This window comes from Chrysemys picta, chromosome 18 (assembly GCF_011386835.1).
Source record: "Chrysemys picta bellii isolate R12L10 chromosome 18, ASM1138683v2, whole genome shotgun sequence".
Lineage (NCBI taxonomy): Eukaryota > Metazoa > Chordata > Testudines > Emydidae > Chrysemys > Chrysemys picta.
In genome coordinates, this window is record NC_088808.1 from 12,441,214 (window position 1) to 12,976,440 (window position 535,227).

At 47.3% G+C, this 535,227-nt stretch overlaps 11 protein-coding genes and 2 long non-coding RNA genes across 50 annotated transcripts; 10 read left to right on the top strand and 3 right to left on the bottom strand.

Annotated features, from left to right (window-relative positions):
* The first annotated feature begins 21,398 nt into the window (after nt 1-21,398).
* Nucleotides 21,399-280,233, top strand: LOC101953340 (collagen alpha-1(XXVII) chain). Of its 7 annotated transcripts, none has more exons than XM_065572707.1 (62): nt 21,399-21,586; nt 41,997-42,094; nt 67,834-67,904; nt 74,509-75,938; nt 88,480-88,533; nt 102,377-102,430; nt 108,881-108,934; nt 111,001-111,054; nt 119,186-119,230; nt 120,087-120,140; nt 124,574-124,618; nt 127,610-127,663; nt 128,913-128,957; nt 149,055-149,108; nt 154,943-154,987; nt 163,296-163,349; nt 163,802-163,846; nt 170,526-170,579; nt 172,392-172,445; nt 172,599-172,652; nt 174,665-174,718; nt 175,027-175,080; nt 176,928-176,972; nt 178,858-178,911; nt 180,164-180,208; nt 191,542-191,595; nt 194,698-194,751; nt 195,495-195,548; nt 199,056-199,109; nt 211,036-211,089; nt 213,003-213,047; nt 213,231-213,275; nt 213,507-213,560; nt 214,977-215,030; nt 218,449-218,502; nt 221,145-221,198; nt 222,565-222,618; nt 226,448-226,555; nt 242,312-242,365; nt 242,471-242,578; nt 246,643-246,696; nt 247,029-247,082; nt 255,897-255,953; nt 256,129-256,182; nt 257,780-257,833; nt 260,947-261,000; nt 262,579-262,632; nt 262,712-262,819; nt 263,255-263,362; nt 264,514-264,621; nt 267,617-267,670; nt 268,390-268,452; nt 269,434-269,487; nt 270,590-270,625; nt 271,081-271,098; nt 271,545-271,580; nt 271,934-271,960; nt 272,270-272,338; nt 273,327-273,498; nt 273,682-273,791; nt 277,091-277,309; nt 278,090-280,233. In XM_065572707.1, exons 4-62 carry the CDS (start codon nt 74,868-74,870, stop codon nt 278,234-278,236), a joined length of 4,752 nt encoding a protein of 1,583 aa, XP_065428779.1. In that variant the 5' UTR covers nt 21,399-21,586; nt 41,997-42,094; nt 67,834-67,904; nt 74,509-74,867; the 3' UTR covers nt 278,237-280,233. The 7 variants fall into 7 exon arrangements, with proteins under 7 accessions (XP_065428779.1, XP_065428776.1, XP_065428775.1 ...); XM_065572703.1 differs by lacking the exons at nt 21,399-21,586; nt 41,997-42,094 and adding exons at nt 53,689-53,708; nt 54,324-54,623; XM_065572702.1 differs by lacking the exons at nt 21,399-21,586; nt 41,997-42,094 and adding exons at nt 53,717-53,734; nt 54,324-54,623.
* LOC112059919 (uncharacterized) lies at nt 23,556-53,968 on the bottom strand. Of its 2 annotated transcripts, none has more exons than XR_010593739.1 (3): nt 53,688-53,968; nt 51,184-51,340; nt 23,556-23,649 (listed from the first exon to the last, which is right to left on the bottom strand). It is a non-coding gene; the product is annotated as an uncharacterized LOC112059919 (long non-coding RNA). The 2 variants fall into 2 exon arrangements; XR_006175378.2 differs by lacking the exon at nt 23,556-23,649 and adding an exon at nt 31,741-32,748.
* LOC135976535 (uncharacterized) lies at nt 279,921-283,551 on the bottom strand. Its single transcript, XR_010593740.1, has 2 exons — nt 282,888-283,551; nt 279,921-281,545 (listed from the first exon to the last, which is right to left on the bottom strand). It is a non-coding gene; the product is annotated as an uncharacterized LOC135976535 (long non-coding RNA).
* A 65-nt stretch (nt 283,552-283,616) lies between these two features.
* On the top strand, nt 283,617-290,893 carry LOC101943565 (alpha-1-acid glycoprotein-like). Of its 2 annotated transcripts, none has more exons than XM_065572711.1 (6): nt 283,617-283,754; nt 285,950-286,092; nt 287,240-287,313; nt 287,896-287,997; nt 289,080-289,180; nt 290,495-290,893. In XM_065572711.1, exons 2-6 carry the CDS (start codon nt 285,950-285,952, stop codon nt 290,567-290,569), a joined length of 495 nt encoding a protein of 164 aa, XP_065428783.1. In that variant the 5' UTR covers nt 283,617-283,754; the 3' UTR covers nt 290,570-290,893. The 2 variants fall into 2 exon arrangements, with proteins under 2 accessions (XP_065428783.1, XP_005293528.2); XM_005293471.5 differs by having other exon boundaries at nt 283,658-283,913.
* A 3,132-nt stretch (nt 290,894-294,025) lies between these two features.
* LOC122174093 (alpha-1-acid glycoprotein 1-like) lies at nt 294,026-337,790 on the top strand. Of its 4 annotated transcripts, XR_010593738.1 has the most exons (7): nt 294,040-294,366; nt 295,289-295,431; nt 296,851-296,924; nt 297,633-297,743; nt 301,947-302,050; nt 323,690-331,296; nt 333,268-337,790. XR_010593738.1 is itself a non-coding variant. In XM_065572710.1 (6 exons), exons 1-6 carry the CDS (start codon nt 294,253-294,255, stop codon nt 305,578-305,580), a joined length of 567 nt encoding a protein of 188 aa, XP_065428782.1. In that variant the 5' UTR covers nt 294,026-294,252; the 3' UTR covers nt 305,581-305,710. The 4 variants fall into 4 exon arrangements, 3 of the variants coding, with proteins under 3 accessions (XP_065428782.1, XP_065428780.1, XP_042710409.2); XM_065572710.1 differs by lacking the exons at nt 323,690-331,296; nt 333,268-337,790 and adding an exon at nt 305,560-305,710 and having other exon boundaries at nt 294,026-294,366; XM_065572708.1 differs by lacking the exon at nt 323,690-331,296 and having other exon boundaries at nt 294,041-294,366.
* On the bottom strand, nt 307,842-343,820 carry SLC25A25 (solute carrier family 25 member 25). 3 transcript variants are annotated; one of them, XM_005293467.5, is made up of 10 exons: nt 343,566-343,820; nt 317,099-317,225; nt 316,906-316,993; nt 315,642-315,753; nt 313,473-313,631; nt 312,494-312,646; nt 311,906-312,013; nt 311,431-311,598; nt 310,843-310,993; nt 307,842-310,360 (listed from the first exon to the last, which is right to left on the bottom strand). In XM_005293467.5, the coding sequence occupies exons 1-10, from the start codon at nt 343,818-343,820 to the stop codon at nt 310,176-310,178; spliced, it is 1,506 nt and encodes a 501-aa protein (XP_005293524.1). In that variant the 3' UTR covers nt 307,842-310,175. The 3 variants fall into 3 exon arrangements, with proteins under 3 accessions (XP_005293524.1, XP_005293525.1, XP_005293527.1); XM_005293468.5 differs by lacking the exon at nt 343,566-343,820 and adding an exon at nt 328,356-328,769; XM_005293470.4 differs by lacking the exon at nt 343,566-343,820 and adding an exon at nt 320,840-321,271.
* Nucleotides 343,821-344,121: 301 nt separating this feature from the next.
* Nucleotides 344,122-350,252, top strand: NAIF1 (nuclear apoptosis inducing factor 1). Of its 3 annotated transcripts, none has more exons than XR_006175380.2 (3): nt 344,122-345,493; nt 347,816-348,710; nt 349,580-350,252. XR_006175380.2 is itself a non-coding variant. In XM_008169267.4 (2 exons), the coding sequence occupies exons 1-2, from the start codon at nt 344,983-344,985 to the stop codon at nt 348,286-348,288; spliced, it is 984 nt and encodes a 327-aa protein (XP_008167489.1). In that variant the 5' UTR covers nt 344,122-344,982; the 3' UTR covers nt 348,289-350,252. The 3 variants fall into 3 exon arrangements, 1 of the variants encoding a protein (XP_008167489.1); XR_010593737.1 differs by having other exon boundaries at nt 347,816-348,526; XM_008169267.4 differs by having other exon boundaries at nt 347,816-350,252.
* Nucleotides 350,253-358,095: 7,843 nt separating this feature from the next.
* Nucleotides 358,096-403,657, top strand: EEIG1 (estrogen-induced osteoclastogenesis regulator 1). Of its 2 annotated transcripts, none has more exons than XM_042854176.2 (12): nt 358,096-358,270; nt 359,275-359,955; nt 384,794-384,914; nt 385,262-385,291; nt 390,690-390,806; nt 391,386-391,432; nt 393,671-393,825; nt 395,350-395,454; nt 395,778-395,967; nt 396,170-396,291; nt 397,555-397,624; nt 398,548-403,657. In XM_042854176.2, the coding sequence occupies exons 2-12, from the start codon at nt 359,810-359,812 to the stop codon at nt 398,591-398,593; spliced, it is 1,149 nt and encodes a 382-aa protein (XP_042710110.1). In that variant the 5' UTR covers nt 358,096-358,270; nt 359,275-359,809; the 3' UTR covers nt 398,594-403,657. The 2 variants fall into 2 exon arrangements, with proteins under 2 accessions (XP_042710110.1, XP_008167488.1); XM_008169266.4 differs by having other exon boundaries at nt 358,132-358,270; nt 359,206-359,955.
* Nucleotides 403,658-417,537: 13,880 nt separating this feature from the next.
* On the top strand, nt 417,538-423,951 carry DPM2 (dolichyl-phosphate mannosyltransferase subunit 2, regulatory). Of its 4 annotated transcripts, XM_065572696.1 has the most exons (5): nt 417,642-418,330; nt 419,718-419,847; nt 420,773-420,862; nt 422,278-422,380; nt 422,659-423,951. In XM_065572696.1, exons 2-5 carry the CDS (start codon nt 419,794-419,796, stop codon nt 422,715-422,717), a joined length of 306 nt encoding a protein of 101 aa, XP_065428768.1. In that variant the 5' UTR covers nt 417,642-418,330; nt 419,718-419,793; the 3' UTR covers nt 422,718-423,951. The 4 variants fall into 4 exon arrangements, with proteins under 4 accessions (XP_005293518.3, XP_065428768.1, XP_065428769.1 ...); XM_005293461.4 differs by lacking the exon at nt 419,718-419,847 and having other exon boundaries at nt 417,538-417,695; XM_065572697.1 differs by lacking the exon at nt 419,718-419,847 and having other exon boundaries at nt 417,647-417,712.
* A 7,060-nt stretch (nt 423,952-431,011) lies between these two features.
* PIP5KL1 (phosphatidylinositol-4-phosphate 5-kinase like 1) lies at nt 431,012-448,184 on the top strand. 5 transcript variants are annotated; one of them, XR_010593736.1, is made up of 12 exons: nt 431,026-431,239; nt 432,616-432,752; nt 434,655-434,849; nt 436,107-436,157; nt 436,678-436,832; nt 438,725-438,849; nt 439,409-439,443; nt 439,552-439,607; nt 440,149-440,261; nt 443,409-443,571; nt 444,324-445,415; nt 447,085-448,184. XR_010593736.1 is itself a non-coding variant. In XM_065572695.1 (11 exons), the coding sequence occupies exons 8-11, from the start codon at nt 439,567-439,569 to the stop codon at nt 444,742-444,744; spliced, it is 738 nt and encodes a 245-aa protein (XP_065428767.1). In that variant the 5' UTR covers nt 431,012-431,239; nt 432,616-432,752; nt 434,655-434,849; nt 436,107-436,157; nt 436,678-436,891; nt 438,725-438,849; nt 439,409-439,443; nt 439,552-439,566; the 3' UTR covers nt 444,745-446,052. The 5 variants fall into 5 exon arrangements, 4 of the variants coding, with proteins under 4 accessions (XP_065428767.1, XP_005293517.1, XP_042710112.2 ...); XM_065572695.1 differs by lacking the exon at nt 447,085-448,184 and having other exon boundaries at nt 431,012-431,239; nt 436,678-436,891; nt 444,324-446,052; XM_005293460.4 differs by lacking the exon at nt 447,085-448,184 and having other exon boundaries at nt 444,324-446,052.
* Nucleotides 448,185-451,950: 3,766 nt separating this feature from the next.
* ST6GALNAC4 (ST6 N-acetylgalactosaminide alpha-2,6-sialyltransferase 4) lies at nt 451,951-466,014 on the top strand. 2 transcript variants are annotated; one of them, XM_005293459.5, is made up of 7 exons: nt 451,951-452,122; nt 452,851-452,925; nt 453,732-453,794; nt 458,677-458,850; nt 459,682-460,094; nt 462,198-462,305; nt 463,205-466,014. In XM_005293459.5, the coding sequence occupies exons 2-7, from the start codon at nt 452,896-452,898 to the stop codon at nt 463,392-463,394; spliced, it is 978 nt and encodes a 325-aa protein (XP_005293516.3). In that variant the 5' UTR covers nt 451,951-452,122; nt 452,851-452,895; the 3' UTR covers nt 463,395-466,014. The 2 variants fall into 2 exon arrangements, with proteins under 2 accessions (XP_005293516.3, XP_042710114.2); XM_042854180.2 differs by having other exon boundaries at nt 465,623-466,014.
* Nucleotides 466,015-469,784: 3,770 nt separating this feature from the next.
* ST6GALNAC6 (ST6 N-acetylgalactosaminide alpha-2,6-sialyltransferase 6) lies at nt 469,785-491,315 on the top strand. 8 transcript variants are annotated; one of them, XM_008169261.4, is made up of 8 exons: nt 469,785-469,923; nt 470,458-470,707; nt 471,321-471,478; nt 475,242-475,306; nt 482,247-482,426; nt 483,456-483,853; nt 485,339-485,446; nt 485,549-486,311. In XM_008169261.4, exons 4-8 carry the CDS (start codon nt 475,292-475,294, stop codon nt 485,736-485,738), a joined length of 891 nt encoding a protein of 296 aa, XP_008167483.1. In that variant the 5' UTR covers nt 469,785-469,923; nt 470,458-470,707; nt 471,321-471,478; nt 475,242-475,291; the 3' UTR covers nt 485,739-486,311. The 8 variants fall into 8 exon arrangements, 6 of the variants coding, with proteins under 6 accessions (XP_008167483.1, XP_008167482.1, XP_008167484.1 ...); XM_008169260.4 differs by having other exon boundaries at nt 471,384-471,478; XM_008169262.4 differs by lacking the exon at nt 471,321-471,478.
* Nucleotides 491,316-493,606: 2,291 nt separating this feature from the next.
* On the top strand, nt 493,607-528,352 carry AK1 (adenylate kinase 1). 7 transcript variants are annotated; one of them, XM_005293450.4, is made up of 14 exons: nt 493,607-493,758; nt 500,155-500,341; nt 501,275-501,436; nt 502,403-502,575; nt 502,810-502,923; nt 503,880-504,071; nt 504,476-504,566; nt 505,959-506,038; nt 517,848-517,890; nt 522,332-522,367; nt 523,224-523,387; nt 524,002-524,118; nt 526,018-526,209; nt 526,801-528,352. In XM_005293450.4, exons 1-14 carry the CDS (start codon nt 493,699-493,701, stop codon nt 526,867-526,869), a joined length of 1,680 nt encoding a protein of 559 aa, XP_005293507.2. In that variant the 5' UTR covers nt 493,607-493,698; the 3' UTR covers nt 526,870-528,352. The 7 variants fall into 7 exon arrangements, with proteins under 7 accessions (XP_005293507.2, XP_065428786.1, XP_005293510.2 ...); XM_065572714.1 differs by lacking the exons at nt 493,607-493,758; nt 500,155-500,341; nt 501,275-501,436; ... (3 more) ...; nt 504,476-504,566; nt 505,959-506,038 and adding an exon at nt 506,459-506,523; XM_005293453.5 differs by lacking the exons at nt 493,607-493,758; nt 500,155-500,341; nt 501,275-501,436; ... (3 more) ...; nt 504,476-504,566; nt 505,959-506,038 and adding an exon at nt 508,769-508,936.
* The last annotated feature ends 6,875 nt before the right edge of the window (nt 528,353-535,227 follow it).

The window sequence follows — 535,227 nt, forward strand, 5'->3', positions numbered from 1 at the left end:
TGCTGGATAAAATCCAAGGAATCCTGAATATGGAGACAGACCAGCCCAAGACTTGCAAGAGTAACTAATGATTTTTTGGTCCCCCACTTGCAACCCTGCAAAGACCTGAATTTCCAAAAGTACTAGCATCAAAAAATCAGACCCTTTTACTGCCTCTCAAAATGAGGAGACAGGCCCTAAAATCTGAGGCAACCAAAATCACTACGCCTTTGAAAATCTTGGCCTAGGTTCTTTTAAATTAATCCGAACAAAGACTCTAGAGTTTCTGCAGTCTACTATCAATGCTAACTTAAATACATTGAAAATTTCATCTTTGTCTAGTCTATATAGACTAGACATTACCAGCTCCATTTGGTTGGACTTTCTGTTTGCAAATAGAATAATCTTGTGACCTAATTTCCTAAGGAGGCCTGTTCTTTATTAACTAATATGTAAATTCTACCACTGGGCTTTTGAATTGCTGCCATTTTTAAAGATCCAAATCTCCAGGGTAATCGATCATCTTGCAGACATGTTAAGGTCCGAGTCATGCATTTAAAATTAAATAACAAAACTTCACATGAACAATTTATGATGCAATGCTAACTTGTCAGTTAGAAGCACAATTCATCACGCTGCCTACAAGTGGCAAATGCCAGCAGTTTGGACAGTTTATCCATAGTTCCATGAACATCAGCAAACTTTGTTGGCAACCTCTTTGTAGGCAGCACATAATAGAGACTTTCACTTGTACATATGAAATGCAACAAAAACATACAGCCCTAGCCAGGAGTATCAATTTAGTTTCCACAAGTTGAGTTTGAGGTTTTTGAAAGTTAGGGACATTATTTGAGGCTTTTCCCTCTCCTTGTCTGTTTTTTCTCCCCCGCCAACTCCCATAAGTAAGATGGGGAAATGTCATCTTTTTGAACCAATTATATGTTAAAGAATTGTGCGAAAAGTAGGAAAACAATGGTGATCATACTCAATTCAATAGCCTCAAACACGCAGTGCTAGGAGGATGATAAGTCTGTCAGTGTTTGCCTGCAACATCCCACATTGCTAGCAGAGGTGAAGCGTTAAATATGTTCTGCTTATTCAGTGAGGTATAGGTGGCTTGTTACTTGTTGGATATAAGAGAGGTGAAAGGGACTTACTGGGTAGAGAAGATCTAGAGTATGGGCTGAGCAGTTCTAAGGGAGGAACCCTAGGAGCAGCCAAATCTGCCGAGAAGGCTTGAGCTGAACTTTATTATCTTGCTGTTGATATTTTTTGTTACTAAAGCCAAACTTCATGAAGGTGGGGGGAGTAAGGGGGTTGGTGACCAGATGTCCCGATTTTATAGGGACCGTCCCGATTTTTGGGTCTTTCTTATATAGGCTCCTATTTCCCCACCCCCATCCCAATTTTTCACATTTGCTGTCTGGTCGCCTTATAGGGGGGAGACTTTGGGTTCTACACAAGCGTGTGGGACTGAGTCTAGTTCAGATTGGGAAAGGCATCTCCTCACATGGAAGGAGGCTATATTTGAAGGACAATGGAGAAACTTATGCTACAGAGTATTGTTGAATTTGTGCACGAGCTTCTACAAATGTTGACCAGAAAATAAAGTGTAATCGGCAGATATTCACGGAAATTAACTGAAAGATCAGCTCAGTCAATGTCCTAATATGTCCATTGTGGCATGTCTCCACAAACTGTCTACCTCCAACACTACAGGCTTCCCTGTTGATATTTTCATTGGCTCACTCACAGCATAATGGCATACTTTGTGCTCTAACCCTGTTAGTATTTGGGGACCCTAGTGCAGAGGATAGTTGTAACTTGCAATGATGTCTCCTGCAATGGCGGATTTAGAGTTAGTGGGGCCCTGTGCGAAAGCTTCATTTTTGCGGCCCCCCGCCCTTGGGACCCTGCCAAGAAAAAGAGAATTCTCTCTTATCTCCCCCCGTTTTTCATTCTGTTTTTCTTCATCCTCCTCCTATATTATAAGTCAGTGTTTCCCAAACTTAGGACATCGCTTGTGTAGGGAAAGCCCCTGTCGGGCCGGGCTGGTTTGTTTACTTGCCGCGTCCGCAGGTCCGGCCGATCGCGGCTCCCAGTGGCCGCGGTTTGCTGCTCCAGGCCAATGGGAGCTGCTGGAAGTGGCGGCCAGCACATCCCTCGGCCCGCGCCGCTTCCAGCAGCTCCCATTGGCCTGGAGCAGCAAACCACGGCGATTGGGAGCCGCGATCGGCCGGACCTGCGGACGCAGCGGATAAACAAACCGGCCCAGCCCGCCAGGGGCTTTCCCCGCACAAGTGGCGTCCCAAGTTTGGGAAACAGTGTTATAAGTAATGTGGAAGTAAATGAAAATAAAGTGAGGTACCTTGATTGGGGCAGGGGTGTGTGTGGAAGAGGGGATGTGGGGGGGCGGGCTCTGGGAGGAAGTTTGGGTGTGGGTTCTGGGCTAGGGCAGGGGGTTGGAGTGCGGGAGGTGGGCAGGAGGGGCGGTGCTTGCCTTGGGCGGCGCGACTTCCAAAGCAACTGGCACGCACACCCCTCTGGCAGCGGCTCCTAGGTGGGGGAGCAAGGGGTCTCTGCGCACTGCTGCCCGAAGGCACCTCCCCCACAGCTCCCATTGGCCGCAGTTCCTGGGACAATGGGAGCTGCAGAGTCAGCGTTCAGGGCGGGGGCAGCGCACGGAGACACCTCCCCCCCACCCCCGGTATTGCAGGAACATGCTGTCCGCTTCTGGGAGCGAAGCAGTGCAGAGGGAGGGAGGCAGAGCGGGGAGGGAGGCAGAGCGGGTAGGGAGCTGTCTTAGCTCTGCTGCTGGCACGTCTCTCCGCACTCCTTGGGAGGAGGGGGCCAGCGGGTCTCTGTGCTCTGCCTGGGGTAGGGGCAGTACGTGGAGCCACCCCAACCCCTCCGCCAGGAGTGTGCAGAGATGTGCCAGCAGCTGGCTGCTTCCGGGAGCAGCGTAGGCCCACAGCACACAGGCAGCCTGCCTGCCTGAGCCCTGCTGCGCCGCCGGCCAGGACTCAGGGGCAGGTTGTCAGATATTTGTTCTGCATTTGGGGGGCCCCCCATCATTGGGGGCCCCATGCCACTGCACGGTTTGTTTCATGGTAAACCTGCTCCAGGTCTCTTGCAGGAATGGCTGCAGTTTGCAGGAGGAGTGTGAATAGAACATGTGCTCTGTTCCAGCTCCTCTCACTGGACCACTGACCACACCCCTTTTCCTACTGAGTTCAGGGACAGTGATCATATTCTTCTGATCAGAAGTAGACAGACTCAAGCTACTTGGCATCTTTCTTTCAGCTAAGAGGCTTCTGTAGTACTTTCCATAGCAAGTTGCTACTTCCATTTCCCCACCTCTGTGACATGGGAACTTGTAGCCCTGAGTATCCCAGAAAACAAAATAATTGTAAACAGTCCAGAACAGATTAATTCTTGTTCTCCGCATTTGCCCTGGATAAGTTGTTTTGATTTCAAATGTGCCGAAGAACTATATTGTAAAGATATAATAAGCTGCACCTGCAACCTATACAGTCCATCCGCCCAAATGTTCACTTAAGTTGCCATTTCTGTTCCTATCACTGAAGCCTGCATAACAAAAAGAGAATAACTGTTTGGGGGGATTTTAGGAGAATTCTAAATTCTACATTCTATTTCACAGGCTTTGATTTTTCAGGCATGTGGAAAGATAGTTGGTCAGGGAACAGACAGATAAATGTGTTCCAGATCGGTATCCAGACTGTGTTCTTACACCAGTGTTTGTAATAACTGTTGGTACTGTGTTCAGAGAGAATACATGAGAAACACTTCCCTTGCTTGGCATATAATGAAAAAAAATTACCATGGTCTCGCTCTCATTATGTTTGACCATGACATATGAACATCTGATGGATAATTAAGCGTAAAATTAGATGGCTGCTTTTCTCTGATCATTTTTCTTTCCATTACTGGAAAGAGCCATCCACTCAAAGAGGAGTCAATTAATGTAATTTCTTTTATTGGTTGTCTTGGAGCGGTAATGACTGTAGAAAAATATTCCAGAGCCATGTGTACTTAGACAAGCCAAACAACCGGTCCCATTAAAATATTAGGTTGCTTCAAACCTAGAGATGGCCCCGTAACAAAATCCCTGATTCCAACTTCAGGAAAGTTTAGATGCTGAGCTAAATTTAGCAGTTTAGACTTGTCCCTGCTCAAATCTGGTAAAGTCAAAATCCCATGTGTCGTAGGTATCTTTCATTCTGAACTAGGGAAGATGACAATGATGGTTTCCTGGCAAAGCTCAATAGCAACAATAGTGTGTGTGTGTGTGTGTGTGTGTGTATACTCTGATTTCATTAAACTCTTCAATACAGGTAGGGGCACACTTGGAAAACTGTTTTGTTCGCTGGCTATCCAACGTTTATCTGGACTGGGGTGTCATTTCAGAAAAATTCTAGTGGTGGGAGAGGGGCGAAGTTGTCAGCATATAGAACATCACATGTGATTATATGATATCCTGCAAAGTCAGAATGTGGGGCGGGAAGTGGAGCATATAGATCTATGCCTTGCCCTATAGCAAATGATGCCCCGATCTCCATGATACCATGCCACTAGTTTGGCTATGATGTGTGAAGGATTTGCCATACAGCTAAGCCTCCCTCTCTGAGTCATTCTTGCATTGGTATGTAATTTACTGTCCCATCAAAACTTCAGTGTTTGTTAATGTTGTTCTCCATTATTTTATTGGGGACCTCAGCAGACGGTGTGGTAAAAAAAGAATATTTGAGGTTCATTTGATTATCCACAGTTTAGAAAGTTTGTTTCCCTCCCCCCCCCCCAATTCATTAGATCTGTTCTGAGCCTCTTAAAGCAGGAGGAGAAAAAATTGATTTTCAAGCCCATGGAGCTGCTTTTCTGTTCTGATGGCAAGAAGCAATCCTCCCCTACTTAAAAAAAGAAAAGAAATCAAATTATAATCTACCAATGTGTTTAGTCCACTGGGAATGTCTCTGTATGAAGACAAATTGAAGTCTTGCCACTGTCAGGATACAACATCAAAGACTTACGGTAGTGGGGAAAATATCTTCATACAGGAGGAAGGAGGTGGTGTTATTAACTTACATGTTTGTGAAACAGCATATAATTGCATGTTGCATTACAGAAATGATGATACAGTCCCTTCTTTATAGAAATTGCAATTGAAGGCCCTGATCTTGCATTGAGCTTCTGGCAGTGTTGCCAACTCTCACCATTTTAGTGCAAGTCTTGTGATAGTTGGTGGGTTTTTTTCTTTAAGTCCCAGCTCCTGGAGTCATGTGAATAGGTAAGAATTTCAGGATTTTTTAAAAATTAATGAGCCTATTTAGTTGTGTATCGAAGATTCAAAAGGTGAAACTGAAAAGTTCATACCCCAGAAGTAAACTTGAGAAGAAAACTGGTTTTAAAAAGAATAAATTCTATCTCATGATTTTGGGCGTGGGGCAGACTCGTGATTTTTTTTTTTTTTTAAAGTGTGGGATTGGCATTACTGTTTCCCTATGGGAAGCCTCCTAGATTTCAGTGGGACTCGGCATGGAGTTCATTGCAGGATTGGGGCCTAAGTCGGATAAACATAGGACATTTATAACAATGGATGGGGGAAGGGGCTTAAAGAAGGATGAAGATTTAAATGAAGATAAAGTTACATAGTTGCATGTAACTGGATGTACTGCCCCTTTCAGAGCTCCGTTGTGAGAGTAATTGTAGGAGGGAGATGAGGTTCTGAAGGGGCTGAGAGAGGCAAAGGGAAAAGGCTATGGGAACTGTAGCAGAGGAACTGCTTTTGTTTTAATGATTTGCTGAAGTTGTACGTTGAAGAATACAACTGGACCCTGAAAGAGAAGTGGGTATGGCAGTGAGTCCAACCTGAACAAGGGGAAATGAAGGCAGCGGTTAGCACCATAGGGTAAGTGGCGTTGCTACAATGCCTCTAGATAAAATGTACTCTGTGCCTTTACCACTGCACTGCTGGCCTCACGTTTGAGTGTGTACGCTGAAGCAGGCTGCAACAGGATTACGCTGAAATTGTGGTGGATCATCATGATGTACAGAGTATATCCCCTAGCACTGGAAGTGTGTTCTGGCCAGTATGTCTGATCCATTAAGCAGCAGACAGGTGGTAAGCCTCTGAAACTAATATCAGCACACTTTCCCTTCAGAACACACTAATAAAATAACATCCTGGGCGTATGAAAGGGCTGCCATCCAACCAAACACAACATGTGCACTCTGTTCCTTAATATAGTAATATACAATGCACAAAACTTAATGCTGAGATCCAAAGATCTCAAAGCATTTGGTAAAGGTTAAGCAACCTCTCAAAGCCTGTGTGGTGCATCTGCTTTAAAGACCAGGGTGACCTAGGTGAATGTTGAAATTTACTTTTTAATATGGCTGAAATATTTGAACCTTAGGTGGCGTTCCAGACAGACACCAGTCATGTGGCAATACAAATGGTTACTCACCCTTCTGAATTCTGTATCTCTGAAAACTCCAGAGGGACTTAAGAGATGCTCTTGGCCGTTTCAAGCCTAGTTATCTACTTGGTTATTATACTTGGGTTTTCTCCCACACGTACTAACCCCCGTCACTTCATAATTTTGGAGCATTTTTTCACCATGAAATTTTCTCAGAAGTAAGGGAGTTTGCGCCAGAAGCTTAGACGCCTTGTTGGTCCTGGTTGGTGTCCAGAAAAACCTTCATAAGGTGCTGTACTGTGTGCCAGCCAGCTGACAGAAAACCTCCTTTCAGAACCACTCACTTTTTACAGGGATAGTTTATTTGGTGATTTCCATAAAGCTGCCCATAAAAAGTAATTATATCAGATGGCCTGAATTCTATGGCTCTTTTAATTATTTGTTTTATTATGTGATAATGAATATTTATTGGAGGGTAGTTCTGTGTGGTTTTAAAAAATAATCCTAAAAATGTTGTTTGCATTTTCTGAAAGTTCTCCCCAGTCTTTGTATAACTTGACTCCATAGGGAACTGTCAAATGTGTTGCAGAGATTGACTTGGATTTGGTCTGCTCTGACCCCTTCTGTGGGAAGAGTGACAGAGCAGGAAAGGAGAATGTGCTGATTTTTGCAGGTTGGGAGGATGTACTTTTCCAAGGTTCTGCGTGAGCTTGACTTGCTACCTGTGATAAGGTACCATGCTCTTCTGTGGAGAAATGCCGAACCCTTTATTAAGGCATGTTATCTTCTCCTTTGAGGAATACAAGGTGCCAGACGCACTGGAGCAAGTGGCAACTACACCTTATTCAAAATTGCCTTTCTGGATGTTTACAGCTTCCTCAGTTGCTGTCCTTTCTTGAACCTTTTTATTTTGAGGGGGTGGGAGATTAAGAGGGGTTGGAACAATTCCCAAGCTACACATGAGTTCCGCAGTTTCTCTTGATCTATCTCAGCCTGGTTTGTGACCTAGAAACTTTTTGGTACCAGTGGCTGATCTAGCAATGGATGAGGGAAAACGTGTCATAATATTGGATGGGATTTTCAAAAGCCTATGGAATGGGCCTAACTCTGCTCCATGGAAGTTCAGGGGAGGTTTTGCCCCTGGCTTCACTGGGAGCAGAGTTAGGCCAACTTGGGGTGATCTTGAAAATTCCACCCATAATGTCTATTTACCAAAATTAGCCATGAAGTATAGTTGACTTGCTTGTGGGACCTACTTGGGTGGATGGAATGGCCCTTTAGTAGATAGACTCCTTCCTCTCTTGTAGGAACTGCAGGCTAGTTCTGGGAAGCTACTCATTTTCTTTCTCTCTTTCTTTCCCCCTCAGTTGGTCCTGCAGGGCTCAGTCCCTTCTCCTGTGTATGTGAAGATGCTAGGGAGATGCAGTGTCCCCAGTATGTTGATAACAGTCATGTCTGCATCTTCTTTTTGTCTGGTCCAGATATTGCAGTATCCTACTGTCTGACCGGGCAGTGTGTGACCAAGTGTGACTCCTCTGTCAACAACCATCACTGCTCTCTCACTGGGAGAGAAAGTGCTTGGGTGAAAGAGGGTGTCTGCATCATCTATAATGGGAGTCGGCAAACCTTTTGCTAAAATGTTTTGGAGCCTCAGGTGTCCATTCCTGCTTCTGGATTTTCAGGTGCAAGAAGTCACACTCAGTGACCTTTATGATCTATGGCTAACTAGGCTGCTGCAAAACCTTTCTGTCATGGGCCTCACAAGGATAATCCATGGTTTTGTCTCCAGACTATACTACTGTTACATACTGTGCTTCTAGCTGTCATTGAAGAGTATTGGAAGCTCCAGCTAATGCAGGATGAAGCTGTCTTCCTGATTAAGTAGGCTGAGTCAGATATGCACAAGTATGTACACGGGCCTCTTGAGTGCAATGCAAAGTGTTGGTGGTGATCTTTAACGCCTTGAAGGAGCTCAGACTCCGGTATCGGATGCTCCTAGCCCAGTATCCCATTGCAGATGGTAAGATCAGATGGATGGTTCTTCTTAGTTCCTGGAGTTGAACTCTTCAGAATCAGCCATAAAGGTTGTCTTGGTTCTGAAGCTTGTTCCCTTTGGCTGCTAGCCAGAATCCATGGCTGGGGTGACCAAGTAAGTGTCTTGCATCATGCCTTGATCTCCTTTCTTTGTTTAACATTATTATTATTTCTGGCAGAGGGATAACCTTGTAACTGCTGATGCACACCCAATGTAAACCTCAGCCTCACTTTCTCCTCTAACTAGGCTGTTTCTAGGGTTTCCATGTAAGGCTCTTACCCCATTTCCTTTTATATACTGGTTGGCGCTAACTGGACTCACCTGCCCGCATGACTCAGCAATAATTGCTCTGTCTTAGTGCAGTGATTTAGCACCTGAGACTAGTGTGACTCAGCAGACGAGCCCTGCTTTTCTAAACAAGGTCTTATATTCTGCTACCCCATGACCTTCAATCCATAGCAGAGTGCTCATTGGGGAAGGGCCAGATATTGTCCTCGATCCATGGAAGAATTCCAGTGGGTGCCAATTGTACTTATGAGCTTGGATCAGGGGGAGTCTGACTTTCATCCACTTTAGCAAGCTTGAAATCAGAGGCAGTGCTGATGCTCAGCAATACAGCCCACTTGGGCTTTTTTCAAGCCCAGTTTCCTTGTTCAAAACCATTATCTCTGGTCTCTCTTTGGAGAGAGTGAAAACTTTCTGGAGGTTTCACTTCCCCCATGTACACGATGTGCATGGAGCACAGCTGCTGGCAGATCTGCATTGACACCGCATGACTCAGGTTTCCAGGTAAGGAGTGAAAGGGCCATCGGAGACACGGTTCTTTCGAGAGAGGACTTTTATTGGCACAGACAGAAAGATGATGGATTTTCCTCCCCCCTTTCCTCTGCACAAATCTTCTTTTCTTGCCTAGTTCAAAGAGCCGCCTGACGAATGCTGTGGGAATTGCCTACTAGCAGGCGTGTGCTTGGTGATATTTTGAGCAGAGGCACGAGGACTGGGTGGGGTGGTGGCAAGGCACTCGCTGTTTGCCTGTTAGATGTGTCAGGCTGGTGTAACTTTTTGCAAAGAACTCTGCCATGTTACACAGCAGCTTTGTGGACGAGCTTAAATAAATGAGTGACTTATCCCACTGCCAAGCAGCATCAGTGGGAGGTCAGTATTTGATATTTCCACACCCAAAAAACAGCTCCAAGCTAGATTTACAGCACAAAATACCTATTCAGGCCTCTCCAGCCCTCTGTTTTCATTGACTTCCATCCTCCGTTTGCATATACAGAGCCCCTTCCTTGCTGAAAGAAAACAGTATTGCTGATAAGAGACAGCCTTATCTCAACACGTCAATGCACCACAACTAGGGTTTTGTGTACCCGTCTGATCCCTGTCACAATGTTAACAAACATCTAATATGGGAGTTTTATTTCCACTGTAAAGACGGCCCTGAGGATGCTATGTGAAATGCGTTCTACTTTTCATTTATACTTCCCTCAGCAGTTCCTTCCTTCTTTAAATAAATTCTTAAGATTCAGCCTTCTATTTATCCTGTCAACTACTTTTTAAACAAAGATCCTTGGCTATACTGTATATAGATATTTACATTTTCAATATTCTCTGCTGAGATAAATTACTAGCCTTTGCCACTTTCAAAGGATTATCTAGCACTGCATTTCTGTCTAAATAATCACAGTGGGATGTCCTTAAAAACTAAATATGTACCCCCTCCCAGCAGGAATAATTAAATGTACTGTGGTGTTTCCATTCCAGGTATAGGGACCATGGCAAATACCACAGTCAAGGTAAATACTGTGTTGATGTAAATATTGGGATTTTTAATGGTGCTGCATGTGTGGCATGTGTAAAGGTTAAGGGGCAAAAAGTGTATGAGGTCCGTACCTCAAAGGGCCTGGGAGGTAACTCAGAATAATATGCATAGCACTGCCTGAGGTGCTCAGCATCTTGCAGGATTAGGCCCTAGCATACGAAGGCTTTGTGAAAGAGGCAGATCTTGCAGAAAGAACTGCCAGAATGTTTCTGTCCTATGTACTTCTAGAGCGCCTTCCACGCTAGAGACCATCAGAGCACTTTGTAGACACTAATGAACGAAGCTTCAACAGACCTGTGAGATAGAGGAATCAAGGTGCAGAAGTTAAAGGAACTGCTCCAGGCCACGTGGCAAGTTGGTGTTAGCACTGAGATTAGTACTCTGGAGATCTTAGTTTCCAGCATGGCATTGAATCACTAGTCCATTCTGTCGCCCTACTCAAAATCTGATGCAGCTTCTATTTATTTTGATTTTAACACAGAGACCTATATTTAAAAACAAACCCACCTGTCACAGGCTCTAGTCAACCTTCAAAGGTAATTAATACTAAAGTTGGTTGGAAAATGGGGGGGGGTTCCTCCACAGAATTTCAATTTTGGGGGATGAAAATTTGAAAACTGAACAATGTGGCTGAAAAAAATTGATTCAGAAATGGCACAGTGCTGCCTTATGTTACCATTTTTCCACATAGACTGGACTCCCTAGGTCGACTACATCTCTCATAAGACACCATGATCTCCCCATTGGGCAAGAGGCAGTGGATCATGGAAAATCATGGGAGATGTAGTCTGTGCAGGAAGCCTAGCCTATAGAGGAGAAAAGGGATATAAGGCAGTTGAACTACAACTCCCATGAGGCACCGCGACAGCATAGCCAAATTAAACAAAAAAAATTGTTTGGATTTCTTTGGGGGGGGTTGTTTTTTAGGAAAAATCAAAATTTTCCATGGAAAGCAAACACTTGTCTAAACAAATGTTTAATGGTTAACCCAATTTTCCTTCAAAACACTTTAGAGAGAGAATTTTCGATCAGCCCTAGTTAAAATTACAATGCAGTCCACATCTTTTAAATGTCCCTATCTTTGCTTCTGCAAAACTCAAATCCCCTGCAAATATATAGAGAGAGACCTCCACCTACCCCAGACCCTTGCCCAAATTACTGGACTTTGCAATACACCATAAAGATCAACAAATTTGGGCTTTACCGGACCAAGGGCTATTTTAAACACACTTAGACATCAGCTAGTGCTCCCAGTAAACAGAAATCTGAAATATTTCATTGTTTCATCAAACTGCCTCATTAATACTGATGCAGACCAATAAAAGCCAAGTAACATAGGTGTAATATGTTTTGTTCATAGGCATGTAAAAAGCAACAGAGGGTCCTGTGGCACCTTTCAGACTAACAAGTATTGGGAGCATAAGCTTTCATGGGTAAGAACCTCACTTCTTACCCACGAAAGCTTATGCTCCCAATACTTCTGTTAGTCTTAAAGGTGCCACAGGACCCTCTGTTGCTTTTTACAGATTCAGACTAACACGGCTACCCCTCTGATACTTGAGATCCTAGGCATGTGTTTCATACTGGGGGGAAAATGCAACCTCTGGGCCCAGTGTGCAAATGGAGGCCATAAAGTGGTGTCCAGATCACACAACTGGATACTCAAATTGTTCATTGCTAGTACACACAGTCCATTTTCCCTGATCACGGGTAGATGTAAGTGTCCAAATGCCTTACTTGGATTTCCTATTTTAATAATTCTGTAGGGCCCTGTAATGTACATAAGCATATGAATAATTTTAAGCACCTCAGCCGTCTCTTGACTTCAATGGAATTACTCCATGTAATGGCACTTGCAGTCTGTAGATCTCAAACGCTTTACAAAGAGGGTTAAGTATCTTTGTTCCCATTTTGCAGATGTGGAAACAAAGGCACGGAGAGCCCAGCCTCTAGAGGAGAACTGGGACATAAGGCAACCAAACTACAATTCCCACAAGTTGCAATGACTTGCCTGAAGTCAAACACCAATGGCTTTTGTAAATCACAGAGCTGGGAGTAGAACTTGGGTCTCTTTATCAGTCTGGTGTTGTACACATTATATCCTGCTGTCCATATTTATTGCCAATGCTACTCAAGCTTCGATAGTGTCTTCAAAGGCTGCTAACTCGACTTTCCTACAAACGAAAGTAGTGTATATACCCTTCCAGTTTACAGTTCTGCTTGTAGCTCTGCATAGAGAGCCAGATCCAACTTCCAGTCAAGTCAATGGAAAAGCTCCCCGTGGCTTAAATGGGAGTTGGATCTGGCCCATAGGCCCTGATTCACCAAGGTATTTAAGCACATTTCTAACTGGACTTCAATGGAATTACCCATGTGCTACAAGTCAGGCACATGCTTGTGTACCTTGCTGATTGGGAGACATATTTAGAAAGCACCACACATTTTTAGTGCTTTGTGAACAACTATCTTAATATTTCTGACCTTTATTCTTGGGAACAGCTTTATATCCCACTTCCACACTTTAATGCATTAGGCATAATGACTCTTTAATATAATATAATTGCAAGTGGACTGAAATCTTTAAGTGGCCAAGGGCCAGAATAGAGAACTCTCTAGATCTGATATTTTCAGCTTTATATTCTGCCTCTCTTGCGTCTGCTATTTTTTTTAATCTCCAATGAATAGAAGGCTTCATCTTTGTAAACGACATCAGGACAACACACACATGAATTGACTCCACCACAAGCTCCTCAGTAACACTCTCACTGTTTGGGGGAAGTAAATATGTGAATTTCAAAAGGTCGTTCTGTGTGGAGAATCTGTTTGGACTTGAACAGGAAGTGGGGAGCAGGCATATAGGTAGAAATATTAATGAAGTTTTTTATAAAGGCTTCATTCAAGGCTTTCAAAGAAAATATAACTCTTATGGGACCCACAGTTTATCTGCCAAGTCCAAGAATCTGGCTGGAATTTTAAAAAAATATTTAAAGGTCTGCACAAGAAGTGAAGAGTAAATGGCAGACCTACCTCCAAAGTCACACATGAAATGTAAAGAGATTGCAGCTATCAGAAGAGAGCAAGGTCTGCAGACTAAGGTTTGGGGTGTTCAAGTCCATGTGTGTTGGGGTATACTGGTGTGATTAAATTATAGGTCCTTCATGTTGTCTTACATTAGTGTGTGTGTGTAGAGGGCAGGCCTAATTGAGCTAGTGGGGATTACTCTAAATGGATTACATACCCTTCCAAGTGGCAGGCCTATATAAGAGGATGAGAACCTACTACTATATTGCTAATGGAGTTACTCCTTTAGCTCAAGTAGTAAAGGCTCATGGTTTTGATGACCGAAGCATGAAATTGTTGCATTCACGCAGTGCTTGTTGCTTAAAAGAAACAGTGAAAACTGTAAGTGTTGTTAGGAACAAGGTTAAATAGAGGTACTAGAGCTGCCAGTTGTGGGAGCCAAGACAAAAGTTTTATCAAGTGAACTGGACCAGAGTATTGGAGAATACACTGAAGGAACAGATATGTGCTGGTATAGGGTGACCTAATAGGGAAGGTCATCAATCTCTAATGGGCCTGTTCCATTTCTAACTTAATTGATTTCCCAAATAATTACTTTGGCTCAGAAATGTCTAGGCCACTTGTTTAGTGAAATGGTTTCCTTCACAGCAGAATGGAAGGGTCGTCTCTGCTCCTTGAATTAAGGTTAGATGATGCTTTAACACAGGGGTCAGCAACTTTTCAGAAGTGGGGTGCCGAGTCTTCATTTATTCACTCTAATTTAAGGTTTTGCATGCCAGTCATACATTTTAACGTTTGTAGAAGGTCTCTTTCTGGAAGTCTATAATATATAACTAAACTATTGTATGTAAAGTAAATAAGGTTTTTAAAATGTTTAAGAAGCTTCATTTAAAATTAAATTAAAATGCAGAGCCCCCCGGACCGGTGGCCAGGACCCGGGCAGTGTGAGTGCCACTGAAAATCAGCTCACGTGCTGCAGGCGGCCTACCCCTGCTTTAACATCTCACCCTGAGGAGGTGTATAGTTGGGTTGCCCAGGAAGAGCCTGCATAAGGAACTGACTCAGAGGTTCAATTATTTCCATAATCCCATGCTTTTGGGATTAATAATCTGTTACTGGCCCTTTCCTTATATGTGCTTTCCCTTTTGCCTCTGTAGGGCCATACTATCTAGACCATACCACTGATGCCAATGGAAATTGTACGCTACTAAGCAGAAGAGAGTAGTTATGGATTGTGATTAAGGGGGAAAACTTCCTACAACTGGACTCTGCTACAAGATTCTTGACCATGGAATTCATGGTCCTTTCCTCTAATGTGCCTTAACCAGCATCTTGTAGGGAAGGAAAAAGCAAAATCTCAACTATAAAACACACACACTTTTTCTTTGCTACATTTCCTGAAGCATCCATTCGCAGTCTCTGATATGCTAGCACATTTTTTTACTTGTACCCTATAGATTAGCTCTGCCAGACTATTAATATTACTGATCATTTCCCAGAGTGCACTGCTTGAAAATACACACGATAACTTTCTTCTCTCCCTTTCTAGAGCAAGGCTGTGTGTTGCACTGTGCATGGCTTCGGACCTCACAGCCTGGTTACCAAAGCATAGGTTGCCAGCATAAAAACTTGACTCTTTTGCTTCCAGACATCTCTTCCTCTCCCCAGCTTGGCGTACCAGTGACTTTCAAAGTACTCCTTTTAGAAGCCCTCTCCGTAAATGGAATGCATGGGTGGCAGTGTGTTTATTCTCTATTTTGGGGCAATGTTGTTTGCTTTCTGTCCAAATCTTCTAAGGTGTGCCCATGTACTAACGTGAATGTGATGGGTACCCTTTATAAGTGCATGTACAGGAAAGATAACCTTAAATTATTTCTACTGCAGTAGCACTTGGAGGCCACAATTTGGATCATGGCCCCGTCATGTGAAGTGTGTAGAAAAAAATGGTCCCTGCCCAAAATCACTTACAAGAGACTGCAAATGGATACAGTAACACATGGGGCGAACATAAGTAACCGTGAGATGATTACAATTCGTTTAAGTATTTTCACCTCCACTTTAAAATTGGGTAACTGAGGTATAGAGAGATTAACTGACTTGCCCAAGGATTCTCACAAAGAGTCTGTTGCAGAGACCCAGATCTTAAACCCAAATCTCCTGGATCCCAGTCCAAAATATTGACCACAAGATCATTCTTCCTTTGTCTAAAACCCTAATACTGCAAAAACTTAAGTATGTGATTAACTCCACAATGAGCCTGTTCACATGCATAAATGTTTTGCAAGACTGTGGCCTAAGTAACATACATCTGAAAAATTTCAGGATGAAATCCTGAACCTACTGAAGTAAACTGATTTCAGCGGGGGCAGAATTTCCTCCTAGGCCTTGTTTTTAGGACAAGCAACAGAATATTAGAGAGAGAACAAACACCATATAGTTTTTTTTTTCTGTTTAGAGAAATGAACAGATGCATTTTTGTAAATCAAAGGGAAACGAGACATTTTATGCTGTAAACTTTAAAAATCTTGCATCGTTCTATGAACACCTCTGCTATGATATTTGCATAGAATTATTTTTAGACAGGTAGAGAATGTTGTTTCTACAGTTTTCAATCCAACATGTTTTATTATGAATTCATGAGCTTCTTTGGTGCTCTGTTCCACTCTAAGAAAAATAAAACAAAAAATCACACACACGCTAATCTTTTACCCTTTACTTTTTTTTTCTTCATATGAGGTCATGAAATAGTCTTTCTAGACATGGACAGTAATTGATAAGACCTAGCAGAAATTTGAAATAAGTTCATATTCACTTTTATATTCATACTTTTTTTTAATACCAAAAGGGAACATTGCATCATCTAATCTGACTTCTGTATAACATAAAAAAAAAAGTACTTAGATTGAAAACTCTTTGGGACAGGGCCCATGTTTTTGTTTTGTACAGCATCTATCACAATTGGGTCCATGTCCATGACTGAGGAACCTAAGACACTAGTGCAATACAAATAATAAATTAACAGTACTGGGGTTCTAGCTAGTTACCATGTAATACTACAGGCTACCAACAGATGATGACTCATTTTGGTGAAGGTTGGACTCTAGAATAAAAAGAAAAAGTGGGACAGGAAGTTGTTGCTGACAGCTGACATAGCTATTTCCTGACTTTGTCAAATGTGCAACAGTAAAGCCTGTTTGAGAACATACTTCTCTATCTAGTCAGACCTTATTTACTTAGACTGCTAGGATATGAAGCAAGGATCTGGGTCAGGTGTGTACATGAGTGGTGCTGGCAGTAGCCGGAAATACGACCTGCCTCCAAGATGTGGCACGGTTGTGTGATGGTACTTAAATTTCACTCTAGGCAAAAGACACTCAGGGACTGCTCTCCTATTTGTTTCTCTCCTTAGGCTGTGAGTTCTTTAGAGTAAGGACTGCTTTCCTTGAGTTTTTGGAAAGTGCCAAGCATAGAGTGGGTGCAGCTACAAATAAAATAAAGAAAACATGCAAATAGTCTCTCTGGCTTTGTCTTGACTACCCAGAAAGGTATGCGTTCACCATGGGATAACAAACGTTAACTAGCCTGCTGGAAATCCCTAGTAGAGACAAAAAGCTGTAGCTTTTACCGCTCAATAAACCAGGCAGGCTCAACCATGGGTGGAGGCATATTGCTGACCTTACATAGCTACCTCATGGTAAAAACTACAGTGCCTTTCTCCACTAAGATTTGACAGTGAGATAACTATGGTGTGTTAGTTATTTTGCAATTAAAAAAAACCTGACCATGCGTGCACACACCTTTTTTGCAGTGAAGACACAGTCTATGAGCAGGACGATATCTACCCTTGGGTCAAAGAGGCAGACCAGCTTTGCTGTTACTGTGGGACTGATTCTGATCTCACTTACCCTACTGTAACTCCATAGACATTGCTGGAGTTATTCCTGATTAACACCACAGTAAATGAGTTCACAAGTAGGCTCCTTATCTGTAACTTAATGTGTGGTGACAGCCTAGATAAATAATAGTTTAGGAGTGTGTCCTATGAACTCTGTGTAGCCCCACTGTGTTCTGTCACACCAGTCATGTTATTTTCTCGTGATACCTCTGACCTATGTGTTCTAACCCATTTTCTCAGGATGTGGATATGTGCTGGGGCGGTTACTAGAATACAGTGGCTTTGCTGGCATAGTGCCCTCAATCTCACCTTCTTCTGCCACCACAAATTCTCGCTACTAGCAGAGCACGGCTAGCTGCTCCTTTACTTCTGTTACATATAGTGAAATCCTGGCTCCATTGAAGTCAATGACAAAACTCCCATTAACTCCAACGGGGCAAGCTTTCTCTATTTCCGGTACTGAAGGATACAAGTTCCATTCCCATCACCCATTCCTTAATGCTAATGACTGCATCACCTCTGACCTATCAGTGGGTACGCAGATACAATAGTGATGAGTTTGGTATAAATAACTACTAAAGTGATAGGAATGTCAGGCATGCTCAAACAACTTATAAGCCCTAAAACTGATAGAACTTCTTTTTGCTGTATCTCTTCTTATCATCATTAGGGTTATGGTTAGCATTGACTCCATTACGTTTTATGGATACAAATCATTTCAGTGGCACATTGTGTATAGAACTACCTTGAGTCATAGCCTAGCCCAACTTAACAAGGGATGTTTGAGTCATAATCCTCTCCGGCCATGACTTTATCTTCATTAGATCTCTGTTCTTCAGCTTGGTAAAAGACCAAAATATCGCTATGTGCAGAATTTAAAAGTAAAAAGGTGGGGGGGATACTCCCTCAGCACTTGGGCTTCAAATAGACCAAGAGGATTCCCAAGAAACACAGGCTAGAAATAGATAATAAAATCAGTAAGGAGGCTGTGTTCCAGAGTAAGCCATAAAGAGAGAAGTCAGGAGTTATTCAGGGTATCTTATTTTGTAGACTAAGGAAATTGTATGAAAATGGCCTCTCTGTCTAAATGGTTTTTTGTGTGTGTGTGTGTGTGTGTGTGTGTGACTCCAGTCGCTGAAACACCCAAGACAGGGTGCATATTTTGGCCCATTGGATAAACAGAGCCTAACATGAGTAGCAACATCTGATTCCCTCCCTTGCTATATAAACTGATGGTGATTCATCCAGTTTTCAATAGAAAGGCCACCAAGCTGGCTGAAATATATTTGGGGCTAGTTTTGTGGAATAAAAAGATCAACTCAGGACAGCAAAGCAATGACTAGATGCCAACACTCCGTGGTGGGCACAGAGACTGGTAACTTGTCTTGTAAGCGGTCAGATTGCCTGGCAGAAAGGAAAGATGCTTGAAACTGCTGATGATTTGGCAAAAGAGAACTTGGGCCCATTGTGGTAGTGCAATGTTTTCCTATCTGTTCTATTAAAAGTTTCCATACGTTGTTTTTTAAAACACTCTATTTTATAAGTTAGATAAATAGCACAGAAGCTGTTTGGACAGGAAAGTGTCATTTAAAAAGTAAGCTAGCAAAAATGATGGCTCTTAGCCAAATTAATAACACAATGTGACTAAAAATGTCTCTCCTCATGTAACACTTGCAGTGCTATCAAAATAACAAATAGCAGCAGCGATTCATTCTGTGGAGTCCATTAGTGCCTATGCAGAGTGTATTATGCACTCTGTATCTTGCTGCCTTACTTCTTAGCTAGGATGAATCAGACAGTATTGTCTGTGACTTCAGGGGAGTTACCGTTTATGGGCTTTAATTCTATGCTGTGGAAAGACATATGGACACTTTAAGATTTATAGTGGAATTCAGGGGTCTCCAGAGCACTACTAGAGAGAGCATTTCCGTTCTTCCCCTGTAAAACTGATCATGATTGTGACAGCTTTCAGAAATAATCTAAAGTGCTCATTTATTATAACAGGAACATCTCTGGTTCCAGCTTTTTTTTTCTGATTGAGCAATGTCCAGAGACATTTGTAGGTGGAAGAGGTAGTTGCATCAAAGAGTATATGACAGGCATACAGATGAGTTCAAGCTGCTAAATTCAAATCCAGAGACACATTTAAACCAAGCGTTGAGGGTGTTTTGGATTCCTGGTTGCAGTTCTGTAGAGAGCAGGAGTGCATGTGAGCTGGGATCTGGACTGAATATGAATTTTATGTTTAAAAACTAGAGACTAACTCCAAATCTTTTCTGACAGCTCCGTTTGTTTTCCTACATTTCTATTTATCTAAATTCATTTTGAAAGCAGGAAATACGAGATTAAAAACTAAGCAAACCTTATTGCTGAAGGAAATGGGGTGGGGGAACACCCAAATCTCTGACCATTTGTCCAGCCTCCTGAAGAGTAAACAACTGTAAGAATGTGCAAACTTTGTTTTCTGAACTAATTGTTCAAAGCTGGGGGTTTACAGCTTGCTGAGAATTATTTGATAGAAAATTTAAAACTCCCTAACTCTGCCATCTCATGTTTCCCCTGTGCCCTCTCTCTATCCCAACTCCTTCTTTCCTTTGAGTACTATTGACACCCATAAAAGTCCCAGATGTGATCACTGGGGTGGAATTAGAACCTGACTTGACACCCTTCAACGGGTGCCTTATGTGGGGCCTGATCCAAAACACATTGAAGTATATAGGATTCTTTCCATTAACTTCAACAGGTTTTGGATCAGACCCAATGTTTGCACACTATATTTTGAAGTTTAATTCACTTTGTAGAGTGCTTTGAGATTCTCAGGTGGTATGTGCTCAGGAAGGGCTGATTCTTAAGCAGTGACTTTTCTTAATCATTTTGTACCTGTATTTTTTTCATCTCTCTAGGTTTCTATACCGTGCTCTCCATGTAGTATCTAAAAGGAGTGATTATTTTCCCCCTAGAAATGCAATAAAATATGCCTATTATCCACATTCCGGTAATTTATAACCAAAGAAGAATGTACTTAGCTTGGTTTGCTTTGGGAAATCTGCTTTTGTACCTCTTCTTTGCTTTTAAGTCCAGAAGGGACAATTGCAATTATCTACTCTGACCTCTTTCATAGTACAGGCTGTAGAATTTTATCCAGTGACTTCCTACGTCTAACCCAGTTGAGGAAAGTAATGTATTCAATACTTAATTCTCTGTTTAAATGTGTCCATTATAACTGAAGAGCATTATATTTCTGTGAATGTGTACTTCTGGGAACATCATCTGAAAGCTTAATCATTGCTCTAGGGCCAGTTGGAGTCTCCACATCCAAACATCCGCACATTTTTGGAGTGTTGGGAAGTGAATTGTTGTTATCCAGATCTGAATTTCACAACTGGCCTGTGTAAACAGAGATCCAATTACTAGCACAAGCAAACAGGAAGATATAATCTTGGTATGGGAAGTTTCTCATGGGCCAGATTTTTCAAAGGTTTTTAGGTGCCTAAAGATGCAGATGGGCACCTAGTGGGATTTTCAAATTTTAGGCACCTAAATCCCATTGATTTCAATGGGAGTTGGGCACTTAACCTGCTTAGGCACATCTGAAAATCCCAGTAGACATTTATCTGCATCTTTAGGTGCCTAAATACCTTTGAAAATCTGGCCTGATGCCTCTGAGCAAGCCCCGTGTGAACTAGACATTTCCAGAAGCTGGAGCGGACTGTACCTGAGCTGGGTTCTTGTGCAGACAAAGGTAGGATGGAGAGAAACCACAGTACTTATCTCCTTCGTTCGTTATTAAATGTTGCCTCTACCATGAGCCACACAAGATGCACAGAGCCCTCTTCTCCTGCAGTGTGACCAGAGTACAGGAACCACCCACATCCTATTGCATGAAAACTGGGCCACTGCATTCGAATTGAAAAGGCGTGTGTGTGTTTGAAGCCCGTTTCTAGTGAAATTATACTTCTAATATAGCAAAGCTCCCATTTATTTCAATGGCTAAGAGTCAGGCCCCTATAGACTTTTTTGTAATGACCAATCAATTCCCACTGCTCAGAATCCTTTTTAACTGATCCTCTGAGCTTTTTTTTTTTTTTTTTTTTTTGTGCTCTACTAATTTAATGCACTAATTTGGCACATACAAGGTGGAGCCCGTGATATCCTGTTCCTGAGGAAGGAACATCAGGGAACACTGCAGCCCACTGTTCCAACCTTAGGCATATTTACTTGAATTAGAAAGTGCACTTGTTGAGTCCTCAATTAATTAGGTAAAGCTACATCTACTGAAAACAGATGAAAGAGCTACTGTGTGGGAGGAAGAAGAAAAAACCTAAAGAATGAAAGGGGAAAGATAATATGAGTGCTGAAAAACAAATGGTGTTAATGAAGCCAGAGAGCGATCTCAGGTATGGATCTGTTTAAAGCTTAAATTGTAGCTGCTGTTTTTTAAATTGGCTGTAGGTGAAGTTGCTGCTGCTGTTCTGTAGGCTATTTGGTGTGATTTGGGGGGAGGTGTGTTTTAAAGCCGATCATGGAAAATACCTATATGTTAATCTTCAGACTTATTCCAGTAGTGCTTAAGGACCAACCATGAATAGGTCCCCATTGTGCTAGATGCTGTACAATCACAGATAACCATCCCTGCCCTGAGGAGCTTTCTATCTAAATAGCCAAGAGAGATACAGGGTGCGGGAATGGTAGAACACACAGGCAGAGCTAGGTGATTGCAGCAAATGACGTTAGTTCTATGGATTATTTTTTGTGTGTGGCTTTAGTTAGCAGGGGATAAGCTAACTAGAAACTGAAGGGATAGAGGACCTAGAATGGGCAGGTGTAGGTGTGGAGCGAAGCTGAGGTGAAGAGACTGTGTGGGGTGGGAAAGGAGAAGGTTGGACCAATCAGCACAGGGCAGGGAAAGTCCCCTCAAAACTGTAGAAAGTTCTCTGAAAGTTCAGAGGTCCCTGGTCCTGCTTGGCAGCTTCTGCAGCTGCTCCTACCAGCTGGAATCTCTGACTGGTTCCTCTCTACAGTTTTTCCCCCAAGGCTGCACAGGGATGGGCCCACTCGAAATCCAGCTCCTTCTCCTTCATTGTTTCTCCATATTTTGGGGTAGTTAGATGAAACCGGGATCCGTATATCATGTCTAATTCCCTACATTTATTCTGGGACAAACAAAAATCATGGATCCAAACATTCCCTTGGGGTTTTATTTTGGGGTTTTTTAGGGGGTGGGATGGTTTCAAAATCTGGATGTGGATCAAAATTTAGTAACACCGGTCTGTTTCTGAAAGGAAGTCATCAGTCCTTCTGGTTTGCAAGAGATTTTGAAAAGTCCCCCACCCCCACTTCATTTGACCACTTTTCCATTTTTATTCAGATCCAAAATCTCAAAGCGAAAGAGTCAAAATCCAGGTTCTAAGACAGAACTGTCAAGTTTCACTTGGTTACAATGCAAAAATATACACACAATATTGCTAACCTCACATGTTTAAAAAATTCCCAAATCATGAGATTATTAAAAAAAAAAACAATGATACATTTTGGGTTAATTTTATTTGCATTCTGGTTTCCAAGTCTTTGGGTACGTGTTTTCAAGCTCTTCTCCACACCCGTGAGAGAGACAGAAACTTTTTTTTTTCTTTTTAAATGTATTCACCTGATTCCAGGAGCTGCGGCTTTAAGAAATATGCCAAATATCATGAGAGTTGTGCTAAAATGATGATAGTTGACAACACCAACTGCATCTCCAAAACGAGAGGTTGACTGAAATCTTAGCCCAGGTCTGCTGGAAAGATTTTGTGAACCTTGGCAAAGTTTTGGCATTGACAGGCAAAGTGGCTGCAGGGTTTATTATAAAAGTTTATCTTTGTTCTAAACAACACTACTCAATCAAAAACCCATTTGGTGCATGGTTGTATTAAAGTAAAAAGGCTCCTTGTTGACTAAGCCATACTTCATCACTGTAGATAGATAAATAGACTTTCAACTGTCTGGAGTTTTTTAAACTCTTCTCTTCTGGAATGTAAATGCAAGAATCTTTCAGATGCTTCTGATGAAAGTTTATATTCAACTGATGACTACATACCAATTTCCAGGGAATCGTAATAACAAAACAAGCCATTCTGTTCAGAGGCTGAAAGAGCCCTTCTTTGACAGTTCTGCCATTCAGTGCAATTTTCAGATTTTTTCCATGCAGGAATACAAATTTAGTTTCATGAAGGATAAAGACTTTTTTCCCCATGGAACAGAATGAGTTGTGTTTATATATATTTTTATTTTCAAAGCTGTGGAATATTCCTAACAAATACATTTGTTTAATGATACGGGATTAAGTACTGGCAATCTTTGGAATCTGACTTTTTGCTTAACACTAACCTGGCTTGCACTCCACTGCACAGTAGTCAGACTCTGTAACTGGAGCCTCTGGGCTGAGGAGAAGTTTGATGATTATGCCAGCAAATGGATTACTCTGAAAATAGAAAAATACAAAACACTTGGAGGTGGGGGTGCCTGGGTTTGTATCAGGTAACAGATTATCATAAATGCTATATTTTCAAAGAGGCTTTCTGATCCCAAGCGTAAGAGAGGCTAGATCCTTGGCGGCTGCTACCGCTGCCCTTTCATTTATCTCTTGGCTTCACAAATGTTAAAACAAAATATAAACATTCAGATCTGATGAAGCTGCTGCCTCTGTCCACTTACACTTTCATTCCAGCTGCATTAGCTCTTCTTTGTGCTCTTATTCCTGCTTACCTACTGGTACTTCAGCCTCTAAATGCATTGCTTAATTTTATTAATTGACTCATTTGCATAATGTTTTCCCAAATGAGCAATTTAACTTTATACTAAAAACAAATCCCATTCAACTCTGTAAAATATCTTGGGAAGCTTTGCATGACAGATACAACTTCTGAACTGCATTGGTCGAACTTTTCAAAGCCTTCTCAGGGATTTAGATGCAAATTTTCCATTAATTTTAATGACTAATGGAAGATGTGGGTCTAAATTCCCTATACTGTTTTGAAACCCTCAACCATTGAGTATGAACACTCTGGCCCTTCTTCTCACACCACTGGCGCTCTCTTGACACCAGTGCTGTTGCCCTTTTCCCAAATGGTAGCAGGTGATATTAAAGTCAGATTTAGGTTTAGGGTTCAAGTCTGAATCGGAGCCTGGTTTGGGTATAAAATGCATGGACCAAAATATCACAAAGGTTATTTTGTTTAGGTTTTCTTTACCACCTCTCCCCCCCACCCCCCAAAAAGCTGAGCTCTCACGAGATTTCAATGAAAGCTAGAAAATTAGTCCCATTCAAGTGGTGCATCTGACCCAGAATCAAAGCAAGAATGGGTTGCTTTAGATCCAAAATTTGACTCTGAATACCCTTTCTCCCCCATCCCCCATGAAATTCAAAGGTGTCCAGATCAAAGATTCTGAGATTGGCCCCTTTCTATACAAATATCATCAGATGCTCAACTATCCCCTAGCTAAAGCCTGCCAAGTGGTGAAAGACAAAATATATGTTTTAGTGTTGCCAAAAATTGAGACCTTGAATGTCTGTATGTTGTGAAAAAGATGAGCATTCCGCATGATTTTTGCGCAGTCCCATGGAGACTAACAATAGATATGGCTCATTTTAATCCTGACATGCAGCATATATCATATATAAAAGCGGCATGCTTTACATGTATAACTCTCCATCCTAAAAGAGAATTGGAATGGGGAAAATTAAGTGATATAAGAAGAAAGGTGTGTATGTCAAGTTTTAGAAGAAAACGTACCATAAGGGGTCAATCAATGTGCTTTTGCGCTAGACTGAGAATTGACAGCTTTAGTTGCCCATCTCATTGCCTTGTAGGAATAAGAGTTTGTTTCTAGGAATATAGGAGCTGCATTTCTTCTAGCAGATGTAATTGTCTCTGGGAAGATTAATTAAAAAAGGATCAACTAACTACTTAACAATCATGGGAACTGTGGTGGATTCCCAACAATGTGTGTTGCTTTCTTGACCAAAGTTAAGGAAGTGAGTGTGCTATGGAGAAATGGCATCGTGAAATCCTAGGAACGGACAAATTCCAGGATGCAAAATCTTACCGGGGGAGTGGGTGGCTGCTGCAATATTCACTTAGCTCTCCACTAGTAGCAGGGCAGAAAAAGGCCCGTTCTTTGCAGTGCCATGTGACATGAGCAAACAGTCCATGATGTGGGGCGCGGCGGAGGGAGGCGGCGGGGCCCGCAGTTGCAGAGGACGCCCGCAGAGGTAGGTGCTAACGCAGCTGCGAGCGGCCTGTCCCCCGCTGGGAGCAATAGTGTAAAAAAAAAAAAATTGGGGGGCACTGCTTTTTGGCACCCCCAAATCTTGGCACCTTAGGCGGCCACCTAGTTCGCCTAGTGGTCACACCAGCCCTGCTGCCTTTAAAAATAGAACAAAAACTATTTAAGATCCCTGATCACAAAAGTCCTGTTTAGCTTTTAATGGGATTTAATGATAAGATTCACCTTGACTTCAGTGGGAATTGGATCAGGCCTGAAGTGTGAAATACACCTAGCTATGGAAGCCCTTCTGCACCACTTAACTCTGTGATGTTGCACTCCATATGTTTTATGGAAATATGTTTATAAGTGTGAATATGATATAACTGGAATATGCTTTATGCAAAAGGTCTCTTGTAAAGTATCATTACAAAGGTTATAATCTACTGAATATATTCCTCCTATTTGTATGCACATATCATTCTTGTATCTGAGGTCCTATTGTACTTCTGCAAAGTGTGGGCCATTAATGGTGGTTTAGAATCTTGATGGCTCTCATTGACTAGGACAATTGGTTGTAAATGGCTGTGTTTACTTGCAAACCTTCCTGTGTATGTGTGCGCCAGCCCATGGGTAATGAAGAATGAGGTCTCCCAGGACATGTGACCAGGTCACATGATACTGGAATCCATCTTAAATCTGGTACTTTTCCATTTAGAAGGAGGGGTGGGGACCCAGAGACACAAAAGATTCCCACCTTGTGCCACAGCGATAAAAGGAGGTGGAGCAGGACAAAGAGGTTCCAGTCATGAGAAAACCTCTAGTTTCCATTTCACCTAAGATGTCTGCTGGAACTAATAAGGACTGTATCGGGGAAAGGATTGAACTCAGACTAGGAAGGAGTCGTGTCTGTAAAAGAAGCTTATTGGAACATCTCTGAGGCTGAGATATTACCTGTAATCAATTTCTTAATGTATTAAGCTTAGACCTGCATGTTTTTGCTTTATTTTGCTTGGTAACTTACTTTGTTCTGTCATTACTTGAAACCACTTAAATCCTACCTTTTATACTTTTATTTATTAGTAAACCCAGAGTAAGTGATTAATACAGCTGTGCATCTCTCTCTATCAGTGTTATAGAGGGTGGAAAATTTATGAGTTTACCCTGTATAAGCTTTATACAGAGTAAAACGGATTTATTTGGGGTTTGGATCCCATTGGGAACTGGGTGTCTGGGTGCTTGAGATAAGTACCTGCTGAGCTGTTTTCAGTTAAGTTTGCACCTTTGGGGGCGTGGACCAGACTCTGGGTTGCAGCAGGCTAGCATGTCTGGCTCAACAAGACAGGGTTTTGGAGTCCCAAGCTGGCAGGGAAAATGGGCTCAGAGGTAATCTCAACACATCAGGTGACAGTCCCAAGGGGGTCTCTGTGACCGAACCCGTCACACTCTCTCTCATTGCAACCCAGCTGGGGATGTGAGGAGGGGAGCTGCCTAACCTAGCCCATGTCAGATCCCCACCAGAGGAATGTGTACTGAACCCTGCCAATGTCATGAAGATAGGTACCTAAGTCCAGGCTGCATGGAGGCACCTAGCTCTGCTTAGCAATCCACAAATGGGAACCTGCTGCCTAGAGTCAGCATCTAAGGCATCTAAGTAATATCTTGCGAGAATGAGTGAGGTGCCTGTCTTACTCCACACACAATGGCTGGAAGAGGTGGTGATGGTAGTGCCACCAACTTTATAACTTTTAGCCCAGAGGTGAAAGCATTCACCTGGGATGTGGGAGACCCGAGTTCAATTTCCCCCGCCCCTTGAGTAGTTGAAAGATGGGAGACCCCTATTCAAATCCTCTCATGAGAGTGCTCTAATCACTTGGGGCCTTTTCTTTCTAAAAGTTCTCTCCAGCTAAAGAGAAAGAGGACAAAAAGTTTGTTAAAATGAAAGCCATAATTAATACTTTACATTTCAAATTTATTAACTGATTTTCTGTCTTTTCCTTATCTTTAATAAAAAGGTTAAACGAATTTTTAATAGTGTTTGTGTCATGGGGCTAAGCAGGCTGAGGTCTCTGTATACCTAACCCTTGTTTAACACTGTTTAATGCTGAACAGTAAACTGGGTTATGTTGACACCTTTGGCCCATTCATTTCATCTAAATTAATACAACAGAACCCAGCCATCCTGGCTCTCTGATCTAACCACTGGACTGTGCTGCCTCTCATTAAATTGATCGGGGTGGCATCTGTTGCATAAGTTTGGCAGGATGTTTCCAATTCTATTGTGCATATAGCATCCCTCTCTATGTGCACTTGCACGAACAGCTTTAAAAACACCCCACACACAGGATCAATGGCGTTGACAAATCATGTCAACATCACTAATAACTCTTTTCCCCACCTCAGAAAAAGAAGAGTCCTCTTCGCTTCAATAGACCCCCTCAGGAAAAGCCTGAGTAAACAGATAGGCTTTGCACCATGCCCTGCAGGTCATTGAGTATAGAGCACCAGAACAAGGGTGAGGGAAGCAAGTCCCAGAATGGAGTGCTCCCTGCTGACAAAGCTTTCCCCCCAGATGTACAAATATAGGGAATGTCTGCTCATGCATTTCTGGTGATTTGTAACCGTCAAGCAAAGTGAATTGATAAGTAAATGAATCTGGAGAAACTATGATGTTGGAGAGAACTCCTGTCCTGTGATCCAGTTGTTATAATAGGAATTTGTTTGCTATTAGTTAGATGAAATAACTTATGGAGAGTTCAATAACTTTTCAGTGGTACTTTGTTTTCGTACTGTATTATTAGCCTATGATTATTCCAGACTGGCACCTGGAAAGTCCAGTGAAAGCAGCACCAGACATTCTTGGTAGCTTCTAAGGACAGGCCAGGAGGCATTCAGATTCATTTGGAGCAAGCCAAGAGAGTTTTTGTTACTGGGATGGGAGAGGAGGGAAATTGTGTAATGGGCATAAAGAATGGATAAGCTCCTTCTCAACAGTAAATCAACCTAGATAAAAAAAATCTGTTTGTAGTTAAGGTGTCTTCAGAAAAATTATGCATGGAAACCCAAGTAATAATGGGAGGTCCATGTCCCACCTGCATCTTCTGGGCCACTGTAGCTCATCATGGTCTCTTCACTTCCTTGCTACTCATCTTAACTTTAATTCAGTGATGGTTGGATGAACATGAAAGGCATGTCCTGATTTTTATTTCATTTCTGTTTTGCTTTGATTCAGATGTACTGGCCACCCAAAAATCTTAAAGAGAATTTCTCCAAGAGACTGGGTCAGAACTAGATCCTTCTTTCATCATACAAGTTTAGGCTGTGTCTAAGTTGGAGAAATTCGCCAAAATGATTCAAACTTGGTTTTAACACAGATTCCGCTGCCCTGATGTTAAAACAGACTAGACCCACAGTATAGATAAGCTTTGAGTAGCCTGAATAATTTCTCCAGCTATTTCAGTTCAACCTGCTCAAAAACAAATCTAATGGAAATGGTTATCTTGTCTGTTCTGTAGCCCCAGCTAGTTTTGACCTTGAGGTATCAAGGTCCTTGGGCTAGGGTACTGTACTGGGACTTACATGGAAGTGGGTGTCTAAATAACTTACAGGATGAGGGATGAACAGAGAAGAGTATAATGGGAAAACAACTAACAGGAATGTGTAGTAGTAAGAACGTGTGGGTTAAAATAAACCCCATTATTTTATACCTCCTTAGATTCCCTTACATTCAAAGTTCTTTACACTCACCATACACCGGCTTTCACCACATTGTGATCTTTGAATTTGGCCCATGGACTCTAATAATTCCATAGGTGTCCAATGAAAAAAGACTTGGACCTGTTCTGAGCTAAACCAATCAGTGAGAAGCCAGAGAGACTCTGCTATATCTAAGTTTAGTGAGGAAACACCTGGATTCTGTCAGACTACAGTGCAAAATCTGAGAGAAATGTAGATCTTCCAGTATTCAAAGACAAAACAGCTGGATCCAAGTACTGTTACACATCAGAATTTTAGATCTTGTTGGATCCCATAGATGCTTAATTCAGAACCTTCCAGGATTGTGCCATAATTACACAGAATGCGGTGTTGTTAGCTTTTTACCTTCATGCTCTGCTTGGTAAGTGGTATGAACCAGCACAGCACAGGAGGAATACTAGTTACAGTATGTGAAGTCCTGTGGTAACACCATTGGTTAACATAGTCAGAGACACAGTATGTAGAGAGCTGTTTCGTGAAAGTATCTTTCATTCCAGAGTCCATGTGGTCTAGTGGTTAGAACCAAAGGCAGGAAGCCAGAGGAGAATTGGGGTTCTTCTAATCCAGTCTGAGTCACTTACACAAGACACTTGTCCTCCTTGTGCCACCTAAGTCAACCCAGAGGCAGCTGCATCTGGATTTTTCTTACAGGAGGAGGGGAAAAAGTGTTCATCCTGAGAGCTGTCTTTAACTTGTCATTTCTTCTGGCTCTGGAAAATTACAGGAACAGATGAGGTCTCCATGTGTTACTTAGATGGCAGGCTATGAGATAACAGTATAAAGGATCATCATGAAACTGTCACTCTTCACATGTGGAAAAACTTCATTTCCATTTTGGGAAAGGAAGGATATAAGATAATTGACAAATCCTCCAGCTATGCCAAAGCTTTCTGGGTGTTTCACAACAAATGAAAATAGAATTATGGACAGTAACAGCAAAAGATAGGGAAAGCACCAGTCTACAGAATGGATAAAAGGAGTGTGTGTATCTGTAACTATATAATACGGAATTTAGAAACTCTGTCTGAAGTGACTTGCTATGCAGTGGGTCTAGCCCAAGATTTTCAAACCGTGGTTTGGAGTGCCTTCATTTTTCGGATGTCCAACTTGAGATACTTTTAAAGGGACCTCGTTTTCAGAAGGCCAGGTGCTCAGCACTTCCTGAAAATTAGGCCCTTTTACAGTGTCTCAAGTGGGGCACCCAAACACGGAGGAACCCAAAATCATAGTTGCTTTTGAAAAATCTTGATTCGAAGGTGCAATTTCCATCTATGTTTAGGAACTGAACTAGAGGGCTCCAGTTTCCATTATTTAGACAGACTAATGTTGTTTTAAAGAGGCCTTTAGAGATGATCTCTCACGATTCCACCAAGCCCTTTGTCAGAATGTACAGTTGTATCCAAGTCTATGGCATTAATTAAAATGGCAGGTTTGCATCTTTCTCCATCCCAGGCTGCTCTTTCACCATCTTGCAAAGTGACATTTCGGGCATGAAATTCCACTGTCTTTTTTTCCTTTCTCAGTTTTGCAGCTGCTGTAAAAGTGTTGTAGGGCATAAATCACACTCTTGGTTTATCTAAAACAGTCGGCTAGTCTTGCCTCCGGCTTAAATCAAAGTACAGCAGAAAATCTCACACTTGGAATGAGACTGTGACACACTAACCCATGGTTTTAAGCTGAGTTGTTGTTTGAATGTTCCTTGGATTCCCTGACCTGACTCCTTCCTTGTCCCTACTTTTGTGTATGCACTTCCCCCCCCAGTCTCATATCTGCTTAGCGTGAAGGAGATGGGGGAGAAGGGACCTCATAAATCAGAATATTTGAAACCTGCCCCATCTTCAGTAAGCAATGGCCCCTCTCCTGAATAATCTCACTAGCTTCTCCACATCACCTAACACTGTTTGCTCAGTGTGGCTCAAATTTGAAAAGTGAGTTTGTAAAACTGTCCCTTCTCATTACTACAGCTGAGCAGGTGGGTTTTATATTGGTAAATTTCCGCCGTGTCTACACTGCAGCAGTTGTGATAATTGATCAACAAGCCAGTGTCCAGAACATCTCCCATTTCCTCCTTGTGTGTGCAATGGGGCAAATGAACATCACTCAGCCCATTGTATTCCCATAAATCAGTGATCATTGGGCCAATCGCTTAATTAATATGGGCTCTTCTTTCCCCCGTGATTGGCCAATGACTCTGAGAGGATTTTGTTGAGCTAGGTAAATACCAGCACTGTTAACCCTCTCACCTGTGATGTGTAGGTTAAACACTTACTATCGTATTGTAGGCTCACTCCTTCTGTGATGGCCAATAAGAAGTGAGCCAATAACCATTTTGAAGCCTTCCAAGTTACGCCTCACTCTGGGTTTCCCAGTGCATCACCTTCTCTCTGTTTGTCTTTTAGATTGCGAGCTCTTCATGACAGGGACTGTCTTCATTTTGCACCTTGTAGAGGGCTAAGTGGTCGGCTGCAGGGGAGGAAGTGTGGGCCAGGCTGGGAGTAATGGAAAGTTACTACCTTAAAATACTAAGAGTTGAGCTGAAACATAAAGAAGGTTCCACAGAAACATAAAGCAGGTTTTTAATCTTGTACCCAAGTTGTCCACACACCCACAAACATATATACTGCATATACACACAGGATTCTACAGTAATCACCCTCAGCATTTAAGTTGCTGTGTGTTAGACCACCAACATTGCAAGCCTCAAGCATGCAAAAATTTGAATCAGCAGGAAGAACAAAAGGCATCTGGGTTTTAATGGCAAAGAAAGTCACCATTTTAATAACCAAGGTGCGTGTTCTCAGCTTTGACTTCTATCCTGGAAACAACATCCAGTGATTAATCTATTCCTGGCTTTGTTCTTTTTGTGACCAGGGAGTTTGTCTATGGAGCACTTTATTTCCTGCTTTTGGAGAGGGTAAGCAAGGCTAATTATTCTGTAGCAAGCAAACTAGAAGTAGCCTGAATTCCTATAGTGGGGAGATGGAATCGATAACAAATTAGATGCAAATGTTTGTTGCCTAAAAGGCCATGTGCCAATATTGTAGCCTGTTTTAAAACAATTCAGCTGAGTAAAAGCTCTGTGTATGTTCTTCTGTCAGTCGGGATCTGCAGATCTGCTTTGTTTAGCTAAACAAAGCATTGGAGAGGCAGGACCTGATTTTTCTCTTCACCAGTGTAAATCAGGAATAGCTCCAGGATGGAGTTACAGGGGGGTAAACTTGGTGTAAGTGAGATGAGAAACAGAGCATTATGGGCTGCTGTTTCCAATAACCAGCCCATTAAGGTTTAGCTTGTGTTCTGTTTGCTTTGCCATTCCACAGCTGGGGATATTTCATCACATTTCCTTGGCCCCTGCTGTTCATAAGAGCACAGAATAGCGAGCCTCTGCCTATAAATGCTGCGTTGCAGTCACAGATCCACATCTGTTTAAGCACTCCGCCCCGGGTCCACATTGCACTGGTTGTATCACTGTGGAGTATGTTTGTCTGCTGACTTCCTTGGAGCTTTTACTGCTGCTGGCTTCTGGGCATGTCTCACGTGGTGGTTTTTGATGGACTATCTGTAAAGCAAATGGAGTATCAGCTAGGATGTGCCTTGGACACTGGGCCTTGTTGTTAAGAGATGTTTCCTGGGTGTACTTGCCATGAAGTTCAGTGTGAAAAGGGTTAATTCACTCTACTGTATTTTGTCTTTACAAAAGCCTTTGGTCCATCCAGTGTATCGGCTGGGGAACAGCTCACACCAAAGCATGTCCCGTAAACAATACAGGTAATGATTTCAAAAACTTGGCCTGCTAAACCCAGGGTTGTGAGTTCAATCCTTGAAGGGGCCACTTAGGGATCTGGGGCAAAATCAGTACTTGGTCCTGCTAGTGAAGGCAGGGGGCTGGACTCGATGACCTTTCGGGGTCCCTTCCAGTTCTATGAGATGGGTCTTTTTTTTTTTTTTTTAAATATGGAGATATACCTAAGATGTTCACCTACTGAGATCACTCCATTAAACTGGATGAACCCTCAGTGAGGAATAACTGCGGCATTGTAAAGACAACATCCCGCACAGGATCCACTGACGGCACGCAAAGCCAGGGAAACGCTTTCATTCAATTGAAAATGAAAGCGCGGGGACTTTAATCATGCAATCTCTGCTCCTGACCCTGTGTCTTATATCAGAGTGTCTTTGGGGCAAAAGTTATCTGAATCAGGTCTATTGTCATTAATCTCATAATCCCTCCACACGCACCCCTTCTGGGAATGATTAAATATCAATACAGGCTATTGGCTACAGTAGGAAACAGGAAGTCGGAACTCCTGGGTCCTATTCCCAGATCTGTCGCTGACTTGCTGAGTGACTTTAGGTGATTCACTTAAAGCCAGGTTCTGACATGTATGCACCTTACTCTGTGAGCAGCCCCATTGGAATCTGTGGGATTACTTGAGAAGCAATACACTACATGAGTAAACTGGGCAGAATCCAGCCTTTAATCTGTGTACCTCAGCTTCTTTACCTGGAAGAGGTACAATACCCACCCGAAAAGGGTGTTAGAACATAAGAATGGCTGTATTGGGTCACACCAAAGGTCCATCTAGCGCACTGAATTACATAGTGAAGAAAGTGGCTCTTTTCTCCATACAAATCATTTTAGCCAGCAGTCCTGGTGCTAGGTGCTTGGAAGGGGTAACTGTATACAAACCACCTTGTAAAAACAAGCTTTAAACTAGTTCTGTAAGGAGAGCCCCTCTCCCCAGCTTTGTCTCCCTAATGCACTGTGATCTGTGCAGGCAGGCAAGGCATGCCTTCCTGCTCTGGTGCTTTCAATAAGCAACTCCCAGTTGTGGGTGTTTGATGTCAGTTTGCTACCTTTACTTTGCGCGGTTAGTTCTGGCGAAGGGAAGATTAATCCTTCAGTGGGTGTTTGGTGTGTTAATAACTATGATTGAGTTTTTGTGGTTCCCTTTCAAATTCTGGAATCTATAATTTTCAGTAGACTATCATCCCAGTATTCCTAGAGGGAAAGGGTGGTCTTTGGTGGTTTGCAGAAAAAATAAAAATAAAATAATAAAAATAAAATCAAAGCCATCGGTGCCACTTACAAATATTTTAATTCAATGTTTTCCTTTTTTTTAAAGCTTGCATATCTTGCTCTTTTACCAACTAACTTTGGGAGGGAAAGTCCTGTACAGAAACTTGCTTATGTCCCTTGGTTTTTCCTGAACCTTCCATTATTAAACAAGTCAGGGTGAAGGGAAAAACAGCACAGACAAGCTGTTTATTATTTTCTTCACAAGCTGTCTCAGTGACACTGTATCTGGAACAGGCATTTTTTGTTGTTGTTGTTGTTGTTTTGCCTCCCATCATTTGAAATGCAAACTCTTGAAAACTTACAGAATGGAATGGGTGTTTAAAGAGAAGAAATGTGGGCTGAGGGATTGGGAAGCAGGATTCCTGGTTTCTTTTCCCTGCTCTGCCACTCATTTGCTGCATGACTTTGGACAAGTCATTTATGGCCTGATTTTTAGAGTCATGCTGAGCACGCACAGTTCCCATTGACCTCCTTTGGATCTATGAGTGCACAATGCCTTTGAAAATCAGGCCATTTAAACTTCTTGCATTTTCAGTATATCCATCTGTTAAACAGGGGAACATAACTTATCTGGCTCACACAGGTGTTAAATTTGAGATTGCATTCATAATTGTAAAATACTTTGAGATCCTATGAGGAAAGGTGCATTAGAAATACCTGCCAAGTGTTGTTTGTAATAACAATCTATTCATCATGTGGTTGGTGGTGACTGGCGAGTTGTTGCGGCAAAAGGAGGGAGTAGTGGGAGGGTGAGCTGAGAACTACTTTCCCCCACAACATTAGTTAGCTCCTTGACTTAGTCTGACCATGGGGAGCGCTGTGGATAATATAGCGGAGAGAACAGTGTGTCTCCTCATCTGCCTTACTGCACAGGACAGGTACACTTAGGGTTACCATATTTCAGCGAGCAAAAAAGAGGACGGGAGGAGCCCCGCCCTAGCCCCGCCCCTGCCCCTCCCACTTCCCGCCCCCCCCGACCTCCCAACCCTCCCCCCGTTCCTTGTCCCCTGACTACCCCCTCCTGGGACCCCTGCCCCTAACTGCCCCCCAGGACTATCTAAGCCTCCCTGCCTCTTGTCCCCTGACTGCCCCAACCTTTATCCACACCCCCACCCCCAGACAGACCCCTGGGACTCCCATGCCCCATCCAACCACTCCCCACCCACTGACAGCCCCCCCCCAGAACTCCCAACCCATCTAAACCCCTCTGCTCCCTGTCCCCTGACTGCTCCGATCCCTCTCCGCACTCCTGCCCCCTGACAGCCCCCCCCAGAACTCCCAACCCATCTAAACCCCTCTGCTCCCTGTCCCCTGACTGCTCCGATCCCTCTCTCCACTCCTGCCCCCTGACAGCTCCCCCCCAGAACTCCCAGCCCCCTACCCCCCCCCCCGCTCCTTGTCCCCTAACTGCCCCCTCCTAAGACCCCCCCCAACTGCCCCCCAGGACCCTACCCCCTACCTGTACCCTGACTGCCCAAAACTTTCTCCACTCCCCCCAAAAAGCCCCCCCCCGTTTCTTGACCTCCACCTCCAGAACCTTCCTGCCCCCTGACCTCCTTACCCTGCTGCTCAGAACAGAGTGTTGGGCTCTGTGCAGCCGAGCCGGACACGTGGCTGAGCTCCCCAGCACAACAAAACCCGGTCTGGCCCTGCACAACAAAACCCGGTCTGGCCCTGCACAGTGTTGCCGGACTGGGCTGCAAGGCAGCTGCTGGCTCAGAATGCAGGGCGGATCCGGCTCCTCTACAGCTGCTCCTGAGTCCAGCCCGGGACTTCCCTGCAGCCCTCCCAGCCACTCTCTGCTAATCCCGGACATTGTGAGTGCTTTACAAATTCCTCCCGGACGCTATTTTTAGCACACAAAAGGAGGACATGTCCGGGGAAATCCGGACGTATGGTAACCCTAGGTACACTGATATGAATATTAAGAAAATATTAATGTTTATGCAAGGTTTTGGAGATGGAAAGTGTTAAGTATTATCACTTATTTATTCAATCAAGTTAGTTAATGCAAGACTTTTACAAAGAATGCAGATCTGAGCTACACACTAATTTAAAAAGTGCAGTTGAAATAGTTCAAAGAAAGGTAACTATAGTGATGCAATGAGAAGAGACTAGTGGAACTATTCCTTTCATCTTAAAACAACCACCACCACCTTAAGGAGTTAACATAACGGATCCCTAGAAGTAACTCCACTGAAACAATATAAGAGAAAAAAATAACTGTTTAGGCTGGATTTAATATGGGAGCTGAAGCTGACAAAGGATAAATTAGCTTAGACACAAAGAAAATCTTGAGGATGATGAAGTCAGTTTGCCAATGGAAACGTTTGTCTGATGATGCGCTAGTGAGATGCTCTATATGATGAGAGATGATCTCAGAGTTAAATCAGTTTAGTGGAAGAAACATTTGGTATCACTGTCTCTAGTTATTTTGGGGTACAAATCTCAAGCCTCGTCCACAATATATTTAAATCAATTACAAGACTCCCATTGACTTCAATGGGCGTTGGAAGAACAGTAGTGGAGAAAACAGACTTAAAAGCTGTTGATTTGGTCCCTATACTTGCCACCCTGTAATGATGCCACTGAAAATGACATCTGCGCAGCTAAATATTAAAAATATCTAAGGGCCAAATTCTGAACCCAGTTACACCAATGTAAATCTGAAGCAAACTCCACTGAAGGTAACTTCATTTACACCCCTGTAACTGTGAGTGGAGTTGGGACCCTAGTACTTACTCTTCATATGGAGTATTGGAATTTTTTTCATCCTATTATGAAACTGTGCATGGGAACGTCTGCTCACAGTAACGAGAAGTGTGAGGACGCTTCCCCAGTGGAACTGGGATCATTTTAAAGCTGGACTTAACAAATAATAGGAAAACAAACACATTCAGTTTCCTAACATTTTATTTTTGTAATGTGCGCTGAAGTGGCCATGCTGTACAAGCACTTAAGCTCCTTTAAAAAAAAAAGAAGACATTATTATGGAACAATCACTCTTTGATATTTACAAATATTCAAAACTAAGCACCTATCTGAAAATGCTGGGCTGAATTTTCTGCCAGTGTAAATGGGTGAAACTCTTGAAATGGTGAAGTTATGTCAATTTATACCAAGAGGGAGGTGGACCCTCTAAGCCCCCCTGACATACGTTAACAAACAATATCAACTACACCCGGCAGCTAGTTCAGCAGCCCCTTTCCAACAGCCACAAGTAAAACACCCACAGCCCCCTTCTGGCTCAAGACTATAGATATCTTGAAGAAAGGGGATTGAAAGTCCCTTTGAGAAGGGATTTAATACAAGAGTAATAGTGACCCTATTATCTAAGGTTAAACACTGAGATACTTTGGAAAGAAAATTCATAAATAAAAGAATAGCTTCTTGTTCTATCCTTAACCAAATCGGAGAGCTCCTAATCATGACAGCAGACATCAAATTACTCCAGTTGGCTACTAGGTTTGACTTTTCAGTATTAGCTACTTCCAAGCATTAGCGAGTTGCATGGGATTTGGCTGAGCTAAACTACCTCTGTGGACATAGGAGAGGGGATCAGAGAAGCTAATGCTATGATTAGTTGCTTAAATTAGAGGGTTTATGATTCATACAGAACAGACATGCCCTGGAGACTAGATATGGGGAAATAAAGACCTACAAAGCAATTTGTCATAAGCAGGTAAAAAGCAAATCCCTTACTGAAAGATCTTTTCTTTAATGGAACTGCCTGCTAGGAGAAGTTGCATTTTGCAGTGGGTGTATACTGGTTTAAAAAAAAAAAAAAAGTATTCAATTCAGAGCTTGATCCAAAGCCCATTGAAGTTAATGATAGCCTTTCCATGACTCTGGTGGGCTTTGGATTAGATATCTACATTGGGAGAGCAACAGCAACACTGATAAATTGGTTTAGACTACTGCTAGAATGTGAGCCACTTCCAATTCCTAAGTGTTCTGTCCAAATCTGAGAGGTGCCGAGTACACCTTGAGCTTTTAGTGGGAGTGGAAGGTATTCAGCACCTTACATGACGGGGCCTTTCTAAACAAATACAGTAAAAGGTCGACCACTGTACAATGTCCAGTGAACTTTTGTTCACTCTTGGAATCTCCTGCTGTGTGGTCACTGTCTGACGAATAGCATGCTATCCAATTATGTTTAAATTAAAAAAAAAAATCTTCCATAACATCAGTTTCAATCACTTCATTTTATTTCACTCTCCTCTGGGGAAGAAGGGATTCAGTTCACTGTTGGGTATATAAATATTGACTTAATTTTTTGGAATTGGAGGAAGAGAGACACAACCAGGTCTCTCATTAGTCCTAATCCACACTCCACACATCAGTAAATATTCAACTTCTGCAATGGACCCAGTTTGTAGAGCTTTACAAAATACTGTTGCCATTGTGGAGGGGTGGAGAGAGAGTGAGAGCACAGAAGTGAAGAGTTTGCTTGCTTCAAGAAAGAAGGCCTATTAGTCATGATGTAGATGTATAAATTTCCATATAACATAGTGGGCATTTCAGCACAGAATCCCAATAAGCCATAATATACTGTATTAATGTAAAGTGCCATACCAAAAAATTTAATATTAACCCTCAAATTCAACCATATGCATATGTAACTGGCTACTGTATTCCAGGAAATATGGTTGAATTTGAGGATTAATATTAATTTTTTTGGTATGGCATTTTATAGCCATATATAACTGAAAAATTCCTAATGAACGTCACATATGAAGTTGGGACTGGTTGGGAAATAAAGTCACACTTCTTCCTGTAAATGGGATGTAGGATTAGGATCTATTAGCAACTGCATAGGAAAATAAGACTCCTACAGTGCTCTTTATTTCAAGAACACAAAGATCTTGACACACAGGAGAGTTGCTATCGTTATCCCCATTTCATAGATGGGGAAACTGAGTCACAAAGGGGTGCTATAACTTGCCCAAGGTCACATAGTAGGTCAGTGCGGAGCTAGGATCTCCTGGCACCAAGGGTAATGTCCTAGCCATTGGACCACACTACTTCAAGACTGAGAAACCCTGTAGTTTGTCTGACACAACCGTTTAGAGCCAGTTTGATACCTAACTATTGACTGATATCTAATAACCATATCACTTTCTTTGAGTTGCATCAGGATCAGTAAAACACTTTGATGAGCAATCTGCTGTAATATTCTTACATACAATTATGCAAGGAAACAATGCCATAGCCGCAAATCTTAGTTTAGATTAAGTTAAAAATTGCCTTTTATGGCTGTTTGGGATCATAATGCTACTCTCCATCTGGTCTCAGCCTTGCTTCATTTCTGCTCAGGCATATTTTTTTACCTTAATTCCTTCTTAACTGTGGTCTGCCGTGTCATCTCAGAAATCATGGAACGACCTCTGGTTATACTTGTTACTGTCTTCTTGAAATTCAGACATGGCTACCTTTTGATGCTTTTGAGCAGTTCAGTAAGGCTCCAATCCAACACCCATTGAAGGTGGCGGGAGTCCTTCCATTGACTTCAGTGGACATTAGATCAAGCCACAGAATCTCACTGTAACCAAGATCTTGCACTAATCTCTGTGCTGGTGCAAACCCCATTGACTCCACTGCATGTGCACTGGTTGGCTGGCAGTCAGCATAATTACCTAGTTCTCTGCCTTTGCAGGCTGATTCTTCAGAGAGAATCTTGCAGTTTCCAATTCCAGTATCTCCGAAAGGACATAGCTGGGTTGGTCTCAACACCATACTTTTTTACAGCTAGAGTGATGGCCACTCTTTTGGCCAACATGCCAGGGACTGAACTAGGGATTTCCAGAACTAAAAAGCATGAGCTGCTAAAGCTTGAACTAAAGCTCTCTAGTTTGTGCTGTAACAATTCATATCCTCTGTGGATCAGGAACAAAGGGGCACCTGTAGCGCACGCTCACCAGTGGCTTACACTAGCAGCAAACTGTCTTTTCATAATCTTCGGATTTCGTTTTGATTAGGTGGTAAATTCTTCAAGGCAGGGACTCTCGTGTATTATGTGATTTACAGTACCGAGCACAATGGGTCCCAACCTGGTTATGGCATTTAGGCACTAACTCAGTATAAATGTTTAATCACCATTATTATTGTTCTCATCCACTTAAAACAAAAAACCATCATCAAACAAAATGTAAGATGATCAAAACTTAAATTACAGAATAGAGCACAGGGCTAATGTTAATAAAGACAAAGCTAGCAACTACTCTATTTCATAGCTACTCAGTAAGTTTTTGTTCTTCCATTTCTGCTGTAGTATTCCAAAGAGAGGGTTCTCAAATACATCTCTACCCCGATATAATGTTACCCAGTATAACACAAATTCGGATATAATGTGGTAAAGCAGTGCTCTGGGGGGGCTGCCCACTGCGGTGGATCAAAGCAAGTTCGATATAACGTGGTTTCACCTATAACACGGTAAGATTTTTTGGCTCCCGAAGACAGTGTTATACTGAGGTAGAGGTGTACATTAATTCTTGTGTTGCTTTTGTAAAACAAAGAACAAACAATGCTGCAAACAGGGAGACAATACATATAATTATATTGTGCTTTAATGTGATTAGGAGGATTTACATCTTATCTATCTTCTACAGTGGTGCTTTTAAAGCATTCAGCACATAACATAGTAGGAAGTGTAACCCCACTAGTCTCCCTTTACAATACAGAAATATATTTTGATCAGTGAGCCTGGGCTGATATTGTCTCTTCCAAAGAGAAGATCCAGAGTAACTTTGGAGGTCTCCAAAGGTGAGGTTGCTCTTGGGGCAGTACTGCTAGGGGCAGGGCCGGCTCCAGGCACCAGCCCAGCAAGCAGGTGCTTGGGGCGGCCAAGGGGAAGGGGCGGCACGTTGGCTGTTTGGTGGCAATTCGGAGACGGGTCCCTCTTTGAGGGAAGCACCTGCCACCGAATTACCGCCAAAGAAGAAAGCGGCACGGTGGAGCTGCCGCCGGAGTACAGCCGATCGCAATTACGATTGCGGCTTTTTATTTATTTATTTTTCCCGCCGCTTGGGTCGGCAAAAACCCTAGAGCCAGTCCTGGCTAGGGGGAGAACAGATGCTTGGTTTCTGTAGCAAAAGAGCATTTTACTTGAACAATAAAATCAGGACAGCGCTTGGTTATGTCTCCACCAACGCAAAGTGTCATGAGCCAACTCCAGTCATTTGACATACAGAGTCAAATGTCCCCGTTGGTATTTGCTCATATATTAGTGCATTGATCAAGCACAACTGCAGGACTAGGGAAGAAGAATGATTGCTTTGCATGAGCAGCAGTGTGGCATATTAAAGTTTATTTTATTAAGGGAGGGGAAAGTTGGCCATGGCTATCTTCTGTTCATTTCTAAAAGTGATGCAGGATCATCATAGTCTGCCAACTGCCAAAGAAGGGCAGGAAAGCCTAATGTAACATTATATTTGGAGGATGTTGCTGCTAACAGTGCCGCTCCCCAGTATTTCCCAATAGTGTAAGCCATTGGAAGAAGCCCAAGACCCATCTTAGAAACAGGTATCCAACCAAATGAGTCTAACGGAAAGGAATACTGCTGCAAGCAGACATTGTATCTGAGAGGTGACACCCCAAATAAAGACACTTAGGAACATCTAGGAACTGAGATATCTAGGGCCTGCCTACATGACATATCTAAGTGTACTAGTGTGCTGTGGTCTGGCATGGTTTGGGGTGTCTGTCTAACAATGTGATTCTTGTTACAGCCAGTTCATGACCCACGAAATTGCAATTCACCTCTTCTGCATAACAATAGAAGAATACAATAGAGGCCTGAGCAGCCACCTGCACTTCCATAAAAAAGGTAGGCTTGGATTTGTTTCACTGCACTGTGATTTATTTCATTCCATGGACAAGGCCTAGGTTAATAACTAACCATTATTCCAGCCTCCTGTCACGCTGTCCAGCCCAACGTGATGCGGTAACAGGAATGCACACACAATCCATCCTTGCAGGGCATGGCATCTCAGCAGCAGTGGTCAAAGAACAATGGCTTTTATTGGTCCAGCAACAAATTTAAAACATTTCACATCAAATGGCTGCATGAGTTCAAACATGTCACCACTAGTCTACTGTATCGCCAAGCAAACCGGAAGGCACAAAATGGGGTGGAATTTATAAAAATGGCCGCTGAGGAAGAAAACCCTCCACCAGACAGTAGCTGTGATCCATACATGGCAGCTCCTGTACCATAAAGCTTGTTCCTGATGAACTATTAATGAGAGACATACTAGTAGCACATAACAGTTCCTTGAATCACTAGAGGAGCCCAACAGTGATGCCTGGCATAAAAATAGAATTTCACAAATACAACAAAAGAAATGTTTTGTTCTTAATTCTGCAGCAAATACAGGTCCCTGAATAATATGATGTCACGACTGAAATTGGAAAAGAAGGAAGGAACAAGAGAGATCTTCCTTAGAGCATTTAAGTATCCGCTAAAATTTGACCCAGGACCCAAATTCTGCCCTCACTCAAACCTTGATCCTCTAATGAGCTGAGCACAGGTAGAGCCCCCAGTAACTTCAGCAGTGCTCTGCACATGTGCAGGGGTCTGCTTGTGCATGGTTCATTGCAGGGTACTGGGCATGGGTGGATAAATTGGGGAAGGATTTGGTCCCGGTTCTGTACAAAGAACTGACTGGAACTGGTAACCTATGGAAGACACAATCAGTACAGGAAGTTGAGGCTGAATGGGAAAGCCACAAAGAAACTGAGTGGTACTGCAAAGAGAACTGGTAACACACTCAAGTGCAACATAGGAACAATGTGCCAGATTCACTGCTTACATAAGCTGCATTGACTTCAATGGAGATGCACCTATTTACTCCCGCAGCAAACAGGGCCCTACATCCTCACTCCTATGTCATCAGAAAGTAAAGGAGCAACTGAATCATTCCCTCATCCACCAGCTAAAAGTTTTGAGTTATAGATGTTGGGGCCTGACTGTCCCATCAGTTGTGGGAAAACAACTCATGATGAAGTTAATGTTCAACTGACAGGGTAATTGGGTCCTTAATATGTAATAGACCAATATTTGGAGAGCAAGGGTGGGTGTCTGAAAGTGAGGCATGTAATTGCAAAGATTAGACTTGCTGTTCCTTTAGAGCTGGAACAAACTGTTACAAAAAGCACCAGAAATTACTGCTGCAAAGAGAAACGCAGACCATTCTGGCTCCTGTTACGAATAAAGGATGAAACAAAGGATGGTGCTTACATATCACTCCCTGGGGTGATTATCTCACCTTTATAGACTATGCTAAGCCATAGATACAGGATGCCCTGGGCCAAGCTGTGCCCCGTGCAAATCCAGTTGACTTCAGTGGCCTGTGGCGTGTATCAGACCAACAAAAGGAGGTGAGATGGGATAAAGAGCCTTTCACCTCTAGGTCAGTGATTCACATCCAGCCCAGGATGGCAGAGATCTAAATTAGTTTCCCTGCTGATAAGTTTGGTGGTTTATGTGAAATTGAGCCCCATGGGTATCAAAGCCCACTGAGCAGATGCAGGATCAGGGCCTAAATGAGCCACCCTGGAGACTAAGGTTTTTATAATTTCCAAGCAGGTACTGCGTGGACATGGCAAGCTTCATCCCATACCAGTGTACTATACTAGTGATCTAGAGGGACGATCTATAGCACTGAGAGGAGAGTTCAGTTTCCATGGCTCATTTCAGTCTTCGTCTCCTTTGGTCTTGCAGAGACTGCTTAACCTCCATGGTGGTAGCTTTTTATGATGTAGACTAGAATAATTTCAATGTCATCTAAGCCACCAAAAAACTTAAAGTCAACAGAGAAACAAATTTAGATGTCTACCAACCTGGGCTGGATTTGAATCATCAACCAAGAGGAGGTAAAAGGCTCTGCATTCCAGCTCACCACCTTTTGTGGTCTGATACATGCCACAGGCCTTTCCTGTGCCTCAGATTTCAGGCTGCTTACGCCCTTTGCCTGGTCTTGTTGCAACTTTAAATCTGAATAAGGCACTTAGATAAATTAGATCTAAACATATCTGTGAATTTTGGGGTCAGTAAGTGATTCAAGATGCCTTTCAGAACTTGTACTAAGATGACTGGCTCAGGTAAAAATGCACTGTGACTCAATGAGAATGTCATTAGGACCAAGCCAAACTGGAGGAAGGCAAGTCCAGGTTAGCTTCTGGAATTCAACTTTTGCTTGAAGTCAGATACTGTCAGTTGTATAGCACAGCTGTAATGCACACTTTCCTGTCACTCCTGGGCTTTTTCTCACTTGGTCTACATGAAAAGCAAGGCTGTGAAACGATTTTAATAAAAGCCTTGATGCTTAACCAGATTCCAAGTTATGGATCCAAAGGACAGATGGGTTTGGATTCTCCTGGAAGCCAACTAAATATGGAGAAATATTTTAAATGCTATATGTATTCAACCAGTAATGATTATATACTGGTTTTTTTAAGGCATATTTTCTGCAAGGTTAAAATCTCTTGTATAAAACATAATCCTTATGGATAAATCCTTAGATTATTTAAATAGATTTTTAAAAATCCAGTGCACTTTTCACTATTTTGGTGTGTGTATGTGGTTTTTGGTGGTGGTTGTTTCTTCATTTCTCAGTTTGGCTAAGTAATGAACCTAGAACAGAGCCTGTGTGAGAACGGTAAACTTCAGTTTTGTTTTTGTTGAGTTTTGGTTTCTCATGCAATGCCACTATGCTGATGGATCTGAATTAGCAATACCTGCATTATTTTAACTTTTTTGTAATGACTTCCATTGAAATTTGGTTTAAAAAAAATCTGAAGTTATTTCTAGTCGTACTGTTTTGCAGCTTCTCCCTTTATGAAGAAAGTCTAAATTCTGAATCTCTGTTTCGTTGGCAGTAGGTATTGCTGATATGGTACTGGGGCTTATTTTATCTAAGGCCTTGGCTACACTGGCGCTGTACAGCGCTGCAACTTGCTGCGCTCAGGGGTGTGAAAAAACACCCTCTTGAGCGCAGCGAGTACAGCGCTGTAAAGCACCAGTGTAATCAGAGCCTGCAGCGCTGCACGCTCGCTTGCAGCGCTGCAAGCTATTCCCCTCAGAGAAGTGGAGTACATACAGCGCTGCTGATGGCGCGACTACACTCGTGCTTCACAGCGCTGCCGCTACCGATCTCCTGTTAATGTCCCACCATTAGCTTAAGTGGACCCATTGTTCAATACCTTAATGTTTCTTTTCCTGTCAACTTTATCTCAACATTCCTCATTCCTGCTTAAAGGAACATACAGCATTTCTTTAATCCATTCTACTTTTACAATATAATTCATTCTACTTTCACAATCCCTCCTTTTGGTCAATGACCAGCAATTACTGGGTTCCACATATTAACTGTTCTTTGTCTTTTTGTTCATCCGCAATATTTAAAAGCATCATATTAGCACTCTGGTTTGGGGTAGCTACCTGTGTGGCATGTCTTGCACAATTTTGGATACAACGGGAGATTAACTGAAAACATAAATCCCAAAAATTATTAGGATTTCAAACAGGATAGTCAGGGCTCCCTGAAACAACCAACTTCCTATGCCAGAGAAATTGAACAGGTTACTTAACCATTTCCATAAAGAACTCAGCTCTTTATGGGGAAGATATGCAATCTGTTTATACACACAACGTTCTTTTCCAATGAGAGCACAGGTCCTTCCTTTGGCCACCAGCACTATGTCCAATGCCTGATGGTTTTGGAGGGCCATTTGTCGGACCGCCCCTGTTTCTTTGGCCACGGCTCTTAAACTTTCTCCGGTTTTATTTGCCATTATTTTAACTACTGCTTGTAACCTCAGGAGCCTTTTTGCATGGTGTATTACTCCCCCAAGTGGGATAAAGGAACTGCCAATGGCCTCTTTCTTCTTTTTCGCCTGAAATTACGGAGGCGTTCTCGTGGGAAGGACTCTAGCACTCGGAATTGTGGGAAGAGTTGGGCAGGATAAAAGATACCTGACCAGTTAGCTGGTAACACAGTATAAGCTTTGGTCCCACAAACCCAATGATGGCCTATTAAGGCCGGGAAGGGTCGGTTGCACTTATTTGTTATATAGGTGCCTGCAAAGGAGGAGTAATATCCCCCAAAGGGCACATGGTAATTCTCCTTACGAGGAGTGATGTTATTTGCATGGCATTGAAAGACTGTATTGTCCTCACTAAGGTTACTGTAGGGGGAAAGTGAGATTGATTTTTCTGTTTTATCCCAGGTTGAGAAAAAGTTCATATTCCCATACCCGGCCCGCCACTTTTTAGTTTTGTTCAAATAATCCCATACACCATTGGCCACAATATGCTGAAGGCAACTGCTTTTTCCCAGATCCAGCCCTGTCCCATTACACACCCAACACCAATGACCTTTTCCCTCCACCACACTTAGGATATATCCAGACTACCCGCCGAATCAGTGGGTAGTAATCGATCTATCGGGGATTGATATATCGCGTCTCGTCTAGACACGATATATCGATCCCCGAATGCGCTCCCGTCGATTCTGGAACTCCACCAGGGCAAGCAGCGGTAGCGGAGTCGACGGGGGAGCCACAGCCATCGATCCCGCGCCGTGAGGACCCGAGGTAAGTCGAAATAAGATATGTCGACTTCAGCTACACTATTACCATAGCTGAAGTTGCGTATCTTACATTGACCCCTCTCCCCCAGTGTAGACCAGCCCTTATCCATTTAGATACATTTATTTCCATCGCTTCCCAAGTGTCATTGCTGTTCCATGTTTTGTTAAACGGACGAGGTCCTCCAGTGAGGTCTGGGGAATTGAGTGGGATTGCCAGGACAGGAACACCAGCTTGAGAGTGGGCTGGGATGTGGCTGCAGACCCAGCAATTAGAGATATTAAGGTTCTGAGCTATTCACACTTGTTGCTGAATAAAAGAATTGTCATCGTGGACTCCCCAGACCTTGAGACACCAGCAGCCAAGGAACAGGCGCCACCAGAGGCGCATGTTGGAGGCAAGGCCCTTCTGGTTCTGACAACCTCAACTGAGGGAACCGCAGTCACGGTTTTGCGTCCACCAGGCAGCGAGCGCTAGGCTCGCTACTGCTTCCTTTTTTTTTTTTTTTTTTGACCTTGCTTTAGGTCGTAGTCTGCTTCTGGCAACCCTTACGAGAGCGTAGATTGTAAGGTATTCCAGGCTGTTTCTCTACGTCTTCTTCTGGAGTCAAAATTGTCTCTGCGTGGTCCTGAGGTGATGATGGGTTCGCTGGGGGTGGTGCCTTTTTACACTGTGAAGCATATATCCAGGCTGCGATGCCAGATAGTTTAACAACCGTCTGGGTAGTGAGCGGTACCAGATGAGGACCCTTCCACCGGGGCTTCAAAGCGTGTTTTCGATGATGGTGCCGTACGTAGACCCAATCACCTGGCTTGAGGTCATGGCAAGCGTCAGAGGTGGGTTCCGTCGGCCAGGCCGCTCGAACCGTGAATGGAAGTGACTTACGGCTTGCATTAATCCCTTGCAATATTGAAGGCGCGTACTGTGAGTCAAGTTTAAGTCTGGGACTGGAGTAATGGTAGCCATAGCTTGCATAGGGCGTTCCATAACTATTTCAAAAGGACTCAATTTATGCCTTTGGGATGGAGTGGATTGCATTTCCATAAGGGCCCATGGTAAAGCTGCTGGCCAGCTTAACCCTGTAGAGTTACAAATTTTAGCAAGCTTATTTTTAAGTACACCATTTTGTCTATCAACTGCACCTGCGCTCTGTGGGTGGTAGGGACAGTGCAACAGGTGTGTGTGATATGTAATATACGATCCAGGTGTTCAACAAGTTGAACAAAATGTGTACCCCGGTCACTGGACAGAGTGGCAGGAATTCCCTTGGTAGGCATAATATGATTTAACAAACATTTGACAACAGACAGTGAGTCAGCCTTGTGACAAGGAAAGGCTTCAATCCAACTAGAAAATAAACATACCATAACCAAAATAAATTCATATTGTTGACACTTAGGCATTTGTACAAAATCAAGTTGCCAATGCAAGAATGGTGCTTGGGGTAGGCCCCGGAACCCCTGAGCCACTTTTACAGGTTTACCAATATTGTGGCTTTGACAAGTGGTACAGGCGGCACAGTGGTGGGCTGCAAAAGAGCTGAAATGGGTCTCCTGCCTTAGTTACAGCAGAGACCATCCCCTCCTTTCCAACAAGTGAAACACCGTGTAGTAGGGCGGCCAGAGACGTGTAGAGTGAAAAGGGGGCCACAAAGGCGCCGGTAGGTGAACGCCAAAGGGAATCAGGATGTAGAGAGCAAACTTGGGCAACCCAAAAGTCTTTTTCAGCTTCTGGGGCAGAGTCTTGGAGCAGGGTGAGGTTAGTGAGGGACTGCGGTGGTATAGAAACAGAAAGGGAACCTAGAAACGCATCTGGGGAAGGTTTTATGGCAGCAGCATGTTTAGCAGAGGCGTCAGCAAATGTGTTACCCTTAGCAACATCAGTATCCGCCGTCGAATGGGCACTTAACAATAGCTAGGGCAGACGGAAGTAAAACTGCATACAGGAGAGCAGCGATGTAGGGGCCATTTTTGATAGGGGTGCCAGCGGAAGTAAGGAAATCCCGAGCTTGCCAGAGGGTGCCAAAATTATGTACAACCCCAAAAGCATAGCGGGAGTCAGTGTAAATGGTGGCGGAGCATCCCTCCGCCAAAAAGCAGGCACGGGTGAGGGCAACTAATTCGGCAACTTGCGCTGAGGTCACAGAAGGTAAAGGCGCAACTTCTAGGGTTTTAGAGAGTGACGCCACAGCGTATCCTGCAAGGAGACGACCTTAGTTGCCTTGAAAACAGGAACCATTAGTAAACAAAACCAGGTCAGAGTTAGGGAGCAGGACATTAGAAAGGTCTGAGCGCAGGACAGTGACAGCAGAAACAGTTGCAAGGCAGTCGTGGGGTTTACCATTATCAGACAAAGGAAGGAGAGTGGCAGGGTTTAACTGAGAATAACGCTTCATGGTGATATACGAAGCCGATAGCAGTAAAAGTTTGTACCTGGTAAGGCGGGCGGAGGAGAGGTGGGCTGTGTTACGTTGTAGCAGAAGAGTTTCCACAGAGTGAGGGACCATGAGGGTAAGAGGAGAGTGGAGGACAAGGGATTTAGACATTTTGACTAGGCGTGCCGTGGCAGCCACAGCACGCAGGCAGGGGGGCAAGCCTTGGGCAACAGGGTTCAAAGAGGCAGAGAAATAAGCCACTGGGCGGTTTTTGTCTTTGTGCATCTGAGTGAGAACTCCAAGTGCACACCCAGATTGCTTGTGGCAGAAAAGGGTAAAAGGCTTAGAATAGTCAGGCAGCCCTAAAGCGGGGGCAGAAGCCAAACCCTGTTTGAGGGAAACAAAGGCAGAGTCGGCCTCAAGGGGCCACGGCATGGGGTCAGGCACAAAGAATTGAGTGAGTTCCTGGAGAGGTTTTGCAAGTGAGGCATATTGGGGATCTATTGCCTGCAAAATCCAGCTATGCCCAAAAACTTCTGGACCTGGCGTGGGGAGCGGGGTCGGGGAAAGCCAAGGATAGCTTGGACGTGGGCGGGAGAAAGTGTACAGGAACCCTGGGAGAGGAGAAAGCCAAGGTATGTGACAGGCTTGACAGAGCTGTAGCTTAGAGCGAGAAGCCTTGTGACCCTTGTTTGCTGAGGCAGTAAGGAGCACTAAAGAATCAGTTTCTGAGGCAGATAATGAAGGGGAACAGAGGAGTAGATTATCTACATATTGGACTTGTGTGGACCCGGACGGGAAAAAAAGGTCAGCGAGGTCTTGGGCTAATGCTTGGGAAAAGTAAGATGGGCTTTCAGTATACCCCTGAGGGAGTGTGGTCCATGTGTACTGTTGCCCCTTATAAGAAAAGGCAAAAAGATACTGGGAATCAGGGTGAACTGGGACAGAAAAGAAAGCAGAGCACAAATCAACAACAGTAAAATGAGTTGCACCTGGTGGGATAGAAGCCAGAATCGTTGCTGTGTTAGAGACAACAGGAAAGGCGGATATGACGATGCAGTTAATGGCTTGAAGATCCTGAACAAACTGCCACGATTTACCATTAGCTTTTTGAACTGGGAGGATAGGGGTGTTACAGGGGCTGGAGCAGGGGACAATAATGCCTTGTTCCCGCAGGGCGGTCACGACCGGAGCAATGCCAGCCTCTGCTTCAGGATTTAAAGGGTATTGAGACAGGCGAGGCAGGGGTTTGGAGGAGTCAACAGTAATGCAGACGGGGTCAGTATTTAAGCGGCCCACTTCAGATGGGTGGGTTGGCCACAGAGAAGATGGGACCTGCGAAATTAGGTGTTTAAGGGACCGGAGTGGAAAGGGAAGTTTTAGACAGCAGGGAGGCCACAGAATTACTCAGAGAGGACTGGGGGATTTGTAAGTAGTCACCATCTGGGGAACAGTAGATGGTACAGCCAAGTTTACGTAACAGATCCTAACAGTGGCCACTGAGTTTTGGGATTCTCCTGAGTTAACCTAGACCATTTTTCAAGAAATTTAAAGGAGTCCGGACCCTTCCTAAAATGCATAAAATGAGCCGGTGTTCCTTTAGGGAACTGTCCTGACTTAGACGTCTGGTTACCCATACAGGAGGACTTCACACACACGACTCGCACAAGAAGGAAATTCGGGTTCGTCAGAGCGATGCCCAGTGCAACACACAAAAGGAGCCCACAGGCTACTGCCTCAATCGCCCTTGCTTTCACACCAAGGGTTTTACCCAAGGCGCAGTGCGGCTGCGATTGTGCAGATTTCACTCATTCAGACCACGGAGACAGGAACCCCTTGGTCGGCCGATCCCTGGAAGGAAACGGCGCCCAGACTCAAACACTCCACAGGGAGGACGGATAGACACAGAGACAGGACAGTCCTCAGTCCGGACAAAACAGAGAAATAATTACCTGACCAGATTCCTGATGTCAGATCCCGGGATCTCTACCAGAACAGAGTGGGAACCAACAGGTTCGCTGGCGTAGACTTCACTGTGGTCGTGCACTTTTCCGTTCTGGCGGAGGACCGCTCGGGCCAAATGCCCCGGTGCCGGCTGCCACGGTCATCCTGCAAAAACGGTCAGGAATCACATGGCTCCAGCGAAGATGGTTGCCATCTCGATGGGACCTCCAAATTCTCAACGTCAGACTCAGGACTTACAATTTGTCAAACCACTCTGTTTATTAGCAAAAGCGCTTCTGCTAATACACCCAGATAATGTGAGTGCCATCCAAGGCCCAAACTACCTTTCTTTATACAGATAAAAAGGGTGTAAACTTAACAAGATGACAAAGGGAACAGAACTGATAAGTTTTACCTGGGGCTAGACACACACATCTTATTTCCTTATTAACTCTACCGATCTCCTGTTAATGTCCCACCATTAGCTTAAGTGGACCCATTGTTCAATACCTTAATGTTTCTTTTCCTGTCAACTTTATCTCAACATTCCTCATTCCTGCTTAAAGGAACATACAACATTTCTTTAATCCAGTCTACTTTTACAATATGATTCATTCTACTTTCACACCTCTAACGTGTGTGCCTTCAGTTTGGGTGCCCATGCCCAACTTGAGTTGCCTTGGGTCTGACATTCAGAGGGATCGAGCATCCACAGCTGCCACTGACTTCCATTGCAGTTTGGGATGCTCTTATAAATCAGGCTCAGCGGTCTCACATTGGAAACCCAAAACCGTTTAGTGTCTGATCTGGTGAGGTGCAGAGTGTCCTTGACTCCCATTCAGTGAAGAGCATCTTGCAGGACCTGGCTCTTGCATTGTAACCCTTATGGTGCAGGGGGTCATGTCTTCCTGTCTGCCTGGTGCAGTTCTAAACACTTGATAATAAATAGGTGTTTTATATTTAGTATTATTTTGTGTCCAGGTCTCTCTAGCTTCCCTGCTGCATCCCCTTATCCTTCCCTTCCCAGTCCTCCTCTGTCTCTCTCCCCTCTTAGTGTGTCCCCCGAACCTCATTCCCTTTTGGGAAGTCACTGTGTCCCTGAGTGATACTCTGTGTCCAGCCTTCCTCTGTGGGTTCCTTTGTATATTTCAGTGCAGTGTGGACCCTGCCCCCTGGAGGCTGGATCCTGGCTCATTAGCTGAATGTTTGCTGAAATCGGACACCTGGTGCACTTGAGCCAAAGCAGAGCCCCTGGCTGCAGCTATTTAAGAAGGACAAGGGCAGTCTTTTATAATTTCCACCTCTCTTCACATCCGAAGGCTTCCAAGCTCCATGTCCCTTCAAGGCCAGCGCCTGCTCCCAAACCATCCTCCTCACTGACCCAGAGCAGCATCCATGAGCCACCAAAAGAGAAGCAGCCCTGGGAAAATCGGTCTGCAAAAATCCTGGGACAGGATTATCTGTTGAACTTGGGGGAACAGGAACTTGCCAGGAAGGTTTGGACCTGTCAAGGCCAATGACCCAAGGAGGCGCTTGATGCTGTCTGGCCCTGAGCTTAGGAGTCATGGTGTGATTTAAAGGGGAAAAAATCAGAATTTTTTTTTTTAAGTTGCTGGGACAAATGAATACAAATGAATTTAGGGGCTGGAAGGAGAGATTGCACAGCCTCTCACCTTACCACAAAGTAAGTGTCAAAGACAGAAAAGCAAAGGAGGGGGGAGAAGATTTGAAGAGGGGAGTGGATCAGGGAAAGGGGACAATAATCCAATAAGCTGGTAAACTGAGGCTTGGGGAATCAGAGCAGAAAACAGCTTCTTAAAGTGTCTGACTCTTACAATTGTAGTTTTAACTAGTCAGGGTTCTAATTTCTATGCAAGCCACCTGTGTTGCAGTGAATCTAACAGCCAATCTCCCCCTCCCCTTTCTCCCTGGTACTCAAGTGATTCTTTGCCTGCCCTGTTGAACTGACTGGGGTTGTTGGGGGTTGTTGTTTTTTTGTTTTTTTTCTGTTACACATGCTTGACGAAATGCATGTCTGGAACACTAACCTAGGTCTATACATGGGAATTTGGGAGAGTGATTCATACTTCGCTAGCAGTAATTAGAAGGTTGATCTCATACAGCTGGAGAAGGTAGTGCCTTCGAGATCACTTTATATGCACAGAATCACCCAAAGTTTCTTTTCTTTTCTAATTATACAAAGCTTTGGAATGATGACTTGTGACTCTCTAATTTCTAAAGAGATCCTAGGTAAGAATGACATCAATTCCTATGCTCTGTATTTTGTGTGCTTTAGTATGGGTAAAGAAGTGTGTGCAAGACCGAGATTGTGGAGACGTGAGAGCTCCTTGCATTCCAATCACCTGTTGTATCAACTTGCCTGTTCCAAAAGCAGAAAACACAGAAAGACGAGAGGGGGTAGTGGTCCCTTTTTTGCTTAGGGCCCTCAGTCATCTGCACAATCTAAACTACCTCTTCAAAGCACTCAGCAAAAGAAAAATCTTTAAAGTACCTTTGACTTTGCCATCAGATGGTGAGAACAGTTGAGGCAACTTGTGGGTCAGTCCTGCCAGAGGTTTTCTTTTCAGGTTTTCCATTCCTGGTGAAAGATGAATTGCTCGGTTTGAATGTAACCTTTGTTAATTTCCCTCTGCAGGCCAGAGAGGGGTTTGAATGGAGTTTCTCTATTTATTTTCTCCTGGGATAGACTGGTGGGGGTCGGTTGGTTTTTTGTGTGTGTGTGTGTGTCTTGAGCTCTTCTGGCTAATATATATAATTTTTTAGTGCTTCACTTCAGTGTTACAGAGGAGGGCAGCAGAGAGAGGCAGCAGAAACATCCTTAAATAATTTTCATTTCTCAAAATCTGCCTTTTTCCCTCTTTTCTCTAAGTCCAGAGAAGAGTTCGTGGGGGCTGGGAAGCACATCTGCATGCAAATAAAAATAATTATGATAACCACCACGCAAACAAACAAGTAACAGCTCCGAGAAAAAAAAATACTTTCAACCAAGGACTTTGGAAATAAGAGATCATAGAAGTTATATTAATAGTGAGGAGGAGGAGGAAAAAAAGAGGCAAGAAATACAGCGACCCTGGGCCACATTCTTTTCCTAGCTTGTACTTTGTTCCTCTCTCTCCTTTTTCCCAAGGTAACTGCAGTCTGCCGAGAGGGAGTTAAATGGGATTAAAAGCTCTGTGTAAGCAAAAGGACCCAGAAGAGAAGGAGGGAAGGAGTTGGCCGTGCGGGCCAGGGGGTGTCTTTGGCACAGCTGAGCCCCTTAGAGAGACAGAGAGCTGAGCTCCTGGGAAGGATGCACCCACAAACCAGCCTTTTCCCCTTTTTCTGATGGATCGCTGCAAAACTTGCCCGAAAGAAACAATGCACTAAACGTGATGGAGCCGGAATCAGAGCCGGTCTCCAGACTCAGAGCAACACCAGCAGCCAGGGGGTGAGTAAAAACTCCTAACTCTCCCTGAGATGGGGGAAGGACAACTTGGGGAGGGGGGCCCTCATATAATGGGGGGCCTGGGGGAGCGGGCCGAGAAAGAGAGAGACTTTTGCAGGGGAAAGAGCAGCGCTCTGCCCCCGGGTGGCTTGGGATGGGGTGGGGGGAGACATTCCTGCTCTGGCCAGGGGACGATGCGAAAACTGCCAGGCTGCAGAGGAGAAGGGGCTGGGAGAGCGGAGGCCACGCTACCCCAGAGCGGGAGGAAAGCGGCGAGGAGAGACCGGAGCTGGGGAGCAAAGGACGAGAATGAGGGGTGGCTTCCTCAGACCCCGTTCTTTTGATTGGGGGGGGGGCGGCTTGGAAACGTGTGGGTGTGGGGGATGCAGAAATGTATTAATCTCCGCTCCCTCCTCCCCCTGCGACACGAGTGGGAACAGCTTCCAGCTCTTCCTGGGAATGGGACCCTCGGTCCCTTCCCCCATTTAAGTGTGCAGAGCCTTATACCTAGGGCTTCCTCTCTCTCCTTTGACTCCCGCCCCGCCCCCCAATAAAAACCTCAGTAAGGGGCTGCAGAAAATGGATCAGAGCTTTGCTTAGAAACTTAGGGGTGTGTGTGTGTGGCGGGGAGGGGGGTTACTTTCCCGCTGAGGCTCAGTAACAAACCCCCTGTGTCTCCTTTCTACACCTTCTGGCCCAGCGAAGGGTTAACCCGAGGCTTGCGCGCTGTCGGATGTGATGATGATTTACAGATACTCCCTTGAAGTGCTGGGGTTCTTTTCCCCTGGCAGTTTGGAAGCCTTGTGTACAGCTCCTTGTGTTTCCAGCCAGACTTATATGGGGTGTCTGAGATAGCGAGGGGTGTGTGTGTGTCTGAGATGGGAGAGGGGGCTGGGGAGGCATTTTGTGCACCCCCACTCTCTCTTGGTGCCATGCCCAGCTCGCTTGGCTACACGCAGCTTGCAACTTGGATGTGACTTCTAAAGAGTGGGCTGCCTCTTCATAGGCTAAGTGTGTGCAACTGTGTGGAGAGATGGGTGCTTTCTCCAAAGGGAAGGCTGGGGCTAACGCTCCCTTGTGTGCATGTGTGTTGAGATACACAAAGACTGAATTGGACTGTTCCCTTTTTGCCCAGGCTTTTCAGTCTTCCTCCCAGTCACACCTTGTGAATGCTGGGCGTACTCTTTTTAGAGAAACACCTGCCTGGGTCTAACAGCCTGTGGATGGGAGAGTCTGACTCTGATCCATCTGTCAAAGGTGGAAACGTAGGAGGGGAGAGAGGGGCAGGGAAGACTGACTGGAGAAACTAGAGCAAAGGGAGAAGGCCCAGAGATATGAGAGATGTTTGGCAGGGCATGGTCACCTTACTAGCACCAGTGTTTAGGCATGATAGGTTAGCACACCATTACTGTACCTGTAATGAGGAGAGACAGGCTACAAATCCCGCTGAGGAAGCAGTTAGTACAGCAAGAAGCTGCAACTGAGGGAGGAGAGTACAGCATGGTAGTTTGTTGAGTATACTTCTTACACCAGTTCTTCAGATGTCTGATTCTCCCAGAATAATGGTCTCCTTTAGTTAAACACCTTGCAAGGGTGTTGCTGATAAGCATGTTGCTCATTCTTTCCCTCCTTAGCAGAGGTTGCTTGCCACCCTTCATGTTATCCCCTGACCTTTTTGTTTTGTTCTGTTTATGTTGATATTTGCTCCCAGAAGGCTGTGACTGTAAAATATGCCATTTCAGCAGCTGGATGTACATCTTAAGGCCTCTACTCTTAGTAAGCACCCCATTCCCCTTGAGCGTGCCTATTTCCACCCCAGGACAGGATGTTTTGCATTCAATAGTTGTTCATCCCTGAAATGGTTTAGTGCAGGGATTCCCAAACCGTGGTACCTGAACCACGAGCGGTATGTGAGTTTGATGTTCCCTCCATCCACTTCACAACAATTTTTTTAAAGAAGATGGTAGATGAGCCATTGGTCTAGTGCATTCATACAGCAATGCTGTTTATAATAGAACCATTCAACATGGTGTGATTGTACCAGTGCATTATCATACTCCTGATGCACCCATCCCAGTGTGGCCAGAACCATTGCTGGCAGCACGGAGTAATTTCCAAAGGTGAAGCGTACAATGCAGGATGGATTTAGACTGGATTGAGTGAGCCAGCAGTTACTGCCTGTGGTAGGGTGAAATAAGTGTTGAACGCACGGGGAGAGCTAACAGCCTCATCCCAGCCTATACAACCATGTGGACACAAGGAAATTTGACAGGTTTTGAGAGCTTAGCGACCTCTCATCAATGGTTTGTTGTGGTGTCTTTTCAATGTACGCAGGCCCTTGCAGGCTGGAGAGCAGGTTTCTACACTCTGCTGCTGATTGATTGAACACATCAGGGCCACGGAAACCTCATGGTCTTCTTCAGCACAGCTACATCTGTTTGATTGGATCCATGCGGCACAGGTGCCAACTAATGACAATGTAGGAGGCTAGCCTAATGTTTCTGGAGGCCTCTTCAGTGCGCCTGTTCTGTGTCCCAGCACTTCTTCATTGGCATCCTGGAAACATGCTTTCTTGTACATGTTCACGTATGTTGGTCCTTCATGTGCCTACCTACCTCCAGACTGATGCACAGCATTCATCTGCAATGCTGGCTACCACCAAGGCAGACTGTAATGCATCCTTTTTTTTTTTAAGGAAACCTAGAAAGATCATTTTGGGTGCCAGCTTGTATGTAACAGGAAATTACTGCCCCCGTCGCTCTCTGTAGGCAATTTCATGATAGATCATGGCACCACTGGACAAACCAAACAACACGGAGACAACCAGCTGACCCTGTGTTGTACATATGCACTGGACAGTTGGGGACAATCAGGAAAGCATAAGATCTAGCTCTGTAGATTCTTATACCATATCAAGTACTGTGGTATCCTAGGGGTAGGAACCATTGCCTAACTGATAGGGTATAGGACTAGGGTTACAAAGATCTGGGTTCAGTTTCCAGCTCTGCCAATCATTTGCTGTCACCTGGGGCAAATCCCTTAATCTACCCTCTGCCTTTGTTCCCTACATGTAAAAAGTGGTTGGAAGGGAGACTTCCCTACTCATACTGAGGTTATCCATAATGGTTGAGAGATGCTCAAACACTATGATGACAAGGGCTGTCGAAGTACAGTATCTAAAGGGAGATGCCCAGTCCAAAGGCAAAAAAAGACACTATACACCCTCCCCCACCCCAACAGGCTAAATGTATTGGGGTCACACAAAGAAATGACAAAAAGAACAGGAGTACTTGTGGCACCTTAGAGACTAACAAATTTATTAGAGCATAAGCTTTCGTGGACTACAGCCCACTTCTTGGTATGCATCCGAAGAGTGCTGTCCACGAAAGCTTATGCTCTAATAAATTTGTTAGTCTCTAAGGTGCCACAAGTACTCCTGTTCTTTTTGCGGATACAGACTAACATGGCTGCTACTCTAAAAGAAATGACAGACTTTTTTATTTAGATGACCATGAAAACAAATGTGAATTCTATGAGGCTTTGCCAAACCCCATTCACAAAATCAAAGAATGCAAAGAGGTTTGTAGGAAGAACAAAATAGATGTTTGGTGACAGTACATGCTTAGCATTTTTTTTTTAAAGGGCTCCAGTTACATAACTGAGAACACAAAAGCAATGAGCTTATTGAGTGTTGTCACTTCACACAAAAGCAAAGTCAACAACCAGGCAGATAATGATACTGATCAAAGAGGAGCCCAAGGGTAAAATGCTGTTGATAGTCCTCTGAGCAGCATTTGAGTCATAACAAACTAATGTCCTGTCCTCCATTTAGTGAGTGAGGAGCCAGATCTTCAGCAATAGGAACTCAAAGAAAGAGAACTGGATTAAGTATTAGTGGATTAATATACTGTATACTGACATGTTTGTCTAACCTGTTCTTAAAAAGCAGCAATGACAGGGATTCCTCAACCTCCTTGGGTAACCTGTTCCAGTGTTTAACTATCCTTAAGTTAGAAAGTTTCCCCTGATATTTAACCTAAATCTCCATTGCTTCAATCTTAGCTGATTACTTCTTGTCCTGCCCTCAGCAGACATGAAGAACAATTGATCACCACCCTCTTTGTAACAGCCTTTTACATATTTGAAAACTCTTATGTCTCCCTCTTAATCTTTTCTGCGCTGTACAGACCCAGTTATTTCAACCTTTCTTTATACATCATGTTTTCTAAACCTTTTATGATTTTTGTGGCTCTCAACTGGACTCTCCAATTTGTCCACATCTTTCTTAAAGTGTGGTGCTCAAAACCAGATGCAGTGCTCCAGCAGAGGCCTCACCAATGTCAGGTAGAGTGGAACAATTACCTCTTGCGGCTTACAAACAACACTCTCGTTCATACACACCAGAATGACATTTGCCTTTTTCTCAATAGCATCTTCAGTTCATGATCCACTGTAACCCACAGATCTGTTTTGGAAGAAGTACTCTCTAGCCAGTTATTTCCCATTTTGTATTTGTGCATTTCAGTTTTTCCTTAAGCGTAGTACTTTGCACTTGTCTTTAATTTAATTTAATTTTATTGAGTTCAGACCAATTCTCTAATTTGTCAAGGTCATTGGGAATTCTAATCCAGTTCTCCAAAGTGCTTGCAAGCCCATCAGCTTGGTGTCATCTGCACATTTTATAAGATTACTCTCTCCACCATCATCCACAGGTTAACCTTTACGCCTGCTTCACAGAAAGAATTGAATTGTATCTATATCTGCCCTATTTCCTGCTTCAAAATAAATTGTAGCAGCAAAGAGAGACAATCCTCCTAACTCAGCAGGTCCCGATAATTTGCATCCAAGAGTTTTAAAAGAGTTGGCTGAGGAGCTCGCTAGACCATTAATGTTGGTTTTCAGTAATGGCACACAGGGAGTTCTAGAGGACTGAAAGAAAACTAATATTGTGCCAGTTTTTTTAAAAGGGTAAGTGGGATGACCTGGGTAGTTATAGGCCTGACATTGATGCTGGGCAAGATAATGGAGTGGCTGATATGGGGCTTGCTTAATAAAGAATTAAAAAAGGGCAGTGTAATTAATGCAAATCAACATGGAAATAGATCCTGTCAAACTAATTTGATACTTTTAATGAGATTAAAAGTATTAGTGCTGACATAATGTATTTAGACTTCTGTAAGGCGGTTGACTTGGTACTGCATGACACTTTGACTAAAAAATGAGACTTGTGTGCCATTTTAATCCATTTGATATAAAATTAACAACTGACTAACCGATGTCTCCAAATGTAATTGTAAATGGGGAATCGTTATCAAGTGGGTATGTTTCCAGTGGGGTCCCACTGGACCTATGCTATGTAAGATTCTTATCAATGACCTGCAAGAAAACATAAAATCGTCACCTGATAGAACTTGCAGATGACACACAAATTGGAGAAGTAAATAATGAAGAGCCCAGTGTGCTGATTTAGAGCAATCTGGATCACTTGGTAAATGAGATGCAGACAAATCATATGTGGTTTTAATACAGCTAAATGTAAACATATGCATCCAGGAACAAAGAACAGCGGCCATACTTATAGCATGGGGGACTCTATCCTGGGAAGCAGTGACTGTGAAAAAGATTTGGGGGTCGTGGTGGATAATCAGCTGAACATGAGCTCCTAGTGTGATGCTGTGGCCAAAATAGCTAATGTGAACCTGGGATGCATAAACAGGGGAATCTCAAGTAGAAGCAGAGAGGTTATTTATATCCATATTTGGCACTGCGGCAACTGCTGCTGGAATTCTGTGTCCAGTTCTGGTGCCCACAATTCAAGAAACATTGAAAAATTGGAGAGAATTCAGAGAAGAGTCTCATGAATGATTGAAGGATTAGAAAATGTGCCTTATAGTGAGAGACTCAAGGAGCTTAATGTATTTAGCTTAACAAAGGGAAGGTGAATGGGTGACTCAACCACAGTCTATAAGTACTGTGGTAGACCCAGGCCAGTTGGGTACAACAAAGTAGTAGGAGGCAGATATACTGGCCACTGGATTAGCAGTTTTCTGTTCCCTGACTGACCAGAGCAGGGGCTGCTCCAGACTAATGAGAACACCTGACTCCAATTAACCTGCAAAGAGTCAGGTTGAGTCCATTAAGGTAATGTGAACACCTGACTCTAGTTAAGGCCCTTTTGATGCTATAAAAGGGCTCACTCCAGTCGGTCTGGGAAGACCCGGGGAGAGGAAGTGTGGCTGAAGGGCTGGCTAATGAAGACTCCCTCCCCCCCCCCCCCCTCAAACCATTGGTAAGGGTGAAGAAGGGAGAAGCAGGAGAGCTGTGGGGAAGTGGCCCAGAGAAATGTAGTAACTCTGGCAGTGAAAGGTTGGCTGCCAACAGCTATCACCATTAGGGTCCCTGGGCCGGAACTCGGAGTAGAGGGCGGGCCCAGGTTCCCCCCAACCTGCCACTACAGAAACACCTCCTGGGAAGGGAAGACAGGTCCCTGTCAGGACAGGAGACTAAACTGTTCTGAAATAAGCCGTAGAGACAACAGAGACTGTGGGAGTTCTCTCACCAACCTTTTTGCTGGCTTATGATGAAAAGGGCTCAGACTGTAACCCTGGCCCTAGAGAGAGAAGGGCTACGTGGAGGGTCACAGTGAGCCACTGAGGCTAGCATAAACCACCTAGAAGCGCAGGACCCACAGGGACAAGGTCAGAGCTTTGCCACAGTACCTATAATTGACATGGGGAACAAATGTTTAATAATAGGATCTTCAGTATAGCAGCGAAAGGTTTAGCATGATCCAATGGCTGGAAGTTGAAGCTAGAAAAATTTAGACCAAAAATAAGGTGTACATTTTTGACCATGAGGGTTATTAACAATTAGAGCAATTTACCAAGGGTTGTGTTGTGGATTCTCCCTCACTGGCAATACATAAATCAAGATTGGATGTTTTTCTAAAACAGTAGCTCTCAACCTTTCCAGATTACTGTACCTGTTTCAGGAGTCTGATTTGTCTTGCGTATCCCCAAGTTTCACCTCCCTTAAAAACTACTTGCTTACAAAATCAGACATAAAAGTGTCACAGCATGCTAATACTGAAAAATTGCTTATTTTCTCATTTTTACCATATAATTATAAAATAAACAAATTGTAATAGAAATATTGTACTTACATTACAATGCATAGTATATAGAGCAATATAAACAAGTCATTATCTGTACAAAATTTTAGTTTGTAATAACTTTGCTAGTGCTTTTTATGTAGCCTGTTGTAAAACCAGGCAAATATCTAGATCAGTTGATGTACCCCCGGAAGATCTCTGCGTACCCCTGGTTGAGAACCACCGTTTTAAAAGATCTGCTCTAGGAATTATTTTGGGAAAGTTCTATGGCCTGTGTTATACAGAAGGTCAGACTAGATGTTCTTAATGGTCCCTTTCAGGTCTTGGAATCTATGAACTGCTGTTTAATAAAGAAAATCAACTGTTTATTCCACTTTGATTCATAGAATGCAGCCATGGCTCAAATGTCAGAGAAGCAGGTGTTTGTCCTATTTTTAAGGATGTGCAAATCCCAGCTACTTGTCAGGAAGGATGGCTCAGTGGTTTAAAGTATTAGGTTTGAAATATAGTATATTGGAAAAAGTGGTTCAAATCCCATCAGAGTCAATTTAGTTTTTCAGCTGTAGTCTTTTGGATATGACCTTAGGAAATGAGGTTCTGTGTGTGCTCTACAGGTAGAGCTCTGCTAATCTGCGGATATCATGAATTGGATGTGGATACTAATTTTGTATCCACACAGGACTTTTGTATCCACACATGGACACTAGAGATCCTATACTGTAAGAGAGGGGGAGTCTTGGTTGAAATTTCCTCTCCGTTGTCTGTCTACTGTGTATCTGCCACTTTCCACCCCAGTGAAAGCTACTGTATAAGTGTAAGGTATTTAAATTGGGTTTTAAATTAGAGTTGTCTAAGGAACCCATGCCATACCATCTTTCTGCATGGCTTATGCTAGGCTTTTATGAAAGCAAAGCATCTTTGTAATGCTGTGTGCTACTGAATTGCTGTTGCCAGTGTCTGAGGTCCCACCCCACGTGAATGACTCCTCTCTTTCATCCTGCTCTGTTGTGTCACTCTGATGTTGCTTGGAGCCACCTCCTCAAGGAAGCAGCAGTTTTTTGGTCCATCATAGTTCGACAGATGTTCCCAAAGCTGTGTGTGAGTGCTCCAGAGACACAGTGCTAATGGCATTTTCATCCTGAATTAAGATTAGAGTTGGCAGAAGTGGAGATAGAGATATCCTGGGAAACTTGATGACAATGGTGTGTGTGTGTGTGTGTACGTACATTCTAAACTGTCACACCCCTGACACACACTCATGGGAAAACAATGTCTCATAATCATCCTCAGGATGAAGTTGAGTCTGGCTATATTTCAATCTCACACTATTCTTACCCAGAAATGTTGTAAAGACAGTGTTCCAAATCATTTAGCTTGGTATTCTCTGCAATGTGCTGCCAAAATTCCCGTACATCTTAGCTGATGTCTTAGGGCATGTGTTCCCCCCCCCCCCCCCCTTTCAGGCTACACTTGCAATGAGTTTTCAGTTCTCATCTTAAAATCTGGTGTGATAAGTACTTAGCATTCCAGAAGCGCACATTCTTATCGGTTCTTTGCTTAAAAGCTACTAAGGGCTGTTACTGGAGACAGCTTTCCTTTTTCACACACTCGCAGCTGATTGACTGCTTCTAGGTCAACTCCCCGGTTTCCAGTCTTTTGGTGCCCAGATTGTTTTCATGATCACTTCAAATCTGCCTTCCTGCCCCTTATGATGACATTTGTTGCTGACCGGGGTCAAAAATTGATGTTATTTGACTCCCCTCTCAAAAAAGTTACTTGCCTTGGGCAAGCGGAATTTTGCTAGAGCACCTGGATGCTCTAATGATAGGCATTGTGTAAATAAATAAGAGGTCAGTGCTGCAGGACAGGATTCTGTCAAAGAACAATGTGAGACGTCATTCATAAAGCAACATGTGTATCCTTTAGGATCCCAAGAAGGGAAGGCAGTTTCTTCCTGAAAGATGTATGATACAGGTGAGAAGGAGTCTTTTGATTTGTCAAGGACCAGAGTCAGTGTTCTAGGCCTTATTGCATTACTCACACCTCTGGACATTGAACTATTGCTTCAGCTGGGGATGATCAAATCTGACCAGGCAGCTGGAGCTTGGGTCTGAGTAGGTAAGTATTAGCAGCAGAAGTGTTGATCTAGCACCTTTGAACCCCAGTCGTGGACAGGGGCCCTGCTGTTCTAGGTGCTGTACAGACACGAAATAAAAAGACCGTCACTGAGTATAGTGGGGAAACTGATTTTTGTTCGTTTTGTATTTTGTTTCGTGAGGCAGTTTAAAGTCTGTACTCGTAGGCTGAGATTTTTCAGTTTCTATTGGGAACTGAGTATCCAAATGAGTTAGGCGTCTCTGAAAATCTCAGCCATGGTGCTGTGTTTAGGATTTAGGCTCTTGGGCAGGACCTGTACGTGTTCACCTCTCAGAAACACTGTCAGACCTCATAGCAGGAAACATTCATTTAGTCTTTTCGAAGAGCAGTTCTCTGCAGCCGGATTCCATTTTTGTCCTACATGCAGAGGAAGGCACTCCTGAGTGATTAGTCCAAGATAAGGTGATACTTTTTAGCAGTGGCTTTGTCACTGAATCAGTGCATTGCTATATGTTACCTTGCATTCACTAGATTTTTTAAGAAGTGATAGCCATCAAACATTCTCAGGATGTTTTTATTTTTGCCCTTGAGGTAAGTGCATTGTACATGACACATATGGGTATTATCCGCAAGGGAGATTCTATACAGACCAGAGAGAGAGGACAGATGACTCTCTTGGCCCTGGGGGTCCATCAACTTGTTGCTTTCAGAAGTTTGATCTTTAAACGTCACTAGAAGAGTGATGATGCCTGACTGTGAAGGCTGAAGTCCCTGGGTTTGATCCCACAGTCCGTTCTGCAAATCAGTAGCTCCACTGAATTCATTGGGGCTAGCGTTGAATGGAAGTCACCCCTTTGGAGAGACTGGAAGGGCACCTTCTCGGTCTTGAATGCAGGGCTCATGTGGTGGATTGGACTTATGGTGGGTTTCACCTGGTGTCTCTGAGGGTTTGCAGGAACTAATTGAGCTTGCTGGGGATATTTGTTCTTGCTGTGATGCATGCATGGACACACCCATAGAGGGGTACTATTGTGGGTGACTCTGAAAATCACTAGCGATGGAATGGAGCAGAGATAAAGGAATAGATAGATCTGCTAGATCTATATAAGGAGAAAACTCTCCATTGCTTACTGCTACTCAAATCGCTTATGCAACCCTGTCACCGTATAGAGTTGTAACGGAAAAAGAGCTCACGTTATAAAAAACCTGCAATAATTAACAGCCCCATCACACACAGGTCTGCCATTTGGAACCCGCATTCACTTTTTCCATTAAGCTGGTATATTTTGCCAAAGTGTTTTTCTTTAGTGTTCTGGCACTTGTCCTCATTCCAATCTTGTACTGTATTGGCTGTCTGAGGAGAGCAGCAGTGTGTCCAGTGCCAGCTGGAGCCTGTGCTGTGAATCCATCTCTTTTACTGCCCAGTCAGTGTCTGTGCAACAGAATCGTGTGCTAGATTTTCCCTGAAGCTTGTTCCCCTTGCTTGTTGGTCAACAGGAAATCTAGAAGCAAATTATGGGGATTTTCCCTTCCTCGCTACCTTTTTTATTAAAAATAATGGCCTTTAACTTGGTACATTTGGGGGGGGGGGGGGGGTGACTCAACCGGTGACTGATTCATAGGGTTGTTTGGTACTATAAAAACATCCCTGCTGTATATAGACACAGAGGCCTTGTTCTCACTAGGAAAAAGGTGCTCTTCATTCATGTGAACTAGCACATGGAATCCAAGAAAAAGTAAAATCTGAGTGAAGACCAAGGCATTTTGCAGTCTTAACACTAGTTAGCAGGTTGTAGTAAACCCTGGGCTCTCTTTAACTCAACCTGCTAGTGTGTGAAAGCTACAAACTGCCTTGTCTTCGCTAGGATTTTACCTCATTTTAATTACCAAGAGTTGGCTAACACAAGTTAACAATGTGCTTTTTTTCCTATTGAGGAACACTCTCCCCCCTGCCCCCCCCCCCCCAACTAAGGCCCTTTTTAAGCTCTGCTATTGCATATAGCAATAGCTAGGATTCTGCAGCCCACGCTCAACACAGAAGATCTAACCCACATCTGAGTTCTAATAGACGGTTGTTTTTGTCAGTTTGATGGGTCACAGAAATGAGGGTCGGGAGTCCAAGCTGGGTTCTGGTCTTTTTACATCACATCTGTGGCATAAAGGGACCAGGAAGCAGCCAGGAATTCCACTGGGGCAGGGAGGGTTCCCTGGGTTGTATGTGGCCAGTGTAAGGGTGCAGCAAGAAGGGTGGCTGGGATGCATTATTTCGCTATTCTGAGTTGTTGGGTGGTCCCTGGGGACCTTTATAATGTGGGAATAAGTTAGAGCAGCCCTGGGGTCCCTCGTGCACCTGAAAGGTGAAGCCTGGAATCGGGAGCAAGGAGACTGCAAAATAACTATTTGGTCCATCAAATTAATTTCCCTGATAGTGTGGGATTGTTCCAGCGCTTTTTTTAGTCAGGTTTTAAAACCTAGCAAGCAGTGGGGTTCGTGCATGGATTTCTCTACTAAAGTTAATAGGGCAGCTCCTCGGCTGGTATAGTTCGGTATAGCTTCACTGAAGTCAATGGAGCTGCAGTGTTCTACAACAGCTGGTGGAAAGACCCAACCTAATAAAATACCTCTACAAAGCTTATCGTGTGCAAGAGCTGAAACCAGAACGGCTGGGAAACAGTACGCTAAAATATTGAAATAAATATACAATTATTTTCATTCACCAGCTATGAATAGGGTCTATTTCATGTCTTTATCCCACTCCCACCCCAGATATAATATTGGTCTGACTGAAATGAAGTAGTACTAGCAACTTATGAATGATCCATGTTTTTTCTTTCTCTGGTGGAGGATTTTATATAGTTTACATTTTTCTCTTCCTCCAGCTGCCTAATGGCCTTGATACTTCAACCTAGCTATTAAATCTCCTCTAGAGGATGAGAGAATTTAATCTCGTAACTTTCCACAGATAGTTCTGAGTGAATTTAACTAAGGAGTTTCTTATGCTTTTGCATTATTTTGATACAGATCAAACAATTTGTGGGCTGAGGGGTGGTTTCTGTTACCTTTCTGGTATAGCTTTTCCTCCTTGCTGCTGCTTTCACTGGCACCCAGAAGCTTATAGTGTAGTTAACAGAAAGCTTTGCCAAATGTAGCTTCACAGGTGTGAAACACAACCTTCCAGAGGGGTGCCTCACGCAACTTGGAATGCTGCAACTCCTATGGGCATTTTTCTTAACTCCTACCACTGGCAAGCAGGATTTCTCTACACATTGAACTAATGAGAAATGCATTAATGGTAGTGCTCTAACTGAGCTGGGTACCAAAGGGTTAACAGACTATCCCTTCTCTTTGTATCCTTTCTTTAGAAAAAAAATAAGTTAAACCACATAGGGCTTGTCCCAAAATTTGTTCTAGATGAATGTGAGAGCAGCAGGATTCAAACTTTGTTTACTCAGATGCAAAGGTCACTTACATGACACTTACTGTGTATCCTCGCATCCCGTTATACATACACTTTGGTCAAGTCCATCTTTCTCCTTATTTTGAATTGCTTCTGTGTCACTTTGCATCCTGGCATTCTACACTGGACAGCGCTGCAGCTAACACACAGCTTTGGTCTTTCTGTAGGACTGATGATCTGACACCCTTGACATCCCTGCATATAGCTCTGGTCCCGATTCAAGGCCTGATCCAAAGCCTGTTGCAGTCGATGGACAAGTTCCCATGGACTTCAGTGGGCTTTTGATTGGGCCCTCAAGTAGGATTCTGGTTATGGAGTCCCAATAAGAAGCAAGCAGTCAGTTCTGTGCTGTGAGGGTCTGATCCTCCAGCTATTGTCGTTAATGACAGCACCCCCCCATTGACTTCAATAAATGCATGATTGAGCCCTTGTTCAGTATGAAGCTTATTTTTTTGGCTTTTAACAGACAGACTTAAGTAATGTTTTATATTATAAATATTTTTAAATTGTAACAAAAACCTGATTCTTTTTCCTTCTCTGATTTTTAGGGGATCCCTCTTTCTCTGGATTGTTTTATATTTTACCTGTTTCCTTGGATTCGCACAGGGAAGTTCTGAAGGTAAATTACACTTGAGTGTTTGGTTTTTTTGCCTGACAAAGAAAAATGTATAAGCCAATTTTAGCCAAGGGGCTTAGCTTCAATTTAAATAACTTTATCTAATCAAGAGTCTAATGCACAGACTTAATGTACTAACTTCTGCTGTTTTGCTGCTGATGGTTCAAGTGTTGACCTGAGTAGACTATCCAGACTTGGAGACCAGCAGTTAGGGCCAGATTTTTAAAGGTATCGGGGTATCTAAAGATGCAGATAGATCTGACAATCCCATGAGGAGTCCATCTGCGTATCTTCATCTTTTGGCACCTAAATTCCTTTAAAAAAATCTGGATCTTAAAGCCTTTTATCTAATGAGGTTGGTTACTAATGAGTTAAGCATCCCTGGGAGGCTGGTAAGTATTCTAATTAGGGCCCTACCATATTCACGGTCATAGGATTTTTTTAAATCATAAATGTCATGATTTCAGCTATTTTAATCTGAAATTGTAGGGGTCCTGACCCAAAAAGCAGTTGTATGGGGGGGGGTCACAAGATTATTGGGGGTGGGGGGGTTGCAGTACTGCTACCATTACTTCTGCACTGCTGCTGGTGGCAGCGCTGCCTTCAAAGCTGGGCAGCTGGAGAGCGACAGCTGCTGGCCAGGAGCCCAGCTCTGAAGGCAGAGCCGCCGCTAGCACCCGCGCAGAAGGAATGGTCAGCGCATGGCATGGTCTGGTATTGCCACCCTTCCTTCTGCACTGCTGCTGCTCACAGATCTGGCCCCTCAGTCATCAGTCACTCTCCGGCTGCCCAGCTCTGAGGGCAGCAGCGCAGAAATAAGGGTGGCATGGTATAGTATTGTCATCCTTACTTCTGCGCTGCTGGTGAGGGGGTTGCTGCCTTCAGAGCTGGGCACCCAGCCAATAGACACCACTCTCCGACCTCCCAGCTCTGAAGGCAGTGCAGAAGTAAGGGTGGCAATACCATGACCCCTCTAAAATAATTTTGCAGCCCCCCTGTAACTCCCTTTTGGGTCAGGACCCCCAATTTGAGAAATGCTCATCTCCCCTGTAAGATGTGTATAGTAAAGGTTAAAACACACAAAAGACCAGATTTCATGCTCTGTGACGCAGTTTTCATGGCCATGAGTTTGGTAGGGTCCTAATTATAATCCCCATTTTACAGAAGCAGAATCTGAGGCACAAAGAGGATGTAGCCTGTTTCAAAAAAGGCTATGAAACCACCTGCTGCTCAGGTCTGGGAAAACGCATGCTGCTGTTTTCCTTGAGTTACATCACTTGGCACAATGCAATGCTGCTGATGCAATGTAACTCCAACATTATCCAGAGCAATGATAGGAGAATCCTAGTACATCCAGGCATGGGCTCTCCCTATCCAAGATGCATGCCAAATGAACCCTAATCTCGCACAGTATGAGTCAGCTCATGCCGAGCAAGGGAGCATCATGTGGTTTTCATCTACTCATTCATGCTGGGTTATGCCCCCTTTTTCCACCCCCTGTTCTAGCCAATTTCTCCTCCCTCATAGCTGCACTCGCTTTTCACTTGGGAAAACAGGCGGCTTCCTTCGAGGTGGTATTGTCCTTCAGTGAGCCAGTATGGGGCATGGGAACATGCTATATGCTGTGCTTTTCCTGCCTCCTGTGCAAGCCAGTGTGGGGATGCAATTGGCCCAGCTACCCTTAATGTGGGTTCATTGTGCTTTCCACCCACCAAAAGCCCAGCGATAAGATATTGAACCAGATTCCTCCCCCATGACTTTAATAGCTTTCAACTAGAGATAAGGCAAGTTGGACGCAGATACATGTGCCCAGTATGAAAATGCCCAACTATCTATTCCCCAGTCATTGCCACCTAAACCATAATGCAATCTAATTTCTGTTGCTCTTTTTACACTCCTGCCTCTCGTACTGACAACATTTCTTTGGGGGTGGTGAGGAGGAAGAATCAAATGGCTTATCACCTGATCGTCCCCACTGATTTTAATAGGAGCTTGTTCATTTGATTTCAATGGGAGCTGGATCATATCCTTAAAGAAACGTTCACATTTCCCAAGCTAAATTTTCACACTTGCTATTCTTGAGAGATTTCTAAGTTTCTTTACCGCTTTTCTAAAGAGTAAGACTCCTTTAGGATAACTAGTGACTCACATGGGGATCCAGGAAGTTTCCCGGTTGATGATGATAAAAAAGAATTATTTCTCTCCACCGCTGGATGGTGGAAACTGAACATTTGTTTGTCAGAGAGCCACCTCCTCTATCTTAAAATAGCAACACCTCCTCCACATGATTTACTCAGGGTGCAGGCTGGATCTGAACAACTTCCTATATAATCAGCAGGCAATAATAAGTGGACTAGCAGGCTCCAGGCCTCTTAGGCTCCAAAACATGAAGGAAAAATAGAAAGTTGGTTGAAGCTCAGCTGAAACGCAGCCCACGGAGCAGTCCCTGCCACCAGCAATTTTAAAAAATGTAATATTTTCCAAATTCTACTTTCCTGCAAAGGAAGTGAACATCTGGTTGAATCACTTAGTCAAGCAGTTTTCAGAGCAAGTTTTATGTTAACATAAAAGAGGACAAACAAATACTGTGTTTTGAGCTATTTATTTATTTATTTATTTATTTTTAATAGACTTTTAACGCTCGTTTTTTGTTTTTGTTTTGTTTTGGTTTTTTTGGAGTTATGTTTGTGGCTCTTTTTACTCCCAGGATAATTATGGGATGTTTAAATGTTTTTGGCTATTGCCGTCCATATAAAACAAATTTTCATTGTGTGTCCACGCAGACAAAAAGCCTTCCACTGATGGAATGAATTACCTTCCCTAAAACATCCTGCATTTTTGGAAGAGAAAAGGATGATTTCCTTACAAATAAAGGGATAGTTCTTTCCTTTAAAATGTTTGATGTGGGCATCCAAATAAATTTCAGGAAAATGGTGCAAGTGAACATGAGACGTTTGAGTCCGTATTATCCAAAGCTGGTGCTAGCCCACTGGGGACTATAAGCAGAGATATTTTTTCCCTCCCTGCCCCAATACGAAAATAGGCAAGTTTGTATAATAAGTGAATAGGGGCCCCCTGGAGCTGGTTGGGGCCCTAAGTAATTTCTTAGTCTGCTTATGCCTAGTGCTGATTTATCACTCAAGAATGTAAGGCTGGGATAATCTAACTCTGTTTGTTTTTTTTTAATTTAATTAATGGAGATATCCTATGCTGTGTGTTTTTTGAAAATCTAGAACTAGAAGGGGAGAACTGCGTACACTGAAAATGCAGCTACACATTCAAAAGCAAATGGTCCAGGTCCTCATCTGGTGTAATCTGTGTCCTTCCATTGATGTCAATGGATCTGCACGGATTCGCACTAGCCGAGGTTCCAGGCCAATAGCTTTGAAATTTTGACTTCATTCAACCAAACTTTCGATGTAGGTACTAGAGCTAAGCCAGCGGAGGCTAGTAAACGAAGAGTTATTTCTCTCCTACTTTCTGGTTTTGTGGGGGTGGGAGGGAAATAAGTTAGACATTTCAGCCTTTGGTGAACACCTCTTTCAAGGATATGATAGTTCAGGAATCCCTTCTGCATAGAGCTTCCCATTTTGGAGAGAAATTTGCCCTCAGCCCCAAAATACTGCTACATGGGTACTACAATTAGGCCATGTCTACACTAGAGACCTTACCGTGGCATAGCTGTACCAATGCAGCTGCATTGCTGTAAGTCTCTTGGATAGCCGTTCTGTGCCGATGGGAGAGAGCTCTCCTGTTGATATAATTAAACCACCCCCAATAAGTGGCGGTAGCTTTGTAGGCAGGAGAATGTCTCCCACCAACATAGTACTGTCCACACTGGCATTTCTGTCACTGTAACTGATGTCACTCAAGGGTGTGTGTGTGTGTGTATGTGTTTTTTTTTTTTTTTTCCCACATCCCTGAGTGACATAAGTTATACCAACAAAAGTGCCAGTGTAGACATAGCCTTAGTTATCCCGGGGTAAGGGACAGAAAGCTTTAGTCCATCCATTTTTAAAAAAACATGTCTTGATGGTAATTCTAGGAGGAGAAAGTTGACGGGGAAAAGGTAAAGCTTCAATAAATTCATAGCAGTTTAAAGAAGCCAAAAGTGGCACTTGTTCGCCTTTAGTTGTACATTAGTTGACGACATCCCTTAATGGAACTCATTTGGGGACATGCCCACCAGTTCAGTGGAATCCGTGTGGGATGTAGTAGCAGAGGTGGGTTGAGCATACGGGTGGCTGAGCACGGAGCAGGAGAGTCCACACATCCCCTGCACAAGGTCTGCTGTAATCAGGCTTCATACAGACATTGGGCTTTTGGCCCAATCTTCTATTTTTTTTTCAACACAATTTGATACAGTAGCTAATGAGGCAGTTGGATTTGTATTTCAAACAGCAGCAGCATCCTTCGAAGAGGGGAAACATAGTTATGTCTTCGCGGAGCAGTTCCCTAGAGTACAAAATATTTCTGCCTTGTCACTACAATAGATCTCTTGAAGAGAACCTAAAAATACATCTAGCAATTGGAAGCCAGCGTTTAGCTCCTAGATTTAAGCAGCAAATTTATTTCCTTAGGGCCAGATCCTGGTCCCTTTGAAGTCCATGGCAAGGCTCCAACTTGACTTCACTAGAGCCAGGATTTGGCCCTTAGCATTGGAAAGGAGTTGGGAAATGATCCAGAAGACAGAAGTGACTGAGGATAGCTCTGTACCTCCCCCATTCAGCAGCGGGTGGGGGGATTCTATCCATGCTGTGAGGACGGAAATCCCTATTGGGTAATATGGGGGGAGGGAATGCCTGGGAACCAGGGGCTCGTTTAGCCAGATAAACACTGATATTAATAAATCCATACGTGCTCATACAATAAACAATCCCATCAGCATAGAGGTAATTGAGAGAGAATTTCCATCCCCTTCACAATTGACCCCTAAACTTCTCTGTCTGCTATAAAGAGAATTTAAATGCCTTAAAAATAGAAAGCGGGGTGGGAAATAAAGCAGGTCCCAGACAAACTAAATATTGATTTACTTGTTCTAATGTACAAAAATGGTTATGGTTTCCCAAAGTCTAAGAATAGAAAGAGAACAGTTCTGGTGTTCTTTTCCTGGCCAGAGCCCATGCTAGGCCTCAGACGGGCTTAAGTTTGCAGCCTTTCTAATGAACACACACAAACTCTTTCTGTTCCAGCTCCACAAATACTGAGAACTGCATTGAATATGTCACAGTTAAAGGTGAAAGAGGCCAAATTCTGAGGGCCATTTTGGGGGAGTTTTTTTTTTTCTGCTCACTTTTTCATCTGTAAGGCCTGTGATGTTAATTGACGTGCAGCTGTGGCTGGCATTGTTATGCTCCTGATTGTTTAAACTCTTCCCTTTGGATGTAGGCATTCGGAGTGAGTAAACTGGGCGTGCAGCCCTCTCCAGGCTAGATTCTACCTTTGATCATTCCCATAGGAAGATTAGGTGGCAATCTAGGAATAGGGATTGCAATTTATCAGTTGTGTTTATGCCGAGAAAAATATAACCCTCTTTATCTCCTTTCTGAATAGCTACTTTTCCCAGTGAGCTAATGGAACAAAGATCGCAACCCTGTGTGTGGAATGAAGAGTAGAATAGGGATAAAGATCTGATCCAACTCTGATCTCTTAAGGAAAAGTCCTATAGCACTTAATAGAGAGGAAGCAATAGGGTTCTATATAGACATTAGACCCTATCGAATTTAATAGAGAACTTTGTCCTTGCTATAGTCAGGGCCGGTGCAAGGATGTTTTGCGCCATAGGCGAAACTTCCACCTTGCGCCCTCCACCCCTCGCCCTGAGGCGCCCCCTCCCCACCCCTCCCCGCGGCAGCTCCTCCCCCCCCTCATGGCAGCTCTCTGCCCTGAGGCACGCCCCCTGCCCCAGCTCACCCCTGCTCCGCCTCCACCCCGAGCACGCCATCACTGCTTCACTTCTCCTGTCTCCCAGGCTTGCGGCACCTAAGCTGATTGGCGCCGCAAGCCTGGGAGGTGGGAGAAGTGAAGCAGCTCACCCCTGCCCCACCTCCTCTGCGAGCACGCTGTGGCTGCTTCACTTCTCCCGCCTCCCAGGCTTGCGGCGCCAATCAGCTTAGGTGCTGCAAGCCTGTGAGGCAAGAGAAGTGAAGCAGTGATGGCGTGCTCGCGGCGGAGGCGGGGCAGGGGTGAGCTGGGGCGGGGAGTTCCCCTGCATGCCGCCCCCCCCCACCCTTACTTGCTGCAGGCGGCGCTCCCCTGTCCCAGCTCCCTCTGCCTAAATGCTGGGGGCGGCCGAAGATCCGGCCACCACGGTCGCTACCGAAGAAAATGGTGCCCCCCAAATTCTAGTGCCCTAGGTCGCCTAAATGGTTGCACCAGCCCTGGCTCCTAGCCTGGAAATCAAGACAAAATAGATGCATCTATGACCTGATTATCTGTCTTAAACCAGTCTGAGTGGAGCAGAAGGTAGGCACAATCTATAATCCACCGCATTTGGGGTCCAATCAGCTGCCCATGGTGCCCTTGGAAAGATTCCTATTGACTCAAATGGTGTTGGATCAGGCCCCGGTTTGCCTGGGTACTCATGCTCTTTGCCCCTCTCTTTCAGATGTGGACATTCTTCAAAGATTGGGCCTGGCAGGGAAAAAACCATTGAGTGCGTGGTCTTCATCACGCTCAGTTCCTCAGGGGGTTATCCCTTTCAAATCGGGGGTCATCTTCACTCAGCGAGCACGCATCGAGGCGCCCATTGGTACCGTCATCCCCACTGCCTTCGGCACAGACTTGGCCCTAGTGCTGAGCTTGTGCTCCCACCGCATCAACAATGCTTTTCTGTTCTCTGTCAAGAGCAAGAAGAAAAAACTGCAGCTGGGGGTCCAGTTCATCCCCGGGAAGGTCATCGTGTACGTAGGCCACAAACGCTCTGTATATTTTGATTACAATGTTCACGATGGCCACTGGCATAACATGGCCATTGACATCCGAGGCCAGATGGTAACTTTATTTACTTCTTGTGGGAAGCAAAGAGTAGATGCGGATTTGCATTTTAAAAAAGATGAGGCATTGGATCCACAAGGGTCTTTTCTCTTAGGGAAAATGAACCAGCATTCGATACAGTTTGAAGGCGCCATTTGCCAGTTTGATATTTATCCTTCCGCCAAGGCAGCTCATAATTACTGTAAATACCTGAAAAAACAATGCAGGCAAGCGGACACCTTCCGGCCGAATCTGCCCCCACTTGTCCCCCTCTTGCCCAGGGATCCCAGTGCCTCCCCAACGGCCCCTCTGCAGCCTAAACTCTTGCTACAGGGTTTGAAGAACCTGACTACTGTGATCCCAACATCAGAGCTCATCAAGGTCACAACACCCCTCAAGACTCCAGTTACAGCGTCCACCACCTTGGTCCCATATAAGCTGCTTTCTGCAGGGCCAACAACCAAAGCAGCCAAGGTTACAATTGTGCGGTCTACCGTTCCATCGAGTACTGATATGCAGCTGCCGGTCCATTCACACCCTCGGACTACTACAGCAGCCCTCAGGATATCCCAACCCTCTTCCAATGCAAGTTCACAAAAACACTCCCTTCCCACAGTCAGAAACATCCTGCCTGCTGGCCAAAACTCCACTGCAATCAGCAGGAAAGAGTTGGAGCAAGAGACCAAAAAGATGATCAACCAAAAAACATCCACCAAGCCCTCTGAAACCCCCAGCACTGTAAAGCCAATGAGGAAGAAGATTGAAAACACATCTAGACATGTCCACCCCATGAAACAAAACCCGGAGAACCTGACCAGTGGACCCATTTCAAATATGCTATTGCCACTACCAACCAGGAAATCCGTTCCTAGCCTAGTTCCTCTACTGTACACCAAATCAACCCCTAAATCTGTTCATCATACCTTCAGAACCAGTGTGCAAGCCTTCAACCTCACAACCCCTGCTGCTGTTGATGGGTTTCAGGTCTTTGACCCCATTGGACCCACCCTATTTCCATTTTTACTGGGACTTCCTGGATCTAAAGGAAACCAAGGTCACCCGGTAAGTTTAAGTTTTTAAATATATTCATTCAATATAGTCCAGTGAATAGGACTCCCAGACCAAGCGTCATATCTGCTATCAACTTGCTAGACCTGCCTTGGGCAAGTCACTTCACCTCTCTGGTCTTCCATTTCTCCACTTATGAAAAGGGGATAATGTTTACCTAGCTTTGTAAAGTACTATGAGGTCTACGTAAGTCCTAAATATTGTTGTTAAACTAGAGATGCCTGAGTTACCAGGTTTGTATCTGAACTTCTCCAGGCTGGTTTGAACTTATCTCTGCTCTAAACAGGGTTGATATGACGTGAACAGCAGAAGTTGATAAGGGTGTCAGCCTTGACTTAGAATCTCCAGTGTGTTTCCTTTGTGCCACTCTACAGAAATACATTTTCGAGATCTTCTGTTCTGGGCTTAACCAATGCATTGTGCATCCCTTTCAGTGTATGACAATTTAAGAAATCTATTTGTAATATTACAAAACCAGCCGGTTAAAATGTGAGGTGCAATATATTTCAAATGTAGTATAAAAATGCACCTTGGTTTGAATATCACAAAAAATGGCCCAAAATAACTGCCGGAAGTCCTTTTTTGAAAATCTTGGCCATTGTATACACAATGCATATTTTCAAACAAGGGACCGGTAGGACAAATGGAATAATGGAGAAAGCACTTTAGAGAAAATCAATATTTTTATGGAGTAACTGTAAAATTTCATTTTTTTAAATAATACACATTTAAAAGGTACACAGAATTTCTTTCTAAATAGGCTTTGCAGAATTCAATTTTTTTAAATAATTTTGATGGATAATATTGATGTTTGTTTTAAGCATTTTTTCTATTTTTACCTATTTAAATTTTCAGTTGTGGGAAATTTATGGTGAAGTCCGATGCTGATGATTATTTAATGACAGTAGATGTTGAGATTCAGAAAGTTAAAGCTTTATAACCATTAAAACACAAATTGTCAATATCATATGTCAAAATATATAAAGTAAGTATCCTTCAATCAAACTCTAAGGTCTCAAGCATTTTACTTTGCCTATCTGTACATTTTGATCTTTATCAGTGGAAATGTTTTTTGGCTGTGTGTATATACAGTGAAATTGACACTTACTGACAAAAATCTAATCCTTCCAAGCCTACTTATAAATGTAACTACTGCATTCACACACAATAACCATTCTTAAAAGAATATATATGTAGGCCATGAAAAAGTATACATACGTTTTGTAATGCCAAAAGCAATTAGGCCACTTTAAGGACTATCTGCTAACTCTTCGGATTTTTTTTTTTTAAATACAAGAATGCAAACAAAATCTTTCAACTGGCTAGCTTCTGAGAAAATCTTTATATTTGATCCTCAGACTTTTGTTATATTGCAAATGTGGTGTGTGTGTGTACTTTATACCAATACAAGATGCTCCCAGAGAGATTCCTTGATTGCCAAGTTCCAGCCCAGAGCTAATTTTTACAGCTGACTTCTTAAAACACTGAAAGAAGGGTTTACAATGGAAAAATGGAGACAAACTTAAGGGACACCATTAGCAATACTTCTGTCTGCAAATGTACTGCCTAACACCTCAAATAACAATGCCCTGATCCTGCAAACACCACATGCTTAACTTTAAGGTTTGGGGCCAATCTATAGTTATAATTTCAGGTTTGGATCCAAGGTTTTGATTGTTACCTGATATTTTGGATGTGGCATCACAGACAGATCTCAGTTTGTTCCAATGTTCCTTTGTGTGACCTAAGATCTCAAGGTTGCTACTTCATCACGGTTGTATGCTGCCAGTAGATTGTAGACTGCTCTTTGATTTATAGATAGATAGATATATGAAATAGCACACACCCTCCAATTGTTGACGGCGAGTCAGGAAGTCTCCACAACTTCCCTGTGTACACAAAACTATCTCCTACAATTTCTGTTTCTCCATGAGTGAAGAGCCTATGTACTTGTGGAGATTCCCCTTAAGCTGATTAGCTCTTCAGTGGCAGGAATCCAATCAATGATTGTGCATCCCTTCTCCAAAAATGACGTACCTGTAACTACTGGATCTATAGCTGGTCGCTCAGGGCTCCAGTGAACTCTTGGCCTCCCCTCTCCAACTCCTTGTTCCAAAAATAGTCTAAGGGTGAACATACTAGTCTTGTTCTTCCTACTCCCCCCTCCTCCCCCACCCAACATGAAGAGCTTGTTGTTCAAGTAGAGTGGAAAATCCCACTCAGCCTGTGAATCACAGCAAACAGACTGATGCAGGCCACGGAGGGCTTAGGAAATTGATGGCAGACGTTTCCATCTGCTCAGAGAACAGTTAGGGTCCTGGATCTGGGGAAAGGAGAACAACTAAGCCGCTGCCTGGCTTTATCCTCTTTGACTTCTGGAAACAAAGTGAGCGTATTGAGAGGGAAAGGTTATAGCTGCATTGGAGCTTGCTGCTGTGTACTATTTGATATCGTCTGTGACTCACTTGGGGATCTCTGTGTGACACTTTGTTGAAAGCTTCACCCTGACATTGGGCCGGGGGAAGAGAGCACTGAATCAAGATGATATGTTAAGAAATTAATTTAGCATTTATGTAACCAGGCAAGCGCATTTCAGAATACAAGTGCTGATAAATGCTTCATGGTTGAGTAATTACTCTGGCACCATCTCCATGTTGTTGGGCAGACATTTTTGATGAGGTCAGACTCTCAACGCAGTACTTCCTGGTCTGGTATGTGATAGCTCAGCCAGTCAATCTTGCCTTGATTAAGCAGATTACAGGCTGAGAACCAGCAATTACTGTGTATTGCATCTGGCACAAGGGTGGAAGGAAGGAGATAGCGTTAACTAGTGCAATTGTTATCTGATAGAAGGTTCCTTCATTACAACTCCCCTTCTCTAAGGGAAGCCCCTAGGAAGGTGCTCTGAAAACAGTCCATTGCCAATCTCTAGGGTGGGATTTGTGGGCAGGCATGGAAGAGTCATGGTGTACAGACCTCAAGAGATGAGAAATGGGGGCCCATCCTGGTCCACTCCTGGAAAGGGAGCCCCTCCGTGCTGCTCAGCTGCCATTGTATAAGCTCGCTTAAGAGCTGTGCTGGCATAGGCTCGCTCCCTCCCCTGCACTTACATGCTCCCCCTCCAAGCCACGGAGGCTGAATTAATGTTGCAGAGAGCCACACTGACTCCCATGCAAACTTCTGCTGGAAACTTACCATGTTGGAAGGGAGCATGCTGAGTACAGCAGCTTCCTCCCCCCCAGGTCTGGCTCCATTCCAGAAGACAGATAGTTCCCAGCTGCCCACCTCCTCCTTTAAAACCTAGGAACTGTAATGATGTGGTGCTCCCAAGGGTGGTCTGTTGCTGAAAAAGGGGTGAGGATGCTCTATTGTCTCTATTCTCTCCTTTCATGAGCACAGGGCCCTTCGTGCCCTCTCTCTAGCTCTTTTGCTGCTAGGCAGGAGGAATAATTATTTCATTCTGCTTTGGTACCATTTTACACCCGTTTTATCCAGGTGTAAAAGATGACACAGGTGCAAGGCAGTGGTGAATCAGGCCCTGCAATCTTTGCATATAACACAAAATAATATCAACATAACCCTAGATTTACATAGGTCCTCTCCTTCCAATTGGCCCCAAAGCTATTTACAAAGTTAACTGCTCTATACAAAGTGTGTGCTGAAAGAATCCCTTTGCTAATCAATAAGCTTCAGTTACCTCTGGGGTAGAGCATAACAGCTGTTTAGCAGACCACAGCAGGGCTAATACAACAGGATATGAAGACACATCCCATATGCAATTAGAACTGCAGCATTAACGCCTTAGGAATTTAGGGTAACGACTGTTTTTTACACAATGGAATTTGGCCAGAACGCCAAGATTAACAGGCTTGTTTTGTTTTTCAAAAGTGCCATGGGATCATTAATGACCACAAAGAGACAGAATTTGTGTCTTAAATGGTTTCTGGGCAGGAAAAAAAGGAGCAAAAAGGCCCCCAAATACCATGCTGTGTCACTAGCTCAAGAATGACTCAGTGGCTGGCAATCTTTCCTCTGACTCATCAACACTACTTCCCACAGCACCTATAAAGTCCAGTGCTGACCCAGGCTGACTTTGTTTGGCTTTCAAGAATTGATGAGAGTGCAGCCCGTGGTTACAGGTGATATGCAAAACCACAAAAGAAAATGACATTCTATTAATGCATCAGGTCTTTGAAGCAGGCTCAGTGTGAATAAATTGAGTTCTCCTGCTGATTACTTGCTGGGCTTTTGTGTATACAATGTATGGCAAGATATAAGGGGGCCTTTCCCCATATGCAATAAAGCAGGAATTCCATAGGTTCTTGCCAGCCTCAAGAGCAAAGCCCAAAAGACCTGAACGATGTCCTGAATTTATATGCATCATTGGGGATTTTAATACTTTACTCATGCTGAAATATATGGTGGAGCTGCCTGCAACTGTCTGAAGCCACTAAGAGGATGTGGTGCCACTGAATAACACTAGCGGTACAATTGAAGTGTGTTTAACATTCAAGTCACAAACTTTACCGAGGGGGGGGGGGGGACAGGGGGAGAGAGGGGAGGAGCTGGGGTGTTTTCACTGAGTTTTAAAATGTCCTCCTCAGAAAAATCCCAACATAAGAGTGCACAGTCACTGCTTGCAAGATACCGTTTGTGAAGATATCGTACATAGGTTGCTTTTCACCAGTTTGGTGAATCCTGGATGTAAAGTAAACTTGGTTCTGAAGCCTTTTGCTTTTGCTATGACTTTCTCAAGCAGCTTAGGGATCCTTGAGCTTCCTCAACAGGCTGGTGGGGAAATGGAGTCCCAGAATGAACTTTCCTCCAAAGCTCTTTGAAGTCACTGGGAGTCTTTCCATTAACTTCAGTAGGCTTTGGGTCAGGCCCTTAATACTGAGTATAGGGACTCTGATGAAATTCATCCTTGTGCAGAGGGCCACCGCGCACTCTGCTACCACTGAAGTCCCACTTAAGCTTTGCTTTTTGAGGGCTTAAATGGGACATAAGTGATGCATAGACTTCGTGCAGGCCCCCTGCACAGACATGAATTTCATCCTCTGTGCACACCACAAAAAATGATACTTAATAAACAAATAGTCATATTTATGGTGTAAAAATGTGGTCTCCTTTGCAACCTGGGTGTCAGAGATATGGGCCCAAACCGCAATTTTATGGGGTTACTGAGTGCTACCAGAAAGGCTCAGAGTCTTCTCCACTGGGACTTCAGCATCTTTCGGGGTGATCCCTCTGGCAGCTTTCTTGTCCGCCATTCATGAGAGAATACACAGGGCTAGGCTTGGCAGGATCCCATTGAAATCCAGAAACAAGGGCAAGAGAGAAATTATTTTTCACCCTTAACTGATGATGGAGAAGCTTCCAAAGGTGGAGAATGAGACTTCTAGAAAGGGTGGGTTTTATTTTGCATTATAGACCGCTATTCCCCTCAGTGGTTGTCATTTCAGTGATGGCTGGGCTACAGATAGAGGGGTTGAATCGGTTACAGCCTTGGCTAGCATAGCTGCATTTTTTTTTTTAAGCTCAAGCAGTAGAGGCTCATGGGGGTTTTAGATTTGATCCCTTTTGCCACTCACCAATCCAAAGGTATGATGTTATGCTAGCAGTCAATATTGTTGCAAAATCAAATATGTTTCTGAATCTGCGTGATGAATCCAGTTTTCTGCAACTACCATCTTCGGAATATCTCTGAATCGTTGCAAAAACTTGCCAACTGAATCAGAAAAAAAAATCGTGGTAATATGGATAATCCTCAAAATCAATAGAATATTAAATGTCTTTTTCCAGTCCGACTTGTGACATAGACGGCTGCTCATGTTGACAACATATGATATATTATAGAACATACAATATGTTTCAAGGCCCTTAATTTATGAGTCATGTACAGAAAAGCCACATAGTCAGTATAATATACAGAATAAAGACTAAGATGGTTTTAGAATCATTCACATAATTGGCCCATAAATCATTATGAATTTAACCAGAAATGCACCCAAAGGGAATCTGGTTGTAGGGCAGTAACTGAGTATGAAACAGCCCTGCTTGCTTAAAATGAAGTTGGTGTCAAAGAACAAGTTAAGAGCAATTAGGATCAAAGTGCTGGAAAGGCGGTAATGGGAAATATATAAAGAGAAGACAGGAGAAGAAAGGGACAATGATGGAACAGAAGACCCTTCCATTTCCTCACAGTCCTTCAGCATCCTGCCATGGTCACAAGCATGTAATAAGCAAGTTTGGAAAATGCTCCTCCAAACTGCTTTAGGCAGCAAAATTGGATTGGAAGTCTCTCAAGAAGAGGCTCTTCTCTGAAAGGTTTCTATGAGGTCCTTGCTTCAATTATCTGTGTTCTTTCTCTATGTTGCAGTAGTGCCTGGGACTCCTAGTCATGGATGCTGTACAAACACAGAATGAATATGTATTTTCAATATATAGATGTATTACTAGAAAATTTTTGTGGGTGGAATTTTTGGGCTTTTACTCCCTAACCTAGTTGAAACTAGGAGGTGCCAAACTGGGTAGGAGGGAAAGTTTTAACCAATCTTTTTCAAACCTTCAAAATTGTTTTAGGCAAAGATTCAAGTGGGTTCTAGTATATCTAGTTTGTCTATCCCTACATGAAAAATGCCTAGCGGGGGAGATGTTCTTCTAGGTGCTGAAGATGCATCTTTTGAACAAACAAAAATATCTAAACTTTCTCCTTTTCCATCCTATTGTATGATGGGTCATTAGTTCCAATGTTGCCCCTTCACCCATCCTACCCACTTCAAAGTTAGTGCTCTCCAGTGATACAGACTACTTTATTGAGTTTGTATCCGCACCACTGTAATTCAGAGCAGCATGTGCTTGAAAGAAGCCTCAAATACATGAACAATTGTGATGGAAAAGAGGAAAAAGACAAAACACAGACTTACCGTCTGAAAGGGTAAAGCTACTCCTCAGAAAGCAGCACAAATATAAGGGGTGGGAAAGCTTTGAAATGTATATATCTGTAGTTCATTTTTGAGGTGGTTTCTATTGCTCCTCTGAGAAACAGAGGAGAAGAGCAGTATTGGTAAATTACATTTTTATCTTCCTTTTCATCCCCAAAGTCCCTGTAGGGGCTGTACAAACTGTACAGAGACCATTTTGCTCCCCATTGAGATGCAGCCACCTCTTGTGGAGACTGTAGCACTCCAGCAACACTGTACAGCAGGTTAGGACAGGAAGTGAAGAAGAATACTATCTCCAGTTGCAAGAGCTGAAGAGATCTAGGGAGATAGAATATAGACCTTGTTGACAGAGTTTCACCAGGACACTGATGCCTCTAGATCAGGGGCAGCCAACCTGAGCCTGAGAAGGAGCCAGAATTTACCAATGTACATTGCCAAAGAGCCACAGTAATACCTCAGCAGCCCCCCATCAGCTCCTCCCCTCGCTCCCAGTGCCTCTCACCCACCAGCAGCCCCCCCAATCAGTACCTCCGCCTCCCTCCTCACACCTCCCGATCAGCTGTTTCATGGTGTGCAGGAGGCTCTGGGGGGGGAGGGGAAGGAGCGAGGGCATGGCAGGCTTGGGGGATGGGGTGGGAAGGGGTGGAGTGGGGGCAGGGCCTGTGGTAGAGCGAGGGGTTGAGTAGTGACGGGGGCGGCACCAGCGCAGCAAGCGTGTGCCAGGGGCGGCAAGCTGCGGGGGGGCGGCCTGCCAGTCACTGTGAGGGCGGCAGGCTGGTGGCTTTCGGCGGCATGCCTGCGGGAGGTCTGCCGGTCCCGTGGTTTCGGTGGCAATTCGGCGGGGGGGACGCCGATGGCGCGGCACCGGCGGACCTCCCACAGGCATGCCGCCGAATCCGCGTGACCCACAGGCGCGCTGCCAAAAGCCACCTGCCTGCCATGCTTGGGGCGGCAAAACACATAGAGCTGCCCCTGAGTAGTGAGCACCCCCTCAGCACATTGGAAAGTTGGCACCCGTAGCTCCAGCCTCAGAGTCAATGCCAATACAAGGAGTCGCATATGGCTCCGGAGCCACAGATTAGCCACCCCTGCTCTAGATCTATGGACACTTGATGACCCTAAAAGGTCAGGCTTATATATAGATCTCATTCAAGGGGCCGCTCCTGCAGCAGCACAGCACCCCCAGCCTGTACCACCATGCTGAGGAATTGGTTCAGTAGTGATTCAGAGGGAAGAGAGCCAGCTCCTGAATCGCCAACCCCAATTCCTGCAGCAGTTAGATATTCTTTGAAGGTTTCCCATCCCAGGACGAGCTCAGCCTTGCTCAGCTATGAGATTTGAAGGGCTCCTAGAAGATGGTTGTATGACGGCAGACAAAAGAGGCAGAGTGGGGTGGGTAATGAGATGGGAGAGGCAGATGGACAAATCAGTTGGGAAAAGCGGTGGGATGAAATGTTGAGGTTTCTGATGTCCTCAAGGTCTGGTATATCTGCAACTTCCATCAACCTGGTCAAATTCTCTGCAACTTGAAATTCAGGAGGCTAGAAATAAAACTCTCTTCTCAATCCTGGAATCTCAATTTTGCTCCCGAATGTTTCCCAGAAGCAGCACAGAATACATCCTATAATCACCTGGTGAAAACAGTCGTCATTGTTCATGCTATTGTAGGAAATTATGAGACGGGTTAAATTTTCTTGAAGCCACCTTCAGTTGTTTCTCAAAACTATCTAGACTTATTAGGTGAGCTCATCTGCCTGGCAGGAGAAGAGAGCATCTGCTTCTGATGCCTCTCCTTGATCTCCTATTTTTTGGGGGGCATGGTGGTGGTAGGGATTTGAGTTCTCTACCATCAGTTTTCAGAAGGAGGAGGCAAAAAGCTAGATGCCCAGGAATCAAAAAAATTCTAGGAACCCTTATTTGCTAAGGCAGGCTGTCAGCTTTTCAGTCCCACAATGTTGACATGAAATGGGAGGGATGAGGCAGAGCACTGCTACCTCCATCTAATGAACTGAGCGAAAGGGAAACCTCCTGCTTTTTGAAACCTCTTCCAATCGTCAAGATGGACTTGTCTCAGAGATGGCATGATGATTACCATGGAGGGATCTAGCCAGCCCTGCAGGAATAACTTAACCCTACCAGCTTAGGGATGAGAACAGGTATCCTGCTAGCAACAGTAAATGAAACCCAGCATAGTTTCTGCAGAGCGAATGGCATTGTTCTTAGGCTGCTGCTTACTGACTGCTGTGATATTCTCCATATGCCATCCCCTTATACTGTAAGAGGGACTGTGTCCTGCCTTGGATAACAGTGCAACCATCCAGCCTGGTTTTTATGTTTCTCTGTTTAAGGATGTGGCTCTGTCTTCGTCTGTGCTCTTTGTTTACTTTGGCTTAGTTTGTGTTTTACTTCCCCAGCTCTGTGATCAAAGGCAGGTTTCCCCCAGCATTCACATGATCAATGTCACCTACTCCAGGCTCCTTAGGGATTCAAATTGGATTGTATAGAAATAGATAGATACTGGTATAAGTTGGAACAGAGAGGACATGGATCAGTGGAATGACGGGACGTACATGTTAGGTGGAGGAGGGAAAGAAGTAACACAAGGCCCCGTATCCTATGTAGTATATTGGACCTAAATTATGCAGTAGAGATCCCAGAATATAGAGCACTGTTTACCCTACTCTAACCACCATTCCCTGACACTGAAATTAGTACCGTATCTTGTGGGCTTTTTATGTTCAATTTTAAATCCCCCCCCAAAATTTGGAGAGTGTGGTATTGAAAAGGTGTAACTGGGTTGCAGTAATTATTAGAGGGAATCAGGGCTTTTGGTATCAAAGACTGTCTGGGGCAGATGATTTTGGTTTTTGGTACTCAGGATGCAGTTAGAATTTTTGGAGAGGGGCTGCATCTCCTTTCTCCCTCCCTCTTTTGGGGCGGCGGTGGAGATGACTTTAAATGATGGGAGGGATGTTTGAATTCTTTGTTTCAACTGGATGTTGCTATGGAGGTTGGTGGGATAGGGGAAATTATTTCCCCCCATATGTGCCACTGTTATTCCAAGCAACAATGGATGAGATGTTTCTGCTGAAATGATCAGAAGTGGATACTGACATTTTAAATTGTCATCATTATACTTCAGAGTCAACATTCTGAGCTCGAGGGAGCAGTTCACAGAAATAATAGTTTCAGGATGTCTGCAGACTCAGGCTACATCTTCACTGTGGGGGAGGGATCGATTTAAGATACGCAAATTCAGCTACGCAAATAGCGTAGCTGAATTCGACGTATCCGAGCCGACTTACCCCGCTGTGAGGATGGTGGCAAATCGACCTCCGTGGCTCCCTCATCGACAGCGCTTACTCCTACCTGTGCTGATGGAGTACAAGCGTCGATTCGGGGATCGATTGTCGCATCCTGACGAGACGCGATAATTCGATCCCCGAGAGATCGATTTCTACCTGCCGATTCAGGCGGGTAGTGAAGACGTAGCCTCAGTTAGATATCACTGCATCAATTATATTTCATTCATCTTTTGATAATTATCTTCCCAGCTACAAGGGTTGGGGAATTTTTTAACGAAAGCTTGAATTCCGGAGCAGTTATTCAGTAGACTGATTCAAACAAAAAGCCTACAATTATGTGTTTGTGCAGCTGCATAGTCACATTATATGTGGTGTTCGGAGTTAACACAATGGCAGGTTAAACTGATGTGTGTGTATAGCTTAACATAAGGATCGGTTGTATGAGTGGGGGCTGCTTATATAAGGAACAGCAATACTATATTAGCTAGTGAGGGGCATCTCTCAGATCAAATAGTCATCCGATAATTCAGAGTAGGAATCAGGCTGAAAATCTCAAGAACAAGGGAATAGCAAGCAATTGACATTTGATAGGAGCAGTAGGTGAGGATGCACTAGAACTTCCACTGTGATGAGACATTATCACTATCAAGCTGTAGGATCTTACACCTTTAGACCATGCATTCTTTTGATATCTTCATCACTGTCTGGTTCCACCTGAGCCAGCTACACTACAGAAAGAGAGATGCTAATGCATTCAAGTGCCAGTTCAAATTAGTAGCCAGGAGGGACTGGGGAGAGGAAGGGGATTACCTATACATATTTTAACCTCTGCAAATTTTTGCATTTGTTTGGACCAAGGCTCAGTTTTATCCTTATCTCTTCTGAACTAATTCACTCACCACTTACCTGCTGTATGTGAGGATTGGTAATATTCACCAGGGTTCTTTTGAGGAGAGACTTTGTTAGCATGCATGCAGGCTTTCACTGTTTGAAACCATAGCCTAGGATGGAATTTGGAGCAGGGGTCTCCAAGGATTTTCTGGTACATTTGAATTTATATTCCTGAGATCTGTGTTAGGGATCTTGAATGTTTAACTCTTCCTTTGGTGCCGCCGTATGTACAGACTCTGAGTCACCTGTGTTGTTTCACAAGTGGCAGAGTCAGTTTTATGATGTTCTTAACTTGTGGGAACAGAGCACCATGTTAGTCTGCAAAAAATTGTTTGGGGAAGGAAGGATGTAGGGAGCAGGAACCGAATGTGGAGTACAGCATGCACCTGCTCGGCAGCAGATCTGATCACTTCCCACTCATAGTTCTACTTTTGGTAAAACCTCTTTGGACTCCGGAGCAGTGGAAAGTTCAGGCTGGGTTCCAAAGATTCTTTAGCCTTCTGCTCTTTCTCTCTCCCCCCTCCCCCGAGAAACAAAACCCATCATTCGTAACAAGCTACTTTAATATAAATCCCCAGTGAGACACTTTAGCTAACTATTATTAATGTCAGTGCTGTAAAAAGGGTTGTAAGAGTGATTAGGAGTTGCAGCTCTCTCTGGAAATTTGGATTCTCCAGTCCATTGAGAATAAGTTTAAAGAAGGATTTTACAGTTTTACTTCAGCATCTTAAACCTCATTATGTTCCCCTAAACTGTTACAGACCAGCATGCAGCAGGGAGCCTATAACTATTCTATTGTAACCCAGCATCCAAGAATCCCCACTGCTTTGACATGACTAAACTTACCTCTTTGATATTGCAGCACCATGTCCAGGAACTTCCACCATTGACACCAATATTATTACTTTTGCCATATAATATAATATCTAGGAGAGTACAGAGCTGTGGTGTGATTATCTCTTTAATATCACAGTTCCTCTAGGAACCTATACTACAGAGATGACTATGTTTCCTTAGCTTTTGTATAATATAACACACACAACGTGCCTGCTTCTTTCAACATTGAGATGCAATTTGTGTTACCTTATTATGTTACAGTGCAGAATCCAGGAAACTGAAACACAGCTGTGATTAGAGAAATAAAGACTACAGCAGCAAGATGAAAATGCTTTGTCTCTGCTCTGTTGAAATACATAGTTCTGTGACTGGTGTGCATAGATTTTATTCCTTTACAACAATAGCATAAGTTGCATGGAAACTCTGGGCTTTGTGCCATAACAGGTCTTTCTTCCTCACTCCTGCTCCAAACAGTTAGATTATGGCTCTTCCAGAACTGTTGACATGAGCACGGTCTTCTGTATAACCGTAAATAATATTTCTTTACCTCTTTTCTAGGGCCCCCCAGGTCTACCAGGCTTACCAGGCCCTCCTGGCAAGAGAGGCCCACGGGTAAGTGGCTTTTTGTGTCTACCCCTGTGCCTTGTTGCTGGCATCTTGTCTTTCTGTGCTGCTATTCTCCATGCCAACACATGGTTCTACCGTAGTGATTGAGCTAGTGACCACTTTGAGCACAGCTGTTGAGGTCTGGCACAGTTTAGAGCAAAGATTGGCTTCCCTTCTTTCCCCCTCCCCTATCCAAGATTTTCAGCAGGCCAAACTTCTTCTGCCACGGTTTGGGGAAGGAGCAGCCTGACCTGAGGTTTGGCATTAGGCTATCGGTCAGACTGTTGCTCTCTGTCCTTATCTTCCCACTTTCTCTTTAGTGTCCAACCTTTTATTGTTACAGAACACACAGAGACATTTGATTTGACCATGTTTCTTCTCTGGCCTTTATCTATCAGGTCTCCAGACCTACTTCCTCTAACCTCTGAATTTTCCCCTTGAACACAATGCTATCTAAATGGCTCCTATAATAAAATTAATTTTAATTGATTTCCACTCAACTTAGCTGTGGCGGACCCAGAGAAAGGACCCCTCTGACCATTTTCTTGTCTGTTTCAGAATCTAGGACAAAATCTCTAACCTAGACTTCTGTGTATTTTCCCTTCTACCCCATATCTTCTAAATTCAGATACAAACATGACTAAGGGTACATCTACACTACAGGGGGGAGTCGATTTAAGATACGCAAATTCAGCTACGTGAATAGCGTAGCTGAATTCGACGTATCACAGCCGACTTACCCCGTTGTGAGGACAGCGGCAAAATCGACTTCTGCGGCTTTTTGTCGGCGGCGCTTACTACCACCTCCGCTGGTGGAGTTAGAGCGCCGATTCGGGGATCGATTGTCGCGTCCCGATGGGACGCGATAAATCGATTCCCCGAGAGGTCGATTTCTACCCGCCGATTCAGGCGGGTAGTATAGACCAGACCTAAGAGTCCCAAGAGCCATCCTGGGGAAATGCCTCAGCCCCTGAAACACCTGGGTTTTTTGAGTCCTGTAGTCAGCTAAGTTACACAAAACTTTTAGCATTGATTCAGCTTCAGCAGCTATTGCAGTACTGGGCAATTCTATACCTGTGTTTTTAACAATAGACGGCAATTCTTGTGGTAACACAATGTTGTCCCAAAGCACAGATCTGAGTGTGGATCCTGAACTCACATTCTTGCATACCGAGTTGGGGGGATTGGGGCCCTTGGCCTCTAGGGTGGGAGCAGGAGGAAGGATCATTTAATATCATGATCAAGTCACCTCTTTCAGTTGACCCTTGAGCTGCCAGAGTTCCCACTGGTGCCAGAGGGAACTTTAGCTGGAAAGAATGGATCAGCCCCACACGAGGCCTTTGAAAGATGGCTCTGAGGGCAGAAAACAGGGGAGTGCCAGAGGGCGCTTGTGTTGCAGTCCAGTGAGATTCATGGTAAATAGGCGTGGATAAGTGTACCCCATTTCTGTACTAGTAAAAGGGAATGGCCTGTTTTCCTCCCCCCACCCCCCCAAAGAAGCTGAGTGCCCACAGCTCCCCCTGAACCACTTCTCCTCTGTGGCACAGATAGCGTTAAACACATATGCGTGGAGCCCCAGGGCCCAAGTAGTTTGTTAGCCAGCTATGGGCGCAGGTAGTGCCTTACGAGCATGTGAATGACATTCACAGTGATTCATACAAGAAAAAGAAGGATTCTGTGCTGGTACGTGCGAAGACATGCAGTTCAGAGGAAGGCAGCATATCTAGTGCTTAGAGCAGACTCCTGCATTTTAACTGGGATTCTGCCACTGACTCATATGACCTAAGGGAAGTCATTTAACCCCATTTGTAACAGAGGAGTCACGCAGGGATGTAATACTGCATTCGCTTAACGAACAGGAGGGGTGAGGATTAGCTAACTGTCTGCTCTTCCCGTGCAAATTTTTCATTCCAGGAGCTCTTAAGCACTTCTGTAATGGGCCATGATTCTCATTCACACTAAGGCCCCTTTACTCTGTCAGTGAAAAGAAACCTTAAAGTGTAATTTGTGCTCACTTTAAGGCCCCTTTATGCAGCCAGGATGATGTAAAGGGGCCTTAGGGTAAAGGAGGATCAGGCCTGATGTTTTCAATACAGGTTATTTACTTACCTCAGTGTTCTGCACTGGAACTTTTGCAGCATGGGTACTGAGAGATCCAAGCATTTAGCTGTTGTTTTGTACTGTTGCCTTCATGGTCCTGGGTAACGTTTTGCACAGATACAGCTGATGTTTTGTGCAGAGACCTGCGCGGTGCAACCCATGACATATGCAGGCATAGCTACTATTTTTTTTCCTTTGGCAAACAGAGTGACCCAGCTACATATTTGACATAATCCTTTATTGACAAACACATTAGCACAGACCATGCTTAAATACCAACATGGGGTTCTCCTATGAGTCTGCAGTTGCTGGAAAATTCCCAGTTAAGGCTGAAAGTCTCTGCTCTCCCTCGCTCATAATCCTTACCGCAGGTCTCCAGCTGAGCTTAGTGAGCACAATGGGATGTCTGCGCTCGGAGCTGGGCGTGCGATTTCCAGCTCAAGGAGACATAATCGTGCTAGCTCTCATGGAGCTAGCGTAATAAAAACAGAACACAGCTGCCGGGGCATGAGCGGCAGGAGCGGCTAGCCACCCAAGAGATGTACTTGGGTGGCTAGCCCCTCCCACTGCTCACACTGGCCATGGCCTGCCTTCTATTTTTAGTGCACTGGCTTGTTGAGAGCTAGTGAAAGTAAGTTTCCCGGAGCTGGGAATCACAACCCCAGCTTGAAGTGTAGACATACCCTTCTGGTATGTAAGCTTAACCCAGGGTCTGGAGGCCCCAGCTTTCCTGTGCACATCTATCCAAATTCCTCCAGCTTAACAAAACTGAGCTTTGACATTTCAGTGGCAGTAAAAGGGGAAAAAGTGTTGTTAAGGCTATGAGCGGGTCTCTCAGTGTCCTCCCATCCATGGCACAGCCTGCTTCAGCAGGGAAGAAGAACTGCCCTGCGCGTATTGTTGTTTTGTCTTCATTAATGGTTCTGGGATTTAAGGATTTGCACTAGAGGAAGGGAATGTGGCCAGACAGTAGGATGGGCTTAGAGGGGTTCTTGGTTTTGGTTGCAAAAGCACCCTGAAAAAATAAACCATCAACCTCAGAGAGATTTTTTTTTCTCCTTTTTGCTTAACCTGGACCTCCTTGAAATTCCTCTGCAGCTGCACAGACCTTGTCCCTGCTGCAACAAGACCCATACTGGATCAGCCCATTGGTCCATCAAGTGAGGTATCCTGCCTCTAGCAGAGAAAATTTCAGGGGAAGGAGGAACAATGCATGTAACTAGCTTTGTAATGCTGTACGTTTTGAGAGCAGGAAGGATTTCTTCCTCTCCTCTGCAGTTTATGGCCTGATGAGGCATGGTGCTCTCATCTTAGCTTGGATAACTTCAGTGTTGTTAATGCTTATACAATTAGCCACCTCCTCCGAAACCTGCCACAGCCTTTGACTCTGACCACCTGCATCAGTGAATTCCACAGGGTGACGATGTCCTATTGATACAGCACAGTATTTCCACTTCTTTATATAGGTCTGTGGGCTGACCCCCATGTTCTCTGATTATTGGACAGTGTAAAAATAACTGAGTGGCTTTCTCTTTTCTAGGGTTGGTGGCCCACTGTTGGTTTGTGGAGAGCTGGCTGGTCACATGATGCTGGCTCCTTATTTCCAGTCCCCCTGAGCAAAATAAGCTCTAACAGTCGAAGCATAGTATTGCCAGTGTATAACTGTATCCACACTAGGGGCTCTTGCCAGCATAGCTGTCGGTCTCAAATTGCACCCCGACCAATATAGCTATGCCAGTGAAAGTTTGTAGGGTAGACCTGGACAGTGACTTAATTGTGATAAGCATAGCACTCACAGCTGTAGTTTGTGCTGGCACTACATACAGGGTTTTGTACTGGTATTTCAGTTAGGAGCATGTAGGTTTTTTTTTTTTATATATATTGAAATACTTTATATTGGTACAATCCCTAGCCTGGATGCAGTTATGTTGTATAAGGATACCTTATATGGGAATAGCTGTACCAGCATAAAGCACCTTTGTACTGACATAACTGCAGCCATGCTAGGGAAGTTCTACCACTTTAACTATGCTGCTATAAAGTGGTACCACATTTGTGTGCAGACAGTTCGATTGCACTGAAGAATGTGCACGGCTTAGTGAGGTCTGCAGAAAGAGAGTTAAAAGGTGCTGTGAACCACAGCAATAATGCTTACACGGAAGTTTCCAAATGTTAACTAAACCTTACAACCACACTCTGGAGTAGCACAGGAAGCCTGCACGTGTGGAAAACAATGGGAAGTTTGCCACTGGATTCACTTCCATGGAAGCAGAAACAGACTTAGGGTAAAATTTTCAGAAGTGCTTAAGTGACTTAGGAGCTTAAGTCCCATTGAAAGTCAATGTTGCCATTTTACAGGTGGGCAAACTGATTTGCACAGGATCTCATAACCAGCCAGTGGCAGAGCTGGGACTAGGACCCAAAGGTTTTTAATGCCAACTCTCTGCACTAATTTTAAGCTCTCAATAGATAGGAGAAATTCCATTGTGCAAGGAGGTAAAATGTTGCTATTGCACTCACTGATTCTTACCTCCATCACGCCATGAGCCTCAGAGCTTTGGAAGAGTCCGAGCTCCTGCTGTAGCATTTCCTTGCTACATTTTGTCTTTGGTTGCAAAAAAAGAAATCCTCTTCTTTTTAAAAAAACGGGGGCTTTTTTCCCCAAGATGATAAAATTTCAGTCTGCTGTAAAGATTGTTCCAATCTCCTCATTCCACTAGGAAGGTTTTCCAGCTTCTAAGTAGAAGTGTTTAAAGAAACAGTTTGTTTGGCCTCATTTCAAATATTTAGCTCGTTTTTCAGCAAGCCAAAGGTCAGAGTGGAATCTGGAGGTCAGGAGCAGAAAAGCTGCTTTACATTGTGAAGCCCCCAAGTCTAATGAGTTTTCAATGAGTAGCCGTCCCTTTTGGATGAAGCTCTTTAGCATTTTGCCTGAGTTTTTTAATGTGGGGGGGGGGGGAAGGGGAATTGCACACAGTTACACTTTTGTTAATTTGTGCAGACTGTGAACCAATACAAATAAAAGAGTTTCTGTGAGAGGGTTCCCATCTCTGCCCATGATGAACTGGCTGGCACTGTGGAGTTGACAAGTAGATGGCTTTCACGTGAGTGGCATTCCATCCAGATTACAAGCCCAGCCACGTTTGGGAACCCCCTTACCCCACCCAACCCCATTTTCAGAACACATTGAGGGATTGTGTTCAACGCCTGGTTTCCATGCTGCTGATCCTCTGGTGACTGCTGATGATTAAAACAGTGTCCCATGATAAAACTTTCCATGGAATTTCTGGTGCCGAGGCTGGAAGACTTCAGATGTAAGTCGACTTGTTGCTGGGTTTTATTGTTTAAGCAGTGCCGAGAGTGAGCCAAGAGTGTGTGTGTGAATAATATGGGGCTGGTAGAATTTCAGCTCCTAACTTGCTGGACTCAATGTTGTCCCATCTGATGCAAAGAAAAGAGAGAAATGAGATGATGATGATTACATATAGTTATAATACTTATGAGTATATACCAACCCTTTTAGTTGAAGGGGAAAGAAGTAGAGTTTAATTTAGAAGAGCATGAATAGAGGGTAGCAGCTAGCTCCAGCACTGCTCATCTATGGAAAGGTGGGCTTCAGAGTAGCAGCCGTGTTAGTCTGTATCCGCAAAAAGAACAGGAGTACTTGTGGCACCTTAGCGACTAACAGATTTATTAGAGCATAAGCTTTCGTGGACCACAGCCCACTTCTTCGGATGCATGCTCTAATAAATCTGTTAGTCTCTAAGGTGCCACAAGTACTCCTGTTCTTTTTATGGAAAGGTGGCTACGTCTGGGAGATACTGATTAGGGATAGGTAATCCTGATGGTCTGGAAGGGGAGGGTAATGAAAACTGGATTAGGCTGAGTAAAAAAGGCAGATTGGACTGACACTGTCTTTGTGCGGTGTGTGTTGATAGAGGGATGGATGTCTCTGAGCCTTGGTTTGATGAGAAGAAGCTGCCTTTCAACATGTCATATAACAGGCGGTTAACTGGAATGGGAGCATCAAATGTTGCTGCTGTAGTTGCTTAGTGCCAATAGTTTGATGTGGTCCCTTTGCCGAGGAGCTGTCCTAAATATACCTTTGGTGAAGTTCCTTCTGTGTGTGGTTAGTTCAGGTGGGAGTAGTTAAAACTGATCTTACTGGAGTGGCTAAGGGTCGGTGAACATGAGATTGTGCAGCTGAGAAGGGGCTTTGATTTGCTTTGGCATTTTATATGTTCTTTGTGCTTCAGTGTGAGAAAAAGAGACAAGACTGCAAGCACAATAGACTGGGGAGGCTGCTGGTTTTCCTATGATCCATTATTATTTATTTGTATCGTGGTAGCACCTAGGAGCCCTGGTCATAGACCAGCACCCCACTGTGCTAGGTGCTGTACAAACACAGAACAAAAGGACAGCCCTTGCTCCAAAGAGATTACGACCGAAGTATCTATGTTCCTGAGTTCTGGTTGAGGGACAAGTTTTAGGGGTTAAAGAGTACTTCATTCCCCATATCCATTTAATCATAGGGCACGTTGTTGAGATTGCCTATCCACATGCGGCTTGTGGTGGTGGAGAGATGGGCACCTGCACAGCAAAGACTCAACTGAGCCCAGCAGATTGCATAGGCAGCCCCACAGCTATTAGATGACAATGACTTGTTTAGGACTATCCTTACATTCACAGCCATGACCTAAAGGTGAAAGCTGTCCTGGTTTATTACCAAACTCCCTCCGATTTGGAATGTTTGCTAGGCAGGAGTTGTTTATACTTGGGCTGGCTGATTCTACAGCGTTGGAGTGTCCCCACCGTTTGTGATCACTTATTATAGCTGAAAGAGAAGCGTAATGAGCTGAATTGTAGCTGCTGGGATCAGCGTAAATGAAGGGATAGTTGCATCTGCCATTGGCTACAGGAGATAATAGAATGGCTCCATGAACATCTGAGACACACAATATTCTATTTAGGATTGATTGGGTTGCAGAGAGGTTGTTAGCTCCATTAGTGGTTTGATGGGGGGTCCATGTCACTGGGACATGTGCTATGCATAAGGGCACTTGTTTCTGAGATGGTTGAATTGAAATGGGGAGTTGTGGTTTCTTTTTTCATTTTTGCTGCGTGCTGGGGTGGGTTGTTTATTAAATTTTGTTGCCTATGGGCAGATATGATGAAAGGCGAGAGGTGGTTGATGGTGAGACAGTATGAAAGAGGAGTGAGAAGTTGCCTGTGGGATTGGAGAGGAACAATAAGCAAGGTGAGGAATAAATGTACCCAGGGGCTGGCAGAACACCGAGACCATATCCATAGAGCATCTTAGCACTGATCTGGGTACATGTATGTGGGCTTGGAGGGTGGAGTTTAAAGTTCCACCAATTACTTCCATTGCGATTATAGACTGGTGCGTAGCTTAACTCGGAGGGCCTGCCTGTTCAGCATTTCACTGCTCAAAGCTCCGGAGGCAGGTGCTGTCCTGTACGTTCTGTTACTCTGCCCATGGAGAGCTGCTGTACCACGCTGAATCTTCCTCCTCTGCCAAGAATGTGGGTGTAAACTTAGATTAAAGGGCTAGCCATGTTGGAACATATCAAAATCAGTTATGTTTTACCATTTTAGGACTATTGCCAGACAACGCCCTTGTCTCTCCATAGCTGAGCTAGACATTTTAAATGGGACTTTCATAACCTTTGGGCTTGATCACTGCCGTGCCCTGGTTACTGGGTTGGACTTCCCACTACACCAGCAGCACATTGCCTTCCACTTAGTCAGACTGGGACGCTTTGGAGATTTCGAGTGAGATGGATGTCTCCTGTTTTGATCTTGCTAACCCCATGTTCTGTTCATCTCCCTATGTCTCTGATCCTGCTCCCACTGAAGTTAATACTAAAACTCTTATTGAATTCAATAGTATAGGAACACCCCCTTAAACTAGGGATCTGGGTGTTTATCTTATTGCACATCTTATCACTGAGTGTTGAGAATTCTGATCTTGCAGGCTTTTGCTTGGACTGAAGACTGGTCCCCTTTTTAGGCTGGCTTTTGGTTAATGTTTCCTACAGTTGTGCTGGAAAAGTCTGCCTGTGAACTGTGTTAGGTACATTATTTGTTAGCCCATGAGTTTCTGATTGGAAGTTTAGCCATAGATAGGGCTATAGATTCGTTATAGCATTTTTTAAATAAAAAAAATCACAGAGCAGTCATGGTGAATTCCGTAAAAGTCACGGATTTAGTGATTGCGCCATGATTTTTGTTAAAAAAATGCCCTGACAGATATGGGGGCATTGACCATCTGTAGTAGCACCTTCCACCCCAGCACCACAACCCTAATCTTGGTCTGAGTGGGGAGGGGAGCTGGGCCCAGACTAGGGTGACCAGATGTCCTGATTTTAGGGTCTTTTTCTTATATAGGCTTCTATTACCCTCCACCCCCATCCCGATTTTTCACACTTGCTGTCTGGTCACCCTAACCCAGACCCACGAGACAGCAGCCGCTGCTGCCGGGTGAGTCACCAACACCAAAAAAGGTCACAGCTGAGCAGGAAAATCACGCTATCTGTAACTCTTTTCCCACCATGACAAAGCTGCAGCTGAAGCTATAGATTCCGCATTTCCAGTTGGAAGCTGTGTCAGTGTCAATCGGCATTGGCTGGTCCCAGTTGGAGGTTGTGCTGCTGCCTATAGCTTTCTTGTTGAGAATTCTGACTTGTATTCTGCTGGATAACAAGTCGCATGAATATGCACCAAAAGGAGACCAAGCTGTAAAATGGGATTTGAGCTGGGATGTTTGACTCTGAACTTCCATAACAGCTGAACTACCCTCGCTTTATAAATCTGGCTTGGCGCTTTAGACCTTGCGCTGGACTGCTTGCATTCACTGCTGATGCATGACACATTGTAGGATCTCGACTTTATAGAGATGTTGCTGCTCTAAGCTCTGTCATTAAAACTAATCCCTCTATAATTAGGACAATTTTTTCTTTGCACAGTTATGTGGCTCTAAATATTTCCTTGATCCCAAAGACCCTAGGGAAATGCTTTAATTAGAGACAGTGAGGAAAAATGGTCCAATGATTACGGCACTAGCCTGGGACTTGGGAAAAAATGTGTTCAATCCTTGCTCTGCCAGACTTCTCATTCTGTGAAACATGATGATGTACATAAGAACACCCAGACTGGGTCAGACCAATGGTCCATCTAGCCCATATCCTGTCTTCCGACCGTTCCCAGTGCCAGATTCTTCAGAGGGAGCTAATAGAACAGGGCAGTTATTAAGTGATCCATCCCCTGTCATCCAGTCCCAGCTTCTGGCTGTCAGAGGCTTAGGGACACCCAGAGCATAAGGTTGCAACCCTGACCATCTTGGCTAATAGCCATTTATGGCCCCATCCTCCATGAACTTATCTAATTCTTTTTTTGAACCCAGTTATACTTTTGGCTTTCATAACATCCCCGGTAATGATTTCTGCAGATTGACTGTGCATTATGTGAAGAAGTACTTCCTTGTGCTTGTTTTAAACCTGCTGCCTAATAATTTCATCAGATCTCCTCTGGTTCTTGGGTTATATGAAGAGGTAACTAACACTTTTCTATTAACTCTCTCCACACCATTCATGATTTTACAGATTTCTGTCATATCCCCCCTTAGTCGTCTCTTTTCCAAGCTGAACAGTTCCAGTCTTTTTAATCTTTCTCCATATGGAAGCTGTTCCATACCCCTGAGCAACAAAAATGCTTTTCTCTGTATCTTTTCCAATTCTAATATATCTTTTTTGAGATGGGGGACCAGAACTGCACTCAATATTCCAGGAGTCAGAATACCATGAGTTTATATAGCTGCATTATGATATGTTATGTCTTATTATCTAATCCAGGGGTAGGCAACCTATGGCACGGGTGCCAAAGGCAGCACGCAAGCTGATTTTCAGTGGCACTCACACTGCCGGGGTCCTGGCCACCGGTCTGGGGGGCTCTGCATTTTAATTTAATTTTAAATGAAGCTTCTTAAACATTTTAAAAACCTTATTTACTTTACATACAACAATAGTTTAGTTATATATTATAGACTTATAGAAAGAGACCTTCTAAAAACGTTAAAAGGTATTACCGGCACGTGAAACCTTAAATTAGAGTGAATAAATGAAGACTCGGCACACCACTTCTGAAAGGTTGCTGACGCTTGATCTAACACTTTCCTAATGGTTCCTAACATTCTGTTAACTTTTTTAACTGCCACAGCATATTGAAGGGGATGTTTTCAGAGAACTATCCACAGTGACTCCAAGATCTCTGCCTTGAGTGGTACAGCTAATTTAAACCCCGTCACTTTTATGTATAGTTGGGATTATGTTTTTCAATGTGCATTACTTTGCATTTATCACTATTGAATTTCACCTGCCATTTTGTTGCCCAATCACCTAGTTTTGTGAGATCTCTTGGCAGTCTCCTTTGCACTTAACTATCTTGAGTAATTTTGTATCATCTGCAAACTTTGCCACCTCACTGTTTACCCCTTTTTCCAGATCATGTATGAAATTATTGATCAGCACTGGTCCCACTACAGATCCTTTGGGGACCCTGCTTCTTACCTCTCTCCATTCTGAAAACTGACCATTTATTCCTATCCATTGTTTCTTGTCTTTTAACCAGTTACTGATCCATGAGGGGACCTTCCCCTTTATCCCATCACTCCTTACTTTGCTGAAGAGCCTTTGGTGAGGGACCTTGTCAAAGACTTTCTGAAAGTCCAAGTACACTATATTCATTGGATTACTCCTGTCCAAGTCTTTGTTGACCCCCTCAAAAAGTTCTAATAGATTGGTGAGGCATGACTTCCCTTTACAAAAGCTGTTTTGACTCTTCCCCCAACAAATCTGTTGGCTCAACAAATGCTCATGCTACAAGATGTAATAAAAAAACACTATTTTTATTACACTAAATAAACATTAAGGCTGTGTCTTTCGAAGGCGATTAAAGGCACTGAATTCCTTTGTTAGTTGTACACTAATTCCATTTGTCTCCTTTGGAAATCACAGCCTGGGAGATTTGGACCCAAACATGCAGAAGTGATGACAGCAAATATTACAGTCTCTCTCAGAGCTGAGAAAGCAGCCAAATAACTTTCTCTTTATCCACCAATCTATGCTCCTCCTTTAAATCAAGAGTAAATGAAACTACTCCTACTGGTGGCATAAAGGTTGTGCATGTTGGCAGAATATGAATCTTCAGAATTGACTCTTCAAATTGCTACACCTCCCAGGAACTTGTTCTGGGATTTAGCAGCATTATTACGTCTGCCTGGAAAGTTAGCAGATTTCATCTGCTCTGTATAAAGCCTGGGATAATTTATACTTAGTTTCTTATTCCAGATAGTGCCTTAAATAGTCTTTGGAAAACATGTTTAGTTCTTTTAATAAATGATTTAAAAGGAGATATTGCTGTATATCATCTATTGTAGGTATTTTACAGTGCCTATTGCCCTTAGTATTTGGGCAGAGAAAATTGCTATAGCTTTTTGAGTGAGGGTCACAGACTATATTTTTAATCATTTATGTATCTATTTTTTAAATGAACAAATCATTAAAATGCCACTGGGGAAAACTGAAGCTCATTTTAAATAGGGACTTTACTCTATACCAATCATAGTATGGATTTGCATTCCAGTCTCATCAGAGCCTCTAAAAAGGCAAAATTTCAAGTGCTTTCCAGGGGATATGCCCTGAAGGTTAAACAAGTAGTTAAACCATTAAAATTTCATTCTAGCAAGTACTTCTGTTTCCCCTTATTTCAGCTCTCAGAAATGTGCCTGCTGCTTATTCTAAAATGCCAAGTAAATCGCTCTAAATGTATACAGTCTTCTTGATACCCCAAATCTCTGCTCCCTCTGGGGCTTTTGCTGCTATTTTGGTTCCTGATGAGGATGCAGCTATGTCCACAAAGCGTACTTTATACTGATGTAGTAAAGCCACCTCCCATGAATGAAACAAGCTAATCTGGTAGAAGCACAGCTTTGCTGGAACAGCTGTGTCTATGCTAGGGACTTCTGCCAGCACAGCTCTGTCGGTCAGAATCACACCCCTGACAGACATGGATTATGTCTCTATTACAGACTTCTGCCAGCATAGCTAAGTTTTATGCATTATGCACCCTGGTACCGTACTGAGCCTAAGCACAAAGCCTCCAAGGCTGCCCGGAGTTTAAAGGTCCTATTGTCTGCTAGCATAATTACGCTGAATAGTGTCCCTAGGGAGGAAGTCAGGTCACATAGGAAATATGGTTGCAGAGAAGCTCTTAGACTTGAGGCCTGGTATTAACTGAAGTCAGGAGCTGTGTGGAAGCCCAGCACACCTGAGAGATCACTGCTTTACTGACATTGCTAACGCAGTTGCAAGTGGTTAGTGGGTTGCTCTCTGAAGTGGTTGCTGGCACTTTGCATATCTGCACTCTGGTGGGAGATTCCTGCAGTTGTGCATTGATGGGAATGTAGGCTTTTAAACCATCTCGCATCCCCTGTGTCTCTGCATTGCAAACTGCTCATGTTCTTGGTCTTGTTACAGTACTATTTGCCATACAAGAACAATCTGCTAACACTAGGGTTACCCCGCCCCTTCCCCAAAGTCCCCGCCCCAACTCCGCCCCGGGCCCGCCCCAACCGCGCCCCTTCCCCAAAGTCCCCGTCCCAACTCCGCCCTCTCCCCTGAGCGCCCCGCATTCCCCCTCCTCCCTCCCAGCCACGCAAAACAGCTGCCCGAGCGCTACCGGCTTCATGGTTTGCCGGGCAGCCCCCAGACCCACTGCACCCCCGGCCAGGCACTTCCCCTCCTGGGCTCTGGCTGCGCTGGGGAAGCGCCCGGCCGGGGGCGCAGTGGATCTGGAGGTCTGGGGGCTGCCCGGCAAACCGTGAAGCTGGTAGCGCTCGGTCAGCTCGGCTCTTCAGCTACACAGAGCTGAGGTGTCTGGGGGGAGCAGTAGCAGCCGCCGCCACCGCAGGGAATCTGCCTGCAGCTCACAGCCTGCCGGAGCTGCTCAGGTAACAGGGGACTGGGGCAGGGATGCCGGCATTTTCCCAGACATGTCCGGCTTTTTGGTCCTCAAATCCCCGTCTGGGGGGAATTGCCAAAAAGCCGGACATGTCTGGGAAAATCTGGATGTATGGTAACCCTAGCTAACACAGAGTCAACCCTGTCCAGCCACAGTGCCATTATCTCCTTGTTACTGCTAAGAGGGCCACCTAATCAGTGTTCTGCTTAAGCCACCTCCCTCCTGGAAGGAGCAAACTGCAGCTATATATTTCATGGAGAGGAAGAGTGACTGAAATGCTCACACCAGCTCTATCCCTTCTGCTGCCAGGAATGGGTTTTCTTAATTACAGATGTTTCGGGGATAGTGGCCTGGTCTGCACTTAAGTATTGCCTGCATAGTTATGTTGGTTAGGAGTGTGCAAAACTCTGACCAACATTGCTTGCTGGCAAAAGTCCCCATGTAGATGTAGTGTTGTTGCACCCCCCCCCCCAAGGTCCTCTTTTCAATCTAGCTTATTGTGTTTGGGGACTTGGATCACATCTAGGCGGGTTTGCAGGTACAGCAAAACCTTTCTAGTATAAAGAAGGCCTGTGTCATTCCCGGGGATTGGACTGAGCCTGGATTTGAGCTTCCTCAAAGTTCAGGGGCACTTGGAGCTGGGGTTTTTGGCGCCATCCATATTGAATAATGTTGATCTGTATAGATTTATTATGCCTCTGTTTTGTTTTAGGGTCCTCCTGGTCCCCATGGAAACCCTGGCCGCCCTGGTCTACCTGGCCCTAAAGTAAGTATTTGCCAGTGTGAAAAGCTTTTGCCTTCTAGCTCCAGAGGAGACCCCAGTAAGGAGAGAGAGCATATAAGGCTACTCGACCCCCCCAGGGGAATAATTGTAAGGGCTCTTTCACCACCTCCCGTGCGCACCACACTGCAAAGTCCTTTCCCTACACCCTGTGAAACTCCCTGCAGCATTGCAAGGCCTGCCTTCCCCACCCTCAAAATTCACCAGAGGCTCCCAACAGCACCACGGACGTCTTCACCCTCCACAAGATCAGACGTCCATCCTGTAAGCACCCCGGCTGTTGTTCAGCTGCTTTGGGCTTCTCCTCTGGACTCTTCAGCACCCTTAGTCAGCTGTGTGACTGTGCTACCCCAGTCCAGACCGCCCAGACAGCAGAACTGGCGAAATCTTCCTTTGTCTGTCTCCTCCCTTCCCTGAAATCCCTTCCATCGCTCCTCTTCCCCTCCAAAATTCCACCCGGACTGTCCGTTCTTTGCCTGATGTCCCCTTTAATACCATGCAAAGATCCACTTCAGAGTCCTGGCCAAGATTTTGGGAACAGTCAGCAAAGAGGTTGTCCCCAAAGAATCCATCCCAGGTTTGACCCTGAGCACAATACCCGCAAGGACAAAACTCTGGGGGAGTGAGTCACTATCCTGTCACTGACTGTGCAGTTACCTCCAACACAGCGGAAAGTGTCAAAACTTAGTGCTTTGGTTAAAGGAGATCCTAGTAACCTGGGACATAATATCCTACCTGGCCCCTAAAGTCCCACAGTACATCACCTCTTCTGTGTATTCCAAGTTTCCCTAGTTGCTTCCTTTTGGATGTCCTCTGCTTCCCTCCCCATCCCAGCCCCGCCAAATTCTATGCTCCTTCCTCTACTGATTGCCCCCAAAAGCCTTTACTTCTGCCCCTCTCCTTTTTCTTTCCCCGCCTCCCATACAAAAGTTCCACTGCTGCCACTGCAGTTCAGTAATAGCACCGCTGACAGTACAGCACTTGGGGTATCAAAGATTTGGCCAGTCAGAAGCAAGGCCTCGTCTGGCTGGCTAGAATACATTGTTAAAGATGTAGATGAAAAGACGGACTAATTCCGGTGTGTTGGCCAACATTCCCTCTTTCAGAAACTTCCATTCTAATATCCAGCTCGATCCATTATATAAACACGTTCTCTAGACAATGTAAAGGTTCTAGAATGGATTCTATTTGAGGCCTGACCTAATCAGAACTAGCTTTAGAGCTACTGGTGGCCCAAGTGAGACCAGAAATTAGTGTCCTATATAGGACCGGAGAAAGGAATGCAGGAGGAGGGAATCAGTGAAAATCTCTAATAAGCACTAACAAAATGAAAATGCTTAGGATTTCACATCAAAGTGAAGAGAAGGTTCATATAAGAGTAGATTCTTTTCATTAGCACATCAGTAGGAAGAGATGTTACAATTGCTATTGATGTTCTGGGGGAAAGAGTCTAGCAACCTGGCATTTCTGCCTCTGCATAATTAAAAAGCAGGCACCAGAGATGTGCTGGTGCATAGCAGCTGTTCTGTATTTAAAAGTGTAGTTATATGGTCTGAAAAGTGAGGTTATAAAATGTCTACATCTTGGTATTCTGTATTTATTCCCTGTCAATGGCTTCCGGATCTCACTTCTTGATTTCACTTTGTAAAACTCAACATCTTTTTATCCTAGCTGACAGCCCTGCAAACTGAACATGGGATCTGCAAATTCAAGTTTTTTTGTGGGGGAAGCCAGTTCCCTTTGCCTTGTACATAGCAAAAAATCATCATGGGGTACTAACAATTCTATAGTCCCAGCTTTCTTCTCTCCCGCTGTCTTGACCCTGCCATTTGATTTTTTATATATATAAATATATATATATATTTTTTATATATATAAATATATAATATATATATATATTTCTTCTCTTTCCTCTACACCATTCTGAACAGGTGGACTTGAGGCATTAAATGTTTGATGGGAAGACAAATGGACCAATGCATATCATAGATGCATTCTAGTTATAGTGCTTTTCCCTACTAAGGTGCAGTCAAGTTATACAGAGTAGTGGGACACAGTTGACAACTTGGAGAAAACAATGCTCCCTTCCCCACCCAACCCATAAGAAAAACTCCTCATCCCCAAGGCAAGCTACACTTCACAGTATGCTTTGATGATCAGCACATCTTGGGGTTTATTGGATGACTGTGGGGAAGCAGTCCTGGAACCGAGCTCCACGTGCACTGAGAACACCCTACATTCAGCTCTGTCAAATTCAAATCTTTGGACCTGATAGCTGAAGAGTCCCTTGATGAGTTCTCTTGATCACCATTCGCTGATAGCTGAAGAGTCCCAGCTGCCCTCCTTGCTTGTAGGTGCACTAGGTAAAAGAGGTGGCTTCAAAGGAAGCCAGGACCCAAACTGTAGTTCAAAGTTAACATCATGAATTGCATCCAGAAGTAAGTTCGGAGTCCAATACTGTCTATGCAGCAGAGGTGATAAATGTTTCATGCGTATGACTCTGATAGGCACATGGGCCTCCAGCTAGTGCACAATGTAGAGTTTCTGAGCAGCCTGGTTAATCATATCTGTCTAACTTCTTGTCAGTGGCTTGAAAAGGTCCCAGTAAAGGAAAAGAGAGAGCCTCTAGGCTGACAACCATCAGCTGTGGTAGGTGGTTCATCACGATGGTTTCCAAGGCAGAGGGAGAGCTCAGTGTCCCTTAATAATGTGAAAACCATAGCTAAGTCTTGGGCTGAGAATGAATCTACATCTGGCCAGAGAATCAGCTGAGCAGCGACATAGTTCTCCTGGAACTGAGGGTGCTGTCGCTCCCCCTGGCTTGAAGTGGTTTCCATCATATAAAGGGTTTACAGTTTGGTTCAGTGGCTCTCAGCATGTACAAATTGTTCCAGCACCCCCGAGCAGTGACTTTTGCAAGTTTTTGCAAAACACTATACAGACTGGGTAGCTCTATCTCTTCAGGTGCCACCTCTTGGCAGGCATGTACGGAGTGCTGTGGTTTTCTCTTTCCTTCGTGCCCCACTTCATTTGGCTGGTATTTAAAGCCCAACTTCTCAGACTCGGGAAGAAGGAGAGCAGAATAGACTTTGCACCATCTCTCATTTTCCTAATGAATCCACATTGCATTAATCTTGACAGGTGGGCTTCCACATTTGGGACCTGACTTTTTATCTAGAAGTGCTGAGTGTCTACAGCTACAACTGAACTTAGTGGGCACTGCAGGTGCTCAGTATCTCTGAAAATCCATCCCCTGACAGGCAGGCTAAGTAGTGCTGGCCTCAGTTTTTCCTGTTGAGGCACTCAGGCAGCTAGCGGAGGTCTTCCCTAGATAGCACTTTATAATAATAATAGCTTGGAAAAAACAAGCAATCCAACAATGGAGACCAAACTTTCCCAGACAGATACAGCTTGGAAAATATGACTAGAACAAATCTCTGTCACTGAGGAAGAGAACCAGGAGCATACTTATTATCAGCTGAATTAACAGGGCACTGATAAGGCCAGGCGGTCAATTGCACATTAGGGATTTCGTGATAAATTTTATTTGACCAAGGGGTGGGTGTGTCTGTGTGTTTATACCATAGTATAAAATCACTTGTAGGTTTATACTGCATTTTAGAGCTGTCCTGTTACATTGTCAAACAAGTGAATTTTTTTAAATGTACCCCATGTTAAGAATTCCACCTTGTTCCTGTCCATTATGGCGAATCTTAATAGGCATATGTATTTAAAAAGTTCTTTTAAATAGTACTATATATATTTTTGAGCCAAATTCCCTGCTGTTGTAAATGGGCACCGCTTCTCTGGAGTTCACCCATTTGTACCCCCAGAGAATTTAAACTGTCATTTTTTCTCAAATATCTGTAATACTATAACTGTTTAAATGAACCTCTTGCCACTTTGCATTTCTTTTGTTGTCTTTGGCAACAGCAGGTGACTTCATGTCTAGTTAGGGAAGATGATGATAATCTCTCAATTTGACATGGACTTCTGTTATACTAAAGACCATGCTTGTTGACTTGCTAATGACTTGATGTAGATCTGCCGATAGCATTCGGTGTTGAGGGAAGGGTTTCTCCATCAGCCCAAGCATGTTTTGTAAAGCTGTGTAAAAGCTGTTGCTGGAATGGGGATTGTCTCTCTCATCTGGAGGCCTTTTGGACTGAAATGTTAGTGGCTCTTCTGAATAAATCTTCCATTCTATAATGATACAGAGAGGATAAATTTCCTTTGGGAGTGTGGTTTGGCTCTAGAAACTTTGATGTTTAAAACACTGCTAGTAGTTGGATTTCTGGGATGGAGTATTTTTAATTTCACAGCTCCTGACTTTTTACAGATTGGGAAAAACCTTTTTTTCATGTTAAAAGGGAAAACAATATGGCCTGTTAGTTAGAGCAGGGAACTGAGCATCAGGATTCCTGGGTTCTATTCCTGGCTCTACCACTGTCTTGCAGTGTGATTTGCGGGTAAGTCAAGCTCTCTGTGGCTCAATTTACCCACCTATATAATGGATCCAATAGTGCTGACCTCACAAGCATGGTCTGAGGCAGTGTCTTGGTACAGTGCTTTGAGATCCTCTAGTGAAAGGTGCTATAGAAGTTCAATTAGTACAGCAGACCCTCGCTTGAACGCGCGTCTGTATAGCGTGATTTCGCTTATAGCACAGGACCGCGCATAGATCCTGAATTTAATTAATTACATTGGGATCCATGGTAACGCGTTCCCCGCATTCACGCGGGACCGCACATGGATCCAAAACCCTGGGTTGAAGCGGGGGTCCAGTGTACTTAGTTTACACTACTCTAAGTGATCAAGCTAAGTAGATGTGACTGGGAAGGGAACATAAAGTACAGACATCTGCCTGCAGGAAAAAATGCTGCTTTTGCAGAATAAAAAATGCTCCACAGTCCATGAGGACACTTACAGCGACCTGCTCCCAACAATAGCAGGTCCCATAAGCAGCTCAGAGGCCTGCAAAGGAGGATGCCACAGAAGGGAACTACGGGGATGATAACAGCTGCATGCAAAGTGAGATTATCTGCATGACTTAATTTACTGTTTGGCAAACCCAGAAGTCTTCATTCAGAATTTGAACAGATACATCTGCATCAAATCAGCAGTGCTCTCTACAGTCTACATCCAAGAAATCTCTCTGACCAAACCTGTCGGCTTGTGGAAGACAGAGGGAAAGGGAGATTTACGCTGTGTGGAAGTTTGGAAGGAAGTGTCAACATAAGCACATCACAGTGAGGATGGAAGAATAGCTGCTTATCTAGCTGTAACCGGACCGTTATGCTGAGAAACACTGGTTAAAAATACTTCTTCGCAACTTTCATGAAAGGACCTCAAAGCACATGACAAATATTAATTGACCCTCACAACTGTCCCATGCAAGTCGGTAACTGATGCCCATTTTACAGATGTTCATACAGAGGTTGTGACTTACTTAAGATCACAAAAGGGAAGAAACTATAGAGGCATAGCACTGAGACTTCTGAGTGTTAGGTACCAGATTGTAGTAGAGATACTAGACAGATCTAAGGTTCTGCATGTGCTGAAGCCTACCTGTGACATGCCAGAAGAATCTAGTATGTTCCAACCTTCTGCCCTCACATGCTCCCAACTAATTCTCTGTGTCCTGTGTCCCATTTGGCCAGGCCCCACCTACTAAGAATTTGGGCTGGGTTTTCCAAAGGAACCTATTGGAATTAAGTGTCCAAATTCTACTGAAATTCTAGTTGGGACCAGGGCACCCAACTCCCTTTGGCTCCTCTGAAAACCCTGATCCTAAATCCTGATTTCTCTGCAGGAGCAAGAAACCTGCAACTTGAGTCTCAGCTGTGGGAAGGGAAAATTAAGAATACTACCACTTAAGATATAATGTGCCTCTTTCATCTGCCAGCTTAGAAACCCTACTACTGCTCTTGGGTCTTGCCGCTGCTAGCTCCTAATTAGTATACTTTTCCCTCTGGTTTCATCTGTCCCCTACAGTTAAATCCGGAAACAGCATCTACAGTAAGTTGCTGACCCATACTACTTAGCAGTAGCAATGGGGGTGGAGTGTTGTTTTGTGATGGTAATTTATAGGGGAAAACTTGGGGTGGGGAGGGTGGGAAATCACAACTGTGCAGCAAATATGGGAAGTCATGGCATTGCTTTCTTCCAAATATTTCTCTGGTTATTTTAATGCAACCAAAAATAGTTAAAAACCTTTAGTGCTGTAGCAGCAACGAACAAGTTAAAAAAACAACCCTAGCCCGTGCTCCAGTAAAGTGGAACCAGATAAGAAAACTTTCACAGGTGTGGGAGGAGGGGATGAGAGGAGGCACAATAAAATCGTTTTAGAAGTCTAAGGCTCCGTTCAAACAAGACCAAATGTATAAAATTTGGGTTCTCTTCAAATATGGTCATGAGATTAATTCTTTGTTTCAGGGCCAAAAAGGTGATCCTGGGCTGTCACCTGGAAAAGCTCGTAATGGAGAGAAGGTAAGCATCATTTTTATTATTTATTAGACAGAGATTGGGGCCCCGTTGTTCTAGCAGCTGTCTATATACCTAGGAAGAGACAGTCCCTGTTCCAAAGAGTTTACAATCTAAGCAGAAAAAGCCCCAGAGGTTCTCACTTTACAGATGGAGGGGACTAAAGAATTAAGAGATTGTCTGCACTTCAGCCAGAGGTGTGATTGCACTTGTGTAGGCATACCCATATTAGCTTTAATCTGGCTAGCATGGCTAAAAGTAGTAGGGAAGACACAGCCGTGCTGGTTTCAGCACAGGCTGTATAAGCATCCCTGGAACCCTGAGAATGTGCCCATATTCCCAGCCCATGCTGGGGTCTGTGATTTGCTCAAGATCACAGAGGGATTCTGCAGCAGAGCTGGGAATTAACTTGGATCTTTTGATCCAGTGGCTTAATTGCAAGATCCGCCTAGCTGTCTGGGGTGAGGGGGAGAGATTTATCTTGATCATCATACTCAAAGTAGGTTGCATATATGCTCATCCTGGTGTGTGAGACTAGATTTCCCCCCCACACACACACACACACTGATGTCTAATCAAATCAGTGCAAACCATGCAAGAATTTTGGGGTTTAGCCTTTGTTAAAGGTCAAGGGGTTCTATTGCTAATCCTTTTCAATAAATTAAGATCTGAGTTTTGCTGTTTCACAGTGAATTGGTTTTTACTGATGTCTGGTAATAATTTCAATATTTATGTGAACCCCTAACAGAGGAACAATCTGAGTTCCCTAATGTGTGTATTGATTTGTTCTTTTATTAGTGCCAGCACACTTCCTCCTTCATAACTCGTGTCCAATACAATTAAACTCCCTCTCCCTCCCCCCCACATCATGAAACTTTTTCTATTCATGTACAGTTAATGGAAAGCATCGGCCATGAAGGGACTATTTAATTTGAAGCCGGGTGCCTTTGGGCCATAAATTAAGACACCCAAAACCCATAAAGATGATGAAGTTAGAGATCATTGAAATTATTCTTTCAACTCACCAGCATGAGGTGCCCTTGAAATGTTTTGAGCTGCTTCAGAATGGGTAAGATGTGGAAAGCATCTGCCAGAAAGATGTGTTACAGTTTTCTCACCAAGTATGGCTAGTGTAAGCATGAGTAAAGCCCAGAGTACACTTAGCCCATGTTAACAAGGCCTTGTTCCTGATAGTATTTATAGAAATTCAGAGCTTTCAGCAAGAGTTTGGAGTAATGCCTAATTCTTCAGCTATTTACTCCAAACTCGTGTTAAATAAAGACTGAAATAATCAGTCACAGTCGATGCTGAAGTCCTAAGAGTTCGTTGAGTCTAGTCAGAGAAAGCCAAACTGTACTGTAAGTAAGGAACCGGATGTGGTATGTAAATAACTTGCACCAAAGGGCCCGGTCCATTCTTAAGATGTTTCTAATACACCAGTCGGGGTTGAATTCAGTCCTTTCCCAGGAGTACAGGCAACCAGCAAATCTCTCCTTCTAAGCAGCCAGGAAAAGATCATTCAACATTGTGTATACAAGGAAAATAATTTTATTCTCAGAGCTATCGGAGACTGAGTTGGAGCAATGGGCTGAGCCACTTTAGTAGTAGTAGTAAGGTAGTTTACGAACCTGGCTTCTGGATTTGACAAATGGAAGCAGCCGATGCCTGTTGTTCATGTTGCGTTTAAAAGACAGGATTCTGCTGTTTAAAATCCTGCCACAATGCAATTGCAGTGTGCAGCTGAAGGTGATAATTGAAAAGAGGGCTCACATTCTGTTGGTGAAAAACTGGAGTCCCCACAATAGCTGCAGCTAATTCACTAGTTTACTGTTTAGGTGAGGCAATTAATAGAGAGAGTGTGAATTTACAATTATCTTTTAATGGCACTTTTCTTACTTCTATATGTTCTTTTTTAGTGGATTTCTGAGGAGTTAAGAGTACGAGTCACAGATACCAGCAATTCAGCCCCCGTATTGTGAAATCTATTCTATGACAAATAATTTCAGTAAGACCATGTGGCAAGTGGGAATAAAAGCAGCTGAAAACTAATGAGGCATGCTTGTGTTTTGCAGGGAGATATGGGTTTACCTGGTTTGAGTGGGCTTCCTGGACCATCTGGTCGGAAGGTAAGCACGTTTTCGTTTCCAGTGAATTAAACCAATATTGTCAATAAATAACCGTAAGTACCCTTCTCAAGCATCTTTCACTATAAAATTTCAGAGTGCTTTCAAATATTTTAATTAAGCCTCAACACTCAGAGTGGGGGAAGCAAGTTGTTGTTTGTGTTTTACAAATGGGTAAATTGAGGCACCGAGATTAAGTGATACCAGTGAGATCAGTGTTCTAATCCCTGCTTCTGACATGGAGTTCTGACTCCCATGCTGCTTTTCTAGGCCCTGGGGCTAGACTGTCTTTCTACCCTCTGACTCTGTGTATTGACCAGGAAAAGCGGCCAGGCTTAGGTCAGGACATGCTAGCCAAGTCATTCTAAACTTGGTCTGTCTTAGGTCCTTATACAGCCCCCAACACTATAGAATCTGAGCACTTCACCAATTTTAATGTATTTATCCGCCCAGCATGCTGTGAGGCAGGACAGTGCTATTATCCCCATTTCCCCATTGGGAAACTGAGGCACGGAGAGGGTAAGTGGCTTGCCCCAGGTCACACCAGAAGTCTGTGTCAGAGCAGGGAACTGAACCTGGGTCTCCCAAGACGAGCACCCTACCCATTGGAACATGCTTCCTCTAAATGCATCCCCGGCCTATGCATTTGTAGGAGGAGGAGTTTTTCTCCCTGTATTTTGAATGGAGCTTGAAATTAACATGGATCTGCTTTGTTTGCTTCCATATTTGTGCCATCAGCAGCACAAATGTCACCAGGAATGTGCATGGGTCTGAGAATGCCATCAAGTGCTGGAGTGTGAGATTCCTCACTGCCATGTCTCACCATTGGTGTTTGCTTCCCCACATTAGTGCCCTAATCATGCTAGCACTGTTAATTGTGTCCATGCTTCTAGTGGTGGCAAATTCCACCGCTTTGTGTGAGTGTGTGTGGAAGCTCCCCGCCCCCCCAATACAATTCTGTTTTTTGTTTTACCCTGCTGCAAAGAAGCATCAATCTATTGTAGTGGGTGGGAAGATTGAAATAAATGGCTTTCAGGGAGCATGAATGAGGCCTCTCCCAGCCTGGAGATGCTTAAGAACTACCTCCCAACATGGGACTCCTGATTGCTTCTTCCTTACTATTTGATACACTAGTGACTTTGGTGAAAGTTTCAAAGTAGTAGGGATTTCACCTCCAGGTTGCTGATATGGAGCAAGCTCTGCTGATAGTGTCTGGAAGCTGTTCAGTGGCTTATGTGAAAAGGGTCTCAGGGTCTTCATAGCCATTCCCAGTTGGCAAATATTGACATTGCAAAACTGACCATCCTAATTGCCACTCTTTTGATCATCTCAGCAGAGAGGTCAAGATGTGAATGGGTCATTGAGAATGAACTGCCCCTCTAAGCAATTCCCTGGCCCTATTCCCCACATGGGCATGGACGTGCACATGCACACAAACACACACCCCTACCTCAGTATAGGGGATGTGGTCATTGGAGTAGTGCAAGGTGAAATTTTTTGATTGAAACTTTTTTCCACAAAAAATGCAAATTCAGCAACACAGAAATATTTAGCAAAGTAGTGTTAATTTCACCTGGTTGTGTCAGTTGGGCAGGGGGTTGGGGGAAGGTTGTTGGGTTTTTTTGTTTTTTTTTAAATTTAAAGGTTTCCATTTTAACTCTTTTAAATGAAACATTTTGATTTCAAATGACTTTTCATTTCTAAATTTCCTTTAACTTTTTCAGTCTAAAACAAATGCTTGAAATTGAAATAAATCATTTTGTTCAACACAAAATTCATTTTTATGGAGGGTTTTTTTTTTTTAATTGCTGGTGAACCAAAAAGTCAAAAAAAATTTTTTTTTTTGCCCTCTTCTAATTTGGAGAGCTTCCACTATGCTGCCCACCTGTTCCTGTTCTGTGGCTAGAGGGGTTCAGACTCCAGGACTGTCACTTGCTCCCCTTTCATCCGCACTAGATTCACAGTAGGGGGAGCTGTGCTTATTTATCCGATGCCTAAATACTGGGGAAAGTAGGAGAGGGAATGGAAGTAGAAATCATCAACAGGGGGCAGTGGTGTTTGTTCCACCTGAGTAGAGCCAAGCAGTGGGCTGACTGGGGCTTAGCTAACCCCCACACTCTGCTTTCACAAACTAGTTCTAATGAATTAGGTGCAAAGAACACAGTTTTCTTAGCATAGCAGCTCATAAAACAAAGCCTTGCGGTTTTGATCAGCAAAATGCAATGTCAGGATAGAATGGGCTTATGGTGGAAAGAATGGAGCAGGAGTAGGAGACTAAACAAATAGACCCAAAGCCAATGCACAGGCCCCACACCTGACTTTGGAAAACCTGAAGCACATTCAGGAGTTGTTGTGGAAGGGGCAGTGGGGGAGTGTTTCTCCTTCTTCAAGGACACGAGTAAGTTGGATTGTGAGATTTTTCCTTCAGTGCAGCAAAAAAGAGGAACTAGCTTGGCAGATGCTTTGGTGCTGCCTGGATTTTATTAGCCTTCTAAATTAAGAAAACTTTTTTAAAAGCTGTTGGAGAAATATTTGGAAAAACAATTTATAATCTGTATTCCTTGCTGGCATCTCCCCAGTGAAAATACCATGGTGTTTGGCTGCAGGCAGGCAGCCCATTTAGCCTACAAGAAAATGGCAGAGTCTTGAAAATTAGCATAAGCAAGCGCAAAAAGGTACTGTTCTTCCATGGGACAAGTGAGAAAAGAACATCATGCAGGGGGGTTGGATGGGACCCCATCCATATCTGTCTGCAAACTCTGTGTAAGAACTTCCAAAGAGACAGAAGTTTCCCTCATGGGTTTCTCTCTACCACAAACATTTTTCCTTCTGAAAGAAGCCGTTGGCTCTGCGCTCTTTGAGATGGAGCCGCTACCAAAGGCCTGTAGTTCCGTATGGCATGGTTTGTGCCATAAGCAAACATGTACCATGTAAATTTGGTTTGGATACTCTGGTCTCTGAGTGCCCACAAATATTTTTTGCCTTTGCCCAGCTACAGGGTATGTGAAACAGCTGTTCAAACAAGGGATACCAAAAACATTGTGGTGTGGTCTGAGAGAGAGACATTGCTCATCCACTTCACATGGAGTGAATTTTGCTTTTGCTGAACAGCAATTTTAGAGAATGGTGGCAGGACCTGAGGCACCAGAAGGGAAGTGCATTAAAGAAAACTAATAGCTCGTAAATGTCTCTTGGCGTTTGGCTGTCGGATGCAGAATATGACCATCTTGCAAATTGATTCTACTGACGTACTGTGCAACATGTCCTGAGACAGGATGTTGCTGAGGACAGAACAGCTGCTACTGTAGCTGAATGTAAGGCTGTGCATGATATTGAAAGAGTGAGTGACTCACCCAAGGTCATGCAGTGAATATGAGGCAGAGCTGGGAACTTGAACCCAGTTTTCATGGGTTGCCAGTTCAGGATCCCAGCGTCAAGACCATCTTTCCAAATAGGCTGCATTTAGCGGCCTCTTCCAGCCCGGCCATGGACTGAGGTCTGCTTGTTGAAGCGTGTCCATTTCCCACAGAAATGCCCACTGTCATCGTGGCTATGATAGTGCGGATTATAAACATTGTCACGGCTGAGCAAATCGTTCAGTGAAGTGTAATTTCCCCATGTAGTGATGGCCCCTTGTGTTTAATCGCCCTGTAATCATCAGGAAGTGTATGGATAGGAGAGCAAATGTAATTGTTTTCATATACTCTTCTCTGTTATTTCAGTGCTATTTAAAGAGTATTGCAGCAGGTAAACACTGTCACATACCAGCTAGCCTTAGAATGCATGAGCTTTTTCAGTCCTAGCTATGATTAACTTCGGACAGTGCTAAGCACAGGTTAATGTGAAGAAACACATTTGAAACACTCCCCAAGTTAGCCATAATAGTGAAGAGTATATTTAATAGGATGCAACAATAATATACGGTCTGTATATTTAACTTGACAGCTATTCATTTGGCTTTATATATAAAAACATTGTGATGCATGGTGCAGACTTTAGCTCAAGGCTTGTTACTTATAGTCTCCAGATCTTCCTCTACTCTTGCTGTAATTGTGGCTATTAGGAAATCTTATGAAGCAATCAAATTCCCGAATTTTCTAGATTTGCCTTATCTCAAAGAAGCTTTCATACTCGATATTTTTTTGAGGGGAAGAGGAGGAGCTAAAATGTTCCTTATTTTTCTAATGTAATCTCTATGGGAGGATTTTTGGAATGGGATCTTGCAAGGATCTTTATGAATGTAGCTCAAAAGATCTGTGACTTTTTGAGGGTATCTTTCTGTCTGTGGGGGAATCTCTCCTCATAGCATGAACAATGCTCTTTGATTTTTCTGACCCTAGTGATAGGCTCTGATTTGGATTTGAGATGCACAAGTCACTAACTCTCCTATGCCTGCGTAGATTCTGATTCTAAAATCTAAATACAGGTCCTTGATGTGATCTTTAGGTGGGAGACCATTTCCTCCTTTGGGATGGAGTTTTTGTGCCTTAGGCATAGATTTATTTTGAAAGGGACGTCTCCTTCATTTAGTACTAATTTTGTTACTGTTTATTATCTGTAGAACACCAAATCTGGGCTTGGCAACACGAGATATAAATAATGAGGTAGTCCCTCCCCTGTATAAGGTGACAGTCTAAACGAGACAGAAAAAGGGAAACTTCTGTATTGCCATGAAGTGATTTGCTCTCTCTTGGACAGATGGACTTCCAAGTCCTAGTTCAGCTACTTGCGTCCCAGAGTTTTGTGCATCAAGAAACTTTTAAAAGAGGAGCAAGAGCCTGCGCTCAGATTTGTTTGAACGTCAGGAACCCGGAAACTTTAAATCTTGACCTTTGCAGCTATGTCTCCTGACAGAGCCTATCCTATGGAGAGGACTGAAAAGGGGCCCTTTTATTTCTCTGGGATAGGAAAGAGGAGACAGCCTCCTAGTATAATTTTTGGCTAGCTGTTCAACTCTCAGAAATGGTTCCAGGCTGATGGCAAGTTGAAAGCATGTTTCAGGTACCCAACCTGGGATTCCAAGACACTAACTTCAGGGTATCTATATGAAGATGCTGGGCAAGGAGGTTGTTGTACAATACTTAAGCAGCCAGCTCCTTTCATTTGCCACTTATGGCACTGCCTTGCTCTTACCTCAGGATGAAGTTACTCATTCCCTTTAAGGTGTGGTGTCCCCATTCATGCCAGCCCTGTCAGAAGAAGTGGCTGGAGTGGCTGATTATGTATCGAAGCAAAGACATTACATTTTGATGTAGGGCTGCCTGGAGCCCTCTGGAATCCGTTTCGGCTCCTGCTGTTTTTCTGACACAGCCAGTCACAGTGACAGAGCACTGGTTCCTGCCGAGTGCCCTTTGCAAAGTGACTGATGTCAGATGTGAGCCCAGGAATCAACCACAGACCCTCTGTGCCTGACTGAGGTGAAAGTCCCACATCCTCCAGGTCCCCATGGAGCAGGAAATAAAGATGGAGGGCAGAGCCAAAAGAGTGGAATAGCCTGGTGTGCTCAGTGGAAACCAATAAGCCCTAGAATCTTTTCATCATATTTGCTTGATCAGTAACCCCCCCCCCCTTACCTCTCAACTTTCCAAAACCCTGGTATGGGCACATGACCTGGGACAAAGATCTAAAACTAGCACAGGTTATTAATGCTACCGTATGGGAAAGAAACCATCACTCATCGCTGATAGCTTTGCGAACTGCAATCCCGTGTCTAACCTCCCGTTCCGAAATCAAGAAGCTACCAAAACAAATATCTCAAAAATTTACTGCTGGTACCCTTGACTCCTCTGGGTTGAGCTTTAGGGCATGATACAGAGACAGCAGGGTTAACTTCTCCCCAGGCTTGGCAAGTGCCATCTCTAGGGCATGAGACTCTCCCTGCTAGTTTAGTCCCTGAACTCTTGGTGAGTTGAGGTTACCATTTGCAATGTTGCCTTTTGTGATCTAGACTCCGCTTCACTAGGAAATGAATGGAGACAATGCCAGGTTGCCAACAGCCTTTGGAATGCAACAACTTTTGGTCAGTACCTGCTAGGAGATCCATGGGTGAAAAACACTTTATCCCATTACCTGAGCCATCAGGCCTCTTCGTAACTCTCAATAATATGATCCTGATTCAAAGCCCACTGAAGTCAGTAGAAAGCCTCCCATTGTCATGATTAGATATTGGATCAGACCCAGACCCTATGTTATCTAATTATGGCTTACTTCACCCCAGCCATTTGAGCCTTCAATGAAGTCCCAGTGTGTGACTTTTAGTGGCTAGAGAGAGAGAGACATGAAACACGGGATTTTGATGTAACAGCAGGATCAAGCATGAAAAATTGAGTCACGAGAGAGAAAGTGTTTCTTGAAGCCCAAATCTCTGAAATAATGAGTGAAGAGGAACGTGAAGGAGAATGGGAAGTAGCCATGGAGCTTTGTGAGGGCTGCGTTCCATTGCCAGGGAGGAGTTAGGCTGCGGGTCCTAGAAGATCATATGGGAAAAATAAAAAGACAGTTGAGCAGAAGCAAAGTCCAGTCACTTGTCTGGTGAGTGAACTGAAGGGCTGAGCACTTAGCCGAAAAGGGTACCATTGTGGCTCCCAGAGAGGGAAAAATAGGTCACCTAACATGTTTGACTATACCACAGTGAGATCTTTGGATCTCCAGTCCAAGACTGGGTATAAAGTTATAGATCAGGAAATAATTAACAGTTATAGCTCAGCCTGAAGGTATTTTATTGTTCCTATTTTTTTATTTAAATATTGATATCCCCCCCCAGGTTGTTTTAAGTTACATTTTTCTATTTTTTGTGTCCTCTGTAATATGATAATTGGGATATTAGTTCCTAACTAAATGTAATCTTCTGATCTGCTTTGCCTCTACTTTATGGAGACTAGTTTGTTTTAAATAGCTACAGTAACATAATAAAGGGAGGCAAAGAGTATAAAATCCAAGTGTGTTACTTGATATACAAAGGGAGATCTAAGTAAATCTGGAGAATGTAAACCGCAACTTAAAATGAAGGGTCTGTTTGTTGGCAGTGAAAAACATAAACTCTTTTATCCTCTAATAAAAAGATGTATCACGTAATCTGGCCAGCTGATTACCGGAATACAGTGTCCACTTCTGGTGTCCACACTTCAAAAAGAGGCTGAAAAATTGGAATAGACTCAAACAAGAGCTACAAGAATAATCGGAGGTCTGGAAAACTTGCCTTGCAATGTGAGATTTAAGAAACTCATCCTGTTTAGCTTATCAAAGAAGTGTGAGATGACTTGATCATCTTTAAGTACCTACAGGGGAGAAGATTCCTGATAGCAGTGGGTTCTTTAATCTAGCAGACAAAGGCATAACAAGTTCCAAAGACTGAAAGTTGACGCTAGATACATTTGAATTGGAAATAAGGCAAAATAAATAAATGAGGGTAGTTGACCATTGGAACAACTTACCAAAGGATGTGATGGGTTCTCCATGTCTTGGATATCTTTCAGAAAGATCTATGTGATAACTGAACCCTATGTTACTGGACTTGATTCCGGAACTGCTGGGTGAAATTCTGTAGCCTGTTATGCAGGAGGCTAGACTAGATGACCGGAATGGTCTCTTCTGCTTTAAAATCTATGGATGCAATCCTGACTGTATTGAAGTCTGTTGCAAAATTCCCATTGATTTCAATACAGTCAAGATTTCATCCCATGAATCTGATTTAATAGGAATTGGGGGAGAGGTCATTGCAGGACACAGAGAATATGACCAGTCAGGTAGATCATTTTGTAGATGTTTTTCCAGTTCCATTCGAAGATCGAGCCCTTCCTAATGGATAACGTTCAGGTGAAAACAAAGCAGCTTCATCTGTGATCCTGAAAATCCAGCTGCGGGTGGTAGTTATTTGCATTGCAGTAGCATTTAGAGGCCCCAACCAAGAACAAGGGTCCACTGTGTTAGGCGCTGTACACACACATAGTAACTGACAGCCCTAAAGAGCTTAGTCTAAACACACAAAAGGTGGGAGGTGAAAAGTTAGCATGAATCATAAAACCGATTCTAGATTTGAAGGAAACTTCTCTATAGAGCTTTCTTCCCAACTGGGATGAGAAATTCAAACAAAGTTCTGATTATTTTGTTCTGTTACTGTTATATTTTTAAACAGGGATACAAAGGCTACCCTGGACCACCAGGTCATCCTGGAGACCAGGTGAGTGCCCCTTCCAGGTTCCACAATTTAAACTACAAAGAGGGAGGATTTAATCTCTCATCTGCTAATACCCTGAAATCAGACTGAGTCATTTACCAAGCTGTTCAGTGCAATCAAAGTGCTTTTTCGGAGCCAGCCTGATACAGAGACGATTTATGCAGCTAACTCCCGTGCTAATCGGGAGTTATGCACATACATTAACCAAACCTCAGTGGGGGTAGGGAGAAAGGAAGGACTTAGTTAAGCTTCTAATTTATTTGCAACCTTTATTGCCCAAAGTTGTGCAAGTTTATGCAGTGGAAATAGGGGCAGATTTATACTCCTTCTTTTTTCTTTACATTAAGTTTTCAGCTGGAGTTTACTAACTAACTGCATCATACTAAGTACTTGACTGTAATTCACCTTCCACCCCCTTTTTTTATTTGGAGAAGTCTGATGTTTGCAGTAAAATAGCAATGAATAGCAAGGCCTGTTAGAGATGATGTTAAAGGATATTATACATGAATCCAATCAAAGAAGTTTGGCAGAGCTTTCCCCCTAGTAAAACAGTTCCATATGCCAGAGATATGGATGCAGCCTTACACCTTCTCTTAGCCTCCTTGTTCCAAACGATCTGCAGGTTTCTGTGGAGGGGTGGGAAGACAGCAATGCTTGCTTTATGCCTAGATCCTGTTGAGTTGGCTTCTGTAGCTTTTTCTTCTTCTTCAATTTATTCCTCTGCCTTTTTTAATCTAATTTTTCTTTCTCTTTATAAATCTGAAACAAGTTCATTCGCAACCCCCCACCCCCAAGGTGAAGCAGCTAAAATCTAATAGGCTGTAGCACTAACCTCATCTTTGTGTGCTTTTCTTTTAAGGGTGAACGCGGACCAGATGGGAGCCCAGGTGCCAAAGGTTATCCTGGCAGGCAGGTGCAGTAAATCTTACCGTGCTGTGCACAGAGTAGGGATTTGGGTATGCAGGTAGATATAAGCATACCCCACTAAATACGGTGCTTATGCCTTGGAATGTGTTGGTTTATTTTTGTTTGTTTTTCCCCCCTTAGAATAAATAATGTGGTCCTTTCTGATTTGTTAGTGAACATTCAGGTTCTTAGAAATCGTTCTGTTCCTTGTGATCATTGTCCTTTAAAAACAAAAACACACTCATTTGACAAATTGATGTGATCCCTGCAGAACCTGTTCCATATAGCTTCACTTTCTCCTTCTAGACCTTATCTTTGGAACTATGCTCACTATGGCCCAGGTTGTTCTCTGCGGCTCCCTGAGTGTGCCAGTGGGGAGACAGCAAGGAGCCGCCATGCCCTTTCCTTCTGCCTCTGCACAAGAGCCAGGTGCAATGGCAGATGCAGGAACAAGTCTTCTCTGTGGTCCCTGGAGTGCAAGACATCTCCCTGTCCACTTTGCAATGCCTTTCACCCCAGGAATGGCCCAAGCGGAGGAGGCTTTTATCCCTTCATTCAAAGGGAAGGAGTGCGGCATCTTTAACAATATTCGTCCTTCCAAGTGTCAATCGGGCACTGGAATTACACAGGTGTTAGAAAAATGAACAGAGAACCTGGCTAGCTGAACATCCCTTCCCTCAGTTGCTCAACTTTCACTCTCTTAGCTCATGGGATGCCGTCATTTTAATCTGTTCTCCGGTCATCACAGTGTCTTCTGTGGTGGGCAGGATCTGAACTTGCAAGATAAAAACAAGGAAAATCTGACCATGTTTCTTCAGACCTACTTTATTAATCATAAAGAGATGAGAAGGGGGCATATGCCCATATCCTACCTACCTGCTGTTTGCAGATCACTTTTAATACCTAATATCAAATAGGAGAAAAACCTAAGACAGAAGTCTAATGAAAATAAAAGATAGTGATTAAAGCCAGCAGCAAACTCTACCTATGAAGCGTTGTCCGCTCAGCCTTTTCCTAGAGGGACTATGGAAACAGGGTCAATCTGTTTTTGAAGATCCCTTGAGGAAGTGACTACTAGCTAGTCCCTCATATCCTACTGTACAGCACTAGAGGACAATGATTAGCCATAGGAAACTCACCCCTGCTACCTGATCCATAGCCCTCCACCTCCAGCATATTTACAGCCTGCCAAAGCTGAGCCACAATATACACCTCTACCCCGATATAAGGCGGCCCGATGTAACACGAATTCAGATATAACGCGGTAAAGCAGTGCTCCGGGGGGGCGGGGCTGCGCACGCCGGTGGATCAAAGCCAGGTCGATATAACGCGGTTTCACCTATAACGCGGTAAGATTTTTTTTGGCTCCCGAGGACAGCGTTATTTCGAGGTAGAGGTGTAATCGCTAAACACAGTGGGTGCAGCTGGATATAGTTTTCTAGCAACGTGTCCCTGCAATTTATGGTGAAAAACAAGTTCCCGCCACTATGCTGTAGTGTGATCACCAATGTTGCCAATCATTTAAAAACTGTAAGATGGCATCCAAGACACACGTCTTGCCCAGGCTTAAAATAGAAAATCTGCTCTTTGTGTCATCAAGATCCCGTCTCTACAGTGTATGAAATCTGAGAGTTGGGTTAGTAGTATGTCCCCTGCAGAACCTACTGACTCTCTCCCAAAGATTCCCAGTAGCTGGCTTTATCCAAGTACTGGTAAATCTTCCAGCTCCCCTACAGACATGCTCGCTGGACATTGTATCATAGAGCGTGGCAGTGGATGTGAACAATGGAGGAAAATTCTTCCAGTCTCTCCTACATCTTGTATCCAAATGCATCTAATGGAGACTTCCATTTACCTAGCCTAATAAAAATTCCATAGAGAGACACTGTGAACCTGTTTGGCTTATCCTAGCAGTTCCTTTACAGGCATGAACGCTATAGATTCACAGGCTACGGTGGGGATAATCCAAGAGCAGGAGTGCCAAATGTCTCTCGGACCAGGTGGGCCAGCACTCCACATCAGTTTACTTTTGCACGCCAATCTTGTCCCGCTGTGAGCTGCAGTAAGCAAACAGTCCTGCAGCACAGTGGAATGTGTAGGCAGAGCTGACTGCAAAGAGGAATAGACTAAAGAGACAGAAGAAAACTGACTCTCTGAATTAGTCCCGTGAGTTAGGGTTTGCAGGATTGGGTCCAGAATGAGTCACACTCTGGTCATACAGGTCTGAACATAGCCATGTATCTCAAGGGGAAAAATCCCAAGTCAACACTAGAAAATGCAATTATTAGTGTTGTCTCGTGGTTAGTCACCATACTGAGCATAATGTTAGACATTGTACCTAGCCCTACTGAGGGTATGTCTACTCTGGAACTGCAACATGTAATTTCCAGCTCAGGCGGACTTACCCACACTAGCTCTGATTCAACTAGTGTACTAAAAATAGAAGTGTAGCCATGGTGCTGGGAGCAGTGGGACAGGTTAGCTGCCCCGAGCGCAGTCCCAATCCAAGGCCCTAGCTACAAGAGCTGCCCCTCCTGCCGCTCGTACTGCCATGGCTACGCTTCTGTTTTTAGTGGGTATGTCTACCTGAGATGGAAATTACACTTTCCAGCTCTAATGTAGATATACACTGGTAGGCTTGTACTGTGTGATCACTTTCATATGACTCCAAACAGATGCAGAGTTGTTAGTCTATTAATAATAAGCTAGTACAGATATCAGATGAAACTTTCTGCATTCACACATCTTAAGAGTGAATATGAACAACCGAGGGTCCATTTAGCATATTCCAGAATACAGTACTGATAGCATTCTAGAGATACCCAAGTCTGTGAATCTCAGGCATAATGTACAGACGAATGCACTGGAGAATACAACCAGTAGGAGAGACGGAGATATTTTTATGAACCTAAATGTGAATGTTACATTCCCACCCTTTGCAAGGCTCATGAGAGACTTGTACACCAGAACATCATGTGAGAGCATCTGTTCATCAGTCCAACCAACATAATAACCATTTGAGCTATGGTGAACTGACAAGGTTAGGGGATGCTGTTTAATGGGTTCACAGGGTCTTACTCCCAATCGCATATGCTCTATAAAGTATTTGTCCCCAGGTACATAGAAAACAAAAGTACTTTTAAAATGCAGTTATGGTCAAGAAAGTGGCTCTGAAAAATGGCACCACCTTATTCAAGGGATCTAAATCTTGTGTGTTTTCAGTCAGTTCTCCCTACTGACTAAAATTTTACTATTTGTTACTTCTGTCAGCTGTGCTGGCTCTGCAGTGCTATGGGAGAGGGAGCTTGGCTCTATTTTGCTTCGCGCATCACAGGCAGAATTGTTAACAATGTTCCGATGGCAGAAATCTTCTACTGGTGACTATGTGTGAGCCAGAAAGAGCATGGCTTGACTTTCAGATCCCAGGTTGAATATGCAGAGCTGCCAGTTGAAGAAAAAATAAACGTGTCCTTGTTACTGGTAAACTAGATAAATTTGGTCTGGAAGCTGGTGAAAGGCAATAAACATGGAAGCTCGTTATTATGCAATTTTTATAGGGCCTCTTTTCAGAGTAGAGCCCTGCTTAAGGGAAGGGCAATGGGTACAGAAATACAATGAGATGTATTTTGAATTCTTTCCCAGCTTCCAATGCTCTGGATAGAACCTGCCCAGTGTAACTAATTTTACAGATGTCATAAGGTTGATCCTCCTTCACTTGAAGCCCAATGGGAATTTTAGTAGTGACTTCAAAAGGAGCATGAATGGGCCCCTCGTCATTGCTAGAAAAGTGGGTGAATTGATGACAAGTCTTTCCACTATTGAAGGTAAAGAGGGTCATTCACGACTTGGAGTTCAAAAATTTTAAATACCTTTTTAACCATATACTGCAACTGTAGGCCTGATCCATAGGCTGCTGAAGCCAGTGGGAGTCTTTCCATTGTTTTCAATGGGTTTTGGATCGGGCCCCATGTAGATTCCCCTCCCAGGAATTAAAGTATGTTTGACAGTGCAATCGGCGGCCTTCTTGTCTGTATGGTTCATTGACGCACACTCAATCCCACCTTCTGATGAGTGCCACTGTCTACATGGTGTCGCTTTACATTGCAACTAGCATTTGATTGCAATTTACTAGCATCCCACTATGTTAACCTCTCCAGTCTTATGACCAGAAATCTCCATTCTAGTTCCAGTGTTCTGGGTCTCCGAGAGTGAGCGCCTGTGTTTTAGAAGATTCCCGTTTTGCAGAGTCATCAATTCACAACAATTAGGGATTTGTTCCTCCTCTCCCCCCACCTCCCATTCTCCCATATTGATACCCCTTGGGATAGTTGTGAAATCATCTGAACCATCCTGGGATAGTGCTGTAAATATGGCACTGCTCATTAGGATTTATATTAAAGCCTCTCCACATTTGTCTTTGTTTTTTCTCTTGTGTTTCAGGGTTTACCAGGACCAATAGGTGAAGCTGGTCCAAAAGGCAGTCGGGTAAGTGAGCCATTTTTTACCTTGTCTTTCTCTTTCCTCTCTCCCCCGTTCCATCCCCCAGTATCTGTCGCTCCTTGTGATCAACTTTGCAACCCTAATATAAGGGTCTTATTTTTATTACATAGAGCTCATTAATTAACTGATGCATCATTAAATCCCCAATTGGTTTAAAACGGTACCAAAGCCAATGGAGCAACTGTGCTGCAAAGTTAACCCTTTCAAAGCCCAAAGAATTGGAGAGGAAACAAAGAAATCCAAATCCCAAAGGATTGGTCTCCCTACATCTTCGGTCTCAGCGAGTCCTCTCTATCTTCGTCAAACACGCTGGTTCAGCCACTCCAAATACTTTGAAGAGGGGTTGTTCCAGACATAGGCTGGTCCTGAGTTTTATAAGCAGAGAAATTTGGAATTGATTTTACATCTTTGTGCATAACAACAAGCCAACATCTTGAAGCCATATGCAAATGAGAACGTTAATATCCCTGCATGGGTTTGCTCGTCAGCTGGAGCTCTGGGGATTCCCGCTGGCTGAAGGATGAGTTAAGAATTAAAACTGCATTTAATCACCTTCTGCTCTTCAAATACAATTAGAAATCCATAGTGATCCTCTGAGCCAATAAAAATGCTCCTCTCCTGACCACGTGGTCCTTTCTCCATAAACAGTAAATGCAACCAGCTGTCTTCCATCACTCGAAAAATTGCAAGCAATAAACAAAAGCTGACTCCATAGCTAACTTTATTCCTGTGGTAGGGAAAGGGGTGGGAGGAAGGATCAGCTGCTTAGTGTACTACGGTAGACACAGATCTGTGATAGCACAGCTTACTTCTCTCTATTTCTGATGCACCCATTTAACTAGAATAACCAGGATCTTTTGCTAGAGAATTGTGTGACTTATGCTACAGTAGGAATTCAGCATTCATACGGGTATTTACGGTGTTCAATCCAGGATAAGACCCTTGAAAATTATCATTCATTTGCTACTCCTAAATATCTAGGACTGAGATTAAAGCCACTTAGGAGAATTGGACCTCTAATTTCTATTACAATTAATGGGAACTTAGTCTTGATGTTTCTTAGCCCAGATATCGACTATTTTATGGCTGAAAGAGCCTGAATTGTTCACCACTTCAGGCCCTCCTTCCCCCACTGCTTTTTCATGGGAAATGTGGGGAGATGTGAAGGTGGCTGCTTTGTGACTCAGGATGAGAGGATGAACAGTGAGTTGGATGGCTGGGCTCTGTCTGTGTGGTTGTATCATCTCACAGCGAGTACTAACTAGTTGAAATACTGAAGTGGTGTGGGATAGTGATCTGATGGGCTCCCAGAGAGTCTCAGAGGCTTATTGAGATGGGCCAGCGGAGAGATTTGGGGAGTGGGAAGGAGGAGGGATGGGAGAAGTTCAGTGTCAGTGTTTGAATTTTGTTCTATGGCGACACAAGTTTTAGGAAATCATTGTGGTGGCTACCTGTTAAAATTTACTTCTGCTTGATGCTATGCAGTTGACAGAAAGAGTCCTGTGCAAAGGAGCAATGCACAAGGTAACGTTTTGTTTTAATCACTGCGTTCAGCAAATTAAGCACGAGTCTCCAGGTACTGCAAGTGAAAGGACATATAGCATTTATGCAGCGGCTTTTGCCCAGGCAGGAGCCCAGAGCACAGAAGAAATATTGCAGAACTGAATATCTGACTATCGCTACTGAGCTGAGATGGACCAGCTTTTACGATACACTGGGGTTTAATGAGGAAGAGGAGACTCTTCTGATCAAAGTTAGATAGCGGAGGAAACATAGGCATGTAGAAGGCCGAGCCATTGGGCATTAGCTATTAGGAAGCTTAATGCAGACACAGATCAGCATGCAAAGGCCTCTGCAATTTCAGAGTGGGACCATGGTGCTTGAGGGGAGGGCAAGGAGTCTGCTGAAAGGCTCATGTTGGTATTTGGCATGGTGGGCCTGGTATTTGTAAGTGATCTGGCTAGAATCTGCACCACAAGGTGCCCTACGGAGCGTGAGAGACAGGATCCAGCAGGAAGAGGAGGGAGCAGATGTTGATAAATCGAAGAGGGTTCAGAGAAGAGCCATGAGAACGATTAAAGGATTAGAAAACTTGCCTTACAGTGATAGAGGCAAGGAGCTCAATCCGTTTACCTTAACAAGGAGAAGATTAAGGGTTGACTTAATTACAGTCTATAAAGCACCTACATGGAGGACAAACATTTAATAATGGGCTCTACAATCTAGCTGAGAAAGGTATAACGCGATCTCATGGCTGGAAGTGGAAGCTAGACAAATTCCGACAGGAAAGAAGGTGTAAATTTGAAATCATGAGAGTAATTAACCGTTCGAACAATTTACCAAGGGTTGCAGTGGAATCTCCATCACTGACCATTTTTAAATCAAGATTGGATGTTTTTCTAAAAGATCTGCTCTAGGCATGATTTAGGGGCAGTTCTGTGGCCTGTGTTATACAGGCGGTCAGACTAGATGATCACAATGGGCTTCTGAGCTTGGAATCTATGAATCTAGGAAGGGAAGGATGAGCTTCAGGGACTCTGTGGGGAGAGGAGGAAAGGAGGACCAGGTATGAGGCTGACAGGAGGAGAAACAGAATGAGAAACCTTCAGGGGGACCAGGCCCTCCCATAGAGATCTCTGTTTGACGTAGCATACAAATGACCGTGGTTGTAACTCTTGCTAACCTGAAACCCAGCTCCATTTCTCTCAGGTACAATCAGAGCCAGCCCAGGTAATGGTCCATCCAGCTGGCTTCTTCCTGCATGGAGTCCTCATGATCCCTGGTGTGAGGGTATGTGCCCTTGGACTACATCGTGGAAGCCAGCACCATGCAGTCCATGGGCATATACACTTGCCTCAAGGTTTATCTCATCACGGCTGCCATAGACCAGCGCTGGAGGACGTTCTTCTGTTCAGGCAGGATGGAATAACTGCTGAAGGGAAATGTATTTGACTTCTTGTTTCTTCTTTCTCTTAGGGGTATATTGGTCTCCCAGGATTATTTGGGCTGCCAGGGCCTGATGGAGAACGAGTGAGTATTTTGTGAGGAAAACCCTGGCCTTCTGTCTCTAGAATATCCGTCAACCAATTTCTTCTATACCTATTGCAACCTCTTCTGGACATGACTCTGTGGTCTACTCCCTCACTTTGCGTGCTCTTAAAAGAACAGGCAAGAATGCCTAATACTGAGACAGAGAGATGGTTATCCTCTTCAGCATGCTCCTTGCCTTGTGTGGGAGATGGACCTTTGTGCAGTACGTTAATGAGCAGCACAGGAAACTGGGTTCCAGGAAGGTGACCCATAGCAATTCATAAAGTAGAGGGGAGTGTTCAGGTGGATTATATTTTCCATTGTTGACATGATTATTTTTTTTCTTTTGGTCCATCTCAATGGAAGAAAAGCAAATGCTTAAGGGAAAAATCCTTCCTTCAGCCTGGGACAAATGTTTTTCCAAATTAACTAGTGGATTTTGAGTGCCGAACTGGAAACGCCTTCAAGGAGCCCGATTCTCAGACGGCAGCTGCTTGTCCCTTTTTGCAGTTGGGCTCCTTTCAGATATCTCCAGATGGGCAAGCTAAAGTTGAGGCATCCAGTGTGACTGGTCACTTTTGAAAATCCCTGTCCCCTCACCCCATCTTTTCCCTTACAGCTTCCATACTTTCCAAACCTTTGATTCTGATCTGAGTCACACAGGACCTTCCTTTCCTCTCTTCTCTTCTAACCCAAGCCCTTTTAAAAACAGTGCCCTTTCACTTCCTTACCATCCACACAGTAAAGGGCCCACTCTTCTCCCCCCCCCCCAACCAGATCTCCTAAGGATGAAAATTGATTCTTGTTTTCACTCCACCTGATTGGCAGATACAGACTCCAGAAACAAGAGAAACTCCTTGAGCGTGTGTGTGCTTGCATGGGAGGGACTCTAATGCTCCGGAGGGGCTGATTTAATGCTCATAGAACTAAATAAGAAACATAAACAGAAGCTCTCTAGTGAGTGTCTTGGCTGAAGCCTTCATTTGATTCCAGGCCAGTAGCTTAATTACTGCTAAGCACAGCCTTAGCCTGCTGCCCCTGGGTGTGGACGGTGCTTCTCTCTGCACTGTGGGGAGGTTATAGTGAATGGGTTAAGGTTAATTCTCTTCCCACTCTCCCTTGCTCTCACAGCTGATTGCAAATAGCCAACATCTTGATTTCTCCACAATGCCGCAGTTATTAGCCTGGTTTTTGTTTGTTTGTTTTCCCATTCAGACCTATTTTTTTTTCTGTGTGTTTTTCCTTACAGGGTATCCCTGGAGTTCCTGGGAAGAGGGGCAAGATGGGTAGGCCGGTAAAGTTTTTCCTCGTCTATTATGCAGACTTTGTTGAATGAAACTGGAAACATAATACTTCCTGCTGCCTGGTTCTTTTCTGTAACTTCTGGTGGGAGCTAAATGGGGAGATCAAAGATCTCCTGATACATTTCCAGCTCTCTTGCTTGTACCCCCCCATTCAGACAATGCCATATACACAAGTGCATTTTGTATAGCAGCAAATTCTGTCCATGAAATTCTTTATGGAGTTAATCAGCTCCATTGTTTTATTGTTATGAAGGGATAATCGCTCTGGGTGGAGGGGAAGTTTGAGATCTAGATGAGAGAGAGAAGAAATATTTTCAGGAGAGTAGATGAAGCCTAGAGTTGCAAGAAGGGTGTTCCAGATGGCAGGCACGGCCTAGGACAAGGCTCTTGCACTACCACTGGCCAAATTGTATAGCAGGGACAGTGGAGAAAAGTGCGAGATGAACGGGGGAAGCAGAGATGGGAGGAAAGGTAAGACTCATGGGACGGTATCCCGAAATGAATGTGGAGCAGATGAAGTTGTTTGAAAGCACAGGGACTGGGTGAGTTGGTGTAATGACTCTTCCCCGTATGTGAGAGAAAGCCGGCAGCTGTGTTCTGCCCAGTCTGGAGAGCTGACGCTCGGGGAGTTCCATTAGCCCATTTGCTCCTGCTTACTTTTGGCTGTGATCTGTCGTGCATCCCTTTGTAGTGGATATGTTCCCACTTTCCCATATCTGCTCTCCAGCACTGTTATGCCATCACTTGGCTTATTCCCTTTTCTGCTCTCTCCCCTGCCTGTGTTTGCCTTGCCAGGTCTGTTACGCTGTTGGCAGATGTACACGTGGTGTCATTCTAGCCCTCTGACAATCCATGAGCAGGCTTGTTCTTACATTCTTATATTCAGTGCCTTGTGTTTCACCTAGTGTACGTTTCTGCTCTGTGCCCCTGTCACTGTCATGCTTCCTTGTAAATTGTCCCATTACCCACGTGCAGAAAAATCCACCACTCCCCCTCCCTCGTCCTTGCATGTGAACATGTGCTTTCTAGGAGTCCCACGCCTACCACTTGCTGCTGTTCTCACAATAAAAGCTATGCAAACATCCTGACAGTTCTACATTCATCCCTGTTGACTGTTCATCTCTTGGAGGGGGCAAGGGGTAGAAAAAAATTGCCAAGTTTTCCTATAGTTTCGTAGAACCTTAGTTACATCAAAAACCACTATGATGAATAACTGCAAAGAATCAGTTGAAACTCTGACTCATTGACCAGAATAAAATAAACAAGGCAACCGTCGTTAGGTACAGGGATCTGGTCAGGGTTTCTGGGCTCTGATGTGTTTCCACATACAGTGTGCTGTACGCTCAACACATTCCAGCTGTTTGGGTTGTTTTGTTTTGGTTTTGGGGGGGGGGGTGTTTTGGTGATCTTCCACATGGAAGTCTTTGCCTAATGGTCACTGTTACAAACACAATGTTCCCCTGAGGGCCGCGGGATTCTCTCTCGCAAATGCGTATGCGCTTAGGCTGTGATTTTCAAAGGCCATAGGGGAGTTAAGTACTGAAGCCCTACTGAGCTGAGTACCTCATTCTTAGACTTCTGGTGAAACCTCCAGCCCCATTCCCATGATGGGATATCGAGAATTTATCAGAAATCTTGAACGTTCTGTTCTGTTCCAGTTCTAATGCTGCACTCTTTGCTGCAGGATCCCCAGGCCCAGATCCTCAAAAGCAGTTCGTGGGAGTTAGGCACCTAAATATCCTCTCAGGCTCTGAGCCTGAGTACTTTCCAGGCTTGCATTAAGGATTGCTAATGATTATCTACTTCCATAGTGTTGTGAGACACAGAGAGGCTAAATGACTTTCCCAAGGTTACAGACAAATTGCTGGTGGAGCTGAGAATAGAACTCTGACTGCCGCTCCAGTGCCTTATCTACTAGGCCGTGCTGCCCTTCAGCATATCTGCACTGTCAGTGGGCCCACTTCAATTTTGTCCATTGCTTCCCTGGTCTGGTAGGTTCTCTGTAGCTGTGCTTGTACTGTCTGTTTGGGTTGCTTGTCATTGCAGTACTGGACCTCTATAGATTAAGTGCGGGAAGTTTTGTATGTTACACTGTGAGCCTCCCAGGATGATGTAAGTGTGTAAAGATTAAAATAGACAAACTGGACATGAGTCAGGTTTTGAAACCGGTCCAGGGGAGTTGAGCTGTGTGGAGCTGTAAGGAACATGGTGAATCTGTCCAGAAAACAGCCATTCAGCTGTCTCTTCCTCCTCCTACTGCACTCCTCCTACCGTGCATCAGAAACACACTAGATGAGTGTACTTAGAAAGTGTGTGGGCAGCAAGGAGTGCCGTAGCACAGGAGAGGAGGTCTGGGGCATTGTGCGGGGAGAGTTACTATTAAAATACCATGTACTAGGAAGACTGGAATAACATGACTCTGTAATGTCTCGAGGACGGCTGCCTTTTGTAGAGGCACGCTGGAGCCTGGGAACCCAAGTGGCTGTTACTAAACCTTCATCCTTGCCAATGCACTGACTAAGAGTGAGGGGGTTTTTATGGTGCTCAGATGGGCAACTGGCCATGAGGCCCTGGCAAGAGAAAGAAGGGGGTGAAATTGTAACTTTATTGGCCCGAGGGTGGAATGCGCACAGTTCCAGATGCACAAAGGAAGTAGGGGCAGAGTGAGAGCTAAAAGGCTTTGGCTTTATCTTTGTATGAGCGAGGGGCAAGCTGGCCAGAACTCATCTTCACAAGGGAGATGTCGTTGGTCAGGGTGGAGCAGGCAGTCTGTGTAATATCTTTGCCTAGAGGAGTCTATGGCTCTCCACCTTTCCCAGGGCGCTGGTAGGAATCTCTCACTGTGTGGGATAGAGATGTCTCATCTTTGGAAGGAAGTCTGTGGGTTTTCAAGGAGACTGAGAACAGTCTGAGGTTCTCTGATACCAAGAAAATAAAAGAAACGCAGGAGGCTCCACCTTCTATCAGGGAGATGTAGCGGCTCATGAGAGAGTTGGCTTTTAGATTACTATACAGTAATCAGAGTGATTGTGACATGTGGACACTGTAGGAGTTCACTAAATATATCTCGAAACCTGTGCATGGCAGAGAACACTGAATTGCACCTGAAAGCACCTGAGTTCCATTTTCAGAAGCAGCTTTGGCACTTCAACCCCTGAGCCTTTTTGGGTGTCATGCAGGAAGCTTATGCAGAAACCCATAGCTTGAAGTGAGGTTGATGAGAGGTTCTGAGAGATAGAAAATGAGTTATCTGATTCATGGAGATGAGAAGTGAATTACAAACTGTTTGAGGCAGATTATTAATCAGAAAGGGACAAGCAGTCTTGTACGTAAAGAAGGACCTAAAAGCGACAGAAAGAAATAGGCTATAGTGCTTATGAGTCAAAATTGTAGACAAAGGATGTGCACCATTAATGGCAGTTACGGTATCTGATAAGAATGAAGAGCAGGGTAAGATGAGAGGAAAATTAAAAGATCTTCCAAAGAATAATGGCATAAATTGAAGCCCATTTAAGGGTACCAGTTTTGTATGGGTTTGGTATGATTTAGATCAAGACAATTTTAAATAATTGTAGCCTTGGTTCATATGGCATTGATGTCACTTGATGCTTGACATTTTGCTGTTTAAATGCACGTGGCGTTTGAAGTAAAAAATCACTTGAGGTGCAATTCCCAACTCAAAACTCTGCAATAATTCACCCAATTCATGATCTTTAACTCTTATTAAGAATGCCTTCCTGATTTACTCATCGCCTCTCTCACAATGTTTGTCAGTGATTTGTGGCATTCACGTTCCTGTGGTGGGCTTGGACTTTGGTGTCCTTTATAAGCAAACAGTTTACATACGCAGTTAAGCAAAGCTCACATTTATGTTCAGGTAGTCCAGTCCAGTAGGAGATAAGGAATCTAGCAACCTTGAGATGGAAAAGACCTTTTACCTTCTTCTGTCTACCTTATTCCCTAGCTGTATCATGGCTGCATATTTCCTTTCAGCATATCTAGTGGCCTGTTAGTTACAAGGTGTCTATCTCAAATGATGGCGCCTTCAGCACCTCTCTTGAGAGACCATCTCGGGCCTTGGCTACACTTACCGGCAAGTTCGACAGCTGGAAATCGAACTTCTGGGTTCGACTTATCGCGTCTAGTCTGGACGCGATAAGTCGAACCCGGAAGTGCTCGCCGTCGACTGCGGTACTCCAGCTCGCCGAGAGGAGTACCGCGGAGTCAACGGGGGAGCCTGCCTGCCGAGTGTGGACCAAGGTAAGTTTGAACTAATTCGAAATAAGGTACTTCGAACTTCAGCTACGTTATTCACGTAGCTGAAGTTGCGTACCTTAGTTCGAATTAGGGGGGGTAGTGTAGACCAAGCCTCACAGTCTAACAGGATCTTGGATTCTGCAGGGGCTGGTCTTTCACTCATGAAGGGCACAAGCTGGATTTTTTTTTACTTATTTATGTATTTATTTTATTTTGACACAGATAACAGAGGGCAGGAAACAAATCCCCATGAAGTGATGGGTTAAACAAGTGTGCAAGTGAGTGTTATGGGGGAGATTTTTCTACTGACATCTCCGTTCCAAAAGGTTCCAAGTTCAGTTCAGAGAATCGCTGAACAGTTAATAGATTTGTCTGTAGTTTATTTTGATGTAGCCAAACATTTGAGATGCTCTTTCACTCTGAGACCCTGTTGCAGTCGCTGTTCCTTGTTGGCATAGCAGATGTGCTAGGTGCTGTACAAATGTAATGAAAGAACAATCCCTGCTCCAAGGAGCTCACGTATGAAAAGACTCAATCAGTGGATGAGATAAATTATTGTGATTGGGAGGCCAAGGTAAGAGTAAAGTGAGAACATTATCAGTACGGTAAACAGAGGTCTCAGCTCCCCACCTGCCTACCCATTACCTACTCATCTGGTAATGTTTTGTAGAAGCTTTCCCCGTCCCTATTATTTTCTTTGCTCTTGTGTGGCTTGTGTGTTTGGCAAGTGATAAGCAGCTGTGTTCTGCCAGCTGTTAACAGATTGCATGTTGGGAGAGTACTTGTAATGCAACGTGCCAGCTAACCTTCAAAGGGGGAGGCTTATCAACAGTGCAGCCCCATCATCCCACTTACAAAATCTTTGGCAAGTTCCAGCGTGATGACCAAAGTGCTGCTCCCAGTGGATAATTTGACAGGTGGCTTGGATTATACAACTACCATGTAAAGAAAAAGGAATCAAACCAAATCTTCACGGTCTGTTAGACTGGTGCCATGTACCCTAAGGATGAGCATTGGTGGGAGCCTGTCAGCACAAGCTATGGGGAAACAGCACAGTCCAGTGGCTGGGATACTGGACTGGCAGTCAGGAGATGTGGGTTCTAATCCACTCTCTGACGTGTTGTGTGACTTTGGGGAAAGTCACTTTCCCCCTGTGTGGCTGAGTTTCCCTGTGTGTGAAATGGGGATAATTATATCACCTTTCCTTTGTAAAGTGCTTTAAGATCAATGGGTGGAAAATGCTACGTAGGTGCAAAGTATTATTATATTAAGATACAGTGCATACTTACAAGCTGCCAGTTCTCCAGCAATCCCATGGAAGTGGCCTCAGGGTGCAACATTGTGGCAAGCTGCAGAATCCGGCATCCGTTTTGCATGAGCTGACCGCAGTTTAGGCCTGCGTGCTGGCCAACTCTCCGCTTGTAACATGATGGTGCCCTTCTTGCCAGGGTGTTTTTCATGTCTGCTGTGTTTATAATTCAGTACAAAGAAAGTTAATATTTTAATTGTCTGCAGTAAGCATCATGGCACAGTGGATTTTTTTTTCTCCCCACCCCTTAGGTCAGGAGGAAACAATGCGTCAACTGTGGGGCCCAAGCATTCACAACTCCCTGCTGACCACCTAATAACCGGTGCCATCTGCCTCCCTTCCTAAATGGAAAGATGTTGCTGTGTTTGACACACCAGATAATGAGAAGCAGGACATCTCAGGCTCTTTTTTGTTAGGAAGGGTTAGTTTTACAGCACAAGGTGAAGGAAAGTTGGCAAGTCTGAGTACTGACTGGTGAACATAAGTGGACACAGTCATGCCAAGTTACATAGTCTCTCCTGTTGCCCATACAAACAGTGGTGGGACACTTCTCACCATGTGTCTGGAAGGGCAGGGAATGACTATGAAAATAAATATAATTCATCCCAGTGAAGACTAGGGCCTGAACCAACCTCTCTTCCCCACTTGGGTCCGTACTCATCTGCAGCCGGGTCCAAACACCACAGCTCTTCCATGTCTTCAGAATGAGATCCATGCAAGCCCTAACTTTGGGAAGGTTTTGGATCTAGACTGTAGCTCAGACCATCTGTTTTTTAGCAGCCTAATAAATCGTGAGGCCATGAAGGGCCTGACACTGCACCGGGAGACTCCATTCAGTGGAGCTCCATTTGGGTGCAGAGAGTCTGCCCACGTGGAACTTCTTGCAGGATCCTAAGAACCTGCTACTGCCCACATTGAAATGAATGGGATTTTTGCCATTGGCCTTACTGGCTTCAGTATCAGGCCCAAAGCACTCTCATATAAAGTGTGTGAACATAATGGCTCCCATTGACCAACAAGGGTTTCAGCCCATGTATCTGTTCCATTATCCCATCGCTGCAATCTAGTTAGCAACAGAGACCCAGGGAGGGAGCGGGGAGAAAAGACCTCTTAAAAAAAAAAAAAAACAGACTCTACTTTAAAAAATATTTTAGTTAAAAAATAATAAAGAAATGTTTTAAATACTTACAGGCTTAAGCTCTGCAGATTTCCAGCCGGCTGTAGAGTGTTTTATTATGTTGATCCAGCAGCTATTGCTTTCAAAATAAAAAGTGAGGGGAATGGAAATGTACTTTTTTTTAAGAAATGCAAAAGCAGTTTGAGATCCCAAATGATAGAATAAGGTATATTCTAAACCCCCAAATCTTTGCTCATTAGCTCCTCCTCCCCCATTCACCTGCCAAGCCTCAAGTCTGGGACTGGGTATTCACCCTAAAGAGTTGCTTAAATAGCTCAACCTTTGAACCACCATTTTTAGCATCGCTCCATAATCTAGGAAGTCATTTAAACACAGTCTGTCATCCTCAGTCATGCATCCATGGATCCTTTCTCACAGACAGCGACCAATTGAAGTCAATGGACTCTTCACAGAGTGAGGGTCAATGGTCTGGTGTACACTTAAAACTTAGGTTGACCTAGCTGTATCACTTAGGCTGCGAAAAATTTCATGCTATGTGTGATGTAGTTAGATCGACCTACCCCACTCTGCAGACGCAGCTAGGTCAACGGACGAGTTCTTTCATTGACTTAGCTACCACCTGTCGAGGGGGCGGATTTATTGCTTCCATTGCTGTAGCAAGTGTCTACACTATATAGGGTAGCTGCAACTGTGCTGCTGTAGCCCTTGTAGTGTAGACCTACGCTATGCCTACAGGTAATTTTGCAGGATCACAGCTATGGTTTGTCCAGTTAATATGGGTAGTGGGAGGAGAAAAAGTGTTCTACAACTGACCCTAAAAATGCCTTCGCCCACTGAGACCTCGTCTACACTAGCCCTTTTTGGAGAAGTCTTGTACCATTCATTGGTACTGGGGTACTAGCAGTGATGGTAACTGTAGTGTAGACCGGCTGTTGGTGTTCATCAGCAATTTTAACACCATGACATCAGCAGTGGTAAAACCAGTGGTGTCCTGTACTACTCTGAACTTGGGTGCATTCAAGATCCAGTGTCATGGCTCCACCCTGTCTTCAGAGTGGGCCAAGCTAAAACTGCCCAATCTGTGCAAGCCCAGACTTTGGGAAGGTTTGGATCTAGTCTCTGCAGCTCAGGCTGTATCGGTTTTAAGCAGCCTAATAAATAGCAGTGTCACTAAGAGCCTGATGCTGCAAGGCCTTTGGCTTTGGCAGACCCCCTGCTGACTTCAGTGGGGCTCCTTTTGGGTGATGGGGGTCTGCCCATGTGGAACTTCTTGCAGGACTGGGGCTAGCTGCCACTGGTGCAATGATGGAAGGCTTCCCCCAGAGGCTTAGTATGTAGACAGTTCCAGAAATGTATTCGCTAGGACACGGTTTCTAACCCGTATGTAACGTGGTTTGATGCCAGTGCAAAGTTATGCTACAGCCTAGCTTGGCTTCCTTTTTGTGCTTTAGCTGCCTCTGTGGTTAAACAAGATTGTTTGCTCTACTTCAATGAGACCTAGAGCAGAGCATTTTCCTGACTGGGAGGACAGAGTCTCAGATCTGAGCCCCCGGTCCTAGCTAGCAAGCTATGAAGGACGACATGATTTTCAAAGATATTGTTTTGAATAAGTGTGGTACAGCACCTATCACAGTGAGGCACCAGTCCCTCACCCTGGGTCTCCCAAGTCCAGCAGGGTCAGGCTGCTTCAGGAACTGGATACAGTAAAGTAGGAGGCTCCCGGGGAACACAAAGGGGTTTCAGGAATTGGTGCTCATGATTTGTGCTGTTGGTCTTTCAGGAGCTGTCGTTGTCTGTTGGAGGTGTAACCTCTTTAATGTCATTTTGCTTGTTGGCCAAATAAGTCTCTCTTTTAAAAGTAATTTCTTCTGTTACTGGTGGTAGCGCTTTAGATGGTTCAGACTGGACATATTTCAAAAACTGAATTTACTTTTCACCGCTTCTCTGGTTTCTTTACTTTCTGCTTCTGCCTCCATTTGGACAGTAAAATTGGGCTGTTAATTGTCACTTCTCTCTGGGTCTGTTTCACCATCGTGAAACACTGGCCTCAGCCTGGAGTAACACTCTGGTCTCTTTCTAGTTAGTTTCACTTTCCAGTTTTAAAGATAATGTGTTTGTGTTTCCGATATCCGTCTAGCTAGGTACTTACATGGCTTCTATCACTCTGATATCTGATGCCTCACAAGCATTTATTATGTATTCCCTGAACACCCCTGTGAGGTAGGAAAGAATTATTATGCCTATAATCTCTTTTAATTCGTGGGGAACTGAGGCACTGAGAGATTAAGTGATTTACCCAAGGTCATCTGAGGAGTTCCTGGTAGAACTGGGAACTCTGAACCCAGATCTCTTGGGTACCAGTCTGGTGCCTTCCTTCCTGCAGGTAAATGTTTACTCATTGATCAAACAAAAACCAGAACTGATTTAAATTTAAATTAAAAAAAAAGTGAAAACATTCTTGCAAATTTAAAAGTTTTTTTCAAAAATGTAAAATTTGGGTCTACGTTACTCGACAATGTTCCTTAAGGAGAAAACAGCATAATTTGGATACCTTGGTTAGTAACTGATTAGGATGCTTGGAAGAGAAGTTGCAGAAGAATATAAGGTAATTAAGGTCTCTGTAGTGCCCATCACCCTAGGGTTTAAGCTGTCGATTAGGGCTCCAACAAAATGAAAAAAGTCCTATGCAACAAAGCATGGATCAGAAGGAGTGAAGAATCAGAGGCCAGAACTGCAAAGAAGCCCAAGTGAACTTCAATGGGATTTCAGTCCTCCGGTCTAGGGGCTTGATCCAAACCCTATTTAAGTCGATGGGAGTCTTCCAATGGCTCCCATGTGTCTTAGAGGTGGAGGTCTGTCTAGGTACATAAGAGGATGATGTGAATTCTTTGTGAGAGAGAGCATGAAACCTGGAAGAGTAAGGTTATGCATCCATCTCGCAATGGCTGTCTCTGAGGAGCAAAAGGGCAGAATTGTAGCCGTACTGCCTGTCAGTTCTAGGGGTCCAGAAAGGAGATAATGGTTTGGGTAAGAGGAAGTTGCTAAGGTTCTAGATCTGGAAGGCGTACAGGTGAAGGCTCTTGTCCTTCCTGAAGAGTCGAAATCATGGATGAATGTAGCCGGGAAGCCAGGAGACTGTACAGTGTTAAGGGTCCACGTGGGGTGACTTCTCTTAGCTCTTATGCCTCTAAAAACTGCATCTGGACATACCTGACTGCCCCATGCTCACCTGTAGAGAGGCCCATGTCTGTTCTGTTCACAAAGGATGCTGTCAGAGACCAACACTGCCAGCATAAGTTCCATTTGTTTATTTTATTATCCCACTTTTTCTATGCACGCCTTCCCCTTCTTTTTGTTTAAAATGTTTGACTTACAAACTCCATCCTTCAGGGATGCTTGCTGGGCAACGGCTCACCTGGCTGAAGCCAACTGGCAAACATAGCTTTTTGCAGACAAGGCTGGAAGGGTGGGTGCTTTGGGCAGCTTTACCTTCAGCCAACAGGAAAATAAAATCCTATTTTTGGAGAAGGATTCTATCGGCCTGAAGACCTGCCAGGATTCTTTGAAGCAGCAGCTGCCAGATTGCCTCCCTTACTCCAGCAGAGAAGGAGTTTTAAACAAAATCAGATGTGCTCGCTCTCTCTCTCTCTCTCTCTCTCTCTCTCTGAAAAAGTCTAGGGGAGGTGTAAGATTCAAAGCATCTTACCATTCTCCTCTACTTCTTGAGGATCATTGATCTCAGTGATGAGGCTGGGAGCTCTGTTTTTCTTTCTGTCTATCTGTCTTTCTAGAGCCCCTTTGATAACCATAGCAAGAAGGCCTGGTTGCTCCTTGTGTCCCTTTAAGCAGTGAAAGGAGAGGACCTGGTCTTGAGCACCATTTTAACAGGCACCGTGATATAAACAGGGAAAGGGGAAAATAGTGTTTGTGTCCGTCTGTCTGAGCCTGACCATCCTCACCAGAAGTCTCATTAAGCCTGGCACATGAGGCTATGCCTTTTGCAGAGAGGAAGGCTGATCTGATCCAGTGGTTATCCTAGGATATTGAAGACCTGGGCTCAATTCCCAATGGTGCCACAGCCTTCCTGCGTGGCCTGGTGCAAATCATTTACCCTGTTGGTGGCTCAGTTACTTCTCTGTAAAATGAAGAGAATAGCAGGGCCCTGCCTCACCAGGGTGTTATGTGAGCTGCTCACATATGAACACCATGTAATGGGGGCCATATACATTCCAAAGATGTCTAGATAGATAGCGACCATTTCCTTAGGGCAATACCCTCTCCTGCTTGTATACGCTGGTTTTGATCCCCACTTCGGCGTGGTTCTTTCAGGGAGTTTCTCTCTGACCATGTGAAATCCATTCAGCTTTTTTTAATATTTCCCAGCTGCTAACTAGAGCCAAAAGTTTGGTCATACCTGACTTCAGCAGTCCACAGAGGATCCCCATTGGCTCTTCTCCAGCAAAACTTGTTACTCAAATGTTTTCCTCTCGGCTCTATTGCCTTTGTTGCCTCCATCCAGTTCCCCATTTTGGATCCTATAGCTGGCAGGATGAATATCTCTATATATTTTTCAGTGTGGTGTTTCTCTGTTCAATCCCAGTCCTTGAGCATACTTTCCACAGGCTGTGCTGCTCAGGAAGCAAACTGCAGCCTGCTTGCAACACGCTCACAATCCTAAATGGTAGGGTTTTTATCAACAAAAGTTATACATTTCTTTACTATCCTGTGGGGCAGGGGAGGAGGATTTTATTTATATTAGACTGGTTAGTCCTTTTCACAAATCTCTTGTTGTTGGCCCCACCCTGTATTTGCTTATCATCAAGGCTATGAAAGAAGTGCTTTCTGCCTCTCCCACATCTCTAATGTGGTACTGTATATCATATTAGTGGAATAGAGCAGAAGTGAGTCAACGCAGTACTCCTTGAGGACACTAGAGGGAGTTAGTAGGAAGAATCTGGGGAAGAACAAGAAGCAGATAAGAGTAACAAAATCTTCCTCTAATCCCACTGGCTGCTTGCTTGCAGCATTCTGGCCAATTTGTGGCATTACCAAGGTTGTGGAACATGACTGCCTTGCAGGATCAAACAAGAGGCCAAGTTGGGAAATAGCCTTAGATGTACGCGGGAGCTAATGCACTTCCCTGAGTTAAAAAGCAGAGTACTGCAGTAATCCACAACAGGGGTCCAAAGCAGTGCTGCTCACCCCCTTAAAAAATACTGCAGTATTTGGTAAGCATCTGAAACACTGTGGCATTACTATTGAAAGCTCCCATGCATTGGACCGTTGCTGTTAGAATACTGTAGAACAGGGTCCTCCAAACTTTTTCATAGTGTGGATTGTACCTTTGTAGAGAGATGGGCCTTTGGACCATCTCCCCTGCCTTTCATGGTTGCATGCAATCCCTACATCTGTTGCATGTACGGAAATTAGTACCTGTGACACTGTGCTTAAGTTCCTTCTGAGGCTGGGTTGCCCCCGTTCCCCCAAAGTTCATTTTACATGTTTAAGTCCAAAGACGTGCACCTGGGAACCACATGCTGCCATTAACACCTGGGATCTGGGAGGGCTTAGGCCAGTTGTTCTCAACCAAGGGTACTTGTACCCCTGGGGTACACAGAGGTCTTCCGGCGGTACATCAACTCATCTAGATATTTGTCTAATTTTACACCAGGCTACAGAAAAAGCACTAGCGAAATCAGTACAAACTAAAATTTCCTACAGACAATGACTTGTTTATACTGCTTTATATACTATACGCTGACATGTAAGTACAATATTTATATTCCAATTGATTTATAATTATATAGTAAAAATGAGAAAGTCAGTAATTTTTCAGTAACAGTGTGGCTGTGACACATTTGTATTTTTATGTCTGATTTTGTAAGCAAATAGCTCTTAAGTGAGGTGAAACCTGGGTACACAAGACAAATCAGACTCCTGCAAGGGGTACAGTCGTCTGGAAAGGTTGAGAGCCACTGGCCTAGGCTGCATAATTTAGGCAAAGGGGAGAAGACCAGGCCAAGGTAGTGAGTGTTGTCTTGAACCTAGCTATTCTAGCTGTTAATATTGACAACCCTGTTCTGAGTTTTGGTTTTTAGTTTATTGGCATTTTGGCCCCATTTTCCCCCAGGCTGGGGAAAGGCAGAATAACAAAGGGGCTTTAATCTTTACCTAACTCTCTGGAGCACCAGTGTGATACTTACTACCCAACACACCAATTCTGTCTTTTTACCGTATCTGGTTCACATCACCACAGTATCTGAGCACCTCACACTCTTTAACACATTGATCCTCACAGCGAGGGAGGATCTGTTATCCCATTGTACAGATGGGGTACTGAGACCCAAAGAGACTAAGTGTTTGTCAAAGTTACACTGCTGTGAATTAAAATCATTATAATTATGGACCATATGGACACTCTCTTTTGCCTTTTTCTGGTTTATTTTATGTTGTTCTGGAAGGGGCATAAGCTGAACCAAAAAACAAAGCCACTGTTATTCCAGAATAAGATTGTCCACAAAATACTCAGACCACCACAGCTGTATATATCAAATCAGTTTAATGATACCGGTATAATTGTTGTTAATTTCCTGTGTAGACAAGCCTTTAGTGGGTTGCCCAAGGTCACACAGGATGTCTGTGGTTGAGCAAGGACTTGAACCTAGAGTTGTCCAAGTCCCAGACGAGCACCCTAACCATTGAACCATCCTTCCTCTCGTTGCCCAGGGGTCACTTTGAGAACTACGGCTGTAGTGCTTTTCTCTGAGGGCATGTCTACATTGCAACTGGGAGGTGTGATTGCAGCACATGCAGATCAAAGAGAGCTCGAGTAACAGTAGTGGCGAAGCCATGGGGCAGCATGGGCTAGCCCTGCCCATGCAGGATCCTGGGTACAGGCTTGAGCAACTGACGCCAATGCTGCCGTGGCTTCACTACTATTGTTACTCAAGCTATCTCTGATCTAGCTAAATCAGCGCCAACTCGGGTACGTCTACACATGTTGCAATCACACCTTCCAGTTGCAGTGTAGACATACCATCAGAAGTCAGAGTGCTGTTACTAGAGTGTGGAGAGTTATCTATCACTAAGGAATATGCAGCAGTGTAGCTACAGTTTCATTTCTATGAGCATTCATATTATCGTTCACTAGTTGTAAAATTGTAAACAAAAGAATATTCCAAGGCAATATTGTTTTATTGATCAAGAAACAAGTTTTCCCTGTTTTAGCCTTATTAGGTCAGCATGTAGCAGAGTTTTGGTTTTTCCTGTTTTTTGCTTTTTTTAAAGAATGCCCTTTATTTATTTATTTATTTTATTTATTTATTGTGTCTGCAGACATCAGAAAGCTGCTTCCAGCAGGCACTCACCACAGCTTCTTGGCCAGGCCTTAGGAGACACAGTGCCCAGTTGGAAAGGCACACAACTTTTCCTTTTGCAATGATTCCCGTAAAATCTGAAACCTGACCCCAACCAAGAGAGGGCTCAGTTTTCACACTCTCACTAGCATGTACTGAACGCTGCAGATGATTGGTACAGCAGAGGGGGAAAGCTTGGCTCCACTGAAGTCAATGGCAAAACTCCCATTGACTTAATTGGGGCGAGAATTTGACCCTGGGTGTTTAAGGTTATTCGCAATCCCGTTAGCTAACTGCACCGATCTCTAGTGCAAACCCTTGGAAGATAAGTGAATCTCTGGTGATGTCTTATTTTCAGGCTTCTCTGCATTTTTTGCTATTGGTGTGCTACTATCCGAGTCTCACTCGTGTTAGTTTCACTGATGGAGTTTCCAAATGGCATGCTGCTATTGGACATCCTATTTTGTTTTCTTCAGATTCAGCTTTCCAAAGAAGCCTCTGTCCATAGCATTCAATGGAGCTGGTCGGATGCAGCTGTGCCGGGTGCCAGCAATTAAACTACCAAAAATCTTCGGGGCCAGAGAGAGAGTGTATGAGAGAGAGAAAGCGAGACGCTGCTCGGAAAGGACTGCTATGCCCTCATGTTCTGGCTCCCAAGGATCTTACCAAAGCCCATTTTTTATTCTCTTAGTGTCTGCCAGTCTCGTGTCAGATAAAATGAGCTGAACCAGCATTTTGAGCCTGACTTTCGCTTTCTTCAAAGCTCTTCCCATTCCCGATCTGTTTCTCTCTGAGACAAGCCAGCAGTGGAATGTGTACACAAAGAGATTCCTCTCTGCTGAACTGGAGGGAATCTCTCTCTCTCTCTTTCTCTCTCCCTCTCCCACCCCATGCTGTCATCTAGCAGTCCACAGAACACAATCATATTGCCCACTGCATACCGGACTCCCAATCGGGCTTCATCCGTTGGAGCCAGATAGGTGGATTAAGGGAGCTGTATAGTGACTTCTTCTTTGAAAGCCTCCTTACAGAGTGTGTGTCTGTGTAGATTCTCCATATTGGCGTCCATTACCATAGTATCTGTGCATGTGGCAGGGGACGTTTTTTTTTAAATAACTTGATCCTTTTTGCTTAAGCCCTAGATATAATCACAAAATCAAGGGGCCAGTTGCTCCATTAGGCTCTTGCCTGAGTGGCACTAAGAGTCTCACTGTGGAGAACTCCCCTAAAGCTGGTGGACCTCACTCCTGCACCAGATGCCTCGGGCCTGCCCCATTCCCCCCATTGCAAAAGGTGTACCAGAGGAGGGAAGGAGTGGGGCAGGCAAGAGGCATGGCAGAACTCTGCTGTATTAATCCTCCAATTGTCTCAAGGTCCCTTAGGAGTCTTACACCATTGGTGTAATTTAGAGCAGCCCATTGGCTACTCTAACTTGATCCAGCACAGAATCAGTGAGCTGCAGCTGGCTCCCTGACATGCCTCACGTAAGCCTATGCTGAGTGGAGCTCAAAACTAGGGAAAAATCAAGCCCAAAATCATCTTAAACACAACTTCTTTCTCCTTGAAGACACGTGTGCTAGATGTAGTGGCTACTGCATACCCCTATACTTGAGCCCTCGTTTACAGAGCAATGCAGACCAAGAAAGGAGAAGAAAAGTTAGATCTTATTGCTCTGATGATGGACTTTGGCTCTTCGATTGTGAAACTGATCTTATACCAAAAGTATTTGGTGTTTATGGAAGTAAAGAGTCAGTCTGGCCCATTCTCACCTCTCCTGTGCATAGGTCTGGTTTGTGCTTAAAATTGAAGTTGACATAACTCCAGCGCTTACAGGTGTGAAAAATCCAGAGCGCTGTGTGCCGTAGCTATGCTGACCTAATCCCCTGTGTATATGCAGCTAGGTCGATGGAAGAATTCTTTCCAGCTACCATCACTCAGATAGGAGGTGTTCCTACAGCGACAGGAAAACCCCTTCTGTCACAGTAGGCTACTTCTACACTATGGGGTAGTGTAGTGTACATTCCCCATCACATAGACATAGCCATAGTCTGTGCTGTGTGACACACACAACTCTGTGCAGCTCATTGGTTTGTAACTCCAGTGTAACTTAGAGCCATTTACTGCTCTTGCTGGAGGAAAAGTTACGAATAAATTCTAGCTCTGAGGGAAAGACATACAAGCATCAGTTCAGTTCAGTGAAGGCAATGATTCTCAGACAGTGGCTTGCAAGCCACAAGTGGCTCTTTAATGTGTCTCCTGTGGCTCTTTGCAGCTCCTGATATTAAAACACTGTGTGATTTAATTATTGACCAATCTGGATGCTTTTACTATGTTGTTAACCAATTAAGTTATCAACTTGTACTAAGCTATTAACTTATTTGCTGTGAGAATTATATAATATAAACTAAATATTTCCCATCATGCTATTTAAATATGAATAGTACTGTAGTAAATAAAACTGAATTCACACTGCTTTGGCTCCACTGAGGTCTGAGTATCATTGAGTTAGGTATTTGCAGAATGGGCTGTGGTGGACAAAAGATGTTAATGCTGCCTTAAGAAGGCGAAAGCAAGTAATACTGAAAATATTATTGTGTAAACTGATGGGGGCAGGGGGGGGTCTTCACTGTGAAAGTTCGGTTCATCTCGGTCCCCACATTTCAGAAAGAACCAGGCAGGAAAGAGGCTGACAGACTGGCAGCTGACTGGAGTTGAGGTGTACCATGGGTGGTGACAGGAGGGATTCTGTGCATGGAGAGATTTAAAAGTTTGGAAAAGAGAGGCAAATGTTAGGAGATATGCAGAGTATCAGAGTGAAGATGTCCGTATTAAGGGTAAGGCACTGGACTAGGATTCGGAAGGGCTGGGTTCAATTCCTGGCTCTGTGTGACCATGGGCAAGTTACTTATCCCTCTGTGCCTGAGTTCCCCATCTGTAAAATTAAGCCCATAGTCCTTTCTTTCTCCTAGCCTCTGTGTTGTCCATTTAGATTATAAATTATAGGGATGTGGGGCCCTGATCTCATTCAGGCCTTTAGGCACCATTGTAATACAAATAATAATAAAATACTGGTAAAGAGAGCCAAGTGAGAGCTCCAAGTTACCCTCACCATGTGACAAGAATGAGGAAGAGCTCAGTGAATCTTAAGACAAATGTAAAAAACAATCAAAAACAAGTCCGTTTTTCTTTTAGGTATCTGTAACTAACTTTTGGAACTCACCACCTCATGTTATTCCCGTAGAAGCAATTTATTTCGTTAGATTCATAACCAGGATTTGTCCTTTGGATATGGATATAAATGACACATGCATTTGTGCTAGATAGGCTACGCATGGTAAGAGCCATCATTCTTCATGCTTCCGAGCAAAATCTGGGGTGAGGAAGAAATTTCCCTTCTGTAGGCTAGTGTTGCAATAGATTCATTAAGGATAGGCGTGTGACTTCCTCAGGAACATATGATATTGGAAACAGGATGCTGGGGATGTCACATCTCTCTCTATAAGATATTTCCTACTAAAGGAACATGAGAATTGCTGTACTCTTAAATTCAATGTTTGAGCCTCCAGGATACAGCAATTCTGATTTTATCTCTAGCAGGCAGAATTACCCCCATTGAAATAAATGTACCATATTGGCTTTTAAAGAAACTACAGGAAAAAGAATTTCAGGTCTGATCCTGTAGGAGCTGATCTCCTCAGCTGCATTAAGGTTAGTGAGAGTCAAGGGCCCTCAGCACCTGACAGGATCAACCCTAAGTAAATGATCTTCCGTGCAATTTCTTACCTTAGAGGGAGGGAATTACAAATACAAAGGCCTATGCACCACTCAAATCTTCAAAATAGGCCACAAGTGTTTAGGCCTTGTGCTTACGCTCTGCTCAGGGGTGAACAACGCCCTGAAAGCTGAGTCATGAAAGGGGAGACGCGCCTGTTCTTTCCACTCTGGCTATTGTTCCTCTCCCACCACCTCTCTTCAGTTTCTGGCCTAGGGAGAGAAGGGCCAGGTTCCAACCTTTACAGTCTCCAGCTTCCTTCTCCCCTGCCTTATTGCCACTGAGCTTCCGTGGTGAGATTTGCACGACTCCAGATGGGATCGCTGAGTCTGAGTGATCGCTGTGCACCGTGCGCTTCCTGGGCCAGACCTGCAGAGAAGCTCAGTTGCCATCTCAAACATGACAGGGCCCAAGTTCTTCTGAATAGTTCAAGCCAAGGAGGGTCAGTCAGGCTCCAGTTGGCACTGCCACAGGCTGTCACTTTCTTTTCCTGCAGTCAAACATCACTCGAAAGGTGCAGAATTCTTTCCTGCCTTCTGTAAATACCAATGAAATCTCTTTCCGGACTGACCCTTTCCATTGAAAGCCACACTGATTGGTATAAGTCCAGGGAGCCCCTACATCAGCCCTAAAGGGAAGCTGCTTTTGGGACTCTCGGCTGATCCAAAGAGCTTGTAGAAGCAATGATCAGAAAAATCCAAATCTCACTGTATTTTAAAGGAAAACCACCCCTGTCTTGGGGGTATAACGTTGGACTTTTTCTGCTCTGTCCAGCCTTCTGAAAGCTCAAGCCTTTCTGGCCATGCTGTATGCAGTCAGTATTGCTGGGGGGAAATGTCTTTGACCAAACTTTGTATTCCCTGAGCTACCAACTAGCCGGTGGGTGAGCTCTCTCAGGGTATGTCTACGCTACAGCTGATAACATGCTTCCCAGCGCAGAGACAGACGGACGAGCTAGCTCTGGTTGAGCAAGCAGTGTAGCTGCTCGAGCGAAACATAGCATTGTAGTGGGGGTAGCATGAGCGGCAGCTTGGGTAAACTGCCAAAATACACACCCAGAGGGTCTGGGTGGGGGTGTACTCATGTAGCTAACGAAGCTGGCACTTGTGCTACCTCGCCACGGTTAGAACACCAGCTTGAACAGAGGTAGCCTGTCTACCCGCGCAGGGAAGCATGCTCCCAGCTACAGTGTGAACGTTCCCTCAGTGTCACGGGCAGCATCGGATCCCCCAACTTCTGTTCGTTACCCTCATTATTACTTCACATCTACATGGAATTACAGGATCTTCAGGGTGTTTCTTCTTTGACATACACAGCCCACTTTGCAGAGCTCTAGAAATGTTAATGGGACTGGCAGCTTCTGGCTTTCTGGTTTAATACCCTCTTTTTCCTCTCTCTGCCTATATTCCAGTAAAGACTTCCGCTATAAGCAGCAAAGGTTCTCTGTTTAGATTGCTGTGACCTAATTTTAAAACCGAATGAAAGCTGGCATTCGGTGCCTGACTCTGACTTTCTGTAGCACTGCTGTTGCTTCTCCACAACCTGTCAGCAACCTCTACAAGAGGCAAAAGTGTTGATTTCCCCCCACACATACATATCTTCTGTCCTCACTGGAGCCTCCAATGCCTTGTCTTAGCTGTGATTTTCGTCTGTTCCTGATAAAGGGTGTTAGCAATGGATGCAGCTGATCCAGTATTAGATATGGTTTTAGCTGCAAGAATATACAAGGGCAAACCACGGTCAACCACTGTGCGGGTTTCAACCATGATTTATGAATTGGTTTGTCCTTGGCTATCCCATTGCTGACCCCTATTGCATTCCCATTGCTGACACCTGGGTGTTTTTCACAGTATAGTCAAGGCTAAAGACTTCTCTGTTTTCTCCTCTGATTTCTACCTCTTGGGACTCTTACTGCTGAATGTATGGCTCATGGTTGAGTGGTGCAAAGCATGCTGCAGATGTGGTCTATCTCTTTAGCACCTCCTGCTGGCCTCTGGACAGACTCAATCCTTGTTCTTAGCCACATGGCCGTGTAGTGTTCCTCCAGTACGTTGGTGGCGTTGGGAGGCTTTTTAATCATAATCTTTAATTCAAGCACCACAAGTGGCAGTCTGTTTGTGCTCAGACCTGCTTTGTAACCTGCTGGCTTTCAAAACACCGCGCTGAGCAAAACAGGAGTAGCATTAAGTTGTCTGTTTTCTTTTCTCAGTATGTGCCAATAACCAACATTTGTTTGTATTTGCCTCCCAATCTCAGGGTTTTCCTGGCGATTTTGGTGAACGAGGACCTCCAGGCATAGATGGGAACCCAGTAAGTTGCAAAGTCTTCAGCAGACCTTCTGCTTCTCTCTTGCTGCTCCATTTTACATCCTGTTGTACTATGCCGTGCTGGGTGCCTAGAATCTGAAGGAAGCTCTCTGCTGAAGCTGTCTTGAGAGTTCACAGGCAGCTGTCAGTCTGTTTGTTGTTTTAGATTTCTCTGAAAACCCCTCTTACATAAACTGCTAGTTCCAGTGTTTCAGTTAACAGGTCATTGTAGTGCCATCTGCATCCCATTTCCCTCTCTGCCCCCTCCATCGCTTCTCCTGCACCCCAGTCCTGTTGAGCACTTTCTTCCCATAGGGATATAATTGTAGGGAACTTAGCGTGGGTGTGAGGAATGATGTTACTCTTAACTGACTTGACGTGCAACTGTCAATATTATCCTCCATAACAGTTTGTGCTCTCTGGGCCTAGGGTGACCAGACAGCAAGTGTGAAAAATCGGGACGGGGGTGGGAGGTAATAGGAGCCTAGATAAGAAAAAGACCCAAAAATTGGGACTGTCCCTGTAAAAATTGGGACATCTGGTCACCCTATCTGGGCCTGATCCATAGCTCACTGAGTCAATAGAGAGACTCCCTTTGATCTTGGGATCAGGGCCTATGTAAGCATCATAGGGAAATTGGCCCCAAACTGGCAAGTGACATTTTGGCTTTTACAGCCACTCCTTGTTTCTCTCATTTTAAAATTCCAGGTTCCTCATTTGATCTGGTTTCACTTAGCCATTGCAGCTTGTAGGAACAGCTGGGGGGGTTCTGGAAGGCTGTATGTTTAACAGCAGAGATATGAAACAGGCAGTTGGTTTGCTAAACCGTTTCAGAGAACGGTACATGCCCATTGTTATCTGTTCTGTCCTTAGAGTATCAGGGCAGGCATTTAGCAACACTGACTCTCCTAAGCTTGTACTATAAGTGCAAGTGGGTTGTTCTCCTGGCATCCTCCTTTCTATTCCATCTCATTTGCCTGATACTGGTAAATGAGCTAACACGCTGCCACATGTCTCCGGCCATCAGATCATTAATAAATGTGTGTCCAGAGTACTTGGAGGAAGCTCTAAGATCCTCTCTCGTTTAAAGTGAATTTTAAATACCGGTTCAAAGGTGCCAAATTGCTAGCTCTGGAGCGTCTATCTATGGACCAGATACTGCACAGGAAATGGCTTCACACCTCCCTACTCTTCTGCCCCAGCCATGACCGGGTGTAAGTGTCTCCAGACCATTCAGTTCTTGGTCTCTCCTATATTTTCAAATGACCCTTACTGGGTTTTTAAGAAGTGGACTTGTTCCACAGGAATTGGGCTGAGATCACCAATTCATTTCACATAGGCCACTGAACAACTGGATGTTGGTACCATTTAATCACTGTTTGAGCAGAGCAAAATAATTCATAAGAAATAACGTGTTCACCGCTTTTTTTCCTGCTCGCAAAATATTTCCTAGCAGATTGCAGACTTTCTCAAAAATATTAGTTATTCATGGATGTCTTTGCCAATTTTCCTCCCAATTAGTTTATGAACAGTTCTTGGCTGATCTTTGAAATACACACTACATTGGTTATTTACACAAGTCACTGGTATTGTTTCTGTTCCCTGATTGGATGATTTGTATAAGTAACCCTTAAAGCACACGTTTTGAAATTTCCATTCAGCATAAAATTCAGTTTCTGCAAGCATTTTCTGCTAGTCAGGCTTGATTGCTCCAGCTTTAATGCAAAGTGAAAACATAAGAGTCCTGAACGCAGTTGATTCAATGTTTTTGATTCCTAAAAAATATTCTTGCCGTTTTTTTCCCCACTGTTCAGTGAGCTCTAGCAACTCCTACATGGGTTAGGTTTGAATCAATGACCTAGCAATGAAAGGCTTTATAGATATTGCCAATCCCTTAAGACAACCAGTCCTTTAGGATGGTCTGAGCTCCTGATTTATGATCAGAGAGATGTTCTCTTTTCCAAGAACAGACTTTTAAATTTCCAAGACATCGAAGGCCCATTCTGAAGATGTGTTTAAAGGCAGCTGAATGCCAGCTCCCAAAGTATTAGAGAGATCCTAGGGAAGTAAATGTCCTCTCCATTTAATTCACCCAGAAGGATCGCTCTGCTTTCATCTTATCAACGGCTTTTAAATATTAATGTGCTTCAGAGATTTCAGAATGAAAACAGAATGTTTTGGCTCATTTGAAGGGAGGTTCACGAGGTCACGAGCAGAGTCACAGACACAGAAAAATTCCAGAAAGTCTGCTTGTGGAACACACACATACGCCACGTTCGCTAGGTGAAATATGTGGCTAAATCGCAGGCAGGCAGGCAGCCATGGGTCCTGAGCTGCCCCTTCCTGTGTCTGATCCATTGAGCCGCATCAGCATCTGTACCGTACTGTACTGTTCCTTCCTCTGCTGCTGCATGGGGATGGCTGACGCTGTCTGCGTCTCATCCTCTTTCCATTCGTCTCATAGTGTGAAAGGAGTTAGGCTACCGCAAGTCTCCTCCTGCCAGCTTCCCGAGAACTGTTGAGCCATCACATTCCATATCCCCCACTCCCCTGATCTCTGGCCATTTAAATTAGTTGTAAAATCATAGGAACTGGACATGGGAAACAATGATTAGCTCACCTCATCTATCTCCTGACCCAGGGATAGAGTCAAGCACCACCGGAGAGCATGGAGTCTGATTTCCAGGCTATGCACTCCTCTCTCATAAGCAGGAGATAATGATAAATCTGGGGAACTGATACTGGTCAAGCTATTGTTGTGGATAACATAGCCAGAAAAGATAAAGGGTGATGAAGCCAGGGCATCGGTGAAACCTCTGCTTTCCTTTCCTAGGGCAGGGAAAGGCCGGCATGCGTGACTAACCCACCGCCCCTCACGGCGAAATACACTCCCTCTCCTTCCCAAGCAGGAAAACCTTGTGGTGTGTTTTGACAATTAGCATCAGGCTCACTCAGTCCATGGACACTAAAGAGCCCCTTCTCCTGAGGCATACTCGCTGTGGATAATATTGAGCATCTTTCCCCTTGTAGCTGAACAAGGCAAAAAGGGGCTATGACTACTGAACTTTGAAAGGAGACCTTATCCCAGAAGCTCCAATGATTCTGAAATCCCACCAAAGAGAACAAAGCTTTAGCAGATGTCCAAAGTATGCAGGAAAGGAATTTACCATGAAAACCAATTTTAGGGTGGTTGGGATTAGGAAACGTGTGTGTGTGTGTGTGTGTGTGTGTGTGTGTGTGTGTGTGTGTGTGTGTGTGTGTGTGTGTGTAAAAACAGTCCTTTTCTCCATTTTCCGTAAAATAAACATATTTCTTTCCTCAGAATAGATCAGTACACTTAAGCACGGTAGGTCCTTCTTTCAACAAAGTTCACTTTCTCCACCAAACAAGCTCACAGTAAGCAGAAAAGCAACTGGCACCTTGCAGTGTATTGGAAACCATTCAGGATTTTCTCTTAATTTTACAGTAAAAGGGAGTTTTACTGTATGGAACTAGATAAAAATGGCTTCCACTGTGTGCACATCATATCCTGGGTAATTCTGGCTACTTTCTTTGATAGCCTATCTAGAGTTGGTATATCTGATCCAACACAGATTATTTAAAAATTGCAATGGGGAAGGAATATATTACTATTTTGGTATGAGTAGCCCCTAGAGGCCTCAGCTGATATGGGGGATTATGCTAAAGTCTGTACATGTGCATAGTAAGACCTAAAGATTTACAGTCTAAATATTTGCTGTGGAATTGAAATGTTATCCCCATTTTCAGATGGAGAACTGAGGCACAGGGGGTTTAAGTATCTTGCCCAAAATTACAGAGGGCCAGATTTTCAAAGCTATTTATGCACCTAAAAGTCCAGGCAGGGAAGGGAATATCTTTTATTGGACTGACTTCTGTTGGTGAAAGAGACCAGCTTTCGAGTGCTACATGATCTCAATGGGAGTTAGGCACCTAGGTGCTGAGTGGGGTTTTTCAGAAGTGCCTGTCTGCTTCTTTAGGTGCCTAAATGCCTTTGAAAATCTGTCCCATGGCAACTGCATGGTGGAGCTGGGAATTGAGCCCATATTTCCTGAGCACCAGCCCAGTGCCTCAACCACAAACCTAGTCAGCATCTCTGGTTTGCTAAATGGTTGGCTCTGTTACTGAGAGTCCAGTAAGAGTAGGTGGCTCTTTCCGAGGTTACCTGCACACAGGGCATCCATAGTGGATGATAAACCATAGAGGGCACTGAGTGATTAGGGAATCCTGTTGTTTGGGCACAGTCACACCAAAATGCATAGTTTCCAATGAGCAGTTAACGATCAACCAGATCTTCTATAACAGTACCACCTCAAAAAGAACCAGGAGTGCTTGTGGGCACCCTAGAGACTAACATTTATTTGTTATGCTCAATTAAATTCCTTAGTCTCTAAGGTGCCACAAGTGTTCCTCATTCTTTTTGCTGATACGGACTAACACTGCTACCACTCTGAAATCTGTACCACCTCTGTGTGTGCCTGCATCTGCCTCTGAGGTGTGCTAGGGAGGGTGGCATCTCTTACAACAATGTTGGCATCTCAATTTATTGCTGATTACTTGCTCCCTCTGAATAGGCTGGATCTACTAGAGAATCCCATGTCCTAGGGCTCAGCCAGTGCTGCTTTTCACTGTGTTATTACAATTGCGTGTCCAGGAAGCGATAGCAGAATCCTGAAGGGATTCCTGCTAAAATGCTCGGGGTGCATGGCCAGCCTCCCCACGGAGAAGCTGCTGCAAGTAAAGCCCATTTCCTTTCTGGAAATGCAGGGGTCAGCAGCTGTACAAAGTGCAGGAAGAGGGGTTGAAAGGAGTCCCCTTCCTTCCCTGGCACCTCTAGGCAGAGGCTGCCACTACTGGACTGTCTCTAGAGGGACCCTAGCCCTGCCCTTTCAGTAGTCAGCAGTGTTGACCCCCCGCGTGCAATGGGAGGTGCTACATGCTGTGCTCAGTCCCACTCCTCTTCTCTTCTGTGGCCCCCCATACTTAGCCCTGCATGCCCAAGAGATCATGCTTCTTAGTAGCAACCCCCTCACTGGAGACAGCCCCAAAATGTCCCCAGATGTACTGACCACAGTTCTGTTCCACCTTTACTGGAAGTCCCCACATGCCATGCAACCCTATTTTCTTCCAGGTGGTCTCTTGTGACAGGTTTTGTTGCATGATTGTCCCCATTTTACAGAGGGGCAAACTGAGTCACAAGGGTGCCGTGACTTGCCTGATGTCACACAGGAAGCTGGTGACATAGTTGGGGAGGGAACCCAGATCTCCCGGCATGAGTCGTGCCTTCACACACTATTAGATGTCGCTGCCTGTAACCACTCACCTCCCTCCTTTCCACTGCTAAAGCAGCTGCTCCCATTTCTTTCCCACCAAGCTCTGCTCATCCCTTTTAACTCCCCTTCCCTCCTTCCTTTTCCCTGGCTGCCCTCCTCTCTGTCCAGTTCCCTTCCTCCCCGGTTTTCCTTTCCTTTCTCACCTGCAACCCCTTCCCTGTCCTCCCTTCACCTACCCCTCCCCCACCAAACACCCAGTGAAACGCTCCCTTTATCCTGCCTGTTCCTAGGAGGGGAAGCCAGTCTCAGCACATAACTGCGGGGACTGCAGGAGAACAACAAGTAGCCCTCTGTCTGAGGGGCTGCCCTCCTTCATTAACATGCTTTCTGAAGATGGAGGCTCTAGATTGCTCAGGCTGTTGGAATGGGGGGGAGGGTGCGAGGGGGAGGCTGGTCTTTTCCTTCAAGACCTTGAAACACTGAGCCATTTTTCAGCCTCTGTTTGTCTAAAAAGAGCCTGTAACCATGTTGGTCTCTTTCCTTTTAGGGAGAATTGGGAGCCCCCGGTCCTCCTGGAGTTCATGGACTCATTGTAAGTACGAAAACAAATGGAGCTTTGGCTACTGAGGGTTTTAACCCTTTCCAGGGCACTGCAATCGCACACCATTTTTCTTCCTCCTCCTCCTCTTGTGAGGGAGACTTGGGGGGGGGGGGGGTGACTCTTCTTTTTATGGGGGAGAGGAAGATAAAACTGGGGGGGGGGAGGCAAAGAGAGGAGGTGCCAAAGTGGGATGAGGAAGTGGAGGTGATGATTTCAGGTATGTAACTTTTTTAGGCACAAGAGAGCCCTTGAGAATTTAGTCCTGCGTGTCCTCTGTGATTTTCCCCTTTTGGTGACATTTACCAGTGTATTTCTTTAAAGATACGATCGTGCATTTATTCCCGGTCGGAGTCTGCTTTCTTTCTTAAAAACAGACCCTCTAACTAGCAATACCAGGAAACTAAATTGTTTGACCAAGGAAGGATGCATGGTTCCTGGACAGTGAAATTATTGCATGAAGGAGTACCCTGCCATCTTGATATGTGGGAATGTAACCACCTTCCCCTCACAAACACACACTCAAATCTGCCCTCTGTTACACCCTCATTGACTTTAGCAGGGCATGAGCTGGTTTAACAGAAGGTGGTATTTTACCCACAAGCCTTTGTGTGCTGAGATGAGCATATGCCCTACGTGCTCTCTCTGATCCGGGATTGACACTTTTCCTTTTACTTTTTTAGGGCTCTGTTTTTGTTTGGAGCCATTTCCCTCAATACACAAGAAGTGACCAGCTTTATTATTATTGTTAAGATAACATTCATTCGAAACAGTCTCCTCTTCACTGATGGCTAGCTGTGAAATCTGCTGTGCAGATTATGAACAGTTATGAAATATCTCCTCATGCCTTGGGGTAATCATTCATTGTATGACAGGAGCACACAGACGCCTCAACTGAGATGGGGCTGTATTATGCTGCACAATACACAGTAAGGGACAGTCCTTGTCCCAAAGAGCTTACAATCTAAATAGACCGTACAGACAGACAAAACATGGGAGAAAGACCGTGTAATTATCCCCATCTTACAGATAGGGAACTGCGGCACAAGGACGTACCCAGGGTCACAAAGGAACTGAACCCAGGTCTCCTGAGGCCCAGCCAGTACCATTAACCACAAGAAAGGAGGTTTTTTGGAAGTTATGAGAAACCAAAGGACATTACTGTCCGTGCCAACACAAATGATGGACTTCATCCTGGTCCTATGTGAGCCATCTTGATTGGCCTTGCTTCCAGTGCAGAAAGGCATTTCTTTCAAATACTGGCTTTGGGTTGCTAAGGTTGCAGCCTTCAGTTTGCTTCTCCCTTCCCTACTCCGTCCTCTCTCTTCCCAATTGTTCTTTGAGAAGATAAGATGTCTGGTGTATGAAGGACTTTTAGAATCGCACACCTCCCCTGCATTCCCACAAACTGGCTCTTCAGTTTTAAAACAACTGAGGGGCAGAGTCTGTCCAGTTGTGGATCAGAGAGAGAGGCATCACTTCTTAAGAGTTATTTGCTTCAAGACCAGTACCTTGAATGATGACATTTCTCCTTCCCAGAGAATCATTTTGTGCTCATGTTTTTAAAGGGCACCAGTTTCTTCATACAAATTTTCTCCTCCCATGACAAATACCTGCAATGTCTGGACAGCAAAGACGACCTCACATACTGTTTCTTCAAAATTTTCACCACTCCTGCCTCTTTGAGCGTCTTTAGCAAGAGCTTTGGTTGATGGAATCCATCTCCATGCTCTCAGGCAATCACAAAAGCTATATCCTTGACTTTCACTCATAGATGTTCCAAGCGCTCTCTTCAGATTGCATGGAGCTCCTCCAGATAAAAAAGGGGACCTGTACCACAGCGTAGGCCCATGTGAAATGGTCTGAATCAGCCAGTCCCGGAGTACCTTGTGACTGTGTGGAAGTCCACCGGGAGATTGTCTGAAGAAGTTCCCAGCATGGCAATGGAACAGCATGTGAGATAGTTCAGCAATGTGGCTGATAACTAGATCTCAAAAATTAGACAAACTAAAATCCCCCTAGGAGGCTTTCTTTCCAATCTGGAATTCGGACACAGCCTGTTCCTAGCACTCACTCATCTGCCAAAATAGCCCTGCATTGTGCCCTGGAGAGTGCAGGAAACTTACATGATGATAACTTGGCAGTGGAGCAGGTCAAAGCTGCGATCCCTATGTAAGCAGGAGCTGTGTTTAGGCTTGGCCATGTCACTGCCCCTTCACTAGCACCCGATTCCCTTAAAGCGTGCGCTCCCTCTGGCCAGGGTTGTTGAAATAATTGGGCCTGCTAATTTGCCCTAATTGTGAACTCAGTTGGGAGGAGTAAGTGAAAGTTCATGGAATGTCACAATAAACTCGGACAACAAATGTTGATGGGAAAAGGTGCAAAAGCGAGCTGGAAAGATTGAATTAGTCCAAACAAAATTACTGATCTAATTCAAGGACTGTGTTAAGATCATGGCTGGTAAATAAGAACCGTGTCAGACCAAGAATCAATGAAGCAAAATTGGTGTGTCAGAAATTAGGCTTGTTGATGGACAAAATAATGAGGGGATGGACTATTCCACCCATCACTCCCCTTTTTCTTGGAGTCCCCAGAAAGAGACTTTAGAAGGAAAAGCTGACTATTGTGCTGCTGTCTGATTGAAAGATGAGAGATTGGGAAGGAGAAGGCTTCACCTTTATGGCTGCCATCTCCTGGGATCCCGGGCTTTCTTCATCCTGACCCTGAAAGATGCCTTGACCAGGCCATAGAGAGGCAGCCAGATGACACGGCCACCTCCTCCAGCTCCTGCTAAGTCCCAGCCAACACCTTGGATGTGAGACTTTGTCCCTGTTCCCCTACCAACGCCCCATGAGTCCTTTTCCTTCCTCACCTTATTTCTTCTCTTTCCTGGCTAATAAGAGTCTGGCTCCGCTGGCCAAGACTGCGTATTTTGCAGCACTGCTGTGAGCCTATGACCTGAAAGGCAGCTAAATGAAATGCCCTAAAAAGCCTGAAAAGTTTGCCTGGTCTCGAAGAGGCTGATAAGACTGTGCGCTGGTCCTGTGCTTTTCCCAGCAGTGAGGTTGAGGTGAAAGTCAACACCATAGACAGAAGTGGAATTTTCTATCTTTGCTGTTCTCTTCTCTCCCCTTGTGTGTCTGTCTTTTGTTTTGTCTTCTGAGGAAGCAGGGATTGGACTTGAACAACAACCGCTCCAGCCCATTTCAACAAACTTTCCCCCGCAAAAGGACAGTTATTACCATCTTTGATACCATTTAAGAGATTGTCAAACAAGGGGGCTTTTCTGTCTTAAAAACTCTCCAGCTAAAAGGGAAAAGAACATGGGATGTTGTTACAAAGAAAACCTTATTTAATCATGTATATTTCAAATGCTTTAACTCTTTTTCCTTCTCTTTCTGTATCTTTAATAAAAGGTTATAAGGATTTTTAATGGTGAGTTTGCCATGGTACACGCAGGCTGAGGTCTCTTTATTCCGAACCCTGACCCTTGTTTAACACTGTTTAATGTTGGACAGTGACTGGGTTATGTTAACATCTTTGATTTGGGGGGGGCCTCTTTGTTCCATCTAAATTAATACAACAGGGTCTGTGACCTATCTGAGTTTGAACCGTGCATGTCACTTCTTTGCTTTGAAAGCAAATAGTTCCTACTTTAGGTTTCCAAAACCCCAGAAAGCGCGACCCACTCTACAAAGGCAAATCTAGGCAGTTTCCATTGGAAATATCAACACATTCACACTAGACAATGGTTAGGGATTGTTGTTCTAGCATCCAAGGAGGCTGCTACCATTCAGGCTTGGGAAGGTTCTGGGAAACGGGGGCTCCAAAGGGTGGGAGTTTGTCTGGGGGAGAAGTTCTCTCTTGCATGCATCTGTAGGCAGTGGAGAGCACTCTTGATGTCACAGTACTTGCAGAGGATGAGTTGCTTCAGCTCTGTATATAAAACATGAGGAGAGAAGTGAGTTTTTTCTTCACGCACTTTGTGCAAGGGAGCTTGTGCTAGACATGGTTCCAAGGGATTTGTAATAATCCTCCAGGAGGAGCTGGTTTGGAGAGTGGGTGGATTTAGGAGACCCTTAGTAAGGCTGACCTAGGAAGGGACCCCCATCCTCCTTCCACTCCACCTCATCCCCTGTCTCCTCCTTATCATCCCTCCATCCTCCCTGCCACACGGAGTAAGAAAGGGGGAGATGGTGGATCTTCTCTACCTCCAACTCCCCTCTCTTCTCAGCTGGTGGCAAGAGGCTCTTTTCATAGCGCAGGGTCAGCAGTCTGACTAGGCATGGCTAGAACAGCTTCCTTAAGGTGACATTAATTGTTGGGGTCATGCACTGCGTGTCTTGAAGCCCACATACCTGCACCCTGCCAAACTTCATGCAATAGTTTCCTCCTGTCCCAGTTCTGAATGCTCAGAGAACCATGGCCCCATTTTCCAGTGGCTTCCAAGCTCCCTGCAGGGGTTTTTTGCTTTGCTGTTGGAAGGCTGAAGAGCAGAATTAGTTGTAACTGGAGCCTCCTGCTTTCGTAATTAGCCGTGTGGGTGAGCGCTAAGTAAATGCGTTCCTACAAGAAGCCTTTATGCTGGAAGGTATGAAAAGGGGATCTGTTTCAATACAGCCTCAGCTCAGCACTCGCGGTGAGTCTGCAGCCACATGACCTCCTGTTATAGAAATATTCCTCCAGCAAAGGCTTCCCTGTTTATTTACACATTACAGGAGAGCTTGGTGCACTGTATCACTGGCTCCCTTCATGGGGGAGAGAGCGATCCGAAGCCTGTTTGAATACAGACCTGTGAAAGCTTTTTTTTAATAACATGAACTCTAGCGTCTTTCCTAGCCTGACGCATTAGTGCCACAAGGGTAAAGAGTCCTCACCACAGCAGAATTTCCAGGCTGTTGGGGTATGCCTATCCCTGACTATTTTTTATCCTTCCCCATCTCCCAATCCTTCTCTCGCCCATCCACAGATGATAGAAATCAGAGCCGATAGCGCTCCAGCATCCTTGCAAGTTGCTTTCCTTGCTGGGTCCGTGATTGTTTCAATATCCTTTTTTAAAAGCCCCAGAAAGCTCCATTTGAGCCAGAGAAACAACATCAAGCTCTTGAGGACTAAAATACTGTTTTTAAGTCTCTGTGGAGATGAGCCGCTCCAGCAAAAATAAACCAGCTTTGACGAGTGCTGAGAAAGATACCATAAGCCTGTTCCAAGGAACCAGCAGAGTTGTGGCTGTTTCCTCCTCAGAAAGGGAAGAGTGCAGTAGAACCTCAGAGTTACAAACTGACCAGTCAACCACACACCTCCTGTGGAACTGGAAGTACACAATCAGGCAGCAGCAGAGATGACGACAAAAAAAAAAAAAAGAAAGAAAAGAAAATACAGTACATGATTGTGTTAAAAATAAACTACTTAAAGGGAAAGCAGCATTTTTCTTCTGCATAGTAAAGTTCTAAAGCTGGATGAAGTCATTGTTCAGTTGTAAACTTTTAAAAAGAACAACCATAATGTTTTGTTCACAGTTACGAACACCTCGGGAATGTTTGTTTGTAACCCTGAGGTTCCACAGGAAAAAAGAGAAATGGAGTGTGAGTGAGCTTTCACCTCTTCATTTTGTATCCCAAATACTTATCTGCAGTGACCGAACTAGAGGTGGAAAATATCCCCTTGGAGTTAGTATTGCAGTGCTAGCCATATGGCTCTAGCTCTAAGTCAGTGCTCTGCAGAGAGCACCTGTGAAATCAGTTAATAGTACATGAGCTGGCGTGTTTACTAGACAACAGAGCAGACAAAGTATAATTAAAGTGTGTGTTCCATAGACCTCATTCATGTGGCTCCGGTAATGGTTTAGTGCAGTGGTTCTCAAACTTTAGTACCCTTTCACACAGCAAGCCTCTGAGTGCAACTGCCCCCCCCTTATAAATTAAAAACACTACTTTATATATTTAACATCATTATAAATGCTGGAGGCAAAGCGGGGCTTGGGGTGGAGGCTGACAGCTCGCGACCCCCCCATGTAATAACCTCATGACCTACAGTTTGAGAATCACTGGTTTAGTGCCACAGATAACGGAAGAGGAAAATCCATCACTGTTCAAGAACTAAAGAGAATGGGAGAAATTCTGACCCAGAAATCCGACTAAATATGAACCTGGTGCATCGTAGATGAGCTGTAAGATGTACCTCTATGCCCCAACCATTCCTAATGATTAAACTTTGGTTTCTTAGCAGACTTGTAAAGCTCTAGGGAGCAGCAGCCAGGGGTGCATGGTGCTACGTCTCAACTTAAGCCCTGTAACTTGCCCACTTAGGATACCAATGAGTGCCAAATAAATGCTTGTAATAATATGATAGAAAATAGCAGCTCTGGGAATGTGCCTTTATACTAGCACTAAAAAAATGCCTCCTCAGCAGAATGTTAGCATAAATTAAAGTTCTGAATTAACCCAGCCATTTCTCCTCTGGAGTTTAAATGGCTTGCAAAATGCTGAAAACTCCTTTTTAAAACAATGCCAAAGACAGACTTGTAAATAACCCTCAATCCAGGATTCAAATACAAAGATGTTATTGAATTAAAAAATGAACAGATTGTTTCAACTTCTGAGGGAGCATTAGGGATTCAGATAGATTGATATCCCCAAGGAGGGCTCAGGTTTGAAATGTTGGATGTGACAGGAATCAGAGGACCACTTTCTAACTTAACAGGAGCCAGCCATTGTCTTCTCCGCTCTGGGTAGCTCATGCTCTTGAATGTCAGCTCCATGTGTATTGCATAGCGGGATATGATGCTTCATGCACTGTGGGAGAGGGCCCTGGATGTGGAAATCTTCTTCAGTGAATTGCACCATTCTCTCCACCGCTGGATTTGAAGAACTTTTGGCGTAGGAGTTCATTTAGAACTTCTGGGATTTCTTCTGAAAAGGACTTTTCACTGCAGATGTGGATCCATCTATAACTGTTCTTTAATCCTGATGGACAGAGGGATGGAGGGAAATGTATCAATTCACCAGGGTTCATGATACAACCTCAGTGGTGTTTAAAGCACCAGCCACAGTGAATGGTTGAAAATGTAGCAAGCGAGCTGTACAAAGACAGCTAAATGAGCCAGACCACCCTTGCCAAGATCTCACTAGGTATCCAATAAACTGGAATCTAATGAAGTTAGGCACCCAACTCCCTTTCAGTTTCAAACTTCCTTAGGCTCTTTTTACAATCCCAGCATAGGAGTCTGCTAAGAGAGCCCAGGGGCTAACAATTTAAGAATAAAGAAACAACAGAAATAAAAATGCAGCAGAGTATTGGTCTGTTACCTTTGACTGTTTCAGTGCAGCAGTGCTGTTATGGAAGTACTTTTTAAACTGTTAAACAGATTATGTAGCAAGCTTTACCGGAGACGGTACAAAAGTAATTGGGTCAAATTTCAGACCTGCTTCGTTGGAGTGGCCCCTGCTTCAACCAGGTCTAGATTTGATTCTTAGACTTGAATGTAGATCCAAGAATCCGCTGAATTTAATCCATAGCTTTCCTAACTTCATATTGTTACCATTTCACTTTTAGTCTCCTACCCCCTCCCCACCCTCGGCAGCACATATTTTAGATTCTGTATGTGAAGAACTTTCTTGGTGTATATTCCTTAGCTGTTAATCCCATATTGAGTTTTGGAAGTTAGGTGGTATTCCACCTACTTAATTTCACTGTGTAGATTTCAACGGGATATATTTCTATACATAGTCTATATTTCTTATTTTAGGGCCTGTCCGTATTCCCATTGAAGCGCATGAACGTCCATGGGAGCAGGACTGGAACATTCCTTTTTTCTTTTGGTGTTGTGCATTGTTGAACTTTAACAATTCTCCACCAAGTTGGCTGCATTTCAGTAGTGGATGAAGTGATCCCTGCAGAGCGCTTCTGTCTCAGTTAGTTACATTTACAAAGTGCTTTGGTGTCCTTCATTCTGAATTAAAAATGTGATGTGGGTAGAAGTTGCTCTTCTTTCTTCAGTATTCTATAAGGCATATACTTGCTATTTCTATACTTAGCAGCTATCTATACACTGATTATAAATCTCTTGACTAACAGGATCCTGCTTCCGTTGAAGTCAATGGCAAAACTTCCATTAACTTTAAGGAGAACAGAATGTGGCTCTTAAGTTTTCAAACAGCAAGAAAATCCTCTGTGTATGTTACTCATCCCAGTGAACTGGTGAATAGGGTTAGGGGCCCTGGCAGGAGGGTTTTCATGCCATATATCAGGATCCATCAGCTACACACCTAATACATTTGATTTATTGTGTTTCTCTTACCAGGGAGATATGGGCGCGCTCGGACCAATAGGTTATCCAGGACCAAAGGGACTTAAGGTAAGAGAGTAACTGAGCCTTGTGCTCTCTTATCTATCCAAACCAGGAACGACTCTGCCTGAAGCTTGTTCAGTTCATTGTTTGGGTGAAAGTGGTCGTCTTTACGAGGAGAAGGTTGGGCAGTAATATTTGTCCACTGGCCAGTAAAGGATGGTAGACAGAACATCACTCTGGCAGTCTGCAGCAGGTGTGGATTGCTGGGGAATGCGAGGAGCATTTTCTCTGTGCAACTCCAGACCACGAGGGGTAATTGGCAGTAAATCCGATGATTCACCTCAGAGGCTGTATGGGGAGAGACCTGGTGCAGAACCTGTGGCCCAGGCCAGATGACCCTGGATGCCATGCTTTTTGGTCTATGGTCCCATTAGCCCTGTCAGTGACTAAGACCTGATTCAAGTCTTCAGGATACAGTAGCAGTGCTCAAACTCAATCTGGGCTTCCTCTCTTTTCAGGGGCTGATGGGAAACCCTGGAGAACATGGACTGAAAGGTGATAAGGTGATCTGAATACTCCCTTATTGCACTGTGTTTTATTCTGCATGTGAAATCCCACTTGTAGCTTGTTTCGTATTCTGCACCACGTTATGTGCCCCATTCTCCTTCCTCTTCTGGCTGTCTACCAGAAATCCCATCCTCTTCATCATTTAGCATCTGTTCTCCTTTCTTGAGACTCCCATTTTTATTTTCCTTTCTTTTAAATAAGATGTCCACCCAGTCCCTGGCCTACAGAACTCTTCCCAAGGCATCACATGGGGTGGGAACATTGCTACAGTGTATATGATCTTACCCTTTTAGTTTTTCTGGTAACAAATATAGGCACAACTGTTAGGGTGGGGATTTGAGATCAGCATGAATCTTACTCTGATGACAAGAATCTCTGCTATAGAAAGCCCGTGGTATGAAAATTTATTTCCCTAAGAACTTCCACCTCATCTCAACACCACTTCCTTTAAAAAAGGGGGGGGGGGGGGGCGGGCGGAAAACCCCATTGGGTAATATTTCCCTTTTGGATGAGCTTTCTAGGCTAATCATGATTAGCTCCTCTGTCTTTACAATGATGCTATTGTGTTTGGGTTATATATAATGCATTGTATGACAATGTGGTTTTGTTATGTGTTTAGATCTTATCACTGGATTGGGGTAGAGGTAGGGCTTTATCAGCATTGTCGCCACTTTCATTTATTAGGGCATGTTTCAGGGTGTCTCGCAATATGACACAAACATGCAGGCCATGTTCTTTCTTCTCATGAGGAAGGTGATTGAGAGACCAGCACAGAAGCTGGATGAGACGTACCTACTGGAACCTCGATTAAAAAACAACATTAAGAGATGCAAAACCTCATGTAACTGCTCTTATTTCAGGTTAAGATTGGTTTATATCAAGTTAGTTTGCTGATGAGGAAGAATCGATTTAAACTAAATTGATACAAGCCACTTTGAAGTGGAAATAAGGGGTGGGAGTTGCATGGTTTAACTAAATTGGCTTAAAATGCACCGTGAGTTAAACCAGGGCAAGTGTGTGTGTAGACCGGTCTAACGCCCATAAATGACAGCCTCCTGCAGATGCTTGGTTGTAGGGTTTGTTTCTTCCTTCAGAAGAGGGCAATGCAATAGGGTAATTAGCCTTATGACATTGACTGCTTGGGAGGATAGAGCAAAGGAGAAGTAATTGTATTGTCTTCCTCCTATTTTTGGAATGTGTTTTAATGGCAGTGTTGAATTCATTCACTTGCTGCTGTTTTTAAAGTGTGGTCTATCGGCACTAAACCATGTATAGGGAAGCCATGTCAAGGAGCCAGATGCCCTCGTGCTCTGCATTGTGCTAGCAGCTCACTGTAGCACTCCCATGTACCCAGGCTCAGTTTCTACTCTAAACCACCTCATGCCTCTGGGAGAGTGGGGGGGAGGGGGGACAACTTGGGACAAGGCATGTTTGGGCAGAAGGGAGACTTCCCTATAAGGGTGAGTCATGATCGCTATAAGCAGGAATCCTGACCCAGCACTAACTCCAAGGGCCCACAAACTCTCCCGTCAACGCAGCCTGCTCTCCCTGAAGAATTGGCTTGTCCTTAAGATGCTGAATCCCTTAAGAATTGGCCTCACAGGCAGTATCTTTATCCCCTTTTTACAAAGATGATCAGATCTGTCTATTTAACCCACTTTTATTCCCCCCCATTACCATAGTGTCTAAGCGCCTCACAGTCCTTAATGTATTTATCTTTACAACACCCCTGTGAAGTCAGAAAGTTCTAGGGGATTGGATCTGGCTCTCCTGTGCCCCAGTCTAGTGCCCCGGCCCCTACCCATTGTTCTTTCATTGCTACCTGCCATCCTGCTTTCAGCCTCTCTCTCTCTTTCTTTCTCAGCAAGGTTGGAAGGACCCAGAGTTTTCTCTCCCTTCTCTGACCACTTCTCCCACTACATCCTCCTCTGACTGGGCACGCTTCCTGCCTGGCTTTCATTAAGGCCCTTTCCCACTCCAAGAATGACAAATGATCTAGCTCAAGCCTTCTCTATCCTTAATGAGTTGACTTTTCATTTCAATATCCTGGGGCACTGTCAGAAAAACAGACCAACCCAGCGATGATATCACAAATGGGAGAAAGCTTCCAGACGACTTGGGTGCATCCTTTCCAACAGTCTCACAGCCAAAGCCCTGGGAAACACAAGGCCAAGTAAATAAAATCCATGTAGGCTTTGACAGCCTAGTTCTCTTTCACACAGGTGACCGCAGTCAGTTTTCATATTTTAGCTATAAAGCCTTTTACCCGAGAGGCCAAAATCTCAAAATATGCTGCACTCACTTGCACAGATACAAACGAGACATATCCGCTCAATAGTGAGATTGGGAAAGTTGGATTTTCTTTCGGCCTATGTTCTTCAGCTTTTTGGTTTTGTGATTTTTTTTGGCATCAGGGTGCAGTCAGTTGGCCTGTTTCTAATACTTAAACTTAGCTTTTCTAAGTGATCAGTAACCTGCTGTATTCATTTGGTCTCATGCTTCTTTATCTTAGTGCATCTTTTGGTCATATTGATCATTCTATTTTTATGTTGTGCACCATGAGCAAGAAACAGGTGTCTTCTTTCCTATCTTGCTGTATTATGTTTTTTTATTATTCGTATTCTAGTAGCACATAGAGACCCTGTCTGATACTGGACCTGGTTGTGCTAGCGTTGTATATACACACACAGTAAGAGACAGTCCCTGCCTGCAAAGAGCTTACAAAGAGTCTAAATAGACAAGACCGACAAAGGAAGGATTGTCATCTTCATTTTTCATGTGGGGAACTGAAGCACAGAGAGATGCCCAAGGTCACCCAGGAAGTCTCTGGCAAAGACAGGAATTGACCCCAACTCTCGAGTCCCAGTCTATTGCCTTAGCAGCAAGACATCCTTTTACTTTTGCTTCCTTCCTCTTTCAGTTCTGTGAAACTACGTTCCATCCCAACCACTACTAGGTCCCTCAGCATCTTTCTTTGATGCTCGTATTTCCTCCCTATATGCTATACAATTGAATCTGTTAATAGAAGTCTCAGATATAATTAAACTCCTTTTGTAGTGAGAGGACAATCCCCAGATTGCCCTCCATTTTGGTCATGGTGCCCCTCTGCGTAGAGTGGAGTGGGAGAGGTGACTTGAAACTAAGAAGGTTCCGTTCTGCATTCGCCTCCTGGATGTCTCATTACTAGTTTCCACCTCTGTTGTGCATTTTACATGGGTTTTATGTGGCCCATGGCCTTTTTCTGATCCCTTAATATCCCTCTTCTGCCTGTCAGATCTTAACTTCACCACTATCTTCCACTGTCTCCTTATCCAAACTTCTCCTTTGCCCTAAAGGCCAGAAACCTAAGACACTTCCTTGGCACCCATGTTTCCCTTTTGTATCTATCTTGTCTGAGAATTTGTCTACCACCATCTCTGGGATGTTGCCAGCATTTGTCCTTTCCTGGGTGCTGCCTCTGCAAACAGATAATCAGGAAGGGATAGAGGTATGAATATAACTAATATAAATCCCTTTCTGTTGGGTGTGGTGGCTAAGGTTATGGGGAACTCCTTGGCTGAACGCACTGGTGTCCCCATCCACATCACAGATAAACTTTCTGAACCATAGCTGGGCTCTGACACACTGTTTGACGTAGTTACAGCTAACACAGTTCAGCCTCCACACAGCAGCATTTCCACTACGCAACCACATGTCAAGTGTGTTGGCTTGTGCACACCCTTCACACTGCACATCCATGTTTGTGTCAGCTGCCCGGGCTCCCTCAGGAGAATGCACTGTCTCAAGCAGGCCCTGCCGGAGGTACAAGGTGGGGTATGTTTTTGCCATGCACTTTAGAATGCCCTTCCACAGACACACCCGGGAAGTAGGACTGCCTGACTCATGTACACAGCAGATAAGGATGTGTGCGGGGGGGGGGGTCCCATCTGCACGTCACAGCTATGTTAGAGACTGACAGTCTTGGTAACAATCCTGCTCACAAACTGGGGTCAAAACAATAAGGAACCACAGCCAAGATTTTCAAGTGTCTAGTGACTTTGGGTGCCCAATCTCGGACATCTTAATGGCGCCTCGCATTCAGGAAGTGCTGAGTACCCATCCTTTGAACGCCCAGGCCCTTTTTGGTGTGTCAGGTTGTCACCTTTGAAAGTCTTCATATGCTAACCAGGTTGAGTTTGCATGTCAACCATACCATCTCACAACCTGGTTACTAGCTAGTGTAGATGGCTCGAAGGCTCAGGAGAGCCTCAGAACTGCAGTTTACAGGATCTTCGTAAGGAAGAGCTAGAGTTACTTTAGTTATACAGCTGCAGTGTCCCATTAAACCCTGCTATTACAGTTTCCTAACCTAGACAGTTACAGGAGAAGCACGTGGTCTTCTGGCCTACTCCAGCTCCTGGGTTGTTTTTTCCACAATGAAGGAAAGCTCCCTTCACCCCTTTGCCAGGGAGGTCTGCTCCAAGCTCTTTGAGGTAGTTATCCCCCTTCCCAGCACCGATTGTATGAGGCAACACAGCAGAGGAATTAAAAGTTTCTGCATGCTTTGCAACAAAATATGCCTAATCCATGTCAAACACACACACATTCCAGCCACACTGCTGAAATGCTATAGACTGTGTGGCACCATGGATAGCAGCCGGACAGATATACACGGGGCATGCCACGCTTGGCTAGTGCTTCCTGAATCCATCCCATGAGTGGTTCTATACCCTCAATGCCTTGAAGGTCAATGACAATGGGTACAGCCTCTAGTCTCACATAAGCCAGGGCACCCTAATCTCTTCCTCTGGAGGATCCCTTGTCTTCATTATAAACCCTTATGGGGAAGCCTCTGTTCCAAAGAGAATGGTTAGTTCCAGAATGATAATGTGGGACTGTCCATAACTTATCTGCTTGTGGTAAGGTAGAAGCCCCTCTGCACATCCAGACTTGGAACTCTGTTCCTTAACATCATCTTTACACATTTCCCATGAACTACCACTTCTTTCCTCACCCCTACCTCATCAAGATGATTGAAGACTGATTTCTCTTTCAGATGATCTGTATCAATGGCTTTATGTAGGATAAAGTATCACTCCCATCCATGAGCACTTACTTTAGTCTTTAGCTGGAATCTTTTTAGCCTGCGCAGGTCTGGGACCTCCACGTATTTTCCTTTTAAGCAGTTTTTTTAATGCATATCGTATCAGCTTGGTTATGAAACAAATAAACCTTTTCTTATGGCTCTCAGTTACCAGGTTTGACAAAGGCAGGCTGGTTCTCAGAACAAACCCAGCTTCTTCACCCCAGGCTGCTCTCCCATCTCTCAGGGCAAGGGATGGCAGCCCAGTGAGTTGGGATTTTCAAGGCTAGGGTGGAGAAAAGACTAGAAAATGCAGGACATTAGACAATTGGAACCATCCAGCATTAGCAAGGAGATGGGCTGGACCGTACAACAGGTCTTTTCCATCTCTAATGACTCCCATACTCAGGGTTCATCTTAACAAAGTGGTGGCACTTCCACTTCTCCTGCACATTTAGAGAAGCAGTTATGCTCATTAATTTCTATAATCATTGAGTGCTCAGTTGTTAACCTGAGTGGAATCTCTCCTCCTGGGGCTTTTTTCTCAAGTGTTGGAAGTCTGTGACTCTACATCTAAAGTTTGTCTTCCATATAGATTCCATTTAGAAGTATAGCCGTATGCGTTACTCTGTGCTGCTCTCTTATAAGAAAGCCAGGTCTGGATGGACTGAAGGCACAATGTGTATGAGATGCAGCCTCCATAGCATTTGCTGCTATTTGGCTTTGTCATCATGCAAAACTTTTATAAAGATTACTTCTCACATTTGTGTGGGGGAGAGAAACTGCCTTCCCCCCTTTCCTCTCTATTCATTAGAGCAGGTTTCCCAAATCTGATTTCCTAATCAGTTCCTCTGATGGAACAGTTGTTTCTAGGTGCCCAGAAAGTAGGGATCCTCTACCAATTTGGAGAAAACAAAGGTCCCGTATTAGGTCATCTGTCTAACAGCTCAGTGCTAGCCTGTCGATTTCTTAGTCAGACTTCATGGCCGCGATTCTCAAAGGGACCTAAGTCTCATTGAAAGTAAGTCAGCGTTAAGTGCTTAAACCCCTTTGGAAATCCCAGCCTAGATTTCTGCAGTAGGTTGGTACTGAGGGATTTCAGTAGATGTCCAATACGTAGGGAAGGGGTTGATCAGTACTCCCAGTCCCAGGCTATGCCTTCAGAACACACACATCCCCACCCCCCACCCCTCCGCCCCGGGAGCCAGGCTGTGTAGAGGAGAACAACCTAAGAGGAGAATTCCATTTACCAATAAGCAAGCTGGCTGTTTTGCTCAGCTGTATTTTGACATTTCATCCCCTGTGTGGTTGCTACTAGCAAGAGAAAAGCAGCCTGTAGTCCTCTCGTCTAACATTTTTCACAGCAGGCCCAGGTATTTATTTTCTCTCTCCTGTGGTTTTGTTTCTCAGTTTAGATTTGTTGTTAGGAAAGGCATATTTTGCTCAAGATTGTTGTGATGGATTATATGACCTTTGGTTTGTCACCAGTTCTGTTTGAAAGGGGCCTGAAATGAAATTTCTGCCGTGCAGTACATCGTATAATTGTCTATAGACCTGGACCGTTTTGCCATTGATGGTGTATATTGTAACTGTCTTTGGTGATGTGTATTCAGGGTGATCAGGGACTGCCAGGTGTTCCAGGAGATATTGGATTCCAAGGAGACAAGGTAATTGCTTTCAATTTTTCTTCTTACATAGATAACATGCATAGCTGCCGGCTTTCTCAGCTCATATTCAAACCATGTTCTTTTGAAAGCTCTGGTTCCTCCGGTCATAAAGACACTAGTTACTTGCATTGCACCCTCAGATTCACCCCCCACTCTGCATAACTCTGAGAGCTTCTCAAACCAAAATCAATAGAATGCAAATTTTTTTAAACATGCAGTTCTGTATGGGAAAATAAGGTGCTTCCTATGGAAAGGGCCATAACCTCCTGCAGAAACTGAAAGTGATGGAACAAGTTCTTCTGATTAGGAGCAAGATGCATGGTCTGCTGGCTGCGGAGTCAGTGAATTTGTCTGCTACAGGGACTTAGGCCCCAAAGCAGCAAAGCACTTAAGCATATGCATAACTTTAAGCACGAGCAGTCGGAGTCCTATTGACTTCAGTGGAACTACTGGTATGATTAATGCTACCCATGTGCTTACGTGCTTTGCTGGACTGGGGCCTCTGTAGTGGTCAGCCACACCTCCCTACAATAGCTTATATGTTCTTAGGGCCATATTAGAGGGTACAGATCATTGGCATCAGTGTGGGTGACCCTGCTCATGCCAGGATTGAATTTGGCCCCTAGAATCTATAGGTCTTTAGCATGTGTCCCTGCGAATACAACCAGAGAGCAGGGAATTTCAGGCAAAGAAAGCATGCATGCCAGGTCCCTGCCCTATGATAGCATGAGTGTCTTTGTGCTACGTACCGGTGAACGCAGTACAGTATGAAACCGTCTGTGTAGCTCTTAGGATCAGAGTGCAGAGGGTGTGTTTTCCACGTGCTGGGGAGCAATGTGTGTATGTCCCACTGAAAAGATGCTGTGAGGAGGTGTGTGCTGGATGTCTGGGTGCAGAGAAGGAGGTTGCCTGCATTAGCCAGGAAGACCACGTAGCAGAGAGGGGAAGTGTCCGTGTGCCGGATCCCAGGGAACAGATGTGTGGGTTGCCTGTGTAACAGGTGTAAGGGGCCAAGCATGCATATATGCCTGGCAGCCAGGGGTTGATGTGTGTGAACAGCTGTGTAAGGACCTGTAGGGAGTAGAGTTGGAGTATTAGTAGGGTGACCAGATGTCCCGTTTTTATAGGGACAGTCCCGTTTTTGGGGACTTTTTCTTATATAGGCGCCTATTACCCCATCCCCTGTCCTGTTTTTTCACAGTTGCTATCTGGTCACCCTAAGTATTAGCATGTAAAACTCTACGGCTCAGAGATGGGAAACCAAGAGATCCCTATGCCATAGGATGCACTGTGCTGGGATTTTGGCTGGGGAAACCACCAATCAAAGGACTTTCAACAGCTGGCCTTACGAGAGCAAGAAAGAAGAGGATGTTGGAGAAATGTGACTGTACAGCAATGTTAACTATAGGTGTCCTTCTAGAACTCGGTCTTCTTTAAACGAGTAACTCCTAAAGTCCTCTCCTTCAGGACAGTCTTCCCCAGCCTTGTATTGGTGACAATACCAGGCAGCCCCATGAGCCATCACAGCTGACTCCTTTCTCCTCCCCTTACGCATGCTGAGGTCCCGCCCCATATCCTGGTGTATGAATGCACCAAGGGAAAAGAGAGAGGCTTATGCTTGGCAGGTTTAATCTGTTCTACTGTGTTCTTCCATGCTGTGGTCATCCACCCCCCAGAGCACTGGATATGACTGGAGTTGTCAGGATGAAAAGATTCTCTCGCTGTTGCAGAAGCATGGGGTGGGGGCTTTACAGTGGTTATTTTGCATCTGTTTAATTCTGTTTACTGAAAAATTGTTTCTCTGTTTCCCAGGGCAGTCAGGGCTTTCCTGGGATACCAGGAGCCCGAGGGAAGCCAGGTCCCCTTGTAAGTAATGCCTTTTAACCATCTTCTGTTTCCTAATCTTGCCTCTAAAGAGTTCAGTGCCCAGCTGGAAAGACGGCTCGGCAGGGTGGATGTTATTCTAAACAGGAACCTCAGCAGCTGTCTTACATTCACCCTTGTTTTCTGATTTGGCAGGGAAAGGTTGGTGACAAAGGTCCAGTCGGGTTTCCAGGACCACCCGGTCCTGAGGTATGTGCCTTCAGCTCTGATCATTCCTTTCTTTCTTGATTTCTGCCGCCTCTCTTTGTTGGCAAACCTTCATACTTCCCCCACCTCCCAAGCGATCCTCGCTGCAAAGAGAAAATGAGAAACGTCCGTTGGACAGCTGCAGGCTACTTCGCTGCTGAGATTCCACCTCCTTTGAACTCCAGCTTGGGTTTTAATTTAGGAATCATTTAGATACTCACCTCCCTGCCAGTCTTGGAAACCACTCTTCAGGTGGCTACATCTATAGATTCAGTGGAATTCTTTGCTTCTGACTCAACCAGTAATGCTCCATGTGGGTGCAGGGTTGAAGTCTTTGCTAGCAAAGCACAGGCAAATTCCTGTTGAACTCACTGCCGTAGTGCTGCACTGACAGGTTGTCAGTTTGCATAAGGATCCCTCCTCTGTGTTTTATCTTCAGACGGTTCCCTCCCTCCCTCCCCACTCCATGGAATCTCTGGGGGTTTCAAAACTCCAGGCTATACAGTAAGCGCCTCGCACATTCCAACCCGGCTGCAGTGATGTATAGTGAGACCAAGAGGATGGAGTCCTTGGGCCAACAGTCCCAATCCTCTCTCTACCTCAGTGTGATACCAAGGCCCCACTTGTTGTAGTCTGTTCTCTCCTCATTTCCTACAATCACTTAAATCACTAATAATGCTTAGCTTTCCTCTATAGGGTTCGAAGCACACTAAGAAAGGAGGTATCATCCCCATTTTACAAATAGGGGATCTGAAGCTTAGAAAGCTGAAGCAAGTTGCCCAAGGACACGAACCCAGCTTGTCCAGCCCTCTCTCCTTTCCCGTGGAGCAATAGATATAACCATCATGGCATCCCTCGCCTGTCCAAGCAAGGTCCCATAGCTGTTTTGGTCACTTGGCCCCCGCTCATCATGCAGCTCTCCAGCCTGTTTTCTGCTGCTGCTCCCCTCCCGGGGAAAGAGCTAATTTCCTGAGCCAAACCCTTTCAGAAAGTTTGCTTATTGGTCAGGAGAGAGGACTGGGGGCCCACTCTTCCACTCTGGAAGATGATCCATCAGTCATGGTGAGGAAAACAGCAATGGGTTTTCAGCTCAGCAGGTTCATCACCATCCTACAGTGGGTCTCAGTTCTTCCCTTTTTATTCTTTTAGCCTCTGTTGTGGGTAACCTGGGAATCTTTTTAACCAAATACTGTTCATGTTAGAAGACAACCCCATTGTCCTCGCCCAAAACCATGTTGTGATCTCTTCAGGTACAAGAGCAATTTCTCTGTAGCACGTTGTGGTTCACGCCCTTATTAATAATTAGAAAATGTACGTCGTGAGCCTGAGAGCCACTTGTAGTGCTGGCTGATAGACTGTTTTCCTTTCATCAGTGTTCTGGTATTTTGCTGGGCCTGGAATGGCTCTCTGTCAAGTGGTATCACTTAGTAATTCTTGTTCTTTGTTTCTACTGGAAATGACTATGGATTCCTTTGTTTCTTCAGTGAATGGGTTGTGGATGGAAAGGGGGTCACTGTTTGGTTAAAGACAGCAGCTAATGAGCATGTCAGCACCTTTCCTAATTCGTAGCCTACTTCCCTTTGTCATTCAGGCAGGTGATTTATTTCTCTGAGAAATGAGATTATATACTGTCTAATAAAGATGAATTAAAAACCAAAATGCCATTTTTAAATATGCAACGACAGGGAGGCCCTTACAACAGTGAATTTTGCAAGGAGATGGACCAAAAAGGGGCTGTTAACAGAAGGGATGCCTTGTTCTTACTTAAACCAATAACCTAGATCTCTTTTCTACTGATACCCTCTACCACATGTTGGATTTCATCTGGTTATTTCAAAGCTGCTTCAGTCCCTGCAGATGCCCCACAGTGGCCTGTATGTGCACAGTGCCAGCATATGATGCTCGTCACAACACGAAGCATCAAGTTAAATCTTTAGAAGAGCTCTTAGAAGAGCACAGGAAGCCTTTCCAGAAAGCTCTCTAATGTAACACCAACCATTTCTGATTCTCTCTAGGGCTTTCCAGGGGATATTGGCCCACCAGGACAAAATGGCCCCGAAGGCCCGAAGGTGAGTGGCTCTCAGATAGAAGCCTTGTGCTGAGTTGGAAACAGCCAGTGAAAACACAGCTGTGGGAAGCGGGGTGGGGGGAAAGCCCTGGAGATTCCTGGAGATTGTTCTGGCTGAGACTCCGGTTTGGTCTGTTTTGGATTGAGGTCCCTCCAAGAGTGGGATTTTTCTTTTTTTCCTGAAACAAAATTGACATTGGATCCTGCCCCATGGCAATGTGTGTTGGAAAGAGACCTGTCTCACTTTAATGGACCCTCAGAGCTTATGCTTCTGTTTTCTGAGAACCTTTTCTTTTGGATCCATTGCAGGGGAAACCCGGAGCACGAGGTTTACCTGGGCCGAGAGGACAGCCTGGCCAAGAGGTAAGTGTCCATGTGCTTCCAAAGCCAAATGCCGTTCTTGTCCAAGAAACGTTAATCTTTTGCATAAATGGGGCCCAAGGTTTGCTCCATCTCCACCGTTTGCTCCATCTGCACCTGGGAGCAGATACTCCGTCTCAGTCACCAATCAGAAACCTGCAAAATCACAGATCCACCTGGGTTAGCGCTAGGGGCTACATGCTCCCCTCAATCCGTGCATCCAACAGAGGCTGAGCCACCCCATTAGCTTCTTTTTTCTACACCTCATCTTGGTGCCTTCTTCCACTCAGGCCCCTATGCCTGAAAATCCTCCTTTCCTGGCCCAAGGTCCAATGTGCCTCTATTCTGTGTTCCTTCACACATTGCCTTAAAGCGCATTTTCTAATGTGAGGCCTACAACCCCTGGTCTTCCCCACAGAGTAACATCATCTTCTAAAATAAATAATGAACAGGATGTACTCCTTATTCTCCATCATGTGCTCATGACCTTATTGCTGCATAAACCCAGGTCTGCTGCCTTCGCCCATCGTGTTGTGCCTTCATTCAGGGCTTAATTATGCCCCTCACTGGGGGGTTGCCATTGACTTTAGTGACCCTTGAATTGGAAACACTTTAGGGCAGAGACAGTGAGCCTCATTCTCCTCTGCTCACAGCAGCTTTACACCAGTGTCATTCCAGCCACTTCACTGTAGCGTCTCTTGATTTACATCAGCCTGAGCGGAAAATCCAACTCGTTGTCTTTTGTCTTTCAAGAGCCATCTACATTTGTAGCCCTGTGAAAATAATCCAAATTCAGTGCATGAACTGAAAGCATGGTATAATAGCAATAATAATTCTTAGCCTTATTTAGCACTTGTCATTTTAAAAGAGCTTTTACAAGCATTAACTGATTCATCTGCATGACCCCCTGCCTCCCCATCCTCTGTGAGATAGGAGAGTATTTTATCCAATTTACAGATGGGGAAACCAGGACATAGATTAAGTGGCTCACCCCAGGTCACACAGTGAATCAGTGTCAAAATCAGGTCTCATTGACTTCCAATCCCATGGTCAGTCCACTTGACCACGTGGCTTCTATTAGTGGTCCTAATGGTCGAACTCAAAACCACTAGAGCAATGGGTGGGCTAAGAGCACTTCAATTTCTCTTTCTATTGTGGGTTTAGGCTAGACATTTGAGATCACCATCCTGTGGCTTAATTGAAGGTCTCCTGGAAACTTAAAATCTGATCCAGACTAAACAGAAACTGACGAGGAACCCAGATGCAGGGCCTAGTCCAATTGCCATGTAAGCCTTTGGGAAATCTCAGTAGTGGAGCCAATCTAGTGTCCTGTGTGAAAGTGAAGGAAAACCCTCAGTATATTTGATATGTGTGAAAGTCTGTGAGAAACCTTGCACCTGGGGCAAAAAGAGCAAGCTCTCTGGGGTTTGCGTCCTTGGCCAAACCAAACTAATCAGATGCCCGTGATCAAGTACAGTATCTTGTGGGCAAAATTCTTCCCTTTGGTAAACACATGCAATTGCCGTTAACTTCTCTGGGAATTTCCGGTGGGCATCCATAGGCAGGATTTGCCTTTAGGTTTATTCCTCTGGCACTGGGATGGCTCCACAGACATATCTGGCTGCACTGAAATGGTGATGAGATCTCCCGGAAAGAAGTGCTCTGATAATCTTCCTTTCCAGTCTGATGGGATGGAACTGTTAAAATGTTATGACAAGACAGCGGTTGCGTAAGCCCGGAGATTGTGTATTTAAATGCTGATGGTATTACAAGCTATTTACTTTCATAGCATTTCTGGAACCCAACAGACCTATAAGATTTTCTTACTAGTTTCTTTTTTTCCCCTTTAGGGAGATGAAGGACCCATAGGGCCACCAGGGTCCCCTGGTCCAGAGGTAGGTTTCACTGCTCTCGAGTGGCCTGGTCAGTTACTAAGTAGCTCCATACACCTCACCAGGCATTTGAGGTTGGAAATAAAAATGAAAGATTTGAACCCCCTGTTTCAGTCAAAGAATGGTCCTGCTGGCAAGCATTGTATTGTCTATGTGCAACAAGGGTTTGATCCAACGTCCATGGAAATCAATGGAAAGATTCCCACTGGGCGTTGGATGGGGGCTATATAATGTCTTAATATTCAACTAAAGGTGGGGCTAGATTAAAGCTCCATATATACACCCTCAAACTTTGGGATAATTCAGATCCAAGTGCAAACTGTGTGACTTGGACCTAGCTCCATAACTCACCCCCATGTTGGCTTCCCTGATTAAAAAATATGTCCCTGGTCTCATTTGAATGCTGCATTTGTTTTTAAAGGAGACGAGCAAGAAAAAGGATGGATTGAGAAATACAAGGATATAGTGGACTTAAAAAGTCCTTTTGTCTGCCCCATAATGTGAAAAGTAGAGGACCCTCAATCAAAACAACAGAGCAGTACATTTGGGATAAACAAAAGGAATATAGTCATATCTTTGGAACTCACCACTGCAGGATTTTATGACCTCTGAGAATATTTGCAGGATCCTGATATAATGGTAACCAAATCTCACCATCTGGGTGTACTCTAATGGGTCCCCCACATACAACTTATTGCTATTGAGCCCGTGCGTTGATACAGCAATTTTCACTGCCCTCTATAAAACCAGGTATTGGCTGCTACCAAAGATCTGATGCTATAAATCCATTCCAGCCCTAGCTGCTAGGGCAGAAACTGAAGTGGCTTTCCCGGGCAGGGAGTAAGTTTTCACCGGTCCATTGGTTTGGGAGTGTATTCCTGCTTTGATGCGTGATAAGCATGGGGTATATATACTCACGCACAGAGTCAACAGTTTGCACTCATCAGTGGTGGCCACGGCTGCCAGAAAGCTCATATTGGCTGAATTCTCGCTGGTACCAGTGGGGTATTGTTGCCAGGAAGCTCAGGCTCCCCAATCCCAGCTAGTTTCTGTGGGGCGCTGCTGTGATGAAGCTCATGCTGGCACTAGGAAGACGCTGTCTTTAGAGGCTCAGGATGCTGGAGCCTGAACTGGCACTAGGCACAGATGGCTGCTGGGAGTGTTTGGATGCCCAATGAATGCAGTGTATAATTACCCAGCATTAAAAGGTCAGCAATACAGCCCTTCCATTCATTTCTTACAACGCCCATGCTGCACTTCTGGTGTGATGCTGAAGAGATGAAATTTGCCTAATGGTGGAGCAGAGACTTCCTTACACATGCAGTTTCTATCTCGAGCTGGGATCCAGGTCATCCAGAGATCAGACCCAGGGCCAAGGCATTGTGCCCTGGTGCCTAGAAGGGCTGCTTTGGGATGTTGTAAGCTGGATTCTTTTGGAGACTCTACTTTTTAAGCAGAGCTGAGCAAATCATTGATTTTTCAGTTCGGCCTCTGAACTGAAAAATTCAGGTTTGTTTCTAACCAAAACTGATTTTTCGTATTTTTTTTTCTCTGTGAAATGAAAAAGCAAAAAACCCCAACCCCTTTGTCTGGGTCAAACATTTTGAATGACTATTTGAAATGCTGTTTTTGAAATTTTGGTTTTGGGGGCTTTTTTGTCAGTGGAAACTATTTACTGACTCTGACCCAAATTCATAAATAGTTTCCGTGCCCCCAAAAATGCATTTTTCAGTGAATTTATTATTTGCCAAAAAAATGTCACCCAGCTCTATTTGTAAGTTGCATCAGGTCATGCAGGCTGTGGCTGCAGTGATCAAGGGCAGCTGCAACAGCTGGGAGCAAAGACAATATTGAGCCTTTTATATTCATCATCCTTTGTGTGTTTCAGGGTCGACCTGGCAGGAAGGGATTTCCTGGAAACCCTGGCCCTGATGGCTCAAAGGTAAGGCGGGAGGGGTGTTCATACCAGAGAGCTGACGGGTTGGGGTGGGAGCCAGGGGGAAGAGGAATTCAAGACTGGAGTTAAACTTCAAGAACCCCTCACGTTTAACGTGTGCCGAGCTTCCAGTTTCCATCCTAGAAATGAAACTGGGCAGTGAGGATTTGCTCTTCTCTCTGCATTTCTCTTTGTCTTCGGCTTCTGGAAGCTCAACCTCAGCTTGGTTTCTGTGGAAGAATGACTGTGCATTTTTAAACCACATGCTTTATTATAAACAAGTGTGTTTCTCTTTTGATATTAAACTGTTTAATTGTTTTTCCATTGCCTCTCCATTTTTTATTCTGAAACAGTGCTAACCATTCCTATCTCTGCTGTTTCATTGGCAGCAGGAGGAGCTAGTCCAAGAGCAGCCTGCTCTTCACAATACCCACCCCCAGCCAAAAAAAAAAAAAAGGCAGCTCTTTAAACAAGTAAATAACAAAAATCTGTTCTGGCAGCACATCTGGAGTCACAATATCTGCTGACTGAGAAAATGCAGCTGCTGTGATCCAGAGACAACACCAGGTTAGCAGTGACTGTCTTTTAGACAGCCTGTCCTGAGTTACTCAGACACTTCCCTGGACCAACCCTCCCTTCTCCCTGGTCAGTCTGGGCTTATGTACATCCCTGTGCTTTTCTCTCCACCCTCGGGCCACACCCTCTGAATGATTGTAAGAAGTTGACTTTTTAATGGTGATCACAGTAGGTAATCAAAGTCACCACCAGAGGCTGGATTTTCAGGTGCACCGCACCCACAATTGATCCTGAAGTTTTCCAAAGAATTTTGCACCCAACGTACTGAGCTTTTAGAAATTCGGTTCCTTATTTTGGTGCTCAAATGGGAGCTGAGCTCTCTTGAAAATCTGGCCACAGAATTGCATCTGTCATGTTAGCACTGACTCTGACTGTTCTTTCCTAATTAACAGGCTCTTGGAAATTGTAGACAGCTTGGAAGTACCTATTTTGAAGGCTTGATCTCATTAAAAAGTGGGCTGATGCACAAGTTTGGTGCAGTGTCGTTGCACAAGGCTTGTTAGTGCTGGAACTCTCAGTGTCTGAGACCCAGCACTACTCACCCAAAACATTTAGTTACGCCTGTCATTAATCCTGCTATGCTGCAGTTGAGACACCAGGAGTTTAACCCTTTCGGAGAAAGACCTTTGACAAAGCAGCACTGAGTTAGCCTTCTGTGATACCTCTCTCCATCTCAATGCAGGGTGAGCCAGGACATCCAGGGCGGACAGGAAAAGTTGGTGAGCAGGTAAACTCCTTATTTTCTTTGTCCATTTGAATGTCTCGCATGTACCCATTTCCCTATGCATCCCTGGTATGGGGCAGAATCTTGACCTGTTTGCTGAAGATCAGGTGTTTTGTAAACACTGCGATTTTATAATATGTGAAATATCGTGTGTGTATGTGTGTAAAAATAACTTTTCCAGAGAGGCACAGAAAATTGTTGCCCTCCTTGCCCCTGTATTCTTTTCATCCTCAAGGGCCTCTCCTTATTCCTACTTTTCTTGCAAAATCATTGGTTCCCAACAAAATGGATTCTTTCATCACTAAGCCCAGTTCCAATTAGCTCAGCCTCAGAGCATCAGTGACCCAGTGGGTGGCTCTCAAATGTCCATATGTTGTCAGTGGTATTTATAGGTGCACATAGTACCCTGCGGACAGTTTACAAAATAATGGGTCCCTGCCCTGAGGCGCCTGAGACGCAATAGGAGATACGAATCAGATGCTAAGGCTGTTTCCCCATGCAAACTTGATAGAAATAATCATCAGTTTCTTGAGTTCTTTTCTTGAGTCTTTTCATGGTCAATACCCCCTCACTGGCTGCCTGGTCCAGCATTGTATTGACCCCACCCGTGAGGTGCTGCGCTTCCTTGAAGCAGGGGGCACTCAGCATCTTGCAGGTTTATGCTTTTGGCAACAAGAGAACAGTGATGAGCACTGCTTCATTGCACAATAGAAGAGAATGTGCTGACTAGGAAACACAGGAAGATGCATCATCTCCATAAGCTTCAGGGAAACCACAAGGTTCAGGGAAAAAGAAACAAATGTTCCCCATCTTTGTGTGATCAAAACCAACCTACCTACCCACTACCAGCCCTGAAATTGCAGCCACAGAGCCTCCAACACATTCTTCTCGTTCTCACATGACCACATCGAGCTGGACGCGGCTGATTTGGCCAGAGCAACTGAGCGGCTGACCAGCCATTGGCAGAGGGACGTGCAACGTCTCCTGGCAGCCATCTTTCCCTAGGCTTTTCGTTTCTTGTCAGGCAAGGTCTTTGGTTTGTTTGGTTTGGTTTTTCAGCCTCCCTGGATCTTTGTTCTCTTATATCCAACAGCTGGAGGTCATTTGTCTCATGGCTCTCTGACCAAGCATGTTCAAAAGCCAGTGTCACAAAGGGCAATTGTCAGTACTAGCAAGACTTTCTCAGGGGTTTGGCTAGATTGAAAAAGTTAGTTAGTTCTCCGTAAAGCACCATGCACACCGCCAATACTATCAAACTAACACCGTATAACCAGCAGGCCCTTGCAAAACTGGGGACATCAGTCAGCCTCCTGATGTTCTTGTTCCTACTTCAGGGACATAATGTCTCAAGCCTGTTTACCTTAAACTCTGAGCTGGCCTCTGTCCGCAAAGCTTGCAACTATACCCTTGGTTTTCGGGGCATCTGGGACACGTTTAGGGCACACAGATACCAGCCCTATATCCAGAGGCTAAAGTTCCCTGTTAGTGTCTTAATTTTTTAGGGCAGATCAAGGGATTTATATATCTCAGCAAACTTTGCATAGCACAAACTGAGAGACCAAATACGTTCCAATGGCTTCTTTTCAAAGACATTTTCAAGCAGATTATACAAACAAACAATGAAACAAACAATGCCAGGGGGCATGGAGGTGTATTGGACAGAGCACTGGACTGAGACTCACGAGACCTGGGTTCTATTTCCAGTTCTGCCACTGGCCTTGGGCAAGACACTTCCCCTCTCTGTGCCTCAGTTTCCCCATCTGTAAAAACAGGGATAGTGATACCGACTTCCTTTGTAAAGTGCTTTGAGCTCCACTGATGTATCGTTAATATTACCACCTCCTGCAGCTCACACCAAAAGTACTTTACAGAACTTTCTTCGGACTCGGGGCTCAATACAGAGAAATTTGATCACTCACAACCCCCATTGGCTTCAATTAAAGTAGAGAATGCTCACCACTTCCTGATCTATTTATTTATTAATGTTTGAAATAATAAATATTTGGTCCACAAAGAAGAAGCAGAGGTGCTTAGAATAGGGTCATTTTCCGTTTCTTTCAACAAGATCACTTGTTTGTTTTTAAACAATTAAATGGGGCTTATGGGGAGGTAGAGAAATAGAGAAAATAAACTATAAAACAAAATCCTCTCAGTGCACAAACTTCTCCATTCTCTGTAAGTTTCACTTGACTAAAGGAAGAACCTACAGGAACACAAAATGCTGAATTGTATTAGCAGACAATTTAAATGGGGAAGGTTGATCTTATCATATAAAACACTGGGCTGGAAGTCAAGTGACCTGGGTTCGTTCTTGGTCTGCTGCCAACCAGCTGAGTGAACTTGGGCAACTCCCTTAAACTCTCTGTGCCTCAGTTTCACCCCTGCAGAATGAGAAGGGTAACCCCCACTGCAGGTGGCAGTAAGAGGCGTAATCAATTTGGAGTGTAAGCTCTTTGGGGCAGGGACAATCTCTTGCTCTCAGTTCTTACTCTGTACAGCTTCTAGCACATAAGAGCAGCCATACGGGGTCAGGCCAATGGCCCATCCAGCTCAGTATCTTGTCTTCAGACAATGGCCAGTGCCAGATGCTACAGAAGAGATTAACCGAACGGGGCAATTATTGAGTGATCCATCCCGTCATCCTGTTCTGGCTCAGGGACACCCAGAGCATGGGATTGTGCCCTGATCACCTTGGCTAATAGCCATTGACTACCCTATCCTCCATGAACTTATCTCATTCTTTTTTTGAACCCAGTTACCTAGAGCCCTGCGCAGACACAAAATTGATATCCACATCTGATCCACAAAAATGATTCACAGATATCTGTGGATATAGAGAGGATGTCCATGGATTTGCAGAGCTCTAGTTCTATGTATGCTGGGCTCTGATGTCAATTGAGAACTCTAGGTGCTGTTGTATTGCAAATAATAATGAACGTTTAGAAAGTGCTTTGAGACCCTCAGCTGGAAGGTCGTGCAGAAGGACAGAGTATCATGATTATTAATCCTTAAGTCCCTCAAGGCTGACTGTGAATAAAAACTATAGGCCCCATTCAGTGAAAAGAAAACACAGCTGGCCTTTGCTGATACTGAAGCCAGAACAGGGATCTGAAAGCTGGCTGGACTATTTTTACTCAATTAGTCTCTGTCTAGAAAAAATTCCGTTTCCTTACCAGTTATGTCATTAGAACAAAAACGTCACACCAGGTTCGTGATAAATTACTTCCTTTCCTAGCACACCTTTGCTAGACAGTGCTTAGAGTATTTCCTCTCCTCCCCCTCCAAAGAGCATCATTTGGAGCTTTGGGTCAGGGGAAGCCAATACTGGGGATTCTTCATAGAACTGTGGTGGAAGTGGTTTGGGGGGGGGGAAACTATACCCCAGATTTCCAGCCCAGGAAAGATCTGAACTTCCCCTATTTCCTGCCTCTCCCAGACAAAGGTGCTGTCTGAGAGGCCCCCATAGCTTCTGTGTCAGCGATGAGGCTTTTCAGAGTTGCTGCTAGGCACTCGGTAGCAACTGCCTCTGGTTGGAAGCAGCCAGCGTGATGGTGTGAAATAAGATCACGTATACATCTCCTCGCTAGGCGCAAGCACTCTGCTTTCAGGTCCGTCTGTTTAAGCAAACATGGGAGTTGTGGAAAGATTTCCAATGTTACTTGAGCATTTGCTGAGAGTTTTTAAGACCAGTGGGGTGGCCCCTGATTCCTTACATCTCCATTGCAAAGAAACTGACTCAGGAAATTCACTAGAGGTTGCTCTCTAAATGCTGAAAGGTCTCCAGCTGCGCAGCTCCCCATCCCCTCCAGCCTGGATCTGCACGGTTTAACCCTTCCTTGCCAGCAGGTGGAGACAGAAACTGAGTGAGCAAAGACACCACAAGGGCCAAGACACCAGCCTTCCCTGTTACTGAACTGTGTGAAAACAGGCCCCAAGGATGGGAACTGCTGGAGTGTCCATGCCGGAGGCAGAAACCAAACCAAGACGACACCAGAGGTGAGGAGACACCTGCCTTCCCCCTGCAGGAGACAGAATAACAAACTGGGGAACAGTGCCCCGGGGGCAAAGACCCCCTGCCTGCCTTGTGCTGGGGACCATAAAGACTAATGATCAACCATGTCAGCAGGAGCAGCAGGGAGAGCATGAGCATGACCTATGCTCTGAACAAGGAGCAAATTCTCTTCCAGCAGCAACATCTCAGTGCCTCCCCTCATCTTTAACAAAAGAATAACTAATCGCCATCTGGCTACGGTGCATCCTGTTGGACATTATGTTCAGCTACTTACCAGTCACATGGGGGGAGTACAGTGATGCTGTACGCTTGACCTTTGAAGATCCAACAGTGAAGATTTTGTGCCCGTTGCAGACCCCTCTCTAATTATCAGCTTTCCCTGAGTAGTGTTAAGATTTCTGAGTACTTTGAGGTCAAGACAGCTAACCTAGCTCTTTACTATCTGGCTTAGTCCCATCTCCATTAGTCCCGTGCCTCTCACTTGTATCTAATTCTCTCTGAGAGTCAGTGGCTATCTTCTGCAGGCGTCCCACATCCAGGTATAAATTCCTGTGTAAGGTATTTACGTGGCTCCCACTACCAGAGTATCTGAGCACCTCCGGCTTTAATGTATTTACCCTCACAGCACCTCTTTGGAAGCAGGGCAGTGCTACTATCCCCATTTTACAGAGGGGGAACTGAGGCACAGAGAGATTAAGTGACTTGTCTGAGGTCAAACAGGAAGTCAGTAGCAGAACAGGGAATTGATCCCAAGTCTCCTGAGACCCAGGGTAGCACCCTAACCTCTGTACCATCATTCCTCTGGGGAACTAGTGCTTCTGAGCTGTGTGGCCCTTTGCTTCCAGGTCTACAGGCATTGCAGTGCAGGAATCTTCCTTGCGAGACCAGGTGTTTGGTCAACATGTCAAAACATATCTTTTGTTCAGTGCTCAAAGAGAAGCGTGAAAATTCTAAAGCCAGAGGGTGGGGTCTGAGCTTGGTGTGCAGAGGGTTAAAACCACATAGAAAATTCAATGCAAGTCATGCAGCACGGGTCAGAGTGGCCTCCGAAATCAGTGATATTTACTGTTTTACTTTCCCTTTCTTTCATCTAAATGAGATTATTGTACGTTACCCTCCATTCCTTTCTGCTTCCGTTTGTTTTGTTTTCAGTTCTAACGAACCAGTAAAACACCAGGGGCCAGTGATTGGTTCCTGCTGGCGGGCACCCTATGCCTGTGAGCATGTGCTCACACTGCGCTCAGCTGTTGGTTGGGTTTTTCAAATGGTGCATGATTCATTGCCGAGCTGCAGCAAAGGGGACAAGCTTAATTGTAACGGGGCTGCATGATAAGCCAGGACATACTGAACTCCTCATCCAATGTAAATGTTTTACATTCTTTACTGGTTACTGTGGGACTTTATCCATGCAGCCACTGCTGCTGGGATTTCATGTGCATTATTACACATGGTCCTTGAAGTTGTGTGTGTTGCTATGTTTGATTTCCTGGCAGTTGCTGGGAGGTTGGAAAAATATTTTACACAGAGTCCATTTTGTAGAAGTGACAGCAATCTATGTCTACATTTCTCCCATGGATATGCTGGTCAGTATCTGCCATCATTGGCTCTTTTGGTAATATTTTAAGGCATGTATTGTTGTTTCCTGTGTTCTATTAAGTGTGTCTATCACAATTTGGCCAGCAAAGAGCATTGTAAGCCAAGCCCCCATAGTGATTTCAGATTACCCGATGAACTCAGTGGGACTTTATTTTGCCTAGACACAACTATGTTGTTTGTGTATGCTTTCAAAAGTATCTCTCAGGCTAAAGTTAGCTCATCATAGAACAGATAATACACTGGCTGCAAGAGCCAGAGGGACACCTGTGCTGAAAGTGATCTTACACCACTGGGTCTTCTGCTTCTTCCATCTAGCTATGTTGCTACACGCAGTCCTCTTGTTACTAGGTTCACATGAAGCAATGATGTCTTCCCTTGCGTTATAAATAAGAACATATGCCCCCAGTGTAGTGATCTCTCTACATCTCTTACTGGAGCTAGATGCTATACTAAGAACCAACCCTCATTACTTCCCCCATTCTGCCACAAAAAGTGGAGTGTGAAGCGTTTGTCTCCTGCCTGCTTGTATTTGCAATGTATGTGATAATGCATCCGCCACTCCCCGGTGGTTGAGATGATGAACTTGTGACGGAAATAGGATCCCCTGGGGACATATTGTTCGTACTCTGTTTTGAACTCTTTATTCAAGGTTAATGCTCCGTTTCTGTTCCAATAACCTATCACTATAGCACTGAAATTGCTCACATCAGGAGGCCTGGACACAGAAAATGTATCACATTTCTCTCTCACTTTCCATCCAGCTCACCCAGCTAGTAGCTTCCTCAGTTTTCTCAGTCTTGCCATCCTATTAAGTTCTTTCCATAAAGACTTCCCATGATGTAAACTGGCGCTCCATGGGGGGCATCCATTTTGACATGGAAGGCTGTATACCCAGTCCTTAGGAAATATTCTAAAATGGCCTTGCTTTCAACAGTATCAATAGCTTTGTTCATTGCAGGTGCCTATAATGTTGGGTGGGACACACTTTAATTAGTCTCTGAATTTCATATGCCTTTTCACCTGGGGGAGAGGCCCTGAAATCACTGGGTTTTCAAGGAAACTGAGAAACATTTGACTTTTTACCTTTTACGGTGGCTTTCAGCCTACATGCTTCTTCATTTAAGTTGCTTGATCATTCTACCCTGTGCTAGACGATCAGCCTTTGTGTTTATGGCCTTATGTCCAGGCTCTGAAAATAACTAATAGTTAACAACTATGTATTTGTATCTGGGTCTGATTGAAAAGATAATTGATCCATTGACTGTGCCACCTAGTGGTCACATATTGTCATGTCTTTACCTTCTCCACCACTTTGTTCCTGTGTTGAACAGTTCAGGCTTTTTCTTGGCCATTTGGATAAACACGGCTTCACCTTTCTATGTCTCATAGTGTGGGTGTTGGGTATTTCTTTCTGATATGCATCCTGGTGCAGTAGGATTCCTTCAGTTATGGAACCAGGGTATGGCTGGGAGCATTTTAAAATTCTTGCAGAAGAGGATGCTGGTTCTTGTGAGAGATACTGGTTCAACAGCCTGGAAACAACATCAAACTTGAGTTCCAGGCTTTCTTCTGAGTCCCGCTGTGGGTGGTGGTTGTTGTATTGTTTGTTTGTTTGTATTGCAGTCATGCATTAGAACCGTGGTCTCCAACCAGGGCCCCACTGTGCGAAGCTCTGTACAAACCCAGAAAAAGAGATGATCCAAAGAGCTTACCATACAAGCATTCATTCCATAGCCTGCTTTATCATGATCATTGAGAATGCAAGTTCCCAAAGTTACACTGAGCTTGACCCCCGTCCCTAGTAAAACAATACTTTTACAATCAGTTTGTGTTTCCTCCCATCTTCCGTGGAGCTGCAGGAGCGGCTGGCAACATCCTGATTCCACGGGGGTAGCTGTGCATCCTGGATGGTAGGCATCTTTTGGGCTTGGCCAGGGTTTGCGTCATGACGTGATCGCATCTCAGTCTCCTGGCAAGTCATTGTTGCGTACTGCTGGACAAATTGCTAAAGGTGGCATCTCACTCCAAGCTTAATCGCTTCCGATATGCTCTTCACCTTCCCAGCTGCCTCCTTAACAACCCACTTTCAATGAGACATCACTCCCACTCCCAGACCGTGGTGAACAATTGCACCGACCAGCCAAGTGAGTGAGAACGTCGGGAAGAGCGTGTGTGTTTGACCTCTGGCCCTGCCTAGAGATTGGCCTGACTGAGTGTAATCCAAGGTCAGATGTTCCCATACAGGCTCATCTCTGCACCTCAGGAAGGCGCTCCTGTGGCAGCTACTCTCGTAGCATTTAAAAGAATATAGTCCATGGAGGCATTCGGGGTAATCAGCAGAAGTCAGTGGAGAGACCCCTGTAGTGTTCGACATCTCTGAATAGCTACAGTACTGAGTCTCATACACAGGCATAACAAGGGCTCTTCTTGCTTATTACATGGCACGGCTCCTCCTCCCCCCCCCCCCCCCCCTCCGGATGTGACTCTGTGGAGGATGATTACTTTTGGCTCCTGTGGAAGTTGCATAACCTGTAAGCCGACTGCACTGACTGATTTGTAACAGGGTGGTATCACTTGATGCTCTAGCAGTGCGCAAAGTGTGATAGACCCAGACCAGTTGGGAACAGCAGAGTAGCAGAAGGGACATATACTGGCCACTGGATAAGTAGTTTTCTGTTCCCTGAGTGACCAGAGCAGGGGCTGCTCCAGGCTAATAGACCCCCTGACTCCAATTAACCTGCTAAGAGTCGGGTGAGGCAGTTAAGCACCTGACTCTAATTAAGGCCCCGCTGATGCTATGAAAGGGCTTACTCCAGTCAAGCCAGGGGGAGCCAGAGGAGAGGAAGTGTGTGTGAGGAACTGGGAGCAAGAGGTGTGCAAGAAGCTGAGAGTGAGTAGGCGTACTGTTGGAGGACTGAGAAGTACAAGCGTTATCAGACATCAGGAGGAAGGTCCGGTGGTGAGGACAAAGAAGGTGTTGGGAGGAGGCCATGGAGAAGTAGCCCAGGGAGTTTTAGGAGTCATGCAACTGTACCAGGAGGCACTCTAAACAGCTGCAGTCCACAGGGCCCTGGGCTGGAACCGGAGTAGAGGGCGGGCCCAGGTTCCCCCCATACCTCCCAACTCCTGATCAAACACAGGAGGAATTGACCTGGACTATAGCTTCTACCAGAGGGGAAGGTCTCCGGACTGTTTCCTGACCCACAGGGTGAATCTGTGAAGCGAGCAAATCTGCCAGTAAGCGCAGGACCCACCAAGGTAGAGGAGGAACTTTGTCACAAAAGGTAAACTGAATTGTGACAAGTGAGAGATTGTAGATATCTGCCGTCGCTCGCTGGAGACAGAAACCAAGCTGGACTGAGAGAAGATCTATTGCAGGAGCAGAGCCCACCTGCCTTTCCTCTGCTGAGAATGAAGGGTTTGAAACATTGACAGGGGATTTGAAAATGCCCCATTCCATCAAAGTGGAATTTACAGGGGTGGAAAAACAGTGATTTTTTCCCCCCCTGACAGTAGAATATGTTTTTAAAAGTAAAATAAAAGTGTGTGTGTGGGAGCGGGGCGGGGGGGAGGGTGTTATAAATAACTCTTGTGAGTAAAATAGTGACTCTTCCCTCCCACACACACTCTGAGATTTACCCTGGGTGTTGCTGTGAGTTAACCCTGACATGGATCCTGCCAGGGCAGTGCTGCCCAAATAACCCTCTTCAAACTCCCCTGACGACACCAGCCTAAACATCTGGGGAGACTGCCTGTGATTTCATAATACTGCAAATGTACATAGCGTTTGGCATCTGCACATGGGACAGTGCTTCACAAAGGTGGGGAAGTAGGGGGCTAGCTGCGGAAACTGGAACAGAGTAGTTAAGTGACTACTGCCCAGGTTTGCATAACAAGGCAGCAGCAGCAGAGATAGGAACAGAACTCAGGTCTCCTGGCTCTCAGTTCACTGGCGCATGCTGCCTCCTTAACATGTTCCTGAATACAGTCAAGATGGTTCTGCAACTTTTGAAGTTCATATCTGGATCTGATGTGTGTCTGGCCTCTGTTCTCATAATGGATCAAACCAAAACCCCAGATCAAAAGAGCCTTGAACTTTAAATTTGGATGGGATGAGGACAAAGGACTAAAGAAAGCTCTGTCGAGCTGCATTGGGACTGTCCACTGCTCTCTTTGTGAACCCCATCTCGAAGTGCAGAATTCCTGGAATGGACCAGTTTGGGTTTTTTTTGTTCCTCCTCTCTTTACTGGCTTAAGAAATCCCCACCCCCTTTTTTTTTAATTCTCTCCCAGCACCCTACGGCTTCCTTTTCCAAACGTTTCAACTCTGTGGACCACCAGGCATGAGTATGGGGCGAGAGATCAGAGAGTCTCAAATTCACAAGTTTCAGAGTAGCAGCCGTGTTAGTCTGTATCCGCAAAAAGAACAGGAGTACTTGTGGCACCTTAGAGACTAACAAATTTATTAGAGCATAAGCTTTCGTGGACTACAGCCCACTTCTTCGGATGCAAATTCACAAAGCAGTTTTAAGCTCCACAGAGGCATCCCTAAACCTCCAAACTCCAAGAGTCCACCTAACAACACATTAGGAATCAGTCCAATGAGCTCCGTTAGAATGGTCTGACACTGATCTGCAAGACTTGCTCAGCCACCGCCTCTCAGTAGCAGCCAAGGCTCGCTCTATAGCCATACAAGCTGGAACTTAGCTTTCATTCACACCACAGATGCCAGCTATTGGCAGGTTGTGAAGTGGTTCAACATGAGATTAATCCCTTCGGTTATGGGTTCTGAAAAAGGACACAGTAACGAAGCTTGCCAGGATGAGGGACAAGGTGGTTAGCTGCTCCAACAGCCCTGCAATAAGAGAGAAAATGGAGTGTTCCGTTTAAAGCAAACCCACTAGAAATTTTTCCTTGTGTTTCTAAAGCTTTTATTGAGTTGGGAGGGTCTATTTTACTCAGACAATGTGAACAGCTTCTCAAGAATTTTCAGTTTATACCTTTATACTGTAGCCATTTTTTTTCTTCATAATTAAAAGCCATTCTGTTTGTTTCTTTATCATCCCAAATGATGATCATTCCCAAAGATCTTGTGTCTGGGTTTGTTTTTCAAGAAGGTTTCTGATTAGTGTGACAAATCTACTGTTCTGTTAATCCCTCCAGTTGCATCTGGTCTAGCTTTTATTCTCTATAAATATCCCAACCATGCTGCTCCTAGAATGGCAACTCTAGTCAGACAGGGCTCCAAGCAGCTGCTGACTTTTTAATCCTAACTACCCCAGAGACATGTCTACGCAAAATGATGGTTAAAATGCTGATGGTCACCCGAGTCTTGTCTATATTGGCTCTTCCCCCACTGATATCCCCAGCAGAACTGTGCTTACAGAAGCAAAGTCGGGAAACATTAGCAACATAAAACCCTCCATAAACTAGGCCTCTCTGTCGAACGCTGTTGGCTGAGTCAGTAATTTGTTCCTGGTATTGTGTTTTGTGGCTCCTGTAGATGCTAGCATTGAAGTTCCAACTGTCTCATAAAGCAGAAACATCTGGTTGAATTAGGGACTCCTATGTCTGGGAGCACCGCTATCCTCTCTAGTAGCCAATAAGAACTGCTGAACAGCGTACAAAGGACAGTGGGCTAATTCCACTAGCAAGGAAAATCAAATACATTGTTGACTCTCTATGGAAATAAAGCAGAAAATTAATTGCACTCTTCTGTTCTTCTCAGGGTCTGATGGGTTTCATCGGTCCAGTCGGGGAACCTGGAATAGTGGGAGAGAAGGTAGGAATGGTTTGCAAACAAATTGGCTATTATTTTTTGGGAGGAGAGCGAAGGAAGTATGTGAAATTATTTAATGTAACAGTTTAGATTTCCTAACTCAAAATGCCATGAAGAATGTTGCAATTCCAAGATGTGATGAGTTAGCCTTGTGCCAGTCAGAAACTTATGTTCTACTTCACTTTAGGGATTGCCACTTGTTCCTCCTTTAAAGGGACAGTCACAAATTTTTTGAACATCGGAATTATTACCAGGGCAGGAGGGGAGTTTCGCTCATTCATTCATAGTCTTGTGAGAAGCCCATAAATAACATTCCCAACTGTCTTTTCTCCTTTTCCCTCTGGCAAACATTGTCGCCCCTCCCAAGCCTGTGATTCAACGAGAGGTGGGGCTTTACCAGGCTTTGAGAGCTCACCTCATTAATGCACCAGCATCACTGATCATGTCACTGCATCTCTGGGAACGTGAGGCCCAGTCCTTCACTCTGTACCTCGGACAAAGCAGAAGCAAATGGGAGTGCAGCTTGCAAACTGATCCATGCATTGCATATCCCTGTGCCCATGCACAGTTCCCCATAAATGCCACAGGATCGGGGCCTGAGCAAGGCGTTCAGGATTTGTTCGTGAATCTCAGATGCAAAGGGAGCACAGTACTGTAGATATGGAACTAAGCAGATGCCAGTCTTAACACCATTTACATTAATTAGATATAGAACATGGACGGTGCGTAAACAGTAGACAGAGTTTAAGTTCTCTTCGTTGTCAGCAAGATAGTGTTATTGCACTGCACACTTTAGTAATGCTAACACCCTCTAGCATGCTAGCAGTCCAGCCATAAGGTTAATACAAATATAAAATGGTACATTATACTGTACCCCCACCCCTTTTCATGATTGCTCCTCAGACTTTTGTCCTCTGGGACAAAGTTGTGGTGTCAGGACGACATTCTGTTTATGTTGTGTTGTCTTGGAACAACTTTATTGCTTATATTACACTAAAACCTGGAGACTCCGCTGTGCTAGGTGCTGTGCATACATATAGTGTATGAGACAATCCTAGCCTAAAAAGAATTTATAGTTGAAATGGACATGGCAGGCAAAAGGTGGAAGAAATTACGTGTTGTTAACGTCATTTTATAGAAAGGGAACTGAGGCACAGATTAAATGACTTGCCCAAGGTTACACAGAAAGTCTGTGGAAGAGCCAGAAATTGAACCCAGGTCTGCTGAGTTCCAGGCAAGTGTGTTAATTACAAAACCAGCCTTCATGGTGGAATTCAGCATTTGTAATATGATGATGCTACATCACTGTCAGGACAAACTCAGGCTGTCTTAGGAAAATCTGCACTAGGAAATCCTCAGTGCAGCTGAAATTTGTACCAGATCTTTTCTTCTCCCCCAAGGCAAATTTACATATAACAAAAGTGACTATCATCACATCAAAGCCTCAGCCATAATTCCAGCTGGCATTGCATCTTAGAGCTTACTGTGTTACTGTGCACTAAATGAAGTGGGAAATATGCTTTCATTTGACATAGCTGTGTCAGCAATCTCCATCCAGAAAGCTGCAAAACGTAATGCTGAAGCAAATGGAATCAAACTATTGTCAAAGAGAACAATGTAGCTAACAGGTCTTTAATAAAATCCATACATTGAGAAAGGAAGCTTGCCATTATCAATTGATTCACAAGGTCCAGCTAGTGACAACAGCCTCTTTGGATCTGTTTTTAATAGATATTTAGAATCCAGGAGTCATTTTCCCAACACAGTCTAACTATTGGAAGGAAGGTCAGATTCTGGGTGTAATCTACTTGGCAGTATGTTTGTAACTCCTACTCCTCCCCCTGAACCCGCTAGTGTGCACACATACACTGTGAATTTAGGTGTGTGTTACCAATTGAGGATCATAGAGTCACTGCACATGTTGCCAATCCATCCAGGCAGGAATAATCGTAAACCTATTGTTAGAACTGTAGATCGAACATCACTTCACCATAGATTCAGGCAAAAGTACAACGATGCAGTATTGATAAAGAGTTATAACTCACCTATAAGACTCCTGGCTTTCTGTATCTCCAAAGATCATGATATGGAGGAGCCAAGGATATATTGAACGGAGGTGACGTGTCTCTGTGTGGTAACATAAACCTCTAAGGCCAAGGTTTGCCTCAATTTTTGCTGCTGTCTTAAGACACCTTTTAAAAAAAAAAAAGAGAGAGCCTGGTTTTAGAGGACAGATTTTCAGCCCTTCTGACCTTAAGACCCTTTTAAGGTGTCTCAAGATGGACTCTTCAAAAGCACCCAAAATTATTATTTATTATTTGTACTGTGGTGGTTCATGGACCAGAAACCCCTGCTGCTAGGTGCTGTACAAACAATGAACAAAAAGATGGACCTTGCCCCAAAATGCTTGCAATCTACTTTTGAAAATCTTGGACTTAATTTCCAAACATGTTCTCAACATTAATAGTGACACCTATTCAGAATCTCCACCAAAGTGCCACAGCTTTCAGGCCCACACTGCTCCAAACTCAGCAATATGCAGTGAGGGTGAGACTCCTGAAGGGATAGCAGATAAGATGGGGAGGTATGGAGATACCTTTCTGGGTTCTGTTCCCAGCTCTGCTATGGACTATTATGGGACCTTGAGTGAGTCATTTTCATTTCCTGTGCCTCAACTTCCCCATCTTTTCAATGGAGATCATGAAAACCCACTTCTTGGAGGTGCTGAGAATTGATGAAACTCCTGTATGGTGCTTTGAGATGCTACAGACATGTGGCCAATGGTGAATTTCTTACTGTAATTTTTTTGTGGGAAATCAGCAGCTGTAACCTGATGGCCTCTTGGCACTAAACAGTCATTTCAGATGACAAACCAGGGGCCACTGTTCAGTCCACTCGCTGCTACAGTGTCAGAAGGGAGAAGCTGTCAAGCTCAACACTATTAATGGGCTATTGCAACTTCACGTGAGTTCACAGCAGCAGGAGCAGTTGAGACAATTTGTGGATGCTTCATGATTTTCAACTGCAGTATTGTCCCATCCATTAGCTCATAATGCTCATTAACAAAATTACTTGCTGTGCTTTGTGCGCCATTGTCTTCCTTAGGGTGACCGAGGCACAATCGGAGCACCGGGCCCACCGGGAGTCAAGGGGTCGATGGTAAGGAGTAAGTCTGCATTCTCTCGCTCGCTCTCTGACTAATGGCCTCCCCATCTCTCACGGTTCCATGGGAAATTACAGCTCCGGCCAGTCTGTTGGCTAAACCCTGATAGTTCCAAATTTTTCCTGCCTGTGTGGAGATGGGATGCGCATTTGACTGACTGATATCAAGCTATAAACACTCCCACCCATCCACCTTAGCAGGATTATCCACATTGGCCATTCTGTTTACGCCTCAGTCCATTCCCTCTTTGAAAGCGTGAGAGAACAGTGGTGCTTTTCAGCATGTCCTGCAGGTCAGCAAACCTGGGGTCTGTTTCATGAGGCAAAGATAACTCTTAACTACTAGTACACTGCAATATCTGAAGTGCTGCTTGTTTGCAGCATCCTGCCTGATGGAAAGGCGTAGTCTAGTTGTCTGAGGGCCAGGAACTCCAGGATTCTTGTCTTGCCTCTGACACTAGCTCCCTTTGTGCCCTGAACCAAGACTTTAAGAGCCAGAAGTTCAGACCTGCTCAGTCCCCAAAAGTTTGAGCTCTTTTGAAAATCTGGGTCCAACTATGGGTGCTGAGCCCTTGAAAACCTGGCCCTCAGCTCTTACCCTAGCAGAACTTGCTTGAGCTGGCAAGTGACTGATGCTGCCCTAGCTTCTATCACCCCCTGCTCTTCCCACGGAAAAAGGAAGTAGGTGAAGATTTCCAGGGAATGCATGACATGTGTCGTCATCTTCCTTTGTCTTTTAGGGGCATCCCGGAACGCCCGGAGGAACTGGTTTCTCAGGAGCTCCTGGACCACCAGTAAGTAAAGCCTAATCATCTTGTAACTAGTGGGAAAGAGAGTCAGCGTCTTATATACCTGGTGCCGTGGGTCAGACCCAAGGCAGTCCTCTTCCAGTTGTCACTGGGTTTGAATGGCAATGTGTGAATGAGAGACCCTGATGAAGAGATGGTACATGGGAGATCAAGAGGGGGTGGCATGGAAAGCGATGCTAAAATGGGCCAATGCCTATGAAACGGTGAGGAGATGAGACAAAGGAGAGCTCTGAGCCGATACAAGAGCCCCACCCCCCCCACAGAGCAGCTTTCAGGACCAGGGCCCTTGTAAGAGTAAATACCGTCTGAGGGGCTGGTGCTGAGCACTTCCAGCCCCGGGCTGAGAGCACACAGTGCATTGCAGGAGCCACTCCCCCTTGCTCTGTTGGGCCCTGATTCAGCAAACGTGTGGAAGGAGGTTTTCTGAAGCTCCCAGAAGCATCCCACTGTCTCGCTGAGAGAGATTGTGCCAAATCTTTTATTTGGACTCTTGCTGGCAAGCATCGGCCTTCAGCTCTTAATGGGGAATGTGGTCAAGAGAAATGCAAGGCTTGGCGAAGTGTCCGATATTTGCTTGTTTTCTTACCATGGTGAACTCATCTGGCATTCGTTTAGCACTGGGCTAGGCAACCTATGGCACGCGTGCCGAAGGCGGCACGCAAGCTGATTTTCAATGGCACTCACACTGCCGGGTCCTGGCAACCAGTCCGGAGTGCTCTGCATTTTAATTGAATTTTAAATTAAGCTTCTTAAATATTTTAAAAACCTTACCTACTTTGCATACAACAATAGTTTAGTTCTATATTATAGACTTATAGAAAGAGACCTTCTAAAAATGTTAAAATGTATGACTGGCACGCGGAACCTTAAATCAGAGTGAATAAATGAAGACTCGGCACAGCACTTCCGAAAGGTTGCTGACGCCTGGTTTTAGCATGTCTCCAAGGCTCACGGGTATCCGAAAACCAGCTCGCCCCATAAGGCAGCAGAGCAGTGTGTGTGTAGCAGCTGTGACTGTTGCATTAAGCTGGCTGTCAGTGATAACGTTGCAAGTGTTCACATAGTGACCATCAAAGTTTGCTGCAGAGTCTCCACCACCGCAGTACCACTACGGAACGGCTCTGGCTCGTAAGTCCCCTGAGGTTTGGAGGAGGATTTAAGCATCCTTGGAAGGCAGAGGCTCTGGATCCCTGTGGGTCCTAACTTTTGCTGCTCGTTGCTGTCTAATGCAGTGGGCCGAAACCCTGCATCCAACCCCTGAGCATTTAGATGGGACCTGTGCTTATTAGTTAAAGGCATTATTCAAGGGATCCCTCTGTGCTCTCTTGGCTGTGGGCTCCAGGCAGGGCAGGGAGTTCTGCTGCTGCTGCTTTGGAACCCCGTGCTGGAACAGGCACTTGTGCAATACACACAGCAGCTGGCCCCTGTTGGGCCCTTTATCTGGAAGAGCGACTCCAGTAAGCCAACAGCTGAGAGAGGAGCAAAGGATTGGCACGAGGATGGATTTTATTCTGGGGTGAGTAAGTGTCGTGCGGTTGGACAGTGCCCGCGCTGGGCCAAAGGCCGAACTGCCACTGCAGGAAGGTAGGCTGTAGCTGGTTGGAAGGAGCAGGGAGACAGTTGTAGGGGGAGGAGGGGAGTACAGGAACAGATTTCCCACTATGTATGTGAATTTTCACTATCTGGTTAATTGTTTTGTGCTGGGAGTCAGATTTCTGTGGTGAAATGCCCAGTCGGTGCCAAGGATTTATCTTCTGGAGGCTTACGACAGCCCTGCCCCCTCAGAGAGAGTTCACAGATCCTGCTGGTCGCTCTCCCTGCCAGCTGCAGACAGCTGGTGCCTGGTCTCCAGCCATTTAAGACGCTCTGCGGTAGCATGACATGGGAGTAGTCTAACATGGCTACCACTCTGAAACCTGTCTATAGATGTGTGTCCCTAGGACTGAAATTAAAGAGCTGCCCCCAGGTTTTCAAAAGGGTCGACCTGCTGCATTGACGGTAGGGCCTGGGAAATGGCACAGGGTAAACCGGAGGGGCAGTGCAGGCCATGCAGCCAACTCAACAGCCCCCCTGCAGTTAGAGGATACGATGGCTCAAGGAAGCCCTCAGCAGCATGCTGCTCACTGGTCCTCTGAGCAGCAGCTGCACTTGCCATGACAGCAGTGTCTGCATTGTGGGTGGGACACTGGCTATCCCTTTAGCCAGCAGACCATGCACCTTTGAGCAACAATGCCCAGGCCAGTGCATTAGCCAGGTGTACTTCCTTGTGTTCTCCTGAGCACTGGCAGGCAGTCCTGCCTGGCTGCATCTGTGGGAGGGATTGAAGGAGAAAGAAGTCCCTACGTTCTGTCCCTTCTTCATCCGTCACAAGAGGGCAGGATCTACAATAGCCTCATAGCAAAGAGCTGCCAATCGTGGAGGGTCCGATTGTGCTGCCCTTAGTGACACAGGGTAGCACTTGACATCACAAGTAGCACCGTGGAAGCCAATGGGACAACTTGCAGAGTAAGGTGCTACTCCGCATAAGGGCAGCACAGTCTTGCCCGATGGAAGCAGCATGCGTCTCCGGAGTCCTTGGAGTGAGATTCGCTGCACTGGCGCATCCTGAGGCTGGTAGCTCTATAACCTCCTCCATTAACTTGTTTTCCTCCTGGAAAATAACCAGTAGATTCATCCAGATGAAATGTTTTCTCCAAACAGGCGATTTTGTTTCTTAAATTGAAGTCCTAGTTAGGTAAGCCAGTTTCCCAGCGAAGCCAGGAAATAAAATCAAATTCTCTCCTCATATTAAATCCATGTTTATTAACGCCACTGCTGCAGCCCATTTCACCTCCAAACAATCCTTTATTTACTTTTTAAGCAAAACCCACGACATTTGTTTGTTTGTTTGTTTGTTTGTTTATTTATTTCATTGTTTGTTCTCAGGAGCAAAAATTTCTAAAGGCCAAAGCAGCTCCCTGAGCTTCAGCAGAATTGGTGATGGGCTTAACCCTACAAGGGGTCCGTAACAGAGGCATAACTAACAGATACGAAACCATCCGTAATTGCAACCCATCCAGGCTTGTAAATTCCCCACCATCCCCCACTTCTGGTTCTTCTCATGCTTTAATACACAGGCTCAGTAATAAGTTACAAAGTTAGGTTCGTTCAATGTCCCCCATTTCCCTGAAAAGATTTAGCTCTTTGGAATTTTAAGCGGGGAACTCGTTATCCAATAGCATGTTACTCCCTGAAAAGGATTTTTAATGGTTTTGTTTTTTCTACGTTGTTTGGGATGGATAAGGACTTCTGGGGCGGGACTTTACAAATCCCAACAGAGTACATCATTTTCATTTGTGGCAATGATCAGAAAAGGAACCCCATAAACTGTGCAGCTGACACATCTGCTCTTTGTGTGTCACAGTCCTCTTCTCATCCAGCAGCTACTCTTTTTCTGTTTGATTTCTGTGTGTTCTTATTTTGTCTTCAATTTGTTTCCTTTTCTTGTTGTAGGGCCCTGCTGGAGTCCGGGGACCCCCAGGTATAAGGGGAGCAAAAGGCCGTCGGGTAAGCAGTTACTAACTTAGTAACGATTCTTACAACTCTCCTGTCTGACCTTTTGATGTAGAAATTTAGGTGGCTAGTTCCTTGGAATAAAGACAACTAAGGGCTGGAGATGGGATCAGGATGGTGGGATGTTGCTCTTGATGATGAGCTACTGAGTGTCAAGGAGGAGAGCTGCTGTTACGTCAGTGAGATAGGTTTCTTAAAGAAGAGGTGAATGCAGGTAAAATATATAAAGGGCTCTGTTAGCCTAGAGGTCAGTGTCTTGGCATGGCATTTCTGAGGAAGCCAAGAACCTAAAATGTGCTCATCATGTTTTCCTGCTAGCTACCGTGCCACATAGGGATGATGGGCACATCTGGTGAAGATGGTGGGTACAGTCCAGTGATGCAGGATTTCAGCAAGGGATAAAAGCTGTAGCTAAAAAGCCAGAGACACTGCCTTCATTTTCCTGGGGGGTTGGGGGAGGAAGAGCGGAGAGGGGCAGTGTGTAGTGATTTAACTGAAGAATGATAAAGATTGTCTCAGTGTGTTGTCATGACTGCAGGCCCTTAACTCCAGCTATGAAATTAGTTGCCACAAAATATTACCAAAGTACAGAGCACCAGCAAGGCTGAAAAATAGAGACTCAGGCAGAGTAACAATAAGGCAAGTGCATCTCATGCTTTCCAGATTCCTTCCATTTTAGTCTACTTGGTTTAGTCTCACTCGTTAGCTAGGTTTTGCAGTTGTGGTGAGGAAGATGCATTTGGAGTCATGCTCTAATTGGAGTATAAGTTCTTTGGGGCTGGATCTATGACTTACCATGTTCTTGGACACAACCTAGCACAGTGGGGTCCCAATTCTGATCGGGGCCTTTACATGCTACCACAATACAAAGGGAGACGTGAATTCCTATTCTCGCTTTGGGTAGCCGTCACCTGGGAGTTGAGACTGGCTAGTGATATTAAATAGCATCACTTTGTTGTAGCAGAAATATATATTATGTAGCATAAATATTTCTGCAAGCTCCATATGCCAGTTAGGAAATTAGAACTTGCTCTTCCTGCTCATGTTGAATGAAAGCCAATTCGGGCTTAGATTGATTTTCCTTGTCCAGTTGATGTGTCCAAAGCATTAGCGGTGAGTGATTGGATGTGGTTTTTGTTGAGGACCCCAAGAACATAATACATCACATCATTGTAAGGTCTTCCTTCCAAGGATCTTAAAAGGTTTGTTTTCATATATTTCAGTCTAGGTCTGGAGTAACCCGAAATTGTACTTCCTCCCCACACCCCCTTGCCACAGCCCACACTCCTATGCCATTCTCTATAGCAACGCCTGCTTGGAGAATGTAGGACAGCAAGTACTCGTGTGCATTTCCCTATGCCATAGCTAATCTGTTCCCCAGGCAGCTGGGATGGGGTAGAATGAAATGGGATCACCTGATTAGAAAGTTTTATAACCACAGAGCTATGTCACCTTGAATTGTTTAAAGTTTTAAAAGCACTGCTAGGAGGACATCAAATAATGCCCCACCCGGAAGATATGTCATGATTAATTTTTTGTCTTTGGCTGGGAAAACTAGCTTCCTTTTCCCCTACCCTTGCATTAAGGGAAGCCCGTGTGTTGTAATTCCTGCACTCCTTCTCTCTGAAGAGTTCTCTTGGGAGCTGAGGAGTCTGTGTTACATGGTGTGAATTAACGGAATTGGTCAGTGAATCCGTGAGCATGACTAATGAGGAACTGAAGACATGGATTCCAAGGAAGGTTGTGAATGAATCTGGGAATTACCTCAACGAAAGACTACAGAGTAGATCTGAATGAACAATGACATGTGAATGAGCCCCACCCTGCCGCCCGCACAGGCTCCACAGATATTCCTTGGAGAACATCAAAGAGTCTCGTTGGGGTGTAAAGCTTCAGTGCCCTGATCCATATAAGGGCAGAAAAGGGATCCAAGTGCCTGCCTCTCTTTCTCAGCTTCCTATTCTGGAACGCCAACCCCATTCCATGGAGCCAAGTCAGTTCTTTCAGCAGCCAGCTGTGTGCAACTGTGTTATTTGGCTCCTCGTTTGCATAAGGCTCAGACTCACACAGGAGCTCGTTATGGTTCTTACATTCTAGCTGGACCAGATGAATCAGGCCACTGGGAGAGAAAACCACCAGCTTTTACCATCTCTGCTGCCCTGACGCTGTCAGAGCTGATTAAGGGGATATTGATCGTTTTACAGGGTGAAACACCATTTTTTAAGCAAGTGGAGCTAGAGTGGCTAATGGTTTATTTACTGTTTAAAATGTCCAGTGGGAGGTTTTTCCTGCTGTGGAGGAAGAGATGGATTCTAGAATGGATTCAGCTTTTAAAAGGGCTGGACTTGCTCTGGGGATAAGCTATGGAGTGGATGAGACCTTGTCTTCAGGCCCAAGCGACTGCGTTAATATATTAAATGATTGTCTTGGAAGAAAGACCAAGGGCAGGAAACCATTGCTGTATTAGAGTGGGAACGACCCCTTTCTAGAGGTGAAACTAACCCCACTGGTGCTAGAGGTCACCTTGCTGGAGCTAGACAAGGAGGAAGCAAGAGAGTATCAGTCTCTCCGGTGCGATACAACAAGAAGCCAGTTAACTTCTGCAAATGCACTACCACTAGCGCTCTCCCTTCCCAAAATGACGTACCATATATTATAGAAATTTCCTTTGGCATCACTGGGCCGCATTTCCTCTCCAGATGTCAAACCCAGCACCCCCCAGACCAGTTGTTTTCTCCTTTATGTTCCTGCATTTGAGAATTCCACTCATGCCTGAGAAAACCCAGACTTCAGACCACATCAAAGTACCAAGGACTAACAATGACAACACAGCCCTGCCGAAAGTCACTCTAAACCAGGGAGTGCTGGTGGAGGGAGAGGGGAGCCAGTATCCAGTGAAGAAGCTGTGTTAATGTCTTGATCTCTAGTACAGCCCCTTGTAGTAGTACTTCTGTATCAGCGAGATGTCAGATTATTAGGGTGCTGCATTTGAAGTCAGTGTCTGCTGGTGCTCTGCAGCTAACTTAACTTTACTCTCACCCTTCACTGATCTTTCCTTTCAAACCAGTTTTTTAGTAGCATATAGGTTGTTATATTTCTTTTATGGAGAATACCTAAATAATCTGATAGAGATTAAATCAATGGGAGTTGTCATTCTATAGGACTTTACCACAAGGGCTGATTGTTCTCCCAGCCCTCTTGTCTTTGAAATGTTCTGCTTTGCACATGCCTGTCTCTGTCTCTCGATTGCTTAATATTCCTTATTTGCTTAGTTTCCTTGCCATTCATGCTCTTGGTTTCTTTTAGTTTTTGAGGACTAGGAAATGATGCCCCGGAATGCAATTTCAAACGCTGCCCTTCGCAGCATGCTCCATATTACAATTCACAGCAGAGATGTAATTCAATTCAGAATGGAAACATTAATGCAACTCTCTGCCAGATGTTTGTGGATTGCGCTGATCCGTGTTTGGATACCTCGTTAAAGTAATTGCACTTTTGAAGACAACATCAGTAGCAAATATGGTTTGGATTGTAAAGAACAATGGAGACTTTTGGGATCTGTATTTAAGTTGTTATAGCTATTGTGCTGTTGACATAAAAATACTGATTGCAAAAAGAGAACCTTTAAAAATCATAACTTTCCTCTTCTTACTATGAGAGAGGACTATTGTTCCCTCCAGTTTACTTTTAGCCATCAAATTGATGTTGTACAAGCATCCACAAATGCAGTTTTTCTCTCTTCTCTTCCTTATGGCCCCAATTCAGAAAACACACAAACACATGCTGACCTTTAAAGTGTGCTTAAGACCATCCCTATAAAGTATAGCACTTACACACATGCATAAAGTTAAATCAATGGGGATTAAGCACATGCTTACAGTTAAGTGTTTAGAGGAATTAGGATTTAAATTTTAGGAAGACTGAGATAGCTGGCTTCTCCTCCCTTCACCCCCCACTCCAGATCAGAAAGCAAGGCAAGACTGGTTTTCCACTGAAATATTCAGAAGGGTTCCATAGCTGGATTTCTTTGATTGGAAGGCAGGCAGGTACTAAGTGGTGAATGGCAAGATGGCTAGTGGATAACCTAGCCGAAGATCTGATGGTTGAGATTGGGATTGTTTCCAGTTGGCTAATGGGATTCGTTGCTTATCTAATCTAACTCTCTAGGCCAACATTTCCAAAATCAGGCACCTAAATAAAAGTACTTGATATGCCAAGGTGCTGAGCACCCACGACCCTGGCCAAAGTCAGTGGGGAGCTGCAGATGCTCAGAACCTCTGAACAACAGGCAACTTTCACTTCGGTGCCTCGCTTTGAAAACCTTAGCGCTGAGCTAAATCTGTCCCCTTTTAATAGCGTCTCTTTCTCCAGACCCACATTGCTCAAAACTTCATCTTCTGAACTGAGGCCTTAAGTCTGTGACCTGCAAGGACTAGCGCTTACAGAATGACACTGGTCAAGCTTAAAAAGTGAAGTCAGCCAGGCAGGAAATGTCAAAGCAAACATTAAATCAAGAGGGGCCTGCAATGGTTATTTACTTTTCATTGCTCTTCTTGCCATCCTTGCCGCATCCCAGGGAACTGGGATTGTTTAGTCTCCAGAAGAGAAGAATGAGGGGGGATTTGATAGCAGCCTTCAACTACCTGAAGGGGGGTTCCAAAGAGGATGGAGCTCGGCTGTTCTCTGTGGTAGCAGATGACAGAACAAGGAGCAATGGTCTCAAGTTGCAGTAGGGGATGTCCAGGTTGGATATTAGGAAACACTATTTCACTAGGAGGGTGGTGAAGCACTGGAATGGGTTACCTAGGGAGGTGGTGGAGTCTCCTTCCTTGGAGGTTTTTAAGGCCCGGCTTGACAAAGCCCTTGCTGGGATGATTTAGTTGGGAATTGGTCCTGCTTTGAGCAGGGGGCTGGACTAGATGACCTCCTGAGGTCCCTTCCAACCCTGATATTCTATGATTCTATGAACCCCACGGGCAATGCCCATGCTAACAAATCATCAGAGCAGACACCCTGCAATAAATTCAAGAGCAAGCTCCTGCCAATCAGCTCCTCACAGCAGGAGTGTGCCTGGCTTCATCGCCCTATCCATGAGCTCAGCTCAGACCTTGATTGAGAATCTGCACAGGAAGCTTAATATCAACTGAACCTGTGATTTTACAGCATGGTCGGTAAACCTCCAGCTGAAATCCACCTGACAAGCTCCTCATCCTGGCCTGTTCTCCCAGCCAAGGTGCCAGTCATCAATCCAGGAATGTTACTCCTTTAATTCAGAGCCCTTAGAAGTAACTCGTAAGAGCTGCAGTCTTTAAAGTCCAGAGGTAGAACTTACAGGGTGTATCTGTATCTCCCAGCTATGCCAGCCAGTCCCCTGCATTAAACAATACAGAGCTAAAACCAGCAAAGATCTAGATATGCTGCATGCATCAGAACTCCTTGCGGTGTCTTGCTGATACTTGGATAACTAGACCAATCTCTGTCTAACCATGTGAATCCTGCAGGTTGTAGCCTTAGTGACCGCAGGAATTTATCAAACCCTGGTAATTTGCAACATGGGGGTTTTTAAACTTGGGTCCTAAAATCATTCTGTTGCTCCTGGGCTTGCAGGGGTGAGTACCTGGCCAATAGAAGGCAGAGCAGCATCTTATTTTGCTCCCCAGTGACCTTTCAGCTGACTGAAAGACTAGCATTAAAAGATGCTAGAATATGGTATGTTCAACCTCCCCTGGGAAAAGGACAGTCACGCCATTTTAAGGCCTTTGAAGTGGCAGCAGCAAGGATTGAAAGAGGACGGGGAAATCTCCTAAATTTTTCCCCAAAAATGAGAAGTCCCACCTCTTAGCTGCACTGGGCTATTCCTTGTTAATGTCTGAAAGTTTGTGTAATTCTCTTTGGAAATGTTCTGCTTTCATGTTCCATTGGAGAGCCCCTGCTTACATTGGGAGTCTCTAACACCAGTATTACACACTAGATTAATAGCTGAAGACTCAGAGTTTATAAATCATTTGACCATAGGGTGGGTGCGTCCATGTCCAGTTTGACTGACGGAGGTCATTGTCTCATCCAGTGGCACAGACTGTTCTCAGAGTCTGTACTGTTCAGGTTCTTATGCCACATCCATCACCTTGCTCCAGCTCTTTCTCATTTGGCTGAATTAGAAATACTTGGAACAGGGGAAAAGAGGCTTTGCATTTTGAGAAGGTTACTGCTGTTTCTCAGCTCTCCTTGCATACACAGCGATCCTTCAGAAGCGTGATAGTGGAAGGTAGCTCTTCCCCCTTCTTCATCTCCCCAACCCTTTTTTATTGACTGGTTTGTTTGGAAAGAAGGCCAAGGCCATCCTCTACTACTTGGAAAGTACAAGGGCTGGAGAGCAGATAAACTAAAATTCAAGATTTCTTAGATCTACTCAAACCCAACAGACTGATGCACAATTCATCACCCCCGGAACTCTACCAGATAAAGCATCCCTCAGGCAGCAATGTAGAAGATGTATGCATTGTCAAATATCTCCCTGTTCAAGCCAAATTTAAGTACATGGAATAAGAGGCAGGAATCCCCCCAATGTTTGTGTGACTCTCTCTCCATTGGTATATCAAAGTTTGATGGCCTCTCCCTCTGTATGTCTGCACCTTGCCTACATTGAAAAAGAAAAATGTAGCTCTCTTGTTGAAACGCCTTGCTGGGCATTAAGTTCTATTCAGATGGAGTGTTGTCTGCTGGTGGCATTACTCTGTAGCTCTGTTGACTGATCTAAACTAGAGATACAAAGTTTAGATCCAAACTTCCTCAATATTCAGATGCTAGGGCTGTTTGCATCTGGGCAAGGCTGTTTGCATCTGGGCTTTGAGTCCTTATTAGCAGTATCATAATTTTGTTTGGTCTCGGTCTGAAGCTCTCAAAGGTAGTATTGCCTGAGGCTATGTGCTTGCCAACATTAGCAGTAGCAAGCCAACACAAAGGACAGTAAGCAATGAAGCCTATGTTTACAAATGGGCTAATGATTATATGTGCGGAATGGGATTAGAGATAAGATTTTTCTAAAGGGCCTACGTGATGTGATGTTTTTCAAAATGATTTCGGAACTATGGGCTGAGCAGTTGTATTTTGCAGGCTTTACCTAAACATTTAGTCAGTCCAGGTCTGGGATCCATGACCCCAAAGCAAACGTCAGTTAAAATGGCTAAGTTTCATCTGCTTCTGCATGTAAATATGTGACCCTAAAATGTATTGTATTATTCCAGTTCATAGCAACACACCTTCCACCGCTCCAAAAGGGCCGGAAGTATAATTTGTTGATTTAAATAGAGAGGAAGCTTGGCCTTGTGGCTAATGCACCGGAGTGGGACTCAGGGAGATCTGGTTTGAATTCCTGGCTCTACCACATACTTCCAGTCTGACCTTGGTCACATGCTTAAAGTTAAGTACGTTCCTAAGTGCTTTGTTGTATCAGGGTCTGTAATTCTCTCTGCCTCCTATTTCCCGTCTGCAAAACGGAGGTAATTCTGCTTTTACCTTCCTATTTTCCTCTGTCTATTTAAATTATAAGCTCTTCAGAGGTTGTACTGTTTGTACAGCATCTAGCGCAATGGGGTTTATCAGCTGAAGAGTCTAGGTGCTGATTGGTAATTTATACTAAATGAAAACTTAGCTGCTGTAGGAAACTTCACAACCCCCAGAAGACAACTGTGCAGCCTGCCTAGCGCATTGTAATGTAGGCCCTGATCATTGCTGCCTGCTGGCATTCCAGTTTCCTGTAGATCCTCAAGGGTTTCCCTCACTTGTCTGTAACTGGCATTGTCGGAAAAAGGGAGTTTCAAAGATTTAACTAATTGGCTAACTGTAGCCTTTCCTGTCAGGGTGAATTAGGGAAACCTCTTAGTCTGGGCAAGATGGAGCTTTCCTGGTCTGTTCCTTAATGCAGGGGCAGTTCAACCTTCTTAGGTCAGGTGCTGATGAAATGTTTAGTGATGGATTAAGCAGGTGCCTGCTGTGAGGAGATTGCCCTGCTGGACTCCTGGGGTGCTGGTGACAGAGCGCTGCTGGGAAGAAACTAAGATACTCCAAACAGTGCTGCAGCCACGTGAGTACTGGCAGGCTGCATTGCTGGGGTCCAGGCTTCACTGCCAGAGCAGCAGTGCTGTGAGAAGGCATGCTGGAGCTAGCAGGGGGCTCCATCCATTTCAGTGACCACTCCCACAAGTACAATGCCAGGTGACTGGACAAGGATGCAGGGGGCGGGATGGATTACAAGAGATTTGAGAGACCTGTTTGTCTCTGAGGAGAGACTGGCCTTATAACGGTATGGAACAGCTGGATGAGCAAATGTGTCAGCCATTGAAATTAACTCCTTGGGAGTGGCCTAAGTGCTCTGTCCAACTCCGTTCTGGTTCTAGTCTGTCTTTCTGCGCAGATTATAAGGGAAAAGGGACTTGTGGAGAGATAAGACCATGGTCCTAGGAAGACAAGGAGCTCGTTCTGACTTTGTGAGCATAGTGCTGAGCCTGTCACAGAAAGTCAATGGGGCCAAGAATTTAACGAGACTCAAAGAAGGATTGGACATTTATATGGATAACCGGAATGGCCAGACTTGTCCTAACTATTGGACATCAGGATGAGACCTAATGTGAGGGGAGGGTCAGATTATCCCACATCTGCTACTGCACTGTCTCTTCTTGCACCTTGCTCTGAAGCAGCTGGGACTGGCCATTGTGGGAGAGAGGGGACTGGATTAAATGGACCTCGGGTCTGATCCATTCTGGCAATTCCTATGTCCCTATCAGGGTGGGGGCAATTCTAGGGTGTTGATCATGGTGGTAAATTGCAAATAACTCCCCAAGGGAGACACATGTCTCCATCTGCCCGCCTGTCTCTTTCCGTGATCATCATGTCCCCTCAGAGCAGAGAAGATGCCTGCCCCTCTGTAGGTCTGAGTGTCTAGGATCTCCCTCCCCTCACACCCATCCAAGCTGAGTAATGTTCCTTTCGTTCACTGTGGCAACTTCTTCTCTTTCCAACATCCATCCCCCTCCATCCAGCAGAGCAATGTGGCTCTCGGTCTGGGATCCAACTACCTCCACAGTTCCAAGGGGTTAATTCCCCTCCGGATGTTATTTTTTTCTTTGTTTGTGCTTGTTTCTCTAGGAAATTCGGACAGGACAGTGATGGATGGATGTGTGAAGTCAGGAGTTTGGGAAGGGGAATTCTCAGCTTAACAGGGGGATTATTGTTTCCAGGCAGCCCAGAGAAGGCAAAAAAATCAGTTCACAGAGCTGGACAGTTTGACTTAAAGCACAAGCTGCCTGATTGCTTGTCTCTTTGTCATGCGTTTCCCCAAGTGAAGTACAAATACTGCACTGTTCCATGATCCAGAACAGTTCAAAGAGCAGAGGCAGGCTAAGCAAAAGAGAGGAAAATGGGAATCCAGTGACAGAAGGTTTGCCATTACACCAGGGAGGCTTTGGTGAACCTTTCTATGCATGGACTTGTATGCTGTCTGTCTAAGGGTGTGTCTACACTTTGAGCTGGAGGTGTCATTTCCAGGTTAGGGTGATGTCTGACCCCTAGCTTAGATCATGATAGTGCCCTGAAAGTAACAGCGTGGGCAGTGGTGGTGCTGTTCCCATTTGATGCACAGTGACTGTCTGTTCTAGAAAGCAGATGGAATATGCTTTAAGCTGTGTTTTATGGGCATGCACTGTGGTTATTTGGTTATTTGGTCTCTGATCTGTTCAGCATCACTGGGTTTGCCAAACACAGAAGTTTTTGCATTATTTTATATTGACAGTGTTTGTTGTAATAATTTGGCTGTGTTTCCTATACATCTTCTGCCATTACACTGCCTCTCTTTGTGAGTCTCTCTCTCCTGCTGTCACACTGTCCTTGCTTTGCTAACATATTGGCCCCTGTTGTTACATTTGGCTCTGTTTGCATCTCGATTAAGCAAATTGGCTCCTTTTTTCTCTATTTCCACTTTGGCCTGGTTTCTGAATTCCTTTCACCATAACATACACACCGCAAAGCAGGATTAGAATTATTTATACTGCAGTAATGCCTAGAGGCCCAGTCAAGATCAGGGCTCCATTGTGGACGTGACATACGTTCGTGTAGTCTCTCAATCTGTCATTTTATTCCTACCTGCCACCCCTCTGCCTATTGTGTGTCAGTGTCTTGGATTAGGATAGGGATGGGGGTGGGGGAAGAGTTCCACTGAGATCAGCTTCCTTGCTACTCCAGGAATTTTCCACTCTTCACGAATGATGCTCTTCTGCTATCCCCTGAAGAATAAGCACATCTCTTTAGTCTTGAGCTTGACTTCCAGGAGGATACCTGTCACGTGCATGCTTCTGTATAGGTTCTCAGCTAACCATGTTCAGCCTCCTCATATGTTTGAACGTCTATAGATGCATGTAGCTGGATTCCTCCCCCTGCACCTGGCCTTGTTTCTCATACATATGCACACCTCGAAAGGTTCTCGTGTACACTTGGACCTGACAGGTTTCATAAAAACACACTTAAGCACAAATGACTGCCCATCTGACCACACATGTACAACTGCTCATGCTACACGCCCCTCCCCATTTCATATATACATGACTACCTGGTCATGTTCATAGCCACATTCAGTTCCCTAAGCAACAGGTAACTATAATAAAATGCCTAAAAGACCTATCGCCAATGAGAAGCTAACCCACGGCACTTTATTAAATACGTCCAATTCCAAGTTGCCTTTATGCATCTGTTTGGGCTCACGTTGTGCATCTTATAGCTTTGATGACTTGACTTCAACAGCAACATGACCATGGATGTGAAGAACAGGGAGTAGTGTGCGAAGAGTTCAAAGTGTATCATGTAGGGGACGATGGGAGAGCTTGACTCTTCAGAAGGAAGAACCATGATGTCAATAAATTCACATTTCAGGGTCTGTGCCAGCAAGATCACCATCATCATTAAGGTCTGAAAATGAAGCAGTTCCTGAACTCTGGCCTTTCTCCTCTGGCTCTCATTTTGGGCTTAAGGTTGGCTAGACAGAAATAAAAATAACATAAATGCATTGCCCAGTACATGATGAGAAAAGGAATAAATTGGCAGGAGGGAGGAGAACAAAACTAAAAAGTGGCTCCCTTGAGCCTAGGAAGCAGCTGAAACCCGTCTAAGCAAGACCTGTGGCTAACGGAAGAACTCTGAATTCTGAAGCTAGGGTTGCTGTTGCTTTGCTTTCGGGTGAGCTTTCTACCTAGGGTGACCGGACAGCAAGTGTGGAAAAATCCAGACAGGGGATGGGGGGGGATAGGAGCCTATATAAGAAAAAGAGCCAAAAATCAGGACTGTCCCTATAAAATCGGGACATCTGGTCACCCTACTTCTACCCTGCATGCAGTAGGATGACTCCTGCAGCGAAGAGCCCTATAACAGGAGATGAACCTTGACTCCAAGACGAATGTTAGAAACAGCCTAACAAGCCCAAGCTTTAACCCCTTGGGAACCACAGCCATGCTGTACATACCCACCTTCCTAAGCATTCATCTGGTTGTCAAGTGCCAGCATCCCAAGGGTTAAGAGCAAGAGGAGAATTAAATATAGCTATGGACAGAGAAATCACCACCCCCACCCATCTCCTCTTCTATGTTACTGAAGCTACTCAGGGTGAAAGGCAGGGAGGATGGAGCCAATGGATCAGACTGGTGAAGGCTTGGAGAAGTGTAGCTGTTTGGTTTTTTGGAGCAAGCCCAAGAGCTCAGCCCCCTGAGCATGCCAAATGTGCACTGGGGAGATGGGAGAGGCCCGGCTGCACAGTGGAAGCTGGGATCACACCCAACTCCCAGTGGACAACTCAGTGTTAGCAGCACAAGGGGGACACCTGCTGTTCACATTTGCTATGTAACTCTCTTCTCTCTCTCTTTCTGTCTTGGTCCCGCAGGGTGCCAGAGGTCCTGATGGACCAGTGGGGGAGCCAGGGTCAAGAGGTGTTAAGGTAAGTTGTAACAGGAGTGCCAGTTCTGACAGGTCTGCTCTTGGGCGTGCTATGAGGCTCCCCTCTAGGCCCTGGAAAAATCAGGATATTTCCCACCACCATCGCCTCCTTGCTGCCTCTAGCCCTTCATGGTGGCTGGTGTATCCTCAACTCAGTGTTAAATAGCTCTAACTCCATCAGCACCAAGCACTGAGTCCAGCCGGTGCCAGTTAGCCCAGCCAGCATTCCTCTGTGCAGAGCAGAGCCCCACACCGGTGGCAGAGCCCAGCTGCCAAGAGCCAACACTCGTTCACATCAGGGCTCCTTAAAAGGAACCAGCATGATTTTGTATGGCACCAGCCGTCCCCCAGCACACAACCACCTCGCATTCCTGAGTCAGGTTCCTAGCACATGGCTCTGCTCAGTGGGAGACCAGTGGAAATGTCTATTCCCTGGTCTCCCAAAAGCCTTTCCATGTGGGGAGAAGGGCGGGGATCCGAGGGAAGAGTGCTGTCTAAACTCCGCCAGGAGTCATTAATTTGGTAAAAATAGAGTTTTGAAGATATTAAAGGTTCCAGCTGTTCGGCTAAAGTGAAGGGGGGCTGTAAGGTAGCTCAGGGATTGTTTACACACAAAGTTGTGTCCCTTTACACCAGTTGCACCCCCACCCCCAGCATGGACACAGCTGTTGCAGTATATAGGTGCTTATACCAGTATAGCTTATTCCCATATGGGAAAGGGAATAAGCTATACTAGCATAAGACACATTTAAACCAGCATAACTGAGCCTACGCTGTAGGGGTTATGCTAATTTAACTATATTGGTTAAAAAAAAAAATCACACCCTCTAACTGAAATAGTTACCAGTACAAAACTTGTGTGTAGATCTGGGCTTACCATCACCACTCCCTTAAGGACTCTGACTGCGCGCACACACACACACACACACACACACACACACTGTTCACCACCTTTACAAAGTGTGTCTCCCTGTAGTGTGGTATGATCAGAGCAGAGATGTTCATGGAACAGAAATCCCCTCTGCCTCCTGGTGCGAAGGGGGTCTGGCAAATGGCCTCCTGGAATAGACCTGCCCTTCATTAAGTCTGGTTAAGAGAGTATCCAAGCCAGATGCTGACAAAGGACCTTCCTTTTAGGCAAGGCTGCTGAGAAAGAGCGGGATGGATGGTAGAGCAACTCCCAGTCTGGGTGTTTCCTTTTGGAATATGGACGGCAGCCTAGCAAGGAGGCTAATCGAGTAGAACAGGAGGCTAGTCCGACTGATGAGCATTGAAATAGTAGCTGACGTTTCAGTTCTCTGTCATGCCTCCTTTTCTCCCAATCATTCTTTTACCTTCATAAGACTTCTCCTGCATCCATGTCCTCCTAGCTCAGAGGCTCCCTTCTCAGGCAGAGCAGCAATTAGAAAAGGAAATAATGTTGTGCTGCTGGCTCTTACCTGAGCAGATGTATTTTTTGTGCTATTGAGGCTCTTCCACCCCTGAATGCTTAGCGCACAGCATGAAGCACCTTTGGGAGTCTAAGTGCCACCCGGCCTACCTATCAATGTGTGGCTAATGCCCTCCCCCTTCTCCACCCACAATGATTTAGAGTTGGATGGAGAAACTCCCCCGTTTTGAACCCGATAGGTGGGGAGTCCAGAGTTATTGGGATTTCTAAGAGCAGGAAGAGAGAAATTGGATTATGCTCCAAGCCCCTCAGCGGATGGGACTATCCCCCCCATGGGAGGGGGACTTTAGGACACTAGCTAGCCCCTTTAAATGCTGATGGAGAACCGGAAGCAAACAATTGACCCTTCCCTGGAGGATTCCAAGAGCAAGAAGGCTGGGGCATCAGGAGGAGCTAGCCAGTCAAGAGTCTCTGCTGCACAGCTCATGCCGACGCCAACATGTCTTTGTCTTTTTCATTAACAGGGCCTTCAGGGGGAGCCAGGCAAACCGGGGCCCGATGGGCAGCAGGTACGTCCACGGTGAGAGTTGGTGCTGGATGCCAAGCTGGCACTGTGCCAAACACTACATGTATGTATACTCATGCGTGCATGGCTCCCAGTAAAATACAGCTTTGATCGACTTTCCTGGCCAAAGCAATAGGGTGTTTCAGCACGTTCCCAACCTCTAATTACTGTAACCTTCTGTTTACAGGGGAAGATGGGAGAGACTGGGGAGACAGGACCACGTGGCTTCCTAGTAAGTGCCAACCGCCTTCCATTCCATTTTATAGCCTACATTTTAATGAAGGTTTTAAGGTTTTTTTTATTCCTGCTCAGAAGGAGAAACCTGGACAATGTCTCACAGTTCAGCCTCAGGGCCACCTCTGTGTTGCTTTTATAAAGTGTTTATGAGGTGAATATGACATGCTGGGAGGTGTGAAAGGTGATGACGGGACAGAGCTGACCTTGGTGGTTTTTGTTATCCTAGGGTATCCAAGGACCTTCCGGACCCCAAGGAGGCAAAGGGGCTCCAGGCGACCCGGCAAGTGTCTTCTCATTCCCTCTTCATCCATCTGTCCCTTTCTCTTTCCCCTCATTTCCTCCTCAGTCTGGCTTCCCCCCCCCCCAACACACACACTCCTTCATTCCCATCCCCGCCTCTCCTGCTGAGTCAGAGCGGCACTTGTATAGGGTTAAAGGAGAGCCCAGGAAGGTTGGAGGAAGGGCAAGATCAGACCCTACAGAGGCAGAAAGGAGGCACTAGATGAGATTCAGCGGCAAGAAGGTAGACCAGAGACTGGAGTTGACTCTGGCAGGGAGAGTGGAAGAAGGGGCAAGTCTGGATTTTGGGAGAGAGAGTGTGTCTGGGTCAGATTAAAGAGGGGAAAGTTAGAAAAGAGACTGGACCTGACTCTGACAGAGAATTGAAGGAGAAACCAAGAGAGAGTCTGGCAGGGAAGGTGGAAGAAAGGTCAGAATGGAGGTTTGGAAGAGGCCTTGGAAAGGAAAGATGGTTTTTGTGGTCAAGGCATTGCACTGGAACTCAGGAGACCGGGGTTAAATTCTTCACTCCAGCACAGACTCCCTGGGTGAACCTGGGCAGCACCTCAGTTCCAACCTGTATTACCTGTGGTGGTAATACTTCCTTTTTGCCACCCTTTCTCTGTCTAGGCTATTTAGACTGTAAGCTCTTCAGGGCCAGAATGTCTCAGTCTAGTATGTAGCACAATAGCCCTGACCTGACCACAATAGCACGTAGCCCTGACCTTGGAGGCGGTAAATCTACTATAATGATGATAGTAATTAGGTTAGATGCTTGCAAGGCGGGGTGGAGGAGCTAACTGTCTTAAGACTGAAGGAGGTTCCATGTTGGGCTGCTCAGGAAGGCCACGGTTAGACACTCCTGAGCCTGTTAGAGGATGATCCCAGACTGGGAGGATGGACTGGATCAGGTTATGTTACTGGGAGGGGTGGAGGGAGTCAATTGGGAACCAGGAGAAAATGGCAGGAGCAGAGTCCAGTTCTGACTCCATCTAGGATGGAGGGGTTGAAGTAGGGTCAGGTCAGACGGATTGAATAGAAGGGAGCTGTGACTGACGAGGGTTAGACTGTGGTGACTGAAGGAGGGATATGCTGCAGGCTCTGAGAGTGTAGGAGTGGGGGTGGGCTCAGGCAGACTAGAGAAGGGAATTATTCAGACACGCTAAGGTTGCCAACTATTGTCAGTTCAGCTTAACACAGCAGCACCCCTACCCTCCCCGCAGCCACCCAGACACAGGGAGGTTCCTGACCCTTCGCTTGCTGCTGTTCAAGCACTTTGAGCTGCCCATTTCTGGTCTTTTGACCTCCTCTCCCATGCCTGTGTAGTTCCCATGTGATATGGGAGGGCACTAGGGAGTGGATTGTTCTTTAGAATTGACAATGTTCCATGAAAGAGCCCTGTGTGTCTGTCTTGCAGGGACCTCAGGGACCACAGGGGCCAGCTGGACCTTTAGGAGAAATGGGACATAAGGTAGAGTATGATCTTTGCTTTCATCTCTACAGCACACCCCTCTTCTGCCCTATTCCCCCCTCACTCACCTAGACCTGCACAGCTGAGCGAGGGGCAGTCTGGCTTGGTCTGGCTTCAGAAACTCTTGAGGGAAAAGGACAACGGAGGTTTCTGTGTCTTATGAGTTTTAATGTCAGCATTAAGAGTGCAAGAGAAAAGTTACAAATACAGGCCCCATCTACAGTCCAGACAGAACCATACTGGGCTGAACCAGGCTCTGACCTGGTTACAGGTGATGCAGTTCAACACATCCACACACCAACATTTATCCTTGCATCAGGGTTTGTCAACCTGCCCATATCTTCTACCCTACAGATCCCAGAGCATTCTGGGAAAATCTAGGCAGCTAACCCACAGAGCCTCACCTTGGCACGAATAGTTAGGCTTTTTTCCCCAGGATGAAATGCGTTTTAGCCTGGCCTCCCACCCAGAGACCTGGGAGGCAGGAGGTTGGCTAACCCTGTTACACAGATGGGCAGTCCCACCTACACAGTGAAAGGAGCATTTTAAAGCTGGACTCTGAGAATTGTCACAACCCCATTCACAAGCAGGGTCAAACGTGGTACCCACCCACGCTTTAAGAACCAGGGCCCAGATCCTCAAAGGCATTTATGCATCTAACTCCCATTGAAATAAGTGGAAGTTAGGCACCTAACTCCCTTTGAGCATCTGGGCCCATATTTTAACTCTGTGTTTAGAATCATCCATGTCAGTAAAAATCTGTAGTGAAGAAGGCTCCAAGTCTCTTTCCCTTCCTACCCCCAGTTGCTACTGTCTCTGGCCGGCAATCATATTATTCAGCCCAGTCTGGATATGTTCTGATTGTCAAACCCAGGGTACGTCTATACCCAGCCGCTAGTTCGGCGGCTGGCAATCGAATTTCTGGGTTCGACTTATCGCGTCTTGTCTGGACGCGATAAGTCGAACCCGGAAGTGCTCGCCGTCGACTGCGGTACTCCAGCTCGGCGAGAGGAGTACCGCGGAGTCGACGGGGGAGCCTGCCTGCCGCGTGTGGACCGAGGTAAGATCGAAATAAGGTACTTCGAACTTCAGCTACGTTATTCACGTAGCTGAAGTTGCGTACCTTAGTTCGATTTGGGGGGTTAGTGTAGACCAAGCCCCAGTCTCGCCACTGTCCAGGTGAGTGGGTGGAAGAAATGCCTTTGCTTTAGTACCGCATGCTTTTTGCATCATTGTTACCATTAGGCAAAAGTGACACTTTGCAACAAAATGAAAGGAATAGTTACTGATTTTTTGTGCCCAGGTTTAGGAGCACAGGAGGGCAGAAGCTTACTCAATAGAGTTTCCTCTAACCCTCCGAGCATCTGGAGACTCTCCTTCAATTCTTACCATCACAGCCGATCACTGCAGACTAGGTCACCCACTTTTAGCTCCTTTCAGTGTGTCTGAGATGGTAATATAGTCAAGATGTTCACTTGGTCTCAAAAGTAGTAGCTAAGGTACCTTTTAATACAGCCCACTGCACAATTTATGAGTCATGAGACTTTCCAGTCTCCTGCCTGCTAGACTGGATGGAGTGAGCTCTCCGTGGTAAACCACACTAGGGATCTGGAAAGTTGGTAGGCTGCTACTGAGCTTCCCTAGGCCTTGCTTGTTCTGAAAGCACAGAGCTCCATATGTTAGGCTGTATCTCCTCCAAGAGCCTTTCTCTTGCACTGGAACCACTGGAAAAACCCAGGCAGTAGTTCTGCTTTCACTGGAACTTGCTTTTTCTCATGCATGACTTGCCCAATTGTTCCGAAACCTAACATGCACCCACTCACCGCTCCCTCCAGTTCGGAAAGCTGGAAAACTCCGAGAGCGCCTGCAATTACGAGCTCTTGTTTCCTTTATTCCTAGCTGCAGAGAAGAGGGAGATTCTGGTCTGTGGTCTGGAAAGCTAATATAATAAATAAATAAAAATCCTTTCAAACCCAGCAAGACCAGCTTTGCTGTGTCACCTTTGGTCTTATTTAACGGAGTCCCACTGCCTGCGCTGGCAGGAAATCAATGCAAAAAATACGATTAAAGTTACCCTTTCCCCTAATCTCAGGTACCAGTGAGTGCTTCGTGCAATTGACCAGCCTAACACCTAGAGTAAGGGGCTAGACACATCCTGAAAGGGTCCTGGGGAGAGAGCACAAGGACGAGTGGTCTCTCACATACCCGACTCCACCCTTACTCTTCATCGCTTTCCAGTGAAACAGTTTAATCTTTAAAGGCTCACTGGGAGAAGCTGGTTCAATTGTGCCCTCACGCTCCAAAAAGGGGCCTATTATCCTGTCCCCCTGTTCCTTTGTTTCATCTAATACAGTTTTTTAAATGTACAGTTTAATGACCGCGGTGAAGTTCTGTTCCGGAACCAACCTTTATGCAAGGTCTGGGGTGTTCAGCCCATCACAGAGCCAGAGAAAAAGGGGTGGATGCAAAGGTCAGATCTGAATTTATGCAAAATTATTCAAGGGAGTTTAGACCTAGGATTCCAGCTCAGCCCACCTCTAGTACACAGCTGCTGTTTTTAATTCCCTTTCCTCCACGAGCTAGCTGCCCATGGGTGTCCTCATTATACAGATGTGCAGGGCACTTTATGGACAAATAGGAGACCCGATCCCTGCCCCACAGACTTTAGGCCTTGTCCACATATACAAGTTGTGCCACTTGTATAGTTAAAGTGGCACAACACCTCCCCTCACCAGTGTGGATGCAGTTGTCCCAGTATAAATGTGCTTATACTGGTATAGCTGTTCCTGTAGGGGAATAAGCTGCACCTGTATAAGGTTCCTTAATACTGATATAATTGCATCCAGATTAGGAGTTGACCATAACTGAAATAGTTACACTAGTACAAAAACTGGGCATATACCAGGCCTTGGAATCTGAGTTAAAGACCGAACCAAGTGATAGATAAGGGGGCAGAGAAGGGAAAGTATTAAGTGGTTAAAGTTATTTGTGACCCATTGTGTTAATGTCTTTATTTAACCCTTTTATGCTGATTTTAAGTATTTTGTGCTCTCTTTTCTTCCTTTTTTTCTTTTAACTGGTGTGGGGTAGAGATCCACACTGGGAACCCAAAGCCTGGAGGAGTTAGAGTGAGGGAGTTCAAGCGAGGCTGCCTGGCAAACAGGGTCAGAGAGTTTGTTTCAGGCTTGGGGAAGGGAAAGAAAGGCATGAGAGAAAACAAAGGCCCTTGTGGGAGCGGGACACAGGGGTTCTTGGCCTTTTCTTTGGCTCTGTGTACCCTGAGCCAGCTCCAGGGAGGTAATTACACTGCAACCAGGGCTCCTCTATCCCCAAAGTGATCTGCTAAAGGAATTTGCTCTTTGATCTTGCTCTGCACGGAGTAACAATGGCCTTTTCCTCTCCCCCCCCCCCCCCCCAGGGACCTCCTGGCTCAATGGGACAACCTGGCCTTCCAGGTGAATCTGGCATGAAGGTAAGAAAAACACTTAATGCAAGTTCTCCATCAGAGCGGAGAGATAACAGAAACTTTTGTTCCTACCAAGAGTCTGCTGTTACACCGGAGTCCCAGAGGACCCTGGCAGGGCTTGTGAGCAGTCTGCCTAGTTACAGTGGGCAAGATCAGACGGCTAAAGATAGATACTAACGATAGGTGTATTTAGGGAGGGGAGCGGCTGGGTAACCCCACATCAGCTGTTCTTTACATGTTTCTCAGCCACAGAGCTCTCTAGTGACACAGTTCGGGGGGGGAGAACACTTTAGCCCTTTGGTTATACAATTCCAGTTCCTCAAGTCCCCTGTGTGGGCCGCTAGAGATCTCAGGTAAAGAGGCTCAAATGCAGGAAGCTTCAGCCTCTGTTTTGGACATGCAGGGAAACAAAGGAAGGGAAACCATGAAAGGGTCTCAGTAAAAACCCAGTTAGATCTACATAATCCAGTCAGCCGATTCACAGGCAGGAGCTGGGCTGAGGCATTGATACAAAACCTGCAAGAGGATCCCCAGGTGACCCAGAGTCGGGCTGTAGCCTAGTCTGGAAACAAGAACTGTCTCTGTATGGGAGAGCCCAGGAATATAAATGCCTTAAAAGAAGCCCTCCCCCCCTGGGGTTCCCAATGCTGGGTTTAAGATGATGAGCGCCTGAAATGGGGGCTGGATTCTGCTAATGCTGATATGGAGTTCTCTCTTTAAAAAAAAAAAAAAAATTCCTGCTCTGCAAGAATTTAAATATAGCCCCTCCATGCCCACACATCAATTAACTAGCTGTCATTTTTAATCAATACAGCACAACGCACAGTGCCAGGTGCAGTGTCACAGAGCTGTGAATGCACCTTCTCTCCTGGATGAGGAGGAGTGTAATTTTTCTCTCTTTATTTGAATAAGATCTCTCTACAAGTTTTCCATTCTCCATTTAAGTTTCGAAGGGTTGCCACTGTGCCAGGGAGCTTTGAACAGCCTGTTTTTTTGGGATTAAATGCAATTTCCTCTTTGCCATTCTTCCCCCACCCCCATTCCTCGCCATGTTTTCTTTGGCAAACCTTCTGACGCATCACTCGAGTGACTGTGTCTTTGGAGTCCTGATACTCCTTTAACATTTCAGCTATGCCGCTTCTGCCTGTCACTCAGCTCCCTAATTACCTTGCCCGGGAATAGAATGCCATTGATCCGCTCAGGTTGCCGGCATCCCCCACTGCAGGATTTACAGGAGCAGCTCTTCTCCAGCTCCCATCACAAGCAGGAAGGCGGGCGGTGCATGTATTCTCTGGACAGGCTGCCTCAGCTGAGCCAGCCTGATGAGGAGCATTGGCTGAGCTTGAACGTATTGTTCGAAATGGTGGTTCCTGGGAGCGGGCTTTTGAACGCCCGGAGAATATCCTAGCACCTGACCCAGGCTGAGAGATGGGAGGGAGGGAAGGAAGGAGAGTAGCATGCTGATAATGCAGAGATGCTGACAGCTCCCACTTAGCCACTTTCAGTGCAATGAGTCCTTGCATTGGTTCAGAGCATGAGAGATTCTGGTTGCTCTCTCTCTAACCTTGGAGGTATTTAGATGTTCTAGGAATCTCCAAGCAGTAGTTGCTCCCTTGGTAAACATCCAAGGACTCTCTGAGCAGTAGTTGCATACAGTTGTATAATCTAAAGCTGTAGGGTGGCGAAGGAGGAGCACGCCACTAGGATACAGTTGAGTCCTTGGCCAAAATTTCTTACACCTTCCACATCCTTTGCTGTTGTGGTTGAATGCTGGCCTCCCCAGAAGCGGCTGTATCTCAGTGGGGTCATGTGCGTATATAGCTCAAAAATGACTCTGTAGTGACAGGCATTCTGTAAACATAATACTACGTCACTGGCACCAATATCAATTTTTAACTTTTAGAACAATGCTTTGAGTTTCGAAGTGAGGTGAATGGGACGGGGAAGGAAATGAACATTTCCTGCACATTGCTCATTGCAAAACAGACAAATTGATCTGGATCTAATGTCCCACAGCTGCACGCTGCATCCTCCTTATACTTAGCACTTCACCAAAATATATCAACATAACTGCCAGCTCCAATACTATGTCCAGTTCGCTCCTTTCTAGGCTGCCTATAATCTAGATATTGCTCAGCACCTCTCAGTCACGCCAAAGATCATACTGCTGTTTGCTGGGACATGTCCGCTCTCCTTCTCATCACTCCAGTTGCACATTTGTTATGAGCACTACTATGCCCTGGGTCCTGGTGTTGTTGCTTTCCCGATAAGAGAGCATGAAATCCTTTCCTGCCGTAAGGTGCACGGGTAATTCCCTTTGGTTCAGTCTTTGCAAGCATTCACCACTGATTTTTGACACCTGCAAGTCACTGCTGATTCTTTGGCCTATTGCATATCAGTCAGATTCACCCCGTAAGGTGCATGCCATCTTAGAGCTTGCTGTCGGGGTGATGCTGGGTACCTGATTAATGTCTGGGTGTGAGGATGGTTCTGAGACAGATGTCCATGTTTGAACAGGACCAGATAAAGAAAGAGTCAAAATGCAGGAAGAAATGAGGGGGGGCAGGGGGAGAGGGAGGGGAGAAATCCTCTTCATCCTATGCATTTAGCACTGTCACCAGCTTGACTCTGTGCCTCTGTGTTTTTAGGGTGATCTTGGACAGCTGGGGGTCCCAGGAGAACAAGGCCTCATTGGTCAAAGAGTAAGTAGAGTTAGCTTCATATTGGAGTCCTCTTCATTACGTGTATGTGGATGGCTAAGCAGATAAATTGTGGCTTCTCGACCAAACTGGGTGTATAAATGGACAATGCACTGCTCCCTCAGCGTGGGGAGGGTAGACTTCCAGCCTTTGGAAGGGCCATTGTGTATCTGCAGTGACTGAGCGGATAGCAGCCTGGGACAGCCGATCATGGATTCGGGTCTTACCCTGGGACTTGTGAGCCCGTGGACATGTGATCGTGGCATGGCAGGAGGGTGAATGTGGTACTGTAAAAGGAAGGATAGCCTTGGGGTTAAGGCACTATACCGGGACTCAGGAGCTCTGGGTTCAATTCCCAGCTTGGCTATGGACTTAGTTGGGTATTTAATCCTTCTGTGTCTCAGATCCTAGTCTGCAAAATGGGGGAAATACTAACCTCCCTTCCAGGGATGTTGTGAACCTAAGTTCATCAGTTACTCTGAAACTACAGTGATGGGGGCTGGATAACAACCGAGATCAATGGCCTGTTTAAGAGATGTCCAGATGAAACTGAAAGATCACAAGGGACTTTTTTTTGAACAGGGTAGAGGTTTAGCCCAATATCCTGGCCATTTAGTCTCACAATAAAACCAGATAGCTGCATGTGAGCTACCAATGAGCCCACTTGCCCACAGGGTGACGACACAACTGGACATGCTACTTTGCAAAGTGCTTTAAAGTTCCTTTCAGTATGAATATGAAAGGGGCTGTGTAAAAACAAGCCTATTCTGTTCACAAGTTCTTCACGACTTGGGTATGTGTAACCTAGAAGTGGCAGGAAAGGACTCTCGCTGAAGGCCAGCATTAACAAGGAAAACACTGGGTACAGTATGCGTAAGTGGGGCGGGAGCCAGAGCTGGGATGAATGCAGAGATTGAACTAGAAGCGTGTTTCTTGTCCCTTGATCTCCAGACTGAGGTCAGTTGTTAGAGCAATATGGAGACGCCCAAGGTTGCATGAACACAGAGACTGAATTCCCTGCTCCACCCAGGGGAGAGAGGACTTCCCGCGGGTCAGAGTTGGGCACTGTTTAAGGAAAGCCTGGAACAGTGGGGGCTTGTTCCTCTTGATCAATTTTGAGATACCGAGCAGGATGGGGTGACTTCATAGCATTGTCCTAAAATATGGTGATATCAACAAAACATATTGGCCCACGTGTGGCAGTATAGATATCCATCCTACACCAAGAATATCAGCACTGGAAACTCTTAACATTCAGCTCACATTGTTGCAAGGGGAAGTCACTCCTCCTCTGAAGGGTGTTGGCTGGAAAAAGCATGAGAAAAAGGGAAGAGACTGTCCTAAGTCTATTTGTCTCTCTCTCTTGCAGGGAGAGCCAGGCCTGGTAGGGGACAGCGGCCCATTTGGGCCAGACGGTGTTAAGGTAAAGGTTCAGTATGGTTTTTTGTTGGGTAGGTTTTCTTCTCTCAAATTTAGCCACTTTCAGACCATGATCCTTCCCCCTCTGCAGACAGGCAAGGGAAGCAAGTATTGTCACACAAGCTACCCTGGTCATCTGACCCCAGACTCCTTTCCCGTCCCTCATGTTCAACAATCCTCTGCCCTACCTCACACAGTGGCTACAGTAGGAGGAACAATCCCAACATTATCCTGGGGGTTCCCAGGCAGTATCTCACATCTTTGTATCAACTTCCAGGTTCATTTTGCTTCTTAGTGGCCCCATGTGACACATCCCCCACCTCCAGCTTAGGGTTTGTATCAATGAGCTGTAACCTCCTTAGTCCAAGGACTCTCGGAGCTTGTCATTGTATCTCCCCGATCAGATGCCTTTCTCCCAGACTGCGTATCTGTTCCATCATCAGCCGGTAGTGGGAACTAGTTCCCAATGCCATGTGCACTCCAGGCTCTGCTTATCCTGGAAACTGCAAGGATCACCTCTGTAGATACTTTTAGCCAAGTTTGAGACCAACCATGGCTTCTTGCAGCACATTAACTACATGGTAGCATAATGCTCTGCTGTCTAGTTAGGGTTTTCTGTATTGTCCCCTCTTTTCATCCACCCCACGTGGGGTGGTAAACAGTCTCCATAACATTTCTGGCTCCCACCAGCTCCTTCCATCCCTCCCTCTCCCTTTCTGCACAGACTTGCCTGCAATCCAGACTGTGGGAAGTGAACCACACCACCTTCCCTTGCCATCCAACCTGAGGTGGGAAGAAATGTAAAGAGGTTTTTTATTTCTTCTGTTAGAGATGCCATCTTGAGCCAGAGTCAACTGGGTCTTGAAAAAAACTTTTATGCTTCTTGTTTGGTCAAAGCTTCCAATAGGTCCACAGCCGTCTCAGGAATCGACCAGGGCATCTCCTTTGTCTCCTTTAAACCCTCCTGTGCTCTTGCATACGCAATCCTTAAACCTGCATCCTTCACTGCCCCTTTCAAGTGGAGGCTTCATAAAATCATAGACTTTAAGGTCAGAAGGGACCATTCTGATCGGCCATCAGACCATCATAGTGTTTCTCTGGCCTCTAGCTTTTCTTCCCCATTGATACGGTTTTCATTTAACCCTTCCTGAACTATGGTAGCATTTGTGTAGTACACACTAATACAATGGCTCTTTGTCCCCTTCCGGTGGCTAGGACACATAAAGAGGTTTATGAATCTGCTGAATTACCCATCCTTTAGCTTAAGCAGTAGAGGCTTGGCTCTGCTCTTAGCTCCAGAGCTCCCAGGTTCAATCCCCAGAAATGTACTAACCTGGAGCATCATTACATTTGTATTACAATAGGATTGGGGTCCCATTGCGGGCTGGGTGCTATCACAAACACTCATTAAAAGAACTACCCTGCAAAACTATTTACAAAGTTTATCCTAACTGCAGGCAAGAACCTGAGAATCCCCCACAGAGTAAGTTAGATCTGTGCTCTGTTCAGTGCTTTTAATCTTAAACACCTCCGTGCTAAAGCTGTTGTCTCTAGATCCTGAACAAAGAAGTTACAGCTGGACAGCAGGTTTGGGTGACATTTTTCCCTGTAATCTTTCTTGCTGTATTATGCATTGGATCTGACCACACATCTGTCTCACACCAAATCGTTCCCTTCTTGACTCCTTTACCGTAATTTTTCCTTTCAATTCAAGGTTCTTTGCTTTCTCTTGTTCACACAATGTCCCCTTTATTCTCAACAATAGCATCTCCATGGGAAACAAGTTCAACACTTGCTTTTTTCTGCTAGTGGGTTTCTTCACATCTCTTGTTGCTGGGGCAAAGCCCATAATTAGTCAGTTTGCCAATGCTCTCTTCTGTCCAAAAATATGTGTCTTCCACTTCCATGAGTCCTAAGTGACAATGAAAGCTCCTTCCTACTTTAAATATTCTTTCCTAGTTCCAGCTCTTTCCCCCTCTCTAGAAATGGAGTTACAGGCAGCCAGCAGCATTTTAAGCACCATTGCATGGCCAGATTTTATCAGATCTACCTAAACACCACCTGCCACGGGTGCCTTACATGAAGATGGTTTGAAGTACTGCAACCATTGGTAGAGTTGAACTTGCATTAGCAACACTTGGGAAACTTGGAATGGTGTCCCTGACCTCTGTTTGCCAGAAGCTGGGATTGGGTGACAGGGCATGGATCACTTGATGATAATTGTCTGTTCATTCCCTTTGGGGCACCTGCCATTGGCCACTGTTAGAGGACAGGATACTGGGCTTGATGGACCTTTGGTCTGATCCAGTATGGCCGTTCTTATGTTCTTATGATTGGAATAAAGTCTACTATAGGAAAAGCCTAATAGCATAAAGTTCTCTCTCTTTTTTGGCATTCCCTTTCGGTTCTTCAGTTACACAACAATCAGTTGTACAGTTTACCTAATGAAAACAGCAAGCCAGAAGGACTGATTTTTCATGTCCATGTGCTGTCAGACCAAACCTGTATAAAGTCTTGTTTACAAGAGATCCTTCAGGTTTAAATCTCTAGCTGCATTCTCGGTGCACCTCAGGAACTTCTTACAGATCTCTGTGAAGGTCCCATTCTTCTTCAAAAACTGATGGTCAACAACTTATTTTGTTTGTTTCCATTTCTACAGATTCAATTCTTCCTTCCTTACAGATTTTCACCAGTCTGAAATTCCACAGGCAGATCAACAATTGTCCCAAAGCCCTCAACAGCCTCATAGCCCATATCACTATTTGCGAGTCCAGTAACAAGTCCCTCCCCCCCGCATTTCCTGACGGGACCCCCAAATCCTTATTCATTGTTGCATTGCATTGTTTCTCTTGCTGTTCCAAATCTTACCTTTGGATTGCAATCCCGATTTCTATCCTTGTGTAGCCTGTCCGTCTGCACAGGCCAACAGTTTCATGCCACGGAAAGTAAAACTGGCCAATCCCACAACAGTCTCTTGCGGTTTATTGCTTCAGTCTAGTTAAACTATGTGCTGTGCTTCGTTATTTTTGTTTATCATTGGATGTCAGATCAAACAGTCCTTCCTTATATGATTTTCTCGTGCCATCAATTGCTGCTTCATCTCCAAGTGGTCTTGAACACTTCCAGTTCCTCCCAACCCAAATGTTTCTCTGGATAATGGAACTGTTGCTATTGGTTGCACAAATATTTGTTTAACCACAAAATGTAATGGGCACAATTCTGCTTTTACTAATGCAAGTGTAAATTAGGAGCAACTCTACCAAGGTCAGTTGGGTTACATGAGTGTAAAACTGCTGTGAGAGCAGAATTGGGCCCTTTTTATTGGGCCTATAAAATACTTGGCACCAATTGTGAGCATGGCAACTTGATGCAAGTTTTTGCATCTAGCGCTATAACTGCTGATCTTTCATGGGGGTAAGATGCTGTTGCTCTGCAGTGTGTTCATTCGGGGCCTGGGGTGCTTCCCACAGCCTCTTCTGGCAGCCTTCTGGAGCTTATGGTTGAGTCAAAAGACTCTCTTTCAGATCTCAGCTGCCAGCCTCATATCCTTATCCCAGACCCAGGAGTTTCCGTGTGGGAGATTCCTGCTCAGTTCATTGTAGGAGAAGCAAAAAATTCAAACTATCTTCTCTTGTGGCTGAGGTCCTATCTCTCTGGCTAAGGGAGTTTTTTAAAATAACCTGTTGCATTAAATGTCAAGTACTTTATGACTCAGCTTCCTTCTGTCTTCTTGCTTTCAGCCTCTGATCTCCCTTTTTTTTTCTTCAAGAGTCATACACAATGATCTATGCTTTGTTGGTATTGAAAAGCAAACATACTCCACTCTTCTGCAGGGAGACAAAGGAGAGCAAGGCCCAGAAGGAGAGAGAGGAGAAAAAGGCACCGAAGGATTGAAGGGAAATGAAGGGCCTCCTGGATATCCCGGAATCACAGGTGTCCGAGTGAGTTTGAGAAACCAGTTTGCCTGTCTTTGTCTGTCTGCCTGTCCTTGTGTTTCTTTCCGCCAAGGTGATTAATGTTCCTCCCCAACAAATTGCACTTGGTTCAATTGGTACATCTCAAGTAGTGAATTGTCCTTGGAATAAGTATTAGGCCAGCTGTAATTTCTGCACACTGGTGATATGTTTTCTCATGCGTTGAGTTTTGAATATGCAATAATGTCCCTTTCCAAACCGAGTGGTGAAAAGCATTTGTGCAGGCAATCACTCTAAACATTTGCACATGAAATGATTGCCATCTTGGTCATCGGTGGGGACTGAACCCAGGACCTGCCAGCGCTACAAATATGATCCTCAATAACTTGAGCTAAAGAACTGAAATCAGTGGGAGGCTATTCAATGGGATTTGGATCAGGCGCTAAAGAGCTGTATCTGACAACGTGTCCTTTGTGGGATCAGATTGTTTGTGGGGTGTATAGTGTGCACTGAACAGTAGGTTACAAATGTACAAGTTTAAGGGACAATCCCCTCTTCTTATTAACCAGGAGCAGATCACTGCTGATTTATTAGAATCAGCGACTGTGCTTGCATTGTAGGTAATCTGAAAAGACAGGCTTCAAGGCGGACTCATGTAATCAAGAGGGCAAGAGAAAACTCACATTGTGTGTTTTTGGGCCTCTGCTTCATTTAAGCCCAGCAGGAAATAAACACTCGCTTTCTTTTAGAAAGACAACTACGAGGAGCGTCCCATCTTCGTAGCCTGAAGGTGATAGTCAATTGCTATAGATGCAGTACAATTGCAACAGGACACAGCACACATATTGCACCAAAGTCTATCAACATCAAAGGGGCTATGACTGGAACTTCATCATAATATGCTAAATTAGTACCTAGAAAGGGTCAAGCACCATTTGAGAAGAAAGTTGCCATGGAGTGTAATGGAATTTTCTATGGAATATCCCATTGTCACTGTTTAGGGAAGGAAGTTTCCTTAAATAGAAGTATCAGAGGGGTAGCCGTGTTAGTCTGAATCTGTAAAAAGCAACAGAGGGTCCTGTGGCACCTTTAAGACTAACAGAAGTATTGGGAGCATAAGCTTTCGTGGCTTATGCTCCCAATACTTCTGTTAGTCTTAAAGGTGCCATGGGACCCTCTGTTGCTTCTTAAATATAAGGTGACCCAAACTCTTAAAGTGGGTTAATATTGCAGCTCCGGCGCACAGGGGAAGAGTTAGGTCAATGGCTAGGGTGCTAGCCTGGGACTTGCAACCCAGGGTCATTTCTCTGCTCTGTAATAGACTTTCTTTTTGACTGTGGGCAAGTTAATCGGCATATGTCTACACTCCAAAAAAAAATCCTGCAGCAGCGCGTCGGAGTCAGGTCAACTGACCCAGGCTTGTGGGGCTTGCACTCTGGGGCTAATAGCAGTAGCTTTGATGTTCCTGTTCTGGTTGGAGCCTGGGCTCTGAGATCCCTCCCTTGCCAGATTTCAGAAACCCAGCATAAAACAGCTCAGAGCCTGCATGTTGGTCTCAGCTGATTTGTAACTGAAATCAGACCCTCTTGTTTAAAATGCAAAGGGGGGTTTGTCAACCAGACTCATAGTTAGAGTGAACTTTTCAGAGATCAAAGTCCTTTTGGGAGCAGCAACTTCTGAATTATCTTTCCTTAAAAAGAGAGCCCAGCCCTTCTCAGTAATACTGTAGTTCCCAGTTGGTCTCTCTTGCTTAAACATAATGTAAATCTGGCTCTTTATGCGGCCAGAAAGTATATTTCATAGTGTTGGATCCATCACTCACCACGCCCCTCTACTGAGCTAGGACTCCTGTAAGGTATGTGATCATGTTCTTAGCTATGGAAAGAATTGAGGGCTGAGTATCTGAAGACTGTTCCTGTAAGCCCTCTATAAGAGGATAGGAGGAAACTGTGGAGTCAGGTATCTATGATCTTGGATGGCTGCTATCTTAACAGCTGTTGAAACTGTTCTCCTTTCTCCTTCTATGCTTGAGGCAGGCTAAGAAAGCAGCAGGAAGCCAACTGTTGCAGAGGGGCAGTGGGGGAGGAAAGCAGGAATAGCCTGGATTTATGTTAATATTTTGCATTGAGGGTGGGGGTTGCGCATTGTGTTGACTGGAAACTAGAAATATTGGCTTAATACCATGTTATTATACAGCACCATAAATATGCTGGATGCTTTACAGAAAAATAAGGCCACAGCCCTGCCCCAAAGAGCTTGCAGTCTAAACCCCTGATCTACAACAGATCCCTGCATCCACACTGAGCTCACTGCAGGAGTGGGTCCTGTGGGCTCCATCCTGTGACCCCTGACTCATCTGAGTAGTCTCAGAGCCAGGGTACTGTAAATTCACTGGCTACTAAGTTAAGATACAACCTGACAAAGGATGGTAAAAAATATTGCAGCACCTTTTGCAGCTGTGGGCAGGCACTGCTTATTGTTTAACTAAGCTTATTGCCTGCCGTGCTCTGTATTTTTGGCAGGTTTACTCTGTTTATATTGTGCATGCTTAAGAACCAACAAAAAATCACACAGGCTGTACAACTTAAGAACAACTTAAGTTCTGCAGTATAACATATAAAATATAGCAAATTCCAGAGCTTGTTTTCTGCCAAGTTGTGCCTGGGAACATGGTGCCTTTTTCTGTTTGTTTGGGGAGAGGGGTTTGGTTGGTTGGGGTTTTGGGGGTTTTGTTGTTGTTTTAAGTCTGATACTGTCAAAATGCCTTGCTCAGGATCACTCTCTTTTGATTTTTTTATTAAGAACACTATATCACCTTCTAATATATTTAATACAAATTTCTGATAGCCTGATCTTTTAAACCCACATGGCTTTGTAACCAGCCCAAACTAAGCCCCAGATATGAAATCTCTCTTTGCCAGACTCTTGGCCCTTTCTCATTGCATAGGCTGATATTCCCGCACCCAATGGGGTAAGGTTAAAAATGGAGGTTCTCTGATGGATGAGAGACCAGTTTTTCTTTTGCAACTTTATGTGCAAGTCTTTTTGTATTAACTTCCCACACAGAAAATGTATAGATACTATTAAGAGCCTCCTCAGCTCTCTGCCAAAATACCGTTTACAGAGCCAGAAATGTAAGTCACCAGAGATAACTGTGGTCCAACTTCAAATCCTCTGCTTGAAATGGGGATATATAATCAAACAGTCAGCCCTTCCACTAGGGGGGGAGATGTGACAAAAGCCATCTCAGACACAGCCAGCTAAAGAATACTGGAATCAAAAGGACATTTGAAGGTTCTTATATAAAACCAATGAAAATTCCATCAGGAAAAGCTAACATAGGGGCAAATCCCGAGTCCTGGCTCAAACAAACGATCCCTGACAATTCCTTGAGAATTTTGCCTGCACAAGGACTGGATAAAAATTGAGTGAGATCCTCAAGATTTGGCCCATCTGCAGCATCTGTGATTTCATCCATACTCATCAAATAAGCTTCCTGGGTGGGGTGTGCGGGAGAAAGTGTGTGTAATATACACACATCTATACATAATATGTGTGATGTATTATATAAACATATTGCAGGGGGCGGGTATGTTGCATTTATGAAGAGTGTGTATACATAACACACATGCACAAACACCCTTATGTGCATATAATATATGGTATGTATTGTATATGCGTAATGGGTATCCCAATTAATATTCTAGATGTATGTTGTTAAACAGATCTTCATCCATAGCTGCTGCATCTTCAGCAGGATTCTACTGGGTCGTCAGGCAGCCGTCCCAACAATGTTTCAGCTTCATTCCACAGTCTCCCATTTGGCCAGATTGAGAACAGTAACTTCAGCACCAACAGTTACAAAAAATCCCATTTGTCTAAATGAAACCCAGGATTGTTGGGGAGTGTTTCACTCCCCTTTCTCTTAACAAAAGAGATCCAGGAAACAATTAGGATTGGACCCTTACTCATGTTACCTGTGCCAGAAACTTGAGACAGCTGGGACAGGGCACTCTTTAAACTTTATCTGATATTAGTGGTGGTTGGTTCAGATTTAATGTCTACTATAACTAAGTGACAAAGCCCATCAGTAGCTCCTGTTTCCAGATAACTTTCTTTCAGACGAGCAGTACATATATTTTGATTTTTAACTCGATTTGTAAAAGAACTCAACGTTTCTATTTAACGAACATTCTCAAGCAAATTTAGAAAATAAGGTTACTTGCTGTTATCAGTGGTCTGTTATTGATTTGTTTATTTTTAACCCATATTAAAACGTTTGTGCATGAATTCAGCCCTGGGGAAAGGTGGTGGGCTGACAGCCCTAGAAAGTGAAGTTCTCTATTTAGCCACAGAACAGGTAGCCACAGGGAGCAGTGGCAGGGAAAGTTTCTCCCCACACATGCTGTTTTGCACGTGGCCTCAACCCCGATCCCGGAGGGACCGCATACAGGGTTGAAAAAGGGATGTTGGTCTCTATGGGCCACGCAGTCCTCAGCCTCCCAGCTAAGATTGCAAACAAAGGGGGTCCCTGAAGGTCAACCATGACGCTGAGTTTATAGATTTTAAGGCCAGAAGGAACCATTAGAGCAGCTAGTGTGATCTGCTGCATAACACAGGTCATAGGCTTTCATCCAGTAATTCCTGCATCAAGCTCATATCTTGTGATTGATCTAGGGGTTCTCAACCATTTTCTTTCGGAGCCTGCCCCAATATGCTATAAAAACTCCACAACCGAGTGGGGAGGGGGGCTCTGGGCTTCAGCTGCGGGGGGGCTTAGGAGTCCTGAGGGCTGAGGGGAATGGGGGGGGCTCAAGACTTCTGCCCCATGGAACTGAGGGGGCATTGAGGCTTCTGCCCCATGAGGTGGCTTCTGCCGGGACTTGGGGGCTCTGGGTTCGGGGCTTCAGCCCTGCAGGGGTGCCAGGGCTTGGGACTCCAAGCTTCAGCTGCTGGGCTCGGGGCTCCAAGTGGCTCTGCTTGGCAGACCCCCTGAAAAATGGCTCGCAGACCCCCCAGTGAGCCATGGACCCCCAGTTGAGAATCACTGATCTAGAGTGTATTTTTTTAGAAAGACATCCAATCTTGATTTAAAGTTATTGTGTGGTGGACACTTATCCACTGGGAGCTGGACTGAGACCTCCCCAAATTCATCTCAGGTAAGTCAAATAACACCTTCCAGATAGAAATAGCTTTTGGTCAGTTAATACTTTTTCAACATTATCTGTGTCCCCTCCCCGCCAAAAGGATTATAGATGAGATGTATTCCACCTTCTGTGGCACTAACTTATCAGGTACCCTGCTTTATTGTAACACCACCACCTACCCTTTCAGCCATTCCACCCAATTTTAGCCCTTCCCTGGGACTGTATAAATAACGAACAAGTCAAGAAAAAATGACAGATGGGTGATAACATGACCCTGGGGACTCCAGCCACCTTCCACATGCGTCCGTTTTCTTTCTTAAACTCTGCCTTGCATTGTTTTTGTGGATTTGTCAGGGGCTTGTTTTAGCAGTTTGCCTGTCTGAGCCTGCATTGCATTATGTCTGTTTTGGATAGGAGGAGGATGATTTTCGTATAAATGAGGTCTGGATAATTAAGGATGGTCAGCACTTGTGTTGATGTCCTTGGTGTAACATTGTAGACACCTTTATAATAATTCTCAGGCTGTAGACTGGGAAAGAAGGCCAATCAGCATCAGTATAAAGGTAACAGTATCACAGCTGTTGTGTTGCACAGTTGCTGTCTGGGCTCCAGGTGGCCCAACTGGGGCAGTGTAGTGGCCTTTCGTTGCTGAAATCGCAGGTGAAAGGAGTGGGTGGAGTCTCAGTCTGGTGACTTGGGGAAGTTTGTCCACATCTCCAAAGTGGATATCTGCAAACAATCCTGGCTGCTGAGACAAGCCAAGTGTTGTGTTGAGCCCCAGACAGCTGTGGCTGGTAGAAGGGCTTCAGGCAGTTGGAGGGGTGATGTTCATGCATCATCTGTCATTTGGCCATTTTGTCCAATGAACTTCGGCTGCTACCAAAATCCCCCTGTCAGCTCCAGTCCCTCCCTGGTACAGTCAGCCAGTTTGCTCCACTCCTCCCATTGATAGGGCTAGGCCAGCCAGCTCCACCCCCGCTTCCCTGGCAGTCTTCAAGTATGATCCTTTCCTCCCTGACAGCCCCAGCTGCTTCCCCACTCTAGGCTTCCTCCCAGCAACCTTCCAGCTTCCCTCTTCCAAAGGCCCCAGCTCCCACCCCAGCAATTCTGCAGCTTTGTGTAGCACCAGGACTGTGAAGGATTGTACTACTGCACCCAGCAAGAAATCCCACCTGGCATCCCCCTGCAGATAAGTCACTTGTTTCTTTTCAATATTAGCCTGATACGGTTAGTCCCTAGCAAATTAAAACACAACCAAAAGCAACATCCAATGTACTCCTCTTAACTTAGATTTAGAAATTCAGGCAAGCTTGCACACTTCCCTTGCCCTTGCTCTCTCACTCATGTCAGTTTCTCCATAGTGGGGCCCCAGGCTGGTTTCTTATTTCCTCTATTGGGGTCCTACTGGTTCTTGCTGACCTCACTGTAATGAGACTCTGACTCCTTTCTGGACTCCGTGATTTAACTCTTGGCTCATCACTCATTCTGCTTAGTGAGATCTCTGGCTTGTTTGAGCTGCAAGAAACTGACACTGTATCTCTGTTCTCACACAGGAGTTCATTAGACTTTGAACCTCTGCAGTTCAAAGGGTGGCTATAGATGAGGGTCCCTGGTGACTGGCCCAAGTACAGTGATCAGGCTCTCTGAGCAGAGCAGATGCTGCAGGAATAGGGTCCAGAGTCTTTGTGTTCGATGCGCAAGTGAGGTAGGGAGAGAGCATCTCGGCAGCTAACAGAGCGGTAGGAGGATGGCATCACACTGGCTAGTGTGAATTCAGGGTTGAGGCACTTTGGTTGTCACTGCAAAAGGAGGGATGTGGTTTGCTGGTGTTTAGGGCAAGTTCACCTGCCATCTGTACATCTCAATTCCTGGAGCAGGGAATGACACCACCCAGAGGGTAATGTGCACTTCATCAGAATCCTGCTGCTTGTTCCGTCCTCTTCCTCGTAACGGAGAATGGTCTGAACCAAAGGTTGAAGTCACCATTATATAACCAGGAACAGCAGCAACTTGCCAGGTGTTGGATATGAGCAGCCAGCAGCTGAGAGCAACCCATCTCCTCGAATATGTTCCTATTTAAACCTCCTCTCTTTTCATTCTACACAGAATCCAGCATTTCAGCCTCTTCCCTCTGAGAACAGCTCATCAGCTTGTGGCTGCGTGGAAGGGCCAAGCCAACTGGCAGGAGCATGGTAGTGGATTTCCAGCTGCTCTCCAGAGCTGAGCACTGTGGTTTTCGTAATGTGCTGGTCTTTGTACAAGTTGGATATCTGATAGCAGGGGGGGGTTACAGTTCCAGGAAAGTAATTGTAGAGCCCATAGGTAATGAAATACAACATGATCTGAAACAAGAAAATCCCTCATTTTATGGCAAGACTGGGAGCTAAATCCTCACTTTTTTTATATATATATCTTCACTTTGAACCGGAAATCACATCTGCGGTGTCATTTGCAGCCCACCTCTGGGGTCAGAATGTCCTTGAGCCAGACCCTCAACTGGTGTAAATCAGCATAGCTCCATTACACCAGCTGAAGATCTGGCTCTGTGGGTCTTTGCTGCTGCTTGTCAGCATGGCACAGCCGAGCAGACCAGAGCCGCTCTAAGGACTGGCAAATAGCTCTTTTTAGTTAATATAATAGCATGACAAGGCCCAGCAGTCATCCATGCATTCCAGAAACCAGGCACCTACCTCTCCCTGGCTAGACCTGGCACAAGTTTTGTAGGACAGAGTAACAAACCAGGGCTGGGGACTGAAGGTATGATCAGTTTCTTGGTGGGAATACAGCAAACTCAGCCCATTGCAGAGGGACAATGGAAAACCTATGCCCCGCTTAAGTCTTCTTTTGTAGCTTTAAGTGGGACTTAAATGGTGCATTGGTTTTGTTCCCAGCCTTCTGCATGGGGCTGAATTTCTCTCTCTAAGGATAGCCATTTGATCATTAGAAAGGGACAAATCTTTGAGCAGCAAGAGCTCATGCTAAGGGGGTTTGTCCCAAGATGAGGCTATTTTTCTGCTTATTTACTGGGTGTGTTAAACCATCTTGATATCTTGTATCCATCAACTTCACACCCTCCAGAATAAAACCCCAAGGAACAGACCTTGTTGGCTGAGACTGATTTTCTACTTCTAAGCCACAGATTCACTCCAATACCTTTATAGACTAGACATGTGGCAGGTTTCTCATCTCATTATGCTGGTGTGAATCTGGGGTAACTCCTCTCAAAACCAATGCTCCACTGAAGCCAGCGGAGTTCTTCTGAGTCACTGGGAGCTGAATTTACCCCATAGCGGTTTCTTACATTGTTCTTTTCCATTTCCTGCCACTGGAAACATGACTGAAGAATTTTTTGCAACCACGTGCCTCCTTTTCTTGTCATTGAATATGTCTGTTCATTCTGAGCACAAGAAGTCAGCAAGAGCTGGCAATGCCACATCGAGGAATGGCGTTTGACTCACTGCAAACATCGAAGCTGCTTAAGAGCAATCCTACAGTCATTTCCGCTTCGTGTCAATGCAAGGAGAACTTATGCATTTCTGGTAAGACGTTGAGGACTGTCTCTCTTAAACCAGGTAGCTGTTAAACTGTCATCTGTGGACCATCCACGGAGCCCTTACCACAGGAAACAGTTTGAGAACCATACAATGAGGGATCGAAGCATTGGGAGGAGACTCTCTATTACCAACCGATCCACAAAATAGAAAACATGGAGCGCCATAGTTTAAAGGAGTACTGCTGAAAACACCACCTCCTTTAGCCAGACTGTGGAGCAACTCACTAAAATCTAGCACTTTTCATCCATAGATTTCAAACCACTTTCCAAAGGACGTCAGTATCATATCCCCATTTTAAAGATGGGAAAAGTGAGGCAAAGAGGTGAAGTGACTGCCACTAGTCTGCTCTGTGACCTTGGTCTCCTGAGTCCCAGTCAAGTACTCTATCCATTAGGTCACACTGCCTCTTACGTGATATGCCTTGAAGCCTGTAAGTGTCATCACTGGATGGACGCAAAGCACCAAATACTGCCCCAATTCAACAAAGACTTTGGGAATTAAGTATATGTACTTAAACGCTTTGCTTTCAGTAGGGATGGTTTGCTGAACTGGGTCTATGCAGCTGCATCTTTAGGTGTGGTTGCAACTCACAGGCATCTCTCCCTCCCATTCTGCAAGCACTGCTGCAACCCCCTTGCAACTCCAAACTCTGCTGCAACGGGTCCTCTCTCAGTATTGCTCTAATAGCCAATGCATATCTTGAAGCAACAGTTTGATCTCTGATCTGGAACTGTAAACAGTCATTTTTAATGACTGTGTGGGTGTTTGTTTTGTTTGGGTGGGTTTTTTTGTGGGGGGGCTGTCTTGCTATTTTGGTATGTGTGACTCAGCCCATCAAATCTGCCTAGTGGAATCTAATGCCCTGCAAGCAGCAAGAGTCCTGTGATGATTCACAGTTTTCCCCCTCAGAAACCTGGAGCATTCCATCAGACACACATGGCTGCTGCTCACAAAGGGAGACTGCTCGGCGTTCTGCCGCAAAGAGGGGCTGATTGCCTCTTTCGATGAATTGGCCAGCTCTGCTTGGGCTTTTCCACTCTGAGAATCTTGCTCTGGGGGAGGAGGGCTGGTCCCAGCTGGTCTTCATTTACAGTTAATAGGAACTGAAATGAGCCAGAATTTGAAATCAATCCTGTTTCCTTGGCACAGTCTCTTTCCTGACTCAGACTAAGGAGACTCACTCTTTCTCTCTCTCCCTCTCATTACTCCAAGATTCCCACTCCTTATTGTGAGAGAGATTTCATTTCCCACCTCTACCACAACCTCAGGGCCTTCGTGTCCTTCAAAAGGAAGACTGTAACCCCTGCTGCTTGAAGGAATTTGACCTACACAGTTCTCACTGTAGAAAATGGGAGTCATGCTGCTAAAATGCTGTGTCTTGCCGTCCCCCACTTTTGAAATAAGAGCTAGTTTGTGTGGTGGTTCTGGAGATACCTTGTATGAAAGCTTCACAGTTGAGCACTTAGTGATGCTTTGCACTTCTCCAGCTGTTGACAAATATTAATCATGTCTCACTAGCTACCACCCTGTGAAGTAGTCAAGTATCACTATCCCCATTTTACAGCTGGGGAAATAGAAGTACAGAGAAGAGAAGTGACTTGCCCAAGCCACGCAGCCAGTCAGAGACAGAACTCAGAATAGAACCCAGGAGTTCTGCTACAAGTCTCTAGCACTGACCAACAGGCCACATTTTCTTTTTACCACGCATGCTGTTGACCATGTGGATGCTTTCACAATAAACTTCAGGAGTTACATGACAGCGCTCTCAGTATAGAAGACCATCTCCTGCATTATGTTCTCTGTGACCTGGACTCAGAATGTCAAGCTGTGGAAGTCAACTCAAGAGGATGCCAGGATGGCAGCTTTTAGCTACAGTCTCCGAGTCTGAGCTTTAGCTCTTTTTATAGGATTCCCCGATCGTATTTTTCATTTAATCTCATCTATCTGGCTCTACCAGTGCTCTTCACCATGGGCAAAGAGTCTCTTGCTGCTTCCCAATAGTCACAAATTCAGCCCTCTGAACCTTAAAGAACAGTTGCTTCTTGTTTTCTTTCCCTATATCCAGCCATGAGCTGCTCCTCCTCCAAACCACTGCTAGACAGAGAGGTTACAAAATGTGTTTCTTGTAAATCTGAAACATTTATGTCTTCAAGTGCCCAGCCCCAATAATCTCCTAATTTCCTGAATACTTGTGGACTGTCCTATATGGGGGGAAGGCTTCTCTCGATCAGTTTATTAAGTGGAGCTTCTCATATGGAGACTTTGCGGAGCAGTAGGAAACGATGGGGTGTTTTTTCATTTTCCTTTATGCAAACTGGCCGGCCAAGCCCTCTCACGATATTGGATGGGTCATACTATGGTTCCTCCTTTTCATACTTTTCTTTGCTACCTTTATTGCACCTTTGGTTTCTTTCCTACCTCTGTTACTTCCTCTGAATCTATCTCCAGTTCCACTGGCCCATACTCCCCCTTCTCCCCTCGCTCTTTCCATCTATCCCCCCCCCCCCATTGTATCTGAATGGACTTCAGTCATCCCCACACATTTCCAGATACAGCCTGAAAATTAAAAAGTTAAATTAAGTGAATCCCAGTTTTTCGTTCAGCCACTCAATGTGTTCATTCATACATTAAGCCGTGTTATGTACTTAAATGGGGGTAACAATGAAAGATGCCCATAGGCTCAAGAAGAGCTGAGTCAGGCTGAAAATTGTAGGAACAGCTGGTGCACGCAGTGTAGTGTTCTGTCTTTGTACAATGTAGGGATTCACGGAACTGGGTGGGCGTTAGTTATCAACAAAAGTTTCCCGTACATAAGATAAGCAACTGCTTCAAGTATCCATGTGGAGCATGGAAACTATGCAATAAAACAACCCATGTGCTCTTGAAACAAAGAGGTGGGAAACCTACTGAGAAAAGTGATGGAGTGAGACCAGATGAAGAACTGACTGGACTTGTATACATCTTGGGAAATTACATCAGTGTTTACAAAACTAACTTTAATGTGGCTAGTGAGAGCTCAGTCCCTGTGAAGAGTGATGTGGGGAGAGGACTTGCTTAAGAGCGTAAGAAGCTCTTGGGTTCTGAAGTACAAGGCAGTGGGATTGAATAGCTCAAGGCATTTTGGAAAAGAACTAAACGTTTCTGATGAGATAAAGGACTTTGATATAAAGCCAGGAAGGAGGGGCCCTAAAACAAGAGTACCTGTTTCCTCCTGTTAAGCAAGTTATTGTCACAGGGTGAAAGTCAGCCCTGTGCAGAGGGCTGGCTCAAAACCAGTGTGCCACTTAAGCCCTCAGACTAGAAGCTGCAGTGGGACTTACGTGGTTTGTGGGCCTGTGCTGAGTGAATTCCAACCCTCAACTATAGAATTGTGTAAGTGCCACCATCCTGGTTAGGTAGATATTTCACGTGACTTTTCTTGTTTTTGCACCCCTCTCAAATTTTTCTCTATTTGCATTCCATGCAAGAAGCGTGACTCTTCATTGCCAAAGCTGGAAAACTAGCCCTCCCCCCACCCTTTGAAAAATATCCCAGACCTGTAGGGGGGAAACTGCAAAAATGGCTCTTTCTCAAGTTTGTAATGAAATTTTCAAATGAGCAAACCAACAGATTGTAATTTCTGCTTTTCTTAAGCAAATATTTTTGCGCACCTAACACTGTATGGCTTTAATTTAAAAATGCTCCCTTCACAATGTCTCATCACAAATACCATCATCTCCTAGAGGCGCTGGCATGCTGCAATATTTTTTTACTGATCTGATAAACAGTGCAGTGTATTAAAGGGATATTTCTATTTAGAAATAATCCCACTTGAGGAAGAACAATTGGAAAGAGGATTTGTATTTTCAACATGATGACCAAAAGTACCCTTCAAAAAGCTTACAAACTTTCTCAAAAAATAAAAATCACCAAGTGTGTAGTGCCTTAGCCATCAGATTCAGCTGATTTGAATCCAGTAAAAAGACCTTGGAGTGAATTATTTTTATTTATGGGCTTCTCTATGGTGTCCATCACTGTAGTGTTTGCTCTAGAGATCAGTAGCTAAAAGCACAGGAACTGGCAAAAGACACTAGCATCTACCATGCTGGAGAGACTGGGTGGAATTCTGGCACCTTTGACTTCAGCAGAACCAGGATTTTACCCTCTGTTTTCTCATATGGACAGACAGACAAACCTGATTTTTTCCCCCCAAAGGAAGCATATTGGAAACCTTCAGATAACTGAGATCTATGGTTTTGCTGAGCTCCACAGGGTTGCATCAGGCAGGGCTGTGATTAACCTTGTATGTGGTAGTATGGCACACCATTTGCTCTTTCTTGCTGCCATCTTGCACTCCAGATTCTAAACTTACTTTTTGTTTTAAAATGAAAGTTCCTGGCTCTTATGGTTACAGAGAGAGCCTCTAAAAAGTGAACTAAGTGTAAAAACAACCAAGAGACATCTGCAGAACCTAAAACAATAACTGAGAGGTGTGAACTGCCCCTTTCATTTCAGCAGGGGCCAGCCCAGATACTCAATGATAATACTTTTACATGTCAACCTTGTGGACAGTTTCGCAGCTCATGGAAGAAAGAAAGAGGGAGTAATGTATGAAGATCAACGCAGTCTTCTGTGAGTGACAGCTGGCTCATTTTGGCACCACCAGTGAGGGGGCTTGGGAGATACTGCCACTTTTTTTCCCTCTCCCAATTAAGAAAGAGTCAAGCCCAAGGAGTTTAGCAGATCCTATGGACATCTGAGCTCCACCTGCCCATAGCTATCTCAGCATAGACTCTTGAACGACATTAGCTATGCCAACAGAAGTGTGGTTATATCAGCATAACTGCATCTATGCTGGGGATTTTGTCAGCATAGCTATGTTGTCAGGGGAGAGGAGAGGGAGTTCCCACTCCTGATCAACATAGTTATGCTGGTATAAATTTGAAGTGGAGACCAGGCCTGAGACACAGAGAGATTAAGAGATGTGGCCTGATGTCACACATCAAGTTGGTAGCAGAACTGGGAATGGGTACTCAAGAGGCCCAACTCCGCATCTGTTGCTCTCGCTACTAGAGTTCGCTGCCTCCAAACTCAGGGGCACAGTGAAAGGATTCCTTTAGATTCCCATCACAAATATGAATTGTGGGTGTACTGCAAGACTGGACCCATGGTATGTAGCACTGATAAAGTGCAGCAGTAGTCCAACCTGCTGTCATACTTCTGGGACAACTGTCGTTCTAAGCTCATTGATCAGTGCATAGGCTTGGAGAGGTTCTGGCAAAAAAACAACTGTGGAACAAAGAGGGGAGTTCCATGGGCTGGAGACAACAGGTAGAAGGAATCAAGTACTCTGGAGCAGAGACAATAACTTTATGGAGGATTAATAGCAACTCTTTTCAGGATGCTCTTTTGAAATGTATGGCTCGTGCAGAACAGAGTCGCTGTATTCAGGGAACTGAAGGGCTAGTTCAACTCCTTCACGGAGTGCAATAGGTCTGAATTGCTCTTGGAGCAGAGACCTCTAAGGCACATGTGTCAGATCCAAGCTGAGACCAGGCCTGTTATGTGTTGATACTTTTGTTTAGCCAAAAGACATCCGATTGAACCAATCTGCTTCCACAGCATCATTAGTGGTGAAATGCCGGAGAGAGATCTGGGCGGACACAACCGCTAGACTAATACAGGAAGATGAAGTTTTCATCAGTATATATGTACCAGTCCAAGTTCCAATTGCCCAAATGTGCAAACTCTTTTTTTTCAGTGATTGTCCAGCTGCTGTTAATTCCTGTCAAATCCAGTCTATCACCTGGCCCACAGCTACCGACACTCCTACTAAAACACTGAATCCCTGGGCTCCCGTTTTCCAGCTGAGAGATATCCCTGTGAAACTATTACTGTCTCATTCCTTGTCTTTCAGACATTTCATGCACTTCCAGACCTATCCTGGGCAGTGTAGGGACCTAGAAGTCTGCTATATTTAACTACCTTTCACGCTCCAGTGTCTGACTTCCCACAGCCCGGTTTACCTGTGCTTTGTGTGCATGGATGGGTTGCAGGTCTTGTGTGAGAGATTGAGAATAGGTGTAAACAGCAGTCCTATATCTGTGTGTCTTGCTGTCCATGGGTCCCTCTGTATTTGTGCGTTTAAGTCTATTCCCATATACTGTACATAGGTCTGTGTGTAATGGGGTCTGTTTTTATATATGTCTATGCATGTGAATTGTAATAGTAATACAAATAGATAAAATGTGTGTGTAATGAGCAGAAAGACACCTAACAGGTAAGTAGAAAATAAAACCAGTAATTGTCAATACACTTCCAGTCTAGTAGGAATGCTAGTTAGCTAAGCAGTGGCTCCAATACACAGCCATTTTCCAAAGCCATTATACTAAACAGCACTTACAGAATTATCCAAACCCATTTTAAACGTATTCACTGCTGGTGAAAGGTGCTTGACTGAGAGAGTGAAAGTTCTCTCTATGCATAGAACAAAGTACGGCAGGGCAACTTTCTCCACCAATGAACTGACGGGGACACTACCAACAGTGAGAGGACTGTACAGTCTCCATGTTTAGTCAATCCTTGCTGTCTCTTCAAAGAGGCCTGTTAGGATGCCATATTTGGTGCCATGGGCACCTTTGAGCACAGAACTCCTCTGTGCACCAAATACTTCACATATGCTGTCATCACATGATGGTTGTCAGTCTTCAGAGTCCTAGTCTGTATATGACCTGTGACCTGAAGGTTGAAAACTCTGCCTCTTCTTACTTCTCCCCCAGAGCTAGGCAGCCTTCTTGGCGCAGAAATCTCTCCATCTCGAAGTGGTAGGTAAGCCTCAGTTTCATGTCAAAGGAGCTCAGGAACAATCTTAACCTTGCTCCTGCTCTGCCATAATGCTGATGAAGGGAGTTTATTTTGTCACACCTCATGGTCCATTGGATTATTGCTTAAACATCCTTCCTGCTTCTCTGCTCCCATGGGAATAGGACTGGAGGGGTAAAAGGACTGTTACCATCACCAGAGATGGGCTCCGATTAGCATGCTAGGGGCACGCACGATGGTTGCTGGGTAGAACTTTTACTTGGGTTTCTCCACTCTCCTAGGGACCAGAAGGGAAACCAGGCAAACAAGGAGAAAAGGGCAAAACCGGCCAGAAGGTAAGAGCCCATTGCCAGTGTTTCCTCCTTTTCATTCTCATCTCTTTGCTTCTTTAATGTTTTATTTCATTTTGTGTCAATAATCTGCATACTCCTCTTCTACAGGGCAGCAAGGGCTATCAGGGGCAGCTGGGCGAGACGGGCCCTCCAGGGAAGATGGGGCCAAAAGGGACTCAAGGCCTTAAAGGATCCAGAGGTACCCTGGGACCTATGGTGAGAATAGACCTGCAATTGACTGAGTGCAACCCAAAGTGACATGCGGTAGGATGTGCATGGAGGGGGAGGGGGGGCAGCTGTGTGCCTTGGGAGACAGAACAGAAGGACAGGGAGGAGGTGAGGCAGAGAGAGGGATTCAAATTTACATTATTTTACTTCTTTTTGATGGTTTAAATTAGAGCTGATCGAAAAATTTCTAGTAAAACTTTTCTTTGAAAACAGAAAATAGATTTTTTTTTCCTAAATGAAATTTTTTACAAGGTAAGTTTTTGTTGGCTTGTTTATGCTAAAACAAAAATCAGATTTTTCTATGAAAAACCAGAAAAAAATATTTGGATAAGATTAGGGTTTTTTGGGGGGGGGTTGCCTCTTTCTCCCATTTTTTTCTCCTCTCCCCTTTTCAGTGGCAAATTATTTTAGGGGCAAAAAGGAGAGAGAAAAAGAGAAAGGTGAGGGTAAAAGAAAAAACTGCAAAATTTTCCATTTTAACATCATAAAATCTGGAAAAAATGGCTTTGGTTTTACATCAAAAAACTCAAAAATTTTCACAAGAATTTTTTTTCAACGTTTCCCATGGAAATATTTTTCCAACAAACTCTAGTTTTAGCTGATCAGTGATTTTAATAATTTGCTACTTTGCCACATGAGAAGGAATCTCTCAAGTTTTCATTGTGTTGATAGCAGATGCAGCCAGTTAAAGATGCATTGCAGTTTTATATTGACGCTCTCCTCTCAAGTCTAATTATTGGGAATATATTTCTGGAAAAGGGAATGAGCTGAGAAGCTATATTTGCTCAGAGCATTCCCTTTGAGACTGCATACTCATGGTGCGCAGCTTCCAAGTCAAACTGTTTTATTACATGGAACTCTGCCTTGGACTTCTGCCCCAGCCATACACCCACTCTTAATCCATTATCTGGAACACTTGCAATTAGCACAGATAGAACATGATAAAGGTTTTGGGTGTGGCGCTGGGGTGAGGCTGGGAGAGAGAACAGCAGCAGTATGGTAGAAGGAGAAGAAAGTTCAGTTGCCTCAAGATTGTCAGACTAAGGGATCCAAACAGTCGCAACAGACAACAAATATTTCTTCATATATATCCAACCAGCAGGGTAACTATCAGGACTGAGTCATGGGCGGTCAGACCTAGTGGTCAGAGCAGGAGTCAGGCTGAGTCAGGTACCAGAGGCTCAGAGTCCGAGAGAGGCCACAGGGCAAACCAGGAGTCAGGTGTCAGTAGGGAGCATTGTCTATTACCAGGAGATTAGAGTCTAAGGCCTGGTCCACACTAACCCCCCACTTCGAACTAAGGTACGCAAATTCAGCTACGTTAATAACGTAGTACCTTATAACGAAGTACCTTAGTTTGAACTTACCGCGGGTCCAGATGTGGCAGGCAGGCTCCCCTGTCGATGCCACGTACTCCTCTCGCCGAGCTGGAGTACCGGCGTCAACGGCGAGCACTTCCGGGATCAATTTATTGCGTCTAGACAAGACACGATAAATCGATCCCAGAAGATCGATTGCTTACCGCCGGACCCGGAGGTAAGTGTAGACCTACCCTAAGATAGGCTGGAGGGTAAACCAAGAGTCAAGCATCAGGAGGCAGGCACAGTCAGAAGCTGGAGTCTGGGATCTCTCACTCACAGGGTCTAAAGCAGGACAGGCGGACAATCTGTATGGTGGTTTGGACAACTCCCTGTCATGGCTTCCTGTCTTAAGTACCAGTGCCAGCTAATCTGTGGGCTCTGAGGAGCTGCCACTCAGGTCCTGCTGGGTGGTACATCCTCCTGGGCCCAGCCTCACAGGGTCCTCCTGCAGTAACACCCCTAAGCCTCCTGTGGAGGTGTCAGTGGCCCAGAACCCCTATGGTTCCAGGCTGTAGCCCTGCAGGTTCTTATAGTAATTGCTTAAGTATCACTTGCCTCCTCTGATTTAATCTGTAGACATACTGAAAAGACGGGAAGGAACCAGGAATTGCTGAGATGTTTCAGAACAGTAGCACTGAGTGACTGAGCAGCAGAGATTCTGCTGTGATTTTTAAGGCCTCCATTAAAAGTATGGTCTTTCCAATAAATCCTCCCTGCAGACTGTTTTGGCAGAGTCTCCATGGAATATTTCTCAGGGAAGCAGATTAATGTCTGAGCAACAGTCTATTGGACTGTGTATCTTTTCAATCTGTCCTTGAGGAAAGGGTTAAAAATATGATAAAAAAGTGGAAGATTTGGAAAGTCTAATGAGACTTTTCAGTTTCTGACCAGCAAGGTGAGGTCCAGGACAGGTTGTGTGAGTGGATCCTGTGGGCAGAACTCTCCTCATGGCACACTCAAGCAACTCCTCGGACTTGTAAAGGACTCACGTGGATGGATTCCAGGAGGAATTACTCACTTTTGTGGGGAAACGCAACACCAGGTCTCTGAAGCAGGATACTGGAAGATCCCAAATGACCTCAAACAAGAAAAAGTATTTTTTCCCTCTAAAACAAAGCACACTCCCATTCTGACAGATCACCAGAAAAATTCTCAAATTCAGGAAGCCATCCTTTGCACTCTCTAGATTGATTATCTGCTTTCCCAGCCCCTATCAGTGCATGCCAGGACTTGAACTTCCAGCAGTAAAGGGGAAATGTTTAATGACCATATGATTTGTGCAATGGTTTCTAGCATCTGGAGTGACTAATCCATGTAACTCCTCCTGTGACCGAGAATTCTGTATTCTACCCACTGAGTAAATGAAGCATAGAAATTATCAGGGTATAAAATATAAAGCACTAGAAGGAGAAATGTGCCTGAGCTTCAGCAACTAAAATCTACTCCGCTCACTACTGGCTAGAAAGGCAATATGAGTTTGCCAGTATCTGCAGCTTAGTAGCAAAAGGCTTGCATCCAGCTTTAATCTGAAGATCAGGATTTGGAAACTCTCTTTAACCTTTTGTTCAGATTCCTAAAACATCAGCTCTTGCAACTCCCTAGTCAATTGCAGCTCAGAAGATGACTCCTCAATGTCATCTTTGTTGCAAGGCCTGAGAACCACAAAGAGGTCTTTGTATGTTTAAGGGTTCAGGTCTTCATCAGAACTGTCTCACTAAAAACTTCACTGAAGAAATAGTCAGCAAAAAAAGACCCTGGATTTAGAAGTTAGCAAGAGAGTCCAGAGGGGGCAGGTGAAGAGCAGAACATCAGCACAATGTTCACACCTCACCCTTTGCTAGTTTTATTATGTATAGATCCAAGGGTGCTGGAACAATTTGTATAGTGGGGGTGCGGAGAGCCTTTGAACCAGACTGTAAACCCTGTGTATAATGGAGTCCACTTCAAGACAGCGGGTGTGGCAGCACCCCTAGTTCCAGTTCCTATGTATATATCTAGCAATTAGCAAGGCATTATCCACATTGCATTGTCGTGAGATTTTCCTCTATATGCCCAAATGATTTGGAGAGCACCTGATTCAGGCAAGAGTTAAATTTCCAGGATACGTTGGCATAAGAGGAAAGATCATGACTCTGCATTTTTAGGAGTTATAGGAGTCCAAAAATATGAGCCAGTTCCCAACTGGAAAAGAACTGACTACTGGGGTAGCTCAAGGGGGGAGGGATAGCTCAGTGGTTTGAGCATTGGCCTGCTAATCCCAGAGTTGTGAGTTCAATCTTTGAGGGGGCCATTTAGGGATCTGGGGCAAAATCAGTACTTGGTCCTGCAAGTGAAGGCAGGGGGCTGGACTCAATGACCTTCAAGGTCCCTTCCAGTTTTATGAGATAGGTGTATCTCCATATATTATATTTCTGTAAATGAGCTGGGGACCTCATTGATAAACTCTTGGCAGAGACTTGGACTGGAGGAGCTGCTCTCCTATCGATTTGATAGCTGAGTGCGGCGAATACTTCAGGATGATGCTGCCATAAGGCTACCTGGCTTGCCCAAAGAATAGATGGGAGCCTTTCAGTTTAATCTCCCAAGCCTAAGGTTTGCCTGTCTTGAAAGTCCACTTTGCAGCATGTGGTTTCTGAAGACAATGACAGCAGGCTGTTCTAATGGCATTTTTCTGTGTGATTGCTTCCATAGGGTGCTCCAGGAAGGATGGGTGCCCAAGGGGAACCTGGCTTAATGGGTTATGAGGTAAGGCTGCTTTTTTGATGCTCATTCCCCTGCTTTATAAATCTAACATCATAATTAGCCCAGGATGCAAAACTAACTATATTTATATTTCCATTTGGTTGGGATGATAGACAGCTTAGTTCTTTATTATTCTCAGTCTGAGCTGTGGAGAGTTCTTCAGATCTGGTTTTCCTCCATCTCCCAGGCATCGATGATGTCACTGCTGATGTGTCTATATTTCTCTGAAGCCTGCACGTGCAACTCAGGTGTCTCTGTAGTCAGCAATACAGGATCCTATCACAGAAGTGACTCCATTTTTACAATCCCGTCATATGTTTTCTATTCTCCCACAGGGGCACGCAGGACCGCCAGGTCCAATTGGACCACCAGGGCCAAAAGGTGAAAAGGTAAGGGCAAATTTCATGCAGTTTAGCTATCTCCTGTTCTGCATATGCCAGTACCGCCCCTACTCGGATAGCAGCACCCATTCCAACCAAGGCACCAGGGCACAGCTCCCATAGACCCATTCAAATAAACACTAGCACTTGTAATCCAACACAAAGATCATGTGAACAAGCACCATAGATATGCAGACAACCTAGCCACCTGCTAGCTGCAAACGTGTGGCCTGGGAAACAGAAACTGTGACATCCTGTGCCAAAAACACAGGCTTCTACTGCTTGAGCTGAAAAAGACTCGTGATTTAACCATCGTCAGTAATAGCAGTACTAGTTACATTGTATCCTCTCTCATTCTCCCGCTCATGTGCTAGAAGCAGCAGTTCTCAAACTGTGGGTCGGGACCCCAAAGTGGGTCTTGACCTCGTTTTAATGGGGTCGTCAGGGCTGGCTTAGACTTGCTGGGGCTCGAGACCAAAGCCCGAGGGCTTCAGACCTGGGTGGCAGGGCTGGCCGGGCTCAGACTTCGGTCCTCACTCCTGGGGTTGGGTAGTAATTTTTGTTGTCAGAAGAGGGTCGCGGTGCAATGAAGTTTGAGAAGCCCTGTGTTAGTGGATGAGCATTAGAAACTGATAAACACTTGGACAAGTCGGGCATCCCATCCAGCAGAGGGCAGTGGTGCCAGTTAGGATACGCCTATACAGCAAAAAAAAAAAAAAAAACATGGCAGAGAGTCTCAGAGCCCAGTCAACTGACTCAGGGTTGTGTTGACATTCAGGCTCAGGAACCTGGCAAGTGGGGAGTGTCTGAGTCACTACTATCTTTAGCGCCGCAGTGCGAGCCCAAGTCACTTGACCGGGCGTGGCTCTGAGGCACTCTGCCACAGAGTTGGGGGGGGGGTATATTCTTTTTTTTGCTGTGTAGACGTACCCAAACACACAAGCCAATGCGTTATCAGTGCAAGTCAGGATCAGGACACCATTTCCAGGCATCCATGCTCTCTTGTATCTCTGAAAGGGCCTATAGACATGAATATTGGGGGCGTTTCCTAGTTCCACAGAAATTCTACCGAATCCCCAAGGTGAAAGAAATTAGATCAGTAGGTTTTGTTGTCAAGTCAAACTAACACCCTGCACACATGCCCCTAAAACTGTCTGCTCTTGGAAAATCTTCCTGCTGCTTCTGGTTGTTCCAGCCTATTCCATTTCGTAAGTGAAGCACAAATGGTCTCCCTTCCTTTCCCCTGTCCCATTTTACTAGTAGCCTCTCACACCCGTGACTTGTTTGTCCACCTACACCCCTTGACAAGCGCCCTGACTGCAGCTGGAATGAGTCAAAGCCTTTGTTCCACTGCTGCATTCTTTCAAGGCTTTTTGCTGAGTCAGCTTGAACGGACCCAGTTCAGGCTGGAGAAGTGACTCATATTTTAGTGGCTTCCTCTCGGCACAGCTTGCTGCTCAGTGCTCTGAAGATGATCCCAGCTGGCTTTGGCTGTACTTGCATTGTTGCCGGAGCCAATCACATGTCTGTCAGTAGCTACAGCAGCAGCTTTCTTCCCCCGTGCAGGAAGGAAAAGAGTAGTAATTGGAAGTGGTTGCAAATGGGACCCTACCATGAGAAAAGTTGCTTCAATTTTTATTGATCCTGGTTGTCTTAGTGTCCCTATCGCAGGAAGCACTCAGTGCATGGTGTAAATTATTGGCATCCCTCAGCACTTGTGTTATTGCACATGATCATGATCGCAGACGTGCATCTGCAGGCAAGAGTTTCCTTCCTTAGAGGGACTCCTGAGATTCTAAGAAGAGGTCTCACGGGTACATCTTTGCCAGCCATCCTACCAAGTCAGGATCCCAAGTGGGAAGGCACCCACAGCTCAGCCATTCGATCTTGGTGTGTCTAGAGATTCTTTACATTGACGTGAGTCTCTGAGACATGAGTTGCTCTCCTTTTACACTGTGACTGACTCCACTGCAGAAGTAGTGAGAAAACATAAGAGATTAGGAGAGCATCCAGCTGTTGAATTTAGATACACTCACAACCCAGAGATGCCACCCCAGGCATGATTATTATTGGTGCCACTGAGAATTCCTGCACTTCTCTCTCTGCTCCCTTCCAACCTTGAGCTGCGTCTCTGGCACTGGGGCATCTGACCATTTCTCTGATACTCCCATATCTCCACCACCAGTTCGCTGAGTAGCTTCTGCATCTGTTTTTATTGCCACCCCCATCCTCTTTTTGTCCTACCTCTTAGCTTCCCAAACCTTCCTATAGTGTTCTCCAGTTGTACCAAGATGAATGGCCCCTAGCTTCTGTGTCCTCCATTAAGTGGCATCCATTCTCCAAGAGGTCTCCTGCCATCATCTAGCTCAAAGTAGCAGAGCTAGAACTTTCCACCAAGCACAAGCCAAGATGCAGGATTTGTTGTGACTAAACCACCCAAGACAGATGGCTATCCAGCCTCCTTTTGAAAACCTCCAATAAAGAAGCTTCCATGACCTCCCTAGGCAATCTGTTCCATTGTCCTGCTGTTCTTACAGTTTGTTACACGTTGTCCTTTGAGAGGCTGGCCCAGGGTTCCAGACACATTAGATACAGGAGGCTTCAGTGTCCGATGCAAAACAGTGAGTAACACACATCCAAAGTAAAAAGAGCCATTGTCTCTAAGCAGTGAAATACAGAGGAGAATGAGATGTGTGCAGATATTAGACTTAGTATTGTATAGTCATTATTGCTGGTTTATCCCCACATACTGCAAATTTTAAGCTTATCCAAGGTGCCCACCTCAGTATTTAATGCTCCCCCAAATCCTTAACCTGAATAGATATGCTTGGCAATCCCTCCTTCTCTATAGCTGCCAATTTGCCAGAATCACCCTTGGCAATTGGCCCACCTAGCCTCAAAAGACTTGCCAACCTGCAATCACTATGCTCGGCAAACTGTCTGACACCAGACAACTGCTGGCTGTGCTTTAAACCCTCACAATTATCAGGCAATGCTTCTGCTGCCAGGATTGGGAACTGCTTTGGAGGCTAAACACTGACAAAGACGCTCCTGCCATCCCAAGTGGACTGGGCTACCACACGTTAATTAGGTTGCAGTACCAGTAATCAGTTTCCAGGGGGTCAGGAATAGCAGGGGTACACAAAAGGAGCAACTGCAGAAAGACGACAAGAATAAACAGCAGAGGCATTAAGAAGGAGAGAAAATGTATGCCAACATGTTGCTGTTCTTAAACTGAACAGATGCTATTGGAAGGCACCGTACCAGAGGCAATGTATTTACATAGCATTTACTAGGTACTTTTCAAAATTAATTTATATACAGGGGTCATTTCATCCTCCAGTGAAATGCAGCCACCTCTGGGTTAAATGCGAGAATTGAAAGTGAATCCCATAGTCAGCTGGGAAATGCGGGAGAATGTAATTACCCAAATTGGAATTTGGCCAGGATGTCATATTAGGGAGGCGGCTGCCTGATTGGCCCCTGGCTCTTGTTCCCTAGTTGGTCAGCTGCTCTCTTTGATGCCAGTCGTGATGGGCTATGTCATGATGCAGTAGTTAGGTGGGTCCTGCTGCCTTGTGGGGGAGACAGACCACCCTGGGACAGAATGACACTTCTGACAGGCTCATGTGCCCCAGGGTTATATGTACCACAGTTTTGGGGAATCTCTGCTCTTGTTCAAACAGGAATTAATTCCAGGCAGTCCTATGGGCTGTGTTATACAGGAGGTCAGACTAGAATCGGATGATCACAACGGTCCCTTCCTGCTTTGGACTCTCTGAATCAGAGCATTACAATATCTCTGCTGTTAAGTACCCTGGGAACTTTTAATGACCCCAAGGGGTCAAGACCTCTGTTTTACATCTTACCTGAAAGATGGCACCTCCATCAGCACAGTGATGCCTTAATCCCATCCTGGGGCATTGGTTTCATAGTGATAAGGGGAAAGCAACATTACTTGCTGAATCACCAGCACCACTTCCTGAGGCACATAGGTGTCCCATGAGGGCCTTTCATCTAAGTCCTAGCTTCGCCCATCCCTCCTTATCTTATAAGAACTGTCTGGATCACAGCACATGAATACATACGTCAGGATCCTTCCCCAAGACCACTTGTAACCTTAACACCAAAAGAGGAAGAATTCAGACTTTGGAGATGAAAGAGTGAAGCGAAAGCTGCAGAGGAAAGAAATGGGGCCGTGATTGCTCTGCGACTTTTTAAACTCTGTAGGAAATTAGCAGAGCAGAAGAAGGGTATTTAATGGTGGAGAAAGTCTGCCCTTTTCCAAAGCAGTAATTAGCCTGAAGATATCCATTATTTTGGAATGGAGTTCCACAGCGCCATCCCAGCTAATTGATCTGCTGGATTTTAGTACACTCACAGCTCCTCAAAGAGGCCTTGCTCGGAGCAGACGCCTGCATTTGGCAGCTGCTTAGGACTGTCCAGATGAGATCCTTTTAAAAATTACAAACTAGTGTATCTCACTTTCGGAGGGGAGCCAACAACAACAAGCCTTCCCTTTTCCTCCATGCATTTTCCATTTGTATCCCAACTTGTTTACTTTGCTGCCCTTTGCTGTAACCTTTTTTTTAACTGCAACTTTCCAAAGAATTAGCAAAGACCTTTTAATCTCCCTCTCTCTGAGAATAATCCAGATGTCAAGAAGTCCTAGAGAAGATCAGCCCTGCAGTACTGGAATTTATCAATCAAGCTTAAGAACCCTGTAGCATCCAGGATCTGTTGAAGACCTGGAGGGAAGGTGTCGAGTATGTATGGGATCTAGAGCATCATCACTCTGTTCTAGGGACCAGCTACAGAGATTTTGACACTCTGTGAAGAAGTCAAAAATTTAGAACATTCTCTGAACTGAATCCTGATCATGTCGGATTAGGATCTGAAATGGAAAGGCATCCACAACCTCTTTGGAGAGAAGTATCCAACGTCAAGCCTTCTGCATCTTGATATGTACATTCAGATTCTTATCTGAGACTGAGGAGCTGTGGCTTTGTATCCATATTTCCTGAGGGTCCCTACTACTCTAACAGTGGCTAGAAAGTAGATCAATTGTAAGGTATTTAGCTGTTGACTTCACGTACGAAGCCCTTTCACAGTGGAGTCTCTGGGGGCAGTGTGGGAAGGACTATTAGACATATTTTGTTTCTTATTTTTAATCAGCCACCCAAATCTTTCCATCTATTGCCCAACTCTATATCCATGAGCAGTCCTTGCACAGCTTCTCTCTATATTCCATTCCACAAGACTCCTACTGAATCCCCAAACATGTTATCCCTTAAAAATGTAAATGTAAACCTAACCCCGCCAGTAAACTCCAAATCCTTGGCGTAAGATAGTGAATTTTGGAATGACAGTACCCAGAGAAAGGGAAGAATGCCATTATCTCTAAGAATATATTGGAGGGGATATGTATTGCTTAGTCACCATCTTCTCAGCATATGCACAACATCCCTCAAGTGGCACATGACCAGGATTCATCACCGAATTTGATCTGCTGGTTGGATCATTAGCTTCCCCAGCTTGGGCTGGGTCCTGACGGGGTGTGCAATGTGAACACTGATCTGAATACCACCAGATGCAGTGTCGCAAAACCTTTAGGAATCTAACTCTGCCAATCTGCAAAAGTTAAGCTTAGTGCAAGTCCCTCTTCATCCTTGAACTGAAAGCTGGTGATATAGCTTGGCACATCCTCATTCCCCTGTGCCACAGTCACACTTGATAAACATTTCTCTACATCCGCCCTCAGAAAATGAGCTGTTGCAACAGCTGCACTCTGCTGCTGAACGCAGTTGGGACTGTCTGAAGCTGAGTATTGTCAATTGCCTACTCACTGTTGCCAAAAGTCAAGAACAGACAAACAGTTCTGCATGTCTTCTCCCAGGTGGCAGCATCATTGAGCAATTGCCAAATGTTTGGGGCATCATGGGTACCCACAGCACCATGGAAGAAAGATAGAGGGGACCTTAATAACCCTACTGGGATGGTTTCTAGAAACCAATAACCAGAGAATTACGAAGACTCAACTACTTGGCTCCACATGATTTAACTTTGTGAGTTCCTGTACATGAGAGAACTTTTGGTGCAGCAGCCCCCATGTGCCAGGAGAAAGGATCACCTAAAAACCACAATACAACAATCCTGAGGACCTGGAACCCCAAAGGAGCTGTGAAGTGCATTAATCCTGAGGAGCCAGTATGTCAAAGACTCAGCAACAGCAAGTCGCCAAAAACCAGAGGAGCTGGAATGTAGCTATCATGCAGGGAGCTAAGAAACAGACATCTCTGAACTGGGCTCCAGAGGAAATAGGACACTGTAACCCCAAGTGATTTATGCAAGTGAATTTAAAACAGCAACAGCAAAACAGCATCTATTTTTTAGAAGATGGAATGCACACTAAGGGTAACTGAGTGCCTCATTGTGAGCCCCTCGCTCGCACCGGTGAGCAGTTACTCACACCAGTCATCCCACTGCATTCTGTGAAATTCCTCACATAAGCAGTTGTGTAAGGGGCTCACCGTCTGGTCTGAAGTATCTACAAGAACAGTTTGTGATAGCAGCATGTAGCCAGGGTATGTATTCGGAGAGTTCTGCTCCCTTTATAGATCAGGGAATGTGCAATGGGGTGAGGAAAAATGCTGCTCGATTCTAAGCTAGGTTGACTATCAGGGCAATAAAATTCAGAACGTCAAAGCAGCATCCTGCACCCTCCCATTGTTTAACTTTATAGGCAGCTGCAAATAACTCTGTAGTTGGGTTCCTCAGAAAGGTGTAACTAGACCAGGCAAAAGCAGTCAGCAAAGAAACCATTCAGACATCACTAGAAAACTAACCCTCTTGCCAAAGCCGGCGCTGTACTGCAGGTCTTGGCTAGAATAATCCTTCTTTTTGGTGCAATAAGGATTCCTGTCTACCCCACTCCTCCTGGCAAGAGAAAGTATGTGAGCAAACTCATGTTGCAGCATGGACAGTTTTGCACAAATTTGCTGGTGCCGGGCTGTTAGAATCAATAAGAATCAACCCAAAATTTGGACCCAATTTTTTGGAAGTTCAGAAGATTTGAAATAACTTTGTCCTGCTTTCTTCACCCCCCCTCCTCCCCCATTTTCCAACTTTACCCATTTCTGTGGTTCTGCTTCCCGACCCAGATGGAACTGGGAAGGGCAGAAAGGCTGCAAGAGGGGCTTGTTGATGCAGAATTCCCAGCAGGAAGTACAGGGAATAATATGAATGAGAGAGAGACAGACAGACACTCTCAGACCTTCCCTCAAAATTCCATCCCTGTTTGCCAAACCAAAAGAAGGATCTGAACTTCAAAGGCTAATCTCTCATCATAAATCCAATCTATCTATCATGTGCCCATCACTAAAGTATCTTTTCTCATTTTAAAACGAGCCCAGCAGAGTTTTACCCATCAGTGGTCACTTAACACTTAGCCTGAGACAAATTTAGCAGCATTTCATCCTTCATAATCCTTATCCAAACAGGCGCATGGGTGTGATTCGCCCTTCACTAAGTCTCACCCTCGGCGGTACCCATGTGTATTTCAAACAAATCATTTTAGCTAGACTTCCTTTAGATGGAAAAATATTGAATGGAAAGAGATCTAGAGTAACATTTTCAAAAGCAACTATGTGATTTAGGTGCCTACGTCCCATTTTCAAAAGGAATATAGGCAATTAGGAGCCCAAGTCCCACTGACTTTCAAAGAGACTAAGGGTACGTCTACACAATTAAAGAAACACCCACAGCAGTGAGTCTCAGAGCCCTGGTCTACAAACTCGGGCTTGGGCTGCAGGGCTAAAAATAGCAGTATAGATACTTGGGCTTGGGCTGCAGCCTAGGCTCCGAGAGCCCTGCCTTCCCCAGGTTTCAGAGCCCAGGCTCCCGCCCAAGCCTGAACATCTACACTGCTATTTTTAGCCCCGTGAGCCTGAGTCACTTGACCTGGGCTCTGAGACTGCCGTGGGTCTTTTCTTGCAGAGTAGACGTAGCCATAGGCTCCTACAAGCCAGACTGTGAACAGCTAAGAATTTACACAGGTACCTAGTGATATTTTCAAAAGTACCTGAACATGTTAGGTGCCTAATTCCTATGGAAAGTGATGGGAGTTGGGCATCTAGTCTGCCTAGTGCTTTTGCAAATCCCACTAGGTGCTTAGCTGCATCATCAGGCACCTAAATGCCTTTGTCAGTCTTGCTCTAAGTCACTTTGGAAATGGGACTTGATCTCTGAAGTCACTTAGGCACTTCTGAAAATGTTATCCTTAGGCTTAAAGGGGCCTCCTCTCAATTTGAAACATTGTCAATTGCTTTTTAAGGAGAGTTTAATAATTTCAGGATTAGTCCTGCCTGAGGCCCCCTGTTCAGATCTGGTGGGTTTGCAGTCACATTTGACTATTGTTAAAGAATGGTTTTTCTCCCCTATGTTGCTGTGCAAAAGAGATGCACACAAATGGGGGAAATGGTGTGAAACTGACTCAGCACAAAGTTAACCAGCTGAAAAGAGTCCAGAGGAATGTCTTGATATTTCTCTCATGTCATTCACCTTTGGGAATCACATTTGTAAGAATAACAAGTAAAAACAAAAACAAAAAAACCTTTGAACAGAAATGGGATTATTATTTTTATTTTAAGTAGTTGGTGCCCTTTTAAAGCCATCTTTTTACCCAGTCCCTAAGGCCTCATTCAAACCCCACTGAAATCATTGGGAAGGTTCCCATTGACTTTAAAGGGCTTTGGATCAGGCCCTTATAGGACCACCTGCCATGTATGCTGCTGGCTGTTTTAACATCAATATTTATGTCTACAGGGAGAACAAGGTGATGATGGGAAAATAGAAGGCCCCCCAGGACCACCTGGTGACAGAGTAAGATATTTTTCAGGTCCCTTCTCTAATCCTGTGGCCTGATTTTTGCATGTGATGCACCAACTGTCTGGATTCTTTCCCTGATCATAGAAGATGCTGTATTTAGAGATCATGACAGATGGAGTGGACCACTGGCATTTCACATCTACCTTGAACCTTTACTGTGTTGTTGTAGGGTCCAGTTGGCAACAGAGGAGATCGAGGGGAGCCTGGAGACCCTGGCTACCCTGTAAGTCCAATTCTAAATATTTGCCTAGGAACTAACTTTGGAGAAGTTCTTCATCTGTGTAACAGCCCACAAAGCTTAAAAGCTGTTGTTATGTGACATCTCACCATGGTTGCTCTTTGTGAGCAGTACATGGCTTGTTTCCTTTACTCAGGACCCAGAGGAATGATTCAGATCTCTTTCCTTAAAGTGAAAGAGCAGTTGCTGAAGGCAAAGAAAAGACCGGATAGCATCAGGACCAGCATCCCACAATGTCACACATCTGAGCTGAGCTTGCAAGGCTGAGAGAATGAGCAGGACCTTCTTATCAGTGACTTAAATCCAGAGGAAATATCATGGGGTCTGGGGAACATGCTCAGAAGGCTTTGTTGAAATAGCTCACAAGACAGCTAGGTCATGATGATGTTGTGTGAGAGCTGAGACTGTTGGTTTGTAGCTGCTGGCACAAGGCTAGATGCTTTCAAGGGGATCCCTATTAACTTAGTGGATTGGGAGTTTCCAAAATCTTTTCAGTTAGCTGTGGGCTCTCTCAGCCAAGACCAGATTTATGAATGAGTCCCCCTTACTCCTGTCTTGTTTTTGTAGCGTCTTCCAGTCCCTCTGTCAGTAGCTTCTCAACATGATTGACTGGAGCTGGTCTGAAAAGAATCTCATAGGATTAGATCTTGCCTCACTGCAGAAGCAGTCAGTGAGAATGATTAATTACAAAAATGTACCAAACTCTCTTATTTGTCATCTCCAAATGTCTGTCCACGAGTCCCCAGAGAAATGCTACTCACTGTAGTCTTTCTATGGGGCATCAGTAATCAATTGTTTAGTTAAACTAATGCATTGTGTGTTTATGGATGCATTAGGTAAGCTCTGTTTCCTGCTTAAATTGTGACATAATAGCTAGTTGTAACTCTTAGCTGCCTGTTTCCTATGAATATCCCTGAAAGAGTGTACATTATACTTGGAACAGTTATCTAGTTCAGTTAATCCAAGATGTCTGTTTCCCTAAGAATGTACAAGAGGCCATGTCTACTTACCACCTACCCACTTTTTAAAAGATGATATTACATCTTACATTACAGTAAGTACAGAATGTATCAACTAGCACTACAGGGTTCAGACAGTTTGTACAGTGTCTATCATACAGTATGAGTACCGAGCTATATAATACTATATAAAACTAAATACAGAATAGCAGAGCTATATAATAATGCTGAGAGAAAGAAAGTGATCTAGACAAGGGAGAGGAGATGTTTTCAGATGAGAAAATCATTGAGGCAGAGATACAGGGAGGCTGTTCCCGATCAGAGGGGGGAGAGAGGAGAGGGAGTGTTCAGAGTCAGAAATGATCTCACAGAGGGGAAATCTGAGTTGGGAAGGAATTGGAGGAGGTAGGAGTTTAGCTTGAGGAAGGTCCTTTTGCCCAAGAAAAGCTTCCCTGAGATACATTCATCTGCATAGCACCACCCATATACTTTGCCTTCCCGGCATTGGCAGAATACAACTGTGTGCGTATTCTCCCACCACCCATTATCCCCCAGTAGCACACTGTATGCTGTGAAAGAAAATCCATAAAATAAACTAACATGCGCACTCTCATTTATTTAAGGGTCAGGAAGGACTTGACGGGGACAGAGGAAAAGCTGGACAGCAAGGTCTACCTGTAAGACTCTATTTTATTTTATTTTATTTTATTTTATTAATTGATTGATTTTAATCTGATCTTACTCTGTGTATGTGACAAATGGAGATAGAACGGGGGAGCAGCATGGGAAAGGGGGTTAGAAGAAATGCACGGTGAGCTACAAACTACAATACAGGTGAGTCTCATCTTACGCGCATTTAACATGCGCGAATTCAGCTTTGCGCGGTCAGCAAAACCCAAAAAAATCCCAAAAAGAGAGAAATAATTTAAATACTGTACCTTTAGTGCGGGTGATTCCGCCCGCCATTACACTAAATGTAATTTTGACTATACGCGATTTTTGCTTTACGCACTGACAGCGGAACATAACCCCAGCGTAAGATGAGACTCGCCTGTATGTGCATTTCCATATGCCAGGGTTCAGTGGGGTTTTTAGGAATATCTATAGCTATAAAATTTATGGTTCCTGAAGGTGTAATCAAAGTATGTCACATGGTATATGTTATTTTTCCTATAAAACAAGTGGGGGAGGAGACAGCAGCAACTTCCCATATTCAAATCTTGTGACACTAGACCTGTTTTACCAGACATTTTTAATGATTAAAAGAGGATGGGAAAGCTTGGGAGATTTGTAATGTAATATGATTATATTAATATGGGGGCATTCACCTGGAAGTCACAAGTCTGAATCCAGAACTTGTCAGTAGTGACCCAGAGTGATTCAGATGGGACTGCTGTTTGGTGACCTGTGTGAAATGCTTTCCACGTATCTGGACTAGATAAGAATGAATTGGGTCTTTGTCCAGTTCCATTGGACAAATGTCCATATTGCATAACAGATTTATTTGGGCATAAGCTTTCGTGAGTTAAAACCTCTATGCATCCGAAGAAGTGAGGTTTTAACTCACGAAAGCTTATGCCCAAATAAATCTGTTAGTCTTTAAGGTGCCACCAGACTCCTTGTTGTTTTTGTAGATACAGACTAACACGGCTACCCCCTGATACTTGACATATTGCATAAATCACAGTAGGCCCCCACCCCTCGTTGGCAGTCTCAGCAGAGGCCATAGATTGATTGGGTCCCCGCTCACTCCTACAGAGGCCCATCCAGGTAAGCTGAGGGCCATTGGAGGGGCAACGTGAGATACGTTTGTCCTGCTGCTGCCCATGTTGTACCTGCTCTCAGTCCGGCATGTTTAATGAAGACTAAAATCCGTTAAAAAATTAAGGCCTGATTTTTAAAACCCGAACTTCTGGGGACTGTGTGTAAATGCACCGACTTTGTACATGCAGATACTGTGATTGTGCGCACACGCAAATGATCGGTCAAACCACTGACCAGGTATTTTCATGCTCAAGTACTAGAGTTTTTGCATACAATGATGGTAATTGTGGCCTGTAAATTAGACACGCAAGTGCCGAGGTGTTTTTGCACTCAGCCCTGATGTTCTCAAGTTTTGAAAAATAAGCTCTAAACATTGGCTTGGCTGTCTCGCCGTTAATCATTCCATAAACAACAGTGGGGACCGTAGTAACAAACCATGCATCAGATCCCTCTGGCCAGATCCTTAGCTGATTTAACGCAGCATCACTTCAATGAAGTCTATGGAGCTCTGTCAATTTACATCTGCCGAGGTTCTGCTCCGTTATGTTTACACCGCTCGTAGATGCATTCATTAGGGTGTTCTTCAAAGGGGGGTTATGAAATAAAACAATCACTTCACGTTCTACCCAGTGTAGAACACTCTGCCCTACACACAGCATTGGGTGCTCCCATGTCTCCTCATTTCTAAGTGCAATTTCAAACGTGAATATATTATTCAGTTGTAAACAAATAATGCAAAAGCGTTCCAGCTCGAGAGAAGTGGCCAGAATGTCAGTGGGGTGAACATAGATGGAGTATCGGCAAGTTTCTTTCATGTCAATGCTGTTTTGATATCCCCGCCATATTGCTCTTATTGTTACACAGACTCGCATAGTAGTATAAGGCTGTTTAATAGAAATTTGAGATGCTGTGCAGACCTTCAAAGTACATACATGTAACAGATCCCCAAAGACATTCATACTGTTTGTACTATCTAGGCTTAGTCTAGTTCCTGAGCTGAATCTGCTCAAAGCTTCAATGAATACCACTCCTGAAAATCAGCTTATCATCTGGTTTCTCTCCTCTCTCCAATCAGAGCTGTAAACCCTGGAGTGCAGAAACATACTAAAACATATTAGACAGTGTCAGTCAAATTTGAAATGACTTCCATTCTTTGTGAGGCTACAGAAAGAGTTTTTCTTAAGTCCAAATCTCAGTGATCTGTGACATGATTAGAAGGGGGTAGGTGATCCATTTGCCCTTCATAGCTCTTTGATTCTAGCCTCTGAATTGCCCCAAGATAATCAACAGAAGCAGGCAGCTCTGGAGAAGGAGATACAGAAACAGGAGGATCAGAAACAGCCGACAATTAGAAACTACAATGAGAGAGATCTGCAGACAGGCAATAACCTGCTACATCTTCTTTGGAATAAGTCCAGGGTGTCTCATGGTTAGAGAATACACATCCTGCTGCTTTGCCATCAGCAAAATCCACTAAAATCAGAATAGGAAGAGGGGAGGGTGCATATATGTGACGGGGAAGGGAATGTTACAGATTTCTGAAAGGGTGATCAATTTCCTTATCTCTCTTCCTCTCCCCTTCGTAGCTGGCTTTGAGACATCTGAAATCTAGATTCAAGAGAGGGATTGGGGCTCAGGAGAGGGAAGGAGGCAAATACCATAAGCATCATCATGGTATTTGCTGCAAAAACTACTGGATCTGCTTTAAAAACCAGAGCTGTAACTCTCTTCATTGAGGGGCCTGATCCTTTACCTGCTCTTTATTGTGGATCTCAAAGTCAAACAGTTATCCCAAGCAAAGGGGAGACAATGCTGCTTCTCCAAAATGACACCCTGTTAAACAGTCTCTGGAGATGGTCTCTTACTCCTCATTCCCCAGGAGGGCTGTGAGAGCAAAGGCTGCTCCCAGTAATTGATTCCGTATGGTCAGTGCTGTACGGGACACAGCAAATGCTGCTCTTTATACTTCATGCAAGATGCTGCCAGAAAAGTATTTCAAACAGATTTTCTTTGTCATTTTTTCTAGGGGGATCCTGGACCACCAGGCCAGCCAGGGCCAAAGGGATCCAAAGGTGAAGAGGTAGGTTTCGGGGGGTGGATTTATGGCATCCAAAGCTTAAAGCTGAAGTGAAATCAGAACAGTCACGGTTTTTCCAAGAGTATGTGGCTTGTTCATTGATCTGTGGCTGGAAATGACCATGGAGAACCCAGTAGGAGGGCTGTAAATATTGATTTGTGTGTCCAAACCCATTAGTTTGTTGGCTTCCTGGGGCTGGAGAAGATCAAGAGAATTACAGTACTAGCACAGTGGATGAATCCCCGGCAGGTCCTTAGTTACATGCCTTGGGACCCTGGTGTGGTCCCTCTTTCCCACACCACATCAGTTTCTGCCTCTCTGGACCACAATCGGCATGTCTGCCCCTGGGGGAAATCTGAACCAGGCAAGTGTGTCTCTCGCTAGCTGGGTTTCAACCATAAAACTTTTCTGGCTTAAAACCTTCCAAATCCAGAGTCCATTATCCACACAATTCTCCATTTTTCCTGCTTCTCAGAAGGGTCATTCCCTCTAACTGCTCCCCCCGCAACGAAGAGAATCCACTGCATGTGGTTCTATCTGAACTGAATTTATACCAATATCTACTTCTACTTTCCTGTCTGTCTATTTCTACAGCTTCCCAATCCGTTAACCACCAGAGACTTCTTTTGCCCAAATTTAAGTGCATGACCTCAATACTCAGCTAATTCACATTCCATCCTGCAAGATATGGGAATTGGCATAATGCCAAGTAGACTAATCTACAATAGGTGATTTTAACAAAGAGTTCACCAGCCACTGCATTCAAAGAAAGACACACCCTATCACCCATAGTAGATCTGGAACTGCCCATGGATCTAATGAGTAACAGTAGCTCTTGTTCCACACAGTTGGCCAGTTTTCAGAGACTTGTCTGCAGATGGAGAATTGATACGCGGAACACTTGGTTTATTTTTTAAAAATGTGTTCGCACATGACAGAGCTTCAAAGCTTCTGAATCCTAGCAAAGGTGATGAGGCCAAGTGTTCCGTTCATATTGCAGGAGTTAATCCTTGTTCCTAGCTAATAATCAGGATCGCATACTTGCTGCTTTGACACTTCCCCTCCCCTTATTGGCAAATCAGCATTACAGATTTTAGCCATAGGAAGCGTTTACCTCCAACTCTCCAGGACGGGGGGGGGAAACTCTTTAAGCTATCAGAGACCAGAATAAGACCTTCCCTATCTGAGTCCCCTGAAGAAGGCTTGGTGGTTGGTTTTCCATGATGCTGCCAAGGAATGATGAATGGGATGATTTTTGAGCATCTCGTTGTAATGCATGCCAGTGCTGTGGAGTTCTCTCTCAAATTCATCCTCCTGCTTTATTTGTCCTCATCTGTTCTGTATTAGGAAAATGTAGGGACTTTCCTTCTGGCTATTCATTCCTGTCCTCTAAAGCAGATAACCCAGAAACTCTTAGAGAACCACTTGTAATAAAACCAAATAATAATTCATCTCCTTCTGCTGTAGCAACTGACCTCATATGTCTCCTTTTTAAACTGCTCTCCATTGCATGGGCCAAAATGGGCTTCCCAGGTGGGACCATACTAGAATTATTTCTTTTTTTTTTTTTTTTGCTTTAAGGGTCAAAAAGGAAAGCAAGGGGCATGGGGTGAAGCTGGCAGCAGAGGCTCGCCGGTAGGTGAAAATTCAGCCTTTCCTTTTATGAGTCCCTGGCATCCCAACACTTCAGTCACTAATTTTTTTGTGTTTGTAGGGTCCTGTTGGGTTACCTGGTCCTAGGGGAGTAGTGGGAAGGCAGGGTCAGGAGGGTTCTCCTGGAGTGGACGGAGTTCCTGGGAAGGATGGCACAGCTGGGCTGCAGGTAAGTTTGAAACACTTCTATTGGGACACCTTAAGCAAACACCACCCCAGAGGAGCGAAGAGCAAAGGATAAAGCAGTAGAAATTGACACACCCACTGCTATAGCCATGCTATCTTGTATGCACAGAGTGGGCCACGTACACCACTGCAGACTTCACACATACAAACCCAGGCAGATGTCTCCATGTGGACGAGTGTGTAAGTAAAGTGACTCTCTCGGCCAGACAAACAGGCTCTTGTAGGCGTAGATCCATGTGCTGTGAAATCCTGTGCATATGCGCATGCTCACACAGCCATTCATAAATGCACGCCATGCCAGCCACGCCCACCCAGTGTAGCTGTAGTCACGCTGCTCTGGCTGCCTTTTCAAAGGGGCGAGCATGCCCAGAAGGATAAGGTGACTTTCTCTGTATTCTCTCCTGGACTTGTTTTATAGGGAGAACAGGGAAATGATGGGGAAGAAGGCACAACAGGGATTTCGGGAAAACGAGGGAACCCCGGCATACCTGGTCTCCCTGGAGCACAGGGGCCACCAGGATTTAAGGTCAGTTTCCACCTCACCGTGGTACGGGGTCGGTTTTTATTTGTTTGTTTGTTTGTTAAAACAAGTGTGAACTTGGGAAGGTGGCAAGGAAGCTCACACAGCCTGTCCTGGCCCACATTGCTTTTAGGAAGCTCAGACTGCTAGACTCCTAGCAAGCATGACCAGGCACCTCCTCTGGGAAGGTCTTGGATCCTTGGAAGTCTGTACTGGTAGTGTCTTAGCAGGCACTACTAGGGAAGAAACTCTCACTGCTAGGTTTTCAGCTAGCACCAACAGGGCTTGAACTGCTGGAACTGGTATGGTTTGGGGCACCGTTCTGAGCCAGAGGAAGCAGTGAAAGGCTTGTTTAGTGACTCCTAGATTTCTCACTGGTTCTTGCCCCATCCCACGTGGATCACAGGGTACAAAGCAGACCCAGTAATGATTTAGCCATTTGTAAAAAGGGACTGTAAATAGAGAGATTCCAGCTGGGTTTGGAGAGGCCAGAAGAATTTGAATCAAATTATACTCATTTAACGCATTACCATTAAGTTGTCACTTACTGCCCCCCAGCTGCCTTGGGTAGAAATAACAGGCTGTCACCACTGATTGATACTTGAGCCTTTATCACTGGAGCGTTGCAAGGTCGGGGGAGGGGGAAGGAGTTGAGATGCTGGGTCTTGGACGCCCCTTTGTTGTCTTTGACTTGGGAAGTCGGTTCCAGGGCAAATGTTAGCTTTGTAACTTTTGGATTAAAGTTACTGAACTGAAACCTTGGAATTCCTTTAATCCATCTAAAATGCTAATCATCTGTCGCCAGCCTTGTTCAGAGAAGAGACTGAGAAATTGAGTGGGGCAGGGCAAGCAGGCATGCAAGGGTGTAAATGAGGGGAAGCATGAATCTTACCCCTCAAATGCTACATTGCGACACACGTTGTACTGCAGATCTTGGTGAACTACCTCTAGGAACACGTTGGTGTCCATTACTGGCTTTATGCTATACACCTTGTAAGAACCCAGCCCTGTGTGATACATAGATGAAGTCACATCCCCTACCCCCGTAGCCCTTATTTTTTCACCTTGTCATGCAATAGAAATGGCCAATGTCAGGGTATGTTTTTATATTTAATCTCTGATCCACTGGAATGATTTTAATTCTGTGTTCTTTGTAGGGTGAAAGAGGATTGCCTGGGCAGACTGGCCCAGCAGGGAAACGGGGTACACAAGGAGGAATGGGGCTCCCAGGAAGCCCAGGAGATCCAGGACCCAAAGGACAGCCGGTTAGTTGTGTTAATTTAAATGATCATGTCTTACTGTAGTTCTCCTACCTGCAAGAGGTGGCTCAGAGTCCCAGCAGTGCATAGGAGGTGGAGTCCTGGGATGCTCTACTGCATGCATTTCTGTAACACAGATACACAATCTCAGTGCACGCTTCCCAAGGCTCGGCGGTTGTGGAACTCTGTGCACGTCACTGCATGTTCCTCTTTTAAATAGTGAACTTTGTGCGAGTTTGGAGTTCACAAACGTGAGAGTGGAATGGCATCGTGTACTGAGCAGCTGCCCTGAACAGGTGCAATTACATGTCAATACAGACCTGCTGCTTCAGTATTGGCGCTCTTTAATGTTGGACAGGGGCCCACTAGCACTACCAAGCTCATTCCACTCAATCACACTTTCATTTGCACCCACTCAAATGAATCCTTGTCAATCACAATTTGAATGTTACACACCCTGCAGCCATTACTTTGTATTACAGTCCTTAGTGTCTGTCCTACTACACACAGCATCCCTACCTCTAGGAATTAGCGATGAGTAAGCTGATCCAGGATAAGAAAGGTATAAAAGGAACCCTTGCAGCCTGCATTTGGTAGAGCAAGAGATTTAGGAGCAGTACTTAGCAATAAGGATATCTCCTGGTGTGGTAACAATGGTAGTGTAGTGGTAAGTCCAGAGCCAAGAGCATTGTCAGAGGGTATTGTCTACAAAGCAGCTGAGAGCTGTAATTCCCAATGCAGATAGACAAACATACACTAGCTCTGTTTGAGCTAGTGCCTAAAAGTAGCCGCGCCCGAGGTAGCAGTTCAGGCTGGCCACCCAAGTATGTACCTATGGGGCTGAGCGGGATTGTACTTGAGCAACTGAAGTCACTGCCCATCCCACTGCAGCTACACTGCTATTTTTAGGCACTAGTATGACCGCAGCTAGTGCATGTATAACACTGGTATTTATGGCTCCCAGCTGCTGTGCTGACATGCTCCATGAGAATCAAGTGATTGGTGTCCCTGAGAGCCATACAACTGACCAGCCTCAGCAAAGGAAATGAAATGTGCGCACCCCCCATTACTAAACCAGGCTGCTGCTGCTTGTGGTTTTTACGTATTGCACTTGTAAGATTGCCTGGCCTAGCTCTGTGCATCAGGCAGAAGGCTGATGCTATATTGGGGGTTTTAATAGTTTAGATGGTAAATGCCTTGGGGCAGAAATAATAACTCTTCTGTGCCTGGTACAGTAAAGAGCACAGTCAGCACTTACTACCTACTTTTGCATCCCTTACTCTCCCTAATATAGAGATCCCCTAAAAAGAGACCACATTAAATCTCTTATTGTACACTCTGTCTCTCAACGTCGGTTTGTCTTTGCAGCCAATGGGATCTTCAACTGTTTGAAATATGTATGCATGCGGGCCGGTTTGTTCCCCTTCCAAGATAGACCAAGCATCACAACCAATGAGATCATCAGTGCAGTTAAGCACCTAGCAATGTGTTCAGATTAGGTTTATATCTGTCTATGCCAGTGTTGGACCCCATTCTCCTCTGGAATGGGTGAGTTGTCTTCCTTCACTCCAAGGGCAGTGCCACTCTTTAAGAGAGTGTGAGAGACTAGTATGCTGCATGCGCCACCATCCTAGAAGAAGAGTCTAAGTGGCCAAGCAGGTCATAGGTTCCTGGCTCAAGAAGCAATGTCAATTTGAGTCCCATTATGTCCTTTTTGTGTATATGAGTGCCAGATTCATATACCCAATATTCATTCCTGGAGGTTGTTACATAAATATTTATCCAGGCCTCTTGGATAAGATGTTCCTGTAACTTAGTACACATTTCCTTTTCCTCTAGATCCCTTCTTGCTTTGCATTTATTTGTGCTGCCAGCCACTCCATGGAGAGAGATTCTCCTACTGTGGGAGCAGCAGCAGTAGGTTTCCTTTCCAGGATCCATAAACGGATAGTTAAGGTTTTTTGTATCCTTGGAAAGCTTCTTGTACTCTACAGATTTCAAACAGGCCTTGGCTTGCCAAGCAATTTCTCACTACCATGGCAGGAAAAGCTTCCTACCAGCAAGGTCTATTAGACTCTGGAATCACGTAGTGAGAGAAGTGGTGGAATCCTCATCACCTAAATCATTTACAACTGGGCTGAACAAGACATGTTTCCATCTCCTTTATTACTAGGATTCTAGAGTCATCGTGCTTATATTTTTGTCCTAATCTTTTCCTAACCATCCTCAGTCACTTTGCATGTTGATATTCAGTTAGTCTATAGCTACCAAAGAGCTTGCATCTCAAAATATAGAAATGAGGGTGTTTACATGCAGATTTGTGTTTCTTCCATTTTTATTACTGGTTACATGTATTATGACAGTGTCCACTGTGTTAATCCAAGTTTGGATCACACACCCTAACTGTTCAAAGGTGATTTTTTTTTCCCTTGAAAATGTGAGCGATAATCCTTGGAGGCATATTTGAAATGGGCAAGAGTTGAAAAAATATTTGTTTCCTGGTTTTTAAAGTTCTAAGCACATACTTTTCGACAGACAAAACGACTGCAGCTTGAAATGGGCCTTCATGAGGAGTCAGCTTGGCTTAGTTTGTATTAAAAAGCAAACCAGCGTTTTCATTGGACAGTTATCAGTGTCTGAAGCTGTGCAAAGGTATGGGCCATAGAGACCTTTAAGGAAGCTCATGGAGCAGACATTCCTCTCCCCTGACCATGGCCCAAACTGTACCCTATTACACCTTCTACCAACTTGGCAGTGGGGAGGAGAGACTATGCTAATATCTTAATTCAACCACATGGGAAGATCTCAAATTCTCTTTCCCAGAACAGCTGATTTCCTTTCCAAGTCTTCATAATTCCAGGCTTAGAGAGAGGGAAATAGAACCATCCATAAGTATTTTTCAACCTAAGTGTCAGGAACCTTTTGGTGATAAGCCATTTAAGATCAAATGTATTGCTCTTGGTTGCTCTTTCATTTGTCTTTGCTTGGCTGTTATTTCCAGGGGGACTTTGGCGAGTCAGGATTTCCAGGGATTGCAGGCATGTTTGGGCCAAAGGTAAGACACTTCTTTGTATCTCATGGGCTCTACAGTGTCTGTATAAAGCAGACATTCTGTTTCTCACTTTACTGTGGTAGATGGATTACTGGGAACAGCCATGTGCTTCTTGGAGATCCAATGCAGACGGCAGCAAATTTCTTTACAGGTGCCTCTCCAGAAACTACTGTACCCAAATAATGATTCCTAATTACTTTAGTTTACTTCTTTTTAGCTGTTTGAGCCACACTCAACTTTCTAAAATCATCCCTAAAACACTAAAGTTACAGTCATCTTGGTGGAGCTCATATTCCCACCAGGATGGATGGTGGGATGGAACATTAATCCCCTCTAATGTTTTTTTGACTCATGAATGTCTCTATTGCCTTTGCTCTGTCAGAAGAGACTCCCCTCTTCATCATCTATAGTTATCCTATCAAAAGACCCTGCTGGGTGACACGGGTGTTGTGTGCCCTTATGTAGGTTTTACACCCGTTTTATCTGAACATCTCCTGTGACCTTAGATCTAAGTTACCAAAGAAAAAGGACCATCCTGCTTTCTAGAGAATGTGGGGGGAGGAGGGGAATTTTCAGAACATGGGAGTAGGCCCACAGTTTAAAAAAAGAAAATCAGGACTTACATACTTTTTGTCTTTATTCCAGAGTAGTAAGCAAAGAAACAAACCTTGTGTGCATCTGTTGAGGGTCTTTCAAGATTTATATCTGACTTTTATCTACAGGGACCACCAGGAAACCTTGGGTTCAAAGGAATTCAGGGCCCACGGGGACCACCGGGTCTTATGGTGAGTTCTTTGAACTTTATTCTAATTTTAGAACTTTCTTGTCCCCCCTCCCCCCCACCCATCTGCTGTTTTTTCTCAGGACAGGCTGTGGGCCAAACCCTGAGCTGCTCAAAAAGGAGGACTAAAGCGGACTTTAACACAGCACATTTGACATACACACTAATCAGAAGCTGCAGTTCAGCTGGGTCATACAGTAACACATGTACAAGATACTACGCCACCCTTATTTGACAACCTTTGGTCTCAACACCACATTCTAACCTATCCCAAACACAATTCTACTCCCCCTTTACTAGAAAACTGCAGTTAAGCAACTAATTATTGTTGTCCCCTTAAGTCACTAGGATGAATTTCAATGTAAACAGAGGTTTTAAATTAGCTGTGTCTGGCATGCTATGTTACCCGGAAGGCAATTTTTTACAATGCTGCTAGTCTCCAGTAGAGATTCCCCACCATGAGGACTCTCAACTGTCTAATAAAACACTTCCCAAAGATATGGTCTCATTATCCAGTCAGGTCTTATTTTACATACTCCATGTAGTGAATTCATTAACAGTGCACTGAAGTAATGGCAGTAGCAACCTGCACTTCAAGAGCTTTATGGTGGAAGGAGGACAGGAGTTCTGGGCTGTGAATGCCTATTCCATGGATACAATAAGTTAGTTCCCACGGCTGGGATTGATTTCTGAGGAAAAGGAAACCAGGAAGACACTTTTTGAAAATGTATGAGATCCCAGAGATGCTCCTTAAACTCTGGGGCTCTCAACACAGCAGAAGTTGTGCTTTAAAATGTCTCTGATTCAGCTGTTAGGAATGAAAAGGCAACTCCAGCAGCCTTAAAGGGGGCAAGAACGGGGAATCACTATATCTTTGTACTGGGTATGGAGCCCTGTGATATTCAAGAGGTCTAGTTTGGTAAGAAATGACTTCCATTCCCTAAACCCCAGTTCATAAATGTCTTTTTCTTGCTTTCTGTTTTAGGGAAAGGAAGGTATTATTGGGCCGCTTGGAATTCTGGGTCCCACAGGAAGCTCAGTAAGTGTGTCTTTTCTCTGCCCATAACGATTGCGAGTATTTAGACCAGTACTTGCTGCTTCCTCAGAAGTCTCTGAATTTCACTTTATATAAGTGCAGAACTAAACCTCATCTGAATTAACGGAGCAAAAAAAGTTTATTTTTATAGAATAAGCCAACAAAAGTGCAGCTGCAGTCACAGGGGTAGTGGGAATTCTTAGTTTATAAATTAGCAACAGCCATATTTAAGTAGGGGTTTGAGGTGGGAAGGATTAGACTGTTAAGGATGATATATTTTATTTATAAGCTGTGGAGCTGGCTTTGGAAAAGAACTCCTCTCACATTTAGGTACCTCAGCAAGAAGTGAGATTTTCAAGAGTTTAGCACCAAATGTGCTGAGCTCCTCTGAAAATTGGGCCAAGTATCACAATGGGAAATATTAGTTTCTGAGCATTTCTGAAGACCTGGCCCAGGACTCCTATTCCTACCCCAATTCCTAAAATCCAAAAGGGGGCACACTCAGTCAAAACTTTCTAAAAATAAAGAATAAAATCTTTCAAAGTCAAATAAAATGGCATAATAAAATAAGAGGGGGTGGGGAGCAGAGAACCAACTGCACACAGGAACTGATGTTGATAAAGATGAAAAAAATCTATGAGAAAATACAAGGATTAGTCCATTAGTTTTAAAAGTGAGGAGGGATGAGCTGAATTAGATGTCCCAGGGAAGGAAATATGTAAAACCCTAATCAGCAGGTGGGGTTCAGAACAAGTACACACCTTGCAACTCTCTGACACCAAACAGCATATATGCACCAGAGGTGCTGTATCGGTTACAAAGAGGCTGCTCCCTTGCCATGCATACGTTTAGCCATACTTCAGCCTGGAAGTTTATAAACATTCCTTTCTGTTCACTTGTAATCTGTGAAACTTTCAATAACACTAGCTACTTTTTTCCCAAAGAAGGGAGACAAGTAAGACAACCAGCCATGTTTTGTTTAGAGATACAGTTGGGCCACATGCAGAGAGTTTTTCACCAAAACATGTCAAACCCTCAACATGATGATTACTCTTATTAGAAGCCTGCCTGATTCTAATCACGTTCTATGTGGTTCTTTAAATAGGGTCCCAAAGGAGACAAAGGCAGCCGTGGTGAAACGGTAAGTGCTCTTCCAGAATCCTTCAGGTACCGCAGCTGCATAGGAGGCTGTTCTCAGATTGGGTAGACAGAGGATACCAGACAGGTGGAATAAGAGGGAGCAAAACTAACTCAGCCTTTCATCCTTCCAAGATAGATACAGTGAGTTTCATGCAGTTTTACTGTGTGTGCATTTTTCAGAGGAGACTTTTATAGAAAGATGTCCCTTTCCGCTCTGCATAGACAAAGATCCCAAGGCCCTTTTCAAATAACTGGGGATTCTGCCTCAATATCCTTTACCATAATTTCCCTTCCCACTACTGCTGTGCACTATGCTGGGCCCAGGTTTCCTGCTGCCCTCGAATGGGGCTGCATTTTGATATAGCTTCTAAACCATACTGGGAACCCTTGGGATGAAAGGCACTACATTAGAGGCATGCAATCTTTTGACAAACTCCTCCTGATTTTCTTCTGCAGGGTTTGCAAGGTCCAAGGGTGAGTATTTCAGACAACTGTTTTCTGGCTGTCATTATCCTTGCTTGAATAAACTGATGTGCTGCAAAATCAGGTGCTGCAAAGTTAGGAGGGAGTGAGAGGAACTATGGACAGTAGGGAAAGTTTTTTAAAAAATTTAAAAAATGGGGGGATGGCATGGGACCAGAGAGGTGCAGCCACGTGCCACTAAGGATGGCTGAGACTAAGGATGAAAAAAGCATGAGAGCTACATTAGGAGACAATATAGCATAGTAAAAAGCTGCACTGTGGGTAGATATGGCCAGCGCCTGTCCCCACAAAGGGTTCAGATGGAGGACACTAATATGTTGAAGAGCTGGAAGCTTTTTAGGAGAGAATAGATATGGGAGGGGGCTCATCTTTTTCTGGGATACAGGGATGAATAATTTCACTGCTGGCGTTTTACTCACTGATGCTTTTCTCTTTAGGGTCCCCCAGGCCCACGAGGACTCCCCGGGCCTCCGGTATGTACATCAGGAAAGGGTTCAGAGGATGATGAACCGTATTATTGAAAGTGACTAGGCCCTATCCAAAGAGACTGTTCACTCATTTGGAAATTACACTTTGACTTCTCCTGTAAAAATAAATTACTTCACAGGGAGTTTACATGTCTGAATGAACTAATGGCTGTAAAGCACTTGGAGATCTGTAGCTCTAAAGTGCAATATAGGAAATAATGTTGATGCTACTCTCCCCTCTGTAGTGAGGACCCCACAGGAAAGAGGGATAATCTCAAAAGGGGAATCAGAAATTCTTTGACAATATTGTGCATTGATCATAAAAATCAGTCAGTTACGTTTTTTCTTTTGGTTTCTAGGGGCCAACAAGAATTCCAGCTTCATTTGTAAGTTGCGAGGTTTTATTCTATACAATAGATTTGTTATTGTTGATAGTGAGTGAAGTTGTGATATGCACATATGAACATATGCAGAGCTCAGAAACTCGCAAGTGCCCTGCTTTGCCAAGCTGATATCCCCTAGAACATCCCCCCCTACATGGACTGAGCAGAAGATACCATTCTAGCAGGATATTGCTTGTATCTGGCACCTAGATATAGAGAAACATGTACTGCTTGTGCCAAGGGCACTCATCTCCTGTTATAGATTGGTCTAATGATCTCCTAAAATGCCATTATCATATTTTCCTCCACCAGCAGCAGGATGGCTTTGGTGCAGCATTCCAGACAATGATGGACTCGAACACTGCACTCAAGTCTACAGAGGTACCAGCATGCTTCTCAGCCTACCAAGCTTTGATACAGATGCAGAGTGCTGCACTGTGTAATCCTAAGGAGGGGAAACAGCCTTTCATGCCATCTTGCCTGCTCTTTTTATGTAAAGCAATTCCATCTTCCCAATTGCCTTCCATGATTCTATCCCTCTAACACAAAGCCTGAATGCATGGTTCTTACTCAGTTGACTTCAGTAGGAATTTTGCCTGTATAAGGACAGCAGGATTAGGCTTTGCTTTGTTAATCTGGTGCGACCCTTAACCTTTCCTTTCTCACACCTCTTTTCAATGAGATGTCCAGTCTCTCTTGATCATTTAAAGGGCTCTCAATCTGAGCTGCATTCAAAATGTTTCTATTCAGGAAGAGGTGTGCTCTAGACTACAAATGCATTGCTTCTTTTCTAAAGAACCCCACTGTTCACACTGAGAACAGACGAATATGTTTAAGGCCCCCCATCAGTTCCAAGACCTAGAATGCTCCTGTTCTGCTGTTGGAAAAAGGTGGGGAGGCATCATCCCCATCGTAAAGTAGTATTGCAAAACTTTAGCCAATGCAGGTTATTGCCAGGACTGGATTGGGCTGCCATCAGAGAATGCTTGTGCTCTCTGAATAGAATCTGGAGGGGGGCTTCTGCCCTCTTAATGTTTTGCTTCTCTCTTTTGGGGAACAGTGATGAATAGCTGGGACCATCTAGTGTCAGTCATGCTTCCTTCTTTATAGTGTGCATGTGGGAAAGTTCCCAATTCAAAACAGGTAGCTAGGACTGTTTGGACAGAGTGGCATTGGTCACTTCCATTACTGACTATGCCTTTTGCCTGTGGTGTTTTTCTCAAGAATACAAAGGGATCAGTTACCATGGTTATGGGTTCTGATGCTGTATCTAGCCAAGGCAGCATTTGTTTGTGGGGGATTCTCAAACTGCAGCAGTTCTGTCAAGCTCAACAGTCAGTGCCTAACTGCCATCTTCTCTCTTCCACAGCAGAGCTATCAACATTCAGACCTTCTGATGCTAGACCAGGAAGGAGAGATCTTTAAGACTCTACACTACCTCAGCAACCTCATCCAGAGCATCAAAAGACCCCTGGGAACCAAGGAGAACCCTGCACGCATCTGTCGAGACCTCATGAACTGTGAACAGAAGATGGGTGATGGTAAGCAGCACAACCATGTCCTGGGAGTTCTCCCAGCCGCAAGAGGGATACATGTATAGGGCCAGTTAAAGCAGGGGACTAGCATATTTACAGTATGCAGAGAAATTAAAAATCACTTCTGCGGACACCTTTCTGGATCTCGTGCATGGGAAATGCTGACAGGTTCACTCACCCTTTCTTCAGGTACTTACTGGATTGACCCAAATCTTGGCTGTTCTTCAGACACCATTCAAGTCACCTGTAACTTCACCAAAGGTGGACAGACATGTCTCAGCCCCATCACTGCCTCTAAGGTACACACAGTTCTACCACTGTCTCTCAGCGGTCTTCCCCTCCCACTAAAAAGCAAATGCTATGTTATTAAAATGGGATTTAGGGCAGTGCATAACAATGTATGTTGATTTGTGCCTAAGGGGGTAGAATTTACAACTGCTGTATCAATTTCCTCACATTATTGGGTATGCATTAGTTCCTATATTGCTGTTTTACCAGTTTTGCAAAAAAAAAAAAAAAAAGTTTGCTTATTATTCTTCCCCAATTACATTCTAACACTGTTCTTTGTCTGTATTATGGCTGAAACCATGACAACCCTTATTAGACTGCCCCACCTCCTCTCCAGCTCGTCCATAGTGATCAGGGAATGAATGCTAAGGTTCTACCAATACATGGGTAATTTATCAGTATCATTAGTAGAAGTAGGTGAATATTCCAAACATGCTTCCAAAAATATTTTGTTGAACTTTTAAATTAAGTCCCTTCGTTCATGTCTCTTTGTATTTGCTTTCCATAAATGGTTGTGAAAAACACTTCAAATCATGTGCACAAGCACTTTAGAGTGAAATCCTGTCTTAACTGACTTCAATGGGAGCAGGATTTCACCACAGAATTTTAAATTCCCCCAAACAATGAGGTGCTTGCAAATGCACACTCATCCAGCTCAGGACCAGAAACAGTATTGTATGACTATAAGGTGGATAGAAAGCTGGCTAGATCGTCGGGCTCAACGGGTAGCGATCAATGGCTCCATGTCTAGTTGGCAGCTGGTACAAGCAGAGTGCCCCAAGGGTCGGTCCTGTTCAATATCTTCATTAATGATCTGGAGGATGGCATGGACTGCACCCTTAGCAAGTTTGCAGATGACACTAACCTGGGAGGAGTGGTAGATACACTGGAGGGTAGGTATAGGATACAGAGGGACCTAAGGGTTACAGTGGACAAGAAGCTGGATATGAATCAATAGTGTGCCCTTGTTGCCAAGAAGGCTAACGGCATTTTGGGCTGTATAAGCTGCCAGCAGATCGTGATCGTTCCCCTTTGACATTGGTGAGGCCTCCTCTGGAGTACTGTGTCCAGTTTTGGGCCCCACACTATAAGGAGGAGGTGGAAAAATTGGAGAGAGTCAAGCGGAGGGCAACAAAAATGATTAGGGGGCTGGAGCACATGACTTATGAGGAGAGGCTGAGGGAACTGGGATTGTTTAGTCTGCAGAAGAAAAGAATGAGGGGGGATTTGATAGCTGCTTTTTGACACTCCCTTTCAGGTAGTTAAGAGGATGGATCTAGACTGTTCTCAGTGGTAGCAGATGACAGAACAAAGAGTAATGGTCTCAAGTTACAGTGGGGGAGGCTTACCCTGTTTCCCCGAAAATAAGACAGTGTCTTATATTAATTTTTGCTCCCAAAGATGCGCTAGGTCTTATTTTCAGGGGATGTCTTATTTTTCAATGAAGAAGAATACAGTACACATTTTTTTGCCTTATTATCGGGGAGGTCTTATTATCGGGGGGATGCCTTATATTACAACGAGAGGCAAAACTGTAAGTAGGCCTTATTTTCGGAGGATGTCTTATTTTCGGGGAAACAGGGTAGGTTGGCTATTAGGAAAAACGTTTTCACTAGGAGGGTGGTGAAGCACTGGAATGGGTTACCTAGGGAGATGGTGGAATCTCCTTCCTTGGAGGTTTTAAAGGCCAGGCTTGACAAAGCTCTGGCTGGGATGAATTACTGGGAATTGGTCCTGCTTTGAGCAGGGGGTTGGACTAGATGACCTCCTGAGGTCCCTTCCAACCCTGATATTCTATGATACAAGAGACAATTCAGCCAAAAGAAGCCACCTACATACTGTGAAACCTCAAACCAGTCAGAAACAGAACAATGATGCTTGCTGCATCAGCACCAATGGTGGAGTCCATGCAAAGTCAGGAGTCTGCAAGGAGTTGTTAAGCTGTTCAGAACTCAGTTGGCTTCAAGGAAACCTGACATAAAATCAAGAGCCCACTTCCCACCTGAAAAGAAAAAAAAACAACACCCCCACACCTGACATTAATTGGCCCCTCAACAGAGAAGCCCTTGAGACTGAATTTCTCTCCAATCCTTCGATGGGGTGCTACTAGTTCACAGGTGTATTGGCTGGGTAGCGTGGTGAAAGTTTGTCCTGTCACTGCCCCTGCTGCATGGCTCACTGGAGGACTTATCTTCAGGATTGTTTACGGAGCCCTGAACTCCCACAGTGTTGCAACTGAGCAGAAGATTCAATAGCAGGAGGACTGGAATTCTGCTTGGTCCCTTTAAACAAAGCACATCCTGCTTCTTGCCTTCTAGGCTTCCTTACTGAGGGCCTAGGCTGGTTTGAAACTGCCCTGGCTACACTCTGGTTAGAAAACATTTTTCAAACCCTTTGTTGTTTAAAGCTGTGCCAGACTAGTCTAATAGAACTGTGCAGTTATGACAGATAGGCCTCATCTCACCCTGCTTCTTTGCAGAAGCAAGTTTTGAACCAGGGGCTCACACTACTTTTCTTACTAGATTAACAGGTTCCTCAGTATATTACAAAGTCAGCAATCTGTGTCCCCTGCAAAGGGAAGCAAAATCAAACACAAGAAAACTCTCCAGGCTAGTTCAGCATCTGGCCAGGATCACATTGGGCATATAGATTGAATACAAAAAGGGCTCCCAGTTAAAACTTTAATTCCAGAACCCTGTGACGTTTACATCTGGAGTCAAGTGCCAGCCTCCAGACCTACACTGTAACAAAAATCTTGTGTGTAGCATATTACAAGGACTTCCCTGTGATTTTGAACGGATTCTCCCCCCAACAGCTGTCTAACTTGCCCATTTAGCAAAGTGAAAAAGTTGGGGACAGCCATGGGCAACAGGTATCATAGACCAGGGGAGGCTAAGCCTCCCCAAACCCAGGCCGTGGCCCTGCCCATGCTCCTCCCTAAAGCCCTGCCCTCACTCCCCATGTCCCCTGAAGCCGGTGGGGGCTCAGCTCCACCTGGTGGCCTGGGGCTCGGGCCCGCCAGCAGCTTGGTGCTGGGGCCAGAGCTCAGGGGTCTGGCCACAGGAGACAGGGGGAGTGCTCGGGACTCCTGTCAGGCACAGGGGGTGCACCCAATGGCTAGCCTCCCCCAAGGGGGGTGGGGGGAAGTCATCTTATGCCCATGGGGACAGCTCTAATGTACATTAATACACTAAATATCTTTGCTGCTGCTTGCACTAACTGCACCACTCTAAGCCTACTGGGTGTACCTTACTCACTGGCTTTGGGATGGGATGTCTTAGTTTTCACATTATCTCTGTCACCTTAACAGCTGGAATTCAACATTGGTAGAGTCCAGATGAACTTCCTTCACCTACTGAGCTCGGAGGTGGTTCAGCACATCACCATCCACTGCTTGAACATGTCAGTGTGGAGGGAAGGGTCAACTGAGAAGCCTTCAGAAAAAGCTGTGCGTTTTAAGGCCTGGAATGGACAGATATTTGAGGCAGAAGGGCCATTCAAGCCCGAGGTGGCAACAGATGATTGCAAGGTACAGAGCCCCTACAACGTGGCCAACAAAGCAGCTAAAAAAAAAAAAAAAAAAACACACCAAACTGACGTCAGAGAAAGTGGGAGAGCTGGAGATGCAGCATGCCCAGTCAAGGGGGCTTCACGGGGACATAAGAAACCAGAAGACATTAAATTTAGCCAAAGTCTAAAGACCCTTAGACCATGCTGCAAGATCCACTTATTTGTCAGTACTTCCCCACCATGACCAAAGACAAGAGAATAGTGCTGGAAGAGCATTAGTCTCTATGAACTCCACTATGAGCAATTTGCATACAGATCTAGTTAACCTGGGCAGCACTTACATCCTGCAGTAATAAGTACTATAGAAACGCTTAAAATAGAGAACACATTTGACTACCCTTTTTATTTAGAGGAGTTTTCTGCTTGGAGGCAGTGTGATCTAGTGTATAGAGTCAAGAGATCTGTCTCCTATTCCCAACCCTTGCCCAGGGTCACACTAAGTCAGTGGCAGTCATTCAAATCCACACTTTGAAGGGTGACCTCTAATTGTAGGTGCCCAGCTTAGAGGTTTCATTTTCAGTGATGCTGAGCCCTCACAGCTTCTACAGACTAGATCACATTGCTTCCACTTCCCCAACCCCTGGTGCCTCATTTTATCACCAGTTCATAGTTATGGCAACTTACCTGTCTCAGTAGATAGGGCTTTTCAGCCATATCTTGATGGAAATTATTCTTCCCCCGAGGGATCTACCAACTCAGCTAATTCACCACTTCCCATTTTCTCTCCCTCTTGGTTTAGATTCAGGATGGACACTGGCACAAGACTGTCCTTACGTTTCGGACACAGGACCCTAACCAGCTGCCAATTATCAACATCTACAACCTTCCACCATCCGAGCCAGGGAAACAGTATCACCTCGAGGTTGGACCCGTGTGCTTCCTTTGAACTGTGACCTCTACAGTGCTCCAAGGTTTTGACCCCTTTTGGGTGGGCCTACATGTTTAAGTAGGATCCCCGTCCCTCTTCAGCACAGATGGCTGGGCCTCGTCATTTGGGTCAACTGTTGCTCTGGCCATAGAGCTCAAAGTCTTAAAGAACCTCGATCTCCTGAACTCAGCAGATTCTCCAGCATAGTCTTGAAAGAAATTTGGGGGGGATGCTGACATCAGCCAAGACATGAACAATGAAGGGGGATCAGGAACTTGAAGGCCAGATGTCACAAGCAATTCCACATACAAAGCTTTTTCCACAACCAAAGAGAGAGAGATCTCAAGAAGAAACCTACAGTGCATATCTTTGTCCTACCCAGTTCCTGAGTTACCAAATGTTCTTTCCATAAAATTAGAGCCTCCCTTTAAGAGCTCATCATCTTCTGGACAGCTCACCGCTGAATAAGAGAGAGAGATGAAGTTCTCATAAGTGGATTTGCAAGTTGAATCTGGCTGCTCTGTGTACAGGAAGCATTTGATGTGCAATATTAGAAGAGAAACAAATATATAGATATATATTTTATTTAAGCAAAAAAAAAATTAATTTCCTCCTCCTGTGAGCGAGTCTAATAAATGTCCCTTCTCATGTGTGATGATAGGGTGGGGAAAGAGTCCCAAAGCGGAAAACAGAAGTGGTAGGGGGGGAAGAGATTGGTGCTAAAATAGAGAGAGAGGATGGGCTCGTCTGGTTTGTTTCTACCTCTCACTGTGAAATCTCTGGTGCTCTTAAAAAAAAAGTGTGTTGTTTTATATATGATTTTAAACTATTTAAGGTTCTGAAGGTGCTACAATGTTTTGCCACAGACCCAAAAAAGCCAACAGCCATAGGGACGTCTCTCTAGAAAGAGAGAAAGTGGGGGGAGGGCAGTTTGTGATCTTCAGCTAAATCAGAAGAAAAAATTGAAATATTTTAAAACACACTAACTTAAAGGCAAATTATTTTCTTTTAAATCTAGCTTTGTAAAGATAATTGCCTTGGGTGTCAGTAAATAGACAACACAAACTATGTCTAAAAATAAGTGTGCCCTTGGGTTTTTTAATGGCATTTCACTGTTTTATTTTTTGGGGGGTACAACTCAGCAGCTGTAAGAATTCAATTGTAGGGGAGCCTTGAAGAGAGCTAGTTTGGGTTGTTTTTGTTATATAAATAGTTTTTCTGTGTTGACCATATGTATAGTTTCCTTGCCAGCTCTTTTGTATGCAGTGATTCCCTACAGTGGGATCCAACAGCTGATCTCTTATTTAAAACAAAAAACAAAAAAACCAGTCCTTTGTCAGGACCTGTCTGTCAAAGCTGAAATTACGGTACCTTGTTGCTTCAGAACCCAACCAAGCTTGGAGGGGTTTTTGTTTTGTAGAAATCTAGTCTGTATGTGTAAATTTGGAGGTTTTTTTTTTTTTTTTTTAAAGAGGATAATTATGGTAATCATTTTATTCTACATAAGGAATAATATTAATGTAATCTGAGCTGTACTGTATCAAATGCTTCAGTGCCTGTTTTGGAGTTTTTCATGTCTTGTATGGACTATGGATTATTTTGTTTGGAGAAAAAAAGTGTCATTTTGTGTATTCTTTTTTGCAATTGTCTTCAGTTTGTTTTTCCAATGAGCTAAAAGTTAACAAGATTTTTCAAATACCTCAACTCCCCTTTCGATTCTGGTGCTTTTCCTCAAAATACCTCAAGCTGCCAGCCCAGGGCTCAGCCATTGAGTGCCTCTCATCCCAGATCAGTCTTCAGCTCTTAAGGGCCTTTGTGTTGAAGTTACCATAATCTCATCTCTTGCTTGCTTCTTTCCTTGCCCCCCTCACACACACACATTCTCTGTCCCATTTCTCACCCTCTTGTTGATGGTTTTTTATGTTTCGTGAGGTTGGAATTTCCATTTGTTCACCTTAAACTTTTTTTTTTTTTTTTGGAACTTTAAATAAATATTTAAAACTGAAGCAATGAAATGGGACTTTCATGGTTTTTTGCTTCTTCACAGGAAATTAAGATGGGTGAGAGGAGCAGAAATATCTTCAGGTTCAAAGCTCTAACACAGGTGGAGCTTAAATCTAAACTTAGCCCCCCACAATCCTGCAACTAGCACCCTGGGGATAGAGCACATCACCTGCATAGAAAGTCCTATTGGCATGGGCAGGGTTCTGCCTATATGACACTCATTGCAGGATGAAGTCCATTGCTGCAAAGAGACCAATTGATAGACCCTTTCTCTGAAAAACAAACAAATCCTAAAAAATCCTCACAAAAGATTCACCAGCTCAGGCACTAAATCCTCCATTTAGCCATAATAGAAAACACAAAATATTGATCCATCAAAATCGCTTTCCCTTCAGGTTACTCTCTCTGCTGGAAAGAAAGCAGCTAGCACTAGTCTTTTCCACTAGACTCCATTTACCCCCACACAGCTGTTTAAAGTTTCAAAACTTAATTTTTGATTGGGTGTGAGCAGGACAAAATTTGTACATTAGAGCTAAGTTTTAGTCCAGGTACCTACTGCACCTGCTGGTTTTGCCAGGACTGCCTTCAGTTAAGTTGGGAAGATGCATGGCCTGGTACAATAGAATGAGCTTCCATTCAACTGCTAATAGCTACCCATATTACAACTAGAGCTCACTGTATGCATAGACCAGTTTGGATTTCCCACCGCAGCAGCTAGCATCCTGCTTCCTAGAAGAAAGTTAGACATTGCAGCTTTAAACTGTGATTCAGTGCTGCTTTGCATAAGTTCCCATCAACATAGGTGACTTTTTGCCAGATATTCCCTATCCCTCCCTCCAACCCTATGCTAGGTTTGAAGGGAAATCATAGTCAGAGGCAGGCAGTTGTGGAATTTTTGCTATTATTGCATAATGGAACTGATGGCAAACCGTTCCAGATAAACTTTGACAATGTGTCGAAAGAAGCACAGACACTGAAGGGCTGATTATGTCTGATCCAAGTCCACCATTATTCAATCACAAAATGTTAGTGTTCAGGAAAGAGACATTTAATGTCATCAATAAAGGACAAATACCAGCGCACACAATTAGCTACCCATACAGCTATGTGGCCACCAGCCCATCATCATATTATATACCCACCAAACAAAAGGATACAAAGCATAAGGATTAAAAGCAATTAACTCACTCTGAAGCTAGAGAAGTCATAACAGTAAAAAAAAGAGTTCATTCACATTGCACTGGCAGTTCCTTTGCCTTATGTGCATGCTTGGTGTTTGACAAGTGGGTCTCTGTCTTCCAAGGACTGTCTCTAATGTATCATCTAAAAAGATTAAGTATCGGGGGGTAGCCGTGTTAGTCTGTATCTACAAAAACAACAAGGAGTCTGGTGGCACCTTAAAGACTAACAGATTTATTTGGGCATAAGCTTTCGTGAGTAAAAACCTCACTTCTTCAGATGCATAGCTATGCACGAAAGCTTATGCCCAAATAAATCTGTTAGTCTTTAAGGGGCCACCAGACTCCTTGTTGTTTTAAAAAGATTAAGAAATAGCTAACTGAGGGAAGCTGGATTATCAGGATCTAGAGAAATGGCAGAGGAGGAAAGGCAGATTATAAAGGCCATTTTATCAATACAAAGCTAGATCTATTAGTCTGGTGAGAGTGCTAGTGCAATAGTTGAACAGTGAATCCAGTAAGGCAATCTACAGGGATTAATGGTGTAATGAACAAAAGTAATGCATACAAGTGGCATAAGACAAGCCCTCTCAAAGGGCTCAGATACTCTGGTGATGGGGGCAATGTAAGAACCTAGATAAAAAGCCAAGGTTGAATAAAGGGCCCAAATCTTCTCTCCTTTACACTAGTGCAACTCTCAAGTCAATGGAATTATACTGGCATGATAGAAGATTTATTTTGGCATTGCAGACAATGAAAGAGCTGAAAACAAAGGGGTTTTACTTTGTAGAGTGGCAGAATCCTCCATGTCTCGCTGTGGGCACGGCTTAGCACCTTCCTGGGAATGGTATCCCTAGTCACCCTACACAGGGCTTAACAGCGCTAGCAGCCAGTTTATAAGCCACACTGAGACTAAGCCAATGTAGCAAGATATGAAAGTTCCCTAAGGATTTTAGTCTGCTCTAGCTACAGCTTCAGCATGTCCCATTGACACAGACCCAAAAGCACAAGGCTGTTAAAGTGCCACTTTGAGGCTTCTTTAGTCAAACATACATAGTCGCAATTCCAGCACAAAGCAGGTGATCTAGTTACACTGGGTTTCTACATCCAACAGGTGTCCTCTGAGGGTTTCTGGAACCATTTAGAGAGGAAGGATGGTTCTGGGGTTAAGGCACTGGATTGGGACTTGGAAAAACTGGGTTCCGTTCCCACTCTGCCACAGATTCAATTTGTGGCCTTACAGAAATGAAGTAACTTGCCTCTGTTTAATTCTCCCTTTCTACCTCCCTGGTCTGTCTTATCTACTTAGACTATAAGCTCTTCAGAGTAGAAACCAGCCTACTCCATTTATGTAGTGTCTAGCACAACAGAACCCCAATTTCATTTGGGGCTCGTAGCTGTTGTGTAATAAAAATAAATGATGATTTCTTATCTGACTTAGCAGAAGTTAGTATGGGAGGAGGCCAACAAAGCCTAGAGGGGCTCACCTCAAACTCCTGAAGATCCCACTTAGGCAGTGATGGAGGCCACACCTGACAGACACATTCAAGGCAGCGTCTCAGAAAGGAAATGCAAAAGTACCCATCAATCTAGGTAGAAAAGCAGACAGTAAAGGTAAGCTGAAAGGAAACATAAGGAAAGAAGGATAAGTAGTTAAAAGCTTGGACATTATTACAAATTGATTTAATACTGAGGGGTTAATTAATTAAAGAAATATGGACAGTTATTGGTGTAAAATAGATAAGCCCTTAAGCAGTGACAATCATCTGCCATCAGCAAGGAATAAGGAAGGAACAGTGTAGAGGAAGTTGAAGCCATTATACCTCATTAGCAAGCAGGCACATCCCATCCACTGATGAGTACAATTGGGCTGGGGAAGGGGAGCAGCGGGGGAAAGTTTTTCATGAACAGTGTAGCAAGTTGCTGAACTCCATTTCAATTCACCCCATTTGCTCCCCCTTTTATAAAGCACTTCTGTGAATATTTGTGCAACCAACATTGTCTCTGTATGAATGTTCAAGGGAAATTAATTTCAGTTGATTCAAACAGAAACCAATTATTAGAAAAGGAGTTTGTCTATAGATCTGTTTAAAGGGCTTTTTACATTATGAACGAAGGAAAAGCCTGTCTGTCAACACACCCCATAAAACAAAAACAAATTTAGCCTTATCTTAGACGTTTAACAGAACAGCACCTCTCATTGCTTCATCACTATGCAAACAGAACATTGGCCAAGTCACGTACAGGTCGCCAGCAAATTCCTGGATTCTGAGGCACATTTGGGAGATTTGAGATTTGTAGCCATGAACGTCTATAAATACAGATACCTGCGTTGAGATGAGAAACTTCAGCTGGTGAGTTTGATTCCACTGCTTCTCACTTCCCTTCAAAAAGAAATCATGGCACTGGCCTGCATTGCTATTATTCTTGGTTCAGCACATCTCCTTACTGCTAAACCCCTGGATTGTGAGCCTCTAGCTCCAGAAACCATGGACAATGCTACAATAACCAAGGTAAGAAGTGCCCTTGGAAGGGCCTCAACTTCTGATGCTTATATTCTAGATGGGGCACTCAGAGGTTCATGAAGGACCTGCCCTAGACCAAGGCACAGGCTAGGCATTCAGGCAAGGGAACCATTTAGTAAAATTAACCATATAGTCAGGCTTTTAATCTTACAAGCTGAGTAGTATTTATACCTCATCAGTACCCCCGAAATATAAATTTCTGAATGGAGACTGGGCAACAACATAGTGTGCTCTGCAGGTTTTAACCCAAGACCTGGAAATGTTTGCATTCCAAGAGATAGACCCAGGAGGGAACCCTTAGAAATGAGAGGGAGAAGACCTGACAGAGCTCATCCATCCACATTGGCCAGGCCAGGATTGGTCCCTGAGGAACATTTTCTAGTGCCTTCCGCACCTACTTTTAAACATTCCAAGCGATGGGGATTCCAGAAGCATGGGCCTCTTCCCCAAAAAAGTATCCTTGAAACCTTAGGGCCCTCAGCATCCTACTGTTCATGCCACTTATTTTACTGGGGATTCTTAATAAATCTCTCTCTGAAGAGGTGCCAGTGACCGTGGAATCAATGTGAAGGGAGTGCCACAATGGCAGCTAAAAATCAACATTTACAGTCTGGAAACTCAGGTGGAGCGCTGCCCTCTGCAGATATAGGAAAAAATAAAGCCAGCATAAAACCAATTGACCTCCTTCCCCATTCTGTGAGCCACTCACAGCCGTAACCAGTTAGCTCCTGCAGATGAAGGATGCCTGCAGGGCAGCTGGCTTCTGTCTTTACAGGGCTCATGAAGGGGCTCAGGGACGCTTCCAGTTTTCTCAAATGATGCCAGCAGTTCCAGCCATATTTTGTTGGAGTCAGCCCCTTGGCAGGGAACATGACTGCCCCCCTCTCCTCTTGTACCATGTGCTGCCACAGCTGTCACTATGTCTCCTTTTTCCTGTCCACTTTCTTTACATGTCTCCACTGCTTAATTTGTCCCAGGGCTCAGCCCCGGCACCTCTGGGCGTCCCATGTCAGTTATGAAAGTAAAAAAATTGCTTGAGCCCCAGAAACCTCCTTCATTACAAATTAAGCACTGCATGTCCCCTTTCCCCTCTTTTCTGTGTCCCCTCTTCCTTTTGATTTCTTATTCTTTTTTGTTTGTTGGCCTGGTTTTGCCAATTCTTCTCCCTGTCCCCGCCCCATAACTCGGATTCCCCCTCCCTACTTCATCAGTCAGCAGAAGACACACCGTGCTACTGGGAGTGGGGGTGGGGCAGAGTTGCTATCCAATGCAGCGCTAAGTGCCATGGGAGCAAAGGAGAGGAGTTTAGCACAGCGAGCTGCCAGCTGAGCCTGAACCCCTGTACACATGAGCTGTTCCCACTCGCAGCTACATTACACAAGGCAGTAGGGAGGGCAGGTGGAGGACTTTCAAAGAGCCACCATCCTCTTTGCCAGTGGACGAGGCAGTATGTTTATTCCATGGGGAATGGTATTGGCATCTTGCAACTTTCCTCACCCACAGCTTTCCCTTCTCCTGGGCACATGGTCCAGCACAGCCCCTCCCCACAAGTTTGAAAACAGTGTATTACAGTGGTCCCCTCCTCGAATACTCACCATGACTTTGGGGGGGAATGGGCAGCATGGTGGTGGCCTGGGGTCACATACATGGCATAGAGCATTACACAGAGTGCTTTGATGGCATAAGGAGAAGGTGGTTGTGGCTTTTCAGCACCTTGATCCTCTTTCAAAGGAAGCTTTAGTTCCATCAGGTAAGAAGAGGCGGCTATCACCACCAGCTGTGAGAAGAGCATGGGGTAACAGGCAATCTGCCATAAAACTTACTGCCACAAAAAAATAGATCTATTTAAGTTGTAAGTTCAGGAGAGAGACCATTCTCCTCTGTGTCCGCACAGTGACTTGTACAACAGGGGTCCTGATCCTGACTGGGACCAAAGACAAATAATAATTACACATACACACACGTTGAGGCTTATAGGGTCTCCTAACAATTGGTTTCTTTTTCTTCCCTCCTCATCTTCACAGATGCTGGGCAAGTGGTTCTACATTGGTGCGGCCTCACAGTACCCACCCACCCTACAGGAGATGGAATTGATAAAGAATGCTTATTTCTTCTTGTACCCTGGCAGCCTTCAAGACGAGCTCCTCGTCACAGAAGTCATGAAACTGTAAGAGCATTAACACAGACCTTACTGACAGTGACATGCTCCCTTAGTCAGGGAAAATGTTTACACTAACATTTCCCTCAAAAGGGCCAGGTACCAGGAACCATCAGTAATGAAACAGAACATGCAAGTCTTTCTTGCAAAGTCTTTCTATGCTTGAAGGTCCCTGACTCACACTGAGGCTGCATATGGCTATTCCATGCTTATCCAAACCACTACCAAGAGCCAACATGCAGCCTTCCCTAACTCCATCTCTTCCTCTTAGGCAGGGGTGGGCAAACTTTTTAGCCCGAGGGCCATATCGGGGAATAGAAATTGTATGGAGGGCCAGGAATGCTCACAAAATTGGGGTTGGGGTGCAGGCTCTGGGGTGGGGATGAGGAGTTTGGGGTGCAGGAGGGTGCTCCAAGCTGGAATTGAGGCATTTGGAGAGTGGGAGGGGGATCAGGGCTGGGGCAGGGGGTTGGGACATGGGGAGAGGCTCAGGGGTGCAGGCTCCGAGCGGCGCTTACCTCAAGTGGCTCTCGGAAACAGTGGCCTGTTCCTTCTCCGGATCCTACGCGGAGGCGCGGCCAGGCAGCTCTGCATGCTGCCCCATCCATAGGCACCACCCCCGCAGCTCCCATTGGAGCACGTAGGAGCCGGACCACGGCACGGTTTCCGAGAGCCGCATGGTGCAGCCCCCGATCCTGCACCCCGGCTGGAGCGCCAGAGCGGGACCAAGCTGTGTGGTGAGGCTTGCGGGCCGTAGTTTGCCTACCCGTACTGTTAGGCCTTCTCATTCAGAGTAGTCCTTGATCTTCTGGACAGCAGGCTCCACTGTTGTCTCACCTTTGGCCTGCATTGTACGTGTTCTGTATCTGGGCAAGGACCATTAAAATCCAGGGCTGTCAATCCTGCATCAAATCCTATTCTCATACACACAAAGTGCTACTCTGGAACAGAAGGGTGGACTCAGCTACTCTGACAATCCCTTCAGATTTACCTCAGTTGACTGGGATGCTAATGTAATATACATACAGAAAGATTGCGTGCAGAGCTGCGTTTGATAGAGGCATGTAATTCCCATTGGCTAGCAACTGAATTTAACTCAGAGCCATAGAGCATCACCCTCTGTGGTTACTCCCCTGATTAGTCTCTTCCCCTTTAGGAAGGACAAGTGTGTGGTGAACAACTCCAGTTACATTTCAGTCATCCGGGACAATTTTACAATGATCCGGCACGGTAAGAATTCAGAGATGCTAGGGAGAAAAGCAGAAATGTCCAGTGCATCCCACTGGGAAGGGTGGACTGAGTTGTGGTTGGAGAGGTAGGAAGGTTTTTCTCCTACATTTCACTTCCTCATTTCTACCACACATTTATCTGGTCCCACAGCAGAGTTGGGTGACCGATCTGAATCCAAGGGTCAGCTTCCCCAACTTGGCAGGGGATAATTTCCTCCCCTCGTGGGCAATTCTTTGCAACATGCTCATTACAGAGATGTAAGGATTTGTCTGTAACAGGTCATTTCTGTACCCAGCGTAGTGGCCTCCATATGCAATAAACACACAGAACTGCCAAAGGTGGTCATTCTGCTATCAGCTAACACTAGTTTCCAAAAGGGTTTAGCCTGCTGGCGTGAAGGGGTCAGCACAGCCACGTTGGTCTGCCAAGCCATATTTAAACACCAGTTCCTAGGTCTGTATGAGTTGACACCTATGCACAGTTCCACAGAATACAGTCAAATGCCCTTGCAGGTTTATATTACACTTCTCCTGAGATTTGGACCGAATACTCTAACCACCCCTTGTGCCTGTTCTCCTGAAGGGCCAAATGAAAGTTCCGTAGCACAACTTATCAAGAGCAGCTCCGGAGACACTATGACACTATACCACATTGATGGGACCTACAAAGGGTTATCGATCTCGGGTGAGTAAACCACATCCCAGCACCAGAAAAGGACCTAGATAGCCAGAGATGCTCTATGTAGCCCTGTTACCATAGCATCTCTCAAACATTAATGAATTTATCCTCACAAACCCCCTACAAAGTAGAGCAGTTTAATTATCCCCATTTTACAGGGAAGGAACTGAGGCACAGAGTAGATTAAGTGCCTTGCCCAAAGGCACACAAAAAGAGCCTGGAACTGAATGCAGGTCTCTCAAGGACCAGTGCCCTAAACTTCAAGAGCATTCTTCCTTCTGATCTGCTCCTGGAAAAGTGGCTGCAAGACCTGAGAAAGAGAAAGGCAGGGACAGGGCATGAAAATTAAGTAGCTGCCTAGTTGGGGCTGGGCAGAAATTGTGGCTGATTCTAGATCTTTTAACACCGTGCATATGCTTAACAATTATCTAGGTCCTAGGACAAGAAGATTGTGTCCAGGATGGTAAATATTTAAAACCTCAGAACCAGTTTTGAGCCACTGGAGATGGGCTGACCAGACAAGTCTCTTCTATCCCCTCCCTTACCCAATAATAATAAATAATAATAATAGGGGAAATAGAGGGTCCCAGCAAAGAAGAATAAAGAGGGGATGCCGCTCCCTTAGCTCAAGGGGGAGAGGCACGTGCTTTTGGAGTAGGAGATGAGTGCTAGCCTTTGGCTTGGTCTACACTACCCCCCCTAATTCGAACTAAGGTACGCAACTTCAGCTACGTGAATAACGTAGCTGAAGTTCGAAGTACCTTAGTTCGAATTAGTTCAAACTTACCTTGGTCCACACTCGGCAGGCAGGCTCCCCGGTCGACTCCGCGGTACTCCTCTCGGCGAGCTGGAGTACCGCAGTCGACGGCGAGCACTTCCGGGTTCGACTTATCGCGTCCAGACTAGACGCGATAAGTCGAACCCAGAAGTTCGATTTCCAGCCGTCGAACTTGCGGGTAAGTGTAGCCAAGGCCTTTGTTACTGTGAAAGCCTCAGATTGACCGTAGGTACAATGCAGCCACTACACCTCCTAAAATTAACTCTGCCAAATGATTTGCTGCAATTTGTTGTTTCATCTTTAAAAACAGCCCGGACCCAAAACTTGACCACAGAGCAACTGGAAGAATTCGAAACTCAAGTGGCATGCCTTGGATTGAAGGAAGAGGAAATAGTCTATACTTCAATGAAGGTAAAAAATCAACATGGGGTTCCTATGAGAGTTATCAAGCCATCTTTAGAGCTTCAGAATCGCATTGAAATTACCAGGAGCTGGAATCAAATTAAATGCTCCAGACTCCTCCCTGAAAAATGGCTTTTTTTTTTTTTTAAAGTGTAGTAACCCAAAGCAAACCCCAACATGTAACATATTCAAGAACATGCACTGCACCATGATGATATGGTACAATGAATGGGCTAGTGAGCCATCCACTGCCCTTTAATTAACAGAATCAAAACTGCTCAACCATCTGCTATAGAACTTATACTGGTAACCCCAGTGGAGACTCTCCAGTTGCTCCAGGTGAGCGGGAGGTTCTAAGCTAGCTGTCCTCATGAAATGCCAAGTGTGCACCATAGGGACAACCATGAAGTTCCCTAGTGGCCACAAAGGTATTCACAGCAAGTATTATATAAACCAGAAAGAATACAGGAGCAAACCCTCTACCCCCATGCCTTGACAGGAATTAAACAGAGAACTTTAGCTGCACAGACCCCTTCCCCAAAAGAAACATAAGCTTCACAGTTATTGTAAAACTGATAGGCACTGACCAGGTACCAGGCTGGTGTTAGATCGGAGTCCTTCCCTTCCAAAGCGCCTAATCCTTGGCTTCCTTGGGGAAGTGCCACCAGACTCCACATTCACCAGTTCATTCCTTAATCCTCTCACGTCTTTTGGAATCCTGTCAGGTTTAACCACCACCATAGTGAAAACTGGGATTGCCAAATCCAGAGCCTCCAAAAACATTGAGACAGCGTGCAATGATTAAGGCCAGACATACTCAGGCCCATTTCATAAATGCTTCATCCTTCCCTCTGAACAGCCAGCTCTCCCCAATAGCTGGCTGGGGCAGCTGTTAGCCCTTAATGAGCTAATGATAGGCAATGCAAACCCACACAAGGAATACTACATTTTAACAGCTCCTCTCCCAGCGAAGGGGTTTCACCTTTAACATTCACCTCAATTTGCTTGCTTGACAAAAGCTTCGCTGCTGAGCAAGCATATTGTTCATATTCCCGAAGCAGCAATGAGACAAGTCCACATCCTAGCTGAAGCAATTTAAATCTTTAAATAGAGAGAACAAACTGTTCTTGCGACACAGCTTCTTGCCTTAGAGGCTGCTGAAGTTGACACTATTTTAGCCTTTTGAGGATTCTAGTGTGTTAGGCAGGAGGAATTTGAAAATGCACAAGAAATAGTGCTAGTTTTGCTGTAAGAAAATCCTGTAATACTGAGAGCAAATTTTACACACGCAATACTGATTCTCACCTTTGTTCATCTCTGTAGGATTTGTGTCCCATGGAAGAAGAAACAGATGACAAAAAGCACTCAGTTGAAGTGGTAGAACCATCACTGGGGTAACTCACATTGCCATAGCAACATAGCCCTCCACACTGGATATCAGCAGTTGTTCATTCTCTTCTACCTGTTTAGCAACTGAAGGATCTCCCCTTGTCACATCTGATCATGTGGGTTTCTTTGGTACAAACTACTGACATCTTCATTTTCTGTGTTCTGCACCTTTAAATTTCTAAGTAGTTTTCACGCATGCAGAGCTCAGCAATCATTTGTTCTCACTTCTTAGTGCAGACTTTCACAAAGGAGACCCACACACTATGCTCTCGCCTGAAGACTTTACTTTTGTTCTTTCTTGTCGATTTAAAAATAAAGATAAATCTGACTGACGGTAACTGTTTGCTCTCCAAGTATGGCAAAAAACACAAATACCAGCTTTTTTCCCCCCTACAGTAATGGTCTTGTACTGACATCTGCCCCTTCAAGCAGCACTTACTATGGCCAAAAACATTACACACACACACACACACACACCCCTTCAAATATTCTATAAAACGACTGTAACATAGCATCATAACACTTAGGGACAAATCCTGAGTTAATGGTCATTCACTACTAAGCCAGCAGTGCCATGGTAATGGGCCATGAGAAAGCTGTCATTTTTTTCTGTGCTAGAGAGAAAGGAGATGGAAGAGATTTGCGTATGAATCAAAATTGCAGCCAAGATTTAAAGAAAGAGAATTTTCTTTTGTCTTATTCTCTCCTGTCGCCTGTTTGGTTTCCCTGCTGGGCAGATTTGCTCCCCTACATGGGAACTAGGAACAGCAGCAGCGTTAGTGAAACCCAGTAAGGACCTGATCCAGCTCCCATTAGAAGTCAAGGGAAACATTCCATTTTACTTCAGTGAGAGTTGGAACAGGCCCTAACATCCCAGTCTCTCAGGTATCAGCTAAGAGGTGAGTTGGGGAAGGGAACAGCTGACTTAAAAGATTCCCTCCCTGCTTCAGTACTAGGTGTCACAATATCCCTACCCACTCACTCACCATATCCAGAAGCGGCATTGCATGGTCTTTGGCCATGTTGCCAGGAAAGCTAAACACAACCCAGCACACTGTGTTCTCAAATTTCCATCGATGCACAAAGGGGTGCACCCCCCGGACCTTATCTAGCACCACCGTAGGGCTGCCCCAGAGATTCATGGATTCACAGGATTGAGCCAGATCTGGGAACGTCACTATACGATGTCTGGTGCAACGCCATCAACTGTGGTCCCTTTGGCTGGTGCAACAGTCCACAGTAGACTGTATGTGTTTGTTTGATTGATGAACTCAGGGATGGATGCAGAGGAAACCTTTCAACTTGTTGTGAAATTTTACAAACTATAGCTTCAAAACTAAATGTTGATATTATTTTAGGGCCTGATCCCACAGCCTCCCATGCATAGAGGTTTTATTAACTTCACTGGGACCATCTCATGCAAAAGGCCAGGAGGACCAGAGTATATTAAAGATGAAAGGCACCCTACCCTGCAGAGTGAGGAACACAAAGTGGGGAGAAAATGAAAATACTGTGTAGGACACATCGTGCTCCAGGGCTCTGATGAGAATCCACCCCTCACCCTTTGAAGACAATGACACAGTACCGCAGTTCCATTTGGACTATGCCCATCACAGCCTTCACGAGTTCCACTTGCTGGGGGAGTCACACTGTCTAACCACAATGTTACCGACATCCCGCACAATTCCTTAGGAAATCTTTACCAGGGCACAGTCAAGATTGCTTGGGTGACTAACTGTGAATTTTCCCTTCTTTGACATTTTTGGAGCATTTTCACCTTTTAATTTCATCTCTTTTTAATGTTTGCGGATCTTTATAAGGTTTGCAATAAGACTGGAGTCAGTGATAGGAACTTCCAACAGAAAAGTGCAGTATGACACTGAGTTTTGTTTCATCTGCTAACATGAAAAACCTCAGAGCTGTCTACTTCACACCAAATTAAAGCGCAGAATTCAATGCAAAAGATACTTCTTTAAAATCATGGAAATTTCCCAGACAGACACCTCATTATTTAATCAAATACAATGTGGCTATTACATATACATTTCCCCAGTAGATTTATTCCCCCCAAAATGGCTGGCTGGTTTTTATAGATATGAGGGTGAATAAAATAGATTCCTGTGCCCAGATGAGCAACTTCAGCCAGAGCATTTTATTCCACCTCCCTTCAAGTGAAGCCCTGGCACTACACTGGTCTACATGGCTGCTGTTCTCAGCTTAGCACATCTCCTCACTGCTCAATCTTTGGATTTTAAACTACTTCCACAAATACCAGATAACACCACAGCATTCAAGGTAGGAAAAGCCCAAGGTAGGGTCATGCTTCTTCTGGCAGTTACACCCCAGATCCAAGCAAAGGCTGGACAAGAACTGTACGGAGAAGACAGTTCATTAATGTGTTCATATCAGATGTACAGCACCCAGAATTTACATCACAAAGATCTCTCAAATATAAAACCCTGGCTAACATACTAAGGCCCCAGGCAAGACATCAGGAGACCTGGTGCTTATGACTATTCCTGCCTCTTCTACAGACTTACTGTGTGACTTTGGGTAAGTGTCAGTCCCTGCGTGCCTCAGTTTCCCTACCCCCCAAAGAACTGAGAATTCAATACTTTGTCACCAGAAATTTCACAAACCCCACAACTTCTAACCAGGACTTCATTATGAACAGCAGTTTTCTTTTGCTTTGAAGGTTTCACTTTGCCCTACATCCAGGTAGCGATTTAGCGATGGGAAGAAAGGGGAGGAGCAGGATGGGAAATCGGTGTCTAATAGCCAATAGACTTCCAGTTGCAAAAATGTTTGCTGCACAGCGTTGATTTGATTGCACATCCCTTCCAATACGCACAGCCAGAGATGCATCCTGTGTTTATACTGCATCGCTGCCCCACTCATCACCAGAGCCACTACAGACTGACCCCCTGGAAGGACTAAAATGGGGGACGAGTCATTATAGAATCTCTCAGTTAATAAGGTTTTTAATTTTTATATATTGCAGCTTTGAACTGGTTGGGTTGATATAATCCAATGGCCTCATCTTGCAGCGTGTGTGTGTGTGTTTCACTCCCACTGAAATCCATGAGCAGTGTGAGGAAGGACTGCAGGATCAGGCAGGTTACAGATGAAAAGAACCCTGCAGGGATGGAATATGTAAGGGGTAGAAAATGCAAACCAGGTGCTGGGTCACCGTCCTCCAGAGCTTTGGAGAAAATCCCAATCAGCCACATGTGAGGGCAATGACACAGAACTCAGTTCCAGCCCTGCCCAAGTTCAGCCTATCGCAGCCTGTGTGCACGTAATGGGGCCCACTCACTATTGCAATACATGATACCAAAGTCCTTTTTGCAGTGGAACCAAAGACCCTCAGAGGTACCTTTCAAAGAACCACCTTAAAGTAGCACGTCACATGCATTAGCTCAAAGCCAGTGTTCATGCCAAATTAAAATTCTGACTGCAGTGCAAATGATGCAGCTTTTATCTGGGCAATTTCCTGGAAAGGTACATCATTGCTTCATCTCCACACAAATGCTACGCGGACTGTCTCTGATACATGCACCTAGCAGATTTGCCCTGACACAATTGGACAGTTCAACAGTTGCACAGAAATCTCTATACACAGATTCCCAAGCGGAGACGTTTCAGTCAGAGGGATTCATCCCACACTCTCTCATCTCCCTTGAAGAGAAGCCATGGCACTAGCCTGCTTTGTTACATTTCTTAGCTTAGCGCATCTCCTCAGCAGTATGCCCCTGCAATGTGAACTCCTGCTTCCACAAATCCCAGACAACACTACAGCATCCAAGGTAAGAAAAGCCCTGCAGTGGGTTTTACTTCTTCTGGTGATTACACTCCAATTCCATGCAATGACCAGGAAGGAACTAGGCAGTGGGGACCATCCACAAAGATATTTGGGTCTTATGTTACAGGGTGAAGCGCACACAGTTTACATCACAATATAATATTCTCTCATATATAAAACCCAAGATAAAAAGATTAAAGTACAGGATTAGGAATCAGGAAACCTGGATTCTCTTCTTGTCTCTACAACAAACTATCTATGCATCTTCTATGCCTCAGTTTCCCCATTTGTAAAACGTGGAGAATACTTCCCTACCTAGCAAACATTGAATTAAAATACATTTGCCACCAAAATATACCACTACTGTAAGCACTTAAGTAATATATTATGTCACTATATAAATAGCAAATATTAGGTGGTAGTAGACCTGATGGAAAATGGGAAAGAATCCATACATGTTGTGACACATTCATAAATATTTTCAATCCCGTTGCATTTTGTAATAGCCCCGTTCTCCCCCCCACCAAATTCCCCTGGGATTATATTTCAAAATCAGAATTTCAAACTTGAAAAGTTTCCAAAATAAATTAAAGTTTTAATGCAAAACAAATCCCACAATGTGACTTCACTGACCATTTAAAAGTGACGGAAGGGTGAAAGGGAAAAAAAAACAGAAACCAAAAGTCACCTTAGAAAAATCAACATATTCAAAATTTTTATCCACCGTAAAGAATGCTGTTTCTTTCTCTCTTTTGGCTATTCTTGCTAGTTTTAGTGAGAGAACTTGACAGGGGCAAAACGCAGTACTACAGCAGAATGTGAGAGCAAGACTTGTCACTGTAAAGACAAGGCATTCATTTTCCCTCTTGGAACTCCATAAGAGTCTCTTATTCTATTCTCCTCTCCTGCCCACTTTATCTTCACAGCTGCTGGGGAAATGGTTCTACATAGCTGGTGCTTCACAGTTCCCCTTTCACCTGCTGGAAATGGTGCTGATAGATAATGGTTATCTTGATGTGAACCCTACTGAACAGGAGCAGGAGTTATTCATCAACCAGCATGTCACAGTGTAAGACTCTTCAATGCCTCCTCTTCTTCCCTTTGTCCATCTGTGCACCTATCTTATTTTTATACCATAATTTCCCCCTTACCCCATAGACTTTTCAGCACAAGGTTTTAATTAGCATCACCTGAACAAGGGAACGTTTGTTAAAAGTTTCTCTATTAATTTTTTTCCCAGTGATTTGTATGTCTCTCTGTCTCCCCTCACTAGTTCATGTCTGACTAAGCCTCCTACTAACAATGCTACAAGAGTTTAATTTAGTTCCACCATCTTATTATTATTTGAGGGAAGTTATATGGCCTGTGTTACACAGCAAGTCAAACTAGATGATCACACTGGTCCCTTCTAGCTTTGGAATCGATTGGTTTGGGGGGTTTTCTTGCCCTTGTTTTTTTTTTTTAACCTCTCCCATGGTCTTGCAGCCAGGTTAGATTCTTTCTTGCTCTCCTAATCAGTCTCTCTCTAGGTACCCTGCATCCATATTAATGTACCAGACTGTCCCCTGCAACACAAAGGCTGCCTGCTTATGTTGTATATGCCAGACCATGAACGTTCATGCACCATGAAAACTTACCTATGAGCATTGGGCTGTACCACGAGCCATGCATTGCAACCCCATCTCTGCCTCGCTCTGTCGCGGCCTTTGCAGATTGAATCCCTCCTCTCCAAGCATCAGGTTCTATCGTGGTCCTGGCAGGACCTCTTCAGGTTTGCCCAGCCCTCCTCAGTTACTTGTGCTCACTCTGACCTGTAGATAGATAGAGGCCATCAGTCTGGCACTAAACTCTCTTCTGTTTCACATATGAGATGGAAGAAGCTGGGCATATCCTGAATTCCCTGCAGTATTTATACTTTATATAAGTGTACCAATGTACCGCACAATACACCAGTGTATGTAATACACACAGACACTAGGTGCTATGTGAAGGCATGTAGCTCCCATCAATTTATAGAAGTACCTTCCTGGGGAGAAAATACTAGGCACTAAAGGAATCTTTAATCTATCAGAGAAGGGCATAACAAGAACCAGTGGCTGGAAGTCAAAGCCAGGAAATTCAATTTAGTAATAAGCCCCTCCCCGCCCCCCCCCCTTTTTTTTTTATAAAGAAAGTGAACAAACTACCAAGGGAAGTGGTGGACGCCCCATATCTTGAGGTCTTCATGTCAAGACTGGACACCTATCTAAAAAATATACTTTTGTCAAACAAGTTACCAGGCTCAATGCAGGGGTAACTGGGTGAAATTCTATGACTTGTGTTATACAGGAGGTAAGGCTAGGCAATCTAATTATGGTGCCTTCTGACCTTAAAAACTACTCTCTCTCGACTCTAATGGTAGAATTTGCCTCCAAGTGTCTCAAGACAGCAGAATCCTTACCCTCACCTCTCTAATTATAGGCTGTTCACCCTCTCTCTCTCTTTTTAGTGGGGACAAATGTCTCTCAAACAACTCAACTTACCTTGAAGTCTCTATCAATAATGCCACCCTGATCAAGTATGGTAAGAATCTGATGCCAAGAGGGAAGCGGAGCACACAGAGGCATCATTATCTAAACATAGAGGAGGGCAAGTGGATGGGGGAGAGGGGTCAGGAGTTTGTATATTAGTTTCTCGGATGCATCTCATTTCCCATTGCACATTTGAAGCCTCAGGACAGGGAGGAATCAGGTGACCGAACCCACCGAGAACTTGGGGGACAGATTCCCCTTTGAAATGATCCCCTCCTCATTGGGGCAGTTCTTTGCACCATTCTCAGAGAGATAAGATAGTAGTCAGAGAGCCATGCACAACCATTTATGGCTGAACACACCAAGGAATCGTGAGCGAGCTGCATACATCCATGTTAGGATGAGAGCCAGGCATCTTTGGCTCCTTAAAATCCCAGGCCATTATCTAAAAGAAGACCAAAAAACACTAAAGGCCTACTGCAACTTGTATTGAAATCAATGGGAGATTTTCTCCCACTGACTGCTGGGACTTGGACTGGGCCCTACAGAAGAAGCTAGACCAGGATAGGACTTTTCTACACGTGATCAGATCCCTGAGCAGATGGTAGCAAAACATATATTCATCTATAATCAGACCAATAAACTCACTGTCCAATATTAGCAATTCTTGCAGGTTTATACCAGGTCTTGTTACACAGAATTGGGTCGAATTTAATATTCTTACTGCCCACTCCTAACTCCTAATTGTGTTCTCGCGAAGCCAAGAACCAGCGCACCATGGGGAAGCTTATGAAGAGCAGTTCCGAAGAAATTTTCCTCATTCAATACCAGATGCATAAGGAGAAGAACTACGCAGGATTGTATCTTTATGGTATGCAAACCCCATTATAAAATAACTTGAAGCTGTAATCAGAGGGTATGAAGAAGTTTCACCCCCATATAATAAAACTACATCAGAATTTTCAGTGTTGCCAGCTTTCATGATATTTGGTGGTTTTCTTGAAGCCCCAGCTCCTGGAGTTACAGGAATACATAAAAATCGGAGCTTTAATTTTAAAAAAAGTTTTTAGCCATCATAGTTGCAAAGAAAAGCTTGAAAATATGACCCAAGTGCACCCTGCAGGTTCAAAAACCAGAATGCCAATAAAAAACTCAAAATGTATTGGTTTTGTAAAAGCATGTGATTGTAAGCCAATTTCATGATCTTAAGTGGCCTAATTCATTATTTTTTCACACTTGGGGTTGACAATAATGGAACTTATAAAGCCCCCTCACCAACTAGATCACTCTACCACTCCACGAGGCAGAACTTCTCTTTACTCCTTCTGGCTCAGAAGCAACTACATAAGGGAAAAAGTCCCAGCACTTTCCAAAGAGTGCCTCGCTCCTCCAGAGCAGTCAGAGAACTGCCTACAGGGGCGGCTCTATGTATTTTGCCGCCCCAAGCATGGCAGGCAGGCGGCTTTCGGCGGCGCGTCTGCTGGAGGTCCGCTGGTAACGCGGATTCAGCGACATGCCTGTGGGAGGTCTGCCAGTTCCGCACCTTCAGCGTCCCCGCTGCTGAATTACCGCCGAAACCGCGGGACCGGAAGACCTCCCACAGGCATGCCACTGAAGGCAGCCTGACTGCTGCTCTCACGGCGACCGGCAGGCCGCCCCCCACAGCTTGCTGCCCCAGGTACGCGCTTGGAGCCGCCCCAGGTACGCGCTTGGAGCCGCCCCAGGTACGCGCTTGGAGCCGCCCCTGACTGCCTAAGAACCCCCAGCACTTTTTATAATATATATCCCTCAGCAGATCACAGGGAACTCGCAAGCACAGACAATAATGGCAGTCCCAACCACCACTTACAGTGGGTGCCTTTATAATTCACAGAAGTGACACTGGAGAACAAGTGAAGGATACGGGGCATTAGAGAGCAATGCCCAAGCGTAATTTGGTGCTTGGACCAGCACTGGGGCTGTCACTCAGGAGCGCCTTAGTTGACTGCGTTCAGGAAGGGAAGGGAAGGGTTGAGCCGAGCACCGTGGAACATTCTGGGCACCTCAGCAGTGCTGGCACAAGATGGCCCTCTGCTGGGTGCCAGTGACCTAGAACTTTTACGTTAGGAGACGTCCTGTCAGCCCACGGGATGAACAAATGGAATCCATAGCCTGGGGCTCTTTAGTGTACCGTGGGTTTCCTTGGGCTACAAATACTGATTCGGGGTACCGATCCTAAAGCAAAAATGTGCAGCTAGGATGCCATTTTCTCCCACCACATTGTGTACACCAAAAGCTGTTTAGAAGTGAACTCCACTTACCTCAAATCCTATCACTTGGGGTGAGAGGAGATGCCATGCTATCCAGGGCCAGCTCCAGGGTTTTTGCCACCCCAAGCGGCAGGAAAAAAAAAAAAAAGCCGCCGCAATCGACGGCACTTCGGCGGCAGCTCCACCACGCTGCTTTCTTCTTCGGCGGCGGGTCCTTCCCTCCAAGAGGGACCGAGGGACCCACCACCGAATTGCCGCCAAAGAGCCGGACGTGCCGCCCCTTCCCCTCGGCCGCCCCAAGCACCTGCTTGCTGAGCTGGTGCCTGGAGCCGGCCCTGATGCTATCCCTCTCCATCTCCTTCCATTTCCCTTCCTGTCCCACCCACATTCTCCCTCCATGCTGTCTCCATCTTCTATCCCATTCTCATTCTTATATTGACCTCCCCTCTCAGTTTCCCTCCTTCTGGCTCCCCCACCTGTGTCCCTCCCACACACTCTCTCTCTCTGCACCCTCTCCTCAGTTTCTTGCCACCTCTTGCCCCTCTTCAGCCCCTTCAGACTCCTGCCCACTTGCCCAATCCTAGATCCCTTAGAGTGGCCATCTTCCTAGTGTGCAGCCCTGCGTCAATCTCAGTGAAAATGATAAGTTATGGTAACAATCTCGACTAAGGGCAGCCTCAGTTCCACATACAGAAACTAAAGGGGAATGGCAGCCATCTTGACTGAGAGAATCCTATGGCCTCCATCCCATTGAGAGTAATAGAAGATGGCAGCCAAATCACCACAAGGGCAATATTCACAAGAAACAAATACCAAATATCATAAGAGTTGGACACACTGTGCTCCCTTAACAGAATGGGCCATCACTAGCCACTGAAGCCAGCCTCTCCAGTCCTGCCTGGCTCCTTTTCTGCTGGGGTGGTTTTGGGGGATGGGAGGGACGGGCTGAAGAACCACTGCCTAGAGTCAGCTGCTAAGATGGTGCCTGTGTTCTCAATCCTGCCTGAGGGAGTGGGGCTCAGGGCTGACTGAGCTGTGAGAGGGGAAACTGCAATCTAGTGCCCACAGAGCCAGCCAAGCACCCTGACAAGGGGAGCGGGGAGGATGGAACAGGAGGGACAGGCCCTTCACCCCAAGCCTTCTCTCTGTAGCTGGCAGGGGAGGGAGGCACCTCAGAAGGAGAAGCAGTGCTGAGGGGAAAAAACTCACCCAGAGCTTATGCAACCCTGGGACATGGCTGGGATTCAGTCCAGCAATTTACTAAGCCAAGTCGTCAGAAATCTGGGAGTGTGTGTGTTGGCCTTTCCCCTCAGGAAAGCTCTGTAGTAGGGTGGGCCAGGTGAGCCACCTGCCTGCCTCCATGGATGGGGAATGAAATCGCCAGGGACCAGCGAGGACAGGGCTACCCCAGCTGGTAGGTCTGAGTCGGGTCGCATGGCAAGCAGGGTGAAGTGCCCATTGTTATGGTCAGGGCCGCCCAGAGGATTCAGGGGGCCTGGGGCAAAGCGGGGAAGCGGACATAAAAAAAAAGCACCACCTGCTGCGGCGCTTGTACTCACCAGGCGGTGCTCCGAGTATGCGGCAGCAGCGGCGGGTCCTTCACTCGCTCCGCATCTTTGGCAGCGCTGAAGGACCCGCTGCCAAAATGCCGCCGAAGACCCGGAGCAACTGAGGGGCCCCATGCCGCTGAAATCCCGGACCACCGCCGGGCGAGTAGAAATTAAAAAGGCACCTCTAGCCAGGAAAGTGATTCTCAGCCAGGGCTCGCGGGGCCTGGGCAAATTGCACCAATTACCCCCCCCACCCCCCCTCGGCGGCCCTGGTTATGGTTCTGTGTCCCTCAGGACCATGAAGAATGGGCAGCAAATAAAGTATTTCACAACAGACAGAACCCCCACTGCGCCAGCCAAGGGGGAGGGGGGGCACCACATGCCCAAGCTGAGGAGAAAAGTGGGAGTTGTTCTTCCCACTCTCCCCCACTTGAGCATCCAAGAATGGGATTACACTCAGCAAGCCAGTAAGTGTCATGCCCCTCTGAGCTGCATTCCGGCTCTCCAGCCATATTAGCCCAAATGAGGCTCTGATGGTGGGTTTAAGTAGCTTTGGAAGTTCACTTCTGATTCACTGCTCATTCACCGGTGACAGAAGAGCTGTAGATAAAGAGTTCTAGGCTAAATGTGGGAAGCACACATTTTAACAAAGGGATTATTAGGTGCCTTGTAAAACTGATATTTCTATAAAACCATCTTAATTGAAATTACATTTTATAAGCACAAAACATCAGAGGATTCATTTGCCAGTAAATATATACCACACAGCTCTGGTGCATTGAAGCAATTATGTATTAAGCATTATGCCCTGTTAATCAGGAAACCCAAGGTGAGCATGTACTAACTAACGTATGACAGCCCTCCATACACACCAAAAGGTCATCATCGGCATGGTTTGGACTTCAGATGTTCTGCACCACAGCACTGACCTCTACTACACAAGCTAAAGGAGCACCACCATTAGCTAGCAGCAATAGTATACTATTATCCTCTATATGAATCAGCCACTAGAGAAGTGCCACTTTACAAGTATGTTATAAATACATACCCTGTGGGGGTTAACAGTCACAGCACAGATAAAGTGACATGAATAGAGAGGAGAGAGAATCTCTTACTAGGACAACCTGGTTAAGTGTGTCAAACAGAGAGAATGAAGAAACAGGGAGGATAGGTAAGGAACATGGAAATTATATGCCTAAACTAATTATATTAATCAAGCGCCTACTAAACTGCTCTCTAATATTTAATGCTGCAATTTCTTCCTTTTTAAAACAGCCCGGAACCAAAACATGAGTAACACTCAGTTGGAGGAATTCAGAGACCATGCTAAATGTCTGGGTCTTCGTGAAGAGGAAATAATTTATGCACCATGGCAGAAGGTAAAGTTCTCATTATGGATCAGTAAATATCCTTGGCCCCATCTTCAGTGCCACACAACAATATTCAGAGGGGTATCGTGTTAGTCTGTATCCACAAAGACAACGAGGAGTCCGGTGGCACCTTAAAAACTAACAGATTTATTTGGGCATAAGCTTTTGTGGGTAAAAAACCCCACTTCTTCAGATGCAACAATATTGTAACCCTCAGGAGCTGGGAGGGAACAAAAGGGGCCAGCCTCAGCTACAAGGAGTTTTATAAAAAATGAATAAATCGTCTTAGATCACCGCAATGTATAGTCCAGGGGAAAACTTCCAAAGCACCCAAGTCCCATTTTCAAAAGTGACCTAGGCACTTAAGAGCTTAAATGTCCTTGTAAAATCAATGGGATTTAGACTCTTAAGTGTCTAGGTCACTTTTGAAAATGGGACTTGGGTGCTTCTGAAAGTTTTACTCCCAGAAAACAAATCTTCATGTGATGGACATGCATATTCACAGAACAATGCTCTAAAAATGTGTGGTTTGTAAAGATCATGAACCTGATCACCACCTCCCCCCTCTCAGAACAGGAATTAAGTACAGGACTTAAATACAAAAAGAATATACCCACAGACCCACTCTTCCATTATCTATAATATCTTACATTTCTATAGTATCATTCATGTCAGAATAATTTATAAGCTACACATTCAAGGAACAATTCACTTATCACTAAAATGCAGCCATCTGTAGGGAGGAACATGGCAACTGCTAACAGCACACAGCTATACCACACAACAGTTTAGAACAGGGTTTCTCAACCCATGAGTCAGAACCCAAAATTGGGTCACCAGAATGTTTTAAAGGGTCACATGGCAGCTCCTGTCCTACAGGGTTGGCTGGGCTCGACTCCCTGCTCCAGGCACTGCAACCTCTGGGGTCCCAGCACCACTCAGGTTCGGACAAGGAGTCTGGGTAGGCCACATTTAAGTGAGTGGCACTGCAACCCCATGAGGCAGGTCACAAGTCCACTCACAAATTTGTTCCAGTCAGGAGGGCGGGAGGGATCAAACCTAAGCAGCACTGTAAGCTCAGAGGTTGCAATACCCAAAGTGGAGAGCCAAGTCCAGCCAGCCCCACAGCACAGGAGCTGCCACTGTGCGGTGAGTGCCAGGCAGGACCACACCCCACCCAGGGACAGGATCCGACCAAAACCACCCCAGGGCAGGGCCGTAACCAGGGTGGGACAAGCAGGGCAGCCATCCAAGGTACAAAACCACGAGGGCAGCTCGGTCAGGTCAGGCCAGCCCTGCATGGCAGGGCTCGGAGGGAGCGCCACTTCCACCTGACTCTCCTCAGCAGGCCACCCAGCCTGTCGGGGGAGGGAAATAACCTGAAAAAAAAATCCAGGTGCTTGCTCACCCCGGGTCCTAAAATGCCTAGTTATGGCTCGGTCCCAGGGCCTCCACCCCCAGACTATTTATTGGGTCACAATAGGCCATAAACATTTACAAATGCACCCTGAGCCCCCAAAATTTGAAAACCCCAGGTTTAGGACATAACAGGAAATGAAGAATGCCAAAGCTAGCTGACCCTACAGGAGCTAGTTTAGCCAGAAAAAGTTATTCAGTCCAGAATTTAGCTAAAAGCTACAGATCTCTCTCTGGATCGGGCAGAAAGCGTCAGCTGAAAGCAGGGCCGCCGAGAGCGGGTTCGGGCCCTGGTGAAAAAAAATATTTTCGGGCCCTCCAGCAAGGGCAGACTGGCTAAACAGGGCCGACGAGAGTGGGGGAAACCGTGGAAGCTGAGCCCCCTTCTGGACCGCCAGGCCCCGGTAATTTGTACCTGCTTTCCCCCCTCCTCTCATCAACCCTGGCTGAAAGACAAAACTCTTCAACAGCACATCATCCACCCTCCTGCCCCCATTTGTATTCCAAAGCATTCCTTCAGTACGGACTCCAAAGGAAGAGCATTCCCTGTCCCTACTGCATGACCAGCCCCACTTCCAATAGAAGTTTGGGTTTTTCTAGGTCTCCCACCCAAGAAATAGCTCAAGGGTGCTGGAATTTGAAAGATTTGATAAGAACATAGCTCAAGACAGTAGAGCCAGACCCTTTTCCTGTTTCATTTAATATACACACCTGGTTCAGAGGCTTATGTCCGAACAACTAAGGTCTCTAGGTAATTTTATAGTCCTGGCAGGCATACATTCTTTTCCGGACAAAATGGTGGTGCAGGGATAACTCTTACCATAGATGATCAGGTGCCATCTCCTCTGCTTCTTCAGAAATGTCTGTTCCTAATTAGTACCTGAATCCAGCTTCAGGTGGTCTCATTAGGCAGCTCACCACTTAGAGGTTAGTAGAGAAAACCTAGTCTCAGAGAGAATCTGAGTACTTCCACACCAGAGTAACAGAGGAATTTCTCATGGGGAATCTCCCACACTTTCATATGACAATTAAGGTCAAAGGAAAACAAACTACTGAAAGTAAAGCTTTGAAACAATTGCCACTACTAAATTGAACAGAATTCTAGCAAGAACAGTCAGACAACCTGAAGCCTGTCTAGATTTGCTCCTTCTTTCCCCTTTGAGCAGCCAGCTCTCCCTATAAGCCAATTTGCAATCACCTGTGGAGGTAGCTACTTGTTCCCAACAAGCTAATTATGGGTTGCTGCAAACTTAAAGTGACAACCCTACATTTGGACCAAATTTAAGTTCTGGTAAAAATCAGAAGTTTTAGAAAAAAACAATAGGAATAGTCCAGGTCAGTCTTGTTCTTTCACAGTTCTGATGAACACAGGTGCTTTCAAATAAAGAAAGATTCCCCAGTAGAGTCAGACCCAAGACCTTTGCAGCCCTAAGAATTTAAAAGGAGAAGTGACTATACCAAAACTAGGACTGACTTCTTTGATTTTTCTTGGCCAGGCTGAAAGAAATGCAAGTGAGCAGAGCAGAAGTAGTGACAAGCAAAAACACATTTTAAAATGTTACATTTTCAATCTAGGGCATCAATATTAACATAGTTAAAGAAATGTGTTGACAGAGGATTTAACTTCAGTACCTCTTAAGAGTACAACTTTTTACATAATTCCTTGAGCTTCTAAAAAGGATTTCACCCATTTTAATTCATCTAGTTGCTTTCCCATACTCACTTTAGGGCATGCTTAATGTACAGGTCACAGGGTAGCATTACTGTTGTTACATATAGTTCCTACTTTATATTACAGACTTAGAAGAACTGTTAGCTGCAGTTCTTATCCCACCCAGAAAAAAAAAATGTTGTATGATCATAGATCAGCAGAATCCAGGGAATGGCGTAGGAGAGGTTACAGCTATAGTAACAGTATTAACCCTGGGTAAAGCATACAATTAACACAGGCCCAGTTTCTCCCAACAAGGTGACTTAGTTCCTTTGGGGGGGCTAATTTATTGCTGAGCAAAAAACAAAGAAAAGGAAGTGATTGCTCTAGAGAATTCTCTCCTGTAGGTTCCATACTGACATCAATTGTATTTGCTGCCTGTTTTTCTCAGAAGGAGCTATGCCCAATGTAAGAAACCAAACAAACAATTCCCCAGGCAAGGGGACCCCAGCTCCAGTACTAGGATAACTCTGAAGCTAGCACAGCTGGACATCAGCAACTGACCACTTAACCTCTGCAGCAAATAAAAGTTTTCCTTATTAGTTCTGCTGTGTATTGTTGATGCAACATCAACCAGGGGAGTTGCTCTACTAGATAGGTAGATCGGGGTTTAGTGAGGAGAGATCACAGCTAGTTTTGATTTGCCTAGTTATTTGCAAACAGACAGTTAATAGGCCAACTTTCCACATGCTGGACAAATGGCAGTAACCATGGTTGCAAACCAGCATGAAACTTGGACATTTCTTCTCTGCTGGCTCAAAGCACCGAGTTTTACACAGGGGGTTCAACAGCACCAAATGGGAAACAGAGGGCAGTTTTAACATTCGGTTCTCCACTATGGAAACACATTGATACTACTCTGAAACTCAATGTTGTGAAAACCAGAAGAGGGCACTCCTGTACTACTAAAAGTTACTGTACCAATAAGTGCTGGAAGGCACAGCTGATGTAATACACAGGGAAAAGCCTCATTTCTGTTTTCCTTTAAAACAGCTGGATAGCGTACATCAGGCTGAAGTGTAAAATTGAAGCTTACCTAGTCACAAACTTGGCTACCAGAATTAGTCATCTGTTCCTATGAGGAAAATTCCTTTCTAAAACTTGTAGATGTGAATTAGAATCCCAGCTCCAAAGGATGTTTGCCTATTTCAAGGGCGAGGGAAACTGGCTGATCACTAAGCTAGCAAAAACAATGACCATGTCAGATCTCTAGGAGCCTACACCAGTGGGGGTTCCATCACTCAGAAATGGAATTGTTTCGATAGGCGGGATGTCATGAGCAGCCTGAATCCCAGGAACTCCAGCATACCAAAACCACAAATGATCAAATAGTGTCCTATCTGTAGAGCACTTTATTACAGGCTTTCCCAGAGAACCCCTGGGTGGCCTTACATGAGCACCTCACATCAGTTCATTAATGTAATGTCACAGCCCTATGAGGTGGGGAAGTTTTATTGTTCTTGAGCGAACTAAAATGTACAGATTAAGTGACTCACCCTGGGGTGACTCACTTGTGACAAAGCCAGGAATGGAATTCAGATTGCCTTAGTTCCAGTCCAGTGCTTAAACTAACCTTCCTCCTCTTTGAGATGAAACAGATCATAAGAAATGCAAGGAAGAGGTGGAGTAGAAAGCAAATCCCCTTTCCCCAGAGCTAATCCCTCCTAGTTCTAGGTTGGTAGGTATTTCATGAGCACTGCAATTTCAATCAGTTTTGTTCCTTCATTTCTCTTAATAGGGGAGAGGAAGAATAGGTGTCATGAGTGGTTCCTATAGTGAAAATGGAATTGTAGAGGTTTACCATCTCTCAGATGTGCCCCTCATGATCTCAGGGACCAGGGCCAGCCCCACAATTAAAAACACACCTCTACCAGACAGGGACAGGCTGGCTTAGCACCATGCCCCAAAAGGTCAGTCTGGCTCTTGAGTGCCCAACAGGAGACCATTAACTCAGTAACACCCTCCACTGATAATTGCCACCAGCCTTTAGACTACAGGATCCAATCTAGGGAATGCTAACTCAAGTGATTCCGCTGATTGCAACTGCAAAAGGTAGTTTCTCAAATACTTAGGATTCAACCTTGTTAAGGTTTTACAAATGAATAGAAATTCCTTGAACATCTGGAAGTACATAGGGAGCCAGTGTGGTCCTTGGAGGACTAGTGTAAAATGGTCCCCATGGTTAATTTCACTAAGCAAGGGGGTGGCTATGTTCTGCACTAGCTACTGTACTTGAATAGTCTGCCAGGGTATGCACATAGAGCACTTCATTGTTAATGGGCACTGTAAAAAGCACATCAAGACAATGCCCTTTAAAACCCAAGTGCCAATACCTCGAGGGTGCAGTCAGACTAAATAAAAGGAACTACAGATCCTCTATGCAGAAAAACGATCCAGCTATCGACCAGAATGAGAACAGAGATTCACCAGCACCCACCGCACAGACAATAGGTTGGTAATGGGATATGCTTGACTCATTCTCATTGCCACAGTAAACATTTAGTTCTGGTTATACTCAGGTGTTCCCTTGAATTGGGATTCAAAGGGGATTCTGCTCTGACAGTCTTGCTGTCAATTACCCTCAGTGAAGAAAAGGGGTTATAGGAAAAAACTGGCCCCACAGTCACTTGCACAGCACCAGTGATGCACACTCAGAGAAACGCAGGCACATGGTAGCTTTGATAGACCTTTATTAGCAGACTGTTCCCTCCATGAGGAATCTCATTGGTTAGATTTGTGTTCTGACAACTTCCAGTTACAGCTACAAAGACAGTCACATTTTGCATTGATTTTTGTATTCGGAATATTCCCATTAGGCCACACTGGTAGGAAGGAGCCACTGCAGAATTAACAGTTGGTCTCAAAAGGGGAGGTGAAAAAAAAATCATATCACTAATCCAGGTACAAAGTTAGATTTCCATCTGGCAAGAACAGACAGCAAGGAGAGTACCTAAAGACTGACTGTTCTCCATACTGCCAAAGCCTGTCACACCCGGAGCAGCTGCCAGGAGTGCCTAACGAAGCCCTTCCCGTTCCCACAAAACTTCTCCATAGTGCACGTGTGTGTGAGGAGCACTGGGACTCAGCAGCAGGTCTGCCCACTCCCCTTCAAACAGAACTGCAGCAGCTTGTGTCCAAGTGCAAGTTTCCTTCCACATTTCTGGAAACTGGCAACTTTTGTCTTATTTTTAAATCCCTGAGATTTTTTACCACAAAAATTCCAAATCGACCCTCTCTCAATTAGCCGTTGAGACATCAACATACACAGACCTTCCATTTCCCCAGCTTGAGCCATCCACAGGAAATCTTGTCTCACACACACATGCGAGGCGATTCCAGAGCAAGGCAAGCCTCAAAATACACCATTCTGTGTCCCTTGTCCCAGTGGACTGTTCCCTAGCTAATCAGTTCCCCTCCCTTCTATGGCTTATTGCTACAGAGAATTTCTCTTGACTGACTGAGGCCCTCCAATAACCAGCCCAGATATAAAAAGAGCAGCTCAAGCTTTAGGGGAAGAGAACACTAGTGACCTCAGTGTCTTCCCCTGCTGCTGAGCTGTGTGATGGTAAAGGTGCAAATGGGTAAGAAAATAATACAGAACTTTAAATAGGAGAAATACAAGGACAGTAACAATATTTAAACAAGTCTATAAAAATAGTTTACATAACTCTGTTCAAATAAATACAAAATAAATAGGATTTAAGCAGTATGACATGAGTGGAATGTGACACTGGTCCATTTTGCCCCAAATCAAAAGTTGGAGGAGGATCTCCTGGGCCCCAGAAGCCTGATCCTATAGACTGAAGTAGCCCAGAATACAGTCAGAGAAATTTTAAAGCCATTCCCTTCCCTTCCACCTATGAAAAGCACCCTCTGGGAGAAAACACAAGCAGTCATCTTCAAACCCCTGACGAACCCGACTTCCTCCCAATGTCAGCTAACATCCCTTCCCACAACATTACTCCTAGCCTGGGGATTCCTTATCCCTCAAATGCAAACCCTAACTCCAAGTCTACAAAGAGATCTAAAGAGGGATAAATAGTAGCTTAGCTGCAGGATTTGGAAAGGGTCAGTCGTCCCTGAACCTTGTTCAGAGAACCAAGCAGGCTGCAGAGCCTTCTCCCATGCTGTGCCAGGAGCCCAGCTACAGAGATGGACAAGAGTAGCAGAGTACGGTCAGTTATTCAGTGAAGCCGTGCATCGAGGCAACAGTCCATTCAGAGCTCTCTAGCCTTCCCCTTTCGAAACCTCTGCTGGGCATGAATGACAAACCCATCTAGCATGCAGCAATGCAGGTGTGCAGGCTTTAGTCTGCTGCTTCTGTTAGTAAGTGCATCTTGTTAGCAGGTTTATGAGAGAGACTTGCTCTGACCTATAAAAATAAATAATCCTAATTCTCCACCAGACTGGCCTAAGTAACCTTCAGCCTGAGTGGAAGAACCACTGCTCACCAGCCCCCAAAACTGGTCCAGTTTAAAGTTTCGTTTCGTGTCAGAGTCTCGGAAGCAGAACATGAATGTCTCCTACCGAAAGAAATACGTGTAAACATAATAAATAAGTCTGTGGTGGCAGCACCAACACAAAGTTTGTACAATTTTAAACAGGTAGGAGGTTAAACTGAATGGAAAAAAGCTCCTTCAGCATTTCAAAAGTTGCTACATATCTCCAGGCCAGCAGCTCTGTTTCTACATGTAAGATCCCCGCTCTACTAGGCTGCTGGAAACTGGCCTCAAACTTGCAGCTTGAGACACAACCAGGAGTTGATCCCCTGGTCTCCCAATTGGTCCCCTGTATGCTTGAAGGACCACTTGATGGTTTAAGCAGAGCTCTTGAGTAGCAAGATGGCAAAGGACACCAAATCCTCCACATCCTGACTCACACCCAACTGGATTCTCACAGCTTTGCTTAGTCAGCTTAGTGTTGACACATTCACAGAATGAGAGATGGCTATACACCCCAGGATTACAGCCCAAGATTTCAGAGTTCAGAATCCTTGGTGTCTCCTGGTCACCGTGACTGCACCCCCAGGGTCATCTTCAAGTTCTCATAAACCACGTAGCTGATGCTTACGGCTGGGATCACCTTCATGAAGTTCGGGGCCAGACCCCGATAGAGGCCAAATGCTCCCTCTGTCTTTAGAATGTGTTTGAAGAGTCCCCTCATTGTCACCTCTGGAGCTCCCTCCACTGAAGCTACAACAGAAACACAAGAAATAGTAGAGCATGGATTAAGGTATGTTGTAAGAAAATGCCCATCTCAAAGGCATGTGTTAGATTTGTTTATTGCACTCATACGAGCAGAGACTCTTGAGCTACACTGACCATATAGTTACAGGAGTGAGAGAAATTAGGCAGCAGAATGAGGCCATGCCACATATGCCTGCCATTTCCACACACACCAGCTCATGGGCTGACTAGAGCACACAAGTAAAGAGAATGAAAAAATGGCTTGGTTATAGAGGCTCTGGGTCCAACTGCCAAGAATGGCACAAAGTTCACATCGTTCTTGATCCTCGGCCTACAGATATCCCAGAGTTCAGCTGCACAGAAAAATTAAAATATGCCTTAATTTTGCAAGACCTTCCAGTCCTCCACTGATACACAGTGAGTTCCATACTCACTGCACACATAGCAGCAGTCCAGACTCTCCTCTGGAATTCCAGAACAGTTCTTACCTTGAGCCTGCATGCGTGTTCTCACAAGAGCCAGGGGATAACTGGCCAGCTGCCCACAGGTGCTGGAGATGGTGCCACAAGCCAGGAGAACAAACACTCCGGGGTCAGCACTGTTCACAGCATAGCGTTGTAACCAGGTATTTTTTAATGTCTAGAAGAAATAGGTCAGGTGTTAGCTGAGAAGGACAGGGCATGGAGCATCAAGAGACTGACCCAGACAAGGAGAGAAGCTGGGGTTGGAGGCTTGTGGAGATCTATGCAAAGTCAACTAGAAATAACTGCAGAAGACAAGATCCTAGCTGGTCAGATTTTCTTGAGCAGCCGCTGCTGCCGCCACTGTAGCATCTGTGAAAGACACTAGTTAGCAGCTTTGCTGCAGCGACTCCCTCATCCAAAGGGCAGGGCCATAGATTGCCACAAGGCTTGTGCTGGAATCACCCCTAGGCCATTTGTGTTAGTCTCAAGGGGCATGTGCAGAATTTAACCAGGAAGGTTTTATACGCCTACATTAACGACATGCACGACCTCTCCCTGCTTGTCCCGAAAGTGAGATATCCCAGCCCCACAGAAGCCAGGCAGGCGCCGTACCTCATAGACTGCCAGGTCAATACCAGCATATGGAATGATTCCTAGCATGTTGGGGATGTAGCCTTTGTAGAAGGCAGCCATTCCTTCCTTGGAGAGGATGTTCTTGGCACAGTCCAGCATGCCTGAATACTGTCCTGTCTTCCGCAAGGCCATTCGGGTCTTCAGAACCTAACACGGCACAAAAGCATGCACTCTGTGAATGCCAACAGCAGCACTGGGAGCAGGAACAGGTCACAGTAATCCCATGAAGGGAGCACATCACAGGGAGTGTCAGCAACTCCATTTCATGCATTACTAGAGCCCCGTTACTAGACAATGCCCTTGGACATCCAGTACAAAAGCTGCCTCTAGCACCCAACACAATTCGCCTCACAGCTAGCATTCAGCTCACATTACCACACCTCAATTTCTCCACCTAATGACTCCCCATCCCCTCCCCTATGTCATGGAGTAGGATGCCAGCCGCCAGCCTCACCTCCATTGGGTAGATGCTGCTCTGAGCAATGACCCCTGCCAGAGAACCAGCCACTAGCCGCTCATGAATTCCCAGCATTTCCTGGTCAGTGCCAATGAACCGTTTGATCTGTAGAAACAAAGAAATATTATAATAGAGGGGGGCTTCTCGCAGTGAAGACAGTTTGACTGGCTGGACCACATAACACCTTTCCTCCTCAGCATGGGCCACAAGCTACCAAGCTACCTCTCTTTTCACTTGCTGGGTCTGCCACAGGCTGGAGAGGGAAGTGTGAACACCACCTTTGTTTCAGCCATGCACTCCATCACTTCACTGTGACTTCATGCTGCCCATTTCTCCAGCTCTGCCAGGGTGTGAGGTGTGAGAGGCACCGTTCCCACCGTTGGAGAGAGGTGCTTGCCAGGCATGGACATAAAACTCATACCCTCTGCCTGCCCTCAGTCTTCCTAGAGGCACCATACATTTATACCCTGACTGGTGGGTTACCATCCATTACATGGCTCTAGTTTGGGCAGTCACTCGGATGAAAAGGCTCCTCCAGCTCTCACGTGGCCTTGGGTCTAAGCTTCAATACGACCTTTCCCTTACCTGCTCATAAGCCATGAATTTGATGGCAGACTCTGGCGCAATCTTCAGGACGTTGATGCCATTCCCCCGCCACAGCGACTTGGGCCCGCCCTCTCGGATCATATGGGTAAAGCCACCAACGATGCACATGTTGTTACTGCGGGAAGCATGGACCTGGCAGGGAGGAAGGGGGAGAATTCTGATTGGTGCTAGCCCTGATTGCCACAGCTGCCTGTAATCTTAGGACAAAGGGCATTTCTTATCTACCCAGAGATTTAGGGAGCTTTAGCTCTTCCCAGATTACATTCATAAAAAGGGGGAAAAAAGGCATTTTGGGGTTTTAAGTCTGAGATCAGTTAACTGATTAATCCACCTGAGCCCCAGCCCATCACAGCAGGAAGGGGAGGGAAGCATTCTTGCACAGACACCCCCCATGAGCTCTGGTACAGGGAGAAGAGGCTTCTCAGCTAAAAGACAGGGATAGTCACTGCTGGCTGACTGCCTAAGCAAAGTCCAAAATTCCTGCTGCGTAACTCTGCTTTCTAACATTGATTACACTTATCTCTGCCCTGTGAACCTGGAGCTAGGAGACCTGCCAACAAGTCAACTCAGTCATTTTCAGGGGCCAGTTCTCAAATCAGTGACTCCTCTTGAACCAGTTCCATGGAAGTAAGTTTTCCAAGGCTGTCAGGTACAAGGTGGTCTAGCTAGGACCAGTGATGGCTCTCTCATCTGTTCAGCTCCTAAAGTTTTCATATCATTGTGACAACTAACAGGTCAAGAATGGCTTTTACATGGCTAGAAATGATATTTGGTACAGACCAAAAGGCTGCCACTCACCAATGTGGAAGTACTAAGACTGAGTCCAACCAGAATCAGTCACTTGTCTGGACAGACAGTTTCAGGTCTGCTGCTAGGATCCATTTAATTGGACAAGTGCACTAAGGGAAGCAGCATGTGCACCTTGATAAAACAAAGTTATCTTTGGTTTTTGCCCTACCTGCATGAGCACTTTCAGCCGGTCCAGTGGAGCTGTGCAGGTTCTGGAAACTGCACCTGCACCTCCACCCGCGACCAGATGTCTCCACCACATGCCCGTCTGCCTCTCTTCCACTGTGAACTCATCAGGGACTGTCAGATTCTCTCCCACATCAAAGATCTGCAAAGGAAGGAACAAGGGGTTGAGAAGTGCTTGGAAGGATAGAGTTAGGTAGGTAGCTTCTTGTCACGTCCTCAGAGGTCCCACGGTCAGTCACCTACAACTTCCCATAGCTTGAGTACTTAAATAAATAGCTGTAAAGCACTGAACATGAGCTTAATATTCAAATTCCCAGTTTGTCTGCAAATCACAGCTGACATGTTTGACCACACACAATAAAGGAACTGGCAGTGCCAGAGAACATGCAAATCATCACCATATAACAATAGCTATACTGGGTCAGACCAGTCTGATAGTATTTGACAGGGGTTGGTGCCAAATGCTGCAGAAGGAATGAACAAATAGGGCAATTTCAAAAGATCCAACCTGTCATCCACTCCCAGCTTCTGGCATTTGGAGGTTTAAGGACACCCAGAGCACAGGGTTGAGTCCCTGACCATCCTGGCTAACAGCCATTGATAGACCTATCCTTCATGAACTTATCTAATTCTTTTTTTAACTCACTTATAACTTTTGGCCTTCACAACCTCCCATGGCAATGAGTTTCACAGGTTGACTGTGTGGTGCATGAAGTAGTATTTCCTTTTGGCACCTTAGAGACTAACAAATTTATTAGAGCATAAGCTTTCGTGGACTACAGCCCACTTCTTCCACTGTGACGGGTTGGATCACAGAAACCCCCTTGGAAGCTGCCACCCGATGTGCAAAGACTACCCCTGCTTCTGTTTTCCCTGCCAGCTCAGGACTCCAGCACCCTGTCTTGCTGAGCCAGACACTCCTGTTTGGCTCCAGACACAGATCCAGGGTCTGAATCTCCTGTCCCAAAGCTGCAAGTTTACCTGAAGACAGCTCGCAGTAGTGCGCTTGTCTTTAGCACTCAGATGCCCAACTCCCAATGGGGTCTAAACCCAGATAAATCCGTTTTACCCTGTATAAAGCTTATACAGGGCAAACTCATAAATTGTTCGCCCTCTATAACACTGATAGAGAGATATGCACAGTTGTTTGCTCCCCCAGGTATTAATACATACTCTGAGTGAATTACTAAATAGAAAGTGATTTTATTAAATACAGACAGTAGGATTTAAGTGGTTCAAAGTAGTAACAGACAGAACAAAGTGGAAGAAGTGGGCTGTAGTCCACGAAAGCTTATGCTCTAATAAATTTGTTAGTCTCTAAGGTGCCACAAGTCCTCCTGTTCTTCTTTTCGCGGATACAGACTAACACGGCTGCTACTCTGAAATATTTCCTTTTGTTTGTTTTAAATCTGCTGCCTATTAATTTAATCAGCTAACACAAGAACTAGGGGTTATGCAAGAGATAAATGATACTTCCTCCATACCATTCATTATTTGATAGGACATGGGGACCCTTGACATTTTAATGACTCCAGTTCAGGAGGCTGGGGACTTGCCAACCCTTTGGGCTGCCCCAATACAGAATGCCTAACTTTAACGATCAAAGTGACTAACCAAGGGCAGTGGGGTGTGGAAAAAGATATGTCGCTTTTGGAACCTTCTGGCGCTCAGCCAGTCTGCTCTCATTACACATTATAAAAAGTACTGAATAAATATATCGAGGAAGGGCTGGTACCTGTTGTATCAGTTCCTGGTATTAGCAGGTCCTGAAGTAGCAGGAACTGGTCTGAGCTCTCAGAGCTGTGATCCAAGTCAACCTGCTCGCTCGCTCTCCCCTCCCTCAGAAGGTCCAGTTTTCACTTGTGCCAGGGACTTCAGAAGCCATGCCAAGGAGATGAGATCTCTCTCTCTCTCTCGGCTTCTGAAGTCCCTGGCACAGGTGACAACTGGACCTTCTGAGGGAGGGGAGAGCGAGCGATTTTATTATATAAGAGAAGCAGGAAGTGACCAGGCTTCTAGAGCTAGAAGGCAGCTACCAAACCAAGAAGAGAACGAAGGGGACTTGGTACGTGCTACTGGGAAGTGGCACTCTTATCAAGAAATTGGGGAAGGATCAGGCCTGCTTTGGCAGAGGAATTTTTATTTCTTTTACCGTTGAGTGCTTCCAGTACAGGATGATCTCAGGAATGTTCTCCACTGGGTGCAGCAGGTGATAGTCTCGCCACTCGTTCCAGTCAATTGTCATAGTTCCATTTTTATCCATGCTGCAAAAAAGCGTATTACAAGCAAATGAACAGGAGATGGGTGCATGGCCCCACTGAGGGAGAAACTCCTCCTCATCTCCCTCTTGGTTATTCAGGGCCCCTCCCCTCACCCCAAAGTAGAAACCTTCACAGGGCAACTACTGGTAAGTGTTACAAGGGTTGAAAGGTACAAGACACTGCTAGGGAATCCTCTCCTCCCAAGCCATGCAGACAGTAGGGGAAATGTGCCTCATTTTCTCCCTCCCCACTAGCCACACCAAAGGATTTGTTGTGCCCCCTCCCACCATGGTTAGAGCAAAACAAAAAAAAATAACAACGAACTCTGGCACTGCAGAGAAGATAAGGAACTGGCAGAGACTAAAGTTACACAGGTACTTACTAGGTGACAGGACCCCAGAAATGGCCTGTCCTTATTCTGACAGACAGGCAAACAGACAGAGGGGAGGATGGCAAAGGAAAGAGGAAAAACAGGACAAATAAGTGATTGTTACAGTGTTAGTGCCACATGCATAGTGCTAAGCATTTCAGTAAAGTAAGTAAACAGTCCCTCTCCAGAGCAGCAAGCTGCGGGTGACACGGTAGAGGCACATGGGATGCCGGTATGATCAAGTGCATGCCCTTCTCCACAATAGGCTAGCGAAGGATCTTTAACTGCAAGGCTCTGAGACCTTGGAGCGAAGGGCTACAAGCATTCTTCTCCATTCATTCTATGGAATGGGGAAGGGGTAACTGAACTCCTCAGAACCTAGAAGAGGATTGTGCATAGATGGAATTCCCACCTCCCTGGAAGTATCAGATGGTAGCCATGCTCGAGACAGAATACCATCTTTATAGCCCAGTGGTCTGATCTAGCATCACAAGTCACTGTTCTTATTCATTCTATTTGACCGATGTTCTTGCTCTTTATTCTCCCCTGCCCCAATTTGATTCAAGCAGACTGAGCAAATGGGTGGCTGTTCTTCAGTCTCCATAGTGCATTATAGTTTTCAATACACAGAAGATTCAAAAACGCAGTGAGAAGCGATAGGTCTGAGGAGGGAGAGCTGCAGTCATTAGTGAGTGTAGACAGGAAGGGAAGAGGAGATAAGATCACTCTTTACATTTCCTTCTCGTATGTAGAAACTGAGGTGTAGAAGCCAGCTGAAAACTCACCTCTTGAGGATCTTCTCAGCCTGCTGTTCAGAGATCTTGACTCCCAGGTCCCGGAGGGATTGCATGATCTCCTGGGCATCGATACGGCCTGCAAACATAGAAGCTAGTGAGCCCAGAGACCATTCACCCAAAGAGGCTTCATGTTGACCTGCAGAGGCCACTGATCCTCTAGGACTATTAGAAAGAGCCTCACCATCATTCTTTTTATCCAAGCTCTTGAAGACCAGCCTCAGTTTTTTCTCATGATCTTGGAGATAGTGAACAAACTCCTCAAAGTCCAGCTGCCCATCCAGGTCCTTGTCTCCAGCTTTCACAATTTTCTGGTTTTAGGACAACAAAACAATCTCAGTTCCTTGTTCATTCAGATATGTTTACCCCATCTTTCTTCTTCAAGACACCCCCTTTATGTAACACTAATCAGTTAGCTAGACAGACAGTAGGACGCACATGCAGCATCAAGAAAAGTTCCCCACCAAACTGGGCTCAGCTTTACCCAGGAAGGGATCATGTGTGGCAAATGGAGGGCAGAAAGGAGAGGCCAAACTGATTCCAGGCACATGTCTTCACAAGTCAGTCACATAGACCAGATTACTCATACCTATGCAACTGATATCTAGCTAGTTAAGTGTCAGACCTGTAGTAATATACAACACCCTATGCCATAGATTGAATCTCAAACAGAGGCACTGAGCAATTCTAAAACAGAAGCACTAGGACTGCAGGAGGCTTAGATCATAGAACCTCAATCAGATTTTCCCCCTCCCAATCCAAGCTTTTAGTTAAAGCAGAGTTTTCTTCCTCCCCCTGGTGCATGAAAAGGAAAACCACCACTGGGAACAACCAATCCCAGCCAGCAAGAGCCTGTTGCCAAACTGAAGTCCATCTCCCAAGGACAGTGGTAGCGATAAAAGCTGCTATGCCGCCAGCATGAACTGGTTTAGCCACCCTGCAGCTATACACCTATGTAGACCTGAATTGTACAAGGTCCCTGGGAGATGCAGATTGAACAGCAGACAAGACAGAGTGCTTACATCGAGATGGGATCTAGCCCAAGCAACTGGGGAAGATAGGGAACTTTGGCATACAGTGCTCTCACACCTCAACTCACTCCAGCATGAGGAAATAGCACATGGCCTGCCCTGCACATGGGCGCATAGCTACTTGTTAACCAGGCAGGAGAAAGCCAGCCTGCACAGAGCAATAATTTAGGTCAGTCGGTTCCTGCTCCACACCACATTTGCTAGTTGCCTTGCACAGATTACAAGAGCCAACAGGGACCAGCACCAAGTGACTCAGTCCAGTCATGTTCTCTACTTCACCTCCCTTTTGGATTATAATGCTAGTTATTCTCTCTGCAAACAGCGGCTGGCTATTATTAGAATAGACCTCAGTTCTGGACTCCCAGATGTCAGACCCTTTAACAAGTCCTGTACTTACCAATACCTAACATTAATTCGTAAGGCAGGTTCTCAGTGAAAGTATTTCAAAGGGAACATGTTAAGCCAAATTTATTCCAATGTTTCTTAAACCTATGGAAGCTAGCCCTGCTCAGATGCTTTTAAATCAAGATACACCACTTAGTTTTAAATCCTATATGTAGCTACACACACTTGGCCACTACGTTTAAGATTAAAGTCAGACAAACACCCAACTGGTCAATTCGGGTCCCAGGGCAGCCCAGGATCATTCCTATCATTTCTGAGAGTCTTAAAAAAATAAAATGAAAACCTGAACCACGGTGACCTTAGAGATATGCCCACCGTGTTCCTAGTCTGCAGACAGTCATATGACAGTTGTAAAGGACACAGATGGTTCCCCATATTCAACTGGTAGGCTAAAGATAGACAAACACCTCTGGCATGTCAGCAGATCAGTGTCAAATAGCTGATCCAGGCTTCCCTCTAGCAGATAATCCCTGACCAGTTCATGGCCAGTGGGATTCACAGCCTCCATAAAACAGTTAGGAGAGCTGGAAGGCTCTCTTCTTCCTATGAGAATTCCTGACAGTTATCACAGAGGAGATGGGGATAACAGGAACTATCATAGTTAGGCAGTTTCTACCTGCTCAGGCTTGCTAAATTAATCACTCCACGCTTCACTAAGCAATGAAGGACACAAACTGTTTCTAAAGTCACAGCAATGGGCTTGCATCAAGGGAATTGCTGGGATTCTTTCCTACTTGTGCAGGAGGTAGGGTGACCAGACGTCCCAGTATTATTGGGACCATCCCGATATTGGGGGCTTTTGTGTCTCGATTTTTCACACTTGCTATCTGGTCACCATAGCAAGGGATGTACACGTTATACCTTCAGCATCCTCTTCAGGGATATGGGTGAGCACCCACACCCGCCTCCTTGCCTTCAGAGGCAAACAGGAATCACTGCAGCAATTTCTATTTTGTACTCTGTAAATACATGCAGATACAACACTAGCACAGTCATGCTTTTGCAACTTTAGGTTAATGTTAAGTTGCTAGTGTTTGCCACGATCACCTTCCTAAAGTGCCTCTCCAGGTGTTCCCCTGCCCCTCCTCAGTTCTTATGCACAAATCTGCCATGCATGCAATCTCCTGGAATGCATAAGCAGTCACCGGTGCCCTTAACAGCATAGTCATCTGACATTCAACTAGCGCCAGCAGCAGCGTGCTGGAACAGAAGGGACTGCAGTGGAGTGGAGAGAGGGTGAGTGTATACTTCTAGTACAGGGGTGGCCAACCTGAGCCTGAGAAGGAGCCAGAATTTACCAATGTACATTGCCGAAGAGCCACAGTAATATGTCAGCAGCCCCCTCTCAGCTCCCCCCTCCGCACCCAGTGCCTCCCACCCACCCACCGGCAGCCACACTGATCAGCGCCTCCCCCTCCCTCCTCCCCGCACTTCCCAGGAGATCAGCAGTTTCATGACATGCAGGAGGCTGGGGAGTAGGGGGGGCAGGAGAGAGGAGCAAGGGCATGACAGGCTCAGAGGCGGGAAAGGGTGGAGTGGGGGCAGGGCCTGCGGCAGAGTCAGGGCTTGAGCAGTGAGCACCCCCGGCACATTAGAAAGTTGGTGCCTGTAACTCCAGCCCTGGAGTCAGTGCCTATACAAGGAGCCGCATATTAACTTCTGAAGAGCCGCATGTGGCTTGGAGCCACAGGCTGACCACCCCTGTTCTAGTAAGTTGCCCTTCTGTAGCAGAGGGCTTTATGTGAAACATTTGTGGGTGATGCTATAGCCTTGCCTACGCTATGAACTCTTCCATGCAGGGTTTAGACATGGTTGCTGAAGCCGTGGTGAACACGGTTTGTGTTTGCACACCACATGTTTAGCTGCACCCATTGTGAGAAAGGGTTCAAACTTCAGAGTAGACACAAGACCTAGGTGCACATGCTGCTGGATGCTAGGACACAAAAAGGGGTGGAGGACAAACAGTAATGAGGACGGGGCTAACACTACAATCCTACAGGGATTGTCTAAGAGCAGATAAGGCAATGTTAAGAAAGGAAACGCCAATCTCTTCCCCACAGAACTCACTAGGATATTGTGCAGTTAATCAGCTGGTTTACTCAAGGCACCTAAATTCAGCAAGAATGAACTATAGGGGAAGATACCTAAAACAGCCTCTAAGGGGAAAGGATATTTGGCTCCCATGTCCCCCCACTTCCACCCCCCCCCCCCCCCACACACACACAGTTGACTCCCCTTTAAGGGGAGGGAGGGAGGGAGCCTAAGAGGAAAGACACTGCCCTATAGCTTGCTGCCAGAAGCCCCTGCAAAGGGGTAGTGGAAAAGATGACGGCAGCCCATGCCTCTGGCTATAGGTATGAGCAGCAGGGGCCACAAGCAAGCTGGTTTCCCATACACTCGCCAAGCCAACTGGTCCAGAAGATCTTGATACACCACTTTCCCCACCACATCCCCACCCTCCTTTCTGCCACCCTACACCCAAGCCATACCTGTTTCCACTGGCGGTAGGTAGAGAACTCCTCGGAAGGAATGAAGAGGCTCAGGCGGAAGATAGATTTGAGCTGGGCAGGGAGCCCCTTTGACTCAAAGTACTGGAACTCTGTCTGAGACTCCCCGAACACTGGCACATACAGACACAAGCAGAGCATGTTTCTGTACCAGCAACTCAGGTGCTGACCTACACGGCCAAGGGAGGATGGGAAGCAACCTGAGCGATCCTCTGCTGGAGCTAGTTTCAGTGCGTGGGGGAAAGGAAATGCCGGCAAGTCTCATGACACATGGCTATGAGCTGTCCGTGCTCAGCTGCCATTGGCTGCTCAAGTCCTGCCCTTCTGCTTAAACGGGAAGCCTTCTTTGTGCAATACCTCCCAGTTAGCCAACCAGCACTGGCTTTGTGACAAGGCATGTGAGCTGCCTCCAATTGCTCAACTCTAAGCTCTTTGTAAAGCCCAAGCAGCCCACGTCACACTCTCACCAGCAGAGTTAACTCTTCTCTGCTCCCCTCACTTAATCCCTTCTGCCTCCTCAACTGAACCGGGATGCAGACAGCACAGTCCCATGCAGCACCCACAGCACTGGGGCTGGGAGAAGCTGTAATAAATGTTTAAGTGTGTGGAGAGAGAGCTGCAAGAAAATCCAGGAGAAGCTTCTCTCTTCCTCATTTGTAATGCTCACTGGATGCTCTTTGCCTTAGATTAGACTAGGCTCTTTGGGACAGGAATCATCTCTTCCCAGCACACAGCACAATGCCATCCAATCCCGACTGGGGCCTTTGGTCAATACCATAGATACTAATGCTAGGATTGAAGGGACTGGATTTCCCCTCACCCCGCAACCAATACTCCAATGATTTTCTTACTTCCTCTAAAAGATGCATGGGACACAGGATACTCCATACATCCGCTGCCTTCACGCCACATTCAAGATCACCAGCTACAAGACCCCACAAGTCCCATGTTTAAAGAAGGCTGTGGCATAAAAGAGGATAATTAGCTCTCTGGTTATAAACAATCTTGGGAAATATAATTAGAGCTTGGGTGATGTCAGCCATGAGGGAGAATTCCCTGAATGCCCCAACAGATCAATGCTGCAGCCCTGTTCTCAGGGACATTGAGAAAAGGTGGCCGAGAGACATGTGCCACTGTGACAGACTTGCAGGAAGCCAGTCAAAAGCAGGCTCCAGGTTAAGATGGAATATACACTTCAGACTCAGTCTTGGAAAACGTGTGTGTCTAATTTTGAGACAAATTAAAATCTAACTAGCCATCTATGGAGCAGTAAATGAAAGCTTGCATGCTTACGTAGTAAGTGGTTAATTATAGACGGGAAAACGTGAAAAACACATTTTGTCCAGTTACAGCTTACACTGCCAAATGGTCTGTGTGGATACAGTGTTTTTCCCTGGTTCTCCCATCTATTATTAAGCCACTTAATGCTTTCATCACTGGTGCATGGAGCAGTATAGGGTTGGTCAGGCTGACAAATGGGGTGTGCTGTGAGAACTCCTTACTGAGCACAGATATGACTACAGGCTTCTAAATGCTTGGCACTTTGGTGCGTGGGCATTAAATATTCCCTGGCATTGCTGTATACAGATAGAGAAAAAGCAACAAAAAAGACCACACACCAGGCTGAGGGTTCTGTAATCAGTTACAGGGCTATTAATTGCTTCCCATAATCCTCTGCATTATTAGAACGTAGTTTAGTTTAACAGGAAGGTAAAGTTGAGTCCCTGTCCCTAAAACCTGCCATAGAAAGGCTACCAGATGAGAAATGGGTGCAAGAATCAACATTCGATTTCCAGCGTCCCAAAGCACTATGATCTGTCTGTTCTAGGGGAAAGGAAGTTCATTTGCTGGACTAGTTTAAACCAGTTTAGCAAATAGTTAACCTTGCTAGAGCAATAGTTTGCAAATGATTATGCCCTGGCCACACTGGCCAGACAAACGATATGCCAGAACCAGTTTAAAAACTAGTTCAAACATTCTCTCCCTCACACCCTAGTGTTTAAAAAACATGAAAAACTTTCCACAGAATTTTGTTCATTAGGGTGAAATTTTAAAATGTGCCTTTACAAGCTGATCATGGAGTAGCAAGCCAGTTACATGGACTGGGATTATTTAGTCTGGGGCTTTAATTTGAGGAATTTATAAAAGCAAGTCATGATCTATTAAGCAACGTTTAGTATTCTCCCCAACTTCAGCTCCCAAAAGTTTGGCCATACTACAGCTTTCATAACTCCTCCCCCAGGCCTCTCACCCCACTGTGCCCCTTAATTTCACTATTACCTAACAAGGCTTAACCTACTCCCCTGTGACGTCTGTCTGCACACAGAACAGGATCCTCTCACCAAATCCAGATCCTCTTAGAGATCAGCTGCAGAAGCTTGTGTGATTCACAAGCCAATACTGCACCCCTCTTTCCCCACACTTGCCCAAAGACCAATCTTTGCTACAATCATCAGCCCAACAGAGTCAAAGGCAAATGCCTCCTACAAGGCCGACTGAACTGGCTTTTCCCATCAGAGACCTACTCCACTACACAGTGATTGAGAAGCCCCCGCCATCACCATACACGCACGCTTTCCTGAGTTCCCAGGCGTCATTCTTTGTTACAGCCGCTTGACACCACAGTTGCTATGACAGCACAATGCAGCTTTTCCCAATGAAATCCACCTACACTTGGCAGCGGGAGACAATGGACAAAACCGTGCGTTTCAGGGAAGAAACGCCCACCATCCTACGTCAAAGTAGAGAAGAGAAGGGGAGGGCAAGAAAGTCATTTTTTCTCGGCTCTCTGTGAGCTGAGGGGTGAAAACATTATCTACTATCTGTTCTTAGTTACAGCACAATGAACTCAGAGGAGCAGATGGGGCGCAACACCAGCAACTGCATTTACAGAGATGAATGCAAAGCAGGAGAGAGTGTGCAGATATCAAGTGTCTAGATCCCATTTCAAGAAGCTGGAAGGTTAGATGTATCAAAGCAAATTGCTCTGTAAAGCATCAGAGACCTGGGTTACTCTGGTACTGAGAACTTATTTCTACAGGCTTTAAACAATGAAGCCAAGTATAGTGAGCGCCTTTTGGAACCTTCAGCAGTGCCACTGACCAGCCCACTCTCCATGCATCTGCAATACGTGAGGCTGAGCTGCAATGACTCAACTACTTGGACTCTAGAGATACAGTGAAAGCTACACAAGACACCTGCCTCTGCTGCTGCTTCACTGTGAATCTCTGGAGTATCCTTGCCTTACTCCTAAACTACCCCTTCCACTGATCTCCTTTCCAGAGAGCAGGATGGATGAGATGGGGAGGTAACAGTCATGTGACAGATCCATACCTACTCCTTTCTTGCAGTGAACTCCCAGCAGCGGTCTCCCACCGAGACCAGCCCTGCCCTGGAAAGAGCACTGCCTAGGTCCAGCTTTTTTCGGCTACAAAGGACTGACCTTAATTTGCCATCAAGAGGGCTGAAAGCTTATTTTCAAGTCATTCATAAACAGCACTTGGCACTTTAAAACAAATCCTCATGTCAGTTACCAGTTGCAACATCTTATTGGAATGTTAACTAATGCTCTGTGCATTCCCGTTTACAGGGGACATTTTTTGGAAGACCACCCCAAAGGACACAGTACCAAGATTGCATTCGGTAATGCTGTGACTTGCAGGAGTATCCTCATCCCAGCAATTCTCATGACTTCCCCCTCTTGTGGGCCTCTTAAGTTAGAGAGCTGCTTGTCAGTGCCTCATCCCAAGCATTCCCAGGTGAAACGCTAGAATTTGATGACATGAAAAAGTAATATAGGACAGTACTAAGGAGACAAGATGAACAGATACCTGCTTTTGATATCCATGCTATTTATTTCCTTTCCCTGGGCAGAAGCTTGGCATTAGCTCAAGGCTTGCTCCCTATCTGAAGTCCCCTCAGCGCAAATTTTCCCTGGTTGCTTAGAGTACGTCTACACAGCAATAAAAACCCTGCGGCAGGGAGTCTCAGAGCCCGGGTCAATTAACTCAGACTCCTGAGTTAAAAATAGCAGTGTAGATGTTGGGGCGTGGCCTGGAGCCTGGGCCCCGAGAGCCTCCCCACTTGCCAGGTTTCAGAGCCTAGGCTCCAGCCCAAACGTCTACACTGCCATTTTTAGTCCCACAGCCCAAGCCAGCTGACCCAGTGCTGCAGGTCTTATTGCGGTATAGAACCTGAGGGTATGGCCATCTCCGGTGCATTTGTGTCACCTCCAATTTTAGTGCTCTCCATTAGTCAGGCCATGGTTGAATTTACACCAAAACACATCTGCCCAGAGACATGAGGCAGCTGCACTAGGACAGAGGATTTTGTTTTTAAATTTAATAGGTTAAAAAAGCCTCTGGAAATACTAAGGGCAGGTCTACACTACCACTTATGTTGATATAACTTATGTTGCTCAGGAGTGTAAAAAAGCCACTCCCCTGAGCTACCCAAGTTACACCAACCTAAGCGGTGTCCACACATAGCTACCGCCTCTCGTGAAGGTGGAATAATTATGCTGACGGGAGAGCTCTTTCCCAGCAGCATAGAGCGTCTTCACTAGACGCGCTACAGCAGCATTGGCGCCATTGCACCAACGTAGTGCTTCTAGTGTAGACTAGCCCCAAGTGCTGGACTGGGCCACAACTCATTGGAAACGTCAGCTTGAAGGCTAATGTGCTTTTCCATTGTGGCACGAGCAGCTTGGTGGACCACTGCTGGTCCCTGGACCAGTCTGAGAACCACTGTGTCTGAGGGGTTGTCTACACTACCATGCGGGGTCGATCTAAGATATGCAACTTCAGCTATGTGAATAGCGTAACTGAAGTCAGCGTACTTCGATCTACTTACCACGGTGTCTTCACTGCAATAAATCGACAGCCGACACTCTCCTGTCGACGCTGCTTGCGCTTCTCGTTCTGGTGGAGTACCGGAGTCAACGGGAGAGCGCTCAGCAGTCGATAAATCGACCCCTGCTGGATTGCTCACTGTCCGCCAATCCGGTGGGTAGTGTAGACAAGCCTTGACTATTGCTCAGCAAAGGAATAAATAGGTCCTGACTGGTAATTTCTTTTGATTTTGTATTTCAACTCCTGGAAGTTGGAGTATAATTAATTGTACAGGACAGAAAGTCCTAACAGGACACAAACGTCAAGGAGTGGACAGGGATACAAAATGGGGGAAGAGGGCAGTTAATCATTTGTTAATTCAATACAGTCCATGGCAAATTAAAAAACAATAGCAGCTAGTCAAGGCTACAGGGAGGGGAGAAAGTAAAAAGGTAAATATTTCACATGAAGGTAACTAAACTCCAGGAGAGCTGACCTCTTCCACTCATGACAACCAGATCAAGAGTGACAGATGCTGGTGTGATTGGTAAGCATGCCAGCACATCACATACCCATCAATATTTTACATACATGTGGGTGAAAAACAGCTGATAACCACCTCCAAGTAGCCATCACATCAAAGCCTGTGCAACTGTAAGGCAAGGACCACAGGGATAAACAGAAACAGTTCACACTGGACTATGGAATCTGCTTCTTAACATCAGGTTTGTTCGTACAAACGAAGCCATCACAGCATCTAGCTCTCAGGCATAATAAATATTTATATAGCAGCTGAGGAGCTCAAGACACTTTTACAAAGGGACCAGAGAGGCAGAGGGATTAGACGACTCACCCAAGGTCACAGACATTCAGTGGCAGAGCTAGGAATAGAACCAACCTCTGCCTCCCATATCCCACACTAACCAGACAACAGTTCCCCCTACATGACAGCAAAGGTACATGAGAAGCCCCAGTGCTGAGCTAGGCTGTCCCCATCCCCACCCTCCCACAGATTTCAATTATACTCCAACTTCCAGGTTGGAATTCTCTCTCCACTGTCAGGAAGCAGCCTCCCAAGGTCATGGGAATGTGTCACACAGGGAAGGAATGAGACAGACTTCAGCTTCATCCCCACTCTCAAAGAGGGAACATTGATCTGGAGAGGCAGACTGATCCTCTCAAAGGCAGAGGACCCATCACTCCCCTAGAAGATACACTACAGATCTTTAACCCCACTCATTCCAGGCTTCCCCTCACAGCCGGTTTTAACTCGTCACTGGCTTCTGTCTTTCCCCTTCCTATCTTCTCTCCATTCACCCTTCATGCATTTCTTTTCTTTAAAAGGGGTACCCAGGTCTCATCACTGGACAACCAGCAAAGAGGAATAAGTCCCTGGAGCTCTCTCAGTCAGGCCCAAGCAGGGACTGCCCCGTCCAGTGGAATCAGAGCCACAAATTCAGCCCTGCTTGCTTCAATCCAATGCCTGAGGCAGAAAAGATTACAATCACCTCCACCACATAATCCCAGCCTGTTCATCCCAGTAACAAGAACACAGAAGGCTTTTAAAACCGCATCTATACCTAGTTCCCTGCCTGGTAAACTGGACCTTGCAAACCACCTATCATTATCCCTGCTGGCGGCCAACCATCTGTCTCAACAATCTTCCCTTCCCCTGCTCCCATCACTTGGAGAGGTTGTACCTGCCTGCCCCCCTTTTCCCCAGTCCCAGTCACTCCCTTTACATATGGTTTGTTACAATCACAGCCTGACTGATCTTTGCTCCCAACCTCCACATTAACTTCTACAACAGGGAGCATTTGCCGCCTCTTTAAATAGCTAAATAATCAAATTAAGAGAAGTAAAATTGTACCCAGCCTATACGGTCACATGATCCCAGGCTACTGTACATTAACATACTGCTTAACCTCCTTTGTCTAGCTGCCCCAGATACAAGGAATCTCCTTTTGTTCTCTAGCTATTGTACTTGCCCCCCACGCCCATTCTCCCCCTCCTCAGAAGTTTCAATCTTCATTCCAGTCCCAGTGTCCTTCCCTATCCTCTCCTCAGAAACTATTCTTCATTGCCAAGGTGTAAATCCTCCTGCCTCTGACAGACTCCAGCACTGTGCGCCATTTAGCTAATGCTGTCTGGCTCTTGTGTGCTCAAATACCCTGGTTTCTCTTGCATCTCCTGAGGCATCACCCCACCTATCCAAGTTACTAGACTATTTCTTAACCAGTCCCCAGTGCAGGCGTGGAAGTAAATGAACCTCACTATTAGCCCATATTATTGTTCCTTGCCTTCTCAGACTAAGCCTCCGCTTTCAGTTGCCAGGGAACCTTGGGGCTCCAATATTTCATCTTGCTCCCAAAGCAGTTTCCCTGGAGAGGTCAGTCCTCAAAATATTTTGTGATTAGGGCGGGGGGGGGGGGGGAGGGAAAGAGGGAACTACTGGCAGCTCACTTACTTACACTTCTAGCAAGCCCACACCCAGGATAACTCTACCTCCCTGCCAGCCTCCCCCCCCCTCCCCGCCAATCATCCCTCCCTTCAGGGAACTCCATTTTCACACTCCCTCATCTCCCCCAACACCCTTTGTTCCAGTAGGCCAGGCATGTGCAATCCAATGCAAGCCAGCCCCTATTCAGGAACCTCGGAAGCTCTGTTACCTTTGGAAAATGCTCTGCGGGTCCAACCACCAGTAAGATAGTTGGTCTCCTTTCAGTGGGATCAGCCCCTCTGTCCTGTGGCTTCCCCAACAGGTTTGGCCCCTGGTCCCCTGGGTCTGGAATTGGGGTCGTCTCTCTGGCCCCATTCTCTTTTCCTTCTGCAGGACCTTGGCATATGGCCCTGGTAAAGAGGCTGGACAGAAAACGCCAGAGGGTCTGCAGCATTGCTACTCCAGTGAAAGTCCCAGTCAAGGAAACCCTGCAATCAGTGGCTGCCTGCTGCCAAGGATGTGACTGCAGTACCAAGCCCTCCAAACTAGGAATCTGTTCCGCACAGCAGCCAGAAAGAGATTCAAGCCAGCAACTCCAGAGGTCCAGTTGCTTTACAGACTATTCCTGCAGCGGATTCCTGCCTTTTGAAATTGCTGCTACTGCTGTCGTGCCTGGCCTGAGAAGCAGCTCACTGTACAACAGCCTCAGAGCTGGTGGCAACAGACAAAGCTCCAGCGCTCTGGCATGGAGAACCCGAGACACTGAGCTTTAGAGGAAGTCTGGACAGAGAAGCCAAGATGCTGAGCTTAATATGAAAGCTAAAATGGACCCTTTCACTCTGGGAAGCTGCTCAAAGCTACCAATTAATCTAGGCTCTCCCTGGCTCATCTAGTGCACATCAAGTGAGCCGAAACCCTGAGTATCCAGCCTGCATTCTCACTGCAGCAGTGCCCAGCCAATCACCTCTCCCGACACTAACATGTTCATTATTCAAACCAGCAATCTTAGCCCAATAGAAGTGTGCGCAACCAGACGATTTCTTTGCATGCAGCCAGACAGTCCTGCAGAGAAGCACTGACTGCAGCCCACAGAATGAGGCTGGATTAGCCAAGTACCAGCAGGGTTGGAGAGGACTATATTAAAAAAAAAAAAATACGCCGGCTCTGGGCATCTAAACCACAACCCTGACATGGCTACTTTATCATACAGAAACCTGAAAGAGGATAGGAATCACACACACCTGCTTAGGACTCAGCAGTTGCAGCTGAATCTATATCCTTTGTTAGTAGAGCAGACGGCTCTTTATAAGCTAGAGGCCTGTGGTCCTTAGCCACAACTGAACTGACCTGTAAAGCAGCGGTTCTCAACCAGGGGTACGGGTACCCCTGGAGGTTGTCAGAGGTCTTTCGGGGGGGTACATCAACTCATTTAGATATTGGCCTAGTTTTACAACAGGCTACATAAAAAGCACTAGCGAAGTCAGTACAAAGTAAAATTTCATATAGACAATGATTTGTTTCTATTGCTCTGCATTCTATACACTGAAATGTAAAGTACAATATTTATATTCCAAATACGGTAAAAGTGAGAAAGTAAGCAATAGTTCAGTAAGAGTCTGCTGTGACACGTTTATTTTTATGACTAATTTTGTAAGTTTTTAAGTGAGGTAAAACTTGGGGTGCACAAGACAAATCAGACTCTTGAAAGGAGTACAGGAAAGGCTGAGAGCCACTGCTCTCAAGGAAGGGAGGGGCAGGCAGCTAGTCTAGAATAGTCTCATCCGTAGTACACTAGCTGCTTGGTGTTGCCTTACTCTTCTGACAGGTGGTTTTAACTAAAACACAATGACATTTACAAAGCCTTCATGGTTCCTTCTCTTTCCATAGGCTCTAACATGCAGTGGTTAAAGTGCAGCCCGCTAGTCAAATTCAGCCAGAGTTCTGTCATGCGGCCTCTACATGGTCCTATGAGAGGATGCATGATCTAGTGTGAGGATAGTCCTTTTTGTTTGTTTGGTCAAGGTCCAGACTCCAGAGAAAACAAAACACCAATAATTATTATAATAAGTAAAATAAAAAGGTTTCAGGGTCCGTTCAAAAGCATCTGGTGGTCTGGATTTGGCCCATGGTCCACCTATTTACTACCACTGGTCTAGTGGATACAGCAGGGGATTAGACACCAGAAATCTCTCTTCCCAGTCTGAACTGTAAAATGGTTGATATCTTCAGATGAAAGCCACTACAGAAGTATTAATATGGGAATGTGAATCAGAGATTAGAGGTCCCAGCATGCTATGCTCCACCTTGATTTAAGTGGCCTGGCTGTATTAAAGAGGAGTTGTTGGCTCTTTATTTAATGCAAATTAAAGTGTTATCCTCTGGATCCTGGAAAATTGCTAGCATAGCCAAAGATAATGCTGGACACAGGAAGAATGGACTTCGAGAATATTTTCCCTCCCAGAAACCTCCTAGGGAGGAGGGAAAGTTGCTTATTGTATGTAGTTGATTTTCCATCGTGGTGATCTATCTTCAGCGTTTTCACTTATTAGGACTACAGAGACAGTCATTTACAGCCCAGGAAGTTATACAATTCTGCAGATGTTTTGTGTGAAACTAGCAGCAAAAGTTTGCAAAGCAGTTATAAGCTGTAAGAAATGGCAAGCAATTTTGCAGATGAGCTTGTAAGGATGTGCACGTATCTATGTATTTATTAACATTACAAGTCCACTTAATCACTTATGTAATAATTCAAGTCATGAACGATCATGCAGCAAAGTGGGAGAAAAGCTCAAGTCTGAAGCTGGTCTTCAAGTGTGCAGAAGACTTCACATTACAAGCATATCTGCCGAGTTTCAAGTGCAATGTACAGGCCTTTTGACTCCACACCATCCCCTTGCTAAGTGACTATTTTTTACTGGTTCTGCGTTATAGGAGACACAGAGAGAGGTTAGGAAGTAAAAAGGAAGTGATACAAAGTATGAATTTGCAGGGAAAACTACACTTACCTACCACAGTCAAAGCATGGCACAAGAAAATTGTGGTTTGGATTTTACTCTACTCAGAACAGTCTACAAGAAAAAAGTGGAAGCAGGAAGAACACTTTTTTTGTAATGTCTTGACTAAGCAGTATTGTTGTAGCCATGACACTCTCAGGATATTAGAGAAACAAGGTGGGTAATGTAACATCTTTTAGTGGACCAACTTCTGTTGGGAGGGGGTGGGAAGGGGGTGTAGAGAAGAGAGATGGATGAGCCTTCAAGCTTACACAGCGCTCTTCCTCACAGCTGGGAAAGGTACCCAATAACTGTTCCTACTTTCTTTTAACTTGTCTGTTGGAAGATACAGCCATTTAAAACATTAGCATTGTACTGCCATAAAGTTAGACCATTCTTTAGGCCTCGGACATTGTAAGAATCTGAGCTGCAGGTTTCCTGGTTTCTCTGACAGAGTAATACCGCAATGACTATAAACAAATTGAAAGAATCATTCCATGCCAGACCCGTTTTAAATTCCTTAAATTTTCCTTTTAGGTCAAAGTTCCTCACTCTCTCTCAGCCCAAGCAATGAACTATTTGTTTTGGTTTTTTTTGGTGGACAAACCTGGCTGGAGTAACTGAGTAACAGCTCTTGCAAACCAACCTTCCTGTTAGTGTCTAAGCCTGCAAGAGAAGATGTGTGGACAGTGGGCTTCTAATTCAGATTTGCTGTTCAGTAAGGCCCATTCATACAGACAACTAAAGTTACACCACCAGTATTTCCATAGTTTCTCTGCTGAAGATTAACCTGAAGTTAAGCTGTAAAATTCTTGGCAGGGACTGTATCTTCCTTTGTTAGTGCAGAGCTGGGCACGCTGATGGTCTTGTGCAAGGGATGACATTATTGCTGCAGGGTAGAAATCTAGCCAAACCCCTTTGGGTTTCATCCTTCTAGTAAATCAGGCCTTGTCAGAATTCTTTCACTGCACTAATCTAGCAACTGCTGTATGCATAGGTAGATTTTCTAATCCGTATTTAACAGAAGCAAGTTTTGTTCATATCAAGTGAAGAACACCTCATATTAGGGTTACAAAAATAAAGCCAGTTAAGGGCAGGATGTTTAGAGGGGGGGTTCAGTTAGCACCAAGATATTTGCCTATAGCACTGGGGACTCCCACAAAAACACCATTCTACCCAAGGCACCAAAAAGTGACAGACACTCTAATCTACTCAGATATGCACAAATATTGACACCAACCTGATGTGTGCATCTCAGAGGAGAACTAAGAGCCATATACTGAACTTGACCATGACAGTTTATATTGAATACCAGGATAGCCAGAGGTCCATGTTTACTCATTAGCTATACCTATGCCCAAACTGAAGTTCAGGCTGGTGGTCCCCTGATAGTTGGCTGGTCACATGTTGGCACTCCTTGTTTCCAGCTGCTTCTACAGGTCTCCAGTCCTCATGGAGAAGAGCAGCTGGAGGGGCCTTTTTAAGCATCTGGAAATGAAAAGCAACCAACCTAGCTGCCTTAGCTGCCTCTATTAGGGGTCGCTGCTACAGGAGCAGCCTCGGGAACCAGAGCCACTAGTGGGACTGGAATGGCCAGGGCAGAAGGTAACAAGGCAGCCAGGCACTCTGCTCAGGGGACAAAAAGAAGTAGACAGGAGGGAAGATGAAAGGAAGAGCAGGGTTAGTTTATTTTGAAGTTATGACACTAAAGTTAAAAATACAATAGTTTCCTCAATATTACTTTGCCATGGGAGTGATCACTGTAGTTGCCACTGGGATGTTCTGCAACAAGGAAGTGGTGAGGGTGGAGAAAAAGAGGGGACTTGTAAGCCATTTATTAAGATCGGGCCCACACTATGAAAGTTTGAAACCCTTTGACCTATTGTTTCCCATGCGGATGGGTGCCAGATGAATCACCTTCCCTTTCCACCCACACACCCGTAGAGTTCAATTCAGTCCCAGAGAACTTGCCTTTTCACGTGGTTTTTTAAACATCTCCCTAACTGAGGAAGTTCTCACTGAAACACACTGTGAACTCATTGACACAGCTAGCTAACATCGCAAGAACGTGCGGGGGGGCAAAAAGGGAGCTGCAGAGGCGCCGATTGGATTGCTTGTAATGGCATCTTTCATCCTTCTCGTCACCAGGAGCTAGAAGCCACAGTAGCCTCCATCTCTCATTTCCCCAAGTGACCCTGCAGGAATGAACAGTGACTCATCTTGTTTCAAAGCTGCATTGGAAACACCCAGCTGAGGACAAGCACTGGCTGCAGATAAGCAATCCCGGGATACTGCATTAGCCCTGTGTGTCTCAGCGTAGGAGAAGTTATACTATTTGTCATCATCAACCTTTTAGAACTGAAATTGTTGGAAAACTTAACAGGATTGAGTATGTGAACTTTTCACACTCCAGAGACAGAGCTGAAATACAGCCTGCAGTGCTTCTTGCATCAGGCAGTCAAAACCAGACATTCTGGCCATTACTTCTTGGGCAATTAAACTGGATGGTGCAAAAAAACACTTTCTAACAGTCAGCTGTAGTAATGCATCAAGTAAATGCTACACTGGTCCCCTTGCTAGATACCTGTAAAGAAAGGTACTCTATGGTATAAATCCTTTTTACAATTTCAAATGAATCATTCCAGGTGATTAATAATTGCAAATCATCAACTGGGAGTCTGTGCCAAACCCAAGGGTATGAGGAATGCAGATGAGGGGGGTTGGTACATAGAGCCCATCAGGGTCACTGAACAGTGAGTACTCAGTAAGGTCATACAGATCACGTGAGGAGTAATGAGGGTGGATAGGAGACAGGGCAGACTAAACAACGCAAGATTAAAAAGCGGTTCTCTCTCCTGCTCCAGTAACAAATAACTTACAACCCCAGACAATTCCCAGTTACAAACTGTAGTGGGTTAAACCCCAGGAACATAGCTATCAAATTATTTTCTCCCTCTAGTCCTGAGCCTGAAGCTTATTCCCACACAGCTCCTGAGGTGCAATAATGCACAGGTCCTGATCCTCCTCAAATCTGCAGCATTTAGGGAAATTTATTTAGCCCAATGTAGATACCAAAGGATCCTGCCATCCCATGTGTCTCATAATCTAACAGATTAGAGCTCCTACTGCAGAATCCTTTTCTGAAACCCACTATAGCTGTCAGAAGCGGTCATGTGACTAGCTTTAGCCCATGGATAACTTCTCCATCATTTACACTCCACGCTGATGTGGGGGCAGATTACAGTTCCCTTAGCTACTTCTGAGCTTCAGTGTGGGGGGGAAAAGCTACACTTCCCAAACTTCCAGCTGTGTTCATGCCAGTGGACATCAACTGTAGTGAGACTGTACTATCAGTGAATGGTGACATCAGTAAAATATTACCCAGCAACATGTGAGGCTGACCCTGGATGATAGAATATACTAAATAGGCTGTATGGATCTCCAACTCTCACCATTTTGTGAAACTTACTCTGAATAAGAGCTCAAATCCTTACTGAAATGGTTTTAGAGCTATTTCAACCACTTAGGAGTCTGTCTTACTTTTAGGCAGGTTCTTAACTTTTTTTTATTTTCATTTATTTTTCCTAATTGGAAGAGTACCAATGGCTGGCCCTGTATATTGGGCTCTTGCCTACTTTTATTTCTGATGAGTGTTTTGTTTCCTACCACCACTCCTTGTATCAGTGCTCACTTGCAGCCAGGACTAGAAGAGGCAGTTTCCCAAAAGCAGACATTGGGGCTCGTTTGCCCAGTTCTCCTCACCAATTATTCATTACTCCATGGAGTAGGTCCTAAAAAACCAACAATGCCCATGTGGCATGGTCAATGCCCTTGGCTACAGAATAAGGCCATATGTGTTTTTGATTCTGTAACTGCTTGTGATCTATATAGTTTCCTTTTGTAGGCTGTACCTGCAACAAGTCTCTGCAAGTTGGTTGAGCTGTTCTGCAGTTTCCCCATTTGGCTGAGAAGCCAGAACATGCATTATCCAGCAGGAATAGAACATCTCAGTAACAAGCAGAATACATCTCTGGAAACGACATTCCCTCACTGCGTGCTATTTACATTTTTAAAAAAAAGCATGCAAGAGGCATTGCTACTTCTGCATCACACAAAGGTCAAGCCTGACCTAATACAGAGGCTACTTCCAGCTGAAGACACCTGATAAGCATCATCAACCTTCTCCAATTTGCTGGAAGTGCAGACTACAGAGCAATCTATTTAATTGAAAGAATGTTCCAGGATCACATGTCCAAATATGACAGGACATCTGACCCTCCTGATATCCCAGCATAAGACACCAGGTATTGCATGTGTTGCCAAGTGCTCTGGTTATTTAACTAGGCAAGAAGGGGTGGGGAATTGTTATATATGCATTTAAAAGTTCTCCCCTGGCTACTCTCAGCAACAATGCGTAGCTTGCCATATGTTGCAGCATTTTATACCTCTAGCAACGAAGATAAACCTCTGGGTGGCCAGCACTGAGCTCAAGAAGTACAGCTCAAGATTTTCACCAATATTAAGTGAGCCCAAAGTATTGAAGACCCCCATTAAATCCCAGCTGAATTTCTCATTGGCTCTGTGTGTCAGGGCAGAGTGACCAAGGCAGACAGCGAACATGCCAAGCAGTTCCCCAGATACAGGCACTCTCACAATCCAACCCTCTAGCACAGTTCCTGTCTTGCACGGCTACTGGCCAAATCTTTTAATAGAATGACCCCGTAACTGCAAGATTTGCCTGTCCCAAGGCCAATCAGCACATTCCTCATCTGCAAGGAGGTTTTGCTGTGGCGGTGAGGAACTCTTTGGATTGATTATGAAGTGTTCGTTTTGGTCCTAAACTGAGGAACACGGTATGAGTTTTGTATTCCATCTTCTACTCCTCACAAGGCTTCCGAATACCATTTACAGCTAGAACAACTCTGGCCCACCCGCCTACAGAACTGGTGCCATGATGTCCTGGTACATGAGAAAAAAGCTGAGATTTCATCAAGCGCCCACCAACAGGAGAAGAGATACTTCACTCCCTAGAGATCTTCTAATGTATTCCTATTTGCTTACCAGCTCAAGGAAGGTTATACTCAAAGGTGCTAAGCTAGGCCTGAGAACAATTTCACGAACATGTAAAACTGCTCTAAGAACTGATACAGAACATCCACAATACTCCCCCAGGACAGTTAGTGAACTGTTGGCAAATACCTCAAAGCAAGCAAAGGACTATAGTCCACCATTTAAAAAGGAAACAATTTGTAATTTGTTGGAATTCATTCATATTGCAAAACCCTTAGTCAAGTTAACATTGAATCAATAGGTCACACTGCCTCAAAACTCTAAGTTACTCCTATGGAAATTCTGCACCCCTGTGTAAGGCAGAATTTGCACATAATTAATCAAACTAGAAGCTGGGCTGGGCTCAGGGAGAGGGGGTGTGGGTGAGAGACTGGAGGGGCAAAGTTACCACCCCCCGATGTGCCCAGCTGGCACGTGTACCACACCAAGACTGAGGCACCCAACAAAAGCATAACAGCGAAACACAAACTGGGTTCTCGTAGGGGGTTCTTTAACTCTCTAACAATAGAGACAACAAAAAAGCTCCCTCCCACCCCCCCGAGTAAAGACATACTTGCTGACAGGTATTTTGAAATAAATTGCTAAAATAATTGAAACTGGTGTGATTGTATTGTGTTATTTTGATCAATAAAATATGCAGAATTTTAAAAATATTGTGTGCAGAATTTTTAATTTTTTGCCACAGCATTCTCCCAGGAATAGTAAGTGCCACAGAAGGATTCATAACATGTATAGTAAAATACAGTTTATCAAACATACACAGGATTTTAGAGACAGTGTAGCCTGGATTAAAGAACACCTATTGATATCATCCAGTGCTTAATGCTTTCAGCTTAAACAGTGGAAGGACTGAACGGAACTTTGTCATTCACTGGGCCCACCAAATTTATGATTAAAGGCATCTTCAGCCGAGAGCAGATTTTGTTTATTTGTGTAGGGTTTTTTGCTTTTTGTTTTATTACTTGGAACAAAATACAATTTTTCCTGCTTTCTTTACCTCTAAGTTACTTACAATATACTCATGTTTTCTATGGTATAAATACAAACTGTAGCCCAAAACATTTTGCAAAGTTAAACAATTACAGAGATAAAGCTCAAAAGGGGAGAGAAATTTAAAAGTTAGTAACAAGGGAGAATGTTTTCAGCCAAGATCTGAAAGGAGAGGGAAGATTGATTAGACAGAAAATTCAACACAACTACTCCAGATGGTAGCATCTACAGTCAAGAAGGCAAATGATAAAGACTAACACAGACGGGAGTAGAGACAGACAAGTTATTTGAGGACATTTGAGAAAAAGTCCATGGTGAATTATAAAACAAAGACAATTTTAAACTGGAGCATGAAGCAAGCTGCAACCAGTGGAGTTTGTGGCTGGAGCAATTCAGTCACACTTCTTTGTACACATGAGAAGGTGAGCAGCAGAACTCACATGCTTGAATTGGGAGAGCTGGTACTTGACGAGATCAGAGAAGAGAGTTGCCATAGTCAAGGAAAGAGGAGATGAAAACAGATGAAGATTTCAACACAGGTGGAACTGAAGCAGTGTCACAGAGGGCACATGCCGCTGAGGTGATGACAGGCAGATTTGCTGATATAGATGTGGGAGGAGAAAAAAAGTTCAGGCTCAAGGATGACATCATAGTTACAGAGATCAGAGGCAAACAGATGGTCATGGCTGAGAAGAGAAGGAGCCGTGCTTGACTCAGTTTCTTAAATATTCGTTAGTCCAAGTGAAGAGGTTTTCCACCATCGCAGAAGAGACTACTGCAGACCAAGCTGATTTACTACTTCAGACTCTGCATGTAAGTGGCTGGCCAACAAATTCCACCAGTTCACTGGTTCAACTGGCTTTAATTTCAGCACCTTTGGAAGGATACTCCAGCCCTGCAATTGATTATGATTGTTAGGAGAAATTAATGTTAGCAGTGTGAATGCATGAGCAATAAAAACATGCATTTTTAATAGAGTATTTATTAAATTATGTGAAGCTTAACCCTGGTGCAATGGCCAAAATACTACCCAGGCAAGTCAAACTAGTTTCCCATCTGAGCACTCTATAGTTGAATTGGAGAAGTTACTTTTCACTTACTCTCCTATAAAGCTTTTGTAGTGTTGCTCAGACAATTGACTGCCTCTTTACTCCAGAGGTAGCTGCAATCAAGTGATGGAGGAGTGGTCCCTACACAGTTAATAACTCTGAGATCCTTCATGAGTGCGAATGTGTATATATGTATATACACACACACTCTAGATCTAGTTGCTGAGTTCTTCATGTAAGTACAGTATATGCTTTGTCTTGTACCAACCAATGAGAATGAACTATTATTTAGAAAATTAGAACATAACTGAAGCCAGTATTTTTGATCATCCTACACTGTTAGTGATACTGTCATTCATAGTGGTTTGGTGATATATAGGCTGAATAGTTTTAAAGTAATCATAGGGATAATACCACATTATTTACATAGCAACTTTTATCTAGAAAGATGCCAAAGTAATGCAACTCCCCCCACACACACTGAAATGCAGCCACCTCTGAAAGGGAAAGCAGCAGTTATTCTGTACCAAAAATACTATGCAGCAACAATAATTTCTGCACCTGAAACTTTTCATCAAAAGAAAACTGAGGTAGTTGGAGTATTGCCCAAGAACCTACACTGATTTAATGCTTGCAGCTCACACTCAGCACAAGATCAGTGTTGTTACTACAAGAATCTAGCTCATTTATTAAAGCAAGTGGGTTTTTAAACTCACTAACATTACAGACACATCGGTCTGATCCACAATTAAGGTTGAAGCTAGCCTTCCTTCATAAGATTAATTCCCTCCTCCTGCCCCACAAAAACTGAAGTGGTACTCCAATCCTACAACTCATTACAGATGGTAGAAAAGAAGAATGCTAGGTGCCTAAGGGCTTGTCTACACTTACAGGGGATCTGTGGCGATCGATGCATCTGCAGTCGATTTAACAGGTCTAGTGAAGACCCACTAAATCGACCACAGATTGCTCTCCCGTCGACTCCTGCACTCCACCTGAACGAGAAGCACAAGGGGAATGGACGGGAGAACATCTCCCGTCAACATAGCGTAGTGTGGACTCCACGGTAGGTAGATCCAAGTATGTCGACTTCAGCTACGTTATTCAAGTAGCTGAAGTTGCATGGCTTAGATCACTCTCCCCGCGTAGTGTAGACAAGCCCTGAAACACAGAAAGTTTTGCTGAACCAGAGCTAACTCACCTGAAGTTTCACACATGTGAATTTGTGCTCAAGTAGAATTTTCTTGAGCAGTTTGAGACATCAGGCAATGGGTCTGGAGACATGGGGATTCCAATACTTTCCCTTAACATAACTCCAAATTAGTTCTCCCTGGCTAATACTGGTGCCTCTGGCTAGTTTAAAGAATGAGAAAAGGAGGGGGACTAGTTAATAAATTATCTGGGAAACAGGAAACATTTCTCTCAGAAGCTTGTCCAATTTTTCATGAAAATTATATTTTGATGGAAATATTCCAACCAGACCTACTGAAGCGTTATTTTCACATACTCGAAACTTTGCAACATTTTAAGCTCTGCATCCTAACTAATGCATTTATTAAGAACCACATATTGCCCAAATGGATGCATTATGAAATGTGCAACACCCTAGCATACGCTTTATAAACTCTGAATGTCCAAAAGCCCCAGCTTTGGTGAGGAAGAGACTTGGCCACTCTCTTTAGTGGGGAAAAAGTGAGTAGGGATAACCAGGGCAATGACAGAAGAAGAGGAAGAAGAGGGAAAGTGAGCCCAGTGAAGGGACAGTGTTAACAGAGGAAAGAAACTTCACTGAAGAATAGGCTGGATAAAGTGGGTTCATGTTTCCCAATTAGAAGCATATATTCCTGCCCCTATGAGTATTTCCTCACTGGGCTTCCTGCAATATGGTGGTTTTCATCTCACGTGAGATGCATACATACACACCTTAGAAAATGTGAAGCCAGATAGAACGACACTGCCAGGGAAGAAAAGGGCCTGCATGCTGAACTGCCCAGGCATGTAGATGTGAGCACAGAATGTTCTGTTGCTTGAACCAACACAATTCTCCCAGAGAGTAAGAAGCTCAGTGTCCATGAAGAACAGCTCGTCAGGCATTTTATGAGGGCGCATGCAGATGGTTTATAGTTTAATGTTAAGCTTAGATTTCAGAACCTAAACACTTCTCGGTGCAGAAAATCACTGATTAAAGACAGAATCCCATAGATTTAGTCACAAACAAAATACCTGCACAACTTGTAAGTCATCATAGGATCTGTGGAGCTGGCAAGATCTTCACGTAACTGAATAATTATTTTCCTTTACTTCAAAAAAGTGTAATTCTCAGGCAAAAAGTTATGGTTGAAGAAAATATCACTTCAGAAAAAAACCGTGTGAGAATACTGTTTTCATACACAAACATCAGAAAGTCTAACTAGAGAGGAACAAAAGGATGAAAAAGTCACCCAAACAATCTCCATAACATTACCCTGAGCACAGCAAGAGTTTGAGGATCATGAGGACTTTAAGAACACAATTGTTCATTTTATAAGAGAGACTCCAAAAGTTAAATACATTTTACTAGACTACTTCTTTCACTCTTTCAGAGATTATGCACTGCCCAATCATATTTATAGACTACTAATTCAAGAAGCCTGGGTTCTTTAGGGACATGGACACAGACACACACACAGTGCAGGTCACTTAAAACTAAAAAGCACGAATAAGAATAAGGGCTCTGCACTGATCCACAAAGGTAAATGCTTCCAGCTACAATCAGATACAGCTACAGTACCTACAGGTCCAGACCCTGTAAGCCTAGTATCCTCAGTTATGGGTTTTACATGAATAAGAGATGGTGGCATGACAGTGAAATATCACAGTATCAGAGACTCATGTAAAAGTCAACGTGCTGTAATACGTATCTGATACATGCCACATGTTAGCTATACAAATACACCAGCTTTGCCAAATGTAATATGCCCTCCGCCATAAGCTGCAAAATCCTCAAAGTTATTACAAAACCTGATTTAATGCTTTGGAAACTATTAGTTTGTAAAATGTTTACATTAAAGTACAGAGTTTACATCAGGAAGGCTAATGTCAATAAGGGAACAGAATTAAGGCTGTTTAGATGACCCGATAGCCATACTTTCCAATATCTTCATTATTGTTTCCTAAGTGGATCCTCCTTGACTGAATTTCTGAATACTTAAATTGAGAAAAAAAAAATCTTTTCCTGAAGTGATGTTTTCAACCTTAATTTCTGTTCAGTTTACAAATATTCAGATCCACAGACAGTAAGAAATAGATTCCTGTAGTTTCAGTGTCAAGAGTAAATGGGGCTGCCTTTAGGAAAGCAGAAAACCGCCTTAGCAAAGTAGTGCAGGTGCGTCTCCTCACATATGCACAATCCTGCATTCCCTAAAGGCCAACCCTAAGAGGCAGGAGCACAACTGGATAATATTGCTTAAGTGTTGCCATGCAACTGTGGGGCTTCTCTCCCAAGACTAACCTTGCAGCGAGGTTCCACTCCCCAAAACCAAAGCTGCTTGGAGAGGCACATTTATGGAACAGCAACCTCCACAATGGGATCTGCATATACTGCTCCCGAGTAACAATGTATCTAGAGCATCCACCAGATGCCACAGCTGTGCCCACATGGGGTAGGCAGACACTGAATGGCAGCTGCAGGGTAGATACACAGGTAAACCAGTTATTTTAACAAAATACTTTCAGTCAGGATTACAGCCAGACACTTCCCCATTTGTCTAAGAATGTAAAATCTCAAGAGTCAGACCGGGATGTACTCTCCATGGGGAAAGGGGCCCCTTAGAAACAAAAGGGACTGAGCAGAAAAAAAGCATTAACACCACCTTCTGTATGCACCTCTCACTATCTTATGTGCCAAAGAGCCTCCCACAGGACCCCAAATCCTACTCGTCTCTAGGGCCTGCATCCATCAGTCCCTATAGTCCCCCTCAAATACACACATGGACTGTTTTCAGTTAGACTCCCAAATGTCTCCCTCTGCAGTCCGCAAACCAGCCTAGGCTGTGCCTCAGAATGCAACTTCTCCACAAAGACTTCGCATTCTTTAGGTGCGGTGCTGCCCTCTCCGTCTTGGCCACCCACCCAGAGCTCCCCTTCAGTGTGGTGTCAACCCCCTTACAGTCTACTTCCTCCACTTACACACCCAGAAGAGCTCCCCCCCTCAGTGTGATGCACTCCATACCACACCCTTCCCCGGCCATGCACCTGGAGGCACATCCCCCTCAAACCTCCCCCTTTAGCATGATGCAATTCCCCCCCCCCCCCAATCACTCAACTGGAGGCATGCACCACCTCAAGGTGATGCAATCCCCCCCTTCCCCAATCACCCAGGGGCACGCTCCCCCCCACCCCCAGCATGATGCAATCATCCCTTTTCCTCGGTCACTCACCTGAGAGCATGCTCTCACCAGACCTCCCGCCTCAGCGTGATGCAATCATCAGTCCCCCGTTCCCCCGTCACTCACTAGACCTTCCCCCCTCAGCATGATGCAATCCCCCTGCCCTTCCCTAGTCACTCACCCAGGGGCAGGCCCTCCCTTTGTCCTAGGAAAGTGCAAATCCCCCCCCGCCCTTCCCCACTCCGTCACCATGGGGTACGTCCTCCCCCCCACAACAGTGCAACCCCCCCACCCTTCCCCACTCAATCACCCAGGGCACGCCCCCTCCCCCGCCCTTCCCCCCTCATTCACTATGGGGTATGCCCTCCCCGCGACCATAGTGCAACCCCCCCGCCCTTCCCCCCCTCAATCACCCAGGGCACGCCCCCTCCCCCGCCCTTCCCCCCTCATTCACTATGGGGTATGCCCTCCCCCCACCATAGTGCAACCCCCCCGCCCTTCCCCCCCCCCAATCACCCAGGGCACGCCCCCTCCCCCGCCCTTCCCCCCTCATTCACTATGGGGTATGCCCTCCCCCCCACCATAGTGCAACCCCCCCGCCCTTCCCCCCCCTCAATCACCCAGGGCACGCCCCCTCCCCCGTCCTTCCCCCCTCATTCACTATGGGGTATGCCCTCCCCCCCACCATAGTGCAACCCCCCCGCCCTTCCCCCCCCTCAATCACCCAGGGCACGCCCCCTTTCCCCGCCCTTCCCCACAGGGTACGTCCTCCCCCCTACCATAGTGCAACCCCCCCCCCCCAATCACCCGGGGCACGCCCCCTCCTCCGCCCTTCCCCACTCATTCACCCGGGGCCCGCCCTCCCCCAAACGCGGTGCCTTCCCACACCGGGTCCCCCAGCTCCTGAGTCCAGGCTCTCCTGGGTGCAATTCCAGCGCACACCCCGCCGGAGCCCTCCCCGCTCACTCACCCACAGATCCCGCTCGGTGCGGTGCAGCCCCAGCTGCCCCAGCCCCACCGCCAGGTCGTGCACACAGAGCGCGCCGTCCCGGTTCACGTCGAGCTTCTGGAAGAGGGTGTGCAGACGCCGGTGCTCGGGCCCCCCGCACAGGGATCGGCCGCCCGCCTCAGATGCCAGAGTCGCGGGTCCTGCCCGAGGGGAGCCGCACGGGCACAACACGCCGCTCACCACGGGCGAGGCCAGAGAGCGCCGCGGACCCGGCATCCTCCAGCGGCTCGCGAAATGCCGGCAAATGGCGGCACTCCCCCTCCCCCACAGAAAGGAAATGTCTCAACGGGCTTCCGGTTCGCGCCGCCAGGCGAAACGCCCACGTGACCCTTTTGTGGCCATTCGGAAAGGCATGTTCACAGGGAGCGCGAGGACAACACTACCGACGCACCACGCATCTCCACGTATGAGCCAATGAAATCATGGGAGGTTGCATTTACGTCACACGCATGCCTTAGCCTTACCCAATCAGAATGCATAGGCCCTCAGTTTGGACTAGAATTTGGGAAGCTATTCAAATTGATGGAGGATTCACATTGGTAAAGCCGCGGCGAAGGTGGGGTAAGGTGACGACAGGCCCAATGGACTGAGACGCTGACGGCCTGAGCCCGTACTAAATCTTGACAGACAGAGAATAAATCCAATAGCCTGGAAGAACAGAGGGGACTGAGCTATGACTGGCAGGAACGGCACCCAATGCACTATGGCAGCGGCCTCTGGAGGCGGGTACACTCTTTGACAGGCAGCATTCCGGCCCGCGGGCTGGAATGGCGCTGAGGGGAGGCGGTGTCTACTCCTGACAAGCAGCACCTTTGACCAATAGGATTAAGGCGCTGTCGGCGGGAGGTGAGACCTATGTTTGACAGGCAAGCAGGGAGCCCAATGGGCCGAGGCAGGAAAGGGGCTGATTCTGGAAGCCATTACGCCACTGCCGCAGGGTGGAGGCCGTTTAGCGGGGCCTGCTGGGTGGCCGCGGTACGCAATTTGCGTATCTTTCGCTATTGAAGGGGGTAGCACCCCAGGGCCCGTGAGGCCCCTTGGGGCCCCCACATTTTTCCTGGCCCTATAGATCACCAGACCCTGTTAGGTCTTCGGGGCCCCTGGGTCCCACCCCTCTTCTGCCTCCGTTAGGCCCCAAGTCCCTCTCAGGGCCCCTAGTAGCCCTCTCCACCCCTCTCTGGTCCCCCCCGGCCCTCTAAGGCCTCCTGCCCTTCTAGGCTCCTCTAGGGCCCTTTTAGGCTCCCAGCTCCCTGTCAGGCCCCCAGTCCAGTTCCTCTCAGGCCTCCTGCCCTTCCAAACCCCTCTAGGGCCCTTTGCCCCCACCCCACCCCCCCTCAGGCCTCCAGAGCTCCCATCTTCCCCTCAGCCCCATCACTCCATGGCCATGGCATCACCCCTGGCCCCCCCAGCGAAGAAGCGTAAGATGAACTTCTCGGAGCGGGAGGTGGAGATCATCGTCGAGGAGCTGGAACGAGGCAAGCACCTGCTCATCAACCACTTCAACGCGGGGGTCCCCCTGGCCACCAAGGCCGCCGCCTGGCACGACATCTTACGCCGTGTCAACGCCGTGGCCACCTGCCGCCGCGAGCTGCCGGAGGTCAAGAAGAAGTGGTCAGACCTCAAGACTGAGGTGCGGCGCAAGGTGGCGCAGGTCCGGGCCGCTATGGAAGGAGGTGGTATAGGGCAGGATGGAGCTGGCGAGGGCCAGGACGGCGAGGACCCGACTGGTGCCACAGCCACCCCTGTCATACTCACCCCCATGCAGCAGCGCATCTGCAACCTGCTGGGAGAAGCCACCATCATCAGTCTACCTACTGGGGACTGCACTGCCGGGGATGGTGCTGAGATACCCATCGCAGCCTCCACCACCACTGTCACCCTGACCCAGAGTGAGTGCTACCCCTGATGAAGGTGCTGGATCAGAAGGTCATACGGGGTCCCTGCAGTTCTCCCATGAACAATGAGAAGGGGCCCCGGTACCCATGTGGAGCAGCCTCCATTCCCCAAAAGGGCAGCAAAATGAAACTGTGGCACCTTTTACAATATAGTGAAAATGGCACCCCTATAAGCTCTGGTGCTATAGAGGGGCAGGATATGCAGGTACTGAACGCAAACCACTGTTTGACAGCAAGGTCAGTCTTAAGAACAAGGAAAGCAAGCAGCCTTTTGGGGACTTGGCATCTCAATGCACCTTTGCAACAAACAGGCTGCCCCAGCCTCCCTCTGGAGGATAACTGTAAGGCTGTATCCTAGGATGGTTAGTAGCTATGCACAGTTGTCTGGGGCTAAAGCTGATTCAAGCTTATGAGTGGGGTAACAAATCATAAAAGGGAGCAAAGATGGATTAAAGGGGCTTAGTACAGAAAGGAAGAACTTGAACACTGAGCTTTCTAGACCAGAATAAAAGCTCACAGTACATAGTTATCTGCTCACATATCTTTCTTCTGCTTTCCTTCCCATTGAATGGCGGCTCATGGTGTTCAGTCTATAAATCCAGCGTACAGATGGAGCAAAATAGGAAACTACAGATACCTCTGTCTATATATATTCCTTAAGCTAATTTATACAAAGCTTCCTTGAGATGTTTAGATGTTCAGAGATATGCTAGTTGAAACAGCAGCACCTAGCTGTTTTGACACTGCGATGAATAAGTGAAACCTATTTTGTCCTGCAAAGGCTGAGATTAATAGATCTGTCTTCTGTGGCTACTCCCAGCTCTTCCTCCATCCCCCAACCTATTGTGAGGTATGAAAGATGGAAGCACATTTCTCTTCCTTCTGTCTTTAGAAACCTTTTTCTGGGTCTGTGGAGATGTTCTAGTGGATGCTTGAGCAGCCAAAGGCATTCTGACCAATGCCATTTCATCTCTTACTTGTCCTTTGTGTCCATTTATTAATGTTGCTTGGAAAGCTCCTCTTGAATTGGGGATTGAGAAGTGGTGTATCTAGGTATATACTGTAGTATTCCCTACGCTCTTTGACCCTGCACTGTACAGGCCTGGGGACAGATCCAGATCAGGAAAGATCAGTCTTCTGTAGGACTAGCTTTCTTCTTTAGTGTTCTACATGCACACTCTTTTCAGTTTTCTCCTTACGCAGGCACTAAAGCAGAGGTGGGCAAACTTTTTGGCCTGAGGGCCACATCTGGGTATGGAAATTGTATGGCGGGCCATGAATGTTCACAAGTTATGAAGGTTGGGGCGTGGGAGGGGGTGAGGGCTGTGGCTGGGGATGCAGGCTCTGGGGTGAGGCCAAAAATGAGGAGTCCATGGTGCGGGAGCGGCTTCCAGGCTAGGGCAGGGGGTTAGGGGGCGGGGGGAAGTGAGGGCTCTGGCTGGGAGGGGCGGGCTCTGGGGTGGACTGGGGATGAGGGGTTTGGGGTGCAGGAGGGTGCTCCAGGCTGGGACCGAGGGGTTCAGAGGGCGGGAGGGGGATAATGGGTGGGGCAGAGGGTTAGGGTGCAGAAGGAGGTCAGGGGTGCAGACTCCAGGCAGTGCTTACCTCAAGCAGCTCCTGGAAGCAGCGGCATGTTCCCCCCCCCCCCCCCCCATGGTTCCCAGCCAATGGGAGCTGCGGGGGCAGCACTTGGGGCGGAAGCAGTGCACGGAGCCCCCTGGCTGCCCCTACATGTAGGAGCCAGAGGGGGGACATGCTGCTGCTTCCGGGAGCTGCACAGATCAGGGCAAGCCCCAGACCTCACTCCCCAGCAGGAGCTCGAAGGCCGGATTAAAACGTCTGATGGGCTGGACGCAGCCCGTGAGCCGTAGTTTGCCCACCCCTGCACTAAACCCCTGGCATGTTCATTTGTTAGTGGTGTCCTATAGACCAGTGGTTCTCAACCAGGGGTCGAAGGCGCCCTGGTGGGCTGCAAACAGGTTTCAGGGGGGCCACCAAGCAGGGCCAGCATTAGAGTCACTGGGGTCCAGGGCAGAAAGCCAAAGCCCTGCTGCATGGGGTTGAAGCCCGGGCCCTGAGCCCTGCCACCCAAGGCTGAAGCCGAAGCCTGAGCAATGTAGCTTTGTGGGGGCCCCTGTGGCATGAGGCCCCAGGCAGTTGCCCTGTTGCTACCCTGTTATTGTGACACAGGTGGGGCTATGGAGTTTTTATAGCATGTTGGGGGGGGGGCTCACAAAGAAAAAGGTTGAGAACCCCTGCTATAGACATTCACCCAAAGAGCTGCAGCCTCTGACTTCTCTTTTTATTTGTGCCTAGTTCCTGCAGAGACAACTTACCATAGTCTGGAGGATGGAGTGGTGGAATACTGCACGACAGAGGCTCCCACAACTGTTACTGCTGAAGCACCCTTGGAGATGATGGCCCATCAAGCTGAGGCATCCGTGAAACCCCAGGAGCTGAAAAGCCGAATCGCCCTAAATTCAGCCAAGCTCCTGCAGGAGCAGCGAGTGACCAACCTACATGTGAAGGAGATCGCCCAGCACTTGGAACAGCAAAATGACCTGCTGCAGATGATCCGTCGCTCTCAGGAGGTTCAGGCATGTGCACAAGAGCGTCAGGCGCAGGCTATGGAAGGGACCCAGGCTGCTCTGAGTGCCCTCATCCAGATCTTACGCCCCATGATCAAGGACTTCCGTCGATTCCTGCAAAGTAATACACCCAATCCTTCGGTAACTGCTGACCCCAGCCATGTGGCCCAGAATGGGCAACAAGATGGCATCATCCAATGAAATAAGGACCGACTGGACTCTTCTCTCAAAAGAGCTACATTTGCTACTGTTGGACACACTGGGTCAGAGGTAGGAGGGACGAGATCTGCTCTCGTCATTGTGGATTGGTTGAGTTCCCGTCCTCTGGGGTCAAAAGCTGTTCCTGGACAGCATCCTTTTCTGTGATGACCCTGCACTATCTGCTTCGTTTTGACTCAACGTCCAGGATGGCAGCCAGGATGTGTGATTAAACTTGGAAGTTAGTGTTGTTGGATTTGGTTTCTTTTTTTAAAAAGAAAAATATTTTTTCCATATAGATTTCTAAAAAGACAATTAATTATTTTTATTTCTATCTTCAAAAATGACACCTCTTCCCAAGACATACAGCCTTTAACTGGCTTCGAAGACATGGAGGGTCTTGCAGTCATGGCTCATCTTTGAAGGTGCCCAGATACTCTGTTATACTACGGAGGAGCTAATGCAGTCCAGTCTCTTGCTGGACATTTGTAGAGTAATAATATGGTACCTGAGGTGGTGCAGCCACATCTCTGTGCTGGAGGTTTGTGGATGCTGCTCTTTAAGGGTGAAAGTCACCCCTGTATAGAGGACCAGCACAAGGCCTGTCCACAACCTAAATCCCATAGAAGTCCCACGTTAGCTCTCAAAATAGTGGTGCATAGACCTCATGCTGGCCTTCAGCACAGTGGTAAATTTCATCCGAAGCTAGCAGAGGTGTTTTTACATGTGTATTAAATGTCTCAAAGTAGTACTTAAGGGAATGAATAAATATGAATTTCATTCGGGTAGGTTTACATACAAATTAAACCAGTGGACTAGGTACTGCAGTATAGTTTGAAACCTGTACAGTCTGTTGGCACAACAAGGTGGGGAAAATATGGAGTTTTCAGCAGACCCATAACTCTAAAAGTCTTTGCTTGTGTGAGTTTGTCAACTACTTGCTATTTCAACAGTGTGGAGAGGTTGGTTTTTGTTTACAGTTTGTCATTTGTTTTGTACTTTTAAGGCATTAGAAACAAATTCTGTTGTCTTTAGTCAATATACCATTGACTTCAGCAGGCATTTTGACTGCCTAAGGACTGTGGGATTTGACCCCAAATCTTTTTCTTAAGATTATATTGGGGAAAAAATGATCCTTTACACCTTCTACCCTTCCTCCTTTTTGAGCTGTTCTGGCTTTTGGGGCCAGGAACTAAGTAAGAGCACTTAGTTTCATGGGAAGTTGACTTGATAGTGTGAATGTGGTTATTATAAATATGCACCAACTTCATAAATGAATTTTTTTTTATTTCAGATGAAAAGCTTCACCTGTACATGTGTAGAAGATGATTGATTTGTTTGCAAAAAATAATTTCATTGTTAATGGCTTCCTCTTGCCCCTCCACACTCCACTTGCAGAATCAATGAGTCAAAATTACGGATTAATACTTGCAGATATTACTGTCAAAATGGAACTTTTTTATGCTGAGTTAAATTTGCTGTTGAACTCTCTGTAGGGCTGAGAAGCAGTGAGCTGAAATTCATGATGGAATGAATTTACACAATGAATATATCTTTCTATAATTGGAAATATTGATGGGGCTCTTAACCAGACCAGTCAATGGGATATTGCTATATTCAATAACCTTTATTGTATTGGTAGTTCAACTGTCTTTTGGAAGGAGGAGGAAGGGATAATGAACAGTGTTGTTTGAAAGCTTTGGCCCATGGAAGATCCTTGACCAATCCATTCAGTCTTCCACTCCGAGTCAGGACAGCACCATCAATGGCTTTCCCACCTTGTTCACCATCTAACCACATCAGTACAATTTTCTTGACTTGTTTCTCTCAAACCCTGTGGAACCAAATCAATGACTCAGTTGCAGTTTATTTTTAAAACAGACACTGCATCATATCTGTCTGGTTTTACCTCACTTGTGAATATGAATACCAATATGAATTTTTAATAAAAATGATTTTTTGGTAAATCGCTCTCGGTATATCAGTATTTTTCATGGAAAAAAATATGACACAAGGCAGAAAAGGATTCAAAAGTCAGGAATTACCAAAGTTAAGGCTGCACATTCCTTTCAGCAACCTTAACTCTGTCCCCTTGGACACATGCTTCATGATATGATATTTAGCTGCACGATCACATTCTGTTTCTCAAATAATATCAATACTTTCTGCAATCTTGCCTTGCAATGGTGATTACTACTCTGTTTATGACAGACAACCATGACTCATGAAAATCACATTATACTGCATCCAGCTCATGGCAGATGAATACAACATCCTAGAATAATAAAGGACAAAGTGCTGGCATTTATAAGGCTTTAGACTTGATTTACATTAACTTTTTCAATGACTGCAGCCCAAGAAGTGTCTGTAATACATCTTACTGCAAATAGTTACTCCATGTAGTTGAATGCCTGGCACTTGGAAACACCAATTTGTATGTCCAGGAGAGATATTGTGCTAACACAAATGAATAGCATTCAAATGTAAATTGTGTATATAAATTCTCCCTCATGAAAAAACGGTAGCAATATTTTAAATATAATACAAGCTGCCTGCCTGGAACTCAACCATTGGTCATTAATTGGTTCAGTGGAGCCCTATGAGGAATAAAGGAAAAAACAGTGCACTCAAGCTGAAAACTAGATAGTAAAGGGAAGCAGCCCAAGAAGGTATCCCAAACTGTGCTTTGGGGGAGAAGGGAGTGTTATACTGATTGAACACAAAAGTAGTGCCTAATAGGGACAGAAAATACGCAACGTATCCAGGATGCTGATCTGTGCCCCAAGCCTGCTGCTCTTCTTTGGAACTGGAGAGTTCGGTAGCCAGCTGCCTGGCCTGAGGACAGCCATTCAGGAATGTACCAAGCAAGGATGTTCTTCTCCAACAGGACACAGCAGATGTAAAAGAGTATAATACAAATGTGATTTGAGGGCCTGTATCAAAAATCACCGAAGTTAAGAAACAATGCTATAGAGTACATGCTACTGGGAATTCTAGTTTCAGTGGTATATAGCACAAATTTCTAGTGTTGGAGGTTCAGGAGATAAACCTTGAAGTGGTCTCTGGTCCATCAGAGGCCATTCCAGAGTGGCCAGGTTGCTTTACGTGTGCCAGTCCACCCCTGGAGCAAATATATAGTTTTAAAGGTGTTCAGCTGGCTGGTGATGTACACTCCAGAATTCATTTCAATTCTCTCCTGCAGATGGCACCATATAACAGAATGGAGAAATTGCTGCAGCTGGATAACATGGACAGGCATTCCACTGAGATCTTAGTTCAGCCACGAGCAATCAGTTATTAATGTATATATTTAAAACCCTGCAGCTGGAAAGTCCTACAGTTCCACTGGCAGGGAGACATACCAAACTGATCTAAAAAGTCTCCCCAATCTCCACCTCCTATGATTCTATTTGCTCCTCTCACAATTCTCTCTCCTTTTTGAGGCTGGCTGACAAGCTGAAAAGAAACTCAGCATAGCACAGGGGAAAAAGAGCCCTGTGTCCAAACAAAAGACAGGTTGGCTGAGAATGCAAAACAACATACCCTTCCAGCAAAAACAGACAAAGAGCTTGAACATTTGGAACTCCCTTTTTTGATGAGCTCAGTAATGAACAGTATTTCTAGTAAACAAGTTTACTACAGCATAAAAGGGACACACAAGATATAAAGACAGATGAGTTATGCATTTACAAGCAAAGGGATGGATAAGCATAGCACATGATATGTCTGTATCTCCTGTATATCTGGTGTGCATTTAAGTTACTTTATAGTTTTGGTAGCTAGTAACTGGCGAAGTGATAAGAAAGGTGCAGAATGATCATGATTTGAATTTTTGTCTAATTTTTTTCCCCTGTGGTATTTTTTTTAAAGCTTAACTGTCAAGCCTATTTTGGCCAAATTCAGCTGTGATGTAACTCCACAGGAAGTGAGATCAAGTCTGAATTTGGCCTGTTGTGTGTAGCTAGGTATGAAAGTCTAAGTATTTCAGGCCCTTCCATTTTTGCATGACACTCTTAAAAGTAACTGGCAGGAGCCTGGTAAATAAATGATCAATTGCACTTTATGGCTGGCAATAAAAGGAGTTCAGTAAAGGTTTCCCTCGCCTATAACCTCTGAGATCTGATAATGGCTGGAGGAAAGGTAGAGAAGAAGAGGAAGAGGGAATCTGGTGACTGCTATGATAGCATCAGCAGGTGAGTGTGATGGATATAGCTTCTATCCCTTGCAGCACATGCACAGCTCCTTGTGCAAGCCAGAACCATTTGCAGCACCCACTGGAACAAATAAAAATGTGAATAGACGTTATGTACCATGGTTGTTGTCATGCACCTGCTTGTGTGAGACTCCCAGGAGCAGGGCCAGGAACTGTAGGGTGGCTGCAAAACTCCACACCTAGTGTGAATGCACCACACCATTGCAGTGTGCTATAAACATAAGACTGTATTCTATAAACAAGACAAAGGCTTCAGGCACTACAGATGCAAGTTGGAATATGTCAGAAGGAGAAAACTAACTCCATTCTTTCCTGTTGATGTGCATCCCAGAAACAAAGGGAGATTCCTATGAGCTACTTAACATACCAAAGACACTAAGGGAAGATATTGAGACCAGTAAATAAGAAAGGTCAGGCAGCTGGAGATTTGGGTTTGTCCATGGGCTCAGAGAAAGGAATCCACTGATTCCAGATTCTTATGCTCTGTTTTCTCCATGACTAGTCCCAAGTCCCTTCAAACCAGGAGCATACCACTCGGGCTTATCTGTGTTCCCAGTGTACAACTTTTATGAACTTGGCTGGTATGGTAAGCGTGAAATCAATTCATGGCCCTTTATTATCATAAATACTATTAACATACAGAGCTAATCAAAAATACAAGCAGATCAAAGAGGAGCTCACAGTCTGCTATTAAGTTAAGCTGAGAAGATACAAACTTAGAGTAACTCAGTAACACAGGATAATCCTACCTATTAAGGATTGGCATACATTTTCCTTTGCACCACTCCCAGTAGCTCTCCAACTCCTGAGCTCTATAAATGGGGTGCATCTCTTTGGAGTAACTTGACACTGAGGCCTCCTCTGCACTAGAGACATTACTCTGTTGCAGCTTGCGCTGGTGATGCAAGGTGCAACAAATGCAGTGTATTCCCACTAGCCATCCTGGTGTGGGGTCACAGTCACTACTATCCCACACAGAGCTCTCTGCAGGCATCCTATCCCACAGTATCTGGTATGGGTACCTAAAGCAGGTGCATTGTAGGCATATACAGTATTTGGCAGCAGTATGAAGAATACATTTATACAGCATAATTAATTTTGTGGTAGCAGTCATATTTGTATGATAACATTGAAAACTCATTAAAGCTATTATAACTGTATTTATAAGTTGTACTGGAACAGGTCCATTACTATGCTTATATTGTAACAATGACTGTATATAATTAGGTTTCCAAGTCTTCGGTGTTTGGCTGCAAATCCAGTGATGTTTTCCAGAGGAGGAAACTATCTATTTTACAAGGCTTTGTGATATACTGATCGGAGACCTCCAGTCTAAGTAATAGGACTAAATGGATCCCCAAATGCTTTGAGCACTTTACTGACGATATCTACCTATCCATCTATCTATCTATCTAATCTCATTTCTTCCAGCCCAGCCCCCTTCAAATTTATCTCACCTCACATTTTCCTTGATTTCTCACTATCTCCCTCAATCCTTTTCCCTCTTCTCCCCCTCCCCCAAAATATATTTCTGTCTCTTAAAATTATTTCCTACTTGTAATCATTGGTAGCCGTTACTTGGCAACTTCGCAGCTACTTGTTCTGCTTGAATTCACGCTCCAGTTCCTCACTTTTATATCCTGCTACCCAATGCACTCTATCATACACCTCCATAATTATGAACACATCCATTAGGTCACCTCCAAGCCTCCTGACTCACCGGAACAAGCTGATGTAGCATATTCTTCAGAGCAATAATATTGTCCAAAAGGGATCAGAGCTAGATTCTGTTCACTGGATTAGGTGTAACCAGGGTTCTGTACAAAACCAATCTAATTCCTCTGATATATCATCGTTTTTGAGGAAGAAAGAGGAGCTCAGGTTTTTAAAAAGGATGGAGCAAGGCAATCAGGGACTTAAAAACTATGGGCCAGAGCCTGAGCAGCTGGGGATTCCTTCAGTGTGATGAAATCAAGGAGTGATGTGTAGAAACACCACAGCCAGCTGTACAAACCCCTCTCCTTTGAATAAGGGGCATCTCAGGAAGAGGAATGTATCCTAAATGGTCCTAAATGTAGTGTGCTCTATGGGGTGGTTAAAAACAAACACAATTTAGGGCATCCTGGAGATTGCTCTAACTTGTGTGTTGGACCAAATCAAACCCTGGCTTTCCTCAGGCCTGGGAGGAGGGAAAGGTCACCTTTACCCCTGGCCTACCCTTTCTTGGGTCCTTAGCATAGACAGACCTGATCCTATGGGTCAGTTTAATCTCTGAGATAACTCCCTTAACCTATATGGATTTACCTTACATATAAATTTGATCCAAAGTGAGCAATTTTGACCTGAATTCTGAAAGTAATGTGCTGTCAGTGGAGCTGAGGATGGGGTGATGTAGCCATGCTACTCCTGACTTGTGGGAAGGTGTGGAGCAGCATTTTGCACCTGCTTGAGTCTAAAGAGTTAAGGACTTGGAGATGACATATGCTTTCATTATATTCCCTATGATATCTTGATGGAACTAACTAGTCAATTACATCTTCGCTCATCAGTACACCCCAAATCATGCTTTCCTAATTACTGGCCCTTTAAAGATTCTAATTTATCAAGACACAAATGTGCAGTAAAAATACAGAAATACCAACATGGAGAGTTTCAGAATAATAAAGAATCTGTGTCCCAAGAGTTTAATCCCAGTTTCATGACACTTCCTTTGTTAGAGAGACATATATATATATATATATCCCTGAGAATCCAACTACAGTTGTTATATTGCAGACTGCTCAGCAATTCTCTGGGCTTTGTTCCAAGTTAATTTATTTTTAACGTCAGGCACATTATTCAATTAATTATAAAGCAAACATTGAGGTTTTCAAGAGCTGTTTCTGACAAAGCTGTAGAGTAAATATGCGTGAGAACAGCAGAGTTTAAAATCTCTGTAAATTTTAACATCCAGCCCTGTTGCTATAAACAAAGGGGATAAGTCCTTAGGGGAGTTATTTATTAGAGTGAATCACAATAGATATCCCTAGTGGCCTACTAAAGGGACGATTAATCCTTTCTCTAGCGATGGACGTGGATACACCATACTTCTGACAATGGATCTTACAGAAAGCATTCAAAAGGAGAGGTGACCTTGAAACGCTTCCAAAATTCTACAAGGACCTCCATACCTTTCACAGCTTGGCAGATTTAAAATGTCCAGCAGATCTGACTCTTCACCACGGCATTTCTATTAAATTGAGGAATAGGAGGTGGAAAGAGTCAATATCCACTAATGCCTGATTGCTCTTGTAAGCATAAGACATCAATTTACGAGGTGTGGGATACAACCCCTTAATCTTAAAAAGGGTACCCCACCCTGCTCAGGGCTGTGCTGAAAAGTTAACCCCCTCCATCACACTCACCTCATAGACTCCTGCCAAGAGACCAGGAGGAAAAAATTAATTCCTGACCCTGAATTTGGAAATCAGTTTAACCCTGTGTGTGTGAGCAAGAATCAGCATAGCAAAGTGTTCATCCTAATCAGACCTGAAGATATCACTGGATCCAAGTAAGTTTCCATGTGCTTTTTCTGTCACTGTAAAAAGATTTCATACTGGGGGGAAATAATTTAATAGTTCTTGGTATTATCAGCATTCGTGATTAGAGGCAGTGATTCTAGATGTTCAATGGGAGATTGGCAGTAGGAGCCAGGACTCCTGGGTTTTCATCCTGTCTCTGCCAGACATACTGTATGACACTGGGCAAGTCACCTCCCTTCTCTGGGCCTCAGTTTCTCTATCTCTGCAATGTGGGTAATATCCCTGATTCTAGAAGGCCGTTAAGCACATCCCTAACATCAAGCCCATAAGTTCCAATGATGATTGTAAGCCCTTTGGGACCAGGATCATCTTTTTGTTCTGTGTTTGTACTGGTCCTAGCACAATGGGGAGCGGGGCCATGACTGGACCGCCTAGGCACTACCACAATACAAATAGATAAAGAAATAGTAATATAACTTATTTACATGCTTAAAATTAGGAATGTGCTTAAGGACCTTCCTGAATCCAGGCCAATAATAGTTAATGGGATCAGAGAGCTGTGTGAATTAAGAGCTTGCGGCAGATGTAAAGTGCTACGGAAGGGCTAAGTATAAGTGTTATTGTTATCACCAATAAGTTATCCCAAGCCTCATGATATTTGATGGTTTTCTTTAAAGACCTAGGCCCACATCCTCTCAGGTATTTAGGTGAGATCAGTGGGAGTTAGGCACCATCTCCTGATGTCATGTGATTAGGTTAGACTCTCAGCTTTCATTTAGAAATAAAAGTAACTTTCTAGCCTTCATGGCTGCACAGAAAAGCTAGAAAACATGACATGAGTGCACCCCCAGAGTCTCCAACCCCAACATGCAAACAAAGCCCCTCAAATGTATTATTGCTTTAAAAATCTTGTGCTTTCTAAGCCCATCTCGCGATTTTGGGGGCAGCCTGCCTGGTGATTACTGAAGGCATGGCGACGCTGCCGTGTCCATTTCCTGCATGGTCCTGTCCCCCTCATTTTCCCTGACTTGCTCTCCATTTTAGATCTTTTTATCCCCACCAAACTTTTCTCCCCCTCTTCTAATTCCAGCCCCCTCTCTTCCACCCTTTATCTGCCAGTCAGATTTTCCTCTACCTTTCTTCATCTCTTCCTCTTTTTCTCTCCCCCCTTCCCTTCCATAAGAACATAAGAATGGCCCTACTGGATCACACCAAAGGTCCATCTAGCCCAGTATCCTGTCTTCCGACCGTGGCCAATGCCAGGTGCCCCAAAGAGGGAACGAACAGGGAATCAAGTGATCCATCCCCTGTTGCTCATTCCCAGCTTCTGGCAAAGAGAGGCTAGGGACACCATTCCTGCCCAGTCTGGCTAATAGCCATTGATGGGCCTATCCTCCATGAATGTATCTAGTTCTTTTTTGAACCCTGTTATGGTCTTGACCTTCACAACATCCACTGGCAAGGAATTCCACAGGTTAACTGTGCATTGTGTGAAGAAATACTTCCTTTTATTTGTTTTAAACCTGCTGCCTATTAATTTCATTTGGTGACCCCTAGTTCTTGTGTTATGAGAAGTAGTAAACAACACTTCCTTATCTACTTTCTCTATACCAGTCATGATTTTATAGACCTTTATCCTATCTCTCCTTAGCCATCTCTTTTCCAAGCTGAACAGCCCCAGTCTTATTAATCTCTCCTCATACAGAAGCCGTTCCAGACCCCTAACCTTTTTTATTGCCCTTTTCTGATTCTTTTCCAATTCCAGTCTATCTGGCGACCACATCTGCACGCCGTATTCAAGATGTGGGTGTACCATGCTCCCCTTCCCCTCATCCTCTCCCCTTCCCTTGTCTATCTCCTCTTTCCCCCTCCCCTTTCTCTTCCACCTGAATCATGAAGAAAGGGGATGGTTTTTAAGAAGACTGATAGTTATCTCCTCCAATCACTAATCCCATAGCTCGCTCTCTCCTCCCCTAGCCGTGCTGTAGCAGCCAATCCGAATCCAGGGCTAGGAGTCCCTCCCTTTGCCTCTGCCCAATCCGATGGCGCCGCTCTCACCCCTCCCCCCCGGCCCCCGTGGGAAGGAAGGGGGGGAATGTTGTCTGTGCTTTCGTATTCTCGAAGCCTGGTGGGCCCGCTGGGGCCGGCCACTCTCTACGCCATTAGCGTGGCTGGCGCACTTGGCGTAGGCGCGTTAGCAGGGCTTGCGGTGCAGGCGGACGGCGGCGGCTCTGCGGGGCGCGGGCAGAAGGTGAGAGCGGGGCCGGGGCTGGGTCCCGTCGCCGCGCCGGTCACCCGCCTGGCGGCGCTTCGCTCCCGGTGCAGAGGCGCGGCCGGCCGAGCGGAACCGGGCCAGGAGCCCGGACCGGGCCGGGGGAACAGCGCCCGGGCCAGGCGGTTCCGCGGCTGGCCGGCGGGCGGGGGCTGCGGCAGGATCCGGGCTGCTCCTGCCGCTGTGGCCCGTGGGGAGGCCGCCGTCGGCACCAGACGGCTGGGATGGTTGCACGGGGAGGCGGAGGCGGGCAGAGACCGGACTCAGCTCATCGCATGTATCAGCGAATAACTCTCGGGCTTTAGCTGCGCTAGGGATGGGACAGAGCAAGCCCAGCTCTGGTGTGCTCCGGTGTCAGACCCCTCGTGTAGACAGGCACTTGCAGCCAGCTCCCCTGGTAGCATGCGGTGTTTGTTACATGGGCTTTCCGCTGGTTTACATTGGCACGGGTGAAAAGGGGTCCGGCCGCCTGAACTTTGCTTACGTGAGGACTCGCTCGGGTGCGCCTGACCCAGGGGAAACGCTTTATTATTAGAGCTAGTTGGAAAATAGGGAGAAGGAAAAAATGCAAGTTTCTGGGGGTGGGGGTGGAGAGGGTCAAAATTTTGAAACTTCCCAAAGAGCTCTGACTTCTCTTCTCCCCCCTCCCCCTTTCACCAATATTTCTGACCATTTTTTCACCAGATCAACTGTTAGACTTGCCTTCCTTCGTAAATTGCCTTGAGATCTATGGATAAAAATGGTTCTAGCACAGATTAGGATTAAACACATCTTGCAAAATAGAGAGCAACCCAGGGGCAGTGAAAATGGCAGTAGGCATTAAAAGGGGGGAAAGGGATCTCTGAAGCAGGCTAGCTGGATTCCTCCTCCTTAGATTGCAATGAGGTTGAACAGAATCTTATCCACCTAAACAGGTTTCAGAGGAGGAGTCCAGGGCTGGCTGGGACTAATTTAAACTCGTTTCCCTCCCTGCTTGATGTTAGAGACCTGTTGGAGCAGTAGCAACAGACCGCAGAGACCTGTGTAAAGTAGTCGCACAAGGGGAGGAGACTGAAACCGGGAAGCCTTGAATGTGCGGTCTGCAGACCTAAAATTTCTTCTTCAGACAGACTAGTTCAGGATGACTTCCTCCTATCAGAGATGGTTTCTGAAGGGGGCCTGATGGACACAGAGCATCACCGCCTCTAAACACGAGAACTGCAGCCTGGAGAGCTCCTGCTGGTTCGGAGCTCGGATTTTTCTCCCTCCTTTTCCTCCTTGGAGATGTTCCAGAGGTTTACTCTGTCCTCTTCCTCCTCACCTGAAGCCTGCCAGGGCAATGATTCCACAGCCAGATCCGACCACCAAAGAGAGAAGAGGATTGTGCATTTAAAGCTTGGCCGTCATTGCAATTGAACTGAAATTTACACTCACCTTCTTTCACGCCTGTTCCTCTGTTCATCTGTGTGCATTTTGAGAAGCTCCTCTCTGACTCTGATTTTGTTCTGCGTTCCTGGACTTTTCTCACTGAGCCTGCCCATGGCTTTCCTGATGAAGAAAAAGAAGTTTAAATTTCAGACCAGTTTCACTCTGGAGGAGCTGACTGCTGTCCCCTTTGTGAATGGTGTTCTGTTCTGCAAAATCAGGCTGCTGGATGGAGGGGACTTTGTTAGTTCCTCTTCCAGGTAAGAGGCTCTGTGTAATTCTCTCTTCTCACCACCCTCATACTCTTACTTTCCTGGTTAAATTGTGTTGGACTGAGTTGTTAAGTATGTTGCTAACACTTGCCTGCCTCTTCCATGTGATTTTAATAATCCTGGTGCATGCCATTTCTCTTCTCCCATCTGATCATAGCCTTGAGTCTGGTCATTGTTGGCCAGCTGTATGTGTGTGGCCTCTGATCAGAATTGAACTGAATTCAGCTATGGGGGGGTGACATTTCTGAAAGATATTTTTCAGAGTAGCAGCCGTGTTAGTCTGTATCCGCAAAAAGAAGAACAGGAGTACTTGTGGCACCTTAGAGACTAACAAATTTATTAGAGCATAAGCTTTCGTGGACTACCGCCCACTTCTTCGGATGCATATATAAGTGGGCGGTAGTCCACGAAAGCTTATGCTCTAATAAATTTGTTAGTCTCTAAGGTGCCACAAGTACTCCTGTTCTTCTTTTTGCTGAAAGATATTGGGGTCTGTTGATGAGCACTTTGGATCACAAGTCTCTCTTCCCCCCCACCCCCCAAAAAAAACTCATGCATACTACATATGAAAGAAATAACCAAACTGTACTTTTGCCTAATGAGAAACTTAACTCAGTAGAAAATTGCACCTAAACTGATCAAATGAACCCGGCTCAACTTTTCTCTCCCTGTTTGCTTCTGAATTACTGTCCTTGGTAAGGGTTGAAATAGCTTGCTTTGCATTGCAAATTGCCATGCAAAGGAAAACGGCTGCCTGGAAGTTAATGTTGTTAGTTTCAAAACCATGGTTTATCTTCTCGAATGAGTGCCATTGAACCTCCTGTTTGCTGTAACTTTTTTAGCAAGCAAAACACTGCAGCAATAATGTAATCTGTAACATTTGGACCACTTCTGTAGAATTCTTTTGTAAGGCCCTTTCCCATTGTGGGTTGGCTTGGATTCTCTCTGCCTGCTTGGGGGGTCTTTGTCCCCACTCTCACTACAAACTGCTAATCAGAATCTGTTTTGTTGCCATCTATGCACATTGATTATCACCTCCTGCTATGCAAACACAAATTCCAAAACAGCCCTGGACTTGTTGTCTTACTGCCTCAGTATGGTTAGGACAGCCTTCAGTGGTTTTCAAAATCTGTTTTTATGTTTATCCAAGCTTAATTAATCTTATTTAAAGGTAGCTGTTAGTGTCGCTTGGTCGCCAAAGGTTCTTATGGCACTGTATCCTGAGAATGGTGGGAGCTGTTCCATTCTAGGAGAGAGGGTTTTTACTGGCCAACTGTAAACCTTTTCTACCTTGCGAACATGTATATGTGTGTCTGAGCAACCCTGCACCAGAGCACCAAGGCCTGATTTTTGCAGAAGTGCTGAGCACCTCAACTCCAGTTTAAGGTCGTGGGAGCTGCTGCACCTCTGGAAAAGCAGACCCTAAGTGAGTTCCTCCCAGGAAAAATAACTCTCTTCCTTGCAATTTTCTCCCCTGTTAGATCCATGGGTTTGGTAGAAGTAGCTTATCTCAGGAATTTTAGTTGTATGTGAGCTCGGGAAAGAATTAACCCCTTTACTTCCTAGATCAGCTCATTCATTTGGGAACTATTCCAGGTGAACTTGGTCTCCCAGACTGTCCTAGAAAGCAGGTTGCAGGAGTGCAAGTTTGGTGCTACCGCCAGCCTTGTCCGTTGGCATTTTGTGTGGGTTTTTTTTAGCTGTTTGAGGTTCAGGAGTTTTCTCCACATGTTCAGGTGCCTGCAGAGATCATCTGTAATTTAAACCAAATGCATACGTTACTCTGACTCCGCTTGATTGCTCATAAACCAGCAAAAGGGGAAGCTGGATGTTGGGTTTGCTGCCTTTCCCCTAGCCTGTCTTTGGTCTAACTGAAAGCATGTGGGAAACCTGTTCCTATTAGAAAAGTTACTAGGCTCAGTGGTATTAATTCATTTGAGCTCTTCCAAACCTTGGTCTCTTGCAGTCTCTCTAATTATAAGAAATGATGATCTTCTAGGAATTGCCAGAAGTAGGCTTTCCATGTACTGAGGATCCCCAGACTTGCCTTAGTTTACTGCCTTTTCCATTTTACTGTGACCCTTTTGAAATTCTAAAGATTTGGGGAAAGGTTAGGGGGAATTAAGAGAGATTATATCCATGTTGAATTGGAAGTTTGTATATGACTAAGAATTTAGCTAGAGGCTGTGATTGTTTTTTTTGGCACCAGAATGTTTCCAAAAGAGACTGGATTCCAATGTGCTTGCTGGGGCAAACCATTCGGTGTAACGGAGATTCTTGCTGTGTTGATTATGGTATGGTACACACCCACGTACAACTTCTAAATGCTGACTATCATTGGCAATAGAATGTCAGGTATTCCCTTCTGCAGAAATTTTTCATGACTGGGCAAGCAGAACAGCTGCCACTGCTCTCCAGCCATGATCTCCCCGAAAGAAGAGAGGTGGAAACAACATCTGGTTAAGGAAGACTGTGTACCATAGGGAAGACTTATAATGAATTTTAAAATCGGTTTAGCTGAACTGGTTTTAAAACCTATAAGGGAATTTCCCAGATTAGGCCAGTTTTTGATGTAGAAGGAGCTCTTTTGGCGTTTCTGTGGAAGAATTCCTTCTTTTGGAATCTGACCCACAAGAGAGAGAGACCTCTACCCCGATATAACGCGGTCCTCTGGAGCCAAAAAATCTCACCACGTTATAGGTGAAACCGCATTATATCCAGAGGTTAAAGTAAGCCGGTACAGTCAGGCTTCCCCGGTAGCGATTTAAAGGGCCCGGGGCTCCCCGCTGCTTTACCGTGTTATATCCAAATTTGTGTTGTATCCGGTCGCATTATATCGGGATAGAGGTGTACTTGCCATGGACTTTTAGTTAAGAAACCCCTGGACACAAGTGTGAAAGTTTTGGTGAGAGTTCAGGGAGGAGGCATATATGATCTATCACTCAGTAGCATTAACTGGGTTGGATTGACATGAGCAAGCAGTTTAATGACCCAAACTGTGAGTAAAGAGGAAGTTTTATTCCCATATCCCAGCAGCATAGCTTTGTTCCAATACCATTCCAACCTGAACTGCATCTACATGGTCCTGTTCCATACTGTAGAGTTGGATGGAGGCCCCTCTGGGTTGTGGGGCATGCAGATTCCAGCCAGAAAACGTTAACGCCCTGAGTCTGGAACCCCCTCCTTTAACTGAAACTGTAGCCAGTAGCTCCTCTGGCTGAGACTGAAACAAAACAGCCTAGCTAAGAGGGGAACCTGTCCAAAATGCATTATGACTTAACGCGTTTAGGAATTCAGAATATCCTGGAAAAGCTCCAAGTCCCGTGAGTGTTTCCAGCTGGTTTGGCGTTCTCATTTTCAGAAGTGTGCCCTCTTATGCACACAAGCTGGCTTGGCTGTCCACATTAGGCCTTGGCGATCTTACAGTATGAACTTGCAAACTGTAAATTCCTTTTCACATTTTCCCCCTTTAATCAAGTCCTCTCCTAATATAGCCTGGAAGAGTCCTGTGAGGATAAGATTTATCTTATCAATGTCCATTTACAATGCTCTGGCAGAATTGCAGGCTATTGTTCTGTGTTGGTTTAGTGCTGTCTAGTTGGAGTACAGAACCTGGTGTTCATGAAAGCACTGTTTTTTAGAGCCAGGCATAGGGCAAGCAGGTGCTGTGCAAGTTTTCCTACACAACTCTACCAATATGCCTCTGTTATATACAATCAAGGTATTTAAAAATCCCCAATCACCGTTGTATCAGAGTGCCTCCCAAGTGTAAAGAGCGGGGCACCAACATCATGTATTCATGGCCACTGGTCTTTCTAAGCAGATCAGCTGCTGCATTCCCCCTCTCCCCACCCCCGCTAAAGCTTTTCCGGGATGTGTACCTTCCATCTTCAGTGTTGCAGTAACCTAATCTAGGGATCTTAAATGCATACATCACCACAACCCATTCTCTCTAGATAGGATCAGGCTCAGTCCTCTAGCCACTTGCAGGTGGAAGTGGACCTCCTCTGGGGCTACATGATCAGCCAATAGCACCAAGAAACCCCAAAGGGACACACAGGCTGGAGACTGACATTAGAAGTTGAGGGCTAATGAGTTATTCAAAATAGAGACCGCGTCACCACAGTGTTGTCTGAGTTGTGTGATAGCCAAATGCCCCTTTTCCAGGTGCTGATGTTGGCTGTCCGTTCAGAACGCTGGGGGACCGTGCTGTCTACCTCTGATGTACAAGAGCTGAAGTGCCAGCCGTCCTCCACCTATAGCTGACACTCTAGCCCGTGTGGTTTCACTGGCTCTCCAGTAGCTTCATATTGGTGTTGAATATTCTAAGGGATCATGAGATTTGTGGGAGTCTGCAACCGATGACTCTCGAGGTGGAATGTTTGTCCAAATCTGGGTTCTGCAGGAACTGAGCCATTTCAGTACACTTCTGTTCCACCCTGGAGGTAGAGAATCTCTTGCACGTAACCATATATCTGTTCCATTCAATTCAGTTGATAATCCTAGTTTCTTAAAGACCATACTCCTTTTCGCTGGCGTAGCATCTTAATTTGGTTTCCTCTGTGCCTCTAGCACAGTGGTCCCCAAACTGTGGGGCATGCCCCCCTAGCAGGGAATGAAGGGACATTCATGGGGCATAGTGGGACCCAGGCCAACCCCCACGGGGGGTGGGGAGGGAGTGCCCACTAGTCCTGCTCTGCCCCAAGTTTGCTCCGGACACAGCTCCAGCCACAGCTCTGGCCGCATCTGCAGCTCTGCTCCTGGCCCCAGCGCCTGACCATGGCTCTGGGGGTGGGGGGTGGACAGAGTCCATTACAGGTAAGGTAGGGTGTGACCTAAAAAGTTTGGGGACCACTGCTCTAGCACTTGAACTCTGGCTTAGGCCAGGGAACTAATTTTTTCCTCTTTCTTTCTTCCACAAATTAACAGCTGCTCATTGGCAAACTGAAGTGGAGGAGTTGTGATCCAGGAAGAGCTGACCCTGTTAGGGTGGTCTGGCTCATTAGGAGGCTTTTCAGTGCTGTAGGTTGGGCTGAGGAAGTTGCTGATGTGGAGTCTTATGACTTTCAGCGAAGTGCGAGAAGAGTGTAAGGCCACTTCCTCTGCTGACTGCAGTGTTCACAAACTTACCCCAGAGAAACTGAAGGCAAAGTAGCTGGCATTTGGAGATGCACTTGGTGCAGCTGATGGTCCCATGTGAGTTCGGGTCTGGCTCTCAGTGTAGCAGTGCCTTTGTTTGCTTTTCCGGATGAAGAATCTGTTTGCTTTAGATAACTCCTTCTCCCAGAGGATACGGAAGCACTTTACAGCTGTACTTGCACCGGCACCACTGAAATGCAGCTCCCTCTGGGGTCAAAGGGAGTACAGTACACAGCACCCTGCACAGCAGATGGAGATGGTGAAGTCTGGGCAAGAACATCAGGGCAAACCTCTGCTTTTATAAAATGTGCCATGAGATTGTTCATGTCCACACAGAGTAGCCAAGACACCTTTTTATCAAGGTCTTGTCTGAAAGAGCGAAATGTGGTACATTGCTTCCGGTTCTTCAGTGGATGAAGGGCTGACTCAATCCTGTTGGGATTTAACCCTGTTTCCACACAGTCTAGATATGCCACACTTTAAGTTTAGGGAATTACACAATCGCTCTCCATAGTTAGTCCCTGCCAGCATGAGCAAAATAATTGTCTATAAGGATGGGACAGGATTGGGCGGAGGGGAGGGGGGAATTCTCTTGAGATCCCACTGATTTGAGGTGCAGGTGTCTAACTGAGGGCAGAATTTGGTTCTAGCTGTAGAGGTAGCTGCTTGTGTAGTAGAGCCAGGCTTGCTTCATCCCAGCATCTGCAGGCACATGCAGCAGGGTGATTTCTGAAGTGCTCTTGCTGCAAGCATAGCTGGAAGGAAAGGCCTTCCCTGTGTAGAGACGAAAAGCTCTTTATGCCACCGAACAACATCACCAGATACAGGAGTTTAGGACACCGTTCTCAGATACCAGGTGAGGAATGCCATTGGGAGCCTTAATGAAGGAGGCATTTGAATGTAGCCTGATGGAAACAGCTCTCCTATAAGATACAGCACAACCTAATTCAGGATACTGTCTGCTTAAGAGACAATAGCAATACACACACACACTTTGACAGAGGGTTGTACTCTTCCCCCCTTCCCCCCCACTTCTGTCCATCACACACACACACACACACACACACACACACACACACACACACACACACACACACACACACACACACACACACACACACACACACACACACACACACACATATATATATATCGGGCCGGGAGTGGGGCCAAGGCTCAAGGGAAGGGGATGCAGGCTGGGGGGTGGAGTGGGGACGGAACTGTGGCCAGGGGCCAAGGCTGGGTATGGGAGCAGAGCTGCAGCCAGACTGCAATGGGGGCCGGCAGCCGAGCCCATGGCCAGGTGAGGCCCTGCCCCCAGCCTCAGCCCTGTGCTGGGATGGGCCAGGCGTGGGGCAGGAAGCTGGGGGCATACCTGTGGGCGGGACTGGAGCAGAGATGGGGGCAGGGAGGGGCTGGGTGGTGCTCCCTTGCCACCCCCGTGGATGCTGGCCCGGGTCCCGCCGCACCCTCCTCCCCAAAGGCCCCACAGTTTGGGGGCCTCTGCTTTAAGAATTAGAAAACAACATAGAGAGAAACTAGGATGTGTAGAGAACTGTCTTCATCTGAGGTTTTAAACCCAGTGGAGTCAATGAGGTAGGGAAAATCCAGATAGCAAGACCTACAGAGAAGTCTTTTCCACTGACAGAGGTGATATGGTAGTGACAGAGGAAGCCAGCGCTGGAGAAACCAGGAAGGAGAAATAGAGTCAGACACAATGACAAACCGTTGTGAGCTAACTGCAAACAGTCAGTTGTGGTGCCGTCTCCAAGCTACCTTGGAGCTGCTGTGTGTTTACATCACATTTTCTTCATACTTTCCCAGCCTGTGGTTTTGTATGCCTGTGGCTCGTACACCTGCGGCATCTGACACAGAGAAACTTCATTCTGAGCTGTTGCCTAATGCTGAGCCAGTCTGTTCCTGTTGTAGGTCATGGTTGAAGCATTCTGTTAACCTTTTGCAAAACGATGTTAAAACTTTCCTGCTATGGGGGCTGTATCGTGTTGTGTAAGAATAGTCCTGTAAACTCCATAGCTCTGACTTCCTGTCCTGCCTAGTGCCTCTGAGAAAAGGGTTCTATGGCAGAAGATGGAGTGTGACTTTATTCTCTGTAACTGACATGCCGTGGAAAGCTCCAGTAGACCTGCTGGGACAGGGATCACATTTTTCTCCCCTCCTTTCTGATCACTGCTCCAGCACCAATGGTTGCTCTGCCAGCTAACACTTACAGCCTTTGCCATATGACTTTGAGCAGCCCATATTTCAAAAAAAAATTGCCCACTAGAAATAAACGCTCTACACTGGGGGGTAGGGAATCTGTGGCCCTGTTTAAAAAGTTGCAGTATCCTCTGTCCACTCCATTGTGGATTTAGGTCCAGTGCAGGAGGTGAGAGGGGGGCACAGAAGCCTGAGAGAGAAATCCTCCTTCCCTTGTAACTACCCTCCTAAATAGAGGGGAAGGAATAACCCGCTTTTGGTTCATCTCGCTTTGTGAGTTGTAATCTGTTTGAGCAATACATGTGTGCCTTTGGGACCTTGTGGTTTTGGGGCACATCTGTTGGTATTTTAATAGGCTATAAGTTGCCCATGGCAAACTGTTCTAGTACCGGTTTCTAGATAAATACCAGGGAGGCTTATATTTTATTGCAGAAAATTGCATCTGCTGTTTCAGAGTATTCTGGGAAAGAACACCCACTTCTGCTCTTGGCTTGTGTGTTTGGAGCACCTCAGGCATCCAGGCTCCCTGCCTGCTTGACTGGAGAGGGTCATGTCTGTGGGAGGATGAAGATGGCATGTCTGGATATGCAATCTCCTGTATCTAACGGGATTTGTTGCTGTATGCCATTAGAAAATTGGCATTTTAAGCTCCTTTCGGGTGGATAAAAATGGTTTTGTAGCTTTGATGGCTCGTCAAATACTGGCCCATGATCTGATTGGGTCCATGCTGGACTCTTAGTCTGGTAATACTGTTTTCCTTTGGTACGGGCTTAGGACCTCAGACGAGTAATTTAACTCTTCCTGTGAGAGGTGTCAGTGCCTTGTCCCACCCTAGCACACGTGATTTAGAGAAACCCCCTTTCTTTTCCTGCTGACTTTTGCTCTTTGCCCACGTCTTACTCTGTGCACCTGCTGGAAGGCATAGTATATAATCACTGTTATCACTGTGTCAGGAGTTAATGTCTTCGATACCATACAGCTGGGCTTTGAATTTCATTTTAGTGCCTTGGTTTGAAAGGCACTTCCCACTAGACAAACAGTTGCACTTGTGTTCAGAGGAGGAACAACGTTGTTGTTGGTTATCTGTAGCCTGTTGATGAGCGAGGAAGGAATTGTTCTGCTGGAGCTGAATTTGCTGATTTCTGTGAAAGTCTGTTTTCCTCTGCTTCTTGTGGAATCACCCCTTCTAGATGCGTTGATGTGGCTGAGCTGAGAAAAGATGAGGGAAGTGAGATGGGACATGGAAGTGAGGAGGGGGAATGAAAAGGAAGCACAAGGAGACTTGAGGTCTGGAAGGAGGCGGCGGTGTTGGGTAGACGGCATGTTCTTGATATGCCATAGCAAAGGCATTCGGTGGCTGGCATGGATGCTTTCCCTTTCAAACAGCAATAGATGAGCTGGGAAAACATGAGGATCATGCCTTCAGTGTGGCTGAGTTTATCAGTACTCTGGGTGAAGGGAGACCTTGGCACGGTCCTGTATTTACAGTCTGCAGTGGGAATGAGTTAGGCCATAAAGAAAGAGCCTTTTGCTGGGTTGGACAGAAGGTGGGACTCTGAACAAATGAACATCAATTGTAGATTGGTTCTGCAGGGCTGCTGCCCTCAGAGAAGGTTGTGGGATAAAGTATTCTAGCAGAGCTGAAATAAGAGATGGAGCTTTAAGTAGGATCTCTGAAGCTGAGCTTCTTAAGAGGCAGCCTCACCTTGGATCTCTTGCCCTGAAACTCACTTGAAACCAACATCGGAGGCTAGAAGGCTTCCTTTGAGGAGTCCCTTTTGGTAAAGATGCACGTTAAGAAACATTTGGCCTCTCTTACCCTTCCGTCCTTTACCTCTGAGTAGCACAAAATGCAGGCAGCTGAGTTTCTAAAGTGTCTTAAGTGAATGATTCCTTGCCCTCAGTGTCTGTGGGGCCGTAGCAGCTCTGGGACAGACTACCTCAGCCCTGTCTGTCTTGCCAGCTGCCAGTCCATGGGGGGAGAGGGGATGACTTAGGGAAAGCTGTGTCAGGGTCCTGCCACCTTAGCACTTCCCTCTATATCACACCCCCACTGCCCTAGTGGGCTGAGAGGCAAGGGGCTGAAGTCAGATCCTCCATGTGCCAGGAAGCAGAGTCTGCTTTGGGCCTTGTCTCCTGGCGCTGAGGGTAGGTGTACGTTGGCCCTGCTCTAAAATAATCTGGCTCATCTGCAGCCTAAGAGAGAGGCTTGGATTGGTGGTAGCTTTTCTGTAGCTGTTGATTAACAGGAAGTGCCATCTCAAAATAGAGTGGAAGTGGGTTTGGGGTTTGTGTTGTAGGAAGATTAAACACACTTCTGCAGAAGAAACAAAACACAAATATTTCCGTAGCAGCTCTCTAATGGGAATCTGATCAGTGAATATCTCTGCTTTAGTAGAGACCCCCTAGCCCACATGCTGAGATGAAAGATTCTGTCTAGCATACGCCTAGGTGTGTACTTGTAGGAAGAGGCTTGATGTCTGACACACCCCTCATTTCAGTTCTGTTGCTGGAATGTACTTTGTGGGTAAGACTGCTGCAGGGTTCAGAGGCTACAATGAAGCTTGACAAGCCGCCTAGAATTGCTTTTCAACTAGCTTGTAGAAGAATGGAAGAGACTTGTGTCCAGGATTTTCAGTGGGTTTGCTTCAGGATGGATTGATTTAAATCAACATTAGTCTTGTTTTGCGTTTGTACTCTTCAGTTATTTTCTTAGAGATGTTGATTCTCATTGCTTGGTAACCGTTAAAATGTTGATTTGTAACTAAATATAGAGCCTTTGCACTAAATTTGGTGCTGCTTTTTGCTAACCTGAATGCACTATTTACACACTTAAGCATTTATATAGCTCAGAGGTGGGCAAGCTATGGCCCGTGGGGCCGTCCTGCCTGGCCCCTGAGCTCCCGGCCCCTTCCCTGCTGTCCCCCCTCCCCTGCAGCCTCAGCTCGCTGTGCCGGCAGCGCGGTGGCATGGCTGGCTCCGGCCGGGCAGATTTGCCAATGAACACAGGGTGCCCTGGCATGGGCCCCCCAACAACAGGGGGACCCAGAGCCAGGCACTCGGGCAGCTCAGCTCTGGTGCACCCCCCGAGGGGGGGGGGGAAGGGGCTGCACTGGGGGGGCAGGGGAGCAGGCGGGTGGCGGGAGTACGGGGAACGCGGCCAGAGGACTCGGGAAGAGCACCGGGCGGTCGCGCAGCCAGCCGGAGAGAAGTGGCACTTTGAAGGGGAAACTGCCGCTTCTCTCCGGCTGCACAGCTGCTCCTGCTCCTCCTGAGTCCTCCGCCCATGTTCGCAGGGCCACATTCCGAAAGGGGCTCCCACGGGGCAGTCAGGGGCGGGGATCCCGGGAGGGGGCGGTCAGGACAAGGGGGGGGGGGCTGGCTGGGTCGGAGGTTCAGAGGGGGGCAGTCAGGGGGCGGGAAGTGGGAGGGGGGCAGGGGGCAGGCTGTTTGGGGGGGCACAGCCTCTCCTACCCAGCCCTCCATACCGTTTCACAACCCTGATGTGGCCCTCGGGCCAAAAAGTTTGCCCACACCTGATATAGCTTAACATACATGTATTCAGATTCTTTGTATTATGGTAGAAAATGGTGAATGATGGATTTCTTATTTACTGGATAATCTTTTTTTATTATTATTATTATTATTATTTACTTGTGTCAAGGTGCATTTGGATGGAAACTGGAATTCAATTAAATTCACACACACAATGTTTTTTTAGTTAAATAAATCTACCTAAAATGTGCTGGATACATAAGGAAAAAAGTATGTGTATCAAAATATGTCTGTGTTTAAAACTGATTTATTAAACAAAGGAAGTATCTGTAGTTAATGCATTGAACTGATTGGTTCTGGTGACCATGTTCTTTGAGTTTTTAGAACTAGTAGATCTGATTGTCTCAGGCTTCATTTTTTATTCATAAGATTGGAAGAGGAAAATAAGACTTCCTGCTCTTTAAGCTCCCAGTCCACTTCTGAACTTGGAATGAACTAGTCATTGAACTAAGCTAGCTGAATAAACTGAAATGAAGAAAAATAACCTCTTCTGCAGCTGCAGAAAAGTCTACTGCCGTCAAAAACTGGTTTAGCACTTCAGCAAACTGTGGTAGCTGATGCTTAGCCAGTGACTTCCACCAGTTCATGGTTTGACTCTTTACAAGTTTGCTGCTCAAGTTTTATTGTCTGAATATTTTTTATTTAACTTAAAATGATTTTGATAGATTAAGATTTTAATTTAGTAATTTAAGAATTTTAATAGATTAAGGCCTTAATATAAATTGTCATGATTTCAAATAGAATTTTAACTAAGTTTATTTTTAAAAATAAAGGGTTTAAATTAAATTAAAAAAATCTGACAAATCAAGACACTTATTTTTATCCACTCTGCTTCTCTTTGGTGTCTTTTCTTCATCCCTCCAGCCATTCTTCTCCTTTATTCTGGCTGTCTTCTTGCTCTCATACTCCTCCTCTGTGTTTTCTTTGTACTTCCCCTGAGTCTTGATCCATCTTTGTGTCATGCTAAATTCAAGGGCAGAATTTAAGGTGCTCGTAGTGCACTGATCTTTCCAGGGTCATTCCTAGTGTTCCTCAGTACTAGAAACAGGCAATAGCTAGGCTTAGGAATGTAGAAATTGCACGTACCAGATCAGACCAGGGTCGGTCTGGTCAGGTATCCTGACTCCAGCAGTGGCTGCTACCAAATGCTACAAAGGAAGATGCAAGAAATAGAACTCTACTGTAGGCAGTTACGGAATCACCTGGCCATAGGCAAAGATTCTTCCTAATCCCCATGGTCAGATTGGTGTATGCCCTGAAGCATGTGGGCTTTTATGTTTTTTCATTTCTACTTCAGTAACATTGGATGGCTTCATGTGTATAAATGTCCAGTCGAACACTTAGTCACAGCCTCAGTGCTACCCTGGGTGGTGGTAGGTTCCACAGGCTAATTATACACTTGTGTGGACAACATATTTCTGCTTTTTGGTTTTAGATTTGCAGCCTTCCAACTTGATTGAATGTCCCCTTGCTCTTGTATTCGAGGAGTGAGTGACTAGCTGTGCCCGATACACCTTGTCTATGCTGTTCTCTCCAAAGATCAGCCTCTGAGACAGCAACGTTGGGAGTGACAGTTTTGCCTTATGTGTTTAGGGAGTTGTCAAGTTTACATGGACAGCAGGGGAAAAAATCTGGATGCTGCCTTCCCTCGGGGCAGGGGCTGTCTGTGTACTGTTTGTACACCACTTAGCACGTTGGGGTTTTTTGGCCTATTATTAAGACTCCTAGGCATTACAGTAATACAAATAATACCCAAGTCCATTGTAAACAAGAGACCTCCTGGCCCTGATTCTCTACTACATCCTAACATAGCTCAGACACAGAGCAGGGTGGTGGTTCCCTGATCCTCAGTCACTTGGTCCCGGTGGAAGTTAGAGCAGTAGGAGGCCTATGCTAACATCCGCCATGGCATAAGCTCTCTAACAAAGTAGACATCTTAGCAAACCTGAGAATCCAGCCTTCTGTTTCTGCCTAAGTTGTGGCTCGTGTGAGGCTACCCTGATTGTTGTTCCAGATACAGCCTGAAAACCATACCTGTGAACCTACAACATGCTGCCTCCTGGATTGTGTAGAATAAGGCTGTTCTCGGAGTAAGCTGCAGAGGACGCTGGATGTGCTTGTTGCATGTAGCTTCATGCTGAAGTGGCAAGGACACCTTGCAAGCTTGCTGCCCTACAGCCCTTTACATCTTGCAAATGACTTTCACTATGAATCAACAGGAGTAGCCTTTGTGAGGGTAAACTCCCACAGCTAGAGGCAGTAACAAGGATGCCTGAAGATAACATGGTACTAGGAAACCTTCAGTCTAGAAATAGATTTCTGCAGCTTGAGATCTGATACCAGCCAGGAACACAGGTGACTGTTACAGTGCTGTAAATGGGTGTTGGCATGCAATGTGAACAAGCGTCCTGCGGATGGGGTAAAAAGGTGCTGCAAATGGGAGAAGGTTCTCTGTTGTACTGGGGTGTGGACTCTGACGGTGCACTTGGGCACCACCTGAGAGTGACTCAGGATGGAACATGCCCAGGCAGGTCAGGGTGTTCCCTCCGGACTGCTTTTAATCACCCTGGGTTTGATATTCAGGCTCATTATGCTGATAGGTCCTGCATTAAAGACTTGAGCCAAATCAGTGGCTGTTGAAACCCGTTGTGTTGGTGGAATTACAACAGAGGTGAACTTGGCCTTTTTTGTGTGTGATTCTTGTTGTTGTTTTTTAATTTCAGAGGTCTGTTTCTGCACAGAGAGCTTTTTCTTGTATATCTGGTGATGTAACAGCAACATCTTGTACACTGTAATAGGAATATGATCAGATTTTTCACACTTCAATGGTAAAAGAGCCGCATGTGGCTCGCAAGCCTCTGTTTGGTCTCCCCTGTTATAGAGCCTCAGATGAACGGTTTCAAACCCTTTTCCCAGTCTTATCCTACTTAGATCATGATTTTCCCAAAGATAAGTCAGTGACAGAGCTGAGATTAGAACCCAGGAGTTCTGACCCCCTAGGGTGTGTCTTCACTGCACAGTTAATTTGGGCTTTTACTCAGGTGTTGCCCCAACCCTTCTGTCCAGGCCCCAAACCCTTTCACCCAAGTTTGGTGCTTTAAACTCTGGTCAGCTGGCCTGGGTGAGTGTATAGGCTAGAGCTTGTGTGCCCCTTTCACTGAGGCTGGTAACCCCCCCAACTTTGCAGTGAGGACACAGGCTAAGTCACTCAAGTGCTGATAGTCCTCCAGCGCCTTCCCACAATTCCCCCCATGTGCCCAGAAAGACAGACAAATTTAACCATCGTTCAATGGGAAGGTAGCATAGAGCAGCTCATCTTACCGCAGCACACAAGAACATGGAATGTGCTCCCCAGAAGCCCTAGCAACACACAAGTGTGTGCAGCACCAGTGAGGACACAGTAACGCAAGTGTGGCTGTGACCACCTACGCTAGACTAATCTGAATGATCAGACCTGTGTGCCAGTCACTGGAGTTAACCCTGCAGCAGAGACCCTAATTCCTTGCTCTCACCAACATAGTCCATCTGAATTTGCTTATAGGAGAGCAGTAACTTGGTTTGGGAGCACAGTAGGCAAATTCTTCTTAGGCTGGTTGGAGCTGCTGTGATAGTGATCAGAACAGTGGGAGCAGGGGAAGGGGGTAGTGTCTCAGTAGATGCTGATCAGAATTCAAAAAGGCATATTTACCAGTATTTAATATACACATCTTTCATAGACTTGTATCTCAGTAACTGAGTGTCACCCACCCAGCATCTCTCATTAGTCATATCTTCTCTGGAACTGCAGTGTGAGCTCGGTTTGACTGATTCTTCTATTCCTGGCCTCTGACCAAAAGCAGTTCTACAGAAACAACGAGATGTGGCAATAAGACCTTGGGTTTGCATTTTTATTTCATGTCAGTCTTTGGTTCTTCTTTTATATCTATATCGGTCTTCTATTACAGCTTTCATCCTCCCCCCTTCCCCATAACCGTTGTCTTTCCCTGCTGTGTTATGTGATATTTTCATTAATGATTTGGATAATGGAGTGGAGACTATGCTTATAAAACGTGTACATGACACCAGCCTGAGAGGAATTGCAAGCACTATGGAGGACAGGATTAGCATTAAAAATGACCTTGACAAATTAGAGAATTTGTCTGAATCCTTAAGATCTCTCTCTACTGTCTATCTCCCCTTAAATCCTAATCGACGTGTTGTACCTATAGGGAGGCCTATAAACACCTTTTTCTATAGAGTTTAACTATCAGTTGTAAGGTTTTTTGACTTATAGCAAATGTATCGAAAGTGCTGGCATCTTAACATATTTCACTTCTAAGCCAGGGGTTCTCAAACTTCATTGCACTGCGACTCCCTTCTGACAACAAAAATTACTACATGACTACGGGGGAGGGACTGAAACTTGTCACCCCAGGTAGGGGTCCAAAGCCGGAAGGTGGGAGAGCCAAAGCCCAAGGGCTTCAGCTCCAAGCAGGGGGCCTGTAACCTAAGCCCTATTGCCCAGGGTTGAAATCCTCTGGCTTCGGCCCCGGGCAATGGGGCTCGGGTTTTGGCCCCAGAACCCAGCAAGTCCAAGCCAGCCCTGGTGACGCCTTTAAAACAGTGTCACAACCCACTTCCGGGGTCCTGACCCCCAGTCTGAGAACCACTGTTCTAAGCTGATGTTCTTTCTGCAGTTTTAGTTCCTAGATGCTATGAGCAGTTGAGGATATTTTCTTAGTTTGTACCTCTGATTGCAGAGACCCAGAATGTGCTGCAGTGCGTGTTAAGGGTGTTTGGAGCTTGTAGAATGACCATGTGATATCCTATGGAATGTTCTGGAGGCCATTTACTTAAGAAAGGGGAGTTTTGTGTGTGTTGCAGGATTGTGTTAATGTGCCTTTCAGTTAGGCTTCCTGACAGTAGGATTTTTTTTCTCAGTCTGGACAAACAAAATTAAATTATTTTCCACCAAATAAGCTGCTAACGTACAGTTAGAAACTATGTATACATGTGTAACTAGGGGTGGATGCCCTGGAGTTCCCTTTACTATTAATTGTAGCTGCAATCCCAAATCCCATATTAGAAATATCACTCCCCTGACTTGAAACAATCTGCCCCTCCTCAGAACTAATGACCGTTTTAGAGAGTAGTAATTTGCAGTAAAAAGCCGTACTTAAGATTGACTTTTCACACTTAAATAAAATTGAGACAGCAAAGCAACCCTCTTCCTACACAGTAGAATGGCAGAAGTAGGTGGTTCCTTACCTTTCCATGCTCTGTCACCTTCTCTCTGGTTCTGTTGGTTTCTGCTCTAGTCCTTTTCCTTTTTCTTCTCCTGCCTTTCCCAGCCCTGGCACTACTCGCTCCGTCTGGTTCCATAGACGAGTTTGATCCTGACTGTTCTCCATCTCACTTTCTCAGCTGTCACTTCAGTTCTCTTAGGCCTGGTCTACACTGAGGGAGAGGGGGCGGGGATTGATCTAAGGGCTGGTCTAAGATACCCAACTTCAGCTACGCTATTGAAGTATCTTAGATTGAATTACCTGGGGTCCACACGGCGCGGGATCGACGGCCGCGGCTCCCCCGTCGACTGCGCTACCACCGCTCGCTCTGGTGGAGTTCCGGAGTCGACGGTGAGCGCGTTCGGGGATCAATATATCGCTTCTTAACGAGACGCGATATATCGATCCCGGATAAATCGATTGCTACCCGCCGATACAGCGGGTAGTGAAGACGTATCCTAAGTTACGCAACTTCAGCTACGTGAATAACGTAGCTGAGGTCGCTGTACTTAGACCTACTCACCGCTGTGTCTTCACTGCGGTGAGTCGACTGCTACTGCTCCCCCGACAACTCTGCCTGCGCCTCTTGCGGCGGTGGAGTACAGGAGTCGACGGGAGAGCGCTCAGGGGTTGATTTATCGCGTCTAGACCAGATGCGATAAATCGATCCCTGCTGGATCACTTGCTCCCCACCGATCCGGCGGTGTACAGACATACCCTTAGGTAACTCCTTTCCTATTCAGCTTCCACTAAACCTCATTCCTGCATTCATCTGTTCTCCAGCTAAATGAGCATCACCCAGACCGTTCTGCTTATTTAAACAGCGGTAAATCAAAGCTGGCTTTCTGCTTCAATTTCCTTTTAAATCCCACTGAACAGCAGAAGAAATAAACCATCCCAGGGAATGGGGAGAATTAAGTAAGTAACATTCGTAAAACACTTTTGAAAATGTATTTGTCATACTATATAGTCTGCTTTGATCCCAAAAGGGCTGTCGTAGCTTATTGAGCAATCAGGTTTAGCATTTGTGTTGTCTGTGGGTAAGTTGCCTTAAAAGACATTTGTAGCTTGGCATTAATGTGAGTGAGTGAATGAACAGGGGTGGGTTTTTAGGGGATGTGAGTAGGCATGTTATTGTATGGATGTGACTGCAGTTCGTGTACGTATGCAGCAGGGTTTGGGAATTCAGGAGAGAGTAAGTTTTGTGAGTAGGTGGATGTGGTGACCCATACGAATTAACTATTTACTTGAAACACTTATTATGGAAAGTCCAAATATTACTTGTCTCAAACAATAAACATTTGCTTACTGAGTCTTCTCTGAGTCACAAGGGTTTATTTACCTCATCTGTCTCTGAGCCATTCTTTTTCCACCATATCTGTTAACATCTAGCCCGTAACAGCCAGCTCTTGTTAGTCTGAGAATACTGGGGTTTCAGGGAAAGAAGCATGTAGATGTGACAATCTACTATTTAGTTTGGCTATTGTTTTAATGTGTGACGTAAGCTCAGTCATAAGTGAATGATTTCAGTGTGAGTCATGAGTAGCTAGTATCCTTTCTGTCCAAGAAAGACAAGCTCTGGATTTAAATGGCTTTTACCATTTAGACACTTACACATTGCTATATTCTGGGCTTCATCACCTTAGTTTTCTTACCACATCATGTATCCATTGTTTTCCACTAGTCAGTGGCATCTCTCAGACTCCTGGAAAGTTCAATGAAAGTTTGTCCCAAAGCCTTAAATTGTTGGCCACACTTTGCTTGCTTCCATTCATCACCTCTTCCCAGACACCGACATTTTCTTGGAGGAAGGCTGCCCCACAAAGTAGTCCTCTTCAAACCATGATCCCCAGAAGTTTCCTTCCCAATTGAGAAACATGTGCAAATGAAAGGAGGGAGTTCTTGCCATCCTATACTGCTCAAGGTGTACATGTTAGTTTTCACTCGTAGTTTTCACTTTTCCTTTATTTGACTCTCCCGTGGCTTGCTGCACAGATATCAATCTGTTTAATGAGTGTCTGTCTCTACAAACTTAATTGATTAAATTTTTATCCAGAAGTTGGAGGCATAATAAATGCTCAGCAAACAGGCACATGGCAAAGTGATCTGGAGGTAGAGCAATGAGAATTCAATACATGCACTTGGAAGGTTCTGCACTGAAAAGCATAAATCCTACATGCAGGGAGAGGAAGCAAACTGCAGAGAGACGGAACAGCAGAATTGGGGTCTGGCATGAGAAACCAATGTGATGGGCACTGCTACTCAGTTAAAATTCATTTTGTCCTGGTGTTACTGTATGAAGAGGATGGTATCAGCAACCTCACATGGCCAGCTCCCGAAACCTGTCACTAGTCCAGTGATTTGCAAAGGTTTGAGAACCCTTGGTCTACAGCTTGGGCTGTTTCTTTTTAAAAAACATAAAAAAAAAAATCTTGGTGCTGTACAACCTGTGTCTAGGAATCTATTCACTCACTGCGGCTGCCGTCTGTTGTGCGGCTACCTCTGGGGTTTAATGCAGCAGCCATTTTACACCGAAAAACTACAGTGTAAGATGTGAACTGTGTAAGTAACCACTTTAGCTGAAACTACGGGGAAATATTACATTCTGCCTACTTATCATCCAGTCTTTGAGATCACTAGGGTTAACTCCCAGAATGCATCTAAATGCTGTGTCCTCATTAATGACCACAGGTGGTGAGGACCTCTTTGTATCTCCTCCTAACACTGTGCTCAAATACTGTTGCATACTGAGTCATCAGCATCACTTCTTGTAGTACATGGCTGCTCTTTGAAAGTGTGTAATCCAGCTACTAGCCCTGCTTACTGAGAGCTGAACACCTACGCAGGTATCCTGCTTTGGAACGCATGTTTATTGGCTTGTTTCTACCTTTTTCCTAAAATCTTAGGGTGGATGGGGCAAGAGAAAGACAGGCTAATCCGTGTTAATTGGTGTTCCCTAAGAAATACCTCGGTGCCTACCTCCCTCTTAATCCTTTGGCGAGTTTAGGGACACACCTGAGAGGTTAAAAGCTGGGACATGAGTGCTTCTGGGATGGAGAGAGTGTCTGATTACTCTGGAATGTTAATGGCCACTTTCTCCATTTGGTACAGTAGCAGGTCTAGCCATTTAGCTTCTGACAAACAGGGTGGTTGGGATTTTTTGTACATTTGACATAGTTATAACGCACCTTGAGCTGAGTACATGGCAGCTGATTCAGGTGTGTGCAAACTGCTCTGCCGTGGGAAAAGGGGTACCAACATCAGCTTGCTGCTGATAGCCTCTTAGTGCACCAGCTACTGATGGTATAGCTTGTTTGCTGCTGACTTTTTTTTCCATTTCCTTGCACAGAAACCAGATCGCTGAGCATACAGGGTTTCCTCTCGTAATGGCTGCACTGTAGTAAAGACATCCCCCTGTTGGCACTGTCTGGACACCCTTTGGACCATAACTCTCAACCTGCCAAGGGCCAGATGTAGGACACTGGCCTTCTTTTACATATTCAGAGACACTTTGTAAAGAACACAATAGTCAAGATAAGTGTGAAATCATCTGGGGCGCATCTATTTTACAAAACTTTCACCAAGTTTGTAATGAGGCCTCGGGTTTGATAGCTGTGGGACAGGTGTAAATTCAGATGTCTAGTAAATAGTCTGCCTGTGCATTAAACTACTGCAGACACCATAGCACCACTAGCTCGTTAGCTCCTAAAAATTGTTTCCGGAGCTGCTCATGGGTTACACTACAGCTACAACTGAGTCAGGGAACAAAAGTTATCACCTGACCGAGTTACGGTGTCATATGCTAGAGCATAAATGGGACCTAACAGTGTCCCTGAAACAGATTAAAACCCTGGACTGTCTCAGGCTTTAGCCTGGTTACTGGGATGCAATTGGATCCGGCTGCTCCAACCAATCAGTCACATTTATTATAGGAATTCAAGATGGGAATTGGCTGGCTGACCTCTTTAAAACAGTGTCACTAGCTTGATCTGACTTGGCACTGGAAGGTAATATTTGCAGTGCTATCACTGAATGAAGTGGTGAACCAGTAAACAGGGCACAGAGTGCCATCTGCTGTGGGCATGCAGGCGGATTAGTGCTGCTCAGAGGAGCTGACACAGATCCACATCTTAGAAAGGGTTTCAAACTGGGAGCCATTGCAAGAGGACGCTAATGACTATGAGCATCACGAATAATAAAGCTCTGCTCCTAAATTTGAAAGGTGAGAGAGCTAAGTAAGGAACCCTGCTCATAGGGGAAAGATTGGCACACAGTATCTAACTTAACAGTGTGCTAGTTGGTTTTCTGCCATTTCTGCTTTTGAGTGTAAAGCGTCTAGCAATTTAATGCAAAACTTGTTGCACTATTGAAATGTCTGTCATAAGAAAGCTATCCTTTTCTTAAGTGTTTGTGCAAGGAAAAGAACAGTATTATACTTCCCCAAAAGATCGCAGAATAATAATTGTGGAAAATCAAAGGAGACAACTATTTTCACTAGCAATGTACTTTCTCCTTCAGGACTCAAGTCAATGTGAAACTCAATTTTTCTTTAATAATCAAAGGTCTGACAGGGTGAAAATTCTTCTTCTTTGGGTGTGCATGTTGGGATGTGTGGCTGGGCACACTTTGAAGAGACCAGAGTCTGTCTATGGTCTGTTTGGGAGTTTAGGTATTTTTCTGGTTAGCTGTTACTCATATGCAGGACAAGAGACTTCATTGATTCAAAGACAGCATTTATTCCACGCACGGCCTTTTCTGACAGTATTTTCTGAATGTCCTTTTTAGCCATCTTACAGTCATGGTTGGTTTTGTGGCTTGCTAGAATAGTGCTGTTCTGTGCTTGGCAGATGTGCAAGTAAATCGTGCTTGGTAACTATCTGTACTGCTGAATCTGAAACGCTTTCCACCTTCCAGCTCTAAGCCCCTAGTTAGGCAAAATCTGTACAAGGCCTGGCCCAAAGAGAACCTTTGGGGTCTCATGATCACCTTGCCCACTTGTATATTCTGACTTGCTGGTGGGATGTCCCTGTATAGCCTTCCAACCACGGAGCGCTCTAGTGCATTATGGCACCCCTTTGTCACATTGCGCTATGGCTCTAGATGGGGTAGACCACTGGCTGAAAGGATGCAGAGGTCCATCCTATTGACTATCCAGGGAGTCAGGGATATGTTAAATGGACAAGTTGGGAATTTGAAGTCCCTAAAGAAGCCCTTTCGTTAGACTCGGGCCCTCCACACATTCTGCAAAGAACTGGCACTTACTCTATGGGCTTGGTTTGGTTTCCATTGTGAGAATGGTATAATTACTCTTCCCAGGCTAAGTATATACATTTTTTTTAATAAAACGTACTCTGTTTAGGGTCAGAGCTTAGCTGGCAAGGGCTCAGGTTTCTGGGGATGCAGAACAAAGCAGACTGCAATAGACAGTTACTAATATAAAACCTCTGAAGACCCAGTGGTGAGTCTGCACCTATGTCCAGGCGTTGGTCTGATCTATTTCTGGCTCCTCAAGTATAGAGTAAGGTTTAAAATTGGACGCATCTGTTTTAGGCTCTTAAGTTTGCATGACTGTGTGATTAGGGTTGAGAGAGACATCTCCCGCCTCATCTCCTGGCCACACTTCTGCCATCTCATTGGTTTTTGTGTGTGATATTTTCTAATTGTACAGCTGGGAGTGTCCCAGAGCTAAATATGAAACTCTGGGCTTCATTCAAGGCCACCTTTAAAACATGCTCCCTGTAATTATCTGCCCAATGATAACTTGATGCCAGCAGATGGCCAGACAAGGTCTGCCACTTCATCAAACACCAGCCTATCTGAGCTGTTTAAAACTATTCTTTTTTCCTAGAAGAAGTCGGCTTTCACCATTCACTGTTCCCCTTACTGTCTCCTGTCTAATGATTTTTAAGGACTTTCTAACCTGCCAGCATTGGAAGTGAAGTGATTGCTCTGCATGCAATCCATAAAGCACTTGTATTTGAATGCAAGGATGCTTAATTTGCCCATCCGTAAAATGGGAAAATGCCCACCTACTTAACAGCGGGGCACAAGGATTAATGTTTAAAGCACTTTGACTTCCTTGGATGAAGTGTGAGGTGATTATGTACAACATTTTTCTCAGATTCTCTTCTGTGCCAGTTCGGTATGTGACTCTTCTGAGGCAGACAGGATTCCCTTCCTTTGCTCTGTATCTTAATTCCCCAAGTTGTGTCATAGCCTTTCATTCACTTCTTTGAACATGGACGTCTCCTTGGCTTGATGTTTGCAGGGCTTCTGCCAATCCCAAATGCCTGCCTTGGATCTGTGAAGCACCTATGACATTTTTATATGTATTTTTGGCCTACCTGGACTCCTTTCTGATCCCATGTCCAGAGAATTTTCCTTGCTGAGCTCTCAGCACGAGTGCCACCTGCCATCAGATCAGGTTTACGGCATCACATACATCTGAGTTCTTTGACGTGTTCTTCCCTCCTGTCCCTTTTTTTAAAAAAAACAGTAGTTCTTTCAACTTGGCTGGTGCTGAGGAGGCTTTATTGTGAGAAAAACATGCAGTCTCCTCCGAGAGAAGTACCACTTTTGGTCCCGAGGCCTGGAGCAGTGGTTTGAACACAGGAGTAGGAGCCAGGAACTCCTGAGATCTAAACTTGCATAAGACACTAGGATCCCTCTGTGACTTTGAGAAAATCACCAGCCTGCCTGTTTTCCCATCTGTAAAAGGGAATGATGCAGCCCCCTTTGTGGGCAGATAAGGGAGGATTCAGTATTTTTGAGCTAGTAGTAACCACCCTATTCTAGCTCCCTGCTGGAGTCACCCTAACCAGTTTATACAAACCGCACGAATGAGAGGCTTGTTGACTTCACCTTGAAGTGTGGGTCAGGCAATCCCGAGATAGAAACAGTATTGGGGAGGTTTTCAGGCTGGTGTTGAAGGTATTTCTTCCTCACACCTCTGATCTCATTATCGTGTATTATGCCTGGGTGCTATGGTTGGGGATCAGGATTGCTTTTAATAACTAAAGTACAGAGTATACCTGGTGCCCTCAGTCCTTTCTCTTTTGCGCTGTGCTAGGAGAGGGAGGGGATAATCCCTATATTAAGATTGCCAACTAATAGCTACAAATGGCAAAATCCCTTGTCAAAGATTCATTGCCCCCCACCCCAAATACCCTGAGAAGTTAATTGGCTCAAGGCGGAGGCCTGAGCTGGAAATAGATCAGGCCGGTGTGCAGAGGGACTGTTGGTAATGTGTGCATCGTGCGTAGCCCCGGGCGCCCTCTCTTCACAGGTATTCAAACCCGTCCCCCGTGCTGACGCGCACCGCCCCCGAAAAAGAGGATTTGTTTCAAATGTCCCCTTTCCCTCCCTTGCTTCCTTTCAGGGCCTTGCAGAGGCAGGAATCTTGATCTGAAGTCCTTGTAAGTTAAAACAGAGGCAATTCTCTTGTTGCCTCCATTTCTCTCCCTTCCATTTTTCTGTGGTTCAGGCTACAGTAACTCAATTTAAACACCTTTTAGTTTGCCTTGCAGTACTTGGATTAGGTAGGGGGCTTGGATGGCTGCTTTCCCCCATTCCCAGACTCTTCCGGGCATAGGTTCTCCACTCCCCAGCACCATCTTTCTCTTGGACGGGGCCAGCCTCTGTTGCAGCTGCAGTGCAAACCAGGAGCACAAGATCTTTAGCTAGCCTGGTCCCAGTCTGTTGTTTCCCTGCTTTCTGTGCATATGGTGGTCTCCCACTTGCAGTGCCTCTGTCCTCTAAGTGGCTCTCAACCTTTCCAGATTAATGGACCCCTTTCAGGAATCTGATTTGTCTTGCGTACCCCCAAGTTTCACCTCACTTAGGTGAAACCACTTGCTTACAAAATCAGACCTAGAAATACAAGTGTCTCACAGCCACACTATTACTGAAAAATTGCTTGCTTTGTTATTTTTACCATATAATTATAAAATAAATCAATTGGAATATAAATATTGTATTTCTCTTTCAGTGTATGGTATATAGAGCAGTATAAACAAGTCATTGTTATGAAATTTTAGTTCGTACTGACTTCGCTAGTGCTTTTTATGTAGCTTGTTGTAAAACTAGGCAAGTATCTAGATGAGTTGATGTCCCCCTTGGAAGACCTCTGTGTACCCCCAGGGGTATCCGTACCCCTGGCTGAGAATCGCTGCTCTAAGGCTGCTGTGTTGACTGCAACCCAGCCCGAGAGCAGAGAGCCCTGTGTAGGCAGTGTGCTTGCCTTGTAAGGCATGTGGCTAAATTTGAGTCCAGAGCTGTGCAGGATGGGCTAGAAACCAGTTCTTCAACTTACTTCTAACAGAGTTTAGCCCCATCCACAATGGACAACCAACCAACTAAACAGGTCTAGCTGGAAATGCTTAAACACTGTCCCCAAATTCTGTTTAAAGCTCAGTGTAGAGGAGATGTGTAGTCTAGTGTGAAATTTGGATTGGACCCTGTCTGCTGGTCAGGGGAATTGTCTTTGGCACCTAAATAACCAGAACTGTATGTGATGATTTCTGGCTGACGATTGAAATGTCATGCAAATAGAGCTTTGCAGACCAGGCAGCTGGGATTGGCTTGATCTGCTTTGTAACTTCCTTTCAGGCTTCTTGATATTTTTTTTTTTCCTCTTTTTTCCCCCCCCATAGAGAGGAAGTGCAGGAGAACTGTGTCCGCTGGAAGAAGAAATTCACCTTCGTGTGTAAAATGAGTGCCAATCCTGCCACCGGCCTCCTGGATCCCTGCATCTGCCGAGTGTCTGTGCGTAAGGTGAGTACCCAGCCTCCACCTCTGACGCAGCTGGATGTATTGGTAAAGCTCCGGGGCTGCCTTGTCTTGGATGTGTGAGAGGATGCACGGATATTGAATGGTAATTAGAAGCTTTATGCTTGGGCTAGTTGAATGGAAATAGTCAGCGCCCTTCCCTCCCACATCCACACCCCATCCTCCTGCAATGTTGTTTGAAGGGGAGATGAGGGAGGTGGTACCCTGGGTGCCACGGAGGGGTGAAATCCTGGAGGCCTATTCCAGCACTGACAGTATGATGAGTTTCCCTTTGTTCCCACAGTAAAACTGATGGCTCCTTTTCCTGTTTTTCTTCTTGTTTCACATTATAGGAACTGAAGGGCGGAAAAACCTACTCCAAGGTAAGAGCAAAAGAGCGTGCAAAAGGAGTAGAACGCGGGGCTGTCCTGGGTTCACTCAGTGCCTCTGGCCCAGCCGCGCTCTGACAAATAGCCAGCGGTGGAATTTCTCAGGAAGTAGGGCTGTGTTTGTGTAAAGCAGTCTGAGGAAAGAGCCATTACTTGTAGTTGGGGATGGAACTAATTTATTTCCCCTAAAACGGCAGGACTGTGACTTGCTGGGGCAGAATCCAGATCCCATTGTACATGTGAATTCTAGAGATGGGACTGATCCAAAACCACTGACGCGCACATCCTTAAACGGTGGGGAAGTTCTGAGACCGATGTGAAACTCCAGCACTCGGGGTCATCCCTAATGAACACGCACACAGAGAATGTAGACTGTTACCCTGCGTTCCCCAGAATGCAGTAACCAGCTTGGACAGCAGTTAGGTGTGTGAGCTGACCCTTAGAACTGCAGTCTGGCGCTCTTGGCGCAACAAGGCATGTTCATGGAGAGCACTATAGGCTTGGAAGGGACGAACAGATTGATCAACAGAAGGGTTTTATTGGGGAACTCATTCCTTTTCTCCTTCTATGAGGCATAGCAGGCATGAAACCTCATGCACTGCAATAGAGGCAAGGGGCTGAGAGTCTCTTCCCTCTTCAGACTGGGTCCTGCTGCAGGAAGGAGAGATTGGGCTGGTTTAAGAGTTGCGAATCTGCACGGGGCCCAAAGCCAGCTGCTTGCATGGGAAGGCTGGTCTTTGGCCTATGTGCCAAAGTATTTGTGCCCAGTGGGCAGGTGTTCTTGTTCCATAAAGCCCCATCACCGTTTGCTCCAGTTGGCATCTTTATTGGCAGGGTCTGAGACCAAGGATGGAATCCGCTTTGGAGGCTCAACAAGGCTCTCACCCTTACATGTGGATTGAGGTCTGTGGGTGGAGGAAGCTGTTGCTGCCCACTCTGTTCCTGTTCTGTGGCTAACTATGACCTCAATCTCCAGGGCTGACCATCTGTTTCTCACTCACTAACTTCACATTTTTAAAAAAGCTGTTCTTCCATTCTATAGAGCTGCTTACCCAGCAAGAGAGCCATGCAGCTGGAGGGAGGGACATGCATGCAACACCTAGTTAACTGAGTACATACATGCCTGTTCCCTCTTGAATCTATGTCCTGAATTTTTCCCTACCACTTGGAGGTGTTGGGTTGGAAGAGCCTCAGAGGGGATGTCACTGCAGAGTTACCCCAGGCTTTTACTTGGGTATTGCCCTAACTGCCCCCCTGCCAAAATGCACGCACAGATGCACACAGACACCCCTCTGATCTGAGTTTGGTGGTGCTTTAACTCTGGGGTATCTGGCCCACCTTAGGACATAAGCTAAAGCCCAAGTGCTGCTTTTATTTGGGCTGATAACCTGCCCACTTTGCAGTGAGGGCGTAAGGTAAGCCACTCACGTGTTGATAACCCTCCAAAGCCTTCCCAGAAGGACAAACAAGTCCTCCCCCCAATTTACTGGGGAAATCGTAGAGCACCTTACTACAACACACAAGAACCATAGGCTCTGCCCCCAGAAGTCCTCGCAACACACAGGTGAGTGCAGCACCACTGAACACAGTACCTCTGCTAGAGCTTTGCACTGTGACTGCTCCCACTGGGCTAGGCTAACCCACATGCCAATCACCCAAGCTAACTCTGCAGTGAAAACCTACCCAAAGATAAGCAGTGGTCTTGTGAGGTGCGCTAGAAGGAGTGTGTGTGTACGTGTTCTGTGCGTCAGCGGGTTGCGTGCAGATGTGTATCCTTCTGAAATTTCAGGGCTTTTCATCTCTTTACAAACTCGTAACTTTGCTCAGTGGAACGAAATCTCTTTGAGCTGTGAGGAGATAGCAACAAAGATATCGCAGGGTCTCTCCCGCTGCTAATGAGGACGCTGGGCCCTTGCCAACATTCCCCCCAGTTATGCTGCCAAAGTGGCTATGAGGTACTGAGACTCACTTGCTGATGCTTCCAAGTGGCTTTGTGCAGAGGACAGAAATTGGGTTTCCCTAGACCTTTGGACTTCATATTAAAGTTGCTGTGGGAGGGTGTGGGGACCGGAGGTGTTATGGATCTGGGCCAGCAGGATGTGCTGTTGAAGTGGAAACTTTTTTTTTATTATTATTATTTTTCCCCTCCTGTTGTCCCTGAACCGGATGGAAATGCCGTCAGCTGGCTGGAAAAATGAGGGAAACTGCTCTGAAAGGTTACAGCTGAGAACATCCTTTCATTAAGGGATCCTTCCTCCTGCAGCTTCTGCCTTCCAGCAGACACCTCCCTGCACTGGGAGTCTGCTTCCTGGAAAAAAATTCCTGGCCCCAGTATGCTGTGTAAAGCTTTGCATCAGTTTATACCTCTGCAGTCCATGGGGGCCAGTCACCTGTCTTCTGCGGGAGGGGATCCAGGGGTTTGTATCTGTGCATTGGATGGTAGGGGTTTGCAGTTGGTCCATCCCTGGGGGAGGGTGCTGTGTAATGGTATCCTATTGGTGTTGTCATGCCTGTGAGCCCAAATCCCCCATTCTGGGGTACAGCAGTCTTTTAAACAATCCTGCTAGCTGCTCCCCTCAACCTTATGGTCCCCACTAGTGTTTACTTTGACCAGCAAGGAGCCTGAAGTTTACTCCAACCTACTGACACCTGTCAAAACTACACCAGCCTTGTCCACCCTAAGATTGTATCGCGTATTAGCTAGGAGGTGGTGGTAGGGGCTAACCATGTGTTAGCAAACACAAGGCCTTCGGTCTTGGAGCTACTTAGCATTGGAGCCTTGTTGTTCTCTCGTTCCTGGAGCTACTGCCTGTTCGGCTGGGTGTTGATTCGTAGCCTAGTGTAGTGAGAGTACTGGGAGAATACACTTTACCCTACAGTCTCTTTTCACCCTGTCCCTGCAGTCCCTTTGGAGGCGGTGGTGGGGAGAAAGGAAGTGTTTCACGGTCCTCTTGCCTTCTCTTTAATCTCTTGACCATCAGTTAAGTCCCAGTCTCCCTTCTGGTCCCTTAGTCATTCTTATGCAGGCACATCCCAGCTGTTTAGAACTTGGCTTCCTCTGTTCCAAATACAAAATTCATACAGTTGTCATGAACTGATTTACAGTGGCACTCTATAATCACCTGTCAGCTTCCAAGAGTGACTGGATGAAACCCCAAACGCCATTGGCATGGTGCTGACCCGGGCCCATAATTCACTGGTCCAAGACATTCTAGTAGGGCATACCTGAATTTTGCTGCCCTGTCCTGGGTTGCAAATGGAACAGCGGTTAAAAAATTCAGGGGAAAAAATACTGATGAACTTGAGTCATCCTTGTGATTCAAACAGCAGAAGGAATAGCATTGTCCCTTTCACGTGTCGAGCTGCTGGCCAGCATGGGAGGGTGGAGTTTCTGCTTGCCAAGAGGTAAGAGTCAGATTTAAAAACAAGGGAATTCTAAACTGACCCTTACTCAACTGTTTTCAGTTCCAGAAAAAACCCACAAGATCAGAAAATGTTACCATGAATGCTGCTAGATAGCTTTCTTTGTAATTCAGGTCTGTGCTCCTTCCTAAGGGAACATCAGCTACCCCAGACCTGTATTGCAGTGTATGTTGTAACAACTTCTCCTGCGTTCCCTGTGAGAGAGTGGGGCCTACCCATCGAAGAGTGCCAAGCTTTTCTCTCCTCACTGTGGGACTGTGTAACTTGCTCAAATGCAGGGAAAGGGCAGAGACCGCAGCTGGGTCTGATTGATTGGGCTGAATGTGTCAAGGAGAAAACTTACCACCCGAAAGTGCAGAGAACATGAACTGTCCTGTTGGCTTCTTTGACTCCCTCACCTAGACTGTGTTCATAATAAATCTTCAAAGGACCAGGAGTGCAGAGTAACATAACTGCTGCTTTTTGATTCAGGTTCTTGTATGTTCTCCTATCAACACACTTGTACCGTGTATCTGATTTTGCTTTCCTTCCTATCTGCACTTGTTTTGCATTCTCACTCACCTGTGTCCTTTTCTTCTCTAGTTTATTAAAAGAACTAAGATTTAGAGAGACCATAATTAAAAATCTCCTAAAACATTCCTTTTCCTTCCTGTCTATCAAACTTTCTGTTGGCTGGCTAACCACTAGGGGTGTGAGGAAACGAGGTTCCAGGTGCATCCCATCACAATGGCTAAGCTCTAGGGCAGAGGTGGGCAAACTACAGCCCGCAGGACAGTCCTGCCTGGCCCTTGAACTCCCGGCCAGGGAGGCTAGCCCCTGGCCCCTCCCCTGCGGTCCCCCCTCCCAAGCAGCCAAGCCAGCGCTCTGGGTGGCGGAGTGGCGAGCTCCTGCCGAGCAGAGTGGCAACATGTCTAGCTCCGGCTGGGTGGCACGGCTGCCAGACACGCTGCTCTGAGCGGCATAGTAAGGGGTCCAGGAGGTTGGATAAGTGGTGGGGAGTCCCGGGGGTGAAGTCAGGGACCAGGGAGCAGGGGGCAGTTGGATGGGGCAGAGGTTCAGGGGGGAGGGGCGGTCAGGGGCCGGGGAACGGGGTGGGGGGGTTGGATAAGCGGAGTCCCGGGGGGCTGGGGCAGGAGGGGTTGGATGGGGGTGGAATTCCAGGGGGGCAGTCGGGGCGGTTAGGGGTGGTGGGTCCCAGGAGGGGATGGTCAGGGGATAAGGAGCAGAGGGGGTTGGATGGGTTGGGGGTTCTGTGGGGGGCAGTCAGGGAGTGGGAAGTGGAAGGGGATGGATAGGGGGCGGGGCCCAGGCTGTTTGGGGAGGCACGGCCTTTCCTACCCAGCCCTCCATACAGTTTCGGAACCTCGATGTGGCCCTCGGGCCAAAAAGTTTGCCCACCCCTGCTCTAGGGCTTATACCAGAGGGTGTCTGGGATTTACTGCATGGCCAAAGAGGAGGTTATAACTGGATATCTACAATTCCAGTGACTTCTAGCTTGCTTTTCTGACGGTCTCCTTCTTGTTTCTCAGAAACAATGCGTCAGTTTCATCTACAACAATATCCTTTCATCTCTTGGCTTGCAGGCTCCAGTGCATTCTGGGATGTCCTAGTACAAAGAGTGCCTTATTATGTTTGTGTATGTGATTCTGTTTTTTCCACATCATTGACCTAGTGCCTTCCACGTCCTTGGTTATGCAACCACTGCAGGCTGGTTAACACTGTCCTCACCAGAACTACCATTGTGTTTCCTTCCTCCATACAGGGGCTTCCTGCAGGTTCAGAAATTTTTGCCTAAAATTGTGACCTTTTCCATCCTCGAGATAGATGCTGACGTGTAACCACAGTTGCATAGTGGTCTGCAGAGGCATCGGCCTCCTACACCACAAACACATGCTCTTCCTTTGTTCTGTGTTTGATTGATTCCCTGTCTCTCTATTGAGCTTTTTTCCCTGTTTTCTCTTGACCACAGCTGGGTTTTGCTGATCTGAATCTGGCAGAATTTGCTGGCTCTGGATTCACTGTCCGATGCTCCTTGCTGGAAGGATATGATACCAAGAACACCCGGCAGGATAACTCCATCCTAAAGGTGCATAGTCAGTGTCCGCACGGGAGGGATCCTACGGTTCAGTGCATTCTTCAAAAATCCCACCTGAATTTGTAGTACAGAATTTTGTTCCCAGCCTTCCCACTTGCGTCCTCGTGGGCAGGGATGTTTAGCAGAGAAGCACCTTCCCAAAGCCAGACTGGAGAGAGAGAAACCGTTTCCCACTTCCATAGAGAGCAGTCACTCTGATGTGTACAGAGATGCAGTTAAGCAGTAGCATTCCAATAGCATCCTGTATCTGCAGATAAAACATGAGCAGGAAGAAGGTCCCGAGTCCACCATTAGAGCTGCTGTAGCATCTTTCTGAGCAGGAGGTGCTGATGCATCATGGATATAGTGATATTAGTGGCTTAAAATAATGCTCCACTGTATCCCTCAATCTTACTTCTGTGTTGAATGGAAAGGCAGTCCAGCTGATCCGAAGTACTGGGCAAACTCCTAATTCCGAGATTCCCCCTCCCCCAGTATCGCAGGACCCAATGTGGATATCCCCATGGATGACTGACTAGTTGGGTGGAATTGGCAGTTCCTAATGACCTGTATCGTTTCTATCTCCCATAGGTGACCATTGGAATGTCTCTGCTCTCTGGGGACCCCTGCTTCAAAACGTGAGTTGCTGGGTCGTCTTCCACTCTTACGGAACCTGCTGCATTTGTTGGGTTTTTGGACACACAGCTGTTCCCTGAAGGGTGGGGCTATCTACTCTGGGCTGGCCTAGATCCCTGGTAGCGCCCAGAGACATACAAGCCTGGTCCTGTGCATCTTATCCATAGATCACCTAGGCAATTTTATAAACCAGTAAACTTCCCCAAAAGTACAGTAGGAAAAAAGCTTATAACTGGGAATCTGGACTCCTGCATTCTATCCCCAGCTCTGCCAAAGACTCTGTGTGACAGGCAGTTCGCTTATTTTCTTTGTGCTTGTTTACCCATCTGTAAAGTGGAGAAAACATTTGGCTTACAGAGGTGTTTGTAAAGCATTTTTAGATATACTGATAGAAGGTGTTATACAAGTACAAGGTCACTTTTTGACTTCTTAGAACTGCCAGTTAGTAGTATCTACAACTTACATTAAAAAAAATTCTGACTGGATTAAGGGATTAATGGTAACATCTACAAATGAACAGGGGAGATGAACCATGAAAGGAGACGTGTGGAGGACTTGCCAAAGTGTGCTCCCATTTTGGTTTCTTTGCTGCTGTGTGGTAGAGAAAAGCATAATTTTTTTTTTAATCTGTTTGTTTTTAATCTTAAAAATATCAAGAATTTAGTCTTGGTTTCTGTCCACCCCCCTCCCTGACTGGTTTTGTTGGAGGACTTTTTTTATAAGGCAGGTGGTGATGGGAAGTGGTCCCAGGTCTGTGCTGTGATCTGTTTGTACACCTTAACTGAAGATCTCCTTTACCCCGGTGCTAGGCATCGGAGAGTGTTAGCAACAAACCCCAGTTGTCAATATGAGCTGTACCATTCCGTCCTTTTGTGAGCAGTAGTAATCAATCTGGAGGCACTGGAGAGAGATTTCACTATTGAAAACAAGGTCTCTGAGAGCCACAAAATAATTGTGGTATGAGAGCCTAACATTGTTTTGCAGTATTTGCATAGTGATGTCATGACAGTGCATGAAGACGGTGAATCAAAACCACAACAAATGTATTGCACTGTAATGTTGAAAAGTCCTGCCTGAGCTATATGTACATCTCTCGGTGACTGTTCGACAAAATAACTTTTTTTTTTTTTTTTACTTCTGCTGCATGCTTCTTGGAGTCTACATTTAAAACTTTTGCCTCTGTAGTAATGTCCGTTACAGATGTGACTTTAACAACATATTTATATGGGCAAAAGCCCTAGTGTAGTTGGATTTATGCTTGCAAAAATTTGCTGGTATCGCTTATTTTGTTTGGGGAACTGGTATAAGCGGTACCTGTAAAAGCACTTTTCTATTGATATAAGCTGTGTCTAGACTAGGAGGGTTCACCCCCTTTCCCAAATATGCTTTTTCGATGGGGGCGGGGGGAGGTGGGCGGTTCCAAAGATTTTAGATTTTAGTCGACAGTTCTGGTGTCCTGTGTTGAAAAATTGGAGAGGACACGGGAGAATCAAAAAAACAAAAACCTTACAGTGAGAGAATAAAGGAGTGCAATCTGTTTAGTTTATCTAATTGAGGAGGTGAATTGATTTATAGAGTATAAGTGACCTTGTAGGGAGAAAATGCCAAATACTAAAGGGCTAGTTCAGAAAGGCATAACAAGAACCAGTGGCTTGAAGTTAAAGCCAAATTCAGATTAGAAATAAGGCCCCCACTTTTAATAGTGACGGTGATTAGCCATTGGAAAAAACTTATCAAGGGAAGTGATGGATTCTCCATCTCTGGAACTTTTCAAATCAAGATGCTTTTTGGAAGATACGCTTGAGTCAGTCACAAGTTATTGGACTTAATCCAGGGATAACTGAGTGAAATTCTCTGGCCTGCGTTATGCCGGAGGTCAGACTGAATGGATTTTACGGTTCCTTCTGGCCTTAAAATCTATAAAATAGTCTGATTATTTTTTTTAAAGTGACCAGTTGAGAGGACAAAAGACTTTTTAAATCACTTATCATGTAGTAATTTTGCTAGTGCGCTGGCCACTGTAGTCTTCTAAACTAGTCAAAGACCTGCATTTCTAATGTAAAAAAACTAGCAGAAAAGCAAAGGTTTTGCTGCATTCCCTGCTTACAAAACTCCTTGCAGGCTTCCATCCTTCCCCACAAGGAAGCAAGAAGGGAATGGTCCCCTTTGTCAGTCACCTCTTCAAGCTGCCAGTTCTGCTTGCATAATTTGTGTCCCGTCCTGTCTTTTGGCTATTGCAGGCCTCCTTCCACAGCCAAATCCGTCACCATCCCAGGACAGGACTCCTCCCTGCAGTTGACCTGTAAGGGCGAGGGGACTACCAGTAGCATCAGCAGCTCGGCCACTATTGGACCAGTGCGTCAGGCCAAGTCGAGACCCACCATTCTCAATCCAGGTACAGGCCCTCTGTGCTCAAGACTGATACAGCTCTTTGTTGTTCCAGGATTCCATTCAGCTTACTCCAGCACTTGGAAGGTTAATGAATCTCTGCATTGCACGCTCTCCCTCACCGGTCCTAGTGTCTTTGCTAATTAAGAAACCTGTATGACTCTCTATTAAATGTAGCTGGGCAGAGTGAACATGAAAGTGCAGCACATGTATTTCTGTTAACAGAGGAGATGAAGCCATTCCAGGGACTGACTTAATGTGTTTCTTGCAATCCTCTCTAAGGACTGGGGGCCCATCACTGTGGTTCCTCCTGTATTCAGTGACACTTAACACTTCACCCCTCTGCTGTTAGGTTTGCTCAGGCTGATGTTTAGAAAAGTCCCTGTGCAGCTTTTAGTGCTTCAGGGTCTGAGGTCTAATGGTCTCATTCCAGCTGCTGAAGCAGAGTTCTTAGACTTCCATTTTTCAAGGACATTGCAGCCTCCCCTGGCTGCCCTCTTTAAAGTGAATGGGCTGCAAATATACTGTGACAGATACATAGTGCACCAAAATCTGGAGCTAACCAGTTCACCCCAATGAGCCCTTAAAACCTGGCTTACATGTTTACCCAGGAGACCAAAAATGCTCCTTACAACCCTTTCACATGCAGGCGGGGATGGTGAAATCTGGAAATTCAGAAGTAGCACCGACTCTTCAGGCCATATTCAGAGGTGATGTTGTGATGGTGAAACTCACCCTTATGAGGGTAGAAGAGTGGGGGTTATAGTAGGAAAAGCAGCTAACAGGAAGGAGAACTTCCCCTTTCTTGTTTTATATCGTACATCTGTCTCTCCTGCTTCAGCCTCACCCTTGGGCTGAGTTCCAGTCTGAGGTTTACCATCATTTCTGACTCGGGCCCCACATCTGCCTCGTACCTGCGTATATGAGGGAAAGATGGATTCAGAGCCTTAACTGGCAATCCACCTCGCTCTTGTCAGCCTGTCACAAACTCAGTGCATTTCCCTACCTGGTGGGATCCTCCCGCATCTTTGTTGGAGCTTTGAGAATCCTGCCCCTTTAGGTTTTTGTACCACCCTCTGTCGCTCTTCACTTGAAAAGTCCTGTATTATGGCCTTCGCAGCTTTCCACTGGCTGCTGTCTGTCTGAGTAGTGAAGAGCCTATAAATAGCACTTGGTCTCTCGCATGGCATGCACCAAGCTGGCTTAATATTTTTCAACGGTATCTTTTACTTATGAAATAGCTTCAGACGTGACCCATCCTCTCCCTGGGCTTGAGGGATTGGAGCTCCCTGGTAACTCCAGAGTTGGGCGCCCCGTCAGCCACTGGAATGGGTGACTGCTTTGACACAGCCTCTCACAGCTACTGTCATAAATGGTCCCTGGCCACTTCTAGCTCTGTGCAAGTCAATATAGAGCAACAAGTGTGCACCCTTCCCTGGCCCTAGTGCAACAACAGTCCCATCCAGTCTTTCTGCAGGAAGTGGCAAACTAGCTGGCTGAGAGATAATGTGAGTGCTTTGTTGTTTGGCAGGTGTTCCAGAGGAACCAGACCAGAATCTGTCCAGTCCAGAGGAAGTATTCCACTCAGGGCATTCACGGAACTCCAGTTATGCCAGCCAGCAGTCCAAAATCTCCGGTAATTGTTGACCTGCTGAACTTTGGTGTCCATGTCCAGGAAGGCGCAGGTCTTCAGATTTCCAAATCTGTTTTCCTTTGGCACTCTCCTCCTTTGCGAGTGATTCACAGCCACGCCTGTGACCTCGAGCCACTCCTGAGCCTGCCTTCTGAACTCCCAGTTTTGCGATGACTGCAGATCTGATCTGTGTAATTCTCTGCCTTTGTGGATTGAGGTTCCTCTCCTCCTCAGTGACGCTTCCGTGCCCTGACTGGAGACTTGGCTATTTGCACTGTGTTGCTATGGGATGGTAGGTTTGGTTTGTAATGAGTCTCTATCCACAGGTTATAGCACGGAGCACTCTCGCTCCTCCAGTATGTCTGATTTGACCCACCGCCGGAATACGTCCACCAGCAGCAGCGCCTCTGGGGGGCTCAGTTTGACAGTGGAGTGTCCTGAGGGAGAGCGGGACCACAAACTAGACAAGCCACCTCGCCCCCCAAGACCAACCATCCTGTTGGATAGATCGTCCCGGTAGGTACAGTATAAAGATGATAGCTTTGTGGATGGGGGAAGGCCTAGAAACAAAGGTTCCTTCGCTCGTCCTTTACCTTTATGGCCTCAGATTTGCTGTTGCTATAATCGGAAAGGAAGAGGCTACAGCTAAGGGACACAGACAGCACTGGCAGCCTGTGACCCGAGGGGCTGAATCTGTTTGTTTTTTTTCCCCTCCCAGGAGGAAAAAGGATTCAGTGGAGAGTCACCCATCGTGGGTGGACGATACTAGGATCGATGCTGACGACATAGTGGAGAAAATTATGCAGAGTCAGGATTTCACAGACGTCAGCAATACTGAAGGTGAGATTAGTACAAGGCGCAGAGGGGAGACTTGCTGCTCCTCTTCCAACCTTAGCGATGCTCATCAACCTCTCTAATCCCGACTCCCGCGTCACCCAATGGTGCCTCCCACTCCTCTGTAATTTGCTGTTAGTACTTGCTGGAAGTTTCAGTGGCAGATATCTTAAAGGGACCCCGCTGATGTGAAAACTGCATTTCCTTCTGAAAACAGTTTGTACCTGCTACTATTACAAGTAACTGAAGCTGTGAGGCTGGAGGGAAACAGTCCTCTTTTCCAGGTTTACTTTTGACAGCACTTCATGTGTAGTCAGTTTTGCTGCTCAGTTGCATCACCCTCCTGCATAGCTCCGGGGGCAGCTCCTGGGCACGCTTTTTCCCACGCTGTGCAAGAGGGTGTTTGCCAGTAACAGGAGCAGCAAAGCTAAAGAGGAAGCAGGGTAGGTGTGTGCAAAGAGAGGGGAAGGAGGAGGGGTCTAAACATACTGGCACTCGGGCCTGACCAAAAGACCCTTACGAATAGTGCAGAGGAGGGAAAAAGCCTTATCAATCTTTTTAAAGGAATTGAAAACAATGTTTTTAAAAATTGGTCAGTTTAGGGAAAATTTCAAATAGTCCTCCTTTTAATAATAATAATAATTAATAAAGTATTTCATTTAAACTAATTTTCTTGCCTATTATACAAACCACAGCTTAGATTTACTAGAACTCTAAACTTTAATCTAATTTGCTGTTCATTACTCACACCGTTCACTGTTTGCATTTCTGTCAGCTTGGATGATTAAAAACAGGTGATCGTGCTTCATTAACGAATTTGCACTTCACTCTCTGTGGGAAAACGAGACCGAACAGAACAGGGCACCTCCATAATGGTGTAATGAGGAGACTGCAAATGCTGCCGGGGAATGTTTGTCTCTTTGTTTGAGTTCTTAAAATAATACTAAGAACTCCTTCATTCATGACACGGTTTAGAAGTTTAAAAAAAACCCAACCTAGCCATCAAAACCGTATTCATTAAAATGTGGTTTTAAAAGCGGACTCTTCCAAAGTCTGGTTTGCCCCGGGGATTTTCCTAAAGCAAGGAGGAGAGGGAGTTCCACGAAGCGTCACAATCATCAGAGCAAGAGTGTAAACACACCTGCGCTCACAGAAACGGAATGAAAATGCCCTAGCTGAGCATTGTGTAACATGGACCGTAGGGGACATCTGGGGATTGTCAGGACTGTGGATTTTACTGTCTTTTTCTTCCTCTTCTCCTATCCGCAGACAGTAACCTGAGGTTGTTTGTGAGCAGAGATGGCACAACGACATTGAGTGGGATTCAGCTGGGAAACAGGTATGGCTCCTGAAAGGTTGGTAGACACGGGAGCTCTGTGAAGATAGGTCAGCTCGTTCTTTGTGCTTAGGAGACTTTCACCTCACCTCAGTAGATCGTGCGATACATGACGGCTTTGTTCCCACATTAATACTCCTGGGATCCCTTTAGTCACAGGATGCAGCTGTGCTTGTGTGTATTCAGAGCTCAGCAGAAGCTTGACTGGGGTATTTGATCTTGGCTGCTAGAATGGGGACAGAGGGAAGGTGTGTAAAAGTACAGAACAATCGGGGTTGGGCTATCTTTCTCTGCTTTCAAAGCCTGTTCAAGGCAGGCAACTTTGCCCCCTGTTGGATTATAGGAAAACTGCAAAGCCTAATTCATTCTCCATTCTCAGCTGCTTGCTTTCCTGTGTCCGTTCAGAGCTCATTTCCTCTGTGAGGAGAGATGCTATTAAATACAGTGTTCCCATAATGCTTTGCACTGCCATAGCACCTTTCATCACAGGATCGCAAAGCCTTTTACATTCACTAAACCTTACAAGCTCCAGGATAAGTGGAGTTTGGGGTGAAGTGTCTAATGCAAAGTCACACATCAAGTCAGTGGCAAAGCTGTGACTAGAGCCCTGTAGTGCTAAGGCTTTCACTGCTCCAATAGACAGCTTCCCCTCGGGAGCCTTTCCAAATGTCCTCTGCCTAGCCTCTTTCATCTGTCTCTCGCAGGAAGGAAAAGTGTGTTGCAGCCAGTTCTCTTTCCAGCTTTGGGATGTTGATTGCCATTTGGCTGCCGGGCTTTTGTTATGCAGGCTGGTTTAGCTATTTTCAATATTTTTTTTTTTTATTGTTTGGAAAAAATTCCTGAATTCTGAGCTCTGCATAGATGCTTCTGTATTAATCTAAAGGTATGAATACAAGAACTTGTTCTCTCCCCCTCTCCTCCTGCAGGGTCTCATCTGGAGTTTATGAGCCAGTGGTGATTGAAACCCGTTAAATGTGAAGAACAGGGTAGACCTGCTGGCAACAGACCCCCTACCCCGTCCTCTGCCACACGGATGCCAGTCTTTACCTCTCTACATGCAACATTCCAGAAGGGATTTCTCCAGACCCCTCCCCTTACGTTTGCACTGCAGAACTCCTCCGAGACCATACCACTCCAGAACATGCACTTTTCCTGACTTGGCATTAACTCCCCGCTCATCCCAGTGCTTCCAAACACCCCTGAATTCCCTGCAGATCCAAGGGGTCTGTCTGGAAGCCTTCTCTTTGCTGGAGGATGTTCCCCCCCCCTTCCCCTTCCCCAGTCCCTCATTCCACGCATTGCTTCCTTACTAGGGATTTCTTCACTCCTGGATCTGCAAACCATTGGGTTGTACCACTGTGAACTTTTCAAACCACTGACGGGGAAAACCAGAACTGACAAACCAGGAGAGCAGCTCCTTGTTGAAACAATGAGTTGGCCACTTGCAGGATACTTGATTCCACTGATTCTGCATTGTGGATTGCAAGGAAACTTCACCTCCGATGGCAACATTTTACTGAGCAATGAATCCAAAAAACCAAACCCCCCAGTCATCTGCTCCTAGGAAACATTTCCCAAAAGTGCATTTCAGAAAACTAATGGAACAGACAGAGATGGAACTTGATGTTAAAGGTTAAATGCTATCACTTGTTAGCATGACTAACTGCAGTACCGCCTTCCACTGCTGGGCATGGGAGGCCATTTTCATCGGTTGGTATTCGCAGGAGCACTTTAGAAATTCCATATGTGCCCAGAACAGGGGGTGTGATTTGGTTGTGATGATCTCTCCCATCATGGCAAGAGTGGCTAAACGGTTGTCTTTCCCAACCAGAGCCAGTGAGGGAACTGTTTCTTGGTTGGCCCTTCGTGCCATGTGAGAAGGGAGCCATTGTCAAGTCAGTCCCCTCCTATGCTGGGGAGAAGCTTTGATTAATGCAGAAAGAAATGGCTGAATCTCTGCTACTTTGGAGTGGAGCCCTCCTGCTGCACTAGCTACAGCAGCCATTCTCCTCCGCTCCTGAGGTGTGAACTCTGAGTCTGACAGGCTTAAAACTGTCTTCTTGGATGATCTTTTCACGATTGAGCTTTTTCTCATTTGGTTTCTGCAGTTGTCTGAAACATTAACGGCCCTTTTTCCTGGCGCAATGTGGCAGAAAAGAGGTGAGCCTTTTTCAACTCCCACTTGTAGATTTCTCCCGGCAGCTGAACTACAAGTGAGGATCTATGCAGGCTCCTGCCTTGGGTTGGCTGCAGGCTGCGTTCGCAGCCCTTTCTGTACAGATGCTTTCAGCCTATAAGCTATTTCTGTGTGGTGCCCGTTCCTTTTTTGCTGTTGTCCTGTAGTAGCACTCGGCAGCCATGCACTTTGACTAACAGCACACTCCAGGTCACTGGCTACACACATGTGCGTGCGCACGCATCCTAGTTCTCTCACACACGCTGTCCCATTTAGCAGGAAGAAGAAATTTGTAATTGATCATTTTTGTTTTTCAAATTCTTAATGATGACCAAGCGTTTTTTCAGGACTAAAGGTGGTGTCCCGGGGTAACTAGAACGCATGCAGATGAGCTGCTGGGAAAGGCAATTCCACAGAAGATTGCAAGACTGAAGGGGCCTGGATTTCTAGTCTGACTAGCACTGGAGCCTTGGATGGGGAGGATTCTGTGAGCAGCGTAGCAAGGCTGGCTCTAGCTATTTGTCACAGACCCACCAGTCCCTCTCCTTGCGTCCTGTAGCTGTGCAGACAGCATCTTGGGGGCACTTTTTCTTTTGCCCACCTACCTTCCCCTCAGAGAGAATGAACTAATCTTGGCCTAGGCCCGTCAAATCTTCCGGTTGAACGTGGGAAAGAGCTCCTGGTTGGACCAAGTCTGTCCAACGCCAAGGCCCTTTCGCTCTTGTCTACATTTTAATCATAGTCTCCTCTCCGCTCGGGTTGGCACCGGGTAGCAGGTTGGTGAGATGCCGAGCTGGCTTAGGTAGGGCTGGCTCTACACTGTTTAGGATTCCAAAGGTTTGGCGAAGGGGGAGAATTAGTTACTTGCCTCTCCCTCCAGAGCTGCTGCCGGAGAGGCTGGGTTGGCTGGCACAGTGCCCCTCCAGCAGTACGCCACACTGCTTTCCCTATGGGCACAGGCACTCTATGGTGCGGAGCCCCCTGAAGTTAATGGGAGCGGTGTGTGAACTGTGGGTATGCAGCACTCCTGGAAACCAGTTCCTAAATGCCTGCAGCCTTCCAGCAGCACTCCAAGGATTTGGGAGGAGACGAGTAACACAGGAATGAGTCCAAAGCCAGGCCTGTTTAGCTGCTGGTGTCCATCTTGCTTGTTACTCCAGCAGTGGCTGGGAACCAAGAGCCTTTGTTCTGGGCTCCAGCTGGCAAGAGAGGTAACTGGTCTGGGAGGGGCCGTTTGCTGTGACCTGTCACAAACCATCCTTTGGGACAAAGGGAGAAATAGCTCCTTCGAGGGAGACAAAAGGAGGAGCAGGTTAGCTTTCAAGAAACTGTGTCCTTCCCTGTCACCTGGCTGGCAGGCAACCCTAACCTCTGCTTCTGAGACGTTGGAGAGCTGTGGCCTTTCTGTAGATTGCTGTCTCTGGCTTTGCAGCAGTTCGATGCTCTGCTGTTTAAATTCTTGACAGTTTTTGTGCCTCTTGGTCTTGTTCCCCGGCAGTTGTTGAGTTTGTAGACATTGGTCTGTTAGCAGCTTTTTAGCTCAGACCCCTCCTGTTTTGACTAAGAGCAGCCCTAGTCCTCTGGAACAAGTGAGTACAGCTAATCTTGGATTGTTCAAAACAGGGCCCAGGCCGGGAGGGAGGAGTTGTTGTCTTTCCGCATACCACACCAAATTCCAGCTTCGCATCCTCCCTCCCAAGTGTTGCCCAGCAGTCCCGCAGCCTGGTGCTGCATGTGTGCTTTGGAGCACAGAGGGAGGCTGAGCAGGCATTGGGATCATCTAGACAGCAGGTCTGCTGCCTGGCTGGAAGCTTTGTATCTTGCAAGCACTTTTTTCCTCATGGCATTGCTGGTATTTGTTGCTAGTTGGGATGCTGAAGAATATTTTGCGAGTTTGTCAAACTTAAACCACTGGTTAGTTTCCAAGTTTTTTTTTTTCTTGAAGTTTATTGAATTTTTATAAACCCAGCAGGCTGGTGTTCTTTGACTGCATTGTGGTATTGTCGTTGTTTCATTGGTATTTTATTCCGGGGGGGCTAAGGGAGGTATCTTTTCCTCCCCCAGTTGTCCTCTTCTCAGGGGATCCAGAAGTGAACTAGGCAAGGAAAGGGCCCTCTGGCAAGATTTTGTGGTGTAGGCCCTGGTCTCTGGTGCAGGAGAGCAGGACGGTTAAGCTGGGCTGACCCAGGGGAGCAGAGCTGGATTCCCTGCCCCCCGCCCTCAGCCCCCAGGGCCAAGTTGGAATGGAATGGATTGGATTTCACACTCCCCATTACAACAGATTAACATTTCAAGACCTTTCTATTTGGACACCCACCGCAAAGCGTGGGGTCTTCAGACTAATATCTTTTTTTTTACTAACTTTTTTTTAAAGAAACTATAAACTGAAGAATTATCTGGGGAAGGGCAGACGTAAAGGTCATGACTGGGCATAGCCCCCAAATGAGTCAGGGAAGGAGACTGGCTCGGCTCAGCTCTGGGTGGGAATGAGAATGGGAAAAGGATGACCTAACGCCTCCAGTTTCTCTGTGACTGGCACTTTAAATGGGAGTTTTTGTGCTGTCCTGATGAGTTAAGGACAGCCAGTTTCTTAGTGTCTCCCCCACCATCACCCTCTGGAGGGAAAGTTTAGCCCTTTTAAATGTTTGTTTTGGTTTTTAGAGTGTTTCGAACTGGGCTGAGATCTGAAGAAAGTTGTTGCATTAAAATGTAATAGGAGGGGTTGGTTTTATTTTATTGCATTGTTGTTTTAAATTCATGGTTGTGCAGCTGGACTCTGCACTCACCACCCTCTGGGAAACCTCACTCCAGGTACGCTTGAGACTAGAGTGCCCAGGTGAAAGGCTCCCCTCCTGGGGAGAGGGAGCTGAGCAAACCTTCCCCACCCTGTTCCCTTGCTGCCTTACCTCAGGAGCTGCTAACTAATTCATTGCTCCTCTCCTCTCCCCCAATCCCAAGCTGAGGGAGTTGCTGCTCCAGTGACTCAGTCCTGTAGACAGGGGCTGGTCTCTATGGGCCTGTTCCCACAAACGCTGCGCCCGGTAGCGAGTGTTTGTGGTTCTTACAAGCCGCCACCTCTACCTAATGGGCTGATCCTGCAAAGTCCAGTCCCCACCCCCAAGCTGCATTTTCCATCAGCCCTCCTCTGCAGTCCTAACCCAGTCTCCTCCGCAGCTCCATCGAGCTGTTGCTCCTACCCACTGGGAAGGAGTGAGAATAGAAAACCTGGGAAATCACAGGAACTTGGAAGAAGGTTTGAGCTGGAAGTGCAGCTGATCCTCTTACTTGCCTTGAGAGCATAAGAAAATGTTTGTTAAAGCCCATATTTTTTCATGTGGGGGGGAAAGGGGAGATCATGTTTTATTCTCTTGAACGTGAATTGAGCTCAGTGATCGTCAGAAGAGAAGCGCACTCGATTTATATTCAGATGCTATAGAGAGAGAGATTACAGATATTTTTGGAAAGGGAATGGGTCTATGCAAATTTCCAAAATGGCTTGAAAGAGAATTTAACTTTTTTTTTTTTTACTTTGAAATCTAAAGAAGAGAAAATCTAACTTTTTTCCACAAAGCGGAAGTGCGTGGAGAAAGAAGCTACTTCCACGGCTCTATTTTGATGATGATTCGCGGAAAGTTTATGGGCTGGAGGGAATGACTATTTTTCACCATTTTTTATCTTGCTCCTCTAGTTTTTTGTTTCTTTTCTAATGGAATGCTGTGCCGTCTTTGATTCAGCAGATCGTGTCTGTATTTTCTGTATCTGGTTCCTAATGTAGAGAAATAACAAATATAAGAGGAAATCACTATAATGTCAAATGTTGTTATGGTTTTGGGGAAAATAAAGGTTTTTTTGGTACTTCACTTATTGATCCTTGGCTTGTTTCCGGCACTCCACCCCACCCCCAATGCATCCTGGGGTTTCTTAATCTCCTTGCTGATGAAAGTGAAGCTGTGCACGTGCAGTACCTGGCACAGTGGGCTCCTACATGTCACTGCTGGAATCCCTCTATGAATTCTGGGACAGCAGCTAAGCTATGAAGGGCTTATTTAGCAGGACTCTCCCTCCCTTGACTTAATTCCTGGAAGTGGGTAGGAAGGGAAATCAAGAAGGTTGCAAACAGCACAAGCCCCAACGCGGAGTGGATCACCTGAAATGAGGGTGGGGAGGTTCCCAGTCTCGAGGAATACAAGAAAGATGCAAAGTAGATGTAGCTTTAAGTGCCTGAGCAAGACACGCAAAGGGAGTTTGGTCTGCATTGAGGCAATTACCCAGCCCAGGAAAAAACAGTGTTCGATCCTGGGCTGGCCAGCTCCACCCTGCGCGCCTGCATTGACTGCTGCTTTCGTCAGGAAAGACGACAGGCAGAGGTTCCCAGACTCCGGTCCGTGGAGCATCTGTTGGCCATCTGCAGCGATCTGGCTGAACACATGGTTCTGGTCCCTCATTTGAACTGCGGAGAAGCCAGGAATCTATTAAACAGCTTCAGAGGGCGAGGCTAGTCTACACGCGACCCAGGTTTTGGTGATGCAGCTATACGGGCAGAGCCCCCTAGTGTAAAGCTGCCTGTGCCAACAGAGCTTTTCTGCTATGTGGTAACACCGCCGCCCTGACGACAATAGCTGGGCCGCGGAAGCTCTCTTCTGGATTTGCCAGCATATCTGTCAGCTGCGGGGAGGGGAGAGTGACAGACCTAGCTATACTGGCAAAACTTTGTAGCATAGACCTGGCCCCAGTATTCCCCTTCCATGAAGCTCATGGCTGTAGCCACCACAGGGTGGTTGTGAGATTGCACATGGGAAGGGAAGTGCCAGCCAGGGGGAGATGAGAACCTTTGCTGTAGTAGAGAGACTCAACCTGCACCCTTTCCAAGATAGCTGCTTGGAGCTGCACGCTGGTTAAACTTGGCATCCTGCGTTTTGTTTCATCCTCCCCCCAAAAGTCTCTCTCTGTATCAAATGCCTGAATCTTTTAAATCCCACCCCATATACTTCCTCGTTTGCCCCGTGGGCTTCCTTCCAGCACTATTAATAACTTTCAACTGGCTGCTCGTGAGCCATGCAAGACAGCTCATTCTTTTCTATTTCTTCCTCGCAGGGGTGGACTGATTTTAAATCCAGGTGATTTAAACCACCAAGTGGAAAGCCTTGATTTAAATCACTGATTCTAAACAACTTTTCCATTTGTACTTCAGTGATTTTCTAAAGAATGGTGCATTCTCATTGGATGATATAACGTTAAAATATGTTGAGTTACAACTACAGGTACATTTGATTTGGTACATCTTTTTGCTCCCCAGGAGAGTACACTGTAACTACATCCATTTACTTAAGCAATTATGTAGCTTCATATTTTCAGATTTTTATTAATTATACATTTTTAGTATGTTAGAAAATGGTGACTGGAGTCGTAAATATTCATATTTTGAGAACTAAGCCAATCGGAGCTCAGGTAGGGAGGAGCTATAAAATAAGAATATGAGACCACCCAGGTAGACTCAGCGGATGAGCCTCGTGCAATACACGATTGTGGCAGAGGCTGGGTCCCATGCCTGTGATGACTTTGCCAGTCTCTTGCAACCAGTAGCACAGCCCCTGAGCGCCCTCCCCGCCCCCCCCTCAGGATCAAGCCCTTAATACCCCACACGACCTATTCTCTCTAAAAATTGACCTCCGAAGTTAATGTTTTTCTCTAGGTTCTTTCTTTACATAGAAAAGCAGCCTTGAACTCAAAATTTTTTATAGAGACTCATGGATTCAGCCTACTTTTTTATTTAAATGTTTAAAGAGATTATAAGAAGTTTAGGCCTTAATAGATTTTGTATTAAAAATTCAAATTCATTTTAAATTGGTTTATTTTTTAAAAAGTAGTATTTAAATAACATTTAAAAATCCAATTGAAATAAAATCTTTTTTTTTTCTTTAAAAAAAATCATCAATTTTTATCCCCCCTGTGGGGTGGGGAGTTGCATGCGAAAACTGCATTCATGTGATTTAGGATGCAGTCTTCTGGTTACATAGACTACTTAGCGTTGGCAGAATGAGCTGATTTTAATCCAGTCAGTCAGTCAGTTTCAAGATGTTAAAAGGCTCACAAAGACCAGGTGTTTGTGGATATTGAAACTAGATCAACCTGTTAACCCTAGGCAAATAAAGGCTAGTGCTGGAAGAAGCCTTGGCCCTTTTTTTTAGACCCTAACTGCTGCATTTTGAGAACTGTTTAACAAAGGGAAATTCACTGCTGGCACTCGGGGAGGTGGGGGATGATCCAAGATTGAGAGGGGAGCAAGGCAAATTCTGTTCCGTTTGCTTTCTAGGTCAGGCATTTGCCCACATTTCAACAGCAGCACCAGAGTTCTTAACCTAGTCCCTTGAACACTGTGCAAACATGCACTAATGTATCCCCGCCCCTGTGATGGATGCTGTAATCTGTAGATTTGTACTTTAGATGCCTGTTTAATTTAGCACATGATTATTTGTAGTGCAGAAGTACATAGAGGCCTGAAGATAAGAATGCCATTGTGCTAGGCACAGCAGGGTAGGGCAGAGTGCAGCAATGCACATACACTTCCTAAGTGTCTGCACAAAGGAGGGTACAGTCCAAATAGACAAGACATTTAAAGGATGGGGGAGAGGAAGGATTATTTCCCTCTTTTGTCATTCTCTCGGACTCTGGCCCAATGAGCTAATGGGATCCTGGGATCCATAAACAGGAATCTCAGGTCAGAGTAGAGGTTCTTTTACCTCTGTATTTGGTGCTGCTGGAATCCTGTGTCCAGTTCTGGTGCCCGCGATTCAAGGATGTTGATAAATCGGAGAGGTTTCAGAGAAGAGCCGGGAGAATGATGAAAGGATTAGAAAGCCTGCCTTAGAGTGATAGACTCAAGGAGCTCAACCTATTTAGCTTAACAAAGAGAAGGTTAAGGGATGACTTGATTACCGTCTAGCAGTACCTACGTGGGGGAACAAATATTTAATAGGCTCTTCAATCTAGCAGAGAAAGGTCTAACACGATCCAATGGCTGGAAGTTGAAACTAGACAAATTCAGACTGGAAATACGTTGTAAATCTTTAACAGTAATTAACCACTGAAAAATTTATCAAGGGTCATGGTGGATTCCTCATCACGGCCATTATTAAATTCAGCCTGGGCGTTTTGTTTCTAAAAGATCTGTTCTAGGAATTATTTTGGGGAAACTCTATGGTCTGTCCTACACAGGAGGTCAGACTAGAAGGGAGTGCCTCTCTCCCCATTCATTGTATAGGGCACCTAGGGGCCAAGCTCAGGCTTTATGGATTGCAGAGGGGTTCCTGTGATTTTTTTCTAGGTGCCTTATATGATGGGTTGGATCATAGAAACCCCCTTGGGAACTGCCAACTGATGTGCCAAGACTATTTCTGCCCCTGCTTTCCCTGCCAGCCTGGGACTCCAGCACCTTGTCTTGTTGAGCCAGACACGACAGTCTGCTCCAACACAGACCCAGGTCTGAACCACGTGCCCCAAAGCTGCAGACTTAACCGAAAGCAACTTACAGAAGTGTTCCTGTCTTTAACACTCAGCTGCCAAACTCCCAATGGGGTCCAAACCCCAAATAAATCTGTTTTACCCTGTATAACGCTTATAGAACTCAAATTGTTCGTCCTCTATAACACTGATAGAGAGAGATGCACAGCTGTTTGTCCCCCCCAGGTATTAATACATACTCTAGGTTAATTAATAAGTAAAAAGTGATTTTTTTAAATACAGAAAGTAGGATTTAAGTGGTTCCAAGTAGTAGCAGACAGAATAAAGTAAATTACCAAGTAAAATAAAATAGAACACGCAAGTCTATGTGTAAGAAAACTGAATATAGATAAAACCTCACCAGTTCCAGTAAGTTTCCTTTTACAAACTAGTCTCCTGCTAGTCTGGGTCCAGCAATCACTCACACTCCCTGTAGTCACTGTCCTTTTATTCCAGTCTCTTTCAGGTATCCTTGGGGGGTGGAGAGGCTATCTTTTTAGCCAGCTGAAGACAAAATGGAGGGGTCTTCCACAGATTTAAATAGAATTTCTCTTGTGGGTGGAGACCCCCCTCCTCTCTTCTATGCAAAGTCCAGCTCCAAGATGGTGTTTTGGAGTCACGTGGGCAAGTCACAGGTCCATGCATGACTCAGTTTTTACAGGCAGCAGCCATGGCTTACCTGCTACCTTGAACATCCTCATGTAGACTTATGTGGATTGGAGCCTCCCAAGATCCATTGTCCCTTACGTGCTTCTTGACTGGGCACTTAATTTGCACATTCCTTTCTCAAGAAGCTGCCCAAATGCTTTACAATGGCTACTTAAAAATCAAGTCAGTGCCCAGCCAATATTAATAACTTTGAATACAAAAGTGATACATGTATATAAATAGGATGAATAGATTCAGTAGATCATAACCTTTACAGAGATGTTACATGGCATATGTAGCATAAAACATATTCCAGTTATATCATATATATATTCATAAGCATATTCCCATGAAGCATTATGGGGTACACTATCACACCATGTCACTCACTATTGCCACGCCTAAGTGCCTTGCCTTAACCACAAGGCTGACCTTCCTCCTAGGAGGCTGGCCACTGACTTGGATCTGTGTTCTTGTTGCTCTCCCAGCCTGCCCCCTCTGCTGGGATGTTGCCGGAAGGCTTGCTCTCTCTTAGGGCTAGTCTACGCTGGCAACTGGCCACGGCAGCGCTTTAACATGGCTTGTGTCGTCGTGGCAGCGCTCTAAGAAAACCATCTCCCAGCGCTCTTAAAAAAACCCACTTCCACGAGGGGCGTAGCTACCAGCGCTGGGGCACTGTCTATACTGGTGCTTTACAGCGCTGAAACTTGCTGCACTCGGGGGTGTTTTTCACACTCCTGAGCGAGAAAGTTGCAGCGCTGTAAAGTGCCAGTGTAGACAAGCCCTTACTCTTTGACTTTTCAAATCTATGAATGTAGCAAATGGATTTACAGCAGGTGTTTTCAGTCTGAGTCTGCTCTGCATTGTACGGCCGGGGAGATTAACTGAGAGGCTGGTTGTAGCTCACTACGCCAGCCAGAGCTGACAATGGAGCATTTCTTGGCTTCCAGCCCCACAGCATCCTTCTCTTTGCAGTGTTTACAAATGCCCATCTCTTGGGAGAGGGGAAAGGGTTCTCGGCTTCCCCTGGTCTATCAGAGGCACAATCTGGAGGAGGGCAAAAACCACAAGGACCAAGGCCTTTCTAGGTCCCATCATTTTAGCTTCTTTTTGGGAAGCCAGGCCCTGGTGCTGCTGTGAATACGTCCTTGTCTATATGGGAGAAAATACCTGGCACAGGTATAGTGGAATAATCTGCTCTAGCTATTCCAGAACAACTGCCCGGGCTGGGGCCACTGCCCCGGAGCAGAGTCATTTGGAAATGAAGTAATTAGTCAAATCAAATAACTTTTCTTTTGAAATAGTATCCACCAGGGCAGTTACACCAGAATAGCTAGCGAGGAACAGTTATTCTGTTCTAGCCACACCAGAAAGTTTCCCCCATCTAGACAAGCCCTAAGGCCCAGCAAGAGCAAGCAAGAAGACATCAGGAATGGAGTCTAATTAGAAACTGGAATGTGCAAACTTAGATTCCTTCCTCAAGTCTTCTGAGCCAAATTGCAATCCAGCCAAGTTCCATGGCATTTGTGACTTTCCAGTTCAGGAAGGAAGGGCTTTCAGCATTTAACATTTTTAGGGAGGGAGGTGGCTCACTTGATTCTTATCTACACCTAAGAGCATTTAATCTGGTTTCTTGCAACAACAGGTAGAGATTTATCCTCAAAGCCCTTTACAAACCTTACTTTAAACCCCACTAATCATTGTCAGTTGCCTCCACCCCCACCTCGCTTTTTGTGAGGGGCAGATTTCTCACCTTGGCTAAATAACGTGAGCAAGGTTATGGCCCAGCCAGTGTGTTTGCTGAATTTGGTCTCCTGGCCAGGAGCTGTTCTGAAGTCATAAAACAGACTTCAGAAGGAAATGAAGTAAAGTTCACTGTTAATAAGAGAGGTTTCTGGATTTGAATGAAGTTCTGAAAAGCAGTTCATATCCACTAAGCTGATGGCACCTTACCAGTGATAAATTACTTGTCCTAGAATCTAGACAGACTTGTGATGTACTGTCTGATCACTCATGATAACCTAGTCAGGGAGATTAATTAAATCTCTACACACCTCTGTGCTAAATAGAGCAAACTCTTAAATCAGCAGTGGCTGTAAACTCCCTAGATTCTCAATAGGTCACTTCATGAGTTAACAAACAACATTAAACAATTAGATGGTGGGTTAAATAGAAATGCATCCTTCATGGCTACAGAGAGTTCAGTGATTGTTATCTAGCTGCTGATCAGCTGTTTCAACATGGGTTTTTTTTGGAACTCTCTAACTACATCTCCAGCTGGGTTTTCGTTTCAAGACTATTTTATATTTAAGAAACTCAGGGGCCTAATGGGAGACAGCCCAGGATGAAATATTCAGCTTGTATGCAACAGTGCACAGAGTGATCATGTGTTCCAGCCAACAGCACAATCTGGTTTCCTTTGGAAGTAAATATTTTGTTCAGGCTTTTCAAACACATTAAATTAATATCCAGTTTGCAAGGCCTGGCGTAGCATTGAAATGAAGTCTTGTGTGGCAGTGAGTAATTCCTAGCTTTCAAGATTCCCTGCCTCTTGCCCGTTGCTGTACGTCAGCAAACAATCTGGAAATGATGATGCTTTTTGCATCTGACTCAGTCCTCCCTGGTTCTTCTCATAAATGTGGAAATCCCCGGAATAATTCCTTGTGTCGGTTAATGCCTTCTGCATTCTCCAACCTCTTACCCAGCTTTGGGCCTTCCTCCTATTACTGTTTACAGCTTGTTGGGAAACGGCAGCTAAGCAGGGCGTGGGAGGCTGTTTTTTCCACTTTGATGTGCCTTTCAGGAGGAGATTAAGCAAAACAACCCATAGGTCCCATGAGAGTTCAGGCCTCTGGGCCTGTCTCTTTTCAGTGGACGAAAACTCATCCCCATCTCCCAAATAGGACAGGAGGTGTGTGCTACCCAATCTAGCGGAAGGTGTAGGCGTCCCTTCCTACCTCTCCATGCTGCATGGTCACTTGCAGTGGCAGATGGTTCTAGTACTGACGGATAACGGGAATCTGAAATGATTCTCTTCAACACCAGGGAGATCTGAAGGCTTTTACTGTGTGGGGATGCATTGCGTCTTTGTTTGTTGTAATTTGTATTTCAGTTGCACCTAGGAGTACCGGCCATGGACCATGCCCCCATTGTGCTAGGTGCAAACACAGAACAGAGACAGTCCCTGTTCCAGAGAGCTTACACTCTAAGTATAAGACAGCTAGAGGCAGACAGACAAGGGAGTACAAGGGAAAAATTAGACCATATTGACCTCTGACACTTCCTTCCCCCCCAGTGACCCCCTCCCCCCCCCCACTACTACACAGCTAGAAGATCAACTTCTGGGGGCCATCTGGGATGGTGGTTACTCCCGTCTGCCTGTTCTCTCATGGGCTCCCCCTTCTGCTGAATTCCTTGATTGGGGCCCCCGGGGCGCAGTGCCCTGTCTGTAACCGTGCACTGTCTTGGATTTTCAATGCCTGCGGTGGTTCATCCATCTTGGCAAATACTGTGCGCCTTTTCTCCCCTGCCTGGCACCTGGTGTACTCACTTTTGCGTAGTCACTGCACCAGTCGGTTGCATTACCCCGGGTGCTGGCGGCTTGCAGGGCTGGCTCCAGGCACCAGCTTACCAAGCAGATGCTTGGGGCGGCCACTTCGGAGAGGGGCGGCACGTCCAGCTATTCGGCGGACGGTCCCTCACTCCCGCTCGGAGCGCAGGACCTCCCGCCCAATTGCCGCCGCAGATCGCGATCGTGGCTTTTTTTTTGGGCCGCTTGGGGCGGCCAAAACCCTGGAGCCAGCCCTGGCGGCTTGCACCTTTTTCACACAGATTTGAACGACTCCTGGGATGCAAGCAGTGGAGAATAACAACAGTACCTCCCTCTTCAGCAGTAGATCTCACAGCACTGTACAAAGGAGGTCAGTACCATCCCTATTGGACAGCTGGGGAAACTGAGGTACAGAGCAGTGAAGTGACTTACCCAAGGTCACGCAGCAGGCCAGAGGCAGAGCCAGGAACAGAACCGAGCACTTCTGAGGCCAGTCCAGTGCTCTGCCTACTAGGCCACATTTCCTTCAGGCCCTTTGTTTTTCCAGCAGCTCTGTCATACCAGCTAATCCCTTTGATTCCTATTTTATAACTTCCTTCTATCACCACTGGCCTCAGCGTGGGTCACTCACAGGCCCTGTGCAGCTTGATACTCGCCACAACAAAAGCTAATTTGTCTTTCCAAAGACACAAAGGTTGTCTGGCAGATTCTGCCTACGCTGACTACCTGAAATCGCCCCAGTGATTTCACTGCTACACAGGGGTTGTTTGTGTTGGTGGCATCAGCGGATTACAAGGCAGAAACTAAAGCACAGAGCTGGCAAAATGAGTTGCCCAAGCCGCAGAGTGACTGGAACCCAGGCAGCCTAATCTAAGCACCAGATCATACCAGGGAGACGTTCCTCACCCCTCTGCTGCTCCAGTGCTGGGCTGGACTCTTCCTGGGCGTGACCATCTTCCAGTCCTCAGACCAGTAGCAGAGCCTGCACCAGAGCTGCTCCTCCGGGCTGATCCGGATTCCTCCGGCAGTGCGCACGGGACGGAGGCCATTCTGAAGAGTCTAACCCTGGGAGTGCAGGCCCCACCACCCTTGTATTCATCTTTCCTACTCAGTCAAATCCTGATATGACCCTGTCACCCTTCTGGTCCCGCCCAAGGCTGCCATCCATCACTCTAGGAGAAGGAAGTGAGGTGGGGGCATTCTCTGCGGCCTTTTCCCTGACCCTTAACCATGCGCCCATCCAGCCCCAGGAGGCATCCACTGACTCCTTGGAGCAGTGGGAATCTTCTTCTAGATCCTTCACTTTGACCTTGTCCCTGCACTCTGGTCACTTTTTGGCCCCTGAAATTGCTTTTACATGCTGGGTTCTTGGGCCCTTCCTTCATCTGAGGGGGAGGGCATTTCAGGGGACATCTATACAGCCCACGGCCTCCGGTCAATAGATTTAGGGCATGTCTACACTTGACATGCTACAGCTGCACCTCTGTAGATGCGATCTACGCCGATGGGAGGGGTTCTCTCATTGCTGTAGTTAATCCACCTCCCTGAGAGGCGGCAGCTAGGTCAACAGAAGAACCCAGCATAGTCTGCAACTGGAGTTAGGTCGGCGTAGCGCCGTCTCTCAGGGGGTTGGATTTTTCACACCCCTGAGGGATGCAGCTATGCCATTGTCCATTTCCAGTGTAGATCAGCCCTGAGTCTGTAGACTCACTGCCAGGGGTGGCCACTGGCTGTGTGGACACACCCTTGTGGTGGTGGTGGGCTCTGCCTACCATCCCAGGATTGAGATAGATAGACTAAGGGCAAGGAATAAGGTAGGCCTATCTCTAAACATTCTTCCTCGTCCTGTGTCATGTTCTTGGTGTCTTTTCCTTTCTCTTTCACTCAATGCCTTTTTTCCTTTATCCCACCCTCCTTCGCACAATGCTGGGTCTCTCCCCCTCATCCCCTGCCTTGCCAGAATCCAGGCCTCGGTGCTGCTGTAAGGACAGTGAGGAAAAGCAGGGCTCCTGGCCCAAGTCCGGTGAGTAGCCTCTTGCAGCATCATGTGGGCTCCGTGCATACAGCTCTGCCTGGAGCAGGGCCTCGCTCCAGCCTCCAGGTGCATCCATGTGAGGGTAAAAGGCAGCTCAAGGACTGCTGCAGGTATGGGAGTGGGATGGACAGGTGTATCTGGTGGGGGAATATGGGACCTGGCCTCTTCATGGGGCCGTTGTCAGTTCCACTTTCTCTTTCATTTGATCAGAGGTGGCTGCGTGTCTAAAACTGACCAGGGCCAGCCCTGAAAACAGGAATGTGCCTGGCTTCCCGGGACAGCTGCTCCCCCTAGTGCTGGGCGATCTGTGTAACCAGTCACAGGCATGTCAAAACTCCATCGCAGTCCCTCAAACCTTTGATTCTCCTCCCTTCTACCCCCCTGCACCCACACCCATAACATTACACAGCTAGAATGGGGCTTTGCCTGAGGGTATGCCTCGATGCTGCAGCGACTGTGTGGGTGTAGCGGTGTCTACATTGAGGGGAGGTGGGCAGAGCTCTGTCAGACCAGGGGTAGTTTTTTCACACCCCTGACCGATGTAGTTATGTTGAGGCTTGGTCAACACTACAAACTTATGTCAGTATAACGACGTCGCTCGGGGGTGTGGAAAATCCACATCCCTGACCGACAGTTATACCGACCGAACCCCCTAGGTGTGTCAACGGGAGGGCTTCTCCCCTCCACAGAGCTACCTCCTCTTGGGGAGGTGGAGACATGCTGATGGAAGCAGCTCTCCCCTCAGTGTAGCTAGTGTCTTCACTAAGCAGTTGTACCGGTAGACAAGCCCTCAGTCTTGGGGCTGAGTAGGAAACACACAACTAATCTGGCTTGGTTAAGGCCCAGTCCTCTAGAGGGCAATCTCCAGAGTCAATCCATGCCTCCTGTGACATGGAAAATCTTCTCCAAAGTCACCTGTCTGTCACTGGCCAATTCTCATATGGCTTCCTGCTCCTTGCCCACTAGTAACCAGACACCCGTCCACACCTGAGTCTCCAACCAGGCTGGATCGAAGCAGAACTTTGGAGGCAAAGCAAATGTGCTTTCCCCCCCTGCCTTGCTGCTGCTTTGCAGGAACTGGGAGGAGTTGGGGGCTGAGAAATCTACTCACCGAACAGAAACTAAAGCAAAGGGCTACAGCCACTGCAAACAGGATGAGTATGATGTAGCCAGGCCCCACATCCTCAGGCTGGCAGCTATTGGGGCAGGGGCTGTGCTGCGCAGGGAGCTGCAATTGGAATGACCCAGAGTCTTCAAGGGGCTGTTGGACGACTGGAGACAGGCAGAGCGAGCATTAGCACTACTGTGTGAAGGGAGCTGGTGCCCAGACCCCCAGGACAACCTCTCCCCGATACAGCCTCAAGTGGCATCTAGGAGGAGCCCAGATAGGGTGACCAGAAAAATCGGGATGGGGTGGGGGGGTCATAGGAGCCTATATAAGAAAAAGATCCAAAAATGAGGACTGTCCCTATAAAATTGGGACATCTGGTCACGCTAAGCCCAGAGCAACCCTCCCCATCTCATTGGAGGCCCAAGTGCCTCCCCCATATCTATGAACTGGTCTTGGCCATTCCCACCCCACGTTTGGTCTTCTTGGGCCCCAAAGGCCAGAGCTGGTTTTCTGGGGAACCTGAAGCAACAGCTGAATTCCATGCAGGAATCTGTCAGTGTCTGCAGTGAACGTGGCTTTACTGTGTGCCTAGTTATAGTGGTAGATTTCCCCATGTACACAAGCCCTAAGGCAGAGTATTTAAAGGGTCTGATTCACTGCTGGGGGACAGGCTTGGTGGGTGACGAGGGGAGAGCTACAGCTCAGTTCTACCCCCAGGAGAAGTGACACAGCATTTTGCTGCAGTCCTCTTTCTAGGCAAGGGGGGCTCATTTCCCAGGGCTTGCATCCTTTCCTTTTGAGCTTGCTAATCTTGCCCATTTTTCCCCCTCCCTCTGAGTTTAGGGATCCTTTAGCCTCCGTACCAATTATTTAAAGTATAACTATATGGTATAATTATGTCAGTAAATTTCCCTGTGTAGACAAGCTCTTAGGTTGAAGTCCTCCGCTTCTTACACTTAATCTCATTACCATGATAAGTAACAGTGAGGATGTGCGTAGTGTTGCTGTAATTAAATTCATTGTTGTCATGTTGTCTGTAGCCAATATAGCAGGTGGTTTTATCCCTGGAGCTGGGGTCCCTAACAGAGAAAACAGAAGGGACTGGGCTGGGTGGATCCTGAATTTTCCTAGAACGATTTTATTTCTGACATGTCACACATTTTTTTCTGAAGTTTTCTGCATGCTCCTCAGCTTTCCACCAGTCGCACATGACTATTTCCCATGTGGTCTGTGAATAGATCTAGGGCAAACATTTCAAAAGCACCCAAGTGACAGCCTAAAGTCTCACCGATTTTCTCCTAAAAGTGCTTTTCACCTTTGAAAGTGGGACTTAGGCTACTGGCTGGCTCCTAAGCTACTTGGGTGCTTTTGAAAACATTACCCCGTACAACAAATCACTCAATGGAAATGTAATCTGCTGCCTCCTGACAGTTTTATACAACCACCTAGCCTTGCTTACTGTCCCTGTTCTATCTGGCCCTTTAATGTTAGCCTAAGAGCTGCAGCCATGCTTGCTAAAAGGAATGTTTCTGTTTGGTTCACAACCAACCAGCTTCTTCCTTACCTGACTATATTAAACATGCTGCTGAATCCAGGTAGCCTGTGGCAGTGAAGTCTGCAGGTTTGCTGAAAGAGTGACAGTGACTGAACAAGGCTGAGACCTCCAGCCCTCTTCCCTGTTCTTCCTGAGACAGCTACCCGTTGAGCTCAAACTTTTCCAGGTGCATCACTACAGCTAGGTTGATCAAGCCTGTCCCATCCTTCATCAGGCACTTACAGGGGCTCACCTTTATGCATCCTGTCTGTTGGGAGGCGTGCCCCAAATTGAACCACAAACAGCTCAGAAGCAGAATGTTTGATCGTCCCATCCTACACGGAGAACGTGTCTGGGACCTGATCCTGCTGGAACTTAGGTAACAAATACCAGAGCAAACCCACCCAGCCTCCCAGTTGAGGGAAGAGATCTGAAGGGGGCCAGAGGTGGGATCCTCCTGGCATATTGATTAAAGCCCAGCTAGACTGAGGAGTGGAGCTGGACACAGCCTTTCCCTGTGGGATACAAACTAAACCTTGGTTTTGTATCTCCTGATGAGAGGTGGGAGGGAATTTTCTAGCTCCTGATTATTGGAAATAATTTTAAACAGCACGTGTTTTTCTGGTCTGTTTTCCTTTTGCACTTCCTTGGTTGGGCAATGGAGACAGCCTAAAGTTGGCTTTTATTTATAGTTAGTTCCACTCTTTGGTGCTACAAACACTGCAGAGGAAGGTTTGTTTGGTGGAAAGGAGAAGGTGGGCTCTTTCTCTTGGAATTAAAAAGAAACCCCTTGCCGGACGCACAGTGTTGGCTTTATGTTTGATAACATCTTGATTTTACAAAAAGGAAAGTTGGGGTCCACTTTGAGCAGCACATGCCCCCTTGAAGTTCCCCATGTCAAAGGATTTAGGGGTTTACATTGATTGCTGTCACATGATGAATGATGCATAGGTCTGTAACAGTCACACACCCAGCCTCTGCCCACACCACAGTCCCCGGCGGCTTGGAAAGAGACAAGCCTGCAGCGCAGCCTACATCCCCCATGATGCTCTGGGGAAAGGGCCACGTGGAGCCTACATCCCCCATCATGCCCTGGGGGAAGGGCCACGTGGAGCCTACATCCCCCATGATGCCCTGGGGGAAGGGCCACGTGGAGCCTACATCCCCCATGATGCCTTGGGGGAAGGGCCACGTGGAGCCTACATCCCCCATGATGCCCTGGGGGAAGGGCCACGTGGAGCCTACATCCCCTATCATGCCCTGGGGGGAAGGGCCACGTGGAGCCTACATCTCCCATGATGCCCCGGGGGAAGGAGTCACTGAGAGGCTGTATTTCCCATAATGTCCTGGGGGAAAGGGCACTAGAGCCTACATCCCCCATGATGCAATTGTGCCGGGACAGCTCCCGTGATGCTGCGAGGCCTAAATGCTGGTTGCTGATTGGCCCGGTGCTCCCGGAAGTGTCTGAGCCTGGTGGGCGGGCTGCGGGGAGTCAGCGGCAGCGCTCGGCGGGGACCATGGTGAGCAGGGGGGATGGGTGGGTCCCGCCAGCCCCTGGGGGAGGAAATTGGTGTGGGCTGGTTTCCCTTCATCCCGGCGGCAGGCGGGACGTGGACGCGAAGGGGAGGGGCGAAGGGGTTAACCCCCCCCCCCCGGCCAGCGTAGGAGGAGAGGGGGCGCGAAGGGGTTAATTCCCCCTCCCCCCGTCAGTTGGGGGAGGCAGGCATGAGTTTGGAGTGGAGGGTTAATTCCCCCTTGGGGCTTTCCCCGTTGCTAGGCGGTGCTGCGCTGCTGGAGCCGCAGCGTTCATGGGATGATTTAAACCCCAGGACCTGGGCACTGGGGTCCAGAGGCTCCCACGCGCAGGGTTAACCCCAGTGTCCAGGCCAGGTTCCAACCCTGTTCATGACATTCTGTTTCCCCACCATGGATCCAACCCCCACCCCCATCACCCAGTTGCTCTTGGTTGAGGGATTCCCCCTTCACTTGTCTTTCAAAACATAGTTGCAGAATGGCATCCATGTTCCGCCCCAGAGGTGGCTGCCTTTCAGCGATGAAGATCAGCACCTTAGGAGTCTCATAGGTGAACATGTTGGTGCTTGAATCATAGGATTATATTGGCCTCACAATGAAGCTGTGTTAATGTTGTGTTGAGGTGAGGAATTTGAGCATTAATGAAACGCAAGGTGTGAAGATTATCAAAATAAATTGAACTCAGGAGTTGATTGGGCAGGGGCCCTAATTATGTGAATTAGAATTGGCCAGGACAGGGGAAGTTAACATCCCTGCTCTTTCAGAAAGTGACTTGGGCTCATTAATAATCTCAGGTGCTCAGGACCTTGGTTTTCCATATCATTACCCCCCCCTCCAAAAAGACACCCCAGTAGCACAGTGCCTCTTAACACCCTTTGGGATCAAAGTCAGTGCTGACTGCAGTGAATCACCACCAACACTTCTGACAGCTTCCTGGGTTCTCCTAGATGATCTGCCATCTACTTACTGATCTGCTCTGACTCCGCTTAGCTTGAGATTTCTAGGATCATAGCACAGGGGACATTGCTGTAGGCTCTGAGTAAGAGTAACTGCAGTGACCCACAAGATGATGAGCATCTCACAAAAGCATGATAAGAAATCTGTCGCTATTTCAGAGCAAGAGGGGATGGATTTTATCACAGAGACATTTATGGCAATATTTTTGCCAAGTATTTTTCCTTCTTTGGCTTTTGTTCCAAAACTACAGTGGTGTATCTTCATGGCCAGGAGCTGAATAAACACTGCAACCTTGAAAGGATACATAAAACTGCATTATTTATTTGTACTACCATAGCAGGTAGGAGTGCTAGTTATTGTAGCCCCTAGGATTATTTTGCTAGCTATTATATCCTACTAATCCAGCCAGCCGTATCAAATAATCTGTTTCTCTTTCTGAATTAATCTATTTCATTCTTGTATTTTATCAGTATTAATTCCTATGAAATTAGGATGTGTTGAGGCATATGATATGTGTTTCCTAATAATTATACATAGAATAAGTTTTGCTGAAATGCAAGAAGCCTACCGGCCTGTATCCAGTAAGATCCGCTAAAAGTATAATCAGTTAAGAGTAAGTCAGCATAAAAGCTGGCAACCTTTGGCACAGATAGGAATGGTCCCTGAACTTTGAGGAACCAAAGGGAGGAAATACACACAACACTGAATGGATTTATCCAGTGTCTGCAGCTGGTTGGTAACCACAGGGTATACCACAAACCTGGAAGTCACCAAGAGAGCCTAGGTTGGCAGTTTTTGGAGTGAGATAATATGTAGAGAGTAAGTGTCATAATCCACTAACCTATAGGATAAGATTACCCATAAATTTCTTAGGTACAGAAATAAGATTTGGGTATAGTAGGTTGGGCCTGAATTGCATAGCGTCAGGATCCTATAAAATACCTTGTAAGGATATCATAGGGGGCTTTTAGCTCTTTCCTTTCTTTGTCCTCCTATATTCTATAGACTATCCTTTTATCTACCTAACCGTCTATCTTCTATCACTCTTTCAGCTTAGCTTGTGTAGTGTAGTAGAACTACTCAACATTCCTAACTACTGGGGAAGCCAGCATCATCGTGTTATCAGGCATGCCAGGAGTGAGGCTGGTCCTTCACCTCCTATTATCGGGTCCTCAAGGAAGGGTGTGAGTATGTTAAGTTAAGGTACTTATAATAGGAATAACAACGAGGAGTCCTTGTGGTACCTTAGGGACTAACAAATTTATTTGGGCACAAGCTTTCGTGGGCTAAAACCCAATTTATCAGATGCATGCAGTGGAAAATACAGCAGGCAGATATATATACACAGCACATGAAAAGATGGGAGTTGCCTTACCAAGTGGGGGGTCGGTTCTAATGAGACAATTCAATGAAAGTGGAAGTGGGCTATTATAATACATTACAATTCACTTTCATTGAATTGTCTCGTTAGAACCGACCCGCCACTTGGTATGGCAACTCCCATCTTTTCATGTGCTGTGTATATATATATCTGTCTGCTGTATTTTCCACTGCATGCATCGGATGAAGTGGGTTTTAGCCCACGAAAGCTTGTGCCCAAATAAATTTGTTAGTCTCTAAGGTACCACAAGGACTCCTCGTTGTTTTTGCTGATACAGACTAACACGGCTACCACTTTGAAACTTATAATAGGAACGTTACCACCAGGAGTTTTGGAATTCTTTTACTGTTTTGCAGTCATAAATTTCATAGCATTTATTATTCTTTTGTTAATCTCAATAAAGTTTTTATCAATTTGGTATTGTCCTTAGTGTAAGTGTCTTTGCCAAGCACCCCGAGAGTCCTCTCCCGATATAGAACTCTCTGAGTTCTCGGACCCTCTAGTCTGAACTGGGCAAGAACCTATAAATCTTCTGGTCAGATGCGATCAGTGGCGAGCCATAACAACTAACCATTCAAATTCAGGTCAACGTTATGGACCAGGTCCCCACTATACTAGGTGCTGTAATATTCCCTTGTACTTTAAATGTCATTGTGCCATTTATACTGACTATAATTCAGTTGGAGGATCTGAATTGTTTTGACTTTTTACTCTCCTATATTCCAGGCTACAGCAATGGACCAACTGGTGGGATTTGGCCTGGTAGCCTTTAGCCTCCTCCTTTTTGTTTACTACACCATCTGGATTATTATGCTGGTACGGATCCCCGCACATACTCTGGTTATTGCAGTCTCAATGGCTTCACTGTTGTGTTTGTTTGTTTAGACTTTCTTTAGAGGTGTTACTCTGTTTGTCTAGGTATGTGTAAGCTGAAAAGCAATTACTAAAAACTCCTTCTTGCCCAGTCTGCTATTTAAAATCTTGATCATTTGAACCTTCACCCAAAGGTCAACCACAAGGGATAACTATAGGGTTATCCGTAGCAGTGCACCCTGTTGGGTAGGTGCACTGGTGTGGATAAAGCAAGAACTGCTGCATTCCACACATTTGAACCTTCACCCAAAACAGTTCTGGGGTTTTCAAAAAAGGGTTGTTCTCCCATTATTTTTCACTTCCATGCCCCATCTGTTTTCTGGTTTGCATGGGAAGTAGCAGAACTGAAATACGAGAGTCCATTCATGTGGGATCTTCAGCCCAGTAAAAAGCAGGAAATATAGGAAATCATACAAGGAACTCATCTTTTTTTGAGCTGTCCAGGCCAGTTTTTCAGACTTGAGAGGTTTGTTAAAGCTTTGGATTGGCATCTAAATCCCTGGCAGCTTCCAGTCCAAGCTCTGAACGTTTTTGGGTTCCCCCTCTGAATTCAAAAGTTTATTGTTCTGCTGTTACAAACCTTGTATAGTTTGTACACTCTCTGAACGTTAGAGCGCTGTATTAGGGCTGTAAATATCGGTTTAAAATTAACTGGTTAAACGATTAAAATTATATTGTTTAACCGGTTAACCGTTAGCCGAGGTAGCTCCGGTGGGCCTGGCCGAGCCGGGGCTGGCGGCTGGCCGGCCCAGCACGGGGCCACTGAGGTTAACGGTTAATGTTGGTTAACCGGTAAGCCTAATGCTTACCAGTTAACTTTATACATCCCTATGCTGTAAAAGGGTTATCTGGTAGCAATGGGTATAGGTGCAAAGTGTTCTGCAGCGTTTAACTACACCTGCAACACCTTTGTGAAGTGGCGTAAATAGTACAGTGACCTTCCAAGTGAGGGAAGTTGAAACCCTCCTGGGGATAAGCAGTTTGTTCAGTCCCAGGTAATGAGGGAATCTGAATTAGATCCCCTGAGGTTTTTTGCTGCTATGCTCAAGCCACTAGACAGCAGCACTTCTGACATCCCCGGTGTCACATGCTTACTACACTACCATGGATACTTGTTCAGCTGCCCTTTGCTCATTACATTCTCTGTCTACAGCTGTAGCTAAAGTCCCTCTTGCACGCTAGTCTAGGTTATTGAGCAGGCATGTTCTCTCGTTACGTGGGGTTCGTTTTCAAGCCTAAGGTTAATTGTAGCTCTGGAGGTTAACTGTCCTGGCACTGCAACCATAAAGCTTCGGGGGCTAGAGAGTTGTCTTTGTATTGCCCGACTTAGTGGTGCCCTTCGCTTTTGTTTCCTGCAGCCCTTCATTGACAGCGATCATGGGATTCATAAGTTCTTCTTGCCCAGAGAGTATTCGGTTACCATTCCTGTCATCGCAGGGCTCCTTCTGGTGCTGTTTGTAGGTGAGTCACATTCTGATCTCTTTAAAAGTTGGTCACTAATGTTTCATCTGATTGCTGACAGCAGTGAATGGCCAGTATCTAAAGCTCATGTGGTGGGAGCTTCCTCACAGCAGTGCCCTGTGTGTGACTGTGATTCCACCAGTGTGAGCTTCTGTACAGTGGAATTGCCTCTCTCTCCTTCTGTGATGAGGTTCCATTTCTCACAGCAGTGTGTTTAAAAAGCCACCGCAGCTGCGGGGGTTATGTTTTACTCAGTCTCTCTCTCTTTCCTGTGTTAGGGGTCTTTGTGGTGATTGTGATGTGGAAGAACAGAAAACCTGCAAAGAAATCAGACTGAAGACAGCAGGATGGGAGAGGCAGGGAGAAGGTGCCTGGCCTGGAGCGTCTCAACAGGTACAAGACTCTCACCTGCAGAAACAAGAGCACACTCCACTCTAAGACTCTGTCACATGCTTGAATGGACGTTGGACTTTGCTGCGCCCTCTTTCCGTGATCCCTGCCCTGAGACTCGTATCCAGCTATAGTTTACAATGTACTGAACAAAGGGAAGTGAAACTGTCTGACCCACAGGATTCCTCTAGTGAGGGACCAGAGCACCAGCCCTGCTGAACCTGTACCCAGGTTAGGGATAATCCTAGCAGACTGGTGGCTTTGGACTCTACAGTTCTTGCACTGTGTATCCTGTGCTAAGGTGACACTGTTCTGGCACCAGGCAGTGCTAGTGAGCAAAGGGCTCAGACTTCAGTGACTTTCCTCTTCTCTGCTGCAGACGCCTCCTTTACTTGGTTTGTTTCTTTCATTTTTTAACTAGTTACTTTAGGATTTTTTATAGTGGATCCAATATGTGAAAAAACAAAATCATGGATAAAAAAGCGCTCCTCTCTAAGGCTCAGAGGGCAGGTCAGGGAGAGATCCCCCCTCGCCACTTACCTACTGGAGGAGTGATGAACCATCAGCATCTTGTACCAACAGTGTTACTGTCGAGGGGTCTCATTCCACCCCAGTCCACCTGCTCTTATGCACATACAGGCTGTCTGTTCTGTCTTAGTCAGGGGAACGGTTGCCTCTCCACCATGCATTGCATGTTACAGGGAAGCCACAAGCTTTATAGCCTCCTTCATGGCCCACTGTGCAGAGGAGGTAATGAAGAGGTGAGGTCCTCTGCTGTTGTGTAGAAGGTGCACCACTGTTCTCCATGCTGTTCTATTCTCCGCAGTGTGCGTGCATTCAATGGGGATGGAGAAGAAAGTCCTGCTCTGCTGAACAGCAACTGAGGAAGAAGGGGAGAGGGGCTCAGATACTGTCCTGATAAATGTGGTATTAATACTGGTCCAGTGAAGCCATTGGTTCTGCTTTATACTTTATTTTCCACGTTCCTGGTTAGCATAGGACTGTGAGGGGGAAGAGCATGCAAGCTGCCTGGAGCCGTGCTCTTTCTGCGCCAGGCAGGGCTGAAGCAGCAGGGTGTTTTCACGCCTTAGCACGCTGACTTGCTTCAAACCCTGTAGGTGGAGTCCTGGCAGCTCTGTTTGAATGTGAAGAACTGGAGTCTCAATAAATATTATGCAGTATCTCTGTCTATGTTCTTCCACTGCCCCCTAGGTGTGCGGGGGTGTGTGTGCGCGCGTGCAAAGTGACACTATGGGAAGCAAATCTTGCCACCAGATCAATGAATCAGAAAACAGCCTGCATGTAACCTTAGGAGCACTGTGCAGCCTCTATGAAAGCCCTGCTGGGATGTGACCGGTTCTCGCTCCTGTCCTCATTCTGCTGTTGCTGTTGAGTCCTGTAATCTACCATGAGCTGCTGCATGCTAGAGAGCTGGGTACGTGACATGGAGACCCCTCTGGAGCAGGGTGATCAGGCATGATGCCAAGGGACAGCATGTTGGGAATGGGGTTGAGGGTGCAGATTTGTAGTTTCTCTAGGATCAATCATGGGTTGGTCAGTTAAAGGGCAGAGATGCCATAGCCAAGGCTCGGGTTCAGGGGTTTAGGTGCTTCGTGGCATCTCTCATTTTCCTGAGCAGTCTGCTAACACTCTTGAGCTGTCGGCACTGGAACGCCATCAAAGCTGGGTTCTTGTTCCAGCAGCAGTGGTAAGAACTGCATGTGCCATTTCCTCGGCCTATGAGGGGCCTGTTGCCAGGAGCAGATGCTAGCACAACTCTAGGGAGCCTTTCTGCAGTATCACGCCAGAGCCTGTCAAAGAATTAACCAGCCAAGAAGCAAACCTGATAACAGCATCTTATGAGACAAATGGTAAAAGAACAGAGTGGGGCCCAGGGCACAAAACTTCAAGGAGAACATCGGCCAGCTGCCAAACCCAAAGGGTCATGAACCAGCTCGCTAACTTGCCTTAGACAGACATGCCTGGTTTGCACCTACTGCTGTGAGTCCATTAAACTGCAAAAGGAGGGGACTCTTAGGTACTGTGTGAAAGTCCCCTGTTGGTGTAACAATGATCTTTAATGGCTCCCTTTTACCTGCTCCCTAGTGGCCAGGGCCAGTGCAGAAGGCTCCTCTCAGCCAAGACCGGGACCGCCCACATGCTCTGCGCTGGAGGCTCTAATATTCAGATCGCTCCTGGCTCCCCATGTGCCTCTGCTCCGGGAAGCCTCGGGGTGGCTCTTTCATCTCTTTCCTTCGGCCCCACGTGCAGCTGCTGCTCTGGCACTTTCCCACTGGGGTTGGGCTATAGGGGGAGAACAGCAAGATTCCAGCCAGGACATTTCTATTTCGAGCCCTGCGGCAAAGGGGCCCTCGCTGCACTGTATACCCGCTCTGCTGCCAATGCCCTCCCCGCAGCGGGCCAGTCTGCTGGGACTGACCTCTTCCCTGGGCCGAGTGAGCCCTGGGTCAGAGGTGGTGGGGGTTGGGCTAGTCTAAATTCCCCCGTTTCCTTTCTACACCACCTATTGCTCCAGCTCTCTTGCTTCCCACTCGAGCTCTCCCGCTGCACTTCTCAGGCTGCTTTCCTCAGCACTTGGAAATACGAGACACGGCAGCAGCTCCCAGGAGTATGCGGTCACTCCACCCCCGAGCGCTTTGGGGAAAAAAGGAAGCAAAAGCTCATCTCTTAGCAACTCCAGGCACCTTTCCTAGCCTGCCAGCCCTGGAGCTGCTGCTGCTTCATTTCCTCCCACCCACCTTCGGGGATCTGCTGCCTCCAGCTTCCACTCCCCGTGTCTTCTAACCCCAGCCACCTACCCTAGGATGCTGCTGGAATAATCCCAGGGATTCTGCTTGCGTCACTGGAACAAGCCCAAGGACTCTCTCTCCCAAGCATTTTCACTGGAGAGGCTCACGGATAAGGGCAAGTATGAACCCAGTGTGGAGTCTGAACTGAGAGAGAGAGAGTGTGTGTGTGTGTGTCAGTGTCAGGATGGCCTGTCAGTCAGGAGAATGGTTCAGCTGTCCAATGGGTCTGGTGAGCAGGGGGGAGGGACTGTGGGAGGCAGCCTGTCCTGCTGGAATGAGCACAGGACCCAGAGCCAGAGACTGCTGCTTGCCAGCGAGTGGTCCAGTTTAGTGTGAAATGTCCCACTCTTCTCCCAGGAGCCTGCTGCCTTCTGCTCCCCCTGGAGTGCTTCTGCTAGCGTCTTCACGGGGTTACTCTGGCACAACGGATTTAAAAAAGACACCTCTGTCTCTCGCCAAAAGGGAAGGCAGTTTTTTCCCTCCTGAGATGTTCTAGAAGCTGCAGGGCCGAAGGCTCACCGTGGGTGAGGTGTCTGCTCCTTCCTCAAGCAGGAAGGAGCCCTGCCATGCTCGGGGCCACGAGCTCCCCTGGGGGTTGGAGATGTCTTTGGAGCAAAGTCTGAAACAGCTCAGCAGCGCCGGTCAGTTGAGCTTTAGTCATAGCAATGTTAACGCCCTTATTGCTTTAGAAGCGTGGCAGAAGAAATGAACACCCATGTCTATTGAGCAAGCCCCTGTGCTCTCTCCCAGCTCTCCCTGTGTGGCATGTGTTGAAAGGAAGATGAGATTCTGGGTTCCTTGTTGCCTGTTGCTTTCTTACCCTTCCTGCTAGGGTGTGGCCCAGCTGCTCAGTTTAACCCTAGCATGTTCGGGGACTTCCCCTGGCAAAGGCTTAGCAAGGACTGGATGAGGTAGGTTGAACCTCAGAGCCCTGGCAGAGGGAGAACTGCCGGGCATGAGCTCTGCTGTGTTAATTTCAGTGGAATAAGTGGGCCCAGAGAGTCAAAAGGGTTAGTGTGACCTTGTCACTAATTAGCACTACTTAGTGAAATGCGGTTCAGGGTTTCAAAGACAGAGATCTCGGCCTGTTTAGTCCCATGACAAACACCCTCAAAAATGCATGTCAAAGTTTGGAGGTGTATTGATTGGGATACGCAAGAGAAGAACGGAGAACAAAACGCACAGCATTTTCAAAGCGAAAAGGGGAGATTCTGCAAAACAAACAATCCAAACTTACCAAAGTCCCTTTTTCAGAGAGGGTATCGCTGATACGTGAGAAATGATTGCTATTTTGGAAGGATCATTACTGAAGATGGAAGATGGGATGTCAGCACCAGACTAGCAAGAGCGGAAGAGACATTGTGGAGCAATAAACATCTGGTGAGAAGGGACATAAATCTGAAGACTAAATTCCAACTCTTAAAAGCTTACATTTGGTCTGTGTTAAATGACAGCTGTGAAATATGGACATTCAAACAATCTATGATAAACTACAATCCTTCAAATTGTGGGTCAGAAGAATTCTGAAAATCTCATGGCTAGACCATGCAACCAACAAAAAGGTATTGGAGATGATTGGAACTCAGCAAAGGGAGGAGGGATAGCTCAGTGGTTTGAGCATTGGCCTGCTAAACCCAGAGTTGTGAGTTCAATCCTTGAGGGGGCCATTTAGGGACCTGGGGTAAAAATCTGTCTGGGGATTGGTCCTGCTTTGAGCAGGGGGTTGGACTAGATGACCTCCTAAGGTCCCTTCCAGCCCTGATATTCTATGATTCTATGAAACCCTAGTTAGAGATCTTATGAAAAGGAAAGATTTGATTTCCAGGGCATATTTTAGGGGGTTTCGTGGGCGATGCATGTTTACAAGCCCTGGAAGGGAAAGTTGATGGCAAAAGAACATGAGACAGAAAAAGAAGATATTGGATGGATGATGTGGTATCCTGGGTGGATTAAAAGGACTATTCATCCATCAAGAGATTAGCAGAGGATCGTACAGAATGGGCTACCTTGGTTGCAGACTTGCAGTAATGGAGGGGCCACATACGAAGATTGCTTAGTCTCTTGTTTTTTCAAGCAATCTTTCTTAGTGGGAAAGAAAGGGTTAATTCTGTTGTTCAATGTTGAGTTGGCCACTGTTAATGATGGTTACTTTTTCTGCTTTTGACAGCCGAGATACAGAAATGGAGGGGAGAAAGGATAGCAAGCGTGGGGAAATGCAGCTTTTTGTTGACGTTCTCAGGATACATGGTAGTTAGTCATGGACAGATGCTTTGGGCTGGCAGGTCGGCCATGACATCTGTTGCTCTGGACTCTGACTCACTTCCCTAGTCTAGGACATCATCTGGCTGGGCTGGTCATGTTCCTCTTCTTCATTAGTCCCTCTTAGGCTGGGCAGAGCTGGATGGGCCATCTCATCCTGTCATGTTGGTGCTATGCAGTGCAGTTGATTCCAGGATCAGGTGAAAAGCCGAGAATGAGGACAGGAGGAAGAGAGCGGCAAGGGAAGGGAATACTCAAAGGAAGGGAAGATAGAGCAGGATCTTGCGTGTATCAGGCAGGGGTCCTCACTGGTCCAGGCGGCCTCACAGTGGGCTGGGCTGGAGGTGCCAGTGCTCAAGGCTCACCAATGAAGGACAGAGTCTCTGGAGCAAAGCAGAGCTTTATTGACTTTTGCTTGAGGAAATCCCCTTATTCATTTTCCCCCCAAATCTCTTTAAAGGATCCCAAAGGGGGGTGATGGGTGACCACCAGTTAGGCGTAATATCCTACAGGCCAGTTTGGTCCATTATTTTCTGATTCCATTCTCCTCTAGTTTACCAGTCACAATCTTAACGCAGACCTCGGTTGGTGTCACTAGAACATTTTGTTTGGATTAAGCCAGCCTTTGTCGCCCTTTTGTATCTTTCTCTGTCAGCATTTATTGTTCTAGGTGATTGTCAAATGTGACCTTTCACCCACTGTCTGCCAGTTGAGCTCACAATTGAGGGAGGCCGGCTAGACCCCAATTATTACAACAGCTCCTGCAGTGGCACCCTCAAAGCAAGGACGGGAGGCCTGTGCTAGGGGTGGAAAGTCCTGTCTCACTCCTGGAGAGATGCCAACAAGAGAAGCAACCCCAGCCTCTTCCTCCTAAAGACCAAAGGGAAATGAAGGAAACTTGACCATTAAACTGGGGAAGCCAGGAGGAAAACCCCAAAGGGGACAGGTTGGTTGCGGAACCTGCACTTGCTTCAAGGGTGACGGCAGGAGGACGGTGGGAGCTTCTCCCATGAGAGTTAGGGGACAGGGCTCTCCTGACACCCTGTCAAGGGATGGCCAGAAGTGAATCCCAGGAATGGTGAGTACCATCCAGGAGTGAGGCCTCAAGTCCTTCCCCCACCCCACACTAGAGTCCCCAGGCCCTAGGGCCCGTGCCTCAGCTAAGCGGCCTCTTTGAAAGGGCCGTGGTTTTGCCTGGATTCCTGGCTCCTTGCCACACACAGGAAGACATGGGCTGTCACTGAAATGTGCTGAGGCAGCTGCCTGGCTGGCTCCCACTGTGCACTTTTTGTGGTGCTGCCCACCAGGGCCTTGTCTCCTCTCGGCTCGTTTCCCTCCGGTTTCCCACGGTTTGGAGCTGAACTGCGGTAACGGCTGAGGGAGGTCACATAGATCTGCCCTGAGCGGGGCGAGTCAGTGGACAGCATCGTTCCCGCCACAATGCGTCCGACGGCGAGGAATGCTCCCCTGACACCCGCTTCATCCCAACGCACGAGGGGCCAGAACCCTGGGAGCTGTATCCTGGCCCATGTTGCTGCAGATGCTATTCTTATTCATACAGTACAAAAGTATCCAGCAGCCTGGAAGGAAGGGGCTATTCGGGTGAATACGGTATGTGTTCTGCTTGAGGTGTGCTGCCTGTGATTCTCGGCAGGATCCTGCAGGGCATGGCGCAGTCCCTCCCCCGGCCTTGGGGCTCCTGCAGGTGGCTAGAGTCCCTCCTGCCCCCCACCCCGGATCTGGAAAGGGCTGTTCTTGGGATCAGAGCACAGAGCTGGGAGTCGGGATCTGGCTTCTATTCTCCACTCTGGCACCAACTCACTGGATGACTTCAGGCAAGTCACTTCCCCGTTCTGGGCTTCAGCTCCCCCCAGCGCTAAGGTGTGAAATGGTTCCTTGCTCCTGGGCTGGAAAGTGCAACGCAGGCACTGGGGGTTATCTGAAGGCCTGTCTTCCTCACAGGCATGAGACAAAGACACAGTTCCAGCCTCCGTCATGACCGTCCTGGTTGATTTAGTCTGCCCCACGCCAATCGCTGCTGAAGCTCCTTACTCCGAGAGCTCTGGCCCAGGGCAGAGGAGTCAGTGTCATTCTGGGACTGATTTTTAGAGATGCTGAGCACCTGTGGTTCCCCCAATGTCTGTGGGAACTCCATGGTTCTCAGTACTTCTGAAACTCAGGGTAATTTATTTTGAATGCTGGGCCAGGACTGAGCCTGCAAAGGCAGGTCCATATACACCCCTCAGTCTGCAGCAGATCTCCCATCAATAACAATACAAGCAATCAGGAGAATGATGAGGGGCAGTTGGCCCAATGCCGGGAGGGGGGAGGATATGGCCCTAGTGTGGTCACTAAACTTCTACCTAGTAAAGTTACTTGGTGCATCTGCCGTCTTTCAGTGGGAGAACAAAAATCTCTTGCGTGCTGCAGCCTGCCCAGGATTCAGCTGCACTTAACCTGAGTTACTCGCACACTTGCAGTGGTTGTGCACCACACAACTGGTCACCCATGTTACATGAAAATCTGGCTCTGACGGTGTCGTAATTAGACTTAACAGTTACTGCTGCATTTCCCAGAGCTGTTGTGCCAGGCTGGCTGCAGACTCAAGCAGACAGAACTGTGTCGGCTACATGCCCATCACCTTTGGAAGATTTTCCTTGTAGCCATAAGGGCTTGAGACAGACGTGTTTCTTCACTGAAAACTTGCAGTGTGCTGCCCCTGAATCCCAGATTAACACCTTGTGTGGGCAGGTGCAGAGCTCAGGGCTTGAAGGCCTCTGGTCTAATGGTCTGAGTGCAGAACTAGGAGCCTCGATCTCCTGTGTTCAAAGCAAGACTCTGACAATGACTCCCCAGCTGACCTTGGGCAAGTTGCTTTCCTGTTCTCAGCCTCAGTTTCCCACAAAATGGGTCTCTATTTACCTGCTCCACAGGGCTGCAGGGATGGCTGGGGATGAAGCCTTGGAAGGTGGCACGTGCTGAGGACGGTTAGACTTTTGCAGCTCGTTAACCCTGTATCCTCTGGCAGGGCCATGACCCACCCCTGTGGGTGGACCGATGGCCTCGGTCTCCTCTTCCTTTTCCCCACCCCCGCTCTCCCTCCTCTTCCCCCTCCCTCCGCTGCATTGCTGTCAATAGGGCCAGCTGCAGGCAGGCTGATGTCACCGGCTCCAATCTGCAGCCGGCAGCCCTTGGGCAGCAGCCGCTGCTGCGGCAGGGGGTCCGGGACCGCCAGCCTCTGCCGCCGAGCTGGAGGGAGCCTGCTAGGGAGCGATGCAGCTGCCTGGGGGCTCGGGCAGGAGGTGGCTCCGGGCTGGCAGGGGGGGTGCGGGCGGCCAATGATTTGGGGCACAGCAGAGGGGGACAGCGGGGCCCGCAGTTGCAGAGGACGCCTGCAGAGGTAGGTGCTAACAAGGCTGCAAGTGGCCTGTCCCCCCGTCGGGAGCCAGGCCCGGGCTGCCCCTCACTCTGGGGCAGAGCCCAGCGGGCCGCCTGCCCCGCACCATGCCCTGGAGGGGCTCTGGGCAGCTCTGTCCCCACCCACGCTCATAGCCAGGCGCCCTCCTTGCCCCAGATCCCAGCCGGCTGGATGCCATGTGACCCCCGGGACTGGGAGGGGACGGGCCGCTGCCCACCCTTCCCCCCCCAAACCAGCAGCAAGATCTCCCTGGGCTGGGCTGTCCTCCCCCCCCCAGACGGGGAGTCCCAGGATCAGGCTCTTTTCCTGCTGGGAGCACTGCTACCGGGTCTGCTTTTCCCCCTGCCTCCCCCAGCACCCGGTGACTTCTCCAAAGCACTTGGGGCAGGGACCGGCTCTTTGTACCCCGCCTAGCATGCTGGCATCCTCCTCTATGCCGGGATACCTGGGCACTACCCTAATGCAGATGAATAGGCATCATCATCATCATAATGAGAGTCTAAACTAGGACGTTCTGAAACCAAAGGGCTTGTCTACTTAGGGAAATTGACCGGAATAACTATTGTGGAATAAGCTGTTCTGCAACCGTGATTCCAGAATGGCTCCATGTGTGGACATTCTATTCTGTCACTTCATTCTGGAATGATGTCCCAGCTCACAAAGCGCACTAATCATTCCAGAAGACAGTGACGGGTTGCAGAAGCGTGTCCACAGGGGGAGCTATTCTGGAATAGCTCTTGTGCCCTAACCCAGAAGAGGCCCATAGAGCCTCATCCCGAGAGGAGCTCTGGGGAGTCATTCAGAAGACAGTGCAATCCGTTACAGTGATACGTTGAGGCCAGCCGCAGCTCTCGCACTGTTTCTGTGAGAGCAGGCCTTATAGCTCTGTAATTTCCCCAAATTTGCCTTCCTAAAATCGGATCCTCTTGACCTGTTGACTGCGTTAGTGCCAAGGCCTCTGCTAGTTCGTGGATTCTAGCTTTTCGACTCCTGTGCTCCATTAGGTAAAGTCTCTCGATGTCCGTCTGTCTGGGACCCAGCCAGCGCCTAACTCCCTTTGGAGTCTAGACTCGCCCTGCTTGGTCCCTCTTCACTGCTGATCCTTCCCAGCAGGCCAGTCAGAGCTCACTCAAGCCCAGCTTCGCCATTGCTTTGCCCCAAGCAGTGATCTGTTTTTACCTGGGTTCGGCTGGTGCCCCGCATACTGGTTCATACCCGCTGCACTAAGTCAGCGTAATCTCTCAGACTGGTTTTTCATGTTGCACTCCCCACTTCATGCATGCATGCTCCATCTAACTGTGCTTTGTCTGGTGGCTGCACTGACCGGTCATTGCACCCCGTGCTTTTGCTTTGTACAGACTGGTTCCCGCCGGCATGGATGGCGTGCCCCGTGGGCTACGGACTTGGGTTCGTTGGTAGGAAGTCTTTGTGCTAGCGGCATCAGCAGGTAGCATTCCCCGTAGAGCCGAGGCCTGGCATTCAGAGAGAAGCCATGGTGAGTCATGTTGTATTGTACAGGGGTTCTCACACTGGTCTGCAGAAAGCTGCCTGGTGATGTACGATGGGGACTGGGAGGTGGGGAGGTGGATCCATGTGATGGCAAATGGGAGGGAAGGTGCAACAATCTCCCAGTGTTAAGTGCAAAGTAGTGGCCGTTGGAAAACATAATCTCAAGTGCTGGGTGTTTGAATTGAATAGCGAGTTGAGATTGTCAGATGACAGGCTCATATGGAATTGATTTAATCGAGATTATCAATCAGAGATTGATACAATTCTATACAGAATACGCAAGGAACAGACGCTTTGCCACCCCCCTGTAGAGAAAGTAGTTTAATCCCTTCCTCTGTACTGGAGGAATGCTGACAGTGTTTGTTCCTTAACACCCCAGACCTCTGTCCTTCTCTAGTGTGTGAGACAAATAAACTCCTTTTTTGGAGGGGAAAATATTTTATCATCATTATTTTTACCATCTGTTCTGTTTTCCACATTACTAATGGAATTTCTTTTGTCCTCCTCAGTTTACCTGACTGATGAGCAAAAAAGAATCTCTAATCCAGTCATTATTACTAACAGCTGTGACTACTGACAGTGCTTAAATGATTTAAAAACACCTTTCAGTGGTGCCTTATTTCATCCATTACAGAGCCCATCTGTCATAACAAGTATCTCTTATCATTCACCTAGTTTTGTTTATAACATCCTTGTGTAGAAACTTTTTAGTAGTTGGGGGATGTCTCTTCCTGGGACATCTGGCCTATATTAGTTAGATCAGGGTAAAAAATTATACACATTTCATCATTGAGTTCATTGTCCCAGTGCATGGATCACTTGATGATTACCTGTTCCGTTCATTCCCTCTGAAGCACCCGGCATTGACCACCGTCAGAAGACAGGACACTGGGCTAGAGGGACCATTGGTCTGACACAGTATGGCCGTTCTTATGTTCTTTGCCCATTAGGTTCAATTAAAGGACAAAGAACTTCTTAGTTTCAATATATATAGGACAATAAATATATAGATACACAAAACAAAAAGGCTTGTGGTTAGCATATAAAAGAATTATGAGAGATTAACATACAAAAATCATAAAAAGTTAATATCTGCTAAAACAACTATCTATATAAAATGATGGGGTCTAAATTAGCTGTTCTCACTCAAGCTGCAAACTGATATCCTAGTTCCTGTGTGCACAACCAGGGAAACCCCTGTTAATCTACTGGGCTAACTCAGACCTGGCCATGTGACTCAGTGTCTTGGGCAGTAGCCTCTCTTGGCTGTAGCTGTTTTCCCTACATACAGGGGTTAAGTGCTCCTTCCATGGAGTCTGAAAGAGAGTGCTTGGCAGCCCCATCTGTTGCACTGAGGTGTATGATTGTCCCGGGATTACAGCCCCCACTGGTGGCAGCCATTAGCGCCTTTCAGCAGAGCGAGAACCACCATTCTGTCTGGCCTGCCTGGCTCTGAATCTTACGCGCACACTGCTCCTGTCTCCGCCAGGACTGGGTGTTTTGCTCTGTCACCAGGAGTTCAGACATTCTCCAGGAGCAAAATCCTGGCCTGGTTGAAGTCCATGGGAGCTTTGGCATTGATGTCAGTGGATCTGGGATCTCACCCAAGGACCCGAGGGAGTTTTCTCCCCTTCAGCCCCCTGGTCCTTGCTGGTGTTGCTCTCTGAACTCCCCTTACTTTGCCAGTCACCCATCTGCCCTCTCGATAGTTTCTTTATAGAATCCTCTTCTTCATTCCCTCAAACCTCTTCAAGCTCAGGTCCCCCGCACCTCACTGTCTGCTGGGAACGGGTTGGTTCTTCTCTGCCCAGGGGCTCCTGGGCTTCCCGTCTCCGGGTGGAGCCCCGCTCTCTCCTCTAACTCCCCGACGGTGCCTTGTCCCCTGCAGACCGACGCCCCGGAGAGCACAACGGGCCGGAGGTCTCGCACACTCAAGCACAGGTTCCTCTGGAAGCTCCGCCAGAAGTGGAAGCTCCTGGGCCTCTTTGAGATCAATGGGGAGCACGAGTTTTATGACCTGACCTGCATGCTGAAGGTGGGGCTCAGGGCCGCCATCCAAGAGGCCATTGACAACCCGCCTGCGGTGAGTACCTCCCGGGGATGGGCTCATTCACCTCCCCAGCTGCCTGGCCGTACGACGAGACTCCTACACGGCCTTCTCCCCCAGCACGGGGCTACCAGTGAGTGCGCTGCTGTAGCAAAGATGTGCTGCCTCCTATGTGCTCCCGTCATGATCCTGTTCCCCTCCCTCTTGTCTCTCCCCCAGTCAAGGAGCCCCAAGTGCTTTGCATCCCCGTGACACTGAGAGGGGAAGGGCCGCGCCCAGGGCGAGGCAGAAATGCAGCCCCCTACTCTCCGAACTAGGCGGTGCTCCCTCTTCGGAGAACGCTGACGAACTGACGTGAAATTCGGCCCTGGCCGGCCCAGCCCAAGTGGTGGCTCAAATGAAATGCACTGCCTGGCTGGCAGCCCAGCGCAGGTGATCAGAGCAAACTCCTGACTGACAAGTACAAACAGGCCCCTCCCCTGCGGGAGGGAAACAGGCTGCTCTGTAGGGGACTCCCCGTCCCTTGCCCCCAAGGATGGGGGTAGCTAGTGATCTGTGTCATGCACACACCAACTCAAGCACAGGGTTGGCCCCCATCCCAGCCCCCGCAGCATTCCCGTGACCACTGGAGTGACCCAGCCTCTTGGTGGAACGCCATTAACTTCCCTGCACGTTCAGGCCAGAGTGACTGAGATAGGACTCCGGCCCTACAGGGGCGCTAACGGGGCGGGCACAGCTGCACCGAGAGAGCCAGATGACAATAGGCCTTTAGTGAAAGGCCTGAATAATAATAAGAAACCTGCTAGACCAGGGGCTGCAAGAAGCGTTGCCCTTAGCAAATGGAGAAGTCTGTGCCAGGGGGCTGAGATCCGGCAACGACGGGAACCAGAGCAGCACGAGGTGGGTAGACGGGGTGGCCTATCCCTGCTGAGGATATCCTGAGCGCCTGTGGCAGGCTGGTGACAGCTGGCTAGCAGTGGGGAGAAGGGGTCAAAAAAACAGGAATGACCCTGTCATTTCCATCCACAGTAGTGGGGCAGAGCAGGGAGAGAGATGGGGCAGGCCAGGGGCAGGGGTGAGCCCAGAGGCCGGGGTAGTCCCTCTAGTTGCCATCATGCTTGCTGCAGTCCCCACACTGATTTCCCTTCCCCCTCGCTCCCCCCCCCCAGATTATTTGCTTTCCAGTGATGTGCGAGGGCACCTGGGGAAGGTCGGCGAAGCAGCAAACGTGAACGGGGAGCAGTCCCCGTGCAGTGCACTCACTCTCTGTCTCTCTCTCTCTGTCCCCGCCAGGATGTCCTGAGCGACGCAGACTGCAAGGCCGTGCTGAAGCAGGCCCATGAGGTAGGAACTCACCACGGCAGGGAAAAAGCACAGGCCCTGGCCAGAGCCTTTGGTACACCAGGCCCAGTTCACTAACACTGACCTGCTGCAGGATTCCTGAGCCACCCCTCCCCCTACACTGTAGCCACACACCCCCCTAGCTGTACAGCTATCCCCAGGGTCCATCACAGCTGCAGATAGCCAAGCACCCCTCTCCCCCATACCTATACCTCCCACCCCACATCCATACCTAGCCTCACCTTCACGTGGACATCCATACAACCTCCACCAGTCACCTGTGCTGACTCTCTAACCCACCAGTAGCCATGTCTGCCTTTCGTAGCTTTGAGGGAGGACCGAGACGCTGTTGCCATTCCCAGCTCCCTGCCAGCCTCGTGGGCCAGCAGGTAGCCGTTATTCCCCGGCCTCTCCAGCTGACTGGGGGAGGTGGGGTGAAAGCACTTGGCAGCCTGGCATGTGTGGAGGTAGCATGGTGCAGTAGAATCTGATCTCACCTCTTGCTCCTCCCGGGTTGCTGCAGGGCTTTGAGATGCGTACGTACGGTGGCCCAGCCTTTGCTCACTTCAGGCACTCGATGGGCATATCGGAGACGGAATACCAGCTGTCCCTGTCCTCCCAGAGCTCCTACCTGCAGTTCATCAGCAACTCCAAGAGCAAGGCTGACTTCTTCCTGACGTGAGTCTTCCCACGGGTGCAGCGAGAGGTCTGCACTCTCTGAGAGCTCAATGGTCTAGGTCAGTGGTTCGTTTGCGGACCCCTAAAAAATGTTGAATTGGAGGTGCAGACCCCTTTGGAAATCTTAAACATAGTCTGCGGACCCCAGGTTGAAAACCACTGCTCTGGGTGATCAGTGAGAGTCCATTTAAACTCAGGTACTCCTGCCTAAAGCCCGCTGACATCCACAGGGAGACAGGTGAATGTCTGAAGGCAGAATTTGGCCTAAGATCTATTAGTACCGTGCCTTTCAGAACGGACTGCCTAAGTGAAGCAGCAATCAAGAAGATCACTTACTACTGACTAGAAAGATCTGTAGTGATCAGAGAGCACCCAGCAGCTGACCCCCATAACAACCAGCACTGAATACACTGCCTCTGCTATAATGCAGGACAGCGGTTCTCAGACTGTGGGTCAGGACCCCAAAGTGGGTCGCGATCCCATTTTAATGGGGTCGCCAAGGCTGGCGTTAGATTTGCTGGGGACTGGGGCCCAAGCCCAAGGCCCACTGCCTAGGGCCGAAGCATGAGGACTTCAGCCCTTAGTGGACGGGCTCAGAGTTACAGGTTCCCTGCCTGGGGCTGAAGCCCTTGAGATTCGTCTTTGCCCCTCCCCATCCAGGACAGCAGGCTTGGGCTTTGATCTCCCCAGCCAGGGTGGGGGGGCTCGGGCGGGCTCAGGCGGGCTCAGGCTTCGGTCTCCCCCTCCTGGAGTCATGTAGTAATTTGTGTTGTCAGAATGGGGTCATGGCACAATGAAGTTTGAGAACCCCTGAATAGGAAATTGTATGACCCCTCTATGACTTGTGTATGCACAAGCAACGGGTGCATGATGCTGTGAGCACTTGGCTGTAGCGGGAGGGAGAGAGGATGGATCTGTGTTTTGGAAGACTTGCATAGGTACCCGGTATGTTAGGGTGTGTACGTGTGTGTTGCATTTGGGCATGACCCGGTGGATATGTCAGACCATGGACAGTGTGGGTAATTGAATGTGTTTGAGGAAGGAGGCTACCCATTTACTAGGTGGGAGATCATGCTTGTATTTTGTCCCCTGCTCTGAGGTGGTTTCCATGTGTGGCTGGGAGGCTATCTGTATTTTTGGACAGCAGCGCACAGTCAACTTGTGGAACTCCTTGCCTGAGGAGGTTGTGAAGGCTAGGACTATAACAGTGTTTAAAAGAGAACTGGATAAATTCATGGAGGTTAAGTCCATTAATGGCTATTAGCCAGGATGGGTAAGGAATGGTGTCCCTAGACTCTGTTTGTGAGAGGGTGAAGATGGATGGCAGGAGAGAGATCACTTGATCATTACATGTTAGGTTCATTCCCTCTGGGGCACCTGGCATTGGCCACTGTCAGTAGACAGGGTACTGGGCTAGATGGACCTTTTGGTCTGACCCAGTACGGCCTTTCTTATGTTCTTATGTTCATATGTCCGGGTGTGTTGTTTCTGTCCAGTCTCTGGGTATGGGACAGTGTGTGGGTCTGGATGAAGTATTGGGGGTGCTGATCAGAACCGTTTGTGTCTGATATTCACTAGCAAGGGGCAATTCCTCATAGCAGCAGTCAGGACGCCTTTGCTGCTTCTGCTCTGCAGTGCCCCGGCAATGCTAAGAAGCAAGACGTGTCACCTATATGTCTTCATGGCAAAAATCCAAATGTTCTGTTATCACTGCTGTGGGGGGGAGGGGTGTACACGGAGTGTGCAGATGTTGATGTGTCCTACATGTGTGTGAGGTTGGGCATATAGGAACATGTCATGTGTGTCCTGGGTCTGATCAAGAGGTGAGGACACTCGCTTCCCCCATCCCCATTTACAGCCCTGAGGTAACTCTTGGCCTCCTCGTGCCGTAGGAACAACAAATGCTTCTTCCTGAAGACGCAGAGTAAGAGAGAGATCCGGTTCCTCCTCTCCAACCTGCCCAAGTACATCCAGCACCTTGAGAGATACCCCCACTCCCTCCTCGTCAGGTTCCTGGGTAAGAACCACCTCCAACATGCTGGGGGGAAAGACTGAGACTCCATAAACACCAGGGAGAGCAGTCCGGCCAGGGACAGTACCTAACAGAGAGGAGATGGTGGGGCATGGCACCTGGGAGACGTGGGCTAGGACCTTCCGAGGGGGAACCTCACCTCACCTATCCCCTGTGATTCTGCTTGAGCCAGGTCACTATTCAGGGGCGCATGGACCAGAAGCCAAGGCTGCCAAGTGAGGCTCTAACAGGCTTTTGCTGGGCAGTGTATCGGGCCAGACTGTGCTAGAGCCACTGGGTTCCAGCCTGAGGAGGGACCTCGTCTACAGCAGGTGGCTCTCAACCAGTCTGGCCTGTCCTCCTCCTTGCTAGTCATACCTGGGTACAGCCTGTTTGGCTGCAACCGTGCTTAAGATTTTTGAAACCCAGGTTGCAAGGCCCTTGTCCCCTGGACACAGTACTCAGTGTCCCTGCTGATTAGAGGGGGTGTCAGAGCCGCCTCCAGGCCAGACTGCCAGTCCTGGTCTGTGTTCTCTGAGCTTTCCCCTTGTCTCCTCCCTTTCAGGGGTTCACAGCATCATTGTGGCTCAGGAGAAAAAGGTAGGTTCCATCCGCCTGTCGGAGTCCGTGTCACATGCCACCGGCCCCGTCTTTGGCACAGCCAACTCCAGCTCTGTGCCATCGAGTCTCTTCTTCTCTCTCCTCTAGAAATACTTCATCATCATGCAGAGCGTGTTCTACCCCGACGAAAGGATCCTTGAACGGTGAGTTACGGGCCCATGCGGTGAGAGGGGTCGCGGCTCGGGGATCAGAGGGATTTGTACAGTCAGCTCCTCTCGGGAATAATGTCCTGCCTTTGTGGCTGTCTGCCCCTCTGCAACGTGCGTGTCAGCACTGCCCACTAGTGGAGGGAATGTCAGACCTACTCCCATGTGTGTTGTTCCGTTGCCCTCTAATAGCTGCAGCTGCGAGTTTGTAAACCCAGATATTGCACAAGCAACACCGATAAAACGTGGGTGATCATGTCGCCCTCTAGTGGCCGCAGACCACAAAGAATATGAACCTACTAATAAGCATGAATATTTCATGGGAAAATTACTGAGCACTGAACCCTTTTCAAAGTCCACAGGCATAACCCCTTTGCACTCTCAGACGGTGCAGCCCAATGAGAGACTTTCCCCTCCCTTCCGACACATGGCTGCGATGGGCACGCTCGTATGTCATGCCGAGGGTGTGGTGCAGAAGGGGTTAAGCAGGGGTTCAACGTGCCCTCCAGGAATCGCCTGTCCGAATTGCCATGTGCAGGTACGACATTAAAGGATGTCAGGTGAATCGCTGGACAGAGCCCGCCCCCGAGGGCAGCCAAGTCATCGTGGTGCTGAAGGATCTCAACTTTGAAGGAAATTCCATCCACCTGGGTGAGTACTTCCCGGGCCAAGGAAGGCCTGGTGAGGCAGGGTGACCCGCTGGGCCACCCACCCACTTCATACTGTCCAGCCATCTGCCATTCACTCCACCCACTGTCCAGCCCACTCCTCCGCCTCTGTCTCTATCCATCTTCCACACCCAGCTTAGCTAAACCTCCTCATGGCATAGGTCCCAATCTGGAAGGTTGTGAATTAATCATAGGCTGATGGGAGAAAGAGAGAGAGAGAGGAAAGAGAATGACCCAGCTTAGCGCTGGAGAAAGATGCAGGATCCATGTATCTGGAGGCCTAAGTGCTCTATCCACCGAAAAGGTACGGCATCCCCTCCCCCAGCCACCTTTCCAAAGTGCCTCAGACCTGAGCTGAAGGCAGCCTCCTCTAGGGAGAAGCCGGTAATTCAGTCTGTCCCTGTTCACTCCTGGCCTCACTGCTGAGGCCACCAGCGTGGGAAGTCCGTTTGCGGCGTGGGCTGGTTTTATGACGTGGATGCCAACTCACTGGGAAGTGGACGGAGCCCCCTGTCAGAACGACCGTAACCCCCCAACCCTCCCTGTCCCGGCCCTTGGATCCTGGCTGTTTAGCTCAAGCTGTAGAGACTTGGGGGTTTGAGGCTGGGGTTCCTGGTTCAATCCCCAGGTGTCAGCCAAGCCAGCAGAGGTCCTGCTACCCCATGATGATGGGGTACTTGTTAGGGCTGTGGCACAGCAAACCCCAAGCACTAGTAGCACACCAAGTGGACCGTGACTTGGAGACAGGCTCGGAAGACGCTTTAGATCAGGGGTGGCCAACCTGTGGCTCCGGAGCCACATGCGGCTCCTTGTATAGGCACTGACTCCGGGGCTGGAGCTACAGGCACCAACTTTCCAATGTGCCGGGGGGGTGCTCACTGCTCAACCCCTGGCTCTGCCACAGGCCCCGCCCCACTCCACCCGTTCCCACCCCCTCCCCTGAGCCAGTAGCGTAACTGGGGGGGGAGCGGGGGAGCGGCCGCTCCCCCACCGAGCACAGGTGGTACCTTTTTAATTTTACTCACCCCGGAACAACAACAAAAAAAAAGGCACCACCCGCTGCGGCACTTTTACTGACGGGGCGGCGCGCCGGGTCTTCAGCAGCACCTCGGCGGCAGGACCTTCACTCCCTTCGGGTGTCTTCGGCAGCACTGAAGTTTCATCGCTGAAATGCCGCCGAAGACCTGCGGAGCGAGTGGAGGTGCCGCCGAAGACCCGTCGCGCCGCCCCGTCAGTAAAAGCGCCGCAGTGGGTGGCGCCTTTTTTTTTTTTTTCCGCTCCCCCTCTTCCCTCCGCTTGGCTACGCCCCTGCCCTGAGCCTGTCGTTCCCTCGCTCCTCCCGCTCTGCCCCAGAGCCTCCTGCACGCCACGAAACAGCTGATTGGGAGGTGCGGGGAGGGAGGGGAAGGCGCTGATTGGCAGGGGTGGGAGGCTCGGGGAGAGGGGGGAGCTGATGGGGGGCTGCTGACGTATTACTGTGGCTCTTCGGCAATGGACATTGGTAAATTCTGGCTCCTTCTCAGGCTCAGGTTGGCCACCGCTGCTCTAGATGCTAGGCGCTAGCCCTCGGGTCCCACTGACAAGTCAGAGCCTGGGTTAAAGGAAGGGGTATTTTATTAGGACTAGCAAAAGGGGAAAGTGGCTTGAATGCTTGCAACTTAAGGTCAAACAATAGTGGTTTGTATGTGGGCCTGTGGGGGTGGGGGGTAGTTCACCTCTGCCTGGTGCCTCTCCAGCCCAATTTCTGCTGGAGGCAGGTTTCCAGGCCAGGATCAGCTAGTGGTGTGTCTCCTTGGAACCCCTCTGCCCACATTCCCAAGCCCCGTTGCTTCTCCACAGCTTCTGCCCAGACCTGACCCTTGTTGCACATCTGGTTCCCCGGTTCCTGCCCCAGTTGGTTCTGCCCGGGATTCCCTGACACCTTCCCCTGCATTCAGCCTCCCTGTTGCTCCCGGTTTGCCATGCGGCTGCTCCCCCACCCCACCCAGCAAGGGTCAGGGTCTCCCATAGAGTTTCTGCCCCCTTCTCCTATTGGCCAGGATGTGCCTGTGTGTCCAACCTGCAGGGTCATAGATCAGTGCAGAGAGGTTGGATGGAAATGGTGGTGTCCTGCTTAGCCCATTCAGCACCATGCTGATGATAATAATGATCCTTGGCTCATGTCAGGCACTTTTCTGTCCCTAGATCTCCAAGCAATTTACAAAGGAGGGTCAGAATCGTGAGGGGTGGGGAAACTGAGGCACAGAGACGGGGCAATGACTTCCCTGAAGTCAGCATGAAGGACCTTTTATGTATTTGTCTCCTCCCAGGCTCAGTCCATTAGCTCTGGGTGATCACATGACTGTTCCCCCCCTGACCATATCTGCATCAACCACCTCTTTCTTCAGCTGGCCAGCCAAGTTTCATGCTGATGGAACCACATGAAATAGACAGTCCCGGAGCACCGTGAGGTGGAGCCTGTCCAACCACTAAGCCGCCCTGGCTACGTGTGCCTCTGCTCGCTCTGAGCTGCTGCCTTAGCTCATCAGGCAGAGGCTTGGGCCTCTGGGCTCCTGCAAAGTGTGTGAGCAGCCTGTGTCTAGCCCTGCTGCTCCATAGCCAGCGTGCAGGTGGCTGTGTGCTCCAGAAGAGACGGGAGAGTCGGCTCAGCAGTGGTGTGGAGTCTGGGTCCCAAGCCAGTTACAAGCTGGGGACCCCGTAACTCTCCCATTCAGGACTCCCCGAACTAGCAGCCATCCTCTCCCTCTCCCTCTGCACTGCCCACCCCTCTGCCGTCCCTCATTCCCTTGTGATCTCGCTGTGATCTTTGCTGTCACTTGATTTCTCTCTCCCCTCTGTATGTCTCCTTCCACTGACTCACGTCTGCTGCCTGGCCTCCAGCTGCACTCATCTCTCCTCCACAAGCAGCCGTTTCTCCTCCAGCGGCAGCTTCTTCTACTCCGGATCCTGCTGCATTAGAACTGTCGCCCCTGCCCTGCCCAAGGCCCCATCTCCTTGGTGCCCTGCAGGACACTGTCCCTCCCACTCCCTGCTAACTGTCCTGGCTTATTTCCTATCCCTGCTCAGATCTCCCCCTCCCTGGCCCGGGCTCTCACTCCCTGTCTGTCAGCCTCTCTGCTCTCTCCTGCAGGTCAGCAGCGTTCCTGGCTCCTACGCCAGGTGCAGCTGGACACGCAGTTCCTGAAGGAGCTGAACGTGCTGGACTACAGCCTGCTGGTGGCATTTCAGCCCCTGCATGCAGACGAAAAGGGTCAGAACCTGTCCTTCGCGGACATCATCTTCAGGACCACCATGTGAGTGATGGGCCTCCTGCAGAGAACGCTCAGCACAGGGGGGAGCACGCTGCCCCTTTCGCAGCCAGCCCTCTGCTTCTCCTGCAGCTCTGGCTGATTGGGGGCAAGCAGCAGACACGACAGGCTCAGCCCCCAGCTACCACGCTGCTTGGGGTGAGCCTGCAGAGTGCCTGAAGCCCAGCGTCTCTGGATGGGCAGAGAACCCCACAGGAACGTAGTTGGACTCGGCGTCGCAGGCCCTGATTCTCAGTCACAGCATTCCTCCTTTGTGGCCAGACTGGAGGATGAGGCAAAGGGGATGTTACGTTCCCGGTGTCAGTCCCAGCAGCCTCAGAGCTGCTCTACGTTACACTCTCTTTCCCTCAGATGCTTAGGAGCCCTAGGAAATAGAGAATAGCTGTAGTCTCTGGCCACGCCCTTCCCTTCCATGCCCTGCCCCGGCCTGCTCCAGACATATCTCCTGCACCTGGGGCTGGGAGCAGCCAAGCACAGAGCCCTTACCCTAGCTGTATGCTGCCCTCTCCACTGCGGGAGGTTCTCAGGGATCCTTTCCCCTGCCAAGTGGCATAAAGGGCTTTAGTGTAACTGAGAATCAGGCCCACAAACCATGACTATAGGTGACCGAACCTCAGGAGCTGGTGAGCCTCCAAGGAACCAAGTCAGTGGGGAAGCTGCAGACCAGCTGCCGGTTCCTATCGCTTTGATCTGGGCTGTCCCCAAGATCTCACTGTCCTGGCCTTTCCCTGCTACAGGTCCTTGAGCAAGCCCGAGAACTCCCTGCTCACCTCGGTGTCAGGGATCGTGGATGAAGAGTCTGACATTCTGGTGTCTGAGATGGTAGCGGGAGTCGACCTCTACCGACTGCGTGAGCTAAACTCTGGGATGGAGGACGTGAGCCTCCAAAGCAGCTCCAAGTCTGACAGTGATCTGGCCCGCATCCTGGCCCAGAACCGACGTTTGCTGCCCCGATGCAAGAGCCCTCTGCACTTGCTTGACGGCCCGGAGTTCCGCTACTTCATGGGCATCATTGACCTGTTCACCGTGTACAGCTTCCGCAAGAGGCTCGAGCACCTGTGGAAATGCATCCGGTACCGGGATCAGACCTTCTCCACCGTCAGCCCCTCGGATTACGCCAGGCGCCTCTGCCAGTGGGTGGAATCACACACTGTATGAGGGGGGCCCTGCACCGGGGCTGACACGGATGGCAGCTTCCCAGACAGCCCCACTCCCACGCTGGGAGGGTTACAGGCCCACAGACAGTGCTGCAAGCTGCCTGCTGCTGATCTATTGCACCACCAGGGGGCAGGCTCACGGCAGTGGCGCCGCTGTGTTACAGGGATGCTGCGGAAGGAACATTCCCGGCATCCTGAGAACAGGTTTATGGCATCCGAACTCAAGAGTTGGAGGGGCCGTGGTCATGCGGGCAGCAGCTGTCCTGCAGCGCGCTGTGGGGATGGGGGTCAGTGTAGGTACCGCAAGTGTCCAAGGAACCCAGTAAATGGGGAATCTGTGAACCAGCTGCCAGTTTGCATTGCTCCGGCGTGGGGTGTCTCTGGGTGCGCCGGTTTGCATCTTGGGTGGTGAAATAGTCCCACCAAAATCCATTCATGGTCCCCGGATCCCCTCTTGGGACAAGGGTGCGACAGGCGGTGTGGATGGACGGAAAGGGACGGCCTGATCTCCCCCGACTGCCGGTGCCATTTCGCTCCCATATGAACCCTACCAAGGGCTGCTGGAGCAGAACCCCATCTCCATCTTCAGAAGGCACCTGCTGACCCAGAAGCATGCTGGGAAGCTAATGACAGACCCAGCAGCCGGTTCCAGTTTGTGCAGTGAAGTAGCAGGTAGGGTAGGCAGAACCTTCATCCTCATCCTAGCCCCATCAGTCCTCTGCCTTGAGCACCCTGATCCCACTACCCCGGTGCTGGACTGCCCGTGATCAGGGGCTAGCTCCTGAAAACCTGCTCTCCCTGCTCTCTGCAGCCACTGTCCTAGTGCTGGATTGGTTTTGATCGAGGGCTACGCTCCCTGACTATCTCTAAAGCTGGGCTGTGGATGATTAAGCCGGGCGTCACAGCAAAGCTGCGCTCTCCCTGTGGTAGCTTGTCTGGGTGTAGGGACGTCAGGAGGCTGTCTAGCGTTACCACAGCCCTCAGCCAGGAAAGTTTGGGGCCCTGAGAATGCTCCTTGAGGGGTGACTCTCCGGCTCGGCTTCTTGTGATCCCCCTGTTGAATCAGTGCAGCTGTTGTGATGGGTGTGCATTAACCGGGGCAAGCTGCTGTTTGTGTGTGGCCATGCTGACTCCCTGTAGCCTCACGGCAGGAATCAGAAAGCCCATCCAGCCACTGCCGAGTCCGGTGTTGGCAATGCTGATTGAGGGAAGAAACCACTGGGCTTGCCCAATCTGCAGGGGAAAACATGGTGGTTTAAAAAAAAAAAAAAAACCACACACCTTTGGCCTGAGAGACCTCCGAGCCCAACCAGAGACGTGTTGGGGGGTCAGTGAAAAGGAAACGAATAAGTGGCGGGGGGGTGTCTCTTAATAAAAACAAATAATTTTAAAGCAGGGATTCCTTCCTGCAGTCACCCAAGAGGATGCAGCTTCCTGGTCTTGTCCAACAAGGAAATTCCATATTTGAACATTGACACCTGCCACACTGCCAAAAAAAAAAAAAAAAGTCCAAAGAGCAACTGCATGAAAGAGACAAGGGGGGGGGGGAAGGGGCAGCATAGTCTAGCATGGCGCCAAGAGTCAGGACTCCTGTTTTTATCCCTGGCACTGACTTTGGGCTAAATCTCATCTTGCTGTGCCTCAGTTTCACCATCTGCAGCATAGGGATAAACATATTCATCTGCCTTACCGTGGGTGAGGTGAGGCTTCATTCATGTCAGCAAACGCTTTCAGCTCCTGGGATTAAAGGCATGACATAAGGGCTTGTCTACACACACAAGTTACATCAATTGAACTTGAATCACTTTATTTGTATTATGGGTAACACCTAGGAGCCCCCATGAACCAGGACCCCACTGGGTCAGGAGCTGTACAAACACAGAATAAAAAGATGGCCCCATCCCCAAAGAGCTTATCATTCTGATGCATCTTTGTATTTGAACACACTTATATTGCATCTGGTTTGTAGCACTTTATAAGTGGCATAATCCAGTTTATAGCCTGTGGCACAAGCTAAACTGCTATAAACCAGGTTTAAACCAATATAAGGGGCACAAAGTTGCACCAGTTTAACCAAAGTGCTATCAAATCGCACCTCTTGTTTTATATGTACAACTTTGTATAATACAGGCTTGAGTGCAAAGGATTATCCTTTTTCCTTAAGTGATGATTTTAGGCAATGGAAAGAGGATATGTGTGGGTGTGAGCGTGGGCATGGGGTGTGGTTTGAGATCCTCATTTGATCGGATGATGCATCCATTGGGTGCAGATGAGCTGTGTATTAATTATTGTCATCTCTCCTGTGTTTCCTGAACTGCTCTTCACATTGCAAATTCTGAAGGCAACTCAGGGAGGAAAAGAAACAAAACAAACAAATCGGAGACTCTGTCTTCTGATAACTGCTCCGGGCTACTGCAGATGACTGGAGCAAGGAGCCATGACAAAGTCAAATCTTCCACCACAACGTGCCTAATTCTGTCTAGAAAGAAAAAAGAACCTGAACTGGCTTTCAAGCAACCTTATGGACTTAAAAATCTATTAAGATCCCCTCCAGAGAGTCACTGCCTTTCAAAAATGATTTAAATGAATGAAATTAGCTGGTTAGGGCTCAATCTTATCTTCTTACATGCCCCAAAATCCAGCTGGAGTCAGTGGACCATCTTGTGGGACATCTCAGACAAGCTAGCAATGGGGAGGATGGTCTTGTGGTTATGGCCCAGGACTGAACTGTGACAAATCTACTGCAAACTTTCCTGTACACCTTGGGCAAATCATTTTGCTTCTCTGGGCCTCAGTTTCCCCAGCTGCAATATGGGGACAATAATAACCCACCTACTTCACAGACACAGAGTGAAGCTAATGTCATGGGGCCAGTGGTGAATTTGACCTATGAATGTTTATGCAGCATTGTGATGTCCTCGCATAGAAAGCCCTAGAGAAAAAACAAGTTTGATTAGAAAATGTACCAGGGTACAATACTTCTGGTCCTGTGGGACCAGGCTAGAGGACCTAACTGGGCTTTCCCACCTCTAATTCCAATGGGCCCAGAGCATTTTTAAACCCATTTTGACAGAGAAGTGTAATACTGTTATCTGGTTCCACAAGGGAACAATAACTCCTGGCTTTTAGTCCCCTCTGGCTGTGCCTCTGGGCTAAGTGAGGCTGAATGCTCCTGACATTCACAAATACTTTCTCACCAGCTCCCAGCGCGCCGCCGGCTGACAGGGCTGCCCGAGCATTGACCAAGTAGATGTTAATTTCTGACCCACCCCACCACCCCACCCCGCCCCTGGCTTTACAGAGTCTAGTCTGAGCTACATGCTGCGTAGGCAGGGCTGCTGCATGTTGATAGCGAGTGCGACCCACTCTGAAATGGACTCTACGTCTGGCTGTGCAAATAGTGCAGGAGAAAACTATCCAATAAAGATCTCAAGGCCCCAACTCATTTGTTTTATTCTCTTTTGTGCGAACCCGGGAAAGGGATTTACTGGAACATCAGGATCTGGAGTTTCCATTGTGTGGAATTGCTAATGGCTTCTGAGCTAAATCGAGTCAGCCAGTATCATTAACCAACTTATTGGGAGTGGGCCCAATCCCTCCGGCCTTCCTCGGGTAAAACCCTCAATGAGAGTCATAGCAAGTGAGTAAAAAGGCTTCAGGATTTAGTCCAAGAATCGTAATCGTATGTATAAACTCCTACACAAACACCCCCCGCACCAAGGCACAGGGTGCTGCAGGGCCGAAAGAATATTTTTGCGATGGAAACAGGCACAGGCCAAGAGCTTCAGCTGGTGTCCATCAGTGCTACATTCGCTGGATAATATCGGTTTATTTTTAAGCATGTTTTTGAACGTTATTGATTTAAATCGTCACAGTTGTGATTACTTAATGACAGTCGATGTTGAGACTCAAAAAGTTAAAGCATTAAAACCCACATTGTTAACGTCACAGGGCAAAATATATACAACGTATAGCTCCTTAAATCAAACGGTCATCAGTTCTCAAGCAGCGTTTTTGTTACTTTGCCTGTCTGAACATTTTTTGATCATCATGGATGGAAATACGTTTGCATTGTGTGTGCGGGGGTGAAATTGACATTTACTGATTAAAAATTGAATCCTTCAAAGCCTAGTTTTGCTACACAGGAGGCAAAATTTCTAAGGCCGCTTGCATCAGGGCATAAACCACTCACTGACGGAGATTATGAAGAAACATCCCCTCTTGGCATAACTGTCCATTATGGCGTATCTTCCACCTTCATCTGACACTTCTGAGCGCTGTTGTACTGAACACCAGATTAGATGGACTGCTAGTCTGATCTGGAGTGGCAGTTCCTTTGATCGTATTTAAACTGAAAGTATTTTAAATACACAGTTCACTTGCCCCTGTTTGGGCTCTTTCTTTACTTTCTGAATTTCTCAGCATGGCCAATGGAAATTAATGAAGTCAGTTTCCGTTTTGTTTGTGCAGTGGTAGTGTCAGGCTTGCTGGGGAAGGTTTATGTGGAGAGAAGGAGGGGGAAGGTAAGGTACTTTGCAAGTGCCAGGGAGGGGTGGCCTTGGTCCTGGGCGCAGCAATCAGTGCCACAGGAGAGGAGTTTGGTATGGATACTAGGGAAGAGAAACTGGTACTGGAGGAGGAGAAGAGAATGGTCAAAGATGGGGTTTAGCTTTGGAGGTGGATATCAATGGCCAGTGGGGGTTGGGGGGTTGACACCAGAGGGAATATCGGGGGGATTGGTATGGGGGGCACTGATACCAGTGGGATGTTGGTCTCAAAGGGGGGATCAATGCAAGAGGGGAGGTGGGAATTGGGGGAGAGGTATCAATGTTAGCAGTGGGGTTGGCATCGGAGGGGTAGGTCTCAGGGGGACAATATTGGGGAGGATTGGTATCGGAGGAGGGGGTATCAAAGCCAGTGCGGGGTTGGGATCAGAAGGGGACAACATTGGGGGGGGGCATATCAATCCCATTTGGGGGGTTGGTATAGATGCTAGTGGAAGGTTGGTATCGGGGGGATGGAATCTACGTTGGTGTGGAGGGGGTTGGTATTGGGGAAGAGGTATTGGAGGAGGGGGGTGGTATCGGAGGAGGAGGTTGGTATCAGGTGGACTATACTGGGGGTTTGTATCGGGGAGACAGTATCAGGGGGTTGGTAATGGATGGGAGGAGGGGGTTGATGTTCGGGGATCAGTGTCTGGGGTTGGTATCGGAAGGATAGTATTGGGGGCTGGTATCGGGAGGTTGGTGTGGGGGGAGGTATCGGAGGAGCAGGTTGGTATTGGGGGTTGGTATCAGGGGGATAGTATTGAGGGAGTGATATCAGGGAGGCGGTTTTGGAGGAGGGGGATGGTATTGGGGGTTGATATTGGGGGGATGGTATCAGATGAGGGCATTGGTATTGGGGGAGAGGTATCGGAGGAGGGTATTGGGATGGTATCAGATGAGGGGGGTGGTATCGGGGGAGAGGTTTCGGAGGAGGGCATTGGGGGGTTGGTATCAGCAGACAGGTTTCAGAAGAGGGTATTGGGGGGTTGGTATCGGGGATGGTATCAGATGGGGGTTGGTACTGGGGGGATGGTATCAGATGAGGGGGTCAGTATAGGGGTGGTATCGGGGGAAGGTATCGAGGAGGGTATTGGGGGGTTGGTATCAGATGAGGGGGTTGGTATGGGGGGTGGTATTGGGGGAGAGGTTTCAGAAGAGGGTATTGGGGTTTGGTATCAGGGATGGTATCAGATGAGGGGGTTGGTATGGGGATGGTATCGGGGTTTCGGAGGAGGGTATTGGGTTGGTACTGGGGGATGGTATCAGATGAGGAGGTTGGTATAGGGGATGGTATCATGAGGGGTTGAGATGGGGGAGAGATATGGGAGGCGGGGGTGGGGGGAGGAAATATGGGGGTTTGGTGTCGCGGAGGAGGGAGTATCTGAGGAGTTGGTAGCGGGGAAAGGTATCAGGGCTGGTGTAGGGGAGGGTGGTAGGGGGTGTTGGTGTCGGTGGCAGGGAGGAGGCATCGGAGGGTTGGTTTTGGGGGGGCGGTAAGGGTAGGGCTGGTGTCTGGGGGGGGGTGTTGGTGTCTGGGGGGCAGTAGGGCGGTATTGGTGTTGGGGGGGGCAGTAGGTGGAGTGTTGGTGTTGGGAGGGTGGTGTCGCGGGGCGGTAGGGGAGTGTTGGGGCAGGGGGCGGTATCAGAGGGCTGGTGTTGGGGGCGGGAGGGGCGATAGGGCGGTGTTGGTGTCGGGGGGAGGTATTGGGGGGCTGGTGGTTGGAGGGCGGTGGGGGGTGTTGGTGGCGGGGGGAGGTATCGGGGGGCTGGTGTTGGGGGGGAGGTATCGGGAGGTGATAGGGGGTGTTGGTGTCTGGGGGGTGGGTGGGAAGTATCAGAGGGCTGGTGTCGGGGGCAATAGGGGGGTGTCAGTGGTGGGGGGAGGTATCATGGGTCTGGTGTCGGGGGGGCGATAGGGGGGGTGTTGTCTGGGGGGCGGGGGGAGGTAGTGAGGGGCTGGTGTCCGGGGGTCGATAGGCGGGTGTTGGTGTCTGGGGGGTGGTTGGGGGAGTGTTGGGTATCGGGGGGCTGGTGTCGGGGGCGGGGGGCGGTATCGGGGGGCTGGTGTCGGTGCCGGAGGTATCGGGGGGCTGGGGCGGTATCGGGGAGCTGGTGTCGGGGGCGGGTGGTGGTATCGGGGAGCGGTGAAGGGTGTCGGGGGCGGGGGGCGGTATCGGGGGGCTGGTGTCGGTGCCGGAGGTATCGGGGGGCTGGGGCGGTATCGGGGAGCTGGTGTCGGGGGCGGGGGGTGGTATCGGGGAGCGGTGAAGGGTGTCGGGGGCGGGGGGCGGTATCGGGGGGCTGGTGTCGGTGCCGGAGGTATCGGGGGGCTGGGGCGGTATCGGGGAGCTGGTGTCGGGGGCGGGGGGTGGTATCGGGGAGCGGTGAAGGGTGTCGGGGGCGGGGGGCGGTATCGGGGGGCTGGTGTCGGTGCCGGAGGTATCGGGGGGCTGGGGCGGTATCGGGGAGCTGGTGTCGGGGGCGGGGGGTGGTATCGGGGAGCGGTGAAGGGTGTCGGGGGCGGGGGGCGGTATCGGGGGGCTGGTGTCGGGGGCGGGGGGCGGTATCGGGGGGCGGTGGAGGGTGTCGGTAGCGGAGGTATCGGGGGGCGGTATCGGGGGGCTGGTGTCGGGGACGGGGGCGGTATCGGAGCAAGGGGCGGGGCGTGAGGCCGATGTCGTGCCCTGGGGCGGTGCTGCTGCTGCTGCGGGGCCGTGGCTGCGGCCCTGCCCGGGATCCTGGGCGCGGACGGGAGCGATGGGAGCCGGGGAGCGGCTGACCGGGCCCCGCCGGAACCGCCCTGGAGCCCCCACCGGGCTCCCAGCCCCACAGGTGCCGCCGCGGAGCCGGCTGTGCGGGATGCTCCCCCCGAGGGGCCGGGGCCTGAGCGGGCGGGGCCCGGGATCCCCCTGACAGGGAAGGGGGGGCTGGGGGCGTCCCTCCTGCCCCTGGGGAGCGGGGCTGGCACAGCGCTGCTGCCCTAGGGATGGGGGGGGTAAGGCCGGGGCACCCCACTGGGGTGTGGGCAGGGAGTGGGTGACACTGTGTTTGGGGTGTGGGGCTGGCACAGCGCTGCTGCCCTGGGGATCGGGGGGAAGGCCGCTGCACCCCACTGGGGTGTGGGCAGGGAGTGGGTGGCAATGTGGGTGGGGAGTGGGTGGCACAGCTCTTCTGTCTTTGTGAGGGTGGGGCTCCTGGGGCTGGAGGGGGTGACAGAGACACCCCAGCTCAGTGGGCATCTGGGAGAGAGACCCCTGCAGAAGTGTTGGACAATCATGGGGCACATCAGGCCCTTTTTGTGTGGCCCTTGCGGGGTCCCCCTCACACTGGGGCGTCATCTCTGGCCTCCTCACCATCCCTGGGTCCATTCTCTTGGATGCTGCTGTTGGGTTTGTCTGGATTTGGTGTCCTGCAGCCTGGCACTGCTCAGGAGGGAGCCACAGCATATTGGCTCAGGGCGAGGGGGCCCTGGCAGCAGAACGGAAGCTCTGCTGAAAGCTTTGATCTCTTTGATCCATCTCTTGTCCAGACTAAATGACAGCCTTGCATTCTCCCCCCAGCCCCTTCTAGCTGAGGATCTCAAAGTACCCGACAGGCACTGACGAATGAAGCCTCATTCCTCCCCCGCGAGGCAGGTGAGTCACTGTAATTCTCAGGGAAACTGAAGCACAAGGCTGATCCGAAGCCACACAGTGAGTGAGGGAAAGAACTGTGAACGTGGCCCAGACAACTGGCTGGCACAACGGTCCGTAGGAGGCTATGCGTGTTTGATAAATATTCCTGTCCTAAGCTCTAGTGTAGCAATATTGTGCTCTATTAAACAGCTATGTTCTACCCCAGAAGTGGCTGCATTTCAGTGGTGGACAGAGTGGTCCCTGTATTTTCTCACAAGGGTGTTGTGAGGCTTAGTGATTGTTAAAGACATTATTGAGTGTGAAATGCCCACAGAGTGTATAAAACACATTGAGGAGTGAGGGAATCCTCCGATGAGCAGGTCCTGTACAAGTGCAGTGTATTGTTATTTGTTAGCCTGGTGAGATCTGAAGTGAGAGAAATGAACCGGATGGCAGGTGCTGCAGAAGATAAGGCTTCACACCAACAGCAAGGAGATTCTGTGGAGGCCTGAGCTAGATGAGTGGCAGGGGATCAGAGAGTCACAAGGAAGATGTAGTTGGCTGGAGCAAGTTGACAGGGGGGTTCACAAGGAAGGAGAGTGGTTTTTAACAAGACCTAAAATGAATGGGGTGCTCAAGGTGATAGTTCTCCAGACCAAATCTCCGGGGTACTATATGTGGTCTCAAGTACATACTCCTTAACGTGCTCCTTTTGGACTGACTCTGCTCAGAAGTTTATCTAGTTTAATGTCAATGACTTTGCTTTTTGTTGTCTTTGCTAAATGTTTATTTTGTTGCCAACAGGCTAACCTGTCTGTGTTTTGCAGGGCGCAGTTCCTGAATCCCAAGACAAACCTGGGGCAGATAAGACGCTGAAGCTGAAGACACTTGTAAGTAACCAGATCCCAAGATGCAGTGATGCTCTCAAACCCCTGGATTTAGGACCGTAGTGCCGGTAGCAAAATGGGCTGGAATTACAGAGCCAAGGAAAAGGTTGCAGAGGGACAGGAAATGCTAAAGAGCATTGGGCATCATGTCCTTAATGGACGTGAGGATGGTATCTATATTCCAATTGATCGAGAATCCTCAAGGACAATTGGTGGAAATGTATGTGGTCGCCATATGGAAATGTACACCAGTAGGCTGGTTCTGGAGTCTTTGTGCCCCAGTTAGTGTCCTGATAAATATCCTCTAACTGCAGAGAACAGGAGAATATATGGGGCGCCATGTGGCTTAAGGGTGCATTATTAAGCAGACACCTTTCCGTTCTCCCACAAAGAGAGACTGTAGAATACATCAGTGACAATCTAGAGCTGTGAGCCATTGTGTTACCCTCTCAGCCTCAGCAAGTGAGAACTTTGCTGCTGCTAAGCTGTGTGACAGCTCCCCGACATGCCAGCTTATCTGCCTTGCCAGCAGAATTTCCAGGACTCTGCCAGTCCAAACCTTCCGTAACGGGTAGTAACCAGTGAATCCCAGTTCTCGAGTTCCTCAGAGATGTCTATCTGCAGTGCTTAGCCCCTCTGACTGTAGCACCCACAAAACCTTATCGAGTTTGCTGCTCCTTCAGTGAGATAGTACACACCAGCTTCTTACCGTACCTGGGGTTAACACTCTGTTTCAATCAAAGCACTGAGCTGGTTTATAATAAAAGCAAAGTGAGTTTATTAATAAAAGGGGATAGGTTTAAGTGATACCAAGTATAAGGCAGGACAGAAAGGGTTACAAACTAAAAAAAGCAAAATTACGCTTCTAAGGCCTTGGCTACACTTACCGGCAAGTTCGACGGCTGGAAATCGAACTTCTGGGTTCGACTTATCGCGTCTAGTCTGGACGCGATAAGTCGAACCCGGAAGTGCTCGCCGTCGACTGCGGTACTCCAGCTCGCCGAGAGGAGTACCGCGGAGTCGACGGGGGAGCCTGCCTGCCGAGTGTGGACCAAGGTAAGTTTGAACTAATTCGAAATAAGGTACTTCGAACTTCAGCTACGTTATTCACGTAGCTGAAGTTGCGTACCTTAGTTCGAATTAGGGGGGGTAGTGTAGACCAAGCCTAAATCTGAAATTCAACTTGACAAACTAGCGTCTCTTGTTCAGAGCAGTTTTTCTCACCAGAGTCTTCCAGCGTGGCTGACTGGTTTTTTAGTTGGGACCCTTCACAGCGGCAGGGCTCAGGAATTGTGGTACACTGATTGCTACCTGCAGGGGAAGGTGTGGACTGGCAGAGTCCTGAAGAGTTTGCTAGCAAAGCAGACAAGCTGGTGTGTTCCGGAGCTGACACATAGATTAGCAGCAGCAAAGCTCTCACTTGCTGAGGCTGAGAGGGGAAACACACATCTGTTGATGGCTCCTGAAATAAAGGTCTCTATAGAATGGGGTTAGAATCCCCACCCTCCTTCAGTCTCCGGGGGACCAGGAAGGGAGGATCATCTCCTGCAGGACAGCAGCCCATCCTGCTGCGGCAGCAGGAGTAGCCCTCTGGGACCTACGTGCAGGACTATTTGCTCTCCTGCAGGGTGACAGGCCATTAAATTACTGCAGCCACTTCATCCCAGAGGTGCCCGGTCACTTCCAAACCTGGGTCTCCTGCCTGGCACTGATCACTCTATTAGGTAGAGACAGGTTTAAGCGTTAGACAAAATTCAAAGATGATAATTTGCAGACGAGGCTGGTTCATCTTCTTTGTCACTGTGGTTTATGTGGGTAAATATATATATTAAAAGCTTTACTCGCTTCGGGGCCTCATTGGAGCTGGGTGGTGGTGGTGGCCTGTGATATACTGGAGGTCAGGCTAGATGTTCTGGTGGTCACTTCTGGCTTTATACTCTATGGCCGACTCCCTGGCGAAATCTGTCTGGTTACCTCCTTCTCAAAGTCCTCCTGAAAACTCAGCTCTACTGTGGGGCCTGCAAGGCAGGAGGCATTGCTTGAGCTCTGCCTGCTGCTCAGTGTGCTAAGACACACTTGTATTGCTGTTACCTCTCGCCCTGCCGTGTCCCCTGGGTGCTTGTTTAATTCACTCCTTGTCGTCTCTTCTTTCCTAGACGGTAAGCTGTGTGGGGCAGGGACTGGCTTTTGAATAAGTGTTTGTACAGCGCCTGGCACAGCAGGCCTCTGATCCTTGACTGGGCCCTTGTGCACTACTAGTAATAACAGAGTTGTCTAACCAGGCTTCCTGGTGCTGTAGACCGAGAGATGTTTTTTTAAATAAGACCACATGCAAAAGAGCTATTTGGATGAAAATCTTCCCACGCCACCATAAGTAAATCCCCCCTCGATCCTTACACTCCTATTCATTCCACCCCGCAGGGAACACTGTGTGCGGGAGGCTGAGGCCTAGGCTAGGGTGTGACCCTTCATTGAAAATGCTTTGCCATTTAACTTGGGGCTCTATTAGTTCAGGCTTCCCAGGGTATGTCTGCACTGCAAAAACAAAGACCCAGCAAGTCTCAGAGCCTGGGACAACTGACTTGGGCTTGCATTACGGGGCTCAAAATAGCAGTGGAGACGTTCCCGCTCAGGCTGGAGCTCGGGCTCTGAAACCCGGCCTGGGGGTGGCTCTCAGAGCCCGAGCAGAAAGTCTGCGCTGCTGTTTTCAGCCCCATAGCGCAAGCCTGAATCAGCTGCCCTGGGCTCTGAGACCCACTACGGCTGTGATTGTTTTTTGTTCCGTGTAGCTGTACCCTCAGCTGATCACGTCTGTGGCCAGCTCACATGGAGAGAGAGGAGTTAACCCATTTAGGGTGTGGCAAAGAAGTACCTTTAAAAAACCAACCCTCAGTGCTTGGGTTTGTCCATCTAAACCCTGAACTGTGTTGGGGAAACGCTTCCCCTCTGGCCAGGGTGGGATGGGCCATGGGGCACTAGTCGGTCTGTTCCACCCCGATGTTATTGCTAGGGCTGTGTGTGACTGCAGCTCCCCTCCCACCATGCTTTGTCCATTTATAGGGCTCATGCCTTGTGAGCTGTGGGGAGCAGGGAGTTTGTCTGAGTGGTGTCTGGCCAGTGCTTCGTGCACATCATGGGCACTACTGGGACATTTACAATACTCAGCACAGTGCTGGTTTGGCATCTCCTTCCTTCCTCTTCCATCCTTGGGCTGAGAGAGCCCCCGAGCTTTGCCCCCACCCTTGTGTTCAGCACGCGTGTGGGGATGTGCTGGGTCAGCATGTGTGTGGCTAAAGCAAAGAGCCCAGAACAAGTTTTTCTTCCTGTTTATGACCCTCCCCATTAGGGCTATGCCTCCCCCCCCATATGTTAGTGTTTGTAAGAGGTCCCAGACTGACAGCCCAGGGGCTGGTGTCTTGAGCAGTGGCAATGTGAGTATCACTCTCGCACCTGGAGAGGGGGATAGCACACTTCAGTCCCCAGGGCCCTTTTGCTCCTTGGCCTCTGCTGAGATGGGCACCACGGGGCCAGGTTATGCTGGTGGTTGGCCTCGCGCTTTAGCTATAGCCAAGTAAGCCATGATGGCGTAGGTAGCGCCCCCTCTGTACCTGGTGCTGTGCTGTGCGTGGTTCCTGATCTGCTCCTCCCTGAGGCTCAAGCAATCCACAGTTGTGACAGAAGATGACGTTACAATCCAGACAGGAACAAAGCAGCCTGTGGCCCTCAGAGCTCTTTAAGGCTCGCCATTTATCAGCCGGGCAGCCTGTTGTTACTAGACAGGAAGTGAGTCATTTTGAAACAGAACAATTGGGCACATCTGAGCTACTCGTTTGCCAAGCGCTCCCCAATTGTGATGTGTGACCGAAGGTTTCATATTAAATGGTAATCACTGTCCATCAAAGAGTGCAGCCCCGCTCCTGGTTTGTGATCAAGCACTACAAAAGGCCTAGTGATGCTTGACTCCTTGGGGACTGTTGTGTAATGAAACTAACCAGGGTGAGCTCTGCTCTGAGAGGAGGAGAGAATTACAGGATGGAGGTAGCAGGTAGTCGCTCTACCCAGGGACGTGCAAAGGGGAGCGCAGTGTGTGCTGGGGATGGTCACAGCTGTAAGCCCCTGTTTCCCTGTCCCCTACCCGGATGTGTACTGCTGCACTGACATCAACGCTTCCTGGATTTCGTATGCAGGTGTCCGGTGGCTGGAGCAGGGGTTAGGAATCCGGGCTCCTGGGCTCTTTGCCATGACCCTGCTGTGTGACCTCAGGCAGGGCACTTAATCTCCCTGCACTTCAGCCTTCCCTTAGCTGGAAAGCAGGGGCGATGTTACCTGGTGGGAGTGCTGTCAGGTTGAAAACATGGGGGAAGCTCTTTGGGTGGAAGGCATCGTGTGGGTTTTCAGCGGGGGGAGATGTTTTCACAGACCCAGGGTGAAGAACCCCCAGCCGGCCTGCCAACCTCAATCTTGGTCCTTCTCACTTGCTTTCAGCTGCGGATTGCCTGATCCGATCACAGCTGACTCCGTTTCCTTCCCCTCCTAGCCCTTGTTCCCACTGTGGACCCCTCAGAGTATTTAATTTAGAACAGCAAGGGTCTTTAATTACACTAGATCATGGTCTCTCAACCTGGGAATCTCAAACAGCTGTCGAGCACCACTGCCACGCCCTGCCCTTCCTGTCCTGCTAAAGAGGAGGGGAGTCCCGTCCCACTATGGAAGAAGGAAGAACCATGGCCCGTGTTTTGTTTTCCAGGATGCCTGCAGCGTTCAGCCCATTCTAGCCCCACCACAATGAGAGATCCCTGGTCACTAGAAGGCAGTCACCCCTATTGCTGCCATGTGCGAAGTTCTCAGCAGTGAATCTTGAGCTTCCCTTCTCAATGCGTTGCAGGTCCATCTGTTCTTAACTCTGGTGATCCTGTCTGCTTGTACTGTGCTCTACATCCTGCTCTGCTCGCAGCTGCGTTGGTTCAGCTATCAGCAGCTGGAGGAACATAAACGTCCCTTGGTGATGGTGTCTGGAGCCCTCAGCTTCGAGGGATACAGTCGTGTTCCTGATGGAAAGGTGGGTTAAAGTTCCAGCTGCGAATGGGCTCTCCCAGGACGGGAGAATGTGAGGTAGTGGTTAGAGCACAAGACTGGGAGTTGGGACTTCTGATTTTCCATTTGCAGTATCACTGTGTGCCCTTGGGCGAGTCACTTCACCCAGCATTGCCTCAGTTTCTCCATCACTAATGAAGATGATAATGTACCTACTTCCCATGAGAGTTGAGGCTTATTGATTAAAGTTTGCACAGTGTTTGAGGCTTCTAAGTTGTGAAAGATGCCTCAGCAATGCAGAGCGTTAGTCGTGGGGCTACTGTGGCCCTGTGCTGGTGTAACAAAGCCCCTTGGCTCACTCACATCAATCTCTGCTGTCCGTGGCCCGGAACAGGCTCAAAGCAAAGCACCTCCGACATCTGGAGTAATCAAAAACACTACCCTTTGGTGGGGGCCTAAGTTAGAGCGTGCTGCTTTCAGACTCCAGGGAGGCACCAGGGCATAGTTAAAGGGAGTCAGGAGAAACCAGTTCTAGACGTGTTTTTTAAAGCTCATTCTGGTAACATGGCTTTAACCCCGGTGTAGATTCGGCTTGAGAGCCTCACCACCCTGTGCGAGCAATAGGGAGTTGCAGGGAGGGTGGCTAAGAGCATCACCGTGGAGGGAGTGGTGGAAGGGGGCCCTTGAAGGAGGGCAGTTCTGAATTGGATTTAGAGACAGACAGGAAGCCAGTGCAGGTGATGAAAGGGTGATATGGCCCTGCTGCCTGGAATGAAAACATACTGCGATCCCCTCCCCTTGCAAGCCCTGGGCCTCCCCTGTCCCTCTCCATTGCTAACGGTGCATCTTGCTGCAGCCGTTGGTCAGAGCTCAGTGCCGCCAGTGCGCCCTGGTATCGAGCTCGGGTCAGATGCTGGGCTCGCGGCTGGGGAAGGAGATCGACCAAATGGAGTGCGTCCTGCGCATGAACCAGGCCCCCACCAATGGCTACGAAGAGGACGTGGGGACGAAGAGCACCATCAGGGTCGTCTCGCACACCAGCATCCCTTTGCTCCTGAGGAACCAGTCGTACTTCTTCAAGCAGTCCTGGGAGACTATCTACATCGTCTGGGGGCCCATGAGAAAGATGAGCCGGGAGAAGGGGGGGTTGACCTACAGGATTCTCCAGGAAATGAAGGAGATGTATCCCAGCCTGCAGATCTACACACTAACCGAGAGGATGATGGCTTATTGTGACGAGGTCTTCCAGGTCGAGACAGGGAAGAACAGGTGAGTAGGCGTCTCGCTCCCTCCCTCAGGGCCTCCACGCCACAGCCACCTCCTGGGTGTAGAGCTTTCCACCCCAGGGTCTACTGGTAGCTGGATGCTTCTGGTAAACCAAACAGCAGTGAAATAGTTAAGTGTTGCCATTTTAGGGTGGGATTTTCGAAAGCACCTATAGGACTTTGGAGCACAAGTCCCAACGGGATTTGTGCTTCTAAGTCACTTAGGCAGTTCTCCACTCTTCAATTGTAAATGTTGGGTTTCAGAGTTACCAACCCATTGACATGAGTGGGACAGTTTACTCCCCTCCCACAAATGCTGCTTGCCCCTCAGTGGTGAATGGACCTGCACGGTACCGTAGGAGGGTCAGGGCGCTGAACACGAATGGATTTCGCGAGCAGTCACCGTGTAACTGCAATGGGCTATTTGTGGATGTTAGAAAGTTATGGAGTCACCTTCATCCCAGGAAGAGTTGTGTAAGAATTCATTGCTGTATAACGATATGTAACACGTCAGTTACATCGTGCATTTATGGGCAGTCAGCTTTTCAGTTGAAACCCTGTGCAGGTCAGCAGTGACCAGCAGTCATTTGTCCTCTGCTTGGTAGATGAGTGGAGGGTTCCATTTGGTTCCTGTTGGCCGGGTGTCCACAGCACACACATCTCCATCACCTTTGGCATTGATAGTCCCCCTGGTCAGCAGACAGGCCAAGAACGGACTGAGCTCCCCTTGCACTTGCTGAGGGGGTCCCATTGTGCCAGGGATGAGGCCCATTGGAGGAGCAGCCTGAGCTGCTTGCCCCGCTGCTGCCTGTCCCGTACCCACTGTGGATAAACAGGGAGCATCAGTCCTCCAGAGCTGCCAGTGCAGCTTTGTTCACCAGCCCCACACTCACTTCAAGGGGCACGACATGCCAGGAGACTGGAGTGGGAGGGGGCGGAAAGAGAGCGCTTCCAAACACACGTGCGTCCGGTATTGCTGGCATTTCCTCCCCATCCCCGGTAGACAAAGAGCCCATCTTCCTCCCCGCCCCGTTTTTCTTGTCCTGCTCTTCTGTTTGCTCTTCCCATCCTCATCCAGAGACTGCTCCAAAGGCCCTAATCACACCCAGTAGGTGCCCTAGTCTGCCCCCCTCAGTCAGGGCAGGATGTGCCTTATTGTCCACTCTTGGCCTAGGACAGGGGTTGGCAACCTGTGGCACGTGAGCCAAAGGCAGCACGCGAGCCGATTTTTTACTGGCACGCTGCTGCCAGCCGGGGTTCTGGCCGCCAGCCCCATGCCAGCCGGGGTCCCGGCCATCAGCCCCACTCAGCCTGCTGCCAGCCTGGGATACCAGCCGCCAGCCCCACTCACCTCGCTGCTGGTCTGGGGTTCAGCCACCCGGCCCCCTGCCAGCCAGGGTCTGGGCCTCCGGCCCTGCTCAGCCCTCCTGCCGGCCTGGGGTATCGGCAGCCGGCCTGGGGTATCGGCAGCCAGCCCAGGGCTCTGCTCTTGGCCTGGTCCCAGCGCTCTGCAGCCCTTATAAAAAATTACACTACAATTAGCTTAAAAACTTGAAAACTTAAAAACTTTGTATATTACAGTAATCGTTAAAAATGTATAATGTAAATAAATACAGAGGTTTGATGAAACAAAGTAGTTGTACATATGTGCCTGTGCTTCATTTGTGTTTTCGATGATTTGCCTTCTAAAAAAATCTCGCCTGTCTCGCACCCCCAGAAAGGGCATCTCACACCCCCAGGGAGTGCGTGCACCCCAGGTTAAGAACCACTGCCCTAAACTGATAAGATCTGCATTTCAATTGAATTTTAAATGAAGCTTCTTAAACGTTTTAAAAACCTTGTGTACTTTACATACAACATAGTTTAGTTATATATTATAGACTTATAGAAAGAGACCTCCTAAAAACGTTAACATGGATGACTGGCACGCGAACCCTTAAATCAGAGTGAATAAATGAAGACTCGGCACACCACTTCCGAAAGGTTGTGACCCCTGGTCTAGGAGATGAGTGCAGGTTTCCCTCCCACAGCCCGTGTCCGTTTCTCTCTCTGCCGTGCTGGTTACGGCAGCCTGGCCCCTCCAACTCTGTTGCTGTGTGATTTGTAGGATGAAGTCTGGCTCCTTCCTGAGCACTGGTTGGTTCACCATGATCCTGGCAATGGAGCTGTGCGAACAGATCTTTGTCTTCGGCATGGTCAGCGATAGCTACTGCAGGTACGGCCGTGAGGAAAGGGAGGGACTGAGGGCGGGAGACTTCTTGGGGCTTTTGCCACAAAGCACGTCTGTTCGTCAGTTAACTCAGCACAACCATCCCACAAGCAATACAATACGTCTTCCATACAATCTCTGTTCGGTAACAAACAGCACAGGGAGGGGTGTGTTAGGAGGCGCGGACAATGCAGAAAATATATGAAGTGGACAGATACAGGGAGGCTGCTCCAAGCAGAAGGAGTTGCAGAGGAGAAGGTCCTCACACCAACAGTGGTGAGATCCGAGAAGGAAGGGGACGGAACAGAGAGAATGGGAGTCTGGCTGGGGGTGAGTTCCCGAGGAGTTTTTATAAGCAAGGAGGCAGTTTGGAACAGGGAGCTGGGGGCCCTAGCTGCAGAGGTGACATGGCTCTGCTCTCTCTGTTATGCCCACACCTGCTGGAGTCTGGAGAGCTGGGATGCAGTAAGATGATGGAGGGAGCATGTGGTGGGAATCGAGGCCCAGGGCAATGAAGGGGAGGATGAGGATTTCAGCAGGGGCGGGTCTGTCTGTAACTCGGAGGAAGTTCTTCATTCATTCAGCTCCCCCATCCCCACCTCGTGGGGCAGGATTGGTCCCTTTGGTAGATTTGCTTGTGTTTTGTCCAGCCTAATGTGGAGGTTTGGGAGGTGGGTGTTACACACCCAGCTCCTAGCAGGGGAGTTGACAATCCCCATGACTGGGACTCATGCTTTGTGCCCTCAGCCATGTGGCCCAGCGATCCCTGACACTGAATGGACATCTCAGGGGTTAGTAGACTGGTGCCTCTCTCTTGTGTTGGCTCCATCCCTGCTCTGGAAGCAGGAGTCTGCCATCTGGGCCAGTGCCCCACGGCGCTACCTCTTGTCTGCTCTGCTTGGCAGGGAGAAGAACCATCCCAGAGTGCCTTACCACTACTTCGAAAAGGGCAAGCTGGACGAGTGCAGGATGTACCTCGCCCATGAGAGAGCCCCCCGGGGTGGCCACCGCTTCATCACTGAGAAAACCGTCTTCTCCCACTGGGCAAAGACAAGGAACATTGTCTTCAATCACACCTCGTGGGTGGGTGGATAGGGGCGTCCGGCCCACGTGCAGCTCCCGGGGGGAAACGTTTCACTCCGTGGTACGATAGGCTGCAGCCTAGTCCTGCAGTGTGGCATGGGGGCTGTCTGGAGGAATTGCACACGGGGGGTCAGTGCATGAAGAGAAGCTGCACAAACATGGACTTGACGAGAGGCAGAGCATCCTGGGAGGTGTTGAATGGAGCAGTAAAGGCACATCTCAGATGGGACACATGCCCACCCTCTGCAGGGTCCCTGCCACTTGTGCTGGAGCATTGATCTGCAGGTCAGAGTGTCTCTGCGGGTCTGCTCTTAGGTGTTGCACAATCCTTCCCAGGCACTCAGCTAGGAGGCAGAGAAAACCTGGGGCATCGTTCAGAGCACTCAAGGTCTCAGCCCCTCCATTGCTGCAAGCAATCCCTGACATCTCTGAACCTCCCCTCCCACCCCAATCATTCTGAGCTCTGACCCTAGGACTGTCTTTGAAAAGTTTTTAATCTTTGAACCAGGATGAATATTTAATCCAGTATTAAACATTTCCATACTTACGTTACAGCAGGCTGCAGATCTTAGAAAAGTGGAGTCGCTCTGAGGTTTAAGCCAGTGCCTCTTGGGTGAAACTCCTCATTCTCTTCCACTTATATCCTCAAGAGGAGGTTTAGGTGGGTGACCAGGGGGAAGACGAATGGTCTTGTAGTCAAGGCACTGGACTTGGACTCAAATCCAAGCTCTGCCACAGATTCTCTGTGTGACCTTGGACAAGTTACCTAGGACCTGATCTAAAGCCCGTTGACATCAGTGGAAAGACTCCCATTTACTCCAGTGGGCTGCTGTCTCAGTTCCCAGTCTTCTGCTTGTACCTTGTATTCGTTCCTCTCCTGCGTCTGTCTTGTCCATTTCGATTGTAAGCTCCTTGGGGCACAGATTGGCTCTTACGAGCAAAATGGGGCCCTGATCTCAGCTGAAGCCTGTAGGCCATTACAGTTATCCCAATAGTACTTCCTCCTGTTGGCTGTGAAGCCGTGCACAGGCCTCGGGCTGGTGGATTGCTCCCACGCAGAGCGAAGTGGCAGGAGTGGGTGGGTAGGGGCGCCCTGGGTCTTCGGTCAGCTTAAAGAGCGAGAGGAGTGGAATGTTTCAAAAACGTCTCTTGCTGTGACTTGGCTGAATGGGGGCGAGACACCTGTCCTCCTGTGGGCATGCTGCGCTGGCTGTGCAGTGCAGGGAAAAGAGATCCCCTGTCGCCAGCCGGCCTGCCATTCAGTGAGGCGTAGACATAAGAACGGCCACACTGGATCAGACCTCAGGGCCATCTAGCCCAGTATCCTGTCTTCCAGCAGTGGCCAATGCCAGGTGCCCCAGAGGGAATGAACAGAACAGGTAATCATCAAGTGATCCATCCCGGCAGCAGTGTTTGTGCTGAGGTTTTGCCATTCGGCAAGGAAAGGGACACTGCCTCCTGGGCCAGCAGTCCATCGCTTCTGTCCAAATATCTTCTCGTTCTGTCTGTCCCAGGGTGGGGAATTTTGACCTAGTGCCCTACCTGGGCCACCCGACTGTGGGCTCCGCTCCCACGCATCACACCTCTCAAAGTAGTGTGCCTGTGCCCTGCAGGACAGGCCCTGCATTCCCAACATGCCATGACGTGTTCTAGACGCTGCCCTGACGTCAGTAAAGGTGACCGCTTTTTGCCAGAAAAATGGGGTCCGTTCTGGTTCAACATCCTGACTGATACACCTTACATTTCTATAGCACTTTTAACCATGAAGGATCCCAAAGTGCTTTTGCAAAGTCTGAATAGCTACAGGAGCCACCTCATCTCCTCCTCAAAATGCAGCTACTTCTGGAGTGGAACACTGTCTTTTCAACAGCACACACCACCACCCTAAGACAGTGGTTTTCAACCTGGGGTCTGCAGACCCCTGGGGTTCCAAAGACTATGTCTAAGGGGTCTGTGAAAGGTGGTCATTACCATAGAAGAGAGGTTCTCAACCTGTGGTACGTGGATCTCTGTGAGGCTGCAGACTGTGTCTAAGATTTCCAAAGGGGTCTGCACCTCCAGTCAAAATTTTGTAGGGGTCTGCAAATGAAAAACGGTTGAAAACCACTGCTGTAGGACAGGAAGCGAAGAAAGATGCTGCATCTAATTTAAATGGGGGCGGGGAGTCTAGTTTTACATTGTCTTGAAATAGTGTCTTCGCATCTGTAATTATAATTGCATCTATTTAAAATCCTTGTTAGGGGGTTTAAACCGCGACAGCTATGAAGGAAGTTTTGGAGACGGCCTGCAGTGCTCATGTCACTTGGGCCACACCGCAGTTGGTGGCAGCCCGCGTGGAAAGCCCATCTTTGTGCAGTGCTGTAGCCGTTTAAAACCACATCTGATTAGATGAATTGGTTTGAAAAAGACTCTCAACATAAGCTGTTTCTTGAACTGGAGCAGAGTATGGTTGCTTTGGGGTTCAGGCTGGAAGATACAACTTCTGTCAGCAGCTCCATCATGTCAGGAAGAAACATTTCCTTCCAGTGTTCTGGCATGTATCCTTTGAGTTCGTGTGCTGCCTTTGTTACCAAGTGCCCTTGGATTGATACCAAAGCAAACCTACTTAATAAAAGTATTTTTAATTCTGTGATCATTCATTGTTTGTGCAAACTGGGTGAATTTATCCAGCTAGACTCAATCCTGGAGTCGTTGCTCAGACAAAGCTCCCAGAGCCATCCTGCCAGACCATTCTTAATTGCTGTAAATTCTGTTCTCTGGGATTCAAGGCATGGGCATGGGGTAAGAGCTTTGCACGTGCTGCTCTCTCTGTTTCTCCTCTGCCGTCAACTGTTATATGCATTTCCCATAATCCCCTAGCAAGCAACCTGTGTAATCCACCTAACCTAGCACGGGTTTTGGCCCTAGTGGCTATGTCACATAAGAGATTTGAGTCTGCTACTGCTGCAGGGTTAATGGGTCCTTTCATTCAAACAGCGGAAGTCATGCTTTTAGATCACTCAGTCCCTGCTGACTCGTCCAGGGGGTCAGTACATGTGCAAGTTGAATGCCCCCTCTTCAGTCCCTTTAGTTTGTCCCCTACTGACGTTGCCAAGTCACCTTAGCTCTAGGAGCTACTCGGGCTGGAAACACCAAATCACAGGCTGACCATATGTCACAATATGTCACGCTGCCCTCTCGCTCTCCTGGACTTTGGTTTAAATATAAACAGACATCACTGGGGGAGTCAGAGCCCCCTGTCCCATCACACTTTTTCCTGCCCCTCTTCTCTGGCAGAGGCTGTTGAACTTTTACAGGAAGAGCTGGCTGCCTGGAGAAATGCTAATTATACAAAATCTTCTTGTATAAATGCCAAGCATTGGTTGCTGACGCAGCATTACTCAGCACTTTGTGTGCAGACTTCCTCACGTGGGGGGAAAGAATTTCCCATCTGTCCGGGGCTGGAGAACAATGAACTGCTTAAAAATCCCAGGTCCTCTCACACTCATAGTCAACTGACTTCTTTGAGAGCAGGATTAGGCCCTTAATTAGCTCACAGAGGGCCTGATTCTGCCACGTTTACTAGCTGACCAGCTGTGTATTTTCTGAGTAGCCCTGCTGAAATCAATGAACCACCCCCCAGGAATGAAGATGAGAAAAACTGAAAGAAACGACTGTTGTTTATATTCCAGTAGCCCCAAGAAGTTGCAGCTGAGCTCAGGGCCTCATTGTACCGGGCAGGGCACATACACAGAGCGAGAGACAGCCCCCGTCCCAAAGAACTTACAGTCTAAATACATAAGAAAAGGGTGGGGGAGAGGCAGCACTGGTGCTGTTGGGAGGCTGTGTACTTCAGTGGACCCTGACTCAGGAGACCTTGAGTCTAGTCCCAGCTCTGCTACCCAACTAGCTGCATGACCTTGGGCAAGTCACGTCATCTCCTGTGTCCATCTTGTCTAGTAGGCTGGTAAGGTCTTTGGGAGAGGGCCAGCCTCACACAGTGTATGGTCTAGCACAATAGAGCCCTGCTTTCAGCTGGGGCCTTTAGACACAAAGAATCACTACGACTAAGAACAATCTCTAGTTCAAATGAGCTCAGCTCCCATATAGGCACTAGGATCAAGCCCTGAATTTCTATGTGCCTCATTTTATGCAAACAACTTGACTGAGCTCACCCAGCAAATGATGTCAGAGCAAGAGACAGAAGGTACCAATGCCCAGTTCCGAACTCTAACCACTTGGCAACACTCCCTTGGTTAACTAAATGGCCTTTACACAGTAGCGTCACCAGTAGGGGTGTAACAGTGGGGACTACACAGCTCCCTAGCACAGAGCTGCTGTTTATTCTTGGAGGCAGAGGAATGCCTGTGCAAGCCAACCCAAGGGGTTAAAGGACCCAGATTCCACGCTGTCAGTGAGGAAGCTGCTACAGTCAAATGGATCCTTGTGGAAGCTACAAGCCTCTTGCTCTGGGAACGCTCCCCATTTAAAAATAGCTCCCTCCTCCCCCTGTGAACACAATAGACTCCTTCCTGCCTTGTATTTCCTAGCAGCCACGTGATGGCATTGCTCAGTAAATAGAGTTTTACTTAGTGGTTGGCTTTGGCTGAATTTATCTGACGCCAACCAGTAAGTGCAAAGTTTTGTTTCATTTGAGACATCAACCCCTTGTGGCTGGCTCAGTGGTGGAGGGGTTGGAGCCCAGCACTAGCAGCGGCCCAGGCAGTTGATAGTGGAAATGGACCCGTTCTGATCTGAGCGGCCTGTGTGCGTCCAGCTCTCGCTGAGAATCTGTGTCCGGCTGGAGGAGATTAGTGCTACGCGGCGGGATGTCCCAGCACTCCAGCCACAGGGTTGCTTGTGTTCCAGAGAGTGAAGTGCCAGTTTGTGCGCATGGCCCTTGTGTCACTGGGGGTTAGGCTGTGGCCAGCCAGCAGCTATTGGCAGTTTTCCTCTCTGCCTCATGCCCCCAACTCCACACAGTGTACAGGAGGGGGCAGGGTAGCCGGTCCAAGGGGGGAGAGAGGGGAGCAGTTGAATTACTACACACAGGGCAGGGCTTTCCCATTTGGACATCTTCATCTCTCCAGTGTGCCACCCATCTGAGCATGGACTGATGTGCAGGGCTGCCATGGCAACTGTGCTCGCGCAGGCGGTAACCAAGGCGAACATACAAACATGTGACATGGCAGCTAGGGTTAAGGAGCCCGATTGCCACATGGGGCCATTCCATACCAGGCAGGCGCAGGGCTGCGCTGTGCTCCGCTGGGGCGGAGACCAGACGGGCAGGATGAACATCACACATGTTATTTATCTTGAAACCAGCCTTCCTCTTTTGCCAGTGGGATCCCTAGGCAAAGTGGCTCCCCCGCTACATTTTGGGATGGGGGAGGCGGAGCAGAAGCGGGGTCCAGATCCCACACCTGGGCCCACCCGCCCACTTTGTATGCCTGTTTCCTTGGTTTTACAACACAACCCGGCTCACAGGTAGGACCATGTTCCTTTGTTAGGCGGACTGATGTCTGGAGCTGACCCACTCTACCGCTGCAGTAACTCGCCGTGCAGTTGTTGCTTGACAGCTGGCTCTGCACAAACAGAGTCCCGGGATGCTGGAACAACTATTGTAGTGGTGGTGGGGGGGGGGGGACTGAGAGCCATTGAACCAAACTGTAAACCCTGGATATAATGGAAACTGCTCCAAGCCAGGGGGTGCAGCAGCACCCCTGCACCCCTAGTTCCAGCCCCTATGATAGAGCCTGTAAAATAACCTCCTGACAACCTAAAACACCAATGAAGAGAGGCCTTCAGACCCACTTACCACCCTGGGAGCCATTGCTCCTGCCTCTGGCTAGATAAAGATGGATTCACAGGACCAGAATCCCACCTGCCCCCGAGACTCTGTGCCCTGGTGCTGCCCGTGCAATAGCTTCCCAGCCGCAGGAAATACACTTCTCCATCTCGGTACTATGATTTGTGCAGAAGAAGTGTAGTCTAATGGTTACAGCCAGGCACTGGGGTGCCCAGGACTCTTGGGGTCTAGTCTCAGCTCCCTCACTGACTGGCTGTGAAACCTGAACAAGTCACTTAACCTCCCTGTGCCTCGGTTTCCCCAGCTGCAACATGGGCGCTATGAACCTTCTCCTGCTGAGCACTCCGCTTGACCTCAGTGGGGAGTCCGAGCACGGGGGGCAGGGTTTGGCCCAGCGCTTTGAGATCCCCCGAGGGCAGGGTGCAGAGCCATGCTGGCTGCATCTCCAGGACCTGCCCGCGCCTTTCCCCCAGCACTGGCCGGCCGGCGTGTGTCTCCACGGCAGAGTCCGCAGCGCACGCGCGCTCCCGGCAGCCGGTGGGGGGCGCTCGGACCCCCCCTTTCCCACGCCGCGCGAACGCGGCTGGGGAGGGAAGCGGGCGCGCGCTAGGACTCGGGCGCGCCGCCGTGCAGGGAGCAGGTGGCCGCGCGGGGGCTGCAGGCGCCGCGCTCCCGGGTCCCCGGCAGGGCAGCGTGCCCGCGCTAGGGGCTCCTCCGCGCGCCCGGGGCTGGCCGAGCCCGCAGCGGAGCGAGGTGAGCGGCGCATCCCCGTGCGCCCGGCAGGGCCCCGGCGATGCGGACGGGCAGCGGGGTGGAGGCGCCCCTCGGCCGGGCGGCGGAGAAGTTGGCTGGGCGGGGAGAGACCCTTCCTTGGCCCTGGGTCCGTCTGCAGATACACCCCGGGATGGGCCGCATCTGCCGGGGTTAGGGGTTCGGGGTGTGTTCAGACCGCGCCACCGAGTGGGAACGGGGCTGGGCAGGGAGGCGTTAGCCCCAGGGGCTGCCCCCGGGGGCACAGAGGGGTGGGTGCCGCCCGGGGTCTGTGCCTGGTGGTGCTGGGCGCCAGGCGCTGGTGACAGGCTTGGCCGTGTGATAGTGATTTGCACGAGTGCGCAGGGCTCTGCCCGAGGCAGGCTCAGGCCCCAGGGGTGAGTGGCGGATCAGTGGGATTGATTCCGGCTCTCCCTGGGCAGAGGCGTCGTGCGCTGCCCCAGTTTAGCCAGAGACGAGTATTTCTGTGATACCGGCGGATTAGCAGTGACGCTCGTTTCACTCTGGTTTCCCCAGGCAGAAGCGGGCAGCTGGTTGGGATTTTCACTCTAGGAGGTTGCAGAGGGCAGATCGGATCAGCCCTCCCCTGGGGCAGGGCCCTGGCGGGGGCAGAGATGTGACCGAGTGAGCCTCAAGATGGAAGGGCAGCCTGCCAGTGGGAGCTGGGGCCCTCTCACAGTCCCTTGGAAGGGGGCGAAGGCAAGGAGGAGAGACCCCCCAGGCCGGCCAGGCTCTCCGCTTTCCTCAGATGAAAGGTCTCGCCCAGGTAAGAAAAGGAGAAACTTCATGCGGCCTCCCTCTCTGATCTGGGACCCATCCTCCAGGTTTGCACTTCAGCAGGCCAGATGTGCACATAGGTCCTGATCACTAGGGATTTGTCGGTGAAATTCCTAGTGGGGAGGACTCTGGAGCTGCTGGGCGAATAGGGCATCGGGAACTAGACAGCACGCGATAGTGCAGCCCAGAGGCAAGCAGAGGAGGGGTGTGGGGAGTTAGCCCACTGACTTCACAGACTCCTAGCACTTGCTGTGTTCGGAGCTCTGTGCTGCTGGATGGGCTGGGGGTGCTGAATCACTGCCCTTGGGGGAGCCCTGAGCATTTGTGCATCTTCCTTCCCCTGGCTGTTTGCTCTCCTCCCCTCCCTCTCTCTCATTTTAGCACCCCTTGTGCCATCACCTGCTCTGGGGAAATTCAAAGCTCAAACTAAGCCACCCACCTGTTCGGGGGCCAGCCAGGGAGAGGGTATTTGTCCTGCCACCATGCAGAGGATGGGGGGTGGGGGGAGATGAGCGGTAATAACCTCCCAGAGCTGCTTTCCAACCCAAGTGATGATTCCCTGCTTCTCTCCCTCTGCCTCCATCCTCCTCCCACCCACGCAGAACATTATCCGCCTTTGCCTTTTTACTTCCCCACACACGAAACATTCTCTCCCCGCCCCTCAGCTATTCAGGCGAGGCCCGGAGAGGAGAGTGATGAAGGCGCAAACGGACTCGGTGTAGTTGGGAGGCTGAGCGTTAAAGAGGATGAATCGTGCTCGGTGAGAACGGACGGCTTCCCGCGCCAGCCGAGGGGGGATATTGTGGACTCCAGGATGGGTAGGGGAGCCAGGAGGAGGAGGGAGTGGAGACATCCAGGTGATAGATGTAGGTTGCAGGTTGCATTATGCCTTCGTTGGGGGTCTGGGAAGCTTTGGGGAGGATGAGCTTTGCCAGTCTCAAAGCACTACCGGTGCACACAGAGTCTGACCAGGCCCCATCCTCCTCTTCTGGAGCTGAGCAGGGCTGGCAGTGCTTGGGGAGCGCTGATGGCACCGTTGTGGCTCACTCTTGCATGGGTGCCAGCCAGGGCCGGCCTTGGGCGGGGGGGGGTGGGGGGCGATTGTCCAGGGCACTGGTCAGGGGGGATCTGTGGTCAAAGCCCTGGGGCTCGGGCTCCCTCTTGCTGCCAGCAGGGTCCGGCATGGCCGGAGCCCCTGCTCCCAATCGAAGGCTCCCTGCTCGCTGCCCCACCTGGTTTCCCAGCCCAGCTCCTAGTCCCGTCTCCTCACTCTGCAAATTGGTTGGCTCTTTCCCCCCCACCGCTGCACTTGCAAACGCCCGGACAGCAGGCAGGGCCCAGGGCTAGCCTTATGGGGGGACAGCGTGGCAAGGAGCAGGTGGGCCTGGGTGTGAGGCTGTGGGAGGGAGCTCGGGGGAAACCCAGGGAGGCAGTGTGGGCAGGGGTGATGCAGGGGATGGCTGGGAGGGCAGGAGGGGCCAAGGGGAAGGGCTGGGAAGGCAGCTGGGGTGCCAAAATATAAGTTCATCCAGGACACTGTTTGTGAGGCTGGTCCTGGGTCAGCTTAACCTTTTCCACCCCACACACTTTTCTTTCCAGAGGACCGGTGTAGGGGCAGCCCCAGTTCAGCGCAGGCTGACATCTGTATGGGTTCCTCTCTGCTGTCCTTTTCCCCTACCCGTCCCACTGTCAGCCATGCCACACACGCTGCGACTGTCTGGGTCAGAGGTGCGCAGAGCCGCCTTTGGCCTCCTAGGTGATCCCTGTGATCCTAGCCCAAAAGCCATCAGAGAGCATTTGCCAGGCTGTCCCTCTGGCTCCTTTCCCCAGCAATGACTGCACAGGACAGAGTTACAAGGAAGCCCCCTTGAGTCATCTCTGTGGTCGGGGCTCCCAGGCTGTGTGAGATTAACGTGGGTGTGGGTGTGGGTGGGTGTTATTTCCCAGCCTTCCCAAGGCAGTGAGGAAAGAGGATTTTTTCCAATCATGCTAAGTACTGAAGAGGGAAAATTGCAGTGACTCACTAATGAGGACTTAAAAAACAATTGGTTGGGTCTGTGCTTGGTATGGAGCAGCTGTGGAACGGTAGATCCCTGCAGAGTGTGTGTGTCCACGTGCACACGTTAGCGTGGGAGGGAAAAGAATATACTCTTTAGGGCTTCATTGTTCACAAAGGGGCTGGTGTGAGCTGGGAGCCCTTCTGTGAAACGAGTTGTTAGGTTCTCAGCCCAGTTCCTATTGCACAGGCATCCCCATCTGTAGCTGGTCTCAGCAAAGAGGTCGCTGTCAGATTGCGCCATCTGCTGCTTTGGTTTTTCCAGGACTTTGGCCCATTGGCAGGGGAGTGGGGAGGAAACTTGCCCTGCTACTGCCTGTGCTGGGGATAGATCAAAGACCCTTCTCCCAGACTGAGGTACATCAATGGTGACACCTTCCCCCACCTCTCTCTTCTGAGCTGGAGGGGACCCCTGCTAGTGGGGAGAGGGGAGATCAGTCCTCCTGCCCTATTCACGCAGCCTCCGGACTGAGCCTGCCAGCAAAGGGAGCTGTGGTGTGCCAGTTGTGGGGATGGAGTTAATGATGCAGGCACCTGTCCACCAAGGACTGGGCTGAGACAGACCAAACTGACTGTCTGTTGTACATGCATGGCCCCCATTACCAGAGGGCTTGAGGGCCTCACAATTGTTCATGTATTTGTCCTCACAGCACCCCTGTTCGGGGCTCTTATCTCCCAGTTACAGATCGGGGAGCTGAGACACAGGGAAACCGACTGACTCGCCCAGTGGCGGAGCTGGGTGGGACTTAAACGTCCTAACCTAGCGCCTTCATTTCACACAGGCCACCAAAGAGCCATCAAATGGCACCAGCTTGAAGTCCCCATCAGCCTAGGCTGGATTCAGGCTGGGGAGGTGGCTGTGAAAAGCTCCCTCTCTCCGTGACCCAGCCAGCCCTTCCCCTCCACCCATGTAAAACCCAGCGTGAGCCCTCTGAGAGGTGGCCGGCTGCCTTTGCGCCGTTTGCTTTAATGGGATTTTGTATCTCTGGAGAGTGCAATCCCCTTAGAGGTTGGGTTGACGCGATCATGGGTAAACAGTGTCCCCCAGCCGGTTTATGTCCCTTGATCGGGTATTTGTTTGAATGGATTTCACTGAGCTTTCTGGGCAGGAAAATAATCTCCTCCGAAAGCTTAACCAGCCTGCAGGTTCATGCAGTAATAAGCCAGGGGGTGGGAGGCATGCTTATGCTGAGGTCTGCCTTAGGAGACCCCTCCCTCCACCTCCCTGCCAGGGAATGAGCCTGTGAGGAGGAGACTGATGAGTCTGCCAAGCTGCCCTAGCACAAGACCTTGCTATACAAACACTGGGTTTGAACTTGAGCTCACTTCTCCAGCGCTAGCTGAGGAAGGAGAGTTGCAGCTGACTCATGACCCCCCGGGGTTTGGAAGATCCACGCCGGATCGCCAGGCAGAGGAATATTTGACCCATCTCTTGGGCCTTCCCTCTAAGGGCATCGCAAAGCCCTTTACAAACATTAACTAATGAAATTAAGTCTCTCAACCCTTCCCCCCCCCCATCTTGTGGCAGATATTATTGTTTTCCCCAGTTTACAAATGGGGCAACTGAAGTCCAGGAGATCCAGTGACTTGACCAGGGATAGGACCCAGGAGTCCTAGCTCCCAGACCCCCGCTGTAACTGCTGTCCTTCGCTGTAATGACCCATTATGTAAGCTGATGTTACGTATGGCTAATCCAGTTGACAAACCATCGCTTGCTTTTCTTCCTCCTGGGAGATCTCTCTGTGACCAGCAGCCGTTCCGGGCTGACGGGGCTGTCTGTCTGAGGAGCACTAAACACATGGCCGACTTACGCTTTAGAAAAGTGACTGAGCTTTCACCCAGTGGCGTGGTTCCCCTGCACCTCCCCTGCTTCAATTAAAGGGTGTAGGAGGAGGGGATGCTTCCCAGCGGGAGGGGAGAGTGGGAGACCCACACTCAGGTCAGAGGACTCTGTACTCCATCTTTGGACCTGGCTGCGCTTGGGAGATGGAGCCAGAAGGGAGAAGACAGCCTGGGAGCAAGGTGCATGAAAAGGGCCATTTAGGTGCAGAGCCCAGGTTGAGGGAGATGAAGGACCAAAATAAGGGGGTTGGGGAGAAATAGCGACATCCAAAATTGAGCTGTTCAGAGAAGGCCCTGAGCTGTGATACGTGGCCGGGCAGATGTTGCACATCCGGGAAGGCAGCATGGTGCCAGAGGGCTTGATTCAAAGCTCTTTGCGGTCCATGGAAAGACTTGCACTGACTTCGCTGGGCTTTGGCTCGGGCCAGGAGAGCACCATGCAGCAACGTGGTGCGTTCAGCCCTGTAGGTGCACCCAGCCCAGCCTGATGTGTTTGGGGCAGGTTTGGGCTGTGCTGTCATGCAGGTCGGAGCATAATGGGGTGGAGATTGGTAGCCATGGACTTGTATTCGAGGAAGGGAGCGGGTAGTTCAGAGAGTGACCATGCCTCTGTGGTTCTGTGCAGGTGCTCGAGTTATGCTGATGAAGGCTCTGCACTAAGGCTGGCAGAGAGACATGAGTAACAACACGGTAAGTCCCGCTGTCCTTGTCCTGAGCATCCATCTCCCAGCCCTCGGAGGGTCTCATGGAACCTCCTGCCTACTGGGTCCAAGCGCTTTGCGTCTTCAGGGCATTCTGGCATGGACGAGTCAGTCCTCAACACAGCCCTGAAAGCTGGATGATGTTCTCCCCACCTCACAGATGGAGGAAGCTGAAGCCAGAGGTTAAATAGTTTTCTAAACACTTTTCACCCATTCCAGCTCAGGGCTGACCCATTAGCTGGCCCAGGGATTGGAACAGCTGGTGGCAGTTCCGGGAGCTGAGCAAGGCTTTGCCGGGATCTCCTAGCACCTTTGATATGGGAGTATGATCAGGAGGCTCTCGCTGTGGGTCAGTGGTGGTGATGGCTGGGCTCTCTCCTCCCCTCTGCTCGGCCATCTACCAGAGCTGGTTCACTGACCTGCCCGGCACAGCGTTGGGGGTTAATGTGATTTTTTTACTGGCTTAGGTTTCGTTTCCGTGCAGCAGTGGCAGCTTGTGCTCTGGGTTCAGGGCAGCTCTGTACATAATCGCTGTGCTTAACCCTCGGAGCGTGGCATCTAGACCCTGTGGCTGTACGCGATTTAAAAACAACCCCGATAAACCCACCTAGCCCCAGGTCACAGAGGGAGCCAGCGGTAGGTGTTCCTTGCTCCTCAGGCTGCTCGGACAAGCCTGTCAGTCGGGACTGGGGAAAGCCAGCCCTGACTGAACCATGACCTCCTGCCCTGTCCTCCGGGGTCTTGAAAGAGGGAGTTGCAGCAACGCCGGGTGGTTCATTCCAGCCTTGATGGAAGCAGGAGGTAGCAGAAATCTCACCAGAGGACCAGACTCCTGGGGAGAGGGTCCCAGCCTGTGGTCAGAGGCCCAGGGGGCATCTGAGCAGATCCAGTCTCAAGAGAAACCTCCAGACTTTACCTCAAGTCAGGGCAGAACTGGGGGGACTCTGCTTGGTTTCCAGAAGACTCTTTCAGCCCAGGTTCCCATGTGGCACAGGGGAATCTCACGGGAGATGTGAGAGGACTCTGGAGCTCTTGCTTAGCGTGCGTGGGGAGGACTCTTGCTTGAGACAGTGGGAGCCTCTGGGGCTCACTAAAAATCTCTGGGCCTTGGGGAGCCTGGCCAGAGCTTTAGATTTGTGACTAAACTGGGAAGTGGCGGAGTCTTGCCTGGTTTTAGGTTCCCCAGCTCTGACCTTTCTCTCCAAGCCTTCCAGCGTTCGTCTCTTACTCCGCCCCTGCCCTCCTCTCCTGGACTGCTCCGGACATCGTTACCCACCCCACCTCTCCCCGTCACCACTTCCCCCACTCCCCACACCAGTAAGTCGCTGGCCAGCCCAGCTCTGGTGGAACTCCATTGACATTCAGGATGATTCTCTCCCAGCCAGCCCCGCCCTGTGCTCCATCAGAACCGTGTATGTTAATCTGCGTCTGTTTTCCTGTATTCTGCCCACTAGTGATAGCAGTCTGAAAACTGCTTTGGGTCCCAGGCAGCCCCGCGGCTATGGGGTGGGAGAAACTCTCCCTGAGGTCCAGTGGGACCTTGTGTCCTGCAGTGGGAGAATAGGGCCCTTGGGTTTTAATCCCAGTCATGACCTTGGACAGTCATTAAAGCCAACATCTACAAAATCAGCCTCTTGCTTTGGGTGTCCAGCTCCAACTCGAGACACGCAGGGTCTGTTGCTCAGTGCCGATGAGCGCCCACAGCTCCCGTTGGCTTCGGCTGGAGCTGCAGGTGCTCCACCCTTCTACAAATCAGGCCCACGGTGACTCAGGTTAAACACCCAAACCCAGTGGCCACCTTTGAAAAGATTGGCCTTAACCTCTTATTATTTGGTTATTTAATGCTAATTACAGTAGCCCTCAGAAGCCCCAGTTGGGCTCAGCACCCCAATTGTGCTGGGTGCTGCCCATAGGCTCAGCCCCTATCCCAAAGAGCTCAGTGCCTCCGTTTCCCCATTGGTAAAACAGGGATAATGTCACTGATTCTGTTCTCAAGCCTGGTATGAGGACTAACTAACTCATGTTTGTGAAGTGCTGTGCAGATGAGGCCACACAGAAAAGATGTGTCTTAGTGGTTTTCCTCTCCAGAAGATCAGGCACACCAAGTAGTGGAGTTCACATCAAATCTTTGTACCCTGAAGTCATGGTGAAATAGTAGTCAGGTAACCTGCATCTGCCCTGTTGTGGGAGCTGGGTTTCATTAGCTGCCAGCTCCAGATTAGGGGGCTGCCCTGGTTTCAAATGCACCATGAAATCCAGCTGAGCTTTCACTGGAAAGAGGGCAGGGAAGTGAATAAACCACACCCAGGAGTGTTTGCCCTGGTTCAGTCTCTCTGAAAACAAATTAACTCCGAGGGAGGAGAAAACGCAATCTTGGCTTACATCCATCTGAGGTTCCTGGCGCGGAAGGCAGCTGGAAGGTTGCTAATAGCCTGCTGGGCTATTGGGTCCCTGTGCTGCTCCATAGCCTATTAGCCTTTGTTCGTTTCCAGTCAAGGAAGGGGCCTGGGGCCTGCTCCTGCAGTCCGTGGGACTTTTGCCTAAAGATGAGGCCTCCTATTCCAACAGGGAATTATATGACTTCCTGCCGTAATGCAATCCAGGATCTAAGGGTCTGGAGGGTGAGTTGTCTGGTTTTTTTCCCCACACACAAAAGCAGTTGGTGTTCTCTTTCCTCCATGTTGAGCACTGATGTTTTGCGTGACAGGTTGAAAGGGTGTTTCTGATGCATGATCTAGTGGTGACTGATGAAGAATGCTGAATCGTGGCTGTGAGGTTGTTGTGAGTGTGAACAATAGCATTTTAGTGAGCCTAAGAGAGGAAGAGAAAAGCCAGATAAGACCTAGCTTAAACTTCCCCAGTGTCTTATTCCAGGCCAAATTATGAAGGTGCTCTCAGGGTTTTTATTCCATCTCTCTCTCCATCTTTCCAGTCAGCCCTCGTCACTTGGGTATCTCAGTGCACTCCTTGCACGGGCAATGCTCCTGTCTGCTTCAAGAGGAATTTTGGCTGAGTCAGGCCTGTTGTTGTTGTTTGTTATTGGCATTTTTCTGAAGTGCCCTAGAGGCCCTGCTGTGCTAGGTGTCATCGGGCCCTGTCCCAAAGAGTTTACCGTTGAATTTGTGCTAGGATACATCAGAGTGCCAAACGGGATCTGATCTAAAAATTCTTTCCATTGACTTCAGTGGGCTTTGGATTGGGCCCTGAAGGAGAGAATGGGGAGGAGGGGGCGAGGACAAGGGTACAGGAAATAGGATCGTGCTGCTACCCACGGAGCTTGTGCACAGTTTGGTGCATCCTGGTGGTTTATTTAGTTTTTAAAAAATAGATGAAATCAGCCGAGTGATGCCAGAGAAAGAACATTAGGTCTGAACTTTAGTACTCACTGACCAGCTGCACAGCAGCTGTCTCTTCTCATCCTCTCCTGACCTTTCAAGGAATTCACTCTCTCTTTCTTGGCTGACTTATGGTTAAATCAACAAGACAGACTTTAGTGTCAACAAAAAGGAGCCCAAACAAGAGAAGTCACTGGCGCGCAGAGATTGAGGCGGTGTGCTGTGCTTTCTGACTCCCGTGGATTATCGAAGTCATCTGTTTACAAGGCACCTGTAAGCACTGTACAGTATCAACCAAATGGGAGGCCTAGAATATAAAGCATCCGCATAGCCAGGCAGTTCCCACAAATCTGGCACAAGGAGGAACCCAATAACTACCAGGCACCCCCACCCACAGGCTTCCCAGCTCGCATGAGGAAGGAGGTACTGAGGGGAGAGGGCCCAAGAAACACTGACAAATAGACCAGGTGAAATAAATGAGCTTGGGGTGATCTGCAGGCAGGGTCTGTGGCAGATTGCCCAGGGGACAGAGGGGGGAGGACACAGACACACAGAGCTGGGAGAGAGGAAGCCAAGATTCAATGCACGTAGCCCTGGTGATCAGAAGGTATTAGAGAAATATGAGAGAGAACAACAGGTCAGCATAACGAAGGGTTCAACACTAGCCTAACGGCTGCCAGGGAAGCCAGTGGGCATTACCATTGGGAGCAGAGTTAGTCCAATATTGAACGCTTCATAGTCCCACATCCTGCCCTGCACAGGGTATAACTGGCGGGGAGGAGGCAGGGGCATGTGCTGCCTTTGAAAACCAGCGTCCTTTCCTCTTTCGCTAATAACATAACCCTGGACCTTTGAAGAGCTCACTCGTCTCTGTTTCAGATGCTGTTTCACTTTTTTTTTTTTTTTTTTTTTTTTTTTTGCCTTTCACAGAACTTGGATGGTGAAGCCAGCCTGGTCAGCTTCACTTTTGTTTCAATTCTGGGAACTGGCATAATGTTGTTTGTGCTCATGGTTCTGGGGGGGAGCACGTTTAATTGTTGGTTTTTAAATCCACTTGTTTTCATTGAATTGAAAAGAAAAACCCACTTTTCTGCTTGCATTAGATTTCGTAAACACAGCTAACGTCTATGCGTCCAATTCAACAAGAGTTTACTCCTGCATAGACCAAACTAACAGCTAAGATCCCTGTCCTGCAATTGGTTCCATCCATGCAGAAATTATTTGGTTTAAGGTCATGGCTAGGGGCCCCAATCGGAGAGCAGGGTCTCCTTGTGGTAGGTGTTTGACACAGGTGTAACAAAAAGACAGTCTCTGCCCCTGACCGTTTGTATTCGAAGCGTGCGATGAGAGGCGGCAGGTGGGTATGACAGACACATGGGAGAGCACCAGGGCATGAAGAGATGATTATGAGAAGAATTCACTCCTACACTGAATAGTGGAGAAAAAAACATGCAGAAGAATCTTGTCTGTAGAAACGTTAGGCCAACAAGAGTGCATCAGACTGACTGTGCTCCCTGACCCCGCCCCCCCATATCCAACTAAGGAAAACAAATGCAATTTTATAAAATGGCCAAAGAAACTAGGAACCCCAAAGGTAGGAAAGTAAGGCTAGAAATACAAATAGAAAAGGAGGAGGCTAGAAAACTAGAGTAGGAAAAAGAAGTGGTAATGGAGCTGAAAGGGAGGGGCAGTAGCCACACTAGAATAATACGTTGTTGGAGGTCCTGGCAGCGTTCTCTAGGAAAGTCCCTTTACAAGCACTGACTCTTGGCCCCTCTGCCTCGGGTAGCATTGACTAATGGTTAGCACCCAGAGCTGGGAATCAGGACTGCTGGGTTCTGCGCCCAGCTCTGCCACGGACTTGCCTAATAGGAGTTTCTGTGCCTCAGTTTTTCCCCGTGTAAAATGGTAACATTTGGCCACTTCTGAAAGGGGCTTTGAAGTCCCCCAATGAAAGGCACTGTGTAAGGGCTTGTTTGCACTAGGGGGGCTACCGCGGCATAACCCTGCAGTGTAGACGCATCCCACAGCAGCAGAGGGGTTTTTCTGTCACAGTAGGAACTCCACCTCCCTGAGCGGCGGTAGTTAGGTCAGTGGAAGCATTTCTCCATCGACCTAGGTGCGCCTACACCAGGGGCTAGGTCGAGTAGACCAGGGTAAAGCATGGTGGTGGTTATAGGAAGGCGCGAGTGTCTGAATCCTTCTAATTTGAGGGCAGGATAATGTCATAAACTCAAAGTCAGCAAGATTCCCTCTATCTCTGTCTGGCTCTGTGAGATGTGGTTTATTTTAAGGTGTGGGGGTGTGGGTGTGGGTGTGTGTGTGTGTGGCGGGGGGATCCCATCCACTCGCTGTGATCAATACCTTCACAATAAGGTCCCCGCCCTTTCCATGGAGTTTGTGATGAAAGCTCTGATGCGACTGGGCCTGCTACAATGGAGCCAGCACACTGGAAACTGCAGGGCCCGTCTCTTTGCACAGCTGTCTCCTTAGCTGGCCTCCCTGCTGGGATCTTCCCATTTAACCAGGGACAAGCCACAGCCCAGGCCTCTCCTCTGCTTAGGGTGACCAGACAGCAAGTGTAAAAAATCAGGACAGGGGGTGGGGGGTAATAGGATCCTATATAAGAAAAAGACCCAAAAATTGGGACTGTCCCTATAAAATCGGGACATCTGGTCACCCTACCTCTGCTCCCCCAGCCTGCGCATGCTCATTGCTCCACTTGGGGCTGCATCCACCCGGCACCACCAGCTCTCCTCAATTCCAGCCCCTTGCAGACCTGCACGCCCACCACCATCACCCCCACCCCGCAACGCACAATTAACCCTTTCATTCCTCGTCTCTGTGCTGCCACATCCCAAACAAAGCCAGCGTGTGGAGGCAAAAACTTGACCAACTGCTGGCCATGATAAATAATGGTACGGTGCTTAAAGCAGCCTCTGGCTTCCCGGTGCATCTGGGCTTGGGGTAGGTAATGTCCCATTAAAGCCTGCCGAATATTCCTTTAAAAAGCTGCCCGTTGCCGGACTCTCCCTTGACATCCCTCTGTGTGTCACAGCAGAGCTTGGGGAGGGGGGAATTGGCCGTAGCTGCCTGTCAAAGAGCATGGGGGTGTTTGAGCTTCTGGAGCCCTTTGCTGTGGTGTTAGCTGCAGGGATCTCTGATGTCACAGACAGAGGGGGCGCTAGAGAGCTCTGGGAGATGCCCCTTCTCCCCTGGGACGGAGAGCCACGTTTTCCAACCACCACTGATTTGGAGCGGGGGGGAAGGGGGCAATGTGGAAGACCTGCGGCCTGACAGTCAGAGGGGCTCAGTGCTTCCAAAAATCACACACAGGGTATTTTAAGTTGGGCACCTAAAATCTGAGGCTCGTGGGAGCTGTAGGCTGGAATCCTGCCCGGCTGCTGCTCATGGCAAGGTAAGGGAGGAGGGGGAAAGAATGAGGCTCATGAGGGTTAGGCCCGTGGTCTCTCAGTCATTTATCCGGAGACCATTGCAGAAGCTTTGCCGGTCCCCTCGGCTGCCCTTCGGAAAGGCAGGGCACTTGGAGACGCTGCACTGTCTCAGTCCCGCTCTCTCCCTTCCCGCCCCCAGGGCCAGCGCACTGCAATCTTCGTGGTTCTCTTTGCTTTGATCATGCTGCTGATCATCTACAGCTCGAACAGTGGGAACGAAGTTTTTCACTACACTGCCCTGCGAGGGAAATCCCACCGTCCCCCCAACCTCAAGAAATGGGGGGTGAAAAGTGGATACCTCCCCGTCTACGGAAACAAGGTACGGCGCAGCCCACCTCGGGTGAGCCCTGGGGCGCTCCCTTGTGGTCACGTCGCAGACTGGCTCCCGGGTGTCTGGGCTGTGGCCAGCAGGTGTTTTACACTGGGAAGGAAGGGCTGGATTATAGCTCGCTGGGGGGGAGCCGCGCGATAGCATGCTGGTGCATTAGAAGCATGAAGGGCCACTGCTTTCCTGGCCTCCGTACGGCTGCACCCTGCCCAGTTGGAGTTGGTGGAGCAGCGGTGACATGATACAAATTGCAGCTTCTCAGCTGGAGAGTGGACCTTTGTGTTTCTATTATGGAAGCACCACCCATTGCTGAGAGCAAGGGACCGGGAATCGGGTCTTCTGGACTCTGTTACCAACTCTGCTTCCGGCTCACTAACTGGCCCTTGGCAAGTCACTTGGCCCCTCTGTGCCCTGGTTTGCCCGTCTGTGAAATGGGGGCAGTAATTCCCAGGCATGCGCAGAGGGTTCGTTCAGGAATGTCTGGTAAGCAGGTTGGTCTCCTCGGATGGAAGGTGCTTATCAGCATGGTAGTGAACTAGCTAGTGAGTGTGGAGTCAGAACTGTGACCCAGAGCGCCGGTATTTCAGTGCCCGTAATGCTCTCCGATCTGAATCCCATTGTGCTAGGTGCTGTGCATCCACATAGATGGTTGCTACTCCAAAAAGCTTCCAGTCTAAATAGACAAAGGAAGTGTTCCTGGCTTCATTTCACAGACTGGGAACGGAGAGATTGTGACCGCCCAGGGTCACCCAGGGAGTCTGTGACAGAACCAAGAATTGACCCCAGATCTCCTGAGTCCCAGCCCAGTGCCGTACCCGAAAAACAACCCCATTTCCTGTCACCTTAGAGGGAACCCCTGATAGCTCAAGTGGCAGGGGCCAGTGTCTTTGGAGGAGAAGGGTCTCGGTTCTGTTCTCGCCGTTGCCTGGGCGTTCTAAGCTGGGAAGGCGCACGGGGTCGTGATGGTGGGGAGATCTTAGTTGGCCACAGGGTCCTGGCTAATGATGGTTTCTTCCCCAGTCCCTGAATTCCCATTGCCACCAGTGTGTGATCATCACCAGCTCCAGCCACCTGCTGGGGAGCAAACTGGGCTCGGAGATCGACCAATCGGAGTGCGTCCTCCGCATGAACGACGCCCCCACCACCGGCTATGAGGCAGACGTGGGCAACAAGACCACGGTCCGGGTGGTGGCTCACTCCAGCGTCTACAGGGTGCTGAAGAAGCCGCAGGAGTTCGTCAACAAGACCCCGGAGACCATCCTCATCTTCTGGGGGCCGCCCAGCAAGATGCAGAAGAGCTTGCTCAAGATCCTCCAGCACGTCAGCATGTCCTTCCCCAACATGTCGGCCTACGTGGTCTCCCCCGGGCGCATGAAGCAGTTTGACGACTTGTTCCGGGGAGAGACCGGGAAGGACAGGTACCTTGGAGCCCCATTCCCATTCTACTCCGGGGGGCGGCATTCTGTGCTCACAAATTACAAATCCTGCACACAGTATTTTAAAATTCTGCAAACTTTATTTGTCAGAACACTACTGCATAATCACGCCAGTTTCAATTGTTTGGGTCATTTATTTCAAAATACCTGTCAGCAAGTATGTCTGTATCGTTATAGACACACACAGAAATTCCCCCAGGAGCAGAGAGTTAAAGAAACCCCTATGACAACCCAGTTCCTGTTTCTCTGCCCCCCGAGCCCAGACAGGGGGCCAGACACCCACAACCCCTCCCCCCCAGAGCCCTGCTGCAGGCCCCCCCCTTGCCCATATACCCCCCTACACACACACACACACATATATATATATATATATATACAGCCCAGCCGTGGCCCCCCCAGCCCAGACACCTGCTCCCCCCCACCCAGGGATCCAGAGGGAGAAACAGCCTGATGCTCCAAGACAGAACAAGGAGTAATGGTCTCAATTTGCAGTGGGGGAGGTCTAGGTTGGATATTAGGAAAAACTATTTCACTAGGAGGATGGTGAAGCGCTGGAATGGGTTACCTAGGGAGGTGGTGGAATCTCCAACCTTAGAGGTTTTTAAGGTCAGGCTTGACAAAGCCCTGGCTGGGATGATTTAGTTGGGAATTGGTCCTGCTTTGAGCAGGGGGTTGGACTAGATGACCTCCTGAGGTCCCTTCCAACACTGATATTCTATGATTCTATGATCCATCCCAGGCTTGCATGGAGTTTCCTGCGGGCCGCCCTCTCCTTCCTCAGGGCATGCTGGGAGCTGCAGCTGCCAGGAACCCTCAAACTCCCTTCCTTCCCCCCTGCAGTGTCTTCTATGTGCAAACTGGGCTCTGGTGGGTCCAGTGGCCCCTAGTGGCAGCTAGCAGCATTGCATCCCATTTCTGTGGGGGAAAGGAAATTCTGCACGCAGAACGTTAATTTCTGCAAAATTCTGCATTGCGCAGTGGTGCAGAATTCCCCCAGGAGTACCATTCTCATGCCTGGTGACTGGAGCCCCAGCCTTGCTGGCCAGCCCATCCCTATTGTCTGCCCCTGCTGCAATGCCGATGACTTGGGCTGTCTCGCGATGCACACCCATGAAAAGAGGCCATGCTGCCCTCTGGAGCCACTCACCTGCCTGGCAGTACATCCTGGTCCCTAGCTGGGAAGGGGGAGCCAGGCTGCTCAGGTGATGGGGAGCCTCGGGAGAGCAGAAATGGGGTGGGGATGGGGGAATCAAATGGGAGAATCAAAATAATTCTATGTCCTCCCACCTTCTCCTAACTGGTCACTCCCTGTACTCCCCCCCTCCATCCTACACTCCTTTCCTTCATCACTCTTCCCCTGGCATCCCCCTCCTCTTCTTGTTCTCTGTCTCTCTCTCCATCACCTCTTCTTGTTCTCTCTCTCTCCCCCCTCCTTCTGCCGGCCCCCTGCCATTCCCCGTCTTGCAGGGAGAAGTCCCGGTCTTGGCTGAGCACAGGCTGGTTCACCATGGTGATCGCCGTGGAGCTGTGTGACAAGGTGCATGTTTACGGGATGGTCCCCCCTAACTACTGCAGGTAAGAACCCAACTCCCACCAGGTGCCCCTCCTGGGATTCCAGCACTCGGCCATCGGCTGGCAGCGCCCCAGCGGCTCAACCTGTAACTCTGTCCTCCACAGCAGGAGACCTCAGCCTGGCAAGATGGCATATCACTACTACGAGCCCAAGGGACCGGACGAGTGCACCACCTACATCCACAATGAGCGCAGCCACAAGGGCAACCACCACCGCTTCATCACGGAGAAACGGGTCTTTGCCAGCTGGGCCAGCCTCTACAACATCACCTTCTCCCACCCGGCCTGGGACTAGGGGCTCCCCGAGGAGACATGGAGCCATTCGAGTGCCCGACCCAGCAGCTGGTGCCAGTAGTGGGATAACTCCACCTGGAAGGGAAAACATCTCTTGGATTAACCCTGTGAGCCATGCTGGGCTCTGAGGGAGGAGGCCCCGCACCACAGGCTGCCCCGGTTCACTGTCCAGGGCCAGAAGGACTGGGTGAGGGGAGGAAGGGATTGGGATGGTGCCAGTGACCTGACTTGCAGTCCCAAGGCCCAGGGAGGGCTGCTACGCACCGGGCACTGCTGGATTCATGGTGTCCCCTTCCCCCGCACCGGCCACACACCTAGTGCACTTCGCTGGCTCCCTGCTTTGAGGTCACCTCACTCCCCCGCTGGCGATCAGCTCAGAGGCCCAAGAGTGAGTGGGAACAATCCCTGGCTGCCCAGATGGAACAGCTGACCCCTTCTTAGTGCTCTGGGCGGCGGCTCTGGTCTCGCCTCTCTTGGCTTCTGGAGAATGTATTTCCGAGGTGGGAGGACTGTAACCCTCTCAGCTCCGCTAGGCTCAGTTCAATACTGAGGCTGTATTGACTGTACAGTGCAACCCTGCCCCAGGCAGCCTCTGCCTTGGAAAACTGCCGCCTGCGTCTCCAGGTTTCCAGTGAGGCCTATAAGAGACCAGCCTCAGGGGCGTAGACTTCTCAGGTGGGTCTGAGGCAGGGCTCGGGAGGGGGCATGAGACACATTTAAACAGGCTGTCCAAGCACTGACCCCCATACGTGACAATGACAGAGCCCGCTCTCCCCTGAGAGCTCTCTGCCCTCCTGCCTGGGGTTGATCCCTTGTGTGGCTGCTTAAGACAGGGATGCCCTGTGGAGTGTGGGAGGGGTGTTGTGTTGGGGAGCGTCATGGTCACTGGGAGGGGTTTTTGGGGGGGGGGAGGGGAGGTGTCACGGTCACTGGGAGGCATTGAGAGTGATGTGTGTGTGTGTTACAGTTGCGAGGCACTGAGGGGTGTGTGTGTTAGGCACTGGGAGGTATTGAGGGTGATGTGTGTGTGTGTTAGAGTTGCGAGGCACTGAGGGGTGTGTGTGTTAGGCACTGGGAGGTATTGAGGGTGATGTGTGTGTGTGTTAGAGTTGCGAGGCACTGAGGGGTGTGTGTGTTAGGCACTGGGAGGTATTGAGGGGTGTGTATGTCACAGTTGCTGGGAGGTATGGAGGTTGTCACAGTCGCTGCGAGGCACTGAGGGGTGTGTGTGTGACAATCATTAGGAGGTGTGTTAGGAGACAAGGGGGTATCAGTCTCAAAAGGGCACCGACGCCTACAGGACTTTGTTTTTTCCCAGCTGTAGAGGGCACTGGGCAGGGGGTGGGGAGGTCCCTCTGCTCCGCCTCTTGTTTTGGCATCACCAGCTGCCCTGGACATGGCTTCTTCCTGGCATCACCAGCTGCCCAGTCTGAGAGCCGCATGCCAGGGCGTTTGCTGTCTTCCGCTGGCTGGCAGCTGGTCACTGCCCTCCTTTAACCCCACTTGTGAAATCACGATTTGGGGTCACATGGCCACGCTGGCTGCCCTCACTGGGCTGGGAGGCCTGGGGTTGGGGTTTATTTAAGACTCCCCACTTCCCACACACACACCCCAAGCTCTGTCCACGTGGGCTGCAACGCCTCCTCCACTCCTAGACAGGACACAGCAGTGACCACCCCCAGCTGCATGGCTGCACCTCCTGCTTTCGTGTCCTTGCAGCTGCCCTGCAGAGACCTTGCAACTGCTGGTGCACTCACTGCCTGGCCTGTCTCAGCGTGTGGCAATGGCGCTCCCTGCTGGTGCCCAAGGGGCAGTGCCATTTGCTAGGCTCACTCTGCATGGCTTCTCCAGATCATTTTCAGGGCCGTTCCTCTTGAATGTGCTTTCCTGCTGCTGCTTCTGGTACCATTGGCACCCCCCCCACACACACACACACACCCCTCTTGCGTCTCTCCACGTGCCAATAACACGTCTGCACAGGGAGAGCAAGTGGCCATGTGGTAAGAGAGGGCAGCAATACTGTGGAAGTGGAAATTATACCCTCAGCATCTCAAACCAGGGGCGGCGGGAATTGACTTACAAGGAGCTGTGCACTTTTCAGCTGCCTCCCATGTTCTGTCTGTCTGATCGCTGTTCTGCCTGGCTGCCTCTGATCCCTGCCACTGCCAGGATACTGAGAGCTCCTTAAATCAAGGCCCTGAGACTCGATAGCAAGCACTGATCATGACGGCATGGCAGGGGTCTCCGCTCCGTGCTTGCTGAACACGGCTTCTTCTGGGTACGTGCACAGCTGAGGGGACCGTGTGTGGGTGTCAAACATGGCTCTGTTCTTAGTGTAGATGCAGCCTTAGGCTTGATCCCTGTTGCCTCAGGGTAGAGTGGGTGTGAAATGCTCCTGTTATGGTTTGGAGTTACTCTGTTCTGGGGGGAATCATAGGCCTGGAAGGGACCTCGAGAGGTCAACTGGTCCAGTCCCCTGCACTCAAGGCAGGACTAAATATTATTTAGACCATCCCTGACAGGTGTTTGTCCAACCTGCTCTTAAATGACAAGGTGTAGGCAATGCAGAATCATGGATTTAGATTAATAGATTTGGGCCCCTTGTGTTTACTCCCACACTCTCCCTCTGTCCTGCTCTCATATCCCCAGCCCACCTCTGCCGTTTCTCATGGTCATGTTCCCTCTCTGCCTTCCCCAGCAAGTCAGGGACTGCATGAAAAATGCACTTCAGCTTGGAGCCATCAACTGCTTTCTAGTCACCCACCAGGTTGGATTTTGCCCTTCCCTAGTCCTCAGCAATAGCTGCTGAAAATCTCCAAGTTACCAAAAAAAATTAAAAACATACTGCAGTCTTTTATAGTAACAGCCCAAAACACGGTGGGCCAGATCCTCACTCAAGCAAAACTCCCCTCTGCAACCAGTGGGACTTTTGTCTGGGGCAGGGCTGCAGGACTGGGCCCTGGAGTAACCTGACTGTGAACTGGTTACAGCGCAGGGCCCTGACTCTGATCCCATGTCCACCAGTGTGAATCGGCAGCCCCCCTGCTCAGGCTGAACCAGAGTAAATGAGGTCAGAATACAGCAGCGTTTTCTTTGAAAGCCAGGGAGTGACTGGTAGACGTGATGGAGGAAAGACCATCAGCGGGGTGCTCCACCTCTGGGGGTTGAATGGGGGCACACCTCCCTGCAGCAGAGAGATACTCCACGCAGCCCTGGAGTGGAATTGTAGCGTGGCTGTGTGAGCTGGGAGCAGATCCCTCCCCCTTACTCTGACACCCACAGGTGGGAATGATTCTTGTGCAGTTGTCTTGATCATGGCTGATATCGGGGAGCACATGCAGGAGCGGGATGGCAAGGAGGTGGGAAGGGGACCTTGAAACTTACAAATGTCCCTTGGTGGAGGAAATGCCTTTTTCCCCCCACCCCGCAGAAGATCAGCCAAATCTATGTCCACTGACATGAACAAACTTTGCTCTTGGTTTCTACAGTCAATGGAGATGCTCTGGATTTACACCCGTGTGACTGAGCATCATGTGACCCCTGATATTCAGGACACAGGAAGCAAACTGTGCCCAGCGATGTGTCACCAGCTGGGACCTCGCTGGGCACCATGGTGCCTATTCTAAACATCACTGCCACCCTAGACGATGTAGCTTTGGGAAAGACTCCACAGCCAGTGGAGACGTACAGGCTACCCTTCCGCATGAAGGCTATGGAGCTGCTACTTCCCCACCATAGCCAGGACCTTCGGGGGTGTTCAAAGCGACACTGTTGAGATGTTTTCGGGGGGGGGGGGAGTGGGTTCCCCCCCCCGTCCTTGTATTTGTATTGGTTTCCTAAAATGGTTATGTTAATATATTTTAAAAACCACTTCACAAGAAGCAGGGTGAGATGTGGAGGCTTAGAGGCAAACCCAGCTGGGTGCCTGGTACCTGCAGCTCCACCGATGTCAGCTTGCCAGTCTGACCCCCATCTACATCACTGGGAGTCATGGGTGCTCAGCACCCGTGGGTGCCAGGCCAGGCCTTAGGGATCGAATGCTGTTAGGTGCCTTGCTCCCCTCATGTGTTTCGGACCCTTTGGAAAGCCCAGCCGTACATGTTGTCCTGTACTGGCAAATTCTGCAAAACCCGATAGGGTTCTGTAGCATGCAGTAAAGGAAATAGGGTTGGTCCTCTTTTGGTTTGATTTTCTCTCTGCTGCTCTTCTGTGCTTCTGATCTGTTTAAACCACTCCGCGAATGGTCCTTTGAACAGAACTGTCAAGTCGCTCGGCCGAGTAGCTCCTCTCAAAATCAGTCACTCGTGAATATAAAGTAGCATTTATAAAGGGTTAATAAATGATGAATAGAAGCCTGTTACGAACACGAGTAGCATGAATTAGAAGCACATCAGTAGAAGGCATATGTATGGTAATGAACCCTGGTTATAAGCAACCCATTAGACTCTCTAATAACAATGGATTAGCCATTTATGAGAACATCTGTTAATCAGTTATTAACCCTTTATGAACTATAAATGGAATCTGAATAGAACGTGTGATGTAAAAACCTGGATGGTAACATAACAGCATGTGGTTGTACCATTTAATGTGAGACGTTTGCTATAAAAATAACTAGCAATGCAAATAAAGGGGGTGCTGAGGTTTGCTTTTTTCCCCACCGCTCTCCATTGCTTGGGCTGTGGAAGAACTTGGCAATGCAATTTCTTCCCCTCCCAGTTCCATCCTTTCGCAGCTGGCAAGCGGGGACATTTTCCAGTGTTTTGAATGGATCTCGACACTGCCTCTTGATTTAACAGCAGCATTAACCTCTGTGGCACCTTATCTGACCACAACATCCTTTTTTGTACAGGAGCTGCACGGATGGTGTCACAGCAGCACTGGGGGAAGCATTTGTTCATTTGCTCCTGCTGCTGTGCAGGCAGCCAGAGGAACATGATGTTTTGCTTGTAGATCCACAGATAGTGACTACTGGCTTTTTTTTTAAATCAATTTTTCAGCCGTGGAGTCATGGATTTAAAAAACCAAACACACGGGGCACTAAGAATCCAGTGGCTTATGTTCAAACGCAGCCCGACAGGACTCCTGGATTCTGTTCTTGACGCTGCCGCTGAATTGCAGTGCAGCCTCCCTGTGCCTCAGTTTCCCATCGGTCAAATGGGAGTCATGATAGTAATCGAGCTCACAGGGGCATTGTGAGGCTTAATTGGCTGTGTGAGATCCTCACAGGCATGGTGTGCAAAGGTTTATTATAGCCTGGTTAGATTATACCAACGTAAAAGTGTTCGTTGTTGAGCCTAGACTACCTGCCAGAGCCCCTTTAAGGGGTTCAAAGTACTAGAAGGCCCAGGCTAAAGGAGAACGGTCGCTCTGGGCCAGGCCCTCTCTGACTGCAGGTCCCCTCACTCAGCATGAAGGCCCAGATTCTCATGAGCTGCTGTGAAATGTCAGCATAACACATCTGGTAGCCTTGAGCTGTGTTACTAGTGACCCCCTGTACCTGGGATTGTCTGTCAAATCAGCAAAGGGTGAATGTTTTGTAACGATTTGTAAGGGAATAAATATTGCTATGCTCTTAGCCGCCATGTTTCTGTGGATTTGGCTCTTGTGTCGTTCCAAGGCCTCAGAGAGAGGCTGCTCTAGCGATGTCTGCTGGTAACAATGGAACGGACTTGGTTCATTCAAGTGTTTTATGCCCTCTCACTCGCCAGCACTGTGAACTTTCCCCCAGCAGTGCTTGAGCGGGTTGTATAATACTGTGAGCTTCTTTCCCATGTAGTTCTCTCTAGGTCTCCAGTGTGAATGCTTCTGAAAAGCAGAGGCCAGCACCGTGGTCAGTGGTGGGAGGTTCCCAACAGCAGTGCCCTCTCTGTGCCTGCTAGGACAGTGGGGAGAGTGGAAGGAAGAAAGGTCTTATGGGGAAAGCCCCTAATCTCCCTGTGAGTTTGCCATGGGGCTCATACTCCTCCCCTGTCATTCAAGTGCATTGTGAGGATACATCTATTAATAGTGGGGAGTTGTCCGGATACATTGGTGATGGGCGCTAGATAAATAGAGAGAGAAAAAGCCAGGGCCCTGGCAAAATTTGAACAAAACAAGACACAGTTGAGGACCAATTTCTGATGCTGGGTGATCTCAATTGCCCTTTGCTATAGCCTCCCCCCCCCCCCCCAAATAAAGTTGCTATATACAAACCTTCCTAATCTGACTAGTCCAGCATCAGGATTTCAAGTCCCATGGGTCCTGCAGGTAAAGTGACACTATGGAGCTGATGCGGGGATACCAGTGTGACTGATTGCTCAGACCATATGTTATCTGGGAAGGGCCTTCTTTGTGATGTCTGGGTGCAGCCTATGAAGTGGGGCCTGATCCCGGCCTGAGGCCTCTAGATACGTCCTCATTTTACATAAGTTCTGCGTATTTGTGGCCGTTTTGGGGTCCTTTTTGTGCATCTTCAGGCTGGGAGATAGTGATGCTGGTGCTGGCCCTAGGGCAGGATCAGGGCCACCGCAAAGCTAAACAGAAATAGACCTGACGTTGCTTCCTTGCGGTGCAGGAAAAAGGCCTGAAAAGGGACCCCTCCAGTCCAGAAACAAGGGGGTGGGGTGTCTGCTTGATTTTTCTCCTAGAAATTCAAGGTCTTGCCTTTTTCTCCTGAACTCCACGGCCGGCTGGAGAGCTGATCGGATGACGGCAGCCAAAAGACCCCTGCAAGTGGAACCTGGTTCACTGAGAGGACAGATGAGTTTTATCCAGCCCTGTGAGGGCAGGAGGTGGGTGGAAGGCAGCTTCTGACTCTCTTGCTATTGCTGACTGCTGCTGAGTGACACTGGGGTGTCTGCCAGACTCTACTTCTCAGCTGCTTGAACCACAGCCTCATTTCTAGTGGCTTTATGGCAGGTCCCGTGGCCGTCCCCTCCCCAGTCCCCCCATGTCTGCCCTAGGCCTGCAATGAGGACATGGCCCTGCTCTCCGAGTTGGGGGTGGGGGTCTGGGCTTGCTCTCCTCTCCCCCAGGCCCTTCCTACCGCCCTCCCTGGGGAGTAGGCAGACCCCACCTCCTCTGTGTAAACCCCTCTGCCAAGGCTGTCCTGGGTTCCAGCCTCTGCCTTGGTTTCTCCTGCCCAGGCCCCAGATTTGAACTTGGGCAGCAAACATGGCCTGGGGGGGGGGGGGGGGAGGCAACATGTGACCAACTTCCCATGATCCCTGTTGAGAACTGCAGCCCCCAGCCCTGGACCTACAGCCCGCACCTGCCCCTCCTTCCCCCTGCCCGCCCAGCAGCAGCCCTGGACCCACCAGTCTGCAGCTCCTCCTCCCCCCAGATCCCGCAGCCCCAGCCCCACAGCCTGCACCTCCCCCTAGATCCCGCAGCCCCAGCCCCACAGCCTGCACCTCCCCCCTAAATCCCGCAGCCCCAGCCCCACAGCCTGCACCTCCCCCCTAGATCCTGCAGCCCCAGCCCCATAGCCTGCACCTCCCCCCTAAATCCCGCAGCCCCAGCCCCACAGCCTGCACCTCCCCCCTAGATCCTGCAGCCCCAGCCCCACAGCCTGCACCTCCCCCCTAGATCCTGCAGCCCCAGCCCCACAGCCTGCACCTCCCCCCTAAATCCCGCAGCCCCAGCCCCACAGCCTGCATCTCCCCCCGACCCACAACCTGTAGCCCACCAGTCCCTCCAGAGAGACATCACCCTGCCCCCCCCCCCCCCCGCAGCCCCAGCCCCATAGCTCCCAGCCCCAGGCCTCCACCCCCCAGATCCTAGAGCTCAGGACCCACAGCCTGCAGCTCCCAGACCCCCTCCAAGACCCTCCCTGCAGCCCGGTCTCCCGACCCTCGCCCCCAGGAGGGGAGGGGGCGCCTGTCACAGCCACGGGCGCAGGGGAGGGGCAGGACCCGGCTCCTCCTGCCCCAGCCCACGGGAGGAGCCTGCCCGGCCGGGCCGGCGCTGCGCGCTGCAGCATGACCGCGGCGGAGGCGAAGGACTATCTCTCGCGGAGAGCGATCCCGCAGCTCTTCGAGGTGAGCGCCGGGGCAGGGGACGGGCCCTGGGGCTGAGGGTCTGCGCCCCGCTCCGCGCTGGGAGATCCCAGCCAAGCGCCGGGGGTCCCAGGCTCTCCCGGTCCGGGTGCAGCTCCAGCCCCCTCTGCACAGAGAGCCCCGGGGACCCCAGAGCCCAGCCCACTCCCATCCCCGGTAACCCCTCCCCAAGCCCCATACCCCGTGTACCCCTCCCGTGCCCCCGCCTTTCCCTCCCCTCCACCTTCCCTCATACCCCCTGCCACTCTCCTTCTACATCTCTCCCTTCCACCTCCCCTCATACCCCCTGTCCCCTGCCACCCTCCTGCTACATGCCTCCCCTCCACCTCCCCTCAAAGCCCCGTCCTCTGCCACCCACCCCTTCACCTCCCCTCACACCTGCGTCCTCTGCCACCTTCCCGCTACATCCCTCCCCTCCACCTCCCCTCAAAGCCCCGTCCTCTGCCACCCTCCCTCCACATTCTCCCCTCACACCACCTTCCCCAGCCACCCTCCCTCTACATCCCTCCCCTTCACCTCCCCTCATACCTCACGGCCTCCAGCACCTTTATAGTACTCCCCTCCCCTCATATACCATGCCCTCCACCAGCACCCCTAGTCCGCTCTCCCCTCGTATCCCTGGACTCCTTCCGTTCGCTCTCACCCTGTCCCCTCTCCCCTGTCTCCTGTTTTACCTCCTTCCCCTGTATGATTTGTTCAATTACTCCCTTCTCATTTACCTTCGTCCCAATCCCCACTCTTGCCTGTAGACCCTCCCCCTCCCTCTCTGTAGGTGCCCCTTCACCCTGAATCCTCCTGCTCTTGAATAACCCACCTTCTTTTGTGCCCTCATCTGCTTTACCCCTCCCTCTGCTTCCTTTCCCCACGTCCCCTTCCCCACCCTACCTCTGAACGGAGGCTTTGGCTATATCTGGTTCAATGGGCAGTATGTTTTGCCCGGGCACATCCAGCAGTTGGTGAGGCTCAGAAGAGACAGGTTCAAAGGAAGATAGGAATGGCCAAGCCCTCTCTGATCCGGAAACGTGCCGCCTCCAGCGCTGTCCTGTCCTGATTAGAGATGCAATAAATCTGCATGTGTGGATTTCCCACCCGTGCTGAGGATGTGGGCTCTCCCGATGGCTTTCTGGCCTCCCCAACCTTCTTGGCATCATTCAGGCTTTCACTCTAGGCAGAATTACAAAGAGGTGCCTGCTTCCTCGCCCTTCGAATCCAGGCAATGCAGTGTGTGGATTGAGAGAATGGGCCTGATTCTCCTCTTGCTTGCCCCAGTGTCTCTCCCTGGATCTAACCCAGGGTAGGTGAGCGGAGACTCAGAACCCAGAGCTGAACTGACCCCGTTCGTCTTCGTGGGGTTTTGTGGGGTTACTCTCAGGGATGGCATTGTTACCCGTTTGGCATCTGGGTATTTTTCCACAAGCAGCTAGCTGATGTACTGATCCAGCGTCCCATTCACCAGCAGGAGCATCCGGTATAGAATTCAAAACTGTGGTACATTTTAAAGGGGCAGCTGCTTGAGTGATCTCTCAGCTGTTTGATTTGGGGGGGCTTCCTTCCCCCCCAAAAAACCCCCCCATGAAGTGTGACTGCATATCTTGGTTTGACAGATTGACAAGGCCGTGCTGGAGGGGGGCGGAGGGCGGAGGGAAGAGCAGAAGAACCATTCACGAGCTACAGCCTAAATGCAGAGCAACTTTACTGATTTCAATGGACTCCTGATTTACGCTGGTGTAATGGAGTCGAGAGTTTGGCCCGATGTATACGAAGCACTAACAGCATAGCAACAAGGCCAGCATCAGACAGTCTCGATTATTGAATTAACTGAGACACTCACCACTGTCCTTACAAATAAGGCCGAGGGTGGCATGTGCCGCGAAATTAGCTCCATACTTTTGGGCTCCTACCATGGCAGCGGGAGGAATATTATGGAGCAGTTATACAATGGGCTGCAGCAGGAGCTAATAACCTTACTAGTGTTTTCGGAGGGGCTTTCCTTTGGTTTTCCAGTAACAGCTGGCTTTAAAACACAGAGCTGAGCAGAGGCAGAAACAAAATGAGAACATAAAGCCCCAGAGATCTGGCCCAAATCTCCCTCTGGTTTCTATAGTCCCTGTCTATTATGCACCTGATCAGTTCTGCACCAGGAAGAAGAATTTCATCCTGACCCCAGCTGGTGATCACCTTATGCCTTGAAGCATGAGGATTGGCGTTCCCCACTGCAGAAAGCTGTAGATTGTTCCTAAGGAAGGGTGAAATTCAAAGCCCCTCCAGCACTTACACCCTTAACCTGAAGCTTCACGTGGATCCGCTGTACCGGTGTAAATGTCACCGTTATAGATAAGAGAACCTGAGTGGCCCCAGCGCAGGGAGGCGAACAGAGGCGTTTCTGCTTTGTGGACCCTGAGTGCCACCAATCCTTGCAGCATTAGGATGACTTGCCTGCTGCGTGCTGGTTAGTTCTCAACGGCCAGGAGCATTCCAGGAATTCAAAAAAATCGATATTAATGATGCGATGCGTTTGTGTGTCTGTATCTGTCTGTCCTCTGGCAATGTTTTTGGGCAGCCTGGATTCGGTGTGTGTGCACCACAGTCTGTTCATTTGCCATGTGGGCATAATGCACGAGACTGCTCTCCCTTGCCCGAGCGCTGGGTGGACTGACAGTGTATGGAAAGCGCTAACGTTGTTACTGGGACAACAGGCTGGAAGAAAACCCTGTGGTCTCCTACCACCCTCCACTGCAGGGCTCCCGGGTTCCAAAACCAGCGCGTGGTTCAGCCACGCTGGTGACACCGGCACTCTGGCTTTCAGCACGTGGCTTGCTGGAGTGTTTCCTCTTAGAAAGAGTCCAGCTGCTTCCAGTATGGGATAGAGTGTGATCCAGGCTTGTGAATGGAGAGCCCCAGTCCGGTCCCCTCCCTGATGGGCGTGACTGTTTGCTTTTCAGGGGGAAGTTACAGGCGGTGTGAGGTCATTGTTTATTTGATTGCCCATTCAAAATTGCATCCAGAGCTTGGTATCTGGGTCACTGAAGGGTTCATTCTAAGGGCTGCCTCAGCAACTTGCCAGGACCCTGCGAGCTGCTCGGCGGCCCCGATCCTGCAGGCACCTTGGCACGTCAGGGCAGAATGGCTGATTCGTCATTCTCTCAGGGTTCATAAACAGCACCCGTCGCTTTGGCGTCTCGCTGCCTCTTCCTGCCCCCAATCCTCGCCCAGCTCTAGAAATTCATCCTCCAAGATGTGGGGAAGAGAGTCAGGAGGGACTTGGGGAAGGGCATGAAAAGGCACGTGGGAGGAGGGGCTCAGCAAGAGTGGCCCTGTAGAATAATGTTCAGTCCAAGCCTTGTCCGAGTGCAGCACCACCCCCACCCCCAGCAGGGCTCTCGGTGCACGGGTGTGAAGTGATGAGGGGGGAGCCCCCGAGTGCCCTTCCCGGTTCTATCATTGATGCTCTCTACGGCCTTGAGCGAGTCCCTTCCTCTCTCCGAGCCTGGCTCCCTGCGTATAGGGACTTCTGTGGGGAAAAAATCCCTAACTGGCCCTTGAATGCACAGGTATGGTGAGAACCGGTGGCTGGAGGCTGAAGCCAGACAAATCCAGAGTAGAAATAAGGCGCCATTTTGTTTAACAGTGAGGGTGATTAACCATAGGAACAACCTTCCAGGGCAGTGGTGGATTCTCCGTCTGGTGAGGTTTTCAAGACAAGACTGGACACCTTCCCAGAAGATGTGCTTTAGTTATTGGGCACAGTAGAGGGGTAACGGGCTGAGATTCTCTGGCCTGTGTCCTACAGGAGGGCAGACAGACTGGGTGATTAATAATCTCTTCTGGCCCTAACATCTGCAACTCTCAGATCTTTGCCGAGCGCTTGGCGTTCGCCTGATGACAAGAGCTAGGGATTTATTATTCTCCAATGGCAGAAGACTCTTCCGGACGGGGCCCATAGCAACCTGCAAACCTCTGTGTCCTGGCTTGGAGCACTCACCGCTCCCAGGCCTATGCTCTCTCACGCAACGGCGCTTTGAAGGATCCGCTTTGAAAGGAGCTGTGGCACTCATATCCCCTGCAGTTGCCTTTGATCCTGCCAGGTGCACCCCTCTCCCCCCAACACAGGCTGTGTGCTCCCGTGGCTGGGCTGGAGCGTCCGTGCTCCCCCCCCCCCATTTTGTTCCTAGCTGCTTCGAGTGGTTGGAGGCGCTTGCAGCTTCTCATCATGGCTGTTAGCAAACACTGACGTGGAAATGAGCGAGCTGTGGTTCATTAATATAACAAGCGAGCAGCATTGCCCGCGGCACCAGCGCCAGTGGGAATCAAAGAAGGCGATCTTCCCACCTGCACGATAGTCCGAGGGCCACAGGGCTGTAGGCGACCCTGTGGTCATGTGGCTCAGAGACTGCACTTGTCTCTCATTATTGCTCCTTGCTTATCCCCGGGAACGTCATGCAGTGGTGTTGCAGGCCTAGCACCCCTGGATACCACACACTGAGAGAGACACAGGTGAGCTGAGGGGTTGGAGCAGGGGAATCAGGACACCTGGGTTCTCTTTCCTACCTCTTCTATTGGCCCTTTGCCTCCTTAGGCAAGTCATGTCACTTCTCTATGCTTCACTTCTCTCCTCTGTAGGTACCTGCCTCAGCAGGCGGATAAGAGGATTCGTTAGTGAATATTTGCAAAGTGCTTTAAGGATATCTGCTCTGCTAAGCACTGATAAGATAGGGCTGGATTCCACCCCCGTCACTCACGCCAAGTAGGCCCTTATTCCACCGCTCTCCTGAGTTCCTTCCCTGGTGTGAGCTGCAGAATCTGACCCACAGCCAATGTGCTGGAGCTGTGTCTCTGGGCTGGTTCCCAGGTGCTGTTCTGTGCTAGGTCACGTCTCAGTGCTCGGAAGCTGTGCGCTAGCCCAGAGAATATCGCAGGCGAGTCATGTCTCAGTGTAGTGGGCCCAGCACGACTGTGGTTCGCTAGAGCAGATGCTGTAATAGCGGAGGCTACACAGTGCTGGCTGCCAGCAAACAGAAAGGACGTGGTATAATGTTGCTGGAGAGAGGGGGCTGGATGCTGCGCTGTAATTGCACCTTTCCTCAGGGTGGGCCAGGTTCATTAGCTCCGTGTGACAAAGATGGAAACAGGCCTGGAGAGGTGAAATGATTTAACCAAGGTCAACAGTGAGTCAGTGGCAGAGCCAGACACAAACCCCAGGTCTCTTCACTCCCATCGCCCTGTTCGAAGCAGTGGACTCCCTGCCTTGCTATGTAGGGAGGTGGTTTAATCCTAGCTCTGTGCTGGAGCTCCCTGGGGAAAGGCGGCTGTGTCTTGGTGCGGGTCTTTCCCCGAACTGCGGCGTGGTACGGACAGAGGAGGTAATTCAGGTGTGGATTGGGATATAGGTTACACGAGTTGTTTTGACCCAGATCCTCAAAGGTCCTTCCTGCCCCCTGCAAACCTCTCCCATGTCTCCTACATTGTGCTGCTAAAACCCCTGGGGGTGGAGTTTCTTTTGGGACCCCTTTCCAGTGCTTTCCTTCTCTGGAGGGCTCCCCAGATACAGTAATCCCCCTGCCCTGCAGTACCAACGTTGGCCACTGGGTGTGTGCTTGTCCACCTCTCTGCCACTCTCTTGTCCCCCTTTTCTGTCCAGCACCCACATTAGCCAGGTTTTTGCAGAGTTCATGAGAAATCTGCAGGCTGCCACTGCCATGCCATGCCCCAGAGAGCCCTTCTCCTGCCTTGAGTCCCTAAAGGAAGCTGGGAGGAGTCTGCTCATAGCCCCATGGAATCTCTGTAGAGATCAGCTTGGTTTAGAGCCCTTCTGCGGCTTCCTTTTTCTTCCTGCCGATGGGTGCATTTGTGTTTTGGCTGAGTGCTGCTGTGACAGACGTCCCTGGGTCGCTTTTCCTTCTTCTAGGAACTGCCAGGCTGGATCAGCCCTATGGTTCAGCCAGCCCAGTGTCAGGTATTTGCAGCCATCAGTAGCAAAGGGTTCAGAGGAAGGTGCCCCCTCACACCTGAGAATAGCCAGGCCTTGCTCACTATCTCCTTGGACTGCAAAATATGCAGCCGTCAAGCACAGTAAAACCAAGGCACCCACCAGTGTAATGAAAGCGTGAGTCTCTGAGCATAAACACACGCCAGGACTTGGGCTATATGGTGTCCTGCTAGGCTCCTGGAGGGACAAGCGCCTCCCTCATCTCCATCCCTCCTTCTAGTACACCAGAGCCATGCAGCCACCCAGCAGGAACAGGCAGAGATGATTCCAGCACTCCACAGATTTCATCACCGGCCCACCTGCTCTGCAGAATTTCGCCACCCAATTCTCCCTCTCTTTTGCCTGCTGTCTCTCACCCTGCCTTGTCTGACCTGTGTCTGCTTCCTTCCCAGAGCATGTTAACGGGCTTGATGTATTACTGCCCTGAGGACCCCATCGACTACCTGGAGCGCTGCTTGCAGAAGGTTCGGGAGCTGGGTGGTCCCGAGAAGGTGCAATGGGACACTTTCATTGGCCAGGAGCGGCGGACCCTACCCCCCATCAATGGCGGGCAAGGGAAGAAACCCATTTTCTGGACAGGTGAGTTGCACCTTGAACTGGCATCTGTTCAGAGTCAGGGGGATCAGGGACAGGACTGCTCGTGGGCAAACTTTCTCGGGGGCCTGAGTACGTGCAAACAACACAAAGACCATGCAGGTGCAAATGCTCACAGATCCCAGTGCACATGCGTGAGCATGTCTGCCCACAGGTTGGCACAGACTTGTGTGCACCTGCACATGCCCAGGCACACACCTGTTGCACACCTGCAGTGATGAGCTCCCAAAATCCTAAAAACCGGTTCCCTACCGGGTCCTCGGTGGCACTTCGGCAGTGTGTGTGTGGGGGGTCTTCACTCGCTCCGGGTTTTCGGCGGTGGGTCCTTCACCTGGAGCGAGTGAAGACACACACACACACACACACACACACACACACACACACACCCCCGCCGCCGAAGTGCCACCGAAGACCCGGTTGGGAACCGCGCGGTGAGTATAAGCCCCACGTGCCTGTTTCTGCCCCCCCCATCCGACCCCAACCCACTTACTGCCCCCGACTGCCCCCCTCAGAACCTGCAACCCATCAACCCCCCTGCTCCTTGTCCCCTGACCATCCCCTCCTGAGACCCCCGCACCCTAACTGCCCCCCAGGACCCTACCCCCTACCCAACTCGCCCCGCTCCCTGTCCCCTGACTGCCCTGACCCCATCCACCACCACCCTGGAACTCCCATGCCTACCCAACCACCCCCGTTCCCCGTCCCCTGACCGTCCCCCAGAACCTCTGCCCCCTCCAACCACTCCCTGCCCCTTATCCAGCCCCTCCTCCCGGCCCCGGCCCCCTTACCATGCTGCTTAAACCTATATCCCTATGTGCCACTCAGGTCAGCTCCTCAGTGTATCAGCACTGCAGCCACCTGAGTGGACCATGTGCAGTCCCACTGCAGCTGATGCATTGCCCCTGGTTTCTCTTGCAGACCCTCTTGCAGGGCCATACCGCCGGTACGGGTGCCTGCCACCCATCCAGAGCCAGTTCTCCATCGAGAGTGACTCGGACATGACAGAGTCCACTGGACTGATCCAGGAGTATGACGTCTTCGACCCCAGTAGACCCCGCCCCAAAATCATCTTTGTGATTGGTGAGAAACTTGCTTACCTACAGCTGTGGGATGAGCCATGCAGCTTGGGTAATCCCTCTGGGGAGAGGCGGAGGAATAACTGAGCATGGGAGAGGGAGAGGGAGGGGAGAAGAGAGGCAGAGGAAGGACGGGGAGATAGAGATGGGAGACAAATGAAGAAGCGTCCTGTAATCTCCAGTGGGTTTCCCTATTAGACAGCCACATATTAAGGAAGAGGACAATTTGCAAGCCTCAGTTTCCACATCTGTAAAATGGGCATAATGCTGCACTGCTTTGCTGGGGGCTGGAAAGGGTTAATTCATAAATATGTGTTAAGCACTTTGAGATCCTGGAATGGGAGGCGCTGGAGAAGGATCATTATTCCCCTAAGGACGGCTGCTTCCTCTTCTATTTCCCCACCATTCCTGATGAGTTTGGAGGGCATTTGGTTGTTGTCTCAATTACATACGTTGTTGCTAGCGTAGCTAGTTTGGGGGAAATGGCCTCCTACCCCTTTAATGCCTGCAGCCAGCTTCTCCCACACATACATCAGTGAAACTCCACGGGTTTCCTCCTGATTTACACCGGTGTAGGTGAGAGAAGAACCAGGCCTTTGTATTCAATGGCAGGAACTCAGCTGCCTTATCAGAGGCTCCGTCATCAGTTCAGTGAAGAAGCCCAAAGCTGGCTAATCCCATACAGGGGATTCGACCCTGGCACCTGTGTTGAATGCGCATGCTGCAGACAACAGACACAGGGGCTTGATAAATCCATGACTATCTGGGGAACCAGGAGCAGAACCCATGTTCTCTTGCTCGAAGAACACGGCCATTACCACCTGAGCTTTTCCAGAGCTGCTAGTAGGTAACTTACTTGCACACACGTACCCCTTGGGGAAAACCTTGGCCGGGCAAGGAAAGCGCCTGTTGGCCAAGGCTTGGGGGTGCTCAGGCACGGATGCCTCCTTGACCCTCTCTTGCTTGGCAGGGGGCCCTGGCAGCGGGAAGGGCACTCAGAGCACCAAGATGGCCTCCCACTTCGGCTTCGTCTGCATCTCGGTCGGTGAGATCCTGCGCAACCAGCTGATCCACCACGCCACCAGCGACGGGAAGTGGGAGCTGATCGCCAAGATCATCGCCAACGGGGAACTGGCCCCGCCCGTGAGTCATGGCCAGAGCTTCCTATCACCTCTTCAGCGCAGCCCGAGGGGGCATCCAGGCAGCCCGCAAGAGACTCCCTGCCTTCTGCACTCAGGGGCCACCCGGCAACCGCCAGCTGGGAATGACTTTTTGGTCCCTTCTGAGCCGGGCTGGGTTCAGCCCAGTGGCCTGTAGGTGAGAGGCTCAGTCTCCATCCCCATTACCAGCCCCTTGAGAGGTCTCTTTGCCTTGCAGGAAACTACCATTGAGGAGCTGAAGCAGCAGTTCATTAAGCAGCAAGACGCCAACGGCTTCGTGGTGGACGGGTTCCCGCGGGAGATAGGACAGGCCTTCACCTTCGAGGAGCAGGTGAGGTGCAGCTGTGGATAAACAAAGGGGCTTTACAAGGCTTTCCTGTCCGTCCTGGGCTGCCCCTTTCCCTGCGCCCTCACCAGGCACCGGCTCCCTGGGGCCCGCTCTGACGGTGTGTGCCCCTCTTCTGGCTGCCCCGGGCCTCTCTGAAGAGCATCCCCTCACCTGGCGCTATCCTCCTTGGATGTGCTGCTTTGTCCTGTCCCTTTTTCTGGTTATTGGATGTTGGCGGAGCCCCTCCATTCTGCCCCCTCCTTCCCCCCTAAGGGCGTATGCCCCTGCTCCAGGCTCTGCTCTCTGAGGATACAGGGCACGGCCTGGCATAACCCAACTACACAGAGGACAAAGACCGTTGCTCTCGGTGACCCTTTGCTGGCCAAGGGCAGGTGCATGGCTCAGTTTTCCCCTCCTCTCCTAAGACACACACCTTTGGTCCCACTGGACCCTCTGCACCGGGTGTCAGCCTGTGCCTTGGAGCTGCCATGGTAGTGCCCCTCCTCTCTGAGGACACGTCAGGCACCTGCCGTTGTTCCTGCAGTGCCGGAGGACGGTGAGAGCCCGGCCAGCGCCACAGAGGGAGGAGTCACGTCTGTGCTCAGGGTCCCAGATATGATCATGATCGACTCAGTTCAGCCCTGAGGGTCCTGGGAATGCCTGGACCCTTCTAGCCGCTGAGGGACAGGGACAGGCTGATTCGGGGATGCCCCGGGGCTCTCCAGACCCCTCTGTGGGATGGCAGGACTCATTGGAGACGTGCAGCTCCTCTGCAGAATGGGGGGTGTTGATGCGGAGGGGCTGGGAGCCATTAGAGCCCTTTGGTGATGGGGTCTCGATCCCAAGGAGCCCTGAAATCCTCAGAGCCCTGTCGGGTCCATCAAGGACTCCCCAGAGCCCCCCATAGGGAAGGGATCACCGCTGAATTGCCATCGGGTGCTCGTCTCTCTCACTGGCAGATAGGCTCCCCAGACCTGGTGGTTTTCTTGGCCTGCTCCAACCAACGTCTCCGGCAGCGTCTGGAGAAACGGGCGCAGGAGCAGGGCCGGCCGGACGATAACGCCCACGCCATTGACCGGAGGGTGGAGACCTTCAAGCAGAACATCCCGCTGATTGTGAAATATTACCAGGACAAGAGCGTCATCGTCCGGGTAAGGCTCCGTCGGGGCAGCCCACACCTGGGTTGGGACACTGCCTTTCCCACTGAAGCTGGTCTAGTCAGCAGTCCCAGACACCAGGTCTTGCACAGATCCAAGCCTTGGGTCTTGACGTCTTGGTTACCAGCTTGATTGAGGGTCTTGACACATACTGGGTCCAGGTCTCTTGTACTCATCACAAAGGGTAAGCATGGGGCATGCTCACAGGTGCACCGACCTGCCTAATGTGCACTGTGGCCCTGAGGTCTCGCTCGTCTGAGATGCAGGTGGGATTCACTGTGGGGGAGTCGTGAACCCCAGAGTGGAGTGGGGTTCCCAGTTTCCTTTCCCCCACCACACCCCGCCCCCACCCCCAGAACCCGACTGACGGCCGTCTCTGTCTGTCTTTCCTCTTTCAGTTTGACGCAGACAGAGAGGAGGACGACGTATTTGGTGACATCAGCTCTATGGTTCAGGAGCGGCTCTTCCCACGTGGCATCGATGCAGCAGGTGAGAGCGGAGCCCCTTAGGTGCAGTCAGGGTGACTGGCCAAGGGAACTGGGCTGCCCACGGGAACGCAGAGCCCTGGGAGTTGTAATTCCACGTCCAGATGGGACCCCCCGGCCCGCTCTGCACAGGGCTAGCCCCTTATGGCTGGCTTTCGGAATCGGAGGTAATTCTGGGGGCTCCCATCCCCTCCTGCCTCTGCGAGAGCCGGGGCATAGCTAATGGGGGAGGCGATGGAGGTGCTCAGGCAGTGACGCACTCCGGAGTCTTTGTTCACTTCGTGGGAGTCCCTGTGACTTGGAGGCAGCTCCAGCCCTTGGATTGCGTGAGCCCCACAAAGCGGTGCGCTCCTGCCCCACCTGTCTCCCAGCCTTGCCGGTGCTCTGCAGTCCTGCTGATTTGTCTGGGGGTTCGCCCAGTGGCACCATGAGAGAGGTGGGTGGGAGACTTGACCGCTGACTTGTGCACGGCCCAGGGAGCTGACCTTACTTCCTGTAGCTACCAGGGAGACACTACCGCCAAGTGCACAGCGCCTTATAACATGGGGTAAGCCATACTACCGCAATAGGGAAACTGAGGCACGGAGGCATCATGTGACTTGCCCAAGGTCACATGGCAAGCCAATGGCAGTCAAGAATAGACCTCAGAGCTCTTGACACCCAGGCCGGTGTCCTGCCCACTGGGCCATGCTGTCTGCAGTACATGGTCTGTGCATCTCTGCCTCCTCCTGGACAGTTTGGAAAGGATCCATTAATGTGGCACCCCCCCCCTCCCGGCAGGTCCCTGGCTCCCCACATCTACCCTACAGGGGCTTCCAGCTCCTCTCGGACTCGTCTACCATCAATCCCATTGCTCTAGCTTGCTGCTGGTGCCCATGTGCCTGCACACACCCACCATGCACCGACCCTGGACTAATCTCGCTGCGACACTGAGCTCATCCCCACCCACTCCCTTTAATATCTGCTGCAGGCAGCCACTGTGGCTCTGCAGGGCCCTACTGATCAGCCCTTTAACTCCCCCTCACTGTGCAGTGTCGCCTCTTGCAAACCAAGCCTAAGAGGGTGCCGGAGCTCAGAGGTACCTGGGCTCCCGCAGCGGCAATCTGATCCTGGAACAGATCGGCACAGCTGGCGCCGATAACCCTGAGAGGAACACGGAAATGCCTGGAAGGAGCCAGGGGTGGGATGGGGGTCTCCTAAGATACAGAGGGTTAGTTATGGCTCTGACAGACAACTACACTTACGGATGCTGATCTGAGAAAACTCCAAACCCGTCCCATTGCCAGCACTCCCCCTGTGTCTGAAGGGCAGGTCAGAGACCTGTCAACCCTCCCCCCCACAAGCCCTCGGGGTGTTTGACATGGCTTCCTGGTGACTGTTTATCTCTCTGGCTTAGGGTCCCCGCAGTTGGCTCTGTTAGACTCGCCTTATGGTGCAGACAGAGAACAGCCTCAGGAGGAAGATGAGGAAGGGCAGGTAAGGCCGCAGGGACGCTCCCCAAGCTCCAGCTAGGAGCCTAAGTGAGATGCCATTGGAATTTCCAGGACCGGGATTGGAAATTAACAAAACTTCCTCCTGAAGGATGAAAAACAGGAACCAGGGACGCTCCCGTGGGCCTGTGGAAACACACAGCAGAGTCCACATGCTGGAGCCATCAGCAGCCAGTGGGCTGAGGTCAGGAACAGCCGCAGCCCAGAGCAGGGAACAGAGAATGCAGGGTGGGCGGTGAGGAGAGAGTGGGGCAGGGAGAGGAGGGGGATAGAGAATGGGGAAGGGGATCCCACGGGAAGAGAAGCAGCGCTGGATGGTGAGCCCCAGAGGGATGGGCCGATAATTCTAAGCGACTCCTGGGTGGGGGGATGGAAGGGGCGGGAGCCTGATGTGTGTCTGTGTGTGTGATGCTGCGTGAGCGAGAGGAGACGGGCTAATGGGAGAGCTGTGGGGCGAGTAAGCAGTTGCAGGTACGTGGCCAATGCTCCAAGTGCATGTGGGGTTGGGGAGCTCAGAAGGGGTTGCAGTTCGACAAAGGGAACATTTAACATCGAGCGGGGTTGCTGAGGTTCTGCACTTTAAACCCTGTCTTACCACAGCTGCGGCTCCCCGGTTGTGAGACCCCCCCCACTTTTTTCAGACCACTTTAGGCTCTGTGTGTGCACAGGGGAGCTAGCCGATCCCTCACACGCCATTGGCTGTGCTGAGCCGGGCGGCTGACAGGCTCCTCTGCTCTGGGCCCTGCTTTCTCCTGCTGCTGTGTTGACTGCAAGCCCCGGCTGAGTGTCAGGGGCCACACACGTTGCCCCCAGCAAGGATGGGTGTGGGTGGGTGGGTGTGTCAGGCGGGAGGCAGAGCAGCTGGCCTGAGCCATCCCTGGATTGTCTGGGAGACAGAGGTGCAGCGTCGTCAGGCTGGGCTGGCTTAGTTGGGGCAGGGGAATGAATTCCACATGGCCCTTGTCTTGGGGCCGCTGGGGGATGTGCTCGCCCTCAGTTGCGCAGCGTCCACTGTGGAGCCTGCCCAGAAGAAATGGTTTCTAATGGCTCAGCATCCAAACGCTGTCATTGCTTGAAAGACCAGGCTGGAATTATAAACCCCACTCCCCTCTGCTTCCCGCCCACCGGGGTGGTTCCTTCAGGCCTCACACAGGATTGCAAGCTCCTAGAGGCAGGGACTGTCTCTTGCCACATGTCTGTACAGCACCTAGCACAATGGGGCCCAGAGCTGGCGCCCGGCCGTTCTGACGCCTCCGAGGCCCGGGGCTGTATTAATGCACCAGATCAGTAACTGTTACTCTGTTACTACTTGGCATCACTTCTTGGCATTCAGAGTAGGTGAACACACACAACTGAAGTAAATAAACAGTGAATAATCCAGGAGCAATAACTCAAGGTGCTGAGTGGCCTTTCTCATAGTACTCTATATGCACTAGGGACTTGAGCCTCGCAACTCCCCAAACTACTCTCCCCAGGGCGGAAACTGAGGGGAAGTGACTTGCCCAAGGCCACACAGCAATGCAGTGGCAGAGCTGGGAATGAAAGTCCAGTGGCCTGGCTCCTTATGCTCTAACCATTCGCTCCTGCTTCCTTCTTCCACCTGGACACACAAGAGAAAGGGAGTAAGATGAAGAAGATCCTACAGCAGCATTTTAACAGCTGCACTGCCTGGTACACTGGATGGCTCCCCCCTTCTATTTCTGCTGCCCCCAGGCAGCAGGCAAGTCCTTTGGGGGGTTGCTTGCCCTGGTGCTGCAGCAGGGCCCAGCAGTGCAGGGGTTAACTCCCCCAAAGCACTCGTTTGGGTGCAGTTCTGGGGGCAGGGGACAGGAAGAGCTACTTTCCCCTTCCATCCGATGGGGAGAGACAGACAGATGGGTCTGATGGGTCTGACAAGGAGACCCCCTTATGGCCCGGAGCTGTGCTGTGCCTGTCTGGGGGCCTGGCCGGTGGAAGGAAGAGGCTGTTGTAGCTGGAGTGTTTTAGCCACACCTGCAAAAAATGCCACCCTTGGTGAACTGATGAGCTCTCGCCCTTATCTAGACTGAGCATGGAGCGGTTTGGTCTGCCCCCAGGAAGGTCCTTCCTGGGGAGGGGAGGGGGGGATTTCCAGCCAGTTCCCAGGGGGTGAGGCCCCACTCGCCACATCACAAAACCTGACCTCCCCAGGGCCGACAGCACGCGGAGACTGAGCTCCCCCCTGAGCCCTGGGGGGGGTCCCTCCAGGGCACATTTCCAGGGCTGCATGTAGGGAAAGCTTGCCCTGCTGTTGCCCATGCTACAGCTGATCTGGGGATGGGTAGAGAACCTTGCCCCAGAGCTATGGTACCTTCCCCCTGCACTCCGAACAGTGCTGGAAAGGGGGGTCAGGCCACGGCACTCCAGCCTCCTTTGTGTGTGCAAACATGCTGGGCCCCCTTCTGACCTCAGTCACAGCGCTGCAAAGCTGCATTAGCTCCACCAGGCTTCAGGGGACTCACCCTGGATTGAGGGCCAAATTCTGGCCCTGCCTGTTGACTTCACTGGGAGCAGGACTGGGCCCCAAGAACTGAGCTGAGCCTGGCCTCATTCTCCCTGCTGTAACTCCAGCGCCTCCAGCCAGCTCCTCTGTGCTCTCGCGCTCACTGGGCTCTTTGTCTGCACCGCACACTCCCCCCTTCGCCCCTAAATCATTGCTATGCAGATCACATCCCCGGGAGTCAGGTGTCTCTCTGCTGGCTCAGCTCAGAGGCTGTGAGAAATCCCCCTCCCGGCATGCAGTGCGGATGACAGGGTTATATGTAGAGTAAAAATAGCCAGGGAGGACATGCAGGGCAGCTGGCTGCACAGAACCGGACCTGTCTGTTCTCTGCCCCCGGCCACATCTGCATCCCAGCGCTGAGAGGTCAGTACACAAAGCCCCCCGGGCCTGCGCAGGGGAACAGGGGTTTGTTGGAGGGGAGGGTTGCTTTGGACGCCTCCTGGTTGCTGCTCGGCGTCTTGTTTTGTTTCCCATCTGCTCTCCCGCCCCAGGAGCCGGTCGGGAGGGTGGTGGGACGGTTAGTTGGCTCGTGAGCCAACTCGGCACTGGCAGGCTCTGTCCGTCGCTGTTTGTCACGAGCAGTCCAGATTCCCAGCGCTCCCCGGGCGAGTTGATGTTTATCCCGTCGCTGGCTGCGCTGCACATGTGCACTGGGTGTGCGTCTGGGTTCGCCTGTGACTGTGGTGAAAGCTCGAGTCTGGAAGTGAGGACTCCCGGCCTCTGATCCCAGCTCTGCCCCGGCCACACAATGAACTTGGGCAGGTCATGTGACTCCTGTGGCTCAGTTTCCCCATCTGGATGACAATATCTACCTTCCCCCACACCCAGGCAAGTCGGGAGGCTTAATTAAGATTATCAAGGGGGCCTTGATTTGTGCACCTGGACTCTGCAAGAGCAATGCAAAGTCTATTATTCCGGGGGCCTGCCTGCTGGCGTGGCCATTGTGTGGGTGGTGCAGCATTGCTGGGCTCTCTGCGTGCCTGCCGGAGTCAGTACGTGTGGGCAATGCTGGCTGTGCCTTGTGAGTGTCGGGCTGTGGTAGCGGGTGGCTTTTCTGCTCCCTGTGTGTTGTCTGCCCGGCTCAGTGGCTGTTTGCTCCCCTTTCGCTCTCCGGGTATCTCACCAGTCTGGACACAGGAGGGGCCCAAGAGTGGAACGGCTGTGGGTGTAGCAGGTTTGAAGGCTGTTGTATTGACTGAGCTGTGGGAAGCCCAGAGCAGGGGGTGTTACAGTCAGAACAGAAGAGCCTTGGTGGAGCTCTGTGGGACTCTGGGTTGGAATGAGGGGGTTGGTGATTGTGGGTGTTGGCAGGGCTGGGTGGGAGAGAGGCTCCAGGATTGATGATGATGCAGCTCCGGACTGAGGTGCATTGGCCAAGCTGGGCGAGGGGCTCAGGACGGGAGTAGCTGGGTGGGATTGCAGGTCAGGATCAGTGAGAAGTTGGGAAGTTTGCACGGAGCCTCCCTGTATGGCACTAGGAGCCCCTCGCTGTCCGAGGCCCTGAATTCACTCACTCGTGATTGGAATCCCCAGCCACACCTCCTGCCAGCAGGGGGGCTGGAACAGTTTGTATATGGGGGGCTGAGAGCCATTGAATGGAACTGTGAACCCTGCATTGGATGGAAACCACTTCTAGCCTGGGGTGCTACTGCACCCCCAGTTCCAGCACCTATGGTTCCCAGTTGGGTTTCACTGGGGGGTATCTTGGAAAGAACTGCAGCTTCCCGACAGACAGGGCCTTGTGCTTTGCAGTCAGGTGGAGGAGGAGTGTGGAAGTGGATATTGTCCTGTGGAGGACAAGAGCCAGGTTCATTTCCACCTGCAGACATTTGGAGTTGCTTTTTAATTTCTCCCCGCCAGTCAGATGGCTGTGTGTGTGTGGGGGGGAGGGGGGGGCAGGCCACCTGGAGGTGTCGAATCAGCATGGGGCAGTCACCAGCAACTGTCAATGTGTTTAGCTACTGAGGATGGCAATCTACAGGGAGAGGTGTATTCATCTGGGCTTGGGAGATGATGCATGTGTGACAGGTTCCCCCTGGGGTGCCACCTGGAACTGGTGTACCACTGAGCCCCCCTGACCCACCAGCCTGGGCTCTCTCTCACCCTGTGCTGCTGCGACAAGTTACTAAGCTCTCCAAGCTTGTTCTTTCAATCACACAGGTAGGGACACACCCAGCTGCAGCGGCACACAGATGCTGAGATCAGCTCTGCATGGGAAGGCTCAGCTAAGGCACCTTCCCGTTCCCAAGGCATGCACCCCCCCAGAGTGTAAACCCAAAGTTATACTGTCTTGCACTGCACAGGGAACTGTACAGCATAAGCTCATAAAATTCACCCCCTCCCTCAATGTGGAGGGAGATATGCAACAGCTTTCTGCCCCAAGTTATAATGTCCACACACTGGCTGTACACAAAACAAAAACAAGTTTGTTAACTACAGAAGATAGATTTTAAGTGATTACAAGGGATAGCAAACAGATCAAAGCAGATTACCTAGCAAATAAACAAAAACGCAATCTAAGCTTAATATACTAAAGAGATTGGCTATGAGTAGCAAATACTCACCCAAATTGTTAATTTAGGCAGTTTGCAGAGATTCTTGAGGGCAAGCTGCACTTGTTTGCAGCTTAAAACCCCAGGTATTCATTTCACAGGCTAGAAACCCCTCTAGCCTGGGTTCAGCCCGTCTCCCCAGTTCCAGTCCTTGTTCCTCAGGTGTTTCCAGCAGTCTCCTTTGGGCAGGGAGTCAGAGAAGAACCCTGGCGATGTCACTCTCCTGCCTTAAATAGCTTTGGCATATGGCAGGAACCCTTTGTCTCCCGACTTTCTGTAGAAAAACACTGGTATTCCAAGGTGGAGTCCAGTACCAGGTGACTTGGTCACATGTCCCTGGGCTTGGGTAGGGTCACAGCAGCCATAACTCGGAGGTTGCTTGTAGCGTCCTCAGGAAGGCTTCCCAGTGGGAGATTAGCATCTTCTAAGACCTATTGTTTTCTCTAATGGCCCTTCCCAGCCAGCCATCTAGACTGATTGCATTCTGTCCAGTGGGCGTTCCCCAGGTGTGAACACATTTGTAATAGAGGCATCGACAATATTCCTAACTTCAGATACCAGAATGCTACATGCATACAAATAGGCTAATCATATTTAGTCAATCATAACCTTTTCAATGATATCTCACATGACCCATATTGTATAAAATACATCATAATTATGCCATAATCATATCATGTTCTGAGCCGGGGACTGGAGAGTCCAGACAAAGCATTCCCACGGCTTCTCTGCTACCAATACATGGCTGATGCCGGACATTCAGCTGGCAGGGAATCAGAGTGTCAAGATGGAGTCCATGCATCCAAACATCACTCTAACCGGCAGGTACCTCGAGGGCTCCCAGCTGCAGGACTAACCATCTAGCACCATTCCTGAGAACTACGGTGGCTTTTCAAAATGGAAAAATAGTGGAGCTAGTCATTGGTAGTATGGCTGTACCCAGCCCAGTCGGGAGCAAGGCCACGCTGTGCTTGGTGCTGTACAGTACAAGCACATGGGAAGAGACAGGCTCTGAGCTTACAGTGTACGTGTTACTCTGCATGAATGATCATGCAGAGTCTGCGGGCTGGGACCACATGGCCTCTAACAAGCCAGGCACAGAACCTAGCGCTCTTGAGTCCCAGGCCCCCGCATGGCATTGTCTCCAGTGCTCAGCGGCGTGGCCTGAGATGCAAAGGCTACAGTGCCCCATTGAAAGCCAGCGGGTCTGATCCTGCAGCTCCTGAAAGCCAGTGGGAGTTTTTCCATTGGCTTCAGTGGGAGCAGGGACAGGCCCATGGCCCTAAGGAACAGGGGAGGGTGGGGACCGTGGCTGGGACGCCACAGCAAGTGGCTCTTGCTCCGAGGAGGGGTGAGCTGGCAGCACTGGAAACCACACCTCTAACGTGCTGCCCCCTTGCGCTGCTCTCTGGCGTGGGAGGGAGCAGGGGAGGGAGAGCGGCTTGGGGAGCTACGGGCCCATCTTGGTCAGATGAAGGGGTCAAACCACAGCTCTGTGCTCAGAGTCTCCCTTCTCGGGGCTGAGCGAGGCCTGGCTGGTGGAGGAGGGCGTCTCGGGGTGTCAGACAGGGGGCTGGCTATCCTGCCATTGTAGCATGCTGAGCACGGATGCTGCCAGGCACCCAAAGGGCTGTGTCGGGCATTACACTGGCAGGACACTTGATCTGAGCCAAGAGGTTGCTTGTCGGGACATTTTAGGATTAAACCTGCCCTGGAGCCACCAGTGTTTGGGAGCCCCCCCCCCACCCCCCAGTATTTCCCTGCAAGCCCAGCTGTAGCTCTTTTCCCCAGTCTCCGTGGACTCCTAGATTCTTACCCCCTCCCTCCCCCGTCCCCAACAAAACTGTCCTCCCAGCCTCCCCCATCGATTTCCTCCCGGTCCCCTCGTGGGCCCACGTTCAGCCTTGGCATGAGCAGCCGCAGCTCCAGAGGAACTGCCCCCCAGGGCTGGATGAGGCCCGTGGCCTCACTGACCCGCTCACTTTGGGCCCCTCTGGTCACAGGGCAGCCCCCAAGGGCTCCATGGGGCTGAGATCCAAGCTGGAGGGCAGAGGCTAGTCCCTGTGGAGCTGCTCACCCCGCCAGGGGAGCTGAGGGGCTGCTATTTCCGCCCTCCCTTCGGCTCGCTGCCACCTTTGCCTTCCTCTGACTGACTGAACGTGAGTCTGGCTGGCTGCTCCTTGGGGCCGACCCCACCCTGGCACAGGTGTGGACGTGACCCCTGCAGGATTTATGCCTGGGCCATACTTAGAACCCCAGAGCACTGAAGCTGAAGGGCACCTGCCCTTTTTAGGCATGGGCTGGGGGCTGTAACCCGACCTCTGTCCTTCCCCACTGAGGCTGGGCCTGCCGGGGGAGGCGTGAGCTCTGGAAGGGCATGGATCTATTTTAGGGATGGGCTACCCAAGCTGTTTTTCATGTTCTCCCTAATGCGCAAGGCGTTTTCAGGATCTCCCTAGGGTCAAAGGGCTGGGCATGAGGGTGGCCCTGAGGTGCCAGGCAGGTTTGCTGCCCATAGGAGACAAACACAGGTGGGCAGGAGGGGATTGGGCCCTGGGGTGCCCCCTAGTGGCAGGAATAAGTGAAAACACAAGGCTGACGAGGAACCCAGGACCCTTCTCTGAGTACCTGGATCCCATCTTACTGAAGGGTGAGAGCTGCAGTTCTGTGCACTGGGGGCCAACTAGGGTGGGCCACTGTGTCCGAGGCTGGGGGGCTCCTGTCTTTGGGTGCGGGAAGATGAGTGGCTCTCTGTGGGGGCTGGGCAGCTGCGGGAGTGTGCCCAGGAGGTTCAGCAAGTTGGTTGCTGGGTGTGGGAGATGGGTGGGGAGGACGGGCTGTTCTGTGTGCATGGGGAGTCCAGGGTTGTGTCTTTTCTCTTCATACACAACAAGGGAGGCAAAGGGGCACCATGGGTCCCAAATAATGCTGGCTAGTCCTGTCCCCAAACATGCCAAGCGGCACGCATCCTGCTGCGCTGGCTGCGTCTGATAACATACAGCATCCACCACTAGAGGGCTTGTGAGCTATACAGAGGGACACTATCCTGTTCCTGCACACTACAGACTGGAGTAAGGCCCTGTCTGCATGGGAGTGAGAAGGGGGAGTTTGCACCAATGTAGTTGCGCTGGTGTCAAAGGGGATTTACACCGACACCCAGGGTAAGCGGCACTTGTTCAACTTGTGCGGGGCGTCCACTCTGGTGCAGCTGCATCGGCATAATACCAGTTCAATAACCCCCAGTGTAGACCCACAATCAGGGGGTGAAAATGGGAGCAACTCCACCCTCACCCCAAATGCATCTGCCTTCTCTCCAGTTTTTCCCCTGATGTGTCTATTCCCCATGCTCCCCCTAGTGTTTACATGTCTGTATTGCATTTACTCACTCTCCATTCAACACACATGAATTCAACATTGCTGCAAGGCAATAGGGCCATGCGGTGATCAATATGTAGTAACCCTACTGGCCCCCACCAGTTTAACTCAGGGTGGAATTTGGGCCCTATACCTTTAAGAATGTGCTTACTTGGGTGGACTGTCAATCAGATGGGTTAACTTCCTGCAACAAAGGAAGCTGAGAGCTGATGAGATGTGGTCACTGAGCAGCGCAGAGGCAGGTAACTACAGGTGTCTGATGTAAGCGTTCTGTTTCCAACCTAAGGTGGCTGCATCGTAAGCTGTCAGGCCAAGATCATTCCTGTTGTGACACCCAGGGATTCGCTTGGCCCCTCAGTGGAGTAAAGTCAGCTGGAATCAGGTGCTCTGAAAGGGTGGAGCCATGATTGGGCTAGGGAGGGGCATAGTGGAGTCTGGGTCATACGACTTCCTCTCTGGGAATGAGGGCCGGGGGAGAGGGAAGCTGTGAATTCTGAAAGTGAGCTTTGAAGTGTGCAAGGTCCATGTGAGAGAGAGCAACCCTCGAGGGAGTTCCTATCGCAGGGGTGCGGTGCCAGGCTCACTCATGCATACTCCAGTTGGCTCCGTTTCCAGGTGAATGCAGCGATGCCAGCTCTGGGGATTTTATCACGAGATACTTGGTGTTTTTCTTAAAGCCCCAGGTCTTGGAGTCATGTGATTAGATGAGACTCTCAGCTTTTGTTTATTTGTTTAAAAAGTCAGTTTCCAGCCCTCCTGACTGCAGAGAAAAACTTGAGAACATGACTCCAAGTGCCGCCCAATGGCTCAGAAACCAAAGACAAAAAGACCCCAACATTTATGATTTTAAAAAGTCTCATGACTTTGAAGGAAATTGTCTTTTTTGGGGACCTGACTCATGATTTATGAACCCTTTGGACTGGCCATTCTAGGCTGGAGACAAGTGAGACAGGCTCTCCCTGCACATCGGAGAGGTTTGAAGAGGGGCTGGATGGGTCTGCTGGCGATCTCGCTGATGGTGACTCGTTCTGAATGGATTTTGCTGGTTTGGGCAGCTTAGGGGGCTAATACCTGAACAGGCACTTCAACCTCTTGAGGTCCTTTTCCAGCCCTACATTGCTGGGATTCTCTGTGAGCTGGAAGCCCTGGAGGATGGGGAGCAATTTACCAAGGGTCCTGTTGGATTCTCCATTACCGGCAATTTTAAAATCGAGACTGGCTGTTTTGCTAAAGGATCCGCACTAGGAATTATTTGGGGGAAGTTCTCATGGGGGAAATGTACTGAATAATGCAGCCCAACCCTGTCCCCACTATCCTGTGCGCCCAGTGCTAAGGGGGTGTCTCCCAAACTCCCTCTACGATGGCGCCGTAGTAAATTTTAAAGGGCTCCTATTACGGTGCTTCTCTGCCCTCCTTGATTCCTGCCCTGTGAACTGCAGGCCCACGGAGATGGACTATTACTATCAAGTTGCTTCTTGCCTAATCGCAAACCCTCTGGGATGAGGCTGTAGAGACCCCAGCCGGGAAGGACTATGTACAGGCCCTTGCACACAGGACCCCTCCTGTGCCGTTGTGACCCCCCTGGGTTGAGTGCAGTGACACTGTGCCAGGGAGAGGAGCTCATCATTCATTAATCATACGCCACCGCTAAGCTTTATCTAAAGCTCTTCCTGCAAGGCCCCTTGCATGCCACTGGCTTGGAGCGCTCCAGCCCCGGGAGACTTCGGAGACTCCGGGGGGGAATGTCCAGTGCTCTTCCTTTAATCTGTCTCAGGAAGAGGAAGGCTAAACTCACACTCTTCCCCCCTCACCCCCCCCACTCCAGCTATTCCAGATGCCCCAGTTTTCCCCACTTCACCCCCTCACACCAGCCAGCGAGTCAGAGCCCCCTTCACCCTCTTGGTTTCCACCCCCAAACTCTGCTTGAGAGCAGCTAGTCCCCCAGGCAAACGCTGCACAGTGGAATCTGCCTGCTGCCCTGGAGACATGGCTCCCAGCTGGGCCCAGAGCAGAGTCGAAGCCCTGGCTGCTAACTGTGCCAAATCTTCACCAGAGCACTCTGCCTGAGTGCACCGCTCAGGAGAAGAGACCTGACCGCCTGGCTGAGGGGGGCCCTGCATCCCATGGGGGGGGGAAATGGGGCTGGAGAAGAGGAAGCAGGAATGAGGGGGGTGGGAGCATCCCCCAATGGCCAAAGCAAGGCTCTCCACCTGCCCTCCAAGGAGCGGAGTGTGCTGCTGCCTCAGTGTGGAGATCCAGTTGGCTCAAACCCAGGCCTCTTGCCTGCTGGGGCGGTGCACTAAGCCATGGGTCACGAGGCTGGAACAGGTTTTGTAGGATGCTCCTTCATCCCCTGAGCTCCCGCTGTCACCGAAGCAACGCTTATTAAATATGCAAAGGCAGCCGCCAGGCTCCGACACCAAGTGCTGCTGCGGTGACAGGCAGGACTGGATCAGCCGGGTTGGTGACCAGGTCTGACTAATGGGGTCTGTCCCCCTGCCCATCTCTGGCTCTCTCTGATTTCCCGCTGCTCAGAATCTCTCTCACGGTTCCGGTCTCAGGTGGGTTTTGTCTCCTGTGTTTTCTCTCTCGCTCTTTCTCTCCCTCCCTGGGTGGAAGAGGAGACAGGAAGGGCTGGTTGTCACAGTGACGTGCCATAGGCACTGAGACACTCCCGGGTGGCCGAGGGACTGCTGTTCTCTGGATCAGACCGTGTAGCAGAAACAGCTAGAGGAAGGCTCTGACGTGTCCGTGTCCATCAGGTAATGGGACTGCTGGTTCAGAACCGCTAAGCTAGAGTGGGCTGTAGGCTGAGAGCCTTCTGAGCTGCAGGGAAGGTTGGGGCGCCCTCCTCTGAAGTCTTCGGACATATCTTCAAATGCACCAGCTTCCAATAAGTAGGTGCCTGATTGCCAACCAGCCGGGGAGCCTCAGGAACCTGTACCTCTGTCTCCAGCCTTGTCAGTCACTCTCTGGAACAGAACAAGGGACCGGTTACCATGCTGTGTTTGTAGGCCTGTGCCATTCGTGTGAGGGTCGCCGTGTGTGTGCAGGGGGGGAGCTGGTATGTTCTTCTGCTCCAAGATGCTGGCAGCTGAGCTAACAGTGGGAATCACCTTCTTCCATTTTCTAGGAAATGTATTTGAGAGGTGGGGAGAGATTGAAACCCAGTGAGCGAAGGGGAAGCATGAGCACTGGGAAGCATTAAAGACTACTTAGCCTCAGGAGGAATGGGACTGGGGTTGTTTCTGAAGGCCAAACCAGCCCCTTCCCGAAGCCCATGGCTGACTCCCCCCTACCCCCCGGCCCTCCTGCACTGTCTAACCAGGAGTTCTGTTTCTTTTCAGACTGAAGAGCTTCTTTGCCCAGATCTCCTCAGCATGGCAACAGGTGAGAGCTCCCTTTCCCTGGGCACTTCTCCTTCTCTCCACCCGTCTGTCTCCATCTTACTGAGGCTACATCCAGTTGTCTAAGCCCATAGCAATGGGCCTGAGCCCCCAAGTGCAGATCCAGGGCATGGCGGGGGGGGGAGGGGAGGGATGTTGGATCCAGAGTTCTGGCTCAGGGCCATCTCTCCTAACCAGGCTCAGGTTCTGTTGTCGCATTATCCCCTTTTAGAAACCGTGTGTCGCTCCTTGCGTCTCTTCCTCTTTTCCGCTCATCTCTCTGCCAGCCCAGAACAGCGGAAATGCAAGGCTCCTGCATGCTGTAAGGATCAGGAGCCGGAGAGAACAAAGCCCGAGCCAGGCACCTCCCTTGGACAATTGGTCCTGGCTGGCAGCATCCATGCGCGATCCTCGCACTTGAGCCCAGTGTGAGGGATTGCAGCTGTCAGGGTGTTTCCCCCCCCCCTCTCCTTTTTGGGTTTCACCTGGGTCTTTACCTGCTCTAGCCTGGAGGCAGTGGGTTGCTTTCTGCTCTCACAGCCCTGTAAACACAGAATAACAACCCTAGTGTCTCACTGGGCACGGCCCTGGCAGCTGCAGTACAGTCCCCACACTGTCCTGCCATGAGACCTCAACACTGGCCTGCAGGGACTGTTTCTAGGGCCAAGAGGGGAGTTCAGTCTCCATGGCCCACAGTCAGTCCCTGGCACAACTGCTGCCAAAGGAGCCGATTAGTGCTGGTTGTGAAAGAGGTTTTTGTGAGGTCGGCAGTTGTTCACTAGGAACTGGACTGAGAACCACTCAACTCGTTCCTCCCAGGCCAAAGAAGAGCCATCAGATGATCAGGGAAGTGATTATTCTCCTCTATTCAGCACTGGTGAGGCCTCATCTGGAATATTGCATCCAGTTTTGGACCCCCCACTACAGAAAGGATGTGGACAAATTGGAGAGAGTCCAGCGGAGGGCAACAAAAATGATTAGGGGGCTGGGGCACATGACTTACGAGGAGAGGCTGAGGGAACTGGGGTTATTTAGTCTGCAGAAGAGAAGAGTGAGGGGGGATTTGATAGCAGCCTTCAACTACCTGAAGGGGGGTTCCAAAGAGGATGGCGCTCGGCTGTTCTCAGTGGTGGCAGATGACAGAACAAGGAGCAATGGTCTCAAGTTGCAGTAGGGGAGGTCTGGGTTGGATATTAGGAAAAACTATTTCACTAGGATGATGGTGAAGCACTGGAATGGGTTATCTAGGGAGGTGGTGGAATCTCCATCCTTACTGGTTTTTAAGGCCCGGCTTGACAAAGCCTTGGCTGGGATGATTTAGTTGGGGTTGGTCCTGCTTTGAGCAGGGGGTTGGACTAGATGACCTTCTGAGGTCTCTTCCAACCCTAATCTTCTATGATTCTATGACGACTTTGTTACTACCAACCTGAGCCAATGACAGGCTATACAACCTAGGACCAATCCCCTGTCTGTACACCTCTGTCTTTGGCCACCCTTGCCATGGGCTCTGAATATATCCTTACAGCATCCCTCATGGATGGTGAAGTATTATCCCTGTTTGACAGATGGGAACTGTGGCACAAAGGGAGTAAGGGATAACAATTTTCAAATATATCCAAGTCCCATTTTCAAAAGCGTTGGCTTTCGTGAGACTTGAGGCTGCTGCTTTGAAGCCACTTTGGGCTGGTCTACGCTGGGAACTTACATCAGCATAGCTACGTCTCTTGGGGATGTGAAAAATCCACACCCCCGAGAGATGCAGTTATACCGACCTCACCCCGATGTAGACATTGCTAGGAAGAATTCCCTCTATCGACTTAGCTACCGCCTCTTGGGGAGGCAGATTAGCTACACCAGTGGGAGAACCCCCTCCCATCACTGTAGTGAGTGTCTATGCTGTAGGATTTGAAGTGTAGACAAAGCCTTTGAAAATGTGGGACTTAAGTTCCTATGTCACTTGAGCATTTTTGCAAATGTTATCCATAGTGCAAATCTGTGACAGAGCCAGGAATTGAACCCCCATCCCCTGGCTCCCTGTGCAGTGCCTTAACCATCAAACATCCTTCCCTTTATTCCCAGTTTTACTCCAATTCATGGAGAACGTCCCCAGTGTCTCAGACAAAAACAACGAGGAGTCAGGTGGCACCTTAAAGACTAACAGATTTACTACGGCATAAGCTTTTGTGGGTAAAAAACCCACTTCTTCAGATGCATGGAGTGAAAATTACAGAAACAGGCATAAATGTATATTGGCACATGAAGAGAAGGGAGTTACCTTACAAGTGGAGAACCAATGTTGAAGGCCAATTTAGTCAGGGTGTATATGGTACACTCCCAATAATTCATGAGGAAGTGTCAATATCAAGAGAGGGAAAATTGCTTTTGTGGTGAGCCAACCACGCCCAGTCCCTCAGTGTCTCAGACAGTGCTTGAACCATGGCTCTGCCTCTCCCTGCATGAGCTCCTTGGCGCAGGCGGATCTGATCTGCTAGTGTGATCAGAAAGCACCTAGCTGCCAAAGGCCACCCTGTTCCCCAGCTGCTCGGAGGTGTAATTTTAGAAGGCTGTAACCAGAAGACATCTTATTGCTGGGAGCAGACTCCAAGCCCCAGCCAGCTCTGAGAACACCCTCCTTTATTTTTAGCACTTCTGCCTTGTCCTTGTGACACTCGAGACAGGCCCATTCACCCGGCTTTGAAAATGTTCCAGTGTACTGTACTCGGGGAGAAGAGCTCTCTATCAGCTCCGGGCACTGGAATTAATGGTGACTTCGAATTCAACACCCACTCCCGGAATGGTTGTGACCCTGAGGGACCCTCTCAGTTGTGGAGCTGGGATGTTGGCCCAATGTGAAGTGGGGGAGGGAGCAGCTGGGACACTGAGGTTGCAACTTTTCTGAGAGGGTCAATGGTTTGTCGTTGTGTCTCTCTTGTCGCTCTGGCTTTTTGGAGGAGATTCTTTCCTGGGTGGGGATTTATAGCTGCAGCCAAATGCAAGTGAGCCGGCCCTCCTGGTGCTAATCCAGGGTAATATTTGTTGTTGCGCTTGGCATGGGGGCCAGATTCTGCTCTTAGTCATGCTGGTGTAAAGCTAGAGTAACTCTGTGCATAGGCTGGGGGAGTCATCTAGGCCATAGGCCTGACCACTTTTGTGCCAGGCCAAACCTGAGTGACACTGGAGCTCCTACCCACCAGAGGGTGGGTGTAAGGGCTTATGGGGGGGGAGTGGGAGTCAGGTTGCTGGTGCAGGGGGTCACCTGAGAAGGGAAGAGAGGGCTAGGCAGGGGTGTGGCGGAAATCTGTCACCCCACCACTTTAAATGGTGCTTCGCAGCCCCGACTGTATTTACACCAGTGGAGTTATTCCAGCTTTATACTGGTGTAACTGGCAGCAGGATTTCACACAGAGAGTTTAATGACCAGAGGTGGTGGGCAAGGAAAAGGGGAATGCGTGTCGGAAATAGTGGGCATGTCAGGTGGTGGGTATACCATGGAGAGTGGGCATATCTGAGATGATGGGCTCGTGCAAGAGGTGGGCACAAAGGCTGTGCTGGGGCTGGGGATGAATTTGGTCCTCTCTCTGGAGGCGTCTGAGGCAGTGGGGCAGAGGCCAACAGGAACCCATCCCCCCGGTCAGAAGGAAGATGGATGCCACCCTGTGCCCTGCCTTGTGTGTCTGGGGAACCTGGGATTTCCTACCACTCTCTCCCCTGCCCTTATATATACACAGCAAAAGCTACAGCTCAGTGCTCCAGGATGGGTACTGGGTGGCATTGGTGTGGGCGCCATGTTGTGGGGGCTCATGGCCGTAGGGTTCTGTGGTATAAGGCTGTTCCGTGAGAGGTGCCGCCAAGAGCTGGTGTCTGAGCCCATTTAAACTATCCCCCCATGGAGTCACTCCAGATTGACACCAGCCAAGCTGAGATCAGAATCTTTGCCCACTGGCTTCTGTGATGTGGCTGAGGCTTGGCTCCTGCCGTATCCTAGCAACCGTCTCCGTGGCAATGTGTGTTAGCTCTGACCACAAGGCTCCAGCCTGGCCCAGCCGAAGGGAGGCCACTGGCTCAGGCATCAAAATGTGCTGAGCGGAAACTGCTTGGCAAGAAGGGGGGGGGAACAGAGGCGAGCAGGAGCCAGCGAGTCGGAGAGATGGGGACGGAGTGCTCCTGCCTGGCTACCGCAGCGGAAAGGGCTGGCAAAGGTACCCTGGGGGGCAATGGCCCCATAGCGCCTGCCATGAAGCCACCGCCAGCGGCCCACTGCTGACCATGTTCTGCTCCCGTTTACCCCCGGGGAACTGGGGCTGGTTGCCAAGTCCTCTCCTCCAGGCAGATCCCCTGGGGATTTGGTCGAGAGGGATTTGTCCCGGCTCAGTGGAGGTTTCCTTCCTGCGATCGCTCACTCGCCCTCAGACTAACCCTCTTCTCTGCTTTTCCTTCTCCCGCAGAAAAACTGAAGAACAGCAAAATCATCTTCGTGGTGGGTAAGTCGGCGATGGGCTCAGTGAAAAGCTGAGGAGTCGTGAGCGGCGCTTTCAGCCCGGGCTCGGTCCACTGGGCTCATTGGGGCTGTGACGTGGGACCCCGTCCTTCAAATTTTAAGCCGAAGTTTTCAAAGAGACCTGGGATTTCAGGGCCCAACCTGAGATCCTGTAAAGGAGCCTGGTTTTCAGCAGGCAGGTGCTCGGAGCTTTTGGGTCATCAGGTGCCTTTAAGGTGTCCTACGTTGCTCTCTAAAAATCACCAGCCATGTCTGCAAATGTTTGCCCTGGCCTCCAAGGGGAAGTCGTGTCTATCACCCAAAACCAGACTGGACAGAATACGTGGGAGTGCGCAACAGGGAGCGCCCTGCTGTGGCACCGAGATGGACTAGAGGACCTGTAGGGTGCTTGCCGCCTTTGCTTTCGGTGTTCTTGGGGAGGGTGCCCTGAAGGCCTCTAGTTACTCCCAGATCAGGTACAGCACAGGGGAGTGGAGGCAGTTCTGCACGTATCGCTTTTTCTCTCCCCGCCGCCCACCTTTTGTGACTAGCACTAGTGACACAAAGACAGGAGCTTTCTGGCTTTGGGGTTCAGCTGCTGCCTGTTTTGCTTCACACTGATGAGGTCATAATAATCTCCCCAGAGCTGGTTGGGCTGCCTCGGGCAGAGGGCTCTGAGCCTAGCAGGAGCCCTGAACTCCTTAGCGAAGGTCCCAGTTGAGTGCTAGTCAGTAAGAACAAAGGAGGATGAAACAGGGCTGTTCCTAAGTGAGATTTTTGCCTAGAAAGCACCTGAGCTCTTTCCCCCTCCTCCTCCTCCTGTGTTTTGAGTCTGTGCCTTGTCCTTGTGTGAACTGCAGGCGGGCCCGGCTCAGGAAAAGGGACCCAATGCGAGAAGATTGTCCAGAAGTATGGCTACACCCACCTGTCCACCGGTGACCTCCTGAGGGCAGAGGTCAACTCTGGCTCGGAGAGAGGCAAGAAGCTCTCTGCCATCATGGAGAAGGGAGAGCTGGTGCCCCTGGTGAGTCTGGGCCACTTCTGCAGTGGGAGGAAGTGGGTCTTAAAGCGTTACATCCTGGCACATTTCCAGCTACCCATGCTGGCGTGTGAGAGAACCCAATGCAGAGGCCATCTCAGGCTGCCCGCTCTCTTGGCTGCAGTGCATTGTGGGGAGCTGAGGCAGGTGCATGGAGAGGCCGCTGATGGGGCGCCTCTTTCCCAGCTCTTTGGGGGTGGCTCATGGACCTGGCTTCCCAGGAGTCTGGTCGCTCCTGGCAGCTCCAGGGAGAAAGTGCTCTGGCAGCTGGGGAGGGGAGCAAGTTAGGGTATAAAATGGGGGATGACAAGCTCCATGTCTGTGAGTGTTGGTGCCCAGAGACCACAGGGAGTGGCCTCTGTTTGCTGTGCCTCCTCTGCTGAGACAGGAGCTGCACATGGTCCCTGGATCCTATAAAAGGATCTGTCTGTTGGTGTGATCGAGGACAAACACTGATGCTCCTGTGGCTTTGCACTAAGAGATGAGGCTGCCCATGGGGAAGGGGAGCCCAGCGGCTGCGGGAGACTCTGCAAAGCTGCCAGGTAGCTGGAACTGAAACCGCTGTCCCTAACTCTGACCTGCATTTCCCCTCGCCCCAGGACACGGTGCTTGATATGCTGCGAGACGCCATGGTGGCCAAGGCAGATGTCTCCAAGGGGTTCCTGATTGATGGCTACCCCCGAGAGGTGAAACAAGGCGAGGAGTTTGAGAAGAAGGTGAGGAAGAGGGTGGTAGTCTTGTCACAAACTCAGCGTGGTAGGGTTGCTCAGTGGTTGGATAAGGCAACCCTAGAAATGGGGCAGTGGTGGGGTCGATTCATTGGGGCAGACCATCTCCTCGGGGGGAGTTGAACCAAAGCCCCACGTGGCGCCAGGAGAAGCGCTGCTGCTGGAGGCACCATCTTTAGGTTGAGATGTCAAGCCAAGGTCTGGATCACTGCTACTTTTTATAGAACAGATTTTGACCCTGGTGTCCTGGCCCAACTTGAGTAATTATATTCTGCCTCCCCCAGTTACCCAGTCATGTTCAATTGGGTGTCAGATTAGTCTTCACTTCCCATCCTGAACTGCTGAGATAGCGTTGCTGCGTGTTGTTAAATAGCTGTCAGGCTCCACCCTAGAGATGGCTGCAACGAGCCCCTTAAACAGCCTGAAAATGTTTGCAGTGAAAGGTTGTATATGATGGTATTGTTAATGGGGTTAGGGCAGGGAGGCTGTTCCGTGTGCTGCCTGGGAGCAGGTTTTACTGTCTGCTCCAGGGAAACTGTAACCCTGCTAGTGCAGGCCTGGAGAGGCCGGGGAGAAAACTTGTGAGAGAGGAAGGTACCTGCGTTGGAGGATCCCTGGCTGTAATACATGGGACTGGCACAAGGTGGCGCAATCGTTGCTCCGTAGAAACAGCTGGAAAAAACAATTGAAGAGGAAGGATCCTTTTTAGCAGGCTGTGGCCAGGCTGTGTCCTGGGATGAACTACAAGTCAGGGTGGGAAATGGCCTGGGCTAATGAACACGTGCAAAGTAACAAGCAAACGGAGGCTGAATGTGCCCCTGGCACACATGCAGTAGCATGCTCCAGAGCAAAGGCAGAGCCACCCATTACTGAGGATCACCCAGTTACCCCCAACCTGATTGCCACGGGATGGCTGGTGTGAGGGCATGTATGTTGGTGCAAACACTGGGGTAACAGCCCTGACCCTCGTCTGCACGGGGTTAGTGTGGGGTGATAGGGTTGCCAACTTTTTTACTCGCACAAAACTGAACACCGTTGCCCCGCTTCTTCCCTGAGGCCCCGCCCCACTCCCTCCATCCCCCCCTCCCTCTGTCGCTTGCTCTCCCCACTCTCTCTCACTCGCTCATTTTCACCGGGCTGGCTCAGGGGGCTGTGGTGCAGGAGGGGGTGAGGGCTCCGGCTGCGGGTGCGGGCTCTGGGGTGGGGATGGGGATAAGGGGCTTGGGGTGCAGGAGGGTCCTCTGGGTTGGGACCGAGGGGTTTGGAGGGTGGGAGCGGGATCAGGGCTGGGGCAAGGGGTTGGGGCATGGAGGGGCTCAGGGGTGCAGGCTCTGGGCAGCACTTACCTCAAGTAGCTCCCTGCAGCAGCAGCATGTCCCCCCTCCGGGCTTCTACGCGGAGCTGCAGCCAGGTGGCTCTGCGTGCTGCCCTGTCTGCAGGCACCACCCCTGCAGCTCCTATTGGCCGTGGTTCCTGGCCAATGGGAGCTGCGGGGGCGGTGCTTGGGGTGGGGACAGTGTGCAGAGCCCCCTGGCTGCCCCTACACATAGGAGTCGGAGGGGGGAAATGCCGGCTGCTTTCCGGGAGCCACGTGGCATGGAGGTTAGCAGGGAGCCTGTGCTGACCGGAGCTGCCACGATCCCTTTTTTCGACCGGGTGTTCTGGTTGAAAACCGGACACCTGGTCACCCTAAAGGGTGACTGCTCCAGACCCAGCTCTCCCTTCCCTTCCCCCCAGTCAAGGTGATTCAGTGACAGCTCGGGGCATGGTCTCCCCCACCCTTCAGGTCATCATGCTGCAGGGCTAGTGGAGGAAACTATGAACCTGGTAAAGCCAAAGCCTGGCTGGATAGATAAGGACGTTTCCCTGGGTCTCCTCCCACAACAGATCGCCCCCCCAACGCTGCTGCTCTACGTGGATGCCGGGAAGGACACCATGGTCAAGCGTTTGTTGAAACGGGGTGAGACCAGCGGGCGGGTGGATGACAATGAGGAGACGATCAAGAAGCGCCTGGACACTTACTACAAGGCCACTGAGCCGGTCATCACGTTCTACGAGAAAAGAGGGGTCGTCCGGAAGGTACGCTGGCCACAAGCCGCTCGGCTCATGGCTGGAACTGGGAATGGGTGGGGTGGAACTGGCCCTTTCCCATCTGCTGAGACTCTGCAGAGCCTATTATGGGTTTGGGCAGGTCTGAGCCACTTGCCGTCCTTGTGTCTCAGATAGTTTGGGGCTTCCCAGGGGTTAAAGGGGCAGAATGCACCCTCAGATGCCTCCGAGCTGAGGAAATCCCAGAGCACGCCATATTCAAGGTCAGCTGTCAGCATGCCCTGCTACTGTGGATCAGCAAGCGGGGGAGGAGGGCTAATGAGGGATGGGGCTCTGGGCAGGGAAGAGAATCATCAGAGAGGACTTTCCCAGCAGGCCTTGGGCCCAGCACCCCCAGAGCCAGACAGGCCTCGGGCCCGGTGCCCCTGGAGCCAGACAGGCCTCAGCGCTGTGGAATGGATTCTGAGGGCATTGCGCCTGCCAGGAGTAGATCCTCTGGCCAGCATGGAGACCTGGGAGCTGGGCTGTCCTAGGCCTGTGCGGTGCTGCACGATGAAGGACGTAGTCTAGGGGCGTCTCTAAGGCCGTGTCCTGACTGGCTCTCCTGCTTCGCCCCTACAGCTGAACGCAGAAGGCTCCGTGGACGACGTGTTCGTACAGGTCTGCACTCATCTGGATGCCCTGAAGTAAAGCACGAAAGGGACCCCCCGCCTCTAACCCCTTCCCACCCAGAGAGAACATCACCCTCTTCCCACCCCCAGAGCCCAAGTATTCCCCCCCCCCCCCGCCGCCCCGATTCGAGCTCCATGGCAGAGACAGCGGAAGTGGCTTTATCCTGTTTTCGTGGACACAGCCCCGTGGAGGAAATTTCAAGGACATTGTGTTTGACTCCTTCCCTTCTCGCCACAGTAAAATTCACTTTAATGAGCCCAGGCTTTATCTTTTTCTTCTGCAACAGGAAGTGAGTTTTTCTTTCCAGATATTTTTCCCCCCCACTGCGCCCTGAGGTTGATTAAAGGCAGGAAGTGGCTGTTTATCCCACTCCATGGCATCAGCAGGAGGAGAGGGGAATCTGCTCCTGCCTGGAGGAAGAGGATTCTCTGACAGCGCACGCAACTTGCTCCCTCTTTTGAGCAGAGGATGCAGTTGAGAGTCTTAAAATCTGCCTGGGACAGAGGGAATTTGAATCAAATGCAGAGAAAACCCCATTTGAGCCAAGGCTGGGCAACATCTCCCCCTGTGTGACTGTAGAGCCAGACACCGACGAGTGTCACCACTGCTGAGCCCCAACCCTCCCGCCCCCAACCTCCTTGCACGATGTGAGTACAGGGAGAGAGCAGTGACCAAGCAGGGGATGCCCTGGGACAGGGTCAGACTCCCCCAGGGGGTGTATAAAATCCATTTCCTCCCCCTCCATTCCCCACTGTGATGCTGCCTGCACAGAGCCAGCGTCTGCCAGCAGAGAAGCCCAGCGTTAGCAGCAGAGAGCCCAGGGTTTGGGGGTAGGGTGACCAGACAGCAAATGTGAAAAATTGGGACAGGGGGTGGGGGGGGTAATAGGAGCCTATAGAAGAAAAAGACCCAAAAATCGGGACTGTCCCTATAAAATCGGGACATCTGGTCACCCTATTTGGGGGTGGTATCTTGTCCTGCTTTAGAACATGAGGGAATAGTCTCTCCAGGATCCTGGAGTCCAGCTGCCCTGTACCTTTGTGAAGCTCTGTCTCCAGGGAAGACTTTGGAGGCTGAAGTGCATCTCTGCTGAAACCCCTCTCCGCCTGCTTTTTCCCAACCCTCCCAAGACTTCTAGGGCTTTGGGTGGGTTACCAAAGGCCAAGGGCCCTGACTGAGCCTAGGGGCTACCCCAAAATGCTGTGATGTGAACACTGTGCCTCATTCAATCGCTGTCTTACTGTGCTTTTTAGGGCTCCCGCGCCACGCGCACGCTCACACATTTCACACTCCCCACACACACATTCTCACACTGTCTCCCACACACTCATTGATGGCAGCTCTTCTCTTCCTCGTGTTTTTTTTTATTTTACAATGGTTACAAACAAAAGTATTTATGAATGAAAAGCAGCAACCCCCCAGAGTCTTAAAGGCGGCATGTTGTCCCTGCTGCCCGAATGTACACTGACATATCGTTATTAAAGAGCGTGGCAGAAAAGTGCTTTTCGGTGTGAGCTGTGCCTTTATTTGACTTTCACCGCGCTCCATTCAATACCGACTATGTCTAGGGAGTTCGGGGGAGGAGTGCATTGCCACTCTAATTCACACCCCCGGCTGTGATCCTGTCTGCTTTCGCCAGGGCAGGGCCTGTCCCCACTGGGATGGGAGACCTCCGAGGAAAGCCCAGGATGTGGGAATGTACCATAGTTGTTCTCCACAAGGCAAGGCCCTCAGCATAATGTTAGGGGGGTCCTGGACAGTGAGATGTCAAGGCTGCTTCCCCACTTTGAACTTTAGGGTACAAATGTGGGGGCCTGCATGAAGACTTCTAAGCTTAACTACCAGCTTAGATCTGGTCCGCTGCCACCATTCCCAAGTGGATTCCCTTCCCTGGGAAGCCTTGAGAAACTCTTCACCAATTCCCTGGTGAATACAGATCCAAACCCCTCAGATCTTAAAACAAGGAGAAATTAACCATTCCCCTCCTTCCTCCCACCAACTCCTGGTGGATCAAGATCCAAACCCCTTGGATCTTAAAACAAGGAGAAATTAATCAGGTTCTTAAAAAGAAGGCTTTTAATTAAAGAAAAAAGGTAAAAATCATCTCTGTAAAATCAGTATGGAAAATAACTTTACAGGGTAATCAAACTTAAAGAGCTCAGAGGAACCCCCTCTAGCCTCAGGTTCAAAGTACAGCAAACAGAGATAAACACTCTAGTAAAAGGTACATTTACAAGTTGAGAAAACAAAGATAAAAACTAACATGCCTTGCCTGGCTGTTTACTTACAAGTTTGAAATATGAGAGACTTGTTTAGAAAGATGTGGAGAACCTGGATTGATGTCTGGTCCCTCTCAGTCCCAAGAGCGAAGGACTTCCCAAACAAAGAGCACAAACAAAAGCCTTTCCCCCCACCCCCCCAAGATTTGAAAGTATCTTGTCCCCTTATTGGTCCTTTAGGTCAGGTGTCAGCCAGGTTACCTGAGCTTCTTAACCCTTTACAGGTAAAAGGATTTTGGAGTCTCTGGCCAGGAGGGATTTTATAATACTGTACACAGGAGAGTTGTTACTCTTCCCTTTATAGTTATGACATGAGTGGTGCCATCTTCAAGTTGCCATGGAAACCTGCAGTCCTGTGCCCTTGTGGCATGTGGCACTTTTCACCAGTGGGGTTTTGGCCCCTGGTGTCCTGGCCAAACAATCGGACTCCCACGTACATGGAGACCCCTTGTCGCTGCTCGGGCAGCAAGAAGGAGCCTTAAAGTGGGTGTAACTGCAGCCTACACTCCTTTACGCTGCAGGGGCCCTACCTGCAAGCCCATCCTTCCTCTCTATAATGGGTCGAGGCATCTTCTCCGACGGGGGCAAGCTAAGGTGGGTAGGAGAACCGAGTTATCACTCTCATAGAATATCAGGGTTGGAAGGGACCTCAGGAGGTCATCTAGTCCAGTCCCCTGCTCAAGCAGGACTAAACCCCAGACAGATTTTTGCCCCAGATCCCTAAATGGGCTCCCTCAAGGATTGGATTCACAACCCTGGGTTTAGTAGGCCAAGGCTCAAACCACTGAGCTATCCCTCCCCCTCATGGCAATGTGCTGTTAATATCAGTGTATTTAGGAGGGGGCGATTTTATGAAGGGCTGTGTGGGGTGAGAGATGCTGAGCGAAGGTAAGTCCTGGTGGCCTCTGTGTTTTCAGCCAGGGACACTTGAAAGGCCAAAAGACAGAAAGCGGCTTTGACTGCCAGGTGACAAGCCAATGCACCAAACAGATCCATTGCCTGGGGACCCTCCTAGGCCAAGTTCGTCCTGCTTCATGCCCCATTGGCACTGCTGTAGCCATGGCTCGTGGGCGGCTACTCCAGGGTCAGTGGGCTTGAATAGGTGCGTACTGGGCCAGTGCACAGAATGCTCAGAGAAGCAACGGTCGTGAACTTCTCCACTCTCCTAAGGACACGAATCAGTGGGAGGCCTTTGTGAGCCAGATCCAATGGCCACTGAAGTCAGCAGGGCTCTTTCCTTTGGCTTCAAAGGGCTTGGATCAGGCTTTTTCTAGAAAGGGGAAGATCACGATGTAGTCAATCAGCCAGCGAGGGCCCGAGCAGATCCAAGGTTGGGAGAAAAGAGGCTGTCTGGAAGGAACAGAAGTTGCTGAGACGGTGATGAGGAAGGAAATGAGCAGTAAAACATCCTCAGATGTTAGACGTGTTATCCAAGAGCTTGGAGTCTGGGTCACAAACAGGAACAACCGGTGGGTCCGTGACAAGCAAATAAGTCCAGTCTGGCTGCCGTTGAGAAGCGTCAGTCGGACACAGCATGCGTCTGGAATGTCAGTCGGGAAGGATGTAGCCTGTCCAGTCGGGGGTGCATTCCATCAAAGGCACCACCTCCTGCAGCAGCGGGGGGGTGGGGGGGGGGAGAAGAGGTCAGGTGGCCAATGAATTGTGATGACGGTGGGAATCTGTCAGCGTATAACGTATGAAGTTGAGTTTATGAACTGTCTGTTAGGGCTGTCAGCGACTATATTGTCCCCTCACACTCCTCATGCTAAGGGGCAGAGGGTGGTGCTGGGTGTCTGTCTATGAATGACTATCAGCACCTGGCTAGATCTTGCCCAGGCAGAGCAGAGGAGTCACTGCCTCCTAGACAAACCTAGTTTTCTCAACTTCTCTGCCAAGGGCTAGGGGCTGAAGAAATGGAACTGCCCCGAGAGAGAGAACAGAGATGTGCCCGTACAGCCCTTTAGAAACACGGGGCCTGGGTGGGTCACAGAGACACAGGAAACTCTGGGCAGGAGAGAGGAACAAAGGGATCAGGCTTTTGGAGGGAGAGGGGATATTTGATTGCGGGACCTGCCAAGGCTGAAGGAAGCTGTCAGAGAGAGAGGCCAAGGCTTGGAGGAGAAGCCATGAGCTGGAGAAGTGTGGCCCAACGGAGGGGACCTGGAAGCCAAAGGCCAAAGAATGCTCAAGCAATGAGGAAACTGAGGCAGGGCTTTGCGTGCAGGTGCTTTGTATTTTGCTTGGATTTGTGTCTCCCCCTGCTGGCTAATTGGTTCAGTAATTGTTCCAGAAATCCCTTTTGCAAAGCCAGTGTGTTATATGCTTCACCTGCCCGTGTCCCGGAAGCAGTAAACTGTTTGCTGGGGTGCCCCCGGGCAGGAGCTCTGGGGAGGCGTGTGCTGACGCAGTTGAGGCGTTTGGGAAAGGCGGCCCTAGTCTCAGGGCCTAGGCAGTTGCACTGTGGGATCTCCGCTCTCAGAAGGGGCTGCAAGAAGAGAATCCGCACTCCAAACGTTTGCCTAGAGCTGCTGAGCCAGGGCTGAACTCTACTTGGATTCACACTGTATGCACACACGGGTCCAGTGCTGGGACCCAACCCCAGCAACCCGGTGAGTGACCAGGGCTGTGGCCCGGACCACGTGCAGATGGGCACACAGCTAGCAGCATGGGGACGAGCCCATGACCAGTGGCTAGTGTCTGGGGGCGTGTAGAGGGGACAGACGAAGCAAGCCAGTGACAGGTGAGCTACCCGAGGCTTGCTGCAGACTGGTGTGCAGCTCTCCTTGGCTTTCCGAAGGACGTTGCATGACATTCTGGTACCAATGGGGCAGGAGCTCTGGGGAAACAGCCATCTATATATCCATAGATCTAACTGGACAAGGGCCTGCTCCTCCCCTCCTTCCCATTGCATAGTAGAGTTAGCGGGTGTTCATGTGGAGAGAACCAGGCCCAAGAGGTTTATGCTACTTTTCCCACTCCTGAGCTCCACCCTCTTCTTCCCATGGCAGCATGGCCAAGTGATCTGAGCATGGAACAGGGAGCCAGGAAAACCTGAATTCTAGTCCTGGCTCAGGTACTGGTGCCCTTTGTGGCCTCGGATCACTTCATTGCTCTGTGCCTCAGTTTGCCCAATGTGTAAAATGGGGATAATGCTGACCTGCCTCGTGTTTGTGAAGGGCTGACTGCTCCTGTAGATGGGGTGGGTGATACTTTGCAGGAGCTGGCACTGAAAGAGTTAACCCCCTGCCCCAGGGGAAGGAGGCTGGGTTCTCTCCCTGGCGGCTGGACTGAGCTAGGAGCCAGAAGCAGCCTGGGAGAGGAGACGCCCTTTGGTTTCTTTCAATGAACTCTCCATCTGTCCCTGGCCAGGGGTTGTTTGTCCTTCCCCTAACCTGGCAGCAGAGCGGAGCGAGGAGGAAGGAGAAGACTCTGCAAAGCCCAAACAATATCACAGTCGGGAACTGCAGTGCCTAGAGAGTTGCTGGAAAACAAAAGCAAAATGTATCCAGGAAATTGTTGATATGGGGCCTCTGCATATTGAGAGCTGGAGCATTGGGCTGGAGAGGGGAAAGGACCAGGGCTCTGTAGACTGAACGCAAACACTTAAGGCTTCATTATTGCCACGGCTGGAGAGTGAACACAGCTCTCGTTGGCTTTACCTGCCCAGGTGCTCAGAGAACCCGGGAGGGAAGACTCAGTAGTCCCTAGTCAGAGAAGCACGGACCCTACCCTAACCCTAACCCTTAGTAGGGTTCCTGTCCGGTCCCCAGCATTCCCTGTGCACAGGGGGAGCTGCCTGAGACGCAGTGCTCTCTCTTCTCTTCGGGCCAGACTTGTAAAGGCACTTTTATTCAGGCACCTAAACATACAGATAGGGACCTTGTGGGATTTTCAAAAGTGCCTAGGTGCCTAACTCCCATTATATCACCTTGGTGCCTAACTCCCATTGGTTTCCTTCCCCCTTGACTCAAGCCTTCCACTCTCCTCCAGCACCAGTTCCATGGGCCCTCTTTGACTGCTCTCCCTCCTCCATTACCCATGTGGGAAAATCTACCTATTGCCCCTTTTGCAGTGTCGTCTGGTGAACCCCAGCCAGGTCAGATGGTTGGTAACGCCTGGGCCGCCCTTTTCCTGCGCCTCCCGCAAATAAGCCCTGGAGCAGCAGAGCTGGGGTAAGTGCTTCTGCCGAATTGCTGTTTCTAGTCACTCAGTGAGGGTCCCTCATTAAGGGAGGGGGAAGCCTTGCAAGGGGAAGGACGATCCAGTTTGCGATGGGTGCATAGGTCAGCACTTACCTCAGGAGCCTGGTTATCCTGTGCCTTGGGGCGAGTGGAGACGGGTCACAAACGTATTCATCCTGCACCATGTGCTGGGAGGAATCCTCTGCACTCACATAGCACTCACAGCTCTCTAGAGCCACATCTCCCAGACCCCATGTGAGACAAGTATTGTCCCCATTGTACAGCTGGACAAACTGAGGCCCAGAGAAGTGCAAGGACATGCCCAAGGCCTGTGGCAGAGTCGGAGTCATGCTCAGGTCAGAACCGGAAATGTTTGCTAAACAAGTGGCTCTGCCAAGGCCTAATCAGGAGTTTTGCCCAGGCAACCCCCTGAGAATGGTTTGTGGGAACTGACTGGAGAGTTCCCAGCTGCCAGAAGGCAAGTATGTGTTCACCCCCTCGCAGCAGGCAGAGAGGTGTACTCCGGTGCCTTTGTAAATCTCCACCAGCTCCCTCTTCCTGTACCTGGCTTTAAACGTGGGTTTTACCAAAGGCTTTGTAGCGGTGCCTGTTGCCGTTACTTTTCTGGAGCTGTCCAGGAGGTGGCAGTGTGCTCTCACAGGAGACAGCCCTCTGGTTTCTCTCAAGGTAGACTTGAGGGATAGTTCCAGGTTGAAAACAATGGACCCTGGGTTGGAGGCAAGCGCCCACCTGTGCTACTGCAGGGCTCTCCATCACTTCATCTAAAAGCACAGCAGGCAGCTATCCCCCGTGGAGCAGCCACGGAGGGGAACAGGTAACACACTTAACTCTGGGTGCACGTCACCTACTAACATAGCCGGGGAATCAGGAATACAGGGGTTACCAGACTGGCTCCATCTAGTCCAGCAATCTCTGGTAATGTCCAGCGCCAGGTGTATTGGAGGAAGAAGCAGGAAACCGTGCAGCAGGCAGATGTGGGATAATCTGACTCCGGGAAGGTCTCCTCCTAATCCCTAATAGTTGACGTTTGGCTTATATCCCTTCCAAACTGTTCTGCTAGCATGAACTTTGGATCTTCTCCATAGAAACGTCTGAGCCCGCTTTGATTTTATTTAAACAAATAAACGCGCTTTTTCTGTGCCGGGGATGGACCCCATGGAAAACCCTAAAGACCACATTTTCAAAATTGCTCAGCATATTGGGTGCATGGTGGGGACTGAGGTCATTGGACCATGGGGCCCCTGAGAGAGAGATTTAATGAAAACATTTCCATTAGTAATTAAAAAAAAAAAGAAAATACCTTAATTTTAGCTCTGAAGTTCGATCCAAGAAAAGAAATGAGTTCGGCCTTGCTATTGAAATGATCTCTGCAAACACAAGTGCCATTGGTAGTGCCTGGAATTGACCAGATCTAGAAGACATGGTTAAAATGTACAAACTCGTAGAAATTCAGAGATTTACCAGGACGACCCTGTGAGACCGTTCGGTGACAAATGACGCATTAGGACAGCTGACTGCACTTGCAAATCTGGGGCTGGGAAGGCCTGAGTCCCTTGAACTCTGCAAATCAGTGTTATAGCCAGGCTTTCGGCAGCTGTCAATGACCATGCAAGGAGCAAAGCGAGGGAGAATCAGACCTTCACATCCAGTCGTAGAGCCTAGGCCAACTTGCTCCTCTTGCCAATGCCTGATGCACTCTTATGCGTGTGCACTGGTACAGTGCACTGTGTGTGTGATGGGACGTCATATTGATGCGTGTGTGTCTGTGTGTGATGGATCATCCTCTAGACACTTGTGTGCTGTGTCGCTCAGCGTGGTGTGTCCTGTGTGTGTCTATATGATGTGTCCAGGGGGTGGCACAATGACATTTTTGTATCGCTTGTACAGTGGAAACT

Excerpts from the sequence above, each read along its gene's own strand:
- ST6GALNAC4 (XM_005293459.5), top strand. The coding sequence starts at position 452,896 with ATGAAGCCTCATTCCTCCCCCGCGAGGCAG. Across the intron at positions 452,926-453,731 it reads ATTCCTCCCCCGCGAGGCAG|GGCGCAGTTCCTGAATCCCA; the intron begins GTGAGTCACTGT and ends TGTGTTTTGCAG. Across the intron at positions 458,851-459,681 it reads GTCGTGTTCCTGATGGAAAG|CCGTTGGTCAGAGCTCAGTG; the intron begins GTGGGTTAAAGT and ends ATCTTGCTGCAG.
- SLC25A25 (XM_005293467.5), bottom strand. The coding sequence starts at position 343,820 with ATGCCGGGTCCGCGGCGCTCTCTGGCCTCGCCCGTGGTGAGCGGCGTG. Across the intron at positions 315,754-316,905 it reads GCTGAGAAGATCCTCAAGAG|CATGGATAAAAATGGAACTA; the intron begins GTGAGTTTTCAG and ends GCTTTTTTGCAG. Across the intron at positions 312,647-313,472 it reads GGCTGAAAGTGCTCATGCAG|GTCCATGCTTCCCGCAGTAA; the intron begins GTAGGGCAAAAA and ends CCTCCCTGCCAG.
- ST6GALNAC6 (XM_042854181.2), top strand. The coding sequence starts at position 477,864 with ATGAGGCCTCCTATTCCAACAGGGAATTATATGACTTCCTGCCGTAAT. Across the intron at positions 477,939-482,246 it reads AGGATCTAAGGGTCTGGAGG|GGCCAGCGCACTGCAATCTT; the intron begins GTGAGTTGTCTG and ends TCCCGCCCCCAG. Across the intron at positions 482,427-483,455 it reads TCCCCGTCTACGGAAACAAG|TCCCTGAATTCCCATTGCCA; the intron begins GTACGGCGCAGC and ends TTTCTTCCCCAG.
- DPM2 (XM_005293461.4), top strand. The coding sequence starts at position 417,555 with ATGATGCAATTGTGCCGGGACAGCTCCCGTGATGCTGCGAGGCCTAAA. Across the intron at positions 417,696-420,772 it reads AGCGCTCGGCGGGGACCATG|GCTACAGCAATGGACCAACT; the intron begins GTGAGCAGGGGG and ends CCTATATTCCAG. Across the intron at positions 420,863-422,277 it reads CCATCTGGATTATTATGCTG|CCCTTCATTGACAGCGATCA; the intron begins GTACGGATCCCC and ends TGTTTCCTGCAG.
- LOC122174093 (XM_065572708.1), top strand. The coding sequence starts at position 294,253 with ATGGCACTAGCCTGCTTTGTTACATTTCTTAGCTTAGCGCATCTCCTC. Across the intron at positions 296,925-297,632 it reads TGCCACCCTGATCAAGTATG|CCAAGAACCAGCGCACCATG; the intron begins GTAAGAATCTGA and ends GTTCTCGCGAAG. Across the intron at positions 297,744-301,946 it reads CGCAGGATTGTATCTTTATG|CCCGGAACCAAAACATGAGT; the intron begins GTATGCAAACCC and ends TTTTTAAAACAG.
- EEIG1 (XM_042854176.2), top strand. The coding sequence starts at position 359,810 with ATGGCTTTCCTGATGAAGAAAAAGAAGTTTAAATTTCAGACCAGTTTC. Across the intron at positions 390,807-391,385 it reads AGGATAACTCCATCCTAAAG|GTGACCATTGGAATGTCTCT; the intron begins GTGCATAGTCAG and ends TATCTCCCATAG. Across the intron at positions 396,292-397,554 it reads AGACGTCAGCAATACTGAAG|ACAGTAACCTGAGGTTGTTT; the intron begins GTGAGATTAGTA and ends TCCTATCCGCAG.
- PIP5KL1 (XM_005293460.4), top strand. Across the intron at positions 436,833-438,724 it reads AAGGCTGACTTCTTCCTGAC|GAACAACAAATGCTTCTTCC; the intron begins GTGAGTCTTCCC and ends CTCGTGCCGTAG. Across the intron at positions 443,572-444,323 it reads ATCATCTTCAGGACCACCAT|GTCCTTGAGCAAGCCCGAGA; the intron begins GTGAGTGATGGG and ends TCCCTGCTACAG.
- LOC101943565 (XM_005293471.5), top strand. The coding sequence starts at position 283,800 with ATGGCACTGGCCTGCATTGCTATTATTCTTGGTTCAGCACATCTCCTT. Across the intron at positions 283,914-285,949 it reads ACAATGCTACAATAACCAAG|ATGCTGGGCAAGTGGTTCTA; the intron begins GTAAGAAGTGCC and ends TCATCTTCACAG. Across the intron at positions 286,093-287,239 it reads GTCACAGAAGTCATGAAACT|GAAGGACAAGTGTGTGGTGA; the intron begins GTAAGAGCATTA and ends CTTCCCCTTTAG.
- LOC101953340 (XM_065572703.1), top strand. The coding sequence starts at position 54,568 with ATGGAGCCGGAATCAGAGCCGGTCTCCAGACTCAGAGCAACACCAGCA. Across the intron at positions 163,350-163,801 it reads CAGGACCAAAGGGACTTAAG|GGGCTGATGGGAAACCCTGG; the intron begins GTAAGAGAGTAA and ends CTCTCTTTTCAG. Across the intron at positions 178,912-180,163 it reads CTGGCCCTGATGGCTCAAAG|GGTGAGCCAGGACATCCAGG; the intron begins GTAAGGCGGGAG and ends ATCTCAATGCAG.
- AK1 (XM_005293450.4), top strand. The coding sequence starts at position 493,699 with ATGACCGCGGCGGAGGCGAAGGACTATCTCTCGCGGAGAGCGATCCCG. Across the intron at positions 493,759-500,154 it reads CGATCCCGCAGCTCTTCGAG|AGCATGTTAACGGGCTTGAT; the intron begins GTGAGCGCCGGG and ends CTTCCTTCCCAG. Across the intron at positions 523,388-524,001 it reads AGGGAGAGCTGGTGCCCCTG|GACACGGTGCTTGATATGCT; the intron begins GTGAGTCTGGGC and ends CCCTCGCCCCAG.
- NAIF1 (XM_008169267.4), top strand. The coding sequence starts at position 344,983 with ATGGCCATGGCATCACCCCTGGCCCCCCCAGCGAAGAAGCGTAAGATG. Across the intron at positions 345,494-347,815 it reads CACTGTCACCCTGACCCAGA|TTCCTGCAGAGACAACTTAC; the intron begins GTGAGTGCTACC and ends ATTTGTGCCTAG.